The 501,462-nt window shown below is 42.5% G+C and overlaps 1 protein-coding gene across 1 annotated transcript; it reads left to right on the top strand.

The window, feature by feature from the left end:
* Window positions 1–12,631: 12,631 nt before the first annotated feature.
* PAPPA (pappalysin 1) lies at window positions 12,632–467,949 on the top strand. The gene is made up of 23 exons (XM_040405874.1): window positions 12,632–13,170; window positions 80,609–81,683; window positions 185,128–185,273; window positions 192,304–192,603; window positions 197,117–197,309; window positions 199,594–199,715; window positions 233,479–233,974; window positions 289,566–289,694; window positions 292,018–292,109; window positions 308,714–308,910; window positions 347,122–347,220; window positions 351,120–351,255; window positions 357,125–357,338; window positions 406,491–406,669; window positions 423,062–423,076; window positions 434,304–434,468; window positions 436,453–436,663; window positions 436,770–436,941; window positions 438,159–438,309; window positions 441,236–441,348; window positions 463,483–463,554; window positions 464,851–464,949; window positions 467,828–467,949. Exons 1-23 carry the CDS (start codon window positions 12,756–12,758, stop codon window positions 467,930–467,932), a joined length of 4,896 nt encoding a protein of 1,631 aa, XP_040261808.1. The 5' UTR covers window positions 12,632–12,755; the 3' UTR covers window positions 467,933–467,949.
* The last annotated feature ends 33,513 nt before the right edge of the window (window positions 467,950–501,462 follow it).

Below are 501,462 nucleotides of genomic sequence, written 5' to 3' on the forward strand. Positions count from 1 at the left end.
CTTACCCTTTCCACACAGTACTCCTACTCTCAATTTCAGGAAAAAAAATTCAAGACTTATTCAGAATGAGCCACTTTTTCTTCTGACAATTATCACCTGTGTTTGTATAAATACGGGAATGTATTTTGCCCCTGTTAACTCATAATTTTTGGAGGCTTGATCCCAACAAGCCACTCTTCCTTCTGACAAGTAAACCTTGTGCGTGTCATATGGGCAGGCTTTCTGCCCCTGAAAAGGTGTAATTTTTAGATGTTTGGTTTCCGAACAAGCCACTATGTTCTTTCTCATAACACCACGTGTGTTTAAACACCATCAGTCCCTGATAAGGGACAATTTTTGGAAGCTTTGGAAGATCAAAAAGCATAACACGTGATGGCGCAGTGTGTTTTTAAACACGTTGTTCATTAACACTGTCAAACGTGTTTAACCATAGCTCTATATGTTAGTCTCACTCTGACATTATTTGCTGTTGCTGTCATTGTGTTCAGTAGCTTAGGGAGGGGGGAGAAAAAAAGCAAAAATTCATTAAAACAAATAATGAAAGGAGATAACATATTTTCCTAAAAAGTCCTAGGAAACTAGAGGGTGTTATACAGTTGCAAGAAAAAGTATGTGAACCCTTTGGAATTATATGGATTTCTGCACAAATTGGTCATAAAATGTGATCTGATCTTCATCTAAGTCACAACAATAGACAATCACAGTCTGCTTAAACTAATAACACACAAAGAATTAAATGTTACCATGTTTTTATTGAACACACCATGTAAACATTTACAGTGCAGGTGGAAAAAGTATGTGAACCCCTAGACTAATGACATCTCCAAGAGATAATTGGAGTGAGGAGTCAGCCAACTGGAGTCCAATCAATGAGATGAGATTGGAAGTGTTGGTTACAGCTGCCCTGCCCTATAAAAAACACACACCAGTTCTGGGTTTGCTTTTCACAAGAAGCATTGCCTGATGTGAATGATGCCTCGCACAAAAGAGCTCTCAGAAGACCTACGATTAAGAATTGTTGACTTGCAACCAAACTATTAAAAAAATTGACGAATCTGAAACTAACAAAGTCCCCAAAGGTTCGCTCATCTCTATTACTAACCTTTTATGTGGCACAGTATCAAATGCTTTGTAGAAGTCAAGATTAGTGTTGAGCAAAGCAAAGCATTTGAAATGGAATTTGGTCCAGTTTAGGAAAACTTCAATTCGCAACAAATTTCCTCAGACTTCATGGTAACCAATCACGTTTTCCTAAAATGGCAGCTGCATGTGTTACAAAACGAAACTAAATGTAGAGGAGGAAAGCCTGGGAACGCAAGATCACCAATCAGCCAGCCATTCTGCCATCCTCTGTGATGTCGCAGCCCTACAGGGAGTGCAGAATTATTAGGCAAGTTGTATTTTTGAGGATTAATTTTATTATTGAACAACAACCATGTTCTCAATGAACCCAAAAAACTCATTAATATCAAAGCTGAATATTTTTGGAAGTAGTTTTTAGTTTGTTTTTAGTTTTAGCTATTTTAGGGGGATATTTGTGTGTGCAGGTGACTATTACTGTGCATAATTATTAGGCAACTTAACAAAAAACAAATATATACCCATTTCAATTATTTATTTTTACCAGTGAAACCAATATAACATCTCAACATTCACAAATATACATTTCTGACATTCAAAAACAAAACAAAAACAAATCAGTGACCAATATAGCCACCTTTCTTTGCAAGGACACTCAAAAGCCTGCCATCCATGGATTCTGTCAGTGTTTTGATCTGTTCACCATCAACATTGCGTGCAGCAGCAACCACAGCCTCCCAGACACTGTTCAGAGAGGTGTACTGTTTTCCCTCCTTGTAAATCTCACATTTGATGATGGACCACAGGTTCTCAATGGGGTTCAGATCAGGTGAACAAGGAGGCCATGTCATTAGATTTTCTTCTTTTATACCCTTTCTTGCCAGCCACGCTGTGGAGTACTTGGACGCGTGTGATGGAGCATTGTCCTGCATGAAAATCATGTTTTTCTTGAAGGATGCAGACTTCTTCCTGTACCACTGCTTGAAGAAGGTGTCTTCCAGAAACTGGCAGTAGGACTGGGAGTTGAGCTTGACTCCATCCTCAACCCGAAAAGGCCCCACAAGCTCATCTTTGATGATACCAGCCCAAACCAGTACTCCACCTCCACCTTGCTGGCGTCTGAGTCGGACTGGAGCTCTCTGCCCTTTACCAATCCAGCCACGGGCCCATCCATCTGGCCCATCAAGACTCACTCTCATTTCATCAGTCCATAAAACCTTAGAAAAATCAGTCTTGAGATATTTCTTGGCCCAGTCTTGACGTTTCAGCTTGTGTGTCTTGTTCAGTGGTGGTCGTCTTTCAGCCTTTCTTACCTTGGCCATGTCTCTGAGTATTGCACACCTTGTGCTTTTGGGCACTCCAGTGATGTTGCAGCTCTGAAATATGGCCAAACTGGTGGCAAGTGGCATCTTGGCAGCTGCACGCTTGACTTTTCTCAGTTCATGGGCAGTTATTTTGCGCCTTGGTTTTTCCACACGCTTCTTGCGACCCTGTTGACTATTTTGAATGAAACGCTTGATTGTTCGATGATCACGCTTCAGAAGCTTTGTAATTTTAAGAGTGCTGCATCCCTCTGCAAGATATCTCACTATTTTTGACTTTTCTGAGCCTGTCAAGTCCTTCTTTTGACCCATTTTGCCAAAGGAAAGGAAGTTGCCTAATATTTATGCACACCTAATATAGGGTGTTGATGTCATTAGACCACACCCCTTCTCATTACAGAGATGCACATCACCAAATATGCTTAATTGGTAGTAGGCTTTCGAGCCTATACAGCTTGGAGTAAGACAACATGCATAAAGAGGATGATGTGGTCAAAATACTCATTTGCCTAATAATTCTGCACGCAGTGTATAAAACTTTCATAATGTGAAATCTCATTTTCCATTTTCCTGTGAGCTGGGCATAGGGAGAGACAGGACAAGCCCTCATTTACTAGGGGCAGTATTGCTGAAAATGATTAATAGAAGCATGCCAACCAATACCATCGACTCTGCACACTTTAAGGGGGGGTCGGGTGTTAATGATCGGGTGTTAATGATTGCTATCCTCATCTTTTGTTGGCTTTACTTCCTAGAAAAGTCAGCAAGATGCAGAGAGAGGAGGAGCTGGATGTTCCTGATGACATATTGTCATCGATATTAGGTCAGGAGACCGCTGGGTTTGGAGAAGTGGGTATGCCAGCATATTGTGCCCCCGCCAAACCCCATACCAGCAACAGCCATTGTTTAAGGGGGCCGCGGGGCCATTAAAAATGAAGACCAACTATACAGTGTGGTCTTCATTATTAAATGAAAGGCAGTTGCAGGCTAATTGGCTGCACAGCCGCTCCGTGTGGCTATACACTAAGGCAGAGTGGCGTGGGTATACCTGATTTATAGCGATTTGTGGCAAACTATTTTCAATCAAACTTCTTGGGTAACTTCGGCAAAGCTGCTGAATCAAATTTTTTTTTTTGTGAAGCAAACAACAAATAGGACAAAATAACTGAAAAAGTCAAAGTGCATAACTATTTTGTAGAACCACCTTTTGCGGCAATCACAGCTCCAAGTCGCTTTGGATAAGTCTCTATGAGCTTGCCACATCTTACCACTTGGATTTTTGCCCATTCCTCCTTGCAAAACTGCTCCAGCTCCTTCAAGTTGGATGGTTTGCACTTGTGAACAGCAATCTTTAAGTCTGACCACAGATTTTCTATTGAGATCTGGGCTTTGACTAGGCCATTCCAACACATTTACATGTTTCCCCTTAAACCACTCAAGTGTTGCTTTAGCAGTGTGTTTGGGGTCATTGTCCTGCTGGAGGGTGGACCTCCGTCCTAGCCTCAAATCACGCACAGAGTGGGACAGGTTTTGCTCAAGAATATCCCTGTATTTAGCACCATCCATCTTTCCCTTAACTCTGACCAGTTTTTCCAGTCCCGGCTGCTGAAAAACATCCCCTCACCATGATGCTGCCACCACCATGTTTCACTGAGGGGATGGTGTTCTTTGGGTGATGTGATGTGTTGGGTTCGAGCCAGACATAGCGTTTTCTTTGATGGCCGAAAAGTTAAATTTTAGTCTCATCAGACCAGAGCACCTTCCTCCATACATTTTGGGAGTCTCCCACATGCCTTTTTGCAAACTCACAATGTGCCTTTTTGTTTTTTGCTGAAAGTAATTGCTTTCCTCAGGCCACTCTGCTATAAAGCCCAACTCTATGGAGCGTACAGATTATTGTCATCCTATGTACAGATACTCCAGTCTCTGCTGTGGAACTCTGCAGCTCCATCAGGGTTACCTTAGGTCTGCCTCTCTGATTAATGCTCTCCTTACTTGGCCCGTGAGTTTTTGTGGGCGGCCGACTCTTGGCAGGTTTGCTGTTGTGCCATGTTCTTTCCATTTGGTTATGATAGATTTGATGGTGCTCCTGGGGATCATCAAAGATTTGGATATTTTTTTATAACCTAACCCTGACTTGTACTTCTCAACAACATTGTCCCTTACTTGTTTGGAGAGTTCCTTAGTCTTTATGGCAGTGTTTGGTTAGTGATGACTCTTGCTTAGCTGTTGCAGCCTTTGGGGCCTTTCAAAAAAGGTGTGTATATGTAATGACAGATCACGTGACACTTAGATTGCACACAGGTGACATAATTTCACTAATTATGTGACTTCTGAAGGTAATTGGTTGCACCAGAGCTTTTTATGGGCTTCCTAACAAAGAGGGTGAATACATACGCACATGCCAATTTTCTGTTTTCTATTCTAAACATTAGTTTTATTTATATATTTTTCTCATTTCACTTCACCAACTTAGACTATTGTGTTCTGATCCATCACAGAAAATTCAGATTAACAAAACAGTGAACTTAAGGCTGTAACGTAACAAAAAGCGAAAAAAGTCAAGGGGAGTGAATACTTTTGCAAGGCACTGTATATGACATCACTAGAACTTCCTACCTACTCATAGAAACTGATTAGTCTTACAGGACTGATCCCTCATGAAGCCATGCTGATACAGCGTTATACGCTTATTTTTAGCGTACTCCAGGATAGCATTTCTTAGAAAACCTTCAGTCTAACCATGCCCCTGTATTTCTGTCACATGCATAATGTTATGTAAGGTAGCTAAACAGAAGTGATTTAAAATTGTGTAAGGGCTTATGCTAATGGTGTTTTACATTTCTGTGTTGCATGGATCCATAATAAAGCAAACATAGCCTGCTGTGGGTCAATACTTTACCATTCACACGTCTGTAAGTGTTTTGCAGTCCGCAAATTGGGGATCCGCAAAACACGGTTACCAGCCATATGCGTTCCACATTTTGCAGACCGCACATGGATGGCCCTATGATAGAAATGCCTATTCTTGTCTGCAGACAAGACTAGGAAATGCTCTATCTTTTTTGCCGGGCTCCGGAACGGAACTACGGATGCGGACAGTGGGTCTCAGAGTTGGGACGCGCACTTGATATTGGTGGCATATCCTAGTAACATACTAGAAATTGTGAGATGGGCCAACCCCTTTAAGGGATCAATATGAGGTTTACCTTGAAGCTCACAGGTCTCATTGCAAATCCAGGGCACCTGCCTACCATGTGCCATTAATAATATTGGTATTGGTGTCTATTTACAGTATGTTAGAAAGACCCTTCAGGCACCAAACATAATTGCTACATCTGCACCCTTTATATACCTAGGCGTCAAATATATGTTTTCTCTCCTTTAATGTTTATGGCATATCCACCCTTAGGGCAACAACCCAGTGTCGGGCTGAGGTGCCTAGGGCCCACCAGTAAAATTTATTTTGGGCGCCCACCATATGGATGCATTCAATATTTCCTCCTCTCACAGTAGCAGACAGCAGCAAGGCACTACAATATGATTAATTGTGGAGGTCCCTGCAACGACTTTGAGAAGGCAGGTCACTGGGAAAAGAGGTTACTAGCTGGCAGCCTCTGTACCTACAAGTTTTCTGAGTGTTTATATATATATATATATATATATATATATACTAGCTGAAGGACCCTGCTTTGCACGGGTATATTTCATCTATTTAATTTAATGTTTTTTTGTGTCGTTAAAAGATATCGACAGTATACACTATAACAGTGACATCTACATTACCCCGCCCCTTAACAGTGACCTCCACAGCCCCTCATCCGTTACCAATGACCCCCTCCCCACAGTGCCTCATCTCCTTAAAATGGTACCTCCACAGCAGCCCACCCCCTTAACTTTGACCTTCACAGCAGCCTTTCCCTTTAACAGTGAGTTCCACAGCACCCCACCCCCTTGACAGTGACCTCTAGAGCACCCACCCCTTAACACTGACCATAGGTTATAGTCCCCTTAACTGTGACCTCGACCATTCGTGGCCCCCTTAACAGAAACCTCCACAGCGACTGTCCCTTTAATAGTGACTGCCACAGTACCCCGCTCCCTTAACAGTGACCTCCACAGTGCCCGCCCCTTTAACAGTGACCTCCACAGTGGTCTACACCCTTAACAGTAACATCCACAGCGCCCTCCCCTTTAACAGTGACCTCCACAGTGGCCGCCCCTTTATTAGAGATCTCCACAGTACCCCGTCTCCTTAACAGTGATTTCCACAATATCCCGCCCCCTTAACAGTGAGCTCCACAGAGCTCCGTTCCCTTAAAATGTGACCTCCACAACACCCCGCCCCCTTAACAGTGACCTCTACAGCACCCTGCTCCTTAACACTGACCTCCATAGTGAACCGTCCCCTTAACTGTGACCTCCACAGCGCTCGTCCCTTTAACAGTGACCTCCACAGCATCCTGCCCCCTAACACATCCTGCCATCCTGCCCCCAACACTGTGGCCCGCCTCTTTAACAGTGACCTCCCCAGGAGCCGCCCCTTTATTAGTGACCTCTACAGTACCCCGTCTCCTAACAGTGATTTTCACAACACCCCGCCCCCTTAACAGTGGCCTCTACAGCAATCAGCCCCTTAACACTGACCTCCATAGCGGACCGTCCCCTTAACTGTGACCCCCACAGCAGCCTGTTCCTTGCAGCCTGGGTGGCCAGAGGTCCCGTTTTAGGGCGGATAGTCAGGCTTTCAGACTCCCTATCCTCCATTCGGCGCAGGGCCTGGATGGACACAGGGATGTCCTTTTGAACAGTTCACTCTTAGACGGCAGCAATGTGCTGTCTGAGCGTCAGCTTCATGGAGAAAGTCACCCTCCCTCCCACCCCTGCAGCTGACAGAAGTTGATTTTTACCTTACCATTTTTTTCAATGTCTGGGGCGTGGCTTATCGGGACCGGGGGCAGTGTTTTTAAGTCAGTTTTTTTAGGGTGGCCTGGATGGCCACCCTACCTGCCCCTGAACTGTGATCTACACAGCACTCCGCTCCATTAACAGTGTCATCCACAGCGCCCTGCCCCTTTAAAGCTGACCTACAGCAGTGAAGAAAAATGGCTCGGTTATTATGGAAACCTGGTTTAAAACTGTGTGTATGTGGAGACTAAGGGCCTGCGAGCTCCTATTGGCTAATGCATTTTTTGGGAATATCTCAGGAACGGTACGTGCTAGAGAGCTGAGACCCGGTCTAAAACCTTCCCGGAGACCTGTGTGCCAAATTTCGTGATTGTAAATGCGACGGTGTGGATTCCTTTAGCGGACATACATACATATATACACACACACACACACATACACTCAGCTTTATATATTAGATATGTAGTGCAGTAGGTCTAATGTGTTATGTGCGACTCGTGCAGGGGGTGGGAGACTAGGGGCCCACTTTGCTCAAGGGCCCACTGGGGGATTCACCTGTACCCCTGTGGGCCAGTCCGAGCCTGCAGCTACCTATTGAGAGAATGGAGGCAACTTACTCCCCATTGTGCAAGCTGAGGTGGACTACAATGGAAACTGAATGGAGAGGTGACTATACATATAAATATAAATTACCTGTCCTCCAGAAGGCATTAAACTAGTGCATATTAGTGAAACTAAAGAATCCTCCAAAATAAAGAGACATGCAGCTGCAGACAGTTGTTTCTAAATTATGGCCCCTTGTGAGTAAATTTTAGGGTACTGCTTGGCAGGATCATATGCCTTGGACACAGCTCTGGGAACTCATATCAGCCAAACCACAGGCTCCCGTAGGAAGACACACTGTTTCTGGGTTCTTGCCCTTCATCAGTACAGAGGAGGGTAGACGCCTATAGGAGCTACGGAATCGATGGAGGAAGCTTGTATATATAAATGGATCCCATTATCATGGATGTATTTAGATATCACCACACTCTACAGCTTCTGTAGCTAATGCCTCCGACTGTTCAATAATATATCTTATAATGTAAACTTTTAGCCACCTGCAGGCTTCCAAAGGAACTACTGCTGTGATAGCCTGGGATTCTTCAACCTGACCCAGCCTATGACAGTGAAGGAACGGTTCTCCAATCGCTGCGCCCTTCAAGCCCCGAAAGTGCAGTGCCAGAGGAAAGCAACAATTGACCATGGCATCTAAGGGGTTAAATGTCTGCAATCGGTGTTATCACTGATCACAGGCATTAGCCTCGGGTGTCTGCTGCTTGCAGCTCTGGTGCCTGCTGCAGAGGGCACCATTTTTAAAGAACGGACCTGAAGGTGTTAATGTAAACACAGGGTTTAAAGTGCTAAAAGATATTCATTTTGTATGTTTTTAAAAAATATACAAATTTCCAATCTTCTCTAGAGATGAGCAAAGTTTGGTAAAATTCGATTCGGCTGCTTTGTGGAATTTAACTAAAGATTCTGCTTCGTCACGAAGTGCATTTCTTTGTACACTGAACAAAAATACACTTTCGGTTTTGCTCCCATTTTGCATGAGCTGAACTCAAAGATCTGAAACATTTTCTACATACACAAAAGACCCATTACTCTCAAATTTGTGCACAAATCTGTCTAAATCTGTGTTAGTGAGCATTTCTCCTTTGCCGAGATAATCCATCCCACCTCACAGGTGTGGCATATCAAGATGCTGATTAGACAGCATGAATATTGCACAGGTGTCCCTTAGACTGCCCACAATAAAAGGTCACTCTGAAATGTGCAGTTTGATCACACAGCACAATGCCACAGATGACGCAACATTTGAGGGAGCGTGCAATTGGCATGCTGACTGCAGGAATGTCTACCAGAGCTGTTGCCCGTGCAATGAATGTTCATTTCTCTACCATAAGTCATCTCCAAAGGCATTTCAGAGAATTTGGCAGTACATCCAACCGGCCTCACAACTGCAGACCACGTGTAACCACACCAGCCCAGGACCTCCACATCCAGCATGTTCACCTCCATGATCGTCTGAGACCAGTCACCCGGACAGCTGCAGCAACAATCGGTTTGCATAACCAAAGAATTTCTGTACAAACTGTCAGAAACCGTCTCAGGGAAGCTCATCTGCATGCTCGTCATCCTCATTGGGGTCTGGACCTGACTGAAGTTCGTCGTTGTAACCGACTTGAGTGGGCAAATGCTCACATTCAATGGCGTCTGGCACGTTGGAGAGGCGTTCTGTTCACGGATGAGTCCCGGTTTTCACTGTTCAGGGCAGATGGCAGACAGCGTGTGTGGCGTTGTGTGGGTGAGCTGTTTGCTGACGTCAATGTTGGGGATCGAGTGGCCCATGGTGGCGGTGGGGTTATGGTATGGGCAGGCGTATGTTATGGACAACGAACACAGGTGCATTTTATTGATGGCATTTTGAATGCACAGAGATACCGGTCCGTGACGAGATCCTGAGGCCCATTGTTGTGCCATTCATCTACGACCATCACCTCATGTTGCAGCATGATAATGCACGGCCCCATATTGCACGGATCTGTACACAATTCCTGGAAGCTGAAAACATCCCAGTTCTTGCATGGCCAGCATACTCACTGGAAATGTCACCCATTGAGCAAGTTTGGGATGCTCTGGATCGGCGTATACAACAGCGTGTTCCAGTTCCTGCCAATATTCTGCAACTTCGCACGACTATTGAAGAGGAGTGGACCAACATTCCATAGGCCACAATCAACAACCTGATCAACTCTATGTAACGGAGATGTGCATTGCGTGAGGCAAATGGTGGCCACACCAGATACTGACTGGTTTTCTGACATCCCCCCCCTTCCCCAGTAAGGCAAAACTCTGCACATTTCAGAGTGGCCTTTTATTGTGGGCAGTCTAAGGCACACCTGTGCAATATTCATGCTGTCTAATCAGCACCTTGATATGCCACACCTGTGAGGTGGGATGGATTATCTCGGCAAAGTGCTCACTAACACAGATTTAGACAGATTTGTGAACAATATTTGAAAGTAATGGGTCTTTTGTGTATGTAGAAAATGTTTCAGGATCTTTGAGTTCAGCTCATGCAAAATGGGAGCAAAAACGAAAGTGTTGTGTTTATATTTTTGTTCAGTCTAAGTAGTGGGTGAAATGACAGGAGCGGAGAGTGCATCTCTCCCCATCATTGTATCCCTCAGCTGCGCGTTCATTTGATATACATAAAAGAGGGTAAAATAAAAATAAAAAATACCTGATCCATTTGCTTGCCATGGGCTGGGTCTGGCGCGAAATCTCGGCGGGCGGCGTGTTGATGTCATATATCACTGCGCACAGGATTTTGGTCGAGATCTTCAAGCAAGATGATTGTGGGCGGCCCGTCGTTAACAAATAGAGCAGGTATTATTTTTTTGTGTTTTTTTACACTATTTCAGGTTAAATTGATTCGCTACCGCGAAGTGCGAGGAAATTCGGCTTCGCATCAAATTTATCCTGAAATTCGGATCTGCAATTTGCTCATCCCTATTCCTCGCCAGTTTCCAAATTTTGGGGTTACTCTCACTGAAGATAAGAAGTCAAATGATGATGACACACATGCAGAGCTGGCTACAAGAGAGGACCCACCTGTGTGTCCATCACATGACCAGAGCAGGTCTTTACCACCTGGATGGGGTGCTCCCATCCAATGACAGCAAGCAGAGATCTTGAAAACGGCGAGGAATTGACACCTCAAGTAGATTGCTAAATTGTACAACTTTTGATCATATAGGAAGCAACCTTCATTTACCAAAACTGTAGCTACATTTTATATAGAAAACTTATTGCTGTCTTCCTATCCATTTTCCCCATTAAAGGTGATGTAATCTGCGACCGAAACTCCGACCTAGATGTGAACAGAGACTTAACCAATGCAAAAAAAAAGAAACAAATAAAAAAATATATATATACGTTTGACCACCACCTCCAAACAATATAAAATAAATTACAGGTGCAATATCAGCAGCAGAGCCCACAGCCTAACATGTCATATTTCTATTAAGTGACTTTTAATCCCAGCCCATGTAACAACCTTCAGTCCAAACTGAATATTGACTCCCCGTATTTATGAAGTCCTACTGTTTACTGATCCCACTTGATAAGGCTATGAAGCCTGACAATCAATTCCCTATTTGGCCATTAGGGGGAGCTGCGGAGATCACTTTATGAGTGAGAATAGAATACAAGCATGAGTTAAAAAGGAAGAAAAAAAAAAACGTCCCACTCTAGGAAAAAAATACAGATCTACTAAACGGCAAGCAGGGGAGCAGAGTACCTGTGCTGCAAACACAGAGGACTGGGAGAACACTTCTCATACAGACCCAACATTTTTTTTATTTTTTGGGGGTGGGGGGTTAATATTTTTTTTTCTTTCTCATAATTACTTCTTTGCTTTTTTTTTTTTTTTTCCTGGCACAACATCAAATAAGATAAGTCCACACAATCAGTCCGAGCCTGATCTGGACGAAGGTAATCCCTTTCTTCATCCTATGGGACCCTCTGCCTACTACAAGTGAACTGGAGGAAGAGGGGTAAACTCGGGGAGGGGGGTCATGGAAGTTTAAAGAACCTAAAAAAGTAAGGGGGTGGGGGGGGGGGGAGAGGAAGGATAAAGAATGTTATTTGCAGAAAAGAATCAAGTTTCAGGACTCTGTAAGAGGGCATGAGGAGTGTGCACACATCTCCAGCAGTAGTAGTAGCTTTTCCTCCCAGCCAGGAGAAGGAGGGGGAGCAGAGGAACCAGGAATGTGTGCTGTGGACAGGGATGAGCATGAAAAGTGGGGAGAGAGCAGGAAAAGAGGGGACACTGCCTGCTCACATCTCTGCTGCCTGAATGGATGGGATGTGTGAGGAGAAGCAGAGGGAGAAGAGGCAAGTCAAGTCCTCCTCACCATCCTCAGCCTGCCCTGGATCCTCATTGATCAGACATGATCCTTGCAGTTTAATAGGAATAATTCAGTGGGGAATGGGAAGGTGGAGCACCCTTGAGTAGATTAGCATATTCTTGTTTACTCATCCTAGGAGGGGGCTTCTCTTTCATTTTGTAAGGAGGAGAGAGGAGGGGGCTAAGGGGACAGTGTGGGCTTAAAGCTTAGAAAGAAGGCAAAAAAAATGTTCAGCTGAAGCATCCTTTTGAGGGGGGGGGGGAGGACTCAGCATCTCATTGTGGGATATTAGAGGGGGGGGGGGGTGTTCCTCAATTCTATGTCTAAAGATAAGAAAACTAGTGGGATCTACTGGATGAGGAGATCAGGACACCTTGTTTGGTGATTCCCAGATCCTGCAGCAGGACAAGTGCCCGGCCAGGAGGATAGCGCCCAAAGCTGGCAGATCGGGAGAGAAGAGTGGGGTGCAGGGGGGGAAGAGTTGGAGATGCTGCTCTGGACTTTCCTGTTGCCTCTCGGGCTCCTCTGTGCAGCCTTGGCAAGTGCCTCACAGTGCGGGATGGAGGAGCGTTCACAGCGGGCGCGGAGGACGGTGCGGAAGAGCCGCAGTCTGCGCAGCGTCCAGGAGGGCTCCTGCGCGACCAGCCTTGCCCGAGGCCGCCGGTCCCTCTCCAGCTTGGAGCACCTGAGACTCTATCATCATCGTCATCATCATCATCAGCAGCAGCGAGAGGGGCATGAAGGTGCCGCGGAGTTCCTGCCCCCCGGGAGAGCTCTCTACTTCACCGGGCATGGGGACCAGCTGCGCCTCAAGGCGGATAATGAGCTGCCAGGGGACACTTTCACCTTACAATTTTGGCTCAGAGCCGAGGGAGGGCAGAGGTCCCCAGCAGTTATTGCAGGTAAGTGCCCCATGTTGTAGATGATGACAGCAAGTGTTGTGTTTGCCAGAAGCTCTCGGTATCTCCTATTATTATTATTATGTATTTTATATATATTATTATCATAATTCCATTTCTGACTGCACATAATACTTTCAAAGCGTCCCACAAGCAAAGTAATCATAACCATGTGGACAATTTTGTAGCAGATTGATCTTCTCCAGTAAATCCACGACCAGCATGTTCTACCTCACCATAAATTATCTTCCACAACTGGTCGCAATGACGTCATTATAATTGATTGCATGGAACGATTATCTTTTCCGATGACGTTTCTATGTCCCGTGTAAACATTTGACCCTTGCGCTACGTAAAAAGTCGAAACCTCTCGCTGCTGCAGCAGCAACTTCTCCAGATGATTTTGGCCAAGACTTTTAAAGGATGACCTCACTTATAAGTACAGGAAATATAGCAGTGAGAGGTTCATGCCTATGGTAGTGCCCGCAGAGGGCTGCTAAATCTTTAGGTCTCTGAGGATGACAGGGCTGACCTCATCTCTACATGTGAGGATCAAGCCAATACCTTGAGGCAATTGTCTGCTTGTATCTTGGCCAAAAGTCTTGATGCGTGATCATCCTTTAGTTTAGAAGACCAAGATCCAATGTATCCTATGGGCTGAAAAGTTTCATCTCAACTGAAAGGCAGGTGCAGAAAGCTTCTTGTAGGAGCCCAGGGAAGGGAACCTTCTCAGTCAGCTTTATGTTAGGGATGCAGGACATAAAATCACAGGCGGGCAACTTTCTAACCCTGGAAATTTGATGAGACTTTTGCAGTAATTTGGGGGAATGTCTGGAATGCTGAACTTTTTCAGAGGGTCTGTTTTGGTCGCAGTCCCTCCAGCCTGTGTGGTAATGTAGTTTGTAGCTCTGCAGTGACTACACCGCTCTCAGGAAATGCAGGTGGATAGACCATTTAAGCACGAAACGTGGAGACATTAACGCTGGCCCTAAGACATAATGATCACATCATTTTTGATCATCGCATAAAATTAACTAAGTGTCTCATAAATATAACAATTATTCCAGACAATGCCAGCAATGCGCTCACGCTTCCCCATGTGCTGAGTGCGAGCCTCATGACAGACTGCCAAATACAGGTCACCGTTATCAACCTGATTGTCTAGATTTCAGTAGATCTTCTCTGATGGTTGGTATCGTGGACCTGTGTCGTTCAGGTTGATCTTGGTGGTTTCATGAGATCATTGTCTGTGGTCCACGCTTACATTAGCTGTAATGATGCTGTGGAGAACTTTAGGCAACGTGCTGGACAAGAATACGAGATCCCGATGAAAGACGATCTTTTATGTCAGTGATTAGTAAAACCAAAACACGATTACTTCATCTTTGATGTTCTGCGAATTTCATGTGAGGGGAGAAGAATGTGCGTAGACTACAGAGATGGGACTGTTATTCTATTTACTATATAAACATACAGGCGTCGTGTGTACACTGGCAAACGCACACCTCTGAGCGGGTCCCTGCTTAGAAAATGCGGCTGGAGGAGGTGTGAGGAGGGAAATCCTGGATGTGACACAGAAAAGGCAACTTATAGCCTCCATTCATGAGAAACGAGCTTGCAGTTTGTACTGTTTTGATGTTTCCATTGCATTGAAGTGTTTGCCCTTAAGTCCGACAGGTCTGAACAATATGATTGCTGTTAGTCCTTAGACGGACGGGTAAAAGTGAATGCTGTCATTTAGCTAATATGGACATTATTCCTCCTGTCTTCTTGGGTTGTACTTTAATCAGGCATTTCGGGTACGTCTAGATGGAACGTAAAAGCTGAGGGAAATCCACAGTGTTTTACAGTACCAGCACTATGGATCAGATTTTAAGAAATTTCCCCGAAAAAACAAACAAACGGCAGTATAAATTGACCTTTGGTGCGGATTTTAGGTCCATAGTTTTGCATCGAATTTCTGCCGAGGCTTTGAAGTTTTGCAACGCATATGTTTTAGTCAAATAACTTTGACCTAAAATCCTCCAAAAAATCACGTCAACCACAATGAGAGTTTTCTCATGCAAATGACGTCCTATGATGACCCTGAAGGATCATGTCTGAGGCCGAATGAAACCTTTACACCTCATCACCACTACTACTACTACTACTAAATCATGAACTCGCTAGGCTAAGATAATGCCCATGAATGATGCCGACCTCTTTGTTGATTTATAGCAGTAATACATCTCTACTATTATGTCATGGGAAATATCATTTCAAAATCTTAAAAGATGGATTTTTATTAGATGTATTAGATACTTTGTGCCAAGACGTAGGTGAATATTTGTACAGCTATGTGGCTGCTATGGGTGGTGCTCCTGTGTGGTTGGTGAAGTTATGATGCGGGGGAAGGGACGCCTTACCTCATGAGGGTATGTTCCACTATGATGACCCACTTGTATAAGCATAGCCAGGCTTAGCAGCATGAATAAACACATGGTTTTCTTCCAAGAGGCTTTTACTTGGAGTCTCTTTTGGCAGCACCGGAGATTTACAAAAGTAATGTAAATATGACCATACATTTCCCGTTAGGGCACCATGTTAAATATGTAGATACTTCTCTTCTGCCCGTTATTCTTTTCTGTTAATTTGGACCATATTTAACAGCTACCAACTTACTGTGTAAAGCAAGAATTTTGTTTTTGTGAAGTTGAGTTCGGCAGTTGGGATAATTATAATTGTTGTCAGCTGTACTTTGGCACAGATTTGGTCAGAATGTAGAAGCTGAACTCAGATGATCTCAAGTGTCTGCTATGTATTATCTGAGAAGGATTCACAATCTGAACGCGACTTGGGTGAGAAAGTGATTAGTCTAAGGATAATTTGCTCATTCTGTCTCACTGACTATGCATATCGCCAAGATTGTAAATGGACTACCGCGAGGAGCTGTCACTGCGTCATGGAACCCTGTCAGTACATGGAGGACTTGGATTCTTTTGCAGTAAGACCCGTGCTGTAAGGTTCCCCGGGCCGCTCTAGACTCATTGACAGTGAGAATAAAGCATACTGTATAGGATTTTGGTTCCCCATCTGCTTAAAGGTTCATCTTAGCATTTGTCATTGCTGCCGTAGCTGAAGATAGAGAGTAGAGTGACGTAAGCTTCCTTGGTATCTTCTTAGGTGTAAACATGTTTGATGGGTGGTTGTGCCTCTAGTAAAGGAGCAGGGCTGAGGCGGCAGATCCATTTTTAGAATTTTAGATCATGTATTTTCAGGTTTCACCCTGCACTTATTCATCTTCAAAGGACCGTGAATGGCGATGCTTGCCATTTAAAGCAAATTAGTCACTGCTAAAAAGAAAGTGTGACATAGTTGATGATCACTGACATCTAAATCATTTTATGTTGTTTATATGTCTTATTTCCTTCCATTTGCTGATAAAGCACTAACATATTCAGCAGCACTGTACAGAGGTCCCCACTGGAAGTCACAATCTAATTTCCCTATCTCACACACATATTTGGGAAGAATGTAGTGAAAACCGAACACAAACCCAGGGAGAACATGCAAGTATCATGCATATTATGCTCTTGGTTGACTTTTAACCGAGGGCCACATGGCTGCACGGCAACAAGCTGACCGTAGTTAAAGTACATCACAACTTACAAGACCTAATTAATGTAAAATTAAGGGATATTTCCACAATTTATCACATATGTAACCTCAGCGAGCATGCTTTCATAGGTCCGACCTATAGAATAGTATGTAGCAGTAGCTCACATGCTCATCCATGACTCCATACAACTTCTCCCCACTATAGCCCAACTGACCTAATTTAGTGATTGTAGACCCTTTAAAGGGGTTGTCTTAGGAAAGAATCATACTTAACTGCTCCCCACCACACCCGTTCTGTGCGCTGGCTCACGTGTGTCCAGTCCGCAGTATGTTTACTTCCCCCCCCCCAGGCATGGGCATGGTCACCTGCTCTGCTTCAGTGGTAACATGTCTATTGTGGACACACTGCTGAAGCCAGTGGTTGGCTGAAGTGGAGAAGATGACCATGCCCATGCTGAGTGGAGAAAGTAAACAGGCCACAGACCAGAAGATGGGAGCCAACGTGTGGGAGCAGGTAAGTTTGATTCTTTTGCTAGTGGTGGCAGGATACAGGCATCTGGGAAAAGTTATATGTTCCTGGACCACCCCTTTAAAGGGGTTTTCCTATATCTGACAATGGGGGCATATCACTAGGATATGCCCCCCATTGTCTGATAGGTGCAGGTCTACTTCTGGGACTCGTACCTACACCAAACAGAGGCCCGGAAAGTGGTGGAGGGCCCACTGCGCATAGGCAGCCACTGGCTCAGCTTTTTCCATTGGGCCCATAGAAATGAATGGGAGCGGTGGCCGCACATACTCGGTGCACTCCCATTCACTACTGTGGGGAGAGCGCTTGGTGGTGGGAGGACTCTGGGGTCCTCCAGCCACCACTTTCCCTGCTTCATTCTTAATATATGTGTGAGTCCCAGCGTTAGAACCCGCACCTATCAAGCAATGGGGCACATATCGTAGCAATATGCCCCCATTGTCTAACATGGGAATACCCCCTTAAGGTCTGTTAACACATAGAAAGTTTTCAGCTGAGTTTGTTTTCAGTTCCATCTTTTTGCTGATGACACCTAACTATATACATCTTCCGATGACATCACTCCTGCACTACTCCAAAACACCCGTGATTGTCCACCTGTTGTCTCTAACATCATGTCCTCTCTTCTGTCTAAAACTGAATCTTTCAAAAACTGAACTTCCACTGTGTATTAACCCAACGAAACCTGATGTTTCCAATTTATTGTATGGCGCTACCATAACTCCCAGGCAGTATACCCACTGTCTTGGGGTTATGTTCGATGCAGATCTTTCCTTCGCTCCCTATATTCAGTCGCTTGCATCTTCATGTTGAATGCACCTCTAAAACATTTCCAGAATCCAGCTTTCTCTAACTGTGAAACAGCAGAACTTCTTACTATTGCTCTGATTCATTCTCGTCTGGATTATTGTAATTCACTCATAATCGGGCTTCCCCTCTCTAAACGCGTCCCCTTGCAATCTAGGTGTGCTACTCTGTTTTCTATAAAAGGTGGCTGAACCTTCCTACAAAACAAGTACTTCTCCTTTGTGGGAAAACTGTCAGCTCTTATGAGCAAGGCCTTTTCTCTTCTAGTTTTGTCTGATAGTTTGTCATTATGTAACCTCTGATGGAGTATGTTGGCAAAAAAATGTAGCAAACATTAATGGTGTATTCCCATTTCAGATGATGGTGGCATATAGTTAGAATATGCCCAAATTGTCTAGGTGCGGGTCACACCTCTGGGAGCGAAAACAAAGCCGGCAAAGTGGTGGCTGGCAGTGCCGGGTCTGGCCACCACCAAGTGTTCCTATCGGCCCGCCGAGAGGCGCTTGACTATTTTCGGAATACCCATAGAAATTAATGTGTTTGCACTGCAATTTCGTGGCCACCGCTTCCATTCATTTCTATGGGGCCAACAGAAATATCCGAGCCAGCGCTTGGCTATTTTTGCTAGCCCTATGGAAATGAATGGAGGGCAACATCTCATGCACGATGCACCCTCCTTCACTTTACCAACTGTATTTATGAATCCGAGAGGTGGGAACCGCACCTATCAGACAATGGGGGCATATTTTAGCGATATGACTCCCTTGGTCTGAGATGGGAAAACCCCTTTAGCACCACCTGCTATTTGTTTCCTTGCTTATTGTTTTGTCCACCTCGCTGAGGGGGTCACTCATGCTCAGTCCTGTCTTTCAGCTACCACCAGCTGTACCTCCTGTTAGAAGCTGTGATAATTACAGGTAGATAGCTGCAGCAGAAAGGACATGCCCCTTGAGAAAGGACACAACCCTGAGAAAGAACACACACTTCAGAAAGGACACACCGCATGAAAATGGACATGTCCCCTGAACTTCTTAAAATAAATCTAGAAGGGCAATGAATGGAGAGATTTCTGGATCCATATGAGGTACATGACTGGTTCTAGCTTTGTTAGAAAGAGATTTCCATGTACTATATGATGTCTGATTTTCATGTTTTACATTAATCATGGAAAAACCTCTCCTAAGGTTATGGTCACATATATTATAGAAATAGAAAAACAAAATTAACAGCAGTGCCAGATCTAGTGGACACCAGCATTTCATTATGGTATCCATCCCAGTGCAGCATGCTGCACTATTTTGTCCTTAGTTTTTATGGAATCTGTAATGAAGGCATCTAATGGAATCTCAGAGGAACACCTTGAAGACTGGAGTAGAACTTCAGGAAGTCCTGCAGAGACTTACCAGTTGTATACTGCCCTTCTATCAGGGAGTTGCCAGGGACATTTGCCTGAGGACAGTTGCATTGTACACTGCTGGAAGAATAATTGTGGCTAGTAGGGAGAGAGGTATTATTGCCACCATTGCCCTGTGAGCTGTACCATAGTTAATGCACTGTTCAAAAGACGGGGCCTCTCGTTAGAGAAGATTGCTATGCAGCTCCCAAACTGTTGGCCGAACCCCTGCTGAGGCCATTTGTTAGTCCTGTGTTGGAAGTAAAGCTGTTGATAACTGCAGAGACTGTGTCAGAGCTCTACTTCTGCTGCGACTCCACCTGTGCCACATTACACAGTGAACATTTGGGGAATAGTGGCCCCATTATTTCAACTGCAAACTCCTTATAGGGTTTCCATTCCTTTTACCGGAGAGAGCAGTAGGTTCTGTCTAAGAGAAAATCACTCTTCCAACTTTTTTTTTGTTAAAGACATTTTGTCTTTTTGCACACGACCACAAAACACGGATCCGCAAAAAATACGGGTGACATTCGTGTGCTTTCCGTATTTTGCGGAAAGGAACAGCTGGCCCCTAATAGTACTGTCCTATCCTTGTCCGTAATGCGGACAATAATAGGACATGTTCTATTTTTTTGCCAGACGGAGATACGGAAACGGAATTCACACAGAGTAACTTCCGGACACGGAAATAAAATATGTTTGTGTGCATGAGATAAAGCAATTGATCTTTAAAATATAAACATATAAAAATATACAATTTTTGATATACCAATTCTGATCCATTTCCTTGCTGCTATTCTCTTTTGCCCCCTACCAATGCCCATGCATTCATGTGTTTCTTGATATATCATCCCAAAAAGTTTTTAATTGCGCCCCCTGTAGAACTTCTGTAGAAATAAAAAGTAACATAGTATATAAGGCATAAAAAAGATATTTGTCCATCCAGTTCGGCCTGTTATCCTGCAAGTTGATCCAGGAGAAGGCAAAAAAAAACCTGTGTGTAGCTATAGCCTGTAATATTATTACGCTCCAGAAATACATCCAGGCCCCTCTTGAATTCCTTTATTGTACTCACCATCACCACCTCCTCAGGCAGAGAGTTCCATAGTCTCACTGCTCTTACCGTAAAGAATCCTCTTCTATGTTTGTGTACAAACCTTCTTTCCTCCAGACGCAGAGGATGTCCCCTCGTCACAGTCACAGTCCTGGGGATAAATAGATGATGGGATAGAAACATAGAAACATAGAAACATAGAATGTGTCGGCAGATAAGAACCATTTGGCCCATCTAGTCTGCCCAATATACTGAATACTATGGATAGCCCCCGGCCCTATCTTATATGAAGGATGGCCTTATGCCTATCCCATGCATGCTTAAACCCCTTCACTGTATTTGCAGCTACCACTTCTGCAGGAAGGCTATTCCATGCATCCACTACTCTCTCGGTAAAGTAATACTTCCTTATATTACTTTTAAACCTTTGCCCCTCTAATTTAAAACTGTGTCCTCTTGTGGTAGTTTTTCTTCTTTTAAATATGCTCTCTTCCTTTACCGAGTTGATTCCCTTTATGTATTTAAAAGTTTCTATCATATCCCCTCTGTCTCTTCTTTCTTCCAAGCTATACATGTTAAGGTCCTTTAACCTTTCCTGGTAAGTTTTATCCTGCAATCCATGTACTAGTTTAGTAGCTCTTCTCTGAACTCTCTCTAGAGTATCTATATCCTTTTGGAGATATGGCCTCCAGTACTGCGCACAATACTCCAAGTGAGGTCTCACCAGTGTTCTGTACAGCGGCATAAGCACTTCACTCTTTCTACTGCTTATACCTCTCCCTATACATCCAAGCATTCTGCTGGCATTTCGTGCTGCTCTATTACATTGTCTTCCCACCTTTAAGTCTTCTGAAATAATTACTCCTAAATCCCTTTCCTCAGATACTGAGGTCAGGACTGTGTCAAATATTCTATATTCTGCCCTTGGGTTTTTACGCCCCAGGTGCATTATCTTGCACTTATCCACATTAAATTTCAGTTTCCAGAGTTCTGACCATTCTTCTAGTTTTCCTAAATCCTTTTCCATTTGGCGTTTCCCTCCAGGAACATCAACCCTGTTACATATCTTTGTGTCATCAGCAAAAAGACAAACCTTACCAGCGAGGCCTTTTGCAATATCACTTATGAAGATATTAAACAAAATCGGTCCCAGTACAGATCCCTGTGGAACCCCACTGGTAACATTACCTTGTTTTGAATGTTCTCCATTGACTACAACCCTCTGTTGTCTGTCACTCAGCCACTGCCTAATCCACTCAACAATATGGGAGTCCATGCTCAATGACTGCAGTTTATTGATAAGTCTTCTATGTGGGACAGTGTCAAAAGCCTTACTAAAATCTAGATATGCGATGTCTACTGCACCTCCACCGTCTATTATTTTATTCACCCAGTCAAAAAAATCTATAAGATTTGTTTGACATGATCTCCCTGAAGTAAACCCATGCTGTTTTTCATCTTGCAATCCATGGGATTTTAGATGTTCCACAATCCTATCCTTTAATAGGGTTTCCATTAATTTGCCTACTATTGATGTCAGACTCACTGGTCTATAGTTGCTCGATTCCTCCCTACTACCTTTCTTGTGAATGGGCACGACATTTGCCAATTTCCAATCTTCCGGGACGACTCCTGTTACTAATGATTGGTTAAATAAATCTGTTAACGGTTTTGCCAGCTCACCACTAAGCTCTTTTAATAATTTTGGGTGTATCTCATCAGGCCCCTGTGACTTATCTGTCTTCACCTTAGACAGCAAACTTAGAACATCTTCCTCTGTAAAGATACATGCATCAAACGATTTAATAGTCATTCCTTCTAGTGGAGGTCCTTCTCCTTTTTCTTTTGTAAAAACTGAACAGAAGTATTCATTAAGGCAGTCGGCTAGCCCTTTATTCTCTTCTACATACCTTCAGTCCTTTGTTTTTAATTTAGTTATTCCTTGTTTTAATTTCCTTTTTTCATTTATATATCTGAAGAATGTCTTATCCCCTTTTTTCATAGACTGAGCTAGTTTTTCTTCTGCCTGCGCTTTAGAAGTTCTTATAACTTGCTTGGCCTCTCTCTGCCTAATCTTGTAGATTTCCTTATCTTCATTGCTCTGGGTTTTTTTATAATTACAAAATGCTAGCTTTTTATTTTTAATGATTTGGGCCACTTCTGCTGAGTACCACATTGGTCTCCTCCTTTTTTTGCTTTTACTGACAAGTCTAATGCAATTTTCTGTTGCCTTCAATAATGCACCTTTTAAGTAGTCCCATTTCTCCTGGACTCCATGTAATCCGTTCCAGTCTGATAAGGACTCATTTATGACTAATTTCATTTTTGAAAAGTCTGTTTTTCTAAAATCTAAAACTTTTGTTTTTGTGTGGTGGGACTCTTTCACAGTTCTTATATTAAACCACACTGACTGGTGATCACTAGATCCAAAGGTTTCGCCTACAATGACATCATATACCGAATCCCCGTTTGTGAATACCAAATCCAAAATGGCCTCCCTCCGGGTTGGCTCCTCAACCACTTGTTGTAGAGATAACCCCAGTAGGGAATTTAGAATATCTGTACTCCTGGTAGAACTTGCTATTTTGGTTTTCCAGTTTATATCTGGAAGATTGAAATCTCCCATAATGATAACTTCTCCTTTCATTGTCATTTTAGCTATTTCTTCAACTAGTAGATCATTTAGTTCTTTAACTTGACCAGGTGGTCTATATATCACACCTACACGAGTTACTGCATGGTTAGCAAACTGCAACGTAACCCAAACTGACTCTATGTTGGCCTCACCAACTTGTATTAGGTTAGATTTAATGCTATCTTTCACATACCGGGCCACTCCTCCTCCTTTCTTGCCTTCTCTGTCTCTTCTGTATAAAGAGTACCCTGGTATGGTTATGTCCCAGTCATTTCTTTCATTAAACCATGTCTCCGTAACAGCCACTAAATCTACATTCTCAGAGGCCATTATTGACCTAAGTTCATTGATTTTTTTACCTAAACTGCGAGCATTTGTAGACAGGACTCTGAGCTTATCATTTCTTAACCTCTGTGCTTCTGACCTGTTCTGGCATTGTTTCGGGGGGCAATTGGACTCTTTTATTTTCACTCTTTTGCCCCCCCCCCCCTTCCTAGTTTAAATACTCTTTCGCAAATTCTTGGAGTTCTTCACTAAGTACATTTGTTCCTTTGAGAGAAAGATGCAAACCATCTTTTTTGTACAGTTCCTTTCTATTCCAAGTAGAGCTATCATGAGAAACAAAGCCAAATCCTTGCTCTTGACACCATTTACCAAGCCATATGTTGAACTCCTTTATGCGCCTCTGCCTATCATTCTGAACATTATGCACAGGCAGAACTTCAGAAAATGAAATAGATCTCTGTACTGACCCCTGATATATTTATACATAGTAATTAGATCTCCCCTCAGTCATCTTTTTTCTAAAGTTAATAACCCAAATGTTGATAATCTTTCAGGGTACTGTAGTTGCCCCATTCCAGTTATTACTTTAGTTGCCCTCCTCTGAACCCTCTCCAGCTCTGCTATGTCTGACTTGTTCACTGGAGCCCAGAACTGTACACAGTACGCCATGTGTGGTCTGACTAGTGATTTGTAAAGTGGTAGGACTATATTCTCATCACGGGCATCTATGCCCCTTTTGATGCAACCCATTATCTTATTGGCCTTGGCAGCAGCTGCCTGACACTGGTTTCTGCAGCTCAGTTTGCTGTTCACTAAAATTCCTAAGTCCTTTTCCATGTCAGTGTTACCCAGTGTTTTACATTTAGTATGTACGGGTGACTTGCATTATTCCTCCCTATGTGCATAACCTTACATTTGTCAGTGTTAAACCTCATCTGCCACTTATCTGCCCAAGCCTCCAATCTATCCAGATCCCTCTGTAGTAGTATACTGTCCTCTTCAGTGTTAATTACTTCACATAGTTTAGTGTCATCTGCAAAAATAGATATTTTACTGTGCAAGCCTTCTACAAGATCATTAATAAATATATTGAAGAGAATAGGGCCCAATACTGACCCCTGAGGTACTCCACTAGTGACAGTGACCCAATCTGAGTGTGTACCATTAATATTAAAAATATTTAGAAAAAACTAATTTAAAATGGGGGTGAGGATAATAATTTATAGTTGTCATAGAACACAACTGTGCATGATGAGATAATAGACGGGTTACGTATCGTCCTTGGCGATTTATGACACAGTATTCTCATTCTAGCAGTGGGATGTAAGGAAAAAAAATTTGACCAATGCTGTGCATCAAGGTTGGGACTGTGCAGGAATATTTGTGACAACTATGGACTGCATGTCTTTTTAAAAGGGTTAGTGAATAATCCTTGTGTATTTTTAAGATATCACATTACTCCTACTCCAGAAAATTTGAGGAGCCCGAGGGGAATTCAAATTCTCAGCAATTTCCCTTCATCAGACAACGGCCTGTTGTATGGCAAGGGTATAACATGGGGCTTCTGGGCCACAAAGCAGAATCTTGAACAGGGATTCCAACTACCAAATATCTTTTAAAAGGAATGTGTCATCAGAAAATTAACTATTGTTTGAATCGTGTTTTTATGTTGAGCATACTTTTTTTTATAATTTTTGTTGATTTTCTAAAAGTTTTCCATGTCCCTATTTATATTTCCAAATCAATCATAAAATTCGGCAGTTTTTGTAGTGACCACTAGGCCTGAATATGTTAAGGCTCCCTGTCTTTTGGGAACAGCTACATGGGCCATAGACACAATGGATAGGAGCAGACCCCATTGACTTCTATGGGAAAGTTTTCTAGGCATGTTTTGTGACCTGGGCAAAGGTCAGGAGGGAGCTGATGAGCTGTGATATCACCTATTGTGAATGGTCGGTCCTGTGTTACCTATACAGAGGTGTTACTTGTCATGGCAGTTCTGCCTGTGGTGATAATGATAAAGGCTACTGAAAAGTTAACAGGAAATCACAACCAATTATTAGGCCTAGTGGCCAGTGTTAAAATTGCTGGATTATATAATTAAAAAAATATATATAGATAGTAACATGAAAATAATAAAATAAAAACTCAACAAATTTTTTTAAAGATATGTGTAAATTGTAAGCTATAGGTCAATTTCTGATGACATAAGGCACAAGTACACAAGTTATAGGCAAACCAGAAATAAAGGCTTCATTTTTCCCCTTTTTCCAAGGCATCTAGTCTCAAGTTCCCAGAGGTGAAATTTCAGAGAAGGTTACATTACAGAGAACATTAACAGTACAGAACCCTTTAAAGGCTTTTATACCTTTGCTATAGTGGTTTCCTTGTTGAAGTGTAAAGTATATTTGGAAAAAATAAACTGAAAATGGTTGATGTTCTTCCCAAAAACTCTTGGGCAGCTGAGGTCTCGGGCCTTGAAGTGGCAGTTCTTCTAATGCAGTATAGTGGGCGTGGTTCCCAAAAGGAAACCATAAAATATTTCCTTTAATTTACATATTTTTTTAAATAAATAAAAATATATAATTGAGTATTTGAATATCGCGGAACCCTTTAAATATCTTTAAAGGGGTATTCCCATCTTAATGATCACTGTTAAATCTGTTAATGATTTAACAGTGATCATTTTTCTAAATATATTTAATTAACTAATTCCCACCCCTTAGAAGAAAAAGAACATATACTTACCTGACTGTTGTCTTCCGTCTCCCCTGGTTACGGCCACCGATCTCTTCTCCGGAATCGCGGTGGCCGCGCTTGCGCAGACGACTTCTTCTTTTCTCCCAGCCGGCTGCGCGCAGTCCCGAAAGTGCATGCCGATGGCGCGCATGCGCTATGGTGATTTCTTCCTGGCCAGTATAGTTTACTTGCCAGGAAGAAGTGACCAGGGCGCATGCGCGGCGGCGTGCACGTTCAGTCCAGCGCGCCGCCCGGCCGGGAGAAGACTTCCATCAAGATGGAGCCCGCCCCCTGCCGAAACCAGGAAGTGGACAGCGTGACGGGAGCAGGTAAGTATGAAACAGCATGATGGGAATAACCCTTTAAATAGTAACTAAACTTTTATAATAATTTTAATATGTTGTCCCTAATCCCCTAAATATTAATTTTGTATTTTTACTGTACTTTTACATCCCTAAAGTGCCCAATTCAGTGTGCGCTTAAAATTCTGTTCTCCCTACAGTGCTGACAGCTCAGCAGTGTATGGAGTACGGAGTACTCATTTTATGAATGGGGCCGGAGCGCTCATCGCTGCTCCTGCCCGTGCTCCCCGGACAATTACTAACTCTTGGCATAGTATATGGGTACCCTGTACCCATGTACTATGCCAGGATTAGCTGAGCGGAGTGGGCTCCTGCTTCTACCTGCTTCGCTAAGCTAATTCTCTTAGTTAGTAATTCTCCGGGGAGCACGGGCAGGAGCAGCAATGAGCACTCCTGCCCGCACACCCATTTATAAAATAAGTATTGCGTACACCGCTGAGCGGTGTAGGGAGAACAGAGTTTTAAGCGAACACTGAATTGTGCGCTTTAGGGATGTAAAAGTACAGTAAAAATACAAAATAATAAATAAAGTATATTACTAAAATTTTATTTAGGGGATTAGGGACAACATATTAAAATGTTTAGTTACTCTTTAAAGAAAATCTAGTATTGTTTAAATCAAGTTTTTATGTAAATATAGTTTTAGAATTGTTTGTGATTTGTTTTTCCCATGTTCCCATCTACATAAAAAAATCATACAGTTTTCACAACTGCCACTAGGCCTATATTATGTAAATACTTCTTGTTCTTTGAGAAGCGTGGATCCTATGTTGTCTATACAGAGGATTTTAACTGTCCTTGTAATCCTGATGATAATGAGATGACTACTGAAAAGTTACCTGTACAGAGCAGGAAGAGTCAACATATATTTAATCCTAATGGTCAGTGCGAAAACTACACAATTTTATTATTATTTTTTTAATATTTAGTGACATGGAAAACAAAACAAAAAGCACCAAATTCTAAAAAATAATTCATTTTCTGGTGACACATTCTCTTTAAGTGTAAAGAATCATTTAACTTTAGAATGGATATTTTGGTTGACAGAGAGTAACTTAGGAATGTTGCCCATTTTACATTTTAGCTTGATAGAAATCCAGGCATGCATTTTCACGTGGGGAGATTAGGAATACATTAAAAATGTACGCGATTCCAAGAAGTATGTTATTTTCATCAGCTTTCTATGACTTAACATATGCAATGAAAATATTTGTGTGCGTAATGAGTGAACGTGGAACCTCATGAGTATAAACCATGAACAAGATGTGCAGGGCAATTAAGTCAGAGCAGAGGGATATGAGTGATTGTGCCAAAAGGAGGCATTTTATTTGTCCATGAATCACTAAGGGATTATTCATCCGAGTCAATGAACTAGTTTAAATGTAAATGTTTGTTTTGTAGTGGGCTTGTCAAAGCATCTGTGTTTTTCATTAGAATTTCACTAGAATCTAACTTTAAGCATAAATGTAATGAGAAAAATGTATTATGTTTATTGTTCTCTAAAAACAAAGGCACGTATGTATATTAAGGGATTCTCCAAGAATGATTAAAAATGGCCGCCAGTTGTGGAGACGGGGCCTCACTACACAGAACACTCTGGCACATACGTATACTACATACTGGTGAGTTTTCCTGTCCGGCTGCTCATCCATAGTGGTATATCATAAGCAGGATTGCAGCCTTACCATACATCGTAGAGCAGTGTTGTGTGTAGTGAGGTCCCTGCCCCCTCACCCCCTTAGGCAGCTCAAGTGGTGGCAACCAGTCCGACTCACGTTCTAGGAAAGCTTGATGGTTGCCATTTTAAATCATCCCTGGAACACCCATTTAAAGGGGAGCTAAAGCCAGAATCCAAACACAAAAAAACAACAACCAACAAAATGTAACATAATATCCTTATTAGTGTTGATCGAGCATCCTCGGCCAAACACCAGTTCGGCTCGAGCATCTCGATGCTCGGCACATGGCGGTATTCGGCCGAATACCGCATGTGCTCGAGCGCAATGCTCGAGTCTCCTCCCCGCACGATTCTTGCCTGCTACGCAGCCAATAAACGTGCAGGTAAGTACTGACCTCACTGTGATGCCGTAGCCATGTTGTTTACTGGCATTACAGTGATTGGCTGGCCGGAACGAGTCCCAAAAGTCCTTTTAAGGTTTATTGTTGTGTGTGGCAGCAGCAATATATCTATTTTTAGTGCAAACTGCGCTAAATAGCTAAAACTTTACATACCCAAAAGTCCTTTTAAGGACTATTGTGTGTGGCAGCAATATCTATTTTTAACTCATTCTGCACTAAATAGCGTACAATAGTTAGGCCGCTGGTGACACCGACATTATCTGCAACACATCTCCAGTGTCAACTGTGCACATCCAAAAATTATCAGTGACATCCAGTGTACTTATTACGTAGACGGTGTCCGGTGCGGACAGTGACATTAGCTGCGCCACATCTCCTGTGTAAAGTGTGCGCATCCCAAAAATATCTGTGACATCCAGTGTACTTTTTCAATAGATGGTGTCCACTTATGATAGTGACATTACCAGCGCCACATCTCCAGTGTAACGTGTGAGCTGAAAAAATGGATCTGTGACATATAGTGTACTTTTTTCGTAGACGCTGCGGACAGTGACATTACCGGTGGTACCTCTCCTGTATAACGTTTCCTCATTCCAAATACCTGTGACATTCACTGTAAATTTTTATTAGCCGCTGCTGACATCCGCTACATCTGCGGTATTTCTCCTATGTAACGTTTCCACATCCTAAATATAGGCTACTTTTATATTAGGCTACTTTCACACTCACGTTTGGTGCGGATCCGTCATGGATCTGCACAGACGGATCCGAACCGATAATACAACCGCATGCATGCATTCAGAACGGATCCGTTTGTATTATCTTTGATATAGCCAAGACGGATCCGTCTTGAACACTATTGAAAGTCAATGGAGGACGGATCCGTCCCCATTGACTTACATTGTGTGTCAGAACCGGATCCGTTTGTCTCAGTTTCGTCAGACGGATAACAAAACGCTGCAGGCAGCGTTTTGGTGTCCGCCTCCAAAGCGGAATGGAGACTGATCGGAGGCAAACATGCATTCTGAGCAGATCCTTTTCCATTCAGAATGTATTATGGCAAAACTGATCTGTTATGGACTGCTTGTGAGAGCCCTGAACGGATCTCACAAACGGAAAGCCAAAACGCCAGTGTGAAAGTAGCCTAAGCCGCTGCTGACATCAGCAACATTATCTGCAGTATTTCTCCTGTGTAACGTTTGCACATCCCAAATGCCTGTGACATTCCCTGTAATTTTTTTGGCCGCTGCTGACATCAGTAACATTATCTGTGGTATATCTCCTGTGTGATGTTTCCACATCCCAAATACCTTTTTAAATTTTTTTGCGCATTCACTTACTAATCCTAAGCTTCTGTACGTGTGACATGCTTTCAAGCATATATAACATTTAAGAAGGCGAGCAGTAAGGGACAGGGAAGTGGCCATGGTGCTGATGGTGCACGCAGAGGCCGTGGCCTTGGGCGCGTTGAAACTATGCCTGCTGCCAGAGCACAAGAAAAACAATCATCCACGATACCTAGCTTTGTGTCCCAGTTTGCAGGGCGGCGCAGGACAACGCTCTCTAAGTCAGATCAGTGCGACCAGGTGGTCGGTTGGATTGCAGCAGATAATGCTTCCAGTCGATTAAGCACCACCTTGTCTTCTACCAAGTCCAGTCTCAGTGGCCAAGAGTCTGGTCAACACAATCCTCACCCTGATTCTGCTTCCTCCCACCATGGAGAGTCTTGCCAAACATGTGATCCCACACTGGAATATTCTGAGGAGCTCTTTTCAGTGCCATTCCTTCATTTGGGTCTCTCGACAAGCCTGATTAAAGAGAGACATGAGATCTTGTGCCATGATTCCCAAACTCTTGAGCATCCACAGTCACAAGAAGATGACAGTGGGAAACAGCAATTAGTGTCTCAAGAGGTGGATGATGATGGTGAGACACAGTTGCCAATAAGCCAACTGTTTTTGTTAGGTTAAACAAGTCAGGAGGATGAGCAGAGTGAGGATGTAGAAGAGGAGGTGGTGGACGATGAAGTCAGCAGTACAGAGGGGGAGGGATCCGCAGCACCGCAACAGGCTGGAAGAGGCAGTGGGGTGGCAAAAGGGAGAAGGCAGCCCACACCAAACAGATATAAACCTATAATATTGTTGAACAAGCAACAAAAGAATGCCCAGTGTATTCAAAAAATATATACTTTTATTTAATTATAATAAACATATCATGATTACTAAAATATTGAAGATAACAAGAAAAGAGTATGAAGAATCAGCAGAAAAACCGGATGCCGCAATCCACTGGCCGGTGTCACTGCTACCCGCCAGAGGATGGAACACATGTCAAGTATACCAATAATATGCAGCGGGGTGATTCACAATACAATAGCCCATAAAATATGACTAATCCAATATTAGTTAATGTGATCGTCACCCTGGTGCATAACCACCAGATGAATCTAAGCTCAGCCCTCAAATGTGATGATAAGCAAGTAATAAAACATACACTAGAGTCTAGCAATGCAAGGGAAGAAATAAAAATATATGTAGAGCCCTCACATAAGTGAGACCACACACACCAAGCCTTATTGTAAAGGATATGAGGGAGCTCATCTGTGGGTAACAGATAGAAAGTTAAGGCATACCATGAGACATGATGGAGGGTAAAAGCAGCAGGCACTGGACAGGCTAGGAACCTCGACGCGCGTTTCGCCTCAGCTTCGTCAGGAGGCGAAACGCGCATCGACAGGCCCGCAACTGTTCCCCGGAGCACACCCTTGCGGAAATCTCTCTAGCCAAGGGGTCGGTGTTCCGCAGTCTTGCGCTTTTTTGAGGAAAGTGTGGACGACAAAAGAATTGTAATTTACAACCTCTGCCATACAAAAATGAGCAGGGGCGTAAACGCTAGCAACCTCACCACCACCAGCATGATCGACCACATGGCATCAAAGCACCGTAATAGGTGGGCCAAACGGCTGGGTCCACAATCTGTGTCTGCGGGTCACACCACTGCCTCCTCTTCCCCTGTGTTACGTGCTGGCCAATCCTCTGTCGAAGACGCAGGCCCAGATACCTCCCGCCCTGCACCTGGACCTTCGCAAGCACCATCAGTGACCAAATCCACTTCTGTGTCCCAGCGCAGCATACAAATGTCCTTACCCCAGGCATTTGAACGCAAGCGCAAATACCCAGCCACCCGCCCATATGCCATAGCACTAAGTGCGAAACTTTCCAAATTACTGGCCCTGGAAATGTTGCTATTTAGGCTTGTGGACACTGAGGCCTTCCGCAGCCTGATGTCGACAGCCTTCCCGGGTTACGCAGTCCCCAGCCGCCACTATTTTTCAAGGTGTGCCGTGCTTGCCTTACACGAACATGTGTCCCGTAACATCACACGTGCCCTGACCAATGCAGTTACTGGGAAGGTCCACTTAACCACGGACACATGGACAAGTGCATTTGGCCAGGGACACTACATTTCCCTGACTGCCCACTGGGTGAATGTTGTGGAGGCCTGGAGCAAGTCGTACCTTGCGATGGCACAGGTGGTACCGACGCCAAGGAGTGCGGGCCCTAATTCCATCAGGGTTTCCGCCAGCACCTACGTTAGTGGCTCCAAACCCCACTTCTCCTCCTTCTTCTCCACTTTCACCTCCGAATTATCCTCGTGCAGCACCAGTCAGCCATCAGTCGGTAGCTGGAAGCAGTGTAGCACTGCAGTAGGGAAGCGGCAACAGGCCGTTCTGAAGCTGATATGCTTAGGGGACAAACAGCACACCGCCGCAGATCTGTGGCGGGGATAAAAGACCAGACTGAGCTGTGGCTCTCGCCACTCAACCTAGAACCAGGCATGGTTGTGTCTGATAATGGCCGTAACTTGGTGTCTGCTTTGGAGCTCGGCAAGCTCACACACATCCGATGCCTAGCCCACATCTTAAACTTAGTGGTTCAGCGGTTTCTCAAAACCTACCTCAATTTGCCTGAGCTACTGGTGAAGGTGCACTGCGTGTGTACACATTTCCGCAAGTCATCCACAGCTTCAGCCGGTCTGTCAACGCTGCAGCAAGGCTGGAAATTGCCAGCTCACCGGCTGTTGTGCGATGTGAGCATGCGCTGGAACTCGACGTTCCACATGTTGGCTAGGCTTTGTGAGCAGCAGAGGGCAGTAGTGGAATACCAGCTGTAACATGGTCGTCGCCTTTCCAGTCAGCTTCCGCTATTCACAAGCGAGGAGTGGGCATTGATGTCTGACCTCTGTGAGGTTTTAAGAAACTTTGAGGAATCAACACAGATGGTGAGCGGCGATAACGCTATTATCAGCGTAACCATTCCACTTCTGTGTCTACTCAAACGCTCGATGCTCACAATTAAGGACGACGCTTTGCATGTGGAAGAGGTGCAAATGGGGGAGGACATTACACAGGGTGATAGCCAGACCACCCTCAGTTCGTCTTCTCAACTCGAAATGGACGATGAAGAGGAGGAGGAGGAGCAGGAGACGGTTGACTCCGCTCCAGAGGGTAGTACCCATGGAAGTTTAATTCCATCTGTTCTCTGGTACTCTGGCACACATGGCTGACTTCATGTTAGGCTGCCTTTCCAGCGACCCGCGCGTTATATGCATTTTAGACAACACAAATTACTGGTTGTTCACCCTTCTCGACCCCCACTACAAAGAGAACTTCTCATCTCCCATTCCTCTGGTGGAGAGGACGAGCAAAATGGTGCAATACCAGAAGGTCCTTGTTGAAAAATTGCTCCAAAAATTTCCATCTGACAACACTGGCACGGAGTCCGTAGTTCCTTGGGCAACCGAGATGGGGAGACAATGTGAACACACAGCAATTCCAACAGAGGCAGGGCAACATTCTCCAAAGCCTGGGACAGTTTCATGACACCCCACCAGCACCCTCACCCTGATGAGCTGTCTAGTGTCACAAGAAGGAAAATTTACTGGGTCAGCTCACCTGCTAGCCCTCGCATATAATTTTTTAGAGTGTCAGCTCACCTGCAGGCCCTCGCATATAATTTTTTAGAGGGTCAGCTCCCCAGCAGGCCCTCACCTACAATCTATTACAGGGTCCGCTCACCTGCAGACCGTCACCTACAATCTTTTATAGGGTCAGCTCACCTGTAGGCCCCCGCATATAATGTTTTACAGGGTCAGCTCATCTGCAGGCCCTCACCTACAATCTTTTACAGGGTCAAGTCACCTGCAGGCCCTCGCATATAATTTTTTACAGGGTCAGCTCACCTGCAGGCCCTCGCATATAATTTTTTAGAGTGTCAGCTCACCTGCAGGCCCTCACCTACAATCTATTACAGGGTTAGCTCACCTGCAGACCGCCACCTACAATCTTTTATAGGGTCAGCTCACCTGCAAGCCCTCGCATATAATTTTTTAGAGGGTCAGCTCACCTGCAGGCCCTCGCATATAATGTTTTACAGGGTCAGCTCACCTGCAGGCCCTCGCATATAATTTTTTAGAGGGTCAGATCACCTGCAGGCCTTCACCTACAATCTATTACAGGGTCAGCTCACCTGCAGACCGTCACCTACAATCTTTTATAGGCTCAGCTCACCTGCAAGCCCTTGCATATAATTTTTTAGAGGGTCAGCTCACCTGCAGGCCCCCGCATATAATGTTTTACAGGGTCAGCTCACCTCAGGCCCTCACTTACAATCTTTTACAGGGTAAGCTTACCTGCAGGTCCTTGCATATAATGTTTTACAGGGTCAGCTCACCTGCAGGCCCTAGCATATAATGTTTTATAAGGTCAGCTCACCTGCAGGCCCTCACCTACAATCTTTTACAGGGTCTGCTCACCTGCAGGCCTTCACCTACAATCTTTTACAGGGTCAGCTCACCTGCAGGCCCTCGCATATAATTTTTTAGACAGTAAGCTCACCTGTAGGCCTTCGCATATAATTTTTTTGAGGTTCAGATCACCAGCAAGTCCTCACCTACAATCTTTTACTGGGTAAGCTCACCTGCAGGCCCTCACATATAATTTTTTAGAGGGCCAGCTCACCAGCAGGCCATCAATCATCACTTTTAAAGGGTGTATGATGCCCTCCTTTATGTGTAATAAAGGGTGTATTGGAGTGCCAGTTCCTTGTAATTTTTGGCAGCCCTTTTACTTAGTGCATAGGCTTTATGAGTGTAGGAGTCCCACTACCTGAACAATTGTACCACAATGTGAATGAGGCTCTCCTTTATGTGATATACAGGTTGTATCGGAGTGCCTCTTCCTTGTAATTTTTGGCAGCACTTGCACTTTATATTCAAGTAAATATACAGAAAAGAATGTTTACTAACAATTTTTCCTCTAAAATCGATTTTATCTTTGGTTTTGTGCATATTATTGTCAGTCTGTAAAAGTGGAGTTTTCTCAGACTGCACCCATGTCACCCCCCCTTCCCCGATGCTAGTGCATGTGAGCCAGGAAGTATAAGAGGAGGGGGCTGGGTTTAGTCTGGATAACATTTGTCTACACAGTGAGAGTGGCCATTTTGTTGGAAGAAATCTTCTTGTTACGGTCCATTCACACGTCCGTAGTGTACTGCGGATCCGCAATACCCCCTACCGGCGCCCCCATAGAACTGCCTATTCTTGTCTGATAATTGCGGACAAGAATAGGACATGTTCTATTTTTTTCAGAAGCCGCGGACCGGAAGATCGGGGCCGCGCTCTGAAAATGTGGATGCGGAGAGCACATAATGTGCAAAAAAGATTTACAAAAAGATTGCTAATTTCTTACTAATTACTCCACTTTTCCTGTGTTATGTGGGAAAAGAATTAGCGCTTCATGGGCAGTAAAATACAAAGTATGTGTAGTGATGCTCTCACCTTTAGGCCTCCTGCACACAAAAGTAGGTGTCCCGTTGCCATATTGTAGATCCGCAATAAACGGACACCTTTCCATGTGCATTCTGCATCACGGATGCGGATCCATTTACTTGAATAGGTCCGCAAATCCGGAAATGCGGAATGGTGCAGAACGGAAACACGGAACGGAACCCTACAGAAGCACTACGGATGCTTCTGTGGGGTTCCGTTCAGTACTTCCGTTCCGCAAAAAGATAGAACTTGCTCTATATTTTTGCAGAATGGGCGGATCACGGACCCCTTTGAGTTGAATGGGACTTGATGCATCCCGGAGTCCACATGAACGTTCTCCATGCATTGTGGACCGCAAACTGTGATCCCCAATGTACGGAACGGAACACATACGTTCGTGTGCAGGGGGCCTTACCGTTATGCAGGCAGGCACAACTTTTTAAGTTGTGTAATAATTCCCTTTTAGACTGCAGCCCAGGAACCTTATACAGTGGCGCTGTTTTAAAGGATCGGGAACTGTATTTTTTGCAAAAATAATTTTGTTTGTTTAAAAACTACAACATTGATCTTTTCTGAGGAAGGGATCGATACAATTCTGACACTCGTAGTTTTTAATCAACAGTTAATATTTATGCAAAAACAATACCATTCCTTATTTCTGAAGACAGAGCCATTGCATGGGACTCAATAATTTCTCCACTAAGGAGCACATTTCTTTTGTGATAGGTTAGATATACAGTTAGGTCTATATATATATTTGTAGGAATAAATTCATGGCACTCATAAGTAATTTGCAAGGTGAAATTTGAGTGTTTATTCAAGCCACCAATGGTTTTCAGTTTTATTGGGCCGATGTTTCGGTCCCTCCCGGACCTTGTTCACGGTCTGAGAGTATAGTGCTGACCAGAAGAGAGGTTGTGTCCAATTTCACCTAGCAAATTACTTATGAGTGCCGTGAATTTATTCCTATAAATACTGGGATATCATCCCATCACAGAGCACCAAGAGAGAAAAAATTATTCTCTGTATTGTGGAGTGCCAGCCATCTGTCTTGTATGTATATATATATATATATATATATATATATATATATACCAGAAATAGGACAGCACTCCAAGACTTGAAAAAACTGTGTCTTTATTCACCCATGTGAAGCAGTAGCAACGTTTCAGCTCACAACTGAGCCTTTCTCAGGCTTGAGAAAGGCTCAGTTGTGAGCTGAAACGTCGCTACTGATTCACATGGGTGAATAAAGACACTGTTTTTTCAAGTCTTGGAGTGCTGTCCTATTTCTGGTATATATTAAGGGTGATATCTCATTCCCTTGGACGTTGCACCTGAGCCAGTTTACTGGTGCCGCCGAATTTTCTTTATATATATATATATATATATATATATATATATTTGGACCTGTTTACTAAAACATATTCAAGTTATAGTTATATAATGTACACAAACATAAAGTCCAGACTTTTAGCTTTCATTTGAGGGTATCCACATTAAAATTGGATGAAGGGTTTAGGAGTTTCAGATCCTTTACATGCAGCACCCTGTTTTTAAAGGGACCAAAAGTAATTGGACAATTGACTCAAAGGCTGTTTCATGGGCAGGTGTGGGCAATTCCTTCATTATTTCATTCTCAATTAAGCACATAAAAGGCCTGGAATTGATTTGAGGTGTGGTGCTTGCATTTAGAAAATTTTCCACGCAGCTGAAACAGAAAAAACCCATCCGAGAAATTGTTATACTATTAGGAGTGGCAAAATCTACAGTTTGGTACATCCCGAGAAAGAAAGAAAGCACTGGTGACCTCAACAATGCAAAAAGACCTGGACGCCCACGGAAGACAACAGTGGTGGATGATCGCAGAATAATTACCATGGTGAAGAGAAACCCCTTCACAAATGCCAACCAAGTGAACAACACTCTCCAGGATATACTTGTCAACGTGAAGACAGGACAGCACCACTTGTTAATCGATTTCAATAAAAAAATGACGGCGGTGCTCGCAGTGTCAGGCCCCGACCTAATGGCCCCCTTGGTAACCAGAAAAGATATGAAAAACCGCAGCACTCCCAGTCTTGAATCCAATCTTGTGTTTAATAACACCGAAAAAGATAGCAACGTTTCGACACCAAAGTCTTTTTCAAGCTATAGATATATTATCTATAGCTTGAAAAATACTTTGGTGTCGAAACATTGCTATCTTTTTCAGTGTTAATAAACACAAGATTGGATTCAAGACTGGGAGTGCTGCGGTTTTTCATATCTTCTCTACTCTCCAGGATATAGGCGTGACAATATCCAAATCTACCATAAAGTGAAGACTTCATGAAAGTAAATACAGAGGGTTTACTGCACGGTGCAAGCCACTCATAAGCCACAAAAATAAGAAGGCTAGATTGGACTTTGCTAAAAAAAAAACAGCACACATCTGGAAGAAAATTCTTTGGACAAATGAAACCAAGATTAACCTCTACCAGAATGATGGAAAGAAAAAAGTATGGCAAAGGCATGGTACAGCTCATGATCCAAAGCACAACACATCATCTGTAAAACACAGCGGAGGCAGTGTGATGGCTTGGGCTTGCATGGCTGCCAGTGGCACTGGGTCCCTAATGTTTATTGATGATGTGACACAGGACAGAAGCAGCCGGATGATTTCTGGGATTTTCAGAGACTGTGTGCTCAAATGCAGCCAAACTGATTGGTCAGCGTTTCATAATACAGATGGACAATGACCCAAAACATAAAGCCAAAGCAACCCAGAAGTTTAGTAAAGCAAAGAAGTGGAGTATTCTTGAATGGTCAAGTCAGTCACCTGATCTGAACCTAATAGAGCATTTCACTTAATTAAACTTCAGACAGAAAGGCAGCAACTGAAAAACGTTGCAGTAAAAGCCTGGCAGAGCATTAAAAAGGAGGAAACACAGCATCTGGTGATGTCCATGAGTTCAAGACTAGTGATGGACGAACATCGTCCGGAAACGCTTCGCGAACGTGATTGCGAAAACGCGATCAAATGTTCGTGAACCGCAAGTTCGCAGCGGGCCCCATTCACTTTAATGGCAGACGAACCTGAAAAACCTTCAGCTCATATTTGCAGCCAACAAATACTTAGAAGAAGTGCACAAATAATCCCACAACACTGACATATGGTACTATAGGGGGATTAATGACAAAAATTCCAACAAAAAATATGTATCTAAATCAGGGGACATTTTTATGCGTCTAAAAGGGAAATTCTCTGAAATGAGCCCTGTTGGAGCCTAAAAACTTTTCATTTTAGGCCACAGGAGTTCAGGCCCCAAACATTAGGCATTCACTGGACAGAAAAGATCAAGTGATTATGTGGTCGGAGGTATATTAAACAGTCAATGGATATCAATTTTACTGCAGGCCAGTACAAATACAGGTCAAATACATATGTTTAAAAGAACCAAAAATATAAAATTGAATTAAAAACATGGCTAACGAAATCCCCCCTCTTGAAAAAAAACCCTAATGATAATAGTTGAAATTCAATAACACGTGGTCGTCACTGGTGTTAAATTCCTCCAAGGCCCCAACAATTATTTATTCACCATACAGAAAAAAACAAGTAAGTATGTGGCTGGAGGTAGATTACACAGTCATTGGATATCAATTTTAAGGCAGGCCAGTGGACTACAGGCCCCAAAAATTATGCATTCAGCAGAAAGAAAAGAACAAGTTAGTATGTGGCTGGGGTAGATTACACGGTCATTTGATATACATTTTACAGCAGGCCAGTGGACTACAGGCCCCAAAAATTATGCATTCACCATACAGAAAAGAGTAAGTAAGTATGTAGCTGGAGGTAGATTACACGGTCATTGGATATCAATTTTAAAGCAGGCCAGTGTATTAGAGGCAACAAAAATTATGCATTCAGCAGACAGAAAAGAACAAGTAAGTATGTGGCTGGAGGTAAATTACACGGCCATTGGATAACAATTTTACAGCAGGCCAGTGGACTACAGGCCCCAAAAATTATGCAGAAGGCTGAGTGAGCCACTCAACCAACTCTGGTGCGTCCTTTGACTTAATCGCACGCAACTTCTGCAACTTCCCACTTAGGCTTCGGCCTGGTGCACCTGCACGACCCATACCACCCCTGCGGAATGGCCTGCCTCTTCTTCTGCCTGTCATTTTCAAAATGACCCTGTGACAAAAGTCCCTATAGGAGAGCAGTATCTGTGGAAGAAGGTATATCACACGGCTGCCTCAATCAGTTTTTTGGGGGGGCAACTGGTATATCACACCAGTAGAAATTATTTGTTCCAATACTGTTTGTCACTCTGTGTAGCTTGGGTAACGCAGCAGAACCGCAAACAAATGCTGCACTACCCAATTGCACTATATAGAAGGTATATTATTGGTATATAACACCCCTGCTTCAATCAGTTTTTTTGGGGGGCAACTGGTATATCACAATAGTTGAAATTATTTGTTCCAATAGCGTTTGTCACTCTGTGTAGCTGCGGTAATGCAGCAAAACCGCAAACAAATGCTGCACTACCTAAATGCACTATATAGAAAGTATATTATTGGTATATAACACCCCTGCCTCAATCAGTTTTTTTGGGGGGCAACTGGTATATCACAACAGTTGAAATTATTTGCTTTAATAGCGTTTCTCCCTCTGTGTAGCTGCGATAAAGCAGCAAAACCGCAAACAAATGCTGCACTTCCCAAATGCACTATATAGAAAGTATATTATAGGTATATCACACCCCTGCCTCAATCAGTTTTTTGGGGGGGCAACTGGTATATCACACCAGTTGAAATTATTTGTTCCAATAGCGTTTGTCACTCTGTGTAGCTGCTGTAACGCAGCAGAACCGCAAACAAATGCTGCACTACCCAAATGTACTATATAGAAAGTATATTATTGGTGTATCACACCCCTGCTTAAATCACTTTTTTGGGGGGGCAACTGGTATATCACACCAGTTGAAATTATTTTTTCCAATAGCGTTTGTCACTCTGTGTAGCTGCGGTAATGCAGCAGAACCGCAAACAAATGCTGCACTACCTACCCAAATGCACTATATAGAAAGTATATTATTGGTATTTCACACCCCTGCCTCAATCAGTTTTTTTTGGGGGGCAACTGGTATATCACACCAGTTGAAATTATTTGTTCCAAGAGTGTTTGCCCATCTGTATAGCTGTAATATCGCAGCAGAACCGCAAACAACTGCTGCACAATACAAATGCACTATAATATTCTTTCTATGTTTGAAAGTATATTATAGGTATATCACACACCTCTGTAAGTCACACCTATCGATAGCACACCTATACCAGTCCTTAAAAGGACTTTTGTGGCCCTATTAGCTAGCGTTTGGTGTCCCTAACAGCCTGTTCCTGCTCCACACAGCAAGCTCTCCCTACACTGGCAAAAGACTGAATGTAAAATGGCGGCCAGATCGGGTTTATTTATAAGGTAGGGGGTATGTCCATGTGCTGAAACGTCTTAATTGGCTGTCCTGTACCACCTGATGGATGTGTCATGGGTCAAATTTCTTCATAATGTAAAATAATATGGCGCCGGCGGACATGGACACATGTTTGCCCGCTCGGTGAATCGCAAACGAGCAAAGTTTGCCGCGAAACTATCGCCGGGCGAACCTCAAGGCCATCTCTAAGACTTCAGGCAGTCATTGCCAACAAAGGGTTTTCAAGCAAGTATTAGAAATTAACATTTTATTAACATTTATTTAATTCGTCCAATTAGTTTTGAGCCCCTGAAATGAAGGGATTGAGTTTAAAAAATGCTTTTGTTCCTCACATTTTTATGCAATAATTTTGTTTAACCCACTGAATTAAAGCTCAAAGTCTGAACTTCAACTGCATCTGAATTGTTTAGTTCAAAATGCATTTTTGGTAATGTACAGAACAAAAATTAGAAACATGTTGTCTTTGTCCAAATATATATGGACCTAACTGTATTCGTACCTCTTACAGAATATCCTTTGTGTTATCTAAAGACTCCTTAGATATTTATGAAAATAAAGGAGGAGAACTAAAGAGAATGGGGCAAGATAATTCCAAATCATGAGACAGAGGTGTTAACAGTAATAGTCATCTTACTCCATTGTTACACCCTGTTTATACGGGTGGATTACTATCACAATTTGTTAATTTCCAAGCTATTGTAATGATAAGTGACTAATGTGAGTGCAGAAAAAGATAAAGGGGAAAGCCATTATGTGTGCCACTGTAAAAATAATTGTTATAGAACATTGTTGTAGAACTGACAAACGGGGAAAAATATTTAATAGAACCCACTTTTATTGGGCCTAGAATAGGTCATCAATATCAAATGGACAGGGTTACAACTCCCAGCACCCCTGTGATCAGCTGACAGAACCAGGCACTGCAACTACACAGCTCCATACATGTGTAATGGCTGGATCTGGTTACTGCACATTGCTTCACTTGCAGTAAGCAGACAATGCCGCTACATGGTGTACAAAGTTGTGTAGTTTCGGTGCTTGGTTCTGGCATCAAAGCTTGTGAAAACAGAAATATGCCTAAATTAGGCATATTTCTGAAACAGATTGTGGCGCAAAGAATCTGCGACTTCTCCCTACTGGTGCCAGATCTAAAAAAAAGTGTGTGTGGTATGCACGGGGGTAAGGGACAGGCCGGCAGGCTCGTCTCAATTACCATTTTCTATGACTGTTTTAGTCGTAAAAAATGGTCTAAATGTAAAACAGCTAGAAAGCAGTCTTACGTTTAGATGTGGTGGTGGATATGCCGAAGTTATGTAGACGCTGGCGCCTCTTCATAACTGTGGCAGATCCACCGCTAGTGCAGGGGCTTAATAAAACTGGCGTCTAAAACGTCGGTCTTAATAAACGTGCCCCCTAATCTCCATAGGTTCTGGACTTGTATCCAAGAATAGACCCTTTTAAGACATGATTAAAAGTTTTTAACTTCCTCTAAGGCTTATTTCACACTTGCGTTTGCCGATCCGGCAGGTTTTTGCAATCAGGAACAGCCTGCTGGATCCAGCATTGGTAGACGCTGCTGGAATGCCATCTGACCCCATTAACGACAACGGGGTCCGGCAGTGATCCAGCTGCGATGCTCAAATATGTAGAGAAACAGCTGGACAAATACCGCTGTTTTGTCCGGCCGGTTCACTGCATTCTATGCCGAAACAGCCTGCCAGCAGTGTGAAACAGGCCTGAGGAGAAACAAGAAGAATCCATTGTACAGTTTTGAATTAAAAGAATGAGGTAATGAAGAATTAAATTTTATTGACAAAGTAGACAGTGAGAGTTCATTATTTCTACTGAAGAGAAGGTAGATTAACAAATTTATGGTACCAAACATAAAACAAATTCTTCCTACATCTCTGAATATGATAATCATCAGTAGGAAGCCTGGAACAAGTATAGACATGTTCATGAGTCTGACTTATGTGCTTGCTTGCTGAACAGGCAGAAAATGCAGTGCTTATGGAAAAAAATGTGTTTAAATAATGGACTGTTTACATAAAAATACCTTTGCATTATATTTCTATGACACATTGAGTTTCCATGTAAACCAGGCAGTCAGAGATGTCAACCTGGGAGAGCCTTTTACATGGTCACACTCCCACCCCAGATGGTGGCAAAATTGGTAGTGGCCTTTTGAGTTCAATGGTGTACATAATAGGTAGTGGCTAATCTACTATTCAAGAGTCAGTAGTAGCATAGATACATTGCCATACCAAGCTCTTAAATAAATACAGTACCAGAACCCAACATGGTACATATATGCAGCACCAGAACCAAGCTCAGTACATGTATATAGAAGTAGTGCCAAACTCATTAGATAACTACAGCACGAGAACCAAGCTCAGTATATATATCTATATATATATACAGTGGGATGCGAAAGTTTGGGCAACCTTGTTAATCTTGTTGATTTTCCTGTATAAATCGTTGGTTGTTACGATAAAAGATGTCAGTTAAATATATCATATAGGAGACACACACAGTGATATTTGAGAAGTGAAATTAAGTTTATTGGATTTACAGAAAGTGTGCTATAATTGTTTAAACAAAATTAGGCAGGTGCATAAATTTGGGCACTGTTGTCATTTTATTGATTCCAAAACCTTTAGAACTAATTATTGGAACTCAAATTGGCTTGGTAAGCTCAGTGACCCCTGACCTACATACACAGGTGAATCCAATTATGAGAAAGAATATTTAAGGGTGTCAATTGTAAGTTTCCAACATGGGGGTCTCAAAACAACTCTCAAATGACCTGAAGACAAATATTGTTCACCATCATGGTTTAGGGGAAGGATACAGAAAACTGTCTCAGAGATTTCCGCTGTCTGTTTCCACAGTTAGGAACATATTGAGGAAATGGAAGACCACAGGCTCAGTTCAAGTTAAGGCTCGAAGTGGCAGACCAAGAAAAATCTCGGATAGACAGAAGCGACGAATGGTGAGAACAGTCAGAGTCAACCCACAGACCAGCACCAAAGACCTACAACATCACCTTGCTGCAGATTGAGTTACTGTGCATCGTTCAACCATTCGGCGCACTTTACACAAGGAGATGCTGTATGCGAGAGTGAAGCAGAGGAAGCCTTTTCTGCGCCCACAGCACAAAAAGTGCCGCTTGAGGTGGGCTAAAGCACATTTGGACAAGCCATCTTCATTTTGTAATAAGGTGCTGTGGACTAATGAAACTAAAATTGAGTTATTTGGCCATAACAAGGGGCGTTATGCATGGAGGAAAAAGAACACAGCATTCCAAGAAAAACACCTGCTACCTACAGTAAAATATGGTGGTGGTTCCATCATGCTGTGGGGCTGTGTGGCCAGTGCAGGGGCTGGGAATCTTGTCAAAGTTGAGGGACGCATGGATTCCACTCAGTATCAGCAGATTCTGGAGACCAATGTCCAGGAATCAGTGACAAAGCTGAAGCTGCGCCGGGGCTGGGTCTTTCCACAAGACAACGACCCTAAACACTGCTCAAAATCCACTAAGGCATTTATGCAGAGGAACAAGTACAACGTTCTGGAATGGCCATCTCAGTCCCCAGACCTGAATATAATTGAAAATCTGTGGTGTGACTTAAAGAGAACTGTCCGTGCTCGGAAGCCATCAAACCTGAATGAACTAAAGATGTTTTGTAAAGAGGAATGGCCCAAAATACCGTCAACCAGAATCCAGACTCTCATTGGAACCTACAGGAAGCGTTTAGAGGCTGTCATTTCTGCAAAAATAGGATCTACTAAATATTGATTTCATTTCTTTTTTGTGGTGCCCAAATTTATGCACCTGCCTAATTTTGTTTAAAAAATTATAGCACACTTTCTGTAAATCCAATAAACTTCATTTCACTTCTCAAATATCACTGTGTGTGTCTCCTATATGATATATTTAACTGACATCTTTTATCGTAACAACCAACGATTTATATAGGAAAATCATGACGATTAACAAGGTTGCCCAAACTTTCGCATCCCACTGTATATATATATATAAAACACCTGAACTAAGTTTATAACATAAATACCACACCGAAACCAAGCATGGTACATATATTCAGCGTCAGTACCAAGCTTATTATGCAAATACAGCACCAGAACCAAGCTCATAACATAAATAACACACCTAAACCAAGCATGGTACATGTATTCAGCATCAGTACCAAGCTTATTATGTAAATACAGCACCAGAACCAAGCTCAGTACATATACACATCACCAGAACCAAGTTCATAGCATAAATACCAGACTGAAACCAAGCATGGTACATGTATTCAGCGTCAGTCCCAAGCTTATAATGTAAATACAGCACCAGAACCAAGCTCAGTACTAGAGATGAGCAAATGAAAGCTGACAAAGTGGAATTCGATCCGAATTTGAGGAAAAATTCGATTTGCAACTAATGCAAATTTCCTCGCGCTTCATGGTAACGAATCGCAATTTTTCCTAAAATGGAGGCTACACGTGTGACGACATGGGGCAAGGAACTCTGGTAAGGCGGGATGACCCATAATGCCATGCATGCAGCCAATCAGCAGCCAGCCCTGTGATGTCACAGCCCTATAAATACGGCAGACATCTTGGATTCAGACCTGTTCCAGCGTTCAGAGTGCAGGGACAGACATGAGAAGGCGCTAGGGACAGCAATAGGAAAAACCTCATTGTGACAAAAAAAAATGAAAAAACGATTTATAAGTGAAGGGAAAGGATAGGGAGGAATCATTTCACAGCATGTTAGTGCAGGGAGAGACAGCGTAAGGCGCTAGGGACAGTGCTAAAAAAAGCTATTTACAAGTGCAGGGAAAGATTATTTGGGGATCCAAATAGCCATTGTACAGCTCTGTCATTCCAGCAATTTGTTCTTGGGGTGCAAGTGCTATGTTGAAAAGTCTTTAGTGGCTTATATCTGTGGAAAAAGAAAAATATATACGCAGTTCACTTCTGCAGTTTTATGTGGTGAAAGCGTTTAGTGGCGTATTTCAGTACAAAAAGAAAAATATATTCTCAGTTCACTTCTGCAGTTATATGTGGTGAAAGAGTTTAGTGGCTTATTTCAGTAGAAGAAGAAAAATATATATACGCAGTTCACTTCTGCAGCTATATGCGGTGAAAGCGTTTAGTGGCGTATTTCAATACAAAAAGAAAAATATATTCTCAGTTTACTTCTGCAGCTATATGTGGTGAAAGAGTTTAGTGGTGTATTTCAGTGGAAAAAGAAAAATATATACGCAGTTTACTGTTGCAGTTATTTGCGGTAAAAGCGTTTAGTGACGTATTTCAGTACTAAAAGAAAAATATATACACAGTTCACTGTTGCAGTTATTTGCCGTTAAAGCGTTTAGTGTCCTATTTCAGTACAAAAAGAAAAATATATTCTCAGTTCACTTCTGCAGTTATATGTGGTGAAAGCATTTAATGGCCTATTTCAGTACAAAAAGAAAAATATGTACACTTCACTGTTGCAGTTATTTGTGGTGAAAGTGTTTAGTGGCCAATTTCAGTACAAAAAGAAAAATATATTCTCCGTTCACTTCTGCAGTTGTATGTGTTGAAAGCGTTTAGTGGCGTATTTCAGTACAAAAAGAAAAATATATACACAGTTCACTTCTGCCGCTATATGTGGTGAAAGAATTTAGTGGTGTATTTCAGTGGAAAAAGAAAAATATATACGCAGTTCACTTCTGCAGTTATATGTGGTGAAAGCGTTTAGTGGCCAATTTCAGTACAAAAAGAAAAATATATTCTCAGTTCACTTCTGCACTTCTATGTGTTGAAAGCGTTTAGTGGCCCATTTCAGTACAGAAAGAAAAATATATTCTCAGTTCACTTCTGCAGTTATATGTGTTGAAAGCGTTTAGTGCCCTATTTCAGTGCAAAAATAAAAATATATACGCACTTCACTTCTGCAGTTATATGTGGTGAAAGCGTTTAGTGGCCAATTTCAGTACAAAAAGAAAAATATATTCTCAGTTCACTTCTGCACTTATATGTGTTGAAATCGTTTAGTGGCCCATTTCAGTACAGAAAGAAAAATATATTCTCAGTTCATTTCTGCAGTTATATGTGTTGAAAGCGTTTAGTGGCCTATTTCAGTACAAAAATAAAAATATATACGCATATCACTGTTGCAGTTATTTGCAGTGAAAGCGTTTCGTGGCCAATTTCAGTACAAAAAGAAAAATATATTCTCAATTCACTTCTGCAGTTATATGTGTTGAAAGCGTTTCGTGGCCAATTTCAGTACAAAAAGAAAAATATATTCTCAGTTCACTTCTGCAGTTATATGTGTTGAAAGCATTTAGTGGCCTATTTCCGTACAAAAAGAAAAATATATACGCACTTCACTGTTGCAGTTATTTGCGGTGAAAGCATTTACTGGCCTATTTCAGTACAAAAGTAAATATGTACACTTCACTGTTGCAGTTATTTGCAGTGAAAGTGTTTAGTGGCCAATTTCAGTACAAAAAGAAAAATATATTCTCAGTTCACTTCTGCAGTTGTATGTGTTGAAAACGTTTAGTGGCCTATTTCAGTACAAAAAGAAAAATATATACACAGTTCACTTCTGCCGCTATATGTGGTGAAAGAGTTTAGTGGCGTATTTCAGTACAAAAAGAAAAATATATACGCAGTTCACTTCTGCCGCTATATGTGGTGAAAGAGTTTAGTGGTGTATTTCAGTGGAAAAAGAAAAATATATACGCAGTTCACCTTTGCCGCTATATGTGGTTAAAGAGTTTAGTGGTGTATTTCAGTGGAAAAAGAAAAATATATACGCAGTTCACTTCTGAAGTTATATGTGGTGAAAGCGTTTAGTGGCTAATTTCAGTACAAAAAGAAAAATATATTCTCAGTTCACTTCTGCACTTCTATGAATTGAAAGCGTTTGAAAGCATTTAGTGGCCTATTTCAGTACAAAAATAAAAATATATACGCACTTCACTGTTGCAGTTATTTGCAGTGAAAGCGTTTCGTGGCCAATTTCAGTACAAAAAGAAAAATATATTCTCAGTTCACTTCTGCAGTTATATGTGTTGAAAGCGTTTAGTGGCGTATTTCAGTACAAAAAGAAAAATATATACACAGTTCACCTTTGCCGCTATATGTGGTTAAAGAGTTTAGTGGTGTATTTCAGTGGAAAAAGAAAAATATATACGCAGTTCACTTCTGAAGTTATATGTGGTGAAAGCGTTTAGTGGCCAATTTCAGTACAAAAAGAAAAATATATTCTCAGTTCACTTCTGCACTTCTATGCATTGAAAGCGTTTAGTGGCCTATTTCAGTACAAAAATAAAAATATATACGCACTTCACTGTTGCAGTTATTTGCAGTGAAAGCGTTTCGTGGCCAATTTCAGTACAAAAAGAAAAATATATTCTCAGTTCACTTCTGCAGTTATATGTGTTGAAAGCGTTTAGTGGCGTATTTCAGTACAAAAAGAAAAATATATACACAGTTCACCTTTGCCGCTATATGTGGTTAAAGAGTTTAGTGGTGTATTTCAGTGGAAAAAGAAAAATATATACGCAGTTCACTTCTGAAGTTATATGTGGTGAAAGCGTTTAGTGGCCAATTTCAGTACAAAAAGAAAAATATATTCTCAGTTCACTTCTGCACTTCTATGTATTGAAAGCGTTTAGTGGCCTATTTCAGTACAAAAATAAAAATATATACGCACTTCACTGTTGCAGTTATTTGCAGTGAAAGCGTTTCGTGGCCAATTTCAGTACAAAAAGAAAAATATATTCTCAGTTCACTTCTGCAGTTATATGTGTTGAAATCATTTAGTGGCCTATTTCATTACAAAAAGAAAAATATTTATGCACTTCACTGTTGCAGTTATTTATGGTGAAAGCGTTTAGTGGCCTATTTCAGTACAAAAATAAATATATATATACGCATTTCACAGTTGCAGTTATTTGTGGTGAAAGCGTTTAGTGGCCTATTTCAGTAAAAATAGTAAAATATATATGCATTTCACTGTGCAGTTATTTGTGGTGAAAGCGTTTAGTGGCCTATTTCAGTACAAAAATAAAAATAAATACGCACTTCACTGTTGCAGTTATTTGTGGTGAAAGCGTTTCGTGGCCTATTTCAGTACAAAAATAAAAATATATTTTCAGTTCACTTCTCCAGTTGTATGTGTTGAAAGTGTTAAGTGGCCTATTTCAGTACAAAAAAATATATATATACGCACTTCACTGTTGCAGTTATTTGTGGTGAAAGCGTTTAGTGGCCTATTTCAGTACAAATAGTAAAATATATTTGTTGTTTTTAGGGGTGTTTTAATTTGCTTTTAATTTATTTAGTTCAGCTAAAAGTATGTCAGACAGAGAAGTGCCAGGCCATGCACAGAGGAGTGTCAGAGGCCTAAATGTTTCTGGTGCAGGCAGAGGTCACAGCAGAGTAAGGGGGCGTGGCATCAGGAGTCAAAGCGAGATGGCCTGAGCTCCTGGTGTCATCTAGGTCTCGTGTTTTTACCAGCAACCCAGCGGTTCCTGATTGGTTAACTCGGTCATCCTCTTCATTCCAAGTGACATCAGACACCCTCAGCCAACAGTCGGTGGGTTCGTCAGACACAACCCTTAGTTGGCATGGCCTGGGAGCAGGCCCTGTGCCCTCATCTGTCCTCAACCTGCCTCTGTCCTTTCCTCCACTAGGCGGGCAAGTAGTGATGAGGAGAGTGGCTTGGGAGCTGGTGTTGCTCCTGACCCAGAGACGGTTGAAGAGGACATCAGTGACGTGCAGACAGTACTCGATGATGATGATGTAGCTGATCTCACTTGGGAGCCGGGTGATGAGATTTTTTGGAATGTTTTCTCCATCGCAACCACGTCGTCGAATAACCACAAGACTGTCTGATTCTCTCGTCCTAGGCAACACTTAATTTTTTTAATTAATTTTATTAAATATTTAATATTAAATGGAACCAAAACTTGATTAAAATTATAAGAAACTAAACTTAAATTTGACAATATATTATCCCAATCTTCGATGGAAATTCCCGGACAATCAATTTGCCAAGCCTTTTATGCCGGAGAACGTGTATTATTAAATCATGCAGAGCCGAAGTAGCCTGCTCATGCTGCTGGTTCTCTGTGGCCTCCTCATGCTGCTGCCACCTCCACAATCTCTCGTCGTTGTGCTACTCTGTGGCCTCCTCATGCTGCTGCCACCTCCACAATCTCTTGTCGTCATGCTACTCTGTGGCCTCCTCATGCTACTGCCACCACCACAATCTCTTGCCACTCTGTGGACTCCTCATGCTGTTTCCACCTCCACAATCTCTCATCGTTGTTTTACTCTGTGGCCTCCTCATGCTGCTGACACCTCCACAAACTCTCGTCGTCGTGCTACTCTGTGGCCTCCTTATGCTGCTGCCACCTCCACAATCTCTTGTTGTCGTGCCACTCTGTGGCCTCCTCATGCTGCTGACACCTCCACAATCTCTTGTCATCGTGCTACTTTGGCCTCCTCATGCTGCTGACACCTCCACACTTTGTCGTCGTTCCACTCTGTGGCCTCTTCATTCTGCTGACACCTCCACAATCTCTTGTCGTCATGCTACTCTGGCCTTCTCATGCTGCTGACACCCCCACACTTTGTCTTCATGCCACTCTGTGGCCTCCTCATGCTGCTGCCACCTCCACAATCTCTCGTCAGCATGCTACTCTGTGGCCTCCTCGTGCTGCTGCCACCTCCACAATCTCTCATCTTCGTGTCACTCTGTGGCCTCCGGATGCTGACACCACCTCACCATTATGTCATTGCGGACTTAGTGGACATAGTGACATAGTGTAACTCTGTGGACTTCTCATGCTGTTCCCACCCTCCCCACTTCATGACTGGTCCACTATTTTGGCTTTCGGCCTGGCTGACATCATCATTTATTTGACCTTTCTTCTGATCTGTCAGAAGGAAGGAAAAATGAGATGCACAACAGATCCTGTCTGTGTAGCAGCTGTAAGGCCTGTATGGTCCCATCAGAATTGGCTTATGATATGGTAGCCAAAAGCAGGAGTGGGTACAAAACACAGAAGACACGCAAATATTCCATTAACGTGTCATCTCTGTTTTAGATCCACTCCTGTTTTTTTTGGCATTAGCAATACCGATGGATTATTGAGCAAATGCTGACCGAGTGAAGGCGTATGCTCCACAGACAAGATCCGCTTTTGTGGGTTATTGTTCTGACGGATCAGAGGAAGGGCATATTAATCAGTGACGTCAACACAAACTTTCTGCTAACACCCTCTCCACTGTGTCCAGGGGGCTCTACTTGTATACACATTTAATAGAACAGGTTCTGTAGACATCTATGTGGAATCAGCTGACGACGGTGTAAAAGTAGTGCGCTTCTCCTTGGCACTAACTTTAACCTGTAAGGCTCAGTTCATACTTGAGATATTTGGTTAGTTTTGGCCCCATGAGTGCCCAAATAAGTGAAGTGTGCAGTGATTCTAAGAGCGACGCCTGTCATCTGCAGGTTATACGACTCACAGTATTGTATCACTACCAAAGCAGACTCCTATGCATGTTACTGCAAGGCACAGTGTTCTACAGTACACCTCTATAAAGGCTCTCTGTAGCCAGGAAATAGACGTTTTTTGGCGCAATTTTCCCCGAATAAATTCAGATCGAACTAAATATATATTTTTTTATTCGGCGAACTGGCGAATCGAATTTTTGAAAAATTTGCTCATCTCTACTCAGTACATATACATATCACCAAAACCAAGCTCAAGCTTAATGACATCACCAGAACAAAGCTCATAACGTAATTACAGCACCATAACTAGTGTTTTTGAGTTTTTTCTCAATAAACTTATCCTCTTGCTCTAATGTTGTAATTACTTACTTATATCAGTGTTACCTCCATACATATAAAGTTTAATTCAATTTTACCAACTCCTTCTTGGTACGTTATTTTTTTGCCAATGAGTGTAATAGCAGCATACACAGTGCCGTTAAATACGTGCAAATATATGACATACTATACCCCTCAGATAAAGTGGTACACCCAGACTGCTGCCCATGCATGTGCCACATGCTTGGTAAACCCCCCCACCTATGGATAGCGCCACACACTCTGTGCCTTCTACAGACAAACTATGTGCCTCATGCTCTATACTGCCACATGTTCCGTAACCCTGCATATAGTGCCACATTCTGCACCTCCCCTCTATAAAGTGCCAGGTTCTGTGCCCCAGTATATAATGCTAGGCTCTTTGCTCCCCGTATATAGTGCCTCTTGCTCTGTACCCCCTTTAAATAGTGTTAGGTTCTGCACCCCCTGTATACACACACATTTCTTGTTACCTCTATAAAGTGCCAGTTTCTGTGCCCTCACTATATAGTGCCAGGTTGTCTGCCCCCTTTATATTATGCCTCTTGCTCTGTACTCCTTTATATAGTGCCAGGTTCTGTGCTCTCTGTATATATAGTGTCAGGTTCTGTGACGCCTTAATATAGTTCTGTGCCCCTTTATATAGTGCTCTTTGCTCTGTGCCCCCTTTAGCAGACTGGTGGGTGGGGAACAGATGGCTCCCTTACCCCTCTAGTGCTGCCAGCTACATAATTGTATCTACTTCCTGGGTACCCAGATACAGTTGTGTGCAGGAGGATCAAAACCCAGGTGAATCAATCGGTGCCTGGGAAAGGGAGCCCAAAACCCGGGTGTCTCCCAGAAAAAACAGGAGAGATGACATGGTTAGGCAGTTTTTATTAAATAAAATCTCCAGTAGTTTTTAGTTTTCATAGTGCAGCATAGATTGATATTAAAGAATAATGAAGACTCTCTTGCCTATGCCCTGTGCATACCTGTTTCAGTTGATGTGTAATTCATTGGTCATCTGCCATCTTGGTTCCTTCTTTCCTTATGGCATGGGGATTTCTCATCTTGCTTTTTGGTTTGCCAGAGGCAGAGGGATATTTGTCTTATTATACAGCTCTTGCTCTGCAAAGGGCTGCAGGTGAGAGATCAGTGATATGGAACATCTGTCCTCAGATCAGGATGCATTAGGATGCCTTCTGTTCCGTTTTGTTCCGTTTTGTGATCGGACACAAAACTACTGCAAACTGCGGTTTTGTGTCCAGTCTGTGAAACGGAACAAACCAGATCCGGCACTAAAAACTGTTTAAGTCAATGGCCCAGAATCCATTTTCTTCAGATAAAAAAAAAACTGATCCATTTTTAGTGCTGGATCCGGTTTATTCAGTTTTGATTGAATACAACCACATCCGAGCGGAACAGATGCATCCTGATGTATTAAATCGAATGGAAGCGTTTTGCTCCTGTTTTGAGATCCTCTGCCGGATCTCAAAACCGGAATACAAAGTGCAGATGTGAAAGTAGCTTCACACTCCGTTTGACAGTGTTCAGCCTATAAACCAAAACATTTTTCTGACAACACTTTTTTTAACACAACTCTCACTTTAGAATACATCTAGATGAGTAGTCCATTTGTCAAAATTTTACTGCACTTTTCCTCACTTTAAAACTGTTTGCGGCCTATGTCAAGTTAGATTTATAAAACTGTAGAAGACTGTCTACTTTTAAGATCTGTGTATGCCCCTATACAAATGTGGAAGGGTACCACATGTTTTTTTATTTGAAGAAGGGAAAGCCATCATTAATGGCTAAAAAATATCACCCTATAGTACTCATATAATTCTACTATAGAGTGTATGTATAAGAACATAATAACATAGCCCTATAGAGCTCTAACAATGCTGCTAGTTCTCAAACTGACCCCAGAACTAGAGATGTAATGTAAGGTTAGGCCATGTGGCTACAGGTTGGTTGAGAACCGTAACTGGTTATTAGAGATGGCCTTGCGGTTCACCCGGCAGTCATTTCGCTGCGAACTTTGCTCGTTCGCGATTCACCCAACATGCAAACATATGGCGATGTTCGCATGTGCCATATTCTTTTGCATTGCGCCGAACTTAGACCCATGACACATCCAGCAGGTGGTACAGGACAGCCAATGATGACGTTTCAGCACATGGACACACCCCCACCCTATAACAGAACCCGATCTGGCAGCCATTTTACATTCTGTGTTTTCCGAGTGAAGGAAGAGGTTGCTTTGTGGAGAAGGGACAGACTGTTAGAGACACCAAACGCTAGCTAATAGGGCCAAAAAGTCCTTTTAAGGACTGGTAATGGTGTGCTATCGATAGGTGCGATATACTGAGTGGTGTGATATACTTATAATATACTTTCTAACATGAAAAGTATACTATAGTGCATTTGTATTGTGCAGCAGTTGTGTGCGGTTCTGCTGCGATACCGCAGCTATATAGAGGGACAAACGCTATTGGAATAACTGATTGCAACTAGTGTGATATAACTGTTGCCCCCAAAAAAAACTGATGGAGGGGTGTGATATACCTATAATATACTTTCTAACATAGAAAATATATAGTGCATTTGTATTGTGCAGCAGTTGTGTGCGGTTCTGCTGCTATACCACAAGTATATAGAGGGACAAGCGCTATCGGAACAACTATTTGCAATGGGTGTAATATACCTGTTGCCCCCAAAAAAACTGATTGAGGGGTTTGATATACCTGCTTCCACAAAATACTGATTAAGGGGTTTGATATACCTTCTTCCACAAAATCTTGATTGAGGCCTGCGATATACCTACTTCCACCAAATATTTATTAGGGGTTCTATATACCTGCTTCCACAAAATACAGATTAAGGGGTGCGATATACCTGCTTCCACAAAATACTAATTAAGGGTTTTTTATATATCTGTTTCCACAAAATACTGATTAAGGGATGCGATATACCTGCTTCCACAAAATACTGATTGAGGAGTGCGATATACCTGCTTCCACCAAATATTGATTAAGGGGTTCTATATACCTGCTTCCACAAAACACTGATTAAGAGGATTGATATAACTGCTTCCACAAAATACTGATTAAGGTGATTGATATACCTGCTCCCACAAAATACTGATTAAGGGGTTTGATATATCTGCTTCCACAAAATACAGATAGAGGGATGCGATATACCTGCTTTCACTAAATATTGATAAAGAGGTTCTATATACCTGCTTCCACAAAACACTGATTAAGAGGATTGATATACCTGCTTCCACAAAATACTGATTGAGGGGTGCGATATACCTGCTTCCACAAAATACCGAATAAGGGGTTTGATATACCTGCTTCCACAAAATACAGATTGAGGGTTGCGATATACCTGCTTCCACCAAATATTGATTAAGGGGTTCTATATACCTGCTTCCACAAAACACTGATTAAGGGGATTGATATACCTGCTTCCACCAAATATTGATTAAGGCCTGCAATACACCTGCTTCCACAAAATACTGATTAAGGGGATTGATATAGCTGCTTCCACCAAATATTGATTGTGGCCTGCGATATACCTGCTTCCGCAAAATACTGATTAAGGGGTTTGATATACCTTCTTCCACAAAATACAGATTGAGTGTTGCGATATACCTGCTTCCGCCAAATATTGATTAAGGGGTTCTATATACCTGCTTCCACAAAATACTGATTAAGGGGATTTATATACCTCCTTCCACCAAATATTGATTGAGGGGTTTGATATCCCTGCTTCCACAAAATACTGATTGATGGGTGAGATATACCTGCTTCCACCAAATATTGATTAAGGGGTAGTATCTACAGGGCTTTTTTTCTCAGAGAAAAGGTGGTGGAACTCACCCCCCCTCCCCTGGCCACGCCCCTACCCAACCCTAGGACCGCCCCTACCCGCCCCTAAGATCGCCCCCCCCTACCCACCCCTAGGACCGCCCCCTAAAACCGCCCCTTTAGAGAACAGGGATGCAAGTAAAAAAAATTTGGGGGGGGGCTATAAAAGTCCAGCCCAGCAAAGAAACCCCCCAGATGGGGATGGCACTGTTAATGGGGGATCTGGGGATGGCACTGTTAATGGGGTATCTGGGGATGGCACTCTTATGGGGTGGAGGATCTGGGGATGGCATCCACAGATCCCCCATCCTATAACAGTGCCATCCACAGACCCCCCACCCCATAACAGTGCCATCCACAGACCCCCCACCCCATAACAGTGCCATCCACAGACCCCCCCACCCCATAACAGTGCCATCCACAGACCCCCCCACCCCATAACAGTGCCATCCACAGACCCCCCCCACCCCATAACAGTGCCATCCACAGACCCCCCCACACCATAACAGTGCCATCCACAGACCCCCCCACCCCATAACAGTGCCATCCACAGACCCCCCCCCTCATCCCATAACAGTGCCATCCACAGACCCCCCCCTCATCCCATAACAGTGCCATCCACAGACCCCCCCCTCATCCCATAACAGTGCCATCCACAGACCCCCCCCACCCCATAACAGTGCCATCCACAGACCCCCATCCCATAACAGTGTCATCCACAGACCCCCCCACCCCATAACAGTGCCATCCACAGACCCCCCCATCCTATAAAAGTGCCATCCACAGACCCCCCCCCCCACCCATTAACAGTGCCATCCACAGACCCCCCCATCCCATAACAGTATCATCCACAGACCCCCCCACCCCATAACAGTGCCATCCACAGACCCCCCCCATCCTATAAAAGTGCCATCCACAGACCCCCCCACCCCATAACAGTGTCATCCACAGACCCCCCCACCCCATAACAGTGTCATCCACAGACCCCCCATTGCCGCTCCAGTACAGTTATAAAATGTGTAATTAAATGAATAATGATTCATGCTGCCCCCTCTGTAGTATAACTTTCAATATATTGTACTCACAGGGCTACTGTTATCGTAATGCAGGCCGGCCGGGCAGACGAGCGGCAGCATCACTGACTGACGTCACGTGCCTGCGCCGCCTACTTTATGAATGAAGTAGGCGGCGCAGGCACGTGACGTCAGTCAGTGACGCTGCCGCTCGTCTGCCCGGCCGGCCTGCATTACGATAACAGTAGCCCTGTGAGTACAATATATTGAAAGTTATACTACTGAGGGGGCAGCATGAATCATTATTCATTTAATTACACATTTTATAAGTCTATACTGGAGCTGCGGGGCCGGAGCACAGTGAACGTACCGGCCCCCAGCTCCTCCTCCCAGTCCCTCCCCGCTGATACATCGCAGGCTGCGATGTCAAAAGGTGGCGGAACGCCGTTCCGGTGCGTTCCGCCAGAAAAAAAGCCCTGAGTATATACCTGTTTCCACAAAATACTGATTGAGGGGTGTGATATACCTGCTTCCACCAAATATTGATTGAGGCCTGCGATACACCTGCTTCCACAAAATACTGATTAAGGGGTTTGATATACCGGCTTCCACCAAATACTGATTGAGGCCTGTGATATAACTGCTTCCACAAATACTGCTCTTCTCTAGGGACATTGGCACAGGGTCATTTTGAAAATGACAGGCAGAGGAAGAGGCAGACCGTTACGCAGGGGTGGTAGGGGTCGAGCAGGTGCACCAGGCCGGAGCCTAAGTGGGAAGTTGGAGAAGGTGCATGCAATTATGTCAAAGGATGCACCAGAGTTGATTGAGTGGCTTACTCAGCCTTCCGCTGCAGCAGCATCCTCACTCTCTGCTGTGTGCACCCCCAAAGACACCAGCACCACCATAGCCCCTCCACTTGAGTCAGGTGAATTATTTTCCCATCCATTCCCAGACCTTACCGATGCGCAGCCATTCTTGGCATTGGATGAGAAACAGGAGGTAGCAACGGCCGCCACCCAGCGGTCTGATGACAGTATCCAGATCAGCCCAAGGAGGGAGATCCCTGCTGTTGCTGCCTACTCCGAGATCTCTAATGTCAGTGGTGGTGAAGGTGATGATGATGACATGTCAATGGACATCACGTGGGTGCCCACAAGTGAGGGAGAGGGGAGGGGAGTTCAGAGGGAGAGACGGAGCAGCAGATAGGGAGGAGAAGCAGGCAGAGCTCACAGTGCACAGGAGGCAAAAGGCAGACTGCATATGTATCTGGAATGAGCCATCCACCATGCATTGTCACATCTTGAGCTCTCAGGACGCCGGCACATGGCTCCGCAGTGTGGGCTTTTTTTAACGTGTCAGCTGCTGACAATAGTGTTGCCATCTGTGCAGCATGTGCTGTCAACGCATAAGTCCGGTAAGCCCGCCAACTACTGCCATATAAACTGGTGGACTCGGAGGCCTTTGAAAAATTTGTGGCCATTGGCTCACCGCAATGGAGAGTACCCGGAAGGAAATATTTCTCCCAGAAGGGCATCCTAGAGCTATATGGCCATGTTCAGTGGCAAGTGAATATATCTCTGGCACAGTGTTGGTGCCAAGATACATCTGACCACAGACACGTGGTCTAGCAAACACGGGTGGAGAAGGTACACAACTTTTACTGCCCACTGTGTGAACCTTCTGATGGCCGTCAAGCATGTAACCCGTGGCACCCGTGTGGATTTGGTGTTACCGCCACAAATTGCATGCAGGCCTGCCTCTTCTTCTCCTCCTCCTACTCCATCCTCTGTCTCCTCTTCCGCTGACTCCTCCTTTTCCACTGCTACCGCCTCTTCCGCTGCACCCCCCAAGCTCCCCAGAATCTATTCGACATGCCAGGTGAGACATTGCCATGCTGTGCTGCGGCTGTTGTGCCTGGAAGCCACACCAGTCCTGCACTGCTTTCAGCTCTGCGGTCACAGACCGATCAGTGGCTAACCCCGCTTATTTTGACAGTTGGTAAAGTGGTGTGCGACAACGGTGCCAATCTGCTGAGCACGCTGAAACAGGGCAAAATGACACACGTGCTGTGCATGGCACACGTTCGGAACTTAGTCGTGCAGTGATTCGTTGCCAAATACCCCGGGGTCCAGGACATCTTGTGGCAGGACAGGAAAATCTCTGTCCATTTTAGAAGATCTTACATGACCATGGCTCACCTTGCTGATGTTCAGCGGCGACACCACCTGCCCATCACACGTCTGATTTGTGACAGCCCTACGTGCTGGAACTCCACCTTGTAATATGCTTGATAGGCTGCTCCAGAAGCAATGTGCCGTTAATGACTACCTGTACGAACTCTGCAGCAGGACAGGTTCTGGGGAGCTTGATTACTTTTCACCACACCAGTGGCTGCTTATGCGTGACGCAAACAGACTTCTGTGGCCATTTGATGATATCACCAAACTGGTCAGTTGCAGCCAGGGCGCCATCAGTGATAACGTACCTTATGCCTTCTTTCTGGAGCGTGTCATTGATCAAGCCATCGAGGAGCAGGAGCTGGAAGATGAGGAATTCGCAATGCTCAATGAATTCCCAGGGGGGTCTACTCCATCCATTGCACAGAGGGCTGGCAGAATGCAGCATTTCCAGGCCTTGCTGTGATAGATGCTGCATTCTGCTGTTGCAAGCGCTGGCAGAGGAATTTTCACCCACAGCGAAACAGGTGCTGGTACCAATCCTACCGCGCCTGCAAGAAGAGGGCGGTTTAAAGATGTGTTGGTCACTTCGGATTTGAGATCATTCTTGCAGCCAACCAATCAGCCGCCCTCCGGATCCAGCCTCAGGGAACGCCTATACCGACAGGTCTCTGACTACATTGGGTTAATGGCCGATGTGGACGCTCTGAGAAGCAAGGAACCCCTGGACAACCTGGTGTGCAGGCTTGACCTGTGGCCAGAGCTGGCACAATTTGCCATGGAACTCTTGGCTTGCCCCTCGTTGAGTGTCCTGTCCAAAAGAACGTTCAACCCAGCAAGGGGGATCGTGACCGATAAGCGCACTCGCCTAGCTCACGACAGTGTGGACTACCTCACATTTCTAAAAATAAATGAGGCATGGATCTTGAAGGAATTCAACACCTGTGACGACCACGTGTAATTGAATTTCCTCATGCCAGCCCACACATATCCACCACCACCCAGAACAAAGAATGGTCCTTGTTTTATGTATATACAGCGGCACAAAAGGCCTTTTCTGTCAGGTGAATGCCTAATTTTGGGGTCCTGTACTCCACTGGCCCACAGTAACATTGTTATTCAGTGACCCCCTAACGTACCTCCAGCCACATAATCACTTGTTCTTTTCTGTCAGGTGAATGCCTAATTTATGGGGCCTGTACTGGCCTACAGTAAAATTGTTATTCAGTGATCTGCCAGGTCCAAAAAAGTGGGTGGGGAAGGGGACAGGCCAGCAGACCCGTCTCATTTACCATTTTCTATGCCTGGTTTAGGGATAGAAAATGGTCTAAATGTAAGACAGCTAGGAAGCTGTCTTACATTTAGAAGCATTGGTGGATTCCCCTCTACATAACTCCAGCGGAACTAAGCACCAGCTATATGGGATCTTAAGAGTGGCGCTTAAAACGCCGGTCTTAATAAATGACCCCCTTAGACTTTAAAGGTGTCTGTGGGCAACTGATTAACAATGATATGTGCCTTTATGAACCCAGTGATGCATAATGTAGCTTGCTTGTGGTTGACTTCATACATGTGTGTTGCTAAAGCTAATATATCTATAACTTAAGCTGTCATGGTCACGAAGGCAAAATATCCATAATTAAGTGGACTATTGGAATAAGAATTGTCAATGGACCGAATGACTTTGTCTTTTACCTCCCCAGTACAGTTGGAGAATTCAGTCTGAGAGAAATAAATCTATCATAATGTCAAATAATCTGCAAAAAACGTTCATAGATGGCAGATATTGGGAACTCATCCAACAACAGCATAGCATTCACAGCTCTTATATGGCCAGTTATTCAGCAGGATTCCTGCTGTCATGCCTGGTTCTTCTTGTACTACAGTGTTTCGTAGTTAAACTTTTGCATTAGTTTGTAACTTGAATTTCTTTGATGCCTTTGAACTCGTAAATTAGCTTCAATACTTGGAAAAAATGGTGGCATGATCCAATAAATATTTGCACAGACGCAAAGCTGGAGATATCTTCTTTTCTCTCTTTCTGATTGGAAATGACTGGTCAGGATAGCATCAGAATCTGTCTACTCTATCATCTGTACAAATGCCCAGTGAAAACCGGTTGGAGATTTGTGGACCATTAAGATGTATTGATGAATCGAAATCTGCTGTCAAAAATCTATATGGCGCTCCTTCCCTTCTGTGCCCTACCACATGCCTATACAGCAGTTTACGACCACACATGGGGTGTTTTTGTAAGGCTACTTTCACACTGGCGTTTTGGCTTTCCGTTTGTGAGATCCGTTCAGGGCTCTCACAACCGGTCCAAAACGGATCAGTTTTGCCCTAATGCATTTTGAATAGAAAAAGATCCGCTCAGAATGCATCAGTTTGCAGCATTTTGGTGTCCGTCTGACGAAACTGAGCCAAACGGATCCGTTCTGAAACACAATGTAAGTCAATGGGGACGGATCCGTTTTCTATGACACAATCTGGCACAATAGAAAACTGATCCGTCCTCCATTGATTTTCAATGGTGTTCAAGACGGATCCGTCTTGGCTATGTTAAAGGTAATACAAACGGATCCGTTATGAACGGATGCAGACGGTTGTATTAACTGAACGGATCCGTCTGTGCAGATCCATGACGGATCCGCACCAAACACGAGTGTGAAAGTAGCCCAAACTGTAGAATCAGGGTGATGCATAGGGAGAAGCAGCAGCGGCGCAGGGAGAGGGGACCTGGGTAAGTATATTCAGCGTGGGGGCCTGGCATATGGGGGGGCTTTTTTTTTAGGTTCGGATAACCCCTTTAAAGCAATCTTTGTTCTGTAATGCCCTGAGATGTTATAATAGTTGTTCAGAGTATAGATTATTGTGCAAGAAAAGCTTTTTTAGTATATACCCTCAAGACGTAATGTCTAACCATAGTTATATGCATATGCATTATTGAATTAACTAATATTTTCTTCAATTAAGAAGTACTTCCAATCCAGACACATTAGCAACAAAAACTGAATATTTTATAAAAGCAATTTCCATGTAATGTAATCTATGGAGCCCTGCAGTATACAGTATAGCACAGAAACCAGAGGGTTGAAGCACGGGCAAAGGTATCACTTTGGTTGAGCAAGGAATGTATGAAAAGGTCATTGTATTCACAGAAGTTGATTCGGCGTTCTCCTGCTTCATTTCTCTTTCCAAGACTATGTTGTCTGTTTATAATTTCCTTCCTTCTCATTTCCGAACTTCGATAGTTGCCTGAAGGGACTAAATGCCACTGTCCACATAAGAATACCCTTGGTAGGTGAGGAGCACATGATATCCTGATTTGCATTGGTGGTGAGGAGGGTCTACCTGAGCAGGTACGAAACCCAAGGGCAAATTCCAAGTGTCCTTGAGCAAGAACAGTACAGTATATGGGCCCCATGCTTCCAGTAGCATTAACAAGGGCACCCCACACCAGTGAGAACCACCCTACAGTGTGAGAACCGTTGTACTGCTTTTTTTAAGGTGGCAGTGGCCCCTATTCCCAGGATTTCCCGTTTTTATGTAGGGTTTTTATCGTTTTTTTTTTCAAGTTATGACTTACCATTGTTTATTTAATGGGGGGTTATTTGTGACAGCAGTTACAGCATGGAATTACAGAGCAGCTTGTCAGCCTTCACCCTGAAAAAAGAATAGAAAGGGTTTAAAATTGCATTTTAATTGAGGCTAGCTAGACCTGCCAATTGTGAGTAGGGGAAAACTCTTCATGGCCTGGCATGATTTTCTGCAAAAGGGAAAAAAATATTTATTTTGGAGGAAAGTCCATGTCTGAACATTCATGCCATGAGTTTCTTCTCAGTTTATGGTAAACAAAACATTAAAATCTTACACATTTCACAGAATCTTTGCCAGTTTCGCTCATGCTTTCTGCTTGGTACAATAGCCGTGTTATATACATAAGATAATTAACCATGGAGAACATTACCTCCAGCCAAGTGAGATTGGCGAAGCTTACATTGATGACTCGGCCTGATTTCTGCGTCTTGTTAAAGAAGGATTAATATAGGATTGATATTACTTGAGGAAAGTCCGGTTGGAGCGTAAGTGTGTCAGGCCAAGACATGAATTTTTTATCTAGAAATGAAGATTCTGTTACAGTATTTCCCCCTTGACATGGCCTGTGCCACATTGAGACCAGAGCAGCCCCAATGTGTCTAAACGCATTACTTTCCACCTGACAGATAAAAGCTTTTCGTATAGATTCTTGGAGAATATCTGCTCTCTGGAGCGTTTGTCTACTGCTTTGATACTTGACAATTAAAGCCAGGAATGACAAGGAACGCCCCTCCCCGAGCTCTCTGTGCTGTGGCAAGGGATTGACCTTGAATTCCCTCTTCTGTATGAAATCACCTCACCTGCCCCCGATTTCTGTGTGCAGGAAGCACAGAGCATGTACTGTACATAGAGCTACAACCAGATCCAGGCCCTCTGGAATACAATATGCATTGAGTGGTGCAGAGCATTAATTGGCATCAAGCAGAATGGCATTGCAGTATGTCATATTGCTGCCGTTAAGGGCTGGCGTGGGTCCTTTCTGCATTCCACACATCCTGCATTTTCATTAATCATTTGCCAAGCTGCTCTTGGATAATAGGAATATTCTGCATAGCTACGTTTTCATTCTTTTTTTTTCTTTTGTACCCAATGCCCTTTTTATTTTCTTTATTATGGAATTCTTTACTAACTGGAATTCAGAATTAACTCACTTTATATTAGTAAGTATCGTTTGGCTTCATGTGGCTTAATACAGCAGTAGGAGGTGCTTTGTGTCTATTTATCCATACATTTTAAATAGTTGGTCTGGCATGTAATACATATGGAAAATATTGCTTCAAGACCGTTGCCCCTGCAGCCTGTGCCTGCCGCTGGCCTGCTCCTGCTAGAATGCCCGGGCAGCACATTACCCACCCAGCTGGCTTCTCTGCTGTGCCGGTGGTCTGGAGCAGCTTGCCCTGCTCTACCTGCCAGCAGCAAGCCCGACCGCTGGCATCCCATGTGTCTTCTTTTGCTGCAGACTGTGGTCTGAGACTCCTTGCCAGATCCTTCAGGTCCGCCCCTATGGCACATTCATGCACACTCTCTGGCTCATGCACCCTAATATTCTCCAGCCAATGGCTGGCTGCCTCTTGGTACTTTAGACACCTTTCTCTAGGGAAGAGTGCCTAAACTTTGGGTTTTCTAAGTTGCTAGGTCTTTGTAAAGGTGAGCTGTTCTGTTTGTCTGCCCTTTTACCAAGCTCTACCTGCTTACTAATTCTAACCCTCTGCTGTCTGACCTTACCTTTGCCTGTTTACCATTGACCTCTTCCACCAGCCCTCAGACTAATTTCACAGAATTGCACATATTCAGCCTGCCCCATCCTCTGCCTGTTTCTGACTATGAGTATTGCTTCCTGACCATGAGTATTGCCTGATCCCCTCAGTGCTTCAGACCTATGTCTCTGAACCCCTTGTCAACCACACTGGGACTATTGAAGAAGTAGCAGTCTGGTGGCACCCCGAAGCAAAGTCCAGAGAACTGTATGGTGGTTAAATTGTGAAAACCAGGAGACTGCCAGGATAACACCCTTAGGACTAGCCCTAAAGTAAACCGGTTGGTTGAAGCAGTGATTCCACACCCAATGCTCATGACAATAGCATGCAACAATAGAATAGGAAGAATAGGGGGAAAAAAATATTACTTGCATTGGCCATTACTTTGTTGTTGCCAATGTTTAGTCACAGATCTATGTTTGGAGATATGTATACATAATCTTCACTCTGGTGCAGAATTGGAACACAATGTCCAGTAGAACACCTATGAATATCCTGTAAGGAAATAGCCAACTCAGTTTCTTTCTAGAGACTTCTGGTACAAAAAAGAAATGGTTATAAGTGTCTGATCACTGGGAGCCTCATTGCTGGGACCCCAATAAACACAAGAACTGGTTCCCATATGCCTTATTTGAATGCAGGGGCAGTCAGCATACACGCTTCTGCTCCAAATTCTATGGGACCGTTAGGGACAACCAAGTATAGCACATGGCTATCTCATAGAGTTTAATTAGATTGATAGTGCACATGCCAGATTCTGGACCTGTTATTGTAGCTGGTGAGGTCCCCAATGAACAGAAACTTATCCTTATTACCTTTCTCTGTCTAGGCATATTTCATGGAGTTGCACCAAACTTTTTACAATAGCACTAGCTTCGCAGAGGGTCCACATGACTGCACGACCACCACCTTTCCCAAGCAATTTCTCAGGTCTTTCTGTGACTGCGAATGTGCAGATGTGTGCACCACCAACACTTGCATTTTCAGCTAGAATGGTGTGCCTGACCAACATTTGCCCAACATAGTTCAGCTCCAAGTCTTTTAAAGGGAACACAACCACTTTAACCAAATGTTGCACAACGGAAACAGTATAGCAGAATAGACTTCCATTTTTCAGAAGAAACTGCAATTCTCTCACCTAACATGAATTCAGCTGCTTTGACCACTTGATAATGTTTCTACTGCAGGATTAGGATTCACCACATGCTCTGATTTAGTTCAGTCTTGGCTATTTCAGTCAGCAGTAGATGGTTCCCCTTATTCCTTCAACTGTAACTTCACGCTTAGGTTTTACACTGTTATGACCTTCGACCAGGCTTTCAAGTATCCTGTGGTTAAAGGGGTATTCCCATCACAATGATCACTGTTAAATCTCTTAAGGATTTGACAGTGATCATTTTTCTAAATACATTTTATTACCCAATTCCCACTCTTTTTGAGAAAATAAGTCCCCTCTTACCTGATTGTTGTCTTTCGTTTCCCCTGGTTACGACCACCTCTCTTGTCGAATCTCGCCGGGCCGCGCTTGCGCAGAAGACCGAAGATTCTCTCCCGGCGGGGGCACGCAATGTCCTGAACGCGCTCGCCGCCGCACATGCGCCATGATGACTTCTTCCTGGCCAGTATAGTACAGAGCTGCGAACGCGCACGCCGGCTCTGTACTATACAGGCCAGGAATAAGTCACCATGGCGCATGCGCGGCATGCATGCGCGTTCAGGACATTGCGCGGGAGAAGACGTCACTCAAGCCCAGCTGAATCCGGGAAGTGGACGTCATGCAGGACGAAGGTAAGTATGAAAACTGAAGATGGGAATACCCCTTTAATATGCACTTCCACTGATGCTGGCAGATTTGGGTCTCCGCCCCCAGCAACTCAGCTTCCTGAATTACATTCACTACAACCTCTTTTATTAACTTACAAGTTCTCCAGCTTATTTCAGTAATGTCTCTGAGGGCTTCACTGTCCTTTCTCTTACTCATCACCCTTCTGGATCTGCTGGTCCCAAAACCAGAATGGAATGGGCCTTACCATGGCTACTTTTCTGGACCTCATCTGCTCACAGTTCCCAAGCTCAGCATCACACTGTTCCAGCCCAATCGCCTTGGTGGCTGGCTCAGGTCTAGACCTCTGCATTCTCTCTCAGAGCAGATCTTTCTACTTGCTATGCATCCCACCCACAAGTGCTAGAGTACAACTCTCTTGGGACTGCAACATTCCTCACCCCTTTAGCACAGCAGTTTGCCAGCTTTTACCCAAGGCTCAATGCAGGTTCCCAGGTTCAATTTGGGGGAATACAATTCTACAATGCAACACAGTGTAACAGGGCACATAGCATTACATTGTAAGAGAGGAAGGGCAAGAAGATGTTCATTTTCTATTTACAGGCCTCACAAAACATATGTGTATATTGGGGAAGTTGGAGGAGATAGTAGACAGCTAAATTTTGTATATGACCAATCCCAAGACATTTCTATAGACATAGCTGTATTTCGCTTGGACTTAGTAGTGGCTTATACGGAACATTGTAATTGATAAGAGTAGACTAGTTAGCTTCGAGCCATGTTGCCAATTACAGTTAAAGGGTTTGTTCCAGTTAACTATAAGTTGCGGACAAGCCTCCAAATGGTCTGAAATAAAACATATTACACTTAACTTTTTTCAAGCACCTGTCTGGTCCTCCCGCCACTACTTGTGATTGGCTGCCGGGGTTAGATGTGGTGAGTAGCACATGACATGCATGTGTACAACATGTGATCGCTGCAGTAGACCTCTAAGAGCAGGGATTGGGCTGTAGTGGTCACATGCCATATATCCCGACATCTCGACGCTGCAGTTTACACAAGCATTCTCAGGAGGCCAAGATCTGTGGTGGGGTAAGCATACAACCATTTATTATTGTAGGACATTTGGAGGCTTGACTGAGATTTTTAGTCATCTTGGACAACCTCTTTAATAACGGTTCATGCTGATGGTTGTATACATAGTCATGCATCCTGTAATTCCTCATTACTAGCTTGTACCAGAGAAATGTTTGTTAGCCAGTGTTACTAAAGAGTACTAATGATATTGTGACAAGTTTATGGCTCAGTTACTCCTCAGATCGTGGTGTACTATCAGCAGTGTGATATGTTTATAGGTCAGTCCTCGGTAGACCACAGTGTTCTAATGGCAGAGTGACATGATTACGGTAAATAATTGTGTGAAACAGCTTTTGTTCTTTTTGTTTTCTTTTTTTTGTATTGTATGGAATAAAACAGTTTTCTTTAAACAAGAAACAAAAAAAAACTACCTAAGAGGAATGCCTTGGAGTCCTTCTTCTGGCCTTCTGGAGCCTGCAGAATAAATCAATATGACGCAGGCATGCTAAACAATTTCCTTGCAGTTGGCCACACAGTTTTATAAAAAAAAAAGAAAAAGAAAAGAAAAAAGGAATGCATAAATGCAGGAAAATAACAGTTTTTTGAGCTAGATAAAACATTTCTAGGCACCTTTAGAGAATATTCCGATAGTGGCACATTCTACACTTTAACATAGTTCTTCTGTGGCAACTCATGAGTTAAGCAGATATAAGAATTGAGAAAATCAGGCAGAATTATATATTCTCAACTGTTTAAATAATCATTACAATGACACAACGCACATTATTTTGAGAAAACAATGGCCTTGACCCTGACGTCTGCTTGTCAATAGTGTTGGGCGCGAATATTCGTATCGCAAATTTGAATCGCGAATATCGCCCCTTCGAGAATTCACGAATATTTAGAATATATTGCTATATATTCGTATTTGCGAATATTCTAGATTTTTTTTTACTTGAACCCATGATCCCTCCCTGCTTCTTGCTTGTGGGCCAATGAGGAGGCTGCAGTGTCTTTGTCAGAGCTTAGCAACATCCCTAGAAACCAATAGGAAAGTTGTCTACCCCTCACTATATAAGAACCTTCTAGCAGCTTGAAAAATGTAGCAAAAGTGACCTAAGCCTGTATTGCGCACGCTTTACGCGAATATTACATTGCCGATTTTCACAATCAAGAAAATAATCGCGAATTCTCGAATTTGCTAATTTATGACGAATATTCGCCCAAATATTTGCGAAATATCGAGAATTTGAATATTGCCCCTGCCGCTCATCACTACTTGTCAATCGGTTGTTGTGTGATTCCTAGCATGTCATGTTGTATGTCTGATGTATAACCCTGGAAAGCTCATGGCATATACCGCTAATGTATCCATAGGGCTCTGTTCACATGACCAATACCAAAAGAGCGTCCTTTGGACATCTATCTGATTGGTCAACATGGTTAGCATATAACTTTTTTTGCTGTACAAAATAGCTTTGTTAACTGGTAAAAAAAAAAAAAAAAGGGGGATATGGGTGTCATATGCCCCTGTAGGAACTGGCAGTGATATCTGCCAGAGCATTTTGTCAGAGGCATGTCAGGAAATGTTCGTTATGAATACCTCTGAAGGAAGGCTCAAACGTGATGTGAAGAGAGCATTCGTCAAATATAGGTTCTCATAAGTGACATATTTCAAAGGAAAAAACTCAAGTAGGACTAGGCACCATATGATCTCCTAGAAGGAATAACTACATGTCATACAGCATGTGATGGGACATCATGCAATTTAATTTTTTCATGGAGGCAAAATCAATGGTTGCATCACTGTGCAATGTCAATTAGATACACATGGAAGTACAATATAGGTACAAACATAAAATTTTATATGGACGTCATATTACGGATAAACCCCACACAAATCCCTTATGAGCTTGATTCCTAAATACTGTAGCCTGGGGTTGATGCTTCCGAGCTGCTTTTACCCCTTTCTGCTAGTGGCGTAATGTTTTTCCTGCTTGATGTTCTGAGTTTTTTGGAAGAGTATGGTTGCCAGGGACCCTTTTATGGACATTTTAAGGGTTTATGGGTCCGATTTATCATTATTTTTCGCCAGTGCAACTTTTTAAACCCCACTTGTGCAAACATTTTTGCTCAAGTGCCATTTCTCCGCCACCTTCACCACATAGCAAGGGTAGGGGGGAAGGGGGCATCATCCCTGCCACATTTATCTTCTTTTACTCCAGTTTTCTGACGTAGAAGAAGAATGAAATGGCCAGCAGCCAGGGGCAGTTCAGGTGCAAGGACTGCTGGAGGCTGCGCCTTATTTATGACAAAGCATACAACTACTTATATATTAGGCGCAGCCTCCGGCTGTGCGCGGGGTTGTTTATAAGGCATGTTCCGAACCAAGAGATTATCTACTTTAGCAGCAGATCATGCGGCTGCTATGGGGCCTCTCTAGGGAGAGGACCCATATCAAGCTGTCTGCATCCCTGGATTGTGGGGAATTAAAGGAGATGGGAGCAAACAAGAAAGTACTAGAAGGGGGGGGGGGGGGGGGCGCCTATTTTATTCCCTGCTCACTGTTTCAAAAACTCTCATAGAAGTAAATGGAAATACATGTGCATGGGGACAGGAGATCTCTGGGTATGCCATAAGTATCTAAGATGGAAAAACCCTTCAAAAATAAAGGCCAGGAATTTAGGCAGGTCTTAAAGGTAACATGTCCCCACAAAATGCAGGCAGCATGTTATAGAGCAGGAGGAGCTGAGCAGATTGATAAATAGTTTATGGAAAAGAGTCAGCAAAAACTTGTAATTTTTACATTTAAAGGGGCTGTCTCACTTCAGCAAGCGGCAGTTAATATGTAGAGGGAGCTAATGCACAGCACTTACTAATGTATTGTGATTGTCCATATTGCTTCCTTTGCTGCCTGGATTCATTTTTCCATAACATTATACACTGCTTGTTTCCATGGTACAATCATCCTGCAATCCATCAGTAGTGCTCGTGCTTGCACACTATAGGGAAAAGCTCACCTAGGCTACTGCTTTTTCCTATAGTGTGCAAGCACGGCCACTGCTGCTGGATTGCAGGGTGGTCGTAACCATGGAAACAAGTAGTGTATAATGTGATGGAAAATTGAATCCAGCCAGCAAAGGAGGCAATATGGACAATCACAATACATTAGTAAGTGCCTTGTATTAACTTCCTCTACATAATAAATGCTATTTGCTGAAGTGAGACAACCCCTTTAAGTCTCTGCTTTTTCTGAGTTCAGTTGTACATGGGGGATGAATTGACTGATTACACATGGTATCTATTACACATAGAGAATGCTATCAATCACTGGTAATAGCAGAATGGTCTGACTTCAGCTCAGAAAGAGCAGAGATTTAAGTGTATAAGGGCTCTTTCACACTTGCGTTGTTGTGTTCCGACATAGAGTTCCGTCGTCGGGGCTCTATGCCGGAAGAATCCTGATCAGGATTATCCCAATGCATTCTGAATGGAGAGAAATCCGTTCAGGATGCATCAGGATGTCTTCAGTTCAGGACCGGAACGTTTTTTGGCTGGAGAAAATACCGCAGCATGCTGCGCTTTTTGCTCCGGTCAAAATCCTGAACACTTGCCGCAAGGCCGGATCCGGAATTAATGCCCATTGAAAGGCATTAATCCGGATTCGGCCTTAAGCTAAACATTGTTTCGGCGCATTACCGGATCCGACGTTTAGCTTTTTCTGAATGGTTACCATGGCTGCCAGGACGCTAAAGTCCTGTTTGCCATGGTAAAGTGTAGTGGGGAGCGGGGGAGCAGTATACTTACCATCCGTGCGGCTCCCGGGGCGCTTCAGAGTGACGTCAGTGCGCCCCACGCGCATGGATGACGTGCTCGCATGGATCACGTCATCCATGCGAATGGGGTGCTCTGATGTAATTCTGGAGCGCCCCGGGAGCCGCACGGACTGTAAGTATACTGCTCCCCCGCTCCCCACTACTACTATGGTAGCCAGGACATTAATAGCGTCCTGGGTGCCATAGTAACACTGAACGCATTTTGAAGACGGATCCGTCTTCAAATGCTTTCAGTTCACTTGCGTTGTTACGGATCCGGCGGGCACTTCCGACAAATGGAGTACACGCCGGATCCGGACAACGCAAGTGTGAAAGAGGCCTAAATTGCAAGTTTTGTTGCATCTTTTCCTGTAAAACTATATAAAAATCTGCTCTGCTCCTCCTGCTCTATAGTATATTGCACTGCATTTTGTGGTGCTAGGTTCTTTTTAAACTAGGATTACTGAATATTTTTGTAAACCTACATGCATATGGAGCTTTCCATCAATAGAACTCAAGATTGCTTGTCATTAAGCTGACCGTAGGAATTTTGAAGTAGAGACATCTCATACAGTGTTTTACTTTTGTCACATGTGCATAATATATGTGCTCTACAATAAGCTTGCACACTTTGCATATACAAGTTTTTGCTAACATACATGTGAAAATGCAAGCTGAAGCATATCGGAGGTTCTGGAAGAACAAAGCTTATCTCGCCCACTTGACATCTGGCTGTTACTAGGTTCAGTGAAACCCCATGTGTGTAGTGTAATAGCAGCTTTTTCAGCCACATTCCTTTCTAACATATTTTACTAGTTTACGTTGCCGACGAGTGCCAAATATTTTGTTTATTAAATAAAGCATTTTGACATCATCACCTTTCCACTCCGGCACTGATGAAGTTTATCCCACACGATGCTGATTAGCTAGATCACAATTGGTTCAATTCCATGTGTGATCATGCCGCCAGTACCTGCTTTTTCAATTAGATTGAGGTCAACAGGGTAGGGGCACCCCGCCGAACTAGGGTGCATCATGTTCTTCACAAGTCTGCATGCATTACATGGAGATGTGCTGCATAATTGCTGCATATTGTGGGGAATCTGCAGCAGTTCCATGGCAAATCCCAATTTTTAGGCAGATGTGTCCGTAGTGGAAAATTATGGTATGTGTGAAAGTACCCTTAAAAGGATTGTCCTGCCAAAAACATTCTACAACACCTAGATCGGAATAGTGTTGTCACAAAAAATTCAACTTGTGCTCGGATCGGCTCATGCTGAGAGGGTACCCTACCTAAGCCTATACTCCACCCCCCCAACTTAGAAGCAGCAGAGTTATGCCAGAACTGCTTATTGAAGGGTAGCCTAAAGGGGGCTACCCCAATGATGAGACCTGAAAGAAGGGAGGGCTCTTGGGTGGGTTGAAATCGTTTGAACCGACAAGTGGGGGCAGGAGGGCCAGGTTTAAATAGTGAATGCCCCGCCTCCCCTCACACAAATGCGGCACTCTCAATTGCCTACCACTTGTGCTCGGATCGGCTCATGCTGAGAGGGTACCCTACCTAAGCCTATACTCCACCCCCCCAACCTAGAAGCAGCAGAGTTATGCCAGAACTGCTTATTGAAGGGTAGCCTAAAGGGGCCAAAAGAACCATGCATAGGAGTTTGAAAACTTGATAACAGAAACTACAGACCAAAACTCGAAAGCCAGTGATATTTCGTATAAGGATCCGGGATCTTACGCATGGAACACGCGGAACTGCAACGACCCAACCGTTTGATGACATGTACTGGCACATTATGCATGGAGGCCGCTGCTGCCGCGCCCATGCGGAAGGAATGTCCTGTGATCCAGCGAGGACCGACCCCTGAACCTGTCAACTAAACCTGAATGTACGTAAGAAAGGCCGCGGTGGTTAGCCGGGCATTGCCTAGTTCGAGTATGGGAGAACATGCTGCTTGGACTAAATACTACGCAGCCAAGCCTCCAAGGCCTGCACCGGACACCATCTGCTGTCCGTGGGAAAGTATCTGACCGCCACTGATTGCCCCGGCCGTGACGTCTTGGACGAGGCCAAGGTGAGGACATAGATGGACCCGCGCCGGATGAGCTGACCTTTCCGCAAGCACCCAGCCAGCGTATTGGTGCCCATGAGCTCGCCTGACCTGAGGAATCCATGGAAGGCCAGGTACAAGGCTGTTTCTACCAGAGCGCTAACCTGCGGCCCGAACGGTTTGCCCCTGTAGTTTGCCTGTCACGGCCTGAACAAGCTACCGGTAAATGGCTGACGCCCATGTCGTTTCACAACAGACATCTTGCGCAAACCCTTCAACGCCGCTTTGGTCGGGTGGGCGGAGAAGAGTGACGGTAGGTCCGGATGTAGCCTGTACCAATGGTGCTGAATACCTGCCATGTATAGTTAACAATGCTATAGGACAGGTTTAATTGAGAGTGGCAAAAACCCAGACAAAGCCCAATAGGTGAGTGATAGGCCCCCGGCCAGCGGCCGGGTAGGTGTTCTCATTATCTGAAACAGGCGCCAAGCTGTCTTGTAATCCCTCAGAGTATTACTGGCCAAGGAATTGGCCATCAGTCTCTTAGCTATGGTGAGATGGGAGACTAGTTTTTTTTCATGCGTGAGAGACTCTAATGGCGGAGTCCTGTGTGTAAACCTAAAGCGGAGAAGCCATGCGCGAGAGACTAATGGCGGAGCCATGCGTGAGAGACTCTAATGGCGGAATCATATGTGTAAAACTAAAACGGAGAAGCCATGCGTGAGAGACTCAGATGGCGGAGTCATATGTGTTACCTAAAATGGAGAAGCCATGCGTGAGAGACTCTAATGGCGGAGTCATATGTGTAAACCTAAAACGGAGAAGCCATGCGTGAGAGACTCTAATGGCGGAGTCATATGTGTAACCTAAAACGGAGAAGCCATGCGTGAGAGACTCTAATGGCGGAGTCATATGTGTAAACCTAAAACGGAGAAGCCATGCGTGAGAGAGTCTAATGGCGGATTCATATGTGCCAACCTAAAACAGAGAAGCCAGGCGTGAGAGACTAATGGCGGAGTCGTATGTGTAAAACTCACACGGAGAAGCCATGCGTGAGAGACTCTAATGGCGGAGTCATATGTGTACACCTAAAACGGAGAAGCCATGCGTGAGAGAGTCTAATGGCGGATTCATATGTGCCAACCTAAAACGGAGAAGCCAGGCGTGAGAGACTAATGGCGCAGTCGTATGTGTAAAACTCACACGGAGAAGCCATGCGTGAGAGACTCTAATGGCGGAGTCATATGTGTACACCTAAAACGGAGAAGCCATGCGTGAGAGAGTCTAATGGCGGATTCGTATGTGTAAAACTAACATGGAGAAGCCATGCGTGAGAAAATCTAATGGCGGAGTCATATGTGCCAACCTAAAACGGAGAAGCCAGGCGTGAGAGACTAATGGCGGAGTCATATGTGTAAAACTCACACGGAGAAGCCATGCGTGAGAGACTCTAATGGCGGAGTCATATGTGTACACCTAAAACGGAGAAGCCATGCGTGAGAGACTCTAATGGCGGAGTCATATGTGTACACCTAAAACGGAGAAGCCATGCGTGAGAGACTCTAATGGCGGATTCGTTTGTGTAAAACTAACACGGAGAAGCCATGCGTGAGAGACTCAGATAGCGGAGTCATATGTGTAAACCTAAAACGGAGAAGCCATGCGTGAGAGACTCAAAATTTATTTTTTTATATTTTTTTTTTCACTATCAACCACTTAAGCAGCTCCCGTATGGGCACAGCTCTGAGTACGAGCATGAAGAGCATGGTATAACGCAGATCACCTGCACGGACTAACTAACATCCTGTGCCTAAATAACCCCCTTGGAACCTTATGTACGGCCGGCAGCAGGAAGCCGGCCACCGCCTATGATCTGCTCCCCCTGACCGAGCCTAGTACTCCTTCCCCTGATCCCTGCCTACCTAACGGCACGGCGGCCCGTGCCAGACTTTATTGAAGATGAGGAGCCTTACCCCCCAGCCGCGTGGGGAGCTCACGCTGCTCCCTGGCAGAATGCACCAGTGCGGGGGGGGCCCCCCTCCTCAGCTAGGGCCGACCCACCGCCGGCTGGACACTCGTACCGCGTGGGGAGCAGTGCCACTCCCTGGCAATGTGCACACCGGATCAGAGGGAGCCCTTCCTTTACCGTGGGCCCCGGCCCCCGCTGGTTTGAACCGTGTGCCGCGTGAGGAGCCGCACAGCAACCTGGCATTGTGCGCCGCCGATGCGGGAGTGCCCCCCCTCACCTAGGGGCTGGTTATTGTGACTGGAACCCGCTGGGAGACTGAAGCCTAACTGGACCTACCTGTGACCGTGAAGGCTGACCTCCCAGGCCGTGGCTGACCCACGTGCGTAGTCGTGACGCAACTACCCGTAGATGCCCACCCAGTGCCTGTAGTTAACGGGAGTGTGACCGAGTCTGTGGATGTGACCGACTAGCCCCTGTAGTCGTGAGGGGACCCTACATCGAGAGTAGCGGTAACGGACCATCGCCTGTAGACGTGGTAGTATTACCTCATGAGTCTGTTGACATGAGACTAATGCCTGCAGTCGTGGCCGGCCTTAATATTGAGTCTGTAGTCGCAACGGATTTGTGCCTGCAGTCGTGGCAGGGCTTTAGAGCGGGTCTGTAGTCGTGACAGACTGATGCCTGCAGTCGTGGCAGGACTTTATAACGAGTCTGTAGTCGTGACAGACTGATGCCTGCAGTCGTGGAAGGGCTTTATAACGGGTCTGTAGTCGTGACAGACTGATGCCTGCAGTCGTGGCAGGACTTTATAACGAGTCTGTAGTCGTGACAGACTGATGCCTGCAGTCGTGGCAGGGCTTTATAACGGGTCTGTAGTCGTGACAGACTGTTGCCTGCAGTCGTGGCAGGGCTTTAGAGCGGGTCTGTAGTCGTGACAGACTGATGCCTGCAGTCGTGGCAGGGCTTTATAAGGAGTCTGTAGTCGTGACAGACCTGGCAAAGCAACAATCCTATCTATACCATTTTTTATTTATTTATTAATTTTTTTCTTCCCCCCCCCCAAAGGCCACGACTGTAGGCGCCACCCTGTAAGAGATGCGCCAGAGGCCTGGACATAATAGTCCACCATCCCCCGTCCCCCAAGCCTATGCAGGAGAAAAAGAGGGGGTTGGCCCCCGCATGCACAACCCCTGACTCACCTGGTGGCCATGACAGCCACGAACCCCACAGTATCGTAAGTTAGCCAACCACCTGTGGACCTGAATAACCAAGGACAGACGTGTGAGTGAGCGCACGCCGGCTGGGTGACCCTTCACTCATGCCACCGCTCCCTAGCTAACCACCGGATTATTGTGACTGTGCCCGAACCAACCCCCTGACTCACCGTATGGGCTTACGGGCGGCCCGGCTGCGTGCGCAAAGTGACGCGGCCAGCCCCCCTCCTTGAAGCCCTCTTTATATTTGATCCTTAAACATATTCCAAATTTATTTATATTTTCTTTTTTTTTTTTTTTTTTAACTCCTGCCTTAGTACCTAGCCCCTGTGCCTGAGCAAGGAGCCCTGCACCTGGACTGCAGTACCAGTATGGGCCTCTAGGTGTCGCCCTCTATCAAGCCAGGACCTGCTGGAGAGCAGCAAGCCAGTGATTCCCTTCTAGGTTAGAATTAACCATTGAAATCATAACTAGTTATACAGTGAACATGTCTGAGTATCTGCTTATTTTGTCTTGCCTGAGTTTGGCGCAGTAAAAAAGACGAGTTTGTTCTGCAACGGATTCCTAGACATGACTGAAAGTCACATAAGCATGTCCACCTTCACTGCCTCGCTAATTGTAATTACCAGGAGACCGTGCATCAGGAGCGGCTGTGAGGGATTTGCGCTCCGCCATGTGGAACATTGCATCCCGTGCCCACCGCTATCGACTATTTGTACAGGGAAAGCCGCGGCGTATTAATCGCCTATAGGTTTTGGGTTCCGCCCCCTGATCCTGCAGCTGGACCTGCGCTTGCTGATTGCAGCTAATGAAAAGATCCCTGTGTGCGCGGACGGCGTTTTCCTCTACGGCGGAACGTTCTGATACGGGAGTGAGTGATATATAACGCTGCGTCGTGGAGCCGACGGCCGGCGTGACCGATGCTCAGGGTATGCGAGCGGACGTTGTGACCCGTCGCTGCTGAGCCACAGGTGAGGGGTGCCCGCCTGGGGGACGCTGCATGTGGGAGCGGGGGTGCTTGGCGCAGGGCCTGGAGCGGATCGGGGTGCCGGAAGCGATCGGGAGTGCGGGCAGTCTCCAGCGCATCTGGGGACCGGCGGCACGCTCGGCAGCCCCACATGTTATACAAAGCGGGACGGGTGTGCAAGCCACCCTGCCTACCTAATCACCGTAGCGACGAGCCCGACGCAGCCGATCCCCCGATCCTCCAGTGACGCATGTACTTCTCTGGCACCAACCCACAAGCCGATTCAAAATTGTTTGAACCGACAAGTGGGGGCAGGAGGGCCAGGTTTAAATAGTGAACGCCCCGCCTCCCCTCACACAAATGCGGCACTCTCAATTGCCTACCACATAGCGCCACCTGCTGCTTGTTCTTTTCCTTATCTCTCCGCCCACCTCACTGAGGGAGTCGCACGTGCTCACTTCCATCCTTCAGTTGCCCCCTGCCATATCTTCTGTTGAAAAGCTGTGACAGTTACAGGACACGCCCCTGAGTAAGTACATGCCCTTTGAGAAAGGACATGCCCCTTGAGATGCCAGCTGGAAATAAATCTAGCTGAGCAATATATGGGGAGATCTCATGTACTATATGATGTCTGATTAATCATGGGATAACTACTTTAAAGGGTAAGCAATTAACGTCCATTTGAGGTTTCCCTCAAAACGTGAAATAGTCGATAATTCATTTGAATTGTATTAGTTATTATTTATACCCATTTGCACTAATTCATGCAATTAGCAGAGATGTTTGAATCTAGCTTGTATGAAGGCATATGGCGTTCCAACGAAGCCACACAACAGACTCATAGGTATTTCTTGTATTTGTATGTGATGCCTATATATGGCACCATATTGTGAAGGTATTACAGCCATAATACAGCATTTAATAGCAGAAAGGTATTGCTGTCTTATTTATAAGGAATGTGATAAAACAAATTCTGCATGCCTCTGTATGAGAGCTAAGAAGCCCAAAATGACACTTTGTTAATAGTGTGTACAGCGGTTACCGTACTAGGGCTCCATACATTGTGGAGGTTGCATAGATGTATGGAGCTATATCATCATGTCATGCATGCAGCGTTCAGTCATAAAACAGGGAATATTTTATCCGCTTAAAGCCTCATTCACACGTCTGTGTCCGTGCTCCAATCCGTGAGAAGGTGATGCATCCGTGAAGCTTTCTGTGAAGGATCCGTGTTTTTTCAGTGTGTCCGTTTTTTTGCTGTCCATATGCCATCCGTGTTTCACTGACCCTGCACAGCTGAAAAATCTTTTTCAAAGCGTCTCTTCCTAATGATCCGTGAAACACGGATGCAACACAGATGGCATCCATGTTGCAGCCGTGGTTTTCACAGACCCATAGACTATAATGTGTGTGTTGGACAAACAGAGCATGGATCCGTGCTAAAAAATTGGAACCATGGACCGTGCTAAAACACTGATGTCTGAATACACACATTAAAATGAATGGGGACGCGTGCTGTCCGTGGAGAACACAAAACAGAACGCGTCTGTGGAACACTGACGTGTGAATGAGGCTTAATACCCAGACCTCCTGAATTTCTACTGAACTGAATGTATATCACCATAGGGTTTTATGATGATCAGTCCAGCGGAACCATAGGAGGCCCTGTCATTGTAATACAGGTTCTTTTCAAAAAATTAGCATATTGTGATAAAGTTCATTATTTTCTGTAATGTACTGATAAACATTAGACTTTCATATATTTTAGATTCATTACACACAACTGAAGTAGTTCAAGCCTTTTCTTGTTTTAATATTGATGATTTTGGCATACAGCTCATGAAAACCCAAAATTCCTATCTCAAAAAATTAGCATATTTCATCCGACCAATAAAAGAAAAGTGTTTTTAATACAAAAAAAGTCAACCTTCAAATAATTAAGTTCAGTTATGCACTCAATACTTGGTCGGGAATCCTTTTGCAGAAATGACTGCTTCAATGCGGCGTGGCATGGAGGCAATCAGCCTGTGGCACTGCTGAGGTGTTATGGAGGCCCAGGATGCTTCGATAGCGGCCTTAAGCTCATCCAGAGTGTTGGGTCTTGCGTCTCTCAACTTTCTCTTCTGCCGCTGTTTCTGGTTCAAAAGTGGCTTGACCTGGGGAATGCGGCACCTGTAGCCCATTTCCTGCACACGCCTGTACACGGTGGCTCTGGATGTTTCTACTCCAGACTCAGTCCACTGCTTCCGCAGGTCCCCCAAGGTCTGGAATCGGTCCTTCTCCACAATCTTCCTCAGGGTCCGGTCCCCTCTTCTCGTTGTGCAGCGTTTTCTGCCACACTTTTTCCTTCCCACAGACTTCCCACTTGTGAACAGCCTATTCGTTCAGAAATTTCTTTCTGTGTCTTACCCTCTTGCTTGAGGGAGTCAATGATGGCCTTCTGGACAGCAGTCAGGTCGGCAGTCTTACCCATGATTGCGGTTTTGAGTAATGAACCAGGCTGGGAGTTTTTAAAAGCCTCAGGAATCTTTTGCAGGTGTTTAGAGTTAATTAGTTGATTCAGATGATTAGGTTAATAGCTCGTTTAGAGAACCTTTTCATGATATGCTAATTTTTTTAGATAGGAATTTTGGGTTTTCATGAGCTGTATGCCAAAATCATCAATATTAAAACAAGAAAAGGCTTGAACTACTTCAGTTGTGTGTAATGAATCTAAAATATATGAAAGTCTAATGTTTATCAGTACATTACAGAAAATAATGAACTTTATCACAATATGCAAATTTTTTAAAAAGAACCTGTATGCATGTACATGACAGATAGTGTTTAGCGAATCGAACCCTACCTCACAAGGGCCAGCCATCGCCATCTTGATTGAAGATCCCGCACAAAATCCCATGCGTGGTTATGTATGATGTGATGACATCAACATGGGCCGTGCGAGATTTCACACTGGATCTTCAGTCAAGATGGCAGCGGGCGGCTCTTTGCAATCAAATGGATGAGGGTAAGCATAATTTTATTTATTTTTTAACATTTTTAACCCTTAAATTTTACACTGTAATATTAATGTCAGATGCCACGATTAGCTATGAACGCGGCATCTAAGGGATACAATGACGGGGGGGGGGGGCGCGCAATTGCCACTACCTGTCATTGCACCCACTACTTACAAAGAAATGCACTTCGTGACAAAGTAATTAGTCACTAAGCAAATTGTTTGTAAAAGTCGGCGAAGCAGCTGAATCGAATTTTCCAATAATTCACTCATCACTAATTACAGCCATCTAAAGGGAGCCAACGATTGGATTCTAGTTGAGTCTTCTGGCAATGGGAGCAGAAATATAAAATAATATTAAATGTTTGTAAAAGCATTTGCTAACATATTTTATGGTATTTGTTTAGTGAAATATGTTTCTCAAAAAGTCAGTATTACTCTTATTTATATGTTTTTCTTTTCTGCGGATACTTAGGACTGTATGACAAATGTACTTATACTTCTCATGACCGTGGATGGGTCCTTGGAATTGAGGCCATGAGTGACCAGGGTACGAGAGATCCACGCTATTTCTTCTCCTTAAAGACAGATCGTGCTCGCAAAAAGACCACCATCACTGCTCATCGTAACTACCTCCCTAATCAGTGGATTCATCTGTCTGTAACTTACAATGGCCGCATATTGAAACTCTACATCGATGGGGCTCAAGTAGCATCAAGTAGTGAACAAGTTGGCCCAGTCTTCAGCACTTTTGCCCGGAAATGTAAAACTCTAATGATTGGAGGAAATGCTCAAAATCAGAATTACAGAGGCTATATCGAACAATTTAAGCTCTGGAAAATAGCTCGAACCCAGAAAGAAATATTGCTGGATATGGGCCAGGCATTTCATGGACTGAGCACTTCTCTACCTCAACTTGTTCTTCAGGATAGCTTTAAGAATGTGAACACCAACTGGTTTCGTGTAGATGGTAAATATGGTAAAATGCCACAAACATCTAACATCTATCTTCATGTTTCATCATTGGACACAAATTTAGATCTTCCCCAGTGCGGGCAAACTCTTTGTGACAATATAGACTTAATATCTAGCTACAACAGAGTTGCAGGTTTTCGCAGACCTAGAGTTGTACGGTATACAGTGATCAATGTTTTCGATGACAACCATGAAAACCCAACAGTAACCAAAGAACAAATCGAGCTTCAGCATAAAAAGCTTAATGAGGCTTTCAACCCATACAACATCACGTGGGAACTAAATGTATTAGAAAGAAATGACTCCTTTCTACGATACCGACTCATCCTTACTAACTGTGACATTACAAAGATCGGCAGTACTGAGTGTGATCCAGAATGCAATCATAAACTCACTGGATATGATGGCGGTGATTGTCGGGGACGCAGCTCTTGCCTATATTCCAGCAGGAAAGAAAACAGCGTTTGTGATATGGATTGCAACATCGAGCAATTGAATTATGATGGCGGGGCTTGTTGTAATCCAAATGTTACTGAGGTCACAAAGACTTGCTTTGATCCAAAGTCACCTTACAGGTAAGGACCAGCTTTGTCATATCATATTGAATGTTCAATATGTTGGATAATTAGTTTTTGTGTGTAAACTACTGTATGTAAATTGTTGATTAATTTGCTAATCTCATTAATATATTAAATATATAAAACATATTAAGGATTAATTTGAATACATGAAAAAGTTTTCCAGCGAAATTCATGTTTTAAAAAATGCACCTCAAAGGGCTAAAAATAAAAAAAATAAGCCATAGTCTTCCTCACTGATCCACCAGCTTTGCTGTTCCGATGCTAGTCCAGTCCGTGCTGCTCCTTACTTCCCGCTTCTGGCTCGACATTCTAGAAATACCAAGAAAGACTCACTTAGCTAATCACTGTCAATTGCAGTGGCCAGTCTCAGCCAGTGATGGGCTGACAAGGAAGCCACTACGAGGGAGAGAGGAGCAGCGGGGACAGAACCAGTAACAGAATGGCCGTGGCTGAGGTTGGTGGGTGTAAGTATAATTCATTTTTTTATCCTTAGCCCTTTATGGCCGCTTTTTTACTCAGAAAACCCCTTCAAATTGTACCCATTGTTATATTTAAAAATATATATATTACAATCCACCTCAGGCAATGTGTCTTAGGCTGCTTTCACATCAGCGTTTTCCGTTTCACTATTGAGATCCGTCATAGGATCTCAAAAGCGAAGGAAAACACTTCGGTTTTGTCCCCATTTATTGTCAAAGGGGACAAAACTGAACTGAACGGAGCGGAGTACACCAGAATGCATTCCATTACGTTTCATTGTGTTCCCATGACGCAGACAAAAGCACTGCAAGCAGTGTTTTTTAGTGCAACATGGGGTACTGATCAATGGTGACGGATCAGCTTTTTCGGACACAAAAAATAACCCCGGATCCGGCGTCCATCGACTTACAGTGGATTTAGTGATGATCCGTCTTGTTAATTTGAGATATAATACAACCGGATCCATTCTGAACGCATGCAGACTGTTGTATTATATACCGGAAGCGTTTTTGCTGAACCCATGACGGATTCAGCAAAAACGCAGATGTGAAAGTAGCCTTACCTGCACATTTTGGGCAAGTCATATTTCCTCTCATAATAGCTTCTGAGCGGGAGGGTCTTTACTGATGCAATGTTGGTGTTGGTGCTCAACAGTCTAAGCCAAGGAGATGTCTCACTTTCTGTACCCCCTCCCCTCTGTTATTCTGCAGTCTACAGAAACTGCAGCTCCATCCCCCTCCTCCCTGTATTACTCTACAATGACACTTTGGTGACTAAAAAAGTTTCTTAACATTTAAAGAGTCTGTAGCCAGGGCAAGTGGAACTACACACAGCTGTGATACCATACAGTATGTTGTAAAGTTTCATTTATTCACATGTACTGCCGATTGACACTAATTTTATTGCTAGGTATGCTTTACTGTTGTTATAGAAACATTTAATTAGATTTATTTTCGCATGCTGGTATATGTCTTTATTTTATATCCTTTGCTTTGTAATCCTGAAGTTTTTACAATAGAGGATGCTAAACTATGGTGGCTTTGTGCTCAAGAATTCCAGTCATTATATGGATGTTTCAGAATCTCCTTTTCAGGATCATATTACTCTTTTGTTACTGCTTTTTGGCCTCATTAAAATATTGGTCGTAAATAAAAACCCATCTTCTGAAACTGGCACATATGTATGTATATATATATATATATATGAATGGTCTCATTCTTTGAAAGGACATGATATGAGTAATTTATTGCATGAATACTGCCAACTGTCATATTGGTTTTGGGATGGTTCATTTTTCTTAATCTAAGAAGTATGTAGCTCTAATAAAACAGGATTATGTTGCATCAGGGAAGTAGCATTGTGGATTATAGTTCCATTTGACTAGAACTCGATTTTTGTGCTTATTTAAGATGTGAAATAAATATATATTTACATATCAGATATGCATGGGAGTAATAAGTCATGCATCATGTTTTTATTATGTGAAGTACATAAAATATATCAGGCAAATACTTGATCTACCTCTTAACGCTTTATTTAAATTTCTACAGCAGCAGCCCATGGCCGCCGCTGCTGTGCTCATCCACTCCAGCGTACTGGTTTCTGGTGGCCCGGACCTGCCTTCTGCACTCCCCAACAGGCCTGGCCGCCAGGGTAGCTTTGTCCCTCCATTCATTCTGCGGCCTGCCTGCCAGCTAGGCTTCTCTCATTCTCTTCATAGTGCCCACATCCCACCTCCAGCTTATATAGGGTCAGAGTGCACCCCAACTTTCACCAGTCAATGCTTGGTCACCTTGGTGTGCTGTTGTTAAAACTATTATTTTCCTACGCACTATTTATTCTTGATGGTTGACTATTGGCACCATAGAGTTAAGGTTGGCAGTCTTTTAGTTAATTGCTATGAGACGGGCTGGACCTTCCTACTGGCGAGGAGTTGAGTTTGCAGCCTGGAGAAAGGATGTGTCTGTGAGAGCCCCACAGAATTAGGTCTGATCCAGGGAAGTTCTATCCCGGAGACTGTAGTGTCAGCGAAGCTGCTAAATAGGAAGATCATATTCCATTTATGGTTGAGAATCACAAGGTCATGCTTTGGACAGACAGTAAGGTATTGCTCATTAATGGCTTTACTGTACATGGAAATGGTTAACCAACTCTGATGACTTCCACATTACAGAGATGGCCTGGCCAACGGATGTAGCACCTACACCCTTCAGACTGGGCATTGCAGAGGGATTGATGAAAATTTTGTTGCATGCCTGTGATTACTTGGGAGGATTGTGAAGCATGGCCATTGGGAAGAGCACTATTACTATTGTACTGTTCCTATTGCTGCTATCCATACTACTATGTCCCTCATCCCTTCAGTAAAGAGAGACCTTAATGCAACCAAATGGGCCTAGTCATTAACTTCTGCATCTGCCATCCTGCCGTGCACCCTGCCAACTGTTCACTATTAAGAGCACCCTAACTACCACCAGGCAGGAACACCCAAAAGGCCCAGTTTGTGTCCCGATGGAAGAAAGGGTGCACTCAATACTCACTGCACAGCCCCAGAGTGAGGACAGCCATTGTGAACCACAATTAATCCTATCTCTTCCACTACTACCACTCCCATCCTCTTCACAACTCAACCATCCAGCAGGTCGCAGCACTCTACCTGCCATGACCTTAGCCTGTCCTTGAGTACGGTTTTGCCTGATATCTTGGTTCCCCAGTGATGCTTTAACACTGTAAGTCAGCAGTTACTTGAACAGAGACTACTTTGAGAGGTAGTTCCCCTGCAGCATGCTGCGGTATTTTCTCCATGCAAAATTCCAGAACACTTGCCAGAATTCCGGATCCGGCATTATTTTCCATTGAAATACATTAATGCCGTATCCGGCACCAAGTGTTCCGGCAAAACTGAACCGGTTTTCCGGTCTGCGCATGCGCAGATCTTTAAAAATGCAAAAATAAGTAAATATCGGATCCGTTTTTCGGGATGACAGCGGAGAGACGGATCCGGTGTTTCAATGCATTTTTTAGACGGATCTGCATCTGGATCCGTCTACAAATGCTATCCGTTTGCACACAGATTTCCAGATCCAGCAGGCAGTTCTGGCGACTTTGCAATGCGCAGGGTGAAATCCATGCAAAATCCATGACAAATCTTCATGCAACTTATAATTTTGCCATAGATTTGTTCTGCATTGTTCCACATATCCACAAAGAACATAAAATGTAGAAAAAATTCACTGGTGATCTTGCCATGGATCTGCAGCAAAATCTACAAAATCCGCATGAGTTACATGCAGGGCAGTGTTTATCATAAGGCACCCCAGGGCATGTTCCTAGGGCGCCAGGAAGTTGCGGGTTGCTGGCTGGGTATATGACGATCTGGTGATCTCAGCATTAATTAACGTTGGCAGCGCCAAGTACTTATGTACCCGACTGGTGCCCAAAAATCCCCTTTCTGGGTTCAACTGTAACGCCATCCTGAGTTGAATACTGTGGCGACGCATGGGAGCCGATGGTTCCCTGCTCCGCCATTCACCCTCATTTACCTAAAAGGCAGTAAATACTGGCACATGCAGGGGTAATTACATCATTGTACCCGTCTGCACCAGGACACAGTGCTATGACATGATTGTGACTGGCTGTCTGTGTCCAGGCTTCTCTGGGGCGTAGGCTGGAAGAAGCCTGCAGCCTGCATCGCAGATGGCAGGGAAGGGGACTTGGTGAGAGTATTAGTTTTTTTTTCCCTTCCTTGGCCACTTGGGGACATTACTGGAGGTGCATTGTGAAGGAGATTATTGGGGACGCTGTTGGTAACATTACTGGGGGGCACTATAGGGGACATTACTAGAGGGCACAAAAACATTATTTTTTTTCTTTAAAAAAATGTTGCTATTGTGTAAAACTGAACAAAACAAAAAAATGCACATTTGGTATCGCTGCTTCCATAATGACCTGCTCTATAAAAATATCACATGCCCTATCACATCAGGTGAACACCTTAAAAAAAGAAATACAAATTTTGCAGAACAACCATTTTTTGGTCACCTCACCTCCAACAATCAAGCCCTCACACAAGACCATCACCAGATTTTTTTTTAAAAATTATGGCTTTCAGAAAACGATAATGCAAAAACATGATTTTTTTTTTCAAAATTGCTTTATGTAAAAGTGGTAAAATGTAAAAACAAATTATATAAGATTGGTATCTCTGCAATGGTACTGAATAAAGATAACGTCATTTTTCCTGCAGCAATAATAAAACCCAAAAAGCAATTGCAAAGTTGCTTCCAAAAAGAGAACTAAAAAGTGATGAAAAAGTAGTTTGTACCCCAAAATAGAACCAATGATAATGTTAACTCATCCTGCAAAAAAATAGGCCTTCTGTCAAGAAAAAAGTGGAAAAGTATTGTTCTTAAAAAATGGCTGTACTACAACCCCGGAAGCTGCTCAAAAGCAACATGGAAAATTTGTAATTTTCATTTTGCATAGTCCCCTGCTCGTTAATTTCTACAAAACACCTGTGGTGTCAAAATGCTCACTCAACCCCTTGATAAATAACTTGAGGGGTGTAATTTCCAAAATGTGGTCACATATAGGGGTTTCCATTGAACTGGTACCTCAGGGGCTCTGCAAATGTGATGTAGTGCCTGAAAACCATTCCAGGAAAATGTGTGCTCCAAAAGCCAAATGGCACTCCTTCCCTTCTGAGTCCTGCCATGTGCCCATACAGCAGCTTATGTCCACATTTATGGTATTTCTGTACCCAGTAGACACTGTCTACCAAATACAGGTAGTGTGGTATGGTGAATGTTAATAACTATTTTGTGAGGTACAGTATCTCAATCTATATTAAAGTGAACCTGTCCCATTGAACATGGTGTCTGAATGGAAGGCAGCATTTTATAGAGCAGGAGAATCTGAGCAGATTGATATAGTATATGGTCTTATGGGAAAATATTTAGTATAACTTGTAATTTACTTATTTTTATCTGTGCTCATTCTAAACTCAGAAATCAAAGAGGAGGTCCTATCAGTGATTGACTGTAATGGGGCGACACGCTTTCCCTCTACAGTGCCGCCGGCATCCCGCTAGTGAAGAGGAGCAAGGACGCGGCTCGCATCCTCATCTTCATAGCAACCAGATGGCGGGGAGGACCCAGGCGCACATGCTTCCTCGGCGTGGCCGGCATCCCTAATTCTCTAGGCAACGATGACGTGGGGAACTGAGCACCGATATTGATGAGTTAGCACTCAACTGTTCTGAGTTGCGGAGGACGGGACGCTGGCCACGTCACATGACCCATCAGGAGGACCTATTTAAACAGGTAACCTGCTGGCCACAGGTTGCCTGTGATTGGTCTTGCTACCCTCACCAGCAGTTTTCTATTGTGCATTTCTGTGTTCTTGGACCTCGGCTCTGTTTTTGACCTCGACCTTGTGACCTCCCTGGATTTGACGTGACCTCTTGGCTTCTGACTCTGGATTGTGTTTTGACCTCATTTTTGTATTGCTTCCTGTGTGCCTGCGTGACCTCCTGGCTTTGACTTTGGCTTGCCTGATTCTGTTTCGGTATTTCTCTTATCTTCTTAGGCCCCTGCACGTATCTAAGCGAGGGACTGCTGCAAGTAGGCAGGGACAGATGAGGGGTGGAGTTTAGGGTAGCACTTATCCCTCTCCTCTGTCTTGACATTGACATTTGACAAGCTTCAACCTAGTATACACAGATAGCTGTCAATCACTGATAACACCACTTCCTTGACTCAGAACGAGCAATAATTTAAATGCAATGAGATACACGTTTTACTGAATCTTTTACCATAAAACTATATATCAATCTGCTCATCTCTTCCTGCTGTATAACATGCTGCCTGCTGACTATTTCACATTTGGGATTTTTTATAAATAAAAGTAAAACATAACATATTGACTCAAATTCACCACTAACATAAAGTACAATGTATCAATAATAAAGTTGTCCCTGATCCACAGGATAGGGGATAACTAAATAATTGGTGGGGGTCCAATCAGTAAAGGGGTTGTTTTTCAGCGTAATCTTGCCCTACACTTTAGATAAAGATTATTTAATTCAATTTATCTGGCATTAATCGGTCATGTTATTTTGCAGCAAATATCAATTAAATATATATTAAAAAAAGATATCAGAAAAGGCTAAAAATACTTCCTTTCCTGGCTCAACACATCGAAAATGACAGGAAAGGCCTGCTCAGTTAATCACTGGCTGAGGAGCGTCAACGCATAGGCCAGTGTTTGACTGAATGGGCCTTTCCTGGCATTTCCGGTGTGTTGATTTGGGTCAGGACATGGTGAGCGTCAGGAATCAGAGTAACATTGTGTGTTCAGGTAGTTGTTTAAGGCTTTTTTCTATTTTTAACCCTTTCTGCCTATTTTTTTTTTTATAATTCCCTGGAATACAGCTCTTATGACAAATAATTTGCTGAAATTTAGATCTTGATCACTGAAAAAAATTATATGGAGGTTTACTTTCCACTACTAATATCCTATCACTGCCAGAAAGAACTCTTAAAATATAAAACATAAAACTCTTAAAATTTATTGAGTATGCATTAAAAATAAGGTAATGGACAGGAAGGATTAACCCTCTATCAATCAGAAAATGTATAAAACCAATGACAACTGGAGTGTTGCTGGAGATAATAACTGTTATCGGGGTGTATGATAACCAGCACGCTCCCACGGAACATTCACTCTGTAATATTAAGACCAGCTCCCATTGTCATAAATAACTTCCCACAATTGATGTGACTGTACTCTGTACAAAGTAGCAAACTGTGCAGTATTTCAGATTAGCAGTATGCTGTGACGCTCATTAACTGACCTTTACCTAGTTGCTACTAAGTGACATCAAATCAGCTGTGAATGCTGCTGAAGTATAAGAAATGAACATAGGATGTGGACTTAACATGATCCACAAGTGGCCTAGTAGTAACCCACTGGTGATATCAATCTCTCCCCCCACCTATGTCCATAGCATGTTTCAATAATCTCCAGCGGCAACTAGTTTGATAATGCGCCTTCTTTTACAGCCCATAACTATCTGATCCTGTATATGTCTTCCCTATCATGTGCTTGCTCTACTCGTTTCGCCCGTTTAGGCTCATCAGGAGCTGTTTTTAGTGTAGGGCACAGACAAACAAACATATAGCACGCCGACCACCTCATGTAGTAAGGTGGCGGCATCGGCTCTAGGGTGGCCATTAGAGTTGAGCGGACACCTGGATGTTCGGGTGCGGCAGGTTCGGCCAAACTTGAAAAAAAAGTTCGGGTTCGGGACCCGAACTTGACCCGAACTTGACCCCAAACCCGAACCCCATTGAAGTCAATGGGGACCCGAACTTTTGGGCACTAAAATGGCTCTAAAAATAGTCCTGGAAAGGGTTAGAGGGCTGCAAAAAGCATCAAAATGTGTTTAAGAGCATGGCAACTGTTCTGCAAACAAATGTGGATAGCGAAATGACTTAAAATAACATAAAATACAGAAAAATGTAAAATAACAATCTGGATCTAGGAGTAGGAGGTTGAGGAGGCGGTGGATGGGTGGATGTGGCGGTGTAGGTTGACGTGGCAGTGTAGGTGGAAGTGGCAGTGAAGGAGGAATAGGTAGCCAACACTGATTTGTGTTATTTTTTATTTTTAAATTGGGGTATCCCCCAAAATATTGGGACATATAACAAAATAAAACTAAGAATAAGTGCACTTGAGTACAAGAATGGATGGTTGAGGCTGGTATAAATGTCTATTCTGCACAAGGTACGGACAAGTCCTGTGGGATCCACGCCTGGTTCATTTTAATAAACGTAAGCTTGTCCACATTGGCTGCGGCCTGTGATAATGCTCTCTGCCGTACTAAACACACGTTCACACTATACACTGGCTGCAGGGCAGGTCAGCACCTCCAAGGCTGACAAAGCTTTTCCACATTTTGGCCATGCTAACCCTGCCTTCTCAGGTGCTGGCGGTGCCCCAGCTGTGTTGGCGACCTCTTCCTCCTCCTCTGCCTTCGCCTTGTGCTTCCACTGTGCCCCCGCTGTCAGGTGGGAATGCTATCATCAGCGTGCGCTTGTAGTCGCGCATCTTCCGATCAGTAACAGATGTATCGTCTGTGTCCTCCGTATCCCCCCAGCCACGCACCAGTGATAGGCCCAAGCTGCGTTGGATGCCAACCCGCTGTGAACATGCTTCATCCCCATCCTCCTCCTTATCCTCCTCCTCCTCGTCCTCCAGTAGTGGGCCCTGGCTGGCCAAATTTGTACCTGGCCTCTGCTGTTGCAAAAATCCTCTTTCTGAGCCAATTCTAAAAGACTGGCCTGAAAGTGTTAGAGATGACCCCTCTTCCTCCTCCTCGTCCTGGGCCACATCCTCTTCCATCATCGCCCTAAGTGTTTTCTCAAGGAGACATAGAAGTGGTATGTTGGTGGAGTACTCGAAACAGCGCAACAGGGCACACAGGTCTCGCATGGAGGCCCAGTCATTGGTGGTGAAGTGGTGCTGTTCCGCAGTGCGACTGACCCGTGCGTGCTGCAGCTGAAACTCCACTATGGCCTGCTGCTGCTCGCACAGTCTGTCCAGCATGTGCAAGGTGGAGTTCCACCTGGTGGGCAGGTCGCATATGAGGCGGTGGACGGGAAGGCCGAAGTTATGCTGCAGCGCTGACAGGCAAGCAGCAGGGTGAGAACGCCGAAAGCGCGCACAGATGGCCCGCACTTTATGCAGCAGCTCAGACATGTCGGGGTAGTTGTGAATGAATTTCTGAACCACCACATTCAGCACATGCGCCAGGCAAGGGATGTGCGTCAAACAGGCTATTCCCAGAGCTGCAAAAAGATTTCGCCCATTATCGCACACCACCAGGCCGGGCTTGAGGCCCACTGGCAGCAATCACTCGTCGGTCTGTTGTTCTATACCCCGCCACAACTCCTGCGCAGTGTGGGGCCTGTCCCCCAAACACATGAGTTTCAGAACGGCCTGCTGACGTTTACCCCTGGCTGTGCTGAAGTTGGTGGTGAAGGTCTGTCGCTGACCGGATGAGGAGGTGGAAGAAGAGGAGGAGGAAGCCGAGTAGGAAGAGGAGGCAACAGGAGGCAAAGAATGATGCCCTGTGATCCTTGGCGGCGGAAGGACGTGCGCCAAACAGCTCTCCGCCTGGGGCACAGCCGCCACTACATTTACCCAGTGTGCAGTTAGGGAGATATAGCATCCCTGGCCGTGCTTACTGGTCCACGTAACTGTGGTTAGGTGGACCTTGCCACAGATGGCGTTGCGCAGTGCACACATGATTTTATCCGATACTTGGTTGTGCAGGGAGTGCACGGCTCTCCTGGAGAAGTAGTGGCGGCTGGGAACGACGTACTGTGGGACAGCAAGCAACATGAGCTGTTTGAAGCTGTCCGTCTCCACCAGCCTGAATGACAGCATTTCAAAGGCCAGCAGTTTAGAAATGCTGGCATTCAGGGCCAGGGATCGAGGGTGGCTAGGTGGGAATTTACGCTTTCTCTCAAAGGTTTGTGAGATGGAGAGCTGAACGCTTCCGTGTGACATGGTGTAGATGCTTGGTGACGGAGGTGGTGTTGGTGGCACATCCTCTGTTTGCTGGGCGGCAGGTGCCAACGTTCCTCCAGAGGCGGAGGAAGAGGCCGAGGCAGCAGCAGAAGAGGGAGCAGGAGGGGCCTCAGACCTTTCTTGGCTTACTCCACTGCAGCCCGTGTCTCGCATGTAGATGCCTGGTCATGCAGGTTGTGCTAAAGTTCAGAACGTTAATGCCTCGCTTCAGGCTCTGATGGCACAGCGTGCAAACCACTCGGGTCTTGTTGTCAGCACATTGTGTGAAAAAGTGCCATGCCAGGGAACTCCTTGAAGCTGCCTTTGGTGTTCTCGGTCCCTGTTGATGGTGGCCAGTAGCAGGCGAACTGTTTTGGCGACGGCTGCTCTGCTTTTGCACCCTGCTCCCGCTTTTGCTACGCTGTTGGCTCGGTCTCACCACTGCCTCTTCCTCCGAACTCTGAAAGTCAGTGGCACAACTTTCATTCCATGTGGGGTCTAGGACCTCATAGTCCCCTGCATCGTCTTCCACCCAGTCTTCCTCCCTGACCTCCTTTTCGGTCTGCACACTGCAGAAAGACGCAGCAGTTGGCACCTGTGTTTCGTCATCATCAGAGACGTGCTGAGGTGGTATTCCCATGTCCTCATCAGGAAACATAAGTGGTTGTGCATCAGTGCATTTTATGTCTTCCACCCCTGGGGAAGGGCTAGGTGGATGCCCTTGGGAAACCCTGCCAGCAGAGTCTTCAAACAGCATAAGAGACTGCTGCATGACTTGAGGCTCAGGCAGGTTCCCTGATATGCACGGGGGTGATGTGACAGACTGATGGGCATGGGTTTCAGGCGCCACCTGTGCGCTTTCTGCAGAAGACTGGGTGGGAGATAATGTGAAAGTGCTGGATCCACTGTCGGCCACCCAATTGACTAGCTCTTGTACTTGCTCAGGCCTTACCATCCTTTGAACGGCATTAGGCCCGACCAAATATGGCTGTAGATTCTGGCGGCTACTGGGACCAGAGGTAGTAGGTTCAGTAGGACGTGTAGCTGTGGCAGAACGGCCATGTCCTCTCCCTGCACCAGAGGCTACACCAACACCACCACCACTACCATGACCGCGTCCCTTATTAGATGTTTGCCTCATAGTTAGCGTTCACAAAGCAAAGTAAAAAGTGGTTAAGTATGTTAAAAATAATTAACCGCCAATATAAACCTTGATGTAGGGTATTGCACTCTATTATTTTTTTTTAAACTCTATATGACAGCGGTATTTGTGGCCTAAATGTAACACTCACTTATGCACGTTTTATCCCAGATGTGCAGTATATCAGAGGGTTTTTTCACCCCAGTAACCAAAAAGCCATATTTCTGGCCTAAATGTGACAGTCACTTATGCACGTCTAATCCTAGATGTGCAGTATATCAGAGGCTTTTTTCACCCCAGTAACCAAAAAGCCGTATTTATGGCCTAAATGTGACAGTCACTTATGCACGTCTAATCCCAGATGTGCAGTATATTAGAGGGTTTTTTCACCCTAACCAAAAAGCTGTATTTCTGTCCTAAATGTGACAGTCACTTATGCACGTGTAATCCCAGATGTGGAGGATATGAGAGGCTTTTTTCACCCCAGTATGCCAACGCCGTATTTATGGCCTAAATGTGACAGTCACTTATGCACGTGTAATCCCAGATGTGCAGTATATTAGAGGCTTTTTTCACCCTAACCAAAAAGCTGTATTTCTGTCCAAAATGTGACAGTGACTTATGCACGTGTAATCCCAGATGTGCAGTATATGAGAGGCTTTTTTCACCCTAGTATGCCAAAGCCGTATTTATGGCCTAAATGTGACAGTCACTTATGCACGTGTAATCCCAGATGTGCAGTATATTAGAGGGTTTTTTCACCCTAACAAAAAAGCTGTATTTCGGTCCTAAATGTGACAGTCACTTATGCACGTTGTGACGGTATGCGAGGCGAGGTGGTGGATGATAGGTATGTTTCACCTCGCATGCGCTCTGTTGTGAGGGACTGAACCGGAATCCGACTCGGGTTTTTTCCAGCCTCTAAGGCAGGCTTGGTTCCGGTCCAGAGATTGTGGTCCACTGGAGTTCACCTCCAGGTGGACTTTAAATAAACAGGAAGAGAGCACAACAGGTCTCTCATGTGCTGAGTCTCAGGATTGTAACCTGTGTGGCTGAAGGGAGAGCTATGTTTGGATGCAAGAGAAACTAAAGGTTTGCTTTACCATTTGTGTTGGCGGTGTCGGGGAGCAGCCCCACACCGTATAGTCAGGACATAACTGTATAGCTTAGCGCCGGACGGCAAGGATTTACTTTCTGTTTTGTTTGTTTTCTGCTGTGCAAACCTTTTGGGCTAAATAAACCTGGCAACCAGCCAGACTTTCAAAGAAACTGCCTGCATACGGACTGTCTGTTTTCAGAAAAGGTGATCCCCACCAGCTAATCTCCCACACGTGGTGGACTCAGCGGGCATTTTCTGAAAATGGAGGAAATGTTAAAGGCCCTGCTACAGGCCAATGCAGCTCAGCGGGAATCCAACCGCCAAGTCGCAGAGGCCGCTGCAGCACAACAGGCTGCCCAACAGGAGATGAACCGGCAGTTCGCAGAGGCTCTTGTGGAGCTGAAAAAAGGGTTCGCACCTCCTGCGCCAGGGGAACCAAAATTGGTACGTGCCTCGTATCACCTACAGAAGATGACACCTACTGATGATGTTGAGGCCTACCTTGCGACTTTTGAGAGAGTTGCTGTCCGCGAGGAGTGGCCAAAAGAACAGTGGGCGGGTCTAGTGGCCCCGTTTTTGACCGGGGAACCTCAAAAGGCGTACTTTGATCTCGAACCGGAAAAGGCCCAGGACTATGAGACACTGAAGACGGAGATACTTGCACGCTTGGGTGTCACCATGGCAGTCCGAGCCCAGCGTGTGCATCAGTGGACTTACTCCAGCGGCAAGCCACCCCGTTCTCAAATGTTTGACCTGATCCATCTCACCCGGAAGTGGTTGCAGCCAGAGACCTTGACCGGCCCTCAGATCGTGGAGCGTGTAGTAATGGACCGGTACCTGCGTGCGCTCCCTGCGACATTGAAGAAGTGGGTCGGACAGGGGGACCCCAACACTGCAACCCAGTTGGTGGACCTAGTGGAGAGGTACCTTGCTTCTGAGGACTTGTTGAATCCGTCTATGCCCCACCGTGGAGTGTCTTGGGACGCAAGATCACCCCCAGGATCTGGTAAGACTGTTCCAGGGTTCAAAAGCAGGGGTAATGTTAAGACTGATTTTGCAGCTAATGAGACTGTGGGTCCTAGACCTGGAGACTGGCCAAAGAAGCCAGGAAGGTCTTTGGGACCCTTAAAAGGACTGGGGGTAGAGCACATACAGTGTTATCGGTGCCATGCATTTGGGCATATTGCTGCAAACTGTCCGTTAAGCGATGAGCCTATGCAGTGTGACTATGCTTACAGGAAAAGACACATTTCTCTTTTTGCACAGGTCGCGTGTACTGCAGCATGTTCGAGTCACAACGAGAGACAAATGTGTGCTATCTCTGTGGATGGAAAACCACTCACAGCCCTGCTTGACTCGGGTAGTGTGGTGACACTAATCAGGAAGGATTGTGTAAACCCCTCCAAACTACACCCCAGTACTATCGGGGTCATTTGTATTCATGGGGACACACGGGACTACCAGACAGCAGTGGTTGAGGTTGATACCCCTTGGGGCAGTGTGACACATTCAGTCGGGGTGGTGCCGTCACTGCTTCACGAAGCGTTAGTGGGGAGAGATTTTCCCCATTTTTGGAGCTTATGGGAAGGCAAGGGGAGACTGGTAGATAGAGCTCCCCCTGCTGGGGAGGCACGGGAGCTCTCGCCAGATCCTTTTTTCCAAAGGGAAGGGGACGTTGTTGAGGAAGCGGGAGATCCTCTTCCTTTCCCTGTCTTGGCTGGGGAGCCGGAGGACCGGGAAGCTAGCCCTCAGTTCGAGGGTAATGAACAGGAGAATGTCTCTGATCCTGACAGTGAGAGTAGTCCAAATGTTATGCCAGATTTAGAAGTCAGGAGAGAGGATTTCTGTACCGAACAACTGCGAGATGTCAGGCAGTACTGTGAGTCGTGCCCCGAGTGCCAATTGTCAGCACCGGCGCCCCACTTTCGCAGTCCCCTGGTCGCTCTACCAATAATTGAGGTCCCTTTTGAACGGATTGGCATGGACCTGGTGGGGCCAGTGGTGAAGTCTGCCCGGGGTCACCAGCATATTCTGGTAATCCTGGACTACGCAACACGCTACCCTGAGGCCATCCCCTTGCGTAACACCTCCGCTAAGACTATCGCCAAGGAGTTGGTCCAGGTGTTTAGTCGAGTGGGGATCCCAAAGGAGATCTTAACCGATCAAGGCACCCCATTTATGTCCAGGGTCACCAAGGAACTGTGTAAAGTATATAAAATTTCCCATCTCCGCACCTCGGTCTACCACCCCCAAACGGATGGACTTGTGGAGCGATTTAATAAAACGCTGAAAAGTATGCTGAAAAAGGTGGTTGACAGAGATGGGAAAAATTGGGATTTTTTGCTACCATATCTCATGTTTGCCATACGCGAGGTTCCGCAGGGGTCCACAGGGTATTCCCCCTTTGAGCTCTTGTATGGTAGACATCCCAGGGGGCTGCTAGATGTCGCCAAAGAAACGTGGGAAGGAGAGGCCACCCCGTATCGAAGCGTCATAGAGCATGTCTCCTTGATGCAGGATCGAATCGCAGCTGTCTTGCCCCTGGTTCGTGAACATATGGAGCGAGCCCAGGAGGCCCAGAGGAGGGTCTATAATCGGGGTGCCAAGGTCCGTACTTTCAGCCCCGGGGACCGAGTGTTGGTACTGGTTCCCACGGTTGAAAGCAAGTTCCTGGCTAAGTGGCAGGGTCCCTTTGAGGTGGTTGAAAAAGTAGGAGAGGTCAACTACAAAGTCTACCAACCTGGGAAACGGAAGCCACAACAGATTTATCATGTAAATCTCTTAAAACCCTGGAAGGACAGAGAGACTTTATTGGCCACATCTCCGGCTGCAACAGTCCGGCGACCGGTGATCCCTGACGTCCCCATAACGGAATCCCTATCCCTGGTGCAACAAAGTGACGTTAGGGCGTTTTTGTACAAAAATAGAGACTTTTTCTCCCCCTTACCCGGACGAACCAACGTGATTCGGCATGACATAGTGACAGAACCTGGGGTTCGCGTAAATGTAAAGGCATATAGAATACCGGAGGCCAGGCGAGAGGCAGTCGCAAAGGAAATAAAAATGATGCTAGAATTGGACGTGATAGAAGAGTCCCACAGTGATTGGTCGAGCCCCATAGTGCTGGTCCCAAAACCCGATGGCACTGTTAGGTTTTGTAACGACTTTAGGAAACTCAACAGTGTCTCCAAGTTCGATGCCTACCCGATGCCTCGGGTCGACGAACTCGTGGACAGGTTGGGACAAGCCCGCTACATAACGACCCTAGACCTGACGAAAGGCTACTGGCAGATACCCCTAACTGAATCGGCCAAGGAGAAAACTGCCTTTTCCACTCCTGAAGGCTCGTTTCAGTATAAGCGGATGCCTTTTGGTCTGCATGGAGCTCCTGCATCATTCCAGCGAATGATGGATAAAACTTTGAGCCCACATCGCCCGTATGCAGCTGCTTACTTGGACGATGTGGTCATCCACAGCCCAGATTGGGAATCGCACCTGCTTCGGGTACAAGCAGTGGTAGATTCACTTAAGGAAGCAGGTCTCACGGCCAACCCAAAAAAGTGTGCCATAGGCCTGGAGGAAGCCAAATACCTTGGCTACGTTATTGGCCGGGGACTGGTCAAGCCCCAGACCAATAAGGTTGAGGCCATTCAAAAATGGCCCCAACCGATAAACAAAAAACAAGTTTGGGCCTTTATTGGCATTACGGGGTATTACCGGCGGTTTATACCCGACTTTGCCACCATTGCCGCCCCTCTGACCGACCTGACAAAGGGCAGGGGGTCGGCCATGGTTAAATGGAATCCTGAAGCCGAGGAGGCCTTCCAGAAGTTAAAGCGGGCCCTTTGTGTACTACCGGTGTTGGTAACCCCGGACTTCTCAAAGGAGTTTGTGCTACAGACGGACGCCTCTGAGGTGGGCCTAGGGGATGTCCTATCCCAAACCAGAGACGGTGAGGAGCACCCAGTGGTATACCTGAGCCGAAAGCTGAACAAGCATGAAAAGAACTATGCCATTGTCGAGAAGGAATGTCTCGCTATTAAATGGGCCCTAGACTCGCTGAAATATTACTTACTGGGAAGGTCGTTTAAGCTCGTCACCGACCATGCACCCCTAAAGTGGATGTGTGACAACAGGGAAAAAAATAGCCGCGTGACAAGGTGGTTTCTGGCCTTACAGCCCTTTAAGTTTTCAGTAGAGCATAGGCCGGGCAAGCTCCAAAACAATGCAGATGCCCTCTCCCGCATGCATTGTATGCTGGGGACAGTTGCTCAGCCGCGGGGGCTAGAGCAGAGGGGGGGGATATGTGACGGTATGCGAGGCGAGGTGGTGGATGATAGGTATGTTTCACCTCGCATGCGCTCTGTTGTGAGGGACTGAACCGGAATCCGACCCGGGTTTTTTCCAGCCTCTAAGGCAGGCTTGGTTCCGGTCCAGAGATTGTGGTCCACTGGAGTTCACCTCCAGGTGGACTTTAAATAAACAGGAAGAGAGCACAACAGGTCTCTCATGTGCTGAGTCTCAGGATTGTAACCTGTGTGGCTGAAGGGAGAGCTATGTTTGGATGCAAGAGAAACTAAAGGTTTGCTTTACCATTTGTGTTGGCGGTGTCGGGGAGCAGCCCCACACCGTATAGTCAGGACATAACTATATAGCTTAGCGCCGGACGGCAAGGATTTACTTTCTGTTTTGTTTGTTTTCTGCTGTGCAAACCTTTTGGGCTAAATGAACCTGGCAACCAGCCAGACTTTCAAAGAAACTGCCTGCATACGGACTGTCTGTTTTCAGAAAAGGTGATCCCCACCAGCTAATCTCCCACAACGTGTAATCCCAGATGTGCAGTATATTAGAACATTTTTTCACCCTAACCAAAAAGCTGTATTTCTGTCCTAAATGTGACAGTCACTTATGCACGTGTAATCCCAGATGTGCAGTATATTAGAGGGTTTTCTCACCCTAACCAAAAAGCTGTATTTCTGTCCTAATTGTGACAGTCACTTATGCACCTGTAATCACAGATGTGCAGTATATCAGAGGATTTTTTCACCCCAGTAAGAAAAAAGCTGTATTTCTGTCCTAAATGTGACAGTGACTTATGCACGTGTAATCACAGATGTGCAGTATATTAAAGGCTTGTTTCACCCTAACCAAAAAGCTGTATTTCTGTCCAAAATGTGACAGTCACTTATGCTTGTCTAATCCAGATGTGCAGTATATTAGAGGGTTTTTTCACCCCAGTATGCCAAAGCTGTATTTCTGGACTTGCAGATAGCCTATGCTGGTGCACTATCGTTGCATAAAATGGCTGCCGATCCGGTATTGATATTGATGAAATGAAGAAAAAAAAGTTTGTTTTCAGCAGTAGTTGGCTCAGGTTAGGCTTAAAAAAATTGTGCACTGCACCCACAAAACACTTTTTCTGTAGATCGCTGAGTACATAAACCAGTTCTTGATAAGATCGCTCCCTGATCTCTCCCTCAAGCAGCTGCAGCCTCTCCCTACACTAATCCGAGCAGAGTGACGGGTGGCGCTAAGTGACTCCAGCTGAAATAGAGGCTGGGTCACATGGTGCAGTTGGCCAATCACAGCCATGCCAATAGTAGGCAAGTAGTATGACGGTTGTTGATTGGCTGCTTTGCAGCCTTTCAAAAAGCGCCATAAAAATCGCCGAACACCGAACCCGAACTTTTACGTAAATGTTCGGGTTCGGGTCCGGGTGCTGAAAAACCTAAAGTTCGGTATGAACCCGAACTTTACAGTTCGGGTTCGCTCAACTCTAGTGGCCATAACACGGCCGCCGATCTCAGCTGATTATAAGGAGGAGACTCCTTCCCTTCATACGTTCCAGCCCCCAAGCCGGCCAATGAGAGCATCGGAGACGCGGCATTGCCATCACTCCCTCCCGCCCACCCGACAAGCTTTCTTACAGAGGCGATCGTATTAAGAGTGTAAACACACTATGAATATGCAGGGACCACAAGGCGGCAAAAGAGTTTTATTAACACAGAAATTTCATCATTATTAACCACCTCCCGTCCGCCCATAGACTAAAAACGTCCGGGAGGTGGTTCTCTATTTCTGAATGGACGTTCCAGAACGTCCATTCAGAAACTGCAGCTGCACGCTAATCGTGCAGCTGCTGATCGGGTTGCCCGCTGTCGGTGACAGCAGGGCAACACAGAGAGAAGGCAGGGACAGTGCCCAGGTGTCCCTGCCTTCTAGATCGCTGCATACACAGCGCTCACCGCTATGCGCTTCCTGTTCCGGCCCGGCGAACATGTGATCGCCGGGACCGGAGAGTGCAGGAGCTGTGTGAGGTCTTTCAGAGACCTCGATCAGCCCTGCACTGAGGCTGTACAGTGCTGTATTGCGCTGTACAGCCTCTCTGGGGGGGTGTATTTCTCCTGTAACTGGGGCTACTATGTCAGCCCCAGTTACAGGAGAAATCAACAGTGAAAAAAAAAAAAAAAAGTAAATGTCCCCCAGAGGTCTTGTTATGGGGGCCGAAAAGTGTAAAATAAAAAATATAAAAATGAAGTGTTAAAAAAAGAAAAAAGGTTTCACATGTAAAAAAAAAAATCCCCAAGTAAGGAATAAAAAAATAATTGAAAAAATAAAATAAAATAGACGGTCGGCTCTAAAAATATATCACATGATCGACCTAGTCCGATAAACACTATAAAAAAAAATAACCTTACATCACAAAAAGTGCAACACCAAGTGATCAAAAAGGCGTATGTCCCACAAAATGGTACCAATAAAACCGTCACCTCATCCCACAAAAAATGAGCCCCTACATAAGAAAATCTCTCAAAAAAAAACAAAACTATAGCTCTCAGAACATGGAGACACTAAAACCATTTTTTTGGTTTCAAAAATGCTATTATTGTGTTAAAGTGAAATAAATAAAAAAAAGTATGCATATTAGGTATTGCAGCATCCGTAAAACAACCAGCTCTATAAAAATATCACATGACTTAACCCCTCGGGTGAACACCACAAAAAAAAAAAAAAAACTGTGTCAAAACAATTTTTGTCACCTTACATCACAAAAAGTGCAACACTAAGTGATTAAAAAGGCGTATGTCCCACAAAATGGTACCAATTAAACCGTCACCTCATCCCGCAAAAAATGAGCCCCTACATAAGAAAATCTCTCAAAAAATAAAAAACTATAGCTCTCAGAACATAGACACATTAAAACATAATTTTTTTGTTTCAAAAATGCTATTATTGTGTAAAACTTAAATAAATAAGAAAAAGTATACATATTAGGTATTGCCACATCCGTAATGATCTTCTCTATAAAAATGTCACTTGACCGAACTCCTCAGGTAAACGCTGTAAAAATAAATAAATAAAAACTGCTAAAACAACAATTTCTTTGGTCACCTTGCCCCATAAAGTGTTATAATGAATGATCAAAAAATCATAATCATAATCAAAATAGTACCAATAAAACTGGCACCTTATCCCCTAGTTTCCAAAATGGGGTCACTTCTTGGGAGTTTCTACTGTAAGTGTGCATCAGGGGGGCTTCAAATGGGACATGGCATCTAAAAACCATGTGGAGTTCCTTTTTTTCTGCGCCCTGCCGTGTGCCCATACAGCAGTTTATGACCACATGTAGGGTGTTTCTGTAAACTACAGAATCTGGGTAATAAATATTGATTTTTGTTTGGCTGTTAACCATCGATGTGTTAAAGAAAAAATTGGATTAAAATGTAAAATCTGCCAAAAGAGTGTAATTTAAAAATTTGATCTCCATTTTCCTTTAATTCTTGTGGAACGCCTAAAGGGTTAACAAAGTTAGTAAAATCGGTTTTAAGTAACTTAAGGGGTGTAGTTTCTACAATAGGGTCATTTATGGGAGTATCCACTATGTAGACCCTACAAAGTGACTTCAGACCTGAACTGGTCCTTAAAAAGTGGGTTTTGGCAATTTTCTTATAAATTTGAAGAATTGCTTCTAAACTTCTAAGCCTTCTAATGTCCTAAAAAAATAAAATGACATTTCCAAAATGATGCCAACATAAAGTAGACATATGGGGAATGTTAAGTAATAAATATTTTATAAGGAATCACTTTCTGTTTTAAAAGCAAAGAAATAGAAATTTAGAAAATTGTGAATTTTTTTAAATTTTTGGTAAATTTGGGATTTTTTCATAAATAAAGGTGAAATATATTGACTCAAATTTATGACTATCATAAAGTACAATGTGTCACGAGAAAACAGTCTCTGAATGACTTGGATAAGTAAAGGCGTTCCAAAGTTATTACCACATAAAGTGAGATATGTCAGATTTGCTAAATTAGGCCTGGTCAGGAAGGGGGAAAATGGCCCAGATGGGAAGTGGTTAAGACAAAGCATGCATGTCAATACAATGAAGGAACGTAGTAATATCTGCAGCTCTAATTAGATAAAAAATTTATCTAAAAATTTGGGGATGTATAGAGGTGCCAATGTTTGTGATAGCAGGTCTCTCTCAAAGATGGCAATATCAATCAGAGGATCATGCCATATTATTTATAGATAATGTGTTAATTACATAGCACCAAGGAAGGGCTTACAGATAGATATCAAATGAAACATACATAAGAGATATGTTCATTCAAGCCTTCTGGATGTACCGTAACACAATCTAAAAATCCATTGTGCTTCCTTTTGTAGCAACCATCTATCAAAATCGCCTCCCCTGGGGGACCTTCTGACCACCTCTACACCCTGGAATTTCATCACATCTATGTCATTATCATGCACATTGGCTACATGACGTGCGATAGGAGTATCCGCACAATTGCGAATATCATTAAGATGCTCGCCAATCCACCTGCGAAACTCCCAAAAGGTCTTACCTACATATTGTTCACCGCATTTACATGTGGCTAAGTAGACCACTCCCTTGGTTCTGCAGTTAATGAACAATCTGATGGTAAAAATTTGCTGTGTAACCGTGCTAATAAAGCTGTTTCCTAACTTTATAGCACTACAGGACACACAATTTCCGCTTCGGCATGCTATATGTTTGTTTGTCTGTGTCCTACACTGAAACAGCCTAAACCGGCGAAACGCGTAGAGAAAGCACATGATAGGGATGACATATATAGGATCAGATAGTTATGGGCTGTAAAAGAAGGCGCATTATCAAACTAGTTGCCGCTGGAGTTTATTGAAACATGCTATGGACATAGGTGGGGTGAGAGATTGATATCACCAGTGGGTTACTACTAGGCCACTGTGGATCATGTTAAGTCCACATCCTACAGTAACTTGCAAAAGTATTCACCCCCCTTGACTTTTTTCGTGTTTTGGTACCTCACAACCTGGAATTAACATGGATTGTTTTAGGATTTGCATCATTTAATTTACAGAACATGCCCACAACTTTGAAGATGTTTTTTTTTATTTTTTATTGTGAAGCAAACAACAAATAGGACAAAATAACAGAAAATGTGCATAACTATTCACCCCTCTTAAGTCAATACTATGTAGAGACACCTTTTGCGGCAATCACAGCTCCAAGTGAATTAACTGCATGAATACATACGCACATGCCAATTTTCTGTTTTCTATTCTAAACAATAGTTTTATTTATATATTTTTCTCATTTCACTTCACCAACTTAGACTATTGTGTTCTGATCCATCACATAAAATACAGATTAACAAAACATTGAACTTAAGGCTGTAATGTAAAAAAAAACATGAAAAAAGTTAAGGGGGTGAATACTTTTGCAAGGCGCTGTATGTCCATTTCTTATACTCCAGCAGCACCCCCAGCTGATTTGATGTGACTTAGTAGCAACTAGGTAAAGGTCAGTTAATGAGCGTCACAGCATACTGCTAATCTGAAATACTGCACAGTTTGCTACTTTGTACAGAGTACAGTCACATCAATTGTGGGAAGTTATTTATGACAATGGGAGCTGGTCTCAATATTACGGAGTGAATGTTCTGTGGGAGCGTGCTGGTTATCCTACACCCCGATAACAGTTATTATCTCCAGCAACACTCCAGTTGTCATTGGTTTTATACATTTTCTGATTGATAGAGGGTTAATCCTTCCTGTCCATTACCTTATTTTTAATGTATACTCAATAAATATTAAGAGTTTTATATTTGAAAAGCTTTTTTTGGCAGTGATGTGAAATTTTGATCAGATTTTTTGGGCTGCTGATTGGCAATTACCAAATGATAGGCTGATCATTAGCCGATTTCTGTATACAGTGTATGAAAGAGAGGGTTTCTTTTAGTTTTTCTTTACAGTACAGTTGTGCCATTTACTTGTAATATTGGTGTTGAAATTGACTACAATATCTCACTTCAGCAAATTACATTTATCATGTAGACAAAGTTAATACAAGGCACTTATTAATGTATTGTGCTTTCCCATATTGCTTCCTTTGCTGACTGGATTCGTTTTTCCATCACATTATACACTGCTGGTATCCAGGGGTAACGACCACCCTGCAATCCAGCAATGGTGGCCGTGCTTGCACACTATAGGAGAATGCACCAGCTTATGTGCGCTCCCACGGTCCCTGCAACCAAAAAGTCCAGCACATTTTCCTAATGTGTGCAAGCACGGCCACTGCTGCTGGATTTCATGGTGGTCGTAACCACTAGATACGAGCAGTGTATAACGTGATGGAAAAATGGATCAAGCAAGTAAAGAAAGCCAATATGGACATTCACAATATATTAGTAAGTGCCTGGTATTAACTTTCTCTACATGATATATGCTATTTTCTGAAACCCCTTTTTAGTGTAATTCTATGTCTACATGGGCTTGTTTGAGGAATTGTATAATCCCAACAAAGTATCATAGGCATGAGTAGGCACCTTTATTTGTTTTACATTGCGTTTTTAGCGGCAACGTATCCTGCAGCTCTGTTCTGCGATTGTCAGCATTCGTGTCCAAAGGGACTAATTTCCAGACACAAGCACTAGTATGTTTTGGGAGCTTCTATGCGTGAATGTTTCCTACATGGAAATGCCATTTCATCTTCTTGCCTTGTATAATTTTGTCTCTGTGTAAAAAGGGTCAAAAACGTACTGAAGTTACAACGAGAAGTTTAGCTGAAAGCTCACTGAAACTGGCAGTCGTGTAAAGAAATGCGAAGATAAAGATGTCTCGCTGAATCTGTTTGCCTGTTCTTGCAAAGTTTTGCTGCTTGGTTTTGAAAGGCCAAGTATTTTACTTTTAGTGACAGAGCTAGCGTAAATGGAAATACCCTTTGCTTTACACTGCTCTAAGCAATTCTCTCTCCTGTCTCCAGTTACAGGGGGCCTCCTTTTTCCGTTTCTCGAAACTGGCAACAGTCTTATTTAATAAGTGTGCTTAGACAGACAGCCAATAGGGGCTGTGCTGTGTGATGTCGGCTCCCGTGTGAGTTCAGTGGTCCGCAGCTGTTAGCATGGTTGATTTCTAAGGACTCTTCAGTAATAAAGATAGTAAAGGAAAAACAGAACCAATAACCTGTAAAAAAAAAAAAAGTGAAAAATACAAGGGAAAATCAGTGCATGTAGAAATATTTGATTGTCATGGTATTTGAGTTATAAAATTAGTAGTTATGAATTTGCCTAATTATATATGCGTTTACAGAGGTGGCAGTCTTTATCTTGACATCCACCATGTTAAACATGCAGCTGCAGCAAACTTTAACTTGACCTTTTTAATGACTTTTGTTAAGTGTTACGGTAATTTAAAGTTTGCGTCCAGATAGAAACAGCAATAGGCAGTACTCACCAAATTAGTAGATATTCTTTATTCCAGGCTTCAAAAAACCATCAGCAATACAGGCATGGAGTGGACAAACATACTGCAAGCATATTGACCATGGTGACGACCGTTTTGCGCCTTAGCACTTCCTCAGGCCACTGATGTACCAACATCTTACGTCACCTTTTATGGGCCGGTTCTATGGTCCGGGGCACTCATTCCCTGTCACCATGGAACTCGCTAGGTACATAAAAACACAAAATATATGAAAATAGAACACAATGGCGATTCTAGGGTGTTGAGGTTCGCTGGGATTGAGATAGTACGTAGTCTACCACATGGGGGCGATAGAAAGGAAGCGAGGTGAATTATACGCTCCGGAGCGAGGGGCCCTCTTCGACTTATTGACAAAAATTATTTGGGAGTGTTTCTGTAAATATATGTATTTGATGTAATTGTTTTTAATGACACATATTTGGTGTTTTTATGTACCTAGCGGGTTCCATGGTGACGGGGAATGAGTGCCCCGTACCAGGAAATCGGCGCATAAAAGGTGACATAAGACGTTGGTAGGTCAGTGGCCTGAGGATGTGCTAAGGCGCGAAAGCGCCGTCACCACAGTTAATCTGCCTGCGGTATGTTTGTCCGCCCCACGCCTGTATTGCTGATGGTTTTTGGAAGCCTGGTATAAAAAATATCTACTGATTTGGTAAGTGCCGCCTATTGTTGTTTCTATCTGGACGCATATTTATTAGATTGGAAAAAGCCTAGAGCACCGTTGAAGGTGATACAGAAGATCCGATCCAGGATACAAAACAGTATTAACCCCCTCCTGTCCGCCCGTTGACTATAAACGTCCGGGAGGTGGTTCTCTATCTCTGAATGGACGTTTCTGAATGCTAATCGTGCAGCTGCCGAGCGGGTTGCCCTGCTGCCAGTGACAGCAGGGCAACCCAGAGAGAAGGTAGAGACAGTTGCCAGGTGTCCCTGCCTTCTAGATCGCTGCATACACAGTGCTCACTATGCAGGAGAGTGCAGGAGCTGTCGGGTCTTCTACAGACCTTGATCAGCCCTGCACTGAGGCTGTAGAGCGCAGTATACCGCTGTACAGCCTCTCTGGGGGGTGTATTTCCCCTGTAACTGGGGCTACTATGTCAGCCTGAGTTACAGGAGAAATCAATAGTGGAAAAAAAAATAAAGTGAAGTTAAATGTCCCCCAGAGTTCTAGTATGAGCTTATGGGGGACATAAGTGTAAAATAAAAAATAAAGAAATAAATTTTTTTTTTTTTAATTGAATAAAATAAATAAAATAGACATATTTGGTATTACCGCGTCCGTGATGGTCGGCTCTATAAATATATCATATGATCCACCCAGTCCGATAAACACCATAAAAAATAAAAAATAAAAACTGTATAAAAAAGTAATTTTTGTCACCTTACATCACAAAAAGTACAACACCAAGTGATCGAAAAGGTGTATGTCCCACAAAATGGTACCAATAAAACCGTCACCTCATCCCGCAAAAAATGAGCCCCTACATAAATTTCTAAAAAAAACTATAGCTCTCAGAACATGGACACATTAAAAAATAATTTTTTTGTTTCAAAAATGCTATTATTATGTTGAAGTGAAATAAATAAAAAAAAAGGTATGCATATTAGGTATCGCCGCGTCTGTAACAACCAGCTCTATAAAAATATCATATGACCTAACCCCTCGGGTAAACACCAAGTTATCAATAAGGCATATGTCCCACAAAATGGTACCAATAAAACACCTAAAGGGCTAACAAAGTTTGTAAAATCAGTTTTAAGTAACTTGAGGGGCTTAGTTTCTACAATGGGGTCATTTTATGGGGGTATCCACTATGTAAGCCCCATAAAGTGACTTCAGACCTTAACTGGTCCTTAAAAAGTGGGTTTTGACAATTTTCTGTAAAATTTTAAGAATTGCTTCTAAAATTCTAAGCCTTCTAACGTCCTAAAAAAGTAAAATGACATTTACAAAATGATGCCAACATAAAGTAGACATATGGGGAATGTTAAGTAATAAATATTTTATGAGGTATCACTTTCTGTTTTAAAAGCAGAGAAATAGAAATTTAGAAATTTGCAAATTTTTCCAAATTTTGGGTAAATTTGGGATTTTTTTCATAAATAAAGGTGAAATATATTGACTTAAATTTATGACTATATGAAGTACAATGTGTCACGAGAAAACAATCTCTGAATGGCTTGGATAAGTAAAAGCGTTCCAAAGCTATTACCACATAAAGTGACATATGTCAGATTTGCTAAATTAGGCCTGGTCAAGAAGGGGCAAATGTCACGGATGTGAAGTGGTTAAAGAGAGGGATAAGGAGCAGTGCCACCCCTTCTGAGTTCTATAATTGGAGTATATTTAACAAACTATGCTATTGCTTTAAATTCTGGGGTTGAGCACACGGTGGACTGTCCCGTAATGGAGTTGAATATGGATACTTTATCAGAAGACACCAGGTCTGATGGAAGGCAGACAGGGGGCGGACGCATATTTTACGCAGTGCAACCAGAGAGATATATTACAGTCACTCAGTAGAAAGGCCCTAGAAATGAGGGTGACACAGCTGGCGGAGAAAGAAATTTGGTTGTTTTGGACAGTGAATTCCCTGAGATCCTATAAAGACAGTAACCGGGTCCCTAGAGGATATATAAGGATATATTACAATACCAGGATGATAGTGAATTTTCAGTGGAGTGGCAACAGTTGCACTGAGAGTTTTCAATACGGATACTGGATGTAGTATTGAAGATAAATGAGAAGGAGTATGGGGAAATAAAAGAGGAACTGTCAAAAGCATGAATGGAGTTACAGACACGTCTTACGGAGAATCAGTTGCAAACTTTCAATAAGAAAACAGATAACAAGTTAATAGTGATTCAAGCAGAGATTAAGGAGTGGAAGAGAGATAAGTTCTTAAGAGATAAACAGGACTATGATTTGGGCAGAGTATTTGATTGGAATAATAGGAAACAGAAGAGGAGACGGTATCCACGTCGTACAAAGAGTGACTTTTGGACTACTGATTAGGATTCAAGCATGTCAGATGACTCTTCCATTAATCGCCCTGTGGTTGCCTCCAGAGTAGGGGGGGATAAAACCCCTTTAGGAGGAACATCAGGAGGGGCCGGAGAAAGAGGAAAGATACCGTAAATACCAAACAAGGTTACAAGAGAAAACAGGTCTCCTGGAGACTATAGTGGAAGGAGATGAGAATGATGAAGAAAATAATGTATTGGTAAATTTGACTGGACGTGAACTGCAGCCAGATTGTGTGAAGGTACTCAGTAGAGGGCTTAACTACAGCCTGTTGGAGCAGTTCAATCCAGTCACTCTTGAGATTTATTTAAGGCAGTGAGGAAACTCAATCTGGATAGGTTATTCAAGAATGTGCCTGAACCAACGAGAGAGATAAAAGGAGAGATACCAGTGAATATAGGACTTTAGGCTTTAGTACGGTGGCGAATTTTGATCATACAGAAATAGCATACTTAGAATGGATGACAGGTTTAGAGTTGAAAAAGGTACCTGAGAACCCACCCATAATGGATTTTGTGGGAGGAGTCCGCTCCACGTTTTGTCCCCCCTTGCCCAATGGTAGCAGTATTGATATATTCTATCATATGGTATTGGAAGGGGTTAAATCATTGATTTACCTCAGAGTTCATAGTAATACCAATAGAGGGGAAGAATCGGCCCTCAAATGGTTACAATCACAAAAAGACATAATTGTAAAACCGGCGGAAAAGGGGGGAAACGTGCTGCTGATGACGAGAGAATATTATGTAACAGAGCCAAGGAGGCAATTAGGAGACAGCAGAATATATGAGTTGTTAAATGTAGATCACATTGTAAAAATACAGACCCAATTAAGGAGTCTATTGCACAAATATGTGGATTACATTGTTTTGTCATAGAAGAAAGCAAAAAAATTGTTCCCGTTGTTTCCTTCTAAATTGTTGTGGTATTTCTTGCCGAAGATACATAAGTCACTGACCCATCCCCCTGGGAGACCAATTGTCTCCGGGGTTGGATCAGTGACTGAAACTTTGTTTAAATATGTTGACTTGCTGCTCAGGCACTCCTAAAAAGTGTAACATCCTACCTCAGAAACACAGGGGACCTATTACTGGCACTGAGTTCGTTTCAGTGGCAGGAAGGATTCCAACTAGTGTCTCTAGACATAGAAAGTTTATATACTCGTATCCCACAAGATGAAGACATTGAAGCAGTAATTGGTAGAAGAGCCCTCCAGTATTAATAATACCCTCACAGAGCCCCTAGTAGAAATAAGGCCCCCTATTTTTCCCCTCAGTAGTAATCAGGCCCCCCATAGTGCTCTTAGTAGAAAAAAGGCAGATCTATATGTCGCTCCTATAGAGCCCCCAGTAGTAATGAGAACGCCTAATATCCCCTGGATTTATAATACTCCTACAGTGCCCCCAGTATTTATACTGCCCCCTACTGTTATAATGGTCACCCTGAAGTGCCCCCAGTATTTATAATGCCCCCTGCAGTGCCCCCTGTAATTCCTCTGTCCACCATACAGGCCCATGTAAATAACATCACACCATCTCTCCTGCCCACTCCAAAATACAGTCCTATGTAAATAACATCACTCCCTTCCCTTCAGCCCCTCCAACATACAGTACCATGTAAATAACACTATTTACCTCTGTCTGCCATAGAGTCTCATGTAAATAACATCATTCACACCATCTCTCCAGCCCCCTCCAAAATACAATCCCATGTAAATAACATCACCTCCTCCACAGCCACCTCCAACATACAATCTCATGTAAACATCACCCCCTCAACATTCAGTCCCATGTAAATAACATCATTCTCCCCCACCAGCCACCTTCAACATACAGTCCCATGTAAATAACATTGACCCCTTAACATTCAGTCCCATGTAAATAACATCACTCCCTCCCACAGCCGCCATCAACATACAGTCCCATGTAAATAACATTGACCCCTTAACATTCAGTCCCATGTAAATAACATCACTCCCTCCCACAGCCGCCATCAACATACAGTCCCATGTAAATAACATGACCCCCTCCCAAGCCCCCTCTGCCTCTCCCTTCACTTACCTATCCTCATGTAGCAGACATCACCACAGCTTCTTCCCCCAGGTCTTGTCCTCTACACTGCCGTTCTCTCCTGCACTGGTCACATGATGGTGACATCATTGCAGGTACTTCTCAACCACTGCCTGTTTTGCTGGTCACATGACGTGTGATGTCACCACAGGTCCTTCAGATCTTCCTGTGTATTAGATTCAATTGTATTGCTGTCCTGAGGATGGCAATACAGTTGTATCTAGCAGGCAGGCAGGACATTCGAGGCCTGGGACAAAACATCAGGGGCCCAGGTCCCGAATGTTTTAACCTAGCAACACCCCTGCTTAACAGTGACCTCACAGTACCCTGCTGCCTTAATAGTGATCTCCACAGCAGTTTCCCCTATAATAGTGGCCCTGCCCCTTAACAGTAACCTCCACAGTGTCCGCCCTTTTAACAGTGACTTCCACAGCGCCCGCCCCTTTAGCAGTGACTTCCACAGTGCCCGCCCCTTTAACAGTGACCTCCACAGTGACGGCCCCTTAAACAGTAACCTCCACAGTGCCCGTCCCTTTAACAGTGACCTCCACAGTGCCCGCCCCTTTCACAGTGACCTCCACAGTGCCTGCTCCTTTAACAGTGACCTCCACAATGCCCGCCTCATTAACAGTGACCCACTCAGCACCTGCGCCTTTAACAGTGAACTCCACAGTGCCTGCCTTTTTAACAGTGACCTCCACAGTGCCCTGCTGTCACGGCGGACGGGATCTCAGATACACAGATAAACCAACAAACCAGTTTCTAGGCGAGAAGCAGGGGAAGGGTCACCTCCTAGCAAATCCCTGACTTCTCTCCCTACACTGCTAAGCCCACATTCAGACCTTGATGGTAGGAATAATGTGTCCTCGTGCCTGGGCTAAAATACCCTAGAATTCCTGAGATGGTGAAAAGGGGAATAGGAGCAGCCTGCTCCCTCAGAACCTGGAGGGGACAGATGACACACAAACAACCTAGACAGCAAACAACAAAAACAGAAACCAAACTAATCTGATCTGAGCTGGAACAGACAATCCTTCCTTCCTTGCTTCCAAGGCCAGACTGATTTCTATAACCCGCACAGAACACTGGGATTGAGTGAGATTTAAACCAATGACCCCACCCAGTGCACCTGAAGGGAGGCGGATCTACCACGACTCCAAAACAAAACAAAAAACTAAACACGTGCTGTTATTCTGGCCGACCTCCGCACATAGTCAGAGCAGGGCATGACACCTGCCCCTTTAAAGCTAGGGCTACACGACGACATGTGTTGCGTGACATTTTGTCTCAACAATTTTTATAATGATAGGTTATGCCGACTGCGACAGTTGCAAAAAATCGATCCAAGATGGATTTTTCTGCGACTATCGTGTCGCAGTCACACCATGTTACATGTCACAGTGCCACACCATAGACTATCATTATAAAAATTGTTGCACGACATTGGTGCAACATCAATGTCATGCAACACATGTTGCAGTGAGTTGTGCCCTATGTGTCGTGCGACTTATTGTCGTGTAGCCCTAGCCTAAAGCTGACCTACACCAGTGAAAAAAAATGGCTGGGTTGTTATGGAAACCTGGAGTAAAACTGGGTGTATGTGGAGACTAAGGACCTGCGAGCTTCTATTGGCTAATAAGGGTCATGTAACCAGGCTTCTATTGGCAAATGCATTTTTGGGGAATATCTCACACGGGGATGTCCTTTTGAATAGCTCACTCTCAGACAGCAGCACTGTACTGTCTGAGAGTGAGCTGCAGGGAGAAAGTCACCGTGCCTCCCACCCCTGCAGCTGACAGTAGTCGATTTTTAACTTAATTTTTTCAAGCCCTGTCGGCTGTGGAGGTGAGGGGCGTGACCTAACCAGATCAGGGGCATGGCTTATTGTGACCTGGAGGCCTAAATAGCCACCCTACCTGCCCCCTGAACTTTCACCTCCACAGCACTCCACTCCGTTAACAGTGTCATCCACACTGCCCTTTTAAGGCTGACCTACAGCAGCAAAGAAAAATGGCTGGGTTGTTATGGAAACCTGGAGTAAAACTGTGTGTATGTGTAGACTAAGAGCCTGAGAGCTTCTATTGGCTGATAATGGACATGTGACCGTGTGTATGGCAGTTGGGATATGAAGAGAAACACTTCCAGGCTTGTATTGGCTAATGCAGGTCATTTTTTGGGAATATCTTGGGAACGGTACATCCTAGAGAGCTGAGACCCCCACAAGATTTCTTTCCAGGTAGAAAGGGATGTGTATACCAATTTTCGTTAAAATCGATGGTTGCGTTTTTGAGTGATTGCGGAACATACATAGATACACACATATACACTCACCTAAAGAATTATTAGGAACACCATACTAATACAGTGTTGGACCCCCTTTTGCCTTCAGAACTGCCTTAATTCTACGTGGCATTGATTCAACAAGGTGCTGATAGCATTCTTTAGAAATGTTGGCCCATATTGATAGGATAGCATCTTGCAGTTGATGGAGATTTGAGGGATGCACATCCAGGGCACGAAGCTCCCGTTCCACAACATCCCAAAGATGCTCTATTGGGTTGAGATCTGGTGACTGTGGGGGCCATTTTAGTACAGTGAACTCATTGTCATGTTCAAGAAACCAATTTGAAATGATTCGAGCTTTGTGACATGGTGCATTATCCTGCTGGAAGTACCCATCAGAGAATGGGTACATGGTGGTCATGAAGGGATGGACATGGTCAGAAGCAATGCTCAGGTAGCCCGTGGCATTTAAACGATGCCCAATTGGCACTAAGGGGCCTAAAGTGTGCCCAGAAAACATCCCCCACACCATTACACCACCACCACCACCAGCCTGCACAGTGGTAACAAGGCATGATGGATACATCTTCTCATTCTGTTTACGCCAAATTTGGACTCTACCATTTGAATGTCTCAACAGAAATCGAGACTCATCAGACCAGGCAACATTTTTCCAGTCTTCAACAGTCCAATTTTGGTGAGCTTGTGCAAATTGTAGCCTCTTTTTCCTATTTGTAGTGGAGATGAGTGGTACCCGGTGGGGTCTTCTGCTGTTGTAGCCCATTCGCCTCAAGGTTGTGCGTGTTGTGGCTTCACAAATGCTTTGCTGCATACCTCGGTTGTAACGAGTGGTTATTTCAGTCAACGTTGCTCTTCTATCAGCTTGAATCAGTCGGCCCATTCTCCTCTGACCTCTAGCATCCACAAGGCATTTTCGCCCACAGGACTGCCGCATACTGGATGTTTTTCCTTTTTCACACCATTCTTTGTAAACCCTAGAAATGGTTGTGCATGAAAATCCCAGTAACTGAGCAGATTGTGAAATACTCACAAATCACCTTTCTTTCCCATTCTGACATTCAGTTTGGAGTTCAGGAGATTGTCTTGACCAGGAGCACCCCCCTAAATGCATTGAAGCAACTGCCATGTGATTGGTTGACTAGATAATTGCATTAATGAGAAATAGAACAGGTGTTCCTAATAATTCTTTAGGTGAGTGTATATACATCCTTCTTTATATATATATAGATAAGATAAAAATGAGGTTTATCCATAAGTTTGGAGGATCTACACTAGAGTTTTTGGATGTTTTATTGGTAGCAAAGGACGGAGAACTTGTGACTGAGGGCTATCGTAAACCGACGGCAACCAATTCACTTTTACGTTTTTCTAGCTATCACCCCTGAAGTGTCAAGAAAGTTGTCCCGTATGAACAGTTTATTAGGTTAAGGAGGATTAATGGAACGGAAGAGAGCTTCAGGACACAATCCCTAGACTTGAAGAGACGATTGTTAGCTAGGGAGTACCCAATAGGGTTATTGAAATGAAGCCATGGAAAAAGCTACATCTTTAGACAGAAGTGAAGTATTATCGGGTTATAAGAGAGTTAGAAAGAGAGAAGAAGGTGATAAGAGAGAACTGGAATATAATTGAAAAGGATGATTTGTAAGTACAACCCCCAATGGTGTTTTTTTGTTTTTGGTGGACTACAATATAGAGTGAATACTCTGATAACATGCAAGAGTAAATATGTAATGTATTTGATATTATATGAATGTGGAAGGTTCTATATAGGTAAAACAATTAGGAGTCTCTGCAATAGATTAAGGGAACATGTAAATTTGATTGTTTCAGGAAAAGGTTGCCCACGACTAATAGAATATGTGAAAATAGAACACAATGGCGATTCTAGGGTGTTGAGGTTTGCTGGGATTGAGATAGTATGTACTCTACCACAAGGGGGCGATAGATATCGGGCCCTCCTTAGAAAGGAAGCAAGGTGAATTATATGCTTCGGAGCGATGGGCCCTCTGAGACTTAATGACAAAACTGATTTGGGAGTATTTCTGTAAAGATATGTATTTGATGTAATTGTTTTTAATGACACATATTTGGTGTTTTTATGTACCTAGCGGGTTCCATGGTGATGGGGAATGAGTGCCCCGTACCAGGGAACCGGCGCATCAAAGGTGACGTAAGACGTTGGTAGGTCAGTGGAATGAGGACGCGCTAAGGAGCGAAACGGGCGTTGCCACGGTCAATATGCCTGCGGTATGTTTGTCGCCCCATGCCTGTATTGCTGATGGTTTTTTAAAGCTTGGACGTGTATTTATTACACTGGAAAAAGGCTACAGCACCGCTGAAGGTGATACAGAAGATCTGGTCCAGGTTACGTAACAGTGTAAGAAATGATTATATAAATATATACTATATATCACACACCCACGTATTTGGTCGATTCTTTAAGTTGGGTGTAATAAATGAGACACAAGAGTGAAATTATAAAATACGTACAGTACAGACCAAAAGTTTGGACACACCTTCTCATTCAAAGAGTTTTCTTTATTTTCATGACTATGAAGGCATCAAAACTATGAATTAACACATGTGGAATTATATACATAACAAACAAGTGTGAAAAAACTGAAAATATGTCATATTCTAGGTTCTTCAAAGTAGCCACCTTTTGCTTTGATTACTGCTTTGCACACTCTTGGCATTCTCTTGATGAGCTTCAAGAGGTAGTCCCCTGAAATGGTTTTCAATTTACAGGTGTGCCCTGTGGGATTTCTTGCCTTATAAATGGGGTTGGGACCATCAGTTGCATTGAGGAGAAGTTAGGTGGATACACAGCTGATAGTCCTACTGAATAGACTGTTAGAATTTGTATTATGGCAAGAAAAAAGCAGCTAAGTAAAGAAAAACGAGTGGCTATCATTACTTTAAGAAATGAAGGTCAGTCAGTCAGCCAAAAAATTGGGAAAACTTTGAAAGTAAGGGCTATTTGACCATGAAGGAGAGTGATGGGGTGCTGCGCCAGATGACCTGGCCTCCACAGTCACCGGACCTGAACCCAATCGAGATGGTTTGGGGTGAGCTGGACCGCAGAGTGAAGGCAAAAGGGCCAACAAGTGCTAAGCATCTCTGGGAACTCCTTCAAGACTGTTGGAAGACCATTTCAGGGGACTACCTCTTGAAGCTCATCAAGAGAATGCCAAGAGTGTGCAAAGCAGTAATCAAAGCAAAAGGTGGCTACTTTGAAGAACCTAGAATATGACATATTTTCAGTTGTTTCACACTTATTTGTTATGTATATAATTCCACATGTGTTAATTCATAGTTTTGATGCCTTCATAGTCATGAAAATAAAGAAAACTCTTTGAATGAGAAGGTGTGTCCAAACTTTTGGTCTGTACTATATATATATATATATATCACATACAGAGAGACTTGTACACAATAATAGTTACAATTGCTTAAACTACAAAATTACAATATAAAGATACCCCCAAGTCCATTTGGTAACTTAACAACTAAATCACTCTTACTCTACAGTAATTACCATACATGGGTCTGTCTTGGTTTCTCAGTCAGTCCTTATTTTGCCCCTTCCAGTTTCTATGTCTTCTTTCTCTGTGCTTTCTTCTTTTCTTCTCTCTTCCTTCCTTGCAGTCCAGTCCCCGTCCTCCGTTGGGTCTCACACTTTGGCCTTTTATATGATTAACAGCCAGTTCTAGAATCTTCTAGAACATGGCCTGGATACATCTGATTGGTTGCTCCCTATGATTTTCTAGCACTTTCTGGTTAACTCTGGTTAAGGTGTATAGAAGTAGCCGGGATGTCCAGCATTTTCCTTCCCCACTAGCCACTGTACCACCTACAGGACAACTATCATACATTCCTTAGGGCTCTTTCACACTTGCGTTCTTGTGTTCCGGCATAGAGTTCCGTCGTCGGGGATCTATGTCAGAAGAATCCTGATCAGGATTATCCCCATGCATTCTGAATGGAGATAAATCCGTTCAGGATGCATCAGGATGTCTTCAGTTCCGGACCGGAACGTTTTTTGGCCGGAGAAAATACTGCAGCATGCTGCGCTTTTTGCTCCGGTCAAAAATCCTGAACACTTGCCGCAAGGCCGGTCCGGAATTAATGCCCATTGAAAGGCATTAAGCTAAACGTCGTTTCGGCGCATTACCGGATCCGACGTTTAGCTTTTTCTGAATGGTTACCATGGCTGCCAGGACGCTAAAGTCCTGGTTGCCATGGTAAAGTGTAGTGGGGAGCGGGGGAGCAGTATACTTACCGTCCGTGCGGCTCCCGGGGCGCTTCAGAGTGACGTCAGGGCGCCCCACGCTCATGGATGACGTGTCGCATGGATCACGTCATCCATGCGCATGGGGCGCTTTGACGTCATTCTGGAGCGCCCCGGGAGCCGCAGGGATGGTAAGTATACTGCTCCCCCGCTCCCCACTACTACTATGGCAGCCAGGACTTTAATAGCGTCCTGGGTGCCATAGTAACACTAAACGCATTTTGAAGACGGATCCGTCTTCAAATGCTTTCAGTTCACTTGCGGTGTTACGGATCCGGCGGGCACCTCCGGCAAATGGAGTGCACGACGGATCCGGACAACGCAAGTGTGAAAGAGGCCTTAGGCAGTTGACAACTATTTGCTGCCTTTGATATGTTAATGTTCCTTTGTCCAGATAGACAGTACCTGCTTCTATTGGCTTTGAGAGGATAGTAATTAACAGAAAGTTGCTGAAAACCGTACATACATCCAGGGTACCAATACAATATTTTGGCTTATATTATTTTCCTAAAAATTAATAAAAGTCTGTATTTCTTACACAGTATTAAAGAGAGGGATAAGGAGCAGTGCCACCCCTTCTGAGTTCTATAATTGAGGTTAATTTAAAGTTTGCTGCAACTGTGTATTTAACATGTTAAGTGATGTGTTAATGTTTGCTGCATCCTTATATCCCGTAAATACATTTTAGAAATTTTTTAAGATACAACTTTCAATGTTCTCTTCTTTTGTATGGAAGCAGGAGTCCTTAGCTTGAATCTTACAGCATTAACCCTGTAACAACATATGATGTATCTGTATGTCAAGGCTCACAGGCTGAGCTCACTCAATATACGGCAGGCGCCGACTGTATAATACAGCAAGCACCCGCCGGCAGTGACACAAAGGAGCAGAGACATGACAGATGATACTGTCAATACTGTGGCATCTGTGGGCTTAGAGGGAGGGGGCTCTCTCTGGTCTGTAATCAGAAGCTTCACAACAAAATTGTGGGGATCTGATTGTTTAGTGTTCAGGGTGGACTTGGATCCGAATTTCAGGGGAAATTCGATTCGCCTCAAAGCTGAATTTCCTCATGCTTTGTGGTAACAAATCAATTTTCCCTGAACGGTGGTAAAAAATAAAAAAAATCACACTTACCCCCTCTGTTTGAGCTTGAAGATCCAGTCGCCATCATCTTGATTGAAGATTCACCGCAAAATCCAATGCACGGTGACGTATTAGGTCACCACGCCGGCCAACGTGACACGGGCCATGCAAAATTTCACGCTGGATCTTTGATCAAGATAGTGGCAGCCGGCTCTTTACGATTGAATGGATGAGGTGAGTGATTTTATTTATTTATTTGTTTTACACTATGAAACAAAGATGGTAAAGCAGCTCTCACCCACCGTCCACCTGCCTTGAGCATGGATGGCAACCTCCGGACAATATCCAAAGCCAAGAAAAATCCAGCTTCCAAGATGCAAAAAGGTGGAATCTTTATTGTGCGATTAAAATCCAATACAAGACATGATCACAGGTTACAGTAATGCATTTCAGACCACAAGTAAATCAGGGTCCTTCATCATGATTAAGGACCCTGATTTACTTGTGGTCTGAAACGCGTTACTGTAACCTGTGATGTCTTGTATTTTAATCGCACAATAAAGATTCCACCTTTTTGCATCTTGGAAGCTGGATTTTTCTTTGCTTTGGATATTTGTTTTACACTGTATTATTGCTGTCAGATGCTGTGATCAACTATTAACGTGGCATCTGAGGGGTACAATGACGGGGAGTGGCACAATCGCCACTTCATCATTGCACCCAGTAATTACAAAGAAATGCGCTTTGTGATGAAGTAAGTCGTCACAAAGAAAAAGATTTTGTCAAATTCGGCAAAGTAGCCAAATCGAATTTTCCATGTACTCATCTCTATTTGCTATGACAGCCTGGGGCCTTGTGAAGGCCAGAAAAACCATGCCTGAGGCAAGGCCTAACAGACAGCCTGCAAAAATCAGTCCCTAAGGCCCCTTTCACACGGGCGAGTATTCCGCGCGGATGCGATGCGTGAGGTGAACGCATTGCACCCGCACTGAATACCGACCCATTCATTTCTATGGGGCTGTTCACATGAGCGGTGATTTTCACGCATCACTTGTGCGTTGAGTGAAAATCGCAGCATGCTCTATATTCTGCGTTTATAACGCAACGCAGGCCCCATAGAAGTGAATGGGGTTGCGTTAAAATCGCAAGCATCCGCAAGCAAGTGCGGATGCAGTGCGATTTTCACGCATTGTTGCTAGATGACAGTCTATTCACTGTATTATTTTCCCTTATAACATGGTTATAAGGGAAAATAATATCATTCTGAATACAGAATGCATAGTACAATAGCGCTGGAGGGGTTAAAAAAAATAAAAAAATTAACTCACCTTCTCCTCTTGTTCGCGTAGTTCAGGGGTTTAATGATGAACTACCGGCTAGGACCTGTGGTGACGTCAGATCACATGCTCCAATCACATGATTGACCATGTGATTGGAGCATGTGATCTGACGTCACCAAAAGTCCTTTAGCCCACAGCTCATCATTAAAGAAGTAAAGAAGAGACCGGGAACTACGCGAACAAGAGGAGAAGGTGTTTTTTAACCCTCAATTGATCACCTACTAAGCATTCTGTATTCAGAATGCTATTATTTTCCCTTATAACCATGTTGTAAGGGAAAATAATAACATCTACACAACACCTAACCCAAGCCCGAACTTCTGTGAAGAAGTTCGGGTTTGGGTACCAAACATGCGTGATTTTTCTCATGCGAGTGCAAAACGCATTACAATGTTTTGCACTCGCGCGGAAAAATCGCGGGTGTCCCGCAATGCACCCGCACATTTTCCCGCAACGCCCGCGTGAAAGAGGCCTTAGGGCTGTTTCACACGAGCGAGTCCATTGCGGGAATCACGCTCCGTGTGTGAGTGTGATCCTCTGCTCTGGACTTGCAGGAGCGCACGGCATTATCATGATTTATAATGCTATGTGCCTCTGCTTGACCTTATTTCTACAGAATCATACTGACAGCTTTATGTCACTAGGATTCTGTGGAAAAAAGGCCAAGCAGAGACATATAGCATTATAAATCATGATAATGCCGTGCGCTCCTGCAAGTCCAGAGCAGAGGATCACACTCACACACCGAGCGTGATTCCCGCAATGGACTCGCTCGTGTGAAACAGCCCTTGGGAGACTTAAAAGTACAGTGAATACATTTTTTTAAAAGTTAAAAAAATATCTAAAAACACAAAAATCACCTGCCTTTACCAATAAATAAGCAATAAAAAATGAAATCCATTGGTATTGCCATGTCTGAAAATGTCCAAACTAATAAAATATAAACATGTTTATAATGCGCTTTGGACGCTGTAGCAGGAAAAAATGTAAAAGGCTAGTTTTTTTTTTGGTCACTTTACAGCTATAAAGGTTTGCAGCCCCCCCCATTCATCCCCTCAGATGCCGCGTTCATCACTGATCGCGGCATCTAAGATGAAAAATAAGGACTTTCAGGGGTTAATCGGTTAAAAAAAATACAAATTAAAACTCAGCTTATCCATTTGAATGCAAAGAGACTGCAGCGGATATCTTAATTGAAGATCCCGGTCGAAATCTCGTGCGGTGTGTGACGACCTCTTTGCGCTCAAATGGATGATGTGGGAATGATTTATTCTTTTACCGCCATTTCAGTGAAAATTTATTAGTTACCACAAAGCACAAGGAACTTTGGCTTCACAACGAATTGAATTTTCCCTGAAATTTGGATCCATTTTGGACACTTCTAGTTGTCATGGCCATGTGAGAAAGGATTTAAATATATATATTTTTTTAGTTTAAGGCATTTAGAGATATTTGATGGATTTTAGGATAACATGGAGAACCCCTGTAAAGAAGCACTCCTATAAAGATTTTTACTCTCTGGCCGTTTAGAGGGGTACATGATTTAAATTGTAGTGAAGGTAATCTTTTTAGTGGTGTCTGTATTTGTGTGTTATCAACTCCCTTCTGGTTCTTGCCTGTGTCATGTGACCGACACTCTGTCCGATTGACACAGTTGCAGGGGGGAGTTAATTTATCTAAGGTATTTTTCTAAAAGTCATAAATTTTGACACATGGCATGTTTGCATCATAATATGTGACTTTTGGAGTTTCTCACCACTTTTCTAAAGTGGCTGAGGAAGGGGATGAGGCTTATTAGGAGGAGCAGGGCTTCCCACAGCCTGCCGGATTTACTATAACTTGCATGAGAACCTCTCAGAAGTTATAGCTCAAGTTGACGCCAGCCTCTAGTTGGCGTACATATGAGTTTTTGACTTAGGGAGGGGCAAAGATGCACCTAATTTATTGAAACTTCTGCCTCTTACTAAATTCGGTGAATTTCACCCCGGGGTCAAGTATGGTGTATGGAAACACCAGTCTTGATAAATCTTTCAGGGGAATGAAATACAGACATATGGGGCAAAAATATGCAGTGTTTGGGGTACTCTGGACAGATAAAAAATTGTGATATTGGAGAACCCCTTTAAGGACCATAAGGACCAAGCATTTTTTTCAAAGTCACATTTGGAGGGGCCACAATTTATTTTTCCCTCTAACTCTATGAGGGTTTGTTCTGGTATGAGCTATATTTTTCAAATGCACCATTTTAGAATATATATATATTATATTATAATTTTTTTGAGGGTGTGAATGTAAGAAGAAAAAACTGTTTACCATGTGGTAAAAATAACAGCTAAGCTTAATCTTAAAGGCTATGGACACCTTCGGGACAATTTTCTCATTTTGGGCTAAAATAATTTTTTAATTGGTCTGTAATAAAAATGTTGAAACGTTTCTGAGATACAGGGGTTAAAAAAATCTATCTGCAGTGTATCACCTCTCAGTTCCATCAGCTGATGACTTATTTGAAGCCTTATCTCTGATCTCCTGATCCCATACGCACTGTGGGGAATCGCTCTGGTGGTTGGGATAAGCAGGTGCAGTACAGAGGCAAAGTACGAGTTTGTAATTCAAATGTCCGTGTTTATTCACACATAAGGTCAAACAAAAAACACTCTTTGCAGGGTTGGTGTTTGCTCAAACCGAGTAGAATGTTCGTGCATAACAAAAACCGTCACCTTGTCGGCGGTTCTGCCTCCAGCAGTCCAAATGCAGGCTTTAGGTGGTCTGCTCTTCCAACACTCAGGTCTCAGCTTTTCAGCCCAGCACAGGGCTCAGTTCCCACACCAGCGATTGCCAGAGCTCCTCTGTCAGAGTGAGGTAATCACTCCCATCTGACATTGCCGGCTGGGTTTTTTATAGGCCAGTCAAGACCCGGCTTAGAACGTGGGGAGTAGTCACCCACCCAGCACTTTGACTACTCCTAGTTAGAGCCATCCCGGCTCAGCTATACAGCTATACTAAAATAGCAAAGTGTCAATCAGTATTAGCTGCCGCTGACACCTGAAAATGACGGCTCTTACTTCACTAAGGCCAGGAATCTTAATGGCACATACCTTCCGTCAATGACAGACCCTTGCACCTTCCTACAACACTTATAGCTAAAAATTTAGCAAACTGATAAGAATATGGCTTAAGTGAGTGTTTATTGGGTTAGGAGATCAGAAATAAGGCTTCATATTGGCCATCAGCTGATGAGACTGAGAGGTGATACTCTGCAAACAGATTTTTTTTAACCCTGTATCTCAAAAACGACTGAACTATGGTGTCTTATTCAATGATCCGTAAAAGGAGGGAAAAAGATTAATTGGGCCCATTTCATCTAACAAGTTCAACATCACCACCATGTGTGTTGAAAAAAACATTTGATATGTCACAGGAACGTATGAAAGATTTTGAGTGGTGAGACCCCATCAATTGCTAGAATGAGGAGAAGGAATTGCTCACAAAGTGTGCTTTTTCTTTGCAGCAGAAAATGGAATTTAGACAGACTCATATACAGTGCTGCCCATAATTATTCATACCCCTGGCAAAGTAATTTTTTGATGGGAAATGACATAGGTGTCTCCCAAAAGATAATAAGACGATGTACAAGAGGCATTATTGTTGGAAAAAAAATAATTCTCAGCTTTTATTTACATTTGAGCAAAAAGTTTCCAGTCCAAAATTATTCATACCCTTCTCAATAATCAATAGAAAAGCCTTTATTGGCTATTACAGCAATCAAACGCTTCCTATTATTGCAGACCAGCTTTTTGCATGTCTTCACAGATATTTTTGCCCATTCATCTTTAGCAATGAGCTCCAAATCTTTCAGGTTGGAGGGTCTTCTTGCCATCACCCTGATCTTTAGCTCCCTCCACAGATTCTCAATTGGATTCAAGTCTGGACTCTGGCTGGGCCACTCCAAAACGTTAATGTTGTTGTCTGCTAACCATTTCTTCATGACTTTTGCTGTGTGTTTTGGGTCATTGTCATGCTGAAATGTCCACTGGTGCCCAAGGTCAAGTTTCTCTGCAGACTGCCTGATGTTGTTGTTGAGAATCCTCATGTATTGCTCTTTTTTCATGGTGCCGTTTACTGTGATTAGGTTCCCTGGTCCATTGGCTGAAAAACACCCCCAAAGCATTAGGTTCCCACCACCATGTTTGATAGTGGGGATGGTGTTCTTTGGGTTGAAGGCTTCTCCTTTTTTACGCCAACTAGAAACTTTTTGCTCAAATGTAAATAAAAGCTGAGAAATGTTTTTTTTTTCCCCACAATAATGCCTCTTGTACATCGTCTTATTATCTTTTGGGAGACACCTACTGTATGTCATTTCCCGTCAAAAAATTACTTGCTGGTTGAATAAAAGTAACTTTAAGTCAAAATTTGCCAGGGGTATGAATAATTATGGGCAGCACTGTACTTTCTATTGAGCCCATCTCCTGCAGCTAGGCGAGACAAAACACTATTAGAGCAATTTTCTCTCCTCATTCTAGTGATTGGTGGGGGTCTCAGCACGCAAACCCCCACTGATCAAAACCTTTTTATATGTTACATATCAAAAGATTTTTTTGTGATATTTTAAGTTGCGTGTTAGTGTTGGGCGAGCATGGCTTTTACTTGCAGCCAATAAACGTGTGGGAAAGTAGTGCCACTCACTGTAATGCCGTAGCCATGTTGGCTACTGGCATTACAGTGATTGACTGGCCAGAACGCGTCATCGGGTGCTATATAGCACCCGATGACACGTGATTCGGCTCAGACTTAGGGCGAGCTGCAGCAGAAGGGACAGATAGTGCAGGGAGACAAATAGTGTTTTTTTTAGGGAGTTTTGAGTGTTGAAAGGTGTTAGAGACCCAACAGTCCTTTTAATGACTATTGTTTTATCTGGCTGCAAAATATATTAGCGCATCGTGCGCTAAATTGCGTGCAATTGTTTGGCTGCTGATGACAGCAGCGACATTAACTGCGCTACATCTCCTGTATAACATTAGCCATTGGTGACAGCAGTGACATTATCTGCGCTACATCTCCTGTATAACGTTAGCCACTGGTGACATCAGCGACATTACCTGCGCTACATCTCCTGTATAACGTTAGCCGATGGTGACAGCAGCGACATTACCTGCGCTACATCTCCTGTATAACGTTTGCGCATCATAAATATCAGTGACATTCAGTTAAATTTTTTCACCGCTGGTGACAGCGACATTACCTGCACTACATCTCCAGTATAACGTTTGCGCATCATAAATATCGATTTTATCTTCGGTTTGGTGCGTATTATTGTCAGTCTGCAAAAGTGGCGTACTACTCGAACAACATCGTTCCCAGCAGCGACCTGGGAGTCCAAGATGCATCCAGACATCCTCCCCATGCTGTTCCTGAACCATTTCAGTGGTGTTTCCATCAATTTCTGACCTTTTCCTATGTACCAGACACCCACCCCTCTTTAGAGCAGGGAGTGCCTGGTTTAATGCTCGGGTTCTCCCATTGACTTCCATTGTGCTCGGGTGCTCTGTAGAGCACCCTAGCATCCCAAAGTGTTCTACTCGAGCACCCGAGCACTTTGATGCTCGATCAACACTATTGCTTGTTAAATAATAAAACCCAGTGTTTTATTATGGAAAATTTCAACTTCCGTTGTATGACAGTGCGTAACAAGCATCTTTAAAATATTCTGGAGCGATGCAATGCACTTTACTAATGAATCGAACAAGAACTTTAATATCTTTCCAGCATTCCATTCACTCCTTTGAAATGTGATTTTGGCAATGCACTCTTAGATTGGAGGTCTTGCTGTGTATCTTATGCTTTGTTCTTTATTTCTACTGTAAAATATTGCTTATAGATAGACATAGACACATAGATATATAATAAATAGACATAAAAACATAAAAAAAATAAAACATAAATAATTACACCGTATTTTACATTGCTAATATCTTCACAAATATATCTAACATTTAAGTTTATACATATTCTTGTATATTATACTTAAAGGGAACCTGTCATCAACTTTATGCTGCCCATACTAACGGCAGAATAAAGTAGAGACAAATGAATTTATTTCAATGGTCTGTCATTTCTAAGTTAAAAGTAAGTGGTTGCCGAGAACCAACATCACAAACATTGCAGACTAGGCCTGGAAAAGAGTCAAATCTACATGAGAAGAGTCATGGTTATTCATGAATTCCTGTTCTTCCTGTCCACCTGCAATGATTGACAGTCTTCTACCAAGTTTTCTCCCTTGCCAAAAGCAGTGTGACTAGTGGGACCCTCAGAGCCTTGGCATAATCTCTAGAGAACTATGCATAATCAAACAAAATAAACTAAACACAGTATTCATAGCTGTTTAAAGTGGTTGTTCAAGTACAAGAGCTCATCCCCAATCCATACAATACAAAGTCTGACCACTGAGTCCCTCACAAAGCACAAGAACAGAATAGCGCATGAGTGTGTGATAGGCAGGGGTCTGAGCATTGGGGCCCTCACAAATCACTAGAACAGGATAGGGAATCAGTGTCTGATAGGCCGCCACTCTATTCAGCTCTATGGGGCTGCCAGAGATAGCTGAGCTCTTGTAGTTGTGTCAGTGCCGCTACATTCAAACAGGGAACATGATTAGTAAGGCCCCCAGTGGTTGGACTCCCGATTAGACACTTTTCCCCTTATCCTGTGGATAAAGGATAGGTTCATGTGATGAGACAGCCCATTTAGTTAGGCTTTAGAAAAGTTGCAAGAATGCGTTGGTTGGCACTATTTATATATGTTTTTAAGGATTTTGATTGCAATTACATACTATTTGGCCAAGGTGGAATTATCTAAAATTGGTAGGCATAGTTGAAAGATGATGGATCCACAGAGACGGCTTCACAGGATTACCACCGCTTATGGGGTGACTTCTATTTTTCCCTACGAGAATATACAGATTAACCCATTTCCAGATGAAATAAATCAGCCTCTGTTATGTCTTTTAGTGAGGTAGTTACCGTATAGTCATTGTACAACCATTAAATAGGCCAGTAAAACAAAAGACCTACTCTAAAAAGAAAAAAGAAAACCATCTGCAGACATCCGTTTCAGAGTTTTATCCCTTTGCCTGTACAGAGCAGGGTTCCTGGTTGAGAGACCGTTGATGTAGGTCTCAGGAAGGAGCTGCTTCTCTTTATGGAGAGTGCTAGAGCTGATGTAGGGAGTCTCAAAGTGGACCCGTCACCTGTTTTGTTGTTGTTAGTTCTAATAAAGGTACCAGGAAGTCCTCTGCTCTCCTCAGTGGATATCTTCTTTTCCCTGGCTATGAAGCTGTCCAATTGCTTCAGACTGCTTCACAGCCGGAGAAAAGATGTGCTTTTCTAACAAGATCTACCAAATCTCATGAGAACAGCCTAAATAAGCAAATAATTCCCTACTGATGCAATTGGGACAAGAGACGAAGACGCGACAAGCAGAGGAGAAAAGGAACTGGAGAAACGGGAATCAGAATCGAAGATCTGGTGCTTGGATTGTTGGTTCCTATTCTCTTCTCCCTGTTGCATCTTTTCCTCTTGTCACAATGGCGTAGTTTTGGAATTGCTTGCTTATGTAAGCTGTTCTAGTGAGATTTGATATACCTTACGACAACAGCATGTCTTCTTCCTGGCTGTGAAGTGGTCCACAGCGATTGGACAGCATCACAGCCAGGGCAAAGAAGACTCCTACTGAGGAGAACAGAGGTCTTCTTCTCCCAGTACCTTCACTAACCATTTGAATATTGGGCACCAAACAGAAAATAAGTGCTGGAATCTTCTTAGGACTGACAACAACAAAATGTATTACCTTAGGTTAAAAAAAAGGGGACAGGTCCTCTTTAAAGGCCATGCAGTGTTCCCTGTAAAAAGTATATGCAGATTTAGTCACTTCCAAAAGAAAGAAAGCAATCTCTGTAGTGCCAATTAGTGGAGGCCGGACGTTGACAATAGGGTAGCTACCTCTACTAGGTAGACACCAGAGAAACTGCTTTTTTGTTCTTGGAAGTTAATTAATCTATATATCCTTTTTCCTGCACGGCCTGTAAGGCTCTAGTGTTATCCATAAGGAGAAACAGTTCTCCCAATGAGAAAAAAAAGATTGGCTGCTTATAATTTTTACAATAAATGGCAGGTTCCTCTAAGGAGCCCTAACATTATCAAAACAAGGTCACAGGAAAAGTGGAGAAGATGCTTTGATATTCCAAAAAGGGTTTAGTGATTAGAGACAGAATCTAATCAGTCACTATAGCTCACTGCTCCATGTTTCCTGTGCACAAGTTTTAATAAATCTCCTCCGTTATCTTTTGTCTTGCGGTGTCAAGAAGTGTAATGTATACTCCAAGGTTTCAGCGCTAAGCTCAACATTGCTACCGTGGTGCCATCTTTCCGAGTTTATTACTGAATACTCTTAGGTCACTATATGAAAGTATCTTGTTACTGCTCATTTGTCACATAATAAATGCTCAGCAGTGTAAGCTTGGTGAGTTAGGGATGTATGCTACATTAACATCTCAATTTCCTGCACTTGTTTGTTTTCAGATTGAACCTTAAGTGTACTTGAAGAATATTGGATTAACATTGATAGCCATCAGTCATTTGGTTTAACTACATATTCTTATATGAGCCGGTATTTCCCGGGCCTTATAAACTTTGTTAATTGGAACAGTATGGAAAAATGGTGTTTGCAAATAGTCTTTTTTTTGGAAGTCAAATTTTTAAGACTTGGGCCACATGGACTGAATCTGAGGAAATATTTACTCCTTGCTTTTCCCCCATATGTACTTACAAGCCTCGCACACATCCTTTAGACATGTTTTTCTTTATACAGTTGACACCTGACTAAGCAAGATTTGCTGTTAGATTACAGGTAGAGGAATCTGGATAATGTAATCAATAGTGATGATGCTGGATCAGATTAAGATTAACAAAATTTAAAAAAGAAATCAATCACCCTGTGTTGTCACAGGTGGTCTTTTCTTTTAACCCCATGTCTTCCACTTCTAGATGAGCACAATCTACATTTCACCAGACCATCGCAATGGTTGATTGCACCACTGAACTAGGAGTACTCAATTACTAGTAGTGCAATCTCCCATAGTAACACTGATATAGTTTTTATATGTGGAATAAAAGATTTTAATAGTGCATGTTTTGGGGGATTTTTGGGCTATTTTTGGGAAGTGACTTATATGCCATAAGCACTGCAGTGCAACTTAAAACATTCAACAAAATCATGAGATAGTTTTCTGGTTGTGAATGGTTAAAGGGGATATCCCGGAATTTATATTGATGACCTATCTGAGGCTTGGACCCCAGCGGATGTGATAATGATGACCTATCTTCAGGATAGGTCATCACATTCCTGGATAACTCCTTTAAGTTGAAGAGTTGAGGGACTAAAACCTAAAGGGTTTTTCTGAGACTCCAAAAATGTAGATAAAAGCAGGGATTGCTATAAAATAGCAAAAGAAGACTTTTGCTCCCACTCCAATGCTCATCACCTGTCTTTGTTTCCTGAGCTCCAGTGATATTGTCCCTGACTAATCCACATGGTCTCTGCAGCCAATGACTGGTAGGGGAAATGTTGTTAAGACATGAACTAGCACCAGGGGGAACCTAGTTTTGATTTTTGGAATGGTGCCTCATTGGCCTTATGCAGTAGGCAAAGATCTGAGAATGAAGCTTGTATGATATCACTGAGAATCCTAAAGGTTACTCATTACAAAACTTTACTTTTTGTCTGCCCTACAGTACCTCCATGAAATGCTATGTTTCCCCTACAAACAATGCTTCTAGACAAAAATACCTATGTAATACAGTGTGCGATGGAACTTGTCACATGTGGAGGTACACAAGGTACAGTATGAGCCCACAGATAGTACAACATGGCCATGTCGGGAAAAAAATGGAAACTGATGTAAAGTAATGGTAAACTTTCAGCCTGCGTGACTCGGCCTAAGAGTTGTATTATGCTTGGACATAATTTCATACTTTGAAGAATTTTTGGAAAAAACAGTGTGGGTGCAAATGATGAAACAAGCACAAAAACTGGCACTTCTGAAAATGTAAGAAAATAAATGAACTGCAGTTACAGCACACAGAGACGCAATGAATCAAAGTCATGAAGTGAGATATGGATATGATTGAGCATGCATGTGGCTTTCAAAATCTGTCTGTTCTTCTGTGAAGGAATAACTGGAGAATTAGCCTACAGTGAGGCAATAAGGACAAATATACTGTTTTGATAAAGTTGAAAATAATTATTTCCAAACAAGTAGAAAAATGTGGAGACCCAGTAATTTTGACACAACTTGATTGTTTCAGTCCTCTAAAAGAAGGTGGAAAGTGATGTATAGACAGATAAGTATGTAAGAGATAGAAAAAATGTTATGTAACAATGTCAGAGTGACGTCAAGAAAGGAAAATTGATAACAGACACAAAACAAGAAAAAAACTAAATCTGAAGTTAACACAAATTAAATGTAGCCAGTCTGATGCTGTTGCTGAATGTAAAAAAGGAGAATGAACTTGTCAAGTAATATGCTGTATGTATGCAGAACAAACAAACATGACCCAGGAAAAATCCACATCTGCAGAAAAGATTGCTGAAGGCAATAAAGGACAATCCAGTTTTAAGAATTGTACAATTGTCTTATATACATACACTGCTCACAAAAAGTTAGGGATATTTGGCTTGTGGGTGAAATTTCAAGATGAACCTAAAATGCACTTTAACTTTACAGGTGAACTTAATGTGACCTTCTCTAAACTTTTGAATGCACATCTCCAACTGTTCAATGTTTCAATACTTTTTGCACAACTTGCTGTTCTCGAACAAGGAATTTAACGGTAAAATTCACAACAGGTGCTTGATGCAAGATGTATAATCGCCCAGTAAATTTCCTGGTTCAATTAGAATTGGTATTTAAACAGTCCTCCTCATCATGCTGTTCACATTTTTCATCATGAAACACCTAACAATTGATCAACAGTACCTGGCTATTTCGAGGCTTCGAGCAGGATGTTCTCAGACGGAAGTGGCCACTGAGCTTAGAGTGTCACAGAATGTCATCAGCAGGTTGCAACAGAGATACAGAGAGACTGGAAAAGTCACAGAAAGGCATAGAAGTGGACGTTCTTTCGCCACATCCCACACTGATGACCGCTTCATTGTGAACAGTGCCCTGTGGAACTGGATGATGAATGCCACACAATTTCAGGCACATTTAAGGGAGGTGAGAGGCACCCAAGTGTCACGTCAGACCATTCAAAACCATTTACATTAGCGTGGTCTGCTTGCTAGATGACCTGCAAGGGTACCTGACCACACCATCAGGCACTGGCGTCATAGTCTTGCATGGGCCAGAGACCATCTATGCTGGATGAGGGACCAGTGGGCCTCAGTGCTCAGTGCGGTTACAGTGTGGGCAGGTGTGTCTATGAAATACAGAACTGCCCTACACTTTGTGAATGGTACAGTGACAAGCCCATACTACTTGAATAAAATAATCCAGTCATTGTGCCTCTGCATGAACAACACAGACCTAATCTCATCTTCATAGACGACAATGCTCCTGCTCCTCGAGGTTGCATCATTAGAGAACGGCTACCTTAAATGGAGTGGCCTGCACTTTCTCCAGACCTGAATACCATTGAAAAGCTATAGGATTAGCTGAGTCATCGTGTACAGACTCGTAACTCTGTACCCCAAAACCTCAATGACCTGAGGGCCACCCTTCAAGAAGGGTGGGATGCAATGCCTCAGCAGACAATAAGTCGACTTGTGAACAGCATGCGACGTCGCTGTCAAGCTGAAATTGATGCTCAAGGCCACATGACAAGTTTTTGAGACATTGACATTTTTTGTGGGGGTATACCCAGCACTGGTGTTGGCTTTAGTTTCAATAAATTGTTTGAGATTAGGAAATCACCATTGCATGCTTCTACTTAAAGGCCCTACTTTCATGATATAATATCACTGTAGTGTGAACTTTTAACGTTTTCCCAAAATTTCACTCAAAAGCCAAATATCTCTAACTTTTTGTAAGTAGTGTACGTTATGTTATTAGTGTATGTTATGTAGTTGTTATGAGTATAGTATAATTGTATAATTATATAATTGTAATTATTAACCATAATGCATATATGAAGATTAGTAGTTTCAGCATGTTATAGAATGAGATAATATTGAACGTGCACTGATCAGAAGTACTGTGCAAATCAATGTGACATCCATAGCAGACAGTAGACGGACAGCAGCAATCGCCAGAAACAACAAACAACTTTAGGCCACCTTATTTATTTAGGGGGTGTGATAATACCAAGCTTTCTTGAAATTTCCTTTGCTGAAATAGGTGGAAAGTTTCAGTCTGCTCTACCAATGTCTGACTTGCAGCAGTATCATGGAACTATACTCCTGATAAATGGAACCGAAGCTAATATAGTGTAATGTAACATGCAAAACTCAATACCTACAATACCTACATAATACCTACATTCATTTCTTAAAAACAAGTGCAGGGATCCATTGCTTCAAGCATTATTGTAGTGTGGGCCACTTTTTGCTGCCTTTTAGTGGTACTAAACGGAGTCTGTGACCAGGAAATCCATTGTTACTCCAGACACAATGCCTTGTAGGTCTAGCTCAGCTGAATGTAATGATACCTTTTACTTAGCGATCCATTGCATCATTCTGGAGAAAAAAGTACTTTTATTCCATATGCAAGTGAATAAGTAAAGGGGAATTCCGGTTAGGATGTTGAACAATTTTCTCATATACATCTATTTCAAATTGTGCTTGCAGACCTTAATTATGTCCACACAGTAGCCTCTCTCTAAAGAATAAAAATGACACAGCCCATTTTCGTCCTGTAAAATGCATCCATAGGAGAGCTGGATAGGACTAAACATGACGTCAGTATCGTGTGACCTTGCTTTTAGCACTTTATTAACAACATTGACAACAACATCATAATCTCATAATCTACAGACAGGCAGCCATTTTACAAATCACCTAGAGACAGGCAGCCATATCAATACACAAAGTAATGCAGCTACAGTAATAGCCACAATAAAATCACTAGTCCTATTTAAGTATCACATGGATGTGGCCTGTGTGCTGGCAAACTACATTGTATGTCATGTAACACTTGCTTACTGAATATCAGGGCTCACATCATGGGAAGAATGTCACGTGACTGATGCCATGTTTCATTTACATAGGACTGATACATTGACCATTCTTGCATAATCATGTTGCCTAGCCCTGTCAATTAAGAAGAAAAGGACAGGCAGCAGAAGGAGCAAAGGTCCACAGAGGGTCTTGGGGCGCCCTCAGTGCAAGTAACTGCTGATTTTCATATGGATTAAAATAATTTTTTCCACAGTGAAGCAATAGATTGCTATGTGAAAGGCATCATTAAATTTAGCAAACAATAATTTATGGATAACGACACATGCTGCTACTATCATATTCCAATGTGTAGTGCAAACATATGGAAAGTAAGTCTATACAATGTCAATTTCTCATAGATCAAAGCCTCCTGTGCTAATAAAAGGCGTATGAAAAATGTACAAAGCATCCATTTAAAGGGGTTCTCCAAGAATTAAGAAAATTAAAATACTTAAATATTACTTCCTTATAAATATATTGCCAAATACCTTACATTAGTTATAATGCCTCATTTTGTCTAGGGAGCAATCATTAGGAGAAACAAAATGGCCGTTGTCCTATTAATACACACAAAACCTGTTCTAATCACACAGCAGGACAAGTTACTTCACAACACTGAGCTAAAGAGCTGCCTCATCCTCCTCTCTACTTGTCAGGGATTATGATCCCAAATACAGATGATAAGATCTTTAGCTGAATCTCTGTAGGAATGGAGTTCATGAGCAGATGTGGCTAATAAGCAGCAGCACTTGTGTGTAGTCTCCATTTCCACAGTGTGTCCTCTCTATACTTCATGTCTCCTGATGAACTCCATTCCCACAAAGATTCATCTAAATATCATATTAAACTGTAGTCAGGATTATAATCCCTGACAGTCAGAGCAGAGCAATATAATAGGAAGGGATAGAGCCCGTGAGAGGGTCAGAACCCTTGGTAGAGACATTAACGGCGCAACTGAACGACCAGGTGAGTATTAGATACAAACTTTTCTTTATTCAAGGTTGACAATGAGTTTCGGAGCAAACAGTGCTCCTTTTTCAAGTCTGGTATGCCGTGGCTGATGATAGCTGGTGCGTTCTACTTGGCGCGATGCCCGGCATCTGGCAGCACCTGCAGCACTGACCTCTCACTATCACCGACGTACACTAGCGTTGTGCCTACGTTAACACAACTATACAAGGTGAGCCTAAATTTCTCCAAACGACCCTGTCTATCACGTACATACCACCCTATGAGTGCCTTTCCCCCTCTTCTTGCCTTTTTCTGCAGTCAGAGCAGAGAGGAGGATGAGGCAGCTCTTTAGCTCAATGTTGTGAAGTAACTTGCCCTGTTGTGTTAATAGGACAGGTTTTGTGTATACTAACAGGTCCGCGGCCATGTTGTTTCTCCTAATCATTTCTCCCTAGACAAAATGAGCCATTATAACTAATAAAAGGTATTTGGAAATAGATTTATAATAAAGTAATATTTGTCTATTTTCATTTTCTTAATTTCCGGAGACCCCCTTTAAGGAGAACCTGTCAACTCTACGGACTTCTCTGTGTTTTAAAATACTATTCTTGCATTCCCCATGAAATAACAATTACAAGGCTGAAAAAAGGCGGTTCATAGTGTCTATAGCTCCTAGGATACTGATCACATGACCAGGACTCGGTTACATGCTCGGCATGGTCCCTTTCATGGGGAACCCCCAGAATCTTCTTTTCCATCTTTTGATTTGGGAATTGTTGTTGTTATTATTATAATACTATGGCATTACTGAATTCCCACCCCACGTTCTAAGCGGTACTTACTCCTATGAATTTTGTGCTATTTAACAGTCACTTATTGTATTCTTATGCATGTTATTAAACCTACAAAAAACCTCTCTGTCAAACTAGACAGCTACAATTACCACTTGTACAGTATCCAAAATAGACTAAAACAAACAAGTGGAAGTAATGTATCAAAATATCAATTTATTATAAAATATAAAGTATGGAGAAAAGACAGGATGGTATACAGTATACAGAGAAGCAAAGGGCCATGCGACACCAAAACATACACCTGTCTACCTATGCATAAATAAAACACAGGGTGGTATAGCCAGTAAAAGGGAGGGGAGGGGGGGGGGGGCGGGACTCTAGCTCCGGGACAACCGATACTGCATAACACAAAATGATCACCACAATGGGGCTATATGCAGTTAGTGCAGAAAATCATACCTGGTTGTCCATGAGCTATCCCACACATCCCAAAATACATGAGCAACAAAACCGACAAGTATAAACAATGAATCCTCAAATAAAGTCAGTATCTAGATCTCAAAAAGGGTCAAGAATAAACCTGGAATATCAGTAACCCACTATGGATGTATGTAGAAGTGCCATATAGGGATGCCAGGCTATACTAAACACAGGACGTACCTGAAGACATGGTGAATGAATGGATAACAGACCCTAAGCGCGAGACCTCGACGCGCGTTTCACCTCAGCGGCTTCGTCAGGAAACCTTCGTCACGTTTATTCTTGCCACTTTTTGAGATCTAGATACTGACTTTATTTGAGGATTCATTGTTTATACTTGTCAGTTTTGTTGCTCATGTATTTTGGGATGTGTGGGATAGCTCATGGACAACCAGGTATGATTTTCTGCACTAACTGCATATAGCCCCATTGTGGTGATCATTTTGTGTTATGCAGTATCGGTTGTCCCGGAGCTAGAGTCCCGCCCCCCCCCCTCCCCCCCCTTTTACTGGCTATACCACCCTGTGTTTTATTTATGCATAGGTAGACAGGTGTATGTTTTGGTGTTGCATGGCCCTTTGCTTTTCTGTATACTGTATACCATCCTGTCTTTTCTCCATACTTTATATTTTAGAATAAATTGATATTTTGATACATTACTTCCACTTGCTTGTTTTAGTCTATGCATGTTATTTAACCTGAAAAAGGGGAACTAACATCCCTGAAACACATTGTTTTAGGCTAGTTTCATACTAGCTTTTGGGATATCTGGCAGGCTGTTCTGGCAATCTAGATAAATGCCTTTTGGCTCCAATAACTATAATGGGTACCGGCGGAGATCCAGCTGCAACCCGGCATATATGGCAAGAATCAACCGGACAAAAAAAAATGAAAATAAAGAACTAATGAGAGCACCAGATTTCTATAATCGAGGCATGTTGGGTTTTGCAAGAAATGCATGCATGCACATAGAGGAGGGCATGTATTGGAGGTTGCACAGAAGCACATGGAGTCACTGAGATTCTATCCTAAGCAATGTTCCCTCTAAACCTTTGGAGTTGCTGAGTTAGAATATGGCCACACGGTCAGGTTTCTTCTTGCAGTTTTGGAAGCCAATATCCAGGAGTGGATCATAGAAGGAGAGAAAGTATACAGGACAGATACGACTTCTTCTCATTTTTTTTATTGACTCCTGGCTTTGGCTTCCAAAACTGCATGCAGAAACCTGACTATGTGGTCCTACTCTTAGGTAGCTGGGCGATACATCATGAAATGTGGGCAGTCTGTTAATAAGCTGCATTCTCTGAGTACAGATAATTTAGTAGATGTTACCTGCAGTCCTATGTAATGTCACAGATAATACAGTAATAACTCTCTCAATGCAGATAATGCAGAAGATGGTCCATGCAGTCCTATGTATACCACAGATAACACAGTGACAACTCCCTCAGTTTAAGATAATGTGGTAGATTTTACCTCAGTATAGCCTGTGCCTTGTGGCCCAGTGCTGGGTAAGTTTGTCAGGAGGAGAACTTTCTGTGGGGGGCTCAAGCAGGGGCGTTGCTAGGGTCTCAAAAGATTCTCGAAGTTGACGGTTGGCCTCCTCCACCCCCCCCAAAAAAAAAACCTTAGGAAGCACTGAAGACATTTTACTGTACTTGCTATACAGCAGCACGTACCTCTCACATCCAGTGCCTCCCAGGTGATGTCTCCTCTGATGTAGATCTTTTTTGTAATCATCTTCTCCATTCGGGCAACTTCTCTCAGCCGCATCTCGTCTCTGCAGAGTGTGACACACAGACATCTTAGGTTCCTCACTTTTCTATCATCATCCCCCAACCTCGAGTCCCAACAGTGTTAGGCTACTTTCACATCTGCGTTTTTAATTCTACTATTGAGATCCGTCATAGGATCTCAATAGCGGAAGAAAACACTTCAGTTTTGTCCCCATTCATTGTCAATGGGGACAAAACTGAATGAAACAGAATGCACCAAAATGCATTCCGTTCCATTTGGTTGTGCTCCCATCACGGACAGAATAATGCTGCAAGTAGCGTTTTTCTGTCCGTGATGTGGTGCGGAGCAAGACAGACCCGTCCTGATACACAATGTAAGTCAATGGGGATGGATCCATTTTCTCTGACACAATAGAAAACGGGTCCCTCCCCCATTGCCTTTCAATGGTGTTCATGACGGATCATGACGTCATGGCTATAGAAGACATAATACAACCGGATCCGTTCATGACGGATGCATGCGGTTGTATTATGGTTACGGAAGTGTTTTTGCAGATCCATGACAGATCCACAAAAAACGCTAGTGTGAAAGTAGCCTTATCTTGCTGCTCGCTGTGCTCCCCAATACCCCCAAATACTATCCTGAAGAAAAATTCGTAATTACCCATTAGTAATATTGCCCCCTACAGTACCCCCAACTGTGATAACGCTCCCCAAGAGTGCCCCCATTAGTAGAAGAGCCCTCCAGTATTAATAATGCCCTCACAGAGCCCCCAGTAGAAATAAGGCCCCCTATTGTTCCTCCAGTGGTAATAAATCTATCTACAGACCCCTTAGTAGTAATAAGGCCCCCCATAGTGCTCTTAGTAGAAATAAGGTGGATCTATAAGTCCCTCCTATAGAGCCCCAAGCACTAATAAGAACTCTTATAGTGTCCCCTGGATTAAAAATGTTCCCTACTGTTATAATGATCGCCCTGAAGTGCCCCCACTATTTATAATGCCTCCCAGTAGTTATATTCCTCCATTTAGTGTCCTCAGAAATTATAATTCCTCAGCCTCTCCACCATACAGTCCCATGTAAAAACCATTATTTCCCTCCCTCTGCCACAGAGTTCCATGTAAATACCATCACACCATCTCTCCAGCCCCTTCTATTATACAATACCATGTAAATAACATCCCTCTCTATCTACAGCCCCCTCCAATATACAGTCCCACGTAAAGAACATTACCCCCTCCCCAGCTGCCTTTAACATACAGTCCTATGTAAATAACATCACCCCCTTGTCCCATGTAAATAACATCACTCCCTCCCCCAGACATCTTCAACATACAGTCCTATGTAAATAACATCACGCCCTCCCCAGCCGCCTCCAACATGCAGTCCCATGTAAATAACATTACCCCTTAACATTTAGTCCCATATAAATAACATCCCACCCTCCCACAGCAACATACAGTTTCATGTAAATAACATCCCTCCCTTCAGCCCTTACATACAGTCCCAGTTAAATAACCACAACTCCCAGCATTGCTCTGCCTCTCCCTTCACTTTCCTCTCCTCATGTAGCAGACCTCACCACAGCTTCTTCCCAGGACTTCTCTTCACTGCTGAGCCATCCTCTCCTGCACTGGTCACATGATGGTGACATCATCCCAGGACCTTTTCAGCTACTGCATTTAGAACTGATCACATGGACTGTGATGGCATCACAGGTCCTTCAGCTCTTGCAGTGCATTAGATTCAACTGTATTGCCATCTTCAGCAATACAGTTGTATCTAGCTGGCAGGCAGGACATTCGGGGCCTGGGATAAAACATCAGGGACACAGGCCCCGAATATTTTAACCTAGCAACGCCCCTGGGCTCAAGGCTGGTGCCGCTTCCTCCTTCTTGCCACACTGCTGCTATGACTTCTGGTGAGGACACAGCAACAATGTGGAAAAAGGGAGGAGGCAGTGGCAGCTTTGAGCCCAGCAAAATAAACACCCTGATGCTAGGCTAGCATCAGAACATTATGAGTACTGTGGTCATTGTGGGCCTCATGGATGTCCAAGGCTGGACCTGCAGAGGTGAGCAGGCCTACAGAGGCCCCAGTGCATTATAGAGGCTGCGTGGCTGCTTAGCTTAGAGGTAACACTGGTCCTAAGGACCCATAGGCATGTGTTGTATGGTGCCGTGTACAGCACCGTTTTATGAAGATTATGAAGGGAAGAATAGAGTAGCTCCACTAAGATGTAGGCCACCCACAGATTTCTAAAGGTCCTTATTGTATTTATGATTACATTCAGACTCCATATTACAGAAATAATCTCTACCACAAGCATTGCTTCTAAAGGTGGATTTACAAAGCCTGAATATCGGGCAGAGTATCGGGAACAGACGTTCCTGTGAACGCTCGTTTATCACAGTCTGCTTGTGTAAATGTGCAAAATGCTCATTCATCGGGTGATCCGGTCATTCGTGCAGGTACATCAAGTATAGTTTCTGGGAAGCAGATCATGCTGTCTAAACAGCGATCTGCTGCCCAGAAACAGTGCAGCTGTATCTGGATGAGCGATCGCAATAGCGATCCCTTGTTTTCATACTGTAAAGGAGATCTGCAGCGGTCTCCTTCAGTGAATGAGCAGCCGACTGTCAGGAAGGAACACTTTCTTCCTGACAATTGGCTGTACAATGCAGCGTGTAAACCCGCAGCTTGACCCTTTTATATGGTGCGCCATTCAGTGGCACACAGAGTCCTTATCGCTTTGTAGCATGGAACTGCAGAGACACCAATTGTTGCTATACAGTCATACAAGATGCAAACGGATTAAAGATAACATGTGGCTGTAATATTTTCTATGGAAAAGGATTCTGATAGGTCCCGTGATTGACCCGGAATAAATTGCCAACCTGCAAAGAAAAGTAGTTTCACCATTTTGGACAACTGATCAGGTATGAGTCTGAATATGTATCATGGTAATAATGGATAATGGTTATATTATTTATTATTCTCTTTTGTGTCTTCCTAATAGCAATCCAATACCCAACTGCCCCAAGCTCATATGACAATAAAAGCTCTTACTTTACTGTATTTCATTATAATGTAGGTCAAGGGGCCTGACTTCAGACCTTTTGCTGCTGTAAGAGAGGCATTTTCCTTCCCTGAGGCCAATGTCAAACATAAGCAGAGAGCAGCAATAGTCTATTATACAACACGGCTATAATCTAAAGTAAACAAAGGGGTGGTCGTCTTATAATTGTTTTACAGAAGCCATGAAGCGAGACTCTGCTTCTGAAACCGCAGCAGGAGAATGTGGGTGGTAAGCAAAGCAGCAAAAACTATGCAGTAACTATATAAACATAGATCCAAGCAACATATCGACAAAAGTATTTTATTAAAACATTGCAGTTTCTTTTAGTTTACAAATTTTTTACCAAATTTTGTTTTTATAACTTTTTGAAAATTAATAAAGTGAAAATATTCCCCTCTATCGAGGGACCATGAAGTAAATTTCATGCTCATTATAGATGAGCAAGTCGATTTTGGTTTGAATTGAGTTTAACCCGAATTTAAAAAAAAATTTGGATTCTGAATTTTTATCGACTCGATTCACATGAATTTTTCAAAATGGCATCAGACATTTTTCTGATCAATAGACAAGAAGCTTGAATAAGGAGGACAGAAAAGATGAAGAAGGAGGATCACATGAGCCTAGGCAGCTTGTGTGTTTACCGGCAGTCACCTGTCACCATAAAGCAAGCATGTTCTGTTTTTGTAGTGTAAGGCATCCCATCGTACAGTGTGTTTTTAAACAGGCAGTTTTTTTTACCACTGGCAACCATTCGTTTAGCCTTAGTTATGTATATCCCTGCCTCTTCAAGATTACTTATGCTGTCTTGGAGCTTGAAAGGAGTCATAGAGTCATTATGTCATACATAACTTTCAGGGTAATTGGAGCACTTTCAAATCCAGTCAAATTTTATTTGGTTTAAGTCAAATCAGCTGACCAATTCGACCAAATTACATCCAAAACAAATTTTTGGAAATTCGCTCATCTCTAAAGCGTAAAAGACAAGCAATGACGAGGACCAGCCACCAGACTCCACCATAAGCATACAATCTATTTCAGTGGGAAGAGGAGAATAAGCTTCTGCCAGTAGTTTCTCTCCCAGGGGCATAAATGGTCAGGCATGTTGGTATCTAACATGCCCCAACCCTTTCCCCCAGCTTCTTCCACTGAGGGACAGTGAAGATGATCTGTTACACAAGATCCCATCGATCTGGCAAATCTTACATGTATGGCCAGCTTTAGTGATTAGTTGAGCTGTATTAAAGCAGTTTTACCAGGGATGCCCAACTTGCAGCCCTCCAGTTGTTGCAAAACTACAACACCCAACATGCCCTGATAGCTGTAGGCTGTCCAGGCATGCTGGGAGTTGTAGTTTTGCAATACTTGGAGGGCCGCAGGTTGGGCATCCTTGATTTTCTAATATACTCCAATTTGGGATACATATACATTACAGTGCTAGGTGTAAATAGCCCTCCCCAGAAGGCAAACCCCAAAAGCAATCTTTATTGATCTGTTAGGGCATATGGGCATCATAGAATGTGTTCACCCCTTTGGTGGCCATTGTGTTAGCCAGTGGAGAATAACTGCAAAGAGAGGCTCTTGCCTTTGAGGACAGCCTGACAATATACAGTATATTGTTGCCTGTTCATTTGAATGGTAATGGGTTACATTGAAGTGTATTAGTGCCGGTTCTGGCATCAAGTGTTCCGGCAAAACGTATCCGGCTTTCCGGTCTGCTAATGTGCAGACCTTTAAAAATGCAAAAGAAAAAATTAATACCGGATCCGGAGAGATGGATCAGGGATTTCAATGCATTTGTCAGACGGATCCGCATTCGGATCCGTCTGACAAATGCCATCAGTTTGCGTCCGGATTGCCCGATCTGGCAGGCAGTTCCGGCGACGGAACTGCCTGCCGGAATCCTCTGCCGCAAGTGTGAAAGTACCCAAAGGTGTATTGTCACCTAATACACAAAAACAGATGTTATGCATTTTAGTGATGTTGGAAACAACTATCTTTTTTATCCTAAAACCTCAACCCAATAGATTTAACTTCACAATCTCTGAATGCATTAAACTATTTTCTACTCGTAGACTTCTACATTTAAGACTTGTACAACATTATACCGAGGAGCAAATTGAAATTCAATTTTGCGCCCTAAACCTACTTCTTATGGTTTTTGATCATACGTTTTGCCTCGAGGAAACTTGAAAGAGTCAGTATTGAAGGGCCTCCTAGTATTAAAACAACATATAGAAAGACAGACTTGTGTTTTCCTTTAAAATCACAGAATAATGATAATCAGGCGGCATTTCCTGGCTATTTCCCGGATTTGAGAGGTAAGAAAACAGTTTTTCACGTCAGGCTGAATTGTATTGAGGAAGATGCATTTCATGAGCAATCACTGGTCTAGATTTGTCTTAGAAAGCTCCAGATTTACACTTTTCACTATAAGATCTTGTATTACATCTGTAAAGCAGTGTATTCTGTAGTCTAGTAAAAATGTGTCTGCTTCAAGAGGATCATGTTTAATTGATAAGGTTGTCCCATCTGGACAACTCCTATTGGACTTCTCAGCCGAGCTAAGATGTGCTGAGGATGGAGGATCCCAATCAATCAATAAAGCAGTATTCGGCATCAGACACATGGCAGTCATCTGCAAAGAGTCTGTGTGGAGGCCCATGTACTATGGAGCTTAGGCACTTCATGTGCTGTCCTATGATGCCTCTGCATGACATTGGCTTATAAAGATATGCTTCTCTAGAAGCAATAGCGCTAGAAGAAATGAGCTCCATCATGCCACATCCGATAGAAAATTCTAACTTTTTTCAGATTGAAATCACAGGCATATAAAAATATTCTAGGGCCTCATGCACCTCTGTGTGTTCCTCAGTATGGCTCTGACCACTCAGTGGCTGTATCAGGCAATATTATGGTTTTGTGCACAGAGTCTTAAAGGGATTTTCTGGGATTACTATGATTTTTAACAGATATGCTAAGGCTACTTTCACACTAGCGGCAAGGACCACCGGCAGGCTGTTCCGTCGGATGAACAGCCTGCCGCATCCGTCCTGCCGCTAGTGACTGTGTGCCTCCGGACTGCCTCTCCGTCCCCATTGACTATAGTTCCGAGGAGGCACGGCAGCGCACGTCGAGAGGCTGCTGGAATAAATGTCGGACATGTCGTAGTTTTATTCTGGCAGCCTCTTGCCGTGCGCTGCCGTGCCTTGCTGGAACTCCGCCCCCATCATAGTCAATGGGGACAGAGCGGCAGTCCGGAGGCACACGGTCACTAGCGGCAGGACGTATCCGGCAGGCTGTTCACCCGACGGAACAGCCTGCCGGAGGTCCGTGCCGCTAGTGTGAAAGTAGCCTTATGTACACTACTCAACATTGAAAGTTCAGCACCAAGAATGAAAATTTGTGGAATTATGGAAATCACAGGATCCATAGACATGTTAATGATATGCGAATGATAGCAAAATGGAAACAAAACATTCAAAACATCTAAATTTATTCATTAGTGGGTATGAGCACCGTGAGCAGAAATTCACACACTTACACACCCTGGCATGCTATTAATGGTTGTTAATGGTTGTCTGAGGAATGTTCTGCCATCGTGAATACACTTGGACACACAAATCATCAAGATTCACTGTTGCCAGTTCTGGGAGTAGGATTCACCATAGTCCTGGGAGTAGGATCACTGTGATGTTCTCTTGTGAAGTCTCCTTCATGGTGTTGCCCATGTGGTCTCCAGACCAATCTCTGGGTATCATTGCATGGACATGGTCATGTGACCACAGCTCAAAACGAAAGATAGGAGGAATAAAGATAAAAGAAATACATTACAAAATTATAGCTAACTTATTAAATGATTATTCTAAAGGATGTTGATGCAAAGAATGGAAAACCCCTTTATAGCGACCCTCTAGTAAAAACCTATAGTCAACATACCTGGTGTACTCCATTCTTTTTATACTTTTTCTGTTCCTCTGTTCTGGTCCTTTGTCAGATCCCTTTCAAGATAGTCACCGTCATTTTAGACTTTTCCATGTGGTTTGCTGTAAGAAAGTCAAAGACACCCCCCACTTCACTGCCGTTGAATGGACACAATCCCTACATCATCAGTGCTGGTCCATCCCAGTGGGGGAGTGTCTTAGCGATCTGACATGTGGCACCATCTTGAAAGAAATCTGACAGGGGACCAGAGTGGAAGAATAGAGGCAGCATGGGAGGAACAGAGGATACCAGTTATGCTGACTGTACATGTGAAATGTATAGTTGCATTTTAGGTTTGGACTGGAAGCTCTATTCAGAATATAAATGGCTGCTAGGGACTTATTGTCTATTTAAAATGACACAGCTGTATATCCGTAACTACTAGGCTAGTAGAGATGACTTTGTGCGCAGCTTATTGTGATATTGATATTTTAGCTTCCGTTTCCAAAGGTCTTCGTAGAAATCTATTGAGTGCACTAAAGAAACAGTTAAATGACAAATTCATTCCTGCTCCATCTGTGCACTCATAATAGGACATGGAGATATCATTGTGAGTCATTTGTTAGCAAAGGCTGTAGAATGTGACAATGGACATAGTCTTTGTTGTAGGTTAGGGGCCAATGTGCAGCATATTGTTTTTATAGCAAGCAAAGCTGCACTGGAGAAAGTCACTGGGGACTTTATGCTCAAAAATATTTGTAGCAAACTGACTAAACCAGGCAGCAGAAACACAACCAGAGAAATAAAAGTATGTTTTCCATTGGGGTGTACTCAAGGGAAGGCGAGAATGATCTGGTACACGTCCAGCTCAACTCCAGCCCCCTTCTGGGAAATAAGGCCTCACAAAGTATGAAAAGAAGCATTTAGAAATGGAAATGTTACTGAATGTTAGTGAATGTAGTGCGTGAAACATACCATGGTATCTTTAAGACAGACAGCTAAAGCAATGTCATTCCGAGCAATTCTGCTACTGGCCTCTTGCTCTCTAACCCTTAGCCTTAGGACTAGTCAAAGGGGAGTTCCCACGTTAGTGCTAATTTTGTAAATATATGTCACATTGGAAAACATGAGTCTTAAGTTCCTATAACCACAAGGGAAATCTAGCCAGTTTATAAGACTGGGTGGCAGTACACGGCTTGCTTGGCTTTTATTCCTATGAAAATCAGTAAATGCGGGTTAAGATAAGAAACAATGGCATACAATGAGAAACAAATCCTGGCACACCCAGGGGATTACACGAAAGCCGTTTTGTTTCATCTTTAAAAGATGTTAAGAGTGAGTTTACAATTATCATAAAACCAGATAGGAGTGGCTGAAGATTCAGCGTCTTGAGGATGAGAATATAAAATCCCTGGTATACAGGTCCTGTAGATACTTACACCGGCTGATATCCCATCATGATGTTTTTTATTAGGACAGGGTCAATTTTATTTTCATGCACCCGTGAGTAAAAGGTTTGACGAGTCAACGTGTTAGCAGTACAATTTAGTATTAATAATAGGTGGATAAAATAATACATTGCCTGGGATTTTTAAGAAGTAGCTGAAGGAAAAAAAAAATCAAGAGTGGAAAGTTACTCAGTCAGGACAACAAGTGAAACAGATTTATCCTGAATAGCATAGTACGGAAGACTTTAAAATTAGACCCAGGCCAAAAATGTGAGGAGGCCTTGTGCAGAGTGCACTGATGAATTGCACATTATTATTGTAATATTACTAGTATTAAGTGTTCTTGCATGGCAAGACCACTTACTGTTATGTCACTTATTATTATAGCCAAATTTACCACCCTAACTCCTCCCACAGTTTTTACACTACATATACAGTAATATACCGAATCGGATTGTTCCCAATTGGTGTGCTATTAATTTGTGGAATGTTTCGCCGAATGGTTCACAAAATATTGGCGTTTTTGTGGCGAAATTGGTCCCATAGGAATGAATGGCAGAATGTTCAAGACTAGAGTGTGAGCTGACAAAAGCTAGAGTGTGAGCTGAAAAATCAGGACATGATTTCTAAACTGCCACCACTCCCTCATTTTCAAGCCCACCTACACACATCTTATATCACAACTTTCAGCTATCCCTGCTGCCACTAAAAATGTCCACGGCTAAACCATAGTCCTCATAGTTTTCACAATATGACCATTTGTTTGCAACTCACGCCGCCCATTGACATTCATTGATACTCCACTCTAGCCACCTCAAATTTGAAGGGCAATTTCTAAACTGCGACTGTGCCTTCATTTTTTATATTTTAGAGACATACTATGCATCAAAATGTAGGTCTGGGTCTTGTGATTCTCACAATATAAAGCTCTTTGCTGTAAGATTTATAATATTTAAACTACAACTGTTTGCAGATGGCAACCGCCAGTGAAGTGAGCAAGTCGTAGAAGTTTGTTTTTAACTGCTCTTCTCTGCCCTTGCTGTAGAGTGAGTTGCCATAGGAACCCAGGTGTGTGAGCAGCCAGCAGAGTGACAAAAGCTAGAGTGTGAGCTGAAAAATCAGGATATTTCTAAACCGCCACCACTCCCTCATTTTCAAGCCCACCTACACAAATCAGCTGCTAATATTTTTTATAAATGTATGTTTTAATGTAACTGTAAAGCACTTTGGGCAACAACATTGCAATTAAATGTGCTATATAAATAAATAAAAGTTGAAATGCATTTCTCACTCTATCAAGCTTGCCATGTGCACTTTTTAAATTTGATCAATCAATTGGTTAGTGTAATGTTTACTATCTTTACTCCAAACACTCCACACATTTACTCTGCCCACTCCATAAAGTTACTCTGCCCAGTCCAACCTTTCCACAGTTACTCCAGCCACTCCAACCACACAACAGTTACTCAAGCCACTCCACCCAGCTACTCCACCCACTCCAGTTGTAGACTGCTGGTGGAGGCAAGAACACTTCACACAATTTCCCTAGAAATTGTAGCTTTTCTAGTTACTAATATTACTACTACCATAGGGATGAATAGAGGTGCAAGATACTGTGTATCTGTCATATATACATGGAACAAAAATATAGTTGAGGAAGATATTCCTGTTTAAACCAGGCCTAACAGAGCTCGTACAGCAGGTCATGAGCCCATGCAACTCTGTGTTATGACTCCATACATTGCTGTAGCAGGACTATGTGTATGGCTCTGCCATATATATAAGTCCTCAAAAAGATATATATTAAGCTGAACGTTCTGTGTCTTATAGAAAAACTAAATTTACCACTTTTGTCCTTCAAAAGGATATTTTATTGCTTGAGTTAAGTTAAAATATTGCTTGCATATATTAACTCAATCACGTAACTTAAAATCCTCTAAATAGATGTGAACTAATAGAAGACTTGGGGTTTTATACCTCCCTGGAAGCTCATAAAGGATTTCTCTTGTGTCATGTGCCCAAGAACAGTGGTGGTCAAACAGTAGATCACGGTCTTCTGAAAGTAAGGCCACCCTTGCCTTGGTATACTTGTCATCACTCATGAAAAGCCCATTGACAAATCATACGGGGTTGTAATATTTGACCCAAGCTTTTAAGGTGGCCATACACATTAGATAGAAGGTTAATAGGTGGACAATTGTTTCACCAAGACAGTCATACACAGTTTAGTCCATATTGGTTATTTCACTGGTTTAAACTGGCCACACATATTGAATGACATCAGGTAGTGGATGAACCACCTTTCTGAGAATGTTCTTCGAAGGAAAGATCGTTAGTGGTAGAAAGAGGTTTTCTAAGACCGGGCGAAAGTTTCGAATGTGGAAAAAATCTTTCCAGGCTGACTGTTTAATCGGACAGCTAATTTTGATCAGTTTGATTTCAGCTGTTATGGTTCAAACGGTCAATTTTCAGCAACTTTAGTCTAATGTGCATAGGCATCTTTGGTTGGTATGGGTGCACAAAGCATGGCAGAAGGAATGAGATGCATTTATGTGCAGAGCCAATACAGTAAAACCACTAGTAGTGATCATAAAAACAGAAATACCTCACTGTGAGTGTTTTCTCAGTGGGTCATAGGATAGAAAATATCTCAAATGTCACATCATAACTGCATCTAATCACATTTTGTAACCTGTATCATCAGAATAGAAAGCAAACCACTAAAATGAGTATGTTAAAGGGATTCTGTCAGCAAGAATTTTGATATGGAGCTGTTCATATCATCCTCTCAGTCTCCATTATCTATTTAAAAATATACTAGTTTTACCCCCACCTGTCCTTTCATTTTTGATAAAAATCGGTTTTATTAATATGCTAATTACCTTACTAACATGCCCAAGGGGCTGTCCCTCCGGACATTTGTGCCCAGCCGCGCCCCTTATCTTGTAGCCCAGCACCGCCCCACTGCTAATTATGCACTACTCTCATCGCCGATGGTGCACCGTAATCTGGCACATGCGCCCTAAATCCACTGGTCAGCGCCCGGGAGTGAAGTGCGCAGACAGCTGGTGCATATGCGCTTCATTCGCTGAGGCTGCTGCCAGGACACCACGCGGGCGCTGACCAGTGGATTTAGGGCGCATGCGCGATATTACGGCGCACTATCGGCAATGAGAGTAGTGCATAATTAGCAGTGGGGCGGCGCTGGGCTACGTGATAAGGGGCGTGGCTGGGCACAAACGGCCAGAGGGACAGCCCCTTGGGCACGTTAGTAAGGTAATTAGCATATTAATAAAACCGATTTTTATCCAAAATGAAAGGACAGGTGGGGGTAAAACTAGTATATTTTTAATTAGATAATGGAGACTGAGAGGATGATATACACAGCTCCATATCGAAAATCTTGCTGACAGAATCCCTTTAACAGACTATCTGCGTAATATAGGGAGGGCAAATTCATAAAACCTGTATTACACCAGGACAAGAAGGTGCAAATTGCTGTATACTTTGTCCGATGAAATAGACACCTATGACGCCATTCACTCTCCAGAGTGCCATATAAGTGCTTGTTGTAAAAATAAAGAGTCTCGGGAAGTGTTTAGGTCTTGCACAAATGTGACAAACATTTAAAAACTACGTTTACGGTTAACTGATTTATAATCTTGCCACATTTTTGTTTATTGGAAAAACATAAATCAGGACCACTGATCTACACTGCTGCAATGAGTGATGCAATGGGCTGTTTTATAAGCAGCATATTGTTACCATGTGGCTCTTTGTACTGGTAAGTATGACCTCTTTCTTTAACTTTTCCTGAAAGTAAGAAAAACAACAACAAAAAGGGGTTCCCATTTCTGTCCTTTTCTTTACTTGATTAATAACACGGATTTCTTTGTTTTAACTAAGCTATAATTGTACTTGTTTATCTTTCACTAGAATGTCAGTCATCCATGCCCAATGTTAAAAGCTATGACTGGAGGAACTGGAATATTGGTGAATGTTCCCATTTGGACACCATTTTTTTTAACTTGAATTAAATAGGTCCGTAATTGTGTGCATAATAATTTCTTGCATAGTCATAGAGTTAAATGATGAATCCTGTAGCCTCTATTAGGAGGTAAGGACATGTTCAAATTAGCGGTAGTCATTTGCATTGTTCTGCACTAATATAGGAGAACAACAAAAATAACAGAAGTGTTGGATCCAGGATGCATACCTAAAATTAGTGGAACCTAGCAGACCCCCTTGACCATTATGGAGTCTGTTCAGTTTCTGCATGCAGGACTTTTTTGTTCGCTCTTTTTGAAAGAATCTGCAGTTGAAGCCCCAAATAGAGATCCAGTGTAGATGTGAACAAGCCCTTAATGCATATTGTTCTTGCAAATTATTCAATATTGTAACCTCCCCAAATTTTCCCCTAGTGCAGGTAACAAAAAGTGAACATTTAAAAGCTATGGAAAAATAATTATATACGTTTGTGGTTACCTTGAGTTGAAAAAATAAATTGCTCTAAATTTCAGTTTGCAGACACCATTCCTTACTGGTACACAGTATGCAACCTGATCCCAATTTTAGACATACTCATGTGGACATGTTCCTCCCAGTAATACGTGCTGGATCAGTGTCCAGGATGCTGTTGCCTTCATTAACTCTCCTGTATCACTATACCTTTATTGCTGGACTAAGTAATATCCCTTTTTACAACTCATGAGGGTTCTCTTTTCTTTTGTCCTAACAGACACTGATGTTTACGATGTGTGATTTCCCCTCCATACCTCTTTCTGACTTGGATGCTTTTTCCACTCTCTGATCTCTGATCTGTCATGTACAACTCCTTCTCTCTCCATGTTGTGATTGTAAACACTGAAAGAATGGAAGAGGAGTCAGATTTATGTCAGAAGCAGCAAGGCAGGCAGCTAGACGAAGGGCATACACAAACTATACAACAATGGAATGGTAGAAAATCTTACATGAAGACTATTTATAAAGTTGCTTAGTTTTGCTTTTAGGAATAAGTTCAAAGGTGATCAAAGTTTTTAAAGGGGTTGTCCAGTCTAGGAGCCGACCACCCCAATGGCCCTAAAAAAAAAACACTCACCGCTTCCCTGATCCTGGCTGCTCCTGGTCCCTGTAGGACCAGGGATTGACTTAGCAGTTACATCTGCTTGTACGGCACATCATAGCATGGGCACAGATTATTGAGGTTAAGACTCCTATGCTGAACAACTCCTTTAACACTATATCTCTAGAGGGGGTTTGGAGCTCTTTGTAAAGTAAGGTATCAACCACTACAGTGATATAAAAAGAAATAAAGTAGGCCAAAATTTGGACTTTATTAATTTGATCCTGGCCAACAGCGGTGATGTGCATATGTACGGCTTGTCACCACTTCCAGTTAGGTGGAGGTAGGAGCCACAGAACAGAAACCAGGACACTGTAAGGTGAGTGCTTTTATTCCTTACTTTTACAAACTTTAGATGGTTTTGTAGTTACTCTCTACACTGACTTTTTATTTTAACAGAAATGGTAAGCAAGTAGGGAGCAGGCAGCTAACCTTCTAGACTTATTAAAACTTGTGGGTGCTATTAGGTAGGACAAGTCCCAGTATACAGTATGTATATTAGAAACTTTTTTCAAGTACTTTTACAAATTAATTGTGGGTCAGAAAAGTTTTGTGTGGTAGGTTTTGTGTATTCATTAGTCTTGAGCGCGAATATTTGAATCGTGAATTTTAATCAGGAATATATCGCCACTTCGAGAATTAGCGAATATTTAAAATATAGTGCTATATATTCGTATTCACGAATATTCTAATTGCGCATTTATCGCAAATTTGTTGTGAATTTAACACAAATATCGGCACTTAGCAACATCCCTAGCAACCAATAGGAAAGTTTCCTATAGGAGTAGTGTTGATCATGAAATTTTCCGATTGCCGATTTTTGCAATCAAGAAAATAATGACTGGAGATCGCGAATTCTCAAATTCGCGAATATATGACGAATTTTCGCCCAAATATTCGCACACCTGTTCGAATACACCTGTTCGGCTCGAGCATCTCGAGCATCTTTTCAGAGACCCAAAAGTCCTTTTAAGGACTATTGTTGAGTGTGGCAGCAGCAATATATATTTTTGACGCAACCTGCTCTAAATTGCTAAAACTTAACAGACCCAAAAGTCCTTTTAAGGACTATTGTGTGTGGCAGCAGCAATATCTTTTTTTAGCGCAAACTGCGCTAAATAGCTAAAACTTTACAGATCCAAAAGTCCTTCTAAGGTCTATTGTGAGTGGCAGCAATATCTGTGTGGCAGCAAAATAGCGTACAATAGTTAGGCCGCTGCGGACAGTGACATTATCTGCGCCACATCTCCAGTGTAAAGTGTGCGCATCCCAAAAAAATTCTGTGACATTCAGTGTACTTTTTCCATAGACAATGTCCGCTGCGGACAGTGACATTAGCTGCGCCACATCTCCAGTGTAAAGTGTGGGTATGCAAAAAATGTATCTGTGACATACAGTTTACTTCTTCCGTAAATGGTGACCGCTGCGGACAGTGACATTACCAGCGCCAGATCTGCAGAGTAACATGTGCGCTGATTTTTTTTTTATCGTTGACATACAGTGTACTTTTTCAATAGACGGTGTCTGCTTGTGACAGTGACATAACCATTGCGACACCTGCAGTGTAACGTGCGCGCTTAAAAAATGTATCTGTGACATCCAGTGTTCTTTTTCTGTAGACAGTGTCCACTGTGGACAGTGACATTAGCTGCGCCACATCTCCAGTGTAAAGTGTGCGCATCCAAAAAATATCTGTGACATCCAGTGTACTTTTTCCGTAGATAGTGTCTGCTGCGGACAGTGACATTAGCTGCGCCACATCTCCTGTGTAAAGTGTGCACTTAAAAAAAATATCTGTGACATACAGTGTACTTTTTCAATAGACGGTGTCCGCTTCTGACAGTGACATTACCAGGGCCACATCTGCAGTGTAACGTGTTTGCTTCAAAAAATTATCTGTGACATATAGGCCTCATGCACACGACCATTGTTTTGGTCCGCATCCGAGCCGCAGTTTTGGCGGCTCAGATGCGGATCCATTCACTACAATGGGGCCGCAAAAGATGCGGACGCACTCCATGTGCTGTCCGCATCCGTTGCTCCGTTCCATGGTCCGCAAAAAAAATATAACCTGTCCTATTCTTGTCCGCGTTTTGTGGACAAGAATAGGCAGTTATATTAAAGGCTGTCCGTGCCATTCCGCAAATTGTGAAACGCACACGGACGCCATCCGTGTTTTGCGGATCCGCGATTTGCGGACCGCAAAACACACAACGGTCGTGTGCATGTAGCCATAGTGTACTTTGTCAATAGACGGTGTCCGCTACTGACATTGACATTACCAGGGCCACATCTCCATTGTAACGTGTGCGGTTGAAAACTTTATCTGTGACATACAGTGTACTTTTTTGCATAGACGCTGTGGATAGTGACATTAGCGGTGGTACCTCTGCTGTATAACGTCTCCTCATCCTAAATACCTGTGACATTCTCTGTAATTTACATTAGCCGCTGGTGACAGCATTGACATTATCTGCGGGATATCTCCTGTGTGATGTTTCTACATCCCAAATACCTTTTTAAATTTGTTTGCGCATACACTTCCAAATCCTGCGCTACTGTACGTGTGACATACATTCAAGCATATATAACATTTAATATGAAGAAGGCAAGCAGTAAAGGATGGGAGAGTGGCTGTGATGCTGATGGTGCATGCAGAGGCCATGTCCCTGGGCGTGGTGAAACTGTGTCTGCTGCCAGAGCACAAGAAAAACAATCATTCACGATACCTAGCTTAATGTCCCAGTTTGCAAGGTGGCGCAAGACACCACTCTTGAAGTCAGACCAGTGCGACCAGGTGGTCGGTTGGATTGCAGCAGAAAATGCTTCTAGTCGGTTAAGCACCACCCTGTCTTCCACAAAGTCCGTTCTCAGTAGCCAAGGGTCTGCTCAACCCAATTCTCACCCTGATCCTCCTTCCTCCCACCATGGAGAGTCTAGGCAAACAAGTGATCCCACACTCGGATATTCCGAGGAGCTCTTTTCAGCTCCATTCCTTGATTTGGCCCTCTTGCTAAGCATGCTTAAAGAGGGCTTGTGCCCTGATTCCCAAACTCTTGAGCATCCACAATCACAAGAAGATGATGGTGGGGAATGGCAACTACTGTTTAATGAGGTGGATGATGATGAGACACAGTTGCCAATAACTCAAGGGCAATTACTGTCTCAAGAGGTTGATGAAGAGGATGAGACACAGTTGTCAATCACTGAGGTAGTGGATAGGTCAACAAGTCAGGAGGATGAGCAGAGTGAGGAAGTGGAAGAGTAGGTGGTGGATGATGAAGTCACTGACACAACCTGGGAAGGTGTAAAGCCGAGCGAGGACAGCAGTACAGAGGGGGAGGGATCTCCTGCACTGCAACAGGCTGGAAGAGGCAGTGAGGTGGCAAAAGAGAGAAGGCGGGCCACACCAAACAGGCCCGCAACTGTTCCCCGAAACACCGCCTTGCGGAAATCTCCCTTGCCAAGGGGTAGGTGTTCCGCAGTCTGGTGCTTTTTTGAGGAAAGTGCGGACGACCAAAGAATTGTAATTTGCAACCTGTGCCATACAAAAATAGGCAGGGGCGTGAACACTAGCAACCTCCCTACCACCAGCATCATCCGCCACATGGCATCAAAGCACCGTAATGGGTGGGCCAAACAGCTGGGTCCTCAATCTGTGTCTGCGGGTCACACCTCTGCCTCCTCTTTCCCTGTGTTACGTGCTGGCCAATCCCCTGTCGAAGGCGCAGGCCCGGATGCCTCCCGCCCTGCACTTGGACCTTCGCAAGCACCATCAGCGACCACACCCACTTCCCTGTCCCAGCGCAGCGTAAAAATGTCCTTACCTCAGGCATTTGAATGCAAGCGCAAATACTCAGCCACCCACCAACAGGCCATAGCACTAAATGCGCAGCTTTCCAAATTACTGGCCCTGGAAATGTTGCCATTTCGGCTTGTGGACACTGAGGCTTTCCGCAGCCTGATGTCGGCGGCCGTCCCGCGTTACGCAGTACCCAGCCGCCACTATTTTTCAAGGTCTGCCGTGCCCGCCTTACACCAACACGTGTCCCATCACATTACACGTGCCCTGACCAACGCAGTTACTGGGAAGGTCCACTTAACCATAGACACATGGACAAGTGCATTCGGCCAGGGACGCTACATTTCCCTGACAGCTCACTGGATGAATGTTGTGGAGGCTGTGAGCGAGTCGTACCCTGAGATGGCACAGGTGCTACCGACGCCAAGGATTGCGGGCCCTATGTCGATCAGGGTTTCCGCCAACACCTACATTAGTGGCTCCAACCCCGACTTCTCCTCCTCCGTCTCCTCCTCCACCTCCAAATTATGTGCGTGCAGTGCCAGTCAGTCATCAGTCGGTAGCTGGAAGCAGTGTAGCACTGCAGTGGGGAAGCAGCAACAGGCCGTGATAAAGCTGATATGCTTAGGGGGCAAACAGCACACCACCGCAGAGCTGTGGCAGGGGATAAGAGATCAGACTGAGCTGTGGCTCTCGACACTCAACCTAGAACCAGGCATAGTTGTGTCTGATAATGGCCGTAACTTGGTGTCGGCTTTGGAACTCGGCAAGCTCAGACACCTCCCATGCCTAGTCTACGTCTTAAACTTAGTGGTTCAGCGGTTTCTCAAAACTTACCCCAATTTGCCTGAGCTACTGGTGAAGGTGCGCTGCGTGTGTACACATTTCTGCAAGTCATCAACAGCTTCAGCCGGTCTGTCAACACTGCAGCAGCGCTTGAAATTGCCAGCTCACCGGCTGTTGAGCGACGTGAGAACGCGCTGGAACTCGACGTTCCACATGTTGGCCAGGCTTTGTGAGCAGCAGAGGGCAGTAGTGGAATACCAGCTGCAACATAGTCGTTGCCTTTCCAGTCAGCTTCCGTTATTCACAAGTGAGGAGTGGGCATGGATGTCTGACCTCTAAGAGGTTTTAAGAAACTTTGAGGAATCAACACAGATGGTGAGCGGCAATAACGCTATTATCAGCGTAACCATCCCACTTCTGTGTCTACGCAAACGCTTGCTGCTCACAATTAAGGACGACACTTTGCATGTGGAAGAGGTGGAAACGGTGGAAGGCATTACACAGGGTGATAACCAGACCACTCTCAGTTTGTCTTCTAAGTGCGAATTGGATGATGGAGAGGAGGAGGAGGAGGAGGAGACGGTTGTCTCTGCTACAGAGGGTAATACCCATGGAAGTTTAAACCCATCTGTTCACCGTGGGTGGGCAGAAGAGGAGGAAGAGGATGAGGAGATTGAGAGTGATCCTCCTGATGACGACAGCGAAGTCTTGCCTGTTGGGACTCTGGCACACATGGCTGACTTTATGTTAGGCTGCCTTTCCCGCGACCCGCGCGTTATTCGCATTTTAGGCAACACAAATTACTGGTTGTTCACCCTTCTCGACCCCAGCTACAAAGAGAACTTCTCATCTCTCATTCCTCTGGTGGAAAGGATGAGCAAAACAGTGCAATACCAGAAGATCCTTGTTGAAAAATTGCTACAAAAATTTCTATCTGACAATGCTGGCGGCAGAGTCCGTAGTTCCTTGGCCAACCGAGGAGGGGAGACAAGGGGAACACACAGCAGTTCCAACAGAGGCAGGGCAACACTCTCCAAAGCCTGGGACAGTTTCATGACACCCCGCCAGCACCCTCACACTGATGCGCGGTCTAGTGTCTCAAGGAGGGAAAATTTTTGGTAGATGGTGAAGGAGTACATAGCAGACCGTGTCAGCGTCCTCAATGATCCTTCAGTGCCTTACAACTACTGGGTGTCCAAGCTGGACACGTGGCACGAACAAGCTCTACGCCTTGGAGGTGCTGGCCGGCCCTGCCTCCAGCGTTTTGTCTGAGCGGGTATTTAGTGCTGCTGGTGGCATTATAACATATAAGCATATCCGCCTGTCAACTGAAAATGCTGACAGGTTGACTATTATAAAAATGAACAAGGCCTGGATTGACCATGACTTATCGACTCCACCAGAGGAAAGCTGATGAACATAAAGGCACTTTAAATGTGTTGTTTATAATGTACTGAATACACTGTATTTCCATGCACCCCTTCCACCACAAACAAGGGTATATGGTTGAATCTTCCTTTTCTCATCCTCCTCCCCCTCTTCCATCATATCAACAAGCTTATTCGTCGCATATAATTCCTTCGCATATAATGTTTTACAGGGTCAGCTCAGCTGCAGGCCCTCGCATATAATTTTTTAGAGGGTCAGCTCACAAGCAGGCTCTCACCTACAATCTTTTACAGGGTCAGCTCACCAGCAGGCCCTCGCATATAATTTTTTAGAGGGTCAGCTCACCAGCAGGCCCGCACCTAAAATCTTTTACAGGGTCAGCTCACCTGCAGGCCCACGCATATAATGTTTTACAGGGTCAGCTCAGCAGCAGGCCCTCAACCATAATTTTTTTGATCAGCTCAGCAGCGACCCTCACCCATAATGTTTTAGAGGGTCAGCAGCAGGCCCTCGCCCGTGATGTTTTAGATGGTCCGATCAGCATTTTCTTGCTCCAAATGTTTTAGAGTGTCACCAGCAGGCCATCAATTATAATTTTTCAAGGGTGTGTATGATGCCCTCCTTTATGTGTAACAAAGGGTGTATTGTAGTGCCGGTTCCTTGTAATTTTTGGCAGCCCTTTCACTTAGTGCATAGGCTTTATGAGTGTAGGAGTCCCACTACATGAACAATTGTACCACAATGTGAATGAGGCGCTCCTTTATGTAATATACAGGTTGTATCGGAGTGCCTCTTGATTGTAATTTTTGGCAGAACTTGCACTTTATATACAAGTAAAAATACAGGAAAGAATGTTTCCTAACAATTTTTCCTCCAAAATCGATTTTATCTTTGGTTTTGTGCGTATTATTGTCAGTCTGTAAAAGTGGCCTACTACTCGGACAACATCGTTCCCAGCAGCGACCTGGGAGTCCAAGATGCATCCAGACATCCTCCCCATGCTGTTCCAAAACCATTTTGGTGGTGTTTTTGTCAATTTCTGACCTTTTCCTATGAACTAGGCACCCTCCCCTCTTCAGAGCAGGGGGTGCCTGGTTTAATGCTTGGGTTCTCCCATTGACCTCCATTATACTCGGGTGCTCGGCAGAGCAACCAAGCATCCCGATGTGTTTGGCCAGAGCACCCGAGCACTTTGATGCTCGATCAACACTAGATCTCATATGTTTGTAATAGGTATGCTTTTGTTGCTTTTATTGTTTATTTTTTACTTTTATATCATACCATATCTCAATCCATCTTTAGCTTATCACACTTAATAATAATCTCTGTTGCTTACACCTGCTGTGTGACTGGTTGAGCTTGGATATGGTAGTAACTATGAATATTAATTTTCTGCAATTATGGTGTTCCAGTAATTTGGCTTTCTATAAAGGAATGCTTGTAATACAGTTGTATACCTCCAATATTCAGGTTGGTATGCCTCCAATATTCAGACTGCGCCAGTATAGTACTCACAGTATAATACACTGTACTGCATAGGCAGTACAGCATATTCTTGAAGCAATCAAATGATCACCTGTTGAAATCCCCTAGTGGAACTAGTGCAGGGATGGCCAACCTGCGGCTCTCCAGCTGTTGCAAAACTACAACTCCCAGCATGCCCAGACAGCCTACAGCTATCAGCCTAGAGCAGGGCATGGTGGGAATTGTAGTTTTACAACAGCTGGAGGGCCACAGGTTGGCCAGCCCTGAACTAGTGAATGATTTACTGATGAGTAAATATGGTTCTTCCTGCTGTGGACAAACCCGATTCGTTCAAATGCATCACTGAAATTCATTATTATTTCCATCACTGTATATGGATTAAAATGTATTGACACCGAAGAGACTGTATAAAAATGGGTGTCATCAACGCAAGACTTTATTAGTCTCGCGCAGGCGCCGTTACTGTAAGTAGCGATGCATGCAAAAAAAGAAATTCATTAAGAATCTTAACCTGGAAATGTTAATGATCGCGATGCTCACGAGAAATCCAGGATTGGATTAATTATGAAATACATTTATTACTCACAGTAACGGTGCATGCACGAGACTAATGAAATATTGCTTTAACAGCGGCCATCTTTACACAGTCTCATCGGAAGCAATACATTTTAATGTATATACAGAGATAGGGATAATAATGTGTAACGGACCGTTTCAGCAGACAAGGGGTTAAAATCCGTTCAGGCTATATGCCCCTTTCTGAGAGACAGGCACAGCTACTGCAGAACACCAAATTCCCGAACTGGATACAAAGTAGCACTCCAAACTGGAACCTCACGAATAGCTGCTAGCAGACGAACAGGAATCAGCTTACACTCCTGGCAATCAGTCTCTATCAGCATACAGCGGATCCCCCCAATAACGAGACAAGGCTCCGTGTTGAGGGTCAAGCAGTGGTCTGAGGTGCTGGCACACCCAGCCTGGTTTTTATTACAGTTGTTGCAAATACAGGTCCGCCCACAGGGGTTTGAAATACAGCCAATCAATATGTTACAACACATACAATGTAAGTACACGCCCCTAGGGGACCAGAAGGAAGACTTGTGACATAGGACAGATATGCAGCACTGTAGGATACACAGAGACAATACATCCCCACAATGCATCATGGTTTCCTCCTCTCTGTCCCGGAGACAACCGAGGCGTAATCCAATTATCTCTCAAGACAAAGAGAAGTCACCAATACACATGCGCAGACAACAGGACAGACATCACCCTTTAAACACACAATGGGACAATGGCATAATAGAAACACACCCTGCATTTTCCTCCCAAGCTGACAAGTTACACTTATTATAAATTGTTACAACTTTGTGAGTTTACATTGGCCATACATATAACTTACATCAATGTCTCTACCCCCTGTGCTGTAAGTGCAGAGACCACGGTCCCATCTGCACTGTTGTGGGGCTTACTGTCTCCCCTTGGTGCGTTAAGCTGCCGCTGGGGAGAGGGGGTAACGAGCTCCTCTCCCATACATACTTCCAGCCGCTGGGGAGGGCGACCGACCGTCTCCGCTCCCAATACAGTGTCCTGCTGCTGGGGAAAGGAGACTGGGCTCTCTATTCCCTGCTGGACACTCTGCCGCTGGGGAATGGAGACTGGGCTCCCAATTCCCAAAAAATCACTCTGCTGCTGGGGGGCAGGAACAACTACCTCTGCCCCCTGTAACTCAGCCTGCCACTGGGGAGGGAGGACGCTGCTCTCCTCTCCCTGCATTTCACACTGCCTTCCCGGCATATCACTCTGCTGCTGGGGGGCAGGAACAACTACCTCTGCCCCCTGTAACTCAGCCTGCCGCTGGGGAGGGAGGACGCTGCTCTCCTCTCCCTGCACTTCACACTGCCGCTGGGGAATGGAGACTGGGCTCCCAATTCCCTGCAGGACCGGTGGAGAGACCTCGGTCCATCTCTACCGGCCACCTAGGGTCCTTCCCAGTAACACTCTACAATATCTGCCCAGCTGAATGGGTCTGGATCTGGGTCTGTCACCTTACCGTCCTGCTGAGCCTTCTCAATGGAGTGGAAGAGATCTCGGTAGTCCTGCTCCAGTTCCCACTCCAGGGTTGCTAGGTGAGCCAGGTTTTGCTCTACCTCATTGGGGTCATCCCACTCATGCCTAGCCTCCCTCTCATAGAAAATGTCCTGAAGTCTGGACTGTACAGGGCTCCCGAAGTCAGGCTCTGCAAAGGACGCCCATAACAAGCCAGGACCATAAAACTCCTCTCCCTCTGGCTTGTCATGTTCGGCTGTCCAGGGTATATACTGTGCCATATACCACCAAAGCGCCTGGTAGGCATCCTCCAGCCATAGCTCCTGCCATACCCGGTGCTCTAGTTCCTTCACCCATTCCTCCAGGGGCTGCTCTCCCAGGAAGGGCATCCGCAGGGCCACTTGCTTCTGCAACCGCTGCTCTTCACTAGGGAGACTCTCACCCCGCTGGTATTGTAGATTATCCAGGGCCTGGTACCAGATGACTTTCCTTAATGCATCCCGGCCATCCAGGTCCTCCTCCTCGTATAACACTGCTGGTTCCATCCTGCTGCTGTCAGGGACGCTGTACTGGGACATGCGTTGTCCTTAAATTGTAGAATCCACAAAAATGGTGTCTCCTGTAGCTGTCCTTCTGGCTGTAGGAACGATCCCGCTGCTTGCCACCAATGTAACGGACCGTTTCAGCAGACAAGGGGTTAAAATCCGTTTAGGCGATAAGCCCCTTTCTGAGAGACAGGCACAGCTACTGCAGAACACCAATGTCCCGAACTGGATACAAAATAGCACTCCAAACTAGAACCTCACGAATAGCTGCTAGCAGACGAACAGGGATCAGCTTACACTCCTGGCAATCAGTCTCTATCAGCATACAGCGGATCCCCCCAATAACGAGACAAGGCTCCGTGTTGAGGGTCAAGCAGTGGTCTGAGGTGCTGGCACACCCAGCCTGGTTTTTATTACAGTTGTTGCAAATACAGGTCCGCCCACAGGGGTTTGAAATACAGCCAATCAATATGTTACAACACATACAATGTAAGTACACGCCCCTAGGGGACCAGAAGGAAGACTTGTGACATAGGACAGATATGCAGCACTGTAGGATACACAGAGACAATACATCCCCACAATGCATCATGGTTTCCTCCTCTCTGTCCCGGAGACAACCGAGGCGTAATCCAATTATCTCTCAAGACAAAGAGAAGTCACCAATACACATGCGCAGACAACAGGACAGACATCACCCTTTAAACACACAATGGGACAATGGCACAATAGAAACACACCCCGCATTTTCCTCCCAAGCTGACAAGTTACACTTATTATAAATTGTTACAACTTTGTGAGTTTACATTGGCCATACATATAACTTACATCAATTTAAACAGTATAACTTGGGGACAAACCTATCCAAAATTCACTTGAATAGGTTCAGGGGTTTAAAAGTTAGTAAAAGTATCTTTGTGAACAAATGAGGCCTGGCTGATGAGAGGGCCCATAATCCTGGGGCAAGAGGCCAGCAGCCAGGCCCCTCCAAAACCCAGTGGCGAGGTTGGTTTCGCCACATAATGAATTTCAGTGAAGCAGGTGAACGAATCGGTTTGTTTATCACTAAAATGGTTTAAAAATACGCTTTATTAAAATAAAAATAAATTAAGTAAAAAAAATACAAATTGTAAAAATTGCAAAAATAAATTGCCTCCACATATTTGGTGTTGGTAACAACCCGCATTACAAAGTTATCTTTTAATTATCCATTACAGTGAATGTTGTAAAAAAATTAATAAAAACAATGCCCAGAATTGCTGTTTTGCGCTTACTTACCTCCAAAAAACTAAATAAATAAAAGATGATCAAAAATTGACATATACCCCAAAATGATACCAATGAAAAATACAAGTGGTCCCACAAAAATCAAGCTCTTACATAGGTCTGTAGAAAGAAAAATAAAAAAGTTATGATTCTTGGGATCTGGCAATGTAAAAACATTTTTAAAAGGGTTTTTTATTGTGCAAAAGTAGTAGTCCCCCCCAGAAAGTATTAACAAAAGTTTATCAGTAAGTTTTGTGTACACCAAAATGATGCCATTAAAAACTAGAACTTTTCTTGCAAAAAACAAGCCATCATACGGCTACATCAGTGGGTAAGAAAACAAACAAAAACGTTATAGCTCTTGGAATGAGACAATGAAAAAAATTGCTTGGCCACGAGTCACTCAGTGATGACACTATATACATCTTCCACGTGACTGCTGCTGCAAATGACTAGCTTTAGCAGTCACTGGCTGTTCATGCACATGTGACCACCAAGTCCAGAGATATTGACATTAGAGATGAGCGAATCAAATCCCAGTTGAATTCGATCAGAATTTCAAGATAAATTCGATTCACCTCGAAGCCGAATTTCCATGTGCTTCGTGTAAGCGAATCGATTTAACCTGAAATAGTATAAAAAACAAAAAAATTCATTCTTACCTCCTCCATTTGTTCGCGATGGGCTGCCAGCTACCAACTTGATTGAAGATCTCGGCCGAAATACCGTGCGGGGCAACGTATTACGTCATCACGTCGGCCGGCATAATGACGTAATCTCGCGCCGCGTGAGATTTCGCGCAAAATCTTCAAGCAAGATGGCGGCTGGCACGTCGCGAGCAAATGGACGCGGTAAGTTTGATTACATTTTTTCTTATGTTCATTTCACACTGTTTTTATACTCAGATGCCGCGATCATGTATGAACGCGGCATCTTAAGGGGTACAAAGATGGGGCGGCGCTATTGCAGCTCACCGTCATTGCACCCACTACTACGAAGCAAATTTTTTTTTTAAATTGGGAGAATAAGCCGAATCGAACTTTTGAAATATTCGCTCATCTCTAATTGACATTATCGCTGCTTGAGCAGTATGGACCATAGCCACTGGGACTGGAGTGCAGGGATGGAGAAGTGTTACATAAAAGGTGAGTAGGTGGTTATTCCTTACTTTTACACAGTCCACTGCTCTGGGCCAAGTTTCTAAAAATATAAACCCCTTTAATACTGGTTGCTACTAAAATAAAAGAATAGTCTAAAGAGGACAACCCCTTGAATTAAGCTTGAAAAAGGACAAACATTATAGGGTATAGAGAAGTAAAGTCTGTTACTCATCCTGAGACATAAATGGGAGTAGTATTCAGAACTACAGGAATATATGCCAAAATGGTTAATTACACCAATTCTTCAATATTGATAATATCAATTTTGTCTAGAATTATTCTTTGATAATTAGTCTGGAAATGCTTATGTAATATGGGATAGATTGCACACAGGGGAAGTAAATTATCTGTGACAAAATGCAGGATAATATCTGTGTAGTGTGGGGCTAGCACTTACATAGCATTATTTAAAGTTTCCTCAAAGCATTTCAGAAATGCATTCATTAAGTGCTTTTTACTACAGAACCTCCCTTATGCTGGACTGAGAACTCCAGGAGCTTTTTTGAGGTAAATGTTCCATCCTGGTTTTTGGTACAAGAAGTGTGTTGCTATAGTGCAAATGTAAATGTGATAAATAATATAAATTAAAACCATTAAGAGCAAATAGTCTAAAGGGTAAATCCATCTTGAGCGTTGGGAATTTCCATCTTCAGCCATCATGTGTGGGAAGCGGCACAGTCATAAATACAAATCCCTCCTAGAAGGATCAGGTTACTTCATAGCAAACTTGTACCAGCATGGTGGGAAGCACTCAAAGGCATAAACAGTCCCGCAACAAAGCAGTCAAAATGCTGTTGAAGGTGTGGAAATTGAAGACTCTTAATTAGTCATGAACGAACATCTGCCGGGACGGTTCGCAAACGCGATCGCCCGAACTTGATCAAATGTTTGCGACGGGCCTGATTCACTTTAATGGCAGACGAGCCTGAAAAACCTTCAGATCATATTTGCAGCCACCAAATACTTAGAAGAAGTGTGCAAATAGTCCCACAACATGGACAGTGACATACTAGAGGGGATCAATGACAAAAATTCCAACCAAAAATATGCGTCTTAAAGGGAAATTCTCTGAAATGAGTCCTGTTGGAGCCTAGAAAAAATGTATTTCAGGCCACAGGAGTACAGGCCTTAAAAATTAGGCATTCACCTTACATAAAAGAAATTCTGATTATGTGGCTCGAGGTACATTATGCGGTCAATGGATAAAAATTGCACTGTAGGCCACTGGACTACAGGCCACAAACATTAGGCATTCACAGGACACAAAAGATCAAGTGATTATGTGGCTGGAGGTAGATTACACGGTCAATGGATATCAATTTTACTACAGGCCAGTACAAATACAGGTCAAATGCATATGTTTAAAAGAACTAAAAATATAAAATTGGATTAAAAACATGGCTAAAGAAATCCCCCCTCTTGAAAAATCCCTAATGATAATAGTTGAAATTCGATAACACAAATGCTGCACTACCTAAATGCACTATATGGAAAGTATATAATTGGTATATAACACCCCTGCTTCAATCAGTTTTTTTGAGGGGCAACTGGTATATCACACCAGTTGAAATTATTTGTTCCAATAGCGTTTGGCACTCTGTGTGGCTGCAGTATCGCAGCAGAACCGCAAACAAATGCTGCACATTACAAATACACTATAATATACTTTCTATGTAAGTATATTACACCCCTCAGTAAGTCACACCTATCGATAGCACACCTATACCAGTCCTTAAAAGGACTTTTGTGGCCCTATTAGCTATCGTTTGGTGTCCCTAACAGTCTGTGCCTGCTCCACACAGCAACCTCTCCCTACACTGGCAAAAGACTGAATGTAAAATGGCGGCCAGATTGGGTTTATTTTTAAGGTAGGGGTAATGTCCATGTGCTGAAACGTCTCAATTGGCTGTCCTCTGCCACCTGATGGATGCGTCATGGGTCAAAGTTCTTCACAATGTAAAAGAATTTGGCGCTGCGGCGGACATCGTCATATGTTCGCCCGTTCGGCGAATCACGAACAAGCAAAGTTCGTCGTGAAACGACCGCTGGGCGAACCGCAAGGCCATCTCTACTCTTAATGTATATGTTTAAGAAACCAGTTATGTATGATATGGAAATACTGGTCTTACTTTAAATACTATTTCTAATCTTACTATGCCTACCATTTCTAATCTTATTATGACCACATTTTCTAATCTTACTATGACTACCATGTCTTATCCTACTATGACTACCTTTTCTTATCTTATTAGGACCACCATTTCTGATCTTACTAGGACCACCATGTCTGATCTTACTAGGACCACCATGTCTGATCTTACTAGGACCACCATTTCTGATCTTAGTGTAACTACCATTTCTAATCTTACTACACCTTTTTTTTTTATCTTACTATGACTACCATTTTTAATCTTACTGTGCCTACCATTTCTAAATGTTTTAGTAAGTATCTGGGATATTTTTATAACATACGGTATTCATGTGTAGAGAAAGAAATACTTTCTCTGATCCATCTGACGACTCAGTTTCCAAACCCTCTTTTCTCTCCTGACAAATCTTGTAACTTGATTTATAACCAAATAGCAACCAAACAGTAACCAATACGTAAAAGCTGCAGAAGCCAAACAAAATATAATTTAAAATAAGAAAATGATTAAAAAAAATGTTTTTACCACGAAATACATCTAGATCAGTAAAAAAAAAATACTTCAAAATGTGTCCATAGCCTCTCAAAACTTCACATGTGTAACGAGCAGAACACTTACTGGTGCCCTTTTAAAATCTTTACAACTGCAGATCCACCAAATCCTAGGCTCCTTTCTGTGTTCCAAGATGGACGCACTACTTCCCAGACTACCTGATGCACACTGTGCCAAGGGCAACAGGAAGTGTCTTTGACTACCAAATGCACAGTATTTAACAGATCGTCTGAGAAGCAGTGTAGCCATCTTGGGTGACAGAAGTGAAGATCAGGATTTGGCAGATCTGCAGATGAAAAGGAGGGCACCAGGTCTCTTCATTCCCAAATTCTTATTTTAAATAGTACCAATTGCATTTACAGAATGAATATAAAAAGAAAAGTAATATTAGTAATATGCTGTTATAGTATATTTACATGTGGCAGAATTCTTAAAATTTCTGTGAATGTCACATTCATCTGAATGGGGTTTGCAGAAATCTATCTAGTTGACACGTGAGCAGCCCTGTTTATATGAATGGAACTGATTTTCACTCACAGAAATGTATGCAGCAGATCTATTGTATGTATTTCTCATTTTGTGGACACATTTATCATTGCCCCATATTTGTGCAAATTACATTTTTACGCTGCCCTCGACACTTTCTACAAGAGTGAGTGGGATGGAGTGGAAGGGGCAATGGGCCCGGTAGATTTAACATTAATTTTGCCAATCTTCTGGCATAACAAACGAGCTGGTGCAGATTTCATTCTAGGAACGTGGATTGCTTGAGGATGTGCTTCATTTATGCTGAGGCATGCACCAAATTGACCATTATATAGCAGTATTCCCAAAACTTTTTGGCAGTATTATTTGCACAGTAAATTATACTGTTTTTGTCACGAGGGTGTCAAGAACCACGCCTGACTCCGTTATACCCGGGGTCAGGAAGTCGCAGCGGTTGGCTGCACGCTCTATGTAAGATAGGGCTGTTTCCTTATGGTAGCTTTCTGGGTTTGCTATGCAACCCTTTTTGGCTCACTCATGGATCCGTAGCTCCTTCTCCTCAGCTGTTCCTTGTCCAGCACTCCCAACCTCCTTATATTCCCCTCTCACACTTCTCTGGTTGCCAGATATAGAGCTTCCTGCCTGGACATCTATTCTGACCCTCTGGAGCTGTGTTGCTGCGTTCTCTGGTTGTTGGTCCAGAACGCTACCCTCCGGATCCCTGTTGGACCTTTGTGGTCTGCTGTGGTCGCCCACCTGGGTGTATGTGTTTGTCTGTATTGTCTGTCCTCTCCCTGGTGTTTCCCTCTTAGTGTCAGTGGTGCGGACTAGCGATCCCACCGGCCCGTTCACTATCTATGGCTCATTTTAGGGAAAGCCAGGGTTTAGGCACGTGATCGCCGCACGGGTGAGGAACCCGTCTAGGGACGTCAGGGCAGTCAGGTGCCAGCCGCAAGGTGAGTCAGGGGTCACCACCTTACCCTCTCCCTTGGGCAGGGCTTTCCCTTTTCCCTCCCTGTGCATGACGCCGGTCATTACAGTTTTGGTTTGACATTTTGCAAACAGTATTAATCTATTGAAAGTGATATTTTGAAGACCATGTGTAATGTTTTTATGTTTTTATTTTTTCATTGCAATGCTGTTTATTTATAATATAGCAAAAATGTTGTCGCAAATTAGCTAAATTGGCACATAATCAGCCTCAGCACCTAAGGCAGTGTAAACTGTTAAGGCCTCTTGCACACATACGTATTTTCTTTCTGTTTCCGTTCCGTTGTTTTTTGATGACCGTATGCGGAACCATTCACTTCAATGGGTGGCACTCTGTGTGCATTCCGTTTCCGTATTTCCAGTCCTATTATTGTCCGCATTAGGGACAAGGACAGTACAGTTCTATGATGGGCCAGCTGTTCCATTCCGCAAAATATGGAATGCACACGGATGTCATCCGTATTTTTTGTAGATCCATTTTTTGCGGACCGCAAAATACATACGGTCGTGTGCATGAGCCCTAATACCGTGCATTAATGTAAGGTATATATGACATTATATGTGTGTTTATGCATGTATATTTGACTATTATTTGGTCTCAGGACTATGGGAGAGAAGGACTATGAAATGGAATAATGCACAATGTTATGTTACCATGTAGAGCACACAGTGATATAACACCATAGAGATTATACAGCTGGTGTTTGAGAATATTTTACGAAGTTACAGCAGAGCAGTCATGTGCTCAGTGATGTTACTGTACAGAGATAATCTACATGTTGCAGCTTATACTATTATTGATTCGCACAGTGATGTCACAGAGCAAGGATAATCTAGTCAATGTGTTATGGCAGCAGTCCAGGTCCACTGTTTCACTGCTCCACTCCCTCCAGTGGATATGGCCAATGCTCAGAGCTGCCAGCACTCCTCTCCTGATACCCACACAGGCTAACGCATGTGCCTTTAGGGCACATTCACGTGTGCCATCTGGCTCTTAAAGTTCATTGTATGCACCCTACTTAACCACCTTGGGGTACTTAAGACACGTAAAAGCTGTGGATTCCTGCAGAGATGCACCATATTCTGGCCATTTACCCATGTACTGACTTCTGCCTATTTCCTGGATATTTACTTTTCGCTGCCTGACCTAATCTCTGTACTAACTCTGTGCTGTCCACCGTGACCTGTTTATCAGATTGCATGAACCCTGCATGCCCTGACCTCAGCCTCACTGACTATGGTTTGCCTGATCCTTTGGTGTTCTGCACAGGTGTCTCTTGTCCTCCGTAGATCAAGTCACATGAACACAGACTACTACAAGAGGTAGTGGCTTGGTTGTTCCCCTGCAGTGGAGCCCAGATCACTGTACAGGTGTTAAAGGGTGAAGACTAGGAGTGCAACTTAAATATGACAGTAGTGCCAAGTGACAGCGGATATGTTCAGTGGATTCACATTTGCTGCATAACACAGTCGAGTTAAAGCAAATAAAATTATACAAGTATATAAATTATACAAAATGTACAAACATATAATGATGACATCACAGCACATGAAAAACTGACCTTCTTACAACACACCTTTAATTTTCATATTTTGGTCTTCCATGGTCAATGAAGACAGTCTTTCTTTTAGAAAGCTTCATAAATCTGTCCCATAAAGATGTTACCACTAGTCATGAACGAACATCTGCCGGGATGGTTCGCGATCGCGATCAAATGTTCGCGAACCGCAAGTTCGCGGCGGGTCCCATTCATTTTAGTGGCAGGCGAACCTTAAAAACCTTCAGCTCATATTTGCAGCCAAGAAATAATTACTAGTGCACAAATAGTCCCACAACATGGACACTGACATACCAGTTGTATTATTCAAATTTGCAGAAGAAGAAAGAAGATGAACCTTTGGATGGCGCTGTCAGCAAGAGTCAGAAGCCGGTAGGTATTGATAACACAATACTTTTTTATTTTTAGTCAACGCGTTGACTAAAAAAATAAAAATTAAAAATAAAAAAAAATAAAAAAGTATTGTGTTATCAATACCTACCGGCTTCTGACTCCTGCTGACAGCGCCATCCAAAGGTTCATCTTCTTTCTTCTTCTGCAACTTACTTCTCCCCGACGAATGCTTCCAAGGCACGGGGCTGGAACCTAGGCAGCAGCACAGGCACCCCGCACGCTGATCGGGAAAATCAGCACAAGCTTCATATAGATGTTGTGACTCCTCACAACATCTTCTGGTAAGAGTTTCCACTTTACCTTTTTTACCTATTATTAGACTACACCACACATGAGGCGCTGCCTCCTATCTCTCTTTTATCTTCTATTATTCAAATTTGCGATCTCCATTAATTTTTTTTTTCAATGCGAAATATCGGCAATATAATTTTCGCCTACGCGCATTCGCAAATGCACTATAAAGAGAGTATATTGATATATAACACCCTGCTTCAATCAGTTTTTTTGGGGGACGACTGGTATATCACACCAGTAGAAAATATTTGTTCCAATAACGCTTGTCCCTCTATATACCTAACAGAACTGCACACAACTGCCGCACATGGAATGGAAAAGATATTCTTCAAAATAAAAATAAATGAAATTATTAAATTATTAAAGTTAAGCAAAAAGCATAGATGTGGTAGGCAATAACAAGTGCTCGGCGGCAGTAAATCAGGTGCTCGGCGGTACCAAATCAGAAACCATATGTCCTACCACAATCCGGGGGGTTCCAGTGCACATCGATGAATTCAGGAGGGAAAGCAAAAAAAGATCCATCCCTGGGCTAGATGATGATGTGGTATTGAAGGACAGGGTGGGAAAAGAACTGTCCCTGATATTGCCCTACAGGGGGGTGCTATTCTGGACCTGATAGCCTAACCACAGACCACCCGCCTTGATAAGAGCGACCCTGTCCGGAATCTTACCCTATATAAAAATGGCCCTAGTAAGCCCCTAGCCCCTAGGCCCCTGACTTCCAGGTGATCACTATATAGATAAAAGTATATTGCACCCCTCTGTGTATCACACATATAGATAGCACACCTATATTAGTCCTTAAAATGACTTTTGTGGCCCTATTAGCTAACGTTTGGTGTCCCTAACAGTCTGTCCCTGCTCCACACAGCAACCTCTCCCTACACTGGCAAAAAACTGAATGTAAAATTGCGGCCAGATCAGGTTTATTTATAAGGTAGGGGGTGTGTCCATGTGCTGAAATGTCTCAATTGGCTGTACTGTACCACCTGATGGATGTGTCATGGGTCAAAGTTCTTCACAATGTAAAAGAATATGGCGGGCGCGAATTTCTCCATGTGTTCGCATGTTCGGCGAATCGTGAACACGCAAAGTTTGCCGCGAAACGACCGCCGGGCGAACCGCAAGGCCATCTCTAGCTACCACTATGCAGGTATAGTGTACACAATGATGTGCAACAAGCAACCATAGTTCTCCATTAAATTTTTTCAGGCCCCTTTCATCATCCATAGCCATTATTAACTGCACCTTACCTCAGTGAGGTCTTATTCACATATCTATGGCTGTTTTTGCATCCAAGTTTTGCATCTGCAAAAGGTCAGAGTAAGGGTCCATTCACACATCCGCAACTTGGGTCCGGATTCGTTCTGCAGTTTTACGGAACGGGTGCAGACCCATTCATTTTCAATGGGGCCAGAACGGATGCGGACAGCACACTATCGTCACTTCCGGATCTGCAATTCTGTTCCCGAAACTGCGGACAAGAAAAGGCATTATCTATTATAGTGCCGGCGATGTGCGGTCCGCGAAATGCAGAACGCATATTGCAGTGTCCATGTTTTATGGATCCGCAATTTGCGGACTGAAAAACACCTACGGACATCTGAATGGACCCTTAAGGACATATCTCGGTACTTTTTCACCCTGGCTGATCCATTACTTGTGTCTGTGAAAAAGGGCAACTTTCCTTTTCCAAATTTTTTGAAGTTTTTTATGCAATCGATAAGTAAAATACACACTGCACAAGGATGGTGATTTTCACAGAACAATTAATAGAATCAGTGTATTCTGTCTACAAAATGGAGGAAACTAATGCATTCTCTCATTTTTGTGCAGCAGGCCAATGGTCTGCCCCCCCACCCAAGAAAATGTAAAGTAGACATAGAATTCAATGGGTCTGTATGCTGAACATGGAGAACACAGATGTGTATTACTGAGTAGACCAGCTGCTTTCCTGCTACACTGGTAGTTAAACTACCTATTTATTTGGCATTAATTGGATTCTCTACTACTCTTTTCATCTTTTTTTTTTTGTTTGTTTTGTTTTTCCATTTCTCAGACACATGGTAGGGATTGTTCACATTTGCATTGACTCTTCCACTACTCTGTTTCGTCAGAAGAATATAAAAAAAATAAAAAAAATAAAGATTTGTTAAAGGCACCAAATGATGGCCACAAACAGAGCTTCGGTTTCTATCCATCATCCATTGACTATAATGCTCCATAGTTCCATAGTTACACATAGTTAGTTAGTACATTTGAAAATAAGATATATGCCCATCAAGTTCAATCAAGGGATAGGAGGGAATGTGATTAATATAATAAAATGCGAAGAATTGTTAAAATATGGAAAGTCCCATTCCATCTTGTATTCAGTATTTTTGGAGAACAGGGCTTTTTCTTCCACCCAACATACTAGAAACCTAATGGAATGGCACTAACTGAGTACAACCTATTTAAACAATCTGGTGGAACAGAATAATGGAAAAGTCTACACAAATGTGAATCCCTTAGATAACAAGTTCTAATTAAGGTACGGGCACACGGAACGGCTGTGATCCGGTCAGGTTGCGGCCATGCTGTGGTCAAGAACTGTGCAGCCAATTAGCCTGCAGCTTACTTTCATTTACATAACGAAGACCACACTGTATAGTCAGTCTTCATTGTTAACCCCTTAAGGACCCTGCCATATTTCACTTTAAGGACCAGGCCATTTTTTGCAAATCTGACATGTGTCACTTTGTCTCGTAGGGGTGGGAAGAGTGCAGCCCTGATCTCCACCCGCACCTCTGTCCCTACCTACTTGCACGGCCCGTCCTAACTGACGGCGTACATCTTGGCGGCGGTCCCTAGTTCAGATACGTGCAGGGGCCTAAAGAGTACTAGAGTAACACGTAACAGAGTCAGGGAAGCAAAGGTCAAAGCCAGGAGGTCACGCAGGTACACAAGGGAAAACACAATAGCAAGGTCAACACAAACCGGAGTCAGAAGCCGAGAGGTCGCATCAATTCCAAGGAGGTAACAAGGTCGAGGTTGAAACAAAGCCGAGGTCCAAACACAATAGCAAGGTAACAATAGGAAGGCTGGTGAAGGTAGAAAGACAAATCACAGGCAACCTGTGGCCAGCAGGCTGCCTGTTTAAATAGCCCAGACTGGTGAGTCACATGACGTGGCCAGCGTCACGTGACTCGCATAACACAGCCCAACATAGCCGAGCGCTGATCATCATTATCGGCGCTCAGCTCTCCTACTCCTTGTTGTCTAGGGGACGGAAGACGCCGGCCACGCAGAGGAGGGATGCGCGGCCGGATCCTCACAGCCCTGGAATGCCGGCGGCGCTGCGAAGGGAGATTGCGCTGCCAGCTCCCTGTTACACACTTTATGTGGTGATAACTTTAAAACGCTTTTACTTATTCAAGTCATTCTGATATTATTTTCTCGTCACATATTGTACTTCAGTGGTAAAATTGAGTCAAAATAAATTATTTTTATTTATAAAAAAAATTAAAAATTTGGAAAAATTTCCAAATTTCAATTTCTCTACTTTTGTAATAGATAGTAACACCTCCAAAAATAGTTATTACTTTAGATTACCCATATGTCTACTACATGTTTGGATCATTTTGTGAATGTCTTTTGATTTTTGAGGGACGTTTGAAGTTAAATTTTCAGAAAATTTCCAAAACCCACTTTTTAAGGACCAGATCAGGTCTGAAGTCACTTTGTGAGGCTTACATAAAAGAAACCATCCAAAAATGACCCCATTTTAGAATCTACACCCTTCAAGGTATTCAAAACAGATTTTACTAACTTTGTTAACCCTTTAGGTGTTCCACAAGAATTAATGGAAAATGGAGATGAAATTTCAGAATTTCACTTTTTTGGCAGATTTTCCATTTTAATCATTTTTTTCCAGTAACAAAGCAAGGGTTAACAGCCAAATAAAACTTAATATTTATTGTCCTGATTCTGTAGTTTACATAAACTTCCCATATGTGGTCGTAAACCGCTGTACGGGCACACGGTATTGCGCAGAAGGAAAGGAACACCATATGGTTTTTGGAAAGCAGATTTCATTGGGATAATTTTAAGCTGCCATGTCACATTTGGAGACCCCCTGATGCACCCCTAGAGTATCAACTTTAAAAAAGTGTCCCCATTTTAGAAAATACACCCCTCAAGGTATACAAAACTGATTTTACAAACTTTGTTAACCCTTTAGGTGTTCTAATGGAATTAATGAAAAATAGATTTCACTTTTTTGGCAGATTTTTCATTTTTATCAATTTTTTTCCAGTTAAAAAACAAGGGTTAACAGCCAAACAAAACTCCATATGTGGTTGTAAACTGCTGTACGGGCACACGGCATTGCGCCGAAGGAAAGGAACGCCATATGGTTTTTGGAAGGCAGATTTTGCTGGACTGTTTTTTTTACAACATGTCCCATTTGAAGCCCCCCGATGCACCCCTAGAATAGAAACTCCTATTTGGAAACAGTGGATAAGGTGGCAGTTTTGTTGGTACTATTTTAGGGTACATATGATTTTTGGTTGCTCTATATTACACTTGTTTGTGAGTCAAGGTAACATAAAATAGCTGTTTTGGCATCATTTTTATTTTTTTCATATTTACAACATTCATCTGACAGGTTAGATCATGTAGTATTTTTATAGAGCAGGACACGACAATACCAAATATGACTTGTTTGTTTCAGTTTTACATAATAAAGCATTTTTGAAAAAAAATATAAATTTTTTGTGTCTCCACATTTTGAAAGCCGTTTTTTTTTTTGTTTTTTGGGCGACTGTCTTGTGTAGGGGCTCTTTTATGTTTCAGGATGAGATGACAGTTTTATTGGTGCTATTTTATGGTGTACATGACTTTTTGATCGTTTGCTATTACATTTTTTGTGATGTAAGGTGACAAAAAATTGCCTTTTTAACACCATTTTAATATATATATTTTTTTACAGTGTTCACCTGAGAGGTTAGGTCATGTGGTATTTTTATAGAGCAGGTTGTTATGGACGCGGTGATACCTAATATGTATACTTTTGTTTTACACAATAACAGCATTTTTGAAACAAAGAGACATCTATTTTTTTATTTTTTTGGGCGATTGTCTTAGGTAGGGTATCATTTTTTTCAGGATGAGGTGACGGTTAGATTGGTACTATTCTAAGGGGCATATGCCTTTTTGATAGCTTGGTGTTGCACTTTTAGTGATGTAAGGTGAAAAAAAAATTATTTTTTTTAGCACAGTTTTTATAAAAATTTTTGACGGTGTTCATTTGAACACCGTCAATTTTTTTTAATAAAAACTGTGCTAAAAAAAAAATAAAATTGGCACCTTACATCACTAAAAGTGCAACACCAAGCTATCAAAAAGGTAATGTGATATTTTTATAGAGCCAGTCAATAGGGACGCGGCAATACCTTATTTGTCTACTTTTCTCTTTTTCCCTATTCTTTACAAAAAAATTACTATATTTTGGGAAAAGGATGTTTTGTTTTTTTACTTGAAACTTTAAATTTTTTTGTAAAACTTTATTTTTTAGACTTTTTTACACACTTTATTTTTGTCCCACTTTTGGGGTTTGATCCCCTTTACAAACTTCTGTCTTGTGATGCATTGGCTGTAAGTGTATTACACACTGTAATACATTTACAGCCTGTTTGCCCGTGAGATCCATGGGGCTGGATCTCACAGGCTCTCCCGGAAGGCAGCCACGATGCCTAAGGAATCGGGTCCAGCAGCGCGGGGACCTGATGGAAGCTCCAATCCCCTCAAGGACATTGCACGTGCCGCGGTCAGCGCTGACCACAGTACATCAAGGGTTAATGCGCCGGCATCAGTTATTTCACCGACTCCGGCGCATGCAGCAGGGGTCTGGCTATCAGAGACTGCCGGACCCCAGCCGCGGATTAGGCGGGCGCATCTCCTGCACCCACCCGATCATGTACAGAGCTGGTCCAGAAGTCACGGACATCTGAGCCGTACATGTACGGCACAGGTCCTCTACGGGTTAATGGCCGCTTCAATGCCACCTGGCCATTTACAATAAAGACTGTCTATACAAGCGTTCTTCATTAGGTAAATAAAAAGAAGCTGCAGCCTTATTGGCTGTGCAGTTCTTGACCGTGTAGCACAGCTGCAACCTTACCGGATCACGGACACTCAGTGTGACCGCACCCTAAGGCCTCTTTCACACGGGCGTCGCGTGTGTGGGCCAGATAGGATGCGGGTGCGTCGCGGGAAAATGTGTGATTTTTTCACGCGAGTGCAAAGTGTTTTAATGCGTTTTGCACGCATGTGAGAAAAATTGGCATGTGTGGTACCCAGACCCGAACCCGGACTTCTTCACAGAAGTTCGGGTTTGGGTTAGGTGTTGTGCAGATTTTATTATTTTCCCTTATAACATGGTTATAAGGGAATATAATTGCATTCTTAATACAGAATGCTAAGTAAATTAGGGAAGGAGGGGTAAAAAATAAGCGCAGTGATGTCACCAAAGGTCCTTTTCCTCCCAGGTCTTCAAAGAAGAAGAAAGAAGACGAGCCGGGCTGTGCGAACAAGTGGATGAGGTGAGTTTAATTTTTTATTTTTTTAACCCCTCCATCTCTAATTTACTTAGCATTCTGTATTAATAATGCTATTATTTTCCCTTATAACCATGTTATAAGGGAAAATAATAATGATTGTGTCCCCATCCCGATCGTCACCTATAAACCATGCGTGAAAATCACACCGCATCCGCACTTGCTTGCGGATGCATGCGATTTTCACGCATCCCCAATGACTTCCATGGGGCCTGCGTTGCGTGAAAAACGCACAATATACAGCATTTTGCGATTTTGACGCAACGCACAAGTGATGCGTGAAAATCACCGCTCATGTGCACAGCCCCATAGAAATGAATGGGTCCGGATTTAGTGCGGGTGCAATGCGTTCACCTCACGCGCGGAAAACTAGCCTGTGTGAAAGAGGCCTAAGGGTTGTGTTTGTCTATGGTTTGCAGTCATTTATTTGGGTTTTTTATATGCTATGTAGTTTACTGCATGCCAAATTGCAAAGAATAGCAGACTATGAAGACTGTAAGTTAATAAAGCACATCCAGCCTATTGTTCATAGTAAGAGCGTTATTATCACGTATGGCATTGTTCTGTTTAATGAAGTTAATTAAAGCAAGAAAGTAAGGAAACAAAAGAAAAACCTCATTTCCAGTTCAGATGTTGCACTTCCATCCCACTCATTAAAAGACAACCAAATGCAAAGATCAGCATCTTAGAGCACATGAACACTTATATTTACGTACAGTAGCTGCTTTAAAAAAAAACTTCAGATGTGGGATGTCACACTTAGAAGCATAATATATGCCACGTTTCTCGTTCCATTCCATAGGAAAGGAATCAAATAAGTTGGGGTCTATTTTGTGTGTACCTGGGGCCTATTATAAATGATTACAATTAATATTATTCATTTATAACATAAATATAGTTGGCAGCATATTTCTGCTGTGCACAGAGGCATGTTGCTTTCTGGTCTGCCACTATCCTCGCAGCATATGGATAGTCTCGGACCTTATGGCTGATTATGGTGTCTGTGTGCTTCTACCATACACCTCCAATTTTACATGGAAGCTAGATGATTTTTTCTTTTTCATGGAATTCATGACAGTCCATGGGAAGAAATATTGCATTCTCTAATGCATTCAGTAGTACAGAAATATACTCCTTAGAAACATTGCTTCTGAGTTAAAAATAGGATCCACCAGTTACACAATGACACAAGATTGGACTGCCCAGTGGAAGGAAGCCACCATCACATTAGTTGGTGGCCTCACAGCAGTGGCCATTCCTGCTACCCTAGCAGTTACATTGTTGGTTTATCTGGTGTTACTTGAGTGTTTGTAGCCTTATGCTACTTCTAGCTTCTCTTTTCTCATTTCAGCTCTTTTTTTGTGGAAATATGTTTTAGTTGTACTGGGTGACAGCTTCAATGTATTTATTGTTTGTAGCCATTATCTATTTGTGTTTTTTACTAGTTTACAGCAGAGTCTATACAAATGAATCATGTTATTAGTCAGATGATTCTTTTTGTTATAATTATTTTTATGTTTCTGATCAGTGTAAGATAGGTTGTATTGCTACAATGATGAGTGAACTTGTGTTTGGAAAACAACTTAATTGAAGCCACAAAGTAAGAAAACCAAAGCAAAACCTCAGTTTCCAGAGCACATGTTTTCATTCCACTCCTTAAAGATAACCAAATGCAAAAATTGGCATGATTGGGTTCTTTATATGATGATAACCCCACACCATTGAAATAACCTGCCATAGAGATCAGCTGAGATCAACAGCACCCCCATAACACTGCCATCCACAGTGCTCCCATAAGAGTGAAAAACACAACACCCCTACAAGAGTGGCATACACAGCACCCCCATAATAGTGACATCCATAGTGTTCCCATTAAAGAGGACCTTTCACCCATTATGACAATGTGAACTAAGTATACAGGGAGTGCAGAATTATTAGGCAAGTTGCATTTTTGAGGATTAATTTCTCAATGAACCCCAAAAACTCATTAATATCAAAGCTGAATATTTTTGGAAGTAGTTTTTAGTTTGTTTTTAGTTTTAGCTATTTTAGGGGGATATCTGTGTGTGCAGGTGACTATTACTGTGCATAATTATTAGGCAACTTAACAAAAAACAAATATATACCCATTTCAATTATTTATTTTTACCAGTGAAACCAATATAACATCTCAACATTCACAAATATACATTTCTGACATTCAAAAACAAAACAAAAACAAATCAGTGACCAATATAGCCACCTTTCTTTGCAAGGACACTCAAAAGCCTGCCATCCATGGATTCTGTCAGTGTTTTGATCTGTTCACCATCAACATTGCGTGCAGCAGCAACCACAGCCTCCCAGACACTGTTCAGAGAGGTGTACTGTTTTCCCTCCTTGTAAATCTCACATTTGATGATGGACCACAGGTTCTCAATGGGGTTCAGATCAGGTGAACAAGGAGGCCATGTCATTAGATTTTCTTCTTTTATACCCTTCTTGCCAGCCACGCTGTGGAGTACTTGGACGCGTGTGATGGAGCATTGTCCTGCATGAAAATCATGTTTTTCTTGAAGGATGCAGTCTTCTTCCTGTACCACTGCTTGAAGAAGGTGTCTTCCAGAAACTGGCAGTAGGACTGGGAGTTGAGCTTGACTCCATCCTCAACCCGAAAAGGCCCCACAAGCTCATCTTTGATGATACCAGCCCAAACCAGTACTCCACCTCCACCTTGCTGGCGTCTGAGTCGGACTGGAGCTCTCTGCCCTTTACCAATCCAGCTACGGGCCCATCCATCTGGCCCATCAAGACTCACTCTCATTTCATCAGTCCATAAAACCTTAGAAAAATCAGTCTTGAGATATTTCTTGGCCCAGTCTTGACGTTTCAGCTTGTGTGTCTTGTTCAGTGGTGGTCGTCTTTCAGCCTTTCTTACCTTGGCCATGTCTCTGAGTATTGCACACCTTGTGCTTTTGGGCACTCCAGTGATGTTGCAGCTCTGAAATATGGCCAAACTGGTGGCAAGTGGCATCTTGGCAGCTGCACGCTTGACTTTTCTCAGTTCATGGGCAGTTATTTTGCGCCTTGGTTTTTCCACACGCTTCTTGCGACCCTGTTGACTATTTTGAATGAAACGCTTGATTGTTCGATGATCACGCTTCAGAAGCTTTGCAATTTTAAGAGTGCTGCATCCCTCTGCAAGATATCTCACTATTTTTGACTTTTCTGAGCCTGTCAAGTCCTTCTTTTGACCCATTTTGCCAAAGGAAAGGAAGTTGCCTAATAATTATGCACACCTAATATAGGGTGTTGATGTCATTAGACCACACCCCTTCTCATTACAGAGATGCACATCACCTAATATGCTTAATTGGTAGTAGGCTTTCGAGCCTATACAGCTTGGAGTAAGACAACATGCATAAAGAGGATGATGTGGTCAAAATACTCATTTGCCTAATAATTCTGCACGCAGTGTACAGACATGTAGAGCAGCGCCCAGGGATCTCACTGCACTTACTATTATCCCTGGGCGCCGCTCCGTTCTCCCGCTATGTCCTCTGGTATCTTCGGTCACTAAGTTATGGTAGGCGGAGACTGCCCTTGTTCTGCTGTAGCGCTGGCCAATCGCAGCGCAGAGCTCACAGTCTGGGAGGTTATTTTCTCCCAGGCTGTGAGCCCTGCAATGCGATTGGCCAGCGCTACAGCAGAACAAGGGAAGACTCCGCCTACCATAACTTAGTGACCGAAGATACCGGAGGACATAGCGGGAGAACGGAGCGGCGCCCAGGGATAATAGTAAGTACAGTGAGATCCCCGGGCGCCGCTCTCCATGTCTGTATACTTAGTTCACAATGTTATAATAGGTGAAAGGTCCTCTTTAAGGATGAGTGAACTAGTTCGTACCAAACTGGGTTTGGTCCGAACTTTGCTATTTTCAGATGGCAGATGAATCTAAATATCTTCCGGTTCAGTTTAGACAAACGGGGCGTAACATCATTTCAATGCACATGTCGGTAGGAAAAAAAGCACTAGGAACAAAGAAAAAGGGTTCTCACATGACCCTGAGAGGAAGTGGGATGAGGCTTGCCCTGATTGGCTCCTAGGTCGACAGACAGCGTGGACAAGCCAATCAGTTACAGTGTCTGTCACAAAAATGATCTTAGGGAGTCAGGGAGAGTCAGAAATGAATCAAGATTGTATTCTACTGCCAGGGACAGTGAAGGGAAAGTCTAGAATTACAAAGAAGAATTGTGTGTGTAGAATATAGACAAGAAGGAAAGCTGTCAGCCAGGGAGTGAGAAGAGAGGAGCTGAGGCTGGCTGTCCCTCCTAGAACAACTACAGCTGCTGCAACCCTCAAAAGCAGCTACCTACTTTTTTGCGGGCGGAAGGGGGCTGTAAAATAAGCGAAAACTGTACAACGCGTGTTCTACCATCAACTTAGCATAATTAGCAGAATACTAGTGAGAATTCACTAGTCATCTCACATACTTAATTTTATTTTATTTTTGTTTTAGTTTGAAAAACCTTATACATCAGTGATTGAGAACAAAATATTAGGGCTAAATTTGCTTATTATCTCCAAACACACACAGTTACAAAAAAAAAATTTTTTTCCGGGGGGGGGGGGGGGGGGGGGGGGTTATTAAATGTAATTAAACCCGCACATAGGTGATCAGTGGCCTGAAATGGCACAGCATGCTCTCTTTCTTCGTTGTTGCCCAGCCTCCAGTGTCTTCTTGGAGAGGGTTTTCAGCGACACAAGGGGCACAACATCACTTTTATCAAAATGAACCAAGCCTGGTTAATTGGGGCATGCTGTTGTGGCTACCATTATGCCACTGCTGCGACCTTCAAGCCATCATGTTCTGTACAGCTGCTGCTTCCTCCATCATGCCACCGCCGCCATCATGCCACTGCTGTACCCTCATAACGCCACATGCACAGTACCCTCATAACAGTGACATGCACAGTACCCTCATAACAGCGACATGCACAGTACACTCATAACAGTGACATGCACAGTACCCTCATAACAGTGACATGCACAGTACCCTCATAACAGTGACATGCACAGTGCCCTCATTACAGTGACATGCACAGTGCCCTCATAACAGTGACATGCACAGTGCCCTCATAACAGTGACATGCACAGTGCCCTCATAACAGTGACATGCACAGTGCCCTCATAACAGTGACAGCAGGAGCGCATGGCGTCATTGGTTGCTATGACGCCGTGCGCTTCATGCTGTACAGTGATACACTCGTATGATCTATACGAGTGTATCACTGTACAGCACCGGCGGCATGAAGCGCACGGCGTCATAGCAACCAATGACGCCGTGCGCTCCTGCTGTCAGAAGGAATCCCGGCCAGGTTACCACGGACCGCGGAAGGCGGCTGTGTGCATGAGGCCTAACAGTAAGGAAAAATGGCTGCGTTGTTATGGAAGCCAGGTGTAAAAGTGTATGTATGTCAGTGATGATAAGAATGAAGAACCTGCAGGCTTCTATTGGCCAATAACGATCATGTGACTGTGTGTATGTCGGTAAGGCTAAGACGGAAGGACCTGCAAACTTTTATTGGCTAATATAGGACATGTGATGGTGGCATATTTGCTTTTGTATTTATAAAAAGATATAGACAAGTTTGTCATCTTTAGACCACCTCTTTATGATACATCCACATGGGACAGATTTGCTACAGATCATGTTTAGTCATGAGAAAAACAAAGTACACCTCCTTTAAATTCTATGGCTTTATGTATCAGAACATCCAAAAAAATAACCTGATCCTCAGCAGGTCTTAAAATTAGATAAATACATCCTCAGATGAACAAGCAATAATGTGAAGTCATTGTTTTCTGTAGATCAATCTCTCACATTCTTCTAGATGAATTTCAACCCACTCGTCTCGCCACACTATTTTAATTGGGTTGAGGTCTGAACTTTGGCTGGGCCATTGCTACATGTTACAGTGGAGGTTCATGGCCACCACTGTCCATGTTTCTTGTGTGTGAACTGGGCCATTGTTTATGTATATCTCCTCTGTTGCAATAGTGCAAGGGTTAACCTCCTGTTCCTTTGTGAACTGCCTGGGGGTTGTTCCCAATTGCTAATCAGCTTCTGCTATATAGCCGTGCTGCGGACCTCCTGGCCTGAGCAATTTGGTCTCTACGAATCTTGTTATGTCTGTCAAGCTTGCTAGAGCTTGTAAAGAACTATATCCATTGTCTTTCAGTGTACCGACTTCTGCCTGTTTCCTGGTTTATGATCCTCTGCTACCCTACCTGCGCCTGTTCACCACACTGATCCTGTGCTACCCGCGCTGACCTTTGGATTGTTTCACAGATTTTCTTAAACTGTCAGCCCTGAATTCTGCCTGTTTCCTGTCTACATGTATTTCCTGTTCCCTAGGTCCTTTTCACCAGTGTGTCTGATCCCCCTGGGTCAGCAGCCAACCACACCGGGACTATTCCAAAAGGTAGCATCCTAGTAGCTCCCCTGCAAAGAAGACCACATCCCGCTATAGGGGTTAAAGAGTGAATACCAGGGAACTCCCATGATAGTGCTCTCAGCACCAGCCCAAAGTCAAACTGGTTGGTTGGCACAGTGGATCAACATTCACTGCCAGTTCACAACACCTTCAGCCATTGTGTTGTATATTTGCTGGTGTGCTTGTGATCATCTTCCTATTGCCTGACAAAGTTTCAGCCAAGCTTTAGCTGTTGGATAGATGGCCTCTCATTTGAGCTAGGCTGGAATACCAGACATGTGACCTGGATGAAAGTGGTGCTGAGTTTGGTATTTAATGTCCCTTTCAATGCTCTGCGATCCCATCATGTATTTTATGCATCTTATTTATTATTCTAGTAAATTGCAGATTGAGAAGCCAGGGAAAATTGTTTTGGCTGAAGTTAACCAATACCTTATTAAAAGCCATAATATTTGTCTTAAGGGAACAGTAATTTTAATAAGACTATATGCACTAAGTATATTTGTGATCCATATCATGCAGATGTCAAATATGTACATCAGTTTGTGCCTCTAATTTTACACCGAGGTCAAAGGATTTATATTCTGATAGAATTAATGACAACCCATGACAAAAAGATAATAAGTCGGTATTTGGTGTAGACTTAAGTTGTCTAGCTGTGGACTAGATTCATCCCAGTGGCTCAGGCTGAATGATAAATGTAGTGCATTGCTAGATATGTATGTTCACACTGTTATTTGGTCAGTTATTTCCTTCAGTTATTGTGAGCTAAAACCAGGTGTGGGCCAAAAACACCGAACAGGTGCAGATCTTTCCATTATACCTTATCTGTTTGTAGGCTTCACTATTGGTTTTGGCTCAGAATAGCTGATCAAATAACTGATCAAATAACTGAAGTGTGAATCCATCCTAAATCTACACCATTAATTGGTTGACTTACTTTGAGACAAAATTTTATGCCAAAATTGGGATAAATTTTCGCACAAAATGTCACATATTAGGCCACATCACTTTCTGTGAAGCCACTCCCCAAAGACTAGACACTGATTATTTCTCGACACCTAGATCCACCAAATTGCACCCCATTTTTGCCCAGTTTACTCCAGAGTATAGGTGCACTCATATTAGTAAATGTGGCCCATTGAATTTTGCAGGTATTCTGTCTTAGAAGCAATGGTCCTAGAAAAAAAATATTATGTTTCAGGGCATTATGTAGCACCTATTCAAATCAGTGGTCATCTTAGTAATACAGGACATGACAGGTTCTCCAGAGTGAGAGTTTCTCTTTGTGAATCTTTGGCCAACAGATAAAGATACTGATTGGAACAACTGGTTAACTCAATAAAAAAAAAACTTAAAGAGGACCTTTCACCGATTATTACACTATGAACTAACTATACAGACATGAAGAGCGGCGCCCGGGGATCTCACTGCACTTACTATTATCCCGGGGTGCCGCTCCGTTCTCCCGCTATGCCCTCCGGTATCTCCGCTCACTAAGTTATAGTAGGCGGAGATTCCAGTCACTAAGTTATGGTAGGCGAAATTTGCCATTGTTCTGCTCTAGCGCTGGCCAATCGCAGCGCAGAGCTCACAGCCGGGAGGTTATTTTCTCCCAGGCTGTGAGCTCTGCAATGCGATTGGCCAGCGCTACAGAAGAACAAGGGCAGACTCCGCCTACCATAACTTAGTGACTGGAATCTCCGCCTACTATAACTTAGGGAACGGAGATACCGGAGGACATAACGGGAGAAAGGAGCGGCGCCCAGGGATAATAGTAAGTGCAGGGAGATCCCCGGGCGCCGCTCTCCATGTCTGTATAGTTAGTTCATAGTGTAATAATCAGTGAAAGGTCCTCTTTAAGTTGTATAATATCGACGTGTGTCACTATACAAAAATAATAAGCCTGGTGAAATGAGACTCCACAATAAGTCAAAGAGTCTAGTCATCTTGTCATATTGTGTTCATAGTGCCTCCAGCTGGAACGCACAGCAGTTTATGGGTGAAGTTAATTATAGATGTAGCAAACATTAACTTGACACTTAACACTTTAAATAGTGTATTTGAATGTTAAGTGTCAAATAATAATTGTTCCATCTGTAACTCACAATACTCTGTAGTATTACAAGAGTACGAAAGTATTAATATGTTTTGTATATGTTTTTACATTTTAATTTTTTTTTCTTCAAGTGCTACTTTCCATTATTTTACCTATATTGTACATATTACCTTAATGACCTAGTGTGATCCTCGCTTCTTGATATATGGATTTTGACATTGTGTTTCAACATTGCTGAGAGAGTTGGTGGTAGGAACCTCTTTAGATTTGAGTCAGATGGAAGATATTTGATCTTAGCACTTGACAGTAATCCCTTTGATGTGAATGCTTGAGTAATGATAATAATGACCTTCAAGTCAATGAGCAAGTTTTCTTACAAGAGATCATTTAATTATCATTATCATTATCACTGTCACATTAAAAATTTGTAGAGAGGTCCATAACATCATAAAAATGCTTATATTGCAGGGCTTACTTAGATTTGAATGAGCTGAAGCATCGACTGAATGTGACTGGATCAACTCAGCTCAACATATTCTTTGCAAACTCATCAGAAGAGGAGCTGGCTGGGGTTGCCACATGGCCATGGGATAAAGAAGTTCTTACTCATCTTGGTATGTTATATTTATTTTTTATTTTATTTTATATATATATATATATATATATATATATATATATATATGTTCATTTAATCATTTTATTTTATTATCTGAAAATGATAGACATCTGATTTTATAAATACACAACAAGGCCTTCTTAAAAATGTCCAAAATTAATTATCCTGCTTTATGAGACATGCAGATTGTTCCTTTCTACCCCGGTGACCACCTATATATCTAGCATAGATTTGCTCCCGAGTGTTAGCGTAAAAGGGCACTTTGGCTCTGTTCGTTCTTCTCACTCTAATCTTGATTGTATGATGTCATATTATTTCTTCTTTTTTTTTAAGTGAACTATACATTGACCATGTTACATTTAGACAAATGCATTTGCACTATCATCACTACTTGCCCTGCATATGTGACAGTGTAGCATGGTGTTTTAATCTCAATGCACAGTTTCCTCATTGCATAGTAATTAAAAAGGATCTGTCACCAGATCATTATTAAATAGCCTGGTGTACTGACGTTGAAATCCTAGGTTAAGATTTCTGTACTCTTATTTTTTAAAGTTCTCCTGCCTAATAGTAAAATAGGCATTTCTGAAAGTGAGAGAGCTCATGAGCCCTGTGTATCAAGGAGCTAAACTCAATCACCACCACTGTGCCTTTCAGTGCACCTCCTCCCATGCTGATGCTCAGTACAAAGTGAAGTCTTCCTGCTTCTGCAGTGAGTGAGGGCCAGTCTTCTAGGAACAGTTTCCGTATGGAATTATAGCCTCATAGCCTATAGCTAACTCCATATGCACTTTGTTTTGAGCAGTTTTACATTTCAACAACAGTAGGAGAGGAGGTACACTCAAATGAGCTTGTTAAATCTGGTGACATCATCTTGGACTACTTTACATTATAGCAAGGTAGTTGGTAGTAATGAGCGGCATAGGCAATATTTGTTTTCGCGATATTCTGCATTTTTCTTTGCATAATATTCGCAATAAATTCGTGAATTCTAGAATTTGTGATCTCCAGTCATTATTTTTGCAATTGCGCAAATCGGCACTAATGATGCGCATATTTTTTGTATAATACATGCAACTTCACATTTTATCAGGTCTGAGAAGATATTACTGATTGGAGCACTGTCATGGTCTTACCTGCTTGCTGCTCTCCTTCGTTTGACATGTGCTGGCGGCCATCTTGGTTTCTGGGTTTCTTGTAGCCTTCCACCCTGCGGCTCCTCCTTCCCCTGGGAGGAGCTGGATGCCTAGCTCATATATATAGGAGGTCTGTGGCTTCAGTTCCTTGCTTGGTCCTCTTGTGTTCACATGCTTCTAAGACTGCTGCTGCTTCTGGTTCCTGATCCTGGCTTCGTCTGACTACCCTGCTGGTTCCTGATCCTGGCTTCGTCTGACTACCCTGCTGGTTCCTGATCCTGGCTTCGTCTGACTACCCTTCTGGTTCCTGACCTCTGGCTCCGCAAAGACTCTGCTCGGTTTCACCATCCGTTTGGACTTTTGCTTTACAGCTTTATTTTCAATAAAGCCTTCTTATTTTCACTTATCTCTTGTTGTACGTCTGGTTCATGGTTCCGTGACATTAGGACCAAGCCATGAATTCTGACGGTACAGGGCCATCCTCGCTACCCACGCTGGTTGCCAGACTTGATCGGCAGGATCACCTGTTGGGTCGGTTCGCTGTGGCGTTGCAAACCCTGCTTGAACGCACGGCTCATTTCGCTCCCGTTGCCGATGGGTCGGTTGTCGCTCCTGGGCTCGCTCCTACTGCCGCTCCGGTTGTTGCGCCAGAGTCTACCCCGACACCTGTTGTTGCGCCTGCGGTGTTTCGGGGTATGACCGGTTCTGCCCCTCTTCCACAGCGCTTTGGGGGAGAGCCAACTCAGTGCCGAGGTTTCCTTAACCAGGTGGGCATTTATTTCGAGTTGCTGCCACATGCCTTTCCTACTGAGAGATCAAAGGTGGGCTTCTTGATCTCGCTGCTCTCGGACAAGGCTTTGGCCTGGGCCAGCCCTTTATGGGAGAACAACAATCCGGTGGTTGCCGAGTTTTCCGGTTTTGTTGCTTCTCTTCGGAAGGTATTCGATGTGCCGGCTCGTGCTGCCTCTGCTGCGAAGCTCCTTATGTCCATCAGACAGGGTTCACGATCCGTAGCTGAATACGCCATTGAGTTTCGTACCCTGGCAGCAGAGGTGGGCTGGAATAATGAGGCTCTGGTCGCTGCTTTCTCTCATGGTCTCTCGGATGCCTTGAAGGATGAGGTTGCAGCTAAGGACCTACCAGTTGAGCTCGAGTCTCTTATTTCTTTCCTGATTTTGATTGACACCAGACTCAGGGAGAGACCTTCCTTTAAGGAGAACCTGCGGAGGTCTTCTAACAGATTGGTGCCTACGTTTGCTGTCCCACCCGTGCCTCCCTCTCCTCCCACGCCTCCTGGGGATGACTTGTCTGGGGGTGAACCCATGCAGCTGGGGTTTGCTCGCCTGTCCGAGGGGGAGAGGGCACTCCGGAGACGCGAGGGCCGATGCATGTACTGTGGTCTCGGTGGGCATTTTCGGTTGGCATGTCCGAACCGTCCGGGAGACGCTCGTACCCTGAGATCCTGTCGGGGGCAGATCTTGGGTGGAGTCTTCTCGTCCCCGGTTTCCCGTGTTGACAAACCACTGATCACTGTTGTCCTCTCCTGGGTCGGGGGCTCGGTGACGACCCAGGCGTTGGTGGACTCTGGTGCTGGTGGTTTGTTCATTGATAGTGTGTTCGCTGCCGCCAATTCCATTCCTCTGCAGGCTCGAGGTTCCCCACTGGCTCTTGAGGCGATAGACGGCAGACCCCTTCTGCCGCCACACGTGACTCATGAGACCCTTCCAGTGGGGATAGCCATTGGTGCCGTTCACAGAGAGTCGGTCTGCCTCCAGGTTATTTCGTCTCCACACTACTCGGTGGTCTTGGGGTACCCCTGGCTCCAGAAGCATAATCCGACTTTCGATTGGAGATCGGTCGAGATCCTCTCGTGGTCACCGCAGTGTGGGGCTAGTTGCATCCATGGGTCTGTCAAGTTGCTGTGTACTTCCTCGGACTCTCTGTTGCCTCCTGAATACGAGGAGTACCGGGATGTATTCGATAAGGTGCGCGCGGTTGCCCTACCTCCGCACCGCCCATACGATTGTGCCATAGAGTTACAATCTGGTGCCGTTCCTCCTCGTGGCAAAGTCTATCCACTGTCGGTAGCGGAGAATGAGGCCATGGAGGAGTACGTGAGGGAGGCGCTTTCACGCGGACACATTCGCAAATCTTCGTCCCCGGCAGGGGCTGGATTTTTCTTTGTGAAAAAGAAGGGCGGTGAGTTGAGGCCTTGCATCGATTACAGGGGTCTCAATCGCATCACGATCAAGAACGCTTACCCGATACCCTTGATTTCCGAGCTGTTCGATCGCCTTAAAGGGGCCACGGTCTTTACCAAACTCGACCTGAGGGCGGCATATAACCTGGTAAGGATCAAGGCGGGCGATGAGTGGAAGACCGCGTTTAACACCAGGACCGGTCATTACGAATCCTTGGTTATGCCCTTTGGGTTGTGCAATGCGCCCGCAGTCTTTCAGGAATTCATCAACGATGTTTTCCGTGACCTGTTGCAGCAGTGTGTGGTAGTCTATTTGGATGACATCTTGGTATATTCTGAATCCATGGAGGCCCACATTCTGGATGTCAGACGAGTGTTGCAACGGTTACGAGAGAACAAGCTGTTCGGTAAGCTTGAGAAATGCGAATTTCACCGATCCCAGGTAACCTTCTTAGGTTACATCATTTCCGCTGAGGGGTTCTCCATGGATCCTGAGAAGGTTTCGGCTGTCTTACAGTGGCCCCAGCCCAGTGGTCTTCGTTCCCTGCAGCGCTTTTTGGGCTTCGCCAATTATTATCGGAAGTTCATCAGGGACTTTTCCATGCTGGCCAAGCCTCTCACGGATCTGACCAGGAAGGGCAGTAATTCCCAGGTCTGGCCGCTCGAGGCCATCCGAGCTTTTGAGGCCCTAAAGTCCGCCTTTGTGTCGGCTCCGATTCTGTCGCATCCCAACCCTGGGTTGCCCTTTGTCCTCGAGGTGGACGCGTCTGAGACGGGAGTAGGCGCCCTTCTGTCTCAGCGTAGAACACCAGAGGGTCCTCTGCTTCCTTGTGGGTTTTACTCCCGGAAACTGTCTTCCGCGGAGTGCAACTATCAGATTGGTGACAGGGAGTTATTGGCCATCGTGCAGGCCCTTAAAGAATGGAGGCACTTGCTCGAGGGTTCGGTGGTTCCGGTTCTCATCCTGACGGACCACAAGAATCTGACCTACCTTTCTGAGGCCAAGAGATTGACACCACGTCAGGCCAGATGGGCTCTGTTCTTGTCACGTTTTAATTACGTGGTCTCCTACCTACCCGGTTCCAAGAACATCAGGGCGGATGCCCTATCACGGCAGTACTCCGAGCTGTCCAGGGAGGAGTCGATTCCGACTTCGGTCATACCTCCGAATCAGATCCTGGCCGCCATTCGCACCAGCCTGACCTCTCCCCTGGGTGAGCAGATTTTGGCGGCTCAATCTGGTGCTCCCTCTGGGAGACCCAACGGCAGATGTTTTGTGCCTGAGGAGTTGCGCACTCGGTTGTTGCGAACCTACCATAACTCCAAGACCGCGGGGCATCCTGGAAAGAATCAGCTGTCCTGGGCTGTTTCACGTCTGTTCTGGTGGCCTTCCCTACGTTCCGACATCGGCGCATATGTAGCGGCATGCTCCGTTTGTGCCCAGAGTAAGTCCCCTCGGCACCTTCCGTTGGGCCTTCTGCAACCCATAGCCACCGGGGAGCGCCCATGGTCACACCTGGGGATGGATTTCATTGTGGACCTCCCTGCATCCCGAGGCCATACGGTCATTCTCATGATTGTGGATCGGTTTTCCAAAATGTGCCACTGTGTTCCTCTCAAGAAGTTACCCTCTGCACAAGAGTTGGCCACGATTTTTGCCAGGGAGGTCTTCCGGTTGCACGGTTTGCCTAATGAGATTGTGTCGGATCGGGGGAGTCAGTTTGTGTCCAGGTTCTGGCGCGCCTTTTGCTCCCAGTTGGGGATTCATCTCTCCTTCTCCTCGGCCTACCACCCTCAGTCCAATGGGGCCGCAGAACGATCCAATCAGGCCTTGGAGCAATTCCTTCGTTGCTATGTCTCCGATCACCAAGACAATTGGGTTGACCTCCTGCCTTGGGCTGAGTTTGCCAGGAACACGGCGGTGAACTCTTCCTCTGGGACGTCTCCCTTCATGGCCAATTATGGGTTCCAACCTGCCGTGTTACCGGAGGTATTCTCTCCCCAGGATATTCCGGCTGTGGAGGATCACCTTTCCGTCCTACGTGCTTCTTGGGTACAGATCCAGAAGTCCCTTGAGGTCTCTGCGCAGCGCCAGAGACTCCAGGCTGATCGCAGACGAGCGCCTGCTCCTTCCTACCAGGTCGGAGACCGTGTATGGTTGTCCACCCGCAACCTCAACCTTCGAGTGCCCACTCCCAAGCTGGCTCCTCGCTTTGTTGGTCCCTTCCGAGTGCTTCGCAGGGTAAACCCGGTAGCCTATGCCCTTGCGCTTCCTCCTGGCATGCGGATCTCCAACGTGTTTCATGTCTCCCTGTTGAAGCCACTGGTGTGTAATCGTTTCACTTCCTCGGTTCCTCGGCCTCGTCCGGTCCAAGTGGGCAATCGTGAGGAATATGAGGTGAGCAATATCCTGGACTCACGCCTGGTCCGCGGTCGGTTGCAGTTTTTGGTCCATTGGCGTGGTTATGGTCCAGAGGAGCGTTCCTGGGTTCCCTCCGCAGATGTCCATGCTCCTGCCTTGCTCCGAGCCTTCCACGCACGCTTCCCTCAGAAACCGTTTTGTGCTCCGCGGAGGAGGGGCCCTTGAGGGGGAGGTACTGTCATGGTCTTACCTGCTTGCTGCTCTCCTTCGTTTGACATGTGCTGGCGGCCATCTTGGTTTCTGGGTTTCTTGTAGCCTTCCACCCTGCGGCTCCTCCTTCCCCTGGGAGGAGCTGGATGCCTAGCTCATATATATAGGAGGTCTGTGGCTTCAGTTCCTTGCTTGGTCCTCTTGTGTTCACATGCTTCTAAGACTGCTGCTGCTTCTGGTTCCTGATCCTGGCTTCGTCTGACTACCCTGCTGGTTCCTGATCCTGGCTTCGTCTGACTACCCTGCTGGTTCCTGATCCTGGCTTCGTCTGACTACCCTTCTGGTTCCTGACCTCTGGCTCCGCAAAGACTCTGCTCGGTTTCACCATCCGTTTGGACTTTTGCTTTACAGCTTTATTTTCAATAAAGCCTTCTTATTTTCACTTATCTCTTGTTGTACGTCTGGTTCATGGTTCCGTGACAAGCACTAAGTATTGTTGTGATATCACAGCACTATGTCTGTAACATGTATGTATGGACAGCAGAGAAACAATAATTCCTATCACACTACCTAACACCCTGCACTGGAACCTATCAGCTACACTATATCACTATCTAACCTACACTGACTATCTTACACTAACTATCTGTATTATATATATGAGCTAACTAACTATCTAATGTAATTGGATAAGGAATAGGATCCAGATGAAAGCACAGAACACAGCAATGACACTGCTCTCTCTCTCAGACCTGCAGAAAATGGCTGCTGGGGAGGTACTTATATACTAAAGGGTAGGCAACTTTCCTATTGGTTGCTAGGGATGTTGCTAAGCTCAGACAAAGACATTGCAGCCTCCTCATTGGCCCACAAGCAAGAAGGGGTTACTAATGAAAAAGAAATCTAGAATATTCGCGATTACGAATATATAGCACTATATTCTACATCTTCGCAAATTCTCAAAGTGCCGATATTAGCAATAAAAATTCGCAATTAGAGTTTTCGCGATCAACACTTGTAGTTAGTAATCATTTCACATGGTCATTTAGCCAAAGGAGTAGGTCTGGTCTGATTCACATAAACAATAATCTTTTTTGGTTATTTTTTTTTTCCTTTCCAGGTGGCATTGTTATGAATCCAAAATTCTTCGGAGTTCCTGGCCACACACATACCATGATCCATGAAATCGGACATAGCTTGGGACTGTACCATGTCTTCCGTGGTATTTCAGAGATTCTCTCTTGTAGTGACCCATGTATGGAAACAGATCCTTCCTATGAGACAGGAGATCTCTGCCGTGATACCAACCCATCCCCAAAGCATAAAACATGTGGAGATCCTGTCCCTGGACCAGGAAATGACACTTGCGGCTTTCAAACATTTCACAACACTCCTTATAATAACTACATGAGCTACACAGGTAGGTGACATCATACACACATATACTTATGTATGAGTGTGTGTGTGTGTGTGTGTGTATATATGACTGTGTATTGTGATTATGAAAATAACTTCCAAATTCTAAATCATAAGATCTAAATTCACATTGTAAAGGATTTATAATACACATAATTATGTCATATAATAATTAATAATAATAAAACATTTTGTTAAGTGCTTTCTAATAGCTTGCAAACTAATGCCTTAAAGTGAATGCCCACCATGCCAGTTACTCTCCTAATATATCTTTATAGTGGTTGGAACTCCATTGTTCTGATATAGGGCAAACCACACACAGTTTATGCAGTGAACTCAATTATAAACCAGTAATAAGCTCATAGGCTCCACATAGTGGCTGCTGCAAGCATCCAAAATTTCATTGTTTCGCTAATTGCCTGTGTAAGGGATTTTGAAAAATGTAACGGCTCATATACTTTGATTGCTGTAAAGATATATTGAGAAATTAGTTGATTCAAAATGTTATACCTAAAATGACATGGTGCTTAAATATTTGGAATATTCATATTAAGGTTTTATAACTTAGCAGACTTGGATTTTTCATGATAGACTGTGTTTACATGGATGAAGTTGGGCAAGTTTCAAAACCATTTATTTAAAATAGCATTTTTACAGTGTGGATGCCAAAAAAGCTTTGGTGAAATGCCTATTGAAGCCAATAAATTATAATCTCTAAACTGTGCAATGACAATCATCCTTTCTTTTGTCTTATACTGACAGTAATCTTATTACCTAAGATAATGTAAATTAAAAGACCATCCATGTTTTACTAAAGCTTGTTTAGCTAGTTTAAATCCCCTATTACCTTGACTGGGGATTGAGTCAATTATTTTGAAGAGCATTCACCCATTTCAAAGAGAAGCCATAACCCAACAAATGAGCCAAACACTTGTTTGTTGGGTGATTGTATTTTTACAAGATTAAACACATTTTCATTTCATTTTTTTTTCTATTTAGTTTCTTTTTTATTTTCTACATTGCATATTCATATTGAATATTGACATGAGAACAATAAAGGAACACATATGGAATTAAGTAGTAAAGAAAAAAGTGTTAACCAAACCAGAATATGGTTTATATTTTTGATTTGTCAATGTAGCCCCGTTTTGCTGTGCTGACAGCTTTGAACACTATTAGCATTCTCTCTATCAGCTTCATGACGTGGTCACCAAGAATGGTTTTCAAACAGCTTTACTTTCCCTGGATGTGTTTGGAGCCATTGCCTTGTTGAAAATAGATACCATGAAGTGCAAACTCAAATTTTGTCTCATCAGACCAAAGTACAGATTTCCACTGCTCCAGTGTCCGTTGCTTGTGTTTCTTGGCCCAAGCAATTCACTTCTTCTTGTTCCTCAGTAGTGGCTTCTTTGTAGCAATTCAACCATAAAGGCCTGGTTCTCACAGTTTCCTCTGATTAGTTGATGTTGAGATGTGTCTGGTATTTGATCTCTGTAAAGCATTTATCTTGGCCCTAATTTCAGGTGCTTTTACTTTACAGTTTTTGAGGCTGGTAACTCTAATGAACATATCCTTTGCAGCCGAGATAACTCTTGGTCTTCAGTGGTCCTCATGAAAGCCAGTTTCATGATAGCGTTTGATGGCTTTTATAACTACACTTTAGAATACCTTAAAATTTCTGGAAGTTTTCTGAATTGACTGACCTTCATGTCTTAGGGTGCATCACAGGACCATATCCGCTTTGCTGTCTGCAAATTACAGAACCACAAAAATATGGATGTAGTCTGTGTACATCCCACATGCACCATTGAAAAATGCCCATTCTTATTCACAAAACGGACAAGAATAGGACAGGTCCTATAATTTGTGGCTGTGCATGCCAATGTGCATTTGCCCAAAAAATACGGATCACACACAGACCAGAAATTATTTGGATTATTCCTGCCATAATGTGGATAAGAACCATAGTAGAATAGGAATAAAGACTACAGTATATGGAACTGTGTGCTAATCCTACCTCTGCAAAACACAACTGGTGGTTTCAGACACATTGTAAAGGCAAGAAGTTTCAAAAATGAACTCTTTACAAGACATATTGTACTTGTTAACTGAAAACTATTCCAGACGACTACCTCATAAAGTTGACTGAGAGGATGCCTAGAGTATTGAATGCTGCTATTAAAGCAAAAGGGAGCTGCTTTGAAGAATATAACTTTTTGGTTTACAAAGGGGTTGTGCACTATTGGGGGGTTTGCAAACCCCTACACTTTGGCAGACCTGTGCAGGGAAGCATACCTACCTACTTCCCGGTGCTGGCTCCTTCTACTCTCAGCTTTGGCATCTCCACTCTGCTCCCAGGATGTAAGCTTCAATTTTCACACCTGGTTACATGACGCAAAGGGGACAGATCACCACTGCAGTCATGGACTGACTGCAGCAGCATTAAAATGGAAGTTTACATCTTGTGAGCAAAACAGAGAAGCCAAGGCCACAAATAGAAGGAGCCAGCATCAGGAAGCAGGTGAGTATGCTTACCTTCGCAGGCCTGGCAACGAGATTGTGGGTTGCCAACCCTCTCCCCAAAACCCCTTTAATTCCATGTGTTCCATCATCATTTTCATGTCTTCAAAATGGAATGAAAAAGGCTGTCCAATCTTTTTACTGGTACTGTATATTGAGGAACTTTCTTTCATGAGTGTGCCTTGAAATATTTTCCTTACAATCCCTTTATCTCTTAGTAATTCATGATGACATGCAACATGTTGGATGTTTAAAAGCCTTTAAAACAGAAATGTTGTTAATGTGAGCGAAGTGTATCTTAAAAATTACAGCTAGAGATGAGCGAATTTTTTAAAATTCGATTCGGCTGGTTCGCCAAATTTTTTGAAGAAATTCGGTTCAATCCGAATTTATTTGCGACGAATCGAAACAGCTATTTCCTGGCTGCAGAGAGCCTTTATAGTGGTGTAGAACACTGTGCCTTGCAGTAACACACATAGGGAGTCTGCTGTGGTAGTGAAATAATACTGTGAGTCCGTATGACATGCAGATGACAGGCATCACTCTTAGAATCACTGCACAATTCACTTATTTGGGCAGTTACGGGACCAAAACTGACCAAATAACTCAGGTCAATGTTAGCGCCAAGAAGAAGCGCACTCCTTTTACACCCTGAGCAGCTGATTCCACATAGATGTCTACAGAACCTGTTCTAGTAAACGCTTATAGAAGAAGAGCCCCCCTGACAGAGTGGAGAGGATGTCAGCAATAAGTTTGTGTTGACGTCACTGATTTTTTTGCCCTCCCTCTGATCCATCAGCACAATAACCCCCAAAAAAAGGACCCTGTCTGTGGAGCATCCTCATCCCACAAGTAATGAGATATGTGGACTGTGTTTAGCAGCAGGGAACAGGACTTTTAGAACATCTTCTTGTTATCTTTTGTCAGCAGCACAATGCAGTAGTAATGCCAGTTGTTAACATGCCTACTTAACTACTATTTTCCTGCTGTCAGTGCCCAGAGCTGTGTTAAAATGCAATGTCAGGACTGCCGTGCATGTACACAGGAGTCCTCAAAATTATTCTAGCACAGCACTGCAGTCTGGACTATGTATTTGAGTGTAGCTTTACTAGCTGACAGTGGAGGAACGGGGGCAGTATTGAAAAAAAAAATTGATCTGGACTCTAGACTTTATCTAGATCTAGACTTTATCTGTAATTCTACTCATTTAGTGATACTGCTAAAAGTCCAAGATTCCCTTTAAATAACTAATACACAGTTTCTCCTGCACAAGGAGCTTTATGTGTTATTTCTGCTTTATGATGACTATTAAAGTTTTTAAGTGATGCTTTTCTTGGCAAATTCTTACAGCTTTTTGCAGGACACTCACATAAAGTACATCAATTATTGAGGAAATCCTGGAATGTAGCCTTAAAACTAATGACAAAAATGTTTAACATCAATGACAGAACTCCTTACAAGTGGAGCTGCTAGATGCGTCCTCACTGTGCCTGTATTTCTCCTTCCTTATAGGCTTAAAGCCGTTTTACTATGTGGACTGGGAATTTATAGCTAATGAAATTAACATTTAATGCCATGTTCTTGAAGATGCTTTGCATTGTGCAGTAGCATTAAATGGAGATTCCCATGACAGTGCAAAGCTCTCGGCTAGGTTAACTGCACACATTTACAGGCCTAACTGAGGTTGGAAGCAAGTGTTTTCTAGGTTGACAGAGAGATCAGAGATTTAAATGCCTCTTCTGAGAAAAGCTTTGTGAACTATCATAGACCTTGATATGACCTCTAATTTCTCCGATTAGTTTTCTACACTGCACTTTGAGAGGAGGGAGTGAGAGCTTTCATTTGACTTCTCCTGCAAAAGTGATGACTGAACAAACTCATTCACAGATCATTAACTATAAAATATTTAAAAATCTGCAGGCTCTGTTTGCGTTCAGGTGTTTAAGGCGGATTGTACCACAACAATACTTATATCCATTTCTTGGCTTTCATTTCAGATGATGACTGCACTGACTCCTTCACTCCCAATCAAGTTGCCAGAATGCACTGCTATCTGGACTTGGTTTACCAAGGATGGCAGCCATCCTTCAAACCATCGCCAGTAGCGATTGCTCCACAGATTGTGCAGCACACCGTTACTTCAGTCACCCTGGAGTGGTTTCCACCCATTGATGGATACATCTTTGAAAGGTGAACATCGAGGAAGTTATGCAACACAACAAAACTCTCTTCTCATCTCTATGATAAAGAGGCTCCAAAGTACTAGACAAAGTGGGAAATTTGGGAGGGAGAACCATTGATTGTATTTAATTGTATGGGTGGTTTCATATGGCATCCAATATAGGAATAGGATTTTTAACATGTATAGTATAGTGTTTTGTTGGGTGAAGGTTGTTATGACATGTAATTTTCTGAATCACCTGAATCATAGCGGAACATTTGGCTGCTCAATAGCAGTAGCATACATACAGTAGAGCTGAAGGGCGCAGATTTCTTGTATGTTACTTGCTATAGATTGATCTGGCGCTGGCTTAAACTTGTGCCTCCCATTTAAAACATCCCTTTCCTTTCAGCTTAGGTAATCTATGCCAAAAAAAACATCCTTCTGTCCCAGGGAGTTTGGACAAAATTGGACCCCTAATCAACTTGGACAGAAGGACTTATTTGCTGCACTCCTTTTCCTGATCCTTGGGTTAATAGGACTTATGGAGATAAATTCTTACACAAGTTGTCAGCATGCATCAAAATAAGGGATACAACTAGGAATGAGTGAAGTTTTGGAAAATTTGATTTGGATACTCTGCTGAATGTTTACAAAAATTACTTAGTCACAAAGTGGGTGCAATAACAGGGAGCTGCAATAGTGCCACTCCCCATCATTGTACCCCTCAGATGCATCTGAGAGTAATAAAAAAATAAAATCATCCTTACCGCCTCCATTTGATGGCAACGGGCCGGCCGCCGCCATCTTGCTTGAAGACCTTGTGCAAAATCTTGAACGGCCCGAGATGACGTAATCATGGACTGGATTTGAGCCAAGATCTTCAATCAAGGTGGCGGCTGGCGGTCCGTCGCGAGTAAAAGGAGGAGGTAAGTATGATTTCAGGTTAAATCGATTCGCTACCACGAAGCACAAGGAAATTTGGATTTGCGGCAAGTCAAGTTGATCCTGAAATTATGATCGAATTCCACTTCATTGGAGTCGATTCACTCATCTCTAGATACAACCAATCTGGTCTATACATATTTAATGGATTTATATCATGACATCCAATTTAATTAAATATTAAAATCCTACTGGAATTGTTCTAAATCATGTTTTGGCCTCTAAGCTCAAGGTCCCTAAGCTTACGGGAAGGATATGTTTTAAGTTGGAGGAACAAGGTTAAGCTATTGCACACGAGATAAATGTGTAACAAGTAACATACAAGGTCCATGCCTGGTGTTTGTATTATCTTGTGGTTGGGGAGTCAAGTTAAAGGGCCAGTTTATACGGACCAATAACAGCCCAAAACAAGTGCCAATCAGTGATATAACAAGGCGATTAGAGGGTCTTAGAGGGTCTTTTACATGGGCTAATGGAAACTGCATGGGGGACAAACAATCATTCGTACAATAGCTTGTCCCGCTTACAGTTTGAATATTCTCAGTAGCACATCCCCTGCTTACACAAGTCGATGTACAGCTGACAAATGATTATATTAACATGTTGACCAAGCCTCAATGCTAGACCATGGCTTAGGCTTAGGTCATACCTAGCTTGTGCTTCTTCTGTTCTTTATGCTGCCTTTAAGTTATTAATGTCCAAAATGGCTGTGAGTTAACTGCAGTTTAATATATTAGGCAATGGTATTTTGAATAGTATTCCTTAATAAACATCTGTTCCCTGTGTGTGGAAGTGATTCAAGTAATAAAGTAAGGCAGCAGCATGGTATTCAGATTCCCCAAAGTGGCCCTCCTGGCACCATCAGCAGAATACAAGGAGCTGTTTACATCAGTGCATTGCATAAGCACATTTCTACAGCTGTTCCAGTCTTTCCAGTTACTGAATTCAGGTGCCGAAAACTGACTTCAAATACCTGCTGCCTCTACTTATTGCAAGAATCACACGAGTATACTTATATACACCATATATAGAGAGAGATTTAGCTAATAGACATATATTAGAGAATTCTCTAAAATGTTAGATAGTTGTAATCACCAAAAGCAAGAAGGAGTCTACTGTAGCAAAAGTTACATATTCTATATCCGCCAGCGACCCACTGGTTGTACAGTACAATAACTTGGTGCCACCTGCTGGGAGATAATGAAACATAAGTGCAATGATGTACGGCTGCCTATGTATCACTGCATCTTTGAAATTCACTTGAGAGTTACTTTGTCATGGATCATTGGAAAGACTGCTGTATCTAATATACTGTATAACTTGTATGTGATTTCTAATTTGTGTGATGGTTGTTTCTGATTTTATTAGAGATTTGGGATCGGCGTGTCCCTTGTGTGTGGAGAAAAGGATCTTGGTTCAGTATGGTTCAAATGCATCTTCTCCAGTGCCCTGTAGCCCATCTGGTCATTGGAGCCCTAGAGAAGCTGAAGGTGAGATTACTATTCTTCAGAGCTAAGTATTGCTATTGCTATTATGCTTCATTGTAATATATAATACACATTATTATAATGACAAATTAGGTGCTGGAGAGGAATTTTCTACTTCTTACTAGAATTGATTATGAATAAGACTTTAAAGATCTGGAGACTGTCATGGCCCAATAACGTATTCTATCCTGAATAAATAGCATAGAGTTATCGCAAACATATGGTTGTATCCAAAAACCAGTACCTTCTACGTGATTAAAATAGGTTACTTCCTCTGTAGGAGTAGCTATTCTGAATCATTTCTCTGCAGTACATCATCTTTCATGTCATTAACTAGGCCCTCCAGCAATGTTTATGGACATATAATGCTAAAGCAGTATCTTAGCACTGTAATTTGCTGTATTCCATCATTGTGATCCTATCATTGTGATAACTGTGATCTCTGTCTGACTACCCGTCTAGAGCTTGTCCTCCAGAGGAGACCGGATGATAGTCTGACCTTTTTGGCTATCTTGCTGTGAACTACAGGATCACATCATGACTAATAAAATCCCTCCTGGCAGCTTTCAGACCCATCTTCTCCCTACCAAGCTCTGCCTTGTTCCTCTATAGGTCACTCCACAGAGCACTGCTTAAAGGGGTTGTCTCACTTCAGCCAATAACATTTATTATGTAGAGGAAGTTAATATAAGCTCATAATTTACTCATGTTCCTTTGCTGGCTGGATTCATTTTCCATCACATTATACACTGCTCATTTCCATGGTTACGACCACCCTGCAGTCCATCAGAGGTGGCCGTGCTTGCACACTATAGAAAAAAGCACCAGCCTATGTGAGCTCCCACGGTCCCGGCCACCAGAGAGGCTTGCACTCTTTCCTATAGTGTGTAAGCACGACCACCACTGATGGAGTGCCGAGGTCTCTTCAAACAGCTGATCAGTGGGGGTACTGGGAGTCAGACCCCCCACGATCTGATATTGATGACCTATTCTGAGGATAGGTCATAAATATGTAAATCACAGAGAACCCCTTTAATGAAGGCTCAGTCTCTTCCACATAAAATCTTAGCCATAAGTCCCAAATACTTTGCTGCTCTTGTGTCTTTGATTCAAGAGGGCAAGAGCTGCCACATTTTATGTCTCATTAAGGAACAAATGATTGATCACAATATTGAGGCTAGGGAACAAGAGGATCTCACCCAGGACACTGATTGGGACCTTCTGATAGTTTATTAGACGCGAGCACATGAGAAAATGGAGCATGGTGAGGGGGGAAACCGCTAAAGAAAAATGTGTTAAGCATAGGGAACAGTATAGTTGTGAAGATATTCTGCCACAAAATGCTATACAGAAAAATTCCTTTAGTCTACTGCTTGATGACTCGGTTTCCATGAAAAATAATCCAAAAGTCTGTTTTAATCTGAAATCATACATTGATCTGGAATTTTGCAGAACCAGAGAGTGAAACCCAAGTGGCTACACGTCAGGCAGAAAATCTCATGGGTTACTGTCAATAATTTGAAAAATAATAATCTCACAAATGATGGATTACTGGAATGTTCTATGTATTTACAGTTAGAGCTGATGACATTGTTGCCAAGGTTAGAGATGTGTGTTCTCAGTTCCTGGAATAAATACAGTATGAAATTGAATATGATATCATGTTAGAGCTGTGGTCTATTGGAGGAAAGGAGTATTGTATTGACTTGGGGTTTACTACACTAAACGTGATTCTGTTTGTCAGATTTTTACTGGTCTGATGGCAGCGTACAAAGTTTTAGTTAAAATACACATTTTCTGTCATTTGTAAATGCTTATATTGTACTTCAGGCAAAAGGGCCCATGCCACAATACAATGTTATCTTTAGCTTTCTTAGACATATTGATCCACTTTATTACTTCATTGGCTGAAATCCATAATGCAGTTCCTTGGAATTCCAAGACTCTTGTGAACAATAACCAAAGAATTTTCAGAAACAATAATATTTTGTTCAAAGAAAAAAAGCAGTGCCAGTCATGATTCATATGACTTAAACATTTAGGCCTTCCCTATAATGAGATGGGCACCTTTTCAGTTACAGTAAGTGTGTGATCACTAACACTCAGAGAGTCAGGCTTACACTTGTGACAAATATTCACATATGCAGCATGCACTGTATACACAAATACAGTATAAAGCATATACACACACAGTTTATACACACAAATATAGTATATAGCAGTGGTGGTGAACCTATGGCACGGGTGCCAGAAGCGGCACTCGGACCCTGAAAAAGTCTATGGTGTACGAATATGCCTTAGAATTTTACTGCCATTCATCAGCGCAGGGCGCACTATGAATGGTACAGGCAGCGCACTGAATGTAGGCAGTCTATTTTAGCTAATGATAAAGTACATGAAAGATATACTATATTGGACTGTAGTATTCAGATTAAATTGCGGTGTTGGCACTTTGTGATTAAATAAGTGGGTTTTCGGTTGCCGTTTGGGCACTCTATCTCTAAAAGGTTCACCATCACTGGTATATAGCATATACACATGCACACACATACATCTGACATTTGTACACATATAGTATACAGACTATACAAACACATATAGACAACATGCACACACCATCATTCACTATTTTGACTAGTTACATCAGGGAGATCCAATGCACAGAACACGTGTACGGTTCTGCACAGACATTATTAACATATGCCATCTGTTTACAAATATCCTCCAAAAATTGCCAAATTCTGCATAATTGGTTCATATGACCCCTTTATCACATCCCAAATTAATTTAGACCCCAGACCAGACCCCATAGTGTATTCAGACACAAACCACAGAGTAAATTCTCAGGTGCCCAGATAAGTACAGTCACACAAAAAAAAAAATACAGACCCCAGACCAAAGTTCAGGGTTATTTTTATTTATTTGAAAGTGCTAATTACATGGCGCTGTACATCAAGAGGATAACACATACATTAACAAACTGATACAGAAGGGGAGAGGAATCTGCCTGCATGAGGGTACAATCTACAAGGAAGAGGAAGGACACAGTAGGTGAAGGTAAAAGCTGCTCATCTGGTTGTATGGTGGCAGCATGCATATTGTAGTCTGTAGGCTTTCATAATGAGGTGGGTTTTCAGGTTGCTTTTGAAGGTTTGGGAGGTTGGGGGAGAGCCTGATATGCCGGGGTAGCTAAGTTGATGAAGTTTCAGGAAAAATTTGATTTGTCATGAATCCGAATTTTCTTGCACTTTGTGGTACCAAAATTGGATTTTTCCCAAAATGGCTGCTGCACATGTTACAAAGTGAAAGGAGGAAGCCAACCAGCCAATCAGTAGATAGCCAGACCCTGTGATGTCACAGCTCTATAAAAATCCCCATCCTGTCCGATCTCTGTCATTGTCCAGTGAACCGACTATAGGTAAAGATGTGACAAGTGCTAGAGACAGTGATTAGGAAAGACTTTATTTGAAAAATATTAGTTTTCAACAGTTAAGAGACAGCACTGAGATAGTGTAGGGAGATAATTTGGGGGTTCACATTTCTTTTATGCATAGGTAAATCCATTAATCCTTGATTCTGCAATTGGCGTGAAATTGCGGCTGATAATACTGTTTTTGGGGTGTTCACGCTCTTTGATACATAAGTAAAGCCATTCATCCTTGATTCTGTAATTTGGGTTAAATTGCATTCTGATAATACTGATTTTTGGGTGGTCACATTCTTTTATACATAAGTAATCCTTTATTGATTAATCCTTGATTATGGGGTGAAATTGTGGCCTGATAATACTGATTTTGGGGTGTTCACATTCTTTTATACATAAGTAAATCCATTCATCCTTAATTCTGTAATTGGGGTGAAATTGCGGCCTGATACTGATTTTGGGTATTCACGTTCTTTTATACATAAGTAATCCTTGATTAATCCTTGATTCTATGGTCAAATTGTGGCCTGATACTACTGATTTTGGGGTGTTCACATAATTTTATACATAAGTAAATCTGTTAATCCTTGATTTTCTAATTGGGGTGAAATTGAGGCCTGATACTACTGATATTGGGGTGAACAGGTTCTGTAGAAATCTATGTGGAATCAGCTATGTAAAAGGAGAGCACTCTTACACTCTATAGCAGAATCATGGGCCACTGCACGGTTAAGTCCTTTATACCTGAAGCTAACATTGACCTGTAAGGCTGAGTTCACACTTCCATTATTTGGGCAGTTTTGACTGAATTTGCTGGGCAATGGGGAGCCTTTGAAGAGTTTGGCAGAGGGGAGCAGCTGAGAAGAAACAAGAGTATAGGTGGATTAACCAGGCAACAGAGTTGAGGATAGATTGGAGGGGCGCGAGAGTGCTAGATGGGAGGCAACAAAGTAGGATGTTGCATTAGTCTAAACGGGAGATCACTAGGGATTGCACTAGCATTTTAGTTGACTCAGGGGTGAGGAAGGAGCAAATACAAGAGATGTTCTTGAGTTGAAAGCTGCAGGTGGAGGTAAGGGTTTGGAGGCATGGCTTGAAGGACAGGGCAGAATCAAATGTTATCCCCAGGTAGCGGACCTGTGAGACTGAAGAAAGCATCATGCTATTAACTATGATGAATAGGTAAGACAGGGGGCAGAGTGACATGGAGGATGATGAATTCAGTTTTCTCCATGTCAAGTTTTAAGAAGAATGAAGATATAGTTCACCTTGGGGTTCTGTATAGCAGGGAAGTGACATCTGAACCGAAGAGATAGATCTGAGTGTAGTCAGCATAGAGGTGGTATTGGAAGCCCTTGGAATCTATAAGCTGCTCCAGGCAGAATATATCAATGGAGAAAAGTAGGAACCCAGGACAGGACCTTGAGGGACACCAACAGAGAGGATGGGGGTGGTGAGGAGGTGGTATATGAATGGGAGACACTGAAGGTTCTGTTGGTGAGGTAAGAGGAGATCCAGGAGAAGTCCAGGTCTCTGATGATGAGAGATTAGATGGTTTGTCAGTGTTTAGTACTGGTGCCTTGCCGCACTGGAGTCTTAGGTTCAAATCCAACCAAATACAACAGATGACTATCGTTTATACAGGTATGTTCTTTCAGTGTTTGCATGAGTTTTCTCTGGGTACATACTGATAGGGAACTTAGATTGTGAGTAGAGATAAGCGATTTTTTTAAAAATTCAATTCGGCCGGTTCACCGAATTTTTAGAAAAAATGGCTATTTCCTGGCTGCAGAGATCCTTTATAGTGGTGTAGAACACTGTGCAATGGGGGTCTGCTGTGGTAGTGAAATAATACTGTGAGTCAGTATGATATGCAGATGACAGGCGTCGCTTTCGGAATCACTGCACACTTCACTTATTTGAGCAGTCACGAGGCCAAAACTGAACAAATAACTCAAGTATGAACTCAGCCTTACAGGTCGATGTTAGCGCCAAGAAGAAGCGCGCTCCTTTTACACCGTCGTCAGCTGATTCCACGTAGATTTCTACAGAACCTGTTCTATTGAACTCTTATACAAGTAGAGCCCCCCGACAGAGTGGAGTGGGTGTCAGCAGTAAGTTTGTGTTGACGTCACTGATTATTTTGCCCTCCCTCTGATCTGTCAGAATAATAACCCCCCAAAAAACGGATCCTGTCTGTTGAGCATCCACCTTCACTCGGTCAGCATTTGGTCAGTAATCCATCAGTATTGCTAATGCCAAAATAACAGGAGTGGATCCAAAACAGAGATGACACGTGAATGGAATATTTGAATGTCTTCTGTGTTTTGTACCCACTCCTGGTTTTGGCTACCAAATCACAAGCCAATTCTGATGGGACCATACAGGCCTTACAGCTTCTACACAGACAGGATCCGTTGTGCGTCTCTTTTTTCCTTCCTTCTGACAGATCAGAAGAAGGGTCAAATAAATGATGATGTCAGCCAGGCCGAAAGGCAAAATAGTGGCCCAGTCATGAAATGGGGAGGGTGGGAACAGCATGAGTCCACAGAGTGGCCCTATGACATAGTGGTGAGGTGGTGTCACGATCCCTCCCATGATAGAGGTGAGAAGATCTGAGAGACTGGCGGCATGTGAGAGTATCTGACAGTCTCTCTGTTTTCTCCTTGCAGTGTTGTTGTTTGGTAATGACCACACCTCTTGTCAGGTGCAGCTTGTGGTCATTACTGAGGCTCTATTTAGTTCTGACTCACACTGCTTACTATGCGGTTGATATTTCCTGCTGGAGTTGGTTGAGCTGGTGTGTTGTTCCTTTAGATCTCCTACTCCTCCGTTCTTCTTTAAGCTAAGTGCATTTTGTTTTGCATTTTGTTGTTCGCTTCTGTTTGTTGTTTTCTAGGCCTCAGAAAGACGCTGGTTCCTTCATCTGGGAACAAACCAGTAGTCTCATTCCCCGCCACCATTCCTAGGGCTTTCCAGGGTTTCCAGGGCTAAGGTTACGGTGTATGAGTATTTCCACCTTCAGGGTTTACTCGTTTTGGCAGGAGTCAGGGAGAGATCTAGGGATTCCTAGCAGGTCACCATCCCTCTCCCTTAGCTTTGAGGCCTAGACTCCGGTCTATTTCCTTCTGTGTGTTATCTGGTGTTTCCCCCTTCCCATTACTTGTGACAGGTGGAAGAAGCATGAGAAGACACATAGTGTCCCAATGACAGAGTCTGGAGGTGGCGGCAGCATCAGGAGGAGGCCACAGAGTGGCAAAATGACAGTGTGGAGGTGGTGGCGGAATCAGCAGGCCACAGAGTGGCACAATGACAGAGTGTGGAGGTGGAGGCGGTCGCAGAGTGGCACAATGACAGATTGTGGAGGTGGCGGCAGCAGCATCAGGAGGAGGCATTAGATGTGAGGCATCAGGCGGGTGGCAGCATCAGAATAGTAGCTGAGGCAGGATAACAGAAGAAACCAGTCTCTTTTGTCAAAGTGTTGGTGTGGCACCATGGATGATCTAGTTTGATGCATCAGGCATTGGTGGGTGGAAATCCTGGCTGATCCACGCCTGATTCATCTTGACAAAGGTCAGTCTTTCCACATTTTGGGTGGACAGGCGAGTTCTTTTTGGGGTAACTATGGTCCCCGCTGCACTAAACACCTGCTCTGATGCCACACTACTGGCAAGGCAGGACAGCTTTTCCAGGGCAAACTCTGCTAGTTGCGGCCACAAATCCAGTTTGGCTGCCCAGTAGTCCAGCGGATCTTCAATGTGGGGTGCCAGGGTACTGTCCAAGTATGCCACAACCTGCTGGTTCAGGTCCTGCTCCAGGTCTAGCTGCTGCTGCTGGTGAGTAGTTTATTCACTAGGTGGGTGAAGAAAGCTGCTCATCAGTGACTCAAATTGCTGCTGATGGAGCTGGAACTGCTCCTACCCCCCACTCTGCCACAGAAGCCATGGCAGAGGAAAGTGAGTGCAGAGGGCCCCCCCCACCCGGTCAGACCTGCGAGAGCATGGACGATGGCGCAGATAGGCAGCGGCCAACTCACTACATAGGATATCTCTATAGTAGTTCAGTTTGTCCTCAGAGGGTGTAAAAAAAAGCCCCCATTTTGGACCGGTAGCGAGTGTCCAACAAGGTGGAGAGCCAGAAGTCATCCCTCTGCTGAATGGTGACAATTCAGCTGTCACTACGCAAACAAGTGAGCATGCATCGGGCCATTTGTGCAAGTCACTCGGAGGGACTCCCTGCCTCCATCTCCACGATGTGTCTGGGTCCTCTGCCTCATCTTTCTCATCGCCCTGTAGCTCCTACTCCTCCATTTCAGCCCCACAGGGCTCAAGTGGCCATGAGATCTAGGTGCCACATCTCCAGTCCCCTGACCAGCCAGATTTAACAGCATCTGTTCCAGGACATGAAGCAGTGGAATGACGTTGTTCATCCCGTAGTCCTGGCGACTGACAAATAACGTGGCCTCCTCAAAGGGCCTGAGCAAATGGCAGGTGTCACGCATGAGCTGCTACTGGCTGACATCGAAGTTACACAGAGGAGTACTCCTGTCCGCGTGGATCATCAAGAAATCGTTTATGTCCTTTCTCTGTTCGTATAGTTGGTCCAACATATGGAGGGTGGAATTCCAACAGGTGGAAACGTCGCATATCAGCCTATGTTGGGGGATGCTGTTCTGCCACTGCAGCTCAAGGAGGGTGTGCTTTGCGGTAGGCGAGTGGCTGAAGTGCATGCAAAGTTTCCTGGCCATTTTTAGGATGTCTTGCAGTTGGGTGGAAGACTTCAGGAACCGTTTGACAACCAGATTGTACACGTGTTCCATGCAGGACGCATGGCTCAGCCCTCCTTGACGCAGCGCAAACACCATGTTCTTCCCATAGTCAGTCATCATGGTTCCGATTTTGAGTTGTCGCGGAGGAAGCTAGGATTCGATTTCTTGATGAAGGTTACGGAGCATTTCCTCCCCTGTGTGATTCTGTTCCAACTGCGTGACAACATGGAGGCGGAAGCAGCGTGACCTGGCCAAGTTGCTGGTGTGGCTGTGCAGGAACCACATTCACTCAGTGGGCCATAAATGACATGTACTATCCCTGACCATAGTTACAGCTCCACACGTCGACGCTGCCGTGCACTTTGGCAGACACCGACAGGCTCAAAAACTAGCCAACCTTCTGTTCTACATATTTGTGCAGGGCTGGAACTGTGTTTTTGGCAAAGAAATGATGGCTTAGGACTCTCCACCTCGGCTCAGCACAAGCCATCAGTTCAGAAAGGTGCAGAGTCCACCACTTGGCAAGGGAGGGACTGCAGCACCAGCAACTCGGACAGGATCACATTCAGCTTCTGCACACATACTGTTGTAAGCTGCCACCCTCTTCTCCCGATGATGAAGAAGCCCCTAATTCACCTGGCTCCCAAGTACAATCAGCTACATTATCATCATTGAGTACTGTCTGCACATCACTGATGTCCTCCTCAATGGTCTCTGGGTCAGGAGCCTCACCGCTCGCAACACCAGCTCCCACACCACTCTCCTCATTACTACTTGCCCGCCTAGCGGAGGAAGCGGCGGATGTCTCCTCCACATCATGGCTGGCCAGTATCTGTTGACTGTCCTCTAGTAGCTCGTCCTCGCTGTATAGTGGGACTGAGCCCACAGCATATAATACTTCTCTGGCTGAGGGAACAGAAAAGGACAGAGGCAGGTTGAGGACAGGTGAGGGTACAGGGCCTGCTCCCGGGCCATGTCAACTAAGGGTTGTGTCTGATGAACCCGCCACCGACTCTTGGCTGGGGGTGTCTGATGTCACTTGGGATGAAGTGGATGACCAAGTCAACCATTCAAGAACTGCTGGGTTGCTGGTCAAGACACGACTGCTAGATGACACCAGGAGCTCAGGCCTCTCTCTGCGACTCCTGCTGACATGTCCCTTTACTCTGCTATGACCTGTGCCTGCGCCAGAAACATTTAGGCCTCTGCCACTCCCCTCTGCAAGACATGGCACTTCTCTGTCTAACATACTGTTAGATCAAATAAATAAATAAAAAGGAAATTAAAACACCCCTAAAAAGTCTGTAATTTTCTCACTTCACCACACAACGGCTAATACTTTTTTTGTGCCACTAATACGTGACAAAAATTGCTTTCGAACATATAACTGCACCGCTGAACGGCAAATATATATTTTTCTTTTTTCCACTTATACACTCCACAAAAGGCTTTAGAACATATATCTGCACCGCTGAACGGCAAATATATTTTTCTTTTGCACTAATATACAACAAAAAGGGCTTTAGAACATATAACTGCACCGCTGAACGGCAAATAGGTCCTTATTATTTTCCACTTATACACAACACAAAAGGCTTTAGAATATATAACTGCACTGCTGAACGGCAAATATATATATTTTTTCCACTTATACACACCACAAAAGGCTTTAGAACATATAACTGCACCACTGAACGGCAAATATATTTTTCTTTTGACACTAATACATGACAAAAAGGGCTTTAGAACATACAGGGAGTGCAGAATTATTAGGCAAGTTGTATTTTTGAGGATTAATTTTATTATTGAACAACAACCATGTTCTCAATGAACGCAAAAAACTCATTAATATCAAAGCTGAATATTTTTGGAAGTAGTTTTTAGTTTGTTTTTAGTTTTAGCTATTTTAGGGGGATATCTGTGTGTGCAGGTGACTATTACTGTGCATAATTATTAGGCAACTTAACAAAAAACAAATATATACCCATTTCAATTATTTATTTTTACCAGTGAAACCAATATAACATCTCAACATTCACAAATATACATTTCTGACATTCAAAAACAAAACAAAAACAAATCAGTGACCAATATAGCCACCTTTCTTTGCAAGGACACTCAAAAGCCTGCCATCCATGGATTCTGTCAGTGTTTTGATCTGTTCACCATCAACATTGCGTGCAGCAGCAACCACAGCCTCCCAGACACTGTTCAGAGAGGTGTACTGTTTTCACTCCTTGTAAATCTCACATTTGATGATGGACCACAGGTTCTCAATGGGGTTCAGATCAGGTGAACAAGGAGGCCATGTCATTAGATTTTCTTCTTTTATACCCTTTCTTGCCAGCCACGCTGTGGAGTACTTGGACGCGTGTGATGGAGCATTGTCCTGCATGAAAATCATGTTTTTCTTGAAGGATGCAGACTTCTTCCTGTACCACTGCTTGAAGAAGGTGTCTTCCAGAAACTGGCAGTAGGACTGGGAGTTGAGCTTGACTCCATCCTCAACCCGAAAAGGCCCCACAAGCTCATCTTTGATGATACCAGCCCAAACCAGTACTCCACCTCCACCTTGCTGGCGTCTGAGTCGGACTGGAGCTCTCTGCCCTTTACCAATCCAGCCACGGGCCCATCCATCTGGCCCATCAAGACTCACTCTCATTTCATCAGTCCATAAAACCTTAGAAAAATCAGTCTTGAGATATTTCTTGGCCCAGTCTTGACGTTTCAGCTTGTGTGTCTTGTTCAGTGGTGGTCGTCTTTCAGCCTTTCTTACCTTGGCCATGTCTCTGAGTATTGCACACCTTGTGCTTTTGGGCACTCCAGTGATGTTGCAGCTCTGAAATATGGCCAAACTGGTGGCAATTGGCATCTTGGCAGCTGCACGCTTGACTTCTCTCAGTTCATGGGCAGTTATTTTGCGCCTTGGTTTTTCCACACGCTTCTTGCGACCCTGTTGACTATTTTGAATGAAACGCTTGATTGTTCGATGATCACGCTTCAGAAGCTTTGCAATTTTAAGAGTGCTGCATCCCTCTGCAAGATATCTCACTATTTTTGACTTTTCTGAGCCTGTCAAGTCCTTCTTTTGACCCATTTTGCCAAAGGAAAGGAAGTTGCCTAATAATTATGCACACCTAATATAGGGTGTTGATGTCATTAGACCACACCCCTTCTCATTACAGAGATGCACATCACCTAATATGCTTAATTGGTAGTAGGCTTTCGAGCCTATACAGCTTGGAGTAAGACAACATGCATAAAGAGGATGATGTGGTCAAAATACTCATTTGCCTAATAATTCTGCACGCAGTGTATAACTGCACTGCTGAACGGCAAATATGTTTTTCTTTTGCCACTAATACATAACAAAAAGGGCTTTAGAACATATAACTGACACCGCTGAACGGCAAATGAAATATTTTTTGTGTCACTAATACACGCCAAAAAGGGCTGTAATTTTCGCACTTCACCACACAACGGCTAATAAGCCCTTTTTTCCCACTAATACAAGCCAAAAAATGCTTTAGAACATATAACTGCACCGCACAAGGGCAAATAAGAAGTAGAAATATTTCCTTGTAATAAACCCTGTTCATGGCTGTATCAAACAGCACTTCCACCCCAATAACAAGAACGGTTTGTTGGAATTACAAAGTTCTATAATGGCAATTTGGATCCCCAGTCAGTGAAGCAAAGATTGCTCCTATTACCCAGGCTGTTACCTCCCCTACTGAACCCTGTTCTACATAAATGCTGTGGAATGATTCCTCCCTATCCTTTCCCTACACCTTGAATAATCTTTCCCTGAACTTGTAAATCGTTTTTTTAAGTCTTTGAAGTCTTTCCTAGCACTGTCCATAGAGCTTGCTTACATCTGTCCTTGCACTAAGTACACTGGAAAATGGCAGAATCCAAGATGGCTGAGGCTATTTATAGGGCTGTGACATCACAGGGCTTGCTTGTTGCTGATTGGCTATGGCATAGCATTATGGGTGATCCCGCGTTCCCAGAGTTCCTTGCTCCATGTCCTCACACGTGCAGCAGCCATTTTAGGGGAAAAAAATTATTTGTTACCACGAAACGTGAGGAAATTCGGATTCGGCGCAAATCCAATTTTTCCTGAAATTCGGATTAAATTCCACTTCGTCAACTTCAATTCGCTCATCTCTAATTGTGAGCTCCATTGAGGACAGCAAACAATTATGTGCGATTGTGGGCTTTAAAATAGAACTAGATGTATGTCTGTAAAAATTTTGGGTTGTCCATGATTTTTGTTTTATTTGTCCAGAATTTTTTTTATTTATTTCACTTATATAGCACTGACCTATTCCACGGTGATTTACAGACATTATCATTGTATAATGCCTTGAAGCACAACAAATCCAACATTAAATAGGTTGCTCACTAGAAAATGAAACTAGCAGCACCATATGAAAAATTCCTGGACAGTTCTTGTATTTCAGACCCCTACATCAATGCACTGTTGGAGAAAAGACCAAGCAGGAGATTTGCACTGCTCATGTATTGAAGCATGTATAGTGGAAACTGAAAAAATAATTTAAGCTCTTTTCTGTCAGGCTTTACAGAGGGCAGGGGACACACACACACCAGATAGTAGACTGTCTGTAAATTTACAAATGGTTGGCAACCATTGAATAATGATTGGCAACCAAATGGATTGAAACTATGTGCCCAGGTATAGAGAATAAGAGAAGATACGGAGAATTACACACAGTATACAGGAGAAGAGAAGTGGTACTGTGCAGTGTCCACGTATACAGAATAAGAGCAGATACTGAGAACTATACCCAATATAGTATGTGATTTGTTTCAGGCTTATTGCAGAGAGAGAAAGAGAGAGAGAAGCCTAGTATGCTACTCTTGGTTTGTTGGCAATATATATGTGTTGTCTAGGGGTTACTCGTTCCTAAGCCTATCTGATGACACTAAATGTATGATGTACTAATTTTAATATATTTTTACTAGAAACCCAGAGGAGCATTGACTGGCTCATGATAATCCTCATGTATACTTGGAAACCTCCATAAAAAAAAAATAGTACCCCGACCAATGTCTCTCAGGCAGCAAAGCCTGGTAAAGGGTAGTTACTAAGTATGAAGTGAATTCCTGGTATGAGACAGTTTTCCTTTCCTTTTGGAAAAGAGTCCAAATTAAATGTTTCTTTTCCACAGTTGCATTATGTGGAGATACAAGCAAAGCAATGTATTATGAAAAAACACAGATGAACAGTTTGAGGCTACCACTAAAAAGTTAGTGGATAAAAAATTGGGTAAAATTATTCTATGAAGCACAAGGAGATTGTATAAATAAACATACTAGAGATGAGCAAATCAATTCTATCAATATGGATTTCATCCTAAAATAAAATAAAATAATAAAAAGAATTGGATTCGAACAAACTCAGACATTTTGCAGTTCAAGAGAGAGACCCACATGTAAAAAAAATGTGCAATTCAGTTTTCTTTCCAAAAAAAGATTAACAAAAGCTGAGTGTTTCACAACTACAGCATAGCCTTCCAGTCATTGCTCAGCCTTTTAAACTGACTTGACTAGACAAATAGCTAAGCCAGCCTCACATCTGCAACTAGCTCTTTTAGAACAAAGGCCCTTTATCAGAGCAGAGCAGATAGAATCAACTTTTCTAGTTTAGAGGCCTTGGTGGGACCTCTGGCTGGGTATTCTTTTTATTATGGAGACCAGTAATCTATATGATGACTCTGATAGAATAGGCAACACTCCTCTGGGTTTCTGGGAAAATATATATACAAATTAGTATGTCTAGCATCAGTTGGCATTAGAAAGAATTACCTTTATTATCCTTTATGTCAGAAAATCTAATTGAAATATTTTCCCCAAAAACCAAATGCTATGCAAATAAGATAAAGTAATTCTCTCTGATGCCAGCTGTTAGACATACTAATTTGCAAATATTTTCCCCAGAAACCAAGAGGAGCATTGCCTAGCCTACATTAGTCCTCACATATATTAACTGGTCACCATAATAGGAATATGGAATGTTTGGTCACCTCTAATCCATATATACAGAATAAGAGCAAATACGGAAAATTGCACCCATTATACAGGACAAGAGAAGTGGCACTGTGCAGTGTCCATATATACATAATCAGGGGCACATCTATTAAGCCCGGCAACTTAGACACCATTCTTAATTGTGCCTGCGCTGCTGGAGGAAGAGCCAAAGTTATGTGGAGGCACAAAAGTTATTTTTTTTAAAAAGGGCTAGACTTGTTGCGTTTGTTCCTCCTACCTCCAAAAAGGCAATAAAAAGTGATCAAAAAGTCATATATACCTAAAAATATTGCCATTGAACAAAAATTAAAAAATATATATTATTGAGCAAAAATAGTGAAAATAAAATTGGTTTTGCAGTAACTGGCATAATAAAGTTACCCTGTCAATTATTCCACATGGTGGTGGGTTTTGGGTAATCCTGTCTAAAAAATGTAATAGTGATTTAAAAGTTGTTTGTACCCAAATGTTTAGGATAATTGTAATGATATAATTGTAATGGATGCAACATAAACTACAACTTGTCCTGCAAAAATGTAATCCTTGCATCAATGTGAAAATTAAAAGGTTATTATATTTTTTTAAGTGTATTCATTGAGCAAAAGAAGTAAAAAATTAGCTACAGTATATAATTTTCATGAACCCAGTGGTATTGTACCTAACCTATAACTGCAGCCTCTGTATAGCTAGACTGATGCTATTCAGGAGGGTGGGCATGAATAATCATTAGATAGTTACAGTTCTCATGGTTACCTTAAGATTCAATACTAATAAAGAGGCAGTAAAAGACTTATAATTGAGTAAATTAGTAATTTTTGAAATTTTTCAGGCAAGCCATAGAGTATGTGAAATTATACAGTACCATGATTTCCTTGATCATAGTCTGGATGGGGCAGAAGAGAATCTGTCACCAGCAACCTACCTATCCAACTGTTTGTATAGACATATAGCTGTGATTCACCTGATTAAAACACAAGTTTTATTTTGTTGATCTGAGGCTCCATTCATGAGTTATGATTAGTGTTGATCGAGCACCAAAGTGCTCGTGTGCTCGAGTAGAACACTTCCCGATACTCGGGTGCTCTACAGAACACCCGAGCACAATGGAAGTCAATGGGAGAACCCGAGCATTAAACCGGGCACCCCCTGCTCTGAAAAGGGGAGATTGTTGGGACTCTAGTTCGGCTTAGGAGTGCCTGCTCTGACTCCATATATAGCTATGTCCATATATGGAGTCAGTGCTTGGGCACACCCAGTGTATTTAAATCTAATTTAGCCTCTATTTCTGAAAAGTTTCTGATGGGATTTTAACTCACAACCTTCTACATTACAGCCAAGAATCTTAACCACTACACTATAGAGCTGCATGGCCATAAAAAAAAAAAATAATAATAATATGACTTCTGCTGTATAGGAATACTTATTAGTAGTAAGTATTCCTATACAGCAGAAGTCTCATATTTTTCTTTTCTTTTATTTAGGTAACTGACCATGCAGCCCTATAGTGTAGTGGTTAACATTCTATGCTGTAATGTAGAAGTTGTGAGTTCGAATCCCATCAGAAATAGAGGCTAAATTAAATTTAAACATATATATAACTTTTTAGCCATAATTTATTTACATATATTATTATATATTTAGAATATATAATATATTATAATATATGTAAATATATTATGGCTAAAACATCAATAGTAGTTTCCTACATATTATGCATTCATATATATCAGAAGTATGATTATATATACAGTACAGACCAAAAGTTTGGAAACACCTTCTCATTCAAAGAGTTTTCTTTATTTTCATGACTATGAATGCATCAAAACTATGAATTAACACATGTGGAATTATATACATAACAAACAAGTGTGAAACAACTGAAAATATGTCATATTGTAGGTTCTTCAAAGTAGCCACCTTTTGCTTTGATTACTGCTTTGCACACTCTTGGCATTCTCTTGATGAGCTTCAAGAGGTAGTCCCCTGAAATGGTCTTCCAACAGTCTTGAAGGAGTTCCCAGAGATGCTTAGCACTTGTTGGCCTTTTTTGCCTTCACTCTGCGGTCCAGCTCACCCCAAACCATCTCGATTGGGTTCAGGTCCGGTGACTGTGGAGGCCAGGTCATCTGGCGCAGCACCCCATCACTCTCCTTCATGGTCAAATAGCCCTTACTTTCAAAGTTTTCCCAATTTTTCGGCTGACTGACTGACCTTCATTTCTTAAAGTAATGATGGCCTCTCGTTTTTCTTTACTTAGCTGCTTTTTTCTTGCCATAATACAAATTCTAACAGTCTATTCAGTAGGACTATCAGCTGTGTATCCACCTGACTTCTCCTCAACGCCACTGATGGTCCCAACCCCATTTATAAGGCAAGAAATCCCACTTATTAAGCCTGACAGGGCACACCTATGAAGTGAAAACCATTTCAGGGGACTATGTTTGTTATGTATATAATTCTACATGTGTTAATTCATAGTTTTGATGCCTTCAGTGTGAATCTACAATTTTCATAGTCATGAACATAAAGAAAACTCTTTGAATGAGAAGGTGTGTCCAAACTTTTGATCTGTACTGTATGTATATATATATATATATATATAGTAATTACACATTTTTTACAATTACTAAAAAAATATAAAATATATAAATTTAATTTAGCCTCTATTTCTGAAATGATGCTGGTGGGATTTTTTTAAATCACCATCTTCTACATTACAGCCAAGAACCTTAAACACTACACTATAGAGCTGCATGGCCAGTTATAAAAAAAACATAAAATATGAGACTTCTGCTGTATAGGAATACTTACTGCTACTAAGTATTCCTATACAGCAGAAGTCTCATTTTTTTTTTTTTTTAGAGACTGGTCATGCAGCTCTATAGTGTAGTGGTTAACATTCTTGGCTGTAATGTAGAAGGTTGTGAATTTGAATCCTGCCAGAAACATTTCAGAAATAGAGGTTAAATTAGATTTAAATACACTGACTTGAGCCAAACTTCGGCCAAGCATGCTCGATCAACACTAGTTATGATACTTTTTCTTCATGTACAAATTAGTCTTTTGGTGCAATGGGAGCATTTCCACTGCTCTTCTTAAACCCAAGCTCCACTTGTTTTAATCACAGACTTATTAAGTACTACTGACCTCTTTGTGTGCTACTGTTTAGAAAAAAAGTGTATAAATTGACAGTATCCTCCATTAACCCAAGTTGTTGGCATCTGACATAACCGATACGGACACACTTGTCTGGACCGCCAGACATTATGCACGTTCCATGTGTTTATAAAAATAAGGCTGAGTTCACATCAAGGATTGTAAAATTGATATTTTGGTACCAGCGCTGGAATAGCAAAAAGAACAGGGGATAGTTTTTATAAAATTTCGATTTGCTAATAGACGATTACCTGTTCCAGTAAGGCAGTAACTTGGTGTCAGGTAAGTTGTATGGTGGGTATCCAGTCCAGCGATGTAGTGGAATAACTCGCAGTGCTTCTTGCTCGACCTCAAAGCGCGTGCGCCGCCCCGGCCGGTGGCTGGCCTGCGCGCGAAGGAGCTATGTTGGTATAAGGTTCTGGAGCGTGTAATGTGACGTCGCAACAGTCCTGCGGAGAGATCCAGAGACCAAAAAGCGATCCTGCGCGTTTCGAAGCCTACGGGCTTCTTCGTCAGGGATAATTGCTATGTTTGTTCCCTGGATTAAATAGGTGCCCGGTCCCCATGGCAACTGCTATAGTTTACATCGTCCGTATTCCCGCATGTGATCCTAAATAGGTTAGTGTTAAGATGCGATTATTTGTAAATTCAGTATGTATACAGGTGGACTACCACTGGTCCACCTGTATACATACTATCACTGGTTCACCTGTATACATACTATCACTGATCTACCTGTATACATATTATCATTGGTCTACTATGAGTGAATTATGGGGAGACCGCCAGGACCGTATTAAATTTGTTCAGTCCTTCTTTAATAAACCCAAACTCTCTCCAGAGGTCTGTGACATACATGGAGACAACATTGAGGAAGCCCTGGTAGGTATTAAAAAGCTTGAAAGGCTTCTAATTACAGAAATGAGAGACTTATGGGAAATGGCATCACTAGAAAGATATTTGGAATCCGATAAAATACCAAAGGGACTCCAAATTCATAAAGCACTAACAAGTGACCTAGGTGGCCCGGAAATTATTGAAGAATGGAATTTATTATTCCATGAATTTTCTAAAAGAACAGTATTGTTTATTATAGAAAAAAGAAGAGTTGGACTAATTAAAATAAATCGAAAAATAAAGGAACTGTTTGAAAATCTCAAACCATATAAAAATCACAAAGAAATAATTAAAATTTCTAGATCTATTAAAACACGGATAAGAACGAAAGAGAATGAAATTATTAATACCAAAACAAAGAAATTTGATAGGGACTTAACAACACCAACAGGGATCAGAGATAGGATCGTAACAGATATAGAACACAGTGGTAGTACCCATTATAATACAATAGATAAAACTATGTGCGAAGATCAGGATACGTGTTATAGCGATTTTTCAGTCTATGATGACAACTCTAATGACAATTTAACTTATATTGAGACAAAAAGACACAATAAACAATCCGCAACAATGAGTAACACACATAGTTCACCTGAACAACAGCCCCTAGTACCTAAGGTGGTGATACAGGCAATTAGAACCAATGGATCTATACAAACTAACAATCGGTATGATATATTGGAGTCATTGGGTAAAGACCAAAATCACAATGACTCCATTGATACAGTAGAAAGTAGAGATAATCATGTTCAAACACATCATGAAGGAACAACAAATACTGGAATGCATCACCAAACGTCTAACAATACCTCTCCGAAAAGTTATAGTTCAATAGTGAAAACGAATACTAATAGACGAGTTAAAGAAAAACTTTAAAAAACGGATAATATAATAAAAAGAAAGACAATAAAAAGGGATTTTTTTCAGGCAAGACCTTCCCAAAGAAAAAAACAAAAAGAGGTACAAGAGGTAAAGGGTTAACCAAGAAGCTTTTAACCAAACGTAAGAAAGGGCAGGGCATATATAATCTTAGTAGCTATACCCTGAAGGACAATGAGTTGGCCCTATTAGAGAAGGGTCTCAAATTCGCCCCTACTTCAAAATTTTGCCCGTTCTATGCGTTTGTAGGTATAAAGAAATTTCTAAGAAATTTGGCTTTGAAAAAATATTTTATAAAAATGAAAGATACCCCATGTCCTAATATTAACAAATTTACCCAGAAAGCCAGTATAACACTTTCTAGAAGAAATAAGAATAATCCGCAATCTAACATCAAACCAATAGAAAATAAGCGACAAGCCAAATGTCAGACTACAGATGACATTGGGCGACAGAATGTTGAGGACCCAGGTACTTCAACCAGGACTCCTCTACATACAACATTGAGACCCAAATCGAATTTTAATCCCTTGGGTGAATATTCTGATGCATTCACTGCATTTCAAACCCTGGTACTGAGAGATCTACGTAGAATCAATCCCAATAATAAACGATCGGGCCCCCAAAATGTATCTCTTTGGGAAAAAAAAGCCATCCGGACATTACATCCGGACATTACATCCGGACATTACAAACTAATAATAAAATTGTGATAAGGCCTGCAGATAAAGGGGGAGGGATAGTCATCTTGGACGAGGATTCTTATAATAGGGAGTCAACACGACTCCTTAATGATAAGAAAACATACAAAAAATTGAATTTTGACCCGACAAATATATACAAACACCAACTTGGATCACTTACTAAAAAAGGAAAAACAAAGGGCATATTAACTTCTGAAGAAGCGGCATATATAAATAACCAATGCCCTAAGATTTCTATCTTTTACTATTTGCCTAAAATCCACAAAAGTCAAACGAATCCACCTGGCTGTCCAATTATTTCGGGAATTGATAGCCTGACAGCTAATCTATCTAAATACATGGATACCTTGCTACAATGCCATGTACAGAAACTTCCAGCGTATCTTAAAGATACCAAACATATTCTACAACTTCTGGAAGATGTAAAATGGGAGGATGGCTACATCTTGGGGACCCTGGATGTCACCTCCTTATATACTGTTATCGAAAACACAAAAGGTAGGACAGCAACAGAATATTTTTTTAGAAAAAGATGGGAATATGCCCAAGGAAATAAAGTTTATTGGAAATTGTGTCATGTTCATCCTCACACACAATTATTTTAAATGTAATCATGAGTTTTATTTGCAGACATGGGGTACAGCGATGGGGACCAGATTTGCACCGAGTTTCGCAAATCTATACATGGGCCATTGGGAGGATACCGCCATTTTTCCCCATGGCAGGCTCGGTGCGAATCTGGTCCTCTGGAAACGTTTTATTGATGATATTGTTTTTATTTGGAAGGGTGGAGAATCCGAATTGAACCACTTTTAAATGATTTAAATAAAAATGAATTTTATTTAGAGTTCACACCTAATTGCAGTAAACAGCAAGTAAATTTCCTAGACCTTACAATATATATTGAGAAAGGGCAGATTCACACAAAGACATATTGTAAGCCCACTGATTGTAACAGCTTTATCCCTCTTAGAAGCTGCCATCTACCCACATGGCTTATTAATATCCCCCGAAGTCAATATATCAGGATACGCAGGAATTGCACAGATATCACTCACTTTGAGGAAGAAATCATAGATCTAAATACAAAATTTATTGAGAAGGGGTACAAAATGGAGGATTTAGAACCAACTATTAAACATATTAGAGAGGTAGACCGTAACCTATTACTCCAGGACAAACTGCAGGACCCCTCAAAAACCTATGAAAACGACTGTGCTAGTGCCCCTATCAAAATTCCGATAATCACTACATATAGTGAAGGGGCACCAACCCTCAAGAGAATTGTTAGAAAACACTGGGAAATGTTACGACAAGACAAACTAATAGGAGACAGGATTCCCATGAATCCTACCTTTATATTCAGGAAGGCTTCAAATTTGGCCACGATGATAGCACCCACCCTGAAACAAGCTCAAATAAATAAATCTACTCATATAGTACAAAAAGGTTTTTTTCCATGTAAATTGTGCAAAAATTGCAAGAAAATTAAATACGGTACAACAAAATTCCCTATCACAGAAATAGGGGATAAACATCATTTATATAAAATCAATCACTACATCTCATGTAATACTCATGGAGTAATATACTTTATTAAATGCCCCTGTCTTAAATTATATGTGGGTCGAACCAAACGGGAATTAAAGATTAGGATGGGGGAGCATCTAAATAACATATTGCCACCCCCTGTCCCACCATTATGCCCAACATCATGCAGGCAATTTCACCGGTTCCATTTTTGGGGGCATTGAAAAAGTCAAATTAAATGCGAGAGGTGGGGACTTCATTAAACAGATGTCACGGTGCGAAAGCAAATGGATATTTAGATTGAACAGCCTAGCACCAAATGGCTTGAATCGAGAAATGGAATTATTTGCATTCTGAAGAGCTGACACTAGAAAACTTACGGAACCTAAACTACTGTTTGCTGAATTTACAAATAATCGCATCTTAACACTAACCTATTTAGGATCACATGCGGGAATACGGCCGATATAAACTATAGCAGTTGCCATGGGGACCGGGCACCTATTTAATCCAGGGAGCAAACATAGCAATTATCCCTGACGAAGAAGCCCGTAGGCTTCGAAACGCGTAGGATCGCTTTTTGGTCTCTGGATCTCTCCGTAGGACTGTTGTGACGTCACATTACACGCTCCGGAACCTTATACTAACATAGCTCCTTCGCGCGTACGCCATCCACCGGCCGGGGAGGCGCACGCGCTTTGAGGTCGAGCAAGAAGCACTGCGAGTTATTCCACTACATCGCTGGACTGGATACCCGCCATACAACTTACCTGACACCAAGTTACTGCCTTACTGGAACAGGTAATCGTCTATTAGCAAATCAAAATTTTATATAAACTATCCCCTGTTCTTTTTCCTATTCCAGCGCTGGTACCAAAATATCAATTTTACAATCTTTGATTGTTTTTTTGGGATCGGAGCAGCCGACATCCATCTAGGTACCTAGCAGCGACTCTATCTGCCTAGTGCATATAGAGATAACTATTGAGCGACAGCGCAGGCACAACTATATATTTATACACTGAGTTCACATCACCATTTTGCTTTCCATTCTTCTGATTCGTCAGAAGAACAGAAAAATAAACAAAAACACGGATACTGTATTTTAAACATCCATTAACCCTTTACACCCCGGGCCAGTTTTCACCTTCCTGCCCAGGCCATTTTTTTAAAATCCGACATGTGTCACTTTATGGGGTAATAACTTTGGAACACTATTATTTATCCAATTCATTCTGAGACTGTTTTCTCGTGACATATTGTACTTCATGATAGTCATAAATTTGAGTCAATATATTTCACCTTTATTTGTGAAATATCCCAAATTTACCCAAAAATTTGAAAAATTTGCAATTTTCTAAATTTCAATTTCTCTGCTTTTAAAACAGAAAGTGATACCTCATAAAATATTTATTACTTAACATTCCCCATATGTCTACTTTATGTTGGCATCATTTTGTAAATGTCATTTTATTCTTTTAGGACGTTAGAAGGCTTAGAATTTTAGAAGCAATTCTTAAAATTTTAAAGAAAATTTCCAAAACCCACTTTTTAAGGACCAGTTCAGGTCTGAAGTCACTTTGTGGGGCTTACATTGTGGAAATCCCCCATAAATGACCCCATTATAGAAACTACACCCCTCAAGCTACTCAAAACTGATTTTACAAACTTTGTTAGCTCTTTAGGTGTTCCACAAGAATTAATGGAAATGGAGATGAAATTTCAAAATTTCACTTTTTTGGCAGATTTTCTATTTTAATCCATTTTTTCTTTAACACATCAAGGGTTAACAGCAAAACAAAACTCAACATTTATTACTCTGATTCTGCAGTTTACAGAAACACCCCACATGTGGTCTGAAGCCGATGTAAGGGCACATGGTAGGGCGCAGAAGGAAAGAAACGCCATATGGTTTTTGGAAGGCTGGACTGATTTTTGGATGCCATGTCCCATTTTAAGCTCCCCTCAAGCACCCTTACAGTAGAAACTCCCAAAAAGTGACCCCATTTTGGAAACTAGGGATAAGGTGCCAGTTTTATTGGTACTATATTGGAGTACATATGATTTTTAATTGCTCTATATATTATGTTTTTTGTGAGGCAAGGCTGTTTTGGCAATTTTATTGGTACAATTTTTGGGTACATATAATTTTTTGATCATTCATTATTACACTTTATGGGGCATGATGACCAAAAAATTGGTCATTTTGGCAGTTTTTATTTATTTATTTTTCCAGCGTTCACCTGAGGGGTTAGTTCATGTGATATTTTTATAGAGCAGATAGATTCGGATGTGAAAATACCTAATATGTATAATTTGTCTTATTTATTTAAGTTTTACACAATAATAGCATTTTTGAAACCTAAAAAATGATGTTTTAGTGTCTCCATAGTCTAAGAGCTATAGCTTTTTTATTTTTTGACCGATTTTCTTAGTTAGGGTCTAATTTTTTGCGGGATGAGGTGACGGCTTGATTGGTACTATTTTGGAGGACATCGCTTAGTGTTGCAATTTTTGTGATGTAAGGTGACAAAAAACAGCTTTTTTGGCACTGTTTTTTTTTTTTTTTTTTTACGGTGTCCACCTGAGGGGTTAGGTCATGGGGAATTTTTATAGAGCAGGTTGTTACGGATGCAGCAATACCAAATATGTATACTTTGTTTTATTTATTTCACTTTAGCACAATAATAGCAATTTTGAAGCAAAAAAATAATCATATTTTAGTGTCTCCATTGTCTGAAAGTGATAGCTTTTTTAATTTTTGACCGATTGTCTTAGGTAGGGTCTCATTTTTTGACGGATCCGGTATGACCCACACTGCAAGTCAATGGGGGAGGATCAGTTTTCTCTGACACACTCTGACACAATAGAAAACGGATACGTTCTCCATTGACTTGCATTGGGGTTCATGACGGATCCGTCTTGGCAATGTTAAAGATAATACAACCGGATCCATTCATAATGGATGCAGATAGTTGTATTATCGGTAACGGAAGCGTTTTTGCTGAACCCTGCTGGATCCAGTAAAAACGCTAGTGTGAAAGTAGCCTATGTCTCGCGATATTTGCTGAAATGTTAGAAAGACCTCTGTGGAGGCAATACATTTTATAGAAGGACGTACATAGCACATATTCTTAACAAAGTTTTCAAATGAATTGGGTTCGGATACAGCAATCGGAACCCAATTTGCTTAAGCCTAATAATGAGCACAGTGGACGGTTAAAATACAGGATCGTTTTTTTTGTTGTTGTTTTTTCTGTTCTTCTCACGGATCAGAAGAACGGAAAACAAAACGGTGATTTGAACCCAGCCTAATCTGTTTTCTAAGGTTTTCTAAGTACCATAGTAACACAGTAACATAGTATATAAGACCGAAAAAAGATATTTGTCCATCCAGTTCGGCCTGTTATCCTGCAAGTTGATCCAGAGGAAGGCAAAAAAAACTAACTGTGAAGTAGAAGCCAATTTTACCCACTTAAGGGGAAAAAAATTCCTTACCGATTCCAATCAGGCAATCAGAATAACTCCCCGGATCAATGCCCCCTCTCTAGTAGCTATAGCCTGTAATATTATTACACTCCAGAAATACATCCAGGCCCCTCTTGAACTCTTTAGTGAACTCACCATCACCACCTCCTCAGGCAGAGAGTTCCATAGTCTCACTGCTCTTACCGTAAAGAATCCTCTTATATGTTTGTGTACAAACCTTCATTCCTCCAGGCGCAGAGGGTGTCCACTTGTCACAGTCCTGGGGATAAACAGATGACAGGAGAGATCTCTGTACTGACCCCTGATATATTTATACATAGTAATTAGATCTCCCCTCAGTCGTCTTTTTTCTAAAGTGAATAACCCTAATTTTGATCATCTTTCAGGGTACTGTAGTTCCCTCATTCCAGTTATTTCTTTAGTTGCCCTCCTCTGAACCCTCTCCAGCTCTGCTATGTATGCCTTGTTCATAGGTTGATCAGAACTGTACACAGTACTCCATGTGTGGTCTGACCAGTGATTTGTAAAATGGTAGGACTGTGTTCTCATCACGGCATCTATGCCCCTTTTGGTGCAAACCATTATCTTATTGGCCTTGGCAGCAGCTGCCTGACACTGGTTTTTACAACTTAGTTTGCTGTTCACTAAAATTCTTAGGTCCTTTTCCATGTCAGTGTTACCCAGTGTTTTACCATTTAGTATGTACGGGTGACTTGCATTATTCCTACCCATGTGCAAAACCTTACATTTGTCAGTGTTAAACCTCAACTGCCACTTTCCAGATCCATCTGTAGCAGTATACTGTACTTCTCCATGTCAATTACTTTACACAGTTTAGTGTCATCTGCAAAAATTAATATTTTTCCGTGCAAGCCTTCTACAAGATCATTAATAAATATATTGAAGAGGATATGGAAAAGGATCTAGGAATTTTAATAAACAGCAAACTAAGCAAAAACCAGTGTCAGGCAGCTGCTGCCAAGGCCAATAAGATAATGGGTTGCATCAAAAGGGGCATAGATGCCCGTGATGAGAACATAGTCCTACCACTTTACAAATCATTAGTCAGACCACACATGGCATACTGTGTACAGTTCTGGGCTCCTGTGAACAAGGCAGACATAGCAGAGCTGGAGAGTCCAGAGGAGGGCAACTAAAGTAATAACTGGAATGGGGCAACTACAGTACCCTGAAAGATTATCAAAATTAGGGTTATTCACTTTAGAAAAAAGACGACTGAGGGGAGATCTAATTACTATGTATAAATATATCAGGGGTCAGTACAGAGATCTATCCCATCATCTATTTATCCCCAGGACTGTAACTGTGACGAGGGGACATCCTCTGCGTCTGGAGGAAAGAAGGGTTGTACACAAACATAGAAGAGGATTCTTTACGGTAAGAGCAGTGAGTCTATGGAACTCTCTGCCTGAGGAGGTGGTGATGGTGAGTACAATAAAGGAATTCAAGAGGGGCCTGGATGTATTTCTGGAGTGTAATAATATTACAGGCTATAGCTACTAGAGAGGGGTCGTTGATCCAGGGAGTTATTCTGATTGCCTAATTGGAGTCGGGAAGGAATTTTTTATTCCCCTAAAGTGAGGAAAATTGGCTTCTACCTCACAGTTTTTTTTTTGTTGCCTTCCTCTGGATCAACTTGCAGGATAACAGGCCGAACTGGATGGACAAATGTCTTTTTTCGGCCTTATGTACTATGTTACTATGTTACTAAGAGGATAGGGCCCAGTACTGACCTCTGAGGCACTCCACTAGTGACAGTGACCCAATCTGAGTGTGTACCATTAATAACCACCCTCTGTTTTCTATTACTGAGCCAGTTACTTACCCACATACAGACATTTTCTCCCAGTCCGAGCATTCTCATTTTATATACTAACCTTTTATGCAGTACAGTGTCAAATGCTTTGGAGAAGTCCAGATATACGACATCCATTGATTCACCGCTGTCAAGTCTAGAACTTACTTCCTCATACAGATTAAATTAGTTTGACATGACCGATCCCTCATGAATCCATGCTGATATGGCATTATTTGCTTATTTTCATTGAGGTGCTCCAGGATAGCACATAGAAAACCTTCAAACAGTTTACCCACGACGGATGTTACCGATGTTACCCTTACTGGCCTATAGTTTCCGGGCTCTGTTTTTTGACCCTTTTAAAATATTGGCACCACATTTCCTGTGGAACACTCCCTGTCAATATAGAGTCCTTAAATATCAGAAATAAGGGTCTGACTATGACATTACTTAATTCTCTTTGGATACGGGGGTGTATGCCATCTGGTCCTGGCGATTTGTCTATTTTAATCTTTTTAAGACGCCGCTGTACTTCTTCCTGGATCAGACAGTGCACTTTTAATGGGGAATTTACTTTTACATTCTGCATTTCATCTGACAGTTTATTTTCTTCAGTGAATACAGTGGAGAAAAAAATATTTAATAGCTTTGCTTTCTCCTCCTTTCTCCTGCTCTCTGCAACTCCCCCCTCCCCCATCACTCTGTAAAGGGGTGACACCTTCAGATTTATACTTTTTACCATTTATGTAGTTGAAGAACATTTTTGGGTTAGTTTTGCTCTCTTTCGCAATTAATCTCTCGGTCTCTAGTTTGGCCGCTTGTTTTTTAGTGATTTAAATGTTTTCTTTTTGTCATTTATTGCTTTCTTTACAGTTCTATTTATCCACATTGGTTTCTTCTTGTTCCTTAACCTTTTATTCCCATAAGGTATGTACCTCTCACAATTAGATTTTAGGATGCTTTTAAAAATATCCCATTTTGTGGCTGATTTTTATTTATTTTTTATTTTTTTTCGGACTTTGTCCCAGTTTGTTAGGGCTATGGCTTCTCCTAGTTGGCAAAATTTAGCTTTTTTGAAGTTTGGTATTTTTGTTCCTCCCTGAAGAGACACTCTTTTAATGATAATTGAAAGGTTATTACTTTATGGACACTATTTCCCAGGTGTCCCCCAACCTGCACTTCTCTGGTGTTCTGTCAGGTCTATTGGTTAATACTAAGTCTAGTATGGCCATCCCTCTAGTCGAGTCCTCAACCAGTTGGGAAAGGTAATTGTCTTTGGTTATTGCCAAGAACCTGTTTTCTTTATGAGATATACAAGTTTCAGTTTCCCAGTCTATATCTGGGTAGTTGAAATTCCCCATAATAACCACCTCATTATGATTTGCCGCCTTCTCTATCTCGTTTAGTAGAAGATTTTCTGTGGACTCTGGTATATTAGCTGGTTTATAAAAAACTCCTTTTAGTAATTTATTATTGTTTTTGCCTCCATGTATTTCTACCCATAGTGACTCCACATGTTCATGTCCCTGACTTACCGTATATCTTCTCGTATTGTGGGCGTTAGACAGGACTTTACATAAAGGCAGGCCCCTCCCCCTCTCTGGTTTTGGTGATCCTTTCTAAACAGACTGTAACCTTGTACATTAACTGCCCAGTCATAGCTATCATCCAGCCATGTCTCAGTTATTCCCACTAGGCCATAGTCCTCCTCACACATCACTAATTTCAGTTCCCCAGTTTTATTAGTCAGGCTTTACCCTACACCTTTCCTTCTGAACTGTTCTAGTCCCTCCTTCCATTCCTCCCCAGGTTCCATTACCTTGCCCCAGGTCTCTATCTGCACTATCTTCCCCTCCTATAATGTAATTACTCTCCTTCTAAGCCCAATGGTTTTGCTTGTGATTCCTATTAAATGGAGCAGGTGTTTCAGCTTGGCTGACCTTTGTTCCTGGCACTTGACACCTTGTACTTAAGATATCAGAATAGCTCCGGAAAATGGTTGAATTGGAGGCTAGACAATTTCTCCAGAGTTCATATGTAATTTATTTGCGTCATAGTGTTTTTCCACTATTTTACATTTTACTATATTTGCTTACATTTGAGTACTAAACATTTATGCGTACAATCCATAACACTTTTGGTCTATCTATCTATCTATCTATCTATCTATCTATCTATCTATCTATGTATCTATGTATCTATCTATCTATCACCTATCTATATCTATCTGCATTTTTGCATTTTGTTTTCCTAATATTTGCTGATATTTGAGTACTAAACATTTATGTGAACAAACCTAACTACAGTTTCCACGTACAGATTATCATGTAATTTAGGAAAAATGTCTGCAATATTAAAATTTTCTGTTTGATGAAGGGAAGCAGTCAATGTCTGAGACATGCTTTTTCCTCATATTTATACAGCTGATATTTTGCTTGTCTGAAATATGTGCTGCAGAGGAATGAATGAGAGTAGTGTATATCGATGAAGACAAGTGACTTGCCTAATAACAAGATTTGTGTGTTCTAGCTGCTAAATAGTGGAAATGAATAGCAAGTATAGATGTTGAAAGTTTTGAACTTTGCCTTCAGATGACAAACTATAGGGAGATCTATTTCATATTTTATTAAATATTTTGTGTTTCAGGTCAGATTCTATCACATAGGATGCAAGTGATAATGGTAGAGAGAAAGGGTTAGCTATGTGTTTATTTGGCAGTTCTGGATTTTTTTAAATGAAATAACCTGTAGGGCATCATGTAGTGCCCCTGTACTGCACTACTTTATGGATATAGTCTACCCTAGGAGCATTACTTTTAGGAGTCAATATCTCCATAATAGGCATCAGATATAGCATGGCAGAGTTGGTTTTGTCTGATCCATACCAGAAAACAATGCATACAGCAGGGGCGTTGCTAGGGTCTCAAAAGATAAATATTGCCCAATTCTCGAAGTCAACCAATCGCCCCCCCCAAACCCCTCCCCCTACAAACACTAGCACTTAAGACATTTTACTGTACTTGCTATACAGCTATACAGCAGCACGTACATTTCACATCCAGAGCCTCCCAGGTGACGTCTCCTCTAATGTAGATCTTCTCTGTCATCATCTTCTCCATTCGGTCCGGTCAACTTCTCTCAGCCGCGCCTCGTCTCTGCAGAGTGTGAAACACAGACATCTTAGCTTCCTCACTTTTCTCTACTATCCTGAAAAAAATTAGTGCCCCCCATAGTAATAGTACTCCTCATAGTCCCAACAATAGTAATTCCCTTCTAGAATGCCCTCATTAGTAATACTGCCCCCTACAGTGCCCCCAACAGTGATAGTGCTCCCCAAGAGTGCCTCCATTAGTAGAAGAGCCCTCCAGTATTAATAATGTCCTTACAGAGCCCCTAGTAGAAATAAGGCCCCCATATTGTTATCCCAGTGGTAATAAAGCTCTCTACAGACCCCTTCAGTAGTAATAAGGCCCCCCATAATGCTCTTAATAGAAATAATGTGGATCTATAAGTCCCTCCTATGGAGCCCCCAGTAGTAATAAGAACGCTTAATGTCCCCTGAATTTAAAATGTCCCCACAGTGCCCCCAGTATTTTTAATACCCCCTACTGTTATAATGCTCACCCTGACATGCCCCAGTATTTATATCGCCCCTACTGTTATAATACACACACAGTGCCCCCAGAATTTATATTGCCCCCTACTGTTATAATGCTCGCCTTGAAGCGCCCCCAGTATTTATAATGCCCCTGCAGTGCCCCCTGTAGTTATATTCCTCGGTTTACTGTCCTCAGAAATTAGAATTCTTCAGCCCCTCCGCCATACAGTCCCTTGTAAATAATGTCATTTCCCTCCTCCGCCATAGAGTCCCATGTAAATACCATCACACCATCTCTCCAGCCCCCTCCAATATACACTCACCTAAAGAATTATTAGGAACACCTGTTCTATTTCTCATTAATGCAATTATCTAGTCAACCAATCACATGGCAGTTGCTTCAATGCATTTGGGGGTGTGGTCCTGGTCAAGACAATCTCCTGAACTCCAAACTGAATGTCAGAATGGTAAAAATAGGTGATTTAAGCAATTTTGAGCGTGGCATGGTTGTTGGTGCCAGACGGGCCGGTCTGAGTATTTCACAATCTGCTCAGTTACTGGGATTTTCACGCACAACCATTTCTAGGGTTTACAAAGAATGGCGTGAAAAGGGAAAAACATCCAGTATGCGGCAGTCCTGTGGGCAAAAATGCCTTGTGGATGCTAGAGGTCAGAGGAGAATGGGCCGACTGATTCAAGCTGATAGAAGAGCAACGTTGACTGAAATAACCACTTGTTACAACCGAGGTATGCAGCAAAGCATTTGTGAAGCCACAACACGCACAACCTTAAGGCGGATGGGCTACAACAGCAGAAGACCCCACCGGGTACCACTCATCTCCACTACAAATAGGAAAAAGAGGCTACAATTTGCACGAGCTCACCAAAATTGGACTGTTGAAGACTGGAAAAATGTTGCCTGGTCTGATGAGTCTCGATTTCTGTTGAGACATTCAAATGGTAAAGTCCGAATTTGGCGTAAACAGAATGAGAACATGTATCCATCCTCTGATGGCTACTTCCAGCAGGATAATGCACCATGTCACAAAGCTCAAATAATTTCTAATTGGTTTCTTGAACATGACAATGAGTTCACTGTACTAAAATGGCCCCCACAGTCACCAGATCTCAACCCAATAGAGCATCTTTGGGATGTGGTGGATCGGGAGCTTTGTGCCTTGGATGTGCATCCCTCAAATCTCCATCAACTGCAAGATGCTATCCTATCAATATGGGCCAACATTTCTAAAGAATGCTATCAGCACCTTGTTGAATCAATGCCACGTAGAATTAAGGCAGTTCTGAAGGCAAAAGGGGGTCCAACACCGTATTAGTATGGTGTTCCTAATAATTCTTTAGGTGAGTGTACAGTCCCATGTAAATAACATCCCTCTCTATCTACAGCCCCCTCCAAAATACAGTCCCACATAAATAACATTACCCCTTCCCCAGCCACCTCAACATACAGTCCCATGTAAATAAAATCACCCCTTAATATCAGACCCATGTAAATAACATCACTCCACCCACTGTCCCACGTAAATAACTTCAGCCCTAACATACAGTCCCAGTTAAATAACTACAACTCCCAACATTTCTCTGCCTCTCACACTGAGTAATCTACCCCTTCACTTTCCTCTCCTCATCTAGCAGACCTCACCACAGCTTCTTCCCAGGACTTCTCTTCACTGCTGAGCCGTCCTCTCCTGCAATGGTCACATGGTGGTGACATCATCCCAGGTCCTTTTCAGCTACTGCATTTAGAACTGATCACATGGACTGTGATGTCATCACAGGTCCTTCAGCTCTTGCAGTGCATTAGATTCAATTGTATTGCTGTCCTGAGGATGGCAATACAGTTGGATCTATCTGGCAGGCAGCACATTCGGGGCCTGGGACAAAACATCAGGGGCCCAGGCCCCGAATGTTTTAGTCTAGCAATGTCCCTGGCATACAGAGAGGTCACATACACATCCATGGATGCTGTATTATGTCTATATACAACTTAGGCTACTTTTATACTAGCGTTTTTTGTGGATCTGCCATCGATCTGCAAAAACGCTTCAGTTGTATTATGTCTTCTATAGCCATGACAGATCCGTCTTAAACACCATTGAAAGTCAATGGGGGACGGATCCGTTTTCAATTGTGCCAGATTGTGTCAGAGAAATTGGATCCGTCCCCATTGACTTACATTGCCTGCCAGGACGGATCCATTGGCTGCAAGCAGCGTTTTGGTGTCCGCCTCCAGAGCGGAATGGTGACTGATCGGAGGCAAACTGATGCATTCTGAGCAAATCCTTTTCCATTCAGAATGCATTAGGGCAAAACTGATCCGTTTTGGACCGCTTTTGAGAGCCCTGAATGGATCTCACAAACGGAAAGCCAAAACACTAGTGTGAAAGTAGCCTTGGTGATGTAGTACAGTTTGTGCCTGATCTGACATAATAATGAAAAAAATTGCACACAGTAGATGTCACACACATATTAAAGTATTACAGGTTAAAGTGTATACATCATTATCAGAAAAAAAGAAACACAGTGTTACTCCTTGTGCAGTTGTAGATATGTTTTAGATGCAGTGCAGCTAGAAATGTGGTTTCTCATCTGCCTTTTTAGATAATTATTTTCCTACTGGTAATTTTTGTATGTAAAGGGTGAGCCAAAAGTAGCACAACACCCTTTTATTTCAGAAATGAAAGGGGAAAATGAAATCTGAATACCCCAGCAAGTAATGGGTGAGGGGGGGCCTATCTTTTAGGCTTTTTCCGGAACATGGCCGCCATCTTGAAAGTCGCTGGATTTGATACAATTTTTCCATTGGGAAGGGGGTCATGCAGTGTATCAAATAAGAGCAAAATGTTCTCAGAAATCGAATGCAGCAATGAGATTTGCAATATCTCTTGTGCTTCAAAAGTTATCAACACAGAAAGTTGCAACAACAACCAGCGGGAATGTTGCCTGTGATGCACAGCTGTCTGACACGTTCAATGTGTTGTCCCTGGTGCTGAACAGAACTTTGAAATTTGAAGTTTTGAACTTTCTATGTTGATAACTTTTGAAGGGCTAGCCCCACCTCTCAGTTCAACAAATCCATAATTTTAATTTTTTTTATCAGGAATGCTGAAGCCAATTTTCAAAAGACATTAATCATTGTAATCAACAGGATCAACCCTACCAGACAGTATTTCTGGTTTAATTTGGTTGATCCTGCTGACAGGCGCTCTTCAATTGTTTTATACAGATTTTTGAGAACACTGAGACAGATCATTAATCCAGGGATTTATTCTTATTCTCATTGTTTGCATCATAGAAGATTGTTGTATGCCTTTCTCTGGATGAATATACCACATTGCAATTACTGACCATGTAGCTATGCAATGTACAGTATTTCTAAATGTTACTTTTCTGTTTTGAAGTGATTGAAATTATTTTATGTACTTCAGGACGCCCTGATGTTGAGCAGCCATGTGAAACAAGTGTCCGGACATGGAGCCCTGGAGCCAATGACAACTCTGTCCCTCCCGTTTGTAATGAGCCTCATGGATGTTATCTGCAGCTGGAGATTACATACCCAGTGGTTCCACAGACTCTAACAATTTGGGTGACATTTGTAACTACAGACTTATACACATATGGAGCAGAGGTGGAAGTCAAACTTCTTTATGTCAATGGAGAGAATTCATCACTAGGCATTCAAAGTATCTTTTGTGATGTTCCTCTGACTATCCAGTTAGACCACGTTAAAGTTGAGATATATGCCATTCAGATCTACACCAAGGATAACCAAATGGAGATTGATGGTGCTATGATCACCTCGGTGCCTGACTGTCCCTTGTGTGCAGACTGCAAGCCAATTCACTACAACGTTCTTCGAGACCCACCTTTTCCACCTGGTACGTCTACTTTGACCTCCAGCCTTCAGAGAAGGTACATAGACAGGTAGGTGTTGGTTTACAAAAAGCCAAGGCAATTGAGTGTTATGAGTAAGATAAACTTTGCACATGCTAACAGAAATATACAGTACTATACATGTAATGTATGTTTACAGCACCACTGGCAGCATATATTGTGAATTTGTGACAAATATTCGGACACATGGTATACAGTATGTATTTGTAAAAAAGCAGCACTAAGGTGAGTGTGCATGTCTATAGGGTGTTGAGATGCTGGTAAATGGATTAGGTTTTGATCTGAGCTTTTTACCATGTGAAACTTTGTATTTTTATCAAATAATAACAACATATTAATCAGATCAATGGGCTGAGGAAATGAACACAGGATAGACTCACTTCTTCACACGTATTTGCATAAATCAATAGTACTAATGAATCTAAGAAACTTTGTAATATATACCATTACAGAAAATGGCTTTTTTCCACTTATCAGCTTTTACTCTCCCCTTTCTAAAATAACATTCTCTGAAGTGAAGAGATGGATTGTCATCTTACCAAAGGATCAGATTACATGTTGGCCAATGACGACTATGGAGAATGTAGGGAAGAAAAGAGAGCTGAAGGTCCATCTGTATTGTTGACTTATGCAAAACTGTGTGAAAAGTTAGTGACCATTTAAAAGAAGAAAAATGGCAGATATATACGAGGGGTCTTCAAAAAGTTTCCACACATTTTTGTTGGAAACGGTGAGGTTGTGTCTGACAGTGTCATGTGACTAGTCTGTCTGGCAAGCTGGCTGATATTGCAGTTTAGTATAAGAGTTGTCACACTGTGGTGAAGATGGCTGTGAAACCATATAAATTGCACCTAGGGGACAGTGTTTTATCATGCATTTTTTTGTGGACAGAAGGTGTGCTAGGAGCACAAATTCCTCTCTGCATGTTTTCTCAGTATGGGGATAAAGTTCTCTCTCGTAGAGTGGTTAATGTGTGGATTGCAATGTTTGAAAAATGGCCGTACTAGTATGACGGATGAAGAGCGCTCTGGACGTCCAGCTACAGTCATGACCACGAGGAATGAAGAGAGAACCTTGGAATGGATTTGTGAAAAAAATGCATCTCATGTAGCTAAGAAATTCAAGACAGGACTGCAGGCAGGAAAGTTGATGTAGACCGTCTTCTGGGACTCTCAAGGGTCTATTCTCAAAACATTTCAGGAACATGAAACAACTGTCATAAGTGCAGGGTATTGTGACATGCTTCAGAGAGAATTGAAACCCACAATCTGCTCTGAAAGAAGAGAAAATCTGTCAAAAGGAATTGTGCCGTTGCACGACAATGTTTGCTCTACTCTGCAACCCACACATTGGAAACCCTCTGACAATTAAAGTGAGAGGTTATTGAACAGCTTATAGTCCAGATTTACTGCCATCTGATTTTCAGCTTGTTTGAGTGCTCAAAGGGGAAATGTTTCAAGTGATGAGTATGTAAAAGCAGCAATGTTGAGTGTGCCCAACCAAAAGCATTAAAAGGTTTGAATGATGGTAGGATAAATGCATCACAAAGCAAGGTGACTATGTAGAAAAGTAATATAAGTAGGTTTTAAAATTCTTAATACATAGATTTTAAAAACAAAAGTGTGAAATCTTATTGAAGAACCCTCGTATATCATGTATGGATTTTATTAAGCCAACGTGTTCTTATGTTGAAGAGGCGAATTAGGTATAAAATTCAGCTCATGACAGCTCATACAAAATATCAAATAATTGCTAACATGTGTGACCTACCATACACTGTGCAACCTACACAAGTACATTAGAAAATAGTCCTCAGTTGTAGATGTTGATTTCATAACCACCAACTTTTGGGGGTTCTACTTAACTAAAATTACAGTGATCTTCCAAAATGCTTGTGAACCAGTTGTTTGTAGATATGATTTGAAGTTTTTAATGCTTTGCTCAATTTGGTTAAAGATTCCAATTTTTTTATGACACATATTCAGTACAATAGTGTGACATGCTGGCAAAATTCATATTGAATAGACAGAATATCATGTTGCTCTATAAAGCTGTTAGTCTCCCTAAACACATCTTGAGATATGCTTAGCCAAGAGGAAAGGTAGGGAAGTTTACGTCTTTACTGTCTGTAGAACTATTGTCAGCCCATCCTAGTGCCTCCTGTACATTTATATTCCTTTTTTTTTCATATTGAGCATTGTTATATTTTATTAGATGCCACATTATTACTAGCAGTGTTATACCTCAGCCTCTGTCTTCAGTACTACAGAAAATTTAAGCTAGATATAAGCTTAGAATCACCCTTACCGGGACAGTTATCTTGCTACTAGGCAGATTTAGGGATAGATGTGATCATATTAACGTAATGAGACAAAATCATAAAATTCTGCATTGCCCAGATTATAATAATGCCATGAGAAAAGAAAAAATCTAAAAGTTTTCAAAAGATTTAAATCTAAGTATGGGATTGAAATTTGTTTATACCTAAACAGAAAACAACCAATTGGACTGAGATATTACAGAAGAGTATGGAATCTCCAGGTATTATACCATTATATAGTAAGCTGATTTAAAATACTGTAGAAGAATTCCACATATATGCCTGGGCAGTGAAATCCCAAAAAGGCAATATGACATAACTAGTATGGACGAACATCGGCCGGGACGTTTCACGAACGCGCGTTCGTGATAAAATGTTCGCGTTCGCGGCAGACCCCATTCACTTTAATGGCAGGCGAACCTGAAAAACCTTCAGGTCATATTTGCAGCCAAAAAATACTTACTAGAAGTGCACAAATAGTCCCACAACATGGTCAGTATCATACCAGAGGGGGATCAATGACAAAAATTCCCACAAAAAATATGTATTTTAATCAGGGGCCATTTTTATGCGTCTTAAAGGGAAACTCTCAAAAATGTGCCCTGCTGGAGCCTAGAAATTTTTTATTTTAGGCCACGGGAGTACGGGCCCCAAAAATTAGGCATTTCACTTGACAGAAAAGAACAAGTTTATGTGGCTGGAGGTTATATTAGACTTTCAGTGGATAACAATGTTACTGTAGGCCAGTGGAGTACAGACCCCAAAAATTATGCATTCTCCTGACAGAAAGAGAACAAGTGATTATGTGGCTGGAGGTATATTAGATGGTCAGTGCATAACAATTTTACTGTAGGCCAGTGTTGTACAGGCCCCAAAAATTATGCATTTACCTGACAGAAAAGAACAAGTGATTATGTGGCTGGAGGTATATTAGACGGTCAGTGGATAACAATCTTACTGTAGGCCAGTGGAGTACAGCCCCAAAAATTATGCATTCACTGGACAGATAAGAACAAGTGATAATGTGGCTGGAGTATGTTAGACGGTCAGTGGATAACAATTTTACTGCAGGCCAGTGGAGTACAGGCCCCAAACATTAGGCATTCACCGGAAAAGACATGTGCCATGCATGGCATGTGTGTCATTTTGCACTGTTTCGGCGCGCTTAGCAGATTGGCACCGTTGTTGCACACCACTTTACCAGCTGTCAAATTGAGCAGGGTTAGCCATTGATCGGACTTTGGCCGCAGAGCTGAAAGCAGTGAAGGACCGGTGTGGCTCTTGGCTTCACGGCACAACAGCCGCAGCACAGCATGGCAACGTCCTCACCTGGCACGTTGATATGTTCTGGGGAGCTTGGGGGTGCAGTGGAAGAGGCGGTAGCAGCAGAAAAGGAGGAGTCCGCAGAGGAGAAGATGGAGGATGGAGTAGGAGGAGGTGAAGAAGAGGCAGGCCTGCATGCAATCCGTGGTGGTAACACCAAATCCACACGGGTGCCACGGGTTACATGCTTGACAGCCGTCAGAAGGTTCAACCAATGGGCAGTAAAAGTTATGTACCTTCCCTGCCTATGTTTGCTAGACCACGTGTCTGTGGTCAGATGTATTTTGGCACAGACACTGTGTGCCAGGAGATATATTCACTTGCTGCTGAATGTGACCATATAGCTCTGGGATGCCCTTCTGGAGAAATATTTCCTTCCAGAGACCTTGCATTGCGGTGTGCCAATGGCCACAAAATTTCTAAAGGCCTCTGAGTCCACCAGTTGATATGGCAGTAGTTGGCGGGCTAGCAGTTCTGACAAAGCCAGCGGTCGGCCGTTGGGCAACAGGGTTATCCGGCGTCAATGACTTTTTGGTCACGAAGCCTGCCTTCAGCCAGATGAACGTGACAATGGCACAGTGGAAGGGTGGAGTGGAGTACAAATGGAGGAGAGAGGAGAAGGAGAAGAGGCAGGACGCGGAGTGTCGGGAGTGTGGCTTGTGGGGTTATGACGGCGTTGCTCCCACTGGGCTCGGTGATGGGAGGCCAGGTGCCTTCTTAAGGCGGTCGTCCCTAGGTGGAGTGTAGGGCTTACCACGACTTATCCATTAACAGCACAGGCTGCTGATGGCAACACTATTGTCAGCAGCTGACACGTTTAAAAAAAAGCCCACACTGCTGAGCCATGTGCTGGCGTCCTGGGAGCACAAGATGTTACCGTGCATGGTGGATGGCTCTCTCCAGATACATTTGCAGTCTGCTTTTTGCCTCCTGTGCACTGCGAGTTCTGCCTGCTTTTCCTCCTATCTGCTGCTCCGTCTCTCCCTCTGAACTCCCCTCCTCTTCCTCTCTTGTGGGCACCCACGTGACGTCCATCGACACGTCATCATCGTCATCTTCACCACCACTAACAGAGATCTCGGAATAGACAGCAAAAGCGGGGACCACCCTCCTTGGGCTGATCTGGGTAATTTCGTCAGATTGCTGGGTGGCGACTGTTGCTACCTCCTCTTCCTCATCCGATGCCAAGAATGGCTGCGCATCGGTAAGGTCTGTGAACGGATGGGAAAATAATTCCTCTGACTCGAGTGCAGGGGCTATGGTGGTGGTGGTGTCTTTGGGGGTGCACACAGCAGAGAGTGAGGAGGGTGCAGATACAGAGGATGAGGAGGGTGTAAAGCGAAAGGCTGAGTGAGCCACTCAGCCAACTCTGGTGCGTCCTTTGACGTAATCACCTTCTCCAACTTCCCACTTAGGCTTCGGCCTGGTGCACCTGCCCGACCCCTACCACTCCTGTGGAATGGCCTGCCTCTTCAAAATGATCCTGTGCCAAAGTCCCTAGAGAAGAGCAGCTGATTTGTGGAAGCAGATATATCGCAGGCCCACAATCTGTATTTTTTAGAAGCAGGTATATCGCACCCCTCATTCAGTATTTTGTGGAAACAGGTATATCACACCCCTCAATCAGTATTTTGTGGAAACCGGTATATAGAACACCTGAATCAATATTTGGTGGAAGCAGTTATATCCGCACCCCTCAATCAGTATTTTGTGGAAACAGGTATAAAGATCCCCTGAATCAATATTTGATGGAAGCAGGTCTATCGCACCCCTCAATAAGTATTTTGTGGGTAGCAGGTATATCAAACTCCTTTATCAGTATTTTGTGGAAGCAGGTATATCGCACCCCTCAATCAGTATTTTGTGGAAGCAGGTATATCAAACCCCTTTATCAGTATTTTGTGAAGCAGGTATATCGCACCCCTCAATCAGTAATAATTTGGTTGAAGCAGGTATATCGCACCCCTCAATCAGTATTTTGTGAAGCAGGTATATCAAACCCTTAATCATTATTTTGTGAAGCAGGTATATCGCACCCCTCAATCAGTTTTTTTTGGGGGCAACAGGTATATCACACCCGATGCATTCCGAGTGAAGGGGCTATGGTGGTGGTGGTGTCTTTGGGGTGCACACAGCAGAGAGTGAGGATGGTTCAGATATAGAGGATGAGGAGGATGCAGAAGCGGAAGGCTGAGTGAGCCACTCAACCAACTCTGGTGCTTCCTTTGACATAATCGCACGCCCCTTTTCCAACTTCCCACTTAGGCTCTGGCCTGGTGCACCTGCTCGACCCCTACCACTCCTGCGGAATGGCCTGCCTCTTCAAAATTATCCTGTGCCAAAGTCCCTAGAGAAGAGCAGTATTTGTGGAATCAGGTATATCGCAGACCGCAATCAGTATTTTGTGGAAACAGGTATATAGAACACCTGAATCAATATTTGGTGGAAGCAGGTATGTCGCACCCCTGAAACAGTGTTTTGTGGAAGCCGGTGTATCGCCAGGCCTCAATTAATATTTGGTGGAAGCAGGTAAAAGATCATGTGACGTACCATGTGATGACCGAGAGTGACGCTCATCCCAGGTCCTTAAACTATAGTTAATGCTCTCCACAGGTCCTTTACAGTAAAAGAGTCAGACGGAGATGCCCGCATCGCGAGCAAGTGGATTAAGGTGAGTTAAATGATTTTTTATTTTTTTTAACCCCCTCCAGCCCTGTTTTACTTAGCATTCTGTATTCAGAATGCTATTATTTTCCCTTATAACCATGTTATAAGGGAAAATAATACTATTTACAGAACACCGATCCCAAGCCCGAACTTCTGTGAAGAAGTTCGGGTTTGGGTACCAAACACGCGCGATTTTTTCTCACGCGAGTGCAAAACGCATTACAAGGTTTTGCACTCGCGCGGAAAAATCGCGGGTGTTCCCGCAACGCACCCGGACATTTTTCGGCAACGCCCGTGTGAAAGAGGCCTAATAGTCTGTCCTTGCTCCACAAAGCAACCTCTCCCTACACTGGCAAAACACAGAATGTTAAATGGCTGCTAGATCGGGTCTGTATAGGGTGGTGGTGTGTCCATGTGCTGAAACGTCTCAATTGGCTGTCCTGGTCCACCTGATGGATGTGTCAAGGGTCAAAGTTCGGCGCAATGCAAAAGAATATGGCGCATGCAAACATCGCCATATGTTTGCATGTTCGGTGAATCGCGGAGCGAGCAAAATTTGCCGCGAAACGATGCCGGGCGAACCGCAAAGCCATCTCTAGATATCACTACTCCTTATCATCTTCAGCACATAATTGATTTAATATGGAGCTTCCCAGCAGATATATCAGAATTCAGTACAGTAAATATAGAAAAGTATTTGAAAGGGACAATAAACGTGGAGATGAGATGATTCTTTCTGCAGGACATTGAAGTTTATGCTTTATGTATAGAAGTTTATGTCTTGGATGTACATTGATAGGAAGGTAGAACCTTAAGTTTGTCTGTGGTGAAGTTAATTCCAGATCGATGTTCTAGAAGAATGATTTTCATGTTTTTCTGATTTCCAGAGAGTTAGATAGGATATTTTTCAAATTCTTTTCAGAGGCCCCATGTACACGCAGAGCTAGAGCTGTAGGTACTCATATTACCACATAGCCTCCCGTAGAATTTCATGCTGCTAGTCAAAAATAGCTCTTTAATACAGCACCTATTTCTGTCAGATTCCTGTGGAATCCAACAGCAAAATAATTCATATATAATCGAAGGCATACATAGGTATAGTCAAACCCCATAAAAGTCATAGGTTATTAGGTATTACAGCTCCATAAAGCTTGTACTGTAAGTTGTAGAGAGCCATAATATGCTTGTGTGCAGGATCCTCATATTTCTGCATCTCTACAGCTCTTGCAAGTTATGGTAATAGAAAGAGTGATCTGGTGCATCTCTTTGGACTTGGAGAAGAGATTTTGACTTTATCGAACTTTCATTGATAGATACAATAGATTGTGATATTTTAAAGTGTACCTGTACCTTAAACCCTTAGTGACCACCCGTATGTGTTTTTTACGGCGGTCACCAAGGGGCCTTAGGCTGGGCCGCCGCTTTTTTATGGCTGCCCAGTCTAAGCTCTGCACGGGTCCCAGCTTTCACATAAGATCTGCGCGCCTGCACGAACCAGCTCGACCAGCAGGAGTGCCGATCCGGGCTATTTAACACTTTACATGCCTCGGGCAATGGTGCCCGCCGCATGTAAAGTGCTGACAGAGGGAGCGGACTCCAGCTGTCTCCCATCGGCACCCCGCAAATGTGATTGCAGGGTGCCGATGTGTGAAGCACTTCCTAGGGTCTGATGTAGGCCCCAGACCAGCCTTGAGTCATTTCCAGCAGGCTGTGCCTCTCTGGCGCAGCCTGCTGGTCAATGTCAGAATAGCATTGCCATTAAAATGCAATGCACTATAGGGATAGTCCATTGCCATTTTAAAAGCAATCAAAAAGCTGTCTGTGGGTGGTAAAAAAAAAATTTATTCAATAAAAAAAATCCCAAAAAAAAAATCCCCATAAAAAATGTACTCTTTTTTCCATTGAAAATACTCTTTTCAATGAAGAAAATAGCAAAAAATAAATAAATCTTACTAGAGTCGGCCGAAATTCCCGGAAATGTTCGGGTTCGGGATCCGAACCCGATCCGAACTTCGTCCCGAACCCGAACCCCATTGAAGTCAATGGGGACCCGAACTTTTCGGCACTAAAAAGGCTGTAAAACAGCCCAGGAAAGAGCAAGAGGGCTGCAAAAGGCAGCAACATGTAGTAAATCCCCTGCAAACAAATGTGGATAGGGAAATGAATTAAAATAAAAAAAAAATAAAAAAAAAATAACCCAATATCAATTGGACAGAGGGTCCCATAGCAGAGAATCTGGTTTCACGTCAGCAGAGAATCAGTCTCTTCATGCCATAGCAAAGAATCTGGCTTCATGTCAGCACAGAATCAGTCTCTTCATGCCATAGCAGAGAATCTGGCTTCATGTCAGCACAGAATCTGTCTTCATGTCATAGCAGAGAATCAGGCTTCACGTCACCCACCACTGGAACAGGCCACTGTCACACATTTAGGCCCCGGCACCCAGACAGAGGAGAGCGGTCCCGTAACAGAGAATCTGGCCTTATGTCAGCGCAGAATCTGTCTTCATGTCATAGCAGAGAATCAAGCTTCACGTCACCCCACCACTGGAACAGGCCACTGTCACACATTTAGGCCCAGGCACCCAGTCAGAGGAGAGAGGTCCCGTAACAGAGAATCTGGCTTGATGTCAGCACAGAATCTGTCTTCATGTCATAGCAGAGAGATCAGGCTTCATGTCACCCACCACTGAACAGGCCACTGTCACACATTTAGGCCCAAGCACCCAGTCAGAGGAGAGAGGTCCCGTAACAGAGAATCTGGCCTTATGTCAGCGCAGAATCTGTCTTCATGTCATAGCAGAGAATCAGGCTTCACGTCACCCACCACTGGAACAGGCCACTGTCCACCCACCACTGGAACAGGCCACTGTCACACATTTAGGCCCCGGCACCCAGACAGAGGAGAGCGGTCCCGTAACAGAGAATCTGGCCTTATGTCAGCGCAGAATCTGTATTCATGTCATAGCAGAGAATCAGGCTTCACGTCACCCACCACGGAACAGGCCACTGTCACACATTTAGGCCCAGGCACCCAGGCAGAGGAGAGAGGTCCCGTAACAGAGAATCTGGCCTGATGTCAGCACAGAATCTGTCTTCATGTCATAGCAGAGAATCAGGCTTCACGTCACCCACCACTGGAACAGGCCACTGTCACACATTAGGCCCAGGCACCCAGTCAGAGGAGAGAGGTCCCGTAACAGAGAATCTGCCTTATGTCAACACAGAATCTGTCTTCATGTCATAGCAGAGAATCAGGCTTCACGTCACCCACCACTGGAACAGGCCACTGTCACACATTTAGGCCCCGGCACCCAGACAGAGGAGAGCGGTCCCGTAACAGAGAATCTGGCCTTATGTCAGCGCAGAATCTGTATTTATGTCATAGCAGAGAATCAGGCTTCACGTCACCCACCACTGGAGCAGGCCACTGTCACACATTTAGGCCCAGGTACCCAGGCAGAGGAGAGAGGTCCCGTAACAGAGAATCTGGCCTGATGTCAGCGCAGAATCTGTCTTCATGTCATAGCAGAGAATCAGGCTTCACGTCACCCACCACTGGAACAGGCCACTGTCACACATTTAGGCCCAGGCACCCAGGCAGAGGAGAGAGGTCCCGTAATAGAGAATCTGGCCTGATGTCAGCACAGAATCTGTCTTCATGTCATAGCAGAGAATCAGGCTTCACGTCACCCACCACTGGAACAGGCCACTGTCATATATTTAGGCCCAGGCACCCAGGCAGAGGAGAGAGGTCGCGTAACAGAGAATCTTGCTTCATGTCAGCACAAAATAAGTCTTCATGTCATAGCATAGAATCAGGCTTCACGTCACCCACCACTGGAACAGGCCACTGTCACACATTTAGGCCCCGGCACCCAGACAGAGGAGAGGTTCATTCAACTTTGGGTTGCCCCGCAATATAATGGTAAAAGGAAATTAAAAATAGTATTGAATGAGGAAGTGCCCTGGAGTAGAATAATATATTGTTAAGGGGAGGTAGTAATATCTAATCTGCACAAGGGATGGACAGGTCCTGTGGGATCCATGCCTGGTTCATTTTTATGAACGTCAGCTTGTCCACATTGGCTGTAGACAGGCGGCTGCGTTTGTCTGTAATGACGCCCCCTGCCGTGCTGAATACACGTTCAGACAAAACGCTGGCCGCCGGGCAGGCCAGCACCTCCAAGGCATAAAAGGCTAGCTCTGGCCACGTGGACAATTTGGAGACCCAGAAGTTGAATAGGGGCCGAACCATCAGTCAGTACGTGGAGGGGTGTGCACAGGTACTGTTCCACCATGTTAGTGAAATGTTGCCTCCTGCTAACACGTTCCGTATCAGGTGGTGGTGCACTTAGCTGTGGCGTGGTGACAAAACTTTTCCACATCTCTGCCATGCTAACCCTGCCCTCAGAGGAGCTGGCCGTGACACAGCTGCGTTGGCGACCTCTTGCTCCTCCTCTGCCTTCGCCTTGGGCTTCCACTTGTTCCCCTGTGACATTTGAGAATGCTCTCAGTAGCGCGTCTACCAACGTGCGTTTGTACTCCCGCATCTTCCTATCACGCTCCAGTGTAGGAAGTAAGGTGGGCACATTGTCTTTGTACCGGGGATCCAGCAAGGTGGCAACCCAGTAGTCCGCACACGTTAAAATGTGGGCAACTCTGCTGTCGTTGCGCAGGCACTGCAGCATGTAGTCGCTCATGTGTGCCAGGCTGCCCAGAGGTAAGGACAAGCTGTCCTCTGTGGGAGGCGTATCGTCATCGTCCTGTGTTTCCCCCCAGCTACGCACCAGTGATGGGCCCGAGCTGCTTTGGGTGCCACCCCGCTGTGAACATGCTTCATCCTCATCCTCCTCCACCTCCTCCTCATCCTCGTCCTCCTCGTCCTCCAGTAGTGGGCCCTGTCTGGCCACATTTGTACCTGGCCTCTGGTGTTGCAAAAAACCTCCCTCTGAGTCACTTTGAAGAGACTGGCCTGAAAGTGCTAAAAATGACCCCTCTTCCTCCTCTTCCCCCTGGGCCACCTCCTCTTCCATCATCGCCCTAAGTGTTTTCTCAAGGAGACATAGAAGTGGTATTGTAACGCTGATAACGGCGTCATCGCCACTGGCCATGTTGGTGGAGTACTCGAAACAGCGCAACAGGGCACACAGGTCTCGCATGGAGGCCCAGTCATTGGTGGTGAAGTGTGTCTGATCCGCAGTGCGACTGACCGTGCGTGCTGCAGCTGAAACTCCACTATGGCCTGCTGCTGCTCGCACAGTCTGTCCAGCATATGCAAGGTGGAGTTCCACCTGGTGGGTACATCGCATATGAGGCGGTGAGCGGGAAGGCCGAAGTTACGCTGTAGCGCAGACAGGCGAGCAGCGGCAGGATGTGAACGCCGGAAGCGCGAACAGACGGCCCGCACTTTATGCAGCAGCTCTGACATGTCGGGGTAGTTGCGAATGAACTTCTGCACCACCAAATTCAGCACATGCGCCAGGCAAGGATGTGCGTCAAACCGGCTAGTCCCAGAGCTGCAACGAGATTTCGCCCATTATCGCACACCACCAGGCCGGGCTTGAGGCTCACCGGCAGCAACCACTCATCGGTCTGTTGTTCTATACCCCGCCACAACTCCTGTGCGGTGTGGGGCCTGTCCCCCAAACATATGAGTTTCAGAATGGCCTGCTGACGTTTACCCCGGGCTGTGCTGAAGTTGGTGGTGAAGGTGTGTGGCTGACTGGATGAGCAGGTGGAAGAAGAGGAGGAGGAAGCTGAGTAGGGAGGAGGAGGAGACAGGAGGCAAAGAATGTTGCCCTGCGATCCTTGGCGGCGGAAGGATGTGCGCCAAACAGCTCTCCGCCTGGGGCCCAGCCGCCACTACATTTACCCAGTGTGCAGTTAGGGAGATATAGCGTCCCTGGCCGTGCTTACTGGTCCACGTATCTGTGGTTAGGTGGACCTTGCCACAGATGGCGTTGCGCAGTGCACACTTGATTTTATCGGACACTTGGTTGTGCAGGGAAGGCACGGCTCTCTTGGAGAAGTAGTGGCGGCTGGGAACAACATACTGTGGGACAGCAAGTGACATGAGCTGTTTGAAGCTGTGTGTGTCCACCAGCCTAAATGACAGCATTTCATAGGCCAGTAGTTTAGAAATTCAGGGCCAGGGATCGAGGGTGGCTAGGTGGGAATTTACGCTTTCTCTCAAATGTTTGTGAGATGGAGAGCTGAACGCTGCCGTGTGACATGGTTGAGATGCTTGGTGACGCAGGTAGTGGTGTTGGTGGTACATCCCATGTTTGCTGGGCGGCAGGTGCCAACGTTCCTCCAGAGGCAGAGGAAGAGGCCGAGGCGGCGGCAGCAGCAGCAGAAGAGGCCGAGGCAGCAGCAGAAGAGGCCGAGGCGGCAGCAGCAGAAGGGGCAGCAGGGGGAGCCTGAGTGACTTCCTTGTTTTTAAGGTGTTTACTCCACTGCAGTTCATGCTTTGCATGCAGGTGCCTGGTCATGGAGGTTGTGCTAAGGTTCAGAACGTTAATGCCTCGCTTCAGGCTCTGATGGCACAGCGTGCAAACCACTCGGGTCTTGTCGTCAGCACATTGTTTGAAGAAGTGCCATGCCAGGGAACTCCTTGAAGCTGCCTTTGGGTGCTCGGTCCCCAGATGGTGCGGTCAGTAGCAGGCGAAGTCTCTTGGCGGCGGGTTTTCTGATTTTGCCCACTGCTCCCTCTTTTGCTACGCTGTTGGCTCGGTCTCACCACTGCCTCTTCCTCCGAACTGTGAAAGTCAGTGGCACGCCCTTCATCCCATGTGGGGTCTAGGACCTCATCCTCCCCTGCCTCGTCTTCCACCCAGTCTTGACCCCTGACCTCCTGTTCATGTCTGCACACTGCAGAAAGACGCAGCAGTTGGCACCTGTGTTTCGTCATCATCAGAGACGTGCTGAGGTGGTATTCCCATGTCCTCATCATCAGGAAAAATAAGTGGTTGTGCTTGGTTTTCATGCGCTATCTGTGCGCTTTCTGCAGAAGACTGGGTGGGAGATAATGTGAACGTGCTGGATCCACTGTCGGCCACCCAATTGACTAATGCCTGCACCTGCTCAGGCCTTACCATCCTTAGAACGGCATTGGGCCCCACCAAATATCGCTGGTAAATTCTGCTGGCTACTGGACCTGAGGTAGTTGGTTTCACTAGGACGTGTGGCTGTGGCAGAACGGCCACGTCCTCTCCCAGCACCAGAGGGTACACTAACACCACCACGACCATGTCCACGTCCGCGTCCCTTATTAGATGTTTTCCTCATTGTTCCCGTTCACAACAATTTTGAGAATGGCAAATTTGGGAATGCTTTTTCAACCCAGAACAAAAAGTCTGCTTTTACGGTCACTACAAATTAACTTGACCAGCTAAAACTGTGCAGATTTGGTTGAATAGAGAATGTGAGACCCTGTTTTTTTTTTTGCGCTGTGTGACAGGTATAGGTTTAATCACAGAATGACACTTCTATCAGCACGCTAGCGTGTGTCTTAGGTTTTTCTGAATCACACTATCAGATACCTTCAATGTAAGATTTCTTTTTGGGATAGATTTCAAGTAGGCCTCAAATACCACAAACTAGTTATTTTCAGAATGGCAAATTTGGGAATGCTTTTTCACCCAGAACAAAAAGTCGTGCTTTTACGGTCACTACAAATAACTTGACCAGCTAAAACTGTGCAGATTTGGTTGAATAGAAATGTCAGGTCTATTTTTTATGGCGCTGGGTGACTAGGCTCAACTTGCCCCTGATGTAATATATGGCCAAAAAATAACCACACTGTTGATGGTTAAATTGCACTTGGGTGACACAGGCTCAGCCTGCACCAGATGTAGTATACGGCCAAAAAATAACCAGACTGTTGATGGTTTAAATGCACTTCTTTGACACAGGCTCAGCCTGCAGCATATGTAGTAAATGGCCAAAAAATAACCAGACTGTTGATGGTTAAATGCCACTTCGGTGACACAGGCTCAAGCCTGCAGCTGATGTAGGATATAGCACAAAATAACCACACTATCGATGGTTAAATACACTTTGGTTATAGCTCGTGCTGGCGCACCACAAGTCACAAAATGGCCGCCGATCACCCCAGAAAAAAAGTGATCTAAAAACGCTCTGGCATGCCTCAAAAAAGTGAGCAAGTCAATAATAGCACTTCAATGATCCACAGCTGCAGATCGATCACAGAATGAAGTCTTTTGGAGGAGTTAATCTGCCTAATCTCGCCCTAACGTCGCAGCTGCAACCTCTCCCTATACTGATCATAGCAGAGTGACGTGCGGCGCTACGTGACTCCAGCTTAAATAGAGGCTGGGTCACATGGTGCACTGGCCAATCACAGCCATGCCAATAGTAGGCATGGCTGTGATTGGCCTCTTGGGCCAAGTAGTATGACGCTTGTTGATTGGCTGCTTTGCAGCCTTTCAAAAAGCGCCAAGAAAGCGCCGAACACCGAACCCGAACCCGGACATTTACGAAAATGTTCGGGTTCGGGTCCGTGTCACGGACACCCCAAAATTCGGTACGAACCCGAACTATACAGTTCGGGTTCGCTCATCCCTAAATCTTACCCATATGTTTGGTATTGCTGCGTCCATAACCACCCAGACTACATAAATATCATGTAAATTATCCCTTACGGTGAACGCCGTAAAGAAAACAAAAAAAAAGACAGAATAGCTCATTTATTCTTAGTTGCCACCGAAAAAACGTAATAACAAGCAATCAAAAAGTGCCATTTACTCCAAAATGATACCAATGAAAAATACAAGTTGTCCCTAAAAAATCAAGCCCTCACACAATTCCATATAAAGAAAAATAGAAAAGTTATGGGTCTTGGGAAGTGGGAATGCAAAAAAGTAGTAAAACGTAAAAAAAACTATATGTACAGTATTTGGTATCCCTGTAATCGTACTGACCCAGAGAATAAAGATATTATGTTATTTATACCGTAAAAGGAACACCGTAAAATTTATAACGCAAAAACGCTGTGGCAGTATTGCTGTTTTTCTATTCTCCAGAGTTAATAAAAGTTATTCAGAAAGTTATGTGTACCCCAAAATGGTGCCATTAAAAACTACAACTTGTCCCGCAAAAAACAAGCCCTCATAAAGCTATACAGAAGGAAAAATTAAGAAGTAATAGCTCTTGGAACACGACGATGAAAAAAGGAAAAAAGAAAATGCTTGGTCAGTAAGGCCCAATACAGGCTGGTCACTAAGGGGTTTAAGAAACTTTTGATATGTCATAGTGACATCTGAAAGGATTTGATTGGTGGGGGCCCGAGTGTTGAGTCCTGCCTATCACTTAAATGAGGAGAAAGAGGTGCACTGAGTGCTCTCTCCTCACTGCTGAAAATGGGCTCAATAGAAAGTCTATGACTCTGTCTCCAGTAGCAAGGAGAGACGCCGTTTGAGCACCTATATCCTCATTTTAGTGATCGGCAGTTGTCTCAGGACTTGGACTCCCACTGATCAATACCTTTTGCTAAGTCACTGTGACATGTGAAAAGAGTTTTCAGTGTGCAGGTACACTTTAAAGAATATACATGGTAATACTTTGGTATGAATTCAATCTTATCCTTTCGTCTCCGTACGTAACATGTGGTAAATGTTATCCTATGGCAGATATGGTTCCCTGCACGCAATTTCTTGCAATTTCTAATTGTGGGTTTTTAGGGTATTCTTGGCTGGCAAAAGAGTTAAAACAGAGAATCCTCTTGTGAGGTTTGAATTATGAAGAATTCCTCAGAGATGACTTTAACCAAAGGAAAAAAAAAATAAATGCAGACAGCCCCCAATATTCTCCGACATTCTTTCACTAGGCTTACAAACATTTTTTTTTTGTTTTTTTTTTGTAAATGAGTTTCAGACTTGAACTGAAGTTGAAGTAACAAAAATTACATTCCTTACAAATCAAACTCGGCAGCCCCCTTTATCTTTCTGAAATTTGAGTTTTCAAACTCTAACCTAAATACTTTTGACTCGCATGCTCCTATTTCTCTTGAGTGATGTCATGAAATAACACAATTTTTTCTTATTACTTCGCCCCGTATAGTGTAGACCAGGGGTGCACGACTTTTTTTTTGGTTAGGGGCTGCAGTTTCACAATGCTTTATTTTAAAGGGCTGCAAAAAAATGATGATAGGCGATCGTTTGCTTCAACCTATTACACAGGCCGATGTAAAGTAGACAGGGAGGAATGATCGCTACCACAGTCATTACTCCCACATTCAGTTCTATAGATTATCGGCAGCACATTCCTGATTACACAGGGAGAGGTGCCGATGATAATCGTACATCTTTCATCCTGGTGAAATATATAAATCACCCGACAAAGGAGTGATTGCTTGTTTATTGGCTGATCAGCGGCACGACCTGTTATCAGGAATGAGCGTTCTTACGAACAGTTGTTTTCAGTAATTGGCCCAAAAATCATGCAATGTAATAGGGACTTAAGTGGCATCCTGCCTCCTGTTTATAAATGAGCGCTTTCCTTTATTGCAGAGGATGGTGCTCTTTAGTTATTACCACCTCTTGCCCCCCAATTATAGGTTATATCTGCCTCACTTGTGCCCTGCAAAAACCAGTAAGCACTTGCCCTTACTAGCAGGGAAACAGCTCATTGGTTAACCCTTTAATGACTAGGTTTAAAAGGCCTTAATGACCAAACGCTTTTTTGTAATTACCTGTAATCGCCTGTGGTTTAAACGGTTGTAACTTTTTTATTTGTTGGACAACCAAAATAATTTTGTGACCTTTTTTTTACATGACACATATGGCTTTTTTAATATATTTTCTTATTTTTTTTATTTTTTATTTTTATTTGGGAAAACTGTACAAAAAACTTTAAAGAAGTAGAACCTTTAATTCAGAGCTTTGTGTCACTCTGGTCAGAAACACAGCTTTGTGTCACTCTGGTCAGAAACACTAAGTTATGAAGAGGTGCAGGCCTCTTCATAACTTCAGCGCATCCAACACCAGTTCTAATGTAAGACAGCTTCTGAGCTGTCTTACATTTAAACAGTTTTCTATGCCTATAATAGGCGTAGAAAATGGTGAATAAGATGGGCCTGCCGGTAGGTTCCCTTTCGTGTCCACACCACGGCCAAAATTTAGACCTGGTGTGAGTGGGGAGAAGTCGCAGATAGCTGTGCAACTGATCGTTGCGCCACCATCTTCGCCTGAAATAAGCTTAATTTAGGCATATTTCCGATTAGTAAATGACCCCCGTAGTGCCTTGTTTATCCATGAAATGTGGGTCACGGACGGATCTAGTTTCCCCTCGAGAACAGGGAAACAGAAAGAGAGAAAGAGAGCGCACAATAGTGTAATATGTTCAAACGGATAAAGATATCAAGGTGAGAAATGTCCAAACTCACCTTATGGAGTTGTGCTCCGGCAGGCACAACTCTACTGAAAACTTTGATGAGAATAAGACCTTTAGACCAGGACTGCAGCCGCAGGTTTTGTGGTCTCTTGGATGGGATGTCCAGTCCCCCAAGAGAAATTAGTGGTGAAGAAAAAAGGTTCTGCGTCGGCGCGAAATCACTAGTTCAAGCGGTCTTATAGATGTAATCTTCTTTTAATCAGAAACAACGCGTTTCGGGGATCAAAGACTCCCCTTCATCAGGTTTCACAAACATGTAACAGGTATTATTGCAAGGTAATATTTATAGGTATTGTTTATCCATGAGGTGTGCCTGGTATTGCAGCTCAGCCCCATTCACTAGAAATTGGATAAATTGTAACCACTTACTGGTAGTGCTTTCTATAAAAAAAAAAAAATATATATATATATATATATATATATATATATATATATATTTGGGTAGGAAAAAGCTAAACTTCATTTTGCCAGCAGTAATGTCTTATCACCAGAGGTAATGCATGCAAAGAGACAGGAATAACAGTCATCATGCCGATGAAAGAATACCACCCAGTAGCTGTTTTTCAAGTAAAACGTTATTAACATGAAAAATGCATTTCAAGGGCTTCATCAGGTTGTGGCTCATACTTTTGCAACATGGAGCAGCAAATACACTTCATGGAAAAAAGCTACTGGATGGTTATCTTTCATTCACCCGATGACAGCCGAAATAGGATTGTTTTTCCTAATTTGCCCATACAGTTGTATAGGTGCTTTATGATGGCTCCATACAACTTAAAGATACTCAGATTTCTGATTAGTTGGCAAATATAGACATTTGGGGAATGTATCAAAAGCCTTGCTGCAATTTTTTGGCTTTAAAAAGTCACAATTTGCACAGATACTTGCAGAGAGTGGCAAACTGTTCAAAAATATTTGGCTTTTTACACTGTGCTTGCCAAAACTTGAAAAAGTTGGCTTGGTTTACCCAAGAGGCATGATTATTAATGGTACAAATTTAGACACAAATCTTCTTCAAAGATTTCATTTTCCGACTTTCGAATACTTCAAAATGTGCCACATTTTTAAAAAGCATGCTTTGTCTAAGAACTCTCTTTAGTGATCATTTTTTTAGACAGTAATCCATAATTGGGCACACCTACACTTGGACACACATAGGAGATTTGATATAATACAATTTAATTTATTCAAACAGACACTGTGTATGGTAACACATATGTATAATAACACATAAAACTTAATTAAACAAATATTCGCATGCTATAAATTCTCATAATAAAATTAATAAAATCGATAAAAGTGCACACTAAAACACACACTTGTATATATAGTCCTGAAAAAGAGAGCCTGATGTGAACAGAGGAAGGGTAAATCCTTCCTATAACTATGTTTGGTCCGTAGTGTGATGCTCACATAGCAAATCAAATGTTCAGCTCTTTGACATAATTCGTGATATTCAGGAACTGCAGGGCAAAGTTCACAAAGTGACCTCAGTGTAATTAGATAGGGGTAAGTAGTCTTATCACTTATATTCCTTTTGTTTGGTTTTAGTATCCCAAAGCTCACTGTCTGTATATACACTAGTTCGGCATTAGTTTTCTACTCACGGTTTCCTAAGATTGTGCCGGCTGTGTTGCGGTTAGCGTGGCGTCCCACGTGTATTCCGCTTGCAGGCAGTGATGTAGCTTCCAGGGTATGGATCCAGGGATCTTCAGTCATCAATTGCAGGAGTGCCATAGTTGAGAATTTGTAGGTAGAAGTTCCTGCCAGGTGCTCTAAAAGTCGACCAGTCTCATGGGAAAACTAGCCACTGGACAGCCGGATATAAAAGTTGACCAGTCTCATGGGAAAACTAGCCACTGAGGAAGGAGTCGTAGCCAACTCCGAAACGCGTTTGGTGAAAGAGGATCCCATGAAACTGAATATACAACCGGAATATTGAAGCGCTTTAAACCGACTATAAGGAGAGGGATCGGTATCAAACAAAATTGGCAGGAGAAATCTAAGACTGATCGCCGCAGTAAAAAACCAGCCTGCTGCTTGATTAGAGCACCTGGCAGGAACTTCTACCTACAAATTCTCAACTACGGCACTCCTGCAATTGATGACCGAAGATCCCTGGATCCATACCCTGGAAGCTACATCACTGCCTGCAAGCGGAATACACGTGGGACGCCACGCTAACCGCAACACAGCCGGCACAATCTTAGGAAACCGTGAGTAGAAAACTAATGCCGAACTAGTGTATATACAGACAGTGAGCTTTGGGATACTAAAACCAAACAAAAAGAATATAAGTGATAAGACTACTTACCCCTATCTAATTACACTGAGGTCACTTTGTGAACTTTGCCCTGCAGTTCCTGAATATCACGAATTATGTCAAAGAGCTGAACATTTTGATTTGCTATGTGAGCATCACACTACGGACAAACATAGTTATAGGAAGGATTTACCCTTCTCTGTTCACATCAGGCTCTCTTTTTCAGGACTATATATACAAGTGTGTGTTTTAGTGTGCACTTTTATCGATTTTATAAATTTTATTCTGAGAATTTATAGCATGCGAATATTTGTTTAATTAAGTTTTATGTGTTACCATACACAGTGTCTGTTTGAATCAATTAAATTGTATTATATCAAATCTCCTATGTGTATTCAAGTCTAGGTGTGCCCAATTATGGATTACTGTCTAAAAAAATGATCACTAAAGAGAATTCTTAGACAAAGCATGCTTTTTAAAAACGTGGCACATTTTGAAGTATTCGAAAGTCGGAAAATGAAATCTTTGAAGAAGATTTGTCTAAATTTTGTACCATTAATAATCATGCCTCTTGGGGTAAACCAACCCAACTTTTTCAAGTTTTGGCAAGCACAGTGTAAAAAGCCAAATATTTTTGAACATTTGCAACTCTCTGCAAGTATCTGTGCATATTGTGACTTTTTAAGGCCAATAAATTGCAGCAAGGCCTTTGATACATTCCCCAAATGTCTATATTTGCCACTAATCAGAAATCTGAGGATCTTAAGGTGTATGGATTTTATTAATTTTATTCTGAGAATTTATAGCAGGCGAATATTTGTTTAATTAAGTTTTTATGTGTTATTATAGCATGTGTTACCATACACAGTGTCTGTTTGAATAAATTAAATTGTATTATATCAAATCTCCTAGTGTATTCAAGTGTAGGTGTGCCCTACTACTCTTTTATTTATATATTATTTTCTGAAGATTGGGTGTAATCTTCTTTGTAGGTGCACCCATTCCAATTATTGTCCAAGAAGTGAACCATCTCTAAATACAAATTTTGAAAGTAATCCATAATTAATATCTTAAATATCAAATTTCAATGTCAATTCTTTGTATATGGTTTTCTAGACTCTACTAGATGCATCATTTTTCATGTTCTTCGGGAATGGCATTTCAGAACAGATTGACAGTGCTGCTCAGTATAATCTACCAAATTGCAGCACCCTTTAGATTTTATTGCATCCAGGAATGCATGATAGATGGCCAATGCAATCCTGTACCATGAATATGTCAAATAACCTGCAAGATTGGGCTGCTGCGCAGTGAAAATACAGCATGATGTCACCACTACATCTGGATACGCGCCCATTGTCATTAGAATACAAGTAGAAAATATTCAGTAATGATTCTGCTGAGACTGCAAAGCTCGGTAACATTCCAGGAGTGAAGTTACAGTGCAGCAGTCAGTAAATCCAAGCGGAGATATTTTTATGGACACTTTCACAAGGTTCATGTAGTCTGGTTCTGTATACAAAAACACAATTTTTTCTGCAGATTTTAACATAAAAGGAAATATTATAGTGGAGACAGTAAGCTACAGCATAACTTACAATATATACAGTACTTTACATAGTATCAGTATCATCTTAAAGAGAAAAAGAACTGTCTCACTAGTGCCACCTTTTGGAAGTGCCTCCCTATGAGTCAAAGTCTGACTTTGGAACATCACAAAGGAGACTAGCCAAGCCAAGTATACATCCACAGACAGCAGTGTTTGCCTCTTAATAGTATTGTTTAGGATTTTGGTTGGCTAGGTGAGATGGCTTGGACTGCTCAAGGAGACCAGTTGTGTATGGACACTTAGGCCTCTTTCACACGGGCATCACGTGTGAGGGCCGGATAAGATGCGGGTGCGTCGCAGGAAAATGCACGATTTTTCCGCGCGAGTGCAAAGCTTTTTAATGCGTTTTGCACGCGCGTGAGAAAAATCGGCATGTTTGGTACCCAAACCCGAACCCCTACTTTTTCACAGAAGTTCGGGTTTGGGTTAGGTGTTGTGTAGATTTTATTATTTTCCCTTATAACATGGTTATAAGGAAAAATAATATCATTCTTTATACAGAATGCTTAGTAAAATAGGGATGGAGGGTTAAAAAAATAAAAAAATAATTTAACTCATCTCATTCACTTGTTCGCGCAGCCCGGCTTCTCTTTCTGTCTTCTTCTTTGATGACCAGGAGAAAAAGGACCTGGGTGACGTCACTGCGCTCATCACATGATCCATCACCATGGTGATGGATCATGTGACAGACCATGTGATGAGCGCAGTGATGTCACCACAGGTCCTTTTCCTCCTGGTCATCAAAGAAGAAGTCAGAAGAGAAGCTGGGCTGCGCGAACAAGTGGATGAGATGAGTTCAATTATATATATATATATTTTTTAACCCCTCCATCCCTATTTTACTAAGCATTCTGTATTAATAATGCTATTATTTTCCCTTATAACCATATCATAAGGGAAAATGATAATGATTGGGTCCCCATCCCGTTCATCTCCTATTTACCATGTGTGAAAAATCGCACCGCATCCGCACTTGCTTGCGGATGCTTGCAATTTTCACGCAGCCCCATTCACTTCTATGGGGGCCTGCTTTGTGTGAAAAACGCACAATATGGAGCATGCTGCGATTTTCACGCAACGCACAAGTGATGCGTGAAAATCACCGCTCATGTGCACAGCCCCATAGAAATGAATTGGTCCGGATTCAGTGCGGGTGGCAATGCGTTCACCTCACGCATTGCACCCGAGCGGAAATCTCGCCCTGTGAAAGGGGCCTTACTGACAATGCTTTCATGGGCTATTTTACATTATCATGTTCCAAGGTTTGTTAAAAAGTGTGACTTAGAAGTGAGACTCATACGGACCTACCTCCAAAAGGTGGCACTAACAAGACAATTATATTTCTTTGAGAGATACCTCTTTAATATTATTTACACATGGAGAATTGCCACTCATTCTCCATACACAGTAGGTCTCCTAAAGGAGGGCAGAAAATATACAGAAAATATATGACCAGTTAACTAGACTACATTATTACAGTAGGTTTGGTCCTTAGCTGCAAGGTACGTTTCATAACAAGCAATGATAATGTACAGTATATCACTGCGCCAACCTCTGGGGAATCCATTTTATGGAAATTTTAGTTTTTGGATTGTGTTGAGGTATTGTAGCTATAATGAACACTATTCTCTCTCTGTATAAGGCCCCTTTCACACGAGCGAGTTTTCCGCACGGGTGCAATGTGTGATGTGAACGCATTGCACCCGCACTGAATCCTGACCCATTCAATTCAATGGGTCTGTGTACATGAGCGATGTTTTTCACGTATCACTTCTGCGTTGTGTGAAAATTGCAGCATGTTCTATATTCTGCGGTTTTTCACGCAGCCCTGGCCTCATAGAAGTGAAAGGGGCTGCGTGAAAAACGCATTGCATCCGCAAGCAAGTGCAGGGGCAATGCGTTTTTCACTGATGGTTGCTAGAGATGTTGTTTGTTAATTCTTCCGTTTTTTATCACGCGTGTGAAAAACGCTTCAAAACGCATGCAACTCGCACGAAAAAAACTGAACAACTGAATGCAATCACAGGCAAAACTGACTGAACTTGCTTGCAAGGATGTTGCGAGTTTCACTGAACGCACCCTGGAACGCATCCGCACCTAATCCATCACGTTCGTGTGAAAGGGGCCTAAGGCCCTTTTTACACGGGCGAGTTTTCCGCACGGGGGCAATGCGTGAGTTGAACGCATTGGCACCCGCACTGAATCCGGACCCCTTCATTTCTATGGGGCTGTGCACATGAGCGGTGATTTTCACGCATCACTTGTGCGTTGCGTGAAAATCGCAGCTAGCTCTATTTTGTGTGTCTTTCACGCAACGCAGGCCCAATAGTGGGGCTGCGTGAAAATCGCAAGCAAGTGCGGATTGCGGTGCGATTTTCAACGCGCGGTTTGCTAGGAGACGATCCGGGATGGGGACCCGATCATTATTATTTTCCCTTATAACATGGTTATAAGAGAAAAGAATAGCATTCTGAATACAGAATGCATAGTACAATAAGGCTGAGGGGTTAAAAAAAGAAAAAAAAAAATTAATTAAACTCACTTTAATACCACTTGCTCGCGCAGCCCGGCTTCTCTTCTGTCTTCTTTTTGTTGTGTGCAGGAAAAGGACCTGGGTGACGTCACTCCGGTCATCACATGATCCGTCACATGATCTTTTACCATGGTGATGGATCATGTGATGGACCATGTGATGGACCGGAGTGACGTCACCACAGGTCCTTTTCCTGCACACAACAAAAAAGAAGACAGAAGAGAAGCCGGGCTGCGCGAGCAAGTGGTTTAAGGTGAGTTTAATAATTATTTTATTTTTTTTAACCCCTCCAGCCCTATTGTACTATGCATTCTGTATTAAGAATGCTATTATTTTCCCTTATAACCATGTTTATAAGGGAAAATAATACAATCTACAGAACACCGATCCCAAGCCCGAACTTCTGTGAAGAAGTTCGGTTTGGTACCAAACATGCGCGATTTTTCTTACGCTATGTGCAAAGACGCATTACAAAGTTTTGCACTCGCGCGTGAAAAGTCGTGCATGTTCCTCTGCAACGCACGCCTCACCTTTTCCTCGCAACGCCCGGAGTAAAAAGAAGACAGTAAGCAAGTTGAAGATTAAATGATCTCCAAAAGGCATAAAAGTGAAAGATTACGCATTTTCTCTTTGGCCACATATTAGCATCTTTAGCATGGTGCAACTGATGGACCCCTGACAATTCCACTACTCCAAGTTTAAAGGGGTTGTCCGGGTTCAGAGTTGAACCTGACATATCCCATTCTTCACCCAGGCAGCCCCTCTGAGATGAGAATCGGAGATCTACCTTGCCCTGTGCTGTATCATGCAGGGCAAGGTTTTTTTGGTTTACAAGCATACAGTGCTAGGTGGAGGCGGGCACCAGCACTAAGGGACGGGCTTTAGCACTGCCATAGCCGTTACACTAAAACTGCTTGGCATAAGCCTCCGCCTAGCAGAAAGCCAGTACTAGGGCTGCAGTAAAATGATTATTACAGTAATTGAGTATTCTATTGATTATTTTTATGAGTAATCAAGTAATCTAATAGAAAAAATGAATTAATAGACTGTTTTTCTTTATAAAAACCATCAGACCCCCTGCCATCAGTCCCCAACAACCCTTCGTTCCCCCCTGTTGAGCCCAAGTATTTCAGTTCCCCCAGTGCCATTGGCTCCACTATCCCCAGTGCCATCAGCTCCGTTCCCCCAGTGCCTTCAGCTCTCCCCACCCCAGTGCCTTCAGCTCTCCCCCACCCCAGTGGCCTTCAGCTCCACTCCCCCAGTGCTATTAGCCCTCCATGCCAACCATTGCCATGTCCCCCCCTTCCCAAGTGCCATCAGATCAGCCCCTCCATGTCCCCCACTCCCCCAGTGCCATCAGATCAGCCCCTCCATGTCCCCCAGTGCCATCAAATCAGTCCCTCCATGTCCCCCACTCCCCCAGTGCCATGAGATCAGCCCCTCCATGTCCCACACTCCCCCAGTGTTATCAGATCAGCCCCTCCATGTCCCACAGTGCCATCAGATCAGCCCCTCCATGTCCCCCACTACCCCAGTGGCATAAGATCAGCCCCTCCATGTCCTCCACTCCCCCAGTGCCATCAGGTCAGCCCATCCATGTCCCCCACTCCCCTAGTGCCATCAGATCAGCCCCTTCATGTCCCGCAGTGCCATCAGATCAGCCCCTCCATGTCCCCCCACTCCCCCAGTGCAATAAGGTCAGCCCCTTCATGTCCCGCAGTGCCATCAGATCAGCCCCTCCATGTCCCCCACTCCCCCAGTGCCATCAGATCAGCCCCTCATGTCCCCCAGTGCCATCAAAACAGTCCCTCCATGTCCCCCACTCCCCCAGTGCCACCAGATCAGCCCCTCCATGTCCCCCACTCCCTCAGTGCCATAAGATCAGCCCCTCCATGTCCCCTACTCCCCCAGTGCCATCAGGTCAGCCCCTCCATGTCCCCCACTCCCCCAGTGCCATCAGATCAGCCCCTCCATGTCCCTCACTACCCCAGTGCAATCAGGTCAGCCCCTCCATGTCCCCCACTCCCCCAGTGCCATCAGATCAGCCCCTCCATGTCCCTCACTACCCCAGTGGAATCAGGTCAGCCCCTCCATGTCCCCCACTTTCCCAGTGCCATCAGATCAGCCCCTCCATGTCCCCCAGTGCCATCAAATCAGTCCCTCCATGTCCCCCACTCCCCCAGTGCCATGAGATCAGCCCCTCCATGTCCCCCACTCCCTCAGTGTTATCAGATCAGCCCCTCCATGTCCCACAGTGCCATCAGATCAGCCCCTCCATGTCCCCCACTCCCCCAGTGCATAAGATCAGCCCCTCCATGTCCCCCACTACCCCAGTGCCATAAGATCAGCCCCTCCATGTCCCCCACTCCCCCAGTGCCATCAGGTCAGCCCATCCATGTCCCCCCACTCCCCTAGTGCCATCAGATCAGCCCCTTCATGTCCCGCAGTGCCATCAGATCAGCCCCTCCATGTCCCCCACTCCCCCAGTGCAATAAGGTCAGCCCCTTCATGTCCCGCAGTGCCATCAGATCAGCCCCTCCATGTCCCCCACTCCCCCAGTGCCATAAGATCAGCCCCTCCATGTCCCCCAGTGCCATCAAATCAGCCCCTCCATGTCCCCCACTCCCCCAGTGCCACCAGATCAGCCCCTCCATGTCCCCCACTCCCTCAGTGCCATAAGATCAGCCCCTCCATGTCCCCTACTCCCCCAGTGCCATCAGATCAGCCCCTCCATGTCCCTCACTACCCCAGTGCAATCAGGTCAGACCCTCCATGTCCCCCACTCCCCCAGTGCCATCAGATCAGCCCCTCCATGTCCCTCACTACCCCAGTGCAATCAGGTCAGCCCCTCCATGTCCCCCACTTTCCCAGTGCCATCAGATCAGCCCCTCCATGTCCCCCAGTGCCATCAGATCAGCCCCTCCATGTCCTCCACTCCCCCAGTTCCATCAGATCAGTTCAGCGCAGGACAAGTGAGAGCACTTGAGCATGAAATGCTCTGATGCTCATCTCAGAGCAGCTGCCTGGGTGAAAAAAGGCGTATGTCTGGCTTCAGCTCTGAACTGTAGGGTTCTAAAGCAATCTAAGTTCAGTTTCTTAGAACTGTGGGAGGTCCAGATGGTGTGGCTTTAAGGCTACTTTCACACTAGAGTTTTGATGGATATGGCAGGGTTCAGCAAAAAACGCTTCCATTACTGATAATACAACCATCTGCATCCGTTATGAAAGGGTCCCGGTTGTATTATCTTAACATTGCCAAGACAGATCCGTCATGAACTCCATTGAAAGTCAGTGGTGGACAGATCCGCTTTCTATTGTGTCAGATTGTGTCAGAGAAAACTGATCTGTCCCCATTGACTTGAATTGGGGGTCATGCCGAATCCGTCTTGCTCCGCATCCCAGGACGGAAAGCAAACCGCAGCATGCTGCAGTTTGCTCTCCGTATGAGAACGGAATGCATTTATTTTGGAGCATTCCATTCTGTTCAGTTACGTTTTGTCCCTATTGACAATGAATGGGGCAAAACGGAAGTTTTTTTTTTTCCGGTATTGAGACCCTATGATGGTTCTCAATACCGAAAAATATAACGTTAGTGTGAAAGTAGCCTAGGATGAATGCTAAAATGTGTGAAACTGGCCTTAGTTCAGAAATCTTTTTATGATAATAGTCTTGAAGAGTTTAGACTTGTTTGCCACTTTGATGCAAATTAAATAATGGCTTGTCTGCAATAAATAGGTTCACATTTAATAATTCCCATTTTTAACAGTTTATTTGTCTTGCTGGTCTTTGGCTTTTAGTAGGTTTTCTGATTGGCTTCACTTGCTCAAAAGCATCAGAGCATAATCAATAGTTGATGGATTTACATTGTTTTTGGAACTAGTTCTATTTCAGCTGCTATCTGCCTAAAGATCTTTGTTGGAGATTATCAGATAACTGCCAGATAGTCTGTAGATGATTGACCAGTTTGCATATTTTCAAGATATAATTTGTACTGATTATAGAGTTGTTTTAAACTTTTTTTTTCCCCAGTCTTTGAAAAGTGACCCTAAAATCTGAAGGGTTGCCAGGCAAAAAAAAAACAAAAGCTCTCACTTTCACACACCATAAACACATAATACACCTGTGTGATGAAAGCCACCACAATATCTCCAGACAAAACATTGTGCCTTGACCAAAAAACATTCCAGAAGTGCTAAAAGGGTCACCAGTAGTGTTGGTCGAGCGCCAAAGTGCTCGGGTGCTCGAGTAGAACACCTCGGGATGCTCGGGTGCTCTGTCGAGCTCCCGAGCACAATGGAAGTTAATGGGAGAACCCGAGCATTAAACCAGTCACCCCCTGCTCTGAAGGGGGAGGGTGTCTGGTTCATAGGAAAAGGTCAGAAATTGATGGAAACATCACTGAAATGGTTCGAGAACAGCATGTGGAGGATGTCTGGATGCAACTTGGACTCCCAGGTCGCTGCTGGGAACGATGTTGTCCGAGTAGTACGCAACTTTTACAGACTGACAATAATACGCACCAAACCGAAGAAAAAAATCTATTTTAGAGGAAAAATTGTTAGTAAACATTCTTTCCTGTATATTTACTTGTATATAAATTGCAAGTGCTGCCAAAAATTACAAGGAAGAGGCACCCCGATACAACCTGTATATCACATAAAGGAGGGCCTCATTCACATTGTGGTACAATTGTTCAGGTAGTGGGACTCCTACACTCATAAAGCCTATGCACAAGAAAAAGGGCTGCCAAAAATTACAAGAAACCAGCTCTCCAATACACCCTTTATTATACATAAAGGAGGGCATCATACACACCCTTGAAAAATTATGATTGATGGCCTGCTGGTGACCCTCAAAAACATTAGGAGCAAGGGCCTGCTGGTGACCCTCTAAAACATTAGGGGTGAGGGCCTGCTGCTGATCTGACCATCTAAAACATTAGGGGTGAGGGTCTGCTGCTGAGATGACCATCTAAAACATTAGGGGCGAGGGGCCTGCCTGCCAAGATGACCATCTAAACAATTTTGTGGGTGAGGGCCTGCTGCCGAGCTGACCATCTAAAACATTATGGGCAAGGGCCTGCTGCCGAGCTGACCATCTGAAAATTTTTGTGGACGAGGGCCTGCTGCTGAGCTAACCATCTAAAAAATGTTGTGGGTGAGGGCCTGCTGCCGAGCTGACCATCTAAAACATTATGGGCAAGGGCCTGCTGCCGAGCTGACCATCTGAAATATTTTTTGGGCGAGGGCCTGCTGCCGAAATGACCATCTAAAAAATGTTGTGGGCGAGGGCCTGCTGCCAAGATGAGCATCTAAAAATGTAGGGGTGAGGGTCTGCTGCTGAGCTGACCCTCTAAAACATTATGGTTGAGGGCCTGCTGATGACCCTTAAAAACATTATGTGTGAGGGCCCACTGCTGAGCTGACCCTCTAAAACATTAGGAGCGAGGGCAGCCTAATAAGCATGTTGATATGATGGAGGAGGAGAAGGGAGGACGAGAAAAGGGAGATTGAACCATATACCCTTTTTAGTGGTGGAAGGGGTGCATGGGAATACAGTGTATTTAATACACCATAAAAGCCACATTTAGAGTGCCTTTATGTTCAGCCGCATTCCTCTGGTGGAGTAGAGAAGTCAAGGGCAATCCAGGCCTTGTTCATTTTTATAAGAGTCAACCGTCAGCATTTTCAGTTGACAGGAGGATGTGCTTATCAGTTATTTTGCCCCCAGCAGCACTAAATACACGCTCTGACAAAGCTCTGGCGGCGGGGCAGGCCAGCACCTCCAAACCTCCAGTTTGTGCCAGGTGTCCAGCTAGGACACCCAATAGTTGTAAGGCACACAGGGATCACTGAGGACGCTGACACGGTCTGCTACGCACTGCTTCACCATCTTCCAAAATGTTTCCCTCCTTGTGACACTAGGCCGCGCATCAGGTTGAGGGTGCTGGCGGGGTGTCATAAAACTGTCCCAGGCCTTGGAGAGTGTTTCCCTGCCTTTTTGGAACTGCTGTGTGTTCCCCTCATCTCCCCTCCTCGGTTGGCCAAGAAACTACGTACTCTGCAGCCAGCGTTGTCAACTGGAAATTTTTGGAGCAATTTTCCACAAGGACCTTCTGGTATTGCACCATTTTGCTCGTCCTCTCCACCACAGGAATGAGAGATGAGAAGTTATCTTTGTAGCGGGGGTTGAGAAGGGTGAACAAACAGTAATCGTGTTAGCCGAAATGCATACAACACGAGGGTCACGGGAAAGGCAGCCTAACATAAAGTCAGCCATGTGTGCCATAGTCCCAACAGACAAGACTTTGCTGTCATCATCAGGAGGATGACTCTCAATCTCCTCATCCTCTTCATCCTCTTCTACCCATCCACGCTGAACAGATGGAATAAAACTTCCATGGGTACTACCCTCTGTAGCGCAGGCAACCGTCTCCTGCTCCTCCTCCTCATCATCATCCAATTCGCGCTGAGAAGACAAATTGAGGGTGGTCTGGCTATCACCCTGTGTACTGTATTCCCCCATTTCCACCTCTTCCACATGCAAAGCGTCTGCCTTAATTGTGAGCAGCAAGCGTTTCAGTTGACACAAAAGTGGAATGGCTACGCTGATAATAGTGTTATTGCCACTCACCATCTGTGTTGATTCCTCAAAGTTGCGTAAAACCTCACAGAGGTCAGACATCAATGCCCACTCGTCGCATGTGAAGAGCGGAAGCTGACTGGAAAGGCGACGATTATGTTACAGCTGTTATTCCACTACTGCCCTCTGCTGCTCACAAATCCTGGCCAACATGTGGAACGTGGAGTTCCAGCGCGAGCATGCTCATGTCGCACAACAGTCGGTGAATTGGCAATTGCAAGCGCTGCTGCAGCATTGCCAGACCGGCAGAAGCTGTCGATGACTTGCGGAAATGAGCACACACGCTGCGCACCTTAACCAGTAGCTCAGGCAAATTGGGGTAGGTTTTGAGAAACCGCTGAACCACTAGGTTGAACACGTGGGCTAGGCATGGTATGTGTGTGAGCTTGCCAAGCTCCAAAGCCACCAAGTTACGGCCATTATCAGACACAACCATGCCTGATTGTAGGTTCAGTAGCGAGAGCCACAGCTCAGTCTGGTATCTTATCCCCTGCCACAGCTCTGCAGCGGTGTGCTGTTTGTCACCTAAGCAGATCAGTTTAAGCATGGCCTGTTGCCGCTTCCCCACTGCAGTGCTACACTGCTTCCAGCTACTGACTGATGCTTCAAGATCATAATTAAGAAGCACTGTGCTTCGAAACGCGTCTGGTACCCTACAGCATCGCCACCCTTCAGATAGCAAACACAGCACTTTGAAATAGGATTAAAAAGACACTCACTGATCTTTTCAAAGAACGCATCATTTCGAAGATTCGCATCAATTGGAAGACTTGCATCGATACCCGCGTTTTTTTTCAAACTCCAAGCCGCTGCTTCCGGCCACGTGGGATGCCACGTCATGCGCAGGTAGAGCAAGGCCGGCAAATAACACAGCAGCAGAACGGGTAACGTAACACCAATAGGGTGCCTCTACATTAAGCACCTGTCTATGTTGCCCCCCCTTTTTTTAGATTGCAACTTATTTATTATATCGACATACCTAACCCGTATCGACACAAAGTTAGGAATTTAGAGGGTATTCATATGTCGATCCTGCTACATGTGCACTTACATTTTTCTCCCAGCAAACCAGGCACTTGCATCGTTCCCGGCTGCAATCACCCTCAGCTGTAACCATCTTTAGCTCCCCCTACAGGACACAAATGACATATCAAGGACTATAAGGAACATTATATGCGAACTCTGTCCTAACACATTAAGTGGACCGAAGATCAATTAATTTATATTTAATATTTTAGATTTATTTCTATATTCTTTGATTTTTATATATTCTCCGAATTTTTATATTGTTCGAAATTTTAATTTCTTAATTTTTTTCATTTTTTTCATTTTTTAGCATATATCTTTATAATTTTATCAATAAATTAAAATAAAATTTAATAGCTACAATTATGGTGTGATCATTATATACCGTTATATACCACTGCGAGAACACAACCCACACCTATACCACCAACCTCTCAATATTTGCACAAACCACACATATTCAACCCAGATACCGAGTGCCTCCCACATCTATATCTTGCATTTCTTACCTATTTTCTGCGACACAGGGGTGAGTCGCGTAGGAAGAGCACCACACCACTGTTTCCTATAGGTGCAGCCACTAACCCTCTATACCATAAAAAAAATCTGTTGAAGAGATGCCAGCACTATGACTGTTGTATACTTTTTTATGAATGCTTTTGATTGATCTATCAAAAATTGCATGCATTTGGTATACAATTTGCATTTTTTTTAGCAGTATAACAAAAGGTATACAACTGAAAAAAGACATGTGTGGTATGAATTGGCATATCTTGTAGATATTAAAGAGGGGCCTAAATTCAATATATAGATAAAAGTATTGGGACAAATCTGAATCATTGCATTTAGGTGTTTTATTCTGTCCAAGGATACAGATTTTAATTATCTGAGTCCTTGCATAGATGAATAAAATCAACCACTTTGGCCATGCAGTCTGCTGTTACAAACATTTGTGAAAGAATGGGTCATTCTAAAGAGCGCACTGAACTTGAGTGTGGCATTATAATAGAATACCGCCGTTGTAACCAATTAGTTTGTGACATTTCATTCCTTCTAGATATTTCTTGATCAACAATCAGTAGTATTATTGCTAAGTGGAAGTGGTTAGGAACCACAGCAACTCAGCAACTTGGATTTGTAGATAGCTGGTGGGTGGATCTCGGCTGAGTTCCTGGTGCTGCCATAGCCACTTGAAGTTCAGTGTTTTCTTTCCCTTTTGTATTTTGTTTGGGTTATTTTGTGTGTTGCATTTCCCTGTCATTTGTATTAAGGCCTGAGGGAGACTCCTGTTCGTCCTTCCTTTTGGAGGAACAGGTTGTCTCAGTCCTGACATTAGTACCAGGGTCCTATAGGGTGAGTTTGGACACTAGGTACGGTGTATGAACTCACCTACCTCTGGGGTCTGTTCATACTGGTAGTTAGTGAGGACTTTGAATAGGGTTTTACTAGGAGATGTCCATCTCCTTTCCCTAGTTTCCAGGCCTCATTCCCTCACCCTTTTACCTCCTATGTTCGGTGTGGTGTTTCCCTCCCACACCCGAACGTGACATCATAAACCGCCAAAACCGTCATTTTTTTGCTTGTTTCAGTACAGCCATGGATCCTATTGCTGTACTGGCCGGAAAGCTGCAAAGGCTGTCTTTGGAGGTAGCTGACTTTTGCACCACTGTTTTGCAGATCCAGAAGATCCAGAGACCACAGGCTTCTGGTCCTAGTGGTGGTGGTGGTTACCAGACCTGTCTCGAGCCTAAAGTTGCCCTTCCGGACAGATTCTCGGAGGGAAAAGATAATTTCATTTTGTTTAGGGAGGCGTGCAAATTGTATTTTAGGCTACGTCCACACTCATCTGGGGATGAGATTAAGAGAGTTGGTGTGGTTATTTCATTTCTTAAAGGGGACGCTCAGTCATGGGCTTTTTCTCTGCAAACCAGATCGCAGGCTCTCCGGTCGGTGAATGAATTTTTCAAAGCTCTGGGTCTCATCTATGATGACCCGGATCGGACCTCCCTGGTCGAGACCAAGCTACATGGCCTTCGTCAGAGAGAGCGTTCTGCTGAGGTTTATTGCTCTGAGTTTAGGAGGTGGGCTACGGATACTGAGTGGAACGATCCGGCTCTCTGTAGTCAGTTTTGTCAGGGATTATCAGAGAGGCTGAAGGACGCTTTGGCCTTTCATGAGAATCCTGAGTCTCTGGAAGCCGCTATGTCTCTTGCAGTACGCATTGATAGACGCCTGAGAGAGAGATCTAGGGGCCCCCACTCTCAGAACGTACTATCACATAACGTATTGTCTTCTTCTGACACTTTTGGTAAGATACTCCTGGGTTTATGTCTGGGGACGAACACATGCAATTAAGGAAAGCTATTCCTGGTTCTGCTTTTAAGAGTATTAGTCGTAGGAAGGGAGTGTGTTTTTTCTGCGGACAAAAGGGAAATTTTATCAATGTATATCCATGCATTCAGCGTCAAAAAGAAAGAAAAAAAGGGGACGTCTATTTCCCATCTGACTTTTGGAGAGGTGAGAGGAAAGTCAGAGAACGTGCATTTGTCTTTGACTGGTAGTACCCGATTTTTCCTGACTGCCGAGGTGGCGCTAGAGTCCAAGACTGTGGGGATTCAGGTGTTTATCAACAGTGGGGCAGGGGTGAACCGGATTGATGCTCAGTTCGTCCGTATGCATGTCTCCAAGTGCATTAGAAAAAGAACATTTCCATTTTTGCTTTTGATTCTGCACCTCTAACTAAGAAGTGTTTATCTCAGATGATGCATGAATTCCGATCAAAAGTGGGTGACTTTCATCAGGAATTCATCTTGTGTTTTGTGTTGGAGGGTCTCCCTGCTCCGTTGGTTCTGGGTTTAACGTGGTTAACCAAGCTCAATCCAACCATTGATTGGCAAGCTAGACAGGTTCTGGATTGGGGTGATTATTGCATTGACAATTGTCTGATTACATCTTTTTTCTACTTTAACCACTAAAAACATTGCCCTATTTTATATATGATTTTGCGGGTGTATTTTCTGAAAGTGGATGCCAGGATTTACCTCCGCATTGGGAATATGATTGTCCTATCAACCTTATTCCCAGAGCTTAAGTTGCCCAAATCTAGGTTGTATAACCTTTCTGGACCTGAAAGAACGGCCATGAGTGAGTATATGACCAAGAGTTTGGCTAAAGGACACATAAGACCTTCCTTATCTCCAGTAGCAGCAGGGTTTTTCTTTGTTAAAAAAAAGGACGGAACTCTTAGGCCATGTCTGTATTTCTGTGAGCTCAATCGGATTACTGTCCCTAATCCTTACCCCCTTCCTTTGATTCCTAATTTGTTTAACCAGATTGTTGATGTCAAGGTGTTCTCCAAGTTGGACTTAAGGGGGGCATATAATCTGGTCAGGATCAAGGAAGGGGATGAATGGAAGATGGCTTTTAATACCCCAGAGGGTCACTTTGAGAACCTGGTCATGTCTTTTGGGTTGACTAATGCTCCTGCGGGTTTCCAGCATTTTGTGAATGACATTTTTCATCACCTGGTGGGGAGGTTTGTTGTCGTGCATTTGGATGACATACTAATTTATTCTCCAGACGTGGAGACTCATCAGGATCACATTAGGCTACTTTCACACTGGCGTTTTGGTTTCCGTTTGTGAGATCTGTTCAGGGATCTCACAAGTGGTCTAAAACGGATCTGTTTTGCTCTTTATGCATTCTAAATGGAAAAGGATCCGCTCAGAATGCATCAGTTTGGCTCCGACCTGCCTCCATTCTGCTTTGGAGGTGGACACCAAAACGCTGCTTGCACCGTTTTGGTGTCCGTCTGACGAAACTGAGCCAAACTGATCCATCCTGACACGCAATGTAAGTCAATAAGGACGGATCCGTTTTCACTTACACAATATGGCACGACTTTTAGTGGTGTTCAAGACAAATCTGTTTTGGTTATGTTAAAGATAATACAAACGGATCCGTATTGAACGGATGCATGCGGTTGTATTATCTGAACGGATGCGTTTGTGACGGATCTGCACCAAATGCAAGTGTGAAAGTAGCCTTAGACAGGTGTTACAGATCCTAAGAGATAATAAATTGTACTCAAAATTAGAGAAGTGTGTTTTTGCTGTATATGAGGTGCAATTCTTGAGCTACCTGCTGTCATCTTCAGGTTTTCGAATGGATCCAGAGAAAGCCCGTGCTATATTGGACTGGGATCGACCCAAAAATCTGAAGGCTCTTATGCGGTTTTTTGGGGTTCACCAACTATTACCGAAAATGTGTTCAGAACTATTCGACAGTGGTGAAACCCTAAACAGACATGACTAAGAAAGGGACGGATGTTTCAGTGGGGTCTGATTCGGCATTGCGAGCCTTTTCTGTGGTTAAGGTGTGCTTCGCTTCTGCACCTATATTGGTGGAGCTGGATGTATCACAACCTTTCATTGTGGAAGTTGATGCGTCCGAGGTGGGGGTAGAAGCAGTCTTATCGCAGGGCCTGTCACCTTGTCAAAAAGGCGCCCATGTGCATTTTTCTCTAAAAAACTCTCTGCCGCAGAGAGAAATAACGATGTGGGTAACAGAGAGTTGCTGGCCATTAAGTTGGCTTTTGAGGAGTGGCGTCATTTGTTGGAAGGGTCGATTCATACGATTACGGTGTTCACAGATCACAAAAATCGGGCTTACCTGGGGTCGGCTAAATGACTGAACCCGAGGTCAGTCTCAGTTTCCTACAGGGTAAGTTAGGACACTAGGTATTACGGTGTATGAACTCACCTACCTCTGGGGTCTGTTCATACTGGTAGTTAGTCAGGACTTTAATTAGGGTTTTACCAGGAGGTGTCCATCTCCTTCCCCTAGTTTCCAGGCATTATTCCCTCACCCCTTTCCCTCCTATTCTCAGTGTAGTGTTTCCCTCCCACACCTGAAGGTGACACTGGGTCGCTGAGTGTTGAGTGCATAAAATTTGCCAGTGGTCCGCTGACTCAATAACTGCAAATCTCCTCTGGCATTAACATCAGCACAAAAACTGTGCACAGGAGGCCTCATGACATGGCTTTTCATGCTTGAGCAAGTGCATGCAAGCCTTAAATCACCATCTCTAACAATGCCAAGTATTGGATGGAGTGGTGTAAAGTACACCACCACTGGACCCTGGAGAAGTGGAAACTGTTCTGTGAAGTGACAAATCACACTTCCCTGTCTGGCAGTCTGATGGATGATTCTAGGTATGGCGAATGCCAGGGAGTATTACCTTCCTGACTGTGTTGTGCCAACTGAAAAGTTAGGTGGAGGAGGGATAACACTTTGAGGTTGTCTTTCTGGGTTGGCCTAGACCCCTTAGTTACAGTTAATGGAAATCTTAATGTTTCAGCATACCAAGACATTTTGGACAATTTTATGCTTCCAACTTTGAAGAACACTTTTTTGTTAAAGCATGAATGTGCCCCAGTGCACACAGCAAGGTCATTAAAGGCATTTGGGAGTTTGGTGTGGAAGTATTGGACTGGCCTGCACAGAACCCTGACCTCAACCCCATCGAACACCTTTGGGATGAACTAAAATGGAGATTGCAAGCCAGACACTTCTGTTTAACATCAGTACTTGACCTCAGAAATGCTCTTCTGGATGAATGGGCAAAAATTCCCACAGACACACTCCAAAATCTTGTAGAAAGCTGTCCCAGAAGAGTGGAAACTGTTTTAGCTGCAAAGGGGGAACAACTCCATGCTAACGTTTATGGATTTAAAATTGGATGTCATAAAAGCTCCTGTAGGTGTTCCATTACTTTTGTCCATATAGTGTATGTGGTGCAGTGCGCATATTATGTCTCTTACATAACAAAGACACTCACAGTGCCTCCATGAAAATTAAAGCCATACTGCCCACTTCCAAAGCCAATTAGTGTTTGCACACTTCCCCAATACATCAGAGTCATTCTGCCACAGTGGACCATAAAAGAGTTTGGAACAAATCGATGCACGACTAAGTTCAGGATGTGTGCCATGCACGGCACATGTGTTATTTTGCCTTGTTTCAGCGCACTCAGCAGATTAGCTCCGTTGTCGCACACCACTTTAACAACTGTCAAATTGAGCGGGATTAGCCACTGATCGGCCTGTGACCGCAGAGCTGAAAGCAGTGCAGGACCGGTGTGGCTCTTGGCTTCCAGGCACAACAGCCGCAGCACAGAATGGCAACGTCTCACCTGGCAAGTCAAATAGGTTCTGGGGAGCCTGGGGGGTGCAGAGGAAGAGACGGTAGCAGCGGAAAAGGAGGAGTCAGCTGAGGAGGAGAGGGAGGATGGAGTAGGAGGAGGAGAAGAAGAGGCAGGCCTGCATGCAATCCATGACAGTAACACCAAATCCACATGGGTGCCACGGGTTACATGCTTGACAGCCGTCAGAAGGTTCACCCAGTGGGCAGTAAAAGTTATGTACCTTCCCTGCCTGTGTTTGCTAGACCACGTTTCTGTGGTCAGATGTATCTTGGCACCGACACTGTGTGCCAGAGATACATTCACTTGCCGCTAAACGTGGCCATATAGCTCTGGGATGCCCTTCTGGGAGAAATATTTCCTTCTGGGGACCTTCCATTGCGTTGTTCCAATGGCCACAAATTATCTAAAGGCCTCCGAGTCAACCAATTTATATGGCAGTAGTTGGCGGGCTAGCAGTTCCGACAAGCCAACGGTCAGCCGTTGGGCAAGAGGATTATCCAGCATCATAATTTTTTTGCGCTCGAACATTTGGGCCACGGAAGCCTGCCATGTGCCAGAGAAATGCGACTACGGCATTGTGAAAGGTGGAGTGGAGGACAAATGGGAGGAGAGAGAAGAAGGAGAAGAGGCAGGACTTGGAGCACCAGGAGTGTGGCTTTGTGGGTTCTGACGGCATTGTTCCCACTGGGCTCAGTGATGGGAGGCCAGGTGCCTTCTTAAGGTGGTCGTCCCTAGCTGTGTGTTGGGCTTACCATGACTTATGCGTTGACAGCACAGGCTGTAGATAGCAACACTATTATCAGCAGCTAGCAAGTTAAAAAAAGCTCACACTGCGGAGCCATGTGTCGGCATCCTGGGATCGCCAGATGTGACCGTGCATGTTGGATGGCTCGCTCCAGATACATTAGCAGTCTGCTTTTTGCCTCCTGTGCACTGCGAGTTCTGCCTGATTCTCCTTCTTCTCCTCCCTATCTGCTGCTCCGTCTCTCCCTCTGAACTCCCCTTCTCTTCCTCTCTTGTGGGCACCCACGTGATTTCCTTTGACACATCATCATCATTCATCCATCACCTTCACCACCACTGACATTAGAGATCTCGGAGTAGGCAGCAACAGCGGGGACCACCCTCCTTGGGCTGATCTGGGTAATGTCGTAAGACCGCTGGGTGACGGCTGTTGCTACCTCCTCTTCCTCATCCGATGCCGAGAATGGCTGCGCATCGGTAAGGTCTGGGAATTGATGGTAAATAATTCCTCTGACTCGAGTGGAGGGGCTATGGTGGTGGTGGTGCTGGTAGTGTCTTTGGGGGTGCATACAGCAGAGAGTGAGGAGGGTGCAGATACAGAGGATGAGGAGGGTGCAGAAGCGGAAGGCTGAGTGAGCCACTCAACCAACTCTGGGGCGTGCTCTGGTACGTAATTGCATGCACCTTCTCCAACTTCCCACTTAGGCTCCTGCTTGGTGCACCTGCCCGACCCCTACCACCCCTGCGGAATGGCGTGCCTCTTCCTCTGCCTGTTATTTTCAAAATGACCCTGTGACAAAGTCCCTATATGAAAGAAGTATTTGTGGGAGCAGGTATATAGAACCCCTTAATCCGTTTTTTGGGGGGGCAACTGGTATATCACACCAGTTGCAATTATTTGTTCCAATGGCGTTTTTCCCTCTGTATAGCTGCGGTATCTCAGCAGAACCGCACACAAATGCTGCACTATACAAATGCACTATATAGAAATTATATTATAGGTATATCACACCCCTGCCTCAATCAGAGTTTTTGGGGGGCAACTGGTATAGCACACTAATTGCAATTAGTTGTTCCAGTACAGTTTGTCCCTCTGTAGAGCTGCAGTAACGCAGCAGAACCGCACACAGCTTCTGCACAATACAAATGCACTATAATATACTTTCAATGTTAGAAAGTACTGTATATTATAGGTATATTACACTCCTCAGTAAGTCACACCTATCGATAGCACACCTATACCAGTCCTTAAAAGGCTATTAGCTAGCATTTGGTGTCTCTATACTCTCTAACAGTCTGTCCCTGCTCCACACAGCAACCTCTCCCTACACTGGCAAAAGATGGACTGTAAAATGGCGGCCAGATCGGGTTTATTTATAGGGTAGGGGGTGTGTCCATGTGCTGAAACGTCTGAATATCGCCATATGTTCGCATGTTCGGCGAATCGCGAACGAGCAAAGTTCGCAGTGAAACGACCACCGGGCGAACCGCAAGGCCATCTCTATTAGTAAATGCACTTCAGTAACATTGGTCTTTTGCCAGTGAAATGTCAACACTAGATCCTCTATTCAACCACATGTGCCCCAGGTCGGCACTGCTTGTGGCATTGTATGTTGAATATGGTTTCAATTTACAGTGGCCCATGAATATGCAAAGAAATATATCCAAGGGAAAGAAAACCATCTTGTTGGTGCCACCTTCTGGAAGTGACTCCCTTTGAGTCAAAGTCAGACTTTTTAACAAGCCTTGGAACATGACAAGGGAAAATAGTTAAGCCAAATATCTATTCATACAGAGCTGTTTCAGGATGCTCGCCCCTCATCAGTACAGAGTAGGATTCTGGCTGAGTGCGATGTGTTGAACGCAGCTTGGTGGGGGAGGGGCGGCACTGGCTCTCCTTAACCCCTTAAGGACTCTGACCAGTGTCACTTTAAGTGCTGATAACTTTAAAACACTTTGACTTATACAGGCCATTCTGAGATAGTTTTTTTCGTCACATATTGGACTTCATGACATTGGTAAAATTAAGTCAAAAATTTACCAAAAAATTGCAAATTTCCAAGTTTCAATTTCTCTACTTCTATAATACATAGTAATACTTCCCAAAATAGTTATTACTTTACATTCCCCATATGTCTACTTCATGTTTGGATCATTTTGGGAATGATATTTTATTTTTTGGGGATGTTACAAGGCTTAGAAGTTTAGAATCTTCTCCTGCCGGCGTTGTGACAGGATGCCCGCTGAATGATTTCAGTGGGCATCCTGTTCCTATTAACCCCCGACGCGCAGCAATGTCTGTTTAAAGTTAGGACGTACCGGTACTCCCTAAGTCCCTAAGGGGTTAAAGAGACCAGTTGTATATGGAGACTTATTGGCAGTACTCCATGTGAAAAAAAAATATTCAAAGAGGTACCTCAGCCATCCAGAATCATACTCCGCAATGATAGTGGCCAAGCATCCAGAAAACAGCTATCTACGGATGGATATTTGGCTTGGTTATTTTTCTTTGTCATGTTCCAAGGTTTGTTAAAAAGTAAGCCTTTGACCAGGCATGGCCAACCTATGGCTCTCCAGCTGTTGTAAAACTACAACTCCCACCATGCCCTGCTATAGGATGATAGCTGTAGACTGTCCGGGCATGATGGGAGTTGTAGTTTTGCAACATCTGGTGAGCCTCAGGTTGGCTATCTCGGCCTTTGACTAATAGGGAGCCACGTCCAGAAGGTGGCAGTAGCAAGACTGAGATAGTTCTGTTTCCCTGGGAGATACCTCTTTGAATATTTTTTACCCATGGAGCATTATATTTTTTTTTTTATGCACTTATATAGCACTACTATATTCCGCAGCGCTTCACAGATATTAGCATCCAACTGTCCCCAATGGGCTCACAATCTAAGTTCCCTATCAGTGTGTCATTGGACTGTGGGAGAAAACCGGAGAAAACACACGCAAACACAGGGAGAACATACAAACTGCATGCAGATGGTGTCTTTGGTTGGATTTGAATCTAGGACCCCAGTGCTGCAAGGCACCAGTGCTAACCACTATAGAGCACTGCTAAAAAGTCTACATACACAGTCAGTGTCTTTAAAGGGGTTCTGCACTTTGTTTAAACTGATGATGATCTATCCTCTGGATAGACCATCAGCATCTGATCGGCATGGGTCCGACACCCGGGCGGGGCTAAGCTCCATTCAAGTGAACAGAGCTTAGCCCTGCCGAGGCCAGTTGATACTAGTCGTGACGTCACTGGGCCGGCGGTAAATAGTGAGAAGGCCGCGGCGCTGCTGGAGCGCCGCTGCCTTCTCAAACAGCTGATCGGCAGGGGTCCCGGGTGTCGGACCACCGCCGATCAGATGCTGATGATCTATCCAGAGGATAGATCATCAGTTTAAACAAAGTGCAGAACCCCTTTAAGGAGAGCCATCACCCTGCTTAAGTGGCCCAGGAAAGATGATTTAATACTGAAAATATTGTAGCCTGAGGACACTGTAACTTTATGTTTACATAAAAGAAAATGTTTTCAAAATTTGCAGATAAAAAATACACACACATGCACCTTTAAACACCAGCATATATTGAGAGTATGTGTAGATCTTTTTCAGGATCTTCTTCTAGGAACATGGGGCAGATGCATGTACATCATATCCTGCACCTGCTCTGTAAACAGCATCATAAGAACGTCCCTTTCACTAATTATTATTTGCTAGTGTTATGAAAGCAAAATACAAAGTATTGAAAGCCGTTTTGATGGAAAGGCAGAGCTTGAAGGGGAGGGGGGGAATGTTGGACCGTGTCCTAAACTGACCTCAGCAGAGCTGTAATAAGAGATTCTGGTAAACGCAAAATGAAAAATCCCAGGGGAGCCCGAGAGTAAGAGAGGGAAAGAAAGGGAGGAAAGAGAAGCAGATAGATCTTGAGGAGTATAATATCCTGTGAAATTGAAAGCAGCCGCTATTATCACGTTAGAGCAGAAAGAAAACGTACACGTGATGTTGTAACATAATGCTTTTATCAATCCGCTCTGCTGTGCAACTAGAAATGACATTTTAAATGAGGGCATTCTATTTTGGTAGGATGGAAATCTCTAGTACAGAGACAAAACATTGTATTTCATTACCGCAGCTAAGTTATAGTAGATACTGAATGTTATTGTTTACTAGTAGTAAAATACAAGAGGTAAGGGAGTTGTACGCGAAACCAGACGCAGTCCATGGACAAACAGGGGTTGTTTCTAATAAAAGAAAAATATAGATCCTTTTTTCTTATCCCCAAGAGTTCATGGACTAGATTGGTCCCATTTATGGATGATACAGCTTGTGCATGAGCCTTAAAGGGGCTGCCTCACTTCAGCAAGTGGCATTTATCATGTATTATTATTATTTATTATTAACCCTTTTACTACTGGAGGTTTTTTCGTTTTTGCGTTTTCATTTTTCTTCCCTATTTTCCTTGAGCCATAACTTTTTTATATTTCCGCTCACATAGCTGTATGAGGGCTTATTTTTTGCAGGACAAGCTGTACGTTCTAATGCCACCATTAATTATGGCATACAATGTAGTGGGAAGCAGTAAAAAAATTCCAAATGGGGTGGAATTGGAAAAAAAACCACAATTCTTCCACCGTTTTAAGGGTTTTATTTCCCACAGCGTTTTGTTTAAACAAATAGTATAAAAATAAATGTAAACTTTGAAAAAATGTTGAAATCACTTTTTTATACTTATGTCTACTGAGCTGTATAGGGGCTAATTTTTTGCAGTAAAATCTGTAGTTTTTATTGATACCATTTTGGAGTGTGTGTGACTTTTTGATCACATTTTATTACATTTTTTTGGGTAAGAGAAGCAATGAAAAAATGGCAAATCGGCCATTTTGAACCTTTTTTTCATTACGCCATTCGCCGTATTAAATTTTTTATTTTATTTTAACCGCTTCACGTCCGCCCATAGGATATAAACGTCCTATGGGTGGACGTCTATTTCTGAAAGCACGTTTTAAAACGTCCTTTCAGAAATAGCAGCTGCACGCTAATCGTGCAGCTGCTGATCGTGTTGCCCGCTGTCAGTGACAGCAGGGCAACCCTAAGACAAGGCAGGGACAGTGCCCAGGTGTCCCTGCCTTCTAGATCGCTGCAGACACAGCGCTCACCCAGCGGTGTGTCTGCAGAGAAGGAAGCGCTGTGCGCTTCCTGTTCCGGCCCGGCGGTAATGTGACCGCCGGGACCGGAGTGTGCAGGAGCTGTGTGAGGTCTCTCAGAGACCTCGATCAGCCCTGCTCTGAGGCTGTACAGCGCTGGATTGCTGCTGTACAGCCTCTCTAGGGGTGCATTTGTCCTGTAACTGGGGCTACTATGTCAGCCCCAGTTACAGGAAAAATCAACAGTGAAAAAAAAAAAAAAGTGAAGCAAATGTCCCCCAGAGGTCTTGTATGACCTTATGGGGGACGAAAAGTGTAAAATAAAAAAAATAAAAATAAAAGGTTGAAAATAAAAAATAAAAAAAAGTTTCACATGTAAATAAAAAAAAAGTCCCCAAGTAAGGAATGAAAAAAAAAAGTTAAAAATAGAAAAAATAAAAAAAAGTATACATATTAGGTATTGCCGCGTCCGTAAAAACCAGCTCTATAAAAATATCACATGACCTAACCCCTCGGGTGAACACCGTAAAAAAAAAAAAAAAAAAACTGTGTCAAAACAAGCAATTTTTGTCACCTTGCATCACAAAAGGTGCAACACCAAGTGATCAAAAACGCGTATGTCCCACAAAATAGTACCAATAAAACCGTCACCTCATCCCGCAAAAAATGAGCCCCTACATAAGAAAATCTCTCAAAAAATAAAAAAACTATAGCTCTTAGAACATGGAGACACTAAAACATCATTTTTTTGGTTTCAAAAATGCTATTATTGTGTTAAAGTGAAACAAATAAAAAAAAGTATACATATTAGGTATTGCCGCGTCCGTAAAAACCAGCTCTATAAAAATATCACATGACCTAACCCCTCGGGTGAACACCGTAAAAATAAAAAAATAAAAACTGTGTCAAAACAAGCAATTTTTGTCACCTTGCATCACAAAAGGTGCAACACCAAGTGATCAAAAATGCGTATGTCCCACAAAATAGTACCAATAAAACCGTCACCTCATCCCACAAAAAATGAGCCCCTACATAAGAAAATGTCTCAAAAAATAAAAAAACTATAGCTCTCAGAACATGGACACATTAAAACATAATTTTTTTGTTTCAAAAATGCTATTATTGTGTAAAACTTTAATAAATGAGAAAAAGTATACATATTAGGTATCGCCACGTCCGTAACGATCTGCTCTATAAAAATGTCACTTGACTGAACCCCTCAGGTGAACGCTGTAAAAATAAATAAATAGAAACTGTGCTAAAACAACCAATTTTTTGGTCACCTTGCCCCATAAAGTGTCATAATGAATGATCAAAAAATCATATGTACCCAAAAATAGTACTAATAAAACTGGCACCTTATCCCCTAGTTTCCAAAATGGGGTCACTTCTTGGGAGTTTCTACTGTAAGGGTGCATCAGGGGGCTTCAAATGGGACATGGCATCTAAAAACCATGTGGAGTTCCTTTTCTTCTGCGCCCTGCCGTGTGCCCATACAGCAGTTTATGACCACATGTGGGGTGTTTCTGTAAACCGCAGAATCTGGGTAATAAATATTGAGTTTTGTTTGGCTGTTAACCATCGATGTGTTAAAGAAAAAAATTGATTAAAATGGAAAATCTGCCAAAAAAGTGAAATTTAAAAATTTGATCTCCATTTTCCTTTAATTCTTGTGGAACGCCTAAAGGGTTAACAAAGTTTGTAAAATCGGTTTTGAATACCTTGAGGGGTGTAGTTTCTACAATGGGGTCATTTATGGGGGTATCCACTATGTAGGCCCCACAAAGTGACTTCAGACCTGAACTGGTCCTTATAAAGTGGGTTTTGGCAATTTTCTTATAAATTTGAAGAATTGCTTCTAAACTTCTAAGCCTTCTAACGTCCTAAAAAAATAAAATGACATTTCCAAAATGATGCCAACATAAAGTAGACATATGGGGAATGTTAAGTAATAAATATTTTATGAGGTATCACTTTCTGTTTTAAAAGCAGAGAAATTGAAATTTAGAAAATTGCAAATTTTTCAAATTTTTGGGTAAATTTGGGATTTTTTCATAAATAAAGGTGAAATATGTTGACTCAAATTTATGATTATCATGAAGTACAATGTGTCACGAGAAAACAATCTCTGAATGACTTGGATAAATAAAGGCGTACCAAAGTTATTACCACATAAAGTGAGATATGTCAGTTTTGCAAAATTTGGCCTGGTCAGGAAGGGGGCAAATGGCCCAGATGGCAAGTGGTTAATAGTATGGGCGTTTTCTGTCACGGTGATACCCATGATGTTTATATTTATTGTTATTTAGGTATTTTTTTTTTATTATTATACCAAAAGGTGGGTAATTTAACTCGTTCCCGCATCACCACGTACATGTACGTGGGGGAATGTGGTGCCTCACCGCATCTCCACGTGCATGTACGTAATACGATTATACTGTCAGCGCACGGAGTGATGAGCTAACAGTTCAGTTTTGCCGACACACACTGGGGTTGCTAGGCAACCAATAATGCCGGCAGGGAGCCAATCACAGCGCTCACTGGCTGGTCCATTACTGCAGATGGATCAATCACAGCGCATTGACACTATTTAGGGAGGGACTTTGTGTACTGTGTGTCCTCTCCTTCTCTGATCGTCCCAATTCCTGTCAGGGAAGCGATCAGAGAAGGAGCTTTGTCAGAATCCACTCACCACAAACGTTTTAACCCCTTTTAACCCCTTCAGTCTCGAAACGCCACTCTTCTGTGCCCAAATCAGTGACACAGATCAGTTCTGTGCCTCATCTGTCATCAGCCTTCATCTGTCATCATCAGTTCTGTGCCTCATTTCCTGCCTCACACAGGGGATGAGGCACAGAACTGTTCTGTGCCTGATTTGCCCCAGTCAGTGACAGATCGCTCCTGTCCAGTCCTGTCATCATCACCTCGTCCAGAAACCTGTCACTCCAGCCTGTCTGTCTGTCAAGACAATTGTCACTTCCACCTCTCCGTCCGTCAAGACACCTGTCACTCCAGCCTGTCCGTCAAGATACCTGTCACTCCAGCCTGTCCGCCCGTCAAGACACTTGCCACTCCAGCCTGTCCGTCAATACACCTGTCACTCCAGCCTGTCCATCAATACACCTGTCACTCCAGCCTGTCCGCCCGTCAAGACACTTGCCACTCCAGCCTGTCCATCAAGACACCTGTCACTAAAGCCTGTCCGTCAAGGCACACCTGTCACTCGAGTCTGTCTGTCTGTCAAGACACCTGTCACTCCAGCCTGTCCATTCATCAAGACACCTGTCACTCCAGCCTGTCCGTCCATCAAGACACCTGTCACTCCAGCCTGTCCGTCCATCAAGACACCTGTCACTCCAGCCTGTCCGTCCATCAAGACACCCGTCTCTCCAGCTTGTAAGTCTGTTAAGACATGTCACTACAGTCTGTCCGTCCATCAAGACACCTGTCACACCTGTCACCTGTTACACCAACCTGTCCGTCCGTCAAGATACCTGTCACACACTCCCAAGTTACATAAAAAAATATATATAATAACCCTGTCACTACATGTGCCATCCTGTGTACATACTGGTGTCCTGTGCTTGAGTGGCACCATTCTGTAAAATATAAGTCTCCTATGTCCCATGTGGATTTGTGCCACCTATAACTGTAAAATAATACATTAATTAACCCCTTTTCTGCCCCAGTAAGGATATTGGCACTACTCTGTGCCCCAAACTAGATCCCTGTATATAATTTTCAGCCTCCTGAGGCTCATCGCCAGTTTTCTGTGCTACTTGTGACACCTATCAATAACTGCCAAGTGACTCAGGGAGTTTTTATACTAAACGATATACAGGATTTTAGTTCACTGTAAAAAAATAAAAATAAATTTTAAACAGCTTTTCACTGCTGAAGACTGAAGAGGCATATGCCATGCTTTTTGAGGACACTGACTCCAACAGTGGAGATGAAGTGAAATTTTTAGTTTCATCTTCCTCAGATGATTCATCTAATGATGAACCCCCTCGTAGGCGTCCTAGGGGTAGTGCGCAGTCGCAGCCCCGTACAAGTGACTCTTCATGGATCCTCGCAGATAACTATGTGCCCCAGGTGCCTAAATTTACAGCCACTCCAGGCATCAATGTAGATACCACAGGTTTCAGTGAAATTAATTTTTTCAAATTATTCTTCACTGATGACCTAATTAACTTGATGGTGAAACAAACAAATATATATGCAGAGCAATTTATTGCCTCCCATCCAGACAGTTATCTTTCAAGGCCACACAAATGGACCCCTACTGACATGACTGAAATGCAAAGGTTTTGAGGACTTCTCCTAAGCATGGGCATTATAAACAAAATAAATTAAAAAAATATGTTCGTATTGGAACAAAGATATTCTTTATCACATCCCTCTTCACTGTCTTGCCATGCCCCGGGCCCGTTTCAAAGCTATTCAAACATTTCCACACTTCAGCTTCCTCACTTCAATAATAAATGCCCACCCCAAGCAACCCCAGTTATGACAGACTCTTTAAAATTAGGCCAGTGGTTGACCACTACAATTCCAAATTTAGTGAAGTATAACCCCCCTCAGTGGATGAATCATTGGTCCACTTCAAAGGCCGATTACATTTCCGGCAGTACCTGCCCAATAAAAGGACTAGATATGGTGTGAAGTTGTATAAGGCCTGTGAAAGTGTATCCGGGTATACATTGCACTTTCGTATTTACGAGGGAAAAAATTCTAAAATTGAGCCACCGATTGTCCCCCGGTTTATAGACCAGATAGTGCGTTGCGGGGAAAGCAGTGCTGTTTGCTCAGAAAATTTGATGTTGCTAAAATACAAGGACAAACGAGATGGAGATGTTCTTGTGTTAACTACCATCCATGCAAATCAGTCCACCCCAGTCCCAGTCCGAGGAACCACAGAGCAGAACACCAAGCCTGTGTGTATCCAGGATTACAACAAGTTCATGGGTGGAGTGTATCTTTCAGATCAGGTACTACAGCCCTACAGTGCCTTAAGAAAATCTATGGTGTGGTACAAAAAATTAGCTGTGTACCTAACCCAAGTGTCACTATATAATGCCTTTGTCATCCATAGAACAGCAGGTCATGGGGGGACCTTCTTGGAATTTCAGGAAAAATTATAAAAAAATAGATTTTTGGCATTCAGGAAGGAGAGGGCAGTATTTCAGTGAGCAGTGCTTCTGGGGTCCTAAGAATAATACATGGGCAGCATTTCCCTGGAGTACTTCCCCCCACAGAAAAAAAAAAGGCAACCCCAAATAAGGTGTCGAGTTTGCTCAGTTAGAGGAATTAGGAAAGACACCACTCACTACTGTCAGACCTGCCCCTCTAAACCCGGGCCTCTGCATTGGAGAGTGCTTTCAAGTTTATCACACCTCCACTGATATCCATTGAGTCCATTTAACTAATTTCTTAATAAATCCATGGGAAGACATTTAGCATTTTTCCATTTGGCAATCCAATAATAGCCCCCCCCCCAAAAAAAAGAAAAATTCTTATTGTACCTCTAGATGAATACATTGAAAGGTGTAATTTCTTCCATTTCCTTTTATGTTCTCGCATCCCTAGAGCCTCGTTTTTGCGGTTTTCACTGTCGGGTGCCTCAGGGTGTCTTCAAATGCAACATGGTGTCTGAAAATTATTCCAGCAAAATCTGCCTTCCAAAAGCCACATGGTGTTCCTCCCATTCTGAGCCCCTGCTGTGCGCCCATACAGCAGGCTACAAGCACATATGGGGTGTTTCCTGAATTGGGAGAAATTGGGGAATACATACTGGGGTGCATTTTCTCCTTTAACCCCTTGTGAAAAAACAAATGGGGTGTGCTAGTAATTATTATTTTTCACAAATGTGTGCTTTGAAATCCTTTAACAAGTATTAATGCCTACTGTGAGACACCTGTTTACCGAAAAGTACTCTTTCCACCACTTAAAATGTTCGTACGGGGTATCTTTCCCAAATGGGGTCACTTCTTGGGGTTTTTAATTTCTGGGGACCTCAGGAATCTTTTAAATGCGACATGGCACCTGAAATTAATATCTGCCAATTCAGGTCAGCAAAATCCATATTTTGCTGGTTTGACTCTAAAGCCCTGCTGTGCGCCCATACATCATTTTTTGAGCACATATGGGGTGTTGCCGTATTCGGGGGGAAATGGGTAACAAAATGTGAGGGGCAGTTTGTCCTGTTACACCTTTTGAAAGTGAAAAATGTGGGTGTAAAGCAACTTTTTCTGGAACTTTTTTATTTATTTTTCCTTTTCACAGCCAAGTGTTTCCTAATTCTGTGGAAACGCCTGATGGGTCAAAGTGCTCATTACACACCTTGAAATATTCCTTGAGGGGTTTAGTTTCCAGAATGGGGTCACTTTTTGGGGGTTTCCACTGTAGGGCCACCTCAGGATGTCTTCATATGCGACAATTACCATTTGAAATTACCATTTCAGCTAAATCCGCTCTTCAAACGCCATATGGTGCTCCTTCCACTCTGAAGCCTGCTGTGCACACATACATCAGTTTTTGAGCACACATGGGGTGCTGCTGTATTCAGGGGGAAATGGGTAACAAAATGTGGGGTGCATTTTGTCCTGTAACCCCTTATGGAAGTGAAAAATATGGGTGAAAAGCAACTTTTTTATGAAATTAATTAAATTTTTCATTTTCAGTGCTAAGTGTTTCCTAATTTTGTGAAAATCCTGATGGGTCAAAGTGCTCACTACACACCTTGAAATATTCCTTGAGGGGTTCCAAAATGGGGTCACTTTTTGGGGGTTTCCACTGTAGAGCCACCTCAGGGTGTCTTCATATGCGGCATAGCTCCCAATTACCATTCCAGCTAAATCCGCTCTCCAAAAGCCATATGGTGCTCCTTCCACTCTGAAGCATGCTGTGCACCCATACATCAGTTTTTGAGCACGCATGGGGTGTTTCTGTAAACTCCAGATTCAGAGTAATAGATTTTGAGTTTTGTTTGGCTGTTAACCCTTCCGAAAAAATTGATTAAAATGTTAAAAAAAGGGAAATTTTTAAATTTCATTCCCATTTTCCTTGAATTCTCGTGGGGCACCTAAAGGGTTAACAACATTTGTAAAATCAGTTTTGACTAGCTTGAGGGGTGTATTTTCTAAAATGGGGTGATTTATGAGTGGTTTCTAATATGTAAGCCACAGAAAGTGACTTCAGACCTGAACTGGTCCTGAAAAAATTGGGTTTTGGAAATTTTCTTAAAAATTTTAAGATTTGCTTCTTAATTTGTTAAGCCTTCTAACGTCCCAAAAAAAAAAAAAATGTAATTTTCAAAATAATCCAAACATGAAGTAGACATATGGGGAATGGAAGGTAATATCTATTTTTAGAGGTATTACTATCTATTATAAAAGTTAAGAAATTGAAATTTGCTAATTGGCAAATATTTCCAAAATTTGGGTAAATTTTTTATTTTTTTATAAGTAAAAATGAAATATTTTTACTTAATTTTACCACTGTCATAAAGTACAATATGTGACAAGAAAACAATCTCAGAATGGTATGGATAAGTAAAAGCATTTAAAAGTTATTACCATATAAAGTGACACATGTCAGATTTGCAAAAAATGGCCTGGTTCTTAAGGTGAAAAATGGCTGCGTCCTGAAGGCGTTAAACTTGGTTGCCCTTGCACACTATAGTAAAAAGAAACTGTCTCTGGTGGACGGGACCGTGAGAGCACACATAGGCTGGTGCGTTGTCCTATAGTATGCAAGCGCGGCCACCGCTGCTGGATTGCAGGATGGTCGTAACCATGGATATGAGCAGTGTATACTGTGATGGAAAAAGGAATCCAGACAGCAAAGGAAGCAATATGGGTAATAACATTACATTATTAAGTGGCTTGTATTAACTTTATCTACATGATAAATGCCACTTGCTGAAGTGAGACAATTCCTTTAAGGCTCAGGCACAAGCTGTATCCATAAACAGAACCAATCTAGTCCATGCACTCTTGGGGATAAGAAAAAAGGATATTTTATTTATTTATTAGAAACAACCCATTCTTGTCTATGGACTGAGTCTGGAAGCAGTATGGAAATCACAATATATTAGAAAGTGGCTTGTATTAACTTCCTCTACATAATAAATGATTTAACCTCTTCCCGAAGTCCGCCGTACATGTAGGGTTTTTAAAAATGGTGTCCACTCAGGAGCAGCATAGGCTGAGATGGTAAATCATTGCAGAATATGGGATAAATGATCCCATATCCTGCAATTATTATAGGATAAATTATCCCATATCCCGCAATAATTTACCATCTCAGACTATGATCTTTTCAAAAGGTTTTTAAAAATATAACAAAAAATGTATATATAAATCTTTTTCCCAATTTTAAAAACGAATAAAACAGTTGAAAAAATGAAGATTATTAGTATCTGCATCATTATGGCTGATTCACTGTTTTTGGTTGCTTTACCTCTTAAAAAAGATTAAATAAAAAGGGATCGAAAAGCCATTCACACTCCAAAGTGATATCAATGAAAAATAAAGATTGCCCCACAAAAAATTAGTCCTCACATCATTGACATAATAACTTAAAAAATGTATGGGGTCAGAATATGGTGTTATTTTTTTATTTTATTTTTATATTAAAAAACAATATAAATGTGACATCGCAGTAATCTTACTGACCCAGAGAATGAAGATGACGGGTCAGTTTTACCACATAGGGAATGCTGTGAAAACGAAATCCATAAAATTGTGGCAGAATTGCATTTTTTTTTCCAATTCCACCCCATTTGGATTTTCTTTCCCCAGCTTCCCACTACATTGTATGCAATATTAAAGGATGCTATTAGAATGTACAAAGAGCCCGAAAAAAATAAGCCCTCAGACAGCTATGCGAATGGAAAAATAAAAAAGTAATGTCTCCAGAGTGAGCACAAAATGAAAATGCAAAAAAATGAAAAAGCAGGGGCTTGAAGGGCCCAAATAGGACATTTATAGTGCTTATTGGAGGGATGTGTAAAGTTTTTCATGGGGGCCACTCTAAAAATTTTTTTGTGGTGCCATCTTTGTTAGATTGGACAAAAGTTGGCAGGTCGTCCCCATGAAAACAAACAGGGCTGAATTGCAACACTAGACACAGCCTGTGGTAAAATGTGGCACTGTTTATGGGGTAAAAAAGCAGATCCTTTTTACTGATTAGCCACTTTTCTTCTGACAAGTACCCCCATCCATATTGAGTTATTATAGCACATGAACTTTAGGCCTCTTTCACACGGGCGATCCGAATTGTGTCAGGATCTCTTTTTGCAAGGACGGAGTACCACTGCGAGAGAACCTCTGGTTCTGATGCACCCAGTGTGTCCATGTATTACATTCATTTGAATAGCCAGCAAGTAACCCTACATTTCCCTGCAGGCTACTGAAAAAAATATATGGAATGCCGAGACCCTGCTTCCTCTGTTTGAAAAGGTTTATGTCCTACATAAACCTTTTAAGACAGTGTTTTTCAAAGTTTCAACACCAAGTCCTCTACTAATACAATTATAGGACCGCCAGGACCATAATCACTGTGTTGTACCTATTAAAAAGTATGTGGATAGTTTGTGTTTCCCCTACAGACATGAGGTGAACCCTGGGGGCACACAATCAAAAGTTTAAGAACCTAGGTATGAAGACTAGCTATCAGATCTGCCAGCAGTAGTAACCTTGTGGATGGGTTAAATTTAAATAGGAAATGAGTAAAAACACGTAAAAACCTAAGGACAGGGTTGGACTGGCCCATCAGGCCCAGGATAGGATACCATAATGGATTACAAAGATTGGTTGAGCTTGGTCAACATCTCTGTTTAGTAATAGTAATGCTGCTTCAACAGTCTGTAATCGATTGGATTTTGTAATGTGGCTCCTTCTATTCCATCATAATATTAGTGAGGGTCAGCACAATTCGATTCCAATTCATGTAAGCATCTATAATGGGCTTCAGGTCAAGGCTCAGAGAAAGTCATAAAGTTTGTCTCATACCACACATGGCAAAGCATTTTTATAGATCTTGCTTTGTTCACAAGTTCATTGTCATGCTGAAACAGGAAACGTATTCTCCAAGTTGTTGCCAGACAATTGGATTGTCACTGCATGCATCCCGCACCATGAACAACAATCCAGACCATTACTCCTCCAACACTAAAATGTATAGCTCATGCAGAGAATTCCTGTTTTCCTGCCATCCATGAAATTCACACTCCTGATTCTAAGATAATGAAGCTCCATGGATCCAAGGTTCAAATGGAATATGTTTTAGACCAGGGTTCCTCAACTCTGGTCCTCAGGGCCCACCTGCCAGTCATGTTTTCAGGATTTCCTTAGTATTGAGCAGGTGATATAATTAGTGTTAGTGCATCAGGACTTGCCACAGGTATTCATTCTTTGGGATATTCTCAAATGACTGGTAGGTGGGCCCTGAGGACTCGAGTTGAGGAACACTGTTTTAGACAACTCCAGGTGATACTTGTGTTAGGTCAGCTCTCTGCTGCTGGTCTGTGCGCCAGTTTTTAACTGTCCTACTTATGTGTTTCAGCACTTCCAGCTTCAGTTCTGATTAAGTTAAGTTAGTGAACCCGTTCTGTCTGCCTCATCTGGGTTCCTGCTAAGTATCCAGTCTGCCTGCCTCATCTGTACCTTCACTATCACCCTGCCAGCCTGTTTATCCTGTGTCTCCCACCATCTATGCTTCAATTGTGCTGTCTGGATGTGCTTTCAAGTCTTAATGACTGCTCAGACTATACTTGCAGTTTTCCTGCATTTTCTGTATCCTGAGCTTCTAGTGCTTGCCCAGAGTACCTGACCCCTGTGGGTCAGCTGCCAACTACACTGGGACTATCTCGGGAAGTAGCAGTCTGGTTGCTTTCCTGCAGTGAAGTCCAGATCCCTGTAAAGGGGTTAAAGAGTAAACACCAGGGGTGTACCAAAATAACTCACTTAGGATTTAGCCCAAAGCCAAATTGGTTTGTTGGCACAGTGGGTCTGCATTTGCTGCTCCGTAACAGCTTGAAATTGCAGATGGTGATCATAGGCCAATCTGTGACTGCCCAGCCATAAAAAATCAGGATGCTCTCTACAAACAGTGACTTTGCTATAGGGGATGCAAAGGTAGTACTTTCTCCCAGGTTCTGGGTCCTAAATTGGTACCTACGCTGCTAATGCACATGAAAAACACCAATATTATGAATGCCACATGGTAGTAGGGGTCCTTATTACTTAGTTTGCTTCAAGGGCTCAGGAGCTCCATGTTATGCGTCTGTCTTCAAACATATCTTGTGCTGATATTTCTTCAGTTCTATAGATTGTAGTAATTGTTGTATTCCAAGTTGTTTTTTTATTTTACATAGTATGCTCTTCAGCACCAGATGGTCCTATTATGTCATCTAATGTTGCTGACCACTGTGCAGCTGTACTGGTGTTACCTCTAGTTATTTTTCTTCATAGAATATGATGAATTGTATCATTAAATGGAGGCATCCTGTGACAATTCCACTTCTATAGAGATTGCATGGCTGCACAGCTGTTTGCTTTATTTTATGCAGTTGTTGGCCTTAACGTCTACATCCATTTGTTAGATGGAGTGCCAACAAATTGTTAAATATGCAATATCGATGCTGGCTTTCTGGTGTGTCATTTTTTGTGGGGATATTCGAATAAAAAAATGATATGAATATCACAGTATATCATATTTATGTTTTGTAGAGATCTGAAACATGGACGTGTCTACAAATACCAGATTGTGACAGTCACTGCAAATGGAGAGAGCGAGCCATCTCCAAAACTGGATTATCATCATGGCAATGGATACTGCGGGGATGGAATAATCCAAAAGTAAGAGGCCCTTAAAGGATGGGACATGTTTCAGAGGTAGCCATTTATCTTGTCTGATAGTCCATGGATTAAGGTCCACTTTGGACAGGGGTGTTCTTTTCCAAACCTGCTTAACTGAGCAAAATCATAATCCATCAGTAGTCGCAGGCAGTGGTACTTCTAGATCATGGGCTTCATGTCTCACTATTTTATAACTGTTTCTGACATGATAATGTCAAAAGGTTATATCAGTACAGGGGACTGTAAACTGGAACTCTTACTAGAGCCATCTGGATAACCACATCTCTAATTAAGGGCCTACTGGCAATTAGCAGATCATTGTAGGTCCAGCAACTAAAGCCTTGCAAGATAATATCTGAGCACCAGCAATTTCAGTAGCCACACAGTGTTTGTGGTGGCCACAGTTGGAGAAATGTGAACTTATATGGCACTCATTCAAAAGAATGGGGACCATGTAATACATAGTTGAGTCCATGAGCGTGGAGCTGCTGTTGGCGGTGGCTTAACCCTCTTGCTAATCATGGTGGCCACTGTAGGACAACTGTAATGTTACATGTAATCCAGAGTCCATAAGAATCTGGTAATTGCAGTGGCTCTCCAGTCTTGCTAAATGGAAGGGGTCCCAAGCTGGGAACCCCATCTTCGGCATCTGTATGTCCTAATAAACTATGAGTAGGGATTGTCCTATGAAATAACTTTTTAAAGGGTAGAGGTCTCAGTGCAGCTAGACCTATTTGGCTCTGCATTGGGAATAAATGGCTTTTTTTGGACCTTGTCTTTGCATTAAAAGGGTATATCCTAAAGAAAGAAAAGAAGTATATTTCACTTCAATATAGTACTGATTGACACAAAGAATGCCAATGGAAGTCAGAGACTATTTGAAGTATGAAAAATTAATGTTAGATGGAAAAAGATTACAAGAGTTAGATTCATTTACTTTACTGAACAAATAATGGCGGATCAAATAACTACATATAAATATATTAATGTACCATGTAGGAAAATTAAAATAATAGTTTGTGGGATAGACGTAATAGTGTCAGACAGCAAAACATTAGGTACAGAATAGCTGGTAATGATGATACTTTGTTCATCCAGCTTCTCTGCTGTTCATATCTTAGTTGGTTGTAAACAACCTGCTCCATTTCCTCTCATAAGATCTCTAGAATAGATTACATTGGCTGTCCTTACTATAATATAGGTTTATAGTTATACAATCTATAATAACTACCATAAATGGATCATACCAGCTGTGCCACAAAATATATTTGCCAAAAGAGCAGAAGGCCTACAAAGTTAGGCCTCTTGCACACGAACGTGTGCACCCTGTGGCCGTGCTGTGGTCCACAATTTGCGGGCCGCAATGCATGAACACCAACTGTGGGGCAGCCGCAGCGGATGGGTCCGCGATCCACCCGTTCCGCAAAAAGATAGAACATGTTCTATATTTTTCGTAACGGAAGTACGGGACGAAACCCCATGGAAGCCCGTCCTGTGCTTCTGTTCCCCACAATTCCGCATCTCCAGATTTGCGGATCCATTCAAGTGAATGGGTTTGCATCCGTGATGCTGAATGCCCACGGAACGGCGCCCGTGTATTGCGGATTTGCAAATGCGGTCCGCAAAACATCCACGGAGCGCACACGTTCGTGTGAAAGAGGCCTTATACTCACTAAATTCAGTCACTGTATCTTTTTCCAGTCTTGAAAATTCAAGTTCCATTCTGTATCAGCTATTAAAACAGTATACAGTGGTGAAAGCAACAAGTCAAACAAGAATATGTACAAGTATAAGCATAAAATAGTAACATTAATAATAATAATTATTATTATTATTATTATTAATGACCAGGCGTCAAAAGTGTTTGATCACCAGAGCCTTTTTTGTACTCATGGTGGCTTAATGGCTGTAACATTTGTGTCTGTTGAGCTACTGAAAGTAATTTTTGAAGCATTTTTGTGCTTGATCTTTAAATTTAAACTGAAACCAAAATAAATAAATAAATAAAAAATGGGTTCCCTAATTTATGACCGTTATTTTGATATATAATCTATGGTAGCAGTTTGGGTTGGCCTGGTCAGTTTTTCCTTATTTGTAATTTATATTATTTTTATTTTATTTTTTTGTTATGTGTGTTTTATGTTCTTGATATATAATATTCCCCCTAAGATGTCACAAAAAAAGGGGATATTAACACATTGTCATTTTTTTTCTCTCCACTTTTCTACTGTAACTGGAGCATCCATAGGGGCCTCCGTTGCAGGGGAAAACAGTCCCTGAGATACAATGTAACTACTTTAATGTTTACATCTGTCTCTTTCAGAGATCTAGGTGAACAGTGTGATGATATGAATAAGATAAATGGCGATGGCTGCTCTCTCTTCTGTCGTGAGGAGGCATCTTTCCATTGTTTGGGTAAGTAACAATAACTTGGTCCTTTACCAAAGTTTTATCTAAAGCAGAGTGGCTCCACCTAACTATGCTCCAGTATTGGAATGAGCTCTAATGCAGTGATTTTGACAGTACTTTTCACTTTATCAACTTTCTTTACCCTCAATAACACCTTCATGTTAAATGCTGAGTATAAATTGTCCTACTCTGATACTATGCTGTCTTCTGTTTGGAGTGTTGGGTCAATGTTGCAAGAGACAGTGGACTATAACAGGGTAGAAGAGTGACTTACGGTATGTTACAGTGAGATTTAGCCTTCGTAACAAAAGTACATAATTCAATAATGGTACTGCATAACTGGCATTATTACCTGTTACATTTGGGGGGCTTTACATTTGCCCACACCCCCACAGTCTAACTCAAGGTATCATTCATGTCTCTCATTTATTTATTTCTTCCTCAGCTTAGATTTTTTTTTAAATTTTAAATTGGTGGAATGTATGGTAAAGTCTGTTTGTGAGAATGAAATGTCCAGTTAAAAAGTGTGCAATTTTTGAAAATGGTCTAACCATAACCTGCACAGTACAAATCATATCCAGTAATTTGCGTCTTCTTTCACTGTGGTGTTTCCCAGGCTCACCCTGGTTTATCAGCATCATTAACTCCAGTACTAGGTGACAGGATCCCAGTCCACCCTTCCACCTGTATATGTGACGTCAGTAGTGACAAGCCATATATTGTCTTGACTGGAAGACTACACGAGAGGCTGAAGGACTTGACAAAGGCAGCTGAGAATTTCAGCCTGGATTGCATTGCTAGACTGCCTGGAAGATAAAGAGATCTGTTGCCATTACAAACTGTTTTATTTTAACATAACTGATAGTTCATAACTCCTGGAAAACTATATTATTTATATTATTTTTAAGGGCATCTGTCAGCAGATTTGTACCTATGAAACTGACTGACTTGTTACATGTGCACTTGGCAGCTGAAGGCATCTGTGTTGGTCCTATGTTCATATCTGCCCGCATTGCTGTGAAAAATTATGTTTTAATATATGCAAATGAGCCCATAGGTTGCCATTACACCTAGAGCAGGCATCCTCAAACTGCGGCCCTCCAGCTGTTGTAAAACTACAACTCCCACAATGCCCTTCTGTAGGCTGATACCTGTAGGCTGTCCGGGCATGCTGGGAGTTGTAGTTTTGCAACATCTGGAGGGCCGCAGTTTGAGGATGCCTGACCTAGAGGCTCTGCTCTCTCTGCCACTGCCGCACCGTCTGCACTTTGACAGAGCCAGGTAGTGAAAATGTTATCATGCCTGGCCTTGTCAATGAAAGTGCAGAGGGAGCGGCAGTTGCACAGAGACAGCAGAGCCTCCAGGTGTAACGGCAACGCCCCCAGTGCTCCTACAGGCTAAATTGCATATATTAAAACTTCATTTTTCTCAGCAATGCGGACACATGTGAACATGGGACCAACACAGATGCCTTCAGCTGCCAAGAACATGTGCATCAGGTCAACCAGTGTCATAGGTACAAATCTGCTGACCGATGCCCCTTAAATTCCAGTAGAAGTGAGATTTAAACAAATGAGTAAAATCCAAATGTTCATTAACGATTTTGACCACCTACCTAAGCTTCCTAAGTCTTTACTCTCATTCTTTTAAAGGAGCTTCTTTTTTTCGCTGTAGTAAACATTATGAAAGCCCATAAACTGTAGAAGTGGAAGACCACGGTTGACAGGATAAGTGATTGAGTGGGCTGCCATTTGCTTTACTATAGGAGGATAGATAGGAGGAGGGGTATTACTTTGGTGGTCTTTTTAATTGTGGGAAATCCTGAGGAAAAGAGACAAGAAGAGCAATAAATTCCAGACACTTACTCTGCACATAGCTTGTTTGTGATGCAACTGCCCAAGTGTGAATGACAAGGTGAATTAGCAAAATAATGCCTTCATGTATTGTTGTTCTCTAACAATCCTATTTTAAAACCATTTCATTGACAATTTTGCATTTCCTTCTTTCTTTCCTATTATAAATCTTCCACCAAAACAAAGTGGTTCCTAATTTGTCTGCAAACAACATTTAGAATCTGTGATAATCACTGCTTAAAAGAGAATTACAATGCAGGTCAGAAGGGAAAAAAAAGAGAACAAATTATAGGAGATAAACAGATTTTTTACCACTAAATGAATGGCCATTATTGGAACTAAGAGATTCAGCTGCACACTAGGGACTGACGGAGCTCATCTGATCAAGTCATCCATATACAAATAAGAAGATAATCCTGCCATGTGATCGAAAGTTCAAGAGGCAGAATTGGATTATGTTTGCTTAGCTGCAGATTTGAGGTTTAGTCCAAAAACTCAGAACAAAAACTGTATAAATGAAAAAACAATCTTGGGCCTCATGCACATGCAGAGACTGGACTGCACACATGGAGTCTTTGTGGTTCTGTAATACTTGAACCTTCATATGGTGCCTCCAAATGATGTTAAGACAGTGTCTAGTGCTGAGCGAAGTATTGAAAAATTCAATTTGGCTGCTTCACCAAATTTCACAAAAAAATTTGCTTTGTGACAAATTACTTTGTCACGAAGCGCATTTCTTTGTAAGTAGTGGGTGCAATGACCGGGAATGGTGATGGGCCGCACCCCATCATTGTACCCCTCAGATGCCGTGTGAATAGCTGATTGCGGCATCCAACAGTAATAACACAGTGTCAAATTTTTCAAAAATTTATCAAATCGTACCTACCATCATCCATTTGATACCGAAGAGCTGGCCAAACCCATCTCCATTGAAGATATAGTGTGAACTCTTGCGCGACCCGTGTTGACGCCATCGAGTCGGCCGGCGTGGTGACGTCATACACCACTCCGCACTGAATTTTGCGCAGATTCTTCAATCAAGATGGCGGCGGCCGGCTCTTTGCGCTCAAACAGATGAGGTAAGTATAATTTCAAAACATTTTTTACCGCCATTCAAGGAAAATTGATCTGCTACCACAGAGCAAATTTGGCTTTGCGACAAATCGAAATTTTCCTCAGGTTCGATTCTCTCAACACTACAACTGTCCAGTGAAATTGGATGTTATGCTATAGAAAGACTCCATAGCTAGATCATGGCTTCATACTACTCCACAGCAGTTGTACACGCCTGTGCATGAGGCCTTATACCCATGTCACTACATCACACTCTATTCTTTTTCCATTCAGTAAGTGAAAATGTGAATCAGACGTCCTGTCCTATTCGGAAATCTGCTACAGAACCTCGCTGGTTTAAACATGCATCCTTTGTTTTAATGCTTTGTTTAAATTTGATGAAATAGTCACTTTTTTAGGGCCCAAAAGCCTGTTTCCTTTACTAGGTGCTGGCAATGATGATGGATTAGAGGGCTCATTAAAAGTAGCCAATTCTCTCACATTCTTTTGTGTCAGATATACGTTTTTCAATGGGAGAGGGAGATGAAACAGGATACATGTCTCAACAAGTTCATATTTTTCAGCAGAAAACTTATCTCTACCTTTTCCTTTCGGTAACTACTATAGGGCCTGAATCACTAATACTGTTGTCTTTCAACACGTTGATGAATTTTCCATCGAGTGTAGTGCGACCAGCATCATTTACCATATTATCATTATTACTTTCCATGATTAGTTGCTATATGTCACCAATGTCCTGTCTACAAGCATGTTTGGCTGCTTGTAGACAGGACTACAGCCCACACATTTCCTGGGATGCAGTCAAAGTCAGATAAATATATAAAATTTAGAAGTCTATAAAGATAAAGCCTATTTAAAGGGAATGTGTCACAAAAATTATATCTGCCAGTTCAAACCAAATAGCCGCACGTCTCCTTTTTTTCTAATCTGTTTTTATGTTCTGATTGCAGATTTATTTATTCTATTTCCAGAACATGATTATGGGAGCAGCCATCTTGCTTGTGCTGTTCTTAACAGCATTTAAAAAGCATTATGAAAATTGCTTTATGGCAGCCCCATGGTCCATAGACATAATGGACAGGAGAGGACCCTATTGACTTCTATGGGAGAGTTTTCTAGGCATGGACTGTGACCTGTGCGGAGGTCATTATACAAGGAAAAAACAAATAAGATTTGACAATCACCTATTGTGAATGGTAGACATAGTCGTATCTATACACAAAGGTGATATCATTACAGGCAGGATTAGAATGACAGATAGGCAGGTAACTGCAGTAAAGTGATCTGTACAGTCCAATAAATGGTGCCTATGGGAAAACTGCAGGATTTTACGTTTTTTGTTTAAATATAGATATTGATATGGAAAATTAAAAATAATGTCAGCAAAAATTCTTTAAGCATAAAAACATGACTTAAACAATAGGTCATTTTGTAATGACATATTCCCTTTAAGGGAACATTTGAAGCGCAAGTTAGTCCAAAGTATAGGATCTAAACAAATCTGAATATTCTCGTGCTTCGTGGTAACGAATTAGGTTTTTCTAAAATGGTGGCTGGCTGCATGTGTTACAAAGTGAAATGAAGTGTAGAGGAGACAAGCCCAGGAATGCAAAATCACACATAATGCCATGCAGCCAGCCAATCCGTAGATAGCCATCGCCTGTGATGTCACATCCATATAAAACCCTCATCCCGCACGATCTCCGCCATTGTCCTTTAAGCTGAGCATAGGGAGAGACATGGCAAGCGCTCATGCACTAGGGACAGAGTTGCTGAAAATGATTAATAGAATAATATTGGAGAGGGAGAGCGCAGGGAGAGTGCACCCCTTAGGAGGGCCATGTCTTAATGATAACCATCCTCATCTTTTGCTGACTTTACTTCTTCCAAATCATCCTTTAAAGTCAACACGATGCAAAAAGAAGAGCTTGATATCCCTGATTACTTATTGTCATGGATATTAGATGATGTGGAAAAGGAGGAAAAGCAGATGGCAGAAGAAGGGTTCCCATCTGTAGGGCAGGAGATAGCCGGGGTTGGAGAAAAGAGAATTCCAGAGTTTATTAATATTCTGTGTTTACTGTAAAATAACCTGCAGGAGATTGCAGGCCAGAACAGCAATAATAAGTATATTGTCTCCCCACGTAATCAGCCAAACCCCATACCAGCAACAGCCCCTGTTTAAAGATGAATTAAAGGTGCTGCACGGCCATTAACAATGACGGACTATACAGTGCGGTCTTCATTATTAAATGAAAGGCAGCTGTGGGCTAATTAGCTACGTGGTTCTTCATCGCAGCATGGCCGCAACCCACCCACAGCACAGTCACTCCGTGTAGCCGTACCCTAAGGCAGAGTGGGCTGGGTATACCTGATTTATTGCTATTCATGACAAACAAATTCGTAACGAATCAAATTTCTTGGCGAGCTTTGTCAAAGTTGCCAAATCGAATTTTTCAAAGCTTCGCTCATCTCTAGTTATAACTAAGGTTGGCTTCACAGATACGTAATCCAGACGCATTTTAGATCTTCTACCATAATCGCAAAATCTAAAGTTCTCTCAAGCCTACTGAATTACACTGAGATCATCATAAATTCAGCTGTAGAGCAGTAGGGTAGAAAGAGGTCTTGGCGTTGTGGTGTGCAAACCTGGAACACAATGTATATTAGTATGCATTTCATTATCACTACCTTCCATTAACCCCTTTTTGCCCAGGGCTGTAATTGTATGGCACAGCGGGACGTGACTTGCCACCCAGTACTATTATGATGCGCTGATTGGGCGGGTGCAGAAGCTGCACCTGCTCGATTAGCTGCAGGGGACCGGCTGTTCCCATTAGTCGGACCCCTGCTGTATGCGCCGGCATTCCTCCCCTTCCCCATTGGGTCCCCGAGCTGCTGTGACAGGGACCCGATGGCAGGGAAGGCAGCCCGATGCCTTCCTTAGGCATCGTGGCTGCCTTCAGGGAGAGCCTGTGAGATTCAGCCCCCTGGATCTCACGGGAAGCAGGCTGTAAGTGTATTACACTGGTAATACAGTTACAGCCAATGCATTACAATACACAAGTATTGTAATGCATTGTAAAAAGGATCAGACCCCAAAAGTTGTAAAACAAAAAGAAAAAAAAAGTTTCAAAATTAAATTTTACAAAAAAGTATGCCCCCCAAAATAGTACCAATATAACTGTCACCTCATCCCACAAAAAATGAGCTCCTTCCTAAGACAATCGGCCAAAAAAATATATATATATGTCTCTCAGACACTGGAAACACTAAAACATGATTTTTTCTAAAAAAAAATGATTTTATTGTGTTAAATGTAAAGAAAATAGAAAAGTAGACATATTACATATCACCGCGTCTATAACAACCTGCTCTATAAAATACCGCATGACATAACCCCTCAGGTGAACACCGTAAAAAAAATAAAAATAAAAACAGTGTACAAAAAGACATTTTTGGTCACCTTAGATCACAAAAAGTGTAATAGCAAGCGATCAAAAAGTCATATGCACCCCAAAATAGTGAAAATCAAACCGTCATCTCATCCCGAAAAAATTATACTCTACCTGAGACAATCTCCCAAAAAAAAAAAGGCTCTCAGAATATGGAGACACTAAAACATGTTTTTTTTTTCTTTCAAAAATGAAATCATTGTGTAAAACTTAAATAAAAAGTATACATATTAGGTATTGCCACGTCCGTAATGACCTGCTCTATAAAAATATCACATGACCTAACCCCTTAGGTGAACACCGTAAAAAAATTAAAATAAAAACTGTGTCAAAAAATAAATTTTTGTCACCTTACTTTACAAAAAATGTAATAGCAAGCTATCAAAAAGTCATTTGCACCCCAAAATTGTACCAATTAAACCGTCATCTCATCCTGCAAAAATTGAGATCCTACCTAAGACAATCTCCCAAAAAAAAAAAAAACTATGGATCTCAGAATATGGAGACACTAAAACATGATTTTATTTTGTTTCAAAAATGGTATCATTTGGTAAAACTTAAATAAAAAAAGTATACATATTAGGTATTGCCACATCCGTAATGACCTGCTCTACTGCTCTATAAAAATATCACATGACCTAATCCCTCATGTGAACACTGTAAAAAAATAAAAATAAAAAGTGTGTCAAAAAAGCCATTTTTTTGTTACCTTTCGTGATATAAGGTAACAAAAAAATTGCTTTTTTGACACACTTTTTATTTTTAAAAAGTAATACCAAGCGATCAAAAAGTCATATGCACACTAAAATAGTACCAATCAAACCGTCATCTCATACCGAAAAAAATGAGCCCCTACATAATACAGTTGCCCAAAAAATAAAGCAAACTATAGCTTTCCCAATATGGAAACACTAAAAAATCTTTATTTTTTTCAAAAATGTTTTTTTTTGTAAAACTGAAACAAACAACCAAAAAATGTAGTCATATTTTGTATTGTCGCGTCCGTAACAACCTGCTCTATAAAAATAGCACAGGATCTAACCTGTCAGATGAACATTGTAAATGACAAAAAATAAAAACGTTGCCAAAACAGCTATTTTTTGTTACCTTGCCTCACAAAAAGTGTAATATAGGGCAACCAAAAATCATATGTACCCTAGAATAGTACCAACAAAACGGCCATCTTATCCCGTAGTTTCCAAAATGGGGTCATTTTATTGGAGTTTCTACTCTGGGGGTGCATCAGGGGGTCTTCAAATGTGACATGGCAACTTAAAATTATCCCAGTGAAATCTTCCCTCCAAAAACCATTTGGCGTTCCTTTCATTTTGCGCCCTGCCGTGTGCCCGTACAGCCGTTTACAGAAACACCCCATATGTGGTCGTAAGCTACAGAATCAAGGCAATAAATATTGAGTTTTGTTTGGCAGTTAACCCTTGCTTTGTTAATGGAACAAAAATGGATTTAAATGGAAAATCTGCCAAAAAAGTGAAATTCTGAAATGTCATCTACATTTTCCTTTTACGAACTTTTTTTAACCTAAAGGGTTAACAAAGTTTGTAAAATCTGTTTTGAATACCTTGAGGGGTGTAGTTTCTATTATGTAAGCCTCACAAAGTGACTTCAGACCTGAACTGGTCCTTAAAAAGTGGGTTTTGGAAATTTTCTGAAAAATTTCAAGATTTGCTTCTAAACTTCTAAGCCTTCCAACGTCCCAACAAAATAAAATGTCATTTTCAAAATGATCCAAACAAGAAGCCCTCAGATGACGTCTTAAAATCTGACCACGACATCTAAGATTGAAAAACCCAGAAATGCTGTGCTTATGGGGACAAAACTCCTACCCCTCACTGAGAATAAGGCTACCAGGACTATTACGGGTATATATGGGTGTATTTTATACACTTTAATCTTTAAAATCACATTAAAGTGTGGAAAAGGCAATCTAATTATTGCAAGTTCATGTACTCCAATGGAGCTAAAAAAAAAAAGAAGGAAAAAATGGTTAGAAATGTAGTCCTGGTTGTCTAAATCTATTAACTATTGTTCACAATTTTAATAAAGGCATTATGGGTAAGCTAAAACCTATAAATCTATACTCATGTGAAAGTATCCACATTGCATATATGTCCATAAAATGGGACAATAAATATCCTGAAAGCACATTGCCCAGTAATTTGACCTGATAGATAAAGAGATCAGTTTTATTTAATTTTGTTAAGGTCATCAGCTCAAATTAGATGACGGTTAAGTCATACAGCATGGCCTCCCTCCACCACCATCACTTCTACCCCTCCCAGGCTTTCTCTGTCTCTGTTGTTGATAGGTACATTTCGTCTTATACCTTGGCTATATTCTGTGGATAGTTTACAGACCTTAGTGACTGTAAATTAATTAGGATCTTTTGTGTTTTCTCTCAGTCCTGTTTTAATCAGATAACGTTGCTACAAACTATCCAAGAAGAAGTATACTGACTCAGTCAGGATGCCCTGGCCTTTCAAGAACACAGCGCTAGGGAAGAGGAAATAAAAGGACTGAGATTGATCATTTTTTTTTAATTCTACTTAAGTAAACTAGTGGTAAAACATTGTATAGTAATTATAAGAATGTACTCTGCAAGTAGGTAAATTAATGAAATTAAATTATTGCAATAGTCATAATCGGTAAATAGTATCTTGTGCCGCGGGATCAATATGCAGTACAGTGCTTCCTCAAGATGCAATGTTCTCAGGATACAATATTTTCAACATACAATGGTCTTTTCTGACCCATTGTAAGTTAAAACCAGACTCAACATACAATGTCTCAGCCTCAGATCCAACCAATCAAGGTCACTTATCTGGTAAAATAGCTGTGTTAGTTGCTAGTTAGCAGCTGTTCCTGATTGTTATATGTAAGGACTTGTTTTATCTGTCTTAGTTATCTGCTTATTCTTCTTAAATCTTCATTTTCTCTTATCTTGGCTGACATTTTGGGGCTTTGGAACAGATTACTCAAGTTACAATGGTTTCAACATACAATGGTCGTCCTGGAACCAATTAATATTGTAACTTGAGGGATCACTGTACTGTCATTTACATCTGTATATTGTCAAAAGTTGTTTTTTCTATCTTTAAAGACTGTGCTCTTTTGAAACCAACTAGATATTCACTCTCTGTATGCATGCAGGAAAATGGGACAGAGGGAGTGGAATAACACAAGAAAACAGGGTCAGACTACACACAGGGTGTGTTTGTAGTCTGTTATCATAGAGACATGGGACACATAGATTAGCACAGGAGTATTATATACCAATCCGTAGGACTTTGCTTTATGAAAAAAAGCAATTTTAATTGCATTAGAGCAATAAAAGTGTATATATTTCCTTAAAGATGAAGTACTTCTATTTTAGAGTTTTTCTATAAAATATTTGTAGACGCATCAGTACATAATAAAAACATGATAAGTAATAGACTGGTGGAAGATGAACGTTGTTGTTCAGAGAGGTGATATGTTTTTTTTAAATAAAATAGAAAATGTAATGTTAAAATACATGTACAGTATCTCAAAAAAGTACACCCCTCATATTTTTGTAAATATTATATCATATCTTTTTCATAGGACAACACTGAAGATCTGACACTTTGATACAATGTAAAGTAGTCAGTGTACAATGTAAAGTGAGTACACCCCTAAGTGAAAATGGCCAAATTGTGCCAAATTAGCCATTTACCATGCCCGGTGTCATGTGACTCATTAGTGTTACAAGGTCTCAGATGTGAATGGGGAGCAGGTGTGGTAAATTAGGTGTTTTCGCTCTCACACTATGGTCACTGAAAGTTCAACATGGAACCTTATGGCAAAGAACTCTCTGAGGATCTGAAAAAAAGAAATGGTGCGCTACATAAAGATGGTCTAGGCCAGTGATGGCGAACCTTTTACAGACCGAGTGCCCAAACTGCAACCCAAAACTCTCTAATTTATCGCAAAGTGCCAACATGGCAATTTAACCTAAATACCAATATAGTATATCTTCCATGTACTTTATCATTTAGCTATAATAGCCTGCCTACATTCAGTGCGCTGCTTGTGCCATTTATAGTGCACTTCGTGCTGATGAATGGCAGGAAAAGTCTAAGGCATATAGTCTAAGGCTTTTGTCCAGTGTACGGGTGCCCACAGATAGGGCTCTGAGTGCCGCCTCTGGCACCCATGCTATAGGTTTTCCACCACTGCCCTAGGCTATAAGAAGATTGCCAACACCCTTAAACTGAGCTGCAGCACGGTGGCCAAGACCTTAGAGCAGTTTAACAAGACAGGTTTCACTCAGAACAGGGCTTGCTATGGTTGACTAAAGAAGTTGAGTGCACATGCTCAGCGTCATATCCAGAGGTTGTCTTTACAAAATAGATGTATAAGTGCTGCCAGCATTGCTGCAGAGCTTAAAGGGGTGGGGGGTCAGCCTGTCAGTGCTCAGACCATATGCCTCGTCTAAGGATGATGCACAAGAAAGCCCACACACAATTTGCTGAAGACAAGCAGACTAAGGGCATAGATTACTGGAACCATGTCCTGTAGTCTAATGAGACCAAGATAAACTTATTTGGTTCAGATGGTGTCAAGTGTGGGTAGAGGCAACCAGGTGAGGAGTACAAAGATAAGTGTGTCTTGCCTACAGTCAAGCATGGTGGTGGGAGTGTCATGGTTTGGGGCTGCATGAGTGCTGCCGGCTGTGGGGAGCTGCAGTTCATTGAGGGAACCATGAATGCCAATATGTACTGTGATATACTGAAGCAGAGCATGATCCCCTCCCTTCGGAATCTGGGCTGTAGGGCAGCATTCCAACATGATAACGACCCCAAACACATCCTATACATATGTGCTATTGTTGTAAATTCCTACTGACCCAGAGAATGAAGGGCACAGGTCAGTTTTGCCACAAAGGGAACAAAACCTGTAAACCGGTGGAGGAATTGAGTTATTTTTTTTCCAATTCCATACCATTTGGAATTTTTTACCCGCTTCCCACGACATTGTTACGCCCGAGGGAGGTAGGTGCAGCCAATAGCAGGCCACAATGGAAATGATCCTCCGTAGCGACACCCGCGATGCGAGGGAGGCTCGTTTCCATCGTGGCCTGTTATTGACTGCCCCCCACATCGCTGGATGTTTTTATCTGTCTGACAAGGCATGCAGTGGTGGCCGTGCCAGCATCAGGAGCGATGCTGTACTGGGGAGTGAGGTAACTAAGGTGCTCCTTTAACTCCTTGCTGCTGATGCTTAATTTGCATAGTCACCAATCATCCCCCCTCCCCCACTGCAAGGTGACGGAGTGGGGATGTGCTGCTGGGCACAATCTCCTCTATCAGCAAGCAGAGTTTATGGGGGGAGGAGGAGCACACTGTCTTTCTGAGTCCTCCACTTGAGCACACAATGGGGGGAGGGGGCCCTGCCCTGACAGGGAAGCCCGTGACAGAACTGAAGACAAGTGGATGGGCCGCCTCAATGCCCCATAAGTTACTAGTTAATAAACTGTCTGAGTCTGCAGATGTAGGGGACGGGCGTTCCATGCACTACGGGCCTCCCCGTGCTACAGGCCCCATAGCAGCTGCGTTGTCTGCCTATATTGGCAGTATGCCACTGGGTTTAGACATTAATGGCCGTGTGTTGAGTTATTTTGAGGGCTCACCAAATTTGCACTGTTATACAAGCTGTACACTGACTACTTTAAATTGTATCAAAGTGTCAGATCTTCAGTGTTGTCCCATTAAAATATATAATAAAATATAATAAAATATATAATAAAATATATGTCCGATCTTGATTTTAAAAAAATGGGAAAAGAGTGAGCACTGTACAAAATGAATTCTAGTAAAGCAGTCTAACTACAGGATCTATAAGTTCTAGAAAGTACTTTGGAAAACATGAGTGTGCAAATTATGTGTAATAACGAGCCACAGGAAACTTGGTAGTAATTTTCAAAAAAGAGAGTCCATAGATGGTTGTTTGTGTACCTGAGAGGAAAAAAATTATGCTGTTGGGCTATGCGGGAATGTAAGGTATGCGCCAGTAGAGATGAAACAGATTACCAAGACCCTTTTGGAAGTAAGTTCCTCTGGGGTACTTTGTGGATTCTGTATTTCTCTAGAGCACATTTTTTAAATAGAGATAAAGAAGAGTCAACTTTGTTAAGAACTTGTCCAAATAAAGCTCTGACTCATTCTGCCAAAAGCTTGGCATCAAAACATTATCACAAATTGCCATCTGGATATATGCAAGAGTTATTCTTTGGGGTTAAGTATGCTCTAAGAATTCAAATACCTAAAACAATGCTTGCACATATTTGTCCCGTCTTTTTCTCTCGGATGGATAGTGATGTGGCATGAAACTTGTTGTTGGAGCTCTTTGTTCAAAAACAGACACGCTCAACAATAACGTGTTTTTGTCTGGCTTTGTACAGATGTATGTACAGTACTTTGAAATTGCATGCTCACATCAGTTCCATATTTAGAGAAGGATAACAGGAATTGGTTTTCATCAGAGTGTCGGGGCAATCAGTTGTGAGTGATATCTGGCTCACATATGTCAGTCTTGTGTTCTTCATGGAATTATGCCCATGTCACCTAGGTTGATATCCTGACTATCTAGTTCATGTAGCTGAGTAATGCTTTTGAACCTCATTTGGTAATTATGTGATTTTGAACATTACTCACTACAAGCATTCAGGTAACAGTATATGTTATTGGTTAAAGGTGCTAGAAACAGGATTTATTAAGACATTAAAGGGGTTGTGCAGGGGATTTATATTGATGACCTATCCTCAGGATAGGGCATCAATATCTGATCGGTGGTGTTTCAGTTCTCGGCACTCTCACTGATCAGCTGTTTGAAGAGGAGGCGGCGCTCCAATCGAGCACTGCTTCCTGTTCATTACACTACACGTCATCTTCCTTGCAGCCGCAGCACATTGTAATGGAGCAAGTACTTGTATATACACTGCACCGCCAAACTTCAGAGTCAACGGGAAGTGTAATGAAGAGAAAGCATGGAGTGCCGCCTCCTCTTCAAGCATCTGATCGGCCGGGATGCTGGGTGCCAGATCCCAGTTTATCAGATATTGATTAGCTATCCTGAGAATAGGTCATGCCTGCACAACCCCTTTAAAGAGGACCTTTCATGTTTTTTTTTAGTTTAGATAAATACCTTTACTTGCGGGGTACCCCCTGCTGATGCTACCACCCTCCCTGTTTTTTTCAAATATTGCTCCTACGCCCCGTTGTGCCCCCCTGCAGTTTTCCCACTCAGGATGTTAATACTGAGCATCGGTACGGGGAGGAGGAGACGCAAGGGTTCCTCAGTGGGCGTCTCCTCCTCCCTGGCTGTGCTGCAATCCAATCACAGCAGAAAGCATCACAGCCAGGGAGAAAAAAAAGCTCACCTTCTACCTGGCTGTGACGCTCTCCACTGTGATTGGATCGCGGCACAGCCAGGGAGGAGGAGACGCCCACTGAGAAACCCTGGCCTCCTCCCTGTACCGATGCTCAGTATTAACATACTGAGCGGGAAAACTGCAGGGGGGCACAGGGGGGCATACTAGCGATATTTGAAAAAAAAAACAGGCAGGGTGGCAGCATCAGCAAGGAAAGGTATTTATCTAAACTAAAAAAATACATGAAAGTCTTCTTCTAAAAGTACATTTTGGTAGCATATCACAAGCCTCTGGACTTGTGGGCATGGGGGAGTGGGATTTTTCAAGGTATCTCTGTAAGCCCCCTTTGCCACAAAAATTTGCAACTTTTCGTTCATTTTGTCACACTTTCCACTTCTCTAAACTGTGGTTAGGAGGGAGTGAAACAAGAGCAAGGCTTCCTCCACCATTTTACCAATGAATGAAATGCCATAGAAACGACTTGTTTCTTTCCATACTGCATGTATATTTTATGGTGCTTTATGGGTGACTTATTTATAGGAGTTTTTTTTATATCTTTATATAGAAGATGGAAAACACCAAAAAAAAAGCCATAAAAAAATGAAAAAAGAGATACAGCAGTCGCTCGTATGTCCTGCATTTAATTCCCATAGTCAAAAATCGCACCAAAAATTATGTGCACAAAAGTCACAAAAATGCAAAAGTGCTGAAAAGCATCATTAAACACATGTGTGAATCCACCCTTAGACCAGACATCTATATTGACATTGTGCATCTCTCTATGAGGCAGGAATCTCTTAATAAATTTGTCAAATCTTTGCCAACACAACATCTGATTAAACTAAAGTCACAATTCCAATTAGCACAATTCATGTTATATGGTGGGAACACATAAGGAAAAAAGATCGCAGTCCTTGAATAATGCATAATTATAAATTTACCCTTTGAGGCTTCTCCAGCAGCAATTAATAAGGCAACAAATCAACAGGGTGGGATGCACCACCTCCAAACAATTGATGGATACATTCAGATTCAGAGATTTCAAAGTCTTGTGTTTCAATCCAGGTTTTTAGTTCTTCAAGTACAGTATGTGAATGGTGGTCAGAACCTCTAACACACACCACTCGATATTGAATGCAAAGCATGGGGAATAGTGCAGACCAAACAATAACTTGAGAAAGGGAACACTTTATTCCATATACTCACACTTTTAAAGGCTTACAATAGCTCTACAAAGGCGTTTTTCAGGGGATTGTACAGCCTGCACCATCTAAATATACCACAGTTTGTCACTATTTAACTTGGATTTGAGCTATGTAAACTGATGGGAAGGTTCTAAAGGATTTTTCAACTTTTACCTAAAACGCCCTCACATGGATTGTGGGTTTTGCACAGGGAATCCCCATGTCACATGCACATAGTACTTTCTAATAGCAACTTCTTATGGTTTCCAGGAGGTATGGTCCCAGAAAAGGTAAAAAGAAGCTTGTTTCTCACTTTTGAGGCCAGGGCTGACAGTGTACATGCAACATGATACAAGGCAGGCAACTATCAACGGGCAAAATCAGGAAACAGTCCTTATCAAATCCAAAAATGCTGTGGAAAGCCAAGCAGCCAGACAAGGAGGAAGCAGTTGGCTACATAGCTAGCTGCAGTTGCCAGCAACCCGTAATACAGCATGAGGCTTATTACACCAACCCATGTCTATAACAATAGATTAATTTCATATAGGGTTTCTCAGGTTAGAGTATGTTATTGGTTAGACATAGCCAAAATTAGTGTGCGTTTAAAAAAAAAAAGATAAAGTATTGTCTTAGTATATCCTAGCTATATGGCAACGTTTCTGTTCTGACCACATATACATTTTTGCAATTTCATTTTGTACTTTGTATGAGCTGTTCTGAAGCATTCTGTTCTAGGAATATTAAGTACACTAATCTATTCCTAAAGAGGAAACCCAAAAACATGCACTAAGCCAAGTACTTGGACAATCTCTGTCTGCAGTTATCCTCCCTAACACTTTGCAAACCTTGGCAGGCATGTTTATTGGGGTCTTAGGCAAAATTAGGAACAAATTAGCCTCCGTAGAGATCAAATTGTAGTTTAGACAGTACTGTTTTGTTAGTTTGAAAAAAAATATATACTTCTTTTTGTAGATCAGGCCTATATTATTTTTCTTTCAATGTTCATAATTTTTTTTTTTACTGAAGTTTTGCTGTTATTATATAACTACAAGGTAGCAGTGGGCAGGCCAGAATCTTAAAAGCTGGTAGAGCTGGTGTAAAGCCAGCCAGACAAACTAACAGGAAAGATTCCAAGGAGCAAATAGTTATTCATACGTAAGGCAAATACAAGTGTTCACCTGTTGGTCTCTGTTTATAACTACATTTTCCACTTTCCATCAGGGGTTCTGGTATTTTTACTAGAAGAAATATTGGAAGCCTCACATAGACCTGATAAAATCTAAAATAAGTCCAAGTGATCCCTCAGGTTTTGTTGAGCTCTGTTTGAAAACAGATCTGTCATACCTTAGCTGCCATGGCTCCTTTGTGAGTCTTGAAATCTATGCCATAAATGTTCAGAAGATGTGGTTTCCACTTCTGGGACCTACAAGTGTCTCTAGAATTGAGGTCCCATGAAATTTTTGAGGTGGCGTCTGAATGGTGCATTCAGGCTACCCTAAAATATGCCTGATATACCTTTTATATATGTGGTCATACATTTGCTGCGTTGCCGATTCAGTAGCCTAACAAAAATCATATTTCTGCCAATGAACTTGTATACAGTATCTTACGTGTTACAGATTTCTTTTTTATACAGATGAACCCAGCAGATGCTATTTCCATGATGGTGATGGAGTCTGCGAGGATTTTGAAAAGATGACAAGTATTAAAGACTGTGGGGTATACACTCCAAATGGATTTCAGGATCAATGGGCCTCAAACATTACAGTGTCCCACCATAATGACCAAGAGTGCCCTGGATGGGTAGTCATTGGTCAGCCTGCAGCTACTCAGGTAAGCAACCAAAAATATGGTACAATCACATAAAATACTTCTAGTAAAGCATATATCAGTTAATCATACCAAACATTATGTGAGTTTTTAACCCTGTAGACATTTCATTTTAATATATGAAGAGTATTGGTTGAGTTTGTATGCTTTTGCACTTTTATGCCCTGTGGTCAACTAAAATGTAGCACAGATATAGCCTATAGCTGACAGCTTTCTATTCCGACCCTAACATACACATGCATGTTCTGCTTAGTCGAACATGGATGTGTCCTGTATAGGATATGTCTGGCTTCGAACAGACATTTCTGGCAAGGGTTTATCTGCCCAAGTACAAAAGGATCGTGCATGTTGTTTTCCAAGTGCCCAATCTTTATCTTACCTGAAATGTGCTATAAGGAAAGAGTCAGGAGGACACCATATATATTAGATAGTTGGTCAACATTAATCCAGTTTGTATGACCGGCTTCAAGATTGCTAGTAATCTTCAGATAAAGAATCACTGGCTCTATGGAGTGAGGAGCAACCTCACTGGTCAACTTATAAACCATAAATTGCTAAAATTGCTATTGATGGTATCATACATTTACCCTAATTTTTAGGTTAAAAATGTATATGGATTAGAGCTCTAAATCCCCTGCATACATCTGAAGTAAAATTATATAATTCTGGCATATTCTTCATATAGCCACCAAAATGGGGAAAAAAAACATTATACAGTTAGCCAAAAAATGATTAGCACAATGATTTGACCTAAAAAAACACAGGATGTTAACAGGTGGGCATTCCATCTAGTGTGTCCATAATTCTGCCAGTGAGCAGTTACATATGGAAATCCAATAGCCTGTTCTTATTTATAAGGCCTCCTGCTTCCCGCTTTCTTTGCTTAGTTTAGTGCATTGTCAATAGTGAGTAAATCTTGATAGTGTATTATTCAATTCTTTGTCCTGACTGGCACCTACACCCCCTATTGTTACATACTTTTTCTTTGGACCTTGGTGTGCTAGGCTGTCTGTCTCATAGACTAACATTAAATTGATGGTTCACCTATACTTATAGATTGTATTTGCTTTTACAGCACCTCTCTACCATTTAGCTATTATGTGAATTGTTTCCTTTACAAGCAGTAGCAATTCCAGTAACAAAGATAAGCTGGCATAGGTAAATCAAATTATCTGTGGCTGTTCTCCCTGGTGCCAATAACAGAATACAGTAGCTATTTATGACATTTGTGTTTAGTCAATGAAGGATCAAAGGAACTTCCTTCATGGCAAGTCAAGGCTGCCTTCTGCATCTAGGCACATAATAATTGCTCTTATAAAGAGACCTTCAATAGGTGGCACTAGAGAGACAGGTTTCCTTCTTGTTAATATAAAAAAATATATAATTTTACCATGTTAGACAGTAAATAGAAGATCCAAAAATGAGTTTCCTTAGTGGTTGATACCTTTTAATGGCTTACAGAAAAGATGAAAAGGTCTCTTCCTCGGGCTCTTATAACACAGCATGAAGATTTGCATATTTATATACAGCAGTGAATACGAATAATGAGGTGGATGAGACAAGTGATGTAAAGCAGATCAATACGAGTAGAGGAGTAAACAGACAGTTGTAGCAATAAATTGTTCTAGCAGTTACAGATAAGGAATGAAAGTTTTATTCTTCCCTGATATATGTCCAGTCTATGAATTTGAAGAACCTAGAAGGATTCCATCTTTCATTAAAAATATGATGGAATCTACTTTTTTACCCAAAAATTTCCAACTTGTAAAATGGGATTGGGAAATCTGATATTTTAGATAATTTTTTTCAAATGCAAATCTCTAAATCTCTAAGGTAGAAGTAAGAGCCTTCCCTTTAAAATTCTTCCTGTTCTCTTTCCAATAATAATTTCATACTTTGAATGATCCAGAACTTCCACTCACCCCTCCCCAGATTAATCTCTGTGAACTATTGCTATGCTGTACATGACTACATTTCTTGTTGTAAGATTCTTGTCATGAAATAAACACCTTCAAGGCCAGATGGTTATGTTGTTATTGTCTCCGCTGGTGACCTCACAAGCAGTGGAGAACGCTGCAAATTGGTCAAAAACAATGGAAATGACATCTGTCGTCCAGCTGTGAGTTTGTGTAACTGCGACATATGTTTTTGAGATTTCTTGTATGGAACAAACAAGGTGTCTTCTTCTAACTCTACATTCTCATTTTATTGCAAATGTATAACAAAATAACTAAATTGCTACTTACGGTCTATAAGAATTGTATTGATAACATTATGCTTAAGGGGGTTGTCCCAAGAAAAATGTTCTACCGTTTTCAAACCGTTACCTCAAACTGAATACTTTTGTAATTGCCATCTGCTGTTAGTTTTTTCTTATTTCTTTGTCCGTCTCACTGAGATGGCCGCACATGCTCAGTTTCATCCTGAGCTGCAGTAGAGTGGACACTCCCCTTGAGCTAACAGCTTGATATAAATCTAGCAGAGCAATGAATGAGATCTCTGGATCCATGTGAGGTACAGGGCTGGTTCTAGCTTTGTTAGGAAGATACTGTCATGTATTATAAGATTTTCATTTTTTATATTGCTCATTGGATAACCCCTTTAACTATAATGTATGAATTAAAAGCTATGTGGATGTTTTCTGTGCTAAAGAGGCACCACCACCACTTCTGACATGGCTGGTTTAGTAAATACTTTCATGCCCCATTAAATAATTTCTGGGGCATCTTATCCTTAGTTGATACATATTGCATAGGTTACATATAAGCAAAGGTTTACCTACATTAAATTTGATGCAATTGTTCTTATAAATACAATAAATGATTGCATAGAAATATATGAAATGTTCCCTTCTTGCACCAGAGACCCCTTACATACATACATAACCCTTTGCCTTGTTAATTTTGATTATTCCCTCTTTCTGCTGTCTATTTTTGACGGCTAGGGAGACAAAAATCAATGTTATCATTTTTGTAAGACAATCAAGTGTTTTGAGATGAAACAGAAGTGTCCTAAGATAACCCTGGATGAAGACAATGCATACCATAAGTTTTTCCCATGTAATTAAAAAAACAATGCTCTTTCCCACTGAGAAGACAGGAATCATTCTCATTGTTTAAACTATGGTTCCATACGGCTTTACTACTTATTTGATACTCATTAATTTAACTCTATGGAATGTGATATTTTATCCATCACTACTAGTTTACTTGATTCAGATTTAGATCATTATATATATATATATATATATATATATATATATATATAAACTTCCATTTAAACTAGAGTACTCTATCTATATCAGACTATATTTTTTTTTCAAAATCCCTATCAGACTTCACTCAGAACCATTGTATCCAAACTTTATAGTCAAATTCAGGTTGGTTGTTGTAATGTAAAGCAACCATATTTAGTGTTTAGTGTTGTTAACTGTACTAGAAATAAGCTTTTGAGTAAAGCACTGCACATCATGGCAGGCTTTTTCTCAGTTCTTCAGTCCTTTAGCATTTCTCACATGGGAAAAAAGTAAGATACCATATGCAACATAAGAAAAATAGTGATAAAATAATACAAGCTGAGGAAGATGTTATAACTAGAGATGAGCTAATTTTTTAAAAATTTGATTCGCCGGTTTGCAGAATTTTTTTTGAAAAATTTGGTTCGATCCGAATAAATTTGCAGCGAATTGTGTTAAAAAACGGCTATTTCCTGTCTGCAGAGAGCCTTTAAAGTGGTGTAGAACACTGTGCCTTGCAGTAACACGCATAGGGAGTCTGCTGTGGTAGTGAAATAATACTGTGAGTCCGTATGACATTCAGATGACAGGCGTCACTCTTAGAATCACTGCACACTTCACTTATTTGGGCAGTCACGGGGCCAAAACTGACCAGATAACTCAAGTATGAACTCGGCGATACAGGTCGATGTTAGCCCACTCCTTTTGCACCGTTGACAGCTGATTCCACGTAGATGTATACAGAACCTGTTCTATTAAACGCTTATACAAGTAGAGCCCCCCCGACAGAGTGGAGAGGGTGTCAGCAGTAAATTTGTGTTGATGTCACAGATTATTTTGCCCTTCCTTTGATCCATCAGAACAATAACCCACAAAAAATGGATCCTGTCTGTGGAGCATCCGCCTTCACTCTGTCGCATTTTGTCAGTAATCCATCAGTATTGCTAATGCCCAAAAAACAGGAGTGAATCCAAAACAGAGATGAAACGTGAACTAAATATTTGCATGTCTTCTGTGTTTTGTACCCACTCCAGCTTTTGGCTACCAAATCATAAGCCAATTCTATATATTTCTCTTTTTTTGAACAGGGGAGAAAAAATGATGTTTATTTAACAAACAGGACATTAATGTAACACAGATAAAATAAAACAAAGAAGGGGCAAAACCACAAAATTTAAAAGAGAAACTGGAAAAAAAAATTGCTTTATCAACAAGAATGGATTGATGACCAGTGTCGGGGTGACTATGATGATAATGCATATTGATCATGAAATGTATGGGGTTATGGATGATAACTGGAGGACAGTCCAGCAAACACGTCGACTCCAGCTCATTCCTACAGTGCAAGCTACACAATCACAGCTGGAAGGTAACTGGTCGGTACAGGCAACACCCGAAAATCTTCATAAATGAGCCTTAGAATGTGCAGGTCTCACAGCCGCTGTAACAGAGCAGTAAGAAGCAGTATAACATGTAGTAAGCACTGCAGGGATCATGTCTAAGAGATGTAAGATGTCCGTGGGGGTCCCGAACATTGTGGACAAGGTCTGAGATGAGAGTCGTCCATGTGTTCAATAGTGGATGTTATTCATGGCCATCTCAGTGATGAATCCCAGCACTCGGATTAGGTAGTCCTTATTGAGGAACTTTACTTTTCCTTCACAATGCGCTGATGCCAGTCACCTTGACGAGCTGGGTTGCTGATGAGGAGATTCTAAAGTGTCTTAAGAACTGTGAGTAAAGACATTGAAATAAATTGGCCACTTCCTCCAACGTGACCTTGTCCTTTGATTTATGAATATCATTCTATAAAAGCTTGAAGTCCTCTGCGTGGATGGCATAAGAAATGTCCAAGCTCTGTGGCCGACACTGATCCAGACACGTCATACCCAGTCCACGTCGCTGCTAGCCACATAAGGTCCTGAGAACTGATCACCAGCTTACCGAAACAACAGTCAAAGTTTCTCTGGAACCACGTCCCTACGATAGCCGTGAGCACCTCAGAGCTGTTATACAGGAAGAGCGGGAGGCAAGTAAATGTCTTTGGTAACACCTCCAATAGCTCGTCCTCTTTTAATGTCCCACAGAACCAACCTGTCCACACAATCCAGTCCTCTGTGCTTGCCTTGGTGAGTGGAGACTTGGATGAAATCTGTATGAGCACTGCCAGTGGATCTCTGTCTTTTTCTTTGAGCCCAGGTAAACGGGAAATTTGGCTTTTAGGTTCAGCTCTGATTCCATTTCAATGGCAAGACCCTTCTGCTCCTCGGCAGCTATGTGGGCAGACAGGTGCTTGGAATACTCCTTCAGTCTTGTGTATGATAAATTATACATCGGTGTCACGCTGTACAGAGTTCATTATTTATGAAGGAGCAAAGAAGCCTGTGCCGGATCAAGAGTTTCCTCCAAAGGGGTGCACTGCGGGATTTTTCTTTTAGACAAGCTTCGCAATGCAGACTGTCGACGTGCAGAGGTAAAGTTTCCGGGAGGATATCTCAAGCTTTGAAAATGACTGCTCCTTCGTGCCGATGACCTACTTCTGGGGGTTAACACCCCATCGGTTGGTATTTGCATATCCTTGCAATAAATTATGTTCCCGTTCACTGACTGTAAATAGAGATCTTGACAGACAAATGTATCAAACTCTGCTGCCATCTTTCTAGGCGCCACGTCTCCAGTCCCCTGACCAGCCAGATTCACCAGCATCTGTTCCAGGACATGAAGCAGTGGAATGACATCGTTCATCCCTTAGTCCTGGAGACTGACAAATAACGTGGCCTCCTGAGCAAACGGCAGGTGTCACGCATGAGCTGCCACTGGCTGACATCAAAGTTGCCCAGGGGACTACTCCTGTCCGCCTGGATCATCAAGAAATCGTTGATAGCCTTTCTCTGTTCGTATAGATCTGTTCGTATAGATTTTCAGTTGTCGTGGAGAAAGCAAGGATAAAGCAAGGATTCGATTTCTTGCTGAAGGACACAGAGCAGTTCCTCCCCTGTGTGACTCTGTTCGCCCAGGCAAATGAGGTGCAGAACAGCATGAGAGTGATGAGAGGGGTCGCACATGGCTTGCATACACTACAAGCCTCCAGCATAATTCTTGGATCTCTATATGAAAATAATGTATTTGGTTTAAATTGTGCAAGGGGCATAGTTAGAGACATTGACTTCACAAGAGATACAGAGCAGTGGAGTTTGCTTTGAAATGAAAAATTTCACTGCTGAGTAATTTGGCCCATACAGCAAAAGGAAGTTTAGAATCACCCATAAATTTTCCAAAACAAAGCCTGTGTCACAAAAAGAATTTCACCACTAAGTAGTTCAGTCCATAGCGCAAAATGAGGTGTAGAATCACCCATACATTTTCTCAAAGAAAGCCTGTGTCACATAAAGAATTTCACCACTAAGTAGTTCCGTCCATACCGTAAAATGAGGTGTACAGTACAATCACCCATACATTTTCCCAAAGAAAGCCTGTGTCACATAAAGAATTTAACCACTAAGTAATTCTGTCCATATCGCAAAAGGAGTTGTACAATCACCCATACATTTTCCGAAAAAAAGCCAGTGTCACATAAAGAATTTCACCAGTAAGTAATTCAGTCCATACCGCAAAAGGAGGTGTACAATCACCCATACATTCTCCCAAAGAAAGCCTGTGCCACATAAAGAATTTCACCACTAAGTAAATTGGTCTATACCGCAAAAGGAGGTGTATAATCACCCATGCATTTTCCCCCAAAAAGCCAGTGTCACATAAAAAATTTCACCAATAAGTAATTCGGTCCATACCGCAAAAGGAGGAGTACAATCACCCATCAATTTTCTCAAAAAAAACATCACATAAAAAATTTCACCGCAAAATGGTCTTGACCACATATAACTGTACAGCTGAACAGTAGGTAGGCCCTTCATTTTTTCAACTTTTACACTACACAAGGCTTTTCAACATATAAGTGCAACGCTGAACGACGAATATATTAATCTTTTGCCTACGGAGTCCTTTTGTTATGGCTTTGCACAGGGAGCAAGAATGTTACACACAATTCAGATGGAACTCCTGATCTTAAGAAACTGGACTCCAAAGCAGAGGCTCTCCTGTCATGTCTTGTGTGCTGTGGAGATCGAATGCAGACAAAGCAGATAAAAACACATGAATGTTTTCAACTTACTGAAGCTGCTTGATTTAATTGTGAATAGATGGTAAAGGCAAAGTCTGCTGGTGTGTTGTCATCAGCATCTTCATTATGTTTACTGCTGGACCCACGGCAACGTAATTCGATCCATACAGTAAAAGGAGGTCTACAATCACCCATCAATTTTCCCGAAAAAAACCATGTTTGAAATAAAAAAAAAATCACCAATGAAAGGATAATGGAATTCGGTTCATACAGAAGAAATTCTACAATTACCCATCAATTTTCCCCCCAAAAAAGCATGTTTCACATAAAAAATGTCACCACTACGTAATTCGGTCCATACCGCAAAAAGGGCTTCACCACATATAACTGCAATGCTAAAAGGCAATTAGGCCCTAATTCTTTTTTACTTTTACACTACACAAAAGGCTTTTCACCAGATAAGTGCAACGCTGAACAGCGAATATATTTTTATTTCGCCACTAATACACGGCAAACAGGGCTGTAAAATATATCACTGCACAGCTGAACGGCAATTAGGCCCTAATTTTTTTCAACTTTTACTCTACACAAAAGGCTTTTCAACAGATAAGTGCAACGCTGGACGGCGAATATATATTTTTCTTTTGCCACTAATGCATGGCAAAAAGTGCTTAACATATAACTGCACCGCACAAGGGCAAATAAGATGTACACTAGAAATATTTCCTTGTAATTAACCCTGTTAATGGCTGTATCAAACAGCACTTATACCCCAATAACAAGAACGGTTTGCTGGAATGATAGAGCTGTATAATGGCAATTTGGATCCCCAGTCAGTGCAGCAAGGTGCAACAGAATTGTTCCTATTACCCAGTCAGTAACCTCCCCTACTGAACCCTGTTCTACATAAATGCTGTGGAATGATTCCTCCCTATTCTTTCCCTGTACTTATAAATCATTTTTTTTAGCACAATGACGTTTTTTCTACCACTGCCCCTAGCGCCTGCAGACATCTCTCCCTGCACTAAGTACATTGTTAAATGGCAGAATCTAAGATGGCTGCCGCTATTTATAGGGCTGTGACATCACAGGGCTGTCTGGCTGTTGATTGGCTGCATGCATGGCATTATGGGTGATTTCACCTTCCCAGAGTTCCTTTCTCCATGTCCTCACACGTGCAGCAGACATTTTAGGAAAAAATTAGATTCGTTACCACGAAGCGCAAGGAAATTTGCCTTTGGTGCGAATCAAATTTTTCCTGAAATTCAGAACGAATTCCACTTCGTCAGCTTCGATTCGCTCATCTCTAGTTATAAGTGAAGTTAACCAAAGGAAGTTTGGTTTTAAATTGTACAGAAATAATATATATATATATATATATATATATATATATATATATATATATATGTATATATATATATAAAGAAAAAGAGTGGCAGCACCGTCTAATAAAAAAGCAAGCGGGTGCACCTAGCCCAGATGGGAATAAGCAAACCCAATGTATAAAAATAGGAAAAACGGGCAGCATGGAGTATGAAGTAAAAGGAAAAAGAAATGTATTTACCCATAAGGCAATGCGACGTTTCGGCTCAGTGTTAGAGCCTTCCTCAAGCATTGCTTCAGGAAGGCTCTAGCATTGAGCCGAAACGTCGCATTGCCTTATGGGTGAATAAATTTCATTTTACTTCATGGAGTGCTGCCCGTTTTTCCTATTTTTTATATACAGTACAGACCAAAAGTTTGGACACACCTTCCATTCAGAGTTTTCTTTATTTTCATGACTATGAAAATTGTAGATTCACACTGAAGGCATCAAAACTATGAATTAACACCTGTGGAATTATATACATAACAAACTAGTGTGAAACAAATGAAAATATGTCATATTCTAGGTTCTTCAAAGTAGCCACCTTTTGCTTTGATTACTGCTTTGCACACTCTTGGCATTCTCTTGATGAGCTTCAAGAGGTAGTCCCCTGAAATGGTTTTCACTTCACAGGTGTGCCCTGTCAGGTTTAATAAGTGGGATTTCTTGCCTTATAACTGGGGTTGGGACCATCAGTTGCGTTGAGGAGAAGTCAGGTGGATACACAGCTGATAGTCCTACTGAATAGACTGTAAGAATATGTATTATGGCAAGAAAAAAGCAGCTAAGTAAAGAAAAACGAGTGGCCATCATTACTTTAAGAAATGAAGGTCAGTCAGTTAGCCGAAAAATTGGGAAAACTTTGAAAGTAAGGGCTATTTGACCATGAAGGAGAGTGATGGGGTGCTGCGCCAGATGACCTGGCCTCCACAGTCACCGGACCTGAACCCAATCGAGATGGTTTGGGGTGAGCTGGACCACAGAGTGAAGGCAAAAGGGCCAACAAGTGCTAAGCATCTCTGGGAACTCCTTCAAGACTGTTGGAAGACCATTTTAGGTGACTACCTCTTGAAGCTCATCAAGAGAATGCCAAGAGTGTGCAAAGCAGTAATCAAAGCAAAAGGTGGCTACTTTGAAGAACCTAGAATATGACATATTTTCAGTTGTTTCACACTTGTTTGTTATGTATATAATTCCACATGTGTTAATTCATAGTTTTGATGCCTTCATAGTCATGAAAATAAAGAAAACTCTTTGAATGAGAAGGTGTGTCCAAACTTTTGGTCTGTACTGTATATAACATAAATGTATATATATATATATATATATATATATATATATACATCTACACTCATTGACAAAACAAAATAGCGTGGCACAAGGGAGTTTCTGGAATCAAATTAAAATTTATACAGTACACAGTGTGAATGTAATAATGACACAATATTACAATATTATGGCAAATGGATACTTTTACTGGGGAAAACTGTGAGATTGAAAAGAGGCTGTAGGTTGCTGAAGCTGACATCCCCGCTGATTCCACAAATGCTCGATTGGCGATAAATGTTGGCAGGTCAAAGAAGTGTGGCAATCTGGTGAAGATATTCCTGGGAAACTCATGCTCTAAGCGGGCAAGCATTATCCTGCTGAAAAATCCCATGAGAGGCAGCACATATGGCCACAGAATGTCCTGCATATATTGCTGAGCTGCTAGTGTCCCTCTTATCACTACAAGGGATGATCAACTGTCAAATGAGATGGCTCCTCAGATCATCACACAAGCAGTTGAAGCAGTGTGTTGTTCCACAGCAAAGGCAGGATTGAAGCACTCACAAGGCATCCCTACTCGAACATGACCTTCACCAGATCCCGAACCAAACCTGGATTTGTCGCTATAGATAATACGGGTCCAGTCTGTAGCAGTCTAAGTTTCTCATTAATGACATAAATGCAAATGAAGACAAAGGTGATTGGCTGTCAATGGAAGGATACGTAATGGGTATGAAAACAAATTTTCTTCTGCTAAGTGCCTGGAAATGGTTTGGCCAAAGACGAGGGGGGGGGGGGGGGGGTGTAAAGAAGGTGGCACTTGTGTCTGGATGGTGGACAATAAAACTGGAGGAGCTGCTCATGTTTGTCTGCGGTTCAAATGATCCTCTCTACTTTTGGTCTGTTTGTGCTGTCCAGAGCCTGTGTGCCATGTGCATACCCCCAAGTAACCACTGCTCCCAACACTTCCTAACAGCTGGGTCAGAATGACCTAGAGGGTGAACAGTTTGTTGGAAGAACCATCCTAATTCTTTCAGTTCAGTGATGTCCCCCCTCTCTCAGTCTGTCAGCTGTGTAAAATGTCTTTGAATGCATTGTAGAGGCATGTCTAGCAATCAGGAAACTCTAATCAAGAGGTACATTACCCAAAAGTGGCCTCTGACAGCCTTTGTATAGGGCAGCTGGAGAATCGCTTTTATGCCCTCATGGGGCAAGAACCTGTATCTAATCATTTCCCTTTTACTGTGTAACATAATTGGATTTAGGGTCCATTCACACGTCCTTATGTGTTTTGCGGATCTACAAATTGCGTATCCGCAAAACACGGACACCGGCAATGTGCATTTTGCAGACCACACATCGCCGGCACTCTCATAGAAAATGTGTTTTCTTGTCAAAAATAGGACATGTTCTATTTTTTTTCGGAAAGGAAGTGCGGATCCGCAAATGCGGATGCGGACAGCACATTCCGGCCCCATTGAAAATCAATGGATCCGCACCTGTTCCGTAAAATTGCGGAACGGACCCATTTTGCGGATGTGTGACTGGACCCTTAGTTTTCCTAAAACCTAACAACAGAAAAAGACTATGGTCTTATGGTCGGTATGTGTTGTTCTCCATAGAGCCACCAAAAAAGATCTTATCTGTCACGGCAAAGACTCCACAAGACCTCTAACAGAGTCCTGTGGTACTTGGCACAAAAACTTTAGGGGCAAATCCTATGAGTAAAGTAGGTCATAAGGTTTGGTCATCAAACTTGTTTTTTCAGCATATCCTACAGATGCTGGAAGCCAGGTCAACTCCTTGAGCTATTTGTCATTTTTCCTAAACCATTACTGAATAATTTTTACAATGTGGATACATTATCCTGCTGAAATAGGCCAGTGCCATTAATGAATACTATTGCTATGAAGGTCTGCTAACAGGACAAGAACCCAAGGTTTCCAATCAGAACATTGCCTAGAAACAGCATCCAAACATCCTCATGATGTAAAAAAATGTAGTTCCAACATCTTCCATTGCTGTGTGACCAGTTCTGATGCTTATCTGTCTATTCTAAGTGGCTTTGGCAGTGGATAGGTGTGTTGGCACTTTGAGCAATCTGTGACTATTCAGCCCTATGAACAGCCAGCTGTGATACACTGTGTGTTCGGACACATAGCCAGCATTAAAGAGGTTGTCTGACTGACAAAAACATTTCAAAAAGGGGCAGAATTGCTTACGAAATTAGTAGTCTCTACTTTGTTGTCTATGTTGACACTGAAATGTAAACACTAGAGATGAGCGAATTTTTCGAAAAAAATCGATTCGCCGATTTGCCAAATTTTTGGGGGAAAAAAATCGGTTCTATGCTAATATATTTGCGACGCATTACGTTAAAAAATAGCTATTTTCTGGCTGCAGAGAGCCTTTATAGTGGTGTAGAACACTGTGCCTTGTAGTAACATGCATAGGGAGTCTGCTGTGGTAGTGAAATAATACTGTGAGTCAGTATGACATGCAGATGACAGGCGTCGCTCTTAGAATCACTGCACACTTCACTTATTAGGGCAGTCATGGGGGCAAAACTGACCAAATAACTCAAGTATGAACTGAGCCTTACAGGTCGATGTTAACGCCAAGAAAAGCGCACTCCTTTTACACCGTTGCAAGCTGATTCCACATAGATGTCTACAGAACCTGTTCTATTAAACGTTTATACAAGTAGAGCCCCCCCGACAGAGTGGAGAGGGTGTCAGCAGTAAGGTTGTGTTGACGTCACTGATTATTTTTCCCTTCCTCTGATCCGTCAGAACAATAACCTGCAAAAAATGGATCCTGTCTGTGGAGCATCCGCCTTCACTCGGTCAGCATTTGCTCAATAATCTATCAGTATGCTAATTCCTAAAACAGAGATGACACGTGAACGGAATAGTTACATGTCTTCTGTGTTTTGTACCCACTCGTGCTTTTGGCTACAAAATCATAAGCCAATTCTGATGGGACCATTCAGGCCTTACATCTGCTACACAGACATAGGCGTGCACAGCCTATTGCATTAGGGTGTGCACCCTAAAGCACAAACACAGATGCAGCGCACACACCTGTGTATGTATGTATATATATATTATATACACATATACACTCACCTAAAGAATTATTAGGAACACCTGTTCTATTTCTCATTAATGCAATTATCTAGTCAACCAGTCACATGGCAGTTGCTTCAATGCATTTAGGGGGGTGGTCCTGGTCAAGACAATCTCCTGAACTCCAAACTGAATGTCAGAATGGGAAAGAAAGGTGACTTAAGCAATTTTGAGCGTGGCATGGTTGTTGGTGCCAGACGGGCCGGTCTGAGTATTTCACAATCTGCTCAGTTACTGGGATTTTCACGCACAACCATTTCTAGGGTTTACAAAGAATGGTGTGAAAAGGGAAAAACATCCAGTATGCGGCAGTCCTGTGGGCAAAAATGCCTTGTGGATGCTAGAGGTCAGAGGAGAATGAGCCGACTGATTCAAGCTGATAGAAGAGCAACGTTGACTGAAATAGCCACTCGTTACAACCGAGGTATGCAGCAAAGCATTTGTGAAGCCACAACACGCACAACCTTGAGGCGGATGGGCTACAACAGCAGAAGACCCCACCGGGTTCCACTCATCTCCACTACAAATAGGAAAAAGAGGCTACAATTTGCACAAGCTCACCAAAATTGGACTGTTGAAGACTGGAAAAATGTTGCCTGGTCTGATGAGTCTCGATTTCTGTTGAGACATTCAAATGGTAGAGTCCGAATTTGGCGTAAACAGAATGAGAACATGTACCCATCCTCTGATGGCTACTTCCAGCAGGATAATGCACCATGTCACAAAGCTCGAATCATTTCAAATTGGTTTCTTGAACATGACAATGAGTTCACTGTACTAAAATGGCCCCCACAGTCACCAGATCTCAACCCAATAGAGCATCTTTGGGATGTGGTGGAACGGGAGCTTCGTGCCCTGGATGTGCATCCCTCAAATCTCCATCAACTGCAAGATGCTATCCTATCAATATGGGCCAACATTTCTATCAGCACCTTGTGGAATCAATGCCACGTAGAATTAAGGCAGTTCTGAAGGCAAAAGGGGGTCCAACACCGTATTAGTGTGGTGTTCCTAATAATTCTTTAGGTGAGTGTATATACACAAATACACTCTGTATACATACATAAAGACCTGCACTATCAATATAATGAAGGGAGAAGAAATCATTTTTAAACTTACCGTATTTTTCGCCCTATAAGACGCTCTGGCCCATAAGGTGACGCACCTAGGTTTTAGAGAGGGACAATAAGAAAAAAAAAAATTAATTACACCTCAGGTCAGACCACCAATCAGACCCCCAATGTCAATAAGACCCCAATAAGACCTCAGATCAGACCCCAATGTGAATGACCCCCAATCAGACCTCAGATAAGAGCCCCAGTGCCTCATATCAGCCCCCAGTGCCTCATATCAACCCCCCGTGCCCCCATATAAAATAAAAAAAAAACACTTTCCTGCTCCGGACGCTGCCGCTCCTCACCGCTCGCGCTCGGTAATCCTCTTGTACAGTATGCTGTGTGGGCACGCACAGTGTGAGGTCACAGCGCGGCCTCACACTGTGCGCAGCCTTCACAGTGGAGCACATGAGGACCAGAAAGAGGTGAGTATAGCGCTTCCTGGCCCTCTGGTACTAATAACTTGATTAGTATTCGCCCCATGGGGCGAAAAAGTGCAGCATGGGGGTGACAGAACCAGTGTTCCCTCTAAGCCTTGGCAGCTGCTGAGCGGGATCGGCTCAGAGCTGGGCACAGCGCCATCAAAGGTGGGCGATAGGAAAAGCTAAGATAATTGTCACATCAAAGAGCATAGAAACCACTGCTCCATCCCATACAATACAGTATAACCCCTGCACCATCCCATACAATATACAGTATAGTCCTCTCTGTTATCACTGGACATTGCTCTCCATATATAAACCATACGGGAAAAAAAATCTCATTGATCCAGAGAACTTACATAGAAAAACTAATAACCAAGAGGCTAAACAAAACCCTGTTTCTGACCCTTATGTTAAAACATAACTTTCATTTGATTGCTCTGACACCTAAAGGAAAAATAATAATTTTAAAAAGCTGCTGTTTCTCTAGATGACATTATGTTGTTAGTAGTGGAAATAGAGTCTCAAGGGTCTATAAAAGCAGCTACACTATTTTTGCAAACCTTTGAGACTCCCCTTTAACACTACTATCAACATCAGGTCATCTAGAGAAATATTAGTGTTAATAGAGTCTCAAAGGTCTGTAAAAATAGTGTAGTTGCTTTTATAGACCTTTGAGACTCTATTACCACTACTATAATGTCATCTAGAGAAACAGTAGCTTTTTAAAATTATTTTTTTCCGTTAGGTGTTAAAGCAATCAAATGAAAGTTATGTTTTAACATAAGGGCCAGAAGCAGGTGTTTTTTAGCCTCTGTCTTGGCTATTAGTTTTTCCATTCATAAAGCTCCACATTGAGCTCCCACCCAGCAGTAGATAGAAGCCTGCAGGACACTTCATAATAACTGAAAAGGAAGTTACTGCTGCTGCTGTGTTCAGCTCCCGAGAGAAGGGGGTGTGAGAGGATCAGCCAATGGCACAGCAGCCAGCTGATACTGGCCAATCAGCAGCCTCCTCCCTTATAACAGAGCTCTGTAATGTACAGAGCTCAGTTATTGGAGATTTCAGGCATCAGCTGTATTGCTCTGTTGCCTGTAGTGCCGTTCACAGCGCTCAGTGCGCTAATGAACAGTGAAATCAGCGGCTGAGCGCATATTGTAAACCTCAAGTTGGCTTGATTAGGGTGTGCCCAGGCACACCCGGCACACCCCGTGCGCACGCCTATGTACACAGACAGGATCTGTTGTACATCTCATGTTTCCTTCCTTCTGAAAGATCAGAAGAAGGGTCAAATAAATCATGATGTCAGCCAGGCCGAAAGGCAAAATAGTGGCCCAGTCATGAAGTGTGGGTAGGGTGGGAACAGCATGAGAAGTCCACAGAGTGGAGCTATGACATATTGATGAGGTGGAAGCAGCATGAGGAGACCACAGAGTGGTCCAATAACAGAGTGGGGAGGCGGCGGCAGCAGCATCAGGAGGAGGCCACAGAGTGGCACAATGACAGAGTCTGGATGTGGAGACAGCAGCAGCATCAGGAGGATACCACAGAGTGGCAAGGTGAGATAGTGTGGAGATGGCAGTAGCAGCATCAGGATACCACAAAGTGGAAAGGTGACAGAGTGTGGAGATGGCAGTAGCAGCAGCAGCATCAGGAGACCACAGAGTGGCAAGGTGACCTAGAAACATAGAAACATAGAATGTGTTGGCAGATAAGAACCATTTGGCCCATCTAGTCTGCCCATCATAGTGTGGAGATAGCAGTCACAGCAGCAGCATCAAGATACCACAGTGTGGTAAGGTGACATAGTGTGGAGATGGCAGTAGCAGCAGCATCAGGAGGATACCACAGAGTGGCAAGGTGACATAGTGTGGAGATGGCAGTAGCAGCAGCAGCAGCATCAGGATACCACAGAGTGGCAAGATGACATGGGGTGGAGATGGCAGTAGCAGCATCAGGACGATACCACAGAGTGGCAAGGTGACATAATGTGGAGATGGCAGTAGCAGCAGCATCAGGGGGATACAACAGAGTGGCAAGGTGACATACTGTGGAGATGGCAGTAGCAGCAGCAGTAGCACCAGGAGGATACCACTAAGTGGCAAAGTGACATTGCGTGGAGATGACAGTAGCAGCAGCAGTATCAGGATACCACAGAGCGGCAAGGTGACCAAGTGTGGAGATGGCAGTAGCAGCAGCAGTTGCATCAGGATACCACAGAGTGGCAAGGTGACCAAGTGTGGAGATGGCAGTAGCAGCACGAGTAGCATCAGGAGGATACCACAGAGTGGCAAGGAGACATAGTGTGGAGATGGCAGTAGCAGCAGCAGCAGGATACCACATAGTGGCAAGGTGACCTCCTCCTGAGGCTTAACAAAAAACTGCCATACCGCCGAGTAGGTGATTTTCCCCCAACAGTCCGCACTGACTGCCTGCTATCGTCACTGCTTCCGCGAACCCCTGCACCACTACTTCCCGGGCAGGTAGGTTGCTGCAAAGCAGGTGGTCTACCACGGGCACGATTGGCTCCCGACCTCCCACTGCTGCCACCCTGCTGACTCCCAGCCATGCTTTCAACACATATAACCGCCGACGTGAACTCAAAATATATTTTTATTTTTGTACTGAAATAGGCCAGTAAATGCTTTCAGCAGAAATAAATGCACCAGAGGAGTGCGTATATTTTTTTCTTTCTATAATGAAATATGCCACTAAACCCTTTGGCTACAAATAACTGCACCAGTGAAGTGCGTACATTTTTTTCTTTCTATAATGAAATAGGCCACTAAACCCTTTTGCCACAAGTAACTGCACCAGTGAAGTACGTATATTTTTTTCTTTCTGTACTCTTTTAACACATAAAACTGCAGAAGTGAACTGAGAATATATTTTTCTTTTGGTACTGAAATAGGCCAGTAAACGCTTTTAGCGGAAATAAATGCACCAGTGAAGTGTGTATATATTTTTGTTTCTTCAATGAAATAGGCCACTAAGCGCTTTTGCCACAAATAATTGCACCAGTAAAGTACGTATATTTTTTTCTTTCTATAATGAAATAGGCCACTAAACGCTTTTGGCACAAATAAGTGCACCAGTGAAGTGCGTACCCCTGCACCACCACTTCCCAGGTAGGTAGGCTGCTGGCTGCTACGAAGCAGGTGGTCTACTCCGGGTACGTTTGGCCCCCGACCTCCCACTGCTGCCACCCAGCCATGCTTTCAACACATATAACCGCCGACTGGCCTATTTTTGTACTGAAATAGCCCAGTAAACGCTTTCAGCAGAAATAAACGCTTTTGCCACAAATAAGTGCACCAGTGAAGTGCGTATATTTTTTCTTTCTGTATGCTTTCAACACATATAACTTCAGAAGTTAACTGCGTATATATTTTTCTTGTTTGAAAACATATACAGTAAGCTACTAAAGGCTTTTCAACATAGCACTTGCACCACAAGAACAAATTGCTGGAGTGACAGAGCTGTATAATGGCTTTTTGTATCCCCAAATTATCTGTCCCTGCACTTGTAAATTGCTTTTCTAGCACTGTCCCTAGCGCCTTCTGACATCTCTTCCTGCACTAAGATGCTATGAAATGATTTCTCCCTATCCTTTCCCTGCACTTGTAAACCGCTTTTCTAACACTGTTCCTAGCGCTTTCTGATGTCTCTCCCTGCACTAAGATGCTGTGAAATGATTCCTCCCTATCCTTTCACTGCACTTATAAATCGTTTTTCTTTTTCACAATGAGGTTTCTCCAGTTGTTGTCCCTAGCGCCTTCTCACGTCTGTCCCTGCACTCAGAATTCCTGAAAATGGCTGAGTCTAAGATGGCCACCTTATTTATATGGCTGTGATATCACAGGGCTGGCTGGCTGCGGATTGGCTGCATGCATGGCGGCATTATGGCTCAGCCCGCCTTCCCAGAGTTCCTTGCCCCATGTCCTCACACATGTAGCCGCCATTGTAGCCGCCATTTTAGGAAAATTCTGATTCGTTACCACATGAGAGTGCATGGAAATTCGCATTCGTTGCAAATCGAATTCTTCCTGAAATTTGGATCGAATTTCACTTTGTCTGATTCTCTAGTAAACACTAATCCAGTCACTGGCTGAGGCAGTTACCACTGCGACCAATGATTGGTCACCTTTCCAAGTCAGTAGGGACCATGAAGCAAAGCCTGTGGGGGAGGGTTGGGGGGGGCTCTGGAATGGTAGCAGTGGGGGATTGGCCAGGAGAGTATTTCTTTATTAAGCCATTGTACCCAATCTTTTAAAATAATTTCCTGGCTATGCAACCCCTTTAACTTTTTTAGAAATGTTTAGCTCTTTTGTGTGTCTCCACATCCATCATAAGCCTTGCGCACTCATGACTCTGACGTCCTGTTGTCGGTTCACTAGTTGTCCTTCTATGGTACTAACAATTTCAAACATTGAACACTGCACAAGACCATTTTGGAGTTGCTCTGACCCAGTCATCCAGTGATATATCAGTTCCATTTGGTATGGGACATCTTTTTTACATAGATGGTAATCCCTCCTTCCTTACTCATATTTGGAGTCATAAATTTTTTGATATTTGTGAATATTCAGAGTTTAGCCATATGTAATCAGCCATTGTGTATTCAGCTCTCTGTGTATTCAGCAACTAGTATAGGTGTATCCAGAAATTAATGTACCCAGCTTATTTACCCAGACGATTGTGTATTCAGTTATTAGTGTACTCAGCTTTTTTTTAACCTAGAAGGCGTATCCCCTGATGAGTTATGCAACAAAATGTGGCATGTCTGGAACTTTTTTCTAGGGTACACCAGGGATTCTGCCTGGGCCTAGGGATAGGTAGGCAGGGTTTTTTCAGCCCCCTTCCCCTCTTAGGGCAATTTAGGGAGAGCTCTGCTGCCACCTCTGTATACAAGTTCAAGAGCTACCCTGCCTCGCATGTATGATACATTGGAGAACTCCTATCTTCCGCTCGGCGGTACACTGATCATGCACCGGAGTTGGCACTGATGGCAACCTCGGGGCCTTTGTACGATCCACATCCGAAGCAAATATCCATTACGTCTGGATTGGGGAGATTGTTCAATTTTTCTTCCCCCAGGCTCAATATGTGTATATTACAATTCAGGCCACCAGGTGGCAGCATTTAATTGGAATAAGGCACTGTCAGTATAGAATAACGGAGCAAATTCCATTATTCTATACAACTTGCAGTCTAATGATTGCAAGTTGAGGTCCAAAATGTTAAAAAGATTTGAAAAAATATATATATAAAAAAAAAATATATATATATATAAAAAAAATCATCCCCCTTCCCCAAAATCAAAATAAAAAAACAATTAAATAAATAACACCATGGGCATCGCCGGCTGCAAAACACCCATATTATTAAACTATTAAAAAAAGTATCCCATATGGTGAACACAAAAAATGAGCCCTCATGCATCTCCTAAGACATAAGTATACAATTAAATTTAATAATGTATTAAAACACAAGAAAAACTATACAAGGGTGGTATCACCATAATCGTACTGAGCTGGAGAATGAATAGCACAAGTTAGTTTTACCTCATAATGAATGCAGTAAAAACAAAACCCATAAAACAATGATGAAATGGAATTTTTTTCCAATTCCACCCCATTTGGAATTTTTTTCAGCTCCCTTCTACATTATATGCCATATTAAATGGTGGCATTAGAAAGTACAACTTGTCCCGCAAAAAAACGAGCCCTCATATGGTCATGTGAATAGAACAATAAAAAAGTTATGGTTCCGGGAAGGCAGGAAGCAAAAAACGAAAAAGCAAAAAACGGAAATATGTTAATATGCTTATTGATTTATTAATATTTGTAGTGGTTAGAGCTCATAAAAAAATCTGTGCCTTCAGTCAACATTAGTAGGGTTGTGTAGGCAATACCTATTGATTACCCTTCATCAGGATAGGTCATCAATATCTGATTGGCAGGGGTGCAGCACCTGAGACTCCTGCCGATCAGCTATTTGTAGAGGAGGCGGCATTCCGTGTGAGCAGTGCTCCTGCTCATTACACTTCCCACAGTCTCAGAAGTTTCGACAGTGTAGTGGGATGACAAGTACTTGCTCCATACACTTGAATAGAGTAAGTACTTGCAAATACACTACACCCCTGCTCCACAGGACATGGTACATAGTGTAATAAACAGGAAGCAGTGACCACACGGAGCATCTCCTCCTCTTCAAACAGCTGATCGGCGAGGGTGACCGATGTCGGACCCTGCCGATCAGAAGTTAATGACCTATACTGACAATAGGTCATCAACATGTATCGCCTGCACAAACCATTTAAAATTGCTGCATACTGTTCATACACTGAACTCAATAATTAAATAATAAGCTCCTTAGCTCCCCCTACTGGTAGCTAAAAGTAGACAGGATGTCGTCATTTATGTTTATTGAGGGCATTTTGAACCCAAAGTAAAATTGAGCTTTGACTGTTTTATACTTCCTTGCTTGCCTGCAAAAGAGGTGTTTCAACATTTGGGATAATGTATTCGAAGGCACTATCCCTGTACTGAACTTACAGCTCTCAAATCCGCTCATTCTTACAAACCTTTCTTAGACTTCAGTGGAAAAAAATGCTGTATATCATGCATGATTAAGGAATCTTACTCTCTGGATAATGTAGAACCTAAAAATTCCATTTAATGTATTTGCTTGTTAAAAAAAGGTCTCTTGAGATCCGCATCCATCTAAGTCTTAATATCTTATCATTAAAGCAACTTTGATTTTGAATGCTGCACTTATTCTATCCTATTTGCCCTGGATAAATTATGGATAATATTCATATAATATTAAAGGGGTATTCCGGTTTTGCAATTTTCAGAATCAATTGACAAGGAAGGCACATTATCACTTATTAATAGTGATTGTTTATCTGTAATCTCCCGTTTTCTTGCACTCCATCACGGTCATGTGACATTTTCCACTGTGTCGGTTCCCTATCCTGATGACATCATGTCTACATATGGCTTGTAAGGCTTGGCCCTGTAGACACCACATCAGTGACCTTGCCTCTCAGGGCAGTGTTTTGTTCGTTATACTGGACCCTGCCTTGTACATATGATGTCAGTAATGATGCAGTGTCTTAGGGGTTTTTACAGCAGGGCTTTAAGCAGGCTTCGATCCAAGTCTGTCATTAGGAATTTAAGGGCTCCATACAGGCAAACCATGTGCCCCCCCATTGTTATTTATGCAACTCACCAATCACCATAAATAATGTGTTCATTGTTCACTACATTGTAAGAAGTATTATGGTTGCAGGTATATTAAATACTGTTTTGTGTATGTTGTAGTAGAAAAAAACTTCATCTTTACAGCAGACCTCTTCTACGGGGGAGTTTACTAAAAGGAGGGTCTGAAGTTCAAATCCCGTTGAGACCTGTGAAGAAAATTGCTTCTTAACCCCTTCACGATTGCCATGCGTATATACGTGCTATCTGCACATACCCCGTGCAGCTAGCACGTATATAAACGTTATGGCAGCTCTTTAATCCAAGATCTACAAAACGCTTGGATTAAAGCTTCTGCCCCATGACTGCCACTGTCACGGACAGCATACAGTCCAGTAATGCCGGCAAGGGACCAATCAGAGTGGTCCCTTGGCGGAGATTGATCCGATTAGTTAGTCTGTGCCAATCGGATCGCGGCAGTGTAAAAGTGCCTGCATTCTGCAGATGAGAACCTTTTATTAGGTAGTGTGTGCTCTGTGCCCCCGATCTGTGGGCCTCATCTGTGCCCCCTACATCAATCTGTGCTCACCCCAAACCCCGCCCCCCCCACCCCTGTGCGCCCCGCCTCCAAACTTTTTGCTGGCCATGCGCTCTTGCCCACTTCTGTCCCGGCAGTGCCCCACCCGTGCCACCTCCATGCTGGCTGTACCCCCTCCCCTGCCCCTGATGCAGTCCCCCTGCTGTATGTGATGGCGGTGGCTCTGTTCCTGAGCCGTCGCCATCAGCAGCGAGTGTCAGCTGTATGCTGATACGCTGCTATAACCCCTTAGATGTCACGGCAGCGGCGTCCATGGGGTTAATATAGGGAGGGGGGCTCCCTCTCTCAACCATCGGGCTGCCGTGCTGCAATGGCAGCGGCCCGATTGTTGCCATGACAACCATACATGTTGCAAAGGCGCCCGATGTTGCCATCTATCAGGAAACCTGATAGTATTATAGTTTGCATTGCAAGAGCATTGCAAAGTATAGTACAGCCATCAGCCCCATTTGATCTTCAAGACCCAAGTGGGACTTGATAAAAAAGTGTGAAAATAAAAAAAGTAAAAAATAAATAAATAAAAATGTAAATTTAAAATAAAATAAATTGCCTTTTCCTATATCCGCTCATTTATAAGAGATTAAAAAATAAAATAAAAAATACACATATTAGGTCTGTAACGACCAGCTCTATAAATATATCACATGATCCACCCCATCCGATAAACACCTTACATCACAAAATTTGCAACACCAAGCGATCAAAAAGGCGTATGCCCCCCAAAATATTACCAATCAAACCGTCACCTCATTCTGCAAAAAATGAGACCCTACCTAAGGCAATCGGTCAAAAAAAATAAAAAATATAATTATTGTGTTAATTGATTGATTCAACTTTATTGTCATTACACATGTATAAATACAGGGTAACGAAATGCAGTTTGCATCTAATCAGAAGTGCAAAGAGCAGCAAGTGCAATAAAAACATGTTATATACAGATAAGGGTAGTGTAGAAGGTAGGAATAGTTATGTACAGATTATGTAGAAATAAGTTAAATATACAGGTGTTTATATTGCTATACAGAGAGCAAATATACAGATGCACTATGGACAAATATACAGATGTGCTGATGCTTACATATATACAGATATGCAGATGTGCTGATGTATACATATATACAGATTAACTGTTCTATATTGCTATACAAACGGGCAAATATACAGATGTACTATGAACAAGTATCCCAACTATAGCAAGTGTCCCAAACTATAGCAGTAACCAATGTGAACTTACAGTGAATGTTGAGAATGAATGACAGTCATGATCATTGTCAAGTGATCATGGAGGAATGGAGGGGAGGAGAAGTGTAGAGGGTTAAGTGAGTGTGGATGGGAAGGTTCAACGGGGGATTGAGTTCAGTAGAGTGACAGCTGAGGGGAAGAAGCTGTTCCTAAACCTACTGGTTTTAGTCTGAAGGGTCCTGTAGTGCCTTCTGGAGGGGAGGAGCTGGAAGAATTTATTGGCAGGATGAGAGGAGTCCCTAAGAATGATGCGTGCCTGTCGTAGACATCTCTTCTTGTGAACATCATCAATGGCAGGAAGTAAAGTCCCTGTGATGCGTTGGACGGTTTTCACCACCCGCTGCAGTGCCTTGCGGTCAGCAACAGAGCAATTCCCATACCAAAATGTGACACAGTTGGTCAGGATGCTCTCTATTGCACAGCGATAGAAGTTACCCAGTATGTCAGCAGACAGGTGGTTTTTCTTCAGTGTCCTTAAGAAAAAGAGGCCCTGATGTGCCTTCTTGACCAGGCTGGAGATGTTGGTTGACCAGAACAGATTCTCAGAGATGTGGGTCCACAGGAACTTGAAGCTGGAAACCCATTCAACAGCCGTGCCATTTATGTGGATGGAGTCATGGGTGTTCCTCTTCTCCTTCCTGAAGTCCACAATGAGCTCTTTTGTCTTGCTGGTATTCAGGAGTAGGTTATTGTCAGCGCACCACACAGCTAGGTTCTTTACCTCTTTCCTATAGTCAGACTCATCGTTGTCACTGATGAGACCGATCACCGTGGTGTCATCTGCAAACTTAATGATGGAGTTGGATCCATACCTAGGCCTGCAGTCATAGGTGAAAAGGGAGTATAGGAATGGGCTCAGCACACAGCCCTGTGGAGTGCCAGTGTTGAGTGTGATGGTGGTGGAGCAGTTATTTCCTGACCTAACATGCTGGGGTCTGTTGGTCAGAAAGTCCATGATCCAGTTACAGATATGGTTGCTGATTCCAAGATCCACAAGTTTAGCGATCAACTTGGAGGGAATGACTGTATTGAATGCTGAGCTGAAGTCAACAAACAGCATTCTTGCATAAGAATTTTTGTTGTCCATATGTGAGAGTACACAGTGATTAAATGGAAAATCTGCCCAAAAATTGAAATTTAGAAATGTAATCTCCATTTTCCTTTCATTCTTGTGGAACACCTAAAGGGTTAACAAAGTTTGTAAAATCAGTTTTGAGTAACTTGAGGGCTGTAGTTTCTACAATGGTGTCATTTATGGGGGGTTTCCACTATGTAAACCCCACAAAGTGACTTCAGACCTAAACTGGTCCTTAAAAAGTGGGTTTTGAAAATGTTCTTAAAAATTTTAAGAATTGCTTCTAAAATTCTAAGCCTTCTAACATCCTAAAAAAAAAAAAATGACAGTTACAAAATGATGCCAACATAAAGTAGACATATGGGGAATGTTAAGTAATAAATATTTTATGAGGTATCAGTTTCTGTTTTAAAAGCAGAGAAATTAAAATTTTGAAAATTGCTAATTTTTTACATTTTTTGGTAGATACAGCATCCTCTGTACTCCTATTGCTTCGATAAGCAAATTGGTGAGGATCCAGTGTGGGGGGCAAGCATAACTTGAGGTGTGCCAGGACCAGTCCCTCAAAGCACTTCATAACTATAGGCGTGAGTGCTACAGGGCGGTAGTCGTTCAGGCACGTTGGTGATGAGTGTTTCGGCACTGGCACAATTGAGGTGGTCTTGAAGCACGATGGTACTACTCCCTGGGCAAGCAACGGGTTGAAGATGTCAGTGCAAACCCCTGCAAGCTGCTCAGCACATGCTCAAAGCACACGTCCAGGAATGCTGTCAGGGCCAGCAGCCTTGCGAACGTTGATGCTTTTCAGTGCGTTATGGAAATCTCTAATAGTGAGATTGAAGGTATGGCATACCATCAAAAAGTAGGGTTTGGACAAACTTTTCCTCGTTGTCCTTGTCGAAAAGAGCGTAGAAGTCTTATAGCTCATTGAGGGAGGACACATTCATTGCTGACTATGTGGAATTGCTGGGCTTATAGTCAGAGATGGCCTGAATGCCCAGCCACATGCGTCGTGGGTGAGAGTTGACAAAGTGTTCCTCCACCTTCAGCTTGTAGCTGTGATTGGCCTTCTTGATGCCCCTTTTCAGGTGCCCTGGACGTACTGTAGGCCTGAGCGTCACCTGATCTGAAGGCATTGTTACGTGCCTTTAGTGGAAGCTGCAGTTCCTTGTTCATCCATGGTTTCTGATTTGGGTACATTGTGATCTGCTTTTCTGTGGTAACATTGTCAATTGTGTGTCACAACCAGACAGTTGAGAAGCTCTGACAGGAGCTTTCCAGATCCTCCTCCTTGAGTTTCTTTGTTTTGGTTAAATTCCTCATCTCGTTAGTCTATCTCAGCTGTCATGCAGTTGGACTGATTGCTTCCCTTTAAGTTCCTCCCCATGATGCATTAGGTTGCGGCTTATACAACTTCCTGGAGTGCGTGTGCTTGCTGTTTCTATTTACCAGTCTTCTGCAAGATAAGTGCTGTTCCTTTATTTGTGATTTTCTGTCTGCTGGATTTTCAGGTGACCCTGACTCCCTCCGTGTCTAGTGTAGGGAGCCGGTGGTCGTGTCCCCTCACTATTGTAGGGTCTTCAGGTATTAGATAGCCGAGGTACGTGGATATGCGCCCATCCACCTTTGGGGTGTTCGCATAGGCTGAGCAATTAGGGAGAGTGGCAGGTCTCATGTAGGGGTCTCCCTTTTTTTTCCTTAGTTGTGGATCCAGTGAGTCATTAATTGTATTGCATTGTCTTGTTTCCTGTACACCATCCGTGACATTATAAGCCGCCAAAACCGTCTCAAGCATGGATCCGGTTTCACTTTTGGCTGAGCGCTTCCAGGGTCTTTCATTGGAGGTAGCTGATCTCCGTAAGACTTTTTCTCAGTTTCAAGTGACCGGTTCAGCTTGCGTTCATGGAGTTTGTTCTGAGCCTAAGATCTCGCTCCCGGATACGTTCTCCGGGGGTAGTGAGTATTTTGTGCGTTTTAGAGAGGCTTGCAAACTCCATTTTCGCCTTCTTCCCCATTCCTCTGGTGATGAAGAACGGAGGGTGGGGATCATTATATCGCTGCTCAGGGGTAACGCTCAATCCTGGGCCTTTTCGCTGCCGGAGGGGGCACGGCCCCTCCGTTCAGTGGATGAATTCTTTTTAGCCCTGGGTCAGATATATGATGATCCGGATCGTTTTGCTCTGGCTGAGTCTAGACTACGTCTGTTATGCCAGGGTAAACAATCCGCAGAGATATACTGCTCAGAATTTCGGAGATGGGCAGCTGATACTGGTTGGAATGATGCTGCACTCCGAAGTCAATTTTGCCATGGTCTTTCAGAGGGATTGAAAGATGCATTTGCCTTTCATGAGATACCTACCTCCTTGGATTCTGCTATGTCTCAGGCCGTTCGTATTGACAGGCGTCTTAGAGAGAGAGGAGAGGTCTCTCCTTCCTGTCATACTCAGTCCCGGGACAGTGCAGCGGTCCCATTCTGTGCGCAGGGGTCTCAGTCGCTGTCAGCCCCTTCTGAGCAGGAGCCCATGCAGCTGGGGTTGATTGCCTCTGACAATAGAAGATTCAGCCCGCATGGGAGGGTTTGTTTTTGTTGTGGAGGTATAAATCATTTGGCAAATGTTTGTCCCTCTAGGAGATTCAGGCAGTTTTCTGGGAGTAATAAAGAAACAAAAAGGAAAAAATCTTTTAAAAATGTTCCGTCTGTTACTATTGGCAGGGTTGAGGCGGAAATTGAAGGTTTTCCGTTTGCTTGTAGTTCCCGTTTTGTCCTGCCTGCTAGGGTGGCGCTAGAGAGCAAAAGCATTTTTTGTGAGATTTTTGTGGATAGTGGAGCAGCTGTCAATCTCGTTGATAATCAATTTGCAATAACTCATGGTTTCCAGGTATGCACTTTGGGAAAGGATATTCCTGTTTTTGCTATTGATTCCTCTCCACTTTCTCAGAAATCATTAAAGGGCATAGTTCATAATATCCGTTTAATTGTGAGTGATGCTCATGTTGAGGATGTGTCATGTTTCGTCCTTAGCGGTTTGCCTACTCCTCTAGTGTTGGGGCTACCCTGGCTCACTAAACATAACCCCACCATTGATTGGCAAGCGAGGCAAATAAATGGTTGGAGTGACTTTTGCAGAGAGAATTGCCTCATGACATCTGTTTCTGAAGTTTCTACTAAGACTGTACCACCTTTCCTCTCTGAATTTTCGGATGTCTTCTCTGAGAGTGGAGTTCAGGATTTGCCCCCGCACAGGGAGTACGATTGCCCTATTAATCTCATCCCAGGCGCCAAGCTGCCTAAATCTCGTTTATACAATCTTTCCCAACCTGAGAGGGTCGCTATGCGTGCTTATATCTCTGAGAGTCTGAGAAAAGGACACATACGACCCTCGAAGTCACCTGTTGCCGCTGGTTTTTTCTTTGTTAAGAAAAAAGATGGTTCTTTAAGACCTTGTCTGGATTTCAGGGAGCTGAACAGTATCACTATTCGTGACCCTTATCCGCTTCCTCTGATCCCGGACCTGTTTAACCAGGTTGTTGGGGCTAAGGTCTTTTCCAAGTTGGACCTAAGAGGGGCATACAACCTGGTCAGGGTCAGAGAAGGAGACGAATGGAAGACGGCTTTCAATACCCCTGAGGGCCATTTTGATAATTTGGTTATGCCTTTTGGTTTGATGAATGCCCCAGCCGTTTTTCAGCATTTCGTGAACAGCATTTTTTATCATTTAATGGGAAAATTTGTATTAGTGTATCTAGATGACATTTTGATTTTTTCTCCTGATTTCAAGACTCATAAGGAACATTTACGTCAGGTCTTGCTCATCCTGCGGGAGAATAAATTATATGCGAAACTGGAAAAATGTGTGTTTGCGGTTCCAGAAATTCAATTTCTGGGGTTTCTTCTCTCCGCTTCTGGTTTTCGCATGGACCCCGAGAAGGTCCGCGCTGTGCTTGAGTGGGAGCTTCCTGAGAATCAGAAGGCGCTAATGCGTTTTTGGGGGTTTGCCAATTATTACAGGAAATTTATTTTGAATTATTCCTCTGTTGTTAAACCACTCACTGATATGACCAGAAAGGGGGTAGATTTTTCTTCCTGGTCAGTAGAGGCGCGTAAGGCCTTTTCTAATATCAAGGAGAGTTTTGCTTCCGCTCCCATCCTGGTACAACCTGATATTTCGTTACCCTTCATAGTTGAGGTTGATGCTTCTGAGGTGGGGGTGGGTGCGGTCTTGTCTCAGGGTTCCTCTCCTGCCAAATGGCAACCATGTGCCTTTTTCTCAAAGAAACTCTCCTCCGCAGAGAGAAATTATGATGTGGGAGATAGGGAATTGTTGGCCATCAAGTTGGCTTTTGAGGAATGGCGCCATTGGCTAGAGGGAGCCAGACACCCTATTACCGTGTTTACTGACCATAAAAATCTGGCCTACTTGGAGTCAGCCAAGCGTCTGAACCCGAGACAGGCCAGATGGTCTTTGTTCTTTTCAAGGTTTAATTTTGTTGTCACGTTCCGCCCTGGGGTTAAGAATGTGAAGGCAGATGCCCTGTCACGTTGTTTTCTGGGAGGTGGGAATTTTGAAGACCCGGGTCCCATTTTGGCTGAAGGTGTGGTGGTCTCTGCTCTTTTTCCTGAATTGGAGGCAGAGGTGCAGGCAGCCCAGTCAGAGGCTCCTGATCTTTGTCCTCCTGGGAGGTTGTTTGTGCCTCTCGCTTTGAGACACAAGATTTTTAAGGAACACCACTATACGGTCCTTGCTGGGCACCCGGGGGCAAGAGCCACACTGGATCTCATCGCTCGGAGATTCTGGTGGCCTGCGCTTCGTAAGTCGGTTAAGGGTTTTGTGGCAGCTTGCGAGACTTGCGCTCGTGCCAAAGTCCCTCATTCACGGCCATCAGGTCCTCTCCTTCCCTTACCCATTCCTTCCCGTCCTTGGACACATCTGTCCATGGACTTCATAACGGACTTTCCTCGTTCCTCAGGGAAGACTGTGATTCTGGTGGTGGTGGACCGTTTTAGCAAAATGGTGCATTTCATCCCTTTTCCTGGTTTGCCCAATGCTAAGACGCTGGTGCAGGCATTTATTGACCACATTGTCAAATTGCATGGTATTCCTTCAGACATAGTCTCTGATAGGGGCACGCAGTTTGTTTCCAGATTCTGGAAGGCTTTCTGTTCTCGCTTGGGGGTTCGGTTGTCATTCTCTTCTGCTTTCCACCCGCAGTCGAATGGCCAGACAGAGAGCATCAATCAGAATCTGGAGACATATCTGCGCTGTTTTGTGGCGGAGAATCAGGAGGATTGGTGTTCTTTTTTGTCCCTTGCTGAGTTTGCTTTAAACAACCGTCGTCAGGAGTCCTCTGATAAGTCACCATTTTTTGGTGCATATGGGTTTCATCCGCAGTTTGGGACTTTCTCGGGAGAGGGGTCTTCTGGTTTACCTGATGAGGACAGATTCTCCTCGTCTTTGTCATCTATTTGGCAAAAGATTCAGGATAATCTAAAGAGCATGAGTGAGAGATATAAGCGTGTGGCAGATAAGAGACGTGTGCCTGGTCCGGACCTGAATGTTGGTGATCTGGTGTGGTTGTCTACCAAGAATATCAAATTGAAGGTTCCCTCCTGGAAGTTGGGTCCTAGGTTTATTGGGCCTTACAAGATCCTGTCTGTCATCAATCCTGTTGCCTACCGTCTTGATCTTCCTCAGACTTGGAAGATCCATAATGTTTTTCATAAGTCCTTATTGAAACCTTATGTTCAACCTATTGTACCCTCGCCTTTGCCTCCTCCTCCGATTATGGTTGATGGAAATCTTGAATTTCAGGTCTCTAGGATTGTGGATTCTCGTCTTGTCTGCGGTTCCCTCCAGTACCTCGTTCATTGGGAGGGTTATGGTCCTGAGGAGAGGATGTGGGTCCCAGTGATGGACATTAAGGCCACTCGTCTCATCAGGGCTTTCCATAGGTCCCATCCTGAGAAGGTGGGCCCTAAGTGTCCGGAGTCCACTCGTAGAGGGAGGGGTACTGTCACAACCAGACAGTTGAGAAGCTCTGACAGGAGCTTTCCAGATCCTCCTCCTTGAGTTTCTTTGTTTTGGTTAAATTCCTCATCTCATTAGTCTATCACAGCTGTCATGCAGTTGGACTGATTGCTTCCCTTTAAGTTCCTCCCCATGATGCATTAGGTTGCGGCTTATACAACTTCCTGGAGTGTGTGTGCTTGCTGTTTCTATTTACCAGTCCTCTGCAAGATAAATGCTGTTCCTTTATTTGTGATTTTCTGTCTGCTGGATTTTCAGGTGACCCTGACTCCCTCCGTGTCTAGTGTAGGGAGCCGGTGGTCGTGTCCCCTCACTATTGTAGGGTCTTCAGGTATTAGATAGCCGAGGTACGTGGATATGCGCCCACCCACCTTTGGGGTGTTCGCATAGGCTGAGCAATTAGGGAGAGTGGCAGGTCTCATGTAGGGGTCTCCCTTTTTTTTCCTTAGTTGTGGATCCAGTGAGTCATTAATTGTATTGCATTGTCTTGTTTCCTGTACACCATCCGTGACATTGTGGTGTTAATGTATTCCAGTACTGAGTACGTGTAAGAGTCGATGTTAGCATGAGAACCACAGGTGGCCTGAGAGGCAAACATACTCCAGTCTGTGTCTTTAAGGTTTAAAGGTTGTCCTGGCCATACTTTGATTGTCTTCACTGATGATTTCACACGGTTGATAAGCAGTGATTACTTGGGGTGAGAAACAAAGAAAGGTGATCAGACTGTCCCAGGTGGGGGAGGGCCGTTACTATGTAGTCTCTAACAATGTTTGTATAGACATGGTCCAAGGTTTTATATCCTCTGGTATGGCAGGAGGCATGTTGATGAAATTTAGGTAGCACTGACTTTAGGTTAGAGTGATTAAAGTCACCCGCTACAATAAATGCTGCCTCAGGGTGTTCAGATTGTTGTTTGCTGATGACCACATGTTCGTTCATAGCAAACTTGGCATTAGCCTCCGGTGGGATATATGCAGCTGTTATTATGGTGGAGGTGAGCTCCCTCGGCAGATAGAACGGTCTACACTTTACCATGAGATACTCTAGGTCAGCTGAGCAGTGTTTTCCAACAATGACAGAGTTCGTACACCAAGCCTTGTTAACATAAATGCACAGTCCTCTGCAGCTTGTCTTACTGGAATTCTCTGCTATTCTGTCCGCCCAGAGAGTGTGACGTCCGACTAGCTCGATAGCATTGTCAGATATTCCACTGTGTAGCCATGTTTCTGTGAGTATCATGACATTACAATCCACAAGTGTCCTGTTGTCAGTGATCCAAAGTCGTAACTCATCTATTTTGTTCACCAGGTATCACACATTAGCAAGGAAAATGCTGGGTAAAGAAAGCCGGTGCGGTGTTAGCCTTAGCTTAGCTTCAACGCTTCCCCCGCCTTTGTTTGCGGTCCCTGCAAGTGAAATAAATACATATAAAGTTGACATATTAGGTATCGCCGCATCCGTAACAACCTGCTCTATAAAAATATCACATGACCTAACCCCTCAGGTGAACACCGTATTTTTTTTTTTTTATAAAAACAGTGCCAAAAAAGCAATTTTTTTGTCACCTAGCATCACATAAAGTGCAACACCAAGCGAATCAAACTGTCACCTCATCCTGCAACAAATGAGACCCTAACTAAGAAAATTGGTCAAAAAATACAAAAGCTATGGCTCTCAGACTATGGAGACACTGAAACATCATTTTTTTGAGTTAAAAAATTATTGTGTAAAATTTTAATAAATAAGAAATATGCATATTAGGTATTGCCACGTCCGTAACGATCTGCTCTATAAAAATGTTACATGACCTAACCCCTCAGGTGAACGCTGTAAAAATAAATAAATAAAAACTGTGCTAAAACAACACATTTTTTGGTTACCTTGCCCTATAAAGAGCAATAATGAATGATCAAAAAATCATATGTACGCAAAAATGATACCAATAAAAACATCAACTCTTCCTGCAAAAAATGAGCCCCTGCACAAGACGATCGGCAGAAAAAAAATGGCGTTCAGAAAATGGAGACACAAAAACATAATTTTTTTTCCAAAAATGCTTTATTATGTAAAACTGAAACAAACAAACAAAGTAGACATATTTGCTATCATTGCTTCCATAACAACCTGCTCTATAAAAATAGCACATGATCTACCCTGTCAGATGAATCTTGTAAAAAATAAAAACGGTGCCAAAAGAGCCATTTTTTGGTTACCTTGCCTCACAAAAAACTTAATATAGAGCAATTAATATCATAATCATTTGTACCCCAAAATAGTACCAATAAACATGGCACCTTATCCCCTAGTTTCTGAAATGGGGTCACTTTTTGGGAGTTTCTACTGTAAGGGTGCATCAGGGGGGCTTCAAATGGGGCCTGGCATCTAAAAACCAGTCCAGCAAAATCTGCCTTCCAAAAACCATACGGCACTCCTTTTCTTCTGCGCCCTGCCATGCGCCCTTACATCAGTTTACGACCACATGAGGGGTGTTTCTGTAAACTGCAGAATCAGGGTAATAAATATTCAGTTTTGTTTGGCTGTTAACCCTCGATTTGTTAAAGAGAAAAATTGATTAAATGGAAAATCTGCCCAAAAATTGAAATTTAGAAATGTAATCTCCATTTTCCTTTAATTCTTGTGGAACACCTAAAGGGTTAACAAAGTTTGTAAAATCAGTTTTGAGTAACTTGAGGGGTGTAGTTTCTACAATGGTGTCATTTATGGGGGGTTTCCACTATGTAAACCCCACAAAGTGACTTCAGACCTGAACTGGTCCTTAAAAAGTGGGTTTTGAAAATTTTCTTAAAAATTTTAAGAATTGCTTCTAAAATTCTAAGCCTTCTAACATCCTAAAAAAAATTAAATGACATTTACAAAATGATGCCAACATAAAGTAGACATATGGGGAATGTTAAGTAATAAATATTTTATGAGGTATCACTTTCTGTTTTAAAAGCAGAGAAATGAAAATTTTGAAAATTGCTAATTTTTTTTATTTTTTGGTAAATTTGGGATTTTTTCATAAATAAAGGTGAAATATATTGACTCAAATTTATGACTATCATGAAGTACAATGTGTCACGAGAAAACAGTCTCAGAAAGGCTTGGATAAGTAAAAGTCTTCCGAATTTATGTCAGATTTGCAAAATTAGACGTGGTCACTGGTCACTTGGGCATCAATGACCTTTGGTCATGAAAGGGTTAAGCACAGAAAATTCATCCCTTCCAACAGAGCAGGCCTGTAGTTTCATGGTAACTCTTCTGCCTGTTGTACAGAAGGTCTGGCGTTTGAATGCTGATGAAGACTTTTACTTAGTAAAAGTCTATGGGCCAGATTTATCATTACACTTACAGTTGCAAGAAAAAGTATGTGAACCCTTTGGAATTATATGGATTTCTGCACAAATTAGTCATAAAATGTCATCTGATCTTCATCTAAGTCACAACAATTGACAATCACAGTCTGCTTAAACTAATAACACACAAAATATTAAATGTTACCATGTTTTTATTTCACACACCATGTAAACATTCACAGTGCAGGTGGAAAAAGTATGTGAACCCCTAGACTATTGACATCTCCAAGAGCTAATTGGAGTGAGGTGTCAGCCAACTGGAGTCCAATCAATGAGATAAGATTGGAGGTGTTGGTTACAGCTGCCCTGCCCTATAAAAAACATATACCAGTTCTGGGTTTGCTTTTCACAAGAAGCATTGTCTGATGTGAATGATGCCTCGCACAAAAGAGCTCTCAGAAGACCTACGATTAAAAATTGTTGACTTGCATAAAGCTGGAAAGGGTTATAAAAGTATCTCCAAATGCCTTGCTGTTCATCAGTCCACAGTAAGACAAATTGTCTATAAATGGAGATAGTTCAGCACTGCTGCTACTCTCCCTAGGAGTGGCCATCCTGTAAAGATGACTGCAAGAGCACAGCGCAGACTGCTCAATGAGGTGAAGAAGAATCCTAGAGTGTCAGCTAAAGACTTACAAAAGTCTCTGGCATATGCTAACATCCCTGTTAGCGAACCTACGATACGTAAAACACTAAACAAGAATTGATTTCATGGGAGGATACCACAGAGGAAGCCACTGCTGTCCAAAAAAAACATTGCTGCACATTTACAGTTCGCACAAGAGCACCTGGATGTTCCACAGCAGTACTGGAAAAATATTCTGTGGACAGATGAAACCAAAGTTGAGTTGTTTGGAAGAAACACACAACACTATGTGCGGAGAAAAAGAGGCACAGCACACCAACATCAAAACCTCATCCCAACTGTGAAGTATGGAGGTGGGGGCATCATGGTTTGGGGCTTCTTTGCTGCGTCAGGGCCTGGACGGATTGCTATCATCGAAGGAAAAATAAATTCCCAAGTTTATCAAGACATTTTGCAGGAGAACCTAAGGCCATCTGCCCACCAGCTGAAGCTCAACAGAAGATGGGTGTTGCAACAGGACAACAACCCAAAGCATAGAAGTAAATCAACAACAGAATGGCTTAAACAGAAGAAAATGCACCTTCTGGAGTGGCCCAGTCAGAGTCCTGACCTCAACCTAATTGGGATGCTGTGGCATGAACTCAAGAAAGCGATTCACACCAGACATCCCAAGAATATTGCTGAACTGAAACAGTTCTGTAAAGAGGAATGGTCAAGAATTACTCCTGACCATTGTGCACGTCTGATCTGCAACTACAGGAAACGTTTGGTTGAAGTTATTGCTGCCAAAGGAGGTTCAACCAGTTATTAAATCTAAGGGTTCACATACTTTTTCCACCTGCACTGTGAATGTTTACATGGTGTGTTCAATAAAAGCATGGTAACATTTAATTCTCTGTGTGTTATTAGTTTAAGCAGACTGAGATTGTCTATTGTTGTGACTTAGATGAAGATCAGATCACATTTTATGACCAATTTGTGCAGAAATCCAAATCATTCCAAAGGGTTCACATACTTTTTCTTGCAACTGTACATCTTACTCTACTTTTACATATGTCCAAAGTCACTTTTGGCTAAGTCAGATTTATTAATGGTCCTTTAATACTGTGATAAATGTGGTTTGACGGTAGCAGTTTATTCTTCAGTAAGCGTCTTTACTAAAGTTGCACGTCTTTATGAAAAAGTCGCACGTCTTTATGAAAAAGTCACATGTTCGATTAAAAAGTCGCATAAGATAAGCATGGCCCTCACTGGAGTGAAATTGCACAATTTTTGCACAATTTTTTGCGACTTTTTAGTAAATCTTTCTAGAGATTTATTTACATAAGAAAACACGCCCACTTTCAGAAAACTGGCGAGCATAGCGCAGAGCCAATAAAAGTCGCAAGTTTTTTCGCAGTTTTAGTGTTTTGCGCAAAAATTTGCGACTTTTTCACTCCATTATTTTGACTTAAGCTATTGATAAATCTGGCCCTATGTGCTGGAGGTAGGCCCTTTTTAGCACAAGCCATATCCAACACAGCTTCATTAGTATTCACTGCATTAAAGTGAATACTAATGAGACTGCTAGCCCTGCTTGGATCTTTGATGTTCCAGCTGGGAGGGGAAGAAGAGGCAGAACCCTGATACTACAGACACTCCCTGTGAGTCTTGCGCTGGGATGTAAACCCCTATATCTGGCGCAGGCCTCTACATAACTTCAGCGCATCCAGAGCCAGTCTGAATGTAAGCCAGATTCCTAGCTGGCTTACATTTAGACCATTTTTTACACCTAAAATAGGCGTAGAAAATGATGAATGAGATTCTCCGCCCATGCCACGCCCACTATTTTAGATCTGTTGTGAGCAGGGAAAAGTCGCAGATTGCGGCACAACTAACTGTTGCGCCGCAATCTGCTCCAGAAATAAGTGCGGGGTGCAGGTCACAGATCACAATTATGCTGGAGGAGTCAAAATGCTCTAAGACCTTTATCATCTAACATATAATACTGTAAGGTTTTATGCTAGCGTTATTTATGTTTTTTAGTGTAACCGGAAATTTTTTTTTTTATAAAAACTGGATTTCAATTAACTATAGTGCATTTTTATAAATTAATGTCAAATCTCTTATACTTAGGTTTATTCGCACATTTATTTAACTATACAGCATATATCCTCATCTGTTTCTTAAGGTCTTGTAAGGTTAACGTAAATGTTTATAAAACAACATACAAAAGTCCCAGGATTCCAGGGATTTTTTTTTTTAAAAGGGCATAAAAGGTAAAAAAAATAACAATTTTCTAGTCACTTTGGCATTTTCGCAGCCAAGTTCTGTCTGGCCTGGGTTTACTGTATTATAACATTTGTACACACTGGTAAAATTCGGCAGTAGTCAATATAGTCTAAATTCCCACACGTGCTTTTTCATAATAATGTTTGAGTGGGCCAAAATGTTAGTGAAAACACAGAAACGTGATTTTCTAGCCATCTCTCATTCTGCTGTATAATGGCCCGGCCTAACTGTTTTCATAACAGACCATTTAATTTAAGGTTGATTATCTCAGCTAAAGGATGAAGTTGCTTTAAGTTGAGAAAATCTGCGGAGTATACCCCACTCTTGTTATATCTTTTGGTGTTTTATAAACAGTTTCTAACTGTATCTGAACCTTTGACCATTAAATGTTCTACAGATGTTGGTTCTTTTTTTGAAACTAGATGGAACCTCATTCAAAATTTCTCTACAAAAAGCGCATATGTGTAAACTATAATTACCTTGTTTCATTCACACAGCGCTCCTAAAAGACATGAAACAGACCTTTTTTCGATTGTTTCAAAGTATTTAGAGCAACACTGCTCATGTTTCAAACATTGCCTTCTTTCTAGTGTTAAAATAAAGTTAGAGAAAGGACACTCGAAAAAAAAAATGGATGCGGCCATCACTCCTCGGTCACATATAGGATTGGTGATTAGCAGATGTGTGGCCCTTTTCATAGAAGTTTATGGGAATTATGGAGACAGTAAAGCCAGTGACTCCCCTGGATTTTTAAAAGAGAGAACCACATACATGTATGGTCACTTCCAACTCCCCTATACTGAACATGATCACTTTAATTAGGAAGGTTAGGTTGCACAGGCTGCCTATGTATGTTAAACCCAAAGAGAGTGGTCTTAATTAGAGCATATGGACACCCTCTGGGGACCCCACTCTATGACTGGAATGGATATACAGAAAGAAGGCAATCTAAGTGGTAATACTACATTCCTTTTGCAGTAGTCGCTGCAAGGGAAATGGCTGAATTGCGAGGACTTCCTGTTGAGGGAGGTGCTTGGAGTGAGACCCATGGTAAACAGCTGATCGCCATGCACTCATACAAACATGCAACATCACGGACACCCCGACAAGCATCCAGCAAGATTGTTATATGCCTTGAACTGTTACTAAATGTAATATCTTAAAGAGCTTTACCATAAATGTAATTCATTCATTTAACAGGTTTGCCAAACCAAAGTGATGAAACTAAATCCTACAGTGTCCCAATATGCTTGGTATCCATGCATAGTAAACCCAGATGTAATGAATTTCTGGCTAAAGGTACGTTCAAATTTATAGTATCTTATAATTATGTATATAATTAGCCAAGACTGCTAAGGATGGGGGGGGGGGGGAGTGTATTAAACAGATTACCAGATGGAAACAACTCCTGACCATGTGTCCAAATGGGACATACAGACTTCATAGAGAAAGGAACACCCTTTTATGAGCCAAATTGAGGAACTCCTCTGTAAGGCTGAATGGCTGTAAGGTAATACTACATTTCTGATACTTTCCACAGTTCCAATATGAAAAGAGTTATCTGTGATGAGACAACCCCTTGACAGGTTTGAAACCACCACATCATTCTTTGTGATAGGGCGATGTGTAGACATACAGTGAATATAAAAAGTCTACACACCCCTGTTAAATTTCATGTTTCTGTGCTGTAAAAAAAATTAGACAAAGATAAATCATTTCAGAACTTTGTCTGCCTTTAATGTAACCTATAAACTGTACAACACAATTGAAAAACAAATTTAAATCTTTTAGGTGGAACAAAAAAAAACTAAAATGATGTGGTTGCATAAGTGTGCACACCATCTTATAACTGGGGATGTAGCTGTGCTCAGAATTAAGCAATCACATTCAAAATCATGTTAAATAGGAGTCAGCATACACCTGCCATCATTTAAAGTGCCTCTGATTAACCCCAAATAAAGTACAGCTGCTCTAGTTGGTCTTTCCTGAAATTTTCTTAGTCGCATCACACAGCAAAAGCCATGGTCCACAGAGAGCTTCCAAAGCATCAGAGGGATCTTATTGTTTAAAGGTATCAGTCAGGAGAAGGGTACAGAACAATTTCCAAGGCATTAGATATACCATGGAACACAGTGAAGACAGTCATCATCAAGTGGAGAAAATATGGCCCAACAGTGACTTTACCAAGAACTGGAGGTCCCTCCAAAATTGATGAAAAGACGAGATGAAAACTGGTCTGAGAGTCTACCAAGAGGCCTACAGCAACATTAAAGGAGCTGCAGGAATATCTGGCAAGTATTGGCTGTGTGGCAACAATCTCCCATATTCTTCATATGTCTGGGCAAGACGAAAGCCTTTTCTTACGAAGAAAAACATCCAAGCCAGGCTACATTTTGCAAAAACACATCTAAAGTCTCCAAAAACCTTGTAAGAAAAGGTGTTATGGTCTGATGAAACCAAGGATGAACTTTTTGGCCATAGTTCCAAAAGATAAAACAACACTGCACAGCACTAAAAGAACACCATACCCACAGTGAAGCATGGTGGTGGCAGCATCATGCTTTGGGGCTGTCTTTCTTCAGCTGGAACTGGGTCCTTTCCTTAGTTAAGCTAGAGGGAATTATGAACAGTTCCAAATACCAGTCAATATTGGAACCAAACCTTCAGGCTCCTGCTAGAAAGCTGAACGTGAAGAGGAACTTCATCTTTCAGCATGACAACAAGCATACATCCAAATCAACAAAGGAATGGCTTCACCAGAAGAAGAAGAGCCCAGACCTGAATCCAATTGAAAATCTGTGGGGTGATCTGAAGAGTGCTGTGCACAGGAGATGCCCTCGCAATCTGACAGATTTGGAGTGTTTTTGCAAAGAAGGGTGGGCAAATTTTGCCAAGTCAAAATGTGCCATGCTGATAGACTCATACCCAAAAAGACTGAGTGCTGTAATAAAATCAAAAGGTGCTTCAACAAAGTATTAGTTTAAGGGTGTGCACGCTTATGCAACCATATTATTGTATTTTTATATTTTCTCTTCCCTCTACCTAAAAGATTTCAGTTTGTTTTTCAATTGAGTTGTACAGTTAAGAGGTCACATTAAAGGTGGAAAAAGTTCTGAAATGATTTATCTTTGTCTCATTTTTTTACAACACAGAAACCTGACATTTTAACAGGAGTGTGTAGACTTTTTATATCCACTGTATCTCCTTATCACAAAGGATGATGTGGTAATTTCTTCACATCTTGTTTGCTAATGCCTATGAAAATGGGAACGCTCTGCAGGCTTAAGAACATCATTTATGTAACTCAATTGTTCCATGTAAGCCATTAATAAATTAAGAAGTAGGGCAATGTAAAAACTAAAAGTGCCTCCACTTAAAAAAGGGAGACCTGGCACTACATATTCAATTTGCTTCCAGTGCCACCACAGGGAAAGTTCAGAATTACAGAGTGTCCATTCAGATCAATGGACTGTCTGTGTAGGGCAGGACATGTCTTCCAGAGTGAGAGAGATCCCCATTGTAACCACCTTGGCCTAGAGATGAGAATCCTGAACAGAGGATCCCCCGTCTCTCAGAATTCCCAAACAGCATCTGTGAAAAATAGTTTTCTAAAATACACAACTCTATTCATAGTACCGTACAGTACTTAAACAACACAGAAACTGCAACATTCTACTAGAAATACTTCCAGGAGTAGCCTGCATAAAATACACCTTCTGTTTCCCACATTTTTGCTAGGTTTGACCTGACACAAGTGATTATTGAAACTTTCACACACGACTAAATTGTATTCAATATGTTTTATTGGTTTGTTATCATTTCAAAGGCAAATCAGATTTTAGGTGAATGCAACGGAACATTAGCAGACCTTCCTCAGGCCTTTCAATTGCCCAAACAGTAAGACATGAAAAAGCTTGACAATGTAATTGCCAAGGTATGACATACAATAAGCAGACATTACCTTCAAATAAAAATGATGATACAGTATGCCTAGAAAAAACACTCAGCAGGACAGTCATAAATCCTATACTATATTTATTCTATAGATCACATAAAAAGCTAGATTTGATTAGATATTTACTATTCTGCAGAATATAATGAGCAGTCCCAAGTCCACAATAATTTGAAGCTTCTCTAGTGTGTGCTTGGGCAACAGCTCTTATAAGAGAATTTATTTGCACTTCAGGCTATGTTAACTAGATCAATAGAAGTCATTGAAGTTGTACTCTTTTGTCAAGTTATGCTGTATGTACTGACCTGAAATTTGTTTATAAAGACTATTGGATAGGTCATCAAAATTTAAGTCCAACATGTCAAGTTCCAACAGGGGATTGTACCAGCGTAAGGGTTCAAAGTGATATGTGGCAGAGAAGCAGAACAGTGTGTTGGTACCACAAGCATCATATTTTATGGTGGCAATCATGGTTTTAAATGGCTAATGCATACTATAGTCGCCAACAGAGCCAAATTTGCATGGACTGTCCGTAATTTTCAGAGACAGACCTAGTAAATGCGTGCTGTCCTGGATCCATAAGTGGGCAGTCTCAGGCATACTTATGTAAGCCTCGCTCATAACTGAGTAGGTTTCGGGGATTGTTCCCTAGGGCTGGGTTTATAGTCTCCTGAATTTACCAACTACAGTGTTTGATAAGTTTGGTAGTAACATTTGTCTCATGGCATATATAGCATCACTAATGGCATAGAAATGTTGATCTCTTCAAGACCATAAAAAGGTTTTACATATGATTTCCTTGAATAGGACCTTTTTTTAATGGACACATCCCATTTAGTGTTCCTTTTAATATATTTTGTAAGATTCTTTCACAGTCCATCATGAATTAGGTAAAATAGCACATGAAAAGCAATACCGTTAAAAGGGTTTTTTAGTATTGATGGCTTATCCTGAAGATAGGTCATCAGTGTCTGATCAGTGGGTTCCAACAGCGGCACCCCTGCCAGTAAGCTTTTGGAAGAGGTTGCAGTGCTCCAGTGGGCACTGTGTCCACCTTATAGCATATCAGGGACAGCACAGTGCATTGGATAGCGGCTCTGCTTGGTATTGCAGTCCCCAACAATCAGATAATAATGATCTATCTAGTATAAGCCATCAATATCCATTTCCCAGAAAATCCCTGTAATACCTATGCAATAGTAAGTATGTTACTATATTTACATACTGTTGCTTTTTTTTTTTACAGGCCCATTTCTCTCATCATGTGGTTGTTGCTGCAGTTGTAGTGCACCTGGTGACAGATGGGACATCTTACAGTTATCAGAAGCCAGAGACCATCAGTGTTAATCTGATTGATGTCAAGGAACAAATGCATGATCTTGGTAAAATCATCATCATTACATGTTATTCCTTAAATTGATTTTTCCAGAATCAGCACATAAATTGCCTCTCCTTGGGATAGTCCATCAATATCAGATCGGTGGAAGTCCAATTGTAACCATCCCCACCAATCACCTGTTTGAAGGGGCCACAACACTCGGGTGCACACTGCAGCCTTTTCAGTATTTACTTCAGTTAATCTACTTATGTGCCATACATGTAGTAGCAGTGGTGAATGGGACAAAGGTGCGATACCCTGCACCTTCATTACTAAGCAGAGGGCGAGAAGGTCCATAGATTGTGGAAAACACTGAAGAGGTTGCAGAGCACAACAGAGATTAATACAGATATTACTGTATTACTGTCTTTATTACCTGAAATGTCATACTGTTATCCAATATAACTATAATTTATAATATATATATATATATATATATATATATATATATATATATATATAAATTAAAAAAGAAGGGCAGCACCGACTCAAAAAGGAAGGCTGGGTGCAGGCTCAAAGGGAATAAGCTTACTCAATATCCAAACGTTCAAAATTGAGCAGCACAAAAATACTGTACGCATAAAAAATTAAGGAAAAAAAACCAATATACAAATATATATATATATATATTTATATATATACGTACAAAATAGAGCAGCACTCCGAAAAATAAGTGAAAAAATGAAGTTGTTTATTCACCACATGGTGTAGTGACGTTTCGGCTCTATCCAAGAGCCTTTCTCAAGAAAGGCTTGAGAGAAAGGCTCTTGGATAGAGCCGAAACGTCACTACACCATGTGGTGAATAAACAACTTCATTTTTTCACTTATTTTTCGGAGTGCTGCTCTATTTTGTACATATATATATATATATATATATATATATACAGTACAGACCAAAAGTTTGGACACACCTTCTCATTCAAAGAGTTTTCTTCATTTTCATGACTATGAAAATTGTAGATTCAAACTGAAGGCATCAAAACTATGAATTAACACATGTGGAATTATATACATAACAAACAAGTGTGAAACAACTGAAAATATGTCATATTCTAGGTTCTTCAAAGTAGCCACCTTTTGCTTTGATTACTGCTTTGCACACTCTTGGCATTCTCTTGATGAGCTTCAAGAGGTAGTCCCCTGAAATGGTTTTCACTTCACAGGTGTGACCTGTCAGGTTTAATAAGTGGGATTTCTTGCCTTATAAATGGGGTTGGGACCATCAGTTGCGTTGAGGAGAAGTCAGGTGGATACACAGCTGATAGTCCAACTGAATAGACTGTTAGAATTTGTATTATGGCAAGAAAAAAGCAGCTAAGTAAAGAAAAACGAGTGGCCATCATTACTTTAAGAAATGAAGGTCAGTCAGTCAGCCGAAAAATTGGTAAAACTTTGAAAGTAAGGGCTATTTGATCATGAAGGAGAGTGATGGGGTGCTGCGCCAGATGACCTGGCCTCCACAGTCACCGGACCTGAACCCAATCAAGATGGTTTGGGGTGAGCTGGACCGCAGAGTGAAGGCAAAAGGGCCAACAAGTGCTAAGCATCTCTGGGAACTCCTTCAAGACTGTTGGAAGACCATTTCAGGGGACTACCTCTTGAAGCTCATCAAGAGAATGCCAAGAGTGTGCAAAGAAGTAATCAAAGCAAAAGGTGGCTACTTTGAAGAACCTAGAATATGACATATTTTCAGTTTCACACTTGTTTGCTATGTATATAATGCCACATGTGTTAATTCATAGTTTTGATGCATTCATAGTCATGAAAATTAAGAAAACTCTTTGAATGAGAAGGTGTGTCCAAACATTTGGTCTGTACTGTATATAATTTATTTTTCCTTAATTTTCAATGCGTTCAGTATTTTTAGATGTTTTGAAGCTGGGCATTAGATTTAGGAAAGTAGGCTTTTAAGAGGACCCTGTTATCTCTGCTGACATGTCTGTTTTTATGACTCCATATTGTGCCATTTCTCTATTATTCCTGCTAAACATTTATGAATGAATTGGTAGCTGTTTGCAACAAAGATCCAGCTGGGTGATACCTGTTGGAGTTGTGTCTTTGCACAGTGTGACATTATCCAATCAGTGTTGCCAGTGTCAGGCTGTGCAGGGACACACCACAACCTTTATTTCAGAGTGCTCGTAATTCTTTCATAAGTAGTAGAAATAATAGAGGAAAGGCACATATTTTATATGAAAAGAAACTCCATGATTTGTATTACATGGGTAATGAAAAGATACTCCATGATTTGTATTACATGGGTAATGAAAAGGTACTCCATGATTTGTATTACATGGGTAATGCAAGTAGTTACTAAACAGACATGTCAGGAGAGGTGTCGTCAGTCAACATGGTGGTGCAGACTCTACCTATCCTTTTACTGGCAGGCTTCTCTGTGCTCTCCATCTTCAGCCGTCTCCATGGTACAGTATTCATCCCACCTGGAACAAGCTGTGGTAGCACAGGAAGGCAGACGAGTGAGGGCTAACAACTGCACCATAGAGATGACTGAGCTGGAAGTCAGAGAAAACTGCACAGGAAAAGAGACTGGATAAAACTGTAAATGATAGGACAGGACTTTCTGCAAGGTAAGGGTTTGGGGACATTTTTAAGGTTTAAAAATAATGTTCTGGCAAAAAAGTTTCTAGATCATTGTATAAATTTAGGGGAGATTTATCAAAACCGCTGGATTCAAAAATTAGTTACCCTCAGAAACCGGTCAGATTTTCAAAAGGATCTCTGAAAAATTAAAGGGGGAATCTGATTGGTTGCTGTGGGAAACTTAGCCACTTCCCTAAGACCAGTGTTGATAAAATGCCCCCTTACACCTCATGCACACAGCCGCTGTTGGCTGCTGTCCGTTCTGCGGACCGCTGCACTTAAATGGCGTCCGCGATCAGCACCTTACAGTCTGCACCGCTAAAAAGTAGTGCTTCCGTGGGTTCTGTGCCTCCTTTCCGCACCTTCCAGATTGTGGACTCATTCAAGTGAGTGGGTCTGCATCTGTGAGGCAGTGTACAAACTGCCGGTGCCCATATATTGCAGACCCACTATTTGCGGGCTGCAATACTAGCACCAGCGAACGGACAGAGAGGTTACATCTTCTATGTAAATAAACCTTAAAAGGGTTGCATTAAGATATTAACTTATCCCCTACCAGCAGGATATGAGATAAGCATCTGATTGATATGGGGGTCTGATACCTACCCCCATGATTACAGGTTCCTGAGTGCAGTGGTATTTAAATACTGCACTCAGCCATCTCCAGCAGTCCCATACAGAATGAGTAGAGTGACAGTGTACAATCTTGGCATCCACTTCGTGTAGGCGGGCTTGGACCACCTTTCTTTTAATTGGTTGGCTGGATACCCACCTATGAGATGCTTATCCTCTATTCTGTGGATAAGGGGTAAATGTATAACTTGGTACCAACCCACATATCATTTTAAACATTGTATAAAACCATCACCAGAGATACACTTTACATAGAAAGACGAAACTCATACCACTTAAGAAATGAACCATACAAGTGTGTGCTTAATAGTTCGTGAACCCTTCAGTATTTTGTGTATTTCTGCATAAATCTTACCTAAAACTACATCTGATTTTCAAAAAAAAAGTCCTAAAAGTAGATAAAGATAGCCCAATAAAACAAATGAGTCAAAAATATTGGACTTGGTAATTTATTTATTGAGGAAAATGATCCAATATCATATGTCTGTGAGTGGCAAAAGTATTTGAATCTTTAAGACTAGTAGATAATTTGAAGGTGAAATTAGAGACAGATGTTTTCAATCAATTGGATGACAATCAGGTGTGAGTCTGATCTAATCTTCACAACACATGTTTGTGAAAGTGTATCATGGCACGAACAAAGGAGATTTTTGAGGACCTCAGAAAAAGAATTGTTGATGCTCATCAAGGCTGGAAAAGAGTTTGACTCCACTAGTCCACAGTCGGGCAGTTTGTGTACAAATGGAGGAAACTGAGGACCATTACCCAGGAATGTTTGACCAACAAACAAGACCAAGTCCACAAAGTCACAAAGGAACCCAAGACATAAAATTTAAGTTTTATAATGGCCAAATAAAAGTCCTGACCTTAATGCAATACAAATGTGGAGCAACTGAAAGAATCAGTTCATGGGAGGAAACCCACCAACATAAGAGTTGAAGCTGTTTTCTGTGAAGGAATTGCCTTAAACTCCTCCAGGCTAATATGCAGGACTATTTAATAATTACTGGAAACGTTTATTTGTAATTATTGCTGCACAAGGGGGCCACACCAGATACTGAAAGCAAAGGTTTACATATGTTTGCCACTCACAGAAATGTGATATTAGGGTGCTTTCACACTTGCGGCAGAGTATTCCGGCAGACAGTTCTGGTGACAGAACTGCCTGCCGGATCCATCAAAATGTATGCAAACTTATGGCATTTGTCAGACGGATCAGTATCCTGATCCGTATGACAAATGCATTGAGATGCCGGATCCGTCTCTCCGGTGTCATCCGGAAAAATGGATCTGACATTTTTTTTCATATTTTTTGCGGTCTGAGCATGCACATACCGCAATGCCGGATCCGTTTTGCTGGAACACTCAGGAACGGATCCGGCATTAATGCATTTCAATGGGAAAAAATGCCGGATCCGGCATTCCGGCAAGTGTTCCGGAATTTTGGACGGAGATAAAACCACAGCATGCTACAGTATTATCTCCATCCTGAAAAGGCCAAAAGACTGAACCGAAGACATCCTGAACAGATTGCTCTCCATTCAGAATGCATTAGGATAAAACTGATCAGTTCTTTTCCGGTATTGAGCCCCTAGGACGGAACTCAATGCCGGAAAAGAATAACGCTAGTGTGAAAGTACCCTAAGATCATTTTCCTCAATAGATGAACAAGTCTATTATTTTTGACTCATTTGTATGATTTTATATTTTTCTACTTTTAGAAATTGTTTGAAAATCTGATGTAAATTTATGTAGGAATATACAAAATACTGAAGGATTCATAAACTTTTAAGCACCAATGTATACAGCAAAAAGACACAAAAGTTACCACCACAGATGATGACCCTTGAGATGCCTTGTGATACGAAGCTGTAAAAAGCAGCTTTTTTGAGGTGCCGTTATTAAATGTATTTAATGATGCATTTATTTTACTTATATGACTTGTCCAATACTTTTAGTATTATTGACACGAGACATTTTAACAGTAAGGTCAGAATGGCGGAGGATCATCTGGTGGGTCTAAATTCTGACACAATAATAGACCTCAAAAGTTTGCTCTTGGATTGGCCTTGGAACCCACTTGTCAATGTTTCTGATTAGACCTTACTTACGATATGACCTACACTTATAATAATACAAAAAAAACAAAACATTAAAATAGAAAACATATTTACAAGTACGTCCACACATGTTCTGTGTAGCTGGTGTATAATTTAGAATAAAATTTAAAATATAGAATAATTTCCTGTTGTTGGCCTAAGGAATCTCAGTCTGAAAATGTTTGATGACTATCCAGACCAATTTTCTGATCCCTTATATAATAAAAAATAAAACAAATAAAACAATTAGATATGTTTCCTCTCTCCCATGAATGACAGTGTGATCACACCAGCGGCATTTAACTTCAGACACCACCCCAGTCAGATCTAACTATAATTACGTAGCGTTAACACTGTGTGTAAGGTACTAACCTCTCGGGGATTCACTTTTGTACCTTTTAATTATTACATTAATTCTTTGATAATATCATTGTTCTGATTTATGCATCTTTGATTAATCTCATTTGTAATGGTTATTATCAAGGTTAAAATAAGGACAAGCTTCTAAATTTTATCTTCCATGCTTTTATTGCGGCAGGTGTTCATATTCTTAGCTGCCGTAAAAATCCTTTGGTGATTCCTGTGATGCATGATCTCAGTCTACCTTTTTACCACAGTAAAGCTGTCCTCATAAGCTTTTCTTCCAATTTGGTGGCTATCTCCGGGGTGGCTCTGCGGTCTTTTCATGATTTTGACCCAATCAAAATTAGCAGCTGCCAAAGTGGAGAGATTTACAGTGCAGCTGAGCAGAGGTAAGTAGACTATCAATTTTAATTTATCTTCACAGTGAACTTCTTTACTAATCACCTATAAAATGTAAAAGTTTAAAACCCTTTTTAATTTCATCCCTACATAATGTAATAATAGACTACAAGCCCCCCCCCCCCCTTCCCGGTACAGTATAGCTGGAGCGTAATACTATTATAGGTTACAATTACTAGAATTCTGGAGAAGGATGCAGAGAGTTAGGCTACATTCACACGTCAGTATTTTTCTATATCCCGATTTTCGGTCCGTTTTTTGCGGATCCGTTGTTCCTGAAAATGTTTCCGCATGTCATCCGTTTTTTGCGGATCCGCAAAAAACGGAAACATGTATAAATTTCAATAAGCAAATAAAGTTGTTTGGATTTCTTTGAAAAAAAAATTGAAAAAGAAAAAAAGTGAATAAAAGTCTAGTTATGTGTTACCTCAGGTGCCATTTAATTTCCAGGAACGGAATCCGCATAAAACGGATGACATACGTAATGACATACGAATGTCTTCCGTTTTTTGCGGATCCATTGACTTTGTATTGGTCCAGGATCCGATTTTTGCGGAAAAGAATAGGACAAGTTTTATATTTTTTCGGACATGCGGAACGGAATAAAGGAAACGGACAGCACACATTGTGCTGTCCGATTTTTTCCAGGACCCATTGAAAATGAATGGGTACAGAACTGGTCCAGATCTGTTCTGCATAAAACGGAACAGATCAGGAAAGAAAAAACGGACGTGTGAATGGACCCTTAATTATTCTCACTGCCTGATTAGAGTCAGGAAGGATTTTTCCCCTAAAATTAGGAAAAATTGGCTACTACCTCATGACGGTTTTTTGCCTTCCTCTGAATCAGCTTTGCAGGATAATGGGTTGAAGAGGATGCTACAGCTATGTAGAACAAATTGTAAAAAAAAAACTAAAACTTGTAGGTGTCAGAAAATGCTAATTGCTAAGAAAATGTTTATTTTTGGGAAAGATTTTAATTTTGATACCAAATTTGGTATAGACATAATTGTACTGACCCACAGAATAAGGATGTCATGTCATTTTTAGCACACGGGGAACGAAGTAATATCAAAACCCCAAAAAGTGGCGGAATTGTGGTGTTTTATTATTATTTTTTTTCTGTTTTCTTGACCAACACAACTAAATTAAACTATCCTATAAAAATTAAGACCCCATATGGCTATGTGAATGAAAATATTTAAAAAGTTGTGGCTTTTGGAAGGTAGAAAGGAAAAAACTAAAATTGGCCCGATCCTTAAGCCATTTCAGTGGCTTAAGGGGAATAAGTCAAGTAACAATTATCAAATCTGAAGAGTTTGAGTTTGTGTACAGGTCAATGAACAGACTAATACAATTTATGGCAAACTCCCAAATCCCAGGTTTTTACATTTTCATTACATACAGTATGATAAAAAAAAAATTTGAATGGACCCTCCAATCCCTACGTTATAAATATTATGCTCATGGGGACAAGGGAACTAGGGTAATGTCCTCTTTGTTGAAAAAACAGAGAACCAGAACCTTTATCGCCTCTATAAAAAACACTCGAGGCTCAAGAGTTACTTCCACCCCCTTGATAGCCCAACAGTTCCATCAATTCTACAAAGAACCTTATAACCCACATCCACTAACTAGGGATGTCTCTGTGGCCTCTGACCAATCTCCCATAGATGACCTGATCACTTATTTTCTACGCAACATAGATATCCCCACATTGTAGACCGAAAACCAAACCCAGCTGGTCGCCCTCATGTCAGAGGAGCAGGCCGAGAAGGTCCTTGGTACCATCCTACCTGGGAAAAGCCCAGGACCAGATGGCTTCCCTAAAATATACAGTATTACAAAACATTTAAAGTCAGGTCCATAAATATTGGGACATCAACACAATTCTAACATTTTTGGCTCTATACACCACCCCAATGGATTTGAAATGAAATGAACAAGATGTGCTTTAACTGCAGACTGTCTTTAATTTGAGGGTATTTACATCCAAATCAGGTGAACGGTGTAGGAATTACAACAGTTTGCATATGTGCCTCCCACTTGTTAAGGGACCAAAAGTAATGGGACAATTGGCTTCTCAGCTGTTCCATGGCCAGGTGTGTGTTATTCCCTCATTATCCCAATTACAATGAGCAGATAAAAGGTCCAGAGTTCATTTCAAGTGTGCTATTTGCATTTGGAATCTGTTGCTGTCAACTCTCAAGATGAGATCCAAAGAGCTGTCACTATCAGTGAAGCAAGCCATCATTAGGCTGAATAAACTAAGCAAACCCATTAGAGAGATAGCAAAAACATTAGACGTGGCCAAAACAACTGTTTGGAACATTCTTTAAAAGAAGGAACGCATCGGTGAGCTCAGCAACACCAAATGTGGTGGATAACCGAAGAATTATTTCCCTGGTGAAGAAAACACCCTACACAATAGTTGGCCAGATCAAGAACATTCTCCAGGAGGTAGGTGTATGTGTGTCAAAGTCAAAAATCAAGAGAAGACTTCACCAGAGTGAATACAGAGGGTTCACCACAAGATGTAAACCATTGGTGAGCCTCAAAAACAGGAAGGCCAGATTAGAGTTTGCCAAACGACATCTAAAAAAGCCTTCACGGTTCTGGAACAACATCCTATGGACAGATGAGACCAAGATCAACTTGTACCAGAGTGATGGGAAGAGAAGAGTATGGAGAAGGAAAGGAACTGCTCATGATCCTAAGCATACCACCTCATCAGTGAAGCATGGTAGTGGTAGTGTCATGGCGTGGGCATGTACGGCTGCCAATGGAACTAGTTCTCTTGTATTTATTGATGATGTGACTGCTGACAAAAGCAGCAAGATGAATTCTGAAGTGTTTCGGGCAATATTATCTGCTCATATTCAGCCAAATGCTTTAAAACTCATTGGACGGCGCTTCACAGTGCAGATGGACAATGACCCAAAGCATACTGCAAAAGCAACCAAAGAGTTTTTTAAGGGAAAGAAGTGGAATGTTATGCAATGGCCAAGTCAATCACCTGACCTAAATCCGATTGAGCATGCATTTCACTTGCTGAAGACAAAACTGAAGGGAAAATGCCCCAAGAACAAGCAGGAACTGAAGACAGTTGCAGTAGAGGCATGGCAGAGGATCACCAGGGATGAAACCCAGTGTCTGGTGATGTCTATGCGTTCCAGACTTCAGGCTGTAATTGACGGCAAAGGATTTGCAACCAAGTATTAAAAAGTGAAAGTTTGATTTATGATTATTATTCTGTCCCATTACTTTTGGTCCCTTAACAAGTGGGAGGCACATATGCAAACTGTTGTATTTCTTACACCGTTCACCAGATTTGGATGTAAATACCCTCAAATTAAGGCTGACAGTCTGCAGTTAAAGCACATATTGTTCGTTTAATGTCAAATCCATTGTGGTGGTGTATAGAGCCAAACATTTTAGAATTGTGTCGATGTCCCAATATTTATGGACCTGACTGTATGAAGACCCTATTCCCTAAATTCGTGTCACTGTGCAATTTCCTGATGCACGCTTTTGCACTCCCCCCTCAATCACTTGAGGCACTGGCGGTCAACCTTTCCCCCGACCCTAGATTGGAGGAGTTGGCGGGCTGGGAGTACCACACCAGAACAAAGTATCTTCATATGTGTACTCCATGGCTAGACTTTATGGATAAGAGAACATAGCCCTTTACACTCGAATGGAGGTGGAGGATTGAGGCTTCTTCGTTGAGCCCCAGTTAGGGGCAGCCTCAAAGCTCCAGTGATTAAACCTGACCCCCCACCTCCCCCACCCACCCTTCCATTCTATACCTCTCCCTTTCTCTCCTTCGACAACTCTACCACCCCCCCGGTCCTCAGGACCCGTATACTGGACACTTATGAAGCGATTTGTTTATTTTATTGTTTATTTGATTTCTTATTTTTACAGTTGTACTGTTCTGTTTACATTGTGCTCTCTATTCTTTCTGTAATATGGAGCTCAGCTCACACAATGTGATAACACTATCCGGGACAACTGGACCTCAGCAGTTCATGTAGCATCTGTTTTGCCAAAGAGATACTGCAATGGAAAAAGACTGCTCCTAATCGGCCTCAGGTCCTATACTGTCTCCTAGTCATCCTTTTTCTGCACCATCTTCTTCTAAGATACTGTGTTCACTAAGTGATGTAACCGTCATAACTGTATCTCCAGTATGCTGAGTCTGTCTATTCTTAGTATCAATCGGTTTTTATTGCGAATTTTTTCAATTTATATAAACAAACAAATAAGAACAATACAGAAACAAACAAGACAAAAATAAATAAAAAATCATGTCGCTCACCAGTAGAGTACATCAGCATAAATGTTCAGCTACAGTTGTTACCATATTCCATCTTGTAGAGGGGTAGCATGTTTGCTAGATAACCATGGTAACCATTGGTTGCAGGCTTTTATCCTTGATCGCAATGATATTTCACATTGTTTATAAAAGTTTAGCAACTGGGCTACTTCAGAAATACTGTGTATATCAGGGAGTTTCCAATTTCTGGCTATGAACCTTGGGGAGGCAGTGAGGATGTGGGCAACCACCCAGCTGAATTCAGAAGGGATGTCCTCTATTCCTATACTTAATATAGCTAATTCTGGGGTTAGTGGTTAGAGATGAGTGAATTTCTCCAAAATTCCTTTCGGCCGGCTTGCCGAATTTTCCGAAAAAATCGGTTCGATCCGAATTTATTTGTGGCGAATCATGTTAAAAAACTGCTATTTCCTGGCTGCAGAAAGCCTGTATAGTGGTGTAGAACACTGTGCCTTGCAGTAACACACATAGGGAGTCTGCTGTGTTGGTGAAACAATACTGTGAGTCAGTATGACATGTACATAACAGGCGTCACTCTTAGAATCACTGCACACTTCACTTGACCAAACTGACCAAATAACTCAAGTGTGAACTCATCCTACTATAGCGTGAAAGAGCGCACTCCTTTTTCACCAATTCACTGATTCCACATAGATTTCTACAGAACCTGTTATATTAAATGCTTATACAAATAGAGCCCCCCAACAGAGTGGAGTGGGTGTCAGCAGTAAGTTTGTGTTGACGTCACTGATTATTTTGCCCTTCCTCTGATCTGTCAGAACAATAACCCCCAAAAAACGGATTATGTCTGTTGAACATCTGCCTTCACTCGGTCAGCATTTGCTCAATAATCCATCAGTATGGCTAAAGCCCAAAAAAACAGGAGTGGATCCAAAACAAAGATGACACATGAATGGAATATTTGCATATCTTCTGTGTTTACTCCTGCTTTTGGCTACCAAATCATAAGCCAATTCTGATGCAAAATAGGAACCATGTCATGCAGGGCTTACAGCTGTTACATAGACGGGATTCATTGTGCGTCTCATTTTTCCTTCCTTCTGACAGATCAGAAGAAGGGTCAAAAAAATGAAGATGTCAGCCAGGCCGAAATGCAAAATAGTGGCCCAGTCATGAAGTGGGGAGGGTGGGAACAGCATTTCAAGTCCACAGAGTGGCCATATGACATAGTGGTGAGGTGGAAGCAGCATGAGGAGACCACAGAGTCTGGAGGTGGCAGCAGCATCAGGAGAAGGCCAGAGAGTGGCACAATGACAGTGTATAGGTGGCAGCAGCAGCATCAGGAGGCCACAGAGTAGCACAATGACAGGGTGTGGAGGCGGCAGCAGCAGCATCAAGAGGAGGCCACAGGGTGGCACAATGACAGTGTGGAGGTGGCAGCAGCATCAGGAGGCTACTGTTAGGAAGGGAGGGAAACAGCACTATAAGCATAAGAGGGAATGGGGAACAGGGAATCAGGCCTAAGAACTAGGGAAAGAAGACCTCTTAGTAAAACCCTAACCCAAATCCTGACTGACTACCAGTATGAACAGACCCCAGAGGTAGGTGTGTTCATACGCAGGAATACCTAGAGTCCTATCTTGCCCTATAGGACCCTGGTACTAATGGCAGGTACGATACTACATGTTCCTCCAAAACGGAAGGACAAACAGGAGTCTCCTTCAGGCCTAATACAAACAATAGAGAAATGCAACACACAGAACCCAAACATAATACAAAAGGGAAAGGAAAGACTTATCTTCAAAGGACCTATGCAAGCACCAGGAACTCCGCCAAGATCCACACACCAGCAATCCACAACTGAAACTGAAGCTATAAACCGCACAGCACTGTGAGATAAGCAACAATAAATAAGGAATGTTAAATAACCACATTAGCAACACCTGTGGTAAGGGGTGTGGCCATTACCAGAAACAACACAGACACCTATTGATCCACAGGGAAAACCTGTCAGATCAAACCACGTGTTGCCAATCTCATCGATCTCCTTCCACCTGTCGTGGGAACATCCAGTGACAGTACACCCCTTCTACAGGTGACCTACGGGCACCCAGGACCGACCTTATCCAGGTGAGACCTGTGAAAAGCTTTCACCAAATGACTGGCCTTCACGTCAGATGCAGCTACCCACATCCTCTCCTCTGGTTCATAACCCTACCAGTGAACAAGATACTGAAGAGATCTACAGAGAACTCGAGAGTCAATTATCTTGGCGATCTGAAATTCCAAACTACCGTCCACCATGATCGGAGCGGGTGACAAGAAAGACGGCTCCAAAGGTTCAACATATCTCTTCAAAAAAGATTTATGAAACACATTATGAATTTTCAGGGCCTGAGGAAGTTCAAGACGAAAATAATGGCAGTGAACTTATATGGACCAATAAATCTTGGACCCAACTTCCAAGAAGGTATCTTCATCTTAATGTTTCTTGTGGACAACCACACAGAATCACCCACTCTTAGGTCCAGACCATTCATATGTTTCCTGTCAGCCACACATTTATACTTGTTGCCCATATTCATCAAGTTATTTTGAATTTTCCACCATATAGATGACAATGATGACGAAAAACGTTCCTCCTCAGGAATACCAGAAGTATCAGAACCAGAAAATGTGCCAAACTGCGGGTAAAACCCATATCCTCCAAAAAAACGGCGACTTCCCAGTGGACTCCTGTCCACGATTGTTTATGCAAACTGTACCAAAGACAAAAAACGAAGACCACTCCTCCTGGTTCTCAGATACAAAACATCTCAAGTAAGTCTCCAGACTTTGATTAGTGCGTTCAGTCTGTCTGTTCGACTGAGGATGAAAAGCCAGAGAAAAGGACAGTTGTACCCCCAGTCGAGTACAGAATGCCTTCCAGAATCTGGAAACATACTGAGTCCCACGATTCGAGACCACGTGAGAAGGAATGCCATGGAGTTTCATAATGTTGTCAACAAACACTTGTGAAAGTGTTTTAGCATTAGGTATGCCCGGCAATGCTATAAAGTGCACAATTTTACTAAAGCGATCAACTACCACCCGAATAACTGTCTTTCCTGAAGAATTAGGTAGATCAGTGATAAAATCCATGGATAAGTGAGTCCATGGTCTGGACGGGATTGGCAACGGAAGTAGAGATCCGAAAGGCCGAGTATGTGTCACCTTAGCACGTGCACAGGTACTACAGGCTGACACATAGTCCTCAACACACTTACACAACCCCGGCCACCAGAATCTACGAGAGATGAGGTCAGCAGTGGATCTACTCCCATAAGAACCGTACAGTGATGTTCCTCCAACACCTTGTGACGCAATTCTTGTCTGCCAGAGGGACAAGAATCCAGTGCGTCTCCCTGGGCCTCTAACACCTTTACCTCTAGGTCAGGGTACAGAGCAGACATCACAACCCGCTCCGACTGTTTTGGACTCTGATTTTCAAAATCACCACCTCCAGGAAAACTATGTGACAAGGCATCTGCCTTGACGTTCTTAACCCCAGGACGATAAATGACAATGACATTAAATCTGGTGAAAAACAAAGACCATCTGGCATGCCTCAGGTTCAATCGTTGAGCCGACTCCAGATGAGCCAGATTTTTGTGATTTGTGTACACCGTGATCGGATGAATCGCCCCTTCCAACCAATGATACCACTCCTCAAAAGCCAACTTAAACAGTTTCTGTCACCAGAATTAACCCTATTAAACTAGCTGACATTAGCGATGTGCTAATGTCAGCTGAACCTAACTAGTCTATTCCTACTTTTATCTATGCCCCGTTACTCCAGAAATATAACTTTTATAATATGCTAATTAGCCTCTAGGAACAGGGGGTCATTCACCTTGCTCCTAGAGGCTCCGTTCTTCCACCTCTGGACACGCCCTGCTACACTAGATTGACAGAAATTAATCATTAATCAGACATTAATCAGAAAAAGCTTCCAATGCCGAATCAGACCACACTAAGACATCTGTCCCTTTCTTAGTCATGTCAGTTAAGGGTTTCACCACTGTCGAATAGTTCTGAATACATTTTCAGTAATAGTTGGTGAACCCCAAAAGCCTAAGAGCCTTCAGATTTTTGGGTCGATCCCAGTCCAATAGAGCACAGACTTTCTCTGGATCCATTCGAAAACCTGAAGATGAGAGCAGGTAGCCCAAAAACTGCACCTCGTGTACAGCAAAAACACACTTCTCTAATTCATTGTACAATTTATTGTCCTTTAGGATCTGTAACACCTGTCTAATGTGATCCTGATGTGTTTCCACGTCTGGAAAATAAATTAGAATGTCATCCAAATACATGACTACAAACCTCCCCACAAGGTGATGTAAAATGTAATTCACAAAATGCTGGAAAACCGCAGGAGCATTGGTCAACCTGAAAGGCATGACCAGGTTCTCAAAGTGCCCCTTCCTTGATCCTAAACAGATTATATGCTCCCCTTAAGTCCAACTTGGAGAACACCTTGGCACCAATAATCTGGTTAAACAAATCAAAGGAAGAGGATAAGGATCACAGACAGTAATCCAATTGAGTTCACGGAAATCCAGACATGTCCGAAGAATTTAAAAAAAAAGAACCCTGCTGCCACTGGAGATTTGGAAGGTCTTATGTGTCCTTTAGCCAAACTCTCGGTAATATACTCTTTCATGGCCTGTCTTTCAGGTTTAGAAAGGTTATACAACCTAGATTTTGGCAATTTAGCTAGGACAATCATATTCCCGATGCAGAGGTAAATCCTGGCATCTACTCTCAGAAAACACGTTGGCAAAATGAGATATAAAAGAGGGTAATGTCTTAGTAGTTAAAACAGAAAAAGATGTATTCAGACAATTGTCAATGCAATAATCACCCCAATCCAGAATCTGTCTAGCTTGCCAATCAATGGTTGCATTGTGCTTGCTTAACCACAGTAAACCCAGAACCACCGCTGCAGGGACACCCTCCAACACAAAACACAAGATAAATTCTTGATGAAAGTCGCCCACTCTTAATCTGATATCATGCACCACTTGAGATAAACACCTCTGAGTAAGAGGTGCAGAATCTATAGCAAAAACAGAAATGTTTTTTTCACTCGGTGACAACCCCTGCATAAGGACGAACTGAGCATCAATCAAGTTCACCCCCGGCCCCGCTGTCGATAAACACCTCAATCACCACATTTTTTGACTCTAGCACCATCTCAGCAGCCAGGAGAAATCGGGTACTACCAGTAAAAGACAAATGCAAATTTTATGACTCTCCTCTCACCCCTCCAAGAGTCAGATGGGAATTAAATGTCCCTCTTTTTTATTTTTGCCTTTGAATGCATGGATATACTCTGATAAAATATCCCTTCCTATTACCAGTATGCTTAAAACTGGTCCAGGAGTAACTCCTGCTAACTGCATGGGTTTGTCCCCAGACATAAACCCAGGAGTAGCTTCACCCAAAGTATCAGAGGAGGACAATACATCATGTGATAGTACGTCCTGAGACTGGGGGCCCCAAGATATCTCTCTCAGGCACCTATCCATGTGTATAGACAGAGACATAGCAGCCTCAAGAGACACTGGGGCTTCATGAAAGGCCAAGGCGTCCTGCAGCCGCTCTGATAACCCGTGACAAAACTGGCTACGGAGAAAAGGATCTTTCCACTCCATATCCTTACCCACCTCCTAAACTCAGAGCAATAAATTTCTGCAGAACCAATCACCCTGACAAAGGCCATGCAGCTTGGTTTCGCCTAGAGAGGTGTGATCCGGATTATCATAGATAAGACCCAAAGCTTCGAAAAATTGATCTACCGACCGGAGAGACTTGTGTCCGTTTGGCAGAGAAAAAGCCCATGACTGCGCATCCCCCTTAAGCAAGGAAATAACCACACCGACTCACTGTTTCTCATCCCCAGATGAGTGTGGACGTAGCCTAAAATACAGTTAGCATGCATCCCTAAACAAAATGAAATTATCACGTCCTCCAGAGAATCTGTCCGGGAGGGCAACTTTAGGTTCAAGACAGACCTAGTAACCACCACCACCACTAGGACCAGCAGTCTGTGGTCTCTGCATCTGCAAGACAGTTGTGCGGAGGTCAGCTACCTCAAAAGATAGCCCTTGCAGCTGACCTGCCAGTGCAGCAATAGGATCCATGGCTGCACACAAGCAAAAAATGACGGTTTTGGCGGTTTATAATGTCACGCTTCGGTGTGGGAGGGAAAAACCACACCGAGCATAAGAGGGAAGGTGGGAACAGGGAATCAGGCCTGAGAACTAAGGGAAGGAAGATGGAAACCTCCTAGTAAAACCCTAACCCAAATCCTGACTGACTACCAGTTTGAACAGACCCCAGAGGTAGGTGTGTTCATACGCAGGAATACATAGAGTCCTATCTAGCCCTATAGGACCCTGGTACTAATGTCAGGGACGAGAATACATGTTCCTTCAAAAGGAAGGACGAACAGACGTCTCCTTGAGGCCTAATATAAACAATAGGGAAAAGCAACAGACAGAACCCAACAAAATACAAAAGGGAAAGGAAAGACTTAACTTCAAAGGGGCTATGGCCTAGCAACAAAGGACAACACCAAAGAAATGACAGGTAAGTAACCAGTGGCAAGAGACAACTGAACCAGCAACAACAGTAAATCTGGTCACTTACCTGCAGCAGCTGCTGGAAGACACCAATGAAGAACACAGCTGAAGTAACCTGGAACCCAAACAGACGCGCTGCCATCCAACACCTTCCGTACTTACAAACAAGAACCAGAACTCCAGCAACTGGGAAGCCAACCCCCTTCCGGAGAGACAACACACACAGGGAAACGTCTTGCACACATGCAGGGACAAACACCAACAACATCCCAGACATGTAACAACAAACAAGACGTACAACAAACACTGAACATAAACCCACACTAAACATACAAGTGAGGATGGGTACATAGAAGATATAAGGGAGACAAAGGAATGACATTGCTAAGGGACCTCGATGTCCAACAAGGTGGCCCTCAATGACTGGGCAGATGGAATAGCCACAGAATGGAGAATAGCTTCTAGCCCACAGCAAGGCTAGAGCACAACTCACCTCCAAGCTACAAGCAAAGCTAAATAGCTAGAAGAGACCACACCCTGATCTAACCAAGTCAGGATATTAACCACACGCACACCACACAGCAGGGAGACACAACTAAAGGGAAAGTGCATGTGCAAACCACAAACTCACATTTCCACAAGCAACGAGTCTGCATGGCAACCACGTCACGGTCAAACACCAATATAACCGTGACAAGTTTCTTCACTAGGCGGGTGAAGAAAGCTGTTCATCAGTGACTCTAGACTCAAGTTGCTGCTGATGATGCTGGAACTGCTCCTACACCACCACTCTGAAACAGCAGCCATGGCAGAGGAATGTGAATGCAGAGGGCCCCTCTGGTCAGACCTGCGAGAGGATGGACGATGGCGCAGATAAGCAGCAGCCAGCTGACTACATAGGATGTCTCTATAGTAGTTCAGTTTGTATTCCCTTTCATTGGGTGTAAAAAAGGCCCCCATTTTGGACCGGTAGCGAGGGTCCAACAAGGTGGAGAGCCAGAAGCCACCCCCCTGCCGAATGCTGACAATTCGGCTGTCACTGCGCAAGCAAGTGAGCATGCATTGGGCCATTTGTGCAAGTGACTCGGAGGGACTCCCTGCCTCCATCTCCACTGCATACTGCCACGGTGTGTCTGGGTCCTCTGCCTTCTCTTGCTCATCGCCCTGTAGCTCATCTGGCTGCTCCTGCTCCTTCTCTGCTGTCATCACCCATTTAGCTACACAATGCTTGTGCTCCAATGTCCTCCTCCAGTTCAGCCTCCACAGGGCTCATGTGGCCATGAGATCTAGGTGCCACGTCTCCAGTCCCATGACCAGCCAGATTTACCAGCATATGTTCCAGGACATGAAGCAGTGGAATGACGTCGTTCATCTAGTAGTCCTGGAGACTGACAAATAACGTGGCCTCCTCAAAGGGCCTAAGCAAACAGGTGTCACGCATGAGCTGCTACTGGCTGAAATTGAAGTTACACAGGGGAGTACTCCTGTCCGCTTGGATCTTCAAGAAATTGTTTATGGCCTTTCTCTGTTCGTATAGTCGGTCCAACATATGGAGGGTGGAATTCCAACGGGTGGAAACGTAGCATATCAGCATATGTTGGGGGATGCCGTTCTGCCGCTGCAGCTCAATGAGGGTGTGCTTTGCGGTGTATGAGTGGCTGAAGTGCATGCAATGTTTCCTGGCCGATTTTAGGATGTCTTCCAGATGGGTGGAAGACTTCAGGAACCGCTTGACAACCAGATTGAACACGTATGCCATGCAGGGCGCATGGCTAAGCCCTCCTTGACGAAGCGCCGACACCATATTCTCTCCGTTGTCGTTCACCATGGTTCCGATTTTGAGTTGTCGTGGAGAAAGCCAGGATTCGATTTCTTGATGAAGGACACAGAGCAGTTCCTCCCCCTGTGTGACTCCGTTGGCCCAGGCAAACGAGGTGCAGAACAGCATGACACTGCCTTGCCCTGCACTTGTGGTATGTTGGAGGGGCAATGTGAATTGTCCCTGCAGTGGAAGCTGAGGACACAGTGGAGGATGAGGAGGCAGAGGCGGCATTGTCGCAGGTCCAATGGCGTGAGAATGTGGGGGCAGAAGCGGCATCACCTAGCCAAGTTGCTGGTGTGGCTGTGTAGGAACCACATTCACCCAGTGGGCCGTAAAGGACATGTATTGTCCCTGACCGTAGTTAAAGCTCCACACATCGGCGCTGCCGTGCACTTTGGCAGACACCGACAGTCTCATGGAATGGCCCACCTTCTGTTCTACATATGTGTGCAGGGCTGGTACTGAAATTTGGCAAAGAAATGACGGCTTGGAACTCTCCACCACTGCTTGGCACGAGCCATTAGTACTCTGAAAGGTGCAGAGTCCACAAGCAATTTGGCCAGGAACACATTCAGCTTCTGCGCCGTTGGATGAGTGCATGCATACTGTTGTCTCTTTGAATCGCTTCGGTGATCGATTGCTGACAGAATGACTGACAAGGAGTAGGAGGAGGAGCAGGAGCATCAGGACCAGCAGATGATGGGAAGGACAGACAGCTCCCTTCAGCTGAGGTGGTGGAGCTTTGACAGACTGAAATTGGGTGATGCAGCAGTTGCTGCGGCAGGCTGGACCGCCACATCAGAGCCACGGTTCTCCCAGGTGACTTTATGGTGATGCTGCATATGTTGATGCAGGGCTTTGGTGCCAACATTGGCACCCTGGCCATGCTTCACCTTCTGCCCACAGATTCTACAAATGGTCATGTTCACCTCCTCCGACGGCTTAACAAAAAACTGCCACATCGATGAGTAGGTGATTTTCCCCCAACATTCCGCACTGAGTGACTGCTACTGCTACTGCTTCCGTGAACCCCTGCACCACTTCTTTCCAGACAGGTAGGCTCCTGCGAAGCGGGTGGTCTACCCCGGGTACATTTGGCTCCTGACCTCCCACTGCTGCCACCCTGCTGACTCCCGGCCACGCTAGTGACTTGCTGGCTCTGCCGCTGCCTCACGGGCAAGCTGCCACCCTCTTCTCCCGATGATGATGAAGCCCCTTCATCACCCGACTCCCAAGTGCGATCAGCTACATCATTATCATCAAGTACTGTCTGCACATAACTGATGTCCTCCTCAACAGTCTCTGGGTCAGAAGCCTGACTGCTCGCAACATCAGCTCCCATGCCACTCTCCTCATCACTACCTGCCCGCCTACTAGAGGAAGCAGCGGATGTCTCATCCACATTTTGGCTGGCCAGTAGCTGCTGACTGTCCTCTAGTAGCTTGTCCTCGCTGTATAGTGGAGCTGCACCGCTGGGGGGTTGCCTCTAGTAGCTTGTCCTCGCTGTATAGTGGAGCTGCACCGCTGGGTTGCTGGTCAAGACACGACCACTAGATGACACCCAGAGCTCAGGCCTCTCGCAGCGACTCCTGCTGCCTTGCCCCCTTACTCTGCTGCGACCTGTGCCTGAGCCAGAAACATTTAGGTGTCACGACTGTGTCATGGTCTGATGGTAGTGGACCATGACACTTTAGCCATACATGCTTGTTTCCAGTGGCAATGTGTAGTTTTTAGCATGTTTACACACTTCCCCTTCAAGGTTGTTGTCCCTTCCCATTCTGGTGGGTATGGGGTTAAAGTGTGAGCGAGGTGGTGCTGGGTGTGGACTCTTATAGTACTTGGGATTGGATCCTGAGGTTATTGGGACTTCAGCTTCTTGTGGAGCTGGAGTTATGCTGCCACCCTGGACCTTTACCATCTGTCCAGTTTGAGGGCTACCTTGTTGGACATACTGTCACGGTGGGGAGTGGGAGGAAACTCCACACTGTAGAATGTAGTTTGGCGGGATATGCCACTAGGCCTGGAAACAGGAATAAAGGGAGCAGGTCACCTTCTAACACATCCCTAAATCCTAGCCCTGACCTCCTAACTGTATGAGCAAACCCTAATGGTGGGACGGCTCATACACTGGTAATAATGTCAGGGCTAGGAGACGACCTGTTCATCCATGACACGGATAAACCAAAGTCTCCAGCAGGCCTACCAACAAAAAAGGAGCAGACAGTAGCATAAACAAGATTGGCAGGTAAGCACCCAGCGCAAACAACTCACACTGGAACAATAGCACTTATCTGCCACAACAACTGAATGAAACAACTGCTACTGATTAGTGGTTCCCCCTCTGGGAAACCCTGGAGCCCACTTCCGCAGTCAGGTGGTCAACATGGTTCCCCCTCCGAGGAACCCAAGAGCCCCCTCACTGGAGGCACAACACACAGGGAAACACCTTGCATACATGCTGGATGAACAACACAAAAGACCAGACATGAAACTAACAACAAGACGTACACCACACCCTGAACATAAACCCACACCAAACATCAACACAGGTAAGGTAGGAAACATGGAGGATGCATAAGGGATGACAATCTATGTCCAACAAGGTGGCCCTTAAACTGGACAGATGGTAAGGTCCAGGATGGCAGCATAACTCCAGCTCCACAAAAAGCTGAAGTCCCACTAACCTTAGGCTCCAAGCCCAAGTACTATAAGAGCCCACACCCAGCTCCACCTAGCTCACACTTTAACCCCATATCCACCAGAATGTGAAGGGACAACAAACTTAAAGGGGAAGTGTGTAAACATGCTAAAAACTACACGTTGCCACTGGCAACAAGCATGCACGGCTAAAGTGTCACGTTCCACTACCACCAGACCATGACACAGCCGTGACATTAGGCCTCTGCCACTCCCCTGTGCAGGACCTGGCACTTCTCTGTCTGACATACTGTTAGATCAAATAAATAAAAAGAACATTGAAACACCCCAAAAAAGTCTGTAATTTTCTCACTTCACCACACAACGGCTGACAAGCCCATTTTTTCCCACACTAATACTTGCCAAAGAAGGCTTTAGAACATTTAACTGCAGCGCTGAACGGCAAATAGGCCCTTACTTTTTTCCACTTATACATGCCACAAAAGGCTTTAGAACATATAACTGCACCGCTGAACGGCAAATAATATATATTTTTTTGCCACTAATACATGCCAAAAAGGGCTGTAATTTTCTCACTTCACCACACAATGGCTAATAAAACCTTTTTTCCCACTAATACAAGCCAAAAAATGCTTTAGAACATATAACTGCACTGCACAAGGGCAAATAAGACGTAGAAATATTTCCTCAGAGGATGAGTGACAGTAGATGTATCGGCAAGAGTTAGCGATTCAATCTGAGTGGCAGCTGTTCTACGGTTAAGGCGTCTAGCTAGAAGGGCACCGGCCCTGTCCCCCATTTGATAGTAGTTATCTCTCAATTTCTGCATGGCATATTCATGTTTATATAATAATAGTGCCCTTAATTGAGTGCGAAGCAACAATATCTGCTGTTGCAGTGGAGCGGTCGGACTTGCCTTATGTTCTGCTTCTAAAACTGCTAGTTTATTAGTGATCTGAGTCAGTTGTTATTCTCTTCCTTTTTTAAGTCTGGAGGCCTCTTTTAACAGTAGACCTCTCATGTAGTCCTTGTGTGAGCACCTTGCAGTTCACAAATAAGCATATCCGACTGTTCCTTACTGCGTAGCAAGAACGGATTGAGCCTCCACGCAGGAAGAGGAGGTCTGGGGAGACCAGTGTCGACCGTCAGACTAATAGGCGCATCATCCGACCATGTATTGCTCACAATTCCCGTCTCAGACACTCCAAACAATAGGTCTTTACAAACCAAAAAGTAATCTAGGCATGATTGAGATAGTGTGCTGAGGACATGAATGTAAAATCTCTCTTCCCAGCATGTTGGTATCTCCAAATGTCGTGGTAACAAGACAGATGTCAGGCCTAGGAGAGCTGGCCACTCTGGAGCAATCAATGTCAGAGTTGACTGGGATGTTGAAGTCGCCACCTATAATACCGCCCCTACAGCTATTTTCTGCAATTTCTTGAAGAATCTGCAGAGATAAGAGATCTGGTTGGAATTGGGAGCATAAAAGGCCACAATGGTGTACAATACATTGTCCAGATAACATTTAAGAATGATATATCTTCCCGCTGTATCAGTAATACATTCATGCAGCCGGAAAGCCACAGTTAATCTAACCACCACAGCTACCCCCGCTTTCCCCTTCTTGATAGATGGGGAAAAGAACATATGCGGAAACAGGCAATGTGAGCATCTGCGGGAGTCAGACTCAATTAGGTGTGTCTCCTGTGCCATAAATATATCACAATGCGAGGATTGGACCTTCTTCCATAGCAATGATCTCTTGAAAGGGGAGTTCAATCCCTTTACATTATGAGAAATGATTTTCAAACCCATAGTAAATGAGCGAATAGAGGATGCTGGAATGTTCAAAATCCCATCCCCCTAGACAGGTGTGTCCTATGAAGAGAGATTTTGGCATCCAGATTGCAGGGAGGAGGGCTGACTCATCCGAAGGCGGCATACAGAAGAGGGAGCGACAAAGGTAGGAATAAAAATGGAAAAAATGAAAATGAAAAAAGAAAAAAAACAGTGAAAACTTGCAAAAGTCTTATCTGCAGGCGACGTTATTTCAGACCTTTTCCCATTCAGGAGCCGCTTTATCTGGTCTGGTAGAGGTACCGGCAAAGGACTGAGGTAAGGCGGATATAAGGCCCCACGAATGCAGCATAGACTGAGCAGCTTGCAGTGTTTTGCACGTGTGAAGTACACCTTTATGTTAAATCAAAAGTTTCACTGGGAACCCCAATCTATACCAAAAGTTGTTCTCCCGCAGGATCTTAGTAGCAGGTGCGAACTCCTTGTGTGGCGTTCTCACAGAGTTTGCGGAGAAAGGCATCTTTTATGTGATAAAAATGAATTATGGCCAGTAAATCTCTTGGGGTACTTGGGTCAAGACCAGATGGCTTCGGGATTCTATGGATTCTATCCACGGTGAGATGAAGCTCTGTTGGCCTAGGAACGGCAGCTTTTATAAGCTCCTTCAATAGGTCCTCAAGGGCTTCTGGAGCCACCGATTCTAGGACACCCCAGAGACGATCATTGTTCTGTCAATTGTGATGTTTTGGATCTTAGTGGCCAGTCTCACACACTCTTCCTCCAAAGCTTCATGTGCGTCTATAAGGGAGTCATGTGAGACGACAAACTCCGCCATCTTGCCCTCTACATGAGCGGTGCGGTCACCCAAAGCCTGCAAGTCCCTTTTAATCTCACTCATCATACCTTGCATATCATCTCGCAACGAGGTCCTTAGGGAGTCGAGCAATTGCCTCATAGTGTGTTCTGAGAGTGGTTGAGATGAAGACGATATATACGACTCTTCCCTGGGCTCTGAGTGCGCAGCATGTGATGAGTGTGTCGAGGAGCGTGTGGGTGTCTGGTCTGCTTCTAGGCCTGGGGCTGGCGAAGTCGCCTTGTTGAAGAACTCAGCTAGTTTGGCAGGAGCTGCACGCTTCCTTAGCTTCCCCATCATGGCTAGGACTGTTGAGGCACTGTATTTCTCACTCTGGGGTTCTGGGGTAGCTGATATATGACAATATGTGGGTGCTATGAGCAGAGTGGCAGATCAAGTGGCTGGTGCCATCGCATGCAGGCCACGCCCCCCTAAGTATGTCTATTCTTTCCATTTTTGTATACATCCTCCTTGTGAGAGCATATTTGTATGTGTACTTATGTTCTTTTATTAATAAAAACAGATTTGAAACAACAGTAAAAAATTTGAATGGAGAATTAGAAGTCAGTTGGCTCCGTATATTTCATCCTATTCTGCAATACTCCCTTCCCTGTTCTGAGCACTAAAACCAACAGGAATCACCACCTCCTCCATTTATCCCAGGTACCTACACTGGACACAAATTTTCCTCTATAAGCTGCATACCTCTGTGTACTTCCTAATATATCTCAGTGCCTTTCTCTCTATGAGTATATAGAAAGAAGGAGTGTATAGAGGAATGTAAATGGAGAAGGAGAGAGGAACAAAATAGAAGCCCCTCTTTTTGTGTTGCAATAGAATGTAACTTTTGATACACATGATTGTGAAATATCAGCTTAGTGTACTATCTAGAATCAGCAGTGTTGTAGCAAGAGTAAATTCCATTTATAATGATACGACTTTCATAATGAATTACAGGATTTATGTTGGTGGTATGCCATAATTCTCTGTTGTAGGCCCTTAATAACGTAATAAGCATGCATATCAATGTTGACGCTGTGTTCTGTTCTTTGTATCTTAAAATGTACATATGGTCTGTCCTTAGAAAACAATTTCCTCAATAAAAATTCATCCAAGTCATTGGCAGTCTTTCATAGAACAAATTCAAATCTGGAAGTCACTACTGTTCCACTTTCTACCAGACAAGTATATCATGTTGGGAATTTTATGAGTTAAACGTCTGCATTTAGATATAAATTAGAGACGAGAAAACTTCTTGAAATTCACTTCATGTCTGATTAGGCACATTTTTCAAAGAGTTCGGTTCAGACCCAAATCAATTCAAACATGAATCAAAGTTGCTTTGGTTGCCGTGAAAATTGGTAAATAACACCATCTATTCCCCTAGGACTTTGTTATTTGTTATTTTTTTATGACGCTGACATATATACCTATGGGTGAATTCATGGTTGATGGTGTTAATAAACAGTGTTCTTCTTCATATTAGAAGCTTCCGAAAATACCCCTTATCAGGAGCCTATGGTGTTTAAACACACAGTGTTATGGAAAAAAAACTTTTATTAATACCGCTTTCCCAACACTTCAAGAACTATTCAAAGAGTTTGGACAGCTCTTCAAATTCAGAATAAACCCCAATAAGAGGGAAGCAATAGACTTTATCATCACTCAGACAGTTCACTCATACCTCACTGAAATGGCCTAGTCACACAAAACTTAATTAGGAATAAAACTCAGTACCTCCTGGAAAGATGTATATACTCTTAGCTTTAACCCCTACTAGACTCAGTGAAAATCATTATGCACTCTTGGAGAGCCCCATTCCTATATTTAGGAAGGAAAAACCTAATCAAACCTAATCAAACCAAAAGTATTATATCTAATGCAAGCCATGCCCATTTTCCCCCAACACTCATTCTTTAACTCTTGTGACTTTACAGGAACTTACATTTACCTTTCTCCCTCCCTAAATTCTTAGGAGGCATGATATTGTCTGATTGGAGACTCCACTATGAATGTGTTCACATTTCATATACCATAGATTCTTCCTTTGGTCAGACTCCCATGCTGGAAGTCAACCACTAAGCCACCATGTGGGACTGGTTAGGTGATGGGGGTCAATGTGGCTATATATATTATGGGGGCAGTGTTTCTCAAACTTGTGACTGCCTCTATCTCAGTGTGCAATATAGTCCTTAAAGGGACATTCCCACAATAAGAATCATCATTGTCAGCAGATCAAGCCTACTAAACCAGGTATAATGCCTGGTTGACCCTTCTTATTTAAAACAAACCTTTCTTTAGCAAATCCGTTACTGAGTAATCATCAGTTAATTAATATGCAAATGAGGACTTAAGTGCACCAAGGTAAGGCCCTAGACACCTTAGCCTATCTGCCCTGCAGATCTTAAAAATATAGCTAACACACGTGAATGTCTTTATCAGCTACTAATAGAAGCAGCATGCAAAGCAACCTTGTTTACAAAATTATGGCTGGTTGTAGTCTTGAACGTAATTGTTTTGCATATATTTGACTAAAGAGGCATTTGGCTTCAAAATGTTTAAAAAAACATTGGTCTGAAAGGGTTGTATGATGGAGAACTAGCAGATCCTATACAAATTTCACTTAAAAAAAGGTAAATTTCTTAATAAACTTACAAAAGTTGCTCCAAAAATGTCCATTATAAATAACTGCCAGTTTTACTTTTATATGATTTGTATAACAATTATATCGCCATCAAAATTAGATTATATCTCAGAGGCTGATATAACATTCTCTTTCTAGCAACTTTAGTCCTTTTTTCTCAGAGACACGTCTGTCGGGCAGAAGCCTGCCACTGAAGTGTTCACATGAAGCTGGCAAGGCTTTCACTCTTGAATGATCAGCTACCACAGCCAGTTCTTTTTTTATGTATTTCCTATTTATTTGGCTGTGTTCTGCAAATGCTGTGTTTTTCCTACAATCTTATTTTTGTTGGAAATCATTCTTTCATACACCAATAAATAAAGACAGGAATGGCTCAACTTTGGAGTCAGTTAGAACACAGTTGTGTGTATTTTAAACATGCCTATAGTTTGTTTTGTAAAGGACGGGCTACAATTTCCTTTGTAGATTTTAAATTGCAAGAAATCCAAAAGTATAAAGTTGCCTAAAAAGGAAAATAAAATAATACAAAAACATAAGACCTTATAGCAGATTTTGGAAAAATGAGAAACAACCAGAAAGGCATAAACTATAGGTCATGTATGGGTCGTCACCCAACTTCCTGAATGTAATATCTGCCAGGCTATACAGTGATATACCTTTGCTCCCTATTACTGCATTAAAGGCAAATTTTCAAATTAATATCTGTAACAAATTAACTAATTCACCAAAACAGAAGAAAAATTCAGGCGGCACTACACCCAATAAATCGCTGATAAGCACATAAATAGTCCTCTGTGTACACCGGGATAATATGCCAGCTTGCGGTGGTGCCTACTTAAGTATATTTTCGATAGAATACAATCCACCAGAAGAAAAAAATAGAAAAATCAGCGCCACTCACCAACTGCAGGGTGCCTTCATTTCTTTCTTTATTGCGGTAGCAAAAAACATGCAGACATAGCAGGGCTGAGGTGGACGAGCTCGACACCCTGCAGTTGGTGAGTGCCGCAGATTTTTCTATTTTTTTCTTCTGGTGGACAAATTAACTAATGATTCAGATTTTGAATAAAAATAAGATGCAAGATTTTGGCTGGTAATTCTCATTGATAAAGAGCGGCAAATTACTAATCGGTAAATTAATAAAAAGAGGTCTGATATGCATATACTGTATGATGATAAGAGTATTAGTGTACAAATATTTAGAAATTACAGTAAAAAGCTATGTGTCCTTCAAGATAGTCCCTTTGTGAGGCACCATTTTTCACATAACAACATGGGTCAAGCCCAACATGATGGCTACTGTACACAGCTAGTCATCGAGCTTGGATAGAACCATATAGGCAAATCTACCTTTTTACAGTGTGATTGTTTACAGACCATTCAGTTATCTGTTTTTACACTGACTACGGATCAGACCAGTTAACAATAATGAAAATAGGTACAAATGCCCATCCCAGAGAGTTGACCAGTGTAAATGCTCGACTGTCAGATGACTGCATGTTTCATGAGGCATCCCCAATTCATTTTACGTTGGCTCACATGAATGTGTTCTTTAAATAAGTAGGACTCGTTATTGCTTTGTTATTGGGCTTTGTAAAAGGACCCATGTGCTGATACACAGTCTTAGCGCCAGTTGCGGAAGCAGAGTTTCCACCCTTACGCTGCTACTCGGAGCACTGGTGCAGGCATGAGATTGTCAGGGCCAGGTGAGATGTCCAACACTGTCAATCAAGAGGCAGTTGGGTGCTTTTTCGCCCTTACAAGTGAAGAACTTTTGCTGATAAGTTGTAATAATTTGTAATAATCAGTTCTCTCATCCCTACCTGCCATTGCCCTAGACCACCAGGGAAGCTAATAATTTGTTCTCTCAAACCTTTCTTGAGGAAGGTGGGTGCTTCTTGATCTGTGGAAACAGCCCTTCACAGTTGAAGAACTTTTGCTGATGACCCAAATTGATTAATTAGGAATCAACTCGCTCATCTCTAATTGGGTTAAAAACAGATTACCTTGCAGTTTGAGTAACTAAAGGGTTATTCCCAGTTCCCCAGTGGTATAGGGTAGTGGTAAGGTTTAAGCTGGTGCGTGAGCAGAAGATCACCATGTGTATTCCCCCTGAGGAAGCTGTCACAAAACACGTGTCTTGGTCTCTTGGAGGTGCCACTAGCCGGGTCTGTATTGTGTATATGTTGTGAATCATGGTCTTTTATCTAGGCGAGGGAGCCTCATGGTTTGATTTTGTATTTATTTATACTTGTTTCCCCATCCCACCTTTTCCACTATAAAGATATATTTTTGGATATTATTTTTGTATTATATATTTGTATATGCTCAGTGTCTGGGTTTGTCCCATCTAGGAGCTATGTGTTGGAGCTTGTAGTAAAGCAACAACTGGAGCCAGGCTGTGATTTTAATGGAGATGTAACCACCTCTTCATTTATATCAATGCAAGCTGCAGAAACCTGAAAGTTAAATGTGACTTTTATTTCATATCCGATTGACAGGTTTTAATTCTTTCATGAGAAAACCCCAGAGAAAAAACTAAATAAGGTCATCACCCACACATAGAATTTTTGATTGAAGGAATCATTTGCTGAGCAGAGCACTTACACATAGTTAAAAGCTTCACAGCTGCCTCAGAGGGGCAAATTATTAATCAGTAAATTAATAAAAAGAGGTCTGATATGCATATACTGTATGATGATAAGAGTATTAGTGTACAAATATTTAGAAATTACAGTAAAAAGCTATGTGTCCTTCAATATAGTCCCTTTGTGAAGCACCATTTTTCACATATTTCTCTGGGAGAATAGCTACATAGTATGGCACATTTTGGAATCTAGGAGCAGAGAACTGTGTTCCTCAATATAAACGTATGGTATGGGACCACAGCAGGGGTAATTTGTGAGACCTAAAGGTGAAAGGATTAGTTGTTGTCTTAAGATAGACATTGATGGCTAGGTTATGCTATCAGTGACCAAGTGCTGGTGGTCAGGGATGTAGCTAGGGGAGGGCAAGCAGGGCACCCGAGTACAAGGGATTGATAGTCCAGCAGAAAACTGTGGATGTAAGAAGTAATACGTTGATATGACAGCCACCCAGCACAGCACACAATCACTGATTAGTGCCATGTTTGGCAGGCCCAGCACTCCTACATATTAGCAGGTAGCAAGTGTGCGTATCATTTCTGACACTGACAGATGCACTCTGTTAGCGTAAAAAAAAAACAGGCCATGCTACAACTGCATGAGATACTTGCTACCTACTGAGTGATATATAGGACCAGGCCAAAAGTGACACCTATTAGTGATTTTGTGCTGGGATGGGTGGCACTGGCTACCATATCAACTAATTTCTTACACTGATAAATGAAATTACTTGTTGCATGGCACCTGCCTGACTTGTCATATTTAGATAAAGTTGTCCTGCCCCCATAATTACTCCTCCGATGGATAAATTCTCCTGCCCTGCTCCACATCTGGTTTCTCATAGTCTGTCCTCCTGCATGCTCCCAGACGTGACTGCCTTCTACCTCAACCAAGTGTCCTAGATATTCTGCCCAGCTTGCTGTCCCAAAGCATTTTAAATAAGTTGGCTAGACAAAAACAAACCAAATAAACTACATACCGAATACTATTTCAGCACTTCATTTGTGTATGGGGTAATGGGGTCTCTGAACTACATTTCAGCCATTGGTGAGGGAAAGCCTAGCTATATCTCTGCCCCTTCAATCTTTGAAAGTCCTGTGCCATTTTATAACCAGCCCTTTTTTTTTCGGAGGGCACCTGGTTGGCCTAGTTTAGTAAATAGCAAATGATGTGTCTTCGAAAAGAGCCTGCCAGAGGCAACTGGAGATGAGGTGGTACAATATTTTCTTAGCACTTCTGTAAGCACAATAGTACTCGAAATCGGTGTGAAATACAGAGGTCAGACTCCCACCGATTGGATATTAGTGGTGCCATATATATGAATATATAAATATAGGCAATAAGCCATAAATATCTGTCATGAGACAACCCCTTTTATGGACTACTGACCACCATGAAGTAGAACAAAATATAAAGACCACATCATTTTAATAAATTACTCTCACTTTGATTTTTAATCTTGTAACATTCCAGATTTTTCCAGATTATCAGAATTATGTGCCTATCATATGATGGATTATGTCTCTATATTGTACTCTTTCCTCAGTTCTCTAAGGTTCTCATCAGAACTACCTTTTGTCTTGTACATTATGTCTGTGATCCAGGTGGTGTCAGTAACATTTTTCTTACTTCATCTTAAGACATCTGTGCATGCTTTGTATGAGTCTGAGGACAGCACAAATTGTCTCCTTATGTAGTCTTTTTCCCCAAAGTATTCATGTTCTTTTCGGGATCATTATTACTTCTAGACATCTTTCATTCGCATTTAGTTGTGCAGCTTTTTAAACTTTGCCTTATCCTGTGATCAGCCTTGATCTCTGTCCTAAAGGAAAGAATTTATGAAAAGATGCATTGTAGTAAAAACCTGGTTCTGCTCTCATCAACATCAATGCCCATCTTTCTTTAATATGCAAATCTGTGCAACAATTTTGTATTTTCCTGTTAATTATTGCCATTGAGTTTTTCTATTAGCTATCTTGCATTGTTTTCGAGATTACAATTCTGTAGGCTTCAGAGCTGAAATCTACCAGAATCTCTTATTAGCTCAATACCTACACAGCAGTCTTTTTTTTTTACTTTTTAAATTACCTGCCAAGTACAAAAGTTAAATGTCCTAGTTCCCAACTGGCTCTTGTTTACTTCAACGCCACAACGTCGTCCTGCTGTCACATGACCAAAGGCCAAGCTCCGGGCCAGCGAGAGATTTGTCAAGAGGTCACTGGACAGAGAGACGGTAAGTCTTTGCAGTACTGAAGAGCTGGAGACTAGGATGCCACAAGAGCTTCAATGGGGCTGAGCTGCAAATAGGACATGTGACCGATGTACGGTGATGTCGTATGACCTAGGAAGAGGCTGTGTCACTCACAAAGCACGAGCCTTTTCTAGCAGTTGTCGGGGGGTTGGACCCTTTACACGGGCTGTTGATTAGTATAGTTATTGGGAAGGAGTGTTCCTAGCTTATTGATCAGGTGAAAGCATCATTGATGTGGCACCCAAAATCATTGTTTCTGGGCATCAGATCGTCCTGTGTTAACAGCGATCTGCCAACCAGAAAAAATGGATGTGTATGGGGACAAATGACTGCTGCAGCGATCATTTGTCCCTGTACAGATGAGGTGATTGCATGTAAATGCAGCTATCAACTCTACTCACGTTCAGGCAATTATCAGCAATGATGCCTGGTCAGTCAGCCTGCGTAAAGGTGCCTTTATAATTTATCCAGGCTACTATATTGAAACTCTTCTGCATCGTTTTCTGTTCCTTATCAAGATGAGTGATTTTCCTATAAAATGAAATTACTCTGAAGCTTATTTTGTAGTGGGAAATAGTGTTTGCTTTCTCAGGCTCTAGTTAGCTGGTTTTATAACCTAGATGTAAACAGCAATGGAGAAAATGTGCTAGAGCTGTGTTGGCTCTTGTGGATCTATGTGTACACATCCATTGCTCTTCACATGCTGGTGGCTGTTAAACAAAGGTACAAAGTTTTCATGCAAAGTTTGTACTTCGAACAGTTTAGAACAGATGTGAACTTTAAGCAAATTTATTACATTCTGTGCAAGAACGCACTGAGATCCCATGAAGCATGATAACTGCAAGCACCTTCCTGCTCATTTAACTTCTGTGCTCCTTCCAACAATGTCTGCAAGCCAGAATCAACACAATTCTGCTTTTTTCCCTGCTTTGTATGGACTCGTCTGGTTACAGCAATATGGATTTGTTTAGCTAAATCTGTCCAGTATGCTGCCTCTTCTTTCATTTACAAAAAAATAAGACATTTAAGGGAACCTGGGTAGTGGCATAGTGCAATTTTCAAACTTCAGAACCAGGTCTTTTGTAGTTGACTGAAGGACTGTATAGGATGTGCATGCAGTGGCCATGTTTGGGGTGGCCCCAACGCTACACTGGGTCCCCCAGACACCGTCGAGGGGTCACCACGTGTCGCTGCTCTCCGGAAGGGATAGTAAGACATGGTGCACCCCAATGGAAAATAAGTCTGACAGTCAGGGTCTGCAGTAAACCAGGAGGCTTCTTTACTGGAGGAATTCAGGTACAAAACAATACAGGCGAGGCATTGGGCTGGCTTCTCCAGTTTCCTCCCTGGCAGAAGAAGGGTTTGATGCTCAGGAAATGCCTAAGCTAGCTGTCCCTCTTTCTCTTCAGAAGGCTGGTACCTGGTCCAAGGCTGGTGATCCAGGGTCTTTGGCAGCATATCCCCATCTCAGCGTCTTCTTCTGGTCGCTCAGTAGTCTGGCAGAGTCTCCTCTTCCAAGCACTGTTACCTAACTGCAGCAAGCTAGGGGCTCTGACTGCTCTCCTTATATATAGTTTTTGCTAGACTAGAACCTTCTAGTTGGAGGGGTGGAGTGAAGAAACTCAGCACAAACAGATACATTGTTTCAGATCTCATTTGGTATAGACTTACATTAGAGCGTCAATGATACTCAATGGCAATGACACAGCAGGTTTTCCAGACAAAAACAAGTTTCCAGACATAACAACATAGCTAAAACCAGACATTTAAAAGGTCAGACTGTCTTCTTTTTGGTGGCAAACAAGTCAGGGGTTTTCTCTCCAAAACATGGTAATAAACAACTTCTGGGATTTTCTCTCCAAAACTTCTTTAAACCCTATGGCAGCTGTGGAAAATTACCAGATTCTCAATCAAAGCCCTAACAGTCTCTCAGTATTCATTAACACTTTCCACAGAGCCATGTAAATACAGAGATAATGAACAGGATATATATCACAACATATATGTATAAAATGCAGTTACACAGTGCAAGTTAACCCTTTTAGATGAAATAAAGTAAGAGGTTTTAACTTTGCATAGGGGAAATAGGCAAATGTCCAAAAATGTCCAAATGTCAAAGTACTCCCTGCTCCAGGGCACTACAGGCAGTGTGCACATTTGTGGGATTATGTCTAGGGGATAGCACAAGCACAAATAGATTCATAAGTTAAAGGGGTTTTCCCATATGTTAATACTGATGACCTATCTTCTGGATAGGTCATCAGTATCTAATTGATGGGGTCCAGCACCCGGGACCCCTACTGATCAGCTGTTTTAGAAGGCAACGGCTCTGGGTGAGCTTCTTGCTGCTTTCCCTAGGCTAAGTGATGACACATTCATCGGTCATGTGGCCTAGTGGAGGTCAGCCCCATAGAAGTGAATAATGTATGGCATTGTGTTGGTGAGCACAGAGAAAGCAGGAGTGCCGGTGTCTTCGCAAACAGGGGTCTTGGGTGTCAGACTCAGATCCAGAGGACAGGTCGTCAGCACTAAAATCTCGGAAAACCCTTTTAAAGTTCCTGGGACCAATGCAATATGCAATAATTATATAACTAGTGCCTACTTATATGTCAGAGGGTCCTTTGGTCCACCACAGGCACCAGGGCCTGGTTTGATTGCACCCCCTGTAGTCACCACGTACAATGCTGTGTCATTTAATGGGACCCAATTGATATCAATATTTGCAACATACAAAAAGTGTTATATTTTGTTTGGTCCTAATCTTAGACCTAATCTTGAATATATATTGCTGACACTAGTGAGAAGTGAAACTTCGCTGTAATAGTTGCATTGCACTTGGAATACAACTTCTACAATTACGTTTTACTTATCCCCTGCATTCAGCAGTGTTGACTTTTTGCCCTCACAGCAATCCGTGTCTGAGGAAAATATGATTTATGCACCTTTGTAGATTGCTATGAAATAAAGCTGTTAGGCCTCCTTCACATTTTCGTTTTTTAACTGACGTGCTTTCTGCATTTTCTAAAGACAGCCCACATACCCAAGGATTTTAATATGCTTGTTCACCCATCTTTTTTTTTTTTACTGCACTACTTTGGTCTGCAAAAACGCTCTTTGAAGTCTATTGGTCTGTGAAAATCACGGACACGACACGAGTGGCATCCGTGTTTGGTCCGTGTTCAGTCTGTTTTTCACTGAACACTCATAAAAGATACTTTTAAAATAAATTTTCAGCTGAGCAGTGTCTGTGGAATATCACACAGAGGGCAAAAAACAGATACACGGATCCTTCACAGACATCTTCACAGATAAAACATGGACTGATTTTTTTTTTCCTGGACTTCAAACGAACACAGAAATGTGGATGAGGCCTAAAATGTATCTATATTTGTATGTTTGATAATGGAGTGAAATCCTGCCACTACCAAAAAGAAAAAAGTGCCATGCTGGCAGCTAGAGTATATAGACCTCAGCTCTTCACTGCTTATCAACATTTAACTCTACAAAATGAAGTTCTGACTATTATATGTTCTGCATGTGGTTGGAACGTAGTCTGCTCTGGCGCACAGTCAATAGTAAGGTACACCCTGCTGCCATTAGCAGGAACACTTTGCTGCTCTGCATATACAATAAGTATAAAGAGAGAGCAGATGGAAAAGTGCCCGGCAACGTTTTTTTGAAATAACTGGAGGTTTCAAGTGAAAAATGACCTGTTAAAAGTTAAATATCTGTGGGCAGCCCAACTAAGGAAAACTAATACTAGTTTCTAGCCATTTGAGAAATTTGGATATATTAGAGTACAGGGTTGCATGATGAAGGACCTGATTTATTAAACTGGTGTAAAGTAAACAAATCAGATTCCACCTTTCATTTTTCAAAGAAGCTGTGAAAACACCAGCTTTGATAAATCTTCCCCATAGTGTCTACATTTGTTTAAAAGCAACACTAGAAAAAGGATACCTTGGAGGTCATTTACGAAGACTGGCGTTTCACACCTTGTAGACATCTTTCGCTGTCTTTGTGCCAAAATCAAATCACCAGTCACCCACCGTTTCCCGTCCCCAAACGCCCATGATTGGAAAAGTGATGAGGCTTTGGAAAAAGTTAAAGGGGTTTTCCAGCTTTTAATATTGATGACTTATCCTCAGGATAGGTCATCAATATCAGATCGGCATGGGTCCAACACCCGGCATCCCCGCTGATCAGCTGTATGAGGAGCCACGCGCGCAGGGTGAGGATAGGTCATCAATATTAAAAGCCCGGAGAACCACTTTAAAGAGTAGCAAACTGTGTTAGCAGTGGCAACATTTACGACTTTCCCATGCCAGAAAACTAGCGTAGAGCTATGGTAACTGACCCCTTTAGTTGCACCCAGTACCTGTGCCCCAGCACTAGGATTGTTTCTTTAAAACAGTATATTACATGATGGTAGTATGTCAAATATTGTGTCCTGCCATATGGTTGCACACATTGTAAAGTTTCTTAGATACAAATGTGTAATAACTAATGTAGAAGGTGAAATATGCAACAAAAAGGAACTTAAAGGGTTCTTTAAATTTGACATTTTTTAGATGTGGGCAGTTAGAAAAAATATGACAGAGATGCAAGAAATTCCTTACTGTCTTTTTGATCTGAATCCATTGTTTCCCTCAGTGTTTTATGTGTTCATTTCTAACAGTCAAAGGGATGGGGGATCTTGGCAGGCTATGTGGGGACGCAAATGCCAGCCAGACTGCATATGCTGCCAGCCCTCTCTTTCACTTCCCTAGTGTCTCCCTCCTCGACCCTGGCACTGTTCTATATCCAGCCACCTAACTGCAGTCTGTCCATACATGTTAAAGAAAAGTCCTTTGGGTCTGTGTATTACCTGCTATCATTGCTTTCATCATGACAGATGAAAGAGAACAGACTGCATTGTGTCCATATTTGCTTTCTATTATGCTTATTTCAAGTCCTATCTGCCTGGCATAGAAAAATAAAATCTGCGCTGGTTCAGAACGCTTCACAGCCTTGCCATGATAACCCCCTGCCTAAGAACAGGCACATGAAAGAGAAGGCTGTTATGTTGTCCTTCCAAAAGCTGCAATGTTCATGGTCCCCGGATGCAGAGCGTAATTGATGATGATGACTCATACCATCATATTGCCTCATATGTGACCTTCAGAATAATGTACGGCGGTACAGCTACAGTGCATGGACATGGGAACGGTCTCGCCAAGGCTTCACTCCAGAATTGTGCATGGCTTAGTCTTTCAATGGAAAGCAGATGTACTTGTCTGCATTGCAAAATTATTTATCAGTCGCAAACATGAAAGTAATAGCCCTTATATAGAAAATCTAGAAACTCGGCAGTGTGTTCTGGGTGGAAGCTGATCCAAATCCTACTTTACAATGCAGCCCTGGTGGGAGACCACTAGAAACCACGCATCATTTCCTTTTAGAATGATGTCATCAGAAGCACAGTCTGCTGAACGGCCTGTCAGAGAGCACACAGACTTGACATTCCTTTCAGTCCTGGGTTCAGAGGTGTAACGTGAAGCTACTGGGCTGTAAATCCGAAACAAGGAACAAGGTCCCTAACTATCCTTGGCTATTTAAACTAGCGTTGTCCATAGATGGGGCAGAAGGTCCCTTTAGGACTTTTCAGGCTCCAGGGCCCCAGGAACGAATGCAGCCCCTGTCAAGCCCCCTGCCCCCCCCCCCACCCTCCGTCCCCAATTTGCAACCTCTATGACCTGGGGTTGCAACTTCTTCTACTTCCATACCTGTACATTATCAAAACATTTCCTGTACTAAAAATTTAATTTATGCAACTCATAATATCTAAAGTGATTTTAAGAAGACCTGTCACCAGCAATCTTTGATTCCGTTATATGATTATTACTTATTAAAGGGGTTGTGCCACAAAACATATTCTACATTTTTCAAACCAGCACCTGGATCTGTATAGCACCACCTGCTGTGTTTTATTTTCCTTATTTTTTCGTCCCTCTCACGGACTTGGTCGAATGTGCTCAGTTTAAATCTTCAACTGCCACCGGCCATATGTTCTGTTGAAGCTGTGAGAGTTAAAGGGAGAGAGCTACAGCAGAAAGGACCCGTTCCCTCAGCTGCCAGGCTCAAGGTAATCTAGCCAAGCAATTGTATTGAATGGGGAGATCTCTGGATCCATGGGAGGTACAGGGCTGGTTCTAGCTTTGTTAGAAAGAGATTGTCACGCAGTATATGATGTCTGATTTTCATTTTTTTTACATCAATCATGTAATAACAGCAGCCAACAGTCACCTGGATGATGTCAAGGGACCTCTGTGTTCTAGTTACGAGAGGGTCCTAGAGGCGAGATCATGTACATTCAATTAAATCTATACCAGCGATGAACGGGTTTAGATTTGTGCTAGATTCTGGTGAAAATTATAGTACGGTATATTGTGTGGGCTGCGGGACGCTATGCCCCTTCCTAAGTCCTGGTGGTATTAGGCTAGGTCTACATGACGACATTTGTCGCACGACTTATTGTTGCACTAATGTTGCGCGACAATTTTTATAATGGCAGTCTATGGTGTCGCACTGCAACATGTACCATGCTGCGACTGCGACGCGACAGTCGCAGAAAAATCCATTTCGAATGGATTTTCTGAGACAGTCGCAGCATGTTGCAGTGCGACACCATAGACTGCCTAAATGTACAAAAAGTCACAATATTTGAACAAGATGCCAAGAAACTTTCTTTTTTATGCATACATCAAATTATCATCAAAATAACTATTTGATGACGGTAATATATTGGGGTTAGTATGCTATTAAGATCCTGAAATATCCATTATGTTGAAAGTAGTTATTGTTAGTTGATTTTGAGGTCTATTGTCATTAAATTTCCGTTTCTTAAATAGACTCTGTTTGTGAGTATTTCAGTTCAACTACAATTCATAGTGCCATATATTGTGTCTTATCCATGGATTGTACTTACTGTTAGATGAGGTGTGGATCCACTTGTGGCGTCCCACGTGGTGGTTGATGTAATACGCTTATCTCTATTAATATAGTATTCAGCACAAATAATAAAGACTGGCATATATAGCTCTGTGGTACGAGGTTTGAGCGTAATGAGCTCAGCGTCCCACGTGTCCCGGAGAACTGCCACCGCCACAAATGGTGGGGATCAGGCAGTTTTCACCCCTACCCCCTTGCCATTGATGGACATTTGGAACCACGTGGAAAATAAAAGATTTAAAGCGGAGACATATTTGATGAATCCGATACATATGATGTCATAGCAGTTATATGGGAGAAATCAATGTCAGAGATATTTAGAGAACTTGAATTACTGCTACAGAAGCAACTTAGGCAACGCTGGGAAATAAGATCATTAAAACAATACATTGAACACAGCAAAATTCCAAAAGGTTTATTATTATCTAAAACTCCTACATAAGACCTTTGCAGCATTGAATTCAACAAAGAATGGGACTCCCTTTTATTCTCTCAATCAGCTGCATTGATACAACTGATTATAAAGAGGAGATCCCAAATGTTAGAAGAAATAACCGATAAAATTAATCAATTGAGAGACTCCCTAAAAATGTGGAATTTGACATTTGGCAAGAACGACTGTGCAGGAGTTTGCATAAAACAGAACAAGAGATAATTAGTAAAAAAAAAAACTAAAAAATATATAGTCCAAAAACTGAACAAAAGAAGGAAGGAAAAATTCATTCACAACAAAGACAAGTTGAAGTTAGACTTGAACAAGAAAGAGATAATGAAAATATACAAAACAAATATACTATTTCAGTGAAGAATAAATAATGAATCACTGACTCATAACCATTTTTTTAGACAGAACCACACCACAAACCACAAATCAGACACAGGTCACAGCAATCAGTAGAACATCTCCAATACCAAATATCACCACACATTCATACAATCGGAGAAACAGGTTCAACCATCAAGAACAAGATTTCAACTATACCAGATCAGGAGACCATATTCTCAGAATCACTAGCACTTTTCTTCACCGAAACATACATGAGGGGAAACACAGAGGCAACAATACATCGATCACAACCAGGGTCCAAAAAAAGACACAGAGGAGTCAGAGAAAACAAAACAGGATACAACAATCACAAATAAACACAGAACAACAAGGAGCCATAGTGGATCTGAGCTCTGTCACTTTAACAGAGGCACAAATCAAGTTGCTTAATAAAGGATTAAAATTCGCACCAACCACAAAATTAAACAAATTTGGTACCTACATAGGAATCAAGAAGTTTATTAGAAAACTATGTTTGAAAAAATATTTTTTGAAAAATCCCATGACACCTAATGTCAAAAAATATACCAATGAGCCGGTTAAACATACAGAACTGAAACAGAAGTCCAAAAAATTCCCTAGACAAGAGATCAGCTCTGAAATAGCAACATTCCAAAAAAATTTTGAAACAGATTTGAGAAAAATATCAGATAGACCCACTAAAAGGAATAACCTAACAACACAGGAGATACATGCGATCAAACTAATCCAAACACAGAATAACTTAATAATACGCCCAGCAGATAAGGGTGGAGCTATTGTCCTTCTGGAGGCAGAAAAATACAACAGAGAATGTTTAAAACAATTATCAGATGATAATACTTATGTCAAACTAAACGAAGATCCCACCAAAAAATTCAATAAGGCGTTGGTACAATATTGTAATAGAGGGCTAGAACATGAAATATTAACAGAACAAGAGTATAACTTTATTTTGGGCACACAACAGAGATTACCAGTATTCTATTGTCTACCCAAAATACACAAAAATCTAACAGATCCACCAGGGCGCCCAATTATTTCAGGAATCGGTTCATTAACATCAAATCTATCCCAGTATATTGACAAATTAATTCAACCGGTAGTAAAAAAAAACAAAAAACACAATCTTAAATAAAGGACGCAACACAAATCATTAAAATTTTAGAAAATTGAAAAGTTCAGCCCCATTGGATTATTGGAACGTTAGTTGTTCAATCACTCTATACCACCATTGATCATAATCAGGGAATGGCAGCGATGAAATCCCAAATGGAATCTAGTGAAGATTTCTGCACGAAACAAATCGAATTTTTGATAGAGGGCGTAAATCACATACTAACTCATAATTATTTTTATTTTGAGAAATACTATTACCTTCAAATGTGCGGAACTGCCATGGGCACTAGATTTGCCCCTAGCTACGCCAATCTATTTATGGCCCAATGGGAACACCAACACATCGTGCCCAGGCTGGGGGCAGATCTAGTGCTCTGGCACAGATATATTGAAGATATCATTTTTATTTGGCAAAACGGAAAATCAGAATTACACACATTTCTAAATGAAATCAATAATAACCAATACAATTTATCCTTTTCATTGAATATTAACAACATTTAGACAGAATTTCTAGATTTACAAATTAGTAATTACCACTAATGGAGACCAATATATTTGTAACACTTACCAGAAACCTGTTGCAAAGAATAGTTTTATCCTGTTTTCAAGCTGCCACCTACCTAGATGGCTGCTCAATATTCCTTTTGGACACTTTCGTCGAATTAAAAGGAAGTGTACCAACAATGAAAAATTTGAGGAAGAAGCTATTCAAATGAGGGAACATTTTAAGATGAAAAATGATCCAGAAAAATTGTTAGATAATGCACTACACAACGGTGAAGTGTAATTCTTGACCATTCCTCGTTACAGAACTGTTTCAGTTCAGCAATATTCTTGGGATGTCTGATGTGAATCGCTTTCTTGAGGTCATGCCACAGCATCTCAATCGGGTTGAGGTCAGGACTCTGACTGGGCCACTCCAGAAGGCGCATTTTCTTCTGTTTAAGCCATTCTGTTGTTGATTTACTTCTATGCTTTGGGTTATTGTTCTGTTGCAACACCCATCTTCTGTTGAGCTTCAGCTGGTAGACAGATGGCCTTAAGTTCTCCTGCAAAATGTCTTGATAAACTTGGGAATTCATTTTTCCTTCGATGATAGCAATCCGTCCAGGCCCTAATGCAGCAAAGCAGCCCCAAACCATGAGGCCCCCACCACCATACTTTACAGTTGGGATGAGGTTTTGATGTTGGCGTGCTGTGCCTCTTTTTCTCCACACATAGTGTTGTGTGTTTCTTCCAAACAACTCAACTTAGGTTTTATCTGTCCACAGAATATTTTGCCAGTACTGCTGTGGAACATCCGGGTGCTCTTGTGCAAACTGTATATGTGCAGCAATGGTTTTATTGGACAGCAGTGGCTTCCTCTGTGGTATCCTCCCATGAAATCCATTCTTGTTTTAGTGTTTTACATATCGTAGATTCTCTAACAGGGATGTTACCATATGCCAGATACTTTTATAAGTCTTTAGCTGACACTCTAGGATTCTTCTTCACCTCATTGAGCAGTCTGTGCTGTGCTCCTGCAGTCATCTTTACAGGACGGCCACTCCTAGGGAGAGTAGCAGCAGTGCTGAACTTTCTCCATTTATAGACAATTTGTCTTGCCGTGGACTGATGAACAGCAAGGCTTTTGGAGATACTTTTATAACCTTTTCCAGCTTTATGCAAGTCAACAATTCTTAATCATAGGTCTTCTGAGAGCTCTTTTGTGCGAGGCATCATTCACATCAGGCAATGCTTCTTGTGAAAAGCAAACCCAGAACTGGTGTGTGTTTTTTATAGGGCAGGGCAGCTGCAACCAACACCTCCAATCTCATCTCATTGATTGGACTCCAGTTGGCTGACACCTCACTCCAATTAGCTCTGGGAGATGTCATTAGTCTAGGAGTTCACATACTTTTTCCACCTGGACTGTGAATGTTTACATGGTGTGTTCAATAAAAACATGGTAACATTTAATTATTTGTGTTTTATTAGTTTAATCAGACTGTGATTGTCTATTGTTGTGACTTGGATGAAGATCAGATCACATTTTATGACCAATTTGTGCAGAAATCCATATCATTCCAAAGGGTTCACATACTTTTTCTTGCAACTGTACTTTAGACACTGATTGCATATGATTTTTATATATTTTTATAGCGCTGTTTGTCATTTCCCGAATTTAGAGTGCCCCTCATCATCTTTGCTATTTCTATTTTTCTCTCATACGGTCTGGGTGGACCGGGAGGTGAGCACCCTGATCCATTCGTTCTGTAGGAGCAGCCGCTTTTTTCCATTTTTGCTATATATTTTTTCTGTTTATATTGCATTTTTATTTCATCTCTATCTGTGTTTGAAAACTAGCAAACACTGTTATCAAAATAATTTATTAGATGTGTGCTATAGCTAATTAAAACATTATAGACCAAAAAACACTAATACACAAAAAAACGCATAAGAACCGCATAAGAATCGCATAAGAATCGCAATGCTATAAGATATATGAATTTGCACTTCCAAATCCATTCCAGCTTTTCCAACCAATCTAAGAACCAGGGATATAAATCTGCTTGATATCCTAAGCGAGTGTAGCCACTGATGAAGGAGTAAGGACGTACTCCGAAATGCGTCTGGCGTCTAGAATACCCTCGCAAGGTCCACCTATGAGTTACAGACATCAATGAGAATAATTATGGATATGATATATAACTCTCTATTCAAATAGTTGGTGAAGCGCTTCAAATTATTTAATTAATTAAATTGTCTAAAATTAATACAAATAAGTCACAGGGGCCTGATGGGATACACCCAAAGCTATTAAAAGAGCTTAGCAGTGAACTATCAAAACCATTAACAGATTTATTGAACCAATCACTGGTAACAGGAGTCATCCCAAAAGATTGGAAATTAGCAAATGTTGTGCCCATTCACAAGAAAGGTAGTATGGAGGAATCGGGCAGCTATAGGCCAGTAAGACTGACATCAATAGTGGGGAAATTAATGGAAACTATACTTAAGAAGAGGATTGTGGAACATCTGAAATCCCATGGATTGAAAGATGAAAAACAGCATGGGTTTACTTCAGGGAGATCATGTCAAACTGATCTTATAGATTTTTTTGATTGGGTGACTAAAATAATAGATGGCAGAGGTGCAGTAGACATCGCTTATCTAGACTTTAGTAAGGCTTTTAATACTGTCCCACATAGAAGGCTTATCAATAAATTGCAGTCTTTGGGCTTGGACTCCCATATTGTTGAATGGATTAGGCAGTGGCTGAGGGACAGACAACAGAGGGTTGTAGTCAATGGAGTATATTCAGACCATGGTCTTGTTACCAGTGGGGTACCTCAGGGATCTGTTCTGGGACCCATATTGTTTAATATCTTTATCAGCAAAATTGCAGAAGGCCTCGAGGGTAAGGTGTGTCTTTTTGCTGATGACACAAAGATTTGTAGCAGGGTTGATGTTCCTGGAGGGATACACCAAATGGAAAAGGATTTAGAAAAAACTAGAGGAATGGTCAAAAATCTGGCAACTAAAATGTAATGTTGATAAGTGCAAGATAATGCACCTGGGGCGTAAAAAACCAAGAGCAGAATGTAAAATCAGTGATACAGTCCTAACCTCAGTATCTGAGGAAAGAGAATTAGGGGTCATTATTTTAGAAGACTTAAAGGTAGGCAGACAATGTCATAGAGCAGCAGGAAATGCTAGCAGAATGCTTGGGTGTATAGGGAGAGGCATTACCGGTAGAAAGAGGGAGGTGCTCGTGCCGCTCTACAGAGCACTAGTGAGACCTCATATGGAGTATTGTGCGCAGTACTGGAGACCATATCTCCAGAAGGATATTGATACTTTGGAGAGAGTTCAGTGAAGAGCTACTAAACTAGTACATGGATTGCAGGATACAACTTACCAGGAAAGATTAAAGGACCTTAACATGTATAGCTTAGAAGAAAGATGAGACAGAGGGGATATGATAGAAACTTGTAAATACATAAAGGGAATCAACAGGGTAAAATAGGAGAGAATATTTAAAAGAAGAAAAACTGCTACAAGAGGACATCGTTTTAAATTAGAGGGGCAAAGGTTTAAAAGTAATATCAGGAAGTATTACTTTACTGAGAGAGTAGTGGATGCATGGAATAGCCTTCCTGCAGAAGTGGTAGCTGCAAATACAGTGAAGGAGTTTAAGCATGAATGGCATAGGCATAAGGCCATCCTTCATATAAGATTGGGCCAGGGGCTATCCATAGTATTCAGTATATTGGGCAGACTAGATGGGCCAAATGGTTCTTATCTGCCGACACATTCTATGTTTCTATGTTTAAATATACCATAGACAAGACACGCAGCCTTGGATGATTTCCATTGGATCGAGGAAGGGGTGATAACTGTCTAATCCCCACTATTGCGGCGGTGGAAACGTTCGGAGCACGTGGGATGCCGAGAGCACGTTACCTAGAACCTGCATTATAGGGCTTGGTGGCAGTTCTCCGGGACACGTGGGACGCCGAGCACATATCGCTCAAACCTCGTACCACAAAGCTATATATGCCAGTCTCTATTATTTGTGCCGAATACTATAATAATAGAGCGTATTACATCAACCACCATGTGGGATGCCACAAGTGGATCCGCACCTCATCTAACAATGAGTACAATCCATGGATAAGACACAATACATGGCACTATGAACTGTAGTTGAACTGAAATACAGAGTCTATTTAAGAAACAGCATTTTAATTACAATAGACCTCAAAATCAACTAACAATAACTACTTACAACATAATGGATATCTCAGGATCTTAATACCATACTAACCCCGATATATTACTGTCATCAAATAGCTGTTATTTTTCAATAAGCTGCAATTTATATCCGGATGTAAAAGAGGATAATTGTGAAGAGTCGGTACTATTGATAGTTTCCTAAGGGATATTTTTATATACTTCTTGATATGCATCTTTGATAGAAGAAAAGTTTTTAAATAGAGGAACAATCGATTTTTTATTCACATTCTCTATCGATATTGATGGTATATATTCAACAGTGCATTTCAGATTGAATGTTAATCCCTAAGCCATAAAGATGATAGTATATTGGGATCATCATTCTTGTAGGTTATCCTCGTCTCCTACTATTGCTTTTTTATACAATTTTATATTTTATTGTTTAGAGTTTTTAATTGTTGAATAAATTTTGTTTACAAATAAGATCTCCAGGTGGTCCCAAGTAGATGAGTGCCCATCTTTGTTATTTATTGTTTAACACCAAAATACAGTTGACACGTTCTCACTGAATTAAAAGAATTTTCCACTTCAACTACGTTCTGACCTAGCAATTGAATATACTGTATTTAAAGAAAACGTCAGTTGTTGAAGCTAAAATACAACCAATATCTTGAACAAACTGACCCTAGACACCGAAACCTATCGAGAGAAGTGCTGGACATCTTGATGTGGATCAAATAGCTTGACTTCTAGAATCAATTTACTATTCTAATCTAATCTTCACAGTGGATCTCTGAGAACATGTTTAGTGTTTGAAAGCCACATACCTGGGAAACATCTGGAAGCATTCTTAGGGCATCTGAGCTCGCCAATAGGCAGTGTTATTCTTTCAGCCTTGAACTTGTACCTGTATTACATTTTCTTACAAGGAAGACTACACTTGGGAATTTAGTGATGTCACCTACAATTCACCAAAATTCAGTTCCTTATTTAGCCAGATAGTTCTTCCTTTATTAGACAGTGTTCTTCATATTCCTCATGGATTTGCTCTGACCAAAGGAGCATTTTAGCTTAGTCGGCATTACCATCCTTACTGCTGACACTCCAGATGTAGAAACAGTTCCAAGATAGCTAAAAACACAAAGCAATAACAAAGGGCAGAAAATTTATTTTGCTCAAATGACAGACATGATGCCATTTTGAAAAGTTTTACGTCTAGTGCATTTAAATAAATCAATGAAAAAAGATAGTACAACATATGGCGCACAGTAGATATATAGGCATACTTTATGTAGTGAGAGTATGCATATTTTCAATTGAAGAGAGAGTATGAATATTTTCAATAAAATGCTAATAATTGGTATAACTGTTTAAGTGACGACAGAGACGTCAAATAGCTTACATTAAGAACAAGTTGCATACTCAATCTAAAAAAAGCCCAGATTACATGCACCACATGTTCTCCGGCTCTTGTTTTACCTCATGGATGATGGTAATGTGTGACAACGACAGTGATGTCCAATACCAGTAGACCATTTAAGGGATTTTCGGGACTTAAACGGGTTGCCCACTTTCTGGCTACTGCTGACCTGTCACGGCCATGGCTATGACCGTGACTCCTGAACCGCATGCGGTTGTCAGCGGTTCTCTTTGGTGTTCAATCACAGGTGAGGGCTGTGGTATTTGCCTCACCTGTGGTTGCCGCTGGCAACAGTGTGTATGTGGCAGCGTAGCAGGCTGAGCTGTGCCATTGCAGCTCGCTACGTTGTGCATGCGGTTTTGTGTTAGGTGTGTATGTGTGCACTTGTGTTTTATGTTATTGTGTGCACGTCCCCTTTAAGTGGTGTTTTCCCTTCCCTGGTGTTGGAAGGGTTAATCCCCTTCCTAGTGTGTGTGATCACTGGGTGTGTCCGACTGTGGGGTGTGGCTTCTTGGCCTATAAAGCCTCATTGCTTTTGTAGGCCTGCAGGTTGCTTCAGCCATGCTTAGCTGAGAGCAGCCTCATGTATTTGTTACCTGCCAGTAAGAGCCACCCCTGTGGTCATAAACCTTTATGTCAAAACCTTAATGTCATAACCATAATGTCGCTTTAAGTTATTTCTAGTTATGTGTGATGTCCGTGTGATGTTTTATATGTGATTTTGTGCAGCTATGGATCTGGGTCCCTGTGTAGGGATGCGCTTGTGATCTGCACCCTGCTAACACAGGGATCCAGTCAGCAAGGCTGTGGCAGGTAGGTGGAACTCTTTGTTCACCTGCCATATCCATAGAGCTGTTTATGTTCCCCCTTTTACAGCAGCTTGGCCGTTGAGACTCCTGCTCCTCCGTGTCTAGGAGGAGTGGGCTGTCTTACTCAGCTCCTAGCTTAGGGCCATCTTGAGGGCTAGCAGGGACTTCTAGGTTCCGGAGCATGAGCCCTCCTACCATCAAGGTTGGCTCATGTAGCTAGGAGTCAGGGTCAGGTTAGGGATGCCTTTAGGAGGTGACCTGCTCCCTAATCCTGTCTTCATGGCCAAGCAGCCGTAACATCACCGGGCTCCACACGGCTGAGGATTTCCCCCATCCTCAGCCGTGACAGTATGACCACAGTCGCTTCTTACGTGGCGCTCCCTCGACAGAGGGTAAAGCATGCACCGCTATCTGCGGATGGGGTGCATGCGCGTTCTCCGGAGGGAGAGCGTTATGGGGCTCACCATTTACGGCGCGGTGAGTGGCATTCCCCGCCATTCCCAGCTCACCGTTGTCCGTGTTGGTGTCCCCTTTTTGTTTGTCTTTCCCCTCCCCCCCCCATTGTTTCTTATGCCTCACCAACTTTCCCCTTTTGTTGTTGGGAGGGGCTTTGAGGGGTGGGAGTATGCAACCCTCGAAAGAGGGTGAAGCATGTACCGCCGTCTGCGGAAGGGGTACATGCGCGCTCTTCGGAGGGAGAGCGTTCTGGGGGTTTCGCCTCTGACGGCGCGGTGAGTGGCGTTTCCTCGCCATCATCGTTGCCTCGTTTGGCGTTCCCCCTGATTTTTAGAACACGTGGTGTTTGTTTGGTATGCGGTATGCATACCTTCGAAAGAGGGTGCAGCATGCAGTGCCATCCCCTTGTGGCCTGCATGCGCGTTCTCCGGAGGGAGAGCGTTCCTGGGGGTTCTCCTTTAACGGCACGGTTGGTGGCTTATTCCCCGCCACCTTACCTTCCGTGTCCGTGTTGGGGATCCCTCGTCCCTCTCCATGTTCCCATCTCTGGTCGTCTGCTGGCAGCACTCCGTAAGTGGTCCGGCTGCGTGCTGGTTAGGAGTGTCTGCTGGCAGCGACTGGAGTGGGGACGTGAGTGGAGAGTCCCCTCGTTCACTCTCTGTGGTTCTCCTCCCTGTGTCACTGGTGCGGGCTGCAGGCCTCGTCGGACTGGCTGTGTTGTGTGCTGGGAGAGGATGCAGCTGACAGTGACATTTTGGGAACCGTGTCTGAGAGTGGACGTCCCCTTCTCCCATCCCCTTGTGTGAGTCCCTCACGTTTTTTTTTTTATTGGTGGGGGGGCTTTGAGGGGTGGGAGTGTCACGGCCATGGCTATGACCGTGACTCCTGAACCGCATGCGGTTGTCAGCGGTTCTCTTTGGTGTTCAATCACAGGTGAGGGCTGTGGTATTTGCCTCACCTGTGGTTGCCGCTGGCAACAGTGTGTATGTGGCAGCGTAGCAGGCTGAGCTGTGCCATTGCAGCTCGCTACGTTGTGCATGCGGTTTTGTGTTAGGTGTGTATGTGTGCACTTGTGTTTTATGTTATTGTGTGCACGTCCCCTTTAAGTGGTGTTTTCCCTTCCCTGGTGTTGGAAGGGTTAATCCCCTTCCTAGTGTGTGTGATCACTGGGTGTGTCCGACTGTGGGGTGTGGCTTCTTGGCCTATAAAGCCTCATTGCTTTTGTAGGCCTGCAGGTTGCTTCAGCCATGCTTAGCTGAGAGCAGCCTCATGTATTTGTTACCTGCCAGTAAGAGCCACCCCTGTGGTCATAAACCTTTATGTCAAAACCTTAATGTCATAACCATAATGTCGCTTTAAGTTATTTCTAGTTATGTGTGATGTCCGTGTGATGTTTTATATGTGATTTTGTGCAGCTATGGATCTGGGTCCCTGTGTGGGGATGCGTTTGTGATCTGCACCCTGCTTACACAGGGATCCAGTCAGCAAGGCTGTGGCAGGTAGGTGGAACTCTTTGTTCACCTGCCATATCCATAGAGCTGTTTATGTCTCCCCTTTTCCTGCAGCTTGGCCGTTGAGACTCCTGCTCCTCCGTGTCTAGGAGGAGTGGGTTGTCTTACTCAGCTCCTAGGTGAGGGTCATCTTGAGGGCTAGCAGGGACTTTTAGGTTCCGGAGCATGGGCCCTCCTACCATCAAGGTTGGCTCATGTAGCTAGGAGCCAGGGTCAGGTTAGGGATGCGTTTAGGAGGTGACCTGCTCCCTAATCCTGTCTTCATGGCCAAGCAGCCGTAACATCACCGGGCTCCACACGGCTGAGGATTTCCCCCATCCTCAGCCGTGACATGACCAATATGTTTGTAAGATTATTATATGGAACTTACTACCCCTTGTTGGCAATGTCTTTTGTACTGTTCAAACAGAGGCCTTGTCCATAAAATGGCTGCTGATGGAGGGTCATGTGACCAGGCAGATCACTCCCATATGATGTCTCCTCTGTTTAAATAGACTGCACCTGCTGTCTACACTTACACTGCTGGGAGTTTAGTGCAGGGTATTTAAATAGAGGCGGATGAGTGATGGGTCAGGTCACATGACCTTCTCTCAGGGGTCATCTTATTGACAGGACCTCTATGCGGACAGCACAGAAGACATGGTTTATAAAATATAGCAAACAGCACAGGATATCAATAAAGTCTATATAACTAAGTGTCATATGGTCATCTTACATAAAGATTGGTCCCAAGTAGCCAGAGAGTGGCCAGCCCCTTTAATATTGATAGCCTTTCTTTACGATAGGCTATAAATGTTTGATCAGTGGTGGTCCTTCTTCTGGCCTACTGCCCCATCATTGTGGTGATCAGAAGAGGTCCTAATGTATGCAATCCCACCAATAAAATGTTGGTGGTTTATTCCAAAGGATAGACCATCAATGTTAAGTCCTGAAAAATTCTGTTTAACCCCTTAAGGACTCAGCCCTATTTCACCTTAAGGACTTGGCCATTTTTATGCAAATCTGACCAGTGTCACTTTAAGTGCTGATAACTTTAAAACGCTTTGACTTATCCAGGCCGTTCTGAGATTGTTTTTTCGTCACATATTGTACTTCATGACACTGCTAAAATTGGGTCAAAAAAGTTAATTTTTTTGCATAAAAAAATACCATATTTACCAAAAATTTAGAAAAATTTGCAAATTTCAAAGTTTCAGTTTCTCTACTTCTGTAATACATAGTAATACCCCCAAAAATTGTGACGACTTTACATTCCCCATATGTCTACTTCATGTTTGTAGCATTTTGGGATTGATATTTTATTTTTTGGGGATGTTACAAGGCTTAGAAGTTTAGAAGCAAATCTTGAAATTTTTCTGAAATTTACAAAAACCTAATTTTTAGGGACCACTACAGGTCTGAAGTCACTTTGCGAGGCTTACATAATAGAAACCGCCCAAAAATGACCCCATTCTATAAACTACACCCCTCAAGGTATTCAAAACTGATTTTACAAACTTCGTTAACCCTTTAGGTATTGCACAAGAGTTATTGGCAAATGGGGATGAAATTTGAGAATTTAATTTTTTTGCCTAATTTTCCATTTTAAACCATTTTTTCCACTAACAAAGCAAGGGTTAACAGCTAAACAAGACTGTATCTTTATTGCCCTGACTCTGCCGTTTACAGAAACACCCCATATGTGGCCGTAAACTACTGTACGGCCACACAGCGGGGCGTAGAGTGAAAGGTGCGCCGTTTGGTTTTTGGAGGGCTGATTTTGCTGGACTGTTTTTTTGACACCATGTCCCATTTGAAGCCCCCTGATGCACCCCTAGAGTAGAAACTCCATAAAAGTGACCCCATCTAAGAAACTACACCCCTCAAGGTATTCAAAACTGATTTTACAAACTTTGTTAACCCTTTAGGTGTTGCACAAGAGTTATTGGCAAATGGGGATGAAATTTGAGAATTTCATTTTTTTGCCTAATTTTCCATTTTAACCCATTTTTTCCACTAACAAAGCAAGGGTTAACAGCCAAACAAGACTGTATCTTTATTGCCCTGACTCTGCCGTCTACAGAAACACCCCATATGTGGCCGTAAACTACTGTACGGCCACACAGTAGGGCGTAGAGGGAAAGGTGCGCCGTATGGTTTTTGGAAGCCAGATTTTGCTGGACTGTTTTTTTGACACCATGTTCCATTTGAAGCCCCCCTGATGCACCCCTAGAGTAGAAACTCCATAAAAGTGACCCCATCTAAGAAACTACACCCCTCAAGGTATTCAAAACTGATTTTACTAACTTTGTTAACCCTTTAGGTGTTGCGCAAGATTTAATGGAAAATAGAGATACAATTTAAAAATTTCACTTTTTTGGCAGATTTTCCATTTTAATATTTTTTTTCCAGTTACAAAGCAAGGGTTAACAGCCAAACAAAACTCATTATTTATGGCCCTGATTCTGTAGTTTACAGAAACACCCCATATGTGTTCGTAAACCGCTGTACGGGCACACAGCAGGGCGCAGAAGGAAAGGAATGCCATTCGGTTTTTGGAAGGCAGATTTTGCTGGACAGGTTTTTTTGACACCATGTCCCATTTGAAGCCCCCCTGATGCACCCCTAGAGTAGAAACTCCAAAAAAGTGACCCCATTTTAGAAAGTACGGAATAGGGTGGCAGCTTTGTTGGTACTAGTTTAGGGTACATATGATTTTTGGTTGCTCTATATTACACTTTTTGTGCGGCAAGGTAACAAGAAATTGCTTTTTTGGCACGTTTTTTTTTTTTGGTTATTTACAACATTCATCTGACAGGTTAAATCATGTGGTAATTTTATAGAGCAGGTTGTCGCGGACGCGGCGATACCTAATATGTATACAATTATTTTTATTTATGTAAGTTTTATACAATAACTTCATTTTTAAAACCCAAAAAAGTTTTAGTGTCTCCATAGTCTAAGAGCCATATTTTTTTCAGTTTTTGGGCGATTATCTTGAGTAGGGTCTCATTTTTTGCGGGATGAGATGACGGTTTGATTGGACAGGTGCATATGACTTTTTGATCGCGTGTTATTACACTTTTTGTGACGTAAAATGACAAAAAATGGCTTTTTTTACACCGTTTTTATTTTTTATTTTTTACGGTGGTCACCTGAGGGGTTAGATCATGTGATATTTTTATAGAGCCGGTCGATACGGACGCGGCGATACCTAATATGTATACTTTATTTTTATTTATGTAAGTTTTACACAATGATTTCATTTTTGAAACAAAAAAAATCATGTTTTAGTGTTTACATAGTCTGAGAGCCATAGTTTTTTCAGTTTTTGGGCGATTATCTTGAGTAGGGTCTCATTTTTTGCGGGATGAAATGACGGTTTGATTGGCACTATTTTGGGGTGCATATGACTTTTTGATCGCTTGTTATTACACTTTTTGTGACGTAAGATGACAAAAAATGGCTTTTTTTACACCGTTTTTATTTTTTATTTTTTACAGTGGTCACCTGAGGGGTTAGATCATGTGATTATTTTATAGAGCCGGTCGATACGGACGCGGCGATACCTAATATGTATACTTTATTTTTATTTATGTAAGTTTTACACAATGATTTCATTTTTGAAACAAAAAAAATCATGTTTTAGTGTTTCTTTAGTCTGAGAGCCATAGTTTTTTCAGTTTTTGGGCGATTATCTTGAGTAGGGTATTATTTTTGCGGGATGAGATGACGGTTTGATTGGTACTATTTTGGCGTACATGTGACTTTTTTGATCACTTTTATTACCTTTTTTGGGAAGTAAGGTGGGCAAAATTTCAATTTTCTCATAGTTTTTATTTTTTTATTTTTATGGTATTCACCGTGCGGGGAAAGTAACATGACCGTTTTATAGATCAGGTCGTTACGGACGCGGCGATACCTAATATGTGTAGTGTATTTTATTTTTTTTATTTTCATTCAGTGATGAATGTTTTTTTTTTTTATCTTAACTTTTTTCACTTTTTTTTACATTTTTTTTGACCCAGACCCACTTGGTTCTTGAAGATCCAGTGGGTCTGATGTCTGTATAATACAGTACAGTACAATATATATTGTTCTGTACTGTATTTTACTTACACTGAACAGATCTATGCTTTTAGCACAGATCTGTTCAGCACCATGGACAGCAGGACACCTGAGCAGGCGTCCTGTTGCCATGGGAACCTTCCCCGTCTGCCACAACTTCGCAGACGGGGAAGGGTAAGCACAGGGCTGAGGGGGGCTGTCGGGGGGGCTCTCTCCCTCTCCATCGGGGGGCTGCAAAAGCACAGCAGCCCCCCGATGGAGAGGGAGGGAGCTCCCTGACCGATGACAGTTAACTTTTTCCATACAGCGGTCCGTACGGACCGCGGTATGGAAAGGGTTAAACGGCTGACATCTGCACAGATGTCAGCCGTTTATACCAGGGTGCCAGAAATGTGCTGGCACCCTGGTATACCCACTAGAATCCAACGATCATTCATGGGGAGGCGGGCGGGGGATCGCGATCCCGCCTGCCGCACCACCCGCCTCCCGCAACGCCCCCACCGCATGCGACACCCCCCTACTGAAAAATATTGATTTTAGGCACTCAAAAGTTTCAGATCCCCGCGGTCAGGGACCGCGGGGATCAGAAACTGCAAAAAGCGCAGCAAACCGCAGGTCTGAATTGACCTGCGTTTTGCTGCGATCGCCGACACGGGGGGGTCACATGACCCCCCCTGGCGTTGTCACAGGATGCCGGCTGAATGATTTCAGCTGAAATCCCGTTCTGATTAACCCCTGGGGCGCCGGAATACTGATTTCAAGTTAGGACGTACCGGTACGCCCTGAGTCCTTAAGGACTCGGGAAATAGGGCGTACCGATACGCCCTGCGTCCTTAAGGGGTTAAGTGAGTCTGTCACCAGTAAATTCACTGTTAAACGAGGCAGAATACCTTATATGGCTTGTTCAGCTGAATGTGATGATACCTTTCACTTAGCAATGCTTTGCTTCATTGTGGAGAAAAGTATAAAAGAGCAGTTAAGTGCATCGAGGGCGGGCAAAAGCCAGGCTATGTACCCTTGCTCCTCCTACTTCCTCTTCCAGCCCCTCCCTCTCCTTGATTGACAGGGCCAGGTTCCTGCATAGTCATGTCATCTAGTTCTGTCAACCAGGAAGAAGAGGGAGTTGCTGGCAGAGGAACCAGGAGGAACAAGGGTGCACAGACATGTCTTGTGCTGCACGGTCAGTGTAAAGGTCCCTAGCAACCTTGTCAAATCTGTTAGAAAGACAAAGTATGTCCTAGTAGTTCTCCTTTTGGAATCCTATGTCTAATGAATATCCTGGTTGTATTATCAGTACCTGCCATCATACACATTGGAGGGTGCTGTGGTCTGCTGGGGAGCAAGGAGATCCAGCTTGGTGACATGCTAAATTCAACTCCTGTTGCAAGCCAGAAACCCCAAACTTCAAATGAATATTCATTAGTCAAGGGATGACAAGTGAACTAATAAATTGGAAATGTTTTAGTTCTTTTTAACCACTTTCCATTATATGAGATTCTATATGTTTTCTTGACCAATATGGAGCTATATGAGCTTTGTAGAAAAAGTATTTGTATAAGTAATGGTAAATGACCTTACATTATGTAAGTCATGGTCTCCTAAACAATAAATATGATGATATGTGGAACACAGAATAATTATCTTTGTCCTCTTATTGGCAGCTGCATTCATTATTCTTGTGAGGACACTGACTGTCAAGAGTTAAAGGTCGAAAATGCTTCCCTGAACTGTACCGATGGGCACTACAATGGAGCACAGTGTGAAGTGAACTGTCACACTGGTTATAGGCTAAAAATACACCGGAATCACAGGCATGATGGAATCCTAAAAACACAGGTTGGTAAAGTATGTTTTTTATTTTTGATATTTGATTATAACTTTACATTATTTCTGTATAGTATACTGTAGGACCTAGGAGCACTGCTTCAGCTTCACCTTCTTGTCTTAGTCACTCTCTCTTTCCCAGTGATTGACAGAGCTAGGCATCACTACTACACAATGTCTGGCTCGGAAATCTTGAGCTGGAAAAGCCGAATAAGATCTACTACACATGATCTGATTGAACTCTGCAAGACCCTTGAGATTTCGAGACCAGGCATTAGAATAAAAAACTGGAATTTCTCAATAAAGACACATTGGATTGATGCAAGAGATGGATCATTTCACTCAGCATTATCAGTCCCACCAGGCAGTAGGGATGGACGAACATCTGCCGGGATAGTTCGCGAACGCGATTAAATGTTCACGAACCGCAAGTTCAGGGCGGGTCCCATACATTTTAATGGCAGACGAACCTGAAAAACCTTCAGTTCATATTTGCAGCCAATAAATAATTACTAGAAGTGCACAAATAGTCCCACAACATGGACAGTGACATACCAGATGTATTATTCGAATTTGCGATCTCCATTAAAAAAATAATTCAATGCAAAATATCGGCAACATAATTTTTGCGTACACGCATGCGCAAATGCACTACACAGTACCCATATGCACTGTAAAGAAAGTATATTGGTTTATAACACCCCGCTTCAATCAGTTTTTTGGGGGGGAGACTGGTATATCACACCAGTATAAATGATTTGTTCCAATAACGCTTGTCCCTCTATATACCTGCAGTATCGCAGCAGAACCGCACACAACTGCTGCACAATACAAATGCACTATAATATACTTTCTAACATAGAAAGTATATTATAACATTGTACAAGGAAGGCAATCCATTAGAATATACAAAAAGATAAAACGTAACCTTTAATAATGTTACTATGAGGGTCCATTCACACGTCCGTAAGTGTTTTGCGGATCCGCAAAACACGAACACCGGCAATGTGCATTCCGCAATTTGCAGACCACACATCGCCGGCACTATAATGGAAAATACCTAATCTTGTCTGCAATTGCGGACAAGAATAGGACATGTTCTATTTTTTTGCGGAAACGGAAGCACAGATGCGGAAGTGCGGATCCACAAATGCGGATGTGGATCCGCAAATGCGGATGCGGACAGAACATTCTGGCCCCATTGAAAATTAATGGGTCTGCACCCGTTCCGCAAAATTGCGGAACGGATGCAGACTCATTTTGTAGATGTGTGAATGGAAAAGATATCCCTCAAAATGAAAATAAATTAAATTATTAAAGTTAAGCAAAAAGCATAGATGTGGTAGGCAATAACAAGTGCTCGGCGGCACTAAATCAGGTGCTCGGCGGCACCAAATCAGAAACCATATGTCTTACCACAATTCGGGGGGTTCCAGTGCACATCCATGAATCCCGGAGGAAAAGCAAAAAACATCCATCCCTGGGCTAGATGATGATGTGGTATTGAAGGACAGGGTGGGCAAAGAACTGTCCCTGATATTGCCCTACAGGGGGGTGCTATTCAGGCCCTAATAGCCTAACCACAGACCACCCGCCCTGATAAGAGCGACCTCCTCCAGAACCTTACCCTTTATAAAAATGGCCCTAGTAAGCCCCTAGCCGTTAGGCCCCTGACTTCCAGGTGATCACTATATAGATCTATGTGCTTTTGACTCATAATAAAAGTATATTATAAGTATATCGCACCCATCTGTGTATCACACATATAGATAGCACACCTATACCAATCCTTATAGGTGGCACAATTAGCTAACGTTTGGTGTCCCTAACAGCCTGTCCCTGCTCCACACAGCAACCTCTCCCTACACTGGCAAAACACTGAATGTAAAATGGCGGCCAGATCAGGTTTATTTATAAGGTAGGGGGTATGTCCATGTGCTGAAACGTCTCAATTGGCTGTCCTGTACCACCTGACGGATGTGTCATGGGTCAAAGTTTTTCACAATGTAAAAGAATATGGCGGGCGCGAATGTCTCCATATGTTCGCATGTTCGGCGAATCACGTTTGCCGCGAAAAGTTGGCCGCGAAACGACCGGCGGGCGAATCTCAAGGCCATATCTACCAGGCATTATGCCTGGTTTAGGTCATGTTCCCATCTGTGTTGGAGGCTTGGTTAGGGGCCTCCATCACAAATTTAATCAAAAAACAGCTGCGAGAAAAGTCCTCCATGCAGGACCATTTTCTTAGACAGAAACCAAACAGCTCCCATTATAGTCAATGGGATCTGTTTGGCTCCAAGTCAGTTATGTGCTAAATCCAGCACTTCTGTTATTTTCATTATTCTGCTCCTCTAACGGAGCAGAACAATGGAAATAAATAATGCCAGCGTGAAAGAGCCCTTCCTAAGGTTAACCATGCTGACAGATGCTCTTTAAACCAGAGTCATTGATGACCTATTCAGGCAGTCAACAGAAATTATTTCAATCCAGATATTAGCTATCAGCACAATTGTTATTGGCCCCAGTGTTTGGCTCTAATTGACTGTAGGTACTGTACTTTCCAAGCCAGCAGAATTTCCAAAAAATTGAATTCTGGACTAGAGAAATTTGAGTGATAGTACAGATGTTTATTAATCCTAATTTAAAAAAATTCTAATTACTGTAAGTGTTTTACTGTGCTTGGGAAAATAAATAATTATTGTTCATCCTTTTACTTGGCATTACAGGCCAAATAAAATTTTAGGTAATTAAATCATGCGAGTAATCATCTGCAAAGGCAGAAAATATTATCATAGTTTGCCTGAGCTTCCCTGTAGATTACTCTATAAAATACATGCATTGCAATAGAATATTTATAGAAGGCCTCTTTTTTTGTTATAATCTATGTGTACAACATGGGCCTTCATATTCTTTATGACAATCCTTAAAGTTTAACTGTCATATTTTTATTTAATTTGCTAGTTTATTAGAGCTAGGCATGTATACCTGAATTAGTCTGTCAATGATTGTCAAAAGATCTGTAATTACCTTATATTAACAGCTTTCATTAATGTCCCCTGTCCCTTTCCACTGCTCCCTTAAAAGACAGGGGAGTCCTTCACATTGTATGCCTGTATTAGGCTTCAGAGTGAGGAGGTGTGTCTCTCAGTAATCCAATCTGATTGGATAGCAGGGAGCTGCTGGCTACAGCAAGTGTGTATGACAAGTGAGAGAAAGCAGTTTTGGCCTCAGAGAACTGGCAGAGGAGTCATCTTCAGAAGGTCCTCATATTGTAAATGTTTAAAAAGCCGTAACTAAGGGTAAAACTCAAGGAAAACAGTGGTATGTGAAGAAACTAAAGATTGCTTTATCCATAATGCTGCTGCAGCAATAACATGTGCTAAAATAGATTTTTTGATGAAAACATGACAGTTACACTTTAAGTTTCCAACATAATCTATAGATTAAAAAAAATTATTACAATTTATGTTTTTATCAGATGTGAATGTGGATGTCAAGGAGGTAGGTAAACTGGAAAGAGAGCCTTCACAAAGAGCAGTCTCCCTCTGGATGAGCAGTTGTGTATTGTATGGTTGTTCATTCTTTCAAATACGCACCATGTAATACCATGCAATCCTGTGATCAGCTATTATCACTAGGGGAAGCCAAAGTTGGTTGCACATTTCTCCTAAAGCAGCAGGAGAAATGTGCAGCCAACTTCGGCTTTCCCTAGTGATAACAGCTGATTGCAGGAGGTTGTAGTTGCTCAACCCAGAGCGGTTAGCTGATACCTTTTAGTGGAGGACTAAATCAGTAATGCATACATGGAAGTAAAAATTACTTTGGTATTGATACAATGACACTATTGTTGGAGCTAGAGTGTACGAGCTAAAGGGGTTGTCCAGCAAAATTTCCCCAAGCCAGCAGTTGTGATTGTCATCAAATAATACATGGTGGCCTACGAAAAAGTAGCTGCCTCCAATATATCCTAATCAAACTGCCTAATAGTAAATTTGTCTTGTTTGCTGTTGTCCAGGGTAACTAATCAGAGCTCAGCTTTCATTTTTTCAGAGCCCTGGAGCTATGGACAACTAAGACAGATTTACTGTTAGGCAGTTTGATTTGGAGATATTGGAGACAGGCAACTTTTCCTTGCGCCACCCTGTAGAAGAATGTATAAGGAATGTTTGTTTGCCTGGAGCCATTTTATCCTCCGCCACTTCTAGCATCGCCACTACTATCCACCCCGCAGTTCTTAGTTTTTTTTGGCTCTGGCGAGTGATGATGTGACCATTTACTCCATATAACCGCTGCAGCCAATCACTGGCCTCAGCAGTCTTGTACCATATACCACTGAAGCCACTGATTGACTACAGGTCACGTCTGGACTGGAGTAGATGAGCATATCAACGCTGCAGCCAAACAAAGCCCAGAGGGGAGGATCAGAGGACGAAATGGGTGAGTATAAATCTGTTTATTATTTTAGGACAATAGATGACTTTGGAGAATGTTTTTAATTAGTCAGACAACCCCTTTAAGAAACATTGTAAATACTCTTTGTCTGTACAGTATCAGTAATATCCCTTCCCTCCGAGGATTAGGTGACTCATACTTATGTGGAGCATTCAAAGAATGCTGTTTGGATTGGTGAAATTCTTCTTGTTCAGCCATAATTGCCTTTAAACACAATGTGACTTTTGACTGTTATTGTTTGGAAATGTTGTGGGTGACACACTTTGTAATAAGCGTCAACTGTCCCTTTCACCCTCTGCCTGGTATGTCTGTATTTTTAAAATGGTTAGTGTGGAAATACTCTTCCTGGCGTGGAATGCTGGAGAAGACTAAAGTACATTCAGTTAATGCGTGTTTATCTGTATCTGGCCTGAAACGTAAAAGCTTTCCATATCATGAAGGAATGTGGGGAGTCATCATACAAGTAAACATTTTACTTATGAAACTAAAGAATCTTGGTTTAGTTTTATAATGTTTGGAAATCTAAAGTTATACAGGTACTAACAACATTAAAAGCTCCATAGACATGCCACCTGTCCTGAAAAACTCACTTTTGCGCTTTATTTACAGCATTTACATGATTCCTGAACCCCGGTAAAACTAGATTTTATCTATAGGCTCTGCCATTTGAGAGTCTAGTCATAAGGAGAGTCATGCAGAGTTTGAGAAAGTGGCTTGTTAATAGTGACAACCGTGTAGCTAAGGGGGTCGAGATGTAGCAGTTGAACCTGGGCCATGGTGCCTGAAGGCCCCTCTACCATAGAAGAAGACACCAGTATTAGAAATGATTTATGGAAGGCTGTTACAAATTTTGCATTGGGCCTCTGGGCCTCCTGAAAGCAGGATTAGGACAGAATTTAGTGAAACCTCTTTAACCTCTTGGGGACACATGACGGACCGGTACGTCATGATGTCCTGGTACTTAAGGACACATGACGTAGAGGTACGTTATGTGTATTTCCGATCACCGCGCGGCGGGCGGTGATCGGAACTGGGTGCCTGCTGAAATCAATCAGCAGGCACCCTGGGTGAATGCCGAGGGGGGTCCTGTGACCCCTCCGTATCGGCGATCGCTGCGGCATAGAAGGGGTTTGTGTCGGGTGAGCGCATCGAGTCCCCGCGCTGCTGTGGCAAGGACTCGATGTCTCAGAAGGCAGCCCGATACTGTGCAGAGGCTGCCCAATGCCTTGCACAGCATCAGGAACTGCCTTCTATGGGAGCCAAGGAGATCCAGCCTCAGGCTGTGTCTCCTAGGCAACCTGTTTGTGTACTACTAACTGTAGTATACGAACAGACAATGCATTACAATACAGATATATTGTAATTAATTGCAGAGGGGAGCAGACCCCGAAAAAGTGATCAGAAATAAATTAAAGAAAAAAAAAGTAAATAAAAGATGTTTTTAATAAAGTAAAAAAAGAAAAAAAAAACACCCCTTTCCCTTTATTTTATGATAAAAAACAGAAAAAAAACCACACATATTAGTTATATCCGCATCCGTAATGACCGGTTCTATAAATATATCACATGATCCACCCTGTCCGATAAATACCATAAAAAAAAAAAAAAAAAGGTGTAAAAAAATGCCATTTTTGTCAGCTTACATCACAAAAAGTTCAACACAAAGTGATCAAAATGGCGTGTGACCCCCAAAATAGTACCAATCTAACCGTCACCTCATCCCGCAAAAAATGAGCCCCTACCTAAGACAATCGGCCAAAAATAAATAAAACTATGGCTCAGAATATGGAGACACTAAAACATAATTTATTTTGTTTCAAAAATGCTGGTATTGTGTAAAATCTTTGCAAATAAAAAAAGTATACATATTATGTATCGCCGTGTCTGTAAGAACCTGCTCTTTACAAATATCACATGACCTAACCCCTCAGGTGAACACCGTAAAAAATAAACAAATTAAACGGTTTAAAAAAAGCCATTTTTTTTCACCATACATCACAAAAAGTGTAATAGCAAACGATAAACAAGTCATACGCACCCCAAAATAGTGCCAATCAAACCATCATCTCATCCCACAAAAAATGAGATCCTACCTAAGATCGCAAAAAAACAAAAAAAACTATGGCTCTCAGAATATGGAGACACTAAAACATGATTTTTTTTTGTTTCAAAAATGATATTATTGTGTAAAACTTAAATAAATTTTAAAAAATGTATACATTTTAGGTGTTGCCACGTCCGTAATGACCGGCCTAACCCCTCAGGTGAACACCGTCAAAAAATTCTAATAAAAACTGTGCTAAAAATTATTATTTTTTGTCACCTTACATTACTAAAAGTGCAACACCAAGCGAACAAAAAGGCATATGCCCCCCACAATAGTACCAATCAAACCGTCATCTCATCCCGCAAAAATCATACCCTACCTAAGATAATCACCCAAAAACAGAAAAAACTATGGCTCTCAGACTATGGAGACACTAAAACATGATTTTTTTTGTTTCAAAAATGAAATCATTGTGTAAAACTTACATAAATAAATAAAAAGTAGACATATTCGGTATCTCCGCGTCCGTAATAACCTGCTCTATAAAAATATCACATGACCTAACCCCTCAGGTGAATACCGTAAAAAAAAAAGTATAAAAAAAGCCATTTTTTGTCACCTTACATCACAAAATGTGTAATAGCAAGCGATCAAAAAGTCATACGCACCCGAAAATAGTGCCAATCAAACCGTCATCTGATCCCGAAAAAATTTGCTTCTACACAAGACAGTCGCCCAAAAAATAAATAAAACTATGGCTTTCAGAATGTAAAGACACTATGTAAAACTGAAACAAATAACCAAAAAAAAGTAGTCATATCTGTGACAACCTGCTCTATAAAAATACCACATGATCTAACCTGTCAGTAGAATGTTGTAAATAACAAAAAATAAAAACTGTGCAAAACAGCTATTTCTTGTTACCTTGCCTCGCAAAAAGTGTAATATAGAGCAACCAAAAATCATATGTACCCTAAAATAGTACCAACAAAAATACCACCCTATCCCGTAGTTTCCAAAATAGGTTCACTTTTTTGGAGTTTCTACTCTAGGGGTGCATCAGGGGGGATTCAAATGGGATATGGTGTCAAAAGATTAGTCCAGCAAAATTTGCCTTCCAAAAACCGTTTGGCATTCCTTTCCTTCTGCGCCCTGCTGTGTGCCCGTACAGCAGTTTGCGACCACATTTGGGGTGTTTCTGTAAACTACAGAATCAGAGCCATAAATATTGAGTTTTTTTGGCTGTTAACCCTTGCTTTGTAACTGGAAAAAATTATTAAAAAGGAAAATCGGCCAAAAAAGTGAAATTCTGAAATTTCATCTCTATTTTCCATTAATTCTTGTGATACACCTAAAGGGTTAAGAAAGTTTGTAAAATCAGTTTTGAATACCTTGAGGGGTGTAGTTTCTAAAATGGGGTCACTTTTTTAGGGTTTCTACTCTAGGGGTGCATCAGGGGGGCTTCAAATGGGACATGGCAGTGAAATCTGCTTTCCAAAAAACCATATGGCGTTCCTTTCCTTCTGTGCAATGCTGTGTGCCCGTACAGCAGTTTACGACCACATATGGGGTGTTTCTGTAAAAAAACTGAATCAGGGCCATAAATATTGAGTTTTGTTTGGCTGCCCGATCCCCTGAGGACACCATGTCTATGGCGAAACATGTCGGGGGGCAGCGTTAAGTTTTTAGGTCACAGCGGACAAGATTAGACAGTACCAGCTACTAAGCAGCGAGTCGGCAATCTAGCAAGTCATTGCGCTGCTACCGGTGGCAGCATAGCAAAGACAGTGCCGGCACAGCAATAAACTGAATGAATCGGAGTATTCAGATAGGTACTAGGTAGCAAGCGCAGTAAACTAAAATACATATTGAATCAACTGGAGCCTTAGATATGCAGTAGGCAGAAAGCGCAGCATACCTAATACCACAAAACGCCATTATACAGAGCCGACCGATATAAACAGCAAACAGTCTGCTGACAATGTAGCAAGACATCGCTACAACTCAGTAGATATAACGTATCTGGTTCAGCAGACAAACAAATAGCCAGCTACACCAGGCTAAATCACAAATGTAAAAACGATTGTCAGCAGATACATTTATACAGCACAGCACTGTCAAAGTCCACTGATGAGAGTTTTAATTATTTAGGTAGGTTAGAAATAAGGCATCACTGTTATTTAATTAAAACCTAATAAAAGTTAATTTTTATCAAATAAAAATCACTAACTCAAAAAAAAAGCGCACGTCAAGAGTAGGCAATTATTAGTCTCTTGACTAAATGTAAAATACAATTCTTTGGCTGTTAACCCTTGCTTTGTAACTGGAAAAAATTGATTCAAATGGAAAATCTGCCCAAAAAGTGGAATTTTGAAATTGTATCTCTATTTTCCAATAATTCTTGTGGAACGCCTAAAAGGTTAACAAAGTTTGTAAAATCAGTTTTGAATACCTTGAGGGGTGTAGTTTGTAAAATGTGGTCTTTTTTGGGTGGTTTCTATTATGTAAGCCTTACAAAGTGACTTCAGACCTGAACTGGTCCTGAAATAGTGGGTTTTAGAAATTTTCTGAAAAATTTCAAGATTTGCTTCTAAACTTCTAAGCCTTGTAACGTCCTCAAAAAATAAAATAGCATTCCCAAAATGATCCAAACATGAAGTAGACATATGGGGAATGTAAAATAATAACTATTTTTGGAGGTATTACTATCTATTATAAAAGTAGAGAAATAGAAATTTGCTAATTTTTCTAAATTTTGGGTAAATTTGGTATTTTTTTATAAATAAAAATGATTTTTTTTTTTTACTCCGTTTTACCAGTGTCATGAAGTACAATATGTGCCGAAAAATCTCAGAATGGCCTGGATAAGTAAAAGCGTTTTAAAGTTATTCACACATAAAGTGACACTGGTCAGATTTGCAAAATATAGCCTGGTCCTTAAGGTGAAATATGGCCGTGTCCTTAAGGGGTTAAGGGCTACTTAAAGAATACATAGGCACTCCACTAGTGTAAATAGATGGGTAAACAGCATTAACCTGTAAGTATTTATTTTCCGAATCCCGAAACCTTGACTTTGTTCTCTTGATCCCACTCGAAGCGTTTGTGGCTGTACATATTCCTATTAAGGTCTCAAACATCAGAATTACAATGACTATACCATACAGGAAGACACCAGTATTAGAAATAATTTATGGAAGGCTGTTACAAATTTTGCATTGGGCCTCTGAGCCTCTTGAAAACAGGATCAGGACAGAATTTAGTGAAACCTTTTGAAGGGTTACTTAAAGAATACATTAGCGCTCCACTGGTGTGAATAGATGGGTAAACAGAATTAACCTGTCAGTATGTTTTTACCGAAACCTTGACTTTGTTCTCTTGATCCCACTCGAAGTGTTGGTGGCTGTACATATTCCTATTAAGGTCTCAATTATCAGAATTAAAATGACTGTCTTCTTTTGAAATCTTGGGGGTTGTCTCATCAAGTCATCTCCATTATAAACTAAAGCTGACCCAGCAAAGCTACAATATGTCTGCTGCTGTGAAAATGCAATAAGAATGAATAGTTTGATTGTATAATACATAGACGGGCCAGATGGAAACAATCACTATCTCAAGTAGTTTGAAAGGTGGCGTTCCATTACAACCATTTTAGCCGATTGTCTACAACAGAATGAACTGTAAAAATAACTTTCTATTAAGGTGCAAGTCAGGCTGTGTTCACTTCTGGTTTGTTCCTTCCATTAGAGGTATACATCAGGAGTAATGTTGAGTGAATTAAAGTATCTGAAGTGGAGTTTGATCTGGATTTTAGGGAAAATTCGATTCACCGCAAAGCCGAATTTCCTTTTGATTCGTGGTAACGAATCAGTTTTCCCTGAAATGGCGGTAAATAAAAAAAAAAAATCATACTCACCTCATCCATTTGTGCCCATAGATGTCGCCACAGCCATCTTGCTTGAAGATCCCGCATAAAATCTCTTGTCGTCCAGCGTGATGACATCATCATTCACCACTGGAGATTTTCTGTGAGATCTTCAAGCAATATGGCCGTGGCAGCCTCTTCCTACTCAAAAGGATAAGGTGAGTATTATTATAATTTTTTTAACCCCAGAAAGGCCTCCATTTTTACATCAGATGCCGTTGTGACTGGGGTGGCACAATTGCCATTCCCCATCATTGCACCCACTACTTAGAAAGAAATATGCTTCATCATGAAGTAATTTGTGACAAAGCAAATTTTTTTGTAAAATTTGGCGAAGCAGTTGAATCAAATTTTTAAGAACTTTGGTCATCTGTAGTCAGGAGTATTCCCCAGTATAAAATATCCAGTGGAAAGCTGCAGTGTGTGCAACTACATAGGCTTACAGTCGGCCATTGACTCCAATTGCTAAAAGAGTTGTATATATTTTGTACAAAAGAAAACTCAGCAGACTGCTCCTGTACTGTAAAAAAAAGTATGCCGATGCATACAGGGCCCACGTATGCTAAAGGACACTCCTTGCGTAGTGTGAACAGTAACATTGTTTATTGCTTTTTATAAGTTAAAAAGTAAAAGAAGAACACAAATTTTCTTTAGCACAATACATTTCTAAAATAATTATATTTTTTGAGGGAAAAACCTAAATACTAGAAGCTTCACCACATGACCACATGGAACTCATCCAGGACAGTGAGCCACATAAACAATTCCTAATGGGTGAATTGTATTACACTACTGTAAAAGAATCTTACAATCCTAGGAGTAAATATAAAGTCTGCTCGGAAAATAAAGATTTTATGTAAGTGGCATTTTTAGGTGATACATTACACTTGTATTATCTAGAATTGTTTTATCCAAATATTCAATTTGGATTATATTTCAAGTTTACCTTTTGAGTTTTCTGATTCTGAGTGACTACTGTACTAAAAAATGACAAATTTATTGAACTATTTGGGAAACCACCAAATTCAGTCTAGAAACTTTTCTCTCTTCTATATTGTTTCATTCTGTGGGGCCCAAATGAAGTAGCCAAAACTTTATGTACAAGTACTCAAGCTTCCATGCTGTCCTCTGCAGGACGTTATCATGATAGTTGTCAAATGAATATACTTAAAGGGAATGTATGATCTACAGTACAGTTTTTTACTAATTAACACCAGAAATTGATAAAGATGTTTTTATTTTCTAATGGAAAAAATGTTTTTGGGTTTTTTTTTTATTCTATTTTCCATGTATGATTATTAGGCCTCATTTGATATGACATCTTCAGCTGATGAGATTAAATTTTGGGGATCTGAAAGACTTCTTTTAAGCATCTTTTGTTCTACCTTTGACCTGAACTTGTTAGAACAGCCTGGCAAGATTTTCAGTTGTTTTAAATATTATATAAAATTTTTTTGCATAGCTTAGGCTACTTTCACACTTGCGTTCAGAGCGGATCCGTCTGCTGTCTGCACAGACGGATCCGCTCCTATAATGCAGACGTTTGGATCCGTTCAGAACGGATCCGTCTGCATTATAGTTTAGTAAAAATTCTAAGTGTGAAAGTAGTTCAGACGGATCCGTCCAGACTTTACATTGAAAGTCAATGGGGGACGGATCTGTTTGAAAATTCAAACGGATCCGTCCCCATTGACTTACATTGTAAGTCTGGACAGATCCGTTTGCCTCCGCACGGCCAGGCGGACACCCGAAAGCTGCAAGCAGCGTTCGGGTGTCCGCTTGCTGAGCGGAGCGGAGGCTGAACGCTGCCAGACTGATGCATTCTGAGCGGATCCGCATCCACTTAGAATCCATTGGGGCAGTACGGATGCGTTCGGGGCCGCTTGTGAGCCCCTTCAAACGGAGCTCACAAGCGGAGCCCCGAACGCTAGTGTGAAAGTAGCCTTAATTAGGTGTAATTGTTTGGAGATGTTTTTTTTAAAACCATTTTAGACTTATAAAACCATATTTCTGAAGCTATCAGAGAGCTTGCATGATCATAACACATTCTAACCAAACTATCTCAGCTCTAAAGGCTATTTACACTATCGTGGCCATTTTTTTTATTGCTTCAATAAATGACAATAAAATATTAAGCTACTTTAAAATCCGTCTTAATTAAAGGCTATGTACACCTTAGAAGGGAATTTTTTTTAATGATTGCATGTTTTGGCTAAAAATGATTGGCCTTTATTAAAAATATTGAGTCGTTCTGTCACAAAGGGTAAATTGTTTTTATAGGTGTGTGACTGGTACTTTTACTTTTACTTTCACTTTGTGCCAGTCATTCAATAACCCTCATCTCTAAACTACGGAGAGGTTATAAACACTTATTTAAGCCACATTCTTATCAATAAGATAAGAACTGAACTATATGAGTGTTTATAAGGCTAAAGATCAGAGATAAGGAGTCCATCTGCTCTTGGTCTGACGGAAAAGACAAAAAATCCAAAGGGTGCTACTATAGCAAGTCAGCAATGTACACAAAAAAGGATGCCATATATTTAATAAACACAAATTGAAAAAAAAAAAATTAGCTCAAAATGAGTACTATGCAATAATAACCCCCCCCCCCCCAAAGGTGTACATAGCCTTTAAAGCTGTTCTACTGTTTTGTTTCTACAGCTCCTATGCAGAATATGCATTTCCATGGTAACAGACTGCAAACATATTCTGTGCAGTGTAATTGTACAGTCCTGCAGTCTCATATGTTCTTCTATTTCTCTACTACTTTATGCCAACATAAATTTGGTACTGTGAAGGGCAGCAATAATCTAATATAAATGCCGGACTATGCTACAGTCACGCTGTCTGTTACCATGAAGACACATAGTATACACAGGAGCTGTGGAAACAAAACGGTAGAAACACTTTGCTTAACACTTTTAGCAAAGTGTCTTCATTTAATTAATATTCAGTGAGAGAATTAAAGAAATGTATGCAAAATTGCATAGAGACTTTACATATGGCAGGTTCCTATTCGACCCTCTCTAACAGTTTATTAACTAGTTGCCCCAATCTGGGGCACCTTAGTCATTTTAGATCTTTAAGATAGTGATTAGTGTTGATCGAGCACCAAAGTGCTTGGGTGCTCGGGCCAAACACCTTGGGTTGGTCGGGTGCTCTACCGAGCACCCGAGCTCAATGGAAGTCAATGGGAGAACTAGAGCATTAAACCAGGCACCCCCTTCTCTGAAGAGGGGAGGGTGTCTGGTTCATAGGAAAAGGTCATAAATTGATGGAAACACCACCGAAAAGGTTCGGCAACAGCATGGATGTCTGGATGCATCTTGGACTCCCAGGTCGCTGCTGGGAACGATGTTGTCCGAGTAGTATGCCACTTTTACAGACTGACAATAATACGCCCAAAACCGAAGATAAAATTGATTTTAGTGAAAAAATTGTTAAGAAACATTCTTTCCTGTATATTTACTTGTATATAAAGTGCAAGTGCTGCCAAAAAATACAAGCAAGAGGCACTCTGATACAACCTGTATATCACATAAAGGAGGGCCTCATTCACATTGTGGTACAATTGTTCAGGTAGTGGGACTCCTACACTCATAAATCCTATGCACTAAGTGAAAGGGCTGCCGAAAATTACAAGGAACTGGCACTCCAATACACCCTTTATTACACATAAAGTAGGGCATCATACACACCCTTGAAAAATTATGATTGATGGCCTGCTGGTGACCCTCAAAAACATTAGGAGCAAGGGCCTGCCGGTGACCCTCTAAAACGTTAGTGGCGAGGGCCTGCTGCTGATCTGACCATCTAAAACATTAGTGGTGAGAATCTGCTGCTGAGCTGACCCTCTAAAACATTAGGGGCGAGGGCCTGCAGGTGAGCTGACCCTCTAAAAGGTTGTAGGTGAGGGCCTGCATGTGAGCTGACCCTGTAAAACATATGCGAGGGCCTGCAGGTGAGCTGAACCTGTAAAAGATTGTAGGTGAGGGCTTGCAGGTGAGCTGACCCTGTAAAACATTATATGCAAGGGCCTGCAGGTGAGCTGAACCTGTTAAAAATTGTCGGTGAGGGTCTGCAGGGGAGCTGACCCTGTAAAACATTATATGTGACGGCCTGCAGGTGAGCTGACCCTGTAAAAGATTGTAGGTGAGGGCCTGCTGGTGAGATGACCCTCTAACATGTTGTAGGTGAGGGCCTGCAGGTGAGATGACCCTGTAAAACATTATATGCGAGGGCATATATGCGGCGGATAAGCAGGTAGATTTGATGGAAAAGGAGGAGGAGGAACACATTTAAAGTGCCTTTATGTTCATCAGTTTTCCTCTGATGGAGTCGATAAGTCAGGGTCAATCCAGGTTCATTTTTATTAGAGTCAACCTGTCAGCATTAGAGTCAACCTGTCAGCAGCACTAAATACCCGCTCAGACAAAACGCTGGAGGTAGGGCAGGCCAGCACCTCCAAGGTGTAGAGCGCCTGTTCGTGCCACGTGTCCAACTTTTACACCTAGTAGTTGTAAGGCACTGAGAGAGCATTGAGGATGCTGACACGGTCTGCTATGTAATTTTTCACCATCTTCCAAAATGTTTCCCTCCTTGTGACACTAGGCCGCGCATCAGGGTGAGGGTGGAGGCGGGGTGTCATGAAACTGTGCCAGGCTTTGGAGAGTGTTGCCCTGCCTCTGTTAGAACTGCTGTGTGTTCCCCTTGTCTCCCCTCCTCAATTGCCCAAGGAACTACGGACTCTGCCGCCAGCGTTGTCAGATGGAAATTTCTGGAGCAATTTTTGAACAAGGGCCTTCTGGTATTGCACCGTTTTGCTCGTCCTCTTTACCAGAGGAATGAGAGATGAGAAGTTCTCTTTGTAGCAGGGGTCGAGAAGGGTAAAGAACCAGTAATCCGTGTTGACTAAAATGCGAATAACGCGTGGGTCACGGGAAAGGCAGCCTAACATGAAGTCAGCCATGTGTGCCAGAGTACCAACAGGCAAGACTTCGCTGTCGTCATCAGGAGGATGACTCTCCATCTCCTCATCCTCTTCCTCCACTTCTGCCCACCCACGCAGAACAGATGGAATTAAACTTCCATGGGTGCTACCCTCTGTAGCGGAGGCAACAGTCTCCTGCTCTTCCTCCTCTTCATCGTCCAATTCGCGCTGAGAAGAGGAACTGAGGGTGGTCTGGCTATCACCCTGTGTAATGTCTTCCCCCATTTCCACCTCTTCCACATGCAAAGCGTCATCCTTAATTGTGAGCAGCGAGCGTTTGAGTAGACACAGAAGTGGGATGGTTACGCTGTTAATAGCATTATCGCCACTCACCATCTGTGTTGATTCCTCAAAGTTTCTTAAAACCTCAAAGAGGTCAGACATCCATGACACTCCTCGCTTGTGAAGAGCGGAAGCTGACTAGAAAGGCGACGACCATGTTGCAGCTTGTATTCCACTACTGCCCTCTGCTGCTCACAAAGTCTGGCCAACATGTGGAACGTCGAGTTCCAGCACGTGCTCACGTCGCACAAGCGGCTGAAGCTGTCGATGACTTGCGGAATTGTGCACACACACGGCGCACCTTCACCAGTAGCTCAGGCAAATTGGGGTAGGTTTTAGAAACCGCTGAACCACTAAGTTTAAGACGTGGGCTAGGCATGGCATGTATGTGAGTTTGCTGAGCTCCAAAGCCGCCACCAAGTTACGGCCATTACCAGACACAACTATGCCTGGTTCTAGGTTGAGTGGCGAGAGCCACAGCTCAGTCTGGTCTCTTCTCCCCTGCCACAGCTCTGCGGCAGTGTACTGTGTGTCCCCTAAGCATATCAGCTTCAGCACTGCCTGTTGCCGCTTTCCCACTGCAGTGCTACACTGCCTTCAGCTACCGACTGATGGCTGACTGGTGCGGATAATTTGGAGGTGGAAGTGGAGGCAGAGAAGTGGGGGTTGGAGCCACTAACGTAGGTGCCGGCGGAAACCCTGATCGACGTAGGGCCCACAATCCTTGGTGTCGGTAGCACCTGTGCCATCCCAGGGTACGACTCACTCCCAGCCTTCACAACGTTCACCCAGTATGCCATCAGGGAAATGTAGCGTCCCATGCCGAATTCACTTGTCCATGTGTCCGTGGTTAAGTGGACCTTCCCAATAACTGCGTTGGTCACATGTGATGTTACGGGACACATGTTGGTGTAAGGTGGGGAACGGCACACCTTGAAAAATAGTGGTGGCTGGGGACTGCTTAACGCTGGACGGCTGCCGACATCAGGCTGCGGAAGGCCTAAGTGTCCACAAGCATAAATGGCAACACATTTGGAAAGCTGCACATTTAGTGCTATGGCATGTGGGTGGGTAGGTGGGTGGGTATTTGCGCTTGCATTCAAAGGGGGGTAAGGACATTTGGATGCTGCGCTGGGACACAGAAGTGGATGTGGTAGCTGATGGTGTTTGTGAAGATTCAGGTGCAGGGCGGGAGGCGGGCCTGTTTGGTGTGGCCCACCTTCTCCCTTTTGCTACCCCACTGCCTCTCCCAGCCTGTTGTGGTGCTGCAGGTCCTTCCCCCTCTGTACTGCTGTCCTCGCTCGGCTTTCCACCTTTCCAGGTTGGGTCAGTGACTTCATGTTCCACCACCTCCTCTTCCACTTCCTCACTCTGCTCATCCTCCTGACCTAACCACAACCTCAGTGATTGACAACTGTGTCTCATCCTCTTCATCAACCTCTTGAGACAGTAATTGCCATTGTCTTATAGGCAACTGTGTCTCATCATCATCCACCTCATTAAAAAGTACTTGCCGTTCCCCACCGTCATCTTTTTGTGACTGTGGATGCTCAAGAGTTTGGGAATCAGGGCACAAGATCTGTCCCTCTTCAAGCGTGCTTGGCGAGAGGGCCAAATTAAGGAATGGCGCTGAAAAGAGCTCCTCAGAATATCCGAGTGTGGGATCACTTGTTTGCCCAGACTCTCCATGGTGGGAGGAAGGGGGATCAGGGTGAGGATTGTGTTGAGCAGACTCTTGGCTACTGAGACTGGACTTGGTGGAAGACAGGGTGGTGCTTAACCGACTGGAAGCATTATCTGCTGCAATCCAATCGACCACCTGGTCGCACTGGTCTGACTTCAAGAGTGGTGTCCTGCGCCGCTTTGCAAACTGGGACATGAAGCTAGGTATCTTTGATGATTGTTTTTCTTCTACTCTGGCAGCAGGCACAGTTTCAACGCGTCCAGGGCCATGGCCTCTGAGTGCACCATCAGCATCACGGCCACTTCCCCGGCCCTTACTGCTCGCCTTCTTCATATTAAATGTTATATATGCTTGAAAGTATGTAACACGTACAGTAGCATAGGATTTGGAAGTGTTTGTGCAAACAAGTTTAAAAAGGTATTTGGGATGTGGAAACGTCACACAGGAGATATCCCGTAGATAATGTCAATGCTGTCACCAGCGGCTAATAAAAAATTACAGGGAATGTCACAGGTATTTGGGATGAGGAAACATTATTCAGGAGAGGTACCACCGGAAATGTCACTGTCCACAGCGTCTACGGAAAAAGTACACTGGATGTCACAGATAAAAATTTTATGCGCACACATTACAGTGGAGATGTGGCACTGGTAATGTCACTGTCATAAGTGGACACCGTCTGTTGAAAAAGTACGCTGTATGTCACAGATACATTTTTTAAGCGCACATGTTACACTGCAGATGTGGCACTGGTAATGTCACTGTCCGCAGCAGACACCATCTATGGAAAAAGTACACTGGATGTCACAGATAAAATATTTATGCGCACACGTTACAGTGGAGATGTGGCGCTGATAATGTCACTGTCAGAGACGGACACAGTCTATTGAAAAAGTACACTGTATGTCACAGATAAATTTTTTAAGCGCACACGTTACATTGCAGATATGGCACTGGTAATGTCACTGTCCGCAGCAGACAACGTCTACGGAAAAAGTACACTGGATGTCACAGATATTTTTTGGATGTGCACACTTTACACTGGAGATGTGGCGCAGCTAATGTCACTGTCCGCAGAGGACACCGTCTACGGAAAAAGTACACTGGATGTCACAGATATTTTTGGAATGCGCACACTTTACACAGGAGATGTGGCGCAGCTAATGTCAACGTCCGCAGCGGACACCATCTACGGAAAAAGTACACTGGATGTCACAGTTATTTTTTTGGATGCGCACACTTTACACTAGAGATGTGGTGCAGCTTATGTCACTGTCCGCAGCGGACACCGTCTACAGAAAAAGTACACTGGATGTCACAGATATTTTTTGGATGCGCACACTTTACACTGGAGATGTGGCGCAGCTAATGTCACTGTCCGCAGCGGACACCGTCTACGGAAAAAGTACACTGGATGTCACAGATATTTTTTGGATGTGCACACTTTACACAGGAGATGTGGTGCAGCTAATGTCACTGTCCGCAGCGGACACCGTCTACGGAAAAAGTACACAGGATGTCACAGATATTTTTTGGATGCGCACACTTTCCACAGGAGATGTGGTGCAGCTAATGTCACTGTCCGCAGCGGACACCGTCTACGGAAAAAGTACACTGGATGTCACAGATATTTTTTGGATGCGCACACTTTACACTGGAGATGTGGCGCAGCTAATGTCGCTGTCTGCAGCGGCCTAACTATTGCACGCTATTTAGCGCAGGATGCGCTAAAATCAGATATTGCTGCCACACACAATAGTCCTTAAAAAGACTTTTGGGTCTGTAAAGTTTTAGCTATTTAGCGCAGTTTGCACTAAATATATACACTCACCTAAAGAATTATTAGGAACACCATACTAATATGGTGTTGGACCCCCTTTTGCCTTCAGAACTGCCTTAATTCTACGTGGCATTGATTCAACAAGGTGCTGATAGCATTCTTTAGAAATGTTGGCTCATATTGATAGGATAGCATCTTGCAGTTGATGGAGATTTGAGGGTTGCACATCCAGGACACGAAGCTCCCGTTCCACCACATCCCAAAGATGCTCTATTGGGTTGAGATCTGGTGACTATGGGGGCCATTTTAGTACAGTGAACTCATTGTCATGTTCAAGAAACCAATTTGAAATGATTAGAGCTTTGTGACATGGTGCATTATCCTGCTGGAAGTAGCCATCAGAGGATGGGTACATGGTGGTCATGAAGGGATGGACATGGTCAGAAACAATGCTCAGGTAGCCCGTGGCATTTAAACGATGCCCAATTGGCACTAAGGGGCCTAAATTGTGCCCAGAAAACATCCCCCACACCATTACACCACCACCACCAGCCTGCACAGTGGTAACAAGGCATGATGGATACATGTTCTCATTCTGTTTACGCCACATTCGGACTCTACCATTTGAATGTGTCAACAGAAATCGAGACTCATCAGACCAGGCAACATTTTTCCAGTCTTCAACAGTCCAATTTTGGTGAGCTCGTGCAAATTGTAGCCTCTTTTTCCTATTTGTAGTGGAGATGAGTGGTATCCGGTGGGGTCTTCTGCTGTTGTAGCCCATCCGCCTCAAGGTTGTGTGTGTTGTGGCTTAACAAATGCTTTGCTGCATACCTCGGTTGTAACGAGTGGTTATTTCAGTCAACGTTGCTCTTCTATCAGCTTGAATCAGTCGGCCCATTCTCCTCTGACCTCTAGCATCCACAAGGCATTTTTGCCCACAGGACTGCCGCATACTGGATGTTTTTCCCTTTTCACACCCTAGAAATGGTTGTGCGTGAAAATCCCAGTAACTGAGCAGATTGTGAAATACTCAGACCGGCCCGTCTGGCACCAACAACCATGCCACGCTCAAAATTGCTTAAATCACCTTTCTTTCCCATTCTGACATTCAATTTGGAGTTCAGGAGATTGTCTTGACCAGGACCACACCTCTAAATGCATTGAAGCAACTGCCATGTGACTGGTTGACTAGATAATTGCATTAATGAGAAATAGAACAGGTGTTCCTAATAATTCTTTAGGTGACTGTATATTGCTGCTGCCACACACAACAATAGTCCTTAAAAGGACTTTTTGGTCTCTGAAAAGTTTTTCTAATAAAAATATTCCTATTTCACTCCCTACACTGTCTGTCCCTTCCTCAGCACAGCTCTCTCTGACTAAGACTGAGCCGAACACACGTCATCGGGTGCTATATAGCCAATCACTGTAATGCCAGTAACTAACGTGGCTACGGCATTACAGTGAGGGCAGTACTTACCTGCACGTTTATTGGCTGCATAGCATGCTCGATCAATACTAATAGTGATAAATGTAGGGGTTCGTGTTATTGTGCTCTGCGGTCTCATCTGAGATTTATCATTGAAACACTGCTAGCATGAGTCTGATATTTCAGTAGCATTTAGTGCAAGGAATTTGTAGGAACATATGGCTCAGAGTGTAAAAAAAAAAAACATTCAGCATTTTATATAGATACAGCAGTTGTTCCCTAATGGGGACAGTTAATCAAAGAGACACTATGAGTTAGAGAATCTGAAATTTAGCTGGCACATGATACAATACAAACTATCCAAGAACAAGCATGCATAAGCAATTCAGCTGCACAAACATAAAAAACAACACACATAATCAGTCTATGGTGACTAATTTCTCCACATAGAAAAAATAAACGTTCTCATAAAGTGGCAGATAACACAGAGACACAGTGTACTGTATACAGAGGTTACTCTTCTAAGCCACAGTCCATAGCCAACTTGTCTTACCCTAGGCTGTCACACAATGGTCATATTGTCAAATGAAGTGACATAAATGGCATTCTGTGCAATATGTATATATAACTACTTTTCCGAACTGTCCAGGAGCCTATTGGAAAAAAGCGAGATCTCCCCGAAGTGCTGGCCAATCTAATGGATGCCACACTTACCTCCCCCTATTCTTGTGCTTTCCTCCACTCCAGGCACCATTATAGACAATACCTAGACATAGTGGGGGATTAGTGTGATGTCTGTGGTGATGTCTGGATTACCACCTTGATAGAGGAACCTATAGGCCCCATGCCCTGTACTCAACTTTATACTTGTGTGGTGTTGAAGAAGCTATCGGGGGGTATTTTTTCTCTTTATGGAGAGTAACTAGTGCGAGGGCTCTTATAGGTTAGGCAATGCTCTTCTGGGTTTCTGGTGAAAATATATGCAAATCATCTCTTTCCAAAAGGACTAGAAAGCTGAGCCTCTAATGCCACCAGATGTAAGGTAGCCATCTTATAAGTTAACAAGCCTTGATACATAACTTGAGTAATAGCTAAGCCAGAACCTCATCTGCAGACAGCTGTTTATGCATGATGAGGGGTGATTGCTCCTCATCAGTGCAGAGCAGAGAGAACTGGCTTAACTGGGTAAGAGGCCTTGGTCAGGATTTGGGGGTAATATTTCTCTTTATGGAGAGTACCTAGTGGGGGAAAGGGTTTTTTCAGGCCAGGCGACACTTCTCTGGGTTTCTGGGGTGGCCTGATGGATGTCATGTGTGTCATATCAAGTTTTTTTTGTCACTTTCTTGGATACACTTGAGGCACATTGCATACACACCACACACTCATATCTTCTACTTTCTGCACTTCCATTCACTCTTGACCGCCACCCAGACAATGCAAGCTGTGTTAGTACCATATGCTCTCTGTGGTGACAACTCAGAGTGAAGCAGATAACAAGAACAGGTGAAGATCTAAACACCTGTTTTGAAGTCTGTTAAGAGGTAGTTTGGGGTCTGGTCTGGCATCTGTATACTGATAGGTCCTGGCCTGGGGCTGTATACAGTGTGAGTCTGGTGTGGTGGGAGGAGGGGGATCTGGTGTATATAAAGGGCTAGTCTTATGTCTATATCTTTATTAAGGGGGTCTAATGTGTGGTCCGTATTTATTTGGTTGTGGAGCATTACTATGTATACAGAGGAAAAAAACTGTGGCAACAATAATGGCATCAAAAAATAGCAAGTTCTCTGGGTAATTGAGAACTTTCAAGAGTAGACCTCTGACATTGTACGGCTAACCCCTGATTGAGAACAACTGCAGAGAAAAATCCATCATGCCGCAATGTTTGCATTTCTCTACGTATTTCTCTAGTCTTGGAAGTTCTTTCAAACTGAAGAGTAGATGAAAAATATCAGATTCATTCATTCAAGGATGTACCCGGGAACCAAACACCCACTTTAGGGCTGTAAAACAGTATTGCTGTTAGAGAGCGTAGTAAACACACTTATATGATAGGGAGTGTATGGAAATAATATTGTAAAAACAAATGGGAGTTTGTTTGCATTGCTGCAGATTGTATTCCAGTTGGAAACAGTTACTGTCAAATGGCGCATTATGTCAATGGCATTACTCTGATGTCAAATGTCTAATTTTGTGCAATGTGATACAATAATAAGAGCTGCATCTGTACCATGTAGAGTATTAATGTCCACCCTTCTCAGAGTACCATTTCAATACTGCCATCTGCTGCACCTTACTGTCATTGCAAGTATAATTGCTGATATGCTTCTATGAAAGTTACTATATGGGCACATTTTTCTGAGCAAGAAGAATTCTTACCTTGTTGAGTATTTTCACATGCTAAACTAAATATAATGTTCAATATTCCAACATGTAATATACCCTTTTTACCTGGGGCTACAACTACAGGCTACATCAGTGATCGTGTCTTGAATAGATTGGATATTTCTTCACCCCATTCAGTTTCACAGCTTTTCAAGATGGTTTGTGGTTAGGGATGAGCAAACCCGAACTTCGCCGGGTTTGGTGTTCAGGTGGGTTGGGAAAACGGAATATATAACGGAATTCGTAGACGGAATGCAAAACGGAAGCATTTAAGAGGCAATCTGTTTTGATCCGTCATAATAGAAGTCTATGGCCAGGCATAACAGATCCATCTGGTTTCTGTTATGCAGGAGGGACAACAAAGTCCTGCATAACGGAAACCAGATGGATCCGGTATGCCTGGCCATAGACTTCTGTTATAATGGATCAAAACAGATTGCCTCTTAAATGCTTCCGTTTTGCATTCCGTCTACGAATTCTGTTATATATTCCGTTTTCCCAACCCACCTGAACACCGAACCCGGTGAAGTTCTGGTTCGCTCATCCCTATTTGTGGTCATTGGGATGTATTGGCTAATCCATTTTGTAGGTTTCACTATTTAATGCCAAGTATTAAATAATATACATGACTACTGTATTTAGCCCTCTATTACAGTGACACAGTTAAATCATGACTGGGACAGATGATTACTTAAAGGGGTTGTCCAGCTTTAAAAAAAAAAGAAAATACAAAACTCCAACCCTTCTGTACCTGCAGAAAAAAAACTTACCTGCTCTCTGCCACTCTGTTTGAGTTTCCTGGCCCACTTTACTAGTCTTCTGGTCCCTGTCCTGCAAATTTTCAGGTGGACAGAGTCACGTGCACAGCTGCAGCCAATGCCTGCCAAGAAAGCATATCGCCGCTGAAGCCAGTCATTGTCTGCAGCAGCACATGTGACCCTGTAGGTCTAGAACGAGTAGCAGGGGAGTGTATATTCTTTCCACAGATATAGACACAGGACACAGCTCAGGGGGAGACAAAGCAGTATATGGAGACTTATTTTTCAGGCTGTTCTTCATGGGAAAAAGTATGCAGATTAACTCATACCACCCAAAGTAGAGACTCCCATCTGGAGACAGCACTGTAAAGAATAAAACGGGTTTTAAGTTACATATGAAAAAAAAAAAAAATACCCTTTCCCTACCTCTGGTGCCCGTTGATTAACATCGAAGCAACAATCGACTCCCTCACATTGCTTAATGAGAGAGAAAACCATATACAGACATGTCAGTAAAGATTGCAAAATATTACTCATCACCATATAGTATATTTTCAATTAGGAGAAAGTTATACATACAGAAATCACAGTCATCCAGGCCAATATCATTGCATTCGCAAAATTTGGACAAAGTGACCGCCCCTGTAATTTTTTCCAGACTTGCAGATATAACATGATCATGAAAATTGCCCTTGTCTTATCCTCTGTTTACAGAAGGAACTGTTTTATATTACATGATTGATCTCACTCCACAAAATGTTAATTTTGAAAGGCAGAAAATTATTTCCTTTTTTTAAAAACTGAGCAGTTAAAACTACATCTGTTTATTGATGTATATGATATGGGACCTTAATACTATACAGATCTAGAAAGCAACTTTGTCTGTACTCAAAAAAGACATAGTGAGCATATTCATATGTGTGTTTAATACTAACAAAAAATAAATAAATTGTATTTTCTGTAAATAACGGAAGCCATGTTGCTCTTTCAGGTTAAGATTTATTTAGGTTCCAATCTGGTTCAGCTCTATTTTGCAATGGACCTCTAACACAAATGTGAACAGATGAGGAAAATATTCCACTTTCCATAAGCCACTTTTAAATTACAATATCCACATATGTAGATGGGAGGTGCAAATATTGTGCCTCACATGCACACTTTTGCATCCATTTTTATTTATGTAGTTCATCTAAAAAATGAACTTTTATAGTTTTGTTTTAAAAATCCTACTGTTTTTGTGTATACAGCTTCAAAGTAAATGTATGTGTGTCCATGGTTACAGACTGCAAACAAACCTTGTGTGTAGTCTGCAATTACTGCAATACACAACTATTCCAATCTCACAGACAAAGAAATCAAGGAAGCTGAGATATGAGGGGTTTGTCACGACAATGGTCATGGTCGTGACTCTGCATGCAGTTGCCAGCGGCCAGGTTTGGTTATTTACCACAGGAGAGGGCTGTTAGTTTGTAGCCTCACGTGCGGTTGCCGCTGGCAACATGGTGTTGTTGGCGGTGTAGCAGCCTGAGCTTGTTGCTAGGCGGCTCGCTGTCAATGCATGCGGTTGCCTCGGGCAACATGTGTTTGTATGTGTGCACTTTCTCCGTTTGGTGTGCATGGGGTTAAGTTGTGTGTGTTAGGAGTGGTGGGTGTGACCTCAGGCCTCCTTATATGTTGGTGTGGTGGAGCCTGAAGGTCAGTTTGATTTTGGTTGTCAGCTTGGTGTGGAGCTCTGCTCCTGGGCTGTTTGTGATTATGTCTGTGTGAGTCACCCTTATTTATTATATTGTTTCCCTTGCTCTGTCTGTGTGTCCCCTCCGGCGTGTTTCTGTTTTCCCTCTCCCACCTGGTGTATGTTGTTATGGTGTGGGCCTTGTTTGGAGGTTATTGTGTTGTAGTGTGTCTCCTCCGAAAGGGGGCTGCTTTACCGGAGGGGTTTAAGCAAACATCTAGACAGTGCGTTTCCGGTCCATCTCGTCGGCGGCAGGTAAGTTCTGGTAACCTAAGTTGTCTGTTGCCTTTTGTTACTTACCTGTCGTTCGGCTGTGAACCCTGTCTAGTTGGTGGCCAGCTGCTGGGCTTCTGGAGACACCATGCATCCGTTGTGCTGGATGAATGGGTGGTCTCTGCCCTGTCTTCAGGCTTAGGGCATGCAGGGATACCTATGGTTTTAGGTTGGAGAGCATGAGCCCCCTTACCTTCTGAGGCGGCTCATGCATTAGGAGTTTAGGAAGATATTCAGGGTCGCGTTAAGAGGTGTCCTGCTCCCTGTTTCCTGCTTTCCTGCGTTGCTGCGAACGCTGAGGCACGGTGGGGGGTTTCCCCCACTCCCCGCTGTGACAGGGTTGTTTGGTGGTATACCCATATTTGATATCTACTTTAGCTGTCTTTGTGCCTTGTGAAGCATACAATTGTTGCAGAGAAAGAAAGCTAACTCCACAGGACCTCAAAGTAAGAGGTTTTTGCTACTTGGTAAGGGAAACAAAACCACTCATTCCCTCTTTGCCACAGACAGCTTCAGGCAAAACTAAAAGCATCTTGACACAGTTAAGACCAGGGGCAGCGTGGGAACATAAAGTGTCCCTGGAAATATTTTTTTTTTTAAAGTTGCCCCATGTCAGAAGCTGATCCAAATTGACAGGAGGTGAAGCCAACACAAGTAGGCATGGACAACTCAAGCAGACGCGTTCAGCACTGTGCAACACACAGTACTGCCCCAGCATAGCCAAATACCACAGTGCACCACAAAATATCGCCCCAAATATCTCCCTAGAAGTACCTGAGGTTCCTAGTGTTAATTAACACTAAGAGAGTCAGATGGTCCACCGGGAAGTTTCCTTGTATGGTCTATGGCCAGTCCATCCCTGGTGAGGACCCCATCAACCAGCTCCTTATATCTCAGCTTCCTGGATCCTTTTGAATATAAAATTGTGGTATGTAAGTTTAATTGCAGCTGAGAACTGAGAAGCACAATATATACCGTACATGACGCAGGTTGAAAATCTCCATTATGAACCTTATCTGAAATCTTTCTGCACCTACTAGCAGCCTGACTCAAGATCACTGATTATAAGGCTTGTTATGTTCCCTCATAAACATTTTCACAATTGTTATAAACACGACTGCTCTACTTGTGAAATTTCTTTTATGATAAACCCCAGAGTACATTAGTTCCAGAAACATACTGGCCTCCATGTGTAAGTGATCAGCATGTTTTGTTTGTGTGTGGCACATCTTGCAGTTAAGGATTGCCATTACTCTTTCTAAAATAATCCTTTATCAAAGCCAGACAGGTCAGAACTTCTGTGGAAGCCATTGAGGTGTTTTGGCAGTGAAGCCATCCAAGTCCTTTGATGTCAGCTGAAAACTACACTCTGACGCCTGGAAAGCACATATGGCAGGACAGGGAAATATGCTGCCACATTGTCAGTGCTCTGGAATACTCCTCAGGACATTGACTGCTGGTGACAGCCTAGATAGTGCACTTCTGTCTACTTACTGCATCTAGTAGTTAGCAGAGCAAATATTCTTCACGTGCTCCTTGTACATCGGGCCTAGTGTATGGCAGTAGGTTTTAAGATGCAAGAGTTCAGCTTGGGTTTCCCTTCCCTCAGTGCTTTGTGTCAAGGGGCAGGGAAGCAAATAGCATTCGTGCTGCCAGATGCAAAAATTTAAACAGCACCCCCCATGCCAAATTCTTGACCTAACCCCTTCTCTCTAGCTAAAGGACTCACTTGAACATTGTGGGCCCCAGTGCAAGGAGTGTGCACTTAATGGAAGCTATACTGAAAAACATGGCAGTAGGTGGCTTATGATAAAAGGCTGATTCAAGATGTGGACAAACTCAGACTTTTCATTTCCAGCATGTCTACTAATATTTTTCTTTTTTGTTTCTTTAGATTGATTCTCGAATTATAGTAACATGCAGAGATGGAAAGTGGAGCAGGCAGGTCACCTGTGAACCAGTTGATTGTGGCCCCCCTGACAAGAACCACATCTATTATGCATCATTCTGTTGTCCATATGGCACCACTTATGGAAAACAATGCACTTTTCAGTGTTACCATCCTGCTCGAATGAGAGGTAGTGTGCAGCAGAATCATTATTATAAAGAAGAACCGACACAAAAATTTGTATTCTCTGACCTGTTAGAAAGGTTCCTGACGTAAACTGTAGTGAAGATACTTTTCTTATCAGAGACTGTATTTGTGAATTATAACCTCACATCTGATCCTCAGCTGTGTCATGGGACTTTCCTGATAACACAGGATTTTATGTGAGGACAGGAAGTCAGTTTCTCTATGTATTCCTATGGGAGCCTCAATGTCAATCTCATAGGAATGAATAGAGAAGTAACTGACTTCCTGTCCTGTGTCAGTTGGAGATCAGACTGCTGGTCACATGACACAGTTGAGACTCACAAATACAGTCACTGGTAATAAGATTATCTTCACTACAGTTTACATCATGTACCTTTCTAATGGGTCAGAGAATAAAAAAATGTTTGATGTGCTCCTTTAAATATATACAGTACAGACCAAAAGTTTGGACACACCTTCTCATTCAAAGAGTTTTCTTTATTTTCATGACTATGAAAATTGTAGTTTCACACTGAAGGCATCAAAACTATGAATTAACACATGTGGAATTATATACATAACAAACAAGTGTGAAACAACTGAAAATATGTCATATTCTAGGTTCTTCAAAGTAGCCACCTTTTGCTTTGATTACTGCTTTGCACACTCTTGGCATTCTCTTGATGAGCTTCAAGAGGTAGTCCCCTGAAATGGTTTTCACTTCACAGGTGTGCCGTGTCAGGTTTAATAAGTGGGATTTATGCCTTATAAATAGGGTTGGGACCATCAGTTGCGTTGAGGAGAAGTCAGGTGGATACACAGCTGATAGTCCTACTGAATAGACTGTTAGAATTTGTATTATGGCAAGAAAAAAGCAGCTAAGTAAAGAAAAACGAGTGGCCATCATTACTTTAAGAAATGAAGGTCAGTCAGTCAGCCGAAAAATTGGTAAAACTTTGAAAGTAAGGGCTATTTGATCATGAAGGAGAGTGATGGGGTGCTGCGCCAGATGACCTGGCCTCCACAGTCACCGGACCTGAACCCAATCGAGATGGTTTGGGGTGAGCTGGACCGCAGAGTGAAGGCAAAAGGGCCAACAAGTGCTAAGCATCTCTGGGAACTCCTTCAAGACTGTTGGAAGACCATTTCAGGGGACTACCTCTTGAAGCTCATCAAGAGTGTGCAAAGCAGTAATCAAAGCAAAAGGTGGCTACTTTGAAGAACCTAGAATATGACATATTTTCAGTTGTTTCACACTTGTTTGTTATGTATATAATTCCACATGTGTTAATTCATAGTTTTGATGCCTTCATAGTCATGAAAATAAAGAAAACTCTTTGAATGAGAAGGTGTGTCCAAACTTTTTGGTCTGTACTGTATATATAATTAAAGCTTCAGCAGAGATCACCTTGAAGGAGTCTTGTAACTCTCCAGCTTTGAGTCCAATGATTCCTGTAGATCTGTAAAGTCTTGTTTGTTATTTACGTTTAAAAGTACTGAACTCCAGATATAAATTGCAAAAAAAAACGGTTTTATTGATGGAGCTGCCATACAGACATCTCTGAATTCAAAGCTAAAGGAGAACAGGGTTATGGACCGCTTTATTCTGATGACCAGTAGACTCTAAACTCATGGACTCCTATCAGTGTTATCTTCAGAAAAGTTTCAGTGACATTTTATAGTTTAGTGCATCTAAACATCTAAAAACTGAAACTCTGTAAATAGTTGTATTTTCATTAAAAAAAAACAGATCTATGTGTCTCAATATAAACAAACCATAAGCCAACACTATATGTTGTATGATCTTGCAGTTTTGTGTTACTCCACTCGCTCTGCCCCCTTTTCTTATTACTCTATAGACCTTACGAGATGGAGCAAGTAAGAGCTGGATTTGAACAGATATCAGGATATGTTGTCCAGTTCATTCTGATTGTACACATCTGTTATATTTCATTGAAATCATTTTATACGTAACTGTGGTTTTCTAGGTTCCAAAAATGTGTTAACATGCTTGGAGGACGGTCTCTGGTCATTCCCAGAAGCCATCTGTGAACTTATGTGCATGGCACCTCCACCTTTTCCGAACGCTGATCTGCAGACAGCCCGCTGCCTTTCTAATGGTCACAAGGTGGGCTCTTCCTGCAAGTATAAGTGTAAGGTGGGATATCATGTACCTGATGCAACAAAGAAGATAAGGAAGTAAGTAAGACTTGTGTGATATAACCCTTTATGTTTCGAGACCAAATCTGTTACATGTGATTATTGTACTCACATTTGCTTATTTTTTTATTTTTCCTTGGGGAAGGAAGGCATTTAAAATTCAGTGCACTAAGGATGGGGCCTGGCAGTTTGGACAATGTGTCCCTGTAATGTGCGAACCTCCTCATATTAAGTTCATGGGGCTTTACCAGTGCACCAATGGATTTCAGTATAACAGCGAATGTAGACTGCCATGCAATGACGGCAATAACCAGTCGGTAAGTCTTTAGAGCATATTACTAGAGATTTAAACTAACAATTGCTCATATTTATGATGGATAAATGAAAGGGGTTTTCCTGGTGCTTAACATTGATGACCTATCCTCAGGGCCCCGTAATAACGATAGAACATATCCTATTTATTTTGGGGACAAGGATAGGACATTTCTACAAGAATAAAAAATTGTTGTCATGCAAATGGCCGACATTTGTGTTTTGCAGATCCATTTGTGGACCACAAAAAGGATACGGATGAGTGCATGAGGCCTTTTGTAGTAATTCTCCAGTTGGTTACACTCAAAGTAGCAACTATCTAATCAGAACATTGCAACTAATATCATGTGCAATGGCATGCTGTACCGTAGACAGAGAGGCGAGATAGATTATTCATTTAAAGGGGTTGTCTCATTTCAGCAAATGGCATTTATCATGTAGAGTAAGTTAATACCAGGCACTTACTAATGTATAGTAAATTGTCCATATTGTCTCCTTTGTTGGCTGGATTCATTTTGCTATCACATTATACACTACTTGTTTCCATGATTACAACCACCCTACAATCCCTCAGTGATGGCCGTGCTTGCACACTATAGGAAAAAGTGCCAGCCTCTCTAGTGGCCAAAATTGTGGGACCTCACATAGGCTGGTGCTTCTTCCTACAGTGTGCAAGCATGGCCACCGATGTTGGATTGCAAGGTGGTTGTAACCCCTGGATATGAGCAGTGCATAATGTGATGGAAAAATGAATCCAGCCAGCAAAGGAAGCAATATGGACAATCACAGTACATTAGTAAGTGCCTTGTCGTAACTTTGTCTGCATAATAAATGCCATTTGCTAAAGTGAGACAACCCCTTTAAGGATTAAAGATGCCCATACAACTTCAATACCTGTCAGTCAAACGCTCATTTGACTGACTGCTATTGCTCCTGGCTCTCACATACTTGCTAGGCTCAGCCAAGCGTGTATGTGTTTTCAATTGGGAGAGGGGAGAAAAACACTGCCAGACGTCTCTGGCGGCAGATTATCTCCCAGGAGAACAAAAAGATGGGGCTGTGCATTCCCGTGTTACTGATCAAGAGGCTCAGAATGTTTTTTTTTCAGAATGTTAAAAAAAATATATGAAAAAACATCATACTTTGAAAGGTATATAGACCTATATGGTAACTAGCTTTATTACTATTCATATTATTTTCTGAAGGCTATTTCTCATTGCAGGACTTTGGACATAATATTATTCGCTGTCAAAAGGATGGGACTTGGACTGGCAGTTTTCAACTATGTGACTCAATGAAAGGACCTTGTGAACCTCCCCACCTTTCTGCTATTGACCCACTGGTTATTGACTGCGCACAAGGATTTGAAATTGGTATGTCCGAATGCCGTGTCCCAAGTGAAGAGGTTTACCCAGAATACAGTTTGCAGTTTGTCCTCCTCAGTATCTGTGTGCTGTGAAAGGGGAAGGGTTAAAGGGAGAATTCCATTACATGAGACTCATGCTGTGAGAGGGGGGAGGCAGCGGATTTGTCAGGTACACATTACTGCTTGTAACTCACTCGAGATAGGTACACATCGCCGGTCATACATTGCACCAGAGAGAAAAGGAACAATTTACAGAAATTATGGAAATAGAGGAGAAAAAACAAACTAACACAACACTGCTTGCTGAACTACTCTACATCCAAATTGCTTTCAGTTGTGTTTTTTCTTCAGAATAATAGGAATGCTTTAATGCAACACTCTGATTTTTGCAATGTTAAAAGACAAACTGTGCAATGACATTTCCTTATACACTCAGATAATAAAATTATAAAGTAAAATAAAAATCTTTATGAAATTTTAATTCTCTCCCAAAATTATATTTTTGAACTTTAGTTTGTGGGAAGAGATATATTGAAATATTGTGTGACGTATGTATGAATAACTTATCTGATTTTTGATTGAAAGCAACTTGAATAAACAATGTAAAAATAATGTTATGTATATTAGGCTTTTGCCAAGTAAAAGGCATTACGTGCCTAAAAAACACTGCTGGTTTTTAGCCATTATTATTTCTGTGCTGTAAGTGCACGCCTCACAAATTCAATTCTATATCTCTCTGGAGGGTAGTAGCTGAAACCTAGATGAGCTCAGTGTGCAGTAATAAAATGGTGAGTCACAGGACGGCCTTAGTCCTTCCATTAATTCAGCACCTATACATAACACAAGATTTTTCCTTTTTCATAATGACACAGTAATCACATTAATCATGGATCAGGGAGTCATAACTTGTGAGGCAGGAACCAAAAATGATTCCCAATGGCATATTTGGTAGATGCCTATAATATGCAAAACTATAGTAAAGATTAATAAATAATACACATCAGCAGGAGAAAACAACTGTATAGCAAATGAAAAAAGTCTATAGTCCATCTACTAACCAACCTAAACCTGATATCTCTATCTCAGGGTGCAGCACTACCATTACCCCTAGGCAGCACGCCTACTGTCTTGTGTTATGTTTACAGCTAACAAAATATTGCAGCACACTCTTACACATGCAAACAATAGAACTTAAAGTGGTACTATACCTACTATACATGAAAAATGGAAGCTCTTGGCTCACATTTTTGATCAAACGTGTGTCGGACCCATCTACCAGCGTCAAGGTGGCTTCTATAGATCGGTATCTAACACTGACAGAACTGCCTCTCCTGGGCCTGATCTAATTAATACCGATATAAGACCAACGTTGATGCCCATACCAAAACTACAATGAGTCAATACAACACATGTTGCGACAATATAAAGGGGATCAACTATTATAGAGTACAAAAAGGTACCAGCTCCTTTAACAAAACAACGACCTACAAGAATCGAAGCCAAAGGTACAGATGCAAAAAAGTGTATAAGCTTTATTGAATAACATGATTACATACATATAAGACGTTACGTTAAAAAGAAGTAGCAGCAGGAAAAAAACACCATCCCGGTGGTACACTACATGAAAAATAGTGGTATTGTATATATGCCAATCGCAAATCTCTGTGGTATATGGCAGAGTCTCCTGTATGAATATGTTCAATATCCCTGAATAAGACAAGAAAGTCACTACCAGGGAAGTGACCACAGTCAGAACTGCAAAAGGTAGCTGGACCATATGGAAACTAGTGTAACCATGGCACCTAGCAGAGCGCTGACCAAAAAACAATAATGAACATATATCAGAGAGACTTACCAAACAAGTAGTGTATCCGACCCAGGATGGCGTTACCCGAATGCACGTTTCGGAGTGCCCCTGACGAAGGCACGCCAAAACGCTTGGAAACAACAAAAACTCTCATTGTTTCCCTGATCTATTCCCGTCTTGATTATTGTAACTCATTACTAATTGGTCTCCTTCTCAACAGACTCTCCCCCCTCCAATCTATCCTTAATGCAGCAGCCTGACTGTATGTTCTTTCACTAGTCTGATGTTTCTGCCCTGTGCCAGTTATTGGAGTGATTGGCCATACAGTATAGGATTCAATTTAAACTTCTCAATCTCACCCACAAAGCTCTCCACAGTGCTGCACCCCCCTACATCTCCTCCCACATGTCTGTCTGCCCACCCTACCCATGCTTTCCATTCAACCAATGACCTACAACTAAATCCACCATAATCCGAACCTCTCACTTCCATCTTCAAGACTCCTCCCGTGCTGCATCAGTTCTCTGGAATTCCCTACCCTAAGCAGTTAGGTTAATTCACAGCATCCACAGTTTTAGATGCTCTCTAAAAACACATATTTTTAGGTTGGCCTATCGCGTCCCCTGATTCCCTAACTCTTCTTCATTCACCCCCCTCCTGATTCATCATCATTCTTCTGAACCAGATCCATTATCAAATATTCACACCCCATGCACCCAGAAGCACTACCGATATCGGCTTGTGACTTGCTTATGCAGCTTTATATCTACTTCCTTATTGATGGCCGGATCATTGCACAAAACAAGCACTTGATGCTTTTTGTGTCACCCCTATCTCCTCATAGGTTGTAAGCACTTGCGAGCAGGGCCCTCACTCCTCTTGTTTCTATTGTTGACTTGTTTGTTGCTATGTTATTTATGACTCTGTGCATGAACTGTTTGTAAAGCGTTGTGGAATATGTTGGCGCTTATATAAATAAAATGATTATTATTATTATTGTCTAACCATGAGGTATAAGCTTGTTAACTTTATATAAAAATACAATATAGATGTCACCAAGACTTAAATGATAACACATATTATTTACATACAGTTTGCTAACTGCATAGTTTGTCTTTTTAAAAAGGAGACGAATGCAACGTCACTTGTTTGGAGGATGCAAAGAAAGAAGTAGTCATAATGCCACCAAATGTGACAGAAAGAAACCTACAGCACTGGATGAATCCTAAAAGAGTGCAGGTTAGTCATGATCATGCTGTGCAACCATTTGGTAGATTGATTCATTCTTTTATTTAATACATTTGATGCAAGAAAGTTTGACTTCATTATGTTGTTAATGCCAAAAACAGATGATGTCCTGCTTGGGTTGGTGGTGCTACTAATACAGCGTTTAAATTCTGCCAATTTTCAGTGAAGGAAAATTGAGGTATTAGTCTATCACTTAGAGATTTAGCAATATATTGAGCTGGAAAGGAAAAATGAGGCTATGTATGTACTTGTAGATTATAGGCCCTTGTGGGCAGGGTCCTCACCCCATCTCTACCGGACTGTTAATAACATCATGCTTATTGTACTTGTTTTTAGTGCTTTGTTTGTTTTATATTATGTTTGTCTGTGAAGGTTCTCATTCATCCAGGTCATGATATATCAGTAATAATAAGAAAGAGCAAATGGTCTTTTTTTTCTTGAAGACTTTTTGCTAGTCATCTGATTGGCTTTCTCAATTAGATTGGCCTGTATGAGACTTCTCCAGCATTAAATACTGGTGACCCGTGTTTCAGTCATGGAGCTAAGGTGTTGAATGCATTTACATGACTAAAGCTATTGGGTGTTGTTAAACTGCCTTGGGAAAGGTGTTAAAGCTGCATTGTAAGTGGAAGACAATAGACAATAAAGAAGCTATTTCTTTTAAGTTGGAGAAACCAAGCCTGAATAGAGGTGCGACATCTATTGTATGGAGGCTGGTTTTAAAGTCAGTATAAAACTGAGTCTGCTTATATAGAACCTACCAGTAGCCATTTGGCTCCAGGAGAAGTATATGGTGGGCTCAGCGTGCATGTTGGTACTTTCATCCCTGGATCCGATGAAAGCTGTAATGGCACCGGACGGGGTTAAAAGCAGAGTGTGCTTGGCGTGCACGCTGACCTGCATTCCCTGGACTTTGTGTGGCTGTCATGGCCCATAAGAAGGTAGGAACTAGTGTTAGGGACCACTCAATAGAGGCGACCTTGACGTGGTGAGTGGCTTATTAAGCTTTGGCCAAAATGTACACCAATGCCTTATCCAGCATGGAGGCAGGGCAGAATGCTGGATGCAGAGTGCTATCACATTTGTATTTTCCGTTTGTATATGTATTTCGCCATAGTGATGTGCACCTACATACAGGTTGTGCTGACTCAATCCCCCACATTTTTTCTTTGTAGTATATATTGGAGGTGTGGCGATCTCCTTGGAGTCATGCACACCTGACCAGTCAATATGTCCTGGAGGCTGGTTTTAAAGTCAGTATAAAACTGAGTCTGCTTATATAGAACCTACTAGTAGCCATTTGGCTCCAGGAGAAGTATATGGTGGGCTCAGCGTGCATGTTGGTACTTGCATCCCTGGATCCGATGAAAGCTGTAATGGCACCGGACGGGGTTAAAAGCAGAGTGTGCTTGGCTTGCATGCTGACCTGCATTCCCTGGACTTTGTGTGGCTGTCATGGCCCATAAACAGGTAGGAACTAGTGTTAGGGACCACTCAATAGAGGCGACCTTGACGTGGTGAGTGGTTTATTATGCTTTGGCCAAAATGTACACCAATGCCTCATCCAGCATAGAGGCAGGGCAGAATGCTGGTTGCAGAGTGCTATCACATTTGTATTTTCCATTTGGACATCTATTGTATGCCACCTACCGTGCTGCTCTAACAACTCTCCCAAGGCAGTTTAACTGCACTTAATAGCTTTAGTCATTTAAATGAAATCAGCACCTTACCTCCATGATTGAAGCACAAGTCACCAGTATGTAATATGGGAGAATTCTCGTTCAAGCCATTTTAATTGAGAAAGCCAGCTGGATGACTAACGAAACATCTTCAAGAAAAAAATACAACACGTACAATTGCTCTGACTTATTACTACTGATATATCATGTATGTATACCCTTTTTAGATGTACAGTGCCTTGGGATTAATGGTACTTTAAAATATATAATAATAAATAATAATAATCTGTAGGCCAGGTTCATCGCCATTCTCCATTCCTATCAATGTATAATGATGATCCAACTGGTAATTTGAAGGTTACAACTTTAAATGGCAGCCCACATGTTGACCTTTGGTGAATTCATCCTCAATACAATTGGGTATAAATTTGCACCATTAATGGTTAGTTTTTATTTAAAAAAAATCCCCTTACACAAGTTAACTCACTATACACAGTGATAGAAAAGTCAAAGTGTTATCCAGGGCAAGGTTTTACTGTGAAGTGCTGTCTGCATAGAGCTGCTTCACAGTCTCTTCTCTTTTCACTGAGTGTCAGCTGTAGAATCCAACCAGGAGACCACTCAGCTGTCCACCCAGAGCAGATGGGAGGGGCTGTGAAGCAGCCAAATGCAGAGAGTACTTCACAATAAAGCCCCATCTCTTGGGCAATTGCATGAGTAAGATCTGGCAGAATAAAATGTCATATGCTCACTACTACTGAATGAGAAAAGGTTCACAAAAGGTATACTTGTACCGCCCAGTGCTATCAGCAGTTTAGCATGGTCAAAACTGCTCACAGACTCCCTTTCAATTTTATAAACCTGCTGGATAGACTTAAAATCAGGGTTGCCTACAGCTACTGCATGATGCAGTCACATAACTTAATTACATTATAAAGCTTCACATATGGGAGAATGTGCATGAGAGACGACAAATAAAACAAAAAGATATACTACTAACTTTCTTTCTGTAAATGCTAGGGATGATGTAGCGGCATATTTAGGGTATACAGATTTGTCATAAGTCCCTGTGGCACATGGCATAGTTCTAAATCTAATGATGGAATTAGATTGTTTTACAATGCTGATGTCATCCTATTACAGGATCTGATGTCTATTACTTTCAGACATAGGACAGTTTGAGTGGCTGCATGAAAATAAATGAGGTGCAACTTGCTGTGTCGTGAAGGGAATTATAATGCATCATGAGTCGCCTGGAGACACCCCCTTCACTGACCTTACTTGTTCTTATTTATTATATTACTTTGAGAGAATTAGTGATGTGGTGGTAAGCCTGACTCATAAAGGGCATATCAATTTCAGTGATTAAGAACCAACTATCGTGTACTGCAGTATCTACACTAAGACATAAGAGCTAAATAAAGTCACAATATATTTATATAAAAATATGCTTATTATGCACAATGTCTGCCCACAGTGGCATTTATAATCATATCTGGAGTGATATGGAGACACTCATTCTTGTTATCTGCCAAAGGGTCTACAAAAAATTTCTGTTAACCACTTGCTAACTTCTATGAAAAGAGTCTGAAATCCATGCTTGCAGTAACTCCTCTCACTGAATGTTTGTACATTACCCAGATACTTCAGCTATTCATGTTATCATTATGTATGTTTTATGTATTGTGCATGCTGAGGGCTCTCACATTATTTATTTGTTTTCATATAGTGAATTAGATGTGACTAGATATTTATGGACTAATCCTATACATTTACCTTGGTGGTTTACAGCATTTTATAAGTGTATTAAGGCAGTAGAGTTTTTACTAGTTGAGCTTTGGTGCTTTTCATCACGTTTTACTAAATTGGAGCAAAACATATTTTATGAATACTGGACATGTGATATCTTGATGGTTGTTTGTACAGTCTGCAGGTCTTTATGCAAGCCTGAACCTTTGGCAATGCAATGTTAATCTCTCCTGGTGACCGAATGCTTCATTTGATGATTGTGGTCCATTTTTTATTTACACGTACATGTAGCTAGGGATGAGCAAAGATCCGAAATCGCTTCGCTCAAAACTTCGGTTTAATGGTCTTTGGAGAGCCGTCTCCGTACAGCATTAAAATGTACTCCTCTGACAAGGTGAAGTCAGTTATTCAATGAATAACTTTGGTATTTGATTTTTAAACTGGAAAACCATTTTAAAACTTGGATCCAAAGTTAGATCCGAGGTACCAGTCGGAACCGAAGCCAAGTTCGGATCCAATTTTAAAAATGCATTTTTAGTTTTCATAACCGATTTCACCTCGTCGGAGTCCGTACATTTTAATGCTGTATGGAGACAGATCTCCGTTCAGCATTAACCCAAACTTTCGAGTGAAGCGACTTTGAATCTATGATCCGAAGCTCACTTTGCTCATCCCTAGTAGCTATCCTCTGAGATCCATGGCCATTCTTGATGGTCTGGTTGTACATTAATATACTGTACCTAGTAGTCACTTACCCTTAAAATATCTATCGTTGTCCACTGGTTAAAGGGCTTCTGTCACTCCACTAAACTCATTATTATTTTTTTGTCTCCTTAAAATCCTTATGCTGCGATTTCTCAATATATAGGGCTATTACTCCGTTTGGTTCAGTAGTTATATAAAAAAACTGACTTTTATAATATGCAAATTACCTCTCTAGCAGCAGGTAGGGCGGCTACCTGCTGCTAGCAGCCGCATCCTCCATTCATAATGACGCCACATGTACACCCGACGCAGGTGCACTGGGAATGGAGCGGCCGAGCGAGCGTCTTCCACTCAGTGCGCCTGCGCCAACTGAAGACCGGCACGAGATTTAAAATGCAGACAGGGCCAGTCAGAGAACGAGCGCGTCCGCTGGCCCTGTCAATCAACATGAGGAGGGGGCGTCATTATGAATGGAGGATGCGGCTGCTAGCAGCAGGTAGCCGCCCTACCTGCTGCTAGAGAGGTAATTTGCATATTATTATAAAAGTCCGTTTTTTTATATAACTACTGAACCAAACTGAGTGACAGAAGCCCTTTAAGTCACGGTTATTCCTGTTAGTTTAGGGTTAAGATTATGTCTTTGGTAATCAAAGTGGTAATAGTACAACCCCTGGTAGACTAAGTGTTAATAGTAGTATTTATAGACTGAGGGTTACATATTCTTTTTGGTCAATAATAATAGTTCATGACCTGTATAATTTTTGTATACATGATAATATACAGTGGCATGCAAAAGTTTGGACACCCCTGGTCAAAAGTACTGTTACTGTGAACAGTTAAGCAAGTTGAGGATGAAATGATTTCCAAAAGGCATAACATTATAGATGTAACACACTTTTTAACATTTTAAGCAACATCACTGTATTTTTTTGGTTTTGTACAACATCTCTACTACAAAGTACTACTGAATTTGGTGATAAAGTCGGAAAAACAAGGCTGGCTAAGGTCTAGATTGGACACCACTCGCTTTTTATACGGTACAAATGATACTGAGTAGACAGTCCATATCCCAAAGAAAAACAAAATCACAGATGCATACCAGAAATTTTTACAGGCTTAGAGACTTTTATTAGCAATTCAAATACAAATTCAATGTTCGTAAAGAGAAGGTGGCTTTTCTGATGGAAAACTAAGGGAAGTTCTCTTTCAGCTGGGATTGTGTGTGTGTGTATATATATATATATATATATATATACACACACACACACCTATTCATTGAATTTGGCGATGTAGGTAGGGTATGTCCTAATGACTAGATAAAGGGAGGCCTGCAATGAGTAGTCAAACTGAGATGCATTGCTATATCATGCCACAATGATGTAATGGTAGTTGACATAATGTGGATATGGCAGCAGCAGTAGCAGCAGGAGGATACCACAGACTGGCAAGGTGACATAGTGTGAAGATGGCAGCAGCAGCATCAGAAGATCAGAGTGGTAAGGTGACATATTGTGGAGACAGAAGCAGCAGGAGGATACCACAGAGTGGCAAAGTGACATAGTGTGGCGATGGCAGCATCAGGAAACCACAGAGTGGCAAGGTGACATAATGTGGAGATGGCAGCAGCAGGAGGATACCACAGAATGGCAAGGTGACATAATGTGGATATGGCAGCAGCAGGAGGATGCCACAGAGTGGCAAGGAGACATAATGTGGATATGGCAGAAGCAGCATCAGGAGACCACATAGTGGCAAGGTTACATAGTGTGGAGATGGCAGCAGCAGCATCAGGAGACCACAGAGTGGCAAGGTGGCATTGTTGATAGATTGCAGCAGCAGGAGGATACCACAGAGGGCAAGGTGACATAATGTGGAGATGGCAGTGGCAGCAGCAGCATCAGGAGACCACAGAGTGGCAAGGTGACATAGTTTGGAGATGGCAGCAGCAGCATCATCAGATCACAGAGTGGCAAGGTGACATAATGTGGATATGGCAGCAGCAGGAGTATACTACAGAGTGGCAAGGTGACATAATGTGGATTTGGCAGCAGCAGGAAGATACTACAGAGTGGCAAGGTGACAGAGTGTGGAGACGGCAGCAGCAGCATCAGGAGACCACAGAGTGGCAAGGTGACATCATGTGGATATGTCAGCAGCAGGAAGATACCACACAGTGGCAAGGTGACATTTTGTGGAGATGGCAGTAGCAACAGCAGCATCAGGAGACCACAGAGTGGCAAGGTGACATAGTTTGGAGATGGCAGCAGCAGCATCAGACCTCAGAGTAGAAAGGTGACATAATGTGGATATGGCAGCAGCAGGAGGATACCACAGAGTGGCAAGGTGACATAATGTGGATATGGCAGCAGCAGCAGCAGGAGGATACCACAGAGTGGCAAGGTGACATAGTGTGGATATAGAAGCAGCAGCATCAGGAGAGCACAGAGTGGCAAGGTGACATAATGTAGATATGGCAGCAGCAGGAGGATATCACAGAGTGGCAAGGTGACATAGTGTGGATACGGCAGCAGCAGCATCAGGAGACCACAGAGTGGCAAGGTGGCATAGTGTGGAGATGGCAGCAGCAGGAGGATACCACACAGTGGCAAGGTGACATAGTTTGGAGATGGCAGCAGCAGCATCATCAGACCACAGAGTGGCAAGGTGACATAATGTAGATATTGCAGCAGCAGTAGCAGCGGAGGATACCACAGAGTGGCAAGGTGATATAATGCGGATATGGCAGCAGCAGCATCAGGAGACCACAGAGTGGAAGGGTGGCATAGTGTGGAGATGGCAGCAGCAGGAGGATGCCACAGAGTGGCACGGTGACATAATGTGGATACGGCAGCAGCAGCACCAGGAGGATACCACAGAGTGGCAAGGTGACATAATGTGGATATGGCAGCAGCAGGAGGAAACCACAGAGTGGCAAGGTGACATAGTGTGGAAATGGCAGCAGCAGCATCAGGAGACCAGAGTGGCAAGGTGGCATAGTGTGGAGATGGCAGCAGCAGCAGGAGGATACCACACAGTGGCAAGGTGACATAGTGTGGAGATGGCAGCAGCAGTTGCATCAGGAGACCACAAAGCGACCGAGTGGTGTGGTGGGTGGCAATACCAGTACCCACTGACGAAGATGGGTAAAAGAAGGAGCTGTCACGGCTTCGGTGTTGTGCGCCATGACACGTTTGCCGTGCATGCTGTTGCCTGGGGCAACATGTTGTTTATGCAGCATGTATTTGCTCTGCCCCTCATTTCATGGTTCCTCTCTGTCTGGTGCTGGAGGGGTTAACTACCTGGCTGGGTGTGGCCACTTGGTGTTCATCTTGCCTGTGGCTTCAAGGCTGGAGTTAGTTCTACTCCAGCTTCTATTTGTGCTGGAGCTATGCTCCTGTCCTCTGTGTTCTATCTCCAGTCCTTTAGGGCCACCTAGTGGGACACCGATGTCATCTATGTTTTCCTGTTGTCTACCCATCTTCACTACCCTTGCATATGTTTGGTGATGTTTATGTATGGGTCGTTGTTGTCTTGTCTAGTGGTTGTTACATGTCTGGTCTGTTGGTGTCTGTAGTCCAGCATGTTGCTAGACATGTTCCCTGTGTGGTGAGCATCCAGAAGGGGGCCTCAAGGTTTCCCTGAGGGAGAACCACAAGTCAGTGTGCAGCTCGCTGCGGGCCACCATGCATCCTGTCCGCATGGGGGTCCGGTCGTCGTTTTTGCCGCAGCAGGTAAGTGCGAGTTGTTTCTGGGCTATTACCTGCCGATTCAGTAGCTGTGCACTGCCGGTCCCTTCTTTTGAAGCTAGGCCTGTGAGACTCCTGTTCATCCCTGTCCCTGTCTGGGATGAACAAATCACCTCAGCCCTTTTTTTATTTGAGGGATTATCAGGGCGACTCAGGGACATTATAAACCGCCAAAACCATCTTAAGCATGGATCCAGTTTCAGCCTTGATTGACCGCATGCAAGGTCTTTTGCTGAAGGTAGCAGATCTCCATAAAGCTGTGTCTGAGTTTCAGGTGACTGGTTCTGCTGGTGTTCATGGAGTTTGTTCCGAGCCTAAGATCTCGCTTCCGGATACGTTCTCCAGGGGTAGTGAGAATTTTGTTCGCTTTAGAGAGGCTTGCAAACTCAATTTTCGCCTACTTCCCCATTCCTCTGGTGATGAGGAGCAGAGGGTGGGGATCATCATCTCGCTGCTCAGGGATAGCACTCAGTCTTGAGTCTTTTCGCTGCCGGTGGGGGCATGGCCCCTCCGATCGGTGAATGAATTTTTTGTAGCCCTGGGGCAGATATATGATGACCCGGATTGTATTGCTCTGGCTGAATCTAAACTGCGTCTTTTATGCCAGGGTAAACAGTCCGCAGAGATATATTGTTCTGAATTTCGGAGATGGGCAGCTGATACTGGTTGGAATGATGCTGCACTCCAAAGTCAATTTTGCCATGGTCTTTCGGAAAGATTGAAAGATGCATTTGCTTTTCATGAGAGACCAGCGTCCTTAGAGTCTGCCATGTCTCTAGCTGTTCATATTGACAGGCGTTTTAGAGAGGGAGAGAGAGGAGACTACTCTTTCCTGTCATATTCAGCCCAAGGACAGTGGGGCTGTCTTATTCAGTGCGCAGGGGTCTCAGTCTGTCTCAATCCCCTCTGAGGAGGAGGCCATGCAGCTGGGTTTGCTTGCCTCTGATAGTAGAGGATTCAGTTCTCAGAGGAGGGTTTGTTTCTGTTGTGGGGGTATAAATCATTTGGCTAATGTTTGCCCCCTCTAGGAGGTTCATGGAGTTTTCTGAGGGTAATAAAAAAAAAAAAAAAAAAAAACCCTCTAAAAACTTTCCATTTGCTACTTTTGGCAAGGTTGATGCGGAAATTGAAGGTTTGCCGTTTGCTTGTAGTTCCCGTTTTCTCCTACCTGCCAGGGTGGCGCTAGAGAACAAGAACATTGTTTGTGAGATTTTTGTAGATAGTGGAGCAGCTGTCAATCTCATTGATAATCAATTTGCAACAATGCATGGTTTCCAGGTGTGCACTTTGGAAAATGATATACCTGTTTTTGCTATCAATTCCGCTCCACTTTCTCAAAGATCGTTAAAGGGCATAGTTCACAATATCCGTTTGACTGTGGGTGACGCTCATGTTGAGGATATGTCATGTTTCGTCTTAAGCGGATTACCTACTCCTAGTGTTGGGGCTACCCTGGCTCACTAAACATAACCCCACCATTGATTGGCAAGCAAGGCAAATAAATGGTTGGAGTGAGTTTTGCAGAGAGAATTGTTTCACGGCGTCTCTTTCAGAGGTTTCTACCAAGACTGTACCATCTTTTCTCTCAGAATTTTCGGATGTGTTTTCCGAGAGTGGTGTCCAGGAGTTGCCCCCTCACCGGGAGTACGACTGCCCTATTAATCTCATCCCAGGCGCCAAGCTGCCAAAATCACGTTTATACAATCTCTCCCAACCTGAAAGAGTTTTCTATGCGTACTTATATCTCTGAGAGCCTGAGAAAGGGACACATCCGAACCTCTAAGTCACCTGTTGCCGCTGGGTTTTTTTTTGTTAAGAAAAAAGATGGTTCTTTAAGACCTTGTCTGGATTTCAGGGAGCTGAACCGTATCACAATTCGTGACCCATATCCGCTTCCTCTGATCCCGGACCTGTTTAACCAGATTGTTGGGGCTAAAGTTTTTGCTAAGTTTGATTTAAGAGGGGCATACAAACTAGTCAGGGTCAGGGAAGGGGACGAATGGGAGACGGTCTTCAATACCCCTGAGGGTCATTTTGAGAATTTGGTTATGCCCTTTGGTTTGATGAATGCTCCGGCCGTCTTCCAACATTTTGTGAACAGCATTTTTTATCATTTAATGGGGAAATTTGTACTGGTGTATCTAGATGACATTTTGATTTTTTTCTCCTGATTTCAAGACTCATCGGGACCACCTATGTCAGGTCTTGCTGATTCTGCGGGAGAATAAATTGTATGCTAAACTGGAAAAATGTGTGTTTGCGGTTCCGGAGATTCAATTTCTTTGTTTTCTTCTCTCCGCTTTTAGTTTTCGGATGGACCCTGAGAAGGTCCGCGCTGTGCTTGATTGGGAGCTTCCTGAAAATCAAAAGGCGCGGATGCGGTTTTTGGGTTTGGGACAATTATTACAGAAAGTTAATTTTGAATTATTCCTCTGTTGTTAAGCCACTCACTGATATGACTAAAAAGGGGGTGGATTTTTCCTCGTGGTCGGTAGATGCGCTTAAAGCCTTTTCTAGTATTAAAGAGTGTTTTGCTTCCGCTCCCATTTTGGTACAACCTGATGTCTCTCTACCTTTTATTGTTGAGGTGGATGCTTCTGAGGTGGGTGTGGGTGCGATCTTATCTCAGGGTCCCTCTCCTGCCAAATGGCGACCGTGTGCCTTTTTCTAAAGGAAACTCTCCTCTGCAGAGAGAAATTACGATGTTGGCCATCAAATTAGCTTTTGAGGAAAGGCGCCATTGGTTAGAGGGAGCCAGACACCCTATTACCGTGTTTACCGACCAAAAGAATCTGGCCTACATGGAATCGGCCAAGCGTCTGAACCCGAGACAGCCCAGATGGTCTTGGTTCTTTTCTAGGTTTAATTTTGTTGTTACGTTCCGCCCTGGGGTAAAAAATGTGAAGGTGGATGCCCTGTCACGTTGTTTTTTACCGGGAGGGGGGAACTTTGAAGACCTGGGTCCCATTTGGGCTGATGGGGTGGTCGTCTCTGCTCTTTATCCTGATTTGGAGGCAGAGGTTCAGGCAGCCCAGGCAGAGGCTCCTGATCTTTGTCCTCCTGGGAGGTTGTTTGTACATCTCGCTTTACGACACAGGGTTTTTAAGGAGCACCACGATACTGTCCTTGCTGGGCACCCGGGGAAAAGAGCCACAGTGGATCTCATTGCTCGGAGATTCTGGTGGCCGGCTCTTCGTAAGACGGTTGAGGGTTTTGTGGCAGCCTGCGAGACCTGCGCTCGTGCCAAGGTCCCTTATTCACGGCCATCGGGTTCTCTCCTCTCGTTACCCATTCCTTCCCGTCCTTGGACGCATCTGTCCATGGACTTCATTACGGACCTGCCTCGTTCCTCGGAGAAGACTGTGATTCTGGTGGTAGTGGACCGTTTTAGCAAAATGGCGAATTTCATTCCCTTTCCTGGGTTACCCAATGCTAAGATGCTGGCGCAAGCGTTTGTTGATCACATTGTTAAATTGCATGGCATTCCTTCAGACATCATTTCTGATAGGGACACGCAATTTGTTTCCAGATTCTGGAAGGCCTTCTGTTCTCGCTTGGGGGTTTGGTTGTCGTTCTCTTCTGCTTTTCACCCGCAGTCGAATGGTCAGACCGAACGCGTCAATCAGAATCTGGGGACATATCTGCGCTGTTTTGTGGCGGAGAATCAGGAGGATTGGTATTCTTTTTTGTCCCTTGCTGAGTTTGCTTTAAATAACCGTCGAAAGGAGTCCTCTGATAAGTAACCATTTTTTGGTGCATATGGGTTTCATCCGCAGTTTGGGACATTCTCTGGAGAGGGGTTTTCTGGTTTACCTGATGAGGAGAGATTTTCCTCGTCTTTGTCATTAATTTGGCAAAAGATTCAGGGAAATCTGAAGAGGATGAGTGAGAGATATAAGCGTGTGGCGGATAAGAGACGTGTGCTTGGTCCGGACCTGAATGTGGGTGATCTGTTATGGTTGTCTACAAAGAATATCAAACTGAAGGTTCCCTCCTGGAAGTTGGGTCCTAAGTTTATTGGGCCTTACAAGATCTTGTCCGTCATCAATCCCGTTGCCTTCCGTCTTTATTTTCCTCAGACTTGGAAGATCCATAATGTTTTTCACAGGTCCCTATTAAAACCTTATGTCCAACCCACTGTACCCTCCTCTTTGCCTCCTCCTCCGATTTTTGTTGATGGTCTCTAGGATTGTGGATTCTCGCATTATCTGCAGTTCTCTTCAGTACCTCGTTCATTGGGAGGGTTATGGTCCTGAGGAGAGGATGTGGGTCCCAGTGGCGGACATTAAGGCCACTCGTCTCATCAGGGCTTTCCATAGGTTTCATCCTGAGAAGGTGGGCTCTGAGTCCGGAGTCCACCCATAGAGGGAGGGGTACTGTCACTGCCAGTTCTTTGAGAAGGTCTGACAGACGTTCTTCTCTACCTCTTGTATGACGTTCTTTGTTTTGGTTTCACTTTGTCATCTCCTTTCCTTCTGCCAGGTGTCACTTATTTAGACTAATCGTCTTTCTTTATATTCCCTCCCATACTGCCTCACTTTGCGGTTTATACTAGTTCCTGGATGAGGTGTTCACTGCCGGAGGCTGCTGCTGCCGTTTGCTCAGATAAGTCTATTCCTTTATTGTGTTTCCTTGCTGGCTTGATTCTAGGTGACCCTGACTCCATCCGTATTAAGTGCAGGGAGCCGGTGGTCGTGTCCCCTCACTATTATAGGGTTTTCGGGTGTCACACAGTCTTAGGTATGTGGGCATGCAATCGTCTACCATTGAGACCCTTGCATGTGCATAGCAGTCAGGGAGAGCTCTTAGGGTTTTAAAGGGCTCACCTATATGCTCCTTAGTTTGGGATCAAGCCAGTCAGTCGTTTATTTATAAGTTCCAGCTATCTGCAACTTCACCTGTGACAATTTCCCACTAAGGCTACTCTCAAGGACTTGGCAGATAGAACACCCAGGACAGGAACAAACAGAAGCTGGAGTACAACTAACTTCAGCCTGGAAACCACAGGCAAGATAAACACCAAGTGGCCACACCCGGCCAGGTAGTTAACCCCTCCAGCACCAGACAGGGAGGAACCATGATATGAGGGGCAGAGCAAATACATGCTGCATAAACAACATGTTGCCCCATGCAACAGCATGCACTGCAAACTTGTCACAGAACACAACACTGAGGCCGTGACAGGAGCACTTGGCATCAGATGTGTGGCATCAGGCGGGTTGCAGCATCAGAGTAGTAGCTGAGTGTCACGGAACCATGAACCAGACGTACAACAAGAGATAAGTGAAAATAAGAAGGCTTTATTGAAAATAAAGCTGTAAAGCAAAAGTCCAAACGGATGGTGAAACCGAGCAGAGTCTTTGCGAAGCCAGAGGTCAGGAACCAGAAGGGTAGTCAGACGAAGCCAGAATCAGGAACCAGCAGGGTAGTCAGACGAAGCCAGGATCAGGAACCAGCAGGGTAGTCAGACGAAGCCAGGATCAGGAACCAGAAGGGTAGTCAGACGAAGCCAGGATCAGGAACCAGCAGGGTAGTCAGACGAAGCCAGGATCAGGAACCAGAAGCAGCAGCAGTCTTAGAAGCATGTGAACACAAGAGGACCAAGCAAGGAACTGAAGCCACAGACCTCCTATATATATGAGCTAGGCATCCAGCTCCTCCCAGGGGAAGGAGGAGCCGCAGGGTGGAAGACTACAAGAAACCCAGAAACCAAGATGGCCGCCAGCACATGTCAAACGAAGGAGAGCAGCAAGCAGGTAAGACCATGACAGTACCTCCCCCTCAAGGGCCCCTCCTCCGCGGAGCACAAAACGGTTTCTGAGGGAAGCGTGCGTGGAAGGCTCGGAGCAAGGCAGGAGCATGGACATCTGCGGAGGGAACCCAGGAACGCTCCTCTGGACCATAACCACGCCAATGGACCAAAAACTGCAACCGACCGCGGACCAGGCGTGAGTCCAGGATATTGCTCACCTCATATTCCTCACGATTGCCCACTTGGACCGGACGAGGCCGAGGAACCGAGGAAGTGAAACGATTACACACCAGTGGCTTCAACAGGGAGACATGAAACACGTTGGAGATCCGCATGCCAGGAGGAAGCGCAAGGGCATAGGCTACCGGGTTTACCCTGCGAAGCACTCGGAAGGGACCAACAAAGCGAGGCGCCAGCTTGGGAGTGGGCACTCGAAGGTTGAGGTTGCGGGTGGACAACCATACACGGTCTCCGACCTGGTAGGAAGGAGCAGGCGCTCGTCTGCGATCAGCCTGGAGTCTCTGGCGCTGCGCAGAGACCTCAAGGGACTTCTGGATCTGTACCCAAGAAGCACGTAGGACGGAAAGGTGATGCTCCACAGCCGGAATATCCTGGGGAGAGAATACCTCCGGTAACACGGCAGGTTGGAACCCATAATTGGCCATGAAGGGAGACGTCCCAGAGGAAGAGTTCACCGCCGTGTTCCTGGCAAACTCAGCCCAAGGCAGGAGGTCAACCCAATTGTCTTGGTGATCGGAGACATAGCAACGAAGGAATTGCTCCAAGGCCTGATTGGATCGTTCTGCGGCCCCATTGGACTGAGGGTGGTAGGCCGAGGAGAAGGAGAGATGAATCCCCAACTGGGAGCAAAAGGCGCGCCAGAACCTGGACACAAACTGACTCCCCCGATCCGACACAATCTCCTTAGGCAAACCGTGCAACCGGAAGACCTCCCTGGCAAAAATCGTGGCCAACTCTTGTGCAGAGGGTAACTTCTTGAGAGGAACACAGTGGCACATTTTGGAAAACCGATCCACAATCATGAGAATGACCGTATGGCCTCGGGATGCAGGGAGGTCCACAATGAAATCCATCCCCAGGTGTGACCATGGGCGCTCCCCGGTGGCTATGGGTTGCAGAAGGCCCAACGGAAGGTGCCGAGGGGACTTACTCTGGGCACAAACGGAGCATGCTGCTACATATGCGGCGATGTCGGAACGTAGGGAAGGCCACCAGAACAGACGTGAAACAGCCCAGGACAGCTGATTCTTTCCAGGATGCCCCGCGGTCTTGGAGTTATGGTAGGTTCGCAACAACCGAGTGCGCAACTCCTCAGGCACAAAACATCTGCCGTTGGGTCTCCCAGAGGGAGCACCAGATTGAGCCGCCAAAATCTGCTCACCCAGGGGAGAGGTCAGGCTGGTGCGAATGGCGGCCAGGATCTGATTCGGAGGTATGACCGAAGTCGGAATCGACTCCTCCCTGGACAGCTCGGAGTACTGCCGTGATAAGGCATCCGCCCTGATGTTCTTGGAACCGGGTAGGTAGGAGACCACGTAATTAAAACGTGACAAGAACAGAGCCCATCTGGCCTGACGTGGTGTCAATCTCTTGGCCTCAGAAAGGTAGGTCAGATTCTTGTGGTCCGTCAGGATGAGAACCGGAACCACCGAACCCTCGAGCAAGTGCCTCCATTCTTTAAGGGCCTGCACGATGGCCAATAACTCCCTGTCACCAATCTGATAGTTGCACTCCGCGGAAGACAGTTTCCGGGAGTAAAACCCACAAGGAAGCAGAGGACCCTCTGGTGTTCTACGCTGAGACAGAAGGGCGCCTACTCCCGTCTCAGACGCGTCCACCTCGAGGACAAAGGGCAACCCAGGGTTGGGATGCGACAGAATCGGAGCTGACACAAAGGCGGACTTTAGGGCCTCAAAAGCTCGGATGGCCTCGAGCGGCCAGACCTGGGAATTACTGCCCTTCCTGGTCAGATCCGTGAGAGGCTTGGCCAGCATGGAAAAGTCCCTGATGAACTTCCGATAATAATTGGCGAAGCCCAAAAAGCGCTGCAGGGAACGAAGACCACTGGGCTGGGGCCACTGTAAGACAGCCGAAACCTTCTCAGGATCCATGGAGAACCCCTCAGCGGAAATGATGTAACCTAAGAAGGTTACCTGGGATCGGTGAAATTCGCATTTCTCAAGCTTACCGAACAGCTTGTTCTCTCGTAACCGTTGCAACACTCGTCTGACATCCAGAATGTGGGCCTCCATGGATTCAGAATATACCAAGATGTCATCCAAATAGACTACCACACACTGCTGCAACAGGTCACGGAAAACATCGTTGATGAATTCCTGAAAGACTGCGGGCGCATTGCACAACCCAAAGGGCATAACCAAGGATTCGTAATGACCGGTCCTGGTGTTAAACGCGGTCTTCCACTCATCGCCCGCCTTGATCCTTACCAGGTTATATGCCGCCCTCAGGTCGAGTTTGGTAAAGACCGTGGCCCCTTTAAGGCGATCGAACAGCTCGGAAATCAAGGGTATCGGGTAAGCGTTCTTGATCGTGATGCGATTGAGACCCCTGTAATCGATGCAAGGCCTCAACTCACCTCCCTTCTTTTTCACAAAGAAAAATCCAGCCCCTGCCGGGGACGAAGATTTGCGAATGTGTCCGCGTGAAAGCGCCTCCCTCACGTACTCCTCCATGGCCTCATTCTCCGCTACCGACAGTGTATAGACTTTGCCACGAGGAGGAACGGCACCAGATTGTAACTCTATGGCACAATCGTATGGGCGGTGCGGAGGTAGGGCAACCGCGCGCACCTTATCGAATACATCCCGGTACTCCTCGTATTCAGGAGGCAACAGAGAGTCAGAGGAAGTGCACAGCAACTTGACAGACCCATGGATGCAACTAGCCCCACACTGCGGTGACCACGAGAGGATCTCGACCGATCTCCAATCGAAAGTCGGATTATGCTTCTGGAGCCAGGGGTACCCCAAGACCACCGAGTAGTGTGGAGACGAAATAACCTGGAGGCAGACCGACTCTCTGTGAACGGCACCAATGGCTATCCCCACTGGAAGGGTCTCATGAGTCACGTGTGGCGGCAGAAGGGGTCTGCCGTCTATCGCCTCAAGAGCCAGTGGGGAACCTCGAGCCTGCAGAGGAATGGAATTGGCGGCAGCGAACACACTATCAATGAACAAACCACCAGCACCAGAGTCCACCAACGCCTGGGTCGTCACCGAGCCCCCGACCCAGGAGAGGACAACAGTGATCAGTGGTTTGTCAACACGGGAAACCGGGGACGAGGAGACTCCACCCAAGATCTGCCCCCGACAGGATCTCAGGGTACGAGCGTTTCCCGGACGGTTCGGACATGCCAACCGAAAATGCCCACCGAGACCACAGTACATGCATCGGCCCTCGCGTCTCCGGAGTGCCCTCTCCCCCTCGGACAGGCGAGCAAACCCCAGCTGCATGGGTTCACCCCCAGACAAGTCATCCCCAGGAGGCGTGGGAGGAGAGGGAGGCACGGGTGGGACAGCAAACGTAGGCACTAATCTGTTAGAAGACCTCCGCAGGTTCTCCTTAAAGGAAGGTCTCTCCCTGAGTCTGGTGTCAATCAAAATCAGGAAAGAAATAAGAGACTCGAGCTCCACTGGTAGGTCCTTAGCTGCAACCTCATCCTTCAAGGCATCCGAGAGACCATGAGAGAAAGCAGCGACCAGAGCCTCATTATTCCAGCCCACCTCTGCTGCCAGGGTACGAAACTCAATGGCGTATTCAGCTACGGATCGTGAACCCTGTCTGATGGACATAAGGAGCTTCGCAGCAGAGGCAGCACGAGCCGGCACATCGAATACCTTCCGAAGAGAAGCAACAAAACCGGAAAACTCGGCAACCACCGGATTGTTGTTCTCCCATAAAGGGCTGGCCCAGGCCAAGGCCTTGTCCGAGAGCAGCGAGATCAAGAAGCCCACCTTTGATCTCTCAGTAGGAAAGGCATGTGGCAGCAACTCGAAATAAATGCCCACCTGGTTAAGGAAACCTCGGCACTGAGTTGGCTCTCCCCCAAAGCGCTGTGGAAGAGGGGCAGAACCGGTCATACCCCGAAACACCGCAGGCGCAACAACAGGTGTCGGGGTAGACTCTGGCGCAACAACCGGAGCGGCAGTAGGAGCGAGCCCAGGAGCGACAACCGACCCATCGGCAACGGGAGCGAAATGAGCCGTGCGTTCAAGCAGGGTTTGCAACGCCACAGCGAACCGACCCAACAGGTGATCCTGCTGATCAAATCTGGCAACCAGCGTGGGTAGCGAGGATGGCCCTGTACCGTCAGAATTCATGGCTTGGTCCTAATGTCACGGAACCATGAACCAGATGTACAACAAGAGATAAGTGAAAATAAGAAGGCTTTATTGAAAATAAAGCTGTAAAGCAAAAGTCCAAACGGATGGTGAAACCGAGCAGAGTCTTTGCGAAGCCAGAGGTCAGGAACCAGAAGGGTAGTCAGACGAAGCCAGGATCAGGAACCAGCAGGGTAGTCAGACGAAGCCAGGATCAGGAACCAGCAGGGTAGTCAGACGAAGCCAGGATCAGGAACCAGAAGGGTAGTCAGACGAAGCCAGGATCAGGAACCAGCAGGGTAGTCAGACGAAGCCAGGATCAGGAACCAGAAGCAGCAGCAGTCTTAGAAGCATGTGAACACAAGAGGACCAAGCAAGGAACTGAAGCCACAGACCTCCTATATATATGAGCTAGGCATCCAGCTCCTCCCAGGGGAAGGAGGAGCCGCAGGGTGGAAGACTACAAGAAACCCAGAAACCAAGATGGCCGCCAGCACATGTCAAACGAAGGAGAGCAGCAAGCAGGTAAGACCATGACACTGAGGCAGATAGTCAGAATAAACCGGTCTCTTTTATCAAAGTGTTGGTGTGGCACTATGGATGATCTAGTCTGATGCATTAGGAATTGGTTATCGGAAATCCTGGCTGATCCACGCCTGATTCATCTTCACAAAGGTCAGTCTCTCCACATTTTGCAAGGACAGGTGAGTTTTCCTTGGGGTAACTATGGTTCCCGCCGCACTAAACACCCACTCTTATGCCACATTACTGGCCGGGCAGGACAGCTTTTCGAGGACAAACTCTGCTAGTTGTGGGCACAAATCCAGTTTGGCTACCCAGTATTCCAGCGGATCTTCAATGTGGGGTGGCAGGGTGCTGTCCAAGTATTCCACCACCTGCTGGTTCAGGTCCACTTCCAGGTCTACCTGCTGCTGGTGAGTAGTTTCTTCACTATGTGGGTGAAGAAAGCTACTCATCAGTGATAGTGATGAGCGGGAGGTGCCATAGTAGATTTCGACAAAATTTGCAAATATATTCTAGTTATCGCGATTTAAATAATCGCATATTGCGATTTTAACTTAAGGCAACTTTCCTATTAGTTTGATATCTAGAATTAGCGAAGATGACGAATATGACGAATGTATTCATCATATTCCTCAAAACGAAGATAACAAAATATTCTCCATCTTCGTTTAAGCTCCATATTCGTCAACTTCGCTAATTCTAGCAATCAAATAGTAAAGTTGACTATAGAGAAAGCTGTGTTTAATTCGCTATGCGATTATATTACTTTGCTTTTTTTTTAAATAAATAGAATAATTATAATAATTATCAAGTATTATAATTATTCTATTTATTAAAAAAAAAAAGCAAAGTAATATAATGGCATAGCAAATTAAACACAGCTGTCTCTATAGTCAACTTTCCTATTTGATTGCTAGAATTAGCGACGTTGACGAATATGGAGCTAAAACGAAGATGGAGAATATTTTGTTATCTTCGTTTTGAGGAATATGACGAAAACATTTGTCATCTTCGCTAATTCTACCAAGCCAACCATAGTAAACCAGATCTAAGTTGAAATCGCAATGCGATTACTTCAAGTTATATTAATCACATTGCAATTTCAACTTAGCACTGCTTTATTCCATATTTGTTAACTTTGCTAATTCTAGCAAGCTGACCCATTAGAAACCCAGCTCTAAGTTTAAATTGCAATGCGATTACTTCAAGTTATATTAATCGCATTGCGATTTCAACTTAATTCTCACATCCGACAGTACATTCTAGTATGGAGGGGTTCCCATGGTGTAAAAAAAGGCCCCCATTCAGGACCGGTAGTGAGGGTCCAACAAGGTGGAGAGCCAGATGTTATCAATTTGGCTGTCACTACGCAAGCAAGTGAGCATGCATTGGGCCACTTGTGCAAGTGACTCGGAGGGACTCCCTGCCTCCATCTCCACTGCATACTGCCACGGTGTGTCCGGGTCCTCTGTCTCGTCTTCCTCATCGCCCTGTAGCTCCTCTGGCTGCTCCTGCTCCTCCTGTCCTGTCAGCTGAGTAGAAAAACCATCAATTTCTCTACACATTGCCTGTACTCCAATGTCCTCCCCCCTCCTACTCTTCCAGTTTAGCCCCCACAGGGCTCATGTGGCCATGAGATCTAAGCACCCCGTCTCCTCTCCCCTGACCAGCCATTGTTACCAGCATTTGTTCCAGGACATGAAGGAGTGGAATGACGTCATTCAGCCCGTAGTCCTGGCGACTGACAAATAACGTGGCGTCCTTAAAGGGCCTGAGCAAACGACAGGTGTCATGCATGAGCTGCCACTGGCTGACATCGAAGTTACTCAGTTACAGGGGAGTACTCCTATCCACACTGTAGGAAGTAGAATACTTTTAGTGAATTAAAAAATAATATCCAGAAACCATCCACCCATTCTCTTGTAAAAAAAAAAAATTACATACAATTTTCAAAATTATATTATAAGTTTGTGAGAAAATCAATTTGTGGTAGTGTCCAATCAAGAGTTCTTGAAGGGACCACAACCAAAGTTATAAGACAAAGAAATGGTAAGGGAAGAACTGGTGAACTGATTGAAAAGGCTGACCCTATAAAAGCATTTTTGTTTCTGTGTCTTGTTGTGATGATTAATCGCAGCAGTATCATCTTAAGATACACTCGTCACATGCTGTGAATTTCTTTTTATTTTACAATAAAAAAAAATCTAAAACATTTTGTTGTGACTGTTCTAGCTTTAGTAACATATTAACATAATTTGTAAGGCTAAAAAAATACATATGTCCATCCAGTTCAGCCTGTTAATTACCACCCTCAGTTTTCTGAGCCAGTTACTTACCCACATACACAAATTTTCATCTAGTCCAAGCATTCTCATTTTATGTACTAACCTTTTATGTGGCACTTTATCTATTTCTTTGGAAAAGTTAAGACATTGGGCATCTATTGACTCACCCTGGTCCAGTCTAGAACTTACCTCCTCATGGAATCTGATTAAATTAGTTTGACAGGACCGATCCCTCACAAAAACATGCTGATACAATGTTATACACTGGCACCACATTTGCTAAGAATTAGTCCTGTGGAACAGACCCTGTAATTATAGAGTCCTTAAATATCAAAAATAATGGTCTGTTTATTACATTACTTAATTCTCTTAGGATACGAGGGTGTATGCCATCTGGACCCGGTGATTTGTCTCTTTTAATCTTTTTAAGATGCTGATGCACTTCTTTCTGAGTCAGACAGGCCACTTTTAATAGGGAGTTTACTTTTATACTGTGTATTTCATCTGATAGTTCATTTTCCTCTTTGAATACAGTGAAGAAAAACATATTTAATAAATTTGCTTTCGCCCCATCGCTCTCTACAACTTCCCTATCATCAATCTTTAAAGAGCCAAGACTTTCAGGTTTAAACTTTTTACCATTTATATAATTGAAGAACATTTTAGGGTTTATTTTACTCTCTTTGCCAATGCGTCTCTTTGTCTCCAGCTTAGCTGCCGTTATCTGTATTTTTTATTTTTTCCTTTATAGTTTTCCCTTGCTAGTTGTAAGAGACTAAGTGTTTGTTTTGCTTTGTTTTTCTATAAAACATAGAAATTGTGGTCCCAATGCTAGTATATTTCTGGTAACATTTCAACAATGTGCATTCCCAGAAAACCTCTTTAACTGGGTATAGTTGCCAGTTGTAAAGTATATCATCAGGCTCCCCTGAAATAAATTCTACAGTCAGAAAATAAAAGCAGATGAGGTGATACAGATAATATAGGGGATACATTCCCTTCAAGCTGTGGACTATACTCATATACTCATTTATTGAGTGTAAGTGGTATATATAAACGTCAATGTGTCTTCTAGGTGTATTGATGGGTTTACCAATTTGAATCACTAATTATTTATAATGTGTAGTTCACTTTTCTGCAATGATTTTGGAACTAGCTCTACATTTGCTTTTGCAAAAAGTAACCTAGTACTTGATATTGTTATACTATTTTAAAGTGTTCTGTATATTAAAGAGTAATGCATTTTGAGTATATTCATCTGTTAGCATTTCACACTGTTATAATTTCTATAGTTATAATATAAATTTTATATATTTTTTATAGAAAATTATTTGTACAGGAAGGAGGCAATGGTATCCACTACCGGAAGGGCTTCACTGCATCAAGAGGTGTGATGTAAGTTAACTTTGCTTGTTCTTTATATGTATGGCAAATATATACAGTCATGCCCAACAGTTTTGAGAATGACTCCAATGTTTATTTTCAAAAACATTTCTACTTCATATAAGAATTTCATAAGTTTTTTTTGCATTTGTTAACAAATACATCAAGTTTATGCAGACTCAATATATGCAGTGTTGACCCTTTTTTTTTTTCAAGACTGCTGTTTGAGGATTGACCAGAGGTTCTCAATGGTATTGAGATCTGGGGAATTTCCTGGCCTTGAACTAGAAATGTGCTAAATGTCCAGCCCTGTAAGGTAAAGAAGCCCTGGTGATGAGACCAATTGATTCACTAATCTCTAGTCCATGGCCAGCAAACTCCCCAGATCTCAATCCCATTGAGAATCTGTGGTCAGTCCTCAAAGTGGGTGCAGAAACAAAAACACAGAAATTGTAGTAAATTCCAAGCAGTTAGGCTCCATTCACACGTCCGCAAATGGGTCCGCATCCGTTTCCGCAATTTTGCGGACCCATTCATTTTCTATGAGGACGGAATGGATGCGGACAGCACACAGTGTGTTGTCAGCATCCGCATTTGCGGAGCGCGGCCCCGATCTTTAGGTCCGCAGCTCCGCAAAAGATAGAACATGTCCTATTCTTGTCCGCAGCTTGCGGACAAGAATAGGCATTTCTATAGGGGTGCCGGGCGGGTGTGTTGCGGATCCGCGACCGCAACACACCACGGAAGTGTGAATGGAGCCTAATTAGGAAAGAATAGGTTACCATTAGTCAGCACTTGGCCCAGAATCTGATATCCAGCATGCTGGGGCGAATTGCAGAAGTCTTGAAAAAGAAGGGTCAATACTGTGAGTATTCAGTCTTTGCATAAACTTGATTTATTTGTTAATGAAAGTAAAAAACAAAACTTGAAATGAAAAAAGTAAATGCTTATAATTGTACTTCAGTATAGCATAGAAACATCTGACAAAAAGTTTGAAATACTCGAGAAGCAAATGTAAAGACTAAAAATTTGTATCAGTCTCAAAACTTTTGGCCACGACTTTATATAGATATATTGATACTTAGATTTTATTACACAGATTCATCTCAAAGAGGGCTGCAAGAAAGCACATGCGCATACAGAAACAACCCCACTCACATGCATTGTATATAATAGATTTTTCAGTCACAGAAATGTGTACAACAAATCGAAAAAATCACCTTTTAAAAAATGTACAAAAATGCAAATATTAGCAAAACAGAGTCTTAGCAACATGGTCGACTAAAATATTTTTTTATTATATTACAGCCATTTATTGCAGACAATTATTGTGATGGGGTAAATAACTGGGCTTTTTGTGACTATGATGGGGGAGATTGCTGTACCTCCACTGTTAAAACAAAAAGGGTAAGCTCAAACTTTTTTCCATTTATTTATTGTATTTTTTTGTCATGTGTAATCTTTGTGCACCTCATAGTTATTAACATTTTTTGAGGGAAACATGTCTATGTTAGCCACAGTAATATACTATTGCATTAAAAGGCGTTTCTAGTGAAAGTGATGGCATATGAAGTGGACATGATAGGATATTCTGTCACTTGCTTTTATGGGGGTGTCTGACTACAATGAATAGTGAGGTTTCTTCAAAAATTTCACTATTTAGGTACTGTGCACCTATGGCAACATGGCCCATTCACTACAGTCAGATCTTCGCCCATAGCCTGAATATATGCAGTCTCTTGCCAAGACTGGAATACCCTTTTGAATTGACTATTAATTATCCTTAGGCACCATCCCTCATTGAGGGTCTTCTGCACGCATCCTATGATGTTGAGATGTAGAGATTTATCCCCTCCATTTCTTATTTTCACATTCTGCACATTCTGTAACCATTTCACTTTATTTCTAATTGTAATTTTATATATCTCGCTAACTAGAAGAAAACATTTCTCAATGTCAACAGAATTACTGCCAACTGGCACCATTATAAAGCACCTGCATCTGTAACCATTCTTTCGGGTTCCAGGCAGCTCAGAGTGGCTTCTTTCATTACAAGCAGACAGATTAAAGCATGGTCATTTTTACTTGGACCAGATATCAGTGTTTACTACCAACACTTCATGTTTTTTATTAAACTACTTTCTGTAAGGGCGTATCTGCTGGAGTCTTCTTGTTTGCAGAGGGATTCCTTATAGACAAAGATAAATGAGAAACAGAATGCTGTCTTCTGTTTCAAAAATTTTCATTTTTTTCAAGACCACACAGTAATCTAATATTCATACTGAGGAACGTGCTAAAGGAGATGGTGGAAATGCATTATAGCCATACAAGATGTGCTCATATATGTCAGGAATGTGTTATGAAAATGGAACGGTCAAACATTTTTCTGATGAGTGGGAGGAGATTACATTTGTACCTTGAAGTTGTAAAAACAAGAAATGAAGACATTTAGGTCATAATTAAGAATAAAAAATGACTACAAACATTGGGGTAATTTATCATGAGGGCAATTATTGAAGTAAATTTTTCTTTAGTCTTCATTGCAATAATTTGTACCAATGTCCCACATTATTTGACCTTTAAAAAGGACACTTTTTGTACAGAGATGTTACTCCACTTTATCTATACCCATAATGGCCATAGAGAAACATATAGTTCTCTTTTTAGAGAGACAACCAGGATCAAAACCTACATGGAGAAAAGTATAATGGAACTTATGCACTTGTTCAATGTTTTGGACTCAATCCTGGTTTTGAACTACAAATACTAAGGCAAAATACTGACCAAATACTGACTGTTTCAAATTAATCTAAGGCCTCATGCACACGACTGTGTCCATATTATGGTCCACAAACCACAGATCCACAAAATACCTTCTGTGTGCAATCCGCAGTTATCCCACTCCTATCAATAGAAACTACTATTCTTGTCTGCAAAACAGAGTGTTGTCTGCATCCGTGTGCTGTTAGTTTTTTTTTGTGGAGCCATAGAAATGAATGGGCCAGTGTGCAATCTACAAAATATGCGGATTGGACATGGAACCAAATTACGGTTGTGTGCATGAAGTCTAAGGCTGATTTGTGATTCATTTAACTTGCTATTGACTTCTGTAGCTTCATTGTAATTATTTTTGGCCATTCTGTAGCTTAGTTTGATTCTAACAATACTTAGTTTTAGTTTTGAGGGACTTTTTTTCTGCACATTGTCTAATATTTGAACTAGTCACGCACAGTAGTTCAACTTCGGTCACAGAGTTTTTTTGCATTGTTTTTCTATTTTATCACACAATAGAATTATGGCATACAATTCATAATTGTTTTTGCCAAGATTAGAATCCATAGTTAAAAATTTTGAATTGTACATTTTCACTGGAAGAGTTTCATATTGGCCACTGAGCCTCTACTTTCTTTATTTTGTATTACCCCAGTTAAACATATTCATTGTCAAGTGTCTTCCAAATACTGAGCTCAACCAGACTTTAAAGGGTTTTTCTGAGAATAATGATTTTTTTAGCAAGTGTCCGAAGCCTGCCCCCTGAAATAGAAAATTGATACTTACCTGCTCGTTTACTCTGTGCTGCCTCTGATGTCTCTATCTTCTGGTACCCGCATTGTTTTCTCCCGGGCAGAGTCACATATACTGCTCCAGTCTTCAGCGGTGATGTGGCCACATGCAGCTTTCTGGAGCCATAACTTATATTTTAATATTATGGGAATTTCGGATCATGGTGGTGCAAATCATCCTTATTTTTTACATTTATTAATGTTTTTTGTTATGGGGAAGGGGGGGGAGATTTAAATGTTTATATATTTTTTCACATAACTTTTTTTGACCTTTTTATAGTCCCCTTAGAGGATCTGAATATGCGATCTTTAAATCGCTTCTCCTTTACATTGCAATAAATTATCATTGCATTGTATATGAGATGTTCTATGTTCTTATGGAGGCCTGCCACCTGCAGGCCTCCTAAGAACTACAGCTGTCATAGTCTTGGATTCTTTAGAGAGACTGAGGCTATTACAGAGAAGGAACAGTTTCCCCAATCTCTGCATGGATTGATCACTGCATCTGAGGGGTTAAAACAGCAGAAACCCAGAAGCTATGATGCTGGCTCCACTGCCAAACAGGTGGCATTTTTAAAGACCCTATCACCGACATATATAGTCATACAGAGGTAGGGAAGTGGTTAAGATGGAAATACCACTAGATGTTGTATGCCGTTTTTTTTTCTATTAATTTATAAAATTAAATTGCATCTTACTTTTCTGTCTCACATTTTCTACAGGTATTTCCATTTCCTGCAGGCTGTGATATACAGGAGAAGTGTGCATGCCTGGACCCCAATGCAATGGAAAACATTCCGAATACTCAAAGTCCAAATCATGGATAGCATTTTGTACAGTTCGCATGACCACAACTGATGGCAGACTGGAAAACACATCGCATTCCATATGTTATTTTTATGATAGCTGCTGAACTGGATTACGTTTCTCCATAAGAAAACATTGCATACTGACCAGTCTGACATTTTCTAGATAAATGAAGAGCTGCGATTTATGCATTATGATCTGAACGCCATAAGGAACAAACACAGAAATATTAGAAGTATTAAGCTGTGGTATGGCCAGAAGAAGACAAAATACAAGCCATAGTCACATTGATTTTTCAGCCAGTTAGACTGAACATTTCAGTCCTCCTTTTCCCATGCAGATGGTAGACTGTGAAGATTTCAAGGTGAAATAGGAGTGACAAATGAAACTTGAACATTATGTTTAGGTTTGCAGTTGATGCAAGCTTTAGTGTTTCCATCAAACCTTGAGCTGTGCACTTTTCCTGTTGAAAGGTCTGTTAGGGAGGAGATCTAACTGCCTTATAACAGAGATAATTTATCCCAATGCCACCAAAACCTAACACTAGTTGTTTGAGCATAACCGTTGCTGCTATTCCTGCTGCTATGTCCCATACAGCCATTCTCCTACTGTGTCAGGTCAAGTCGAAAACAACCAGTCTGCCTTAAATCTTGACTTTAGTCTGACATTACACCCTCAGGCCTCGCCATTACAAACAAATTACAGGGACCAAAATCAGCTACTTTGAGATGGGTTAAAGCCTCCATGTAACGTTTAGCAGGAAGCTTCAACACCTAAGATTGGTATTTTTTTTTTTTTTTGAGTCAGTACTGCATTGCATTCAGTGAGGTCTTCTGCTGCTCCGTAATACACTTGGGTTTTAGATGGTCTATAAAATTAAGTGGTTTTTATCAGTATTATATTTGGGTTGAGTCCATGAAAACTTAGTCCCCTTGCAGATGAGCGTGAGCGTATTAGGTCCGGATGCGTTCAGTGAAAAATGCGCGATTTCACAAGCAAGTCCATTCAGTTTTGTTTGCGATCACGTTCAGTTGTTCAGTTGTTATCGTGCGGGTGCAATGCTATTTAATGCGTTTTGAACGCACGTGATAAGAAACGGAATGTTTACAAACAACATCTCTTAGCAACCATCCGTGAAAATCGCATTGCATCCGCACTTGCTTACTCATGTACAAAAACCCATTGAAATGAATGGGTCCAGATTCCATGCGGGCGCAATGCGTTTGCATCACGCATTGCACCCGCGTGGAATACTCGCTTGTCTGCAAGGGGCCTTAATGTATAGATATTTTCATTTTAGAGAACACTGCCCTTACTCATTTCTTTGGGGTATATTGTTCGCATCTTGTTTTATTTCACCGTTGTATCGTTCATCACTGTCATATTAGATATGCTAGCTATTATAATTTTAAGTCAATATATTTGCTTTGTGAAATATAAAACATGTACATTGAGGGCTGATAATTCTCCAGTAGATCAGGTTGGGATTATAACCATGTATTTTCTTCCTTTTTTTTTCTTTTTGAAATGTTTTTAATAGCCTGACAAGCGCTGTTGTGAAATAGTATTGGAGGGCCAGTCTAGATGCTTAGTGTATGCTGCTGAGAAGTCTCCGTTAAGTTGGGGTACACATTTCAAAGTCATTTTTCTCATGAGATGGATACTATTTTCTAGCTGCTGTGGAAAGATGAACGTCTGTAAAAGCACTGCGTAGGCAAGAAGATTATTCTGAGCATGTCAAAGTAAAGGTCTTGTAGTAAATGAAATGGGATTGTACTGGTTCAAGATCTACTTAGGATGGCAGCTTTTTACCTCTTCAATCCCAGAAGGATTAGGGCATTCCCCGAGGGTGTTTTCAGTGCAGGTTTCAGCTACCTCCTTTCTGGTTTCAATTTGACTGACTTGAACTGTCAGTTTTGTTTAGTTCTTTTTCCTGTGTTAAAGAAGAGCAAAAAAAAAATATATAAAAAAATTTGCATGGTCCAAAAATAAGATGCAAAGTATATGTTTTTAAAGGGACGTAATGTAAATAGTTGCAAACCAGAGAGCTATACCTATCCTGCCTGCGTGGTGATGGCTAGAGCATGTTTATTAATCTTGTAAATCTTTCTCAATGCTTTAGATAGATTTTTGCTACAAATTTTTTACTTGTGCATTTTGCTTTCCTCGTTACACACACACTAAAATGAAAATAATTAGTACTTTTTGAATCGGCAATTTACTAAACTCCAGTTACAGGGCTCAGTCATTGATACTCTTTCTGGCGGCTGCTAACGTACTCAAGAACCTGCTTTATTGCTCCATTCCATAACGACATTGCTATAACCTGATATTCCATAGCTCTACTATATCTATATACTGTATACATTTGAGCTTCATTTTATATCAAACAACAAAGGAATGGTCGTTTCTGAATGAACTCAAGAGTGAAATGAAATGGATTAGCACACAGACCTCCAATAGGAAGCTGTTTATATAGTTTGGAGTAATAGTTGATACGAAAAGCTAACAATAAAGTACCAGCCTTGTTGAAGGGGTTCTGAAAAAAAACATGTTATGATAAACAAACTGTTAAATCCCTTTAATTATTCATAATGGCTCATTTAATCTAGGGGAAAATCAGTGAAGGAGTTAAAATAGCAGCTCTCAGATTTATAAGCATATCATTCCTATACCTCAGCTTGTGAGTACGAGATGAGGTAAACTCCTTTTTGAAGCACAGGGACACATCTGAGCAGTTATCTCAGCTGTCATCTGCACATAAAATACAGCTTCAAAGTGCTGATACCAGAAGACTTTACATAGGGCTATGTGCTCTGCTTTCTTACACAGGCCGCCCTGCATCGTCATGAGGAGGATGGATTTTATGCTTATAAAGCTGAGAGCTGCCATTTTAACTCCTTCACTGATTGTCCACTAGACTAAACAAGCCATTATAAATAAAGACATTTAAGAGTTTATTTATAATAACATGAGTTTCAGTATTTTCAATAGTATCTTTCCTGGAGAATCCCTTTAAAGGGTTGTCTCATGAAAATACCTCTTTTCAACATGTCCACTTATTGTACCCTTTCAATTTAGCCAGATAAGAGAGCTGCAAAAATCATCTCTTGCTCTGGGAGACCCTGGCCCATCCATGTATTGAATGGTTGGAAGTTCATTTGAATGGCGTTTAATACTACATTTTACCTGTTGTGACCACTGCTGGAAAAATAAATATGGCTGATTGTGACTTCCCCGGCATAATCAGCTCTTTGTTCGAGAGCTTGGGAGCCAGACCCACTGTTGATGATTAGTTAGAGATGCGAATGTCCCAAAATCTTGTTTCGGATCCGAACCAGTGGAATCGGTCATCACAAAAGTTTGCCCTGAAAAGTCATGTATGACACTCTGAGGTCTCCTAAGACTGTATACAACTCCTTTCAAGCAAAGTGACAGCAACATACTGTATATGGCTATGGGTAAGTGGATTTAGCCAGTGTAAAAACACACTGTGCTATTAAATTACAAAATGGTCCAAAACTAATCCCATTTGGTGGAGGATGCCTTCTTCTCTTTCTGTAAACACATGGCTGACATTTTGAGTAATTCACACAAGACTAATCCTGAAGCATTCGGATTTGTTGGGAAAAAAATTGTAACAAATTCTATTTTTTTTTTATTGATTCATTTATCTCTAAGTATAGTACATTGGAAAAATATGTAACCCCCTCATTTATAAACACTGATGGACCATTTTGTTAAATATTTCCTAGAAGAGTTGCTACTGGTCCAGAGAGAAAATGTAGAAACATTGTTGATCATAAAAGTTGAAGAGATTTTAACAGAATTTTTTAAGTATCTAGTAAATTCCCTGATAACACCAAGTTAACGAGTAAATACAAAATATCCCCTATTTTCACAAAAAAAAGTTACAACATGCTATAAAAATAACCAAAAATTTACTCCTCTCTTCAACCTCTTAAAAGGGGGATTTATTCACCATTTTGTTTTACTTTTTACTCTAAACAGGTCCAACATTTCGTTGATTTATTTCATAATAGATATTAATAAGGTTGGCTCTTCACTTCTCTGTTACAGAGCTCCAAATCCAGGTTTTTCTTCATACAGCCAAAGAGTTTAAAGACAATTCTTGCTGCCCACAACCACCACAAGAGAATTTACTGCATACGGCTCCATGAAGTTCCTAGTTGTGGCTGTAGGTAGACAAAATAACACTATTATGGCTCTACATGTAATTTTGGAGCTCTGTATAAGAAAATCCGAGCTCCAGAAAAATATCCAGATTTCAAAAGTGCATATTCACCTTATGCTCGGGGCTATACACAGATTACTGCATTGTAGTTGCATGTGTGTTGCAGAATACAACAGAGTATATTATATGTTTAAAAAAAAATTAAAAACCTTCCCTCCCAATACTCAGGTTAAATCTACATAGTTGCTCAACTCCAAGGATGTGGGGACAACAGATTACCTCTTTATATGTGCAGTGGTTAAAGGGAATGTGTCATCAGAAAATGACCTGTTATTTAAATCACATGTTTATGTTAAACATGTATTTTTTTTTTTTTTATTAGAATTCATGGGGATTAAAAAAAAATAAAACATTTTCCATGTCACTATATTTTTAAAAATGTATTTAATCCAGCAATTTTTGCACTGGCCACTAGGTCTGATAATACGTCGACTTCCTGTCTTGTATTTATTTACTTTACTCACCAGTGGCGTACACAGAGAAGTAAGGGCCCCATAGCAAGTATCAAATGAGGCCCCCAACACAGGATGGAAGGGTTTCTGCCTAAACTCTTTTCAATGACCCTTGGGCCATTTTTTCAATGCCTCATTTGCTAAAAGTTATTCCTTTAGAGGGTAGAGTCCTTATCAAGTTTTCACCTCCAGTAGAAGAGGCGATAATCCCAACTAAGCCTGGGCCCCCTCTTGCCCTGGGCACCATAGCAGTCGCATGGTCTGCCGCTATGATAGTTACGCTCCTGTTACTCACCTATATAGCGCTGACATAATCTGCAGCGCTTTACAGACATTATCAGCACTCGCTGTCCCCAGTGGAGTTCCCTATCAGTGTGTCTTTGGGGTGTGGGAGGAAACCCATTGGGGAGGAAACCCAATATGGGAATAAGATACAAACTCCAGGCTGATGTTGCCTTTGGGCATATTCAAACCTAGGACCCCCAGCGATGCAAGGCACCACTGCTAACCAGTGAAGCACCATGCTGCTTATGGTCTGCACAGGTACTTTTACTGTAGCTACTTATCAGTAACTATTGTCATTATCACAACAGTCAGAACTACAATGACATGTAACACCTCTACACAGATAACACAGGACCCACCATTCACAATAGGTGATATCACAGCTTATCAGCTCCCTCCTGACCTCTGCACAGGTCACAAAACATGCCTAGAAAACTCTCCCATAGAAGTCAATGGGGTCTGCTCCTGTCCATTGTGTCTATAGCCCATGTAGCTGCTCTCAGAATACAGGAAGTCGTAACATTTTTAGGCCTAGTGGTCAATGTGAAAATTGCAGGACTATATATATATATATATTTTTTCAAAATATAGATAGTGACATGGAAAAATTCTGCTAGCTGTTACTGTCAACAAACCACAGTTCGGAACTGTATGCTGGAGGCTATATGATGGCACATGGTATCACAATGATGATCGTTTCCATATGCTGCACCATATATGACACATTATCCTTAATTTGCCATTCGATGAGTTATGCCTTCCTATTAAATCGAACATAACGCACGAGGCCTAAATCAGTACACTCACTTAAAGGGGTTGTCTTATCAAGGACAACCCTTTTAATGTGTGACCCACCGCACCCAAGACCCCAGGTAAACAAGTTGTATAATAACTGAACAACCTTATTCTACCAGACACTGATCTGTGCCTCATATCATGTGAGCCCTGAGCAAAGACCCTTCTCCATGATGAGCCTTTGTCCTGCTAAGGCATATGGACGAGGGTGTGTTCGGAGAGGACAACCCTTTAACAAGCAGAGGATGCTGGGGTTTGAGATTAGACTATATTTATATGTAAACTAAAACAGTGATCCAAGGTGAACCCTGGAGAATGAATATGATAAGGGGGGAGCAAAAAAATGTAATAGAGTTGAGAATACAGAAATGTTAATTTGGCTTTGAAGGCAGGTCTGAGTGCTCAATTCCAGTTTACACCAGCAGATGGTAAGTAATATTCACTACATACAGATTATTGTGAAATTACCTGTCTGTGTTAAGAATAAGATATATATTATATATTATATATGTGTGTGCGTGCTTGTGTGTATGAACACGGCTTTGTGTATGTAGCCAGGCCCACTGTCGATTGCTTCTCTGTGTATTTTACATACTAAGTCTCCATATACAAGCTGTGATCTCCTCAGAAGAAATGTAATGTACGTCTATTACGGAAACCGCTCTTCCTTATTTATGTCTTGTAATGGAACTTTTATTTGTGATATTATGGAATCTGTCTTTTTTGATCAAGAACAACTGAAAAAAATGACCTTCTCTTAAGAACATGTCTCCATACCTACTGTAATTGTAATGTTCACACTTCTTCTTCCTCATCCTCTCCCTTTCACACCTAATGTGTACTTGTGCTGCTCCGTATTGTTGTGTTTTAGATATTTTTTTTGGTTTGAGAAAAAAATATAATTGAAAACCTTCAAGCAATATATAAAGATGTAAATAGTAGAGCTTATTTATTAAGAATGTCATACATTTAATTTATATCTACACAATTTGTTATTTTTAAGTTATTTTTACTTCATTCAATACAGTTTTTAAATATTATTTTGTCTTTATGTCATGAGCTCCTTTTTTCATTACTCACATACTGTACACAGGTCAAAATTTTTACAAATGTAAAAAAAAAAGCATATTTTTCTGTTTGAATACTCTGTATGGTAATGTATATTACTTTGTATGTCTATTATTTAACTATTTAGATTACAGAATTGTTACAAGAGTTAAATGTTTTACGGAATGATCCAGGTTTTTTCATTATAATGGTGTTAAACTTTGGCGGATTTACAAGACAATCTCCTACCAGTAGCTTTCAGATTAATATCTGCTTATATGCAATGTGGCATTGCATGGTAAAACTAACATTTGGATTCAGCCATTAATGTATGATATGTTCTTAAAGGGACACTACCACCAAAAATAATATAAATAAAGTTATGTTTATTAATTTGATGTCTTTCAATTCAGAGTAAATGTTTTAATGTGGAGGTGCTTTATTCTCAGAATCAGAATCAGCTTTATTCGCCAAACACAACACAGTCGATCGTGCTCGGAATTGGGTTAGGCATAATACTAGGGGTAGGGGGGGTAGGGTTATGCAATGGGCACATCAGGGAGAGGGATTATGGGCGGGAGATGGGGCGTGGTGAGTTCAGCAGTCTGACGGCCGTTAGGAAGAAAGTGTTCAGCCTCTTCAATGTCCTTGCAGGGATGGCCTGATACCTGCGGCCGGACTTTAGACGTCATTCTGTATGGTCTATACAAAGTTTCATGTCAAGTATTGCAATAATAATGCCAGTAATGAGGCCAGGTTCACATGGAGTATCCTTCTAGTTTTGTATGGTATTTTACATTTAAAGGGGTGTTTTTACTCCCCAGTCAGACCCTTTAAGAGCTGATTTAATATGGATCCAGCACAATATCTCCGCCATAAAACACAAAATGTGATGATTATTTCTAAAATATAGTTTGCATGTGTGTATGATTTGTTGATTGGTTGTTGAGAGTTGATGAAGGATATGTCTGCCTATGAAGAGTAGAGAAGTATGAATATGTAAACTGTGCTTGCAGACCTCCATAGTCTCACTGCTCTTACAGTAAAGAACCCTCTTCTATGGTGATGCTAAATCCTTCTGTCCGATAGATGTATAAAGATAATTAGATCTCTATATTCACATTCAATAGACGCATACATAATAATAACTCTTTACTGGTACTGTAATGTATTCATTCCTTAAATGGGTTATCCCACTATAACAGCCTATAATCTATTCACAGAATAGGTGATAAGTGTCTGATCACTGATGTCCATCTGCTTGGACCCCCACCAGTCACAAGAATGGGGGTTACTGAGTCCCTCAAGTGAAAGGAGAAACAGTCATGCACACGTGCTGCCATCCCATTCATCTCTATGGGACCGTTGGAGATAGCTGAGCACTGTACTCAAAACTATTAGGTTTTTGAACTTCTATACTTTCTATCAAGGGAGTTTTCCATTGAAACATCAAAAATAAATGTTCTTCTGGAAGAAGGAGAATACCTCCTGAACAGGATATGCACCAGTAGTTACCACTTTACAATCTTCACACAGAGATAGAAAGGATTGCAGATTTTATAAGGTTGAAAAAAGTTGCACCTCATCCTGATTCCAGCCTATGAAGAAATATTAGTATTGTATTGGAAGGAGCCTTTTAGACAACCAAAAACCTAACTTCCTAGACTAAAGCAAAGGCTATGGAAACATTCGACATGGAAAAAATTAGACCCCTGAATAGCAATAGTAATTAACAAATGAATACCTTGTTTAATGGACTGTCTGGAAAACATTCAAGAGGACAACTTACCAGAATATCAGACCTCAGAGGCCATCTTGGCTTCCCACCCATTATAAGTTACATATAACAAGAGTCATTTGGTGGTTAAACACTTTTGTCATTTGCAATGGATATAAAAAATACACACACTATGAATTATGGAAGATATTTCCTCCTGCCACATAAATTTATTTCCATTAAAGCTGATCCATTATTAAAGACATGTTTTATAGACATAAAATGTAAAAGCTCAGCGATGCTTTGTCAAGGATCCATTTTTGTCAGCAGTAAAACACATGAAGGAATACTCACATATGAAGTAGAATGAAAACATCATGGTCCTTGCTGCACAATATACAAGCTGTAAAAATTGAGACGGATAGTATAAGTGGTGATAATCATTCTGTTGATTGCTTTTAACCACTTGCCTACCGCCGCAACATAGAAATAAATAAATAAATAATAAAAAATAATTAAAAAATAAATAAAAAATAATTAAAAAGATATAGCAATAGTTACTAGAATTAGCAATAGTAATTAGACCTCGTACACACCCATACAAACATCCCACCCTTTTTTTGTTCATAAAAAATAAAATAAAAAATATATATTTATATACACTCACCTAAAGAATTATTAGGAACACCTGTTCTATTTCTCATTAATGCAATTATCTAGTCAACCAATCACATGGCAGTTGCTTCAATGCATTTAAGGGGGTGGTCCTGGTCAAGACAATCTCCTGAACTCCAAACTGAATGTCAGAATGGGAAAGAAAGGTGATTTAAGCAATTTTGAGGGTGGCATGGTTGTTGGTGCCAGACGGGCCGGTCTGAGTATTTCACAATCTGCTCAGTTACTGGGATTTTCACGCACAACCATTTCTAGGGTTTACAAAGAATGGTGTGAAAAGGGAAAAACATTCAGTATGCGGATCCGTCCTGCCGCTAGTTCACGTGTGCCTCCGGACTGTCGCTTCATCCCCATTGACTATAAGAGAGGTGTCCGGACTAAAAGAACTGCATGCAGTACTTTTTGTCCGGCTGCCTCTTGGCGTGCGCTGCCGTGCTTCCGCCAGAACTCCGCCCCCGCCCTCATTATAGTCAATAGGGACGGAGCGGCAGTCCGGGGGCACACGTGAACTAGCGGCAGGGCGCATTCGACAGGCTGTTCACCCGCCAGAACAGCCTGCCGGAGTCCCCTGCCGCTAGTGTAAAACTAGCCTTAAATATATATATTTTTTAATATTATATCCATCATTTAATGGCACAAAAGAAAAGTTTAAGGCATCCCATGAAAAATAATATCAAATACATGTAGGTTGTCTCAGAAATGAATCAGTTATTTGCAGTTAGATAGACCCATTGCTATAACTAAAAAACTGGCCTAGTAATGAAGGAGGATAAACACTCTGGTAATTAAGTGGGTAATCTGTGCTCCTCTATGTTTTAGTTTTTTTACCCAAAATTGATTCAACACACAATTTAGGTCATAAAAAAGTAGTCCATAATACTGTATCAGAGACATAATACATCAGTGGCCATGTTAAAGATTCATGCATACATGACAGTGAAGGAGAGAATGGACCTGAAGAGTCAATTTGGCATGTTTCCTTAAAAATTTAGCTGTACTTTAAAAATAACAAACTTTTCACGTGTCACAGTGATATACCAAAGGTTTTGATTGGTGGGGTCTGAATGCTGAGACGCCTACCAATCTCTAAAATGAGAAGATGGAAGCAGTCACAGAGTACTGTCTCTCATTACTGCAGGAGATGGACTGGAGATAGACTTTCTATACAGCCTTTCTTCAACGAGCAGAAAAAATGCTCTATGTGTACACTTCTTTCTCCTTATTCTAGCATTCAGCAGTCAGACCCCCACTGATCAAAACCTCTGATAAGTTATGATATATCAAATTCCATTTATACTATATGAATGGCGAACCACGAATATAAAAGAATGAGTGGTCTAAAGACAAGTTAGAAAAAATACAAGTGTAACTCGAAAAATTTGAATATCGTGCAAAAGTTCATTTATTTCAGTAATGCAACTTAAAAAGGAATTGCATTAATGCAGCTTTAAATTAGTATACTGTGAAAAGGTTCAATATTCTAGGCTCAAAGTGTCACACTCTAGTCAGATAATTAATCCATACCCCCTGAGCAAAGGGTACCTCAAAATTGAGACTTTGGGGTTTCATAAGCTGTAAGCCATAATCATCCAAATTATACCAAATAAAGGCTTGAAATATCTCGCTTTGCATGTAATGAGTCTATCTCATATCTTAGTTTCACCTTTTAAGATGTATTACTGAAATAAATAAACTTTGCACTATATTCGAATTTTTTTCATTTCGACTGTATATTAAAGGGTTTTTTCCACTACACTTATACCCTATCCACAGGATAGGTAATAAGTGTCTGATCCCGGCGGTCTGAGCCCTGGGCCAACCAGCAATCAAGAAAACATAGGTCCCAGAGCCCTTTATAAGAATGGAATGCTGCTAAATGCGTGACAATTTCATTCACTTCTATGGGACAGCTGGAAATAGCACTGAGTGGTGTATTCTGCAGTCCTGGTGAAGTGAACAGAGAGGAACTGAGGGCCTCCATTTTTGTGAAAGCTAGAGGCCCCAGCGATCAAATCCCCAGTAATCAACCTCATGTATGGATTTCATGTATCAGATGCTTATATGTAGAGCTGGGCTGGTCACCAGTCGAAAGCTGCAGGCCTTCATATCAGTAATCCAGCTGCTCTAAAACATAAAAACATAATTATTTTGTAATTGTAATACAAAACAGGTTTAAATACAGACAATCAAAAACTATTGCATTTCGAGCTTGGGTTGTTCTATCATAGTAAGTCATATCATAGAAACTTGGAAAACCTGTATGCAAGCACAACCAGTTTTGAAAAAAAAGTCTCATTGATAATTAAATTACATTTGAAAATATCATCACATATAAAATAATTCTGCAAAATTACAGTCAGTTTAAATATGAGCCTATTGTTGATTGTGTCTCTAGAAACAGAATCCAAAAAAGCTCTACATTCATTAAATAACACTGCCAGTGTACTACACATGGAGGTTTATTGGCATGTTTTGTGCCCCTGAGTACTCTTATGTCTCCACCATGATCAAGTAGAAAATGATAGGATCCTCCTTGGGGTTGCTGTTGCTAATTTTTATTATTTTTTGTGAATAACTAAACCAATGTTTTGCTTGTTACAATTATATAGACATACAAACAACGTAGAAAGCATTAAAGCTTTTCAGTGCATTGATCTTCACCTTTCTGTATTTTGCGGGCCACTTTATTTTTGTTAAATACAAGGAAGGCCACATGCACATGGTGTGTATTATGCAAGGACTTGTGGGCAGAAAGTCTGCAGCATAATACAGTGCCAGCTATGTAGATGTAGTACCATGTACAAACTGAGCTGCAGAATTTTCCACAGTGGGCTGTGGTGAGGAATTTGCAGCATGTCAATTGTTTCCGTGGACTTTCTGCGCAGATTTCACCCTTTAAAAATCACTTAAAAATCTGTAAAAAGATAAACAAGAAACATTTGACTTTGGCGCAGAGGAGAGGTCATCAGTATTAAAGTCTCGGAAAACCTCTTTAAATTGTCTCTAAACTCAAAAATAATTAGATGTCTGGTGCAAGATGGTAATGCAATTCAATAAATCATAAGGATAGACACATCTGCCAGTTTCTGACACCTGGATGAAATAATAGCGGCTCACCAATTTGGCAAATAATGGATCGGTGCTCACCCTTGAACACACCCAATGTCGTACACAAAAAAGAAGAAGAATTGAAATAACGAATAGGGGGCACTCTCTGCTATCTGGGGCCAGACGAAAACCATACATATAAAAGTGCAAGGATTTATTAAAAACGTAATACATATAATAAATAGTGTTGAGCGCGAATATTCGAATATTTAATTTTTTTAGCAAATATCGTCACTTCGCTAATTCGCGAATATTTCGAATATAGCACTAAATTCGCTATTTGGAATATTATTATTATTTTTTTTTTTTATTGTTATATTTTTTTCTTTCCCACTTCCCAAAAGTAGTTCTTACCTGTCCTGAGGATTCTTGGCTTCCTGGCTGCTCCAGTCAGTGCCCGTTGCCGCTTCTGCCGACTTCCGTGCTCATGGAGCGTCCCCATCACCATGGGAACGTCTCCATACTAGAATGTACTGTCGGATGTGAGAATTAAGTTGAAATTGCAATTCGATTATTATAACTTGAATTAATCGAATTGCGATTTCAACTTAGCACTGCTATATTCCATATTCGTCCACTTTGTTAATTCTAGCAAGCAGACCCATTAGAAACACAGCTCTAAGTTGAAATCGCAATTCTATTGTTATAACTTGAATTTCAACTTAGACCTGGTTTACTATGGTTGGCTTGGTAGAATTAGCGAAGATGACGAATATGACGAATGTATTCATCATATTCCTCAAAACGAAGATAACGAAGTATTCTCCATCTTCGTTTTAGCTCCATATTCGTCAACTTCGCTAATTCTAGCAATCAAATAGGAAAGTTGACTATAGAGACACCTATGTTTAATTCGCTATGCGATTATATTACTTTGCTTTTTTTTTTAATAAATAAAATTATTATAATACTTGATAATTATTATAATTATTCTATTTATTAAATAAAAAGCAAAGTAATATTATCGCATAGCGAATTAAAAACTTAGCTGTCTCTAGTCAACTTTCCTATTTGATTGCTAGAATTAGCGAAGTTGACGAATATGGAGCTAAAACGAAGATGGAGAATACTTTGTTATCTTTGTTTTGAGGAATATGACAAATACATTCGTCATATTCGTCATCTTTGCTAATTCTAGATATCAAACCAATAGGAAAGTTACCTTAAGTTAAAATCGCAATATGCGATTATTTAAATCGCATATTAATCGCGATAACTAGAATAATGACAAATATTCGATTTCGACGAATATGAGACGAATATTCAAGCGAATATTCGCGAATTTCGTCAAAATCAAATATGGCACCTCCCGCTCATCATTAATAATAAATACTCCAAAATACAATTATCAGATAAACCCAGGTCGACCTAGTACTCCATACAATAAGACATTTAAAACATAAGAAAATGAGAAAAATAAAGAAAAAAAATGAAAAAATAAAAAAGGAATTAATGTTCTCTTTAATATTCAAGGAGGTAATGGGGGTTATCTACATTGCATGTATCCCCAAAAAATTGGTTTGAAGAAACGGTTTCCCTTTCTGTTGTAGCAAATAGCTTATAGGTTATAAGTTATAGCAGGATATCCATATATTAAATCAAAATAATTGCGGAATATTTGATGATATCACCACAGTATCTATATGCCCAGGTAAATATAGCCGCTCCTTTTACCATGTGTATATTAATAGCAATTTAAAAAGGGTTAATTTAGAAAGGTGGGCTGTATTCGTGTGAATATAGTTCATTCATATATACCTTGATCCTGTTCACATTTAGATCATGTAAACCTCCTGAATTGTATAATACAATTCACAACCGGACCTATATAAAACAGATAAGGATGCCCATAACAAAAAAGAAAATTGCCTATAAAAAAATTAAATAAAACTATACATATATCAAGAAAAAAATATGGAGAGTACAAAAATATCAATATTTAAAAAGTGATAGATAATGAATAAATAAAACTGCGTATATGTTTTTAGTTGCGGTTCTTATGCATTTATCTTGCATTTTTCAGTTTCTTTTCCATTTAAATGAAACAGCATATGAATTGTATATAGTGATGGACGAACATGGGCCGTGACGGTTTGCAAACGCGAAGACACGAACGCGATCAAATGTTCGCGAACCGCAAGTTTGCGGCGGGCCCCATTCACTTTAATGGCAGGCAAACCTGGAAAACCTTCAGATCATATTTGCAGCCACCAAATACTTACTAGAAGTGCACAAATAATCCCACAACATGGACAGTGACATACTAGAGGGGGATCAATGACAAAAATTCCAACAAAAAATATGTATCTTAATCAGGGGACATTTTGAAGCGTTTTAAAAGGAAATTCTCTGAAATGTGCCCTGTTGGAGTCTAGAAAAATTTCATTTTAGGCCACGGGAGTACGGGCCTTAAAAATTAGGCATTCACCTGACATAAAAGAAATTCTGATTATGTGACTCGAGGTACATTATGTGGTCAATGGATAAAAATTTTACTGTAGGCCACTGGACTACAGGCCCCAAACATTAGGCATTCACCGGACAGAAAAGATCAAGTGATTATATGGCTGGAGGTATATTAGACGGTCACTGGATAACGATTTTACTGTAGTCCAGTACAAATACATGTCAAATACATATGTTTACAATAACTAAAAATATAAAATTGGATTAAAAACATGGCTAACGAAATCCTCCCTCTTGAATAAACTCCAAATAATAGGTTAAATTCGATAACAAGTGTTCGTCACAGGTGTTGAATTCCTCCAGGGCCACAACAATTAGGCATTCACCGTACAGAAAAGATCAAGTGATTATGCGGCTGGAGGTATATTAGACGGTCATTGGATAACAATTTTACTGCAGGCCAGTGGAGTACAGGCCCCAAACATTAGGCATTCACCTGACAGAAAAGGCCTTTTATGCCGCTGTATTTACATAAGACAGGGACCATTCTTTGTTCTGGGTCGTGACGGATATGTCTGGGCTGCCATGAGGAAATTCAATTAAACATGGTCGTCACAGGTGTTGAATTCCTACGAGATCCATACCTCATTCATTTTTAGAAATGTAAGGTAGTCCACACTGTCGTGAGTTAGGTGAGTGCGCTTATCGGTCACGAACACCCCTGCTGCGCTGAACGTCCTTTCGGACAGGACACTCGACGAGGGGCAAGCCAAGAATTCCATGGCAAATTGTGCCAGCTCTGGCTACAGGTCAATCCTGCACACCCAGTAGTCCAGGGGTTCGTCGCTTCTCAGAGCGTCCACATCGGCCGTTAACCCGATGTAGTTGGACACCTGTCGGTCTAGGCATTTCCTGAGGCTGGATCCGGGGGATGGCTGTCAATGGGTTGGATGCAAGAATTATCTCATATCCGAAGTGACCAACACATCTTCAAACCGCCCTCTTCTTGCAGGCACGGTAGGATTGGTAGCTGCACCTGTTTCGCTGTGGGTGGAAATTTCTCTGCCAGTGCCTGCAACAGCAGAATGCAGCAATCTCTCACACCAAGGCCTGGAAATGCTGCATTCTGACAGCCCTTTGTGATGCTGGTAACATGTCCACCATTTTGTGTTTGTACCGGGGGTCTAAGTACGTTGCCACCCAGTACTGGTCCTTGTCTTTTATGCTTTTTATGTGGGGGTCCCTCTTCAACCACCGACCCTTACCACCCCTGCGGAATGGTCTGCCTCTTCCTCTGCCTGTCATTTTCAAAATGACCCTGTGACAAAGTCCCTATAGAAGAGCAGTATTTTTGGAAGCAGGGATATCGCAGGCCTCAATCAATATTTGGTGGAAGCTGGTATATCAAACCCCTTAATCAATATTTGGTGGAAGCTGGTGTATCGCAGGCCTCAATCTATATTAAGTGGAAGCAGGTATATCAATCCCCTCTATCAGTATTTTGTAGAAACAGGTATATAGAACCCATTAATGAGTATTTGCTGGAAGACAGTAAATCAAACCCCTTAAACAATATTTGGTGGAAGCAGGTGTATCGCAGGCCTCAATCAATATTTAGTGGAAACCGGTATATCAATCCCCTCTATCAGTATTTTGTGGAAACAGGTATATAGAACCCCTTAATGAGTATTTGCTGTAAGCCTGTATATCAAACCCCTTAATCAATATTTGGTGGAAGCTGGTGTATCGCAGGCCTCAATCAATATTTGGTGGAAGCCGGTATATCATTCCCCTCTATCAGTATTTTGTGGAAACAAGTATATAGAACACCTTAATGAGTATTTGCTGGAAGCCGGTATATCAAACCCCTTAATCAATATTTGGTGGAAGCTGGTGTATCGCAGGCCTCAATCAATATTTGGTGAAAGCCGGTATATCATTCCCCTCTATCAGTATTTTGTGGAAACAAGTATATAGAACCCCTTAATGAGTATTTGCTGGAAGCCGGTAAATCAAATCCCTTAATCAATATTTGGTGGAAGCCGGTATATCAATCCCCTCTATCGTTATTTTGTGGAAACAGGTATATAGAAACCCTTATTGAGTATTTGCTGGAATCTGGTATATCAAACCCCTTAATCAATATTTGGTGGAAGCTGGTGTATTGCAGGCCCTATAAAGCGCACTTTCCCCCCCCCCCCAAAAGTGGGAGGAAAATGGCAGTGCGTCTTATGGAGTGAATGCTGCCGTTTACTGCTGCACAGCGCGGTCGGAGGTGTATCAGCGAGGAGGGAGGAGAGGCTGGGGGCCGGCTAATGGCAGCGGGGCCCGGTGCGGTAACTGTATTCTATTGCACCGGGCCCCGCTCACTGTACTAATCGTATCTAACTGCAGGCAATGTTTAACTATAGAATATGTTCAATCCAGCAGCCTGTACTTACGTCCGTAGCAGGCAGGAGGCAGAAGGCTGGGCGGGCTGGCACTGGCAGCGTAACTTCCTACGTCACGTGCCTGCTCCGTCCACTTTATGAATGAAGCAGGCGGCGCGGGCAAGTGACGTAGTGAGTTACGCTGCCAGTGCCCGCCCACCCAGCCTCCTGCCTGCTATGGTCGTAAGTACAGGCTGCTGGATTGAACATATTCTATAGTTAAACATTTCCTGCAGTTACCGTAGATACGATTAGTACAGTGAGTGGGGCCCGGGGGAATAGAATACAGTGACTGCACTGGGCCCCGCTGCCATTAGAAAACTAGTGTAGATGCCAGACCCCACCCCCTGAATTGGGGGTCATTCACAGTGGCTGACACTGTTATGGGGGGGATCTGTGGATGACAAATAGCATAAGATGTCCCCATAATAGTGCCATCCACAGACGCCCCATAACAGTGACATCCAGACGCCCCCATAACAGTGTCAGCTACAGACCCCCATAACAGTGTCAGCCACAGACCCCCATAACAGTGTCAGCCACAGACCCCCATAACAGTGTCAGCCACAGACCCCCATAACAGTGCCATCCACAGACCCCCATAACAGTGCCATCCACAGATGCTCATAACAGTGTCAGCCACAGATCCCCATAACAGTGCCATCCATAGACCCCCATAACAGTGTCTCATCATAACAGTGACTCATCTCAGGGACAGGACTCATCTCAGGTTAATTTGCATATGTATCAAATCGTTTTTTTACACAATAAAAGCACACAGAGCTATGGGGACTGGGTATTGCGGATGTGCTAGCGGCCATCTAGCAACCCATGTCCTCAGCTCTATACACAAAATCCCGGTGACAGGTTCCCTTTAAACTCAAAAATTCTCTTAGATTCGGCTATTGACATGTTTGCGATGTGGTTACCCCCTCTCCATGGTTTTATTTTTTCAAAAGCTACATATTTCAATGTTGAGGGGTCACAGTTGTGGTTATCCTTATAATGCTTAGAAACTGAGTGTAATTCATAACCCTTCTTTAAATTGGCAATGTGTTCTGCCACTCACTTTTTGAACGATCTTTTAGTTCTGCCAACATACTGTTTATGACACGGACATTGTAGGATATAGATAACATCCATTGAGTCGCAAGTAAGGCTCTGTTTTTTTTTTCAAACTGAAATGGACTTTGAGTAGACTGTACTATTGTGGTCTTCTTTGGAAAGGACGTAATTCTACAATTCTGACAGCGTCCACATCTAAAAAAAAACTTTTAATGATAACCAGTTGGATGTGGTTCCACTTGATTTATTTTGGACTGTAGGCAGTGTTCCCTCTAAGCTGCGCGGGCGGGCGGCCGCGCAGCAATTATTGTGGCCCCGCTCACAATTTTATAACGCCCGCTCACTCAGCTGTGCCGGCCCCCAGCTGATTCCCCTGTCTGTTTTGCTGGCTGACGCCGCCCGCCGCACGGTCAGTTCATTTACAATACCTGGCTGTGGGCTGCCGGTGGGCGGTGGCTAGTATTCAAATAGGGGGGTGGAGTTTTGGACCCGCCGGAGGCAGAGAGGGAGTGCGTGCTGTGCGGCGCAGGCTGAGTTCACGTCACGTCACGTCACGCTACGCTACGCTGCATCTGAGTACCCTGCGCGCCTGGCCGCCTGCTAGCTGGTGATGGTAAGGTGAGGGCATATAAAAAAATAAGTATGTACCCCCCCTGTCCCACAGTGTTACGAATCCTCTGTTGTCCCCTGTATTACCCTGATACCCCTCAGTTATATAATATATCTGAGGGGTATCAGGGTAAATTATACAGGGGGTAATATAACTAGGGGTATCAGGGTACATGAGGGGTAATATAACTGAGGAGGGCTAGGCTACTATCAGACATTATACAGGGGTAATATAACTTCTCTTACCCCTCACCCCTGTATTATGTCCCTGATAGCCCTCCTCACTTATATTACCCCTGTATAATGTACCCTGATAGATACCCCTTAGTTATATTACCCCTGTATAATGTACCCTGATACCCCTCAGTTATATAATATATCTGAGGGGTATCAGGGTAAATTATACAGGGGGTAATATAACTAGGGGTATCAGGGTACATGAGGGGTAATATAACTGAGGAGGGCTAGGCTACTATCAGACATTATACAGGGGTAATATAACTTCTCTTACCCCTCACCCCTGTATTATATCCCTGATAGCCGTCCTCACTTATATTACCCCTGTATAATGTACCCTGATATATACCCCTTAGTTATATTACCCCTGTATAATGTACCCTGATACCCCTCAGTTATATAATATAACTGAGGGGTATCAGGTTAAATTATACAGGGCGGGGTAATATAACTAAGGGGTATCAGTGTACATTATTATACAGGGGTAATATAACTAAGGGGTATCAGGGGACATTATTATACAGGGGTAATATAACTTAGGAGGGCTATCAGGGGACATTATACAGAGGTAATATAACTTATATTACCCCTGTATAATGTCCTTGATAGCCCTCCTCAGTTATATTACCCCTGTATAGTGTACCCTGATAACCCTTAGTTATATTACCCCCTGTATAATGTACCCTGATACCCCTTAGTTATATTACCCCCTGTATAATGTACCCTGATACCCCTCAGTTATATAATATAACTGAGGGGTATCAGGTTAAAATATACAGGGCGGGGTAATATAACTAAGGGGTATCAGTGTACATTATTATACAGGGGTAATATAACTAAGGGGTATCAGGGGACATTATTATACAGGGGTAATATAACTTATATTACCCCTGTATAGTGTACCCTGATACCCCTTAGTTATATTACCCCCTGTATAATTTACCTGATACCCCTCAGTTATATTACCCCTGTATAATGTCCCCCATAACAATGTGTCATCCACAGATCCCCCAAATTATTTTAAAAACCTGCTGTTTCTCTAGATGACCTTATGTTTATGGTAGTGGTAATAGTCTCAATGGTCTATAAAAGCAGCTACACTATTTTTACAGACCTTTGAGACTTTATTAACACTACTATTAACTATTAACAGAAGGTCATCTAGACGAAAAAGCAGGTTTTTAAAATTCTTATTTTTCCCATTTAGGTGTTAGAGCAATATAATTAAAGTTATGTTTTAACACCTAAAGAGAAAGAAAAAATAAATAAAAACCTACGGTTTCTCTAGATGACCTTATGTTGATAGTAGTGTTAATAGAGTCTCAATGCTTTGTAAAAAATAGTGTAGCTGCTTTTATAGACCCTTGAGACTCTATTACCACTACTATCAACATAAGGTCATCTAGAGAAACAGCAGCTTTTTTTTAAATTATTTTTTCCTTTAGGTATTAAAGCAATCAAATGAAAGTTATGTTTTAACATAAGGGTCAGAAACTGGGTTTTGTTTAGCCTCTTGGTTATTAGTTTTTCTATGTAAGTTCTCTGGAACAAAGATTTTTTTTCCCTGTATGGGTTATATATGGAGAGCAATGTCCAGTGATAACAGAGAGGACTATACTGTATATTGTACGGGATGGTGCAGGGGTTATACTGTATTGTACGGGATGGTGCAGGGGTTATACTGTATTGTATGGGATGGTGCAGGGGTTATACTGTATTGTATGGGATGGCGCAGAGGTTTGTATGCTCTTTGAAGTGACAATTATCTTAGGTTTTCCTATCGCCCACATTTGATGGCGCTGTGCCCAGCTCTGAGCCGACCCCGCTCAGCAGCTGCGAAGGCTTAGAGGGAACACTGACTGTAGGGGCTACTTTCAAGCCTAAATAAGCTGCCTTAGTGTATGTAATTTGAGAAGTCTTTGTCAATGTTGATCCTATAATTTTGTCCCCTAATAAATGATGCCAATGTTTAATAATAATTTTCTCAACTGATTTATATTGGGAATGAAAAGCTAAAATAATTTGGAGGGTCTCATCTTGCTTGTGTTCTTTTGTAGATGTAAATAAATCCCTCCTATTCATAGATTTCACTTTCTCCAGAGAATTTTCAAGTAAATGGCTTGGATACTGTTTCTCTAAAAATTGTTGTGTCAATTCTGACGCTTCACGTTCAAATTGTTTCCCACTCTTACAATTTTGCCTAATCCTTCTGTATTGGCATGTAGGTATGTTAATTAGCCATCTGGGAAGATGGCAACTGGTATACAGAGTGAAACTGTTACGCATCACAGGTTTGTGGTAAGTACTACATATTAGCTTTTGAATGTTTATTTTAATCATTAAATCCAAAAACTCAATGTGAGTCTTGCTTATGGTAGATTTAAAACGGAGGTTTCATTAATTTATATTGATATCTTCCAAAAAGTTTTTAAGGTGTTCCTCTGTGTCTTGCCAAATAAAAATAATATTTTCTATATAGCGATGCCATAGTACCAGACTTGTCCCCAGCTTAGATTGAATAAAATCTTCCTCCCACTGAGCCATGAAGAGATCAGCATAGCTGGAGGAAAATCTGGTACCCATGGCCGTCCTTTTTTTCTTTATTTAAAATTGTGAGTCAAACAAAAAATTATTATAGGTAAGTATAAATTTAACTCCTTCAACTAAGAAGGAAATTTGATCCTAATGTACCATACCATTGGAAGTCAACTCTCCTTGAGTATGCTCAATGATGGTATACAGGGAATTGACGTCCATTGTACCTTTAATCCAGTGTTCTTCAAAATCTAGTTGTTCCAATGTGGTGATAATATCAGTGGTATCTTTAATGTAAGATGGAATTTGTCTGAAGACTGGCTGTAACAATCTGTCAATATACTGAGATAAATTAAATGTTAGAGAACCGATACCAGATATGATCGGTCTACCTGGTGGATTATTGTAGTTCTTGTGTATTTTGGGGATGCAATAGAATATGGGTGTTCTTTTTTGTGTTTCCAGTATGTATTTGGATTCACGTTCTAAAAGGATGCCTTTATCCAAACCCTTGTTACAGTATTTTGTTAAAGGATAACTGTCACATTTGGACCCTAATTTCAATTTCATATATGTAGTTACTATTACTATGATATTCCAGAATCACTAAGTATTAGAATTACTTACCCCATATTTCAGAAGATTCATCTCTTAGCAACCAGTCTGCATAAAACTGCAATTTCATTATTCTGTTAAGATGGCTGCCACTGCCCACAGCCCTGAGGCTAATCCCGCCTGCCCTCACTACCCACAATGCATTGAGCTCCTCGTGCACTAGCTTCTACACCTCAACCAATGGTTGCTCTCCACACTTAAACACGCCCTCCTCCTCCTTCTATCACATACACTTTAGGAAGTAGGGATATGTATCTTGTGTAGTTTTGGTATTAGGGAGAGTAATGGGTATATATCTTGTGCTGATACACGTGTAGGTGAAGAACCGCTCTGACATACAGTACAGACCAAAAGTTTGGACACACCTTCTCATTCAAAGAGTTTTCTTTATTTTCATGACTATGAAAATTGTATATTCATACTGAAGGCATCAAAACTATGAATCAACACATGTGGAATTATATACATAACAAACAAGTGTGAAACAACTGAAAATATGTCATATTCTAGGTTCTTCAAAGTAGCCACCTTTTGCTTTGATTACTGCTTTGCACACTCTTGGCATTCTCTTGATGAGCTTCAAGAGGTAGTCCCCTGAAATGGTTTTCACTTCACAGGTGTGCCCTGTCAGGTTTATTAAGTGGGATTTCTTGCCTTATAAATGGGGTTGGGACCATCAGTTGCGTTGAGGAGAAGTCAGGTGGATACACAGCTGATAGTCCTACTGAATAGACTGTTAGAATTTGTATTATGGTAAGAAAAAAGCAGCTAAGTAAAGAAAAACGAGTGGCCATCATTACTTTATTGAAATGAAGGTAAGTCAGTCAGCCGAAAAATTGGGAAAACTTTGAAAGTAAGGGCTATTTGACCATGAAGGAGAGTGATAGGGTGCTGCGCCAGATGACCTGGCCCCCACAGTCACCGGACCTGAACCTAATCGAGATGGTTTGGGGTGAGCTGGACCGCAGAGTGAAGGCAAAAGGGCCAACAAGTGCTAAGCATCTCTGGGAACTCCTTCAAGACTGTTGGAAGACCATTTCAGGGGACTACCTCTTGAAGCTCATCAAGAGAATGCCAAGAGTGTGCAAAGCAGTAATCAAAGCAAAAGGTGGCTACTTTGAAGAACCTAGAATATGACATATTTTCAGTTGTTTCACACTTGTTTGCTATGTATATAATTCCACATGTGTTAATTCATAGTTTTGATGCCTTCATAGTCATGAAAATAAAGAAAACTCTTTGAATGAGAAGGTGTGTCCAAACTTTTGGTCTGTACTGTAATTCGTCTCTTTCATATTATAAGCTCCCCTTATATATAATTTACTTACAGTTCTGAAGACTCAGGGGTGCTGACAGGCTTGGCCTCAGGGGTGACGACAGGCTTGGCCTCAGGAGTGCTGGCAGGCTTGGCCTCAGTGGTGCTGGCTTGGCCTAAGGGGTGCTGACAGGATTGGCCGGGCAGAAGAAGTGTGAAAGACCGTGAGGCCTTTTTTCTCCAAGCTGCTCCGGAAAAAAAAAATTCATTACACCTCAGGTCAGACCACCAATCAGACCCCCAATGTTACTCAGACCTCAGCTGACAGCCCCAATAAGATCCCCAATCTAAATAAGACCCCAATAAGACTTTAGATCACACCTCAGCTCAGACTCCAATATGAATGACCACCAATCAGACCTCAGAGAAGAGCCCCGTGCCTCATAGCAGCCCTCAGTAGCCTCATAGCAGCCCCCAGTAGCCTCTCCATCAGCCCCCAGTGCCTCTCCATCAGCTCCCAGTGCCTCTCACCAGCCCCCAGTGCCTCTCAATCAGCCCCCAGTGCCTCTCACCAGTCCCCAGTGCCTCTCCATCAGCCCCCAGTGCCTCTCCATCAGCTCCCATTGCCTCTCACCAGCCCCCAGTGCCTCTCCATCAGCCCCCAGTGCCTCTCACCAGCCCCCAGTACCCTATCTATCAGCCCCAGTGCCTCTCACCAGCCCCAGTACCATCTCCATCAGCCCCCAGTGCGCCCTCCCCGGTATTAAAATCATTGGTGGGCAGTGCACCCCCCCCTCGGTATTAAAATCATTGGTGGGCAGTGCACCTCCCCCCCTCGGTATTAAAATCATTGGTGGGCAGTGCACCCTCCCCCCCTCGGTATTTAAATCATTGGTGGGCAGTGCACCCCCCTCGGAATTAAAATCATTGGTGGGCAGTGCACCCTCCCCCCTTCCCCGGTATTAAAATCATTGGTGGGCAGCGTGCCCTCCCTCCACCCCTTCCACGGTATTAAAATCATTGGTGGGCAGTGTGCCCTCTCCCCCGTATTAAAATCATTGGTGGGCAGTGTGCCCTCCACCCCGTATTAAAATCATTGGTGGGCAGTGTGCTCCCCCCTCCCCTGTATTAAAATCATTGGTGGGCAGTGTGGACTCCCCTTCCCCATCATTGGTGGCAGCGGCAAATCCGATCGGAGTCTGGCTGCCATGGTAACCGATCGGAGCCCCAGCATTACACTGCTGGGACTCCGATCGGAACTGCCGCTGCAGCCAATGAGGGGAAAAGGGAGGGGGAGGCCCTATCGCACCGCTACTTGAATATATATTTTTTTTAAATCCTCAGCCGGCAGCCCCGGCCGGCCATCAACATGAATACGCACGCACGTAGGAGGACGGCCTCCTTGTGCGTCCTTCGTCTTCCATCTGAGCACAATTGGAAGACGGATGAGTCATAGCAACCTGATTTTAATCTTAGGTAAGAATAGCATATACTGGGGACATAAATGTGGTTTTTAGGAGTTATTTACTAAAGAGCCAAAAGTTAAAACATGGCAAATAAGGTGATATTAATCACCAAAATCCAATATTGAAAAAAATAAAATAATTGACAGTTATCCTTTAATTCCTTGTGGTATTCATTAATAGGCTTCAATTTTAGTTTATTATAAGTGGCTGAATCACTAATTTGTCTCAAACATTCCTGTTCTGACTTAAATTAACTATTATTAAAGTGTTTTTTGTTGATTGTGTGGGTATCTTCTTATTCTTGTTTCTACCCCTACATACCTTTCTTCATTGTTGTGTGCCCGTGTTCTGATTGGTGTCCTCATGCTCTATTTGTCCCTTTGGTGATGGTGATTGTGATTCTGTCTCGGTGAAGTGTTCCTCGTTGTGTTGTCTATTTGGTTGTGATAACATTGTCTCAGATTGTATTCGTGCCCGTGTGTGTGAATTCTCGTGTTCTTATTGGGGTTAGGGAACGTGACCGCCTTATTCTTGTCCTGTGGTGGGGTCTGATCTAAAAAAGAGGTGTAGGGAGTGCTTCAAATCTATTACTAATAGGTACATTGTATTGATTAAAAGAACTATCACTTTGTATCTCTTATTTCCTGTGTTCTAGTCTGTGGTTGTTTGGTACTTGCTTGTGTCCGTGTCAATTTCAAATTAGGTTGGCTGTTTTGTCTTAGTTTTTTAGATTTTTTATCAATTTTTTTTTCTCCAGTGAATCTAAATTCTTACAATTTTTTTCTTACCATTTTTTGACTGATTCATCTTGTGGTAATTGATCTACTACTGCCTTTATATTGGAGATCTGATCTATAATTTTTTCTAAACTCTGTGTACGTCTATTAATGATAATCTGTAATAAATTGCGAGATTACGTTTTCAAGAAGATATCCCACTCAGTTCTAAAAGTATTGTTTAGTAAATCTTGTGCAGGTTCCTTATGCAACAATAATCCTTTTGGTATGAGCTCACTCTGTAGCTATTGATTAAGTGATTTTATCTCCCATCTGTTTCTCAATTGTTTGTGTAATAATTTTTCCAGATCCTTGAATGTATCATCCACCGATCTGGAACAATCATTTGGTTCATCTCTACTGACCTCAAAAGTATGTTTCAATTCGTTCTCATTTGGTATCCATATGATCCCAGATATCCATATTTAATCAAATGGGAGCTCAACTGAAGGGTGAAACAGAATTTTTTTTTGGGATAAAATAATAGCGGCTCAAGAATTTGGTAAATAATGGGCAGGTGATCACCCTTCGACACACCCAATGTTGTACATAAAAAAGAAGAAGAATTGAAATAACGATTAGGGGGGCACTCTGCTATCTGGGGCCAGACGGAAACCATACATATAAAAGTGCAAGGATTTATTAAAAACTTAATACATATAATATATACTCCAAAATACAATTATCAGATAAACCCAGGTCGACAGTACTCCATACACAAAGACATTTAAAACATAAGAAAATGAGAAAAATAAAGAATAAAAATGTGAATGTTCTCTTTAATGTTCAAGGAGGCAATGGACGTTATCTACATTGCATGTATCCCCAAAATTGGTTTGAAGAAACGGTTTCCCTTTCTGTTGTAGCAAAAGCTTATAGGTTAGCAGTTATAGCAGGATATCCATATATTAAATCAAAAAAATTGTGCAATATTTGATTATGTCACCACAGCATCTCTATGCCCAGGTAAATATAGGCGCTCCTTTTACCATTGTGTGTATTAATGGCAGTCCTAGTAATTATATCACATCCGCCACATGATAACTATTTTTATCCACACTTGTTATAACTTCATGATGTATATTAGATGTTTGTTACCACTTTTGCAGCTTTAATGCCTCTCACTTAGATGTGGCCGTACTATGCCGCCTGCAAGTCCCTGTGCCACTTGTTCATCGGCAAGATAGCGCGGCGTCCAACGTGATCTCAGTGCTCTGCTAGTCTCTTTACAGCCTGTCTGGATATTATGCACTGCTGGGTGCAGTCCTTCGCTGGTGGGTTTGTTCGCCTGTTAGCTCCTTGGTGTCCCATGTGTTCCAGGCAATCCAACACTACCAGATTGGGAGAGTTGGGCTGCAGACAGGAAAACCGCCTCTTGTGTATGGCACCCAGTTATCTGGGACAATCAGAGTTAGCGGGGCATGGATTAATATTATTGATTATTATGTTAAAGTCTCTGGATATTTTCACTGCTATTCACCAGATGCTTTTCGGGGTTAATTCCCCTTCCTTAGTGGTCAGCAGTGATTTTTTCAGGAACTCCTTTTATATGGTGTACGATCTTAATAGGGTGGTGATCATTAGAAATAGTTAATTTAAAAATGGTTAATTTAGAAAGGTGGGCTGGATTCATGTGAATATAGTACATTCATACATACTTTGATCCTGTTCACATTTAGATCATGTAAACCTCCTGAATTGTATAATACAATTCACAACCGGACCTGGAGAGTACAAAAATATCAGACGATCCACTCAGATGATTAGGATACCGTTCACTTTCATTACTGTGTAGTGACCAGTTGACATAGATCAAAGAGTTTACAGTTTAAAAATAGAACAAACATCAATAAATATGTAAAAAATATACAATTCATATGCTATTTCATTTAAATGGAAAATAAACTGAAAAACGCAAGATAAACGGATAAGAACCGCAACTAAAAACATATACGTGTTTTTATTTATTCATTATCTTTCACTTTTTAAATATTGATATTTTTGTACTCTCCATATTTTTTTCTTGATATATGTATAGTTTTATAAAATTTTTGTTATAGGCAATTTTCTTTTTTGTTATGGGCATCCTTATAGAAACATAGAAACATAGAATGTGTCGGCAGATAAGAACCATTTGGCCCATCTAGTCTGCCCAATATACTGAATACTATGGACAGCCCCCGGCCCTATCTTATATGAAGGATGGCCTTATGCCTATCCCATGCATGCTTAAACCCCTTCACTGTATTTGCAGCTACCACTTCTGCAGGAAGGCTATTCCATGCATCCACTACTCTCTCAGTAAAGTAATACTTCCTTATATTACTTTTAAACCTTTGCCCCTCTAATTTAAAACTGTGTCCTCTTGTGGTAGTTTTTCTTCTTTTAAATATGCTCTCTTCCTTTACCGAGTTGATTCCCTTTATGTATTTAAAAGTTTCTATCATATCCCCTCTGTCTCTTCTTTCTTCCAAGCTATACATATTAAGGTCCTTTAACCTTTCCTGGTAAGTTTTATCCTGCAATCCATGTACTAGTTTAGTAGCTCTTCTCTGAACTCTCTCTAGAGTATCTATATCCTTCTGGAGATATGGCCTCCAGTACTGCGCACAATACTCCAAGTGAGGTCTCACCAGTGTTCTGTACAGCGGCATAAGCACTTCACTGTTTCTACTGCTTATACCTCTCCCTATACATCCAAGCATTCTGCTGGCATTTCGTGCTGCTCTATTACATTGTCTTCCCACCTTTAAGTCTTCTGAAATAATTACTCCTAAATCCCTTTCCTCAGATACTGAGGTCAGGACTGTGTCAAATATTCTATATTCTGCCCTTGGGTTTTTACGCCCCAGGTGCATTATCTTGCACTTATCCACATTAAATTTCAGTTTCCAGAGTTCTGACCATTCTTCTAGTTTTCCTAAATCCTTTTCCATTTGGCGTTTCCCTCCAGGAACATCAACCCTGTTACATATCTTTGTGTCATCAGCAAAAAGACAAACCTTACCAGCGAGGCCTTTTGCAATATCACTTATGAAGATATTAAACAAAATCGGTCCCAGTACAGATCCCTGTGGAACCCCACTGGTAACATTACCTTGTTTTGAATGTTCTCCATTGACTACAACCCTCTGTTGTCTGTCACTCAGCCACTGCCTAATCCACTCAACAATATGGGAGTCCATGCTCAATGACTGCAGTTTATTGATAAGTCTTCTATGTGGGACAGTGTCAAAAGCCTTACTAAAATCTAGATATGCGATGTCTACTGCACCTCCACCGTCTATTATTTTATTCACCCAGTCAAAAAAATCTATAAGATTTGTTTGACATGATCTCCCTGAAGTAAACCCATGTTGTTTTTCATCTTGCAATCCATGGGATTTATATAGGTCCGGTTGTGAATTGTATTATACAATTCAGGAGGTTTACGCGATCTAAATATGAACATGATCAAAGTATGTATGAATGAACTATATTCACACGAATCCAGACCACTTCTCTGAATGAAACCTTTTTAAATTAACTATTTCTAATGATCACTGCCCTATTAAGATCGGATACCATATAAAAGAAGGTCCTGAATAAATCACTGCTGACCACTGAGGAAGGGGAATTAACCCCGAAATGCGTCTGGTGAAATATCCAGAGACTTTGACATAATAATCAATAATATTCATCCATGCCCCGCTAACTCTGTTTGTGTCGGATAACTGGGTGCCATACACAAGAGGCGGTTCTCCTGTCTCCAGCCCAACTCTCCCGATCTGGTAGCGGTGGATTGACTAGAACACGTGGGATGCCGAGGAACTAATAGGCAAACAAACCCATCAGCGAAGGACTGCACCTAGCAGCGCATAATATCCAGACAGGCTATAAAGAGACTGGCAGAGCACTGAGATCACGTGGGACACAGTGCGATCTCGGCAAGCAACAAGCAGGCGCAGGGACTTGCAGGTGGCATAGTACAGCCACATCTAAGTGAGAGGCATTAAAGCTGCATCTAAGTGAGAGGCATTAAAGCTGCAGAAGTGGTAACGCAGATCTAATATACATCATGAAGTTGTCACAAGTTTGGATAAAAATAGTTATCATGTGGCGGATGTGATATAATTACTAGGACTGCCATTAATATACACATGGTAAAAGGAGCGCCTATATTTACCTGGGCATAGAGATACTGTGCTGACATCAAATATTGTGCAATTATTTTCATTTAATATATGGATATCCTGCTATAACTTATAACCTATAAGCTATTTGCTACAACAGAAAGGGAATCCGTTTCTTCAAACCAATTTTGGGGATACATGCAATGTAGATAACCCCCATTACCTCCTTGAACATTGAAGAGAACATTAATTCATTTTATAATTTTTATTCATTTTTTTTCTAATTTTCTTATGTTTTAAATGTCTTAGTGTATGGAGTACTAAGTTAACCTGGGTTTATCTGATAATTGTATTTTGGAGTATTTATTAAATGTATTACGTTTTTAATAAATCCTTGCACTTTTATATGTATGGTTTCTGTCTGGCCCCAGATAGCAGACTGCCCCCCTAATCGTCATTTTAGTTTTGACACCTGGTGCCAAGTTCCAGCAACACCTCCCTTATGAAACTAGTGAACAGTAGTTTCTGCATTCAATAATAGGTGGGGAGCTAGAAGCAGCAGGCCAGAGAGGCACAAATGTGTCTCCACTGGTTGGGAATTAATGTTATATAGAAACATAGAATGTGTCAGCAGATAAGAACCATTTGGCCCATCTAGTCTGCCCAATATACTGAATACTATGGATAGCCCCTGGCCCTATCTTATATGAAGGATGGCCTTATGCCTATCCCATGCATGCTTAAACCCCTTCACTGTATTTGCAGCTGCCACTTCTGCAGGAAGGCTATTCCATGCATCCACTACTCTCTCAGTAAAGTAATACTTCCTTATATTACTTTTAAACCTTTGCCCCTCTAATTTAAAACTGTGTCCTCTTGTGGTAGTTTTTCTTCTTTTAAATCTTCTCTCCTCTTTTACCTTGTTGATTCCCTTTATGTATTTAAAAGTTTCTATCATATCCCCTCTGTCTCGTCTTTCTTCCAAGCTATACATGTTAAGGTCCTTTAACCTTTCCTGGTTAATAGAATTGTCATCCTGCATTGTGTCAATGTAGTTACTTTGCATATACAGTAACTAATGCAAGACACTGATTTTGTAAATCTTATTTTTGCGCATAATTGATTAACTATTGCCTGGGTATATTTTAGCTAGAAATTTGCAGTCTTCTGATTTCGAATTTCTCGCTGTAACTTTTTTTTGATACCACTATCTATATAATTTTATACTCATTGCTATAATTTGTGGATATTGAGCAATTGCTTTTAGCTTTTATGTATTCTCCTGCTGTGATGTTTGTAATTACAGGTTGGAGATGACAGTGTGAAGCATTTTCTATGCAGTATATTTGTGTGTGTATCACCCTTTGGACAATACCCCCTGTCAACTGTAAATCCAAAAAGGCAGTTGTAGATCGGTTCTTACTAAAAATGAAGGATAAGTATGGAAAATACTGATTAGAAGAGTGTTGATGTGATGGCCATATTACTGTATATACATCTAGTAAGGGTTGTTTTCATGGCATAGGAAAAGCTTCTCATACGTACACCAAGACATACACAAGTCCAAAAGATAGAATATTTTATCAAATGAAAACTAGTTGTGGATGAGAAGGTATGTATTATTTTAAATCTTAAGAGTACGCACTGTACTTTGTTCAGTGACATGATGAGACATTGTCATGTGGCAAATTGATATCACGGTACCCAGCAGAGCCGCAGCTTGGCTTTCCTTTAGCCTTGACAAATATCCTGTTTGGAATCTAAATTCCTTTGCCAAAGAAGAATGGTTTGTTGGCACCCCTCACAGTACCCATGCCAATATGCCACTGAGACTCATGTACAACAATAATACTATTCAATATTGTACATCAATTTCAGCACCTCTTCATAGTACGTTAAGACTGGTGGATTTATTGACTGATTATGGAGAGTTTTTGGATCCTCATCATGATATTTCCAAATTTATATTTATTGTTAATGAGATCTGTATAAAAAAAAGTGACTACATTAAATTATGCTTTAATGGTCACTTGGTATCTTTTTCTCCAGTAAGCTGTTTTCTTCCTACATCCCTTTCCTAAATTAACATTGTCTCTAAAATTTGTGATAAATCTATTTTGCAAAAACTAAGACGAGCTGTCTGCTTACTGGAGGATCAGATTATATTATGATCAGTGAGCAGATACACAGAGGTGACTCAGCGGCTAATAATACTTATATAGTTATATCTCACCCCAAGTGCTTTATTTACATCTATAATGCCTAGTACTTCTCTGTAATGTCCTATATGCTGCATCTGAGTGGATGAGAGTTATGAAGCAGAATCCGCTGTCTCTATGTGCAGTCTATGGGCAAAAATCATTACAGCTAATCTCCTTTATCTCAAGGACAATAGACAATCAGTTGATCTAGCCTATAAAAAGGAAAACTTCCAAAAAATGCCAGATACAAGTTGTTCTTTTTTACACACTTTCATGCAGAAATATTAATATTCATCAGCATTATTTAACCTACATGCTGCAGCAATAAACCTTTGGCACCTGAACCCCAAACACATGTAGTAGCTAAAAAATGATCGATTTAGAAGGGAATAGCCTAAAGCTGGGTTTACACGGAGTGATGCAGCAGGAAGCCAACAGTCGGCTGCTCGTTCAGTGAAGGAGACCATGCATCTACATGCAGCAATCTCCTTCACTGTATCAGGATGGGGGTTTGCTATTGTGATTTCTCGTCTTCGTGGCTGAATCATGGCTTCTGAGCAGCAGATCGCTGTTTAGACCACAGGATCTGCTGCCCAAAAGCCATGATCGGTGGTGCCTGCACGAGCTACAGGATCACTCGTTCATTGGGTGATCAGTGGCAAATTCAGATGGGCAGATTGTCGGGAACGACCGTTTGCAGGAACTGTTGTTCCTGATAATCTGCCCAATAATTGGTGCGTCTAAATGTACCTTAAGTTTCAGTTTCCAGATTGTATGGTCATTAGCCACCACATGTTGGCTGGGCTTTCAACCACATGCGGAAGCTGGACCATCTGTTCTTACCCTTTTTGCTTCTGTCGGTGCATATGTCTACATTATATGTGTGAGCACAGAGCTGTTATGATATTCTTGAGGGGTTGTTATCACCTGGGGAACTGATCATTAAATGCACATACAACTGAAGCTTTCAATGCATCCATTAATATTTGCATTGTTCCTCTTTCCTTGGAGGACAGCAAACACTATAATTCTAGCATTTGCCACCAACAACTAAGGAAAATGAATTATTCCAACTTAATGGGCAGATTTTTTGCCATCATACACAACATGTTTATATTTAAAGGAAACCTGTCATATTGAACATGGTGTTTGAGCTGCAGGAGGAGCTGAACAGATTAATATATAGTTTTGTGGGAAAAGATTCAGTATAAATTGTATTTATTTTGTTTACATTTCTGCACATTCTGGGCTTTGAAGTCAAGGAGGCAGTCTTATCGGTGATTGACAGTTATCTCTGTATGCACAGTCATAAAGGGCAGGCTGTCAATCACTGATAGGACCGCCTCCTTGACTTCAAAGCCCAGAATGAGCAGCAATTTAAATGGATATACAGTGGTCCATCAAGATACAATATTAATTGGTTTCAGGACAACCATTATAACTTGAGTAATCGGTTCCAAAGCCCCAAAATGTCATCCAAGATAAGAGAAAATGAAGATTTAAGAAAAAT

The sequence above is a fragment of the Bufo bufo genome, chromosome 8 (genome assembly GCF_905171765.1).
Source record: "Bufo bufo chromosome 8, aBufBuf1.1, whole genome shotgun sequence".
Lineage (NCBI taxonomy): Eukaryota > Metazoa > Chordata > Amphibia > Anura > Bufonidae > Bufo > Bufo bufo.

What these genes read in the sequence shown, in the direction of transcription:
- PAPPA (XM_040405874.1), top strand. Translation starts at nt 12,756, where the DNA reads ATGCTGCTCTGGACTTTCCTGTTGCCTCTCGGGCTCCTCTGTGCAGCC. An exon ending in GATCCAAAGTCACCTTACAG is followed by an intron (nt 81,684 to 185,127) that starts GTAAGGACCAGC and finishes CTTATATTGCAG; the next exon opens with GGCTTACTTAGATTTGAATG. An exon ending in GGCATCTTTCCATTGTTTGG is followed by an intron (nt 292,110 to 308,713) that starts GTAAGTAACAAT and finishes TTTTTTATACAG; the next exon opens with ATGAACCCAGCAGATGCTAT.